The 568,380-nt window shown below is 41.8% G+C and overlaps 4 protein-coding genes, 1 long non-coding RNA gene and 1 pseudogene across 8 annotated transcripts; 2 read left to right on the top strand and 4 right to left on the bottom strand.

Annotated features, from left to right (window-relative positions):
• Positions 1-32,028: 32,028 nt before the first annotated feature.
• TRUB1 (TruB pseudouridine synthase family member 1) lies at positions 32,029-64,338 on the bottom strand. Of its 2 annotated transcripts, none has more exons than XM_069568012.1 (8): positions 63,944-64,338; positions 59,923-60,021; positions 52,906-52,961; positions 47,316-47,397; positions 38,993-39,065; positions 37,453-37,592; positions 35,332-35,388; positions 32,029-34,544 (listed from the first exon to the last, which is right to left on the bottom strand). In XM_069568012.1, the coding sequence occupies exons 1-8, from the start codon at positions 64,227-64,229 to the stop codon at positions 34,285-34,287; spliced, it is 1,053 nt and encodes a 350-aa protein (XP_069424113.1). In that variant the 5' UTR covers positions 64,230-64,338; the 3' UTR covers positions 32,029-34,284. The 2 variants fall into 2 exon arrangements, with proteins under 2 accessions (XP_069424113.1, XP_069424112.1); XM_069568011.1 differs by having other exon boundaries at positions 37,453-37,673; positions 63,944-64,281.
• A 58,657-nt stretch (positions 64,339-122,995) lies between these two features.
• On the bottom strand, positions 122,996-127,247 carry LOC138427632 (uncharacterized). Its single transcript, XR_011252092.1, has 2 exons — positions 126,936-127,247; positions 122,996-126,253 (listed from the first exon to the last, which is right to left on the bottom strand). It is a non-coding gene; the product is annotated as an uncharacterized lncRNA (long non-coding RNA).
• An 8,700-nt stretch (positions 127,248-135,947) lies between these two features.
• On the bottom strand, positions 135,948-171,757 carry FHIP2A (FHF complex subunit HOOK interacting protein 2A). The gene is given in 18 exon segments (XM_069567612.1): positions 135,948-136,073; positions 136,075-136,159; positions 136,260-136,363; positions 136,947-137,087; positions 144,035-144,178; positions 146,487-146,577; positions 147,766-147,909; positions 148,305-148,474; positions 148,648-148,840; positions 149,149-149,225; positions 149,768-149,882; positions 151,083-151,279; positions 151,455-151,748; positions 155,850-155,972; positions 156,410-156,514; positions 158,174-158,343; positions 164,853-164,931; positions 171,165-171,757. Coding segments are annotated over 18 exon segments (2,379 nt in total). The 5' UTR covers positions 171,210-171,757; the 3' UTR covers positions 135,948-135,971.
• On the top strand, positions 170,749-176,767 carry LOC138427737 (uncharacterized). The gene is made up of 2 exons (XM_069567613.1): positions 170,749-171,372; positions 176,573-176,767. The coding sequence occupies exons 1-2, from the start codon at positions 170,860-170,862 to the stop codon at positions 176,669-176,671; spliced, it is 612 nt and encodes a 203-aa protein (XP_069423714.1). The 5' UTR covers positions 170,749-170,859; the 3' UTR covers positions 176,672-176,767.
• Positions 176,768-220,598: 43,831 nt separating this feature from the next.
• On the top strand, positions 220,599-552,418 carry ABLIM1 (actin binding LIM protein 1). Of its 3 annotated transcripts, XM_070289452.1 has the most exons (24): positions 314,349-314,522; positions 396,286-396,420; positions 423,549-423,732; positions 428,465-428,574; positions 451,245-451,371; positions 453,041-453,134; positions 502,294-502,381; positions 505,762-505,820; positions 509,303-509,386; positions 518,634-518,711; positions 519,729-519,884; positions 522,440-522,475; positions 524,823-524,952; positions 536,469-536,573; positions 538,244-538,291; positions 541,294-541,440; positions 543,615-543,706; positions 544,946-545,057; positions 547,064-547,128; positions 548,029-548,089; positions 548,653-548,660; positions 549,495-549,569; positions 550,497-550,577; positions 552,117-552,418. In XM_070289452.1, exons 1-24 carry the CDS (start codon positions 314,489-314,491, stop codon positions 552,228-552,230), a joined length of 2,223 nt encoding a protein of 740 aa, XP_070145553.1. In that variant the 5' UTR covers positions 314,349-314,488; the 3' UTR covers positions 552,231-552,418. The 3 variants fall into 3 exon arrangements, 1 of the variants encoding a protein (XP_070145553.1); XR_011252152.1 differs by lacking the exons at positions 314,349-314,522; positions 509,303-509,386; positions 536,469-536,573; positions 548,653-548,660 and adding an exon at positions 220,599-220,889 and having other exon boundaries at positions 541,300-541,440; XR_011252151.1 differs by lacking the exons at positions 509,303-509,386; positions 536,469-536,573; positions 548,653-548,660 and having other exon boundaries at positions 541,300-541,440.
• Positions 310,286-311,430, bottom strand: LOC138427735 (protein LSM14 homolog B pseudogene; annotated as a pseudogene).
• Positions 552,419-568,380: the final 15,962 nt, after the last annotated feature.

Genomic DNA, 568,380 nt, shown 5'->3' with positions numbered 1-568,380 from the left:
ACTGGGGTAAAATTTACTTAGTTTTCTCCCAAGAGAAATTCTCTGTACAGGTAGTAACAGAAAGTCCCGGTGCAGAGGACCTTGCTTGTCTTATGTGGAGTTTCTTGGGTGGTTCTGTGGTTTATAAAAGTGCAGCCAAGCAGCGACCTATTATCTTAGGTAAGGATTATATAACATGGTGTTTTTGCCTCTTAGTCATGTGAAGAATTGACTCACTGGAAAAGACTCTGATGCTGGGAGGGATTGGGGGCAGGAGGAGAAGGGGATGACAGAGGATGAGATGGCTGGATGACATCACTGACTCGATGGACGTGAGTTTGAGTGAACTCCTGGAGTTGGTGATGGACAGGGAGGCCTGGCGTGCTGCAATTCATGGGGTTGCAAAGAGTCGGACACGACTGAGCGACTGAACTGAACTGAACTGAACTGATAGAAGTTGCTTCCAGTTATGAAGAACTTTGGGAAGGGGAGGTGTATGTATTTGCAAACTAGTACAGGAGCTCCTATGGGTTGGGTTGTGTCTCTCCAGAAGATACGTTGAAGTTGTAACTTCAGTAAGAATGTGACCATATTTAGAAATAGTATCATCACAGATGGGATTATTAAAATGAAGTCATACAGGAGTAGGGTGGATCCTTAATCCAACAGAGCAATTGTTCTTATAAGAAGTTTAGGAGAGACACAGAGACACTGGAGAGGAGAACACTTTGATGATAGAGACAAAGATTAAAGGGCTGCAGGCAAGACATTCCAAGGATTGCCAGCAAACCACCAGATGCCAGGAAGGATTCTCCTCTACAGGTTTCAGAGGGAATGTGGCCCTGCCGACACTTTGACTTTGGACTTCGAACCTCCAGAACTGTGGAAGAATAAATGTCGGTTGTTTTAAGCCATCCAGTGGTGCTTTGCCGTGGCAGCCTGGCAGCACTAGTACAGGGGCATTCTGGAGGTAAAGGAACTTGATTTCTTCTCCCCAAGATTCTAAATAATCCCATGGCTGATAAAAGTAAAAATATTGGTGAAATAAAAGACCTTGCAGAAAGAGGATATTGGGAGCAGTGACCCAGCTTTTCCACAGCTCTGGAGGTAGGCAGGTTCTGGTACAGCATGTGGTCCAGGCTGGAGGCTCTTCCAGACTCAGCCACTTCAGTGTGGTGGGGGTTCTCGGGGATAAAAGGGCTGACCATGTGCACAGGGACTGGAAAGGGCTGTTACTCAGGACTCATAACAAGCTGCTAGTCTCCACCAAGGGCTTCCTTAGTGGCTCAGCGGTAAAGAATCCACCTGCCAATGCAAGAGACGTGTGTTCAATTTCTGGGTTGGGAAGATCTCTTGGAGAAGAAAATGGCAACCCATTACAGTAGTGTTGCCTGGAAAGTCCCATGAACAGAGGAGCTTGGTGAGCTATAGTTCATGGAGCCTTGAAAGAGTTGGACACAACTTAGCAACTAAACAGGAATTCCCTGGTGGCTCAGACAGTAAAGACTCCGCTTGCAATGTGGGAGACCTGGGCTCGGTCCCTGGATTGAGAAGATCCCTTGGAGGAGGGCATGGCAGCCCACTCTAGTATTCTTGCCTGGAGAATCCCATGGACAGAGGAACCTGGTAAGCTACAGTCCATGGGGTTGCAAAGAGATGGACATGACTGAGTGACTAACACACACACTGCTCTACCAGTGGCTGACGGTTGATTATTCAGTGCCTGCTGCAACCTGTAAGTTCAACAGGAGCACAGTTGCAGCTCGAACAGGAACCTTGCCCGGTCAGCATGCCATCATCAAGAGGACATGGGTCCACAGATCGACATAGGAGCAGTTTTCCAAAGTGAGCCTTTGTGGATGACAATGGCTACAGTTCTTTCCCCTTGGATATTTAGAAATAAGACTGACACTTTACAGAACAAGTATGTTCCTGGATTGAGAAAAGGACATTCACAAGAAGATACTGAACTTCCTGCTGAGAAGGGAAAGTGGGAAATCAAGTAATTACTTAGAAAAATAAAAAGAAATTGTATTCTTTTGTATCTCATGTTGAAAATGTAGGTCATAATGGCAAACACAGAACACAGTGAACAACAAAGCTAGCCACATGCTTGGCTGTGAAGGATAAAGTGTTCCAGGAATAATAGATGAAAAAGTCTATTATTGGAAGGTTCAAAAGACATTTTGTGAGAACTGTAGTCCAGCTTGTTGAACCAAATCTCTGAATGGACTTCAGATAAAATCTCCTTTCTGCAGAAGTGAAGCTATTACTCACAATCAACCAAGAGCAAAAGAGCCACATTACAACAATGAAAATTGGTCAACTGTTTCCACGCAGAACTGAATTCAGAAAAATTTTCATTTTCTCCACACCAGCTTGTCATTGGCTATGAGTTCTGCTTGGAAAAAGCCAAGTAATGCTCACAGTCTGACATTACATGGATATAACATAGATGCAAGAGCCCCTCCTCCACGGGCAAAATAAATAAGTTGGCAAAAAATGATGAAAGAAAGCATGTGCACCCTCTGAGTGCTCAAGATCAGCATGATGGTGCTTAGCTATTCCTGCCACCTGCTTCAGTGGGGTCTTGGTGGGACCTGCTGAGAGTACAGTGCTGTGTTAAAGCGGGAACTGTGTGCGCACATAATGATGAACAGTTAGGACGTGCTCAAAGAACATGACTGCTGATGTTACTGAATGTATAAAGGGGACTTTACAGGGCTGTTATAATCCTAAGGAGCACGGGAAACAAACATGATTTTCTGCTGCACAAGAGAAGATCATAACTTTGGAGAGACAGACAAAAGGTGACGGGTCACAAGCTGGGAATCTGAGTCCTATCACCAGCACCTGGAGGTTTATACTTCATTTCTATGTTACAAGTCCCTATTTAAGTCAGTGATGCTGAGCCATCCCATCTATATAATGGACAGAGAAGACTTTCTCATCTACAGGGATACTAGAAAGTTTGATGAGCCAATGGCTCCTATGTTAATTCACCAAAACTAAGGTGCACAAAAAGTGAACTAAATACAAAGTGAAGAAAGATTATTATGTACTCAGGTAATGGCACCCTACTCCAGTGCTCTTGCCTGGAAAATCCCATGGACGGAGGAGCCTGGTGGGTCCTCCTTCGCGACCCGCGAAGAATCGGACATGACTAAGCAACTTTACTTTCACTTTTCACTTTCATGCATTGGTGAAGGAAATGGCAACCCACTCCAGTGTTCCTGCCTGGAGAATCCCAGGGACGGGGGAGCATGGTGGGCTGAGGTCTATGGGGTCACACAGAGTCGGACACGACTGAAGTGACTTAGCAGCAGTAGCAGCATACTACTGAATAAGGAAGGATGATTTTCCTGCATATTATTCTTACTTGACCCCCATTTTCATGGTTCCTCTTTTTCTTTTCTCTTGGTCTCCTTTACATGAAAACACATATAAGACAGACTACAATTTTTTTCTTTTTGACAGGATCCTTCATGGCAAGACCATAGGGAAATAGATTTGTTCATTCTATAAACATCTATCCCTTGCTTTTGATAGATAAAGTATAATATGTCAGCTACTAGGGAAGCTAGAACATAGCTTTTGCCTTCAAGGGGTCGAAAACTCTTTGAGGAGTCTAAAATCATTAGGGCAAGTAAGGCGTGAATTTACAAAGAACAAAATCAAGCAAGCATTTTGCCAAAAAGATTTGTAAAACCAGGTTTATGGATTTTCAGAAAAAAGAAAACTCTTCTTGGAATTTGAGCTAGCATTTAAAAGTCAGGTATGGAATTCAGCATGGGAAGATGAGCACAGGACGTTCCGGGAAAAGGCAATGGTGGAATGAAGGCTTTGGAGGGTTGGTGGATGACTTGATTCCACAGGTGACAACTCAGTAGTCTAGTTTGGTTAAAAAGTGGGTTGTCCATGGGTGGCTAGTCCTATATTAAGCTGGAAGGTCATTTAGAGTTTGATTGAAGGGGGAACTAAGTGTCAGGCTGAGTCTAAAACAGTGTTGAGAACATTTTTTTGAGCTTTTAAAGATTATTATTATTAATAGTATTGGGATTATTATTTCATTATTTATCATTATTATAAAGTATTATTAATTGGGGCAGATGGAGCTGCTATGGCTGAAGTGCTTCTTCTCATCACACTCACATACTTTGGTGCCTTTAAGGAGCCCCACGGAACTCAGAGTACCTTTGTACTTTGCAGTAGGCAAAGGGCAGTCATTAAATGTTTTTCGTTTTTAAAATTTTTATTGGAGTGAGGTTCCTTTACAATGTTGTGTTAGTTTCTGCTGTACAGCAAAGTGAATCAGCTATATGTATACATGTATCTCCTCTTTTTCGTGTGACCCTCCCATTTAGATCATCACAGAGCACTGAGTAGAGTTCCCTGTGCTACGCAGTAGGCGCTCACTAGTTACTACTTTCTACATAGCAGTGTATATATGTCAACACCAGTCTCCCAATTCATCCCTCCCCCACTTTCCCTCCTTAGTATCCATATGTTTATCCTCTCTGTCTGCTTCTCTATTTCTGCTTTGTAAATAGGTTCATCTGTTCTAAGCATGGAGATGGCATAATCAGAACAGAATATTCTGAATATACAGCTGGTAGGACTTTTGAATTAATTGACAGGGGATGGACTAAGCCAGGAAAAACAAAACAAAATGTGCTGGCAGAATGTTTGGTATATAGTAGGTGTTGCAGAAGACTCTTGAGAGTCCCTTGGACTGCAAGGAGATCCAACTAGTCCATCCTAAAGGAGATCAGTCCTGGGTGTTCTTTGGAAGGACTGATGCTAAAGCTGAAACTCCAATACTTTGCCACCTCATGCGAAGAGTCGACTCATTGGAAAAGACTCTGATGCTGGGAGGGATTGGGGGCAGGAGGAGAAGGGGATGACAGAGGATGAGATGGCTGGATGGCATCACCGACTCGATGGACATGAGTCTGGGTGAACTCCAAGAGCTGGTGATGGACAGGGAGGCCTGGTGTGCTGTAGTCCATGGGGTCGCAATAGTTGGACACGACTGAGCGAATGAACTGAACTGAATTGAACTGAAGCACTAATAAATGTTTGCTGAATGAGTGTATTATAATAGGAAAGGAAATTTTTCAAGGAAATTGACAGTGTTTGCAGGTTGATTATGGGAGACAAGAGGGAAGTTGTGAAAACATTCACAGTTTCAGGTCTGGGTTCCTAGAAGTGTGGTATCATGAATAGGACAGGGAAAGCTTAAGCCGAACTGATTTGATGGGAAAGATTATCTGTTAGGTATTCAACAGGCTAAACGCAGAATATATTAGAGAGATATTCAATTGGAAACACCTAAGGACTTCTGTAATGGAAGATAATGGGAGACTGGGGCTTTAGAGAAAAACCAGGGTAATTGACATAGATAGAATAATGTGATAAAGACACGTGTGGACAGGATGGGCTTGAAGAAGTCAAAGAAGTGAGGCTGATCCTGGGACAAAATGACACTGAGGACAAGAGGAGGGGGAGGGAAGCTGAAAAGATAATGGCATGGCTGGAGAGGGAATTAAAAAAATTTCATCACTTCATATCCTGAAAACCAAGTGAGAGACGCTTTAAAGGAGAAAATAAACAACACAGTTAGATGCTCCAAGAGCGTAAGAAGGAAAAGAAGGAGAAAAGGTCACTAGATGTGGAGCTTATTAGTCACCCTCAGAGAGAAGTTTCAAGCAGTGGGAAAGGAGGCCTGATTATCCTAGATTAAGGAATAAAAAATGATGGAACAAAATTAAAACAATGATATAGGCCAGACTTTCAAGAATTCCAGCAATGAATGGAACAAGGGAATCAGACAGTAACTGGATAGTAAGAGAATTTTTTCTTTGTTTTTTAAAGCTTGGAGAATCCTGAGTGTGTTTCTAAGCACATTGGCAAAAGGGAAAGAGTTGATGGAGGGGAAGCTGATAGAAAAAAAAAGAAAATTACAATCACGTTAAATTTTCTGAGTGATTAAAACCATACTTTCCAAATCTGGAGATACAATCAGTGAGAAGAGAATGGATGAAATGCGGACATAAGTCTTGTAATTGGATACTTATTGCATATTACGGCTGCATCTTAAGAAATCCCAGGAAATATACCTTACCTGGAAAAATGCTCTAGCATACCCAATTAGTCATCTGGCAAGAGAATAAACAGCAGTGTTTTCAGTTGGCCCAGAAAACAGAGATGTTTAGTACCTTTAAACACTGCCATCATAACATGAGGCTGTTCGTTCACTGCATGAAAATATGGAGCTGTGATGCTTCAAAGACACTAAGCTAACGTCCTCATACTTTGCCTAAGGCAGATTAAAACTCAGTCCAAGCCAAGAGGAGCCTAGGGAGCCATGAAAATCAAATGTCATGTGGCATCCTGTAGGTTCTTGGAAGAGAAGCAGACATCAGGTAAAAAATAAGGAAATGTGAATGAAGGATGTGTGTGTTAGTCACTCAGTCGTGTCTGATTCTTTGCAACCCAATGGACTGTAGCCCGCCAGGCTCCTCTGTCCATGGGATTTCCCAGGCAAGAATACTGAAGTAGGTTGCCATTTCCTTCTCCAGGGGATCGTTCCAACCCAGGATCGAAACCAGGTCTCCTGCATTGCAGGCAGATTCCTTACCGTCTGAGCCACCAGAGAAGGCTGAATGAAGGATGGTCTTGGGCTAATAATAATGTATCAGTATCGGTTCATTAATCGTAATAAATGTAGCACACTAAGGTAAAATGTCAATAATCGTGGACCCTGATGGCATGTGTGGGAACTCTGTTGTCTCAATTTTCCTGTATTCTAAAACTGTTCTAAGAAATAAAGTCTAAAGCAAAAAACACAAAACAAAACAAAACTCATTCAACCTCAGGGCCTGGAAACCGCACCTTAACTCTGGCCGTTTTTAATGTGTAAGACGTTAGAGCATAAATGCATGGGCCAGCTGGAAAATATCAGTGAGGTTAGTATGTACAAACACACACTAGCAGGGAGAGTTCATCAAGAACACTAGCTCTCTGCCTTGAGATTCTTTTTTTTAATTAAAGTGAGATATGATCACACTTTCTGTTTCGGCTACTGGAAAACACAGAGGCAGATTTGGGCCACTTCTGCCAAGCTTGATACTAACTTTAGTGCAATGATTGAAAACATGGAACCGAGTCAACCCTCAGGTTCAAATCCTGCCTCCACCACACATCAGCTATGAAAATTGGGTCAGTTGCTCAGCTGCTTTGGGTCTGTCCTCATCTATTAAATGGGGATGATAATGCCTCCCCCAGAGGGGCAATGAAATGAGTTAATGAATACCAAGAGATCAGAATGGTTACATTGTAAGACCTTAGCTATATTTGTGGTACTTTTGTGTGTTAGTCGTATCCTTTTCTTTCATTCAAAAGCAAATTTATTTCCCAGCCCTCATGGTGGCTGTGCCCCCATGTCCTCATTTATTACTTTTTTTTCTTTTACTGCTGTAGGCAGCATGCTGGATCTTAATTGACCAGGGATTGAACCCGTGCCCCTGTGCTGGGAGCATGGTGTCTTAACCACTGGACTGCCAGGGAAATCCTTCATTTACTATTATTACTTTATTCCATCCTTTTGACTATATTTCCTCATGTCATTTTGAGTCTTTAACCATTTAATTTTCCTTTAGGTAACTTAGGGTTGATTGTGGAGCTACTGATATTTTTCTTACTAGCATTTCTTTTTACAATTTTCAAAATTGTAAAATACACATAGAGTTCATCTTGAAGAAGTGAAGTGAAGTGAAGTGAAGTCGCTTAGTCGTGTCCGACTCTTTGCGACCCTGTGGACTGTAGCCTGCCAGGCTCCTCTGTCCGTGGGATTTTCCAGGCAAGAATACTGGAGTGCGTTGCCATTTCCTTCTCCAGGGGATCTTCCCAACCCAGGGATCAAACCCAGGTCTCCCGCATTGTAAGCAGATGCTTTTACCATCTGAGCCACCAGGGAAGTCTAATTTATCTTAGTGGGTTTTAAGTATACAGTTCAGTGATGTTAAGCACATTGTGCAATCCTTACCACCATCCATCTTCAGAACTTTTTTCATCTTGTAAAACTGAAACTCTGTACCCACTAAACAGTAATTTCCGCTTTTCCCCTCCCCACAGCCTCAAGTGACTACCATTACACTTTCCGTCTCTGTTACGATTTTGACTACGCCAAGTCCCTCAACTAAGGGGAGTCATATGGCACTTGTGTTTTGTGACTAGCTTGTTTCACTTAGAATAATATCCTTCACGTTTCATGCAGTTGCATATATTAGGGAGCCTTCCCCAGTGGCTCAGACGTAAAGAATTCACCTGAAATGCGGAAGCTACAGGTTTGATCCCTGGATTGGGAAGATCCCCTGGAGAAGGGAATGGCAACCCACTCCAGTATTCTTGCCTGGAGAATTCCATGGACAGAGGAGCCTGGTGACTATAGTCCATGGGTCGAAAAGAGTTGAACATGACTGAGTGACTAACACTTTCCCTTCACTTCCTTATCTATTCATCTGTCAACAGACACTTGGATTGCTTCCACATTTTAGCTATGTACTGTGAATAATGCTGCTATGAACACAAGTACATGGATATCTCTTCAAGATTCTGTTTTCAATTCTTTTGTGTATATACCTAGATGTGGAATTCCTGGATCAGATGGGAGCTCTATTTTCAGTTTTTTGAGCTACCCCCATACTGTCTTCCACGGCAACTATACTATTTTACATTCCCATCCAACAGTGCACAAGGGAGCTAGTTTCTCCATATACTAGCCAACGCTTGCTAGTTTCTGGTTTTGCCTTTGTCTGTCCTAGAGGATATGAGATGTCTAACGGATATAAGATGGATCCTTAATGGATATAAGGCTATTTTTATGGATATAAGGATATAGGATGTCTATATATCTGAGAGGATATATTATGCCTATCCAAATGGATATAAGATGGCATTTCATTGTAGTTTTGATTTACATTTCCCTTGCTATTAGTGATGTTGAACATCTTTTCATGTGTTTATTGATCATTTGACTGTCTTCTTTGGAGAAATGTCTCTTCAAGTCCTTTGTCCATTTTTGAATTGGGTTATTTGTTTCTTTGTCACTGAGTTTTAGGAATTCTCTGTATATTTTGGATATTAATTTCTTATCAAGTGTATGATTTTCAAACATTCTTTCCCATTTTGTGGGATGACTTTTTATTTTGTCGAAAGTGTTGTGCTGCAAAAAATTTTAAAAAACTTTAATGAAGTCCTACTTGTCTTGTTATTTCTTCTGTTGCCTGTGCCTTTGGTTTCATGTCCAGGAAATCCTTATCACATTATGAGTAATTTTCGAAACACAAAAGTACAAATTTTATATGCATGTCAGTTGTTAGGATTTAGGTTGTTTGACATTTAGGACTGAATTTTAATATAATTTATAAATGTCTGTGTTTCTGTGTATATATTTTATCTGAGCAACTAAAATCAGTCTGTTGAGGAAAATAGTTAACATAAATGAAATGTATTATTTTGTGAAGCTAAGCCAAGATCATTTTGATATGCTAAAAATTCCCAATATAAACTGCATCTGTTGGTTCCGTAAATAAATTTAATCATCAAAGCGTCTAAGCAGTATACTCGACTAATTTTGCTTGGTGTTAATAGATGTCAGAATTAGCTCAACTTTAACTCTGACCGCCCCCACTCCCCCCCCCCCCCGCCCACCCATATACAAAGAACTGTCAGTCTCCTGGTCCTTCAGGTATAATGTTTGTTTTTAACAGGGTTGAAAAAAGAGAAACTGGTCCATCACTTGTTTTTTAAAATATAAGAGGTTCCTATATTGAATGGGATGATTGAACTCATCATATGATAAGCCAACTTCCATATTAATGCTCAATCAGGGAGTCAGTGCAGAATGTTAAAAATAAAATTCTTTTTAGGAAGAGGGAGGGGTGGAGAGGTAAGATAGGGGTAGAGGATTAAGAGATACAATCTACTATGTATAAAATAAATAAGCCATATAGATATATTGTGCAACACAGAAAGTACAGCTAATATTTATATAACTATAAATGGAGTATGGGGCGTCTCTGGTTGATTTGACAGTAAGGAATCTGCCTGAAATGCAGATGTGGCTTCGATCCCTAGGCCAGGAAGATCCTTTAGAGAAGGGAATGGCTAACCACTCCAGTATTCTCACCTGGAGAACTCCATGAACAGAGAAGCCTGGTGGGCTACAGTCCACGGGGTCACAAAGAGTCAGACACAACTAAGCGACTAAGGCTTTCACTTTCTCACTTTCATAAATGGAGCACAAACTTGAAAAACTGTGAATTACTATGTTGTACACCTGAAACCTACATAATGTTATAAATCAACTATACCTCAATAATTTTCAAAGTAAAAAAAATTTACTTAAAAAAATGTTTAAAGACAAACATGTGTAAACTATCAATAAATGACACCCAGACCGTCTAAAAAAATTTCATAGCAATGCTTTGATAAACTGGATCTGTTTTACGGTTCTGCAACTGTAGTTCATCAGTGGCATGGTTGGTCCAGAAGATATTAAAAAATATATATTTTCAATGTACTTAGCTTGTATAGGTGTCCTTTGCGTACATGCTTAGTTGCTCAGTTGTGTTCAACTCTCTGCAAACCCACAAACTGTAGTCTGCCAGGGTCCTCTGTCCATGGGATTCTCCAGGCAGGAATACTGGAGTGGGTAGCCATGCCCTCCTTATAGATGTCTTTTCTCCATCTCCAATTCATTTAGTATAAGGGATGAGGTAGAGAATAAGTTTACTTCTCTCCTAGTGACAAGGCAATTATCTCAATGTCAATTATTCCGTGGTCAATTTTCTTCCACTGGTTCACCATATTAGCTCTATTTTATATTAAATTACTTTATGCATTTGAGTCTATTCCTGGACTTGATGTCTGCTTCATTGATCTGTTTTTTTTTTTTTCCCCCTGCACCAGTTCAGATTTAATAACTATTGCTTGTGGCTTCATAGCCCATTTTGATATCCTCTATTTTATGTTACAGATATGCAATTTAACACTTCCTGGGAGCAGGATCCTTTGCTGTGCAACACTGGGAAGGTTTTCAGTGGTGGAGATGGGTCAGCAGCACATATAAACCTCTTAGAACACTACACTTCTCTGTCACAGAGCTGCTTTTTTCTTTTTCATCTGACACTTGTGATTTCAGAGTGTGAGTAGTAAGAAATCCCGGGTGTTCTGCCAGGGAACTGCCTGCTCCCTCTTGCTCTCATTCTTGGTTTATAGTCTTTTCCTCCAGTTTTATTGAGATTTAATCGACATGTAACATCATATTCATTGAAGGTATGTAGTATAATGATTTGTTATCTGCTTTGCAAAATGATGACAACAGTAAATTAACACCTAGCACGTCACACAGTTACAGATGTTTCTTCTTATGATGAGAACTTTAAACCTTTACTCGGTGGCATTCAAATATACAGTGCAGTGTTGTTAACTGTAGTCACCATGATGCTTCACCTTACACCTGCAGAGCTTTATTGTATAACTAAAACTTTATACCTTTTGTTACCTTTATCCATGTCTTCTGCCTCCCACGCCTGCCTCTGGGAACCACTAATCCGTTCTCTGTTTCTATGAGTCCAGTCTTTCAATGTTCCATGTGATAGTGAGATGAGTATTCTGCCACTATTTGTCTTTCTGTCTGACTCCTTTCACTTAGCATAATGCTCTCGAAGTCCATTCATGTTGTTGCAAATGGCAGGATTTCCTCCTTTTTATGGTCGAATCATATTTCATTGTGTATGTACATTTTCTTTGTCCGTTCATCCACCGATGGACACTTAGGTTGTCTCCATGTCTTGAATATTGTAAATAATGCTGCAGTGAACGTGGAGGTGTAGGTATTTCTCTGAGACAGTGATTTAATTTCCTTTGGATACACACACAGAAGTGAGATTGATGGATCATATGGTTAGTTCTCTTTTTAATTTTTTGAGGAAACGCCATACTATTTTCCCCAGTGGCTGCACCAGTTTACATTTTGAAATTTACATAGTATATAAACTTGCATGTAAATACAGCTTATGTATATTAATTACATTAAAGCTGAGTCCTAAATACTGCATAGTTTAGAAGAGATGAAGAACCATTCTAGGTAGATAGAGCATCTGCTACAGTTTTATGTTTCTTTGAATCTCTTCTTGATTCTACTTGTGGGTCTCTTTACTCAGAAAGGATTAGATATGATCTCCATAAATTTTACTCTATAGAAATATACATGAGTATAAACTATGTCAACCTTCTTTGATGCTATTTTCCTAACAAATAAGTCATTTAGGTTATTATTTTGATTCTCTTCCCTCTTCTCTTTTCTTTTCCCCTCCCTGTCAGTTTCTAATTGAGTCAAGTATCTTCTTACTATTAGTATGCTGTCTAATGTATGCTTTCATTTTTACTACCAGTTATTATACTTTCATTCCTTGTTAAGCAAAAGGTAAGCAGCTTCCTTGTCTTTCCATCTCTAACAGAGAAGAGGGAGATGGAGACATCACAGCATAGTCAGAGTCGACTCTGAAGACATGGAACTCAGGTAAAGGAAAGAAGGGGAAGACAAAGAGGAAGGAAGAAAGCCAGTTTATGTTTTCCTCGTTGGGCTGGCTGCCAGACGGGGTGTCAACTTTTTCCAGGCTGCCAGAGAGCCTATCCACATGAAGAAGAATCTTCCATCCACGCTTCTTCCTGCTGGGAAAGGCCCTTAAGCCTTGCCCTGCCAAGGATGGGATGACTTTCTGGCCTGTCATGTGCTCCAAACTCTGATTCGAAGGAAGAGAAGGAGAAAAGCGGACCTGGCGATGGGAATGCCCATGGGCCTCTGGCCTCAGAGTCTTCTCGCAAGAATGATCAGGATGGACTGAGTGGCTCACAGGTCCTACCAGTGAACGAGTTTCTGAGTAGGATGTGGTGACAGCCCTTTCCTGGGGCCTGGTTCCGTGTTAGTGTGACTGCTCTAGAGAAGAGGACCCAGCAGACTTGTGGGTCCCTGAAGGTGGTCACACCCCAGTGTCAGCGAGTGGATGCGCGAAGCAGCCCTAGGAAGCCAGAACAGCTGACCGAGTCTCCCCAGCAGCTGGCAACTCACAGGACGCTCTCTATAGGAGCCCTCCCTGAGCTCTGGGCTACACAGGGCAGCTCTGAACTCCTTCCCAATATGGATCAAGCTTCATCAGGCGTGTCTCTTGGATGCCTGTGCTTCATGGGCACAGACTATGTCGGTTTCACCTCAGGGCCTTTCAGAGCCTAGATCCATGACCCTATCGTCCATGGCTCAAGCCCACAGGGGCCTCTTTCCTTCCAATTTTTCCCATGTCCATGCTAATATGCATTATCTTATCGCATCATACTTTGGCATTACTTTCAGAAGAGGGAAGTAGTCAGTGTGCTCTGTGAAATATTATAAAGAATCATAACAGTGGAGTTTGTTACTAGCATTCAGTTGAAAGATAAGACATACAGGAGAAAAGAATCTGTTAGAAGCTCTTTATTCTATTAGCCAATTTGATCTACAAGGTAATAAGACACCTAAAGTTTGACGACCAGAAGTGAAAATTAGTCAGCACCAAGTTAGAGGCATGCTTTAAATCCTTAGTTAAAGAAACAAACAATTTGAAAGAAATACAGTATCAGTATTATTTTTTGCAGAAATACTAAAGGAACCAGAGAATTTTCTAAAGTTCCATCTTTGGAAGTTTTACTTAAATGCATTACTTCTACCATGAACAATAAGGTAGAAATGAAGGCTTGAGAAGCAAAATATAAGATCGAGAAAACATAATTAAATACTTCTCTGAAGAATTTCAACACTGAAGTCAGCTCTCTTTTATCACACATGGTTAAAGATCTCCCTATATTGGGGTTCTGGAGCATTTTCATGGAGTTTGATTTGGGAGTTACACTGGATATACTGCAATTGTTTGTTCTACCAGATTCATGTGGGAATCGAGACGTAAAAGACAAGCCTTTGACCATATCCATGCAAGAGTTTATATCCCACATAAAGAGGCTATTAATTTTTACACACTTAGGATCTGAAGTCACAGCTTCTGCCTCTTGTATGAGACTGTTAGACAACACGCAGTGACACACGTCACCTCTCTCCATCCCACTCTAGAAAAGGAGGCAACTGAGATCACAAACAATAGTCTGTTTACCCAACTGGTTACACCACTGAAGATGCATATCCTGTTCTGAAGCTCAAAATCTCTGTAATTTCCTATTGGAACACTAGGCTTGAGCCTGGGCTGAGCACACTATGTTTAAGGGGCATGAAAGCCACCCTTAGCTTCCATAAAATTATTCTTCCCAGAGAATTTACAAGGATTTCAATGCTTGTTATAGCTCCTTTGAACCTCAGTTTCCTCATCTGTAAAGTGGGGACAACAGTATCCTCCAGATTAGGTTGCTGGGGACACACAGGAAGGCTGTGTGAGGTGAGCTGTGACATAGGGCTGGGCACTCAAGGGCCCTGCCCCATGGAGGCTGACCATTCATGTCCTGGCTGCCTGGCAGGCCCAGCCCTGCCCCCACACCTCCCCTCCCCTTGGGTCAGCCCAGGGTCTGTAGGATCCCCACAGGTTTCCCAAGAGTGTCCTGTCTGAGAACTCAGCTAGGGGTCAGTACATCACCTGTCAGGGAGGTGGATGGTGGACTGACCCATGGAGGTGACCACCATATCTGTCACGTGGTCCAGAGTCATGGCCCCACACCCACCAGCTAGAGAACCACAAAGGCATGCATCTCTCTAAAGGTCCCCTCTTAACTCAGGAAATTGAAGTAACTTTCAAGGGAAAACCTTCAAATAAATAAAAGGAAGACAAGAAAACTTACCTGTAGTTTTCTCTCCCAGAGATGGCTGTTGGCATTTCCAGTCTCTTCTGCTATGCCTGTGTGTATCTATATTTAGATAAAAGGGACCAAGCTGTTTTTCTTTTTAATGGAATATAGTGTATGTCCTGGGTATTAGGTGGTTCCCAAGAATTATTTGCCGAAATCATGAGTTGAAATCAGCAATATTTTGAGGCCAATAGAAGCGATGAAGCAAGTTGAGGCTGCTAGAGTTTGCAGCCCCTGAGTTATGTTGAGCAAATGCTACCAGCTCCAGGCACACTGGCCTCACTCTGCTGAATCCCCTGTCGTGATTCTGATTTGTTCCACTCAGTTTGAGGATCTGGCCAAAATTACAGTACCCTGCTCCTGGGCTGTTGGTAAGATCAAATGAGATCATCATCTAAAACACTTAATATAGAACCTAGTATATAGGTATATAGGTTCTATATTAAGAACCAAATGGAGAGATAAGAACTGTGGAATATTCTGCAGCAATTAGAATCAATACATGTGATATGCACACAGCAACAAGGATAAATCTTAGAAACCTAGTGAAGTAAAAAAAGAAAAAGATACACAACACAGTAAGTATCATTATGTAGATTGATAGTACAGGTTTGCACCATTTGTAAGAATGCACACAAATAAATAAATACACAGTAAACACATTAGAGCAATTACCTATGGGGGCAAGCAGGGAATGGTTAGTGCAGAACAGGAATGTGCAAAAAATACATGAAGGAAGAGCAGGCACTGGGAAATTGGCACTGAACGTGCCATGGGACTTCTCTGGTGGTCCAGTGGCTAAGAATCTGCTTGCCAATTCAGGGGGCATGGGTTCGATCTCTGGTCTGGGAAGATTCCACATGTCGCAGGGCAACTAAGCCTGTGAGCAGCAACTACTGAGCCTGTGAGCAGCAACTACTGAGCCTGTGTGCCCTAGAGCCCGTGTTCCACAACGAGAAGCCCCCGCACAACTAGAGAGTAGTTCCCACTCATTGCAACTAGAGAAAAGCCTGAAAAGTAACAAAGACCCAGCACAGCCAAAAATAAATTAGAAAAAAAAAAAAGTGTGCTGTGAACTGAGCAGTATAATTAACCCCATTCCCTGCATCTGAGGTTAAAAATAAAAACGATAATAATAGTTATTATTAATACTCTCAGACCTCCCACATCCTTTCAACTGTAAAACATCGGAATATCCTTCAGACGGCATCCTTTTCGCCCCTGCTCAGGAAGGAAAGTGTTTTCCTCCAGCTTTCTGGGTGATTTAACACATCGGGGAATAAGCATCTGAAAAGACATGGAGCTCCCGTGTAGCCATTTCTGGACCTCAGAGCTAAATTGCAAAGTCGGTTCTACACATGTGGTTTCATCTACGAAATTAGGGCAAGGTAGGACTGACACGGAAAAAAAAGAAAAAAAGATTTCTTATAGTGTTTCTATCCCTTTCAGTGGAAGGTCAGCTGTCTCTTTTTTTTCCATTAGTTCAAGGCAAGATTGACTGAATGTGGCTGCTATAGCATCCCTTCAAAAGCACAGCCTGTGAATAACGCTTCAGCAAACATGGGAGTGCATATTCACATTGGCCCAAAATGGAAACAGCTCATCAACAGATGCATGGATAAAACACATGTGGTACACATACATAACAGTTTAGTCATGAGAAAGGAGGATATCCTGCCAGTTGTGACAACGTGGATGGACCTTGAGTATATTATGGTAAGTAAGATAAATCAAAAGACAAGTGCTATATGATATCAATTATACATGGAATCTAAAAAAGTCAAACCTGTAAAAAAATAAATAGAGTAAAATGCTGGTTACTAGGGAGATGGGGAGTGCCAAGTAGCAAATAAACCATAGAGATCTAATGCACGGTATAATGGATGCAGACAATAATGTGCTGTAATTATGCAATGTAATAAATATCACTCAGCATATCACAATACATAAATGTATCAAATTAGCACGTGGCATATCTTCAGCATACACAATATTAGGCATCCCTGGTGGCTCAGACGATTAGAGTCTGCCTGCAACGCAGGAGACCCAGGTTTGATCCCTGGGTCAGGAAGATCCCCTGGAGAAGGGAACGACAACCCACTCCAGTATTCTTGCCTAGAGAATTCCATAGACAGAGGAGGGAGTCTGGGGGGCTACAGCCCTTGGGTCACAAAGACTCGGACTCGACTGAGCGACTAACACTATACAACGTTACATGGTAAATTAATTCAATAAAAACTTTTTTGAAGTAAGAAAAGAAAACCTACGGACTGAAAAAAAAACCATTGCAAACCATGTATTTGACAAGGGGCTAGCATCCCAAATATATAGAGAACTTCTACAAAAAAGAGAAAGAAGCCAAAAACCCACAGCCTGACCCAGGAGCTGTGCTGCCCCCATCTGCATGGCCAGGTGCAGTGAGTAATCGTGGCATCTTGACGGTGCAGACTCGCACTTAGCTTGACCAGTGCTGGCGCAGCAGAAAAGGAGGGATAGGGCAATGTTTGGATTTTAGAGGTAACAGAGAGAAGTTGGAAAACAATTATTGGCCAAGCCTGAGAGCGCTGGTGGAGGCTGGTGTGGGACTGTATTTTTCTGCTGACAGCTGAAAGTGAGCCCAGCTTTAATGGAGCTGTTTTTCTTCCTTTTTCCAGGTTCCCCCAATTCTAATGATCAGTTCTCTCAAGAAAGCAAGAAAATGGATTGGGGAAGGGGGAGTTCGGTTCGTTGTTTTATTATCCATAGTAGGACTGAAAACGTTTTCCCACCAAGTGTCTGCTCGTAAACACACGGCTGCAGGCACACTAGTGCTTTTACGAAGGTGAACAGGTCTCAGCAGTCCCAGAAGGAACCCCATTTCTGCAGCTCCGCCAGGACTGCCACCCTCTTCTTATATTACATGTCTCACCCCCTCCCCCAGCTTCACTACGAAGTCCGGTCCAATTCTCCTCCCTTGGCCTCTGACTGATCCTCTCTCGGGTGGCTCATTCTGTTCCACTTCCTCTTCCCATCTGCCAACTCAGGGATGCACAAGTGTGTGTGCGTGTTGTCAGCCTGTGTATAGACACGTTTCAGAGTCTGGGAGTAAGGGCTGAGTTCAAAAACAAAGTGGCATTTTGTCCTGTTGCTTTGATTTCATTCCCCACATCTAATGGGATTTGCTGGCTCAGAAGGTAAAGAATCTGCCTAAAATGCAGGAGACCTGGGTTCAATCCCTGGGTTGGGAAGATCCCCTGGAGAAGGAAATGGCAATGCACTCCAGTATTCTTGCCTAGAGAATTCCATAGACAGAGGAGCCTGGTAGGCTACAGTCCATGGGGTCACAAAGAGTCAGACATGACTGGAGCAACTAACACAGGGCATTATAAATAACATCACGGGTGGATATGAAGTTCTTGTGCTCATCACAGGGGGATGTGAGTTTTTGAGGGTCTAAGAAACATGACTCCATCAGTAGATATTCTCAAGGGTCTAAGCACCAGCCGGTGATCAGCTCACCATCCCTGCCCCTGTTACTGGTGTGTCTCTCTCTCTTCCATACACTTAATTTCACTCTCCTCACTGACCTCATTTACTGTTACAGCTTTAATTTTTATTTCTCTGTAAACAACTCCTGATTCTCTAGTCCAGAGGTGCTCCCTCTCTCCCTCCCCCTCCCCTGCCTCCTTCCCTTCCCTTCCTTTCTCTTTTCTCTTTCTCTCCCTCTCTCTCTCACACAATCTTCTATGAGTATCAGCCTAGTAACTAAGAGCAGGGGCTCTGGGGTCACAGTGCCTGAACTGAAATCTTTGCTCTGCACTAATCATCTGGTATACCAGGCAAGCTACTTAATTTCTCTATGACTCAAAGTTGTCATCTGTAAGATGGGCACATGGTACTTACCTTAGAGGGCTGCTGGGAGCATGGCCTGCAGTAACTACTGGTTGTTTTTCTGGTCCCTTGGTCTGGAGTAATGCACACACCCAATAAGTCTTACAAATAATTTTGAATGGCCTCTGAACCTACTCTTTTCAAGATCACCAACAAACCTGGGGGCTCCAGGTTTAGTGATCATTGGTCCTGATCTGACTGGTTCCCTCAGCAGCACCGACCAGTCCCCTCTTCAGTACCCCGGGCTTCCTCCTACCACACTGGCCTGACTTGGGATGCCTAAGGACCCAGGAGTCATTTAGCTTCCCAATCTGCACTCTCCTTAGAAGGATGACTGGTCCTGCCCCGTGGTTTAGAGCATCTGTCGTACGCTGAAGAAACTCAGCTCCTCAGCCTTCGTCTCCCCTTTGAGACCAAGCCACCTGCCAACTCCTGAATATCAGACGCTTCTCAAAGCAGCACAGTGGGGTCTCACTGTCCTCCAGACTTCCACACTTGCTTATCCCTCACTCTCACCTCTCCCAGGTGCTCAGAGAGGAGACCTGCGTAGGGAGAGAAAGAAACCCACTGCGGAATCCAGGCAAGAGCGGTGTGTAGCTTGGACTGGAACTGTGCTATGGGAAAGGTGAGTGGTGGGCATATACCAGCTTGCCTTGGCAAAGGATGGGGTGAGGAGAGGAGAAGCCTTGGAGGCAGATGCCAACACGCAGTGTATGTGAGACGGGCAAGGTTGAAAGACAGTGAACTTACATCAAAGATGGTTCGAGGCAAAGGACAAGGCATGTTCTGGGCACCTGAAAGAATGTGTGTTGTGCTGCCTACCATTGGATAGGTGTGGGAGAAAGAAGACTCGTTTCATGAAAGAATTTTTAGGGAAGCTAAGTTACAGCTAAAGGGAATGGAATGTTGCAGAAAAGGATAGATAAAGGCAACACAGATCCTTATAACCAGATATAATTGCCTAGTTCCCTAAATTAATTCTCCCAGTAGTAAATACAATGCTATATATATTAAAAAAAACAACAACTTTTAAATGACATTTCAAACATGCAGGAAACTATAGACTTGTGTTATAAACATCCTTATATCCACCACTCTGTTGTGATGTATATATATATATTTTTCAATTTTTCAATTTAAATATATTAAAATTTTTTTTACAATGTTGTATTGGTTTCTGCCAAACAACAACGCAAATCAGCCTTAATTATGCATTCATCCCCTTCCTTTTCCACATCCCGTCTCTCCAGGTCATCACGGAGTACCAGACTGGGATCCCTGTGCAACACAGCAACTTCTCACCAGCTATCAGCAAATATACACTATCAGGTGTAAGATGTAATCTAGATATCTTTCTGGGCTTCCCAGGGTGGTGCTAGTGGTAAAGAACCCACCTGCCAATGCAGAAGACATAAGAGATGCTAGTTTGATCCCTGGGAAGATCCCCTAGAGAAGGAAATGGCAACCCACTCCAGTATTCTTGCCTGCAGAATCCCATGGACAGAGGAGCCTGAGGGGCTGCAGTCCGTAGGGTCACAGTCAGACACAGCTGAAGGGATAAGTGTCTTTTTAATGGCACTTGCCTCTGTAGTAATATTGTGTTGTTATGCCTTCACTTTATTTTCTTGTATTATAGAAGATGCCTTGAGGGCAGAGGCTCACCCTCCTCTTTGTATCTTAGAGAGACCTTACATGATGCCTCACACACACAGTAGGTTCTCTAATCTTTGCTAAGTTAAACTGAATTCTTGAAAGACCTCAAAGGGATCTTCAGGAAAAAAGAAATTGCGGCCATCAGCGTATACTATTCTTACAGGTTTGAGAATCTGCAGCTATTTTTAAGAGTTATTAATTCAGAAGGAAGGCTGGAAGAGAAAATAGGGCAGTCGCTGCATCTCATGACATAAAACTAAGAAAATGTATTTCATTTGCTGACATCCTTGGCTAACATTTCTGACTCTGGAATCAAAGGCACAGGTAACCCAAATCTCAACTTTCCCCTATAGGCTTTCAATATCTGTGCCCTCCTACAAACGCTAAGTACATTTGATTCATTAAGAGAGATGTTTGCTGCTGCTGCTGCTGCTGCTGCTGCTGCTGCTGCTGCTGCTAAGTCGCTTCAGTTGTGTCCAACTCTGTGCGACCCCATAGACGGCAGCCCACCAGGCTCCCCCGTCCCTGGGATTCTCCAGGCAAGAGTACTGGAGTGGGGTGCCATTGCCTTCTTCCAGAGAGATGTTTAGGCATGTAATATGGTAACAATTGACTATCAGCTATGGCGGGTTTACCATTAGGCAATGTTAAAGGTTTTGTCAAGTCCTAGTTGCTGTATCTTCTGCCCTGATAAGTCTTTTACCTCCTACACATTCGGGAAAAGTGTTGTACTGACTGATACATTAGAACCTTCCATTGCGCTCCTTGACACAGAGCTACATCAGTGACTTATCAGAATTCCCAGAAGAACTTGCTATATACCATGGTAAATGAGACTTTTAATAGCCGTGGCAAGTACTTAGGGTGACAATGGCATCTGGTTCTCCTGGATAATCTCAGTTTAGACCTGTTGTAGATCAATAATGTCTCAATTATTATTAGGAATCCCATGTCACTCTCAGAAGCATCTGGGTTGAGATAATAAATTATCTTTACCTAAACTTTTTATACCACATGACTGCCATATGTGAATGAGGCTTCTATTTTTTTTTATTTATGTATTGTCCTGACAGATGGATTAAATAAGACTTTTTGCTTTGTTTTAGAAAGCCACGCTAGACATCAGAAACAAGACTATTTGGGGCAAGCTTTCTGAACAGAACACAAACTGAAATAAATCCATTCACCCAGATGTTTCTGTCACAAATTGTGCCGACACGGCACAACTGCCTTTCCACAGGGAAAGAGCAAAGCGTCAAAAAACAGTAGGAACTAAAACTTAAATTACACAGTAAAAATGTTCAACATTTAAAGTCTAGGGCTGTGGTTACAGAATTTAAGTCAAAACCAGCGTAAATTTCAAACACAACAACAAAGATCCAGGATGGCTTTTTTTAGAGAAATGATCTCTTTTATCTCATCTGCATCAACTTAAAAAAAGGAAAAATCATATAACATTAGAGTAAAATGTATTTGTAACTATATTTTAAGCCTAGCAATTTCAGCTCAATTTTCAGCAGCAATGTTTCACTAGAATCAAAGATTTCCTAGGTGGTTTAAAAACACAGTGAAAATTTGGCACTTTGAAACCTTACGTGAATACAGCTTTAACTTCCTATTTTCAGAGAAAAATGAGATTTAACATAAAAAAACTAAGGCAATGCCCCTTAAGGTCCTTAAAAAAAGAGAAAGAAAAGAAATTCAACCTGCTGTACACATTAAATAATTCAAATCAATGATCCTTTTAAGCCCTTAGCAATGCATGAACCAATGGGGAAAAGCAATCTAATACTTCATGCATTTAGGGGATTGCATTAGAAAGACTCTTAGCCTGCTTCTGCTTTTATAAATGCAAATATATGCAGAGCAGACAGATTGGGATCTGTACAATTTAGCAATGATCGAAACTTGTAATTTTTGAAAATGGGACAGATGTCCAGACTAGTTATATTAAGATGTTGCTTATTGAAGAAGAAACCAAACAAACAATCCAATTCCACCTCCTCCTTAAAAAGGAAACAAATAAACAATGCTACCACAAATTCAAATAAGCTGTATGTCATCTTGTTTCTTTTATAGAATCTGAAAGCTGAGAGACAGCTTAGGGTAGAGGAATAAATATTTCCTGACTGTATCATTCACTGCATTACTCATCTTCCTGTCCCTAAAACACAGAGATGGGGGGAAATGCTCCCCCATTCAAGGGCCACTGAGGTCAGAGATCAGCTAGATCTCTGGTCAACAAATAAGTGCTGAATGAATGCCATCTTACTTTATTCACTCAAAGTTGCTGAGTGCTTACTGTCTCTCTATACTTGGAATATAATGGCTCCCAGGGCTTATTTGATGATATTGAGTGCCTAGAACATGCCAGGCACTGAGGAAATATGATGAGAACATAGTAATTGCCTTAAGTCTCATGGGGAAGACAAGTAAATAAATACATGATTTAAATGGGGTGCTAAGTATGGTAATGAATGTATATGAGGTACCATGGCAAATGAGATGAGGATGGATTGATTCTGACTGGGTCATGAAAAAAGACTTTATTCCTATACACTTGGGCTTTCCTGGGTGGTGCAGTGGTAAAAAATCCCCCTGCCAATGCAGGGGATGCAAGAGACGTGGGTTTGATCCCTGGATCAGAAGATCCCCTTGAAGTAAGAAATGGCAACCCCCTCCAGTACTCTTGGGTAGAGGAGCCTGGTGGGCTACAGTTGTGGGGACACAAAGAGTCAGACGTGACTGAGCAACTGAGCATTTATGGACTATACGGTTCGAGACTTGAAAAATTGCTGAGTATATTTCCTAAGAGTTTAAACAGAGAAATGACATGATCGGTTGTGTCACAAAACAGCCACTCTGGAGGCGAAGTGGAGTATAGTAGCATAGGGAAGAGGCTAGTGGTGAAGAAGTCTGATTGTGGCAGCTGCAGAGCCCAGGTGAGATGACAAGGGTGTGAGCTAATAGAATGATGCTGGGCTGGAGAAAGGATGTCTAGACACGAGATTCAGCCAAACATGTCCACCACTGAGCCTCAGCTACATTTCCAGAGAGCTCCAATGGCTACAGGATCCACTGTTACGCTGAACTGGAATCAACGTCACTCCAACTACCATTTGCCGGCCTAGTTGTGCACTCTGGAGAAATTCAGACAGGACAGATCCTCAAATGCTGGCTCTGTGTTCATGCCTGATTGCTATCAGCGAAATTCAAATAAAATATTTATATTCTTCTAACTAAAAAAACAGCAGAGTCAGGACATACATTTCAAATGTGCCCTAAATATTCACCTTCAAGGTAAGCTGAGATCTGCTCTGAGAGGTAAAGTGGAGCAGTTGGTTTTTTAAAATCTTTAAAAAAAAACCCAAAAAACAAACTTTAGCTTCATAGATGTTTGCTGGGTTTTGAAATCATTCATCTTATGAGTTACTCCTCTCCTTGCTTTACAGACTCTACAAATGAGGTTCTTCATTCAAGAGAATAGGATACGGCCATTCTGAAGGCACCTGCTTCTCTGATCAATGGCCACTACTTTACATGAATAAGGGACAGGAACGCAGGAGAGGTCATTCATGGTTCTACAACCCTGCTCTCTGCACTTTCACTGTAGCAATTCAACCGGCTGAATCTACCACTAGAAGCCTACAATTCCAAGAACTGTCCTGGATTTCCCTCGCAGTTTTAGAAAGAGAGTCCTTCAGCCCAGCCCAATCTGCCTCCCAGAGCAAGATGGTGAGCAGAAGCCCTGGTCAAGCAGGTCTCTGTGTGTGTCGTCGGCAAGGTTTTCTATTCAGGGAGGCCAGGGATTAATATACTATTGAGTTTTGTTCAGGGAAAGAGAGATTTTTTTATTATGAAAGTTTTCAAATATATATAAAACAAACTCACATACGACCTTCCTTCAGATTCAACATGACCAACATCTGCCGCTCTTGCTTCATTTATCCTTTTCATCCTTTTCCTTTCCCCCTTTCTTGACTTCCTTTTTCTTTCCCTCCCTCCCTTTCTTCCTCCATCCTTTCTTTTGTGTAGTATTGTTAAGCAAATCTCTTATATTGTGTTGTTCTATCCCTATGCTGCTGCTGCTAAGTCGCTTCAGTCGTGTCCGACTCTGTGCAACCCCATAGACGGCAGCCCACCAGGCTCCGCCGTCCCTGGGATTCTCCAGGCAAGAACACTAGAGTGGGTTGCCATTTCCTTCTCCAATGCATGAGAGTGAAAAGTGAAAGTGAAGTTGCTCAGTCGTATCCAACTCTTAGCGACCCCATGGACTGCAGCCAGTGGCTCCTCCGCCCATGGGATCTGCCAGGCAAGAGCACTGGAGCCGGGTGCCATTGCCTTCTCCGTTCTATCCCTATATGTCAGAGTAACTCTAAAACATACTTTCTAGGGACTTTCCTGACTGTCCAGTGGTTAAGCCTCCGAGCTTCCACTGCAGTGGGCACAGGTTTGATCCCTCATCAGAGAATTAAGATCCCACGTCCCACAGCCAAAAAAAAAAAAAAAAAAAGGACATTTTCTTATATAAACACACTGACCAAATTCACTATTACACCTGACCAAATTAATGATCAGTCTTTAAAACCATCTAGGATCTAGTTCACAGGAAAGTTTTAGAAGTAAGAAGCCTTGTAATCTCTGTTGCTTCTCTAAGGAAACACTATGCCACAGAGCTTCCTTAGATTATATTTCCCTTTATACTCAGCTTAAATGTGCATCCTGTCACTATATATCCTCATGTATCATGTTAAATAATTAATCTACCTTTTTAGTGTCTACACATTTTAAGTATTTGTATATAGTTAGCTGGGTTTTCCCTAGTCTTTACTTAACTGAGCTATACATATTTAATTCTAATCTTCTCTTATTCACTGATGCCCTCAGCCCCTTAAGCATTTCGGTGCTTTGCTTTGAACCTTGTCCAGCTGGTTTCCATAAGCCCGGTGATGAGTAGCCCAGAACCAGATGCAGTGTTCCAAGAGTGTTTGCACCCAAATGAAACTGCTCCCCATTTTCCCCCCCTGAATGTTCAATGCCAAACCACAAGAGCTGTGCTCTCTGTCATATTATAACAGAAACAAATGTCTTATTTTCTGCTTTTATTCCCAGTTATTTTTTGGCATTACAGCATGTGTTTCATTCCTCCCACTAAACATCTGTGCTTCAGATCACTTTCCTCCAGATGTAATACAAACAGCATCTGGGAATCAAAAGAGTACAGAGACCCAGCTCTGCCTCTCTAGCGATGTGCCTCTGGCAAGTCACTTAGTGCCACTTCAGGTCCTTCACCTAAATAACAGATAAAGACATTCTTTCTAATTCACAGGATTGCTGGAGGGTCAAATGAGATGATGTAAATGAAAAATGTTTACTAACCATTTTTTTAAAAAGATTTTTTTTTTAAATTAACGAATTTATCTATAGCTGTGTTGGGTCTTCATTGCTGCATGTAGGCTTTCTTTAGTTGTGGAGGGCAAAGGCTGCTCTCCACCTGCAGTGCACGGCTTTCTCGCTGCGGTGCCTTCTATTGTGGAGCACAGGTTCTAGGTGCATGGGCTTCAACAGTGCCCAGGATCAGCAGTTGTGGCTTGCTGGCTGCAAAGCATGGGCTTCGTTAGTTGCAGCACAGGGGCTCATCAGTTGCGGCTCATGGGCCCCAGAGCATGCAGGCTTCAGCAGTTACAGTGTGCAGGCTCAGCTGCTCTGCAGCACGTGGAATCTTCCAGGGATTGAACCCATGCTCCCTGCATTGGCAGGCAGATTTCTAAACCTTGAGAAGTCCACAGTTTACTATTAATAACTTTAATGGCATATGTGTTTATGTGTGTGTGTATCTATCTATATTAGTACATGAAATATAGAAAAGGTGAACACTGACATTCGCTAAAGACTTTTTCTACTTGTACCAATAACCTATTGTACCATTTAATAATCTCCGCTATCAGGAATTTTTTTCTTCCAGCCCTGTTCTTCTCATCAAAACAGAATCGTATAAAGCATCTTATATACCTGGACTACATAAGCCATAAGAATTTCAGGTTTATCCTTCACTTACATGTAAATCAGGTACAGGACATTTGCTTCCGTTTACTACTTACTGAGTTCTAGGGAAGTATGCTAAACACTTTACCTGAAAAATGACCTCATTTAAGACTTCATAATTTCATGAGATAGTCACCATTGATATACCCAATTTACATATGAGGAAACTGGGGCTCAGGAAAGTTAATTAACTTTCTTAAGGTGAACAGCTGAAGATAAGCAGTAGAGCTTAGTAAACCTAACAACTTCAGAGCCCTTGCTTCAACAAAGGGCATGAGTTAATATTTCAAATAATAACTAGGAACCCCTAACTACAGATGAAATTCAACAAACACTTAGAGCAGTGAAAAGGAATAATTCTTTTCAGGAGGCTTATTGTTTGATCACAGAACTTATAGCTGTTATAAAGGAACACGTGACCATGGCTGTTATGATGATAACTCATGGCCATCGTTATCAGAGGCAACTGTACCAACTATCCAATGCCTAAGAAAACGCTTAAAAGTGTTAGTCCCTCAGTCATGTCCAACTCTTTGCCATTCCATGGACTGTAACCTGCAAGCTCCTCTGTTCATGGGATTCTCCAGGCAAGAATACTGAAGTGGGTAGCCATTCCCTTCTCCAGGGGATCTTTCTGACCCAGGATTGAACATGTGTCTCCTGCTCTGCAGGCAGATTCATTACCATCTGAGCCACACTCTTCTGCAAAAAATCAGGTTAGCTTCTTTTAAGAAAATCTATTTGATGATTATTGCTAATCATTTTTCCTCCAATTCTCTGGCTGTCAATTATCTAATAAATCACTGAATAAAATCTCTTTCTTTAAACTGTCCATTCAAAGATGTATTATCTGAGAAGGCTCTAGTTCAGACTTTTTATTACCTCAGTCCTGGATTACAGCATTAGACTCAGTTCCAACTGACTTTCTGCCTATTTCCACCTCCTTTGAGCTTCCCTGGTGGCTCAGTGGTAGAGAATTCCCTTGCCAATGCAGGAGATACAGGTTCAATCCCTGGGTTGAAAAGATCTGCTGGAGAAGGAAACGCCAACACACTCCAGTATTCTTGCCTAGGAAATTCCATGGACAGATGTGCCTGGAGGGCTACAGTCCATGGGTTTCAAAACAGTTGGACACGACTTAGCAATTAAACATTTCTACCTCTTTAGTTCCTGCCAGACACCACTGCCAGGTAAACCTCCTTAAAATAAAGCTTCCATATGAACCAGTCCCTCCTCTGAAGCTTTACTCAGTTCTGCCTTTCAAGGCTCCAAAAGATATCATGGCAATTTGCTTTTCTAACCATAACATAAATTCTCCTCTCCACCCAGACCATCCTCTTCTTTGCTGATTGAATGTGCCTTGTATACCACCATCTTTGCCAGAACTCTTCTCCCCTCCATCTGACTTGTTTCCTCTTTGAATAGTATCTATTGTTCAAGGCCCAACTCAGGTCTTCCTTCTTGAGGTAGCTGTCCTGGTCACTGAATGTCCATGTTCTCCTTCCTCTGTTCTCAGTAGGAGCTCAGCAAGTGTTTGCAGAAATTAATTATAGCTCCACTGAACATCAATAGCATTTTGGGGGCAATATCACTCACTGATACACAATTAAGTATTGTCATGTGGCACCACATATGTGTGCTCAGGCGCCCAGTCACCTCTGCCTGTTTGTAACCCAATGGATTGTAGCATGCCAGTCCCTTCTATCCATGGAATTTTCCAGTCAAGGATACTAGAGTGGGTTGCCATTTTCTTCTCCAGAGGATCTTCCCAACCCAGGGATCGTAGCCGGGTCTCCTGCATTGGTAGGCGGATTCTTTCCCACTGAGCCACCTGGGAAGCTCAGTGGTGTTACATAACTTTCTATATGTACATTTCTTGAGATCCTATTTGAAGTAAAGTGAAAGCTTCTTAAAGGCCTGAACCATGTCTTCAAAACTTCTTTTGTATATCCTATATTGTTCTCCAGGCAAAGGCACTGTATACTTAAACTGACATACAACTGACCCTGATGCTGGGAAAGATTAAAGGCAGGAGAAGGGGGCAACAGAAGATGAGCTGGTTGGACGGTATCACCGACTCAATGAACTTGAGTTTGAGCAAACTCCAGGAGATGGTAAAGGACAGGGAAGTATGGCGTGCAGTAGTCCATGGGGTTGCAGAGTCAGACACAACTTAGTGACTAAACAACAACAAATACTTAAATAATAGGGAATAAAATCACCTAGTCAACACCTTTAGATAATATAGCCAGTTTGGCAGGCCAAAAGAACAGTCACGACTTAAGAAATCTGGCCTCTAAGTCTTAGCCTTACTAATGCATTAATTTGGAGCTAACGAAAATAAACTGAAAATGCAAGAAATTCAGATGACCTCAAAAGGATAAATGCAAAGGAAACCACGTAGACACATCAGAGACAAACTGCTGCAAGTCAAAGATAAAACCTTGAAGGCAGCTACAGAAAACTATGCAAGCCAGAAGATAACTGAATGATGCCAAAGTGCTTAATGGAAAGAAAAAAAAGTTAGCGAATCAAGATTTATATATCCAGGAAAACTGTAATTCAGAACAAAAGGTAAAATAAACACTGTTCAGACAAACAAAAGTAAAGGAAATTCAGTGCTCTCAGACTTGTGTTATAAGAAATGTTAAAGGAAATTATTCAGAAAGGAGTATGATACCAGATAGAAACTTAGATCTACATTAAAAAATGAAAAACACCAGGATGTAGATAAATATAAAAGTTTTAAAAACCTTTTTAGATTTAGAGGTATTCAGAAGATAACTAACAGTCAGGGGTCGGCAAGCTACAATATGAAGGTAAATATAGTTTTATTGAAACATAACCACATCCATTCATTTATGTGTAGTGTCAAGAGCTGTAACCTCTGGTCTAAAGCACCAAAGTAAAGAACAATTTAAAAAAAACCCAATATATTATAAAGTTTATAATGTAAAGTATATAATGTAAAAGCTTATAATGTAAAAGTATGAAAATAGCCCAAAATATAGAAGATATTTGAAGGTAATCTGTGATAAGGACATGTATCATAAACATAAAAAAATTTTACAGAGGTAATATTAACAAGTCAATAGGGAGATATAATGGAATACTGCTGCTGCTGCTGCTGCTGCTGCTAAGTCGCTTCAGACGTGTCCAACTCTGTGCAACTCCATAGATGGCAGCCCACCAGGCTCCTCTGTCCCTGGGATTCTCCAGGTAAGAACACTGGAGTGGGTTGCCATTTCCTTCTCCAATATTCAAAACTGAAAGCTAATCAAGTGCCCATCATTCAGAAAAATGGATAAATGTAGGTATATTCACACAATGGAATGCTAAACAATAATGAGAATGATTTATGACTGTATACAAGACAATGGAAGAACCTCACAAATGTAATCGTGAGCAAAAGAAGCCAGACATAAGAGTATATATACTGTTCACTTTATTTATAGAAAGCATGAAGGCAGACAAAATAACAATCTGTAATGTTAGATGTGGTTACCCTTGGTGGTGGGGTGGGGTTAGAGGGCTAGTGACTGGAAAGAACTTTCTGGAGGACCTCCAGTGAATTAGTAACCTTCTGTTTTTTTAATTTAGTTGTTGGTTACACATGCTTGCTTTATGAAAATTTACTGGGTGATATATTTATGATATATGCAATTTTCTATATGGATATTAAATATCTGTAAAAATTACAAATATACATATATTAACTTTTCTGATACTTATATAAATATTTATGATATGCTGCTGCTGCTAAGTCACTTTAGTCACGTCCGACTCTGTGTGACCCCACAGACGGCAGCCCACCAGGCTCTCCATCCCTGGGATTGATATATACTTAAACTAAAACCCTGATGAAAGAATATGACAACACACACCAAAAGAGGGATTTTGGGAAAAAGTTGATGTTCTGTAAACTTTAAAAAGTCACAGTAATTTTGAAATAAATATATAGGTAAATAGTAAATTAAAATAGCAGAAGAATGAATTCATTAGCTGGGGAAAAGGTTAAAGGAAATTCTCTAAGAAGCACTGAGATAAAGAGCTGGAAAATATGAAAGAGTAATTAGACAGAATAAAGTGAAAAGACATAAATCTAACAGGACTGCTAGATGGAACAGATGTGATATTCAAAGAGATAAAGGATGAGGACTTTCCAAAATTGATGAACAACATGAAAGTTCAAGCCCAAAAAGAACGGGCTCTGAATAGAATAAACACAAATCATCTATACTCCAAAGCCTATGTTAGTGCTGCAAAAATTCTTAACGATAGACTAGCTGTCTCCTTTGTTTTAAAGATAAGAATACTGAGGCCTAAAAAGATTAAGTGATTTGCCTCAATCAAAAAGCTAATAGTAGAGATGGAAATAATCTTAATATGTTATAGTTTAAGGCTTACTTACAGATAAGAGGAGCAAAATCGTAATTTCTGACTTCAACTTTCCTACTGGAATCATCACTTGTAATAGCAATATGAGATATTACTGTTCACAGAGAGAACTTAACTCAAGTTGAAACTATGAAGAGATTACGGATTCAAGTGCATGCAGTTAAGTGTTTAACAAGTGATACTCAATAAATGATTAGGCCAGGCTACTGCTGCCCACATATACCTTAAAGAAGTAGTTTCAAGATAAATTTCCTATTTCAATTAACTACAAGACCATTATAATCATTTCAACCCCAAAAAACTTATATTTTTCATATTCCTCTATTTAAATGTTTCAATGTTTTAGAGTGCTTCTGAATTACAATTTTTCTGTTATATGCACCAACATATAAGGTAAATTACTTTCTTCCTTTGAAACAGAACTAATTAAACCTCTAAATGCCCACGGTAAGTCTGATACAAATTTCAAACTGGTCAGAGAGACAGAAAATGTACTAAAGACCTGATATAAAGCATTCTTTTCTTATGTAGTACAGTGAACAATTTCTGACGGTGGATCTCGAATAGGTATTAATTCAAGTATTAAAGAAGAAAAGATCTAGTTAGTGTTTAGTTCTTATTCAAATTTTATAATTTTGAATTATCAGAGAAAAAATAATATTATATGATCCTGGATCTTAAAGCTATAATAAAAAAATTCTATGGCCAAGTCTGTTGACTTTTCAGACAATATTTTTCAGAAATATAAAAGAATTAAATGTCAAAATAAAATGATCTGTATATTCCAGGTGGAAGCATTTTCAGAAATTTCTAACACATGTTTTCTTACAAATAAGACAACTTTATTATGACATGAAATACATAGGCACAGATATTTCTTTAATATTTTGACTGAAGTGAAAAAAACAAAGCAATTGGTACATAAATACCAGACTCAGGAGAAAACTAATTCATTTTATGGATGAGTCAAACTTTTTAGAGCATCTTGATCAGTTACAGCTGCTTATGAAAGTTAATGTTTTTAATTTTCAATAAATTTTAACTTCATACTCATAAATCTGGCAACTATAAAAGAATTCTTAAAATTAGTTAGCAAATTTAGTCAGTAAAAATGAAAAATGAAACTAAAATAAGACAACAGACCATGAAAATACTTCTACCAAGTATTTACTGCACAAATAACTCACACAAATGTATAAAGAAACCATTAAGACATTTATTTATACAAGTGACAAAGTATATGAAAAAGTCACACAGAGGTAAATCAGCAATTTTGAACTCTTTTAACTTAATAAATTAGCAACAATAACATATAAAACCCCCACCCAAAGCTGTAAACTTCTGGTGAACTGATATATTCAAATGGTAACACTATAAAATGTTACAACTCTCTGGGAAAGCAATAAGACAAACTTATTAAGAACCATAATACTGTTTATATTACTTCATTTAATAATTCCACTTCCAGGAACTTCTCTTAATAAAACTGAAAATAACCTAAGAATTTAGCAATAGGGAAATGGTTTAAATAAAGTAAAAAGATTAAATAATCATTATCAAAACTAAATACAAATAGTCAAATAATATGAAATAAAACATAGTTTAACAAAGAGTAATACAAAATGAAAGTTCTGAAGTCACTGTATCAGGGTGGGGAGGATTATGGCTAATTTTTCCATTTGGCAAAATTTTCTTCAGTGTTTTCAATAAAATAAAAAGATCGGTTACCGTTTCAGAAAGTCACTTGTCTTTTCGAAACATTTACACGCTTTACCATTAGCAAACTATACATGCCAAAATTTAAGTTGCGAAACACAGCCAAGGTGCCCCAGGTGCTTTCTATTCCTTACCAGGCAACGTGTGAAGGTGGACTGTCACCCGTCCCATTCCAACAGGAAGAGGCAACCACGGCCACCTTTGGTTACACAAACCGCAGGGCACTAGACACGGACAAGCAAAGCTGGAAAAGTTTCCATTTACAACTCTGTATGTCTGAAGTTTTATTTAAGGCATTATGATAACTAGCTCTTTTCCTTATCATTTTCTGTGTCACTTAAGAAAGCTCTAACATTTTCGTTTTAAAAATGTTGACAATACGCTGAAAGTGCTCTACTGAAGCATATAACTTTTTAGACTGAGTTTATATGAGGTTCACCATAAATACGACCATTTTTCTTTACATATTTAAAATTTCGAGGTTAGAGGTTACAAAACAACCACCTTTGCAAGAAAGACAATCCATAAAAATCTAAAAATTCTTATTTGATGAAAATTTAACAACTCTTCCCTTTGAAACCATATTTATTTGAATAAATGCAGTGGGATTTGAACAGACTGGCTGCATTATATATTGCTTTCCCATAACAAAAGTATGAAGCACTCATTACACATGAAATTTATTCTTTTGGAATGTGACTGTTTTCAAAACTATGGTAAAGAGGGACAGGGACCTGTCAGTAGGCCACTTGAATGAAAATGTTTGAGAACAACTGTTTTTCAACATTTAAAGAGAAGGGATAAATTGCAAATATAGGGCAAACCTCAGCATTTGTAAATATCACTTGAAAAAGCAAACTGAAAACAAAATACCAGGGGCTTGATACCCTAGAAAAAGGTATAAATAAATACTAAAAAATAAAGAAGTTTTTAATTGAAGACACATTTTTTAGCTTAATTTAAAAAAATTAGGTTATTTAGTATATTGGCACAGGGTGATCAACTGTATTGATTACCAGGAGAACATCTCATAGCTGCCGAAATATAAGCCATAGGAGCAGTCCTATGCTAATGGTAGAGTAGAGGTGAATTTAATTAAACATTTAGTTTTCTCTTTACATTCCATTAGTGGTAGCAGCAATAATTTGGTTCATTTACAAATATTTATTATAAAAGCTTATTGGTTTCCAAGATCTAAACAATCACAGCTATTACCAAGATAAGTGTAACATTATTAAAGAAAGGTTCTTAATAATCATAAACTCTCTGAAACGTAAGAGTTAAATAATGGCTTTTTCAAACATAGATAAGGAGTTTCAATAACCAGAGCCACCAGGAAGCCAAAATAAAGTCCAAGAAACAAATATACATTCACTTCATGACACCAAAGAAACACGTAGTTCATTGTTTTTCCCCTCTGATTACAAAATATGGTCAACTTTTTCATACGAGAAGACTTTTAAGAGAGATCAAAATCAGAAAGTTGCTTTTCCTGAATCTGATCTAACAGCATGACAATATTCTATAGTACAGCAAGAAATGAACAAGTGCAGGGCTATTTATAATGTACAGCAAATAAACTGTGCACCATAGAAACCAGAAATGATGGACATTTTTCTTCATGCAAAAAAAGAAAAAAACCCATAGGTATCATTTGTCTTTTGGACGAAGCCTGTCATTCTGCACACAGGATTCAAATGTCAACCAGGAAATGATAGTAATCCCAAGCTAGTCTTAAAGTGTCTTAATTACATCGTCTTCTCCCTTTGTCTCATTCAGAGTTATATACTCACAGCTCAAAACTTGCTCATTAGACTCCTCAGGCTTTGATTTTTTAAGTGCCAGCTCTGCTGGGAAAAGAGATGAGCACCGCTCAAGAGACTGTGCAATGTCATCAATCGTCCACTTGTCCTCGGGCAGGGCATGCTCCTCCAGGGTGAATGGTCCCTGCTTGGTTCGCGTCAGCTCTAGCACATTGGCACAGGAAGAGAGTTCTGTGACAACAAAAAAGAAAAAGAAAATGCACGATAAATGATTTAGTATTTCATAGTTTATCATTTTTCAAATGACTGAGGGACTCAATTCAAACCTTTCAAAATTACCCTAAATGTAATGTCGCAATCATCCAAAATAATAACCAGAAGCCTTGAGATTAAGAAATGATTAAGTAGCCAAATAATATTCAATAGCTCACCTAATAAACTGGTTTAAAGTTAGAAGGAACTGGCACTCACTTTTCTTATTTAACCCATGAAGCAACCTCCTGAGGTAATATTACTCTCACTTTGCAGATGAGGTAATGAGGCCTGTCCGACGACACCACAGCCAGCCAATGGCAGGGCCAGATTGCCAACTCCCCGGTTGTTAGTAAGACGATGGCTTCTGGGTTGTTTGAAAAAATTTGACGTGTAGCAATGAAAACAATTTTTTTTTTTAAAGGAGTAATCTTTTCTTTTTGTCCCTACTTTTGAGTTAAAACATTTTATGCTTGAAAAAAAAAATGTTGGTCCTTAGATCCACTATTCACATCTTCATTTTCTGTTCCTCTTTTTCTCCTCCCTTCCATTACAAGCATTTCACTGCAGCTGTGGATGCTGCTAATTGTCTGCCATAAACCTAGAATGCTTTTAAGGCTGAAAGCACAGCCTTCAGTACTGGCACAGTACTGGCACAGCTCCTAAGGCCAGTACTCAGAGACGTGAAAAATGGAAAATTCCTTTTTCCCATCAAAAAGGAATACTACTCTCTAAATGGTAATTCATAATTCATCTTTATGCTTACCTTTGCCAATGTCACTGACCAAGCTTCTGATATAAAAACCTCCTCCACATTCGACATCTGGAATGTTAATAGTGACATGGTGAATTGCTAAGCTCCTATGAAATCCACTTTACATAGAAATGATGCCCCTAAACAAATGTAAAAATGCACTATGCAAACAATCATGTGATAAAATATTTATGTGCTAAAACATAAATTATTCATCCAGCAGCATATGTGTGAGACTGAAAAGTCAGAGTGTGGAGAAAGCAAATAGCAGAAACTCATGAGCATGTTTTAAATTACATGGCAAGTCATACCACTTTAATACTTCAGCCTTGTTCATTTAATAGGTTTTAAATAGTCAGAAATCTCAGCTTTGCTATCATGAGCTGCAGACTTAAAAAAACATTTTTCAGATTTGCACATCTTATTCATTTAATAGGTTTCAAATGGTTAAACATCTCAGCCTTGCTATCATAAGATGTAGATTTTAAAAATATTTCCAGATTTACATACTCAAAAAATACAACAAACAAACAAAAATTCCCTTTTCAGTGGCAGGAATTATGTTTGGGGTAATATATTAGAGAGAACTCAGCATATTTAAATGTTCTTTTGGAAATATTCCTGAAAAAAAATCATGAAATAACTTAAAATTACACAATGTACCAGAACTGACTGCATGTCTTAACAGCTTCTTAGCTTAGCCAGTATAATACACGTTTATTGGTTAAGAGCAAGGCTCTGGATTATTTTTATTCATCCACAAGACATCCTGAAAAGAACTGTATTTCCACACAAAAAGACCACATTCCACCTGTTTCTAGCTTAGCATACAAATAAAGTTATTTGAGGGAATTAATCAAAATTTCCCACCTAGGTATTTTAATTTTTTTTTTTCCCCATCAGCTCAAGGTGGGAGCCACTGCTGAGATTTAAAAAAAAAAAAAAATGAGCACTAGGACCAATTGGAGCTGTGCTACATTCTTGCACTATATTTGACTTTGATGAAAAGAGTCAAATGTGGCCTACTATAAACTCCAATGAACAAACGCAACTGGAAAAATTTGAGGGTTTTTTTTTTTTTTTACTTTCATAGATAATATCTGCTTTGCCAACACAGCTGCTGCTTTTTCATGGAACATAGTAAAACACTTTTTAGCATATTTGTTTCATTGTTTGTCTAATATTTTAGAATCAGGGAACTTAAGGAGTGACTTCCTAAAAAAATTGTACAAAACTCACAATCTACAGGAACTTACATTAAATAATAATGTCAAAAAGAGAAAAAAGAGCAACAAAGTTTAGAAAAAAAAGATTTGGGACATTACTTCTAAAAGTCAACCTATTCAGAATGCACCATGAAATTAAGAACAGGGTCAATTTCAGGGAGCAGGATCAATTTCAGGGAGACTGAAGATTAAGAAGAACTACAGCTTTTGATTTTTCACAACTCTTACACATTCAGGGCTTTAGCCAGGAGATCATAAAATTTTCAAACAATAGAAAAAGCCTTTTTGGGTTTTAAATTTGTTTCAAATATTGATTATAGATAAATTCAATTTGTTAATTTGAATTAAACTTGACCACATGTCCAGGAATACATTTCTGCATTACCCATTACTCCTACATTTTCATGATCTTTAGCAGTAATTTGCTGGTGACAAAGAGAAAGAATAATCAGTCAACTTTTAGAATTTCTTGTTCAAAAACTGAAAAAGCATTGTTTTAAAAGGACAAATAAATGTTAATTAAAAATACTGAGTATAAACTATCAGGTACTAGCCAAAATGGGAAACAAGTGTTCATAAGACAATAAAATAGAAAATACAAAATTTTGAAAATATGTATTCCTTACCTACTCTTCTCTATAGAGATCCAAAGCATGTTACTTACAACTTTATAGTAAGGTAATATAAGAAACTCAGATGATTTAGCACAACTCTGAACCCCTATAGAGCCATAGGTATTCTCATCATATGTGTTGTCAAAAAGTTATTAACAAATTCTAACCTTCTTTAAATTCAAACTTTAAAAAATTTCCAATATCCTCGGGATCCATTAAAATTACAGAAAAGTAGCCAACTATAAAATAAAGGCACATGTAAATACAAACGATTTCCGATTTCTCCATCTTACCTAGTGTGAAAAATGGTGGCTGGAATTTCTGAAGGGAGAGACTGTATACAGTAACTGGCCTGGCGGGCTTTGCTTCCACTTCTTCACCTCTCTTCATCAAAGCTGAAAGCCTCTGGCCATCTTTCTTCAATGCAGAATAGCTTGCAAAGTAGAGGAGGGAGACAGAGAGAGAAGAAGGGAGCAGGAATAGAGAGAGATTGAGAAAGCGAGAGAGAATAATTCTAGATTACAGCGTGGAAAGAGAAGATGATTAGCAGCCTTTTCAACTGAAAATCCTTCTAAGAATGAACTCTTTTTTCTTCTAATCTACTCCACACTGGTGTCGGGGATAGAGATCCTAAATATCTTTGAGGCTAATACAGTTCATTCTGGCACTCAGTGAGCAATGTTGCCAATATTCCTCTTTAACCATCTTCCTGGAGAAGGTCTATTCATGTCTTCACTGGTCCTCATTCTGGGTAAAGGGTACAAGGCATCCAGTAACAATGATCTCAGCTATATTTCCTTGAAACAATGTTATTTCCATTGTAACTATATTCATTTTCATATGAAAGTTACCAAAATGTTTCCAAAGAAAAAATAAGCAAATAATCTACTTAACAGCACTCAACTTTGTGTGATTAAGTGTGATTAGTCCACAAAAATCCTTGGAACAATCACAGGGAAGAAAATCCTAAGACGATTCTTAAATATATAAATGTTTACTATATCTTAACAACAGTGATCCAAAATAATGTTTGTTCAGATCCTGCTACAATTTCTAAGTCTTCCCATTTGAGGCAAAATTATAAAGAAACATTTCCCCATAGATATTTCAGTGTTCTTAAAAAACACTAAGATTTTAAAAAAACAAAATTCTAAAAGAATTTTTAGTAACATATCCTGACACATTCTATATGCCATTTGAAAAAAAAGGAAGCAATTTGCTTGAAATTATAATGTGCACAAAAATATGGCTTAGGTGGTAAATCAATATATTTTTAATAAGTTATAATTCTCATCTGCTTCATTTGTTGCAGAGAATTGTGAAATATAAGACTCTGGGCCCAAAAAGAATGGTCCCAACACCGGACAGGAAGTGTCAACTGGACTCTAAAGCATAACTCTGACGCCTGTACCAGACGGGACTGGTCTCTTTTCCTGCTGTTCTGGGAAAAGCAACACGTCTTCTGCTCTCCGTAACTGCCCTGATGACTACAGGTAGAATCAGAAAGACCAACAAACCCTGGAAGAGCACAGATGTTAGGCTGGGGCAATATCAAGGGACAAAGGAGACTGCACCCCGTGTGTGTATGTGCTGTGCTCAGTCGTGTCTGACTCTTTGTGACCCCACGACTGGAGCCCACCAGGCTCCTCTTAAAGACATCAGAGGCTCTGTATCCTGTCTGAATCAGGGTCACCTCACTTGATCAGTTGCTAGGTCTAAAAAGTGCCATGCCGTAAAGTAAAAGGAAGCCCCTCTCCTTTCTCTTCATTAACGCGATGTCAGCCACTGGAAAATAAAGTTAAACATTTATTCAAATTCAACAATTGAACTTACAGGGGAGGTACTTGCATTATATTCCCAGTGAATTTCTGTAGAATGCTTTCAATATCTTCTTGTGTTATTTTATCTGCCAAAAACGAACCCAAAAAAGTGACACTAAAACAATCACAGAAGTACATATGCTATTTTCACAGTACTCACAACTCTGAAAATTGAAAAGAAAAAAAAAATTTCAACAAAGCACTTATTACAGTATACATTTTGTAGGTCAAATTCTACCTTGTTGAGATGGATAAAATACACAATAATGAGACAAAAGGGGGAAAGTCTTATACTGTCCAGTATTAAGACTAAATTCAACTTCCTATGCTTCATTTTTTTTCTCCATTAAAAAGAATCCAATTATTTTATGTGCATTGACTACATACTCACTAGGGCCTTCAGAAGACCTAAGAAAAATGCTACATTAGCTACGGAAATGGTCCTGCAGTGATCAAAAATAATGTGGCACAAATGAAGTAGAAAAATACCCACAAAGTTATATCTAAGGTTCTCCAGGGTTCAGATATTATAAATAACTAAGTAAGTTATTGAAAGCTATCAAATATCAATCACATTTAAAATTTTACCTGATAGACTTCAAAACTGTTGTCTGTATGGCATGGTATGAATTTCCTACACTCACATGTTAACTCTGTCCCCAAATAAAGCTGTATTTATCTGTCTCCTTCCCCCTCTTCACTGCTCTTAGAATTTCAGTCAGGAGCCTGGTCTCAAAAATAAGCCAGTGTAAGAAAGGAAATATATTGGGTTGGTTCCGGTTTTGATGGTATGGAAAACGTGAATGAACTTTTTGGCCATCCCAATACATAACAAAGACTCTGTCTGTCTTAAGTCATGTTTTCAGCTTTTGTTTGATACTCTTTCAAACAAAATGATGCAATATTAAAATACTGTTCTATAATTTTAACAACTGGAAACTAACACACTGAAATTCAATATTGGGGATTTTCACATATAGATAATTATACAAATTTCATATTCAGTAAAAAACTAGGTTACAGAAATATTCTATAACTTCTATAAATTATAGTCAATGGAAAGAAATTAGTCTTCTATTTTCACTCTGTAGGAAATTTACTTGAACTTTTTATCCTGGTATATACATGTTGCATTTGATCTTATTTGAACAATATTAAACAAAAACTAATTGTTGTGTTTTGAACTACTGTACTAACACCAGAATAAAAATTAAAAGACAGCAAGGAACACTGTCCAGATTTTAATATCAGTGCAGCAAGAGAGCTTTAATCTCTGTGTGACCTTGATCCTTATGAGCTAAATAGGAACAAAAGACCAGAATCTACAAGATTCAAGTAGAGAACACCTACGAAACTCAAAAGAATAGCACCTAGCAGCTCCAAAAAGGTAGAGCTGAAATGCCCATCTTGTTCAAATTGTTTTACAAACAGATGTATCTCATGATATGAATGAGGATTTTTTTCCATGAAAAATGTTTACTCTCTTGAAACATTAAGACATAATTACTGTTGATATTTTAGTTATGCAAGACTTCCAAATCTAGAGAGCCAATGCTTCCACCATGCTGGTAATTGCTGAAAGAAATGCCACTGCTGATAAAATTGCTACAGTTCATAATTTAGTCATCCATACATTTTAAAAATAAGCGCAAACAGCTTTCTAGTTCCACCAAGCTGGTCTCTTTACTGACATTTCTGACAAGGCCAATTCCCCTGTCCTGCCTGGGTGACTCATTTACTGATATTGTCCCACACAAGGTGACGAGATGTATTCTTTCTCATTCTACTTCTGCCATGGTGTTGCCTTCTGACTTAACATCCTAGGCAGGTATGGTTTTGCTGTTCATTCTGCAATTAATCATTCACAATTTTTAATAGCTATTTTATATATATATATATATATATATATATATATATATATATATATATGTAGGTATTATCTCACCAATGGAATTCTAATGTCCTAAGCTTTTCTTCTTATATAATGCACACAATTAAGATAGTGCTCAAGACATTCTTGTTGAATTTAATTTGCTGAGGAATAATAGAATCTCAAGGTCAAAAGAGCATTCCTGGTCACCTAGGAATCATTTATTTGATGCTTGAATCACCAGACAGAAAGCCTATGCAACAAAAAAAATTTTTTTTATGAAATTCAATAGTTGTTCATGATTAAAAAAACAAACAAATGGCAAATTAGGAACCGAAAGCAATTTCCTTACTTTGATAAAACAACTAAAAAGCCTATAGAAAAAAATCTATAAAAATAAGGCACAAAATTTGCTCTTTCAGATAACAAGATTTATTCTAAAACTACAGCAATTAACATAGTTTGGTGTTAACACAAGGATAAACAGACCAAATGCAAGAAAATAGATTCCAAACAAACCCACGCTTATAAGATGCTTGATTTGTGATCCAAGAAACAAGGTAGTGGGGAAAAGTGCTGAGTGAACTGGATATCCACACAGAAAAAAACGGTAGACTGTAGATGTAATATGAAAGGCAAAGCAATAAAGCTGCCAGAATGTAGAAAAATATCTTAATGCTTTTGGCATGGGAAAAGTTTTCTTAAACAGGATGCTAAAAAATTAACCACAGACTAAAGTAAAATCAGCAACTTCTGTTTTCCAAAAGACACAGCTAAGAGAGTTTTGTAAAAGACAAGCTACAGAGAAGACAATATCTGTAACACACGTGATCAAACAGAAGAGCACATATCCAGAGTTTTTTTTTTTCCATAAAACTCATACAAATCAATCTTTAAAAAAAAAAAAAAAGTGACTCAATAGCGAGGGAAAGAAGAAACAAAACAAAGAAGTGGACAAGAGACCTGGACAATAAACAAAGATGGCTTAGTACCCAAAAAACACATGATAATACTGCTGAATCTCATGGTGTGTGTTAGTTGCTCAGTCGTGTCTGACTCTTTGCAACCCCACGGACTGTAGCCTGCCAGGCGTCTCTGTCCATGGGATTCTCCAGGCAAGAATACTGGAGTAGGCTGCCATTCCTTCTGCAGAGAATCTTTCTGACCCACGGATCAAACCCTGGTCTCCTGCATTGCAGGCAGATTCTTTACGGTTTGAGCTGAATCTCATTAGTAATGAAATTAAGGCCACAATGAAACACTATGACCTACTGATCAGAATGGCCAAAACGAAAAACGTTACTCATTACCATGTGCTGCCAAGGGTGTGGTACAAGTAGAATGCTTATACACTGCTGGTAGAAATGCAAGGTTGTACAACCATTTTAAGAATTACTTGTCAATTTCTGGTACAGTAAAATATGCACTTACCCTATGACCCAGCAATCCCACTTGGGTATATATCAAGGAGAAATTATTGCACGTCTATCAAAAGACAGGCATAAAATAGCAGCTTTATTCATAAAGACATAGCAGCCTTATTCATAAAGTCTCAACCTGGAGTCAACACAAATATCTCATGACAGAAGAATATGTATGTATACACACACACATCTCTCTACATATTTTATACAGATGCACATAAATGTATGAGTGTGTGGGTGCTAAGTCACTTTAGTCAGGTCCGACTCTCTGCAACCCTATGGACTGTAGCTTGCCAGCATCCTCTGTCCACGGGGATTCTCTGGGCAAGACTATTAGAGTGGGTTGCCAAGCCCTCCTCCCGGGGATCTTCCCAACCAAGGGATCAAACCTGCATCTCTTAGGTCTCCTGAATTAACAGGTGGCTTCTTTACCACTGATGCTACCTGGAAGCCCACATAAATGTCTATGTATATGTACATATATGGGCTTCCCACGTGGCGCTAGTCGTGTAAGAACTCACCTGCCAATGCAGGAGATGTAAGAGAGGCAGGTTCGATGCCAGGGCTGGAAAGATCCCCTGGAGGAGGGCATGGCAACCCACTCCAGTATTCTTGCCTGGAGAATCCCATGGACAGAGGCTTTGGTGGACTACTGTCCAAAGGGTCACAGAGTCAGACACGACTGAAGCAACTTAGCACATGTACCTATACATACCTTTTTCACACAGTAGCATAGGCAAAGCTATACTATAGTTTTAGGATTATCAGCAAAGTGTTGGATGTTAGAATAGTAGTCATATTTAGAAAAGAGAGATGTTATAGTCACTGGGATGGGGCAGGAAGGGGGCTTCTAAGGATTTTTCTTTTTTTTAAGGATTTAAAATATTTATTTATATTTTTGCTGTGCTGGGTCTTCACTGCTACACACGGGCTTTCTTTAGTTGTGGCAAATGGAGGCTACTCTCTAGCTGCTGTGTGGATTTCTTACTGTGGTGGCTTCTCTTGTTCCACAGGCTCTAGAGCGAGTGGGCTTCAGTAGCTGAGGCATGTAGGTTCAGCAGTTGTGGCTCCTGGGCTCTGGAGTGTGGGCTCAGTAGTTGGGTCTCAAGGGCCTAGTTGCCCCATGCCATGTGGAATCTTCCCAGACCAGGGATCGAACGGGTCATCCCTCACCACAAGGCGGGTTCTTAACAACTGGACCACCAAGGCAGCCCCCTCTATTTCTTGACTAGACTGGGAGCTGCATGGATGTTTGTTTTCTGATAGTTCATTAAGTTGTAAACTTATACTTTCTTCACTTTCCTTTATTTGCATAATACTTTATAAGAAAAAAGTTTCAATATAAATAAAAGGTACCATGGGATGACTGATGCCCAGCTACACCTTAGCCCCAATACAGTGTGTGCCTTATTTGTTTAAATGACAACTGGAGACCCAATTCAACTTTTCAGCTTCCTCTAGGAAATGTGGGCAAGCCAGACCACAATCCAGGAGGAACCACTTGCATCAGATACAACATTAGCGGCATCCATTCGAGAAGAATTGGCAACATTCTATTACGGGACCAAGAGGTGGTGGTGTTTAGAACAGAGGATTAGCAAGAGATGGCCCTTACAGTTTACATTTCTTGCCTCCCAGTAACAAAGCCACAGGAGGCATAGAAAAAAGCTATTCGCATCACCAGAGCAGTAAGGCCTTCCCAGAAGCTTGGCTCACCTCCAAGACAGCTTGGGAAGCCACAGCCTCAATGTCCTGAGCTCCCTGAAGAACAGATGAGCACACTGGAGCCATGTATCCTCAGAGACACACCGTACCTGAAATGTAATACCTCACTGTGGCTGAGAAAAGAGCAGCAGAAGGTAGGAAGATGCTTTGTCTTTCCTGGGACTTCCCTGCTGTCTTTTCAAGGCCTCTATCACCAGCCTGGTTTATTCATACCCACTAAATACTTTATTCTACATGCCACGCATTGCTCTAAGCATCAAAAACCAAGAGAGACATGGTCTCAGCCCAGCTTAGGAATTAATATATAAAAATATATTAAATAAATGGCAAAAAATACTATTTAGAAATAACAGAAGGTGTCAGGATAGATAATAAAAGGGCCCTATTAATAGGGTTTGAAGGTTGAGTCTGAGCTAGAGACTCATTTTGTATGGCTAAAAATAGTAATTTGTCTAGATAGGATAAAGTGACCCAAGGTCATTCAGGTGCCATTTACTGCATAACCCCTTGTTTTACCCAGATGGCGGCTGTTTTCAACGGGTCAATTAAAAGCTGTATTTTTTATTGCTGTGATGACTGGTGGGCAGCGACAGCAGCAGCACTTAATAGGAGGCCCAGAGACGCCAGAGCGCCTGTGACGTGCATGGGCAGCACAGCGAGGAGCTGTCCACACTCTGCACGAGTGCCGGGCAGCTGCCAGATGCTCCAGCGGGCAACCTTCTGTTTAGAGTTACTTTAGGCTAGCGCTGGGCTTCCCTTGTGGCTCAGGTGGTAAAGAGAATCCGCCTGCAATGCAGGAGACCGGGGTTCGATCCCTGGGTTGGGAAGATCCCCCGGAGAAGGGAAAGGCTGCCCACTCCAGTATTCTGGCCTGGAGAATTCCATGGCTTGTATAGTCCACAGGGTCGCAAAGAGTCAGACGAAACTGAGCGACTTTCACTTCATTTAGGCTAGAATCGGAGTCCATTTTCCACTTAAATACAGAATTTTTTGTACAGTCTTGTTGCTTAGTTGCCAAGTTGCACATGACTCTTTTGCGACCCCATGGACTGTAGCCCATCTGCCGCCTCTGTCCATGGGATTTCCCAGGCAAGGATGCTGGAGAGCTGCCTTTCCTTCTCCAGGGGATCTTCCAGACCCAGGGATTGAACCTGCGTCTCCTGCACTGCAGGCGGATTCTTTACCACGGAGCCACTGCAGAAGCCCCCAAATCATTCTCTCCTTCAGGCGCTCCCACAAGGAGATACTGAACTTTCCAGTACTGAGTCATGAACACAACACACCTGTCTGTCTGCACTTGACTTGTGGCATTCACAGCGATTGATCTGTAAGTATCTGTCATATATATGTATCTGATTACTTCATGAAGACTTTCAGTGTAGTAATATCTGTGCATTTACATACTGATATGACTATTTTACTATAAATTCCCTTTATTTCTTCTTTATAGTCCATTTACTATAGTACATTGATTTTTTTTTTTTTTAATGTGTAGGTAGGGGAGAAAACCTCTGAGTTTTATTTCAGCATAATAAAGAAGGCATTACAAAATACCGGTTACAGGTCTTAGGATTAAGTCTCAGAGGGTTGAGAACACAGGTCCTAGTTCTCCATATGACACAAGTTTCTTAAGGATACAAGGTAGATTTTATATTTATTTCCCCCTTGGTACCCGCTATGCAGCTTAAACAGATGACAAACTATGCTGACTTACCAAGAGCATACCGAAAAATCATGTCAATCAGCAAAACTCTCTGAGCTCTCATTTTCTGGGACTACAAACAGTGTTCAGTCAACTATAGGGAGCTCTCCTTTTGAGGGCCTAAAGAAACTTGTTTCGTTTCTTAGATTCTCAGATTTCAAGATTATAAAGAGATGATTTTAACACACTAACTTACTTTCCTTAAGGTAAGTAAGGTCATAAATGATACAATACAAAGTATAGTTTTTAAAAATTCCAAAATGCTTCAGGGTAGTCCTTCCTACCAGTGTATATTTAAGTGGTTCATTACCCTGGTCCTCTTGTAATATTCCCTACTCAAAGAACTGCACCATCATGTAACAGTTTTAAAACCCAGAAACCTAGATCTTTTTTAACAAACTTCCTCTCTGTCCCCATCCAACCAATGACTCTCACCAACTTTACCGCCTCACCATTCTTCTAACTATATATAAACTGACATATGATGTAGGATACTCTGGAAATCTCTGACATCCTCCTAGCCCTCTTTAATCTTACAAGCATTCTGGCTGAAGATTACGGCTGGGTTTCCATTAAGTGGGCATACGCTGTTATTTCATAATAATAATAATAATGATCTCAAGGTTAATTCAACATTTATTTTTTAAAAGACTCAAAATAAATTGGTGATTTTTCTCTTCATTGTGGTGCTTGATTAATCATGCAAGATACTAAGCCACATATAAATGTTAACAGGACAAGAGAAGCCATTATGAACAAGGAGACGGCTGGTCTCTCTACTGGGGGAATATGTAATATACATTAAGACCACTCAACACAAAAACATAGGGAAGCCGATGTTAAACTGCCTAAAGCTACATTTAAAAAGGTAACATTAAGCACAGGCAGAAAACAAAACAAAACAGAAAGCTTACAAATAATTCAGTTGATGACATAATAATTTAGGTGAACTGACGGTACAAAACCCACAACTGCTGCATTATAAATAGCAGAAGCACTATGAGAGTTGCTAGGAAACCATTTCATTTATCTAGCCTTTCTTAAAGAAGTGAAAGAAGGGATGGTAGAAAAATTAAAGTGTGCCTCAGTGAATTCTGTTTATTTCCAGAGAAATAGCTTTCCTTTTGTTATGTCTTTTTGTATACTCCAAAAGCACAGGAATATGATCAATTTTAAAGTATTAAACCTAGTACATTTATTTTAACAGCTATGAGATAATTATATACACCAAAACCAAAACAATAACAATGACAAGATGCAGGTAAAATCGAGCAAGAGAGCAAGAGGATTTCTCTGCTTTGTTTCACCTAAGACTAGGAAGAATGTCCTAGATCCTATCTATTGTATAAGTGGTTTTTGCCAAGGGAGTTATTCGGAAGAATTCTGCATGTTAAAAAAATATTGATTATAGGAAAAGGCAATTACTGCAATTCTTTACTAATAGGCATACCATATAAGCAACAATGTGATAAACAATTTCCAACCTTTTTAACCTACAGAAATGTACTGACAATTAAAATCACCGGAAACATAAGAGGCTTATTTTTAAATTCCAAATTCAGAGAAACTTCCTTTAAATATTAGAAACAAGGACTACATATGATGAGCTTCATACCATAAGGTTTTTCTTCTGTTACTTTCCCTGTAGAATCTAGCGTGTCAGTAGCCTTCCCCAGTTCCCCAATGGCAATATATCTCTAGAGGAAGAGACACAAGAGAGGGAAACAGGCCATAAGGTAAAGAACTGTTATGCATATCTTAAAGCTTATACAGAACCTTACTAATAAACCTAACTGATACAAAATAAAGGCAAAATCAATAGACTGTAACTTCTTGGTTAGTTGTTGATATGTGGGAAGCATTGTATAAAGTGAGGAACAGGCAAAAATTTGCCAAACCAGCCAACATGACAAGGAAAAATCTGATTTTATTGATAATCATCGCTTATAAATATACAGTTCTTGTTGTTCAGTCACTAAGTTGTGTCCACCTCTTTGCTACCCCATGGACTGCAGCATGCCAGGCTTCCCTGTCCTTCACTATCTCCTGGAGTTTGCTCAAACTCATGTCCATTGAGCTGGTGATGCCATCCAATACTGTACAAAAAGTTTTAAAAATCAGTTTTCTACTGGGCAGTGTAGACTGTGAAGGAAAAAATTTAAATATACCGAGGAGTAGAGATAATGGTACAGTAATCCCCTACTTAGTCATCACAAGATTCAATAATCTGTTGCTGTTGCTCAGTTGCTAAGTCGTGTCCGACTCTGTGACCCCATGGATTGCAATAATTTTACTCCACATGCAATTAAAATTAATTTTAAATTATTATTTCTCATATGAAATACCAAGCTCAGTCTTAGGAACTTGACTATGCATTTAAACAAAAGCTAAACACGTAAAAAAAAAAAACTAGTATAGCAGAGATAATGTACATATGTGTTTCTTGTAAGAAGAAATGGCTACGTCTTAAGCTCTCTGAAAGGATAAGTGTCACTTCTCAGAACTGCTCATTACTCACAAGTGAAGAATTAGATCACTCCTAGTTAACTGAGGATTGTTCTGCTTTCTGTCTTGGGTTTCACTGGTACTACCTATTCTTTATTCTCCTCTCGTTTGGTCAAATTCAAATTTCATTTCGAGGATCACAGGAATTAGCAAAAAAAATGCAAGGAACAGAATTCTCACTGAAAAGAATAGGCAGTTATGTGAGCAATTTAAGCTGGAGTACTCTGCAGAAAAATGAGTTTATTAATGATAAGCTTATTATGCTACCACACTGAAACATAGTTTTGAATATCTTCATTAACAAGGAACAGCTCTATACAGTGCATAAAATGTAAGTCCTTCAAATTTTTCAATATAGTACTTATGAAATATAATGAATATTAATAGAGTGCAAAGAAAAGGTGCAAATTGGACGAACCTCTGGAGAAAGTGGATTAGAGATGCTCCAACTTTAGAGAATTGCTAAGTTTCACAGGAGGAGCTTTACTCAAGTCACACTTCGCAGTTGACACTGATTAGTTAACCTAAAAATGCTTGTGTACACCTGGGGGAAATTACTGTCCTCTGAACACATCTGGGGGGGAACATCTGTAGACCCCAGTGACGATACCCTTCAATGGTTGGAGGGGATACGAAGGCTGCTTTCTGCTGAAATGCTGGCTTTGCCTACAGGCACTATGGTTTTTCTCCACATAGACACGAGAGTAGGCCTATACCTGGGAAATGCTAGTTAAGAGCATTTTCACAGCACCAGCAATCTCGTAACAGAACATCAACCCTTCCATGGCTCATCTGGTTTCAAAAGCACATATAAATAACCAACTTTTAATCAGCAATATAGGAAGCTAATAAAGATAACACTCCAAAACCTCATCAAAGGCTGTTACTTCAAGGTACATCTGCCATCCAGATTCTCCTGAATGACTACTGGCTCAAGGAAAGTGTAATTTAGGGAAGACAGTAAAGGGACTGTGAATCTATTGCTTTCTTCTGGGTAAGCTATATTCCATACTTAGATCAAGTTAAGACAAAGGGATATGTTCACCCAACCCCCTTAGAATCATTTTACCTGTTGTATTTCATGCAGAGCCACTTCTACACGTTGTAGAACTATTTTTGAGAACATCTATCATTCAATCTCCCTTACTGTAAAAAATTTCTTTTTGACTTTAATGCCCAGAGTAAAGTTTCTTCCTTAAATAACTGGCATGCTTCCTCTTTCTCATCAATGTCATATTTTTGCCTAGGCCATCAAAAAGTCAGAGATAGAAATAAAATGAACGAAATTAACTGCATTCAAGATTTCCAACAGAAATTGCTTGAATAAAATTATGGCATCTGTAGTTAGAGTGATCCAACAGGCCTGTAACTCAGGAGGGAGAGATTTGGGGATAGATGAAACACATGGAAACAGTAATAACAGTATTTACTGAGCAACTTTTGTATAACAGGCACTGTTCAGAAAACCTATGTGCTTTTTTTACATAATACACTCAGAACCCCAAAACAGAATACAGCGAGAAAAAAATTACTCAAGAGGAAGTTGATCATTGGCAGAGCAAAGCCTGGAAGGAGAGAAAGCTAATGATAATGACAGGAAAGGCTCTTTTCTTAAACCTTGCTCTGATCTGACTGGGTAGGAAAGCATATAAGGAGTGGTGGTGGCGTAGTTGCTAAGTCACATCTGACTCTTGCCACCCCATGGACTGTAGCCCACCAGCCTCCTCTGTCTAAGGGATTTCCCAAGCAAGAATACTGGAGTGGGTTGCCATTTCCTTCTCCAGGGGATCTTCCAGACCCAGGAATCAAACCTGAGTCTCCTGCATTGCAGGCGGATTCTTTACCTCCGAGCCACCAGGGAGTGGGATGCTCTAAATAACTTGTGGTCTTTACAAAATGAAGGCGAATTAATCCAATGGCCTAAAGAGTTTAATGAAGAGGTTAGTTCTCTACTCATTAATTGATAGTGTTGCATGGACTGGTATTTAGCACACTGAACAGGATTCTAAGGATGTCTCTTGGTTCAGCAGGAAAGAGTGTTAGGCCCTGTTTCATTAGCAACCTCTTTCATTAGGACTGGATGGTAAGGCCTCGGGGTATATGATATGGTTGTTACCTAAACATTGAGTATCTGCCGTCCTGGAACTAGATATCTCTACTCTTGTGGTAACTCCCCTCTATATATACCAAGATATATTATGGGTCCTGGTCAAAAAATTTTTTAAAGTCACTGCTTAAGAAAAAAGATCTCCAAGATTCTAGCCAATGTGAAAACAAAGGCTATTTTAAAAAATTCATTAACAGCTTCTAACTACTTTGATAAAAGTGTCATCTTCAACATGAAAGTGAAAGTGAGTCACTCAGTCATGTCCAACTCTCTGCGACCACATGGACTGTAGTCTACCAGGCTCCTCTGTCCATGGGATTTTCCAGGCAAGAGTACTGGAGTGGGTTGCCATTTCCTTCTCCAGGGGATCTTCCCAAGCCAGGGATCGAACCCGAGTCTCCTGCATTGCAGGCAGATGCTTTACCCTCTGAGCCATCAGGAGCGCTGATAATTTAAAAGTAAAATGTAAAAGATTTAATTTTTTCAACAAGTGAGTGAAAGTCGCTTAGTCATGTCCGACTCTTTGCGACCCCATGGATTATACAGTCCATGGACTTCTCTAGGCCAGAATACTGGAGTGGGTAGCTTTTCCTTTCTCCAGGGGATCTTCCCAAACCAGGGATCAAACCCAGGTCTCCTGCATTGCAAGTGGATTCTTTACCAGCTGAGACACATGTACATAATCTAAAATTAAAAGTATAAGAAATACAAATAGCTACCAAGATAATAACTCTTATTTTGCAAAGGTGAAGTATCCAAGAACTAGGTCTCTATAATAAGATACACCTGGAGTTTTCTTACACTAGAGTCATCCGAAGATCAGTGATTTCACTGTATGACATTCAGCTTTCCTAGCTGAATACTAAAATGATTTGTGATAAATAAAATTTAAACAAGAGCCAATGATGTATGTATTTTTCCAGTCATCATACTTCTGGAAATGTGTCTAGAATTTACATGTAAAACCTTTCAAAAACATATAATGTGTTACATGTACTAATGGGGTTTTTTTGGGGGGTGGATAATGAATATTTCAGTGAACTTAACATGTTTTATCTTGGTGGGGAAAACAAACAAATGCCTTAATGTAAAATATATCTTCTGTTTTTATTAAAAAGTGACTTTTCATTGTAAAGATTTTGAAGAATACCGAATAGTATGAAAAAAAGAAAATAAAATCATCCATAATCTTGTATCAAAATAACCACGGTTTATATTTTAGAATTAAACATATATTAAGCAATTGGAAAATTCTGTACCAGAAACAGATTCTAACCTCCACATGTCAGTATTTAAATACACTGTTCAAATTACTGTACAACTGTCAAATTCCTCCATTTTAACACAACTGTTATATACTATGATTTTGAAGATTCTTCTATTTATCTAAGGCATGAAGATCCTTCCCAACTGAAAGACAGGCTTTTATGCCAGTTAGTAACTAAAATGGGGGTGTTAAAGGCAATAAGCTTTCCAGGGCTTTTCATTTTAAGAAACACTTACTTAGACCCCTGGCCCTCAGAGTCTGGCCCAAGGGCCATTACCTACCATGAAATAAGTTCAGAAAATGAAGGTGCTTAGAAACTTATTTAGCAATTTGATATTAATTATATTTTTATAAGTCTGCAGTGAAATAGTAAGTATTTTAAATGGTCTTTGACCACATTTTCTTTTCTAAGAAAAAATTTAGACGGAAAGCACCTTACCAACTATTTATAACCTGCTTGCAACAAGGGTTTTAAAACAAATAAAAAGTTTAGTCCAGGAACTTGCTGAAATTCTCCCCTTCCTAATGGCATATTAATCTTCCTTCCACATTTTCCGCATTTCCTATCCTCCCCATTTTCACTGGTCCCAAGTCCAAGCTATTATAATCAGCATCTAGCTGCTAATTAGAATACAGATCTCTTTTAAAGCTGGAAGAGGCCCAGAGAGGTGAAACACTGACATCTAGACTTGTCTCAGGACTCCTTCCACCTTGCCAGTTCAGTGAGGGTTCTCACTCAAGGCCTAAAGCCCAGGTTTAGAACCTCTCCTGTCCCCACTTAATCCCTCCTCCCTCTCCTATTCAAAGCCTTAAAGATGCTTTTGGATGCAGTCAAGGAATGATGTAACATCATCTTTAAGAAGCCCCATTCTTCTAGTTAGTAAACATTTTGTAAACACTGAACAAAACATGTCTTTTGTTGGAAACTGCATGGTTTACCAAATGATATTGTTTCTACAAAAATTCTAAGGTTTAAAAAAATTCTAATAGAATTTATGATCTGTAAGTTTTCTTTAAGAACTATAACTATACAAACAAACAAAAAGAAACATACAAAAAACACCCTCACAAAAACTAAACACATATATTTTAAAATTATAGGTACAAAAAATTTTTGCTTCTATAAGTCAAATTTATTTTTCAATTACGAATTTACAGTCTCAATATTTTGAATCTCAGATTTCATGATTATAGACACTGAGATTAATACCCAGGGCTGACACTCATTTAAGCAAGTTATACAGTTTATTTTTTAACTGATAAAATCCAACACATAGGTCATTAAGAAAACATTCAAGAAAAACAGAACCATTCCAGTATTCTTACCTTGGACCCTGATAACATACTGGTCAACATTTTTGTTCCCCTTCCAATTCCAACCACTACAAATCAAAGAAAGAGATATTATGACATCCTATTGTGAAAACTAGGTTTTAAAAATATGCTTTATGACACACACTGGGCACAGTTTCCTGGCAGATGTAAAGTTAGAAAAAGCACTTATTTAGCATAATGTCAGGGCTCCCGTCACTCCAGTCAGTTGAGCTCGTCATGCAAGTAAGAAATTCTGAAGTGGGGGTGGGGGAGAGACCTTCTTTCTTTCTCTAAGTGTGAAACATAATGTTAGAAACCTCAATCCAGACAATCAGATAACAAAAAGTTTTGAAAAAAATCTCCAAGGACTCACTGGAATTTTATATGGGCATCAGTGAAAAAAAATGCTACAGTTAATCTTGGTATCATAAAGTCTCTGACAGAGTTCACTATTAAACAAAGCAAAAGTTATCATCGTAACTAAATGAACCATTTAAAGATGATTAGTGCCCAGAAGTATATGATCAAGAAAATAGAAACATAACAAATCAACTCAACACAAAGAATAATACAGGGTAAAATATGAGTCTGGAGAGTATATGTTTGCATAGACCAAATAAAAAGTACAATGGCCCTCTTATCTCCTCAGTTTCAAACATTATCCTTGTAACAACACATTTCACCAGCCAAAGATGAGAGGATGTAATCATTTCTTCACTTACCAGCAAGCAAAGTTTCACAAGAATTGAAGTATTTCTCATTAGTGGATACAACTTTGTAAAAGAACACACACAATACAACCGTCACAATTCAGAATTATAAGAAAGAGAAATGACCGGCAAGTTGAACGAATTATCATGAATATTTACGGCAGATATCATCCACTGAGTTTACCATGTATCAAATTCTACTCTACATGCTTTCCATTCATTAGCTCATTTAATCCTTAAAACAAGAGGATACGATTATCCCTATATGATAGCTGAGGAAACTGAGGCATAGGAGTCTAAGAACTTTGCCCAGGATCTCGCAACCAGTAAATGCTGGAATTAAAATTCCAACCAAACTAACAGCAGACCTTCCTTTCATCCCCCTGCCAACTCACTCATCCAGGCTTTCCTCTCACCGCCACCAGCCTAAATCAACCTCTCTGTTCTACAGCCTATCTCTTCTCCCAATTCATACCATTTCATAACCAATTCTGAAAACTCCACTGCACAAAGCTCCTGAACAATCCTCAATAGGGTCCCAATGCCTACAGTACCAACTTCTTAGTAAAATATTCAAAGTCTGCCTTTGAAACCCAGCTCACATCCCCATTCCTTCATAAAGTCTATCCCAAAGCCCCTCTCAGCTTCTTTGATAGTCATAGTGGTTCAAGGACTAACATAAAAACGGTCTGCCTTAGGGATCCTCTGTTGAGCAGAGCACTCTTCAAATAAGAGCACCTGCTGCTAAGGCAAAAACTTTGTATAATGATAACAAAGATCCAATTCAGTTTTATTCCATTCAGGAAACCCCAATCAATATTTTGCAAGCAGCTACCAGGCACTCCATCCCAAGAACACTTTTAATGGAATAGCACATACCCTGACTTTGAAAGGGCTTATAATCTCATGGGCAAAATACAATACAGACGAGGGAAACTGCAAATGCGCAAAAAAAAAAAAAAAGGTTGCCTGAATTAATGAAAGAATAACATTAACTAACAATACAACAGTACATGATTGTGTCAAAATGAACACAGGGCTGATAACTACTGTAGGAGGTCACTCTAAATGGCAACAGAGTCCAGAGAATGCTTCACTGAGGCATTCAGAGTTAGGCCTTAAAGGAGGTACAGGATTTGAACATGCAGACAAGAGAAGTGTGTTCTAAAGAAGAAACAAATTGACTAATTCTCAGACACAAGGATGAGCACAGTGGGTTTATCATCCAGAACGCAGGGTGTCTTAAGAGCAGGCTGATGTGTCTGACTCTATCATAGTTAAAAGGCTAGACTGATGACGATTTCTCTGCTAGTTCAGTGATCCACAGTGAAACAAGAAGGCTTCTGAGAGTAACCCAGCTCGTACATGTATACAGTGTCCAGTGTCAAGGGCTCAGATGCTTCTGACTCTTTGCGACCCCGCCAGGCTCCTCTGTCTGTGGGGATTCTCCAGGCAAGAATGCTGGAGTGGCTTGCCATTTCCTCCTCCAGTCCCAGCCCAGGGACTGAAGCCACATCTCCTGTGTCTCCTGAAATGTAGGTGGATTCTTTACCCGCTGAGCTAGAGGGAAAGCCCAGAGTATGTATAAAAGAGCTCAATTTAAAAAAAAAATCTGCATAGACAAAAAGCTAGGGAGAAATATAATCACAATGTTGACAATAATTATTGCTGGAAGGTGGCTAATTTTTACTTTCAATTTGATGTTTTCTTGTATTTTCTAACCTTTTTCACCATAATTTTCTAAGTTTTAAAGTTAAACTTCAAAATAGTATATCAAAACTTAGTTCCGTTTTAAGTAATTTATACTGAATATCACCTTCCTACTGTTTGTGCAACAAATTACCAACACAGTGGTTTAAAACAATGCAAACTTATTATCCTACAGTTTTGGAGGTCAGAAATCTGGGGAGGCTTTTACTATGGTAAAAATCAAGGGGTCAACACACTGCCTTCTTTTCTGGAGGCCTGAGGGGAGAATCTTTATCTAGAGGCTTCCCAGGGGAAGTTCCTTGCCTTTTCCAGTTTCTGGAGGCTCTTTATCTTCATTGGCTCAGGACCCCCTTCCTCACCAAGGCCAGCAAACACATCACTGCAATCTCTGCTTCCATTGCCACATCTTCTCTGACACTCTTCTGCCTTCTCTTCCAATTTAAAGACCCTTGTGATTACGCTGGATCCACCAGGATATTCCAGGATATCTCTTGAAGTCAACTGATCAACAACATTAATTCCATGTGCAACTTTAACGCATCCTTGTTATGCAACCTAACATACTTATAGGTTCTGGAGACTGGGACACGGACATCTTTAGCAAAGTCATTATTCTGCTTACCACAGCGTTTTTCAGAATTTTGTAAGCCCTCTTTATAGAATTATATATGCTTCATATAATATATGTTATATGTAATAATTATTTAATGTTTGAAAACATTTTATAAATATTTCTAGTACTTATAAAATATAGATTAATAGAATTATAAAGCTGAATTTCAGATTATATTTTAAATTGTCAGCTAAATTCTTAAATCTTTACCATCAATATTTCCCCCTCAAAACAGCAAAAACAGCCAAAAATGTTGAAAGTAAAAGTATATTTTCCCACTAGGTCCAGTTTTGTTAACAACAACAATATAAAAAAGCCCTTTTACAAAGTTCTTCACAGGGTAGAGTATATATCAATACACTATAGACACTTCTCCAGTACTTTGGCCACCTCATGCGAAGAGCTGACTCATTGGAAAAGACTTTGATACTGGGAGGGATTGGGGGCAGGAGGAGAAGGGGACGACAGAGGATGAGATGGCTGGATGGCATCACTGACTCGATGGACGTGAATCTGAGTGAACTCCAAGAGTTGGTGATGGACAGGGAGGCCTGGCGTGCTGCGATTCATGGGGTCGCAAAGAGTCGGACACGACTGGGCGACTGAACTGAACTGAAGATAATTTCAATAAACCTTCTGAGAATTGGGCTTCCCTGGTGACTCAGACGGTAAAGCGTCTGCCTGCAATGCGGGAGACTCGATTCCTGGGTTGGGAAGATCCCCTGGAAGGAAATGGCAATCCACTCCAGCACTCTGGCCTGGAAAATCCCATGGACAGAGGAGCCTGATAGGCTACAGTCCATGGGGTCGCAAAGAGTCAGACACGACTGAGTGACTTTACTTCACTCACTCTGAGAATTACAGTAGATGTTATCACTTTTTAAGAGAGAAACTGAAATTTTGGGAGGTTACAGGATTTGCTCAGGGTGTATGTACTTAGTAAATAAAATAGCCAGTATACAACTCATGATGATTACAGCCCAGTGTTCATTTCACCATACACCAAAAATCAACTTTGCTTAACAGTCTGTAGAATTTAGACAACAAACTTCCCTTATTCTGTGACTAAATGTCTACTTTTTAAAAAACTATTCTTAATAGAAATCACAGGTATTAGGAAAAAAGTTAATAATTTTGACATATGAACACATTATATCATCATTGAAGGACATGTGTGATCAAATATAAATTAAGCCTCCAAATAGAAAATTATTTCCAATGCAATTTCTTCCACTCACACAAATCTCTGCCAAATGCCACCCCTTCACAATATTAAAATGGAAGCTTTCAACACGATCCCTTAGATTTAGGGTAAAAAATAAACTTCTTTACTCAGTGCCCTGAATATCACTATTTTCTGCAAGCCAATGAATAACAATCTTAAATTAATACAATTGATCTATTCATAAATAAGTGCACATTTTATCCCCTTTCTTCTTGGACTTCTGTTCTTGTGCTTTAGAAAGGGACTTCCCAGGTGGCTGGGTGGTAACAAATCCACCTGCCAGTGCAGGAGACACAGGAGACACGGGTTCAATCCCTGGGTTGGGAAGATCCCCTGGAGGAGAAAATGACAACCCACTCCAGTATTCTTGCCTGGAGAATCCCATGGACAGAGGAGCCTGGTGACTATAGTCCATGGGGTCACAGACACCACTGAGCAACTAAGCATGCATGGACACCTTAGAAAATGGAAGACTGTAATAGGCTTCAACTCAAGAAGAGCTGAACTGATAAGAATCATGAACCCACTTCTGGAAGCAATGGTAAAGAATGCTGTGATTGATTAGTAATTTCTGCTGTGGACATGGGGAACAAGGGCAGGAGTACCAGCTATCTGCCATCCCAGATTAGGGCAGAGACTTTAACACTCAGCACGTCCAGGTTCAACTCTTGATCTCACCATTCACTAACTAGGGGACCTCACATACAATAAGTGCTCAATAAATGATTATCAATTATTATGGTAAGAAACAGTAGTTAAGGTGTCAGAATTTGCCTATTCAAGTTCTCTGCTGCTGCTGCTAAGTCGCTTCAGTCATGTCTGACTCTGTGCGACCCCATAGACGGCAGCCCTCCAGTCTCTCCCATCCCTGGGATTCTCCAGGCAAGAACACTGGAGTGGGTTGCCATTTCCTTCTCCAGTGCGTGAAAGTGAAAAGTGAAAGTGAAGACGCTCAGTCGTGTCCGACTCCTAGCGACCCCATGGACTGTATCCCACCAGGCTCCTCCGTCCATGAGATTTTCCAGGCAAGAGTACTGGAGTGGGATTCAAGCTCTCTAACTCAGGAAAATGAATTTTCATGTGTTGTTTCCTGTCTTAACCTCAAGTAAAGATGTTTCTGCCAACATGCATCACATAAAATCTGTAAATTAAAAAAAATGCAAATCATATACTGTTTCCAATTTTCTTGAAAAATATAATTTTATTCACCAATTTTATCCTTTTCTTCTAAATAAGCATTCATTTCCTCTGGCTGGCTTAGATCAAGTTTGTTTTTATTCGCATCTAATTTTAGCTCTAATAAAATGGACTGGATGCTGTAGCACAGTATTTTTCAAAGCACGAGTCACATTCCATTAGGGCAGCATGAAATCAATTTAGGGGATTCTGATCAACATTGTAAAAAAAAATGGAATAGAGTAAAATGAAAAGACACCAGGGCATGTAAAAAGGTATGCTTGTCCCATAAAAGTTTGTTTCTACTATGTGGGGCAGGGGGAAATGGGGAGAATTCCAATTGTGTATTTCTGTGACTACGGATACAGTTATAAAAAGGTGTCTAAAAACATACCCCATCCTGCGGATACACACTTTGGCAGTCTAAAAAGATAGACTTCAGGATCTCTGCATGTGTGCTAAGTCATTTCAGTCGTGTCTGACTCTGCGACCCTATGGACTGTTGCCTGCCAGGCTCCTCTGTCCATGGGATTCTCCAGTCCAGAATACCAGAGTGGGCTGCCATTCCCTCCAGAGGGTCTTCCCCACCCAGAGACTGAACCTGCATCTCCTGCAGATCCTGCATTGCAGGCGGATTCTCTACCATAGAGCCGCTGGGGTGTTCCCTCAGAACCTCCACTTGATGCGAAAAAAAACAAATTAAAAAGGTGGAAGAAAAAGGGGCAAATGACTCTTCTTCCCTCAATCAATTCTATCAATCTTCTTCCACATGCAGCAAGACACTCAACTAATGCCCCCAAGAGAAAGTGACTTCCTCTGAGGAACTATAAGGTTCATTTTCTGAAGATACAGGCAAAAAAACAAAAAAAGTCATATACTGTGTCAGGAGTCCCCAAGACTCTCCCACGCTGAAAGATTCATCCATGGCTAAGATTTATCTACAGTGACATCCTAAGGTTACACAGCTGGATCCTTTTTCCTTCCATAATTGAAAAAGGAGTAACATGTGTACAATGTCCCTGCTTGAGGGAGCCCACTGGAAACCCAGCATCCAAAGTTTTATTGGAGGGGATGAGAGGAATGGTTATCATGCACCCTCTCACTGCATGGTGGGAAAAAATCTCACTGCATGGTGGGAAAAAATCTCACTGCATGGTGGGAAAAAATCTCAGACTCCAAGGTGGACAGCAGGTGTCCAGCATAAACCACACTGTTCACACAAACCAATGAGGCACACCAAACTGTGCTTATTGGATGGGGAAGGGTGGGTTCAACCCCAAATCCAGGTCCCCAGATGCAGGCAGGCCTTCAGAAAGATAGTGAACTCAGGCCTGCTGTGTTAATTCTTTTCTGCACAGATACAAACCCTTTCTCAAGGTCCAACCACACTCCACACATGAAAGTGGCTATTTCTAATAGCCTTCTGTACCTTGTAGAAGGGCTTCTTGAGACGATGGCACTGTAAATCTAGTAGATTTGAAATACTGCAAGTAGACTGAAAATGACATGGCTTTAGTCAATTCTGCCTGTTCTTAATCAATATTTCTTTCTAATATAAGTGGCAGTTACATCAAATTTCCATTCATATCTCTTACCCAGGACTCCTCGAGCTGCACTGTCCAGGGTCCCTCCATGCCCAATTTTCAAAGTCTGCTTTTTCCTCTTGGTCCATTCTGGAGAAGGCATTCCAGCTTCTTTAAGAGTAATTGAGATTTAAAAAAAGAGAAAAAGGCAATTACTTTGAGAAATGAAGTAGAATCTCCATTACTATGGGATGAGGCAGTGTGGATGGAGTACTCAAAACAAATAAAAAGTATTGTACAAACTTAATATATTAAGGTTATAAGAACTGTTTCATTTGAAAAGACCCTGATGCTGGGAAAGACTGAAGGTGGGAGAAGAAAGGGACAACAGAGGATGAGATGGTTGGATGGTATCACCGACTCGATGGACGTGAGTTTGAGTAAGCTCCAGGAGTTGGTGATGGACAGGGAGGCCTGGTGGGCTGCAGTCCATGGGGTCGCAAAGAGTGACACAACCGAGTGACTGAACTGATAACAACAATACTGACAAAGAACAGACTTTAAACTATACAGACACTATCTAAATTACAAAGAAACAGTATTCCCAAATTAGTTGTCGAAAACCTAGAACTCATTTTGTAAGGGGGAAAAAAAAAATTTTTTTTTAACTGGGTAAATATCCACACTAATCCACAAAGATGCAGTAAATTCCTGGCAGTAGTGGGCTGGTAGATGGAGGATGATGAGCAGAAGTTTTTACATAAGCAGCTAGTTTTAAAAGTCCTCAATTCCACCTCTAAAATCTCTTTTGTTCCCTGGTGTTCTCTGCTGGTCACTCCAGCTACCTAAACATCTGGAGTATATCTCATACAGGGTTACTTCTGAGAACACTAAGTCCCCAAACTATCTGTATATCTGCCCTCCTCTCCAGATCAAAAGTCACCAATTCCTTAAAGAAGCTAATCTCAACAAAAGGTTACATGGGAAGAAGGTAACAGTTTAAGATGCCACTTATACGCCAAAGCATTCAGATTTTAAAAAGAGAAAAGGAAAAAAACAAAAGATGCCAGCCTGGCCTATCTCATATTCCTACTGTAAAGAATAAAATGAAATAATGCTATCTGAACATGCTTTGGAAACTCAAAGCTCTATACCAATATGCTGTTATCATCATCATCGTGGTATATAACAATATATTGAGAGAATACCAGCTACCGGACTTCAAATGAGAATGGAGAGAGAAGCAGGAAGAGCTGTATTGATCTGTATCCTTCCAAACCCATAAAACTTTCCCTACTTCCCAGGTGACGCTAGTGGTAAAGAACTTGCCTGCCAACACAGGAGATGTAAAAGACCAGGGTCTGATCCCTGGGTTGGGAAGATCCACTAGAGAAGGAAATGGCTACCCACTCCAGCATTCTTGCCTGGAGAACTTATGGACAGAGGAGCCTGGTAGGCTATGGTCCATAGGGTTGCAAAGAGCCCGACACAACTGAAGCGACTGAGCATGCGTGCATTACCACTGACACAGAGAAGATGGGAAACAGAGTACAAGAAACTGAGAAGCAAGGACAGAGCAAGGCGAGGAGAGAAGGCAGAGCAACAATGGAGAAGCCCGGTGAAATGGCCAAAAGGATGTGCTGGGTTGTAATCACCACTTAATTACCACCTTAGTGAGTTGGAGGAGAAGGCAATGGCACCCCACTCCAGTACTCTCGCCTGGAAAATCCCTGGACAGAGGAGCCTGGTAGGCTGCAGTCCGTGGGGTCGCGAAGAGTCGGACACGACTGAGCAACTTCCCTTTCACTTTTCACTTTCCTGCATTGGAGAAGGAAATGGCAACCCACTCCAGTGCTCTTGCCTGGAGAACCCCAGCAATGGGAGAGCCTGGTGGGCTGCCATCTATGGGGTCACACAGAGTCGGACACGACTAAAGCGACTTAGCAACAGCAGCAGCAGTGAGTTAGAACTCCGCGGTGTCTGGAACACAATCCTAATGTTACTCTCTGATTACGGTATCACCATGCTTGGAAAGAGATGAGGATATGCTTTAACATGAACCTGTAAGGCTAGGCCTAGACTTCAAACCCTTCACCTTGACCTGTAACCCATTATGACTCTCTCAAACTGTATTTATAGAAACATTTTGGGATCTCTTTTGTATTTTTAACTTAACAGTGCTTGGAGAATGGAGGCCCTACAGTTTACTGTCTTCCCTTTTTCCAAGTCTGAAGACACAGGACCTCTACTATGTTGGAATCTGGTTCACCCCATTGGCATCATGGATGAATATTTACTAAGATCTTTTCTAGCTATAAAATTCTGCCATGTTTTAGGCCTTGAAGGATTCAAAAAGACAGAAGAGCAGAGATTTTAGTGCCAGATGAATCAATGTAAGGAAAGGCAAAGAACATTAATAAGGGCCATGACAACTGACTGTGGCCTAAATCGGCAATTGTCAAACCTGGCTGGCATTAGAATGTTGTATTCTGAAATCTGTATCTTTAAGAGAACCTTCCAGGTAAATCCTGACAACCAGTCAGAATAGCATTTAGAAAGCCCTGGTCTAGCTAACAGAAATATAGAATCGGCCAATCACAAGCAACATAGAAATGGAGAGTAATGAGAATGTCTACTTTTCAGTGAGTGGCTTCCAGAAGACAGTTCAGCAACAGCATGGAAACAATCAATTTTAACTAAGTTTCAACAAGAAATTTCAGTTCCTGGAGACCAATTAACCAGAAAGCCAGGCTATCGCTTTAATCCTATGAGAAATCCTATGAGAAACCCCTCTGAAAGAGAACAGAAATTATTACTTTGAGGAACAAAAAAGCCATAGCTTAGCTAACAAATAAGGCCAAAGGAAAGCAATTCTATGAATGAATCAACTCCATGATGACACCACAAAGCTTGTCCCTGATGTAATTCCTTCCTTCAACATCCTTACAGGTAACAAAGTATAATGAAAGTATAACAAAAGAATGAGCAGATATAACACAGGTATTAAATATCTTCAGGAATTTACCAACAAACATCTGAACCTGTAATGGGTCAGTTTAAATTAACAAATTCCTACCAGAATACTTTGTTTTTGCAATAAAAAGGGAAGCAGTAACATTTGCCAGGGGACACTATTCAAAGAAATCTCCTGTACTGATTTGATGGAAAAATAAGCCAGGGCCAGACTCTGGAGGGCCTTGAAAAGCTAGTTAAATAGTTTTATCACCAAAGGCTACAGAAATTACTGCTATGAGCTCAGTTAAGGAGGAGTCGGTGTCTTTCAGATCTGGCTTACTGCAGGTGTCAAAAAAAAAAAACCTAAAAGTTCCTTGATTTCACTCTATGAAACGAACTACTGGATTGACAAACTGAGAAATCCTTTAGAATTTTCAAATATTCTCCCAGTGTATATAAAGACACAAACAAACAAAAAGAATGCTCTTAGAAGTGACCAAGTTATAGTGTTCAACAAAATGTGGTCCAGACTGCTTATACCAAAATCACCCGGAGCAACAGTTTAAAGACGGACTTGCCTAAAAACACTCCATACCCTCAGAATCACTATCTCTGGAAGGGTAAGGATTAGAATCTGCATCTGTGCAAGGGACCTTAAATAATTCTTATGTCCACTCTGTGAAAAACACTGTGTTAAGACTTGGTTAAGTAATCTACATTTCCAACGTATTTTTAGGAAAGCAGCTTTGGAGTGTAGAGAGCCAGTGATTCCTTTGGGTACAGTTCACTTAAATGAGCCAAACAAAAGGTTTCTGAGGGATTAGATTACAGAAAATTGGTCTGCATGCCCAAGAGCAGAGGTTTATTTGTGGGTGTGTAGGTTTTGTTTTTTGTTTTTGCTTGTTTTTTTCCCTTGAGAACGACAACTGCCAACTAGGCTACAGGAGTTCACGTTAGGACAAGTCCTAGCCGGAGATGCTCCAGATTTCTGTCCAGAATTTATACAGTGGTCGTTCTCCCTTTCCCTTCCTTTTATCACTTGAGCCTTGAAAGGGCAAAAAGCCTAGCGTGCTCCGTGCGGCTTCCGCTCTCACGGCGACCGCATGGCCTCCGCCTGGTCCCCACCCGGCTGCAGTACCTGCCAGCAGCTTCTCCTTCAGCCGATTCAGCAACTCGGCTGAAGTGGGCCCTTTGGGCTTGTGCACAGCGAACACGCCGCTCAGGGACAGCAGCTTAGTAGCCAACGCGGGCTTCGAGACCCTGGCTTCGGATCCGGTCCTGGCCGCGGCCGCAACCGCCGCGGCTGCAGCCATCGCTGAGGATGTGGCGGCCGTTGCTGCAGCTGTCCCTGCACTTTCGGGGACTGGAGCTGGGTCTGGTTTCAAACAGGACAACACCACCGCCGCCGCCTCAGCAGCTGCCATGCTTTTGTAGTCCAAACCGGTTTTGCATCTTGGAGTCGCACGCTAATGACGCAACAAGGAGTGCGCCCGACATCCCTCCTGCCTTTCCCTTGCTTCGAAGTTACCTGGGTGGGTGGAATCGCAAGGTCTTGTGGGAATTGTAGTCTTTGGTCTTTCTCGTGCTGGCTGAGAGTCGCTGACCCTTCTGAGGGCTCTGATGGAGTAATTTTTTTTTTCTATCATCCTGTTTGCTTGTTAAGTAGGGTCAATTCGGTGCCGCATGTGTAATTCACAGTTTCCGAACCCGAGCACCAAGACTGTATAGATTTTCCGCGAGAAATATCTTCACATCTCTCCCGCATCCCTTTTAAGAATTAAGAAGACCTAGACCCCACTCCAGTACTCTTGCCTAGAAAATCCCATGGACGGAGGAGCCTGGTGGGCTGCAGTCCATGGGGTCGCTAGGAGTCGGACACGACTGAGCGTCTTCACTTTTACTTTTCACTTTCATGCATTGGAGGAGGACATGGCAACCCACTCCAGTATTCTTGCCTGGAGAATCCCAGGGACGGGGGAGCCTGGTGGGCTGCCGTCTCTGAGGTCGCACAGAGTCGGACACGACTGAGGTGACTTAGCAGCAGCAGCAGCAGCATCCAAGAACAGAAAATTTACTAACAAAATGCTGACTTCTGCTGCAGCTTGTGAAGAACTACGGTTCCCGTGGTTGACTGCGTTATTCAATGCATTGTGCGCTTGGATTCATGATTCAGAATTAAAATACACCTAAATGTAAGCTCTTTCAGAGCAAAGAATCTGTTTTACCTAGTTCACTGTTGTATTTCGGTGCCTCACACAGAGTAGGCACTTAGATATTTGGGAACACATAAATGGATATGAATCCTTCAAATTCCTGAAAGAAACCTCTAGGCCAAGCCGGGCTTATTTTGATACCCTTCATGCAGGACTTTCCTCCCCTTGAATCCTGCAACTCACGTGCAATTCTTAAGAATTCTAAGACATTTAATAGTAATTCTTCTATGGATTGCATTCTTTAGTAACACTAAAGAATTGCTTAGGCATTATTGCAGTTCATAAAATTAAACTTTACTTTTGATCTGAGACCTCTCGAAGTTATTCACTCCCAAACAAGATTCAGGAACACTGTTCTGATCCTGGTAGAAGGCAAAATGAAGAAAAATTCTTCATTTTACTTCCCCAGATACATTAAATGGTATTATGAGTATTGTGAGACAGATCAAGTTTGTGTTCACTGTTCTTAGAAATTTCCTGACAATCACCCTTTCTCCGCATCATCTTTTTTCCCATTAGTGTCGAGAATCCTAATGATGCCTCTTAGCTACTCAGAATTACCCACTATGGGATCCCATTTGAATTTGCCCCATTCCTTCAAGAACAGGGGGAAAAAAAAGTTTTAAATACAATAGTTATTTCTTCCTATATTTCCAACCCTCCCCTGCTTCAGTTAGATCACCAGACCCTCATTAAATCTTTGGGGTGCCCAACAATGTAAGTGTACCTAGCCACACAACTGTATACTTTTAAATGGTTAAATGGGAGATTTTTATGATATATATTTAAAAAGAAAGGAGGAAAAACACCCAGTATCTGAGGAGGAGTGGAGAAAGAGGGAGAGTTTTTGTAGGGTGGAAAGCTGAAATACCTAGAAGGAATTTACTTACTCTTGTGGTCTATTATAAAAACCTAAACTAAATGAAAACATTGTATGCAGTCTACCTTGGATGCCAGAAGAGAAGAGAATTGTTTTGAAAATCAGAAGAGAGAAACTGAGATTGACAGGTCCCATAATTAGTGAACATCTGAGCCTCCTTCAGGATGTTCCCTTTTTCAGAAAGGTGGCTTGACTTCAGGTGGGATGGCTGCACCCTAGGGAGCCAAGTATCCTTCGACCTTTGGAAGGTTTCTGTGCTCTCTTCTTGGCGTAGAATCAGAGAGCCAGGGACTTTAGGAGAAGATATAGAGCAGGCTTGTACAACGATGACGTGATTAGAGAGCCCATAACGATTGTCTAGACATCAGTAAGCTTCTCTAATTCTGTTGTGACTCTAGGGTTGGGGGAGTGGAGGGAGGTCATAACTGGGGGTGAAAAATAACACTTTCATTTGAATTTTCCACAGGCCCACTGCAGGATCAGAGGTAATTTGATTCAAAGAAAACAAAGAAATAAGTATTTCTTGTACATTTTATTCCTGGATGCTAGGGAATAGGAGAGGGCTTCCCAGGTGGCACTAGTGGTAAAGAACCTGCCTATTAGTGCCCAGAGTCCTAAGAGACGCAGGTTTGATCCCTGGGTCAGGAAGATCCCCCAGAGAAGGGCATGGCAACCCACTCCACTATTCTTGCCTGGAGAATCCCATGACAGAGGAGCCTGGTGGGCTACAGTCCATGAGGTTGCACAGAGTTACATATGACTGAAGTGACTTTGCATGTGCAGGGAACAGGAGAATTAATTCAACTCTGTATCACACACATCTTCATTCTTGTCATCAGAAGCACCAACTTCTAATTTTCTGAAGTAACCAGCATCTCCCACTTTGAGTGAGCATTGCATTTATGCTGCTGCTGCTGCTAAGTCGCTTCAGTCGTGTCTGACTCTGTGCGACCCCATAGACGGCCACCCACCAGCCACCTCCTTCCTTGGGATTCTCCAGGCAAGAACACTGGAGTGGGTTGCCATTTCCTTCTCCAATGCAGGAAAGTGAAAAGTGAAAGTGAAGTTTTTCAGTCATGTCCGACTCCTAGCGACCCCATGGACTGTAGCCTACCAGGCTCCTCCATCCATGGGGTTTTCCAGGCGAGACTACTGGAGTGGGGTGCCATTGCCTTTTCCATTTGCATTTATAAGTTATCCTAATACATGTGTGAGTTAGGATTCTTTGATTAAGAGTGACCAAAACAGATTCATTTCAGCTTGGAATTTATCAGAAGGGTTTATTTTGGAAAAGTTTATCAGAAGACTACAGAATATTATGCAGAACCTTGGAGATTCTTTTTGTCCCTCTCTCCCCTCATTCTCCTTTCATGATACTGCCTTGTATCTTTTCTCTTTTGCCAACCTACACAGCATATTAAAAAGCTGAGACATTACTTTGCCAACAAAGGTCCATCTAGTCTAGGCTATGGTTTTTCCAGTGGTCATGTATGGATGTGAGAGTTGGACTATAAAGAAAGCTGAGTGCCGAAGAATTGATGCTTTTGAACTGTGGTGTTGGAGAAGACTCTTGAGAGTCCCTTGGACTGCAAGGAGATCCAACCAGTCCATCCTAAAGGAGATCAGTCCTAGGTGTTCATTGGAAGGACTGATGTTGAAGCTGTAAGTCCAATACTTTGGCCACCTGATGCAAAGAGCTGATTCATTGGAAAAGACCCTGATGCTGGGAAAGATTGAGGGCAGGAGGAGAAGGGGACGACAGAGGATGAGATGATTGGATGGCATCACTGACTCAAGGACATGGGTCTGCGTGGACTCCAGGAGTTGATGATGGACAGGGGGGCCTGGTGTGCTACAGTTCATGGGGTCACAAAGAGTCGGACACGACTGAGCAACTGAACTGAACTGAACTTTTGCTTCAACAGACTTTTCCCCCCTACTCTTTACTCTGCATTCTTGGTTCAGACCCTCCTGTTTTGATCCAATTCCAAAAATACCCTGGATGAAGCCACTTCTGGCCACCTACCAAACATAGCACTTCACTGATTTCTTTCCTCAACTACAGCACTTTTCTTGCTTCTTTTCCGGCTTGCTTTTTCTCCATAGCATGTTTTATCTGACATACCAGGTATTTACTTACTGTCCTGTTTCCTCCATCAGAACGTAAGCTCTGTGAGAAATGCCTGTATGTTTTATTCATTGCTCTATCTCCAGGACCTGAGCTAGTGTCTGACGTAGCACTCAATAAATAGCAGTTGAAGAAAGGACTGAATCAACATGACAGCTTCAGCAGAAACCATGTAGATAGAGGAGAATTAGCAGCTGTTCCCAGAAAAGTAGAGTGCTGGACACAAAAAATATGTATATTCCCACTGCAGCTTATCTCATGTGGCTTCAATTTTTCAGTCTCCATTTTATATGTGTGGAACTGAAGCAAAGAAAAAATAAGATTACCCAATGCTATATAAAACTTCAGCTTTCTAGACAAGCTTCCATGCTGCCCTCACCTACCCATGTGTCTTGAAGGACTGCTAATTAACAGCAATTAAAAACTGACAAGACTTTCAGGTTTTATTCCAAATCTGTCCCTGGCTCTGCTGTGGTTGCATCGCTGGGGCATTTCTCTGGTTCTTGCTATAGGCACAGATGCCTGAGAAAGCTATTCTTTACGAAAGTTTCTCCAGTTGTTGGTTATCTGTGCCACTTTCTATAGAGATAGAATCTTAGAAAATAGTACTTGATGAGGACTTACAGAGGATATAACCTGAGTCTTTGATTTTAAAATGTGCTCCTGATACTCAAAAGAGAAAGCTCAAATCTATACCATAGACTTGACAAAAGCGTAGATTTTTAAAGTTTAGAGAAAAGATGGATATGTTTCATTGCCTGAAATTTGAGAGAGCCAGAAACTCTCCAGAAAGAAACCCTTCTGTTTATTACATCGAGAATTGTCTTAATAGGGAAGACTATGGTAAGATAATTAAAGAAACCAGTAACACAAGGATCTCAACTGTGAGCTGAAGTAGATAAAAGAAATACATTGTGATTTCTTTAGAGCAGAACTTCTAAGAAAATTTAAACAAGTATTTTAATTGTTTTAATTTTGACTATACATTTCTTTGTAATTGGGAAAAACATGTAGCAATAAAATATTTTTTTAATTAGGCAAAGAATTTTTTTAAAGGGTAGATAATAAAAGATGAATATGAGAAAGTGCCACAAATATGTAGGAGTAAGGCCAGAAAAGTTTTATTGGGAACAGGAAGAAAATATCCGAGACAGGAAAATAAAATGGAACTTTTAAAGCAGATCAAGAAAGAGATATATTTACTGCTTGAGGCCAATAACTAATAAAGGTCAAGCAAAGCTTCTACTTCGCCTGTCTTCTCTATCGAGGAGAATGATTTTTGGATGAAAATAAAGAGTAATCAGTTTATAGGAGAAGGAGGATGTCCATGGGGGACAGAAAGGTTGGAAGAGGACATCACTGTACTCACTGAAGTTAAATCTCCTAGTCCAGACAGTTGCATCCAGAGGTGGGGAGAGAGCGGAGATATAAGACCTCACAAACAAGATTGCTTAAGAAAACTAACTTTTGTTGAATACCTATGCTTTGTGCTGGTACTTTATATTTTCCTGGAGTTTCTATAGTAACTCTTCAAGTTATGCTTGCAAAGAAAATACAGTGTAGGCTGGCTGCCATAATTTCACTGCAAAGCAGGTATTATTATTATTATTTTACAAATGAAGAAAGTACAACTAAATGAGATTAGATAATTTCATTGAGGGTATACAGCTTGCATAAAGTGAATGTGCCAGGGGTCCCTAAGACCAATCTTAGACTGAATTTGCTTGAAGGACCAGCAGAATTCAGAAGAGCTCTAATGCTCATGATTATGGTTTATTATAGCAAAAGGATACAGATTAAAATAAGTGAAAAGAAAAGGCACATGGGATGAAGGCACCAGGAGAAAGCAGGTGTGAGCTTCCAGATGTCCTCACTTGGTGTAGTCCCAAGGACCGCTCTTGACTCTCCCATCAGGGAAACATGACAATATGTGTCAAGTGTTGCCTATCAGGGAAGCTCATCTGAGACTTGGTGCCAGTTTAACTGGGGATCAATTATGTAGGGATACAGTGCCTGTGGGCTTCCCTGGTTAAGAGCTCAGTTAAGAGCCCTTAAGAGTTCAGTTAAGAGCCCTTAAGAGTTCAGATGATTGAGAGCCTGTCTGCAAGGCAGTAGACAGGGATTCAGTCCCTGGGTCAAGAAGATCCCCTGGAGAAGGGAATGGAAACCCACTCCGGTATTCTTGCCTGGAGAATCCCATGGACAGAGGAGCCTGGTGGTTGCTTCACAGTCCTTGGTGTTGCAAAGAGTCGGACACAACTGAGCAACTAACACACACATGCCGTGCCTGTATGACTAAACTCAGGGGCTCAGTCTCGCCTTCCAGAGGTCAGACTGATGCAGTGTAGCCTAAGGTCTCAGGCACACAGAAGCATCCTTGTCAGGCAAGACACACCAAGGGCTCAGAGGTTATCTCCCAGTAGCTTGACAAGGGCTAGTCTTTCCTTTGAATGTGCAGAATTAGCACAATAACTCATCTGACCCACATGTAACTCATTAAACAACCCTGAGCAGTATTATTGCAAGGTAAAGATGAGGAACTGAGGCTCAAAAAGATTAAGCAACTTGTTGAAGTTCCAACAGCTAATAAAAGGCAGTTAGATTCAGTAGAATTCAGGTTTGCCTGACTCCAAAATCCATAAACTTAACCAGTTCTCAGTGACTTGTAAATTAGAATGGATAGCTGAATTCAAATGAATTTTTACAGAGATGAACTTAAGTCCTAGAATAGAGATGCCAAAAATCAATTTTCAAGGGCAAGTCATAGAAAACATGATATGGAATCAACCTAAATGAAAAAGTTGGAGGGATTTCTGTCTACAGTGAGGCTTACACAAGTGCATTATAAACTTTATATGAATATTATATGGCCACCGGAACAACTAATGTTATCTTGGGAGCAATAACAGAATTAATATGTCTGGAATGAGGGAGGTGTTATCAGGCCCTGATAATATGGCTGACTCTAGGTTGTGTTTCATACTCCAAGCCTTTCCCTTTACCAAAGATCTCTGCCCTCTCCTTCCTTAGTTTTAGTTCAATAACAAGGCTATCTGATAAACTATTCCTATGAAGGTATGATGTTGAATCAGATACGAGCACTACCTATGTAGGTCAAAATGTTTAAATATCAGCAATTTCAGTCTAATATAAACACCTAATAATAATTTAATATGTCATTTCTCTGGGGTATTTGCATTTTAGTGTAGAAATCCATGAGACAACATTTCAAATTAAGAAAGACAGATACTTGTGAACTTGGAAATATTCTGATGCTTGCCAAAGTACACCATACCCAACCTATGTTTTCTTGACAGTTTGTTCCATTAAGCCATACCAATATCTCTTTATGGCCCTGTCAACTCATGTCAAGTCAAATAAGTTAATGTTCCTATCTCAGCTGATTCATTTGGCAGTAAAAGCTAGTTCACATGCCAATGCATTAGCTGGCTCATATGACCTTTCTATCAAAAAACGAATGTTTTCACAGCAATAAGCAAGAAGGAGCAATATACCCTTTCTTGCCCAATGTAGTAGTTCAATTTAAACAAATGTGAAAAATGTAAAGGGCAAAGGAATGGAAAAGATGAGACAATGCAGAAAGACCTGGGATGATACAGATATCTTACAGTGTATAAGAGTTCTTAATGTGTTATGTTTTTAGGTCTATAAAAAGATGATTGTAACTACTTCTGAGCTCTCAGAATTTTCATTCAAAGGGCACAACTGATTCCCTACAATGTATACAATATTATCAAGGTACATTAAGGACATTTAATAAACTCTCAAATTAAATCAATATACACAATTGTAAATATTAAAATTTATTAAATGGTATGAATAATATAAAATTGATAGTTTAATGTAAGCTAAATATATGTGATTTTATATATATATTAAAGTGAAAGTGAAAGTCGCTCAGTCGTGTCCGACTCTTTGCGACTCCATGGACTGTGCAGTTTGTGGAATTCTCCAGGCCAGAATACTGGAGTGGGTAGCCTTTTCCTTCTCCAGGGGATCTTTCCAACTCAGGATCGAATCCAGGTTTCCCGGATTGCATGTGGATTCTTTACTAGCTGAGCCACAAGGGAAGGCCTTTCACTTTCACTTTTATATTAAGCAAATTACAAATACAAAAGAACGGATTACTCTGGGGTTGGTTAAATGTTGTCTTTAGTGCTGCAGAAGTGACACAGCAGATCTGATTGTTTGTGTGTTATTTAACACTTATTTGTACAACAAATGTTTATTATGCACTTGCTCTGTGATAGGCATGTGAAATAACTTTTATATTGACCACTTCTGCAAATAAAGTCATTTATAAACAGCTTGGAGAAAGTGTTATCAGTATCTGTTTTTAAGTAGGCTCTGAGGATTTGAAATATTTAAACCGGTTCTACATCCACATTCCAAAGATAACGTACAAATTGTCTTCATTGATTAACGATGCTATCATAAGCTGGGAAATGTCCTTCTATGACTTCAGTTTTCTTTAAATGTTTAATAATGTTCTCCACTAGAGGAAAGGTTTAAGGCTGGACTCAGAGACAAAGGTGATGGATGATTCCCATTACCAGGTTGAATGAAAAGCCTCTTATTTAGCATGGACTATGTCTAGAGGCTAGCTGAACAGGAAAGCTTCAACTGGTCATTTGTTATCTCAAAACTCCTGAAAGATTCAACCTTTTCTTTTACTACTTAATTGAATTTAGAAAATTATGATTTCTTCCTTTTAAATATTTTACATATTTTTACATGTAAAATCAGATTTTTTTTTTTTGGCCTGGAGAAGGTTTGGATATGTTCCTTCTAATCTGTGATTTGCTATCTATTCCACAGTTTTAAAACATTATAATGTTTTGGTTAAGTTAGAAAATAAAAGTATGTTCCCATATTTTGGAGCCAAAGCACAACTACTTAAGTTTCTTGTTTATGTAGATATACCTTGGCTCCAAAAAGTTCTTGATTTTTGTGGTTAGTCTGAAGTATGGAAAACTATTTCAAAAAAAGCAAATCTTGAGTATGAAATCCCCAAATTACTTCTTACTATTAAACATTGGATAACATATAGTATGTTATACATTTATCACTATGAAATAAAATTAATATTTTATGTCAATGAGAAATTTTTTTAAGGACTGCTGCTACTGCTGCTAAGTCACTTCAGTCATATCCGACTCTGTGCGACCCCATAGATGGCAGCCCACCAGGCTCCGCCATACCTGGGATTCTCCAGGGAAGAACACTGGAGTGGGTTGCCATTTCCTTCTCCAATACATGAAAGTGAAAAGTGAAAGTGAAGTCGCTCAATCATGTCCGACTCTTAGCGACCCCATGGACTGCAGCCCACCAGGCTCCTCCGTTCATGGGATTTTCCTTAAAAAAACAAAAAAAAAACAAAAAAAACGTGTTTTGCTGTGCCAGCTCTTTAGCTGCAGCATGTGAGCTGTTAGTGGCAGCATGCGGGATCTCGTTCCCTAACCAGGGATTGAACCTGGGCCCCCTGCATTGGGAGCATAAAGTCTTAGCCACTGAGCCACCGGGGAAGCCCCTAAAAACTTAAATGTGAAAAAATTTTCTCTTTGACCTCCTCTCTCCATGCTGCTGTGCACTGTGTATCTATATTAGGTATTGACCAAACCTCCTCATCAGCAGAAATACCTGCTCAACATAAAAAGCAACATTCTCCTAGTATCAGCAAGTATGTGTGTGCGTGCTCAGCTGCTCAGTCATATCCAATTCTTTGTGACCCCATGGACCATAGCCTGCCAAACTCCTCTGTCCATAGGATTTTCCAGGCCAGTTATTAATAAGTCATGTGTGGTTTTTTGCGACCCCATGCACTGCACAGTCCATGGAATTCTCCAAACCAGAATACTAAAGTGGGTAGCCGTTCCCTTCTTCATTATTAGTAAGACAACTCCTTAAAAGATAATATTTCTTCTTGATCTTGTAAGGGGTCCCAATGACCCACTACTCACTAGACTGTATACACTATCAATAATACATCACTTAATGTACAGCCCTCTGTCTCAAAAGCTTATGCAACTGTTCTTTGGCCCAAAACTTGTTCTTAGGTTCTGAGAAACAGTTCTTAGACCTTTCTGAGTGGCTGTTCCCAGGTTATAATCCTCAATTTGGCTCAAATAATACTTTCCATTTCATGAACTTATTTGCAAAATAGAGACTCACAGACATAGAAACAAATTTAAGGTTATCAAAGAGGGAAAGTGAGGGGAAGGATAGATTAGGAATTTTGGAGTAACATATATACAGTGTTATATACAGTACACACATATGCAGTATGATACATAAAATAGATAACCAACAAGGACCTACTGTATTTCACAGGGGAATATACTCAATATTTTATAATAACTTTTATGGAAAAAGAATCTGAAATATATATATATATTTACATATATAGTACACTTTGCTGTACTCCTGAAACTGAGACAACATTGTAAAATCAATATACTTCAATAAAATAAGTAAATAAACAAGAGAGTAAATCCTAAGAGTTCTTATCACAGGAGAAAATTTTTTCCTTTATTCTTTTCTTCTTCTTCTTTTTTTTTTTTAATGTATTTGGCTGTGCCCAGTCTTGGTTGAGACATGTTGGATCTAGTTCCCTGACTAGAAATCAAACCCAGGCCCCCAGCATTGGGAGCTCAGAAACTTAGTCACTGGACCACCAGGAAAGTCCTTTTTCTTCTCTTCTTTTTAAATTATAATCTATATGAGAAGATAGATGTTAGCTGAACCTATTGTGATAATCATTTCACAATAGATGTAAATCAAACCATTGTGCTGTATACCTTAAAGTTACACAGTGATGTAAGTTGATTATTTCTTAGTAAAGCTGGAAAAACTTACACTCCTAAAAAGTTTTTTTCTGTTTGTTTCTTGGATCGGTTGATTTTTTTGTTGACATTACCCTATAGACTTCATATTAGGAATCTCAAGAATAAGACCTTAGTCCATAATGATTTTTCTTCTTTTTTTTTTTCTTTTTTCTATTTCACTCTCCCACTTTGAATAACCACTAGCTCTCTATGAACACACTGGTCATTTTCCCCAGAAATAAAATTTGGGTCTACTTCACAGGGTTTCTGGAATTGTCACTGGCAAAGCCCACTGGCGTAGGCATGGGGGGGAAAGTTAAGGGCTAACCTCTTCTTTTGTGCTTAAGTCTAGCTTCACTAACCTACAGGCGGCACCTGCAGTAACCTTGCGCCTAACACGTGGGATCAGCATTCTCACACGTGGGATCAGCATTCTCAGTGCAGAATTGATGCACCTGGCACGTGACTGCAGAAGTGATGCACCTGACACTTCAGTCACCATGGCAACAGGGAGCTGTGTACAGAGATGCTGCACCTGGTGGGGCAATCTGGAGCCCTGAGCAACACAGCTGCGCCTGCCCTGCCCACAAGACCTTCATCCCTCCCCTCACAGATGAGATCCCCATAAAGCAGCCTCATCCATGGCCCGTCTGGAGAGTGTGTGCCCTGGAACTATGGCTGGCGCCTCTCCGTTTTGTTTTGTTAAATCAAAAACACTAAAGCTTTTCTTTGCTCCTGAACACTATTTGATATTTTTCTACTGAATTGAACGACAGCGGGCAGCAGGACCGCAGCTGGGGGCTGACTCTGGAGGGTCAATAACAGAGGGAAAGAAAACAATTTTCTCTCGGTTTAGTGAAGATCACTCTCAAACTCATTGTTACCGGGCATTGATCTGTTTCTTAAGCTATAAGATGGGAACTTCAAGTTTATGTTTGGTTTGTGAATGAATCATGCCAGCTCAGCTAATGGTGGAACTATCCTGCTAAAGGTTATGTCCTACCTGTATGGGAGGAAAAAGTTTTCCTTCACTCCCTTAGGTTCCCTCATAGGGTCAGAAAATTAAGATGGCAGATTAATGGGAGAAAAGCATATACATTTTACTGAATTTTTATATATATATGTGGGAGACTTCATAAAAGAATGAAGACCCAAAAAAGTGACCAGGAGAGGAGACTTTCACACCTTTCAGACAAGCGTTGTCCAACCTTTTTGGCACCAGGGACCAGTTTCACGGGAAACAATTTTTCAATGGACTGGGAGTGGGGGCGATGGTCTGGGGATGATTCAAGCACATTACATTTATTGCGCACTTTATTTCTATTATTATTACATCAGCTCCACCTCAGATCATCAGGCATTAGATCCTGGAAGCTGGGGACTCCTGTTAAACAAAGATGAAATGAATAATTGACAAGGCAGAGGGATTTGGGATTGGGGTGGTAAATAGTGAAGAAATAACTAATAAGGGTTAGTTTAACAAGGTTTGTTTTGTACGGATTTCTAGGCCCCAAATTCTTGGCTCTAGTGTGATAAGAAAGCCTTCTTTCCTCGTGGCACAGAGAGGGTACCTTTCACGTGGGAGATTTATCTCCTGCTTTCAGGGAAGAAAAACAAGGGGGTAAGGTCAGAGTGACCTTCTCGCTTCTGCCCTCTTCTCACATTCCTTCAGCTTAAGATATTCAACATAGTAAGGTGAGAAATTTTGGAGTAGCATGTCCTGAGCCCAATTATAACCAACAAATAAACGTATCTTTGTTCATAAATACCTCTTCCAGGGGAACATCTCTCTCTCAGTCTCTTTCTCTCTAATACATATAGTTTTTAAAATAATATCGAGATCCTGCCATCTAACAAAATAAATATCCCATATTTTATCAGAAAGCTGGGGTACTTATGATATTCATAAAGCTGCCAGTCTGTGTAATCCATCAACTAGATGAGCAAACCCACATATGAAATTTTAACCTTGATTCCTTTCAGAGTTTAGAACAAGCCAGCCTATTTTATTAAACATGTGTGTCTAATATTTAAGTATTTCACATGCATAAATTCTATTTTCTGATTACCATGAAGAGACATTTAGTTCACACTCCAACATGAAACAGATAGGGTTGCCAGGCAAGGATTTTTAGACATGGTGTCATTTTACTGAGAGATACATTCTTTGCTGATAAATGGCTTTGAAAGCAGCTGTGTGGCCCTCCCCTTCCTCATCCCCCCCACCTCACAGAGGGTGTCAGGGCACCTTTATAACCTGCCTGAAGAGAATTATAATCTGCAGTGTGACTTTGCCAGCCATTAATCTTCCTCCCGTTTTAGTGTCTGAAAGGAGAAATCCCTAGAGCATGTTTTCCCCCGGCCTCGGAATCATCCTGTTAGCTTCTTCGGTCATAGATAAAAGAGCAGTCCTGTGCTCACGCATCGGGTCTCTGGGGGCAGAGCCAGCCACACAGCTCGATTCCTGCGATTTTTCCACGAAGGATTCATGCTTGTCACCAACTAGCAGAAAATCAACCCTATCAACGTCAGTTACGGTGTCACTACAAGCAGAAGATGTTTTCATGGCCTGGACACAGCTCTGAAAATAAGGAAATGACACACGCCATTGAAATCTTAAATACATTATCCTTCAGGGTGTGGGGAAAAGATTTCTTTTAAAAGCTTTCATAAAAATAACATTTTTCTGCCAGCAGCAGCATTTTATCACCAGTTGCAATAACGTACTCCTTAAATGCATGTCTTCCCTTGGAAGTCATGAATAAGCCAATTCTGATTCCTGGGTACATAAATTGTCCAGGATGTCTCTTCCAAGTGCCAGATTATATGTCTATCTTCTGCCCACAGAACAGCGCTGAGCTTATCTTACAGCCTTGCATTATTCACTGGAATGCTCCAGCGAGGCAGGGTAAAGAGCACCACTCTCAATCAACACAGTGTGTAAATCGCACCACTTAAAAGCATCTTCAACGTCTGTCACTAAGGCCCATGATCAAAATGACGGGAAGGTTCACTGATATGTCCACACTTAATTCTTTTTTCACCAAGCACCGTGAATTAAAACTCAGAAGCAACGTTACCTCATGGGTCACTGGTCACTAATTGTTCCATTTAACATTCATCAAGCACTTCCTGCAACTCCCTTTGTTCCAGGCACCAGGCCAGAGGAGCTTGGGGGCATACACGTGCTCCCTGGAGTGGCCCAGTGCTCCCAAATCCCTCAGAAACAGACCCAGGAATTGGTTAGCAGTCTATCAGTACAGGAAGGAGAAAAGATCTATTTCTGGGTATCCTAGTGGTGCTTATAGAAAAATCATACTGGGGGCTTCCCTGGTGGCTCAGGTGGTCAACAACCTGCCTGCAACACAGGAGACATGGGTTCTATCCTGAAATAGGAAGATTCCCTGGAGAAGGAGATGGTTACCCACTCCAGTGGAGGATACCATGGACAGAGGAGCCTGGTGGGGGCTATGGTCCATGGGGTTGCAAACAGATGGATATGATGGAGGGACTAAGCACATACACACAATTCATGTGGACTGATACTTTGGTAAAATATTTTTAAAAATGAACTACAAGAAAAATTAAATTTAGAAAATCCACCAAATATGCCATGTGATTATTTTGTATTATTCATTATTATGTTATTTTGTATTATTATAAAATTATTATTACTCTGTCAAACTGCTATAAAAGTTCCTAAATGCTTACTTTCAGTTTCTGTGTTTAGCTCATCAGAGACTGATAGGACATAGGTCACCTAGCACAGGTGTGTTTTTGTTGTTGTTCAGTTACTAAGTCGTGTCCAACTCTCTGTGACCCCATGGACTGCAGCCTGTCAGGTCCTTGGTCTTCCACTGTCTCCTGAAGTTTGCTCGAATTCATATCCATTAAGTCGGTGATGCTATCTAACTATCTCATCCTCGGTTGCCCCCTTCTCCTTCTGCTTTCAACCTTCTCCCAGCATCACTGCTGGTCTGTAAATTAGGCTTAAAGTGGCACTGACCTAAGTCATAGCCTTTGTGCTTGAGATACCTTATGTGTTTTAAATGTGTGCCTTTATGAATCATAATCAAATGGAGATGTAAACATTTTCAGAGAAAACTCAGGAGAGGAGAAATCCCTCTTCAATGTGGTGGTAAATATCCTCCAATGGGGAGCTTATCGTTCCCTTTCAAGGAACGGAATATTATCATGGAATAAACATTGACTTTCAGTTCAGTTCAGTTCAGTCGCTCAGTCATGTCCAACTCTTTGCGACTCCATGAATCGCAGCACGCCAGGCCTCCCTGTCCATCACCAACTCCCGGAGTTCACTCAGACTCATGCCCATCAAGTCAGTGATGCCATCCAACCATCTCATCCTCGGTCGTCCCCTTCTCCTCCTGCCCTCAATGCCTCCCAGCATCAGAGTCTTTTCCAATGAGTCAGCTCTTCACATGAGGTGGCCAAAGCACTGAAGTTTCAGCTTTAGCATCATTCCTTCCAAAGAAATCCCAGAGCTGATCTCCTTCAGAATGGACTGGTTGGATCTCCTTACAGTCCAAGGGACTCTCAAGAGTCTTCTCCAACACCACAGTTCAAAAGCGTCAATTCTTCGGCACTCAGCCTTCTTCACAGTCCAACTCTCACATCCATACATGACTACTGGAAAAACCATAGCCTTGACTAGACAGACCTTAGTCGGCAAAGTATTATCTGTGCTTTTGAATATGCTATCTAGGTTGGTCATAACTTTTCTTCCAAGGAGTAAGCGTCTTTTAATTTCATGGGTCCACATAAATCAGAATTTGAATCCCAAATCTGTCTTTTACTAGCTGTGTGACCTTTGGCAAGTTAATTAACCACTCTAAGCTTCTTCCCTATCTGTAAAATGCAGTGGGCAAATGACTTTCTCTCAAGATTGTTACAAAGGTTAAATATAACAATTGCCAGTCCAGGTTCGATTCATGAGACAGGGTGCTCAGGGCTGGTGCACTGGGATGACCGAGGGCTGGGATGGGGAGAGGGGTGGGAGGGAGCGTCAGGATGGGGAACACATACACACCCATGGCTGATTCATGTGAATGTGTGACAAAAACCACCACAATTGTAAAGTAATTAGCCTCTAATTAAAGTAAATTACAAAAAAGAAAAAGAAAAAAAAAACAATGGATAAAATGCATCTGAAATGAAGCAGATGTACAATAATGCAGCCCACTAAACTGGGAGCTCCTCTGAAGCAGGTTGGAGGAAAAAGCACATCTCTTGGAATGTCTCCCAGCTCCTAGCTCAGTAGGGAGCAAAAATGCTTCTGGGTGTAAATAGAAAGGGAAGGGAAGGGAGTGCAAAAGAAGAAGGGAAGAAAAAAGAAAGCAAAGGAGGAAGAGATTGCTAGCCATGGTAAATCAAAGATTTCTTCCCTTTAATGAGTTTCAGAAAGTGCTTCATTATAACTTCCAGAAATCGGAATGGATGGAACGGAAATTCCTTGGTGAGCTGCCAGTGAGGGTTCAGAGTAGGGTCACTATCTTTCATCTGGCATTAGACGTCCGCTCGGGTTAATCCACATGCAGTCATGGAACAATCCATCAGTCAGTGGTATTTATTGAACAAGGTACCCAGCCCTCTGCTAGGCATATAGAGCATGAGGTTGGGTGACCTTGGGACACACCTATTTAACTGGGGAAGAGGGGACACAATTCCATAATTCAATATCACCTTGAAAATTAGAAATTGTCCATAGCTCCTGAAAGAAACATACTTAGCAGTTTTTGATGAACAATTAAAGTATGTCAGTGGTTTCTAACATGTAAGTGAAGTTGGGTATCATTATTCAAAAGATCGATCTAGAGGAGCCGAGTTTGCTTCACAGACAAAAGTGGCAGTGTAGGCTGAGTGGGATTATTTATAACCTGCCGCAGCTTCGGCAATGCTGATGGAAGCTTCGGAGTGTGAGTCCTTTTCGCAGATGACGTCAATTATTTTGGTGTGTGTTCTTTTCTAAAAGGTTGTTAACTGGCTTCAGCTGTGATAGGAAATGATCTTGGTCTTTGGCCTTTTGCGATTACAGTAATAAAACCTGTAATTGGGTATTAGTGTTCAATGATTCATTTTAAGACTACAGCCTTTGCCTCGCCCCTCTTTCGTAGGGAAGAGCTGTCACTGGAGAAACTACATTTTGTTCTTCCTGAGAAAGAATCACAATTTTCAGGATTGCCTAGAAATCTATAACACAATGTTCTTTTTCTTGCACTTATAAGAGAAGCTTTTCTGTGATTGTTTTTAAGTACTTGGCCTGGTACTTCTGGTAAGAGGAAGATTTTAGTTTTTACTGAGGCTACAATAAAATATTCACCCATCAGCAATACTGTGATGCTCTATGCTGTGAGAATACTCACTGTGGCAATTACTTCTCTGGATAGAATGGATAATGACTGCTCTTTTTCTGAAATGATTCTCTTTTATTTCTAGGGATGTGTAAAGGAAAATGTGTAGGCTTACCAGGGCACTAAGAAATCAGTCTCCATTCCTACAAGGAATTCTCATTTTCATTATGTGGAATTTGCCAAGTTCTTTAGTTTCCTTTATTTGAAAAAGAAAACAATTTTTAATTGTATAAGTCCTTCCAAACTAAACCCCAAAAGATAAGTTCTGAAAGTGGATGAACAACAAGGTCTTTAATAAAGTCTCTTCCCTTTCAATGCATTAAACATTTGTGATCATCCGGAATCTATGTGTATAATTAGTAATGTACAGTGTAATATCTTATCTCAAATATCAGCACAGTTCTTCATATTATGACAAGATAGCAGGCAGATCCTGACATTGGAAGAATCAGGCCACCCAAGGGAAAATGAATGAAATATATTTTACAGTCCTTTGATTTCCTCCTAACTCAATGGGGCTTTTATTCCTGGTTTAAATTTATAAGATTTATGATCATTCTACTTGCAATAAAAATATTCTCATTTTTCAAGCAGGAATACTCTAATTAATAGTTGAGGAAGAAATGACTATAACACAGTGGAATGTAAAACTTTAAGAGCTTTCAGAAAATTATCAGTATAAACAACTGGTTATTTAGGGTCTATGATGGATTGTCTTTTGTTCTGGCAAGACATGAGAGAAAAATTATTTCTATAGTTTTCATCCTCTGTCAGTGATAAAGACAAAGATTAGGACCCATCCTGGCATGTGAACACACCAGTCATGGCAACAATCATTTATGAAAAGCTTGGAGCAGAATTTGGCTCCACACTGAAACTGTAATGAACCCCAGCTGAGTCCCCTAAATTGCCTAGGAAGCAGTGTCCTATGTTTAACATCATCTCCCAATTCTTTAGTGATACCTAGAGACACCCAGATCACACCTTCTGGATGTGTCTCCAGTGACCCTCTCCTGGCCTTTGGTCATGATTTAAGTTTCCAAAATTGAGACAAAGTTGAGATAATGTCACATTTTTCATCAGAAGATCCAAACTATTTCTCTCTTTCTCTTTATTGTACTCTACCTCTCTGAGCCTCGCTGTTTCATTGTTCCAATAAGCTGAAATACCATAAGGGTATATTTGCATACATGTTGTTCCTTTATAATCTCTGCGTACAGGGTCCTGGGACAATGGTTGCAGGCTTTTGTGCTTCTCACCAAAGCTGACTGCCTCACATCTGCTACTATCCTCTTACGCCCCCTCACCCCCTCTCAAACTTTTCCTTGGATTCTCACTTTTACTAAGGTTCAAATAACTGATCATGACCTAAAGTAGTAGATCTCATACCAGAGAGCACATCAGAATCACATGGGGAGTAACTTTTTACATGGTTTGGTTCTATTCCAGTCTTAGTGAATCAGAATCGTTAGGAATGCACACCAGGAGTTTTTATTTTGTAAAAGCCCATAAACATTCTTGATTAAGAAATATTGGCCTTCCATTGTATCTGCCCTTTAATTGGTTCAAACTGGCAACTAAAGTCACTATGATCAACTGAAGAATTTTAAGCAGCTGTGGAAGTGAACTGCAAAAAGCCAAGAATTCCCAGGACAAAATGGGTGGAGGACTTTGGCTCTAAATTCTTTGCCTGTAACAACTACATGTTTTCTTTTTACAATAAAAATTTTAATAAACTTTTTTATGACTAAAAACTGCATATTCTTTATAGAAAACATGAAGAATATATAAAGGGGAAAAACCTACGTTCATAAGACATAAACTCAACATTTTGTCTTAGATCTTTCTATTCTTTAGGCAACTATTTGTATTAAAAAAAATTTTGCTTTTTATAAAATTGGCCTTATCTTTTTCATATTGTTTCCTGTCAGAAAACAGTCTGTTTGATGAATGTAGGATCTATACATAATATTCTCTTTCTCCCTCTCTCTCTCACACAGACACAAACACACATACACACAGTGCCTAACATATAGCACCTCTAATATTTTATTTACTCAATAAATATGTGCAGACTAAATGAATTCAGAGGCCCAGTTTTGGATTCCTTTCTAGGCTTTCACAGAAAGATAGTGACAAATTATAATAATTTCTATTTCTTGCCTTCTCAATCAACTTCAAAAGACAACCATTTTTTTAGGATGATTGTGCGAAAAATACAAAATAGAATTATTAAATAAAAATTGAATAGCTCTTTGCTCTTTCAAAATAACTCAACAGCAACATTTAAATTTGAAAAGAATCTGTCTCCTAAGAAAGCTGAATGCAGAAGAATTGATGCTTTTGAACTGTGGTGTTGGAGAAGACTCTTGAGAGTCCCTTGGACTGCGAGGAGATCCAACCAGTCCATCCTAAAGGAGATCTGTCCTGGGTGTTCTTTGGAAGAACTGATGTTGAAGCTGAAAGTCCAATACTTTAGCCACCTGATGCGAAGAACTAACTCATTTGAGAAGACCCTGATGCTGGGAAAAATTGAGGGCAGGAGGAGAAGCGGATGACAGAGGGTGAGATGGTTGGATGGCATCACCGGACTCAGTGGACATGAGTTTGGGTAAACTCTGGGAGTTGGTGATGGACAGGGAGGCCTGGTGTGCTGCAGTTCATGAGGTTGCAAAGAGTTGGACACGACTGAGCAACTGAACTGAACTGAACTGTCTCCTAAGAAACAAGGTTTCTTCTGCTAATTTAGTTTCTTCCAAAAACTTTCACTTGCAATGCCTTTCAGCAGCTGTAACAGTCACAGTTGGGTCTGGTTGCATACATCAGTAATGACAAATAATCTGGCGGGCTTCCGTCTATGGGGTCGCATGGAGTTGGACACGACTGAATCGACTTAGCAGCAGCAGCAGTTGAACAAGAAAAAGTAAAGGGACAGACAGTTCCGTGCTGGCCTGGTGGTTCCATGGTCAGTCAGAGACTAAGCTCCTTCTTTCCGTCTGCTCTATCACCTTTGTGAGTCACTTCCATCTTTAAAGTCTCCTCACAGTCAAAAATGGCTGTTGGAGTACAATTTACATGTATATTCCAGGCAAGTAGAGGGAGCATCTTGCCCAAGTTAATGCTCTTTAGGGAGCAATCTCAGAAGACAAACCCATCAATTTCTGTTGACTTCTCAGTTAAGCCCTAGCCTCAAGAGAAGCTGGGAAATGTGTGAAATGGTTACTGAGAATATAATCAGGGTTCTATTCATATGAAACAAAAATGGACAGGAGATAACCATACAGGCAGCTAGCAGTCTCCCTTCCACAGCATAGCCTTTTATGCCATTTATCGGTTATGTTTGTGGCTACCAATAACAAAATATCTAACAGTAAGTGGCTTAACAGCCTGGTGTGCTCCAATCCATGGGGTTGCAAAGAGTTGGACACCACTGAATGACTGAATTGAAATGGCTTAAACAGTAAATTTTATCTTAAAAACTAAGTCAAGCTGGTTGAGAAGCTCATGGATGTTGTCAAAGCCCAAACACCTTCCATTATTCTGCTATGCCATTCATAATATATCAATGGTATCTTTCTTTAGGGGTTTCCCAGGTGGCAAAGTGGTAAAAGAATTTGCCTGCCAATGCAGGGGACGCAAGAAACATGGTTAGATCCCTGGGTAGGGAAGATCTCTTGGAGTAGGAAATGGCAACCCACTACAGTATTCTTGCTGGAAAATTCTATGGACAGAAGAGCCTGGCGGGCTACAGTCCTGCTGCTGCTGCTAAGTCGCTTCAGTCGTGTCTGACTCTATGTGACCCCATAGATCCAGCCCACCAGGCTCCGCCATCCCTGGGATTCTCCAGGCAAGAACACTGGAGTGGGTTGCCATTTCCTTCTCCAATGCATGAAAGTGAAGTCGCTCAGTCATGTCCGACTCTTCGTAACTCTATGGACTGCAGCCTACCAGGCTCCTCCATCCATGGGATTTTCTAGGCAAGAGTACTGGAGGCTACAGTCCATGGGGTCACAAAAGAGTCGAAACTGAGTGGGCATCTTTCTTTATCTTCAAAAGATGGCTGCACCATGACTTCACATTATAACATCCAAACATTGGAAGGGTAAATTCTCATTTGTGTCTGTTCAGGGTAGAAAACACCTGGATGACTCATGGGGTGTCACATATCCATGCTTAAACCAATCATTAGCAAGAGTGATGGAATTACATCAAGTGGTTTAAAGTGATTCCCTTCTGGGGCTGAGTGTGTGGGAAGATAATTCTACAAGATCGGGGTTCTGCTACTAAGGAAGAAAGGAGGCAGTCAGGCAGTGGGAAATGGCTATTGGATAGATAAAAGTTTGAGTCTGCCATCCTTTTTCTGTTTTACGAAACAGTGATTTACAACTGCTTTCCTGAGTAGTGAAAACTTAGGAAATTCCATGATATCCGACTCATTACTTAAATAGCATTTTCTTTCTAAAGGGCAAAAGACAAGCCTGAGATTGGACAATGAATCATTAAGCATTAACACAGAGACTCATTTCTGTTTCTATTTGTTGTTGTTCATTTGTTAAGTCATATCTGACTCTTTGTGATCCCATGGACTGAGGCATGCCAGGCTCTTCTGTCCTCCACTATCTTCAGCTGTTTGTGCAAATTCATGTCTTCAAGTCGGTGACGCTATATAACCATCTCATCTCATTCTATATCTATAGTTGTAGAAAATAAAATGATTGTATCAGTATTCTTTAAGTGTTAGACATTTAGCATTATAATGGTGTTGAGGGAAAGGACCAAAAATCCCAATTATTTGAAAAGTCAAATAATCATTAAATAATGTGCATTTCTCCCACATAGATGAAGATATATTTTCACTGGATGTTCCATTTAAACTGCTAAGGACATGAATAGGTCAATGTAAAATTACCCTTTATTTTTCCCCCAGTCATAACATTTGCGTTCTCTGTTGTAAACATCACTCCTCTCGCCTCAAATTAAGCAATTCAGCCTCCTGTATTGAAGGTTTTAATTTCCTTAGCTTCAAGAAGAACTATTTGACCTGAATTCTCAAAATCTTAAGCTGGTAAGGGTTTCAGACTTAGATTATCCTGGTTTGGGGAAAGAGAGGTTTCTGGAGGTTCAGGGAGAGACAAGTGAACCTCTTGGGAGAGTTAAATTCCATCAGACTGAGTAGGGTGGTGGGATGGGAATGCAACTTCTACAAGGTGTGGGATCCACTCCCACCCAGAGCTCTGGGGGTGACTTAGCACCTGATGGATGCCCCTATGGAGACTGGATCTCTAGCACTGTAGTCTGGAGAACTGCCTCTGGCCAATGGATTTCTGTGGCAGCAGTCTTGGATCCCACTCAGAACACTGTTGCTTGGTAGCAGAGCACGTAGTTAAAGAAGCCTCAGGAAAGATGGCAATTATCATAAAATCAGGGCCTTTCTTGTTTTCCCAGAGTCAAATACATTCTTGGATTCTTATGATCAAATGAAGAGAGGGAGGGAGTATGATTGTGTCTATCTAATATTCATTCTTTCTCGCTTGCAAAACTATGCTGTTGAAGACAATTGTACTTCAGTTCAGTTCAGTCGCTCAGTCGTGTCTAACTCTGCATCACCATCCCTGTTCATCACCATCTCCCGGAGTTCACTCAGACTTAGGTCCATCGAGTCCGTGATGCCATCCAGCCATCTCATCTTCGGTCGTTCCCTTCTCCTCCTGTCCCCAGTCCCTCCCAGCATCAGAGTTTTTTCCAATGAGTCAACTCTTCTCATGAGGTGGCCAAAGTCCTGGAGTTTCAGCTTTGGCATCATTCCTTCTAAAGAGATCCCAGGGCTGATCTCCTTCAGAATGGACGGGTTGGATCTCCTTGCAGTCCAAGGAACTCTCAAGAGTCTTCTCCAACATCACACTTCAAAAGCATCAATTCTTCGGCACTCAGCCTTCTTCACAGTCCAACTCTCACATCCATACATGACTACTGGAAAAACCATAGCCTTGACTAGACGGACCTTAGTCAGCAAAGTAATGTCTCTGCTTTTGAATATGCTATCTAGGTTGGTCATAACTTTTCTTCCAAACTTGGCCTGAAAAAAATACATTATCTGATCTTTCTCACATGTGTATGGCTGATGAGAATAAAGAGAAGATGAGAAACACTTTTGAAAAATTTCCTTTGTTCTAGGACTTTCCCTTCTTCCTTCCAGGAATGACATCTGGAAATCCAACAAGTATCTTTTAACCCAGAAGGGTACTAAAGATTGCTGTGCAGAAATTCAGGAAGCTGGGCTTTTCTGGGGGCACAGCGGATGGAAGTCTGCCTGCCGATGCAGGGGACATGTGTTCGATCCTTGGTCCAGGAGGATTCCACATGCCAAGGAACAACTATGCCCATGAGTCTGTGCTCTAGAGCCCTCGAGCCACAACTATGGGACCCATGTGCTGCGATTACTGAAGCTTATGTGTTGCAACTACTGAAGCCTGCATGGTTAGAGCCTGTGCTCCGCAAGAGAAACCATCACGATGAGAAGCCCTTGCACAGCCACAAAGAGTAGCCCCCACTCACCACAACTAGAGAAAGCCTGCATCCAGCAATGGAGACCCAGTGCAACCAAAAATAAATAAAGAAAAGAAAAACATTTTTTTTCCAAAACAAGGGAAGAAATACAGAAAGAGACTTGGTTCCTAGTGACTTCCTGGAGCATCCATACCAGTTCAGGCTGCCTCCATGGGAATTCTACATGACAAGTTAAGTGATTCAGGTGTCTTTATCGGCAGAAGTATTAATCTCCTAATCAATGTATGTCACTGTCACAACAACCTTGGAAGGATTACTATGACCCCATTTTTTTTAAAGATTTTTTAATGTGAGCCATTTTTAAACTCATTATTGAATTTGTTACAATATCGCTTCTGCTTTATGTTTTGATTTTTTTTTTTTTTTGGCCTCAAGGCACATGGGGTCCTAGCTCCCTGATCAAGGATAGAATCTACACCTGCCTTGGAAGGTGAAGTTCCAACCACTGGACCTCCAAGGAGGTCCCCAGTCCCATTTTTTTACATGATGAGGGACTGATAAATCATGGAACCAGAATTCAAACCCAGTTTTGTCTGTCCGTAAATCACATACTTTTAAGTATCATGCTATCTGGTAAATCAAGCTAGGATAGTTAAGGTTAGGAAGTAGTTGGGTTGGGGAGAGACTGTGCAAATACCAGAGCAAGAACCAGGTAGCCAGAAGCTAGAGGGAAGAACCCTTGGAGAGGTATCTGTGTATATGTATGCAGATACAAGGCCCAGGAAATATCATCAAACTGATGAGTACTGTTCCATTTGCTTTTTAGCCCTGATTGTTACACTCAAAGTATTTCTGAGCTTGAAATCTGAAGCTCAAATAAAAAATATGCCTAACCATTGGTCCACTAATTAAATTAATGTAAGTGCCAATCCTGATAAGTCAGAATCTAAAGAAGAAATTTTGATCTGAATTAACTAGTTTAATTGTCTGCGAAATTCAAATTGACCAAATAATTGCAAGTTAATCCTTTCATTTAATGCTGTGTAGATCCTCCCACTCTGATTGGAAACATGCTGTTTGTATTCTCAGAGCTTTCAGCCTCTATCTGACAGGCTTGACTCCCTTTACCAAGCATGAAGTACAAATGTCTTCAGGGGACCTTTAGCAATGTCTGGAGACATTTTTGGTTATCACAACTGGGTGTTGTTATTGGTATCTAGTGGATAAACGCCGATCTGCTGCTAAACATCCTGCAATGCACAGGACAGCTCTCCCCAACAAAGAATTATCCAAGCCAAAATTTCAATTGTGTTGCTATTGAGATACCGTGCTCTAGTCCAACGGTACTTAGTGAAGGGAAAATCGGGCTCTTTAAATGGTTAATGATAGTCCAATTGGTTACTTCAGGCTCCAGAGTAATATTTAAACCTGGCCTCTTGATTCATCAAGTTAAGCAGGTAATTGATCATGCTCTATTTCCCTTTTTCCATTGTGGATGCCGCCAAAAAGTGAAGCTGATAGGTTGCTAAAATCCTTCACCCTTTCTGTTTCAAGTCTGTGTTTACTGGAAGGTCATTAAGTTGCTTTGCTTTTGAAGTCCATTTATTACTTCTAAATCTAGTGCAGTCTATTTAGTCTTTCTTAATGCTGTCTAGTGAAACATTAATGAGAAGCTCACGCATAGTCATAGAATTTGTCTGATTACATCATTAATTTTTAATGAGTTTGCTGCTTACACTTCAGGATAATAGAACAGAAATTGGATAATGTAATTCTTTCCGGGTGGAGTGCCCTAAATTTGACTCTCAATTATTAATCATGTAGGCCGGGGACATTAAAGAGTCTTTTGCCCATTAATTTACCCAAATCTTTGGCTACATAATTTCTATAATATATTCTTTTCCCAGAAATTTCTTTTGATCAATTATTGTGGCTGAAAACATCCAATTTTCTCCAGAATGAAATCCACAGAAATAAAAATCTGAGAAATTGAACTTCACTGTAAGATTCAAACTTGAGCCTACTACCATTTAGAAACATTATGATCACATCCATTTCTTAAAAATGAAAGTGAATTGTTATTTTAAATATTAATTTATGGTTTCTCTAGAATCCAGGTAGTATCTTCAATCTATTTCTGTACCCAGAGCATTTAAGTGTTACACATTATTTTAAAATTCCTTTGAATTTGGGGCACAAGTTTTATTAATATTCTACTAATTTTGCATCTATGAGTAATTTAAGTCCCATGGTAGCCATGATTATAAGATTACTTGGCCAATAAAAATTCGTTTTACAATTGCAAACATCTCAGTGCAAAAAAGGTTGAGTTAGTTATTTTAGTCAATAAACCTAGAACTTCTGTATCCTAGCCCTTTTCTAAGAATGGTAGCAACCATTTCTTTCTAATAGAGCAAGAATAACGAAAGGATTTCTTTCTATAAAATAACATAAAGGTTATGAAGGCTCCTATATATTCCTGACTATATCAGTCCTATCTACTCCATGCCAAACCCCGCCCCCCCCCAAACAAACCAAAAACAGCAGACTAATTCTGTCAGTTCATGGGAGCTATAAATCAATTCAGGCTGTGTTCATGTGTTCAGTCTAGAAACATTACAAAAACTACAAAGGAAGCATTCCACTGAGTTAATCAACCTCAGATCAGCAACACAGGAGTACAATGCGGATGACCAATTCTTCCCAGTCTCTAGTAATCCACCATCATTTCTCTCAGCCAAAACCAATTGGCTTGACTGCAAACTGGAGTAATAAAGCTACAGCAAGTGCTTTGTAGTGCTACTTCACAGCATGGCTTTTATGGAAAAGCAAAAAATCAGAGTCAAACGGGTCATTTCAGTAATGTAGATGAAACTGCTAGGATGGGGCTTATTAGTCACATCTTTTGCTGAATTAGTTCAGAAGCAGACTCAGAAGTCAAATGATGATCAAAATACGAATTTATTGCTAATAAAGCTAGACTTGGGTTTCCCAGATGACGCAAGTGGTAAAAGAACCCACCTGCCAATGCAGTAGAGATAAGAGACACAAGTTCGACCCCAAGCTCAGAAAAATCCCCTGGAGGAGGGCATGGCAACTCATTCCAGTATCCTTGTCTAGAGAATCCCACGGACAGAGAAGCCTGGCAGGCTATAGTCCATAGGGTCGCAAAGATTCGGACATGATTGAAGTAACTTAGCACATCACGCATGCAAAGGAAGCTTGGAGATAATTTTGAACAGTGGTTCTCAGCTCTGGCTGCACATTAGAGTCCCCTGATGAGTTTTTAAATACTGCATATGTGACAGTCCTCATTTCCAGAAGTTGTCATCTAATTGGTCCAAAGTGTGGCTCAGACATTAGTATTTGACGAGATCTCCAACCATGTAAAGGGTCTTCGCTAGGTGGATGCAGCCCCCAGCCAGGGGCAGGGTTTGGGTCCAGTTGTGCTCTGCCTTCTACCTCTCAGCAGGGCCTTTTTGGATCAGTACAGAACTATATGAGTATTCATAGTCGCTCTGCTTCTCAAGTCCTACTCCACAGATGTGGAAAGAAACTAAACCCAAAGGTAATTGTGGAAATAGAAGGAGAACTAGATTGAGAAGAGCCACAAAAATCGAGTTACAAGCAGCAACCGCAGGAGTTAGTCTGAGGTCTCTCTCTTACAAGCTGTGTGATCTCAGAGACTCACGCTCTCTGGGTCACTGTGCCCTCCTCTGTTACAAGGCACAGGGGGAGTGAGTTGGATTTCTGTTTCAGCTCTGGGGAACTGTAGAGTTGCTTTTGTTCAATTTAATCCAAATATAGGTGTGGGGTGTGTGTTAGATTAAGGATGTGTTTTCCAGTTCCAGAGGAGGTGTTAAAAGCAGATTTCTCCCCTAAATAAGTGGCTTTTTACTCCAAGACAGAATTTTCCTTGTGGCTCAGACGGTGAAGAATCTGCCCACAATGCAGGAAACCTGGGTTTGATCCCTGTGTTGGGAAGATCTCCAGAAGGGAATGGCAACCCGTTCCTGTATTCTTGCCTGGAGAATTCCATGGGTAGAGGAGCCTGGCAGGCTACAGTCCATGGGGTCACAAAGAGTCAGACACAACTGAGCCACACACACACACACACACACAGATTCACAGCTGGTTGTATTGCTTCCAATTGTCCTTCTAAGACCTGGTGGGGAAGAAAGGAGAGGATCCCTGACTAAAAGAGGAGGTTTAAAGGGCAGAGAATCTCCCCACTCTTGGTGAATTCGGGGTCTGCTCAAGGTGAAGACAGGCATGTGGAGTTGCCCTACTCAATCAGGATGCACGGGGAAACTGGCCTGTTCTTTGCTCAAGATCAGAATTTCACTGCTTTGTCAGATCTCAGTAAACAGAAAACTGGTCATTGGACTGATGCTTTACTGCAGGTGCACAAACTTTAGCATGCAGCAGAATGACTCAGAGGAAATGTTAAAACCCAAACCCAGGTTATTGACCTCCCCCACTTAGAGTTTTTGTGTGAAAGGGGGCCTAACAACTTACTGTTTTGCTGGTAAGAATCTCTGCTTAAAATTGTCTTAGAAAGAGCCACGAGGCTCTCCCTTTTATATTAATAAATCAGTTGCAGTGTTTTGGGGCCACTATAACATCCTTTGAAAACTTCTGAGTCCACCTGTATTCTTTGTAAAAGACAAGTCCATTCTTTAGGTTTCATCAGGATAAATGTATGATATTTTTGTTAACCAAAGTCAAATGTTATTCTATTAAGCTATAAAAAGAAACCCCACAAAACTTGACCTTTTATTTGACAAATTAGTATCATAAATAAAGATCACACTGAGATATGCTTCTATATATCTCCTCTGACAGTTTTCAAAGTCCTATATGGTGGCTATTAGTAAATATGCCCTTTTCTACACTGTAGCCAGGAGACTATTTAACATTTTGCTATTATGAGTAATGCCTCAATGAATATATTTGGGTATAATATTTTTCACAGAATTTTGGATTACAAATATAGCTATTGTCATATTGAGCAAAATTACACTTCATGTACTTTATTAGCCTGGGTTCTCCAGAGGAACAAAACCAATAGGATGTAAAGGAAATTTATTAAGAGTAATTGGTTCATGCAATTACAGAGACTGAAAAGTCCCAGGATCTGCCAACTGCAAGCTGGGTCCAGGAAAGCCAGTGGTGTAATTCAATCTGAGTCTGAAGTCTTGAGAAACAGGGGAGCTGATGGGTAGAATAAAATGAGAAATTCTAGCTCACGCAATGAGGCCGACAAAAGAGACAAATTCCTCCTTCCTCCAACCTTTGTTCTATTCAGGTCTTCAACCGATTGGACGGACAATGCCCAGCCGCATTGGGGAGGGTCATCTACTTGAATCAGTCTACTGATTCAAATGCCAATCCCATCCAGAAACACTCTCACAGATTCACCCAGAAATAATGTTCAAACAGGTATCTGCACATTCTCTGATCCAGTGAAGTTGACACATAAAATGAGTTACCACATGCACATTATAAAATATCCTCTTCCCAGAGAATGCTTCTGACCATTCTCCACCTCCTTCACCTACCATAGTTATTGAGTACCTACTATAGTTCTGAGCTCGATGACAGAAATACAGTGATGGACAAAACAATCATAATCCCTAATTTTATGGAGCTTACATTTTTTTTAGAGAGAGACAAAGAAGAGAGAGAGAGGAAGTAATTGCAAGTTACAATACCTACTATAAAGAAAGAAATAGGGTGCTGAGATAAAGACTGACAGACATGAATGATCACCGAGGAAGGCCTCTCTAAGGAGTCATTTACGCTAAAACTGAGGATAGATAGTAGCTAGCCATGCTACTGCAGGTAGAACATTCTGCACATTGCATGTGCAAAGGCCTTGAGGTGGAAAAGACTTTCAGGTGGAGAAACTGAAGAAAGAACAGGACATCTAGAACCAAGGAGACAGTGGTGAGAGATGCATGCTTCAATAGTAAAAGGCTTTGTAAACCTTTGTGAAAAATTGGGATTTTTATTCTTACTGACATGGATGGTTTTAAGCAGGGGAATTATATAATCAGATTTTTGTTTTAAGCAGATCACTTTTGCTGTCGTGTGCAGAGATAGAGGAGGAAGGGTAGAAATGGGGACAAGGTCATTGTGGTGTTCAGGCAAATACTGTTGCAAATCAGACAAAAGTGGTGTTGTGGAGATGTTGATTAAAGGACAGATGATAAGCGAAGGAAACGTACTTGGAGGTAAACTCTGAGATTTCATGAAAAATGGTGATGAGAGAGTGAAGGACAGGAAGGAATCAAGGATGACTGCTGAATTTCTCAGAGATGGAGGGAGTAGTCATGCAACTTAGAGGCCTATGTAAGATCTGTGAAGTTAGGGAAAGATTGCCTATGAGGCGCATGAAGTGGGGATTGTTGAGTGGGTTTCCATGATGCCCTGCTAAGGAAGTCAGTTGAAGGGGAGGCTGTGAGATGGGTACCTAATTTTCCCTCCCTATCCCAAATGATCCCTTATGTTTGGAATTCTTCCTCTCAAATAAGGCTACAGGCTGCAATAGTCTTTCTAGTTACCTCTCAAGACCAAAGCCCCTCCTGCTTTTCTTGCTACTTCTGTAGCTCTGAAGGATTTTACTGCTAATTACAAAGGGAAAATAGATAGATATTAAGAACTTTGTAAATATGCTACCATGTGTAGTGTGTTAAATAGCTAATATCTATTAGGGAAGCTGAAGGGAAGCTGCTGCATAGCACATGGAGTTCAGCTCATTGCTCTGCGATGACCTAGATGAGCGGGATGGGGATGGTGGGAGGGAGGTCCCGGAGGGAAGGGATATATATATATACTTACTGCTGATTCACTTCATTGTGCAGCAGAAACTAACACAACATTGTAAATCAATTATACTCCGATTTTTTAAAAATTCCCATTCCTGGTTCTTTTCCTGTCAGTCATGGTAAATGTAAGCCCAGTTGAGTTCCATGCTTTGAGATTTAACTTACTTCACCCACTTCTCCATCTCAAGCCCTCTTGTTCTCAAACTTCCTCTCGAACCCAGCTCCAGACCTGCTGGGCTATTTCCTCCAGGAACAAAATCACGGCATGCACTTTGGGTTTGTGAAGCCATCGTGTTCCCTCCCTCCTTAAATAGGTGTACTTTTCTTAGGGCTTCCTTAACAAGTGACCACAACCTGGGGTGGGGAGGGGCTTCACACAATCTCATTCTCTCACAGCTCTAAAGGCTGAACATCTGAAATCAAGGGCCATGTTCCTCCCAGGGCGGAGAATCCTTCCTCGCTGCTTCAGCTTCTGATAGCCCCAGCTGGTCCATGGCTTGTGACAGCATCACTCCAATCTTGCCTCCAGGCATGCTGAATTGAAGCCCAGCCCTATTTCTTTATGTCCTCATTTTAACTGAACTAATTCCATCTACAGTGATCTTCTTTCCAAATAAGATCACATTTTGAGGTACTGGGGAGTAGGGGGTGGGGGGACTAGGGCTTCAACATATCTCTCTCAGGAACTCAGTCCAAATCATAACAGCATGCAATCTGAATTTCGTTTAATTCCAGACCATGTGACCCCTGTGGACTGGTCCCCCTGGGGTATCCCTTCCATACCAGCCTGTACTCTCAGAAGCTTCCTGGGGCCCCAGAGGTGATGCACCTCTATAGCTTACCCTGGACTGTCATATAAGAAGGGCGTGCTGTGCTATGCTCAGGCATTCGGTCGTGTCCGGCTCTTTGCAACCCTAAGGACTGTAGCCTACCAGGCTCCTCTGTCCATGGAATTCTCCAGGAAAGAATACTGGAGTGCGTTGCCATTTCCTTCTCCAGGGGATCTTCCTGACCCAGAGATCAAACCTGAGTCTTCTGCATTTGAGGCCGATTCTTTACCACTGAGCCACCAGGGAAGCTCTATAATTAGGGTACCTGCTTTTAATTTTTAATGTGAAATACAAGCATGAGACAGGCTGAATGTAGGGCTTCCCTGATAGCTCAGTTGGTAAAGAATCCACCTATAGTTCAAGAGACCCCAGTTCGATTCCTGGGTTGGGAAGATATGCTGGAGAAGGGAAAGGCTACCCACTCCAGTATTCTTGGGCTTCCCTTGTGGCTCAGCTGGTAAAGAATCTGCCTGCAATGTGGGAGACCTGGGTTTGATCCCTGGGTTGGGAAGATCCCCTGGAGAAGGGAAAGGCAACCCACTTTAGTATTCTGGCCTGGAGAATTCCATGGAGTGTGTAATCCATGGGGTCGCAAAGAGTTGGACACGACTGAGCGACTCTCACTTTCATTTTCAACCTGAATGTTTGTGTCTGACTGATCAATAAATTTTTTTCCATGTAGACAAGCCCTGTAAACAGTTATCAGACACTTGTTTGCAAAGGATGGAATAAGCTGGAGGTGTATGAGTGAGGAACATGCCTGTCAGTGCAAGAGATGTAAGAGACAGTTTTGATCCCTAAGTTGGGAAGATCTCCTGGAGGAGGGCATGACAACCCATTCCAGTATTCTTGACTGGAGAATCGCATCGACAGAGGCTCTGGCAGGCTACAGTTCATAGGGTCACAAATAGACATGACTGAAGTGACTTAGCATGCATACATGTGGGAGGCAGGAGTTTTACAATTTGGATATTTGGTGGCATCCATGCAGGATCACAGTAAGAAGAAGGGTCCCCGTACGTGACTAGTACTTAGATGGGCACTGTTAGTCTTGTCTCTGACAAGTGGTTTCTAACTCCTTGGCTGACCAAACCTTCCCTTGTCCTCACTTAGATACATTTTCCTGGTTTCCATCTGATTAATGTCCATTCTTACTGTCTTGGGAACCATTTAGTCCTGTTAAGGTACTTAGTAATCTCTGCTCTGATCCATTAGGAATTCATGCATAGCTTAACTTTGAGAAAGCAACTTCATTTCTAAGGTTTTGAGGGACACAGTGACTGCCACACTAAAAAGATTTTGTTTTTCCTCAGTTTCTTGGCTTCAAAAAGAACAGACATTGACATTTTCGGACCAGCTAACTCTTTGTTGTGTAAATTTATTACATGCCTTATGGGATATTTAGCAGTATCCCTGGCCAGGGGGAGAGTGGGGGCAGAATCACCCCCAGTTAGGAATCACTGGTACTTTGTGTCTGTCTGTCTATCTATCTATTATGTAGCCATACCATATTTACACCCATGTCACATTTACATCATGTATCATTAGAAGTAGATACCAACAAATGCACATACACACATACATGTATAAGATTATATATATATATATATACATATATATCTAAGACTTTCAGTTCAGTTCAGTCGCTCAGTAATGTCTGACTCTTTGCGACCCCATGAATTGCAGCATGCCAGGCCTCCCTGTTCATCACCAACTCCCGGAGTTCACCCAAACTCATGTGCATCGAGTCGGTGATGCCATCCAGCCATCTCATCCTCTGTCATCCCGTTCTCCTCCTGCCCTCAATCCCTCCCAGCATCACGGTCTTTTCCAATGAGTCAGCTCTTCGGATGAGGTGGCCAGAGTATTGGAGTTTCAGCTTCAGCATCATTCCTTCCAAAGAACACCCAGGACTGATCTCCTTTAGAATGGACTGGCTGGATCTCCTTGCAGTCCAAGGGACTCTCAAGAGTCTTCTCCAACACCACAGTTCAAAAGCATCAATTCTTCGGCACTCAGCTTTCTTCTAAGACTTTATATATTCACAAATTATAATAATACATATATAGATGTAGATAGAACTATAGATAAATAGATGATAGCTATAGATAATAGCTAGCTAGCTAGGAGCTCCTGACATCCAAGTGGCCTTGAGCTAAGAGGTGGCCTGGTACTCATTGCTAGGTCTTGATTTCTTTTGTTAAGTGAAAGTGAAGTTGCTCAGTCGTGTCCGACTCTTTGCGACCCCATGGACACCAGGCTCCTCCATCCATGGGATTTTCTAGGCAAGAGTACTGGAGTGGGTTGCAATTTCCTTCTCCAGGGAATCTTCCCAAGCCAAGGATTGAACCCAGGTCTCCTGCATTGTAGACAGATGCTTTACCATCTGAGTCACCAGGGAAGTCTATCTCCTTCTTTTGTTAAGCATTATTTAAAAAACAAAATAAAAAATATCAGAGAGAGCATATTCTGATGGAAGGAGGGAGACAAGGAAGATGGAGGTCCAGGTAAGGGCTCCCTTGTTAGGACAGTGGACTGTTAACTCTCAGGAATGGTGGGGCTGGGCAGCACCAGGGAGAGGGCTGGTGATAAAAGGAAGACCCTGAGGAAACAAGAGTGAAACCTAACCTTGACTTGCAATTTTGCCTCAGTCAGTTCAGACAGTATCCTACTTCTCCACAGAGAGCAGCCAGTGAAAACTGAGATGACAACAATGTTGTTGGTTTTTTTTTTTTCCTTGTAAAGCTGGGCTCAATTTGAAACAGAATATTAACGGCAAAAGGCTCAGTATCTCATTACCAATCCCCACAGGCATAGAGTCCCCAGAAAAGATAAATATTTGAATAGATGATGATAATATGTATGATAATTTGTAGTCAGCATTCCACATGCATTTTCATCGACTCTTTTATTTTGAACTAATGCTTCAGAGTGAGATTTGCAGTAATTACATACATATAAATTTTGAATTTTGAACTCAGGATTTGAGGATCATTAAGTCCACACAAGCCTTTGAAATAGAGCAGCCTCCTTATTGATTTACCCAGAATGGGCAAGACAATGTCTAGAGTCTTTCCTTTATTCCTTCACCTCATTGAGTAAAAATAGATTGAGGCTTATACCAGTTTCCTCAAAATTTTGCTTGAAGGGGAACTTGAGGTCACCTTAACAGCTATCAAAACTCTTCTTATTGTCAAGCTTGGAAAACTTTCCCCAATTTTCTGTTTGAAAGTCTGTCTTTGGGGCAACTTTAACCTCCTGTGACTTCTAATCAGCTTTTTTTCCAATAACAAGAGTTCAGTATGAAGTGAAAAGTCACAGAGGTGGCCCTGGGCACACAGGTTGCAGAAGTAATGGAACTCTTTCGTCTCTTCCTCTGAAGCAGTTTCAGGAATTAATATTGTTGTCTTTAAAGCTTGCTTTGGAGCTAAACTTCCCAAAGAAGGTAATGAAATATACAAGCAGATACAAATTCCCATATCGGCCATTGGTTGATTTATGCTGATCCATGCATCTACACTTTCAAGAGTTTGTCTTCAATGACAGCTCTTACAAGATGAGTCATTCTTACATGGACTCTTCATAGACAACATTTCAGATCCTTCATTCCTTGTAGTCAATACATTCTGGAGTCAAGCACTTTCCTACTAGTGGAGAACTCTTCCTCAAGTGGAAAGGGAGCCTTCCATTCATCTGGATGTGGGGTAAGGCTAACTGGCAGAAGAGTCATTGTCTCAAATATCTTCTTTCCAAAAGAAGTTCTTTGCTCTATTTTCACATTGCTAAAAGACCCAGTCAGGTGATTTTTTTTTTTTTAATTAAAAAGCTGCTAAGTCGCTTCAGTTGTGTCCGACTCTGGGCGACCCCATAGATGGCAGCCCACCAGGCTCCCCCGTCCCTGGGATTCTCCAGGCAAGAACACTGGAGTGGGTTCCCATTTCCTTCTCCAATGCATGAAAGTGAAAAGTGAAAGTGAAGTCGCTCAGTCATGTCCGACTCCTAGCAACCCCATGGACTGCAGCCCACCAGGCTCCTCCATCCATGGGATTTTCCAGGCAAGAGTATTGGAGTGGGTTGCCGTTGCCTTCTCCTTCCATTAGTCTACCTAACCATAAATTTAAAAATTACCTCTATATCCCTTTCTTCCTGAGACACAAGAGAGCCAGAATCAGATATCATATTGCAGATGGTGTAAGAGAGGAAGTTTCCAATAATGTAGTCCCAGCCATGTGTGACCCAAATACACGTGAAATGCTCATCACTTCTTTGTATTTTTCTGGGCTTTAGTAATTTACATTCTAGTTTCAGGAACTATTCTGACTGAGCAACCTAGGTAGATTACAAAATTATTTCTTAATGCAACAAATTTGCTCTTCCGTTGCTGCAAACCAGCATACCTCCGGAATTCAAAGATCAGGAAAGGTTTTGGGGACACGATTTCCTTCTTGTAAATCTCTTTTTTAAAAGGTCTGTCTTAAAAGATAAATTTATTTATTTTATTTAATTTGATAAATCCTCTGTTTTATTCAAAAAATATTTACTTTGCACCTACTGTGTGTCAGGAAATTATGCTTGGTTTAAAGTAGAATTTCAGTTTTCATAGAGTTTACATTCTGGAGAGGAAGACAGAGGAAGGAGCAAGCAAAGACAAGAGAAGGAGAGACGTGAGAAGTGAAAGAAGAGTTTTTCAGGCAGAAGGACTATGGAGAGCAAAGATCATGAAGTCAGAAATAAGAGAAGCAGAATTTTAGAACAGAAGCAGTCAGCATGCCTGATGGAAGTTAGGTGAGAACCAAGAAGTAAGCAGGAGCTTTGCTGAGAGAGACCTGTTACATTAAAGTCAAGAGTCTGGAGTTTTCTAAGGCAATGAGGAGCCACTGGGATTTCAATCATGTGAGTCACACAGTCCAGCTGAAAGATGACCCGTTCAATAAATTTATCCATTGACAGAAACCTTGTTTTTATAGTCATGTATAATCATCATGATTATTTAGAGCATAGTGGATTTTACCAGCTCAGTTTTGAAGCATCTCAAGCTGAATGTAACTGTTTTAACAGCATCTGAAGATTCCTGTGAAGTTTTAGGTGCCTGGTTTTCTGTTTTGTCTCCATAGCAGCACATTTAGGAACGATCAGATAGCCAACCACTCTGGATTATAGAGTGGTTTAGTCTTCTACGAATATATTTTATATCAAATATCAACTGTAACTGACACCTTAACATTTTACTTAGGAATTTTTATGTTTGCACTGATTTCTAACTCTTTCAAATGTCATTTTAAGAGTAGACTTTTCTGTTTTCTTAATATTTTATTTTTATTTTTTGGCCATGCCTTTATTTTTTTTGCCTTAGTTCCCTGACCTCAGACCTCAACAGTGAAAGGACAGAGTCCTAACCACCGGATCACCAGGGAATTACCTGTGCTTTTCTAATGTTTTAGCACTTTTAAGACACTTTATCTTTCCAAGTAACAAATCAATGTTTGTTATTTTCAGCTATTTGTAGCTTGAATTTCTTATGTGATGTGATTGCCTTTGTCACTTTCTCATTCATCTCTTGACTTAGACTTTTAAGGATTTTTAAACCTTTTTTTTTTTTTTAAAATCTCCCTTTACAATTCCATGTTTATGGTTAAGGTAACCCAAGTTTGAAGTACTAATCCTATAGTATGTTTTGCTAGCCCCTTCCAGACATTCTTTCCACTCAGCTAAATAATTTCCCTCTTTTTACATTGAGTCTTTCTGCAAACTGCTACAAAATCAGTGTATAGTATATCTTCTGGTTTGTTGTAGGTATTGTTCAGGCACTCAGTTGTATCTGACCCTTTGTGACCCCTGGACTGCAGCACGCCAGTCTTCCCTGTCCTTCACCATCTCCCAGAGTTTGCTCAGACTCACGTCCATTGAATCAGTGATGCCATCCAACCATCCCATCCTCTGTTGTCCCCTTCTCACCTTCTATCTTTCCCAGAGTCAGAGTCTTTTCCAATGATTTGGCTCTTCACATTAGGTGGCCAAAGTATTAGAGCTTCAGCTTCATCATCAGTCCTTCTAATGAATGCTTAGGACTGATTTTCTTTCTGATTGACTGGTTTGGTCTCCTTGCAGTCCAAGGGACTCTCAAGAGTCTTCTCCAACAGCACAGTTCAAAAGCATCAATTCTTCAGCACTCAGCCTTCTTTATGGTCCAACTCTCACATCCATACATAACTACTGGAAAAATCTCTTGGTGAGAAATAAAATTTTTAGCATTTAATACATGGCAGGTTTGTGTAATCTACTTTTCTTCTGTTTGGGAGACTCCTTAATGTTTGAAAAGTCAAAAATAATATTGTAATAATTTTTAGAAACTGTTTTTAAATAAATCAATAAATTCAATAAATTTGGAGATTTGTTCATTTGGTAAATTGTCATTGGATGAATTGAATTTCTGTAAACTGACATTAGGCAAATTGATTTTCAGATAATTCACTCAGAAGTGATTCAATTTCCATTAGAGTATAAAGAACACCGACATAATGTGGAAAATGTATATTGAACCCAAGCCTTTACCTTTTGAGAGAAACACAGCCTGCCTAGAGAAATAAATGGGTACTTTTTAAAGATCATAATCATCAAAGTTGCAAAAAACCTTTTAGCCCACTCCTAGGCAGGCATCTCTTTATATCTGACTTTTATGAAACATGAAATGTCATATTTTTTGCTAGACTTTCAGGATAGACTGTTCAAAGGCTCACCTTTCATAAATAATTCTTTCCTAGGATGAAAACTCAATTAGTAAGGAGAATAGACAGCTTCAATACAACAGAGACATATATTTGTTAGTGCTTCTCATTAAGTGTTTTCCTGGATTTTTTTCTCCAACAAAGTTCCTGGTATACTGCCGGATGACTACCCAAAATGCTTTACAATTGTGGGATGTTATGATTTAAAAATAATGTTAAAATCAATCCCTCCGCCATTTACTCCAAGAGACAGTCCTTTGCTTTGGTTTGCATTGTTTTGAAATATGGTCAAATGAAAGACGCCTTCCCTGGCCTTCAGTGTCCTCTGAGTCAGAGTTTTTACCTTCCTCTCAGTTGAGTTCCATTTTATGAGAATGGCAAATATTTTTTCTATGCTTGGCCTTTTTCTTTCTTTTGTTTTTCTCCCTGTCTGAAGTTATGTTAAGAAGCTGCTTCTGAATTTTTGCCTACTTTCTACTCTGCATCTTGCTTAAACTTTTCTATCTTTTCTTTTTCTTATCTTTTACTTTTCCGCATGTGGGCAGTGTAAAAATTAAAATGAGTATGTTTTAAGAAAAAGATGAACAATTTCATTTCTGCAGAGGAAGCAAGTGTTCTTGAAATCCCAGTGTTCTTCACCCAAGATAAAGAATGAGAAACACCTGAATTCGAGATACTTTTGGTCAGAAGACGATCATTTCCTTTAAATGGGTGACTTCAAAATTCCCATTATTATTACAACATTATTTGGGCAGGCACCACAGGTTTGTTTGTTTTGATGAATGTATACATTCGTTCAACAGTATGCTAAGTAATGGCTTCCCTAAAGCTGTCCATGTCCTAAACCTTGGAATCTGAATTTGCTACCTTACATGGCCAAGGGATTTTATAGATGTGATTAAGCTAAGGAGTTTGAGATGAGGAGATTATCTTGGATAATCTGGGTGAGACCAATGTAATTACAAAAGTCCTTGTATAAGGAAAAGTGAAGTTGCTCAGTCTTGTCCAACTCTTTGCGACCCCATGGACTGTAGCCTATCAGGCTCCTCCGTCCATGGGATTTTCCAGGCAAGAGTGCTGGAGTGGATTGCCATTTCCTTCTCCAGGGGATCTTCCTGACCCAGGAATCGAACCCGGGTCTCCCACATTGCAGACAGACGCTTTACCGTCTGAGCCAACAAGGAAGCCTGTAAAAGGAAAGCCAGAGTCTAAAAAGATAATAGATGGTAAAAACAGAGGTTAGAGTGATGACATTTCTAGAAGAGGGCCATGAGTCAATGAGTGTGTGTGTGTGTGTGTGTAAGTTGTTTTAGCCCGATTCTTTGAGACACTATGGACTGTAGCTCACCAGGCTCCTCTGTCCATGGGATTTCCAGGAAAGAATACTGGAGTGGGTTGCCAGGCCCTTGTCCAGGGGATCTGTCCAACCCAGGGATCAAACCCACATCTCATTTCTCCTGCACTGGCAAGTGGGTTCTTTACCACTAGTACCACCTGGGACTCCTGAGTCAACAAATACTCAGTTTTTAGTAATTGGAAAAGGCCAGGAAGCAGATTCTCCCCTAGAGCTTCCAGAAGGCATGCCACCCTGCTGACCACTGGTGAAATGACCTAAATTTTCATTCCCCAAGAGTCTGAGTCCTCCAACATCCTGCTTTATTTTTTTGCTTCTCTAATTTTCTTATTAGCCTTTACTATTGGCATGAAAGTACTAAGAGGAGCTCTAGAGAGGCCTCTGTGTTCCAGACATAGTCTTTTTTGCTTCTATTGTGTAGCAGCAACTTAATTTCCCCTGGGTGATTGGGATCAGTTATTCTAGTCATTAGAGTCACATCATTATCTGCCTATTGACTCAGTGGCATAAGAATCCCAAAATGGCCAGATGGCAGTCTCATCTTCCAGTACACTGCAGTATCACAATGCATGGCAGAGAAGGGTGGATTTGAAGCTGAGAGATAATAATAAATTGATCACTGGCATGATTATCTGTTTTTCCAGTGAGAAAACTATGGTTCAGGGAGGTTGATTGGTGTGTCTCATGGCACCTATTAACAAGAAGCAATGTTCTTGATCCTCAAACTTCAGATTCGAATATTCTTTTCTGCTCTTTTAAATGTGGTGGTTCAGTAGACTGGATCAACCCCCAGACCTGGGTCTGAACTCTAGCATTTACTCACTGTGAGACCTGGGGCAACTCACTTAACTTGTCTAAGCCTCAGTTTCCTCAGCTGTAAAGCTGGGGTGATAGTTCCCAACTCAGAGGATTAGAATGAGAATTGAATGTGTCAGCTAACAGCCTATGAAAGCACTGTGTAAACTCGGCAGACTTCATAAAGGTACCATTATTAAGGATCGTACAACTCTCCATTTACTGCTTACCCACTGAAAATTTTGATTAATTCCTTAGCACCTCATAGTTTATGAATAATGGTCTCTGTTAAGGGGAGTTGCTGCTACCTTGGGCAGCAAATGGGGTAAATTCTAAAACCAGCAGAGAACACAGAGCAAGTGAGCAGAGTCTGGCGGAAGAAACTGACAGAGTTCTTTGTACCAGTAATCTCTGAATCTCAATTATTTTTGTCAAATATTTCTTTCAAGTCATTTTGGGAAATGGCTCACTGCCTTTTTCTGTTTTATTAAATCTAAGAACCTCATTAAGTCAAACTATCAGTGATGCATTGTCAGCAGGCAGAAAATGGGGAAAATCCTCAGTCAGTGTTTGATCATGAAACCTTTCTAAGGAACCCAAGACAAACACATTCCCCTCCCACTGCCTATTCATACGAGATTAACTATTGTGTTGGCTCACAATATTCAATCATCATTTCTTATCCATTTAAGAGCTGCTGCACAGAATTAGGAAGTGGAGACCCAGCAGGCTCCAGGGCATCTTTCCACATCCTCAGCACTAGAAATATGGCTTAATTAAATGCAATTAAAACAGTGACACAACTTAAAGCTTCTCTCTCCCCCCAATAAGGGAAAAGATAGTAGGAGATTTAAAATTTATTTTCTGCTCTCTAACATCCAGTCCTGGCTGCTCCTATTTTTCAGTTGTCCCACATTTCATAGATCATTATTTATAGTCCTGCCACAAACACCTGTACTTTGCTTTAAAAAAAAATTTATTTATTTGGCTGTGCTGGGTCTTAGTTGCTGCATGTGTTACCCCAGCTTCTTTCTCTTGCATGTTCTCGGCACTCCTGCATATTTTTAGATACCAAGGAGTGATTTCTTTAAAAAAATTATTTATTTATATTTACTTTTACTTATTTATTTGGCTGTTCCAGGTCTTAACTGTGGCATGCAGAATCTTTAGTTGCCGCATATGAACTCTTAGTTTCGGCCTGAGGAATCTAGTTTCCTGACCAGGGATTGAACCTGGGCCCCCTGCTTTGGGAGCATGAAGTCTTAGCCACTGGACCACAAGGAATTCCCTATAATTTGCTACTTGCCTTTACCTCTTACACTGATGGTGCTCACTGATAATAAGCACTTGAACATGTCTGAAGGGAAAAGCATAATCTCAGAAGCTCAGTGCAACTGATGAAAGTGTCCTTTCCACCTGTTTTTCAGGGAATTGTTACATCACTAAAGTGGGACCACTCTCTTATACCATCTGAGAGCCTAACCTGGTGTCCAGTTCACAATAAACATGTATTGAATGTCAGTCTTTGGAGTCATATCATGGCTTACTTCATCAATGAAAGACTATTATAAGACTCACAGGGGATCTCAGATGTCACTTAAAATAACTGGTTAATGCTGAAGCATGATTTTTTTTAGAAACCATCTTCTCCCCTCATTATCAAAGTGATAAATGGTTATTACAGGATTTTTCTTTTGAAAATAAATTAATTAATTAATTAAAAGATAAAAATCATCCATAGTCTCAAAATCCAGATGGAACTATTTTTAACATTTTTGTGCATTTTCTTCCTAGTTTCTCTCTCTCTTGCCCACCCCCCAACCCCTCATCTCTCTGTCTCTCTGATTTGTTCTCGTTCAGTTACTCAGTTGCCTCTGACTCTTTGTGACCCCACGGATTGCAGCGTACCAGGTTTCTCTGTCTGTCACTAACATGCAGAGCTTGCTCAAACTCATGTCCATTGAGTCGGTGATGCCATCCAACCATCTCATCCTCTGTCATCCCCTTCTCCCCCTGCCTTCATTCTTTCCCAGCACCAAGGTCTTTTCCAACAAGTCCACTCTTCACATCACATGGTCAAAGTATTGGAGCTTCAGCTTCAGTCCTTGCAATGAACGTTTCAGGTATCTCTGATTAGGATCATACAATACTGAATAGCTCAGTATTCAGTCGTCTCATATTACGTATTTTAAACATCTTGCTTTATCAGTTCAGTTCAGTTGCTCAGTCATGTCCGACTCTTTGCAACCCCATGAACCCCAGCACTCCAGGCCTCCCTGCCCATCACCAACTCTCAGAGTCTACCCAAACCCATATCCATCAAGTCAGTGATGCCATCCAGCCATCTCATCCTCTGTCGTCCCCTTCTCCTCCTGCCGCCAATCCTTCCCAGCATTAGGGTCTTTTCCAATGAGTCAACTCTTCGCATGAGGTGGCCAAAGTATTGGAGTTTCAGCTTCAACATCAGTCCTTCGAAAGAACACCCAGGACTGATCTCCTTCAGAATGGACTGGTTGGATCTCCTTGCAGTCCAAGGGACTCTCAAGAGTCTTCTCTAACACTACAGTTCAAAAGCATCAATTCTGGGGCACTCAGCTTTCTTCACCATCCAACTCTCACATCCATACATGACCACTGGTAAAACCATAGCTGGGACTGGATGGACCTTTGTTGGCAAAGTAATGTCTCTGCTTTTAAAAATGCTATCTAGGTTGGTCATAACTTTCCTTCCAAGGAGTAAGCATCTTTTAATTTCATGGCTGAAATCACCATCTACAGTGATTTCGGAGCCCCCAAAAATAAAGTCTGACACTGTTTCCACTGTTTCCCCATCTATTTCCCAGGAAGTGATGGGACCAGATGCCATGATCTTCGTTTTCTGAATGTTGAGCTTTAAGCCAACTTTTTCACTCTCCTCTTTCACTTTCCTCAAGAGGCTTTTTAGTTCCTCTTCACTTTCTGCCATAAGGGTGGTGTCATCTGCATATCTGAGGTTATTGATATTTCTCCCAGCAATCTTGATTTCAGCTTGTACTTCTTCCAGCCCAGCGTTTCTCATGATGTACTCTGCATAGAAGTTAAATAAGCAGGGTGACAATATACAGCCTTGACATACTCCTTTTCCTATTTGGAACCAGTCTGTTGTTCCATGTCCAGTTCTAACTGTTGCTTCCTGACCTGCATACAGATTTCTCAAGAGGCAGGTCAGGTGGTCTGGTATTCCCATCTCTTTCAGAATTTTCCACAGCTTATTGTGATCCACACAGTCAAAGGCTTTGACATAGTCAATAAAGCAGAAGTAGATGTTTTTCTGGAACTCTCTTGCTTTTTCCATGATCCAGCGGATGTTGGCAATTTGATCTCTGGTTCCTCTGCCTTTTCTAAAACCAGCTTGAACATCTGGAAGTTCACGGTTCATGTATTGCTTAAGCCTGGCTTGGAGAATTTTGAGCATTACTTTACTAGCATGTGAGATGAGTGCAATTGTGCAGTTGTTCGAGCATCCTTTGGCATTGCCTTTCTTTGGGATTGGGATGAAAACTGACCATTTCCAGCCCTGTGGCCACTGCTGAGTTTTCCAAATGTGCTGGCATATTGAGTGCAGCACTTTCACAGCATCATCCTTCAGGATTTGAAATAGCTCAACTGGAATTCCATCACCTCCACCAGCTTTGTTCGTAGCGATTCTTTCTAAAGCCCACTTTGACTTCACATTCCAGGATGTCTGGCTCTAGGTGAGTGATCACACCATCGTGATTAACTTGGTCGTGAAGCTCTTTTTTGTACAGTTCTGTGTATTCTTGCCACCTCTTCTTAATACCTTCTGTTTCTGTTAGTTCCATACCATTTCTGTCCTTTATCGAGCCCATCTTTGCATGAAATGTTCCCTAGGTATCTCTTATTTTCTTGAAGAGATCTCTAGTCTTTCCCATTCTGTTGTTTTCCTCTATTTCTTTGCACTGATAGCTGAGGAAGGCTTTTTTATAGTATTTGAAAATAAACATTTTAATAAATGCATGATATCTCAAAATAGATTTGTATTTATGTATGTTCGATAGGTACACACACACACACACACACACTATTGTTTACCCCAAAAGCCGAATGTATTGCTGACTGTGGTAAGGGAGCAATATGCTGGTCAACCAGTCTCACCAAGCAGAACACTGATCATCACACACAGGGTTTAGGGGAGTATGGAGTTCAACTGATTTGCAGTTTTTCAAGGATAAAACTGGATCGACCTCTGCTCAAGAAATGTGGTTAGTCTAGTGAGACTTCTGTTGATTGGCTGGCATTGAAAAGCATATTGGACCAACTTCATTCTTGATTGGCTGACTTTTGGAATGTAAGAGACTGTCTCTTATTGGTTGGTTTGCCAATGCATGTTCACCGAAGCAAGCTAGTGGATAGAAAAGGTCTAAATCCCAGTTGTGGTGGTACTTGTTACTAGGGTTACAGAGCAATCTGTAGTTTCCTAAGACTATGAAAATTTTTTTTCAATTTACCATAATTTATTTACTCATTCTCTAAAGTGGAAGTTAAGGTTGCTCAGTCATGTCCGACTCTGTGACCCCATGGACTGTACAGTCCATGGAATTCTCCAGGCCAGAATACTGGAGTAAGTAGCCTTTCCCTTTTCCAGGGGCTCTTCCCAACCCAGGGATTGAACCCAGGTCTCCCTCACTGCATGTGGTTTCTTTACCAGCTAAGCCACAGGGAAGCCTAAGAATACTGGAGTGGGTAGCCTGTCCCTTCACCACCAGCAGATCTTCCCCACCCAGGAATCAAACCAAATCCTCCATTGCAGGTGGATTCTTTATCAACTGAGCTATCAGGGAAGCCCTGTGGGGTAATTGGATTATTTACAGTTTTCCGACTATTATAATTAATGCTACAGTGACCATCCTCAGCACTCTTTGAGCCTATCTCTGGGTATTTTCTTAGGAAAGATTCCTAGAATGATTGTTGATACAATAGAAGAGTTAAAAGAAAAATTTTATAACAGTAATATAGGTTCATTACAGAACATTTAGGAAATATAGATGAATTAAAAAAAGAAAATTAAAACCATCTATAAGCCACCCTCCTACCCACCATATAATCATTGTTTAGTGTTTAGTGCTTATCTTTCTAGTCCATTTTTTGTGTCTTTAGATCTACACACAAAAATACAAATAAATGCTGATAACACTTTTCAGTTTGCTTTCTTCACCTAGTTAGTTATATCTTTCGTTGTAATCATACAGCCCCTTTTTATGGGTGAATAATAATGTGTGTATCTATTTCTGTACATAATACAGTTTATTTAACTTTTTTCTGTTGTTGAATCTTCAAATCTCCTTTCCTCTTTCTTTCTGTCCAGGCCTGCCTGTGCACCTGCTTTCTTTTTTCTCTCCTTATTTTGTTATAATTATTATTATATTATTTTAAATGCTATTATAAGCAATGACATTGCATATACCTGTACCTAAATATTTGCACATATCTATGTTTATTGTTTTAGGACATAGTCATAAAAATTGAATTTCTGGGTCAATTAGCAGGTTAGAGTTTTAAGACTTTTGATAAACAAGGTGCAAAATTAATTTCTGGAAAGATTAAAAATTTTAGATACCACCAACAGTATAGTATGTATACATGTCTATTTTTCTGTACTGTTGGAAGTACTTTCTTTTTTTGGCTGCCCCTCCCGGCTTGTGGGTTCTTAGATCCCTGACCAGGCATCCACCTCGGGCACTGAAAGCCCAGAGTCCTAACCACTGGACCACCAGGGAATTCCCAAAAGTACTCTGTTTTGATATTTTTTCCTGCTTTTTGCCAATTAATTGAAATAATTAATATTATATTAATTTGTATTTCAGTGAGAAGGGGTTGAAAGCTATTTACATTTTTATTAACATTTTGGTTTTTTCTTCTATCAACTCTTTTGTTCATAAATTGTGTTCTTTTCCCTGCAAGCAGGCTTGCATTTTCATATACGGTTGTTAGAAATCTCTACATGAAACATATCCACCCTTGTTGCATTTCAGGTATCTTATGGTTTCCTTTAAATTTTGTTTTTAGTGTTTAAAAGAATCTCTTTTATGGAAAATTTCATGTTTTTCATATTCTGTATTCGATACTAAACAGAATAGTGTAAAGAACTTCTGTGAACTCTCTACTCCATTTGAATGATTATCATGACCTGTTTTATGTTTTCTATACTTTTGTACTCTCTTATACTCCCGATTATTTTTAAATGAATCTGAGGCATAAAATAGTTTTGTCTGTAAATATTGCTGTATATGTATATATTTCAAAGCATAACAGTACCACATCAAAAAATACTACAATACCACATCAAAAAGTGCTACAATAATTCCTTAATGTTTTAAAATATCCAGTCAGTATTCATAGTTTACATGACTATGTATCATGTAAGCACTGGATTGTGAAGTTAAACTCACACAATCAAAGGTCTGACTCAAGATCCAGCTGCACAAGTAATTGCAATAATACAGGCAATCAAGAGAATCAGAAAAATATGGAGAGGTCTGGAACATCAGGGGAAAGTTTCTTAGGTCCTTCATTCCTAGAATAGACAAATGTCTGGCCTAAAGAGAACTAAGTCTCAAAGTTAAGTTTGAAGATTTTCACCCCAGAAAGTGTTTAGGATGTAAAGCAACCATTTTTCAGTTTACGTGACATTGTCCAGAAAGTCAATACCATAAACCTATAAACTGGAAGCTCTCTGAACCCAGTGCTTTTAAGTTGAAAAGCATTGGAAGAAGAACTCAGTGGAGTTCCCAACTCCCGGGAGCCTGGCAAAAGCAATGGCCAACTCTCAGGAAAGTGGAAATGCTTGGGATGCCCTGACAGATGCCGGAGAAAGACTGCTAGCTAAGAAGAGTAAGCATATTGAAATGGATATTTAATATGAGGCTGGAAGACCCATCAAAACATTCTGATCCTTGGAGAGCCCAATGACATGCCATTTACTACAGGTTTTTAGGAATGTGCTGGTGAGAGGAGCCAGAATTCCAGCAAGTTCAGTGATGACACTTCTCTGATGGTTGAAAAGATGGCCTCCAAGTTGGGCTTGTTAATATCCATAGGAATGATGGGCCTCAAGATAATTTAGACTAGTTAGTAGTGTTTACCCACCAGAAGCCAGGCCATGATTACTGTAAAGACTAACTCTATAGAAGGGGCAGACAAGGGGGCTTGACCCACAAGGAGTTATGGATATAACCAGTAAAGAATGACACTCTTTGGTACAAAATGGACAAGCCAGCAATGGTGGTGCTTAACATCTATAACCACCAAAGAATAGGAACAGAGGCACAGTATAAGAAAGTGCCTGTCTCACAGCTCCTCATCAGTACTGAATGTTACTTTTTTTTTAAGTGTTTGCCACTAATTGCAGTGCATTTTGCTAAGAAGGTGGGCTACAGTCCACGGGGTTGCAAAGAGCCAGACATGACTGAACAACTGAGCACGCACACACGCACGCACAGGTGTAGAGCCAGTGTTCCTCGGTAGCATTCGAGAACTAGCTGCTTTGGTTTTCTCTGAGCATTCCCTTGCCCATTCTCCTTTCCCCTTCTGGATAATTCCTGCTCCTCCTTTGGAAGTCATCTTCGATTTCACTTCCTTTCAGCAGCCTCCCCTCCGCCCATGTCTAGGTGAGACATCCTTCCTGACCCTCCCCCGCAACCTCCTCTGCTTACACTTAAATCAGTCAGGATCCCTGCAGGAAACAGACATACACTCAAGAGTCAAGAGAACCCACAAGGAGTGATGAAGCATCTGGGAGCCACTCCCACCCCAGAACCTAAAAAGGCAAAGAGAGGGAATGGGATATCCTTGCGAGAGCTGGGGCTGCAGAGGAGAAGTCACTAACAGAAATTAAAGCCCTGGAAGAATCAAAATCTCTGCTAGAACTGAGGCTCAGCAAGGCCGAGGTGCTGGTGAATAATATCCTAACTTCTCTCTGTCTCCTCCCTCATTCCAGTATCTGCTCAGAGGTATTATACCTAAGCAGAAATCAGAGGGCAAGAAAGCCCAGGTCAGTCTCCTGGGCATCAGGTTTGACTTAGGGTCGGGTGGCAGAGATGGAAAGTGGCAACAGCTGCCATAGCTCTATTGCAGACCTTTCTCACTTGGTGTATTGATATATTTGCTGATTTATTTCAGCTCTTCAGAGTCAGGTGCTACATCCTCTGTGCTATGTCACATATATATAAATGCTTGATAAATATATATTCAGCAAATTCAATACACATGTTAGGTCATGTAACACACACGATTAATTCTCCTATTAACCCCATTGCTTCAAGTATGAGGAGAAGAATGGAACTATTGATACCATTTCTGCAATAATTAGTGAGAGGCAACTCAGGGCACTGGCGTAGCTGAGAGCCCAGACTTTGGAGCCCCACTACCTAGGTTTGGGTCTGGTTCCATCACTTCCTAACAGGATGACTCTGGGCCGGGTGCTTAACTTTCTGTGCCTCAGTTTCCCATTATGAAACAGAAATAATAACAGACCTACTTCGTAGGTTTTGAGTGAGGAGTCAATGATTTAATACATGTGAAATGCTTGGAACAATATCAGGCACATAGTAAGCATCATAAAATTGTAAGGTGCCTATTATTAAAGAAATTATAATGTAAAAATGAAAAATATTGCAGTTATTGGTCTTGTTATCTATGGTTGCAGCTGTGCTCCATCTTGGAAAGGAGCTGCTTTTTGAGTATCGTGGTGCCTGTGGATGTTTTGGTCAATATTCGTACAATATGACAATCATGGCAAGTGTGCACACATATAAAAGTATCTACTTCATCTGGTAAATACACCTCAAAAGAACAGAAAACGACTCTGTGGTTTCCATCTGTGGTAGAAAGCTGGCAGCTATAGGAAATGCATGGAATTATGGCCTTCAGGTCAAACAGATTTATGAAGATTCAAATCCCCTCTTTCCACTTACTAACCGTACAGTCTTAAGACAATTCTTTACTTCTCTCATCCTTGGAGTCCCCATGTGTAAAAACAGAGAAAACAGCATCTGCTTCATAGGGTTATTTGAAAAGTAAATGAGGTAATGCATATGCTAACACCTAATGCTTTGTTTGTACTACTGTAGACAATTCAGTAAATATTGCTTTTCTTTCTTTTTTTTTATAAAGAGAACACTTAAAAGGACACTTTAGAAATAAAAACAAAATTAAAAAGCAGCTAGTATGTGTTTGCTGAGCATTTACTATCACCAACTCTGAAGCATCTGGCTGATCTTGGCAAATCAGGACCACCCCAGTAATAGCTGGCTGACCGTCAGCAAGTTACTTAAACTCTTGGTGTTCAGTTTCCTTGTCTGTAAAATGAGACCAATAATGGTAACCATCCCTTGGAGTAGTTTTGAAAATTAAATAACTGAGAACAAAATTAATTAATTAATTAATAATTAATTAAAATTAAATAATTGAGACATTATTCTACACATCTGCTTAGAATAATGTCTTGTACCTGCAAGCACTTACTAAGTGTTGGCTGTTCCTCCTATTATGGTTGTTATTAATATTTGATCACTGGAAGAGACGCTAAGATGCTTTATACAATGCCACTGCCATCAAGACGACTGTCATCTTCAATTCAAGAAGCCTCTTTTATGGAACCACATCCATGCCGTCCTTTTATGTTGCTGGGAAGGTTTTCTTCAAAACCCATAAGGATAGATGAAGCCCCAGGATGCTTAATGCAGCATGATAGTAAAAGCTGGTGCTTCCGCTATATCTTTGCTGTAGGTTGTATTCGGGTCCCAGCTGAGGGAGAGACTGGTCTTGCTGGGGCTTCCCAGGTGGCGTGAGTGGTAAAGAACCCACCTGCCAATGCAGGAGACATAAGAGATGGTGGTTCGATCTCTGGGTCAGGACGATCCCCTGAAGGAGGGCATGGCAACCCACTCCAGTATTCTTGCCTTTAGAATGCTATGGACAGAGGTAGGCTACAGTCCCAGGAACTGTGAAGAGTCAGACATGACTGAAGCAACTTAGTATGCACACAAGCTGGTCTTGTTACTACAAGACACAGATACAGAAGAAAAAAAAGACAGGGGAAGGTTTATCTCTGAAGGGACTTGAGGCTACATCAATGTAATCAGTAAAGGCAATGAAACTGGCCTAACTGAGTGGCATAAACAGTGTGGGGAATATGAACAAAGCAAATGGTGATTACATCTGAGACAAGCTTACAGCACAGCTGCTTAATTCTACCTTGCTTTGTTGGCACAAAAATTCTTCGTGTCAAAGAGCTGGCACACCAAACACCAACATCATGAATTTATATTGACTAAGTGTCCAAAGTCTGTTGGGTACGGCAGAGCAAGAACAATTCCCAGCATTAAGATAAAAAAGAACATAGAGAAACAAGTCACCATCTTTTCATGCTTGTTTCCCCAGGAAAGTAGGCAGGATGGGAAACCATTCATTTAAGGATATTCTTACAGTGAAATGGAAACTATCATCCAAATGATGATAATTGCAGCTACATTTACTGAGTTCTTGCTATGCATCAGGTACTGTCCTTGTACTTTACAGATGTGGAGTCATTTAATGCAGGTGTTTAATCCTTTTTCCCTAATGAATGAAGAGAGAATAGGCTAACATCTAAGGGCTTAATAAGTGTTTGGCACTGTACTGTTCTTTTATACACATTCCCATTAAATGCTTAAATGGTCATTTTTTCAGCTGAAGAAAAACAGGTTCAGAGTTATGCTGTTTGCTAAGGTCTCAGCACTAATCAGTTGCAGATTAGTGGTTTAAATTAGTTTTTCCTGACCCTCAAAAGCCATAGTCTTCTTCTTCTTTTTTTTTTATCATAATAACTGTGTTCTTATGACATTATTTGAACAAGTTTCAGAGTTTAAACAGTAGGTGTCTACCATCAACATTTTGTCCAGGGGATATCTTCTTTCTCTTGGGACGGGACCATACTAACCGAGCGGAAGGCACCATCTTTACTCAAGTTCTACTCCCTGGCCCCCCTCATCGTTTCATGAACCTTCCCATCAATCAGTCATTTTCTTAAGCTAATTCAAGTTGAGTTTCTGACACTTGCAACCTCATGTATCCAATTCAATCCCCACTGCAACCTCAAGGATGTGGCAGGACATTAATTCATTTTTGGAAGATCACATTGTGAGATAGATGTATTACGCTGTACATAATGGAACCAAAATCAAATGGATCTTTGTGTGTGAAGGATGGAGAACTGGACTCTTGCTGTCTAATCATACCTTTTCTGAGGGAAGTATGATTTAATCTGTGATATAAGAAAATCTATTGCGTATCATTTTAAACTGGAATGGAATATTGCATTTATATTCCTTCAGTATAAACCCATCGGATGCCCTATCTTTTTTACTCTCAAATAAAGGCATAAGCAAAAGTTGTTTCTTCTAATAGTAAATAATTAGGGCCATAAAGGCATATGTTGAGGGAGAGTGTTCTAAAATGCATGATATCTTTGAAATCAGGAATTTATGATGTAGATGAGAAGATACAAAGCTATGAAAAAATGAGGATTAAAACAATGGGTCAGTCAGTCAGTCAGTTCAGTCGCTCAGTCATGTCCAACTCTGCGACCCCATGAATCGCAGTATGCCAGGCCTCCCTGTCCATCACCAACTCCCGAAATTCACTCAAACTCACATCCATTGAGTCGGTGATGCCATACAACCATCTCATCCTCTGTCGTCCCCTTCTTCTCCTGCCCCCAATCCCTCCCAGCATCAGGGTCTTTTCCAATGAGTCAACTCTTCACATGAGGTGGCCAAAGTATTGGAGTTTCAGCTTTAGCATCATTCCTTCCAAAGAACACCCAGGACTGATCTCCTTCAGAATGGATCGGTTGGATCTCCTTACAGTCCATGGGACTCTTAAGAGTCTTCTCCAACAATTGGTAAAGCCCCACATATCTTATCAGTTAGTTGGTTGTATTCCAGAAGTCCCTTAGAAAATTGATTTGTGCAACTTGGGATATTTCCCATAGGAAGAATGTGATAGAATGTCCTGCAGTTCTAGGTGTCATCTATAGAAATGATCGAACCCTGTCATACCACAAAATGACCCAAAATCCTGAGCCTCTAAGCCCTTCCCCAGTCTGGCTCCTGCTTTCCCTCCCAGTCTCTCAACTCTCCTCCTTACTTTGTCCCCAGTCATGTGTCCCTGACCTTTTTAAGTGACTCCAATTCTCCGCTCTGTTGAAATACTTTCACACTTCCTGGTCCTTCTCCTGAACAGCACTTTTCTCCCCATCCCTGACTTGCACCTTCACTATCCCTGTGTCTCTGTATCTTTCTGGCTCTGGCTTCAACATGACTTACTCAGGAAGTGTCTCCTGACCTGCAGACAAAATCTTCCTTCTAAACACTAACACCACCACAGCTCCTCCTGGCATGTCTTCTGTGATCCTCACTTGCTCCTTAGAAGAAGCTATGACACACCTAGACAGCATATTAAAAAGCAGACACATCCCTTTGCCAACAAGTCCCATCTAGTCAAAACTATGGTTTTTCTGGCAGTCATGTTCAGATGTGAGAGTTGGACCATTAGTTCTGAGTGCCGAAAAATTGTTGCTTTCGAACTGTGGTGCTGGGGAAGACTCTTAAGAGTCCCTCGGACTGCAAGGAGATCAAACCAGTCAATCCTAAAGAAAATCAACCCTGAATATTCGTTACAAGGACTGGATGGAAGATGAAGCTTCAATACTTTGGCTACTGGATGCAAAGAGCTGACTCACTGGAAAACATCCAGATGCTGGGAAAGAGTGAGGGCAAGAGGAGAAGGAGGTGACAGAGGATGAGATGGTTGGATGGCATCACTGACTCAATGGACATGAATTATTTGAGCAAGTTCCAGGAGACGGTGAAAGACAGGGAAGCTTGGTGTGCTGCAGTTCATGGGTCAGAGAGTCAGATACAGACTTGTGACTGAACAACCACAACTGTTTTGTAAGAGTTCATTTAGTATCTGTCTCCTCTGAGCCTGTGTCCCCATCTGCATGATGGAGTGTGCACCATGTGGGGTTGTAGGAGGATGGAGATAATGCCAGCAAAGCCTGTGGCGCAGACTAGAGTCTTCAACCAGGAGACCTCCTCTTGTCCTGTGAAAGGACCTGAAATGCCTCCTCCTTCACTTAGAGGTGCCTCCCTGAGGTTCCTGCTGGAAGTTTTCAGGCTCCTGGGAGGTGGTGAGTAGAGACCGCCCGGCCAAGGCGGCTCAGAGAAAGCCTATGAGCATCTGTTCAGCTCCCTGGTGAGCTGATGTGTGCACATGGCCACACACGGTGCTGATTCGGGTCAGCAAGCCTGAGCTCTCTGCTCATGTCAGGCCAAACAGGAAGGACCACATGTGGCCTCATTAAAGCAAAGAGATGACAAGCAAGCAAATTACATGCACACACACACACACACACATGCTCACAAGTATGATTTAATAACTAGGTCTTGACTGTCTTTGAAATAGATTGGCCACCTGGGCTAAGTAAACCTACAAATAAACCAGGTCGTGTTTGGCATCCCCAGGAGGGAGGGAGAGGAAGAGAGAACTCTGTGTGTGTGTGTGTGTGTGTGTGTGTGTGTGTGTGTGTCTAGCAGAGCTCTGAGATACCCTAGAATGGGCATTTAGGGAGAACCACCAGGCTAGCCATCCTTGAAACGTGTAGCTCTTCCTCATTTTTGAGGCTCGGCAGACAATGAGGACCTACCTGTCAGGCTGAATTAGTGGCTCTGTAAACTCAGCCTCTGTGGCTAAACAGTAGGGACAAAAGTTTCTGAATTCTCTTACATCCTGGCAGGCACCTCTAAAATATTTATTGAGGGAGGCAACGTGGTAAGCCCAGGAGCTTGGAGATCTAGGGCAAAGGCCCAGAACAAAGCCTGCAGGGTAATCTTGGGCAAATCTCTCAACTTCTCTGAATCTCCTCTCTTTACCTGCAAAAAGAAACTTTAAAAATCCCTGTGTACCTTACAGGGTGATGGTGAGGAGACGCATACTAAACAGCATCTCAGCTCGTGGGCAAATGATAGACAAGCAACAAAGATTCTTTTTTGCTTTCCAAAATTTTTTTATGTGGACCATTTTTACTCTTTATTGAAGTTGTTATAATATTGCTTCTGTGTTATGTTCTTTTTTTTGGCTTCTTAGTCGGGAAACATGGAATCTTAGTTCCCCGACCAAGGATTGAACTTGCACCCCCTGCATTTGAAGGGGAGATCTTAACCACTAGACCACCGAGGAAGTCCCAACAGAAATTTCTTTCCTAAGTGTTGTTCCAGTTTCTCTGCCTTACCTTGGAAGGCTTTTGGAAAGCTCTCCAGAGGCTGTGACCTTGTAATCAACCTGTATTTATTTGCAGGCAGGCTTCTGTAAATCAAGGTTTTAAAAAGGGACTGGGCTACGGAAGTATTTCTGCTCACTGAGGAAATGAGCTTCAGGCCCAGGAAGGAGAGCTGGGAGGCTGACGAGAGCTTGCAGGCGTGTTTGCCTCACTAAATACCCACATCGGTTAAGGCACCGTGATTGTCTGAAGTCCCTGAGCCATTCTCCTCCAGATCAGCGATGTCCGGCCTCTCAGCAGTTTGAAATTGTTTCCGGGCATTTCTGTTATTTTTACACTTGAAAGTTTCTCCCTGTCTCTGGAAGAATGGAATTTCCCTATAATAATGGAGCTGGCCTTGTGCAGAAGCCAAGCCCCTGTTGCAGCTTTGGCAAAGAACGGAAGAAGAGGAGGCTTTTATCTTGTCTCTGAAGCAGAGCCTTATTCTAGCGCTTCCTGAATGCTTGTCTCGCTCTTCACTCAGAATCACCAGAGTGCTTTCTTAAATTACAGATACCTGGTGTGCGTGCATGCTAAATCATTTCAGCCATGTCCAACTTTTTGCGACTCTATGGACCGTAGCCTGCCAGGCTCCTCAGTCCATGGGATTCTCCAGGCAAGAAAACTGGAGTGGGTTGCCATGCCCTATTCCAGAGGATCTTCCCAACCCAGGGATCAAACCTGTGTCTCTTATGTCTCCTGCATCGGCAGACGGGTTCTTTACCACTAGTGCCACCTGGATAGCCCCTACAGATACCTGAATCCCAGAGAAAGGACCCGGGATTCTGTGTTTTAAACAAACCCTTCAGGTATTCAGTTTCCCACCTGGGCCCAGGAAAGTGGGCGGGAGCTTTCCCTCCCTGTTCAGTGCATAGAGGGCCCTGGTGACTACTTGTGATCCAGGGCTGCACCTACAGGGGTCCTGGGAAGACTGACATTTGACTTCCTTCAAGCAAGTGTTCCTTAAATACATACTCAACACCTATTGATGCTTTTGAACTATGGTGCTGGAGAAGACTCTTGCGAGTCCCTTGGACTGCAAGGAGATCCAACCAGTCCATCCTGAAGGAGACCAATCCTGGGTGTTCATTGGAAAGTCTGATGTTGAAGCTGAAACTCCAATACTTTGGCCACCTCATGCAAAGAGTTGACTCATTGGAAAAGACCCTGATGCTGGGAGGGATTGGGGGCAGGAGGAGAAGGGGATGACAGAGGATGAGATGGCTGGATGGCATCACCGACTCGATGCACATGAGTTTGGGTGAACTCCGGGAGATGGTGATGGACAGGGAGGCCTGGCGTGCTGCGATTCATGGGGTCGCAAAGGGTCAGACTTGACTGAGCGACTGAACTGAACTGAACTGAACTGAACTGAACTGATGGCTCAGCAGTAAAGAATCCGCCTGCAATGCAGGAGACACGTGTTCAGTCATTGAGCCAGGAAGATCCCTTGGAGTAGGAAATGGCAACCCGCTCCAGTATTCTTGCTTGGATAACCCCATGGACAGAGGAGCCTGGTGGACTACAGTCCAGATGGGTTGCAAAGAGTCAGACATGACTGCGCACAAGCACAGCACCTATTCAGAGGAGAGACACACGTATTAAGTGGGGAAGACTCCTCTGCTGCCTACAGCAAACCTACTCTGGCCCCAAACCTGCCAGTGTTACCCAGTTACCACGTGCTGTGTGATTCCACTTACACCAAACGTCCAGAGAAGACAAATCCATAGAGCCAGAAAGCAGATTTGTGGTTGTCTAAGGCTGGGAGTAGGGGTGGGGCAGTTGGGATGATGGCTATGGGAAGGAGGGTTTCTTTGAGAATTAACAAAAATGTTCTAACATTGATTAGGGAGATGAAAGGACAGCTCAGATGAAAGCCACTGAACTGTACACTTTAAATGGGTAAATTGTATGGTATGTGAATTGCATCTTAAGAAAATTGTTTTCAGTAAACAGACTAAAGTTTACTAGGAAAAACCAAAATCTTGCAGTGAACCATGCCCATTTCTCCTTGTAAGGTAGCTAAGTAGCCATCTGTTGCTACTAGGGGAAGGGGAAAGGTCCATTTTCAGAGATTCAGTAAATCTTGTGCAGGGCTCAAATACTTGTATTTTAAACAAGTACTTCTGGTGATTCTGATATAGTGAGAATACACACAGGTCTTTGGAAACTGCTATAGAATGCTCTGTTCCAGAGATCATTTTTCTTGTATCACTGCCTTTTTTGAGAAAAAGAAGTGCCCCTATGTGTGTCTGTCTGTCTGTCTGTTAGCATTCCATATGGATTTACTCATACATGCTTTAGTCTGGCTGGTATAACCAGACTAACTCTACATTTTATATATGAGATCAGCTCCTTTCTCTATTCCAGGTTTGGGGCTTGCCAAGGAAAGGAGGTAAAATGGGGATTAAGTGGTTTGCTGGAGAGCTTTTTGAGACTTCTTAAGACAATATCCAACTTTATAAGAGTTCTACAGTAGTCTGATCCTACATTAAGGTCAGGTCACTACATAATTATGGGCTGCCCAAGATTGCTTGGCGTTTTAGCAATAGTGAGGGCTTTGGCTGCCTGAGTTCAAATTCTGGTCTGCCTTTAATAACCAGTATCTTATCCTTTCCAGCCTGTTTTTTTTTTTTTTTTTTCCCCACTCAGTCTTGCTATCCCTTGGATTGTAGCCCATCAGTCTCCTCTGTCCATGGGACGGGCAAGAATACTGGACTGGCTCACCCTTTCCTTCTCCAGGGGATCTTCCTGACCCAGGGATCAAACCCTCATCTCTGCATCTCCTATGTTGTGGATTCTTTACCCCTGAGCCACCAGGGATGCCTTATCTCTTTTAGCCTATAGATGTGAATGATTCTGAAGTGTATATGATGTAATAATTGATGTACACAAGATGGCACCAAGTGTCTGCTCAATAAACAGAAGCAGGTATTACTGTTTTTTCACTCCTTGTTTCATGCATACTGTTTCTTCATTTGGATTCTAAGCTCCTTTGAGCACAGTTCTTTGACTCCCACACAGCTCCTCTCATAGAGAAACTTAAGGACAGATTGTGGAAAACACCCATGGGCCGCCAGCCCAGCCTCCGCTCTCCTAGGCTGATCCTGATCCCACCGCCTGCAAGGTTACAGCTGGGCACTCCCAGCCGCGTCTCTCACAGTGTGAACTCATCCTATGCCATAGTTGATTGAATTCGCTGAGGACTCCCAACCCAAGCTTGGTTAATGAGTCCCTTTCCAGGAAATGTTATTGGGCCCAAGATTCCATCTGGTGTCCCCAGGCCTCTTAGAAAGAGACTATGTAAATTACCTCTAACAACACGCAGCTACTTTCTACTAGAAGCGTAATACCAAGGCCTGCAGTGAGGGATAGAGCTTCCCAGGTGGCTCTGCAGTAAAGACTGCCTGTCTAGCAGGAGACATAGATTCAGTGTCTGGGTCAGGAAAATCCTCTGGAGAAGGAAATGGTAACTTGCTCCACTATCCTTGCCTGGAAAATCTCATGGACAGAGGAGTCTGGAGGGCTACTGTCCATAGGGTCACAAAGAGTCAGACCTGACTCAGCGGCTAAACAACAGCAACAACATTGGGGCGTGAACATAAAACACTTGTTCTCATGTTTCCCTGTCACTTTGTAATGTGAAGGGTATTAATACGGTGTGATTTTAGCTATTCATAAGACTTCCAAAGAATTTTTTTAAAGCATGGAAAATGTACATACCGTAATATTAGGGTAAAAAGGATGAAACAAAATTATGTAGCTCTCACAGATTAAAAATATACATACAATCATAAAATACTGGAAATACATTAAAGTGTCAATAGCAAGAAAAATCTATATACAGGGGTAAGAAATTTCTTCTCCCTTTTCTTTTAAAAAATTAAAGCTCCTTTGACCTCAGTTTTGTCAGAATCCTAGATATTTTGATCTTGGAGAAAATAATTTGCACTCTGGAAAGGCATTATTGAAAATGGGCTTCCATAGGTAAGGTGATTTTATGCAGAAATTCTCAACCGTTGATCCCTTCTAGAGGAGCCCTTCTGTGAGAGGTAAGCAATTCTACCTCTAAAATCAAATATCAATAGTGATTTTCCAATTTGCTGGAGAAAACATGATAGAATTTTCCAAAATTAAAATTTTCTCTTGATGCCTGCCACCAAGGTCCCAATTAGAACCGCTCAGAGTGAACATTAGACTCACTGGGGAGCTTTAAAAGTATGCAAATACCACGGCTCCATTTTCCAGAAACCCTGATTTAATCAGTTTCTTCTGGAGCCCAGATGGTTACAGTTTTTAAATCTCTTTAAGTGATTCAGATCTTCAAGCAGGATTGAGGACCACTGACCTAGTATATCTAGTTGTATCAAAATTCCACTTTTATTTACTTTGTTGTCTGAGTTTAATATATACATATTTACTAGGATTCCAGGAGGAGTATCACAACTTTCAAATGCCCTACTAACTGAAGGAATTGGAAACTCCAGCCAGAATTCATTCCCTGGGCACTGCCATTCCTGGTGGCCAGGGAGACTGTTTGGTGACATCGCCCTCCTGTGGCAACACTTGGTAACTGTTTAGCAGGGCCTGGCTTCACTCTTCCTTCCCATTGTTTCTCTCTGTCTCTTTTTTCTTTGTTTCTTTAATAAAGTTCCAAAGTCAGCTCTGAACCTTGCCTGGCAGAGCCTCCGGTGGAGTTGACCTCCCTTTCAGCCACTGACTGGCTGGGTGTCGCGCTGCCCTTTGAAAGCTCCCTTGAATTAGTAACAATGTGTGCCCCTTCCTGACATGTCAGCAGCTGGGCTTGGAACCGTACACCTGGGACAAAGTTTCCAGTCTAATTCTTTGCTGTCAGGAGTGACAACAGTTGCCGATAAAAGCTACAGAGTTGCTTATTGACACTGGGAATGCTGAACCGACTCAGAATGTTCCGTAAATTTACAGGGGTGGAAAATGCCATCAACATAGTCAGGGAAAGAGGGAAAGTGTAAATCCTGAGCAAAACAAACTCTTCAGAATATTCGGTTTAACTCTTTCCCTTGTGTAGGGGCAGAAGTCTGAGAAGGGGCGGGGGAGAGGACAGCTGAGGAGAGGAAGTGTCACCAGGGTGACAATGGGCTGTTCTGCAGACCTGGGTCCTGGAGCTGGCAGGTGGGGAAAGACTAACCTCGGTGAAGAGAACTTCATTGCACATCAAAGCCACCTGGAAACTTGTCCAGAAAGTTCCTATGTAAGCTTCCACCAGTTTGATTCAATCCGTCCAGGAATCTGAGGGGACTGAGAAGCAGAGAAGGACCTACTGCTCACCTGGTGCCCATTTGGTCCCAGGCACAGTGCTATCTCATCATTCCCTCCTCCAGTCCTTACATCAACCCCCTGAGGTGAATGGTGTTCCCATTTTACAGATGAGGAAGCCGAGGCTCAGGGAGGTAGTGTTGGGTGCCCGAAGCCCCACAGCCAGGCAATGATGGCGCATGAATGGCAATGCCAGGTAGGAAGGAGTTGGCAGGGAGCTGCTCACAGGAACAAGCCCTGAGATTAAGTCAAATTCTGCATTACTAGGCGCAAAGCCAAATGTCAGAGCCGGACCCGAGATACGCTGGGGCTTCCGAGGGGGCGCTGGTGGTAAAGAAGCCACCTGCCAATGCCGGTGACATAAGACATGTGGGTTCGACGCCTGGGTTGGGAAGATTCTCTGGGGGAGGGCCTGGCAATCCACCCTAGTATCCTTGCCTGGAGAATGCCAAGAACCGGGAGAGGAGCCTGGTAGGCTACAGTCCATGCGGTCGCACGGAGTCGACAAGGCTGAGCACACAGAAATATGCCAGACTGCAAGCTCCGTGGGGACCTTCTGCTCTCCTTGAGGACAGCTGTGGTCCCAGAGCTTGGATGGTGCCAAATCCATGCCAGGTGGTGAAGGGAAGCTTGGGGAGGTAGGGATGCAGGAAGGGAGGAAGGAAAGGTAGAAAGAGGAAGAGGAGGCAGGACCCAGAGACCAGCCAGACCAGAGGACTGCAGAAGCCACGGGGCGGTGACATGAGGAGCCAAGCACTGCAGCTGTAAGCTGGGGCTGGGGTCGCCCCCGTGCCCTCGCCCTCCTGCAGCCCTTTCTCCCTGAGCTTCTTTCTTCCTTCTGGATCTTCTCATGCTCCTCTCTTCTCCTTTCTTCCTGTTTCTTTTCCACATTAAAGGAAGGTTTTTATCTTCCCTCAGAAATCCTCGGCGTGTCCTCCCAGCGTGTCACACACTCCTCACAGGATATCAAGGGGGAACAATCAATCGCTTGAGTAAAGAAAAACATCAAAATCCAATCCCTCTGTAATTAAAACGCACACCAGCCTTCTTCCCACAGCGTGCACGTCCTCGCCGGCCCTGAGCCCTCCTCCCCGGCGCCTTCCCACTGTGGTGAGATCAGCCCGGGCTGGGAAGAGCTGCCTGCATTTCCTTGTGGCAACAGCACTTATCAAGCAAGCTTCAGAGACAGGAAAGCTTTCAAGATACAGGTTAAGATACACAAATGCTGCCCTTTCCAGAGCACACAGATGTATATGCAACCCATGTGGGTTGGTTAGAATACTTGCGATCTCACCTGTACAGATTTAAGCAAACCAATTCTGTCAGAGGAAAACGTATCTACCCAAGAGCCTCTGTGGCCCAGAGAAGTCTAGGTCCCCTCCACCCTTTGAGTCTTCCAAGTATTTTTAGAATGTTGTTGTTGAGTCTCTAAGTTGTGTCCGACTTTTTGCGACTGCAGCACGCCAGGCTTCCCTGGTCCTTCACCATCTCCTGGAGCTTGCTCAAACTCAAGTCCATCGAGTCAGTGATGCCATCCAACCGTCTCATCCTCTGCTGCCAGCTTCTCCTCCTGCCCTCAGTCTTCCCCAGCATCAGTGTCTTCTCTACTGAGTCGGCTCTTTGCATCAGGTGACCAAAGTATTGGAGCTTCAGCATCAGTCCTTCCAAGGAGTGTTTGATTTCCTTGCAGTCCAAGGGACTCTCAAGAGTCTTCTCCAACATCACAGTTCAAAAGCATCAGTTCTTCAGTGCTCAGCCTTCTTTAGAATGAAGAAATGCCAAAATCAGGCTTTAAAAATTCTAGTGGATTGTCATCGCTTGTCATTAGCAAGTTAATATTTCTAACAGAAAATATATAATGAGTTACCAGCTAATTATCAGATTTGCATAAAGTAATATAATTCATGGACACAGTGTAAAGCTGTGTTTTGAAAAACTTCTTTCAATCCTGTCAGTATATGATTCCTTTGGAAATAACATGAAAGTCTAAAATTGAATACTTCTGTGAGGCCATGTTCGAGCTAACAATGTTGGTGCCTGTGGAGGTTTCCCTTCTGTTAACATGGACCCTCTTGTCTATAAGCAATACTGTTCTTCTCATTCTGTCTTCCATTCTGAATCAGATAGTATATCAGTGTCCTCTGGTCTGTTTCAAGAATGCTGAGGTCGGAAGGGCTTTATAAATAACACACGTTTAGTCCAATAGCCTTTCTTAGGCTATTTGGACTCAAAGCTTCATGTCAAGTCAATGCACCACTGCAGAATTCTCTCTCTCTCTATTTTTAATGGTCCTGGTGCTGCTTGAAGAAACTGCTGATTCTAGGATTAGGGCAGAAAACACAGATGAGCCTGGAGCATCTTGCGATGCCAAAAAGTAAGGAAATGTTAAAAAACCAATCAAAAGAAACTCCTACATTGATGGCGGTGTCAGTGGGGCAACTGGGGCAATTTGAGCAGACAAGTCAAGGAAGCAGCACTGGCTTATAACCCGAAGTAGAAAATAAATATTCATGAGTATATATCAATATAAAGGATTGAATAAATAAATACATGGGGGAGGGGACATAGATTTTCCTTGAATAACTGCAAATAATTTATGTAGACACTCGACCTTCAATAAGATAGCATGTGACTCTCCAGTTCTTAAGTGTAGACTGTGCATTGCAACTCACCTTCAAAGACAGCAGCGTGGAAAGAGGGCGGGAGTAACTTTATTGTGGGAATGGAGTCAAGAGAAGATAAAAATGTATCATTAAATCAGGCCAAATGTATTGGTGTATTTATCGGAGTCTAGATTTAATGTCAGCTCACCCAGCTGGACATGGCTGTAGCAGTGTTCTTGGTTGATTTAATGATGTGTGTACTCATTGGTGGGGCTTCTCTGACAGCTCAGATGGCATAGAATCTGCCTTCAGTGAAGAAGACCCTGGCTCAATCCCTGGGTTAGGAAGACTCCCCTGGAGAAGGGAATGGCAACCCACTCCAGTATCCTTGGACTTACCTGGTGGCTCAATGGTGGCCTAAATCCACTGAGCTGAGATGCCAGAATTTCCTATTGTAATGTAGAAAAGGCACGCAAAAGCTTAGGGAGACAGGAATGTAGATTTATGTGGGCCCTGAGTACCCAAGCATATCTCCAGGTAGGGGCCAGATGGCCATGTTCCCACTAAGGTATGAAGAAATATGAGGAGAGCATCCCCATCATCGGAAATGTCTGCGGGGCTGTCCTCTTGAGGCTGAGGCTCAGACAGGAAGATACTGCCGTCGAGATGGGTCCTATCAGGACAATAGAAACCAAGGAATTCTCCAGGCAGTAATACTGGAATGGGTAGCCATTCATTTCTCCAAGGGATCTTCCCAACTCAGAGGTTGAGCTGGGGTCTGCTGCATTGCAGGTGGATTCTTTACTATCTGAACCACTAGAGAAGCTCTAATAGAAACCATACCATAGAGATGTCAGCAGAGGGAATTTAATATAGGAATTCATTACACTGAAGTTGGAGGGCTGAGTGAGGAAGAAGGGTGATTCTCTGTGATGCTCCAGAAGTAATAATCCAGGTTGGGCCCTGGGAAGCCAGGGCTCAGGCCTCTGAGAGAGGGCATTGCTACGCTGCTGTTGCTGCCTCTGGGAAACCTGAAGAAATTGTTTCTGGGAGAGCTTAGGTAACTCATGCATACTAAGTCGCTTTAGTTTGCCCAACTTCGCGACCCCAGGGACTGTCACCCCCCGGGGCTCCTATGTCCACGGGACTCTCCAGGCAACAATACTGGAGTGGGTTGCCATGCCCTCCTCTAGGGCCGACATAATATAGAGGCCAAAACCAACTGCTGAGAACCCAATTCTGAACAGGTATGTCTGGAACAGCAAGTAAACTCAAAGAAGTTCCTTCTCCCCTCGGGTTTCGCTGTCTCCTTCTTGAACCCTTAATTGACAAAACCTAGTAGAAAGCCAGCTAGTAAAGGAAAAATATAATTTGTGGAATTCCAGCTTAGGACCCTAAAGAATAGAGAAGAGTGGATTTGGAAAATGAAGGAGCAAGTCTTCATCGTCTGCACAGAACTCACCTCATCCCCTCTTCTTTAAAAAGCAAATCTCTCAAAGACACACACTTTCCTGGACTCCCCTCCCTTTGCCAAAACCAGATAAAAGTGAAAGCAAAAGTGAAGTCACTCCATCAGGTCTGACTCTTTGATACCCCTTGGACTGTAGCCTGCCAGGCTCCTCCATCCATGGGATTTTCCAGGCAAGAGTACTGGAGTGGGGTGCCATTTCCTTCTCCAGGGAAAGCTAGACAGGGTATCAGTAAATACTGGCTGAGCATCACCACTGATGTTACTATAATCCTGCAACACAGCACAATCCATTTTAGACCTCAGATCCTCATATTTACAAACACAGAGCTCAGTTATAGTGTTTTATGTATTTAGCTAGAAGATTCTTTCCACTCCAAGCAGGATCATTTTGGAAAGTCACATCAGGAGAGCAGAGCCCTGCCTTTGATATAAGGGGTATAGACTCTTGATGTCAGTGGTCTTGATGAACAGAAATGCTGAAGGCAGCTTAACTACTTCTGTAAAATACCTTTTTCTTTTAAAAAATCTTTGTAAAAGACAGGGATCAGCTCAGCTTCCATGGTGATGTGGGGATTTCTGAAGAGTTCACAGATTTTTTAAAAAATGTAAGGCAGGGTATGAGAAATTTGCAAGAGCTTTCTAAAAATAACCTCAGAAACAGCAGAAAACTCAGCATTTATATCTACTCAATGCCTGGCGTGATGCAGTCCATGGGGTCGCAGAGAGTCGGACATGACTGACTGACTGACTGGACTGAACTGAATGTCTTTCTTATCCAAAAAAGGCTGATAGTGAGGATTTCAGTTTTAAGGCCTTATGGCACAGTTGAGAGACTGGTCACACAGCTCCCTGGAGGAAGGGCCAGAATACAATAGTTTTGTATCAGAAAGTATAGAAATGGCATGCTGTATCATGAGGACGAAGAACTTTTCATAATGGCCTTAAAACGGTGTTGATATGGAAATGCTCAGCCCAGAATTATCTATGTCAAACTAATTACACTTCCCTGGTCTTTTTCTTCCTACTGAAGTAAAAATGATAATAAATGAGCAAAACACTACTTGGCAAGATATATATCAGCTTTTTCTTTGAAATACTCAGAACTCAATGAATATCAATTATATTAGAAGCTGTGCATGAGAAGACTCCAACCGCTAAGAATGGTGCAAATTTTATTTCAATGTCAAATTCCAAAGAAAAGCACCCAGAAATTGCTATGTGCATTCACATTTACAGCTTTTATTATTTTGGGGATGTGGTTTGGAACCCAAACTCCAATGAGTCGGGTGCTCTTGCTGACAGTATTTTAAGAGAAAGTCTTCCTTGAAACTCCATCACATTGGATCTTTTTAAGGAAAATGCAAGTCTTTGTAAAATAGAACCTGTTTATTGTCAAGGAGTCCAAGGTACATGGACTATTGGGGTAATGTTTCTATCCTAAAAGGAGACATTTTCTTCTCAACTTCCATTTCTGTTGGAATCCAACACCAATTCGACTCAAGAAGAAGATGTTCTATTTGCTAATTATCTCTAAAATGGAATTGATATGATGATTGCAGGACACTAATTGAAAGTGAAAGTGAAGTCGCTCAGTCGTGCCCGACTCTTTGCAACACCATGGACAGTAGCCTGCACCAAGCTCCTCCGTCCATGGGATTTTCAAGGCAAGAGTACTGGAGTGGGTTGCCATTTCCTTCTCCAGGGAATCTTCCCAACCCAGGGATCGAACCCAGGTCTCTCTCATTGTAGACAGACACTTTACCGTCTGAGCCACCAGTAGCCAACAAAGATCACAGAACAATGAAATGCTCTGCGACTTGCTACACTGTTATAAGAGCAACAGGATAAAGAGATTTAAGAAGGAAAGTGTGTTTTAAACACAGAAGAATAATGTTTGAGGAATGACTAGTTTGTTTCCCTCTAGAAATCTCCTATACATGGGTCTATTGGGAAGTCAAATCAATTAAAACCCTACATGCTATTCTATTTGTGAGTGGAATGAAGCATACATTTCTCATGTTATTACACAAATGAATCTCATCTTCAGGGCTTTAAAATATAACATTATCCAGACTGTAGCAAATGTGCATGCCACCTCATCTTTCCGCATTATGATGAAATTGATTTTATGATTCTCATAAATTACAGGCCTGAGGCAGTAACAGACGTGAAGATGGTTTTGCTTTGTCTCCTCTAATCTCGCAGGCTGCATGTATCACTTGCTCTTTTTCCTTTTTTATGTTTCCTGAGCTGCAGATAGCTTTTCAAGTTTGCAATTCTTGTTCGAGTTCTCAACCAAAAAATGTGCTTTGAAAAAGATTCATCTGTTAGACCCAGGATGTATTCTTGGCTTATTTAGATCCTCTAACCTGAATATTGGGTTTCCCTGGTGGCTCAATGGTAAAGAATCCACCTGCCAATGCAGGAGATGCAAGAGACACGAGTTTGATCCCTGGTTTGGGAAGATCCCCTGGAGAACGAAATGGCAACCCACTCCCGTATTCTTGCCTGGAAAATCCCTTGGATAGAGGAGCCTAGCAGGCTACAGCCCGTGGGGTCGCCAAGAGTCGGACATGACTGAGTATACACACGCACCTTAAGACTGAGAATGGGAAGGGAGATACAAGTCAGGCCTCCTCATCTTGTCCTGGCAGGGGTGATCCCTTACCTGTCCACCTGCCTGCTAGACTGACCCTGGCCTTCAATGTCAGGAACAGATGGAGTTATGAGAACCTAGTGAAGGTTTACAGATTCCATCTCCACACGTATCCAGCACGAGGTTTCTGAATTCTCCTGTTCTGTTTACATCAGCCCACTTAGTTCTCTCTTAATTGGATATGCTTCGACCTGTGTCCCAGCCCAGCAGAGAATAAAGATATGTGGCCAAGGGAACACTGAATTCAAGCCAGGAGAAATGTTTCTTTCTACAAATTTATTCAACCAAATCTCACCCCTAATCTTCAGAATATCTTTTAGCCTTAAATCTTTTGGTTTTAGTATTTCAGTTGACTTTTGGCCCTCTCTCTATGTAAACAACAGTTCTATAAAGAGATAAGTCAGATCAGAACTGCTAATTACTATTCAACAATTGAGAAAATAGGGGCCCCCGAGTACAACTGGGGCTTTTCTCATAACTCAGTTGGTTAAAAAATCCACCTGCGATGCAGGAGATCCCGGTTCAATCCCTGGGTCCAGAGGATCCCTGGAGAAGGAAATGGCAACCCATTCCAGTATTCTTGCCTGGAAAGTCCCATGGACAGAGGAGCCGGGCGTGCTACAGTCCATGGGGTTGAAAGAGTTGGACACAATTAGTGACTAAAGCACAAGGAGCAATCACTTGGGCTGGTGCCTTATACCAGTCTCAGAATGAAGAAGGTGAAGGAAACAACCATGGTAAGTCTGACAGGATACACAAGAGCTGACTGTTCAATGCTGAGTGGACTTTATCATTATAACTTCTCAGAATGTCTGGCCTATCTGTACTTACAAGTATGAATGTAATTCAGTCAACACTTGAGATTGGGGTTTTCCCCTTTGGCTGATCTGCAACACCATGTGCTCTCACAGTGCTCGGGTGCTGTTTCTCTATCAGTGTTCCAGTGTGTACTTTATTTCTGTAAAAACACTGAACCAGGACTGTGACTTTTTGAGGGCAGAAAAGCTTCTTCCTATTCATTTTCCTACAATCTTAAAACTTGGTTCATAGGAAGCTCCCAGTATTTGTTGAATAAACCAAATTATTGTTTTGGTTTGAAATTACATGTAGGTATCCTATTTCTGATACATTTTTAGAAATGCTATTATAACACAAATAAAAACTCCTAATGCACACAACAGTCAAATTGGAAGAGTATATGAAACTGGCTTAATCTCTCTAAGGTGGGTAGTGGGGTCTATTTCCAGTGAATTTAAAAAGCAGTCTCCTATGAGGTGAGGTGTACAGGGAACAACTTTCCTAATTGGCTTTAGACCAACCAAAACCTATTCTATTTCTTCCATGGAAACTTCAGTACCGAACTGTCAGGCAGTGTTTTTGCTTTTTTTTTTTAGATGAAGAGATAACAGCTTTTACTGGAAAGATTTTACTCTAACAAAAATTTCAACCCTAACACTTTTATTTCTTTAAATTCCCTTGAGATAACTAGTATTCTAGATGGAACACTGCAAAATTCAGAACCAGGATTTTGGACTGGGAATCCGCTGATCCTAAAATGCAGGTGTCTTTTGAAGAAGCTCATAATCAGGAGGTAACTTTGATTCTGCAATGCCTAAACCTTACCCTGCACCCCCCCCCCACCCCAGAATCCTTAAACCTGTTACCTTCTTTATTTCCCTATAAAACTATTTTGAGAAACACTGGCTGAAAAGAACCATGAGTAGGTGGGATTAATAACTAGATTTTTTTCCTCATTGGGCCATGTAGTACGTGTTTCTTTCAGTTTCCAATTAAGGGACTTGGCACATACTTAAGTGAATGGAATAAGCTTAGAGTCAAATTGTTTTAAATGTCAGTTAAAGAGAAGAGTTTTTATATGTTATAAATCTATTAAGAAATAATGCTTACAATGAATTACATTTCTTAAATTGCATAAACAATCTTTTCTTTAGGGAAGTGATTATGAAGGAGGTGGGGTGGAAAATATAAAGCTCACCCAGGGGGATTTTTTTTTAAGCTATACATTCTCCCTCCACAAATATTCTGATATATTCCTTTTTGTTCTCTCTCTGGAATCAATGCTATAGTGAACCATTGACTGTTACGTGTCGTATCCTCTTGTATATTATGAATTATTGTTTTATATTTATCAGTGAATGAAATGTTTCCAATTAGAATTCTACAAAAATATAAGACAATATTTTGTTTAAATTAATGATTTATTTTTAATTATCCCTCTTAGTCCTGCATGCATTGTTAGCACAAAAACTTGATTACAACCTCCACTAAAGAGATAGTAGGTACACAATCACCATCTGAAGAGTTTTTTCAGAGATGACCGACCTAGAATTCCAGGCCATCATAACACTGTCAGTAACCTATACAATGTTCAATAGAAAAATTTACCAAATATCCTTTGTTTAATGTAAACAAGGCAGGAGGCAAAACAGGTATTATAGTAACACTATTTTACAGGGCCCAGAAATATGATTACCTACCATGTTTTAACACATCAAGTGTCACAATGACATGCATATTTTGATTAACTGTACAATCCAGAATATAATTACCATATAAATTGTGGTTTTAGCAATTCACTGTTAACTTCTGTCAATACGTATAAACTTCATAATTAAATGGTAATTGTATATTAATGCAACAATTTATGGAAATGTTACCATGAATTATGAAGTAATTCCACAATTTGTGCCCCGTAAAATTAAGTGTAATAATCTTTACACTAGCAACAGTGTAAGCAAGCTAAGGATTTTGGTCCTCATAGATATATACACAGATATATATACAGATATACACATACAATAATGTACAATTAAACCAAAAAGCTATGAATTCACTCACAGCTTATATATTGCACAGACAGATACATTATGAGAACATTACAGAGTTAGAATGTGAGTACTACAATGATAATTGGCTGGCTAAGGACAAATCTTGAGTTCTATCAAGTAAAGAATGTGGCTCATTACTAAAAAAAAAAAAAAACACACGCACAAAAGCCAAAGACTATACTGTTAAGAGAGAAAGTTTAAAAAAGAATGTTATACCCACACACCAATGTGAAGCAAGACTGAAATTCAGTTTGGAACTTGTTATGGCAAGCGATCCCTAGGGTGGTGCTTGTCCACCCAACACAATGTGCCACAGTCTCTGTTTGGCACATGCTAAGGAACAGAAAGTCAACTTCTGAAAGTATGAATATGGCTAGCCATGTAGGACAATGTTTCACTAACAAATCAAACTCACTCTGCGAACTTGTGCTGGCTCTAGGTCTGAACTAAATAAGAAAAAGAAAAGGAAGACAGAAACCAACTTAAAAGATAAGCAAACTATACCTTAAGCTTTAGCTGATTACAAATCAAAGTCATTATAATAATTTAGGAAAATAATTATCTTTTAAGAAGCAGCATACACACACACACAAATAGGAGTTAAAGCTTTTCTGAGCTTGGTTTCATGGATTAGCCAAAAGGTCCCATTGTGAAATCAAGGATAAAATAGTATTTGGCTTTCGAGGTAACATTGCCATTACACTTACTGAACTCTATGCAAACATTAAGAAATATCTAATACCTCTTAATGTTCTATTTTAAATACACTTACATCAAAGTAGACTACAACTACATCTAAACATAAAGATGTTGCAGTGTTCCTTGCATCAATAAATACAGCAAAAAGAATAATATGCCTTCCCACATTAAAAGTCATTTAAAGAAAAACATGCACAAAGTAACTATCTCCCACTTATTTCTTCATTGTTTCGCTTGATAAATCTCCTAGAGTGAGCTAACAAAGATTTGCATTGAATTTAGAAATTTAGCTTTTTTGTCATTTTTAACAGTGGTAAGCATTCTAGAGCCAAGAATAGTCATAATTTTTTTTGACATTTTGTTCTTAATAAATAGCAAAAACTAACTACAAAATAAATCAGAAAAACAAATACAACAAAATTAGCAGTAGGTGTAAAATATGCTTCTACACACGTGCTGTAGGATGTAGAGATGCAAATAGGCTAAACAAGTTCTCTCAAGGAGCAGTTCGGTCCCTTTCAGGCTGGAAGGCTCGCCGCTAGACTGCTGCTCCTACAAACGTCAGTAAATGGGAAGGCAAGGAGCAAAGTGCTGCTGCTTAACACATCAACCGAAAAAAACAAAACAAAAACCCAAGAAAGCTCAAAAGCATATTTGAGTGATAAGCATCACTTAAAGGAAGCATAGAAAGTGGATCAGCAAACCCCACTGTGTAAACCAAGGACAAGCGTGCTGTGCACAGCGCAGCCAACTCCCCACACCACTCCTTCCTGCACCCATGCCCACACAGATACCACTTTACCCAAGTTCTTTCATATGTAAACAGGAAAGATTGGTTGGTTTGCTTTGAAATCTCTTTAGAATGATTTAAAACAAAAGACTGAGAAAAGAAAATTGTAAACATTCAGGAGGCCATTGGCATTTTGATTGCTGCCACCGACACTACAATGCGTTTCAATACGAAAATCAAATTATAAAGCAAGTTTCAGAGAGGGGTGGAGAGATAGAAAAAAAGAAAAGGGTCTCAACCCAATACATGTTAATCACCTTAAAAAGTACTATTTTAGTAAACAATACCAATGGTGAGCACAAATTCAATGTTGTTGCAAAAATGACAAAGTTTAAATTAACTGGGACCCATACATGAAAATCAATCACTAACCTGGCTATGTGCACAAAAGAGTAAAAGAACATTTCTTTAAAAAATATATATATATATTAATCAAGAATTTATCATATTAAACTGTTATTCTTAGAAAAGCTGAAGAAAGTTAATGGTGTTCTACACATTTTTATCTTCTATTATTAATTCATTTGATAGTTGCTAAATTGTATTTTTTCTCATTTACAGTTTTTTAAATATTTTGTTTGATAAGAATTCTGACCTTAAAAAGTTATAAAATTAGGGTTTTGGCTTTTTTTTGCTACTTGTTAATCCAAAAGAATGTAAGCACTTGAGTCCCAAAGAATGCCAAAAGGCCTTGCTACCTAAAAGGATATTAGATTAACAGAAATATCATCAAAGTCATGACATCAGAAATTTTGCAGCTTTCACACAGGCATTCTGAAATGCTTATTTCCTGAAGTTCCTTTGATTGTATCCTGGATTCAAGGACGTGCAACTTTATATACAGAACCATTATGATAAAGCCAGTGAAAACAACATCACACAACACTGTACTGAGAGCGTCCACTTAGTGGGTTCTGAATGGTTCTGTCCAGTTTACAGCAATGCTTCATTTAAAAAGGCTTTTTATTGTCACGTGGCTGGGTGGAACTGAGGCTTTTTTGATGAAATGTACATGGTCATTCTGTTCCCCTGGTTACTTGAAAGATTCTGTTTAGGGTGTGGAGGCTGCATGGTATTTCACAAAGGCGATAGCCGCCAGCTCCTTACAGAACTCTTCCAGCACAATCACACCCTCCAACAAGGTGATGTGGTCAATCCTAGGAAGGGAAAGCAGGCAATTAATCAATTCAGGATATTAGCAGATCATCAAAAGAAGGCAAAAGCTTTAGACAAACAGCGTGAGAAACACTGACTTACACAGGTCCTTCAGGTTCCAGACCAAGTAATCGCTTTCGGACTAGTAGAAGCTTGGGAGTAAAGTCTTGAATACGCTGGATTCGAACCATGAGGTCTCCAACAACCTGCATCACAGGGACGAATGGGGCTCAGCTGCTGAACAACTCCATGGGGGATTTTCAGGATAAAGAAAAAAGTTCCATTTCCTATTACTAAATGAAGACTGTCACTTTTCACTATTCATGTAACAATCTTGGACAAAGGACCCAAAGCTATCCCTTAAAATACAAGAGCTACACGTATCATTTAAGAGAATGAATCTTCCTTTTTTCTCCACATTCTGCAGTGAAATAATTCCAAACAGAAAATACATTATATTTTTCATTGTTGTTGTTGTTTAGTGGCTCAGCTGTGTCCGACTCTTTGCGCCGCCATAGACTGTGGCACACCAGGCTTCCCTGTCCTTCACCATCTCCCGGAACTTGCTCAAACTCATGTACATTGAGTCGGTGATGCCATCCACCCATCTTGTCCTCTGTCGTCCCTTTTTCCTCCTGCCTTCAATCTTTCCCAGCATCAGAGTCTTTTCTAATGAGTCGGCTCTTTAGATATTTTTCATTATATGACACTAATTACACACAATGTTATTAAGATGTTAATTGGTCAGGCTGATCAATCCTGGAGAATATAACAAAACTGAGAACTCACCCTGACGATTACAGAGAATAGAGACCTACAGCCAGAAGCAAGGTTCACGTAAGGGTCCAAGAGGTACTCATGTATGTGCGGATGAGGGAAGAGAGAAAGTCTGGATAACACCGACGTTACTTGTAAGTTGACATCATATGGCTACAGAAAGGGAGAAAGGAAAAAGATATTTGACATTATCTCTATGTATATACCTGAGCACTGAATTTACCATTTCAATTTGTCTTTTTAAGAAATGACGATCCATCATCTTAATCCTTCTCTATATGCTCTTCTACAATGACAGTACCTGTAACTAAATTAGCTCTAGCTCTTAGCGTCTCAAAGTACATACATCATAGTCCTGGAACTTTAAAACCAGAAAAGCATGCACATGAACATATAGGAAAAATAAACATGTCACACTGACAGAATGTCTCTGCTTTTTGCAGGCTTTTTAAGTTGGTAAGATAGTTCAAGAGGTCATCAAAACCCAAAAAGACTTACATACTACAAACAATAGAAGACACATTAAATATTAGACAAAAGACAAAAGATTAAAATCTTTCAAGTAATCTAATTTTAGAAATGATAATCCTTGTTTTAAATTATTCAACTGCTGCCAATTATCAAAAGCATATATACAATAAAGTCATATATATCACAGAACCTTGTCAACAGAGTAAAAGTACTTGAGGGGTAGAAATAACTACCACAAGCCTTAATAGTGAACTAGAAGATAAAAAAAATCACTATTACAGAAAAGATCACCACCTTTACTGGGCAAGAGCATTAACTCTTCCAAAACAATGACTATATATCTGTGTAAAGTTCCTCATACACGTCTTGTATTACAGTATTACAATTTTACTAGTTTTTTATACTTAATCTGTTTATTCCTCATAGAAAGCAGCTTGGAGGTGCTTTACAGAGTATGTGTCAAAATCAAAGCAAGATGCATGATGTGCAGAGTTGCTATTATGGTGCCTAGAATTTTCAACAGAAACCTCTCGTCCCTTTCAGTTTTCTTCTTCTAAGCAGTCAGAGGCAACTGAGTGGCTGAGACAAAAATGACTTCAGTGAGAAGGCTGGAAAGAACCACAGTGACTGGATGAATGAGAAACAGATGCTGCAGCAGGAGGAAGGGAAAAGTGATTCAGGACCAAGATAATATTAACCAGAAATGGTTAATCAGAATGGTTTACCCTCACTCACTGAGTAGCTTTGAGGCCCTTGATCATAATGAGCACCAATTAAGAAGTGAGTATTCGGCATGCAAAGGATGACCAATGCTTGACCATGTGCCAGAAGGTATCAAAGATGCTGTTATACGAATAGAAATTCAAGTCCTGGGGTAAAGTCTAACTTCAGTCTTTTTTGCTTACTACTAGGTTCATGAACACAGATTTTCTGAAAGAAGTAAAACTCCCCCTAAGTCACTCTTATTTAAAATCTAGCCTTACGCAAGATAAATGAAAGCAGATACAACACCCACTAAGGGATAGATTGAAGGGCATCTTTTCCTACTCGATAATATTGGCGACAGAATAGCCTTCTCCAAGATTCAATTCAAAACAATGAATTCACATTAAATTGCATTTTAGGCACAAAGGAAACACTTTAAAAAATCTTTAAGAAGAATACATTTGGTAAAAAATGTGGACAAAATCATTTAAAATACAACTTTAGTACAGTATTGTATATGACTTCATTTCAGGTAGTTCAGATTTTTAGGTCACTAAATTCCGCCATTTATAGGTGCTTTAAGTAAATAGACTGACAAAATTTGGCTTTTAACAATGATATATTACTACTTAATTTTCTCTATATGGTGTTACTTTGGTTTTAAGCTTTTTGAAACAAGAAGCTGTATCTTTGGTTGTTTAAGAAACTTAAGGCTGACTCAGATTATATTTTAACGTTGTGAAAATGAAAATAAAATTCAGCTAGACAGAAACTGTTCCATCATACTCTGAAATGGTTTCTACTTCATATTGGTAATAACTTTAAAACAAGCTGGCTTTTTAGGGGATTCTTAATAGTAACTGCTTGCATCTATTATTTTGATTCTGTTGTACTTCATAGAGTATTCACCTGAAATAAAAGTTAACTAGATTTTTCTGACATGTTAAATGGACTTGGCCCATTTTTTAATAAGCTCACCCTAAATACAAGGTGTGAATTTTAGGACAATGAACTTTGACTTAGATGTCACCTGCTAACTCAATCTCAACTCTTTTAGTAAAGGCCAAATATGTGGATGGCCAAAATTATAAGAATTTATAAATCTCAACAACTTGGTAGTCTCTGTAATTTCTTATAACACCTGCATTTAACAAGATTTTATATTTTTTAAAGCAATTTAAATTACTTTTATCCCCCCATAGTCCTCTTAAGCAAATCAAGTAATGTCAACTTCACTTGAACAATAAGAAAATGTGAGAAACAGCTAACTTGAGTTGCCCAGATTAAAATTTTTCCCTTTGAACTTGGGTTTCCCCACATTTTTCCTGGTATTCTTTATATTCTGTTGTGGACCTTAGCGTTTTACTATCTTTTTAAAATCACTATAGTTAAAAACAATACTAAACACACTATATTTTTCAAAAATTAAGGCTGTGACAACACAACAGTTTCAGGAATACCTGATATTATAACTTCTCAATTATACACACAGAAATTAGCTACTTTATTACTAATTATCCATAATGTTTAATCCCAGCCTGGTTAGCCTGATACTATTGGGGTATCTATGTACTATGAACATACAAGCAAACATCATCTTTAGCAAAAGCAGTTAGAAAAGAGAGAAAATGAAATTAAACCAAGCACATTAGACCCACCAAAACTTATGATTATCTTTGTGATCTGATTATAAAGTCCTTATTCAAAAAGGCTTGGGAAGTCAAGGTTTTTAAAGACAGAAGGATTGAGGCTAGGCTCCACAGTTCACTCACTGAGTCACATTAACTAAAACTACGGACAGTCCCTCCTGTCGCTCAGGGTTCCAGGAAGACTGAGTGGGACATTGTCTGAATTGTCTCTGCATTGTGAAGAGCTATCTGGTGAAAGAAAAGAACTGCACACATTTCAGGATATGGTCTCCTGCGTATCCTTTGTGTCAGTGCTCTACAAATGGAAGGGAAAAATGCTCAGTGCAATGGGGATTCCAGGGGGATCTTTCCACTCAATTCAGATACTACTTTTTAATATTTAGATTCCTTTTGAGTGCTTTTGGTCAAAATTTCTAAAGATTACTGACTTGATACTGATTGTTGATGTCTCCTGGGTGTTTCATTTCAGTTCAGTTCAGTTGCTCAGTCGTGTCCGACTCTTTGCAACCCCATGAATCGCAGCATGCCAGGCCTCCCTGTCCATCACCAACTCCCAGAGTTCACTCAGACTCACGTCCATCGAGTCCATGATGCCATCGGGCCATCTCATCCTCGGTCGTCTCCTTCTCCTCCTGCCCACAATCCCTCCCAGAATCAGAGTCTTTTCCAAGGAGTCAACTCTTTACAAGAGGTGGCCAAAGTACTGGAGCTTCAGCTTTAGCATCAGTCCTTCCAAAGAAATCCCAGGGTTGATCTCCTTCAGAATGGACTGGTTGGATCTCCTTGTAGTCCAAGGCACTCTCAAGAGTCTTCTCCAACACCACAGTTCAAAAGCATCAATTCTTCGGCGCTCAGCCTTCTTCACAGTCCAGCTCTCACATCCATACGTGACCACAGGAAAAACCATAGCCTTGACTAGACAGACCCTTAGTCAGCAAAGTAATATCTCTGCTTTTGAATATACTATCTAGGGGGTTGGTCATAACTTTTCTTCCAAGGAGTAAGCGTCTTTTAATTTCAGTCACCATCTGCAGTGATTTTGGAGCCCCCAAAAATAAAGTCTAACACTGTTTCTACTGTTTCCCCATCTATTTCCCATGGAGTGATCGGACCGGATGCCATGATCTTCATTTTCTGAATGTTGAGCTTTAAGCCAACTTTTTCACTTTCCTCTTTCACTTTCATCAAGAGGCTTTTTAGTTCCTCTTCACTTTCTGCCATAAAGGTAGTGTCATCTGCATATCTGAGGTTATGGATATTTCTCCTGGCAATCTTGATTCCAGCTTGTGTTTCTTCCAGCCCAGCGTTTCTCATGATGTACTCTGCATAGAAGTTAAATAAGTAGGGTGACAATATACAGCCTTGATGTACTCCTTTTCCTATTTGGAACCAGTCTGTTGTTCCATGTCCAGTTATAACTATTGCTTCCTGACCTGCATACAGATTTCTCAAGAGGCAGGTTAGGTGGTCTGGTATTCCCATCTCTTTCAGAACTTTCCACAGTTTCTTGTGATCCACACAGTCAAAGGCTTTGGTATAGTCAATAAAACAGAAATAGATGTTTTTCTGGAACTCTATTGCTTTTTCCATGATCCAGCAGATGTTGGCAATTTGATCTCTGGTTCCTCTGCCTTTTCTAAAACCAGCTTGAACATCAGGAAGTTCACGGTTCACGTATTGCTGAAGCCTGGCTTGGAGAATTTTGAGCATTACTTTACTAGCATGTGAGATGAGTGCAGTTGTGTGGTAGTTTGAGCATTCTTTTGCATTGCCTTTGTTTGGAATTGGAATGAAAACTGACCTTTTCCAGCCCTGTGGCCACTGCTGAGTTTTCCACATTTGCTGGCATATTGAGTGCAGCACTTTCACAGCAGCATCTTTCAGGATTTGAAACAGCTCAACTGGAATTCCATCACCTCCACTAGCTTTGTTCATAGTGATGCTTTCTAAGGCTCACTTGACTTCACATTCCAAGATGTCTGGCTCTAGATTAGTGATCACATCATCATGATTATCTGGGTCGTGAAGATCTTTTTTGTTCAGTTCTTCCGTGTATTCTTACCACCTCTTCTTAATATCTTCTGCTTCTGTTAGGTCCAGACCATTTCTGTCCTTTATCGAGCCCATCTTTGCATGAAATGTTCCCTTGGTATCTCTAATTTTCTTGAAGAGATCTCTAGTCTTTCCCATTCTGTTCTTTTCCTCTATTTCTTTGCACTGATCGCTGAAGAAGGCTTTCTTATCTCTTCTTGTTACTCTTTGGAACTCTGCATTTGGATGTTTATATCTTTCCTTTTGTCCTTTGCTTTTCGCCTCTCTTCTTTTCACGGCTATTTGTAAGGCCTACCCAGACAGCCATTTTGCTTTTTTGCATTTCTTTTCCATGGGGATGGTCTTGATCCCTGTCTCCTGTATAATGTCATGAACCTCAGTCCATAGTTCATCAGGCACTCTATCTATCAGAGCTAGTCCCTTAAGTCTATTTCTCACTTCCACTGTATAATGGTGTTTCATTTAATCAGATTCAAACTAAGCCTAGAGAACCAGCACAAAGACACAATACACTGGGAGGTTTATTGTAAACCTCCCCACTAGCTGGCGGGGTGGGGATGGGGGAGGGGGAGGGGTGGGGAGGAGGGGCCGGGGAGCGGTTTACATAGCCATGATGTACACAGCATAATACCTACAGTGAAAGTCAAAGTCCCTTCAGTCCTATCTGACTCTGTGACCCCATGGGCTGTAGCCTACCAGGCTCCTCTGTCCATGGGATTTTCCAGGCAAGAACATTGGAATGGGTTGTCATTCCCTTCTCTAGGGGATCTTCCCAAATCAGGGATTGGACCCGAATACTTCGGTTCTTAAGTATTAAATATCAATCAACAAAAAATGAAACAGCAGAAATGCAGTACATGTTGTTAGGATGTTAAATCCTTAGTTTTAGGTGATGTGACTTAGTGAGTGAACTGTGGAGCCTAGCCTCAAGCCTTCTGTCTTTAAACACCTTGACTTCTCAAGCCTTTTCAGATAAGAACGTTATAATCAGATTGCAAAGATAATCATAAGTTCTGGGGGGTCTAACGTGCTTGGTTTAATTTCATTTTCTCTCTTTTCTAACTGCTTTTGCTAAAGATGATGTTTGCTTGTATGTTCACAGTACATAGATACCCCTAATAGTATCAGGCTAACCAGGCTGGGATTAAACATTATTATGGATAATTAGTAATAAAGTAGCTAATTTCTGCGTGTATAATTGAGAAGTTATGACATCAGGTATTCACGACACTGTTGTGTTGTCTGTCTTAATTTTTGAAAAATATAGTGTGTTTAGTATTGTTTTTAAAAGAAAAAAAGGCCTTGACTCTATGTCTTTATTGATTATCAGCAGAAGTCAACCCAGTGATATACTTCTTAATTATCGTTTCTTTATTTGGCTTTCTGGTTATTGAAGACAGCCTGATGGTACAATAAATTTCTTTTGTAACTCCCTAGGCTCGTATAAATATTCAACTAAAATGCTAAAAAAAAAAAAGCACTTTAATATGGATTTCAAATTAATTCTAATTGGCTAACTCAGTTTTCATGCTGAGGCAAGTTTAATGCCACATAGTTTCATTTCAAGTGTCCATATCAACATATAAAACATTTCAAAGCTCTATCGTTACTCTATGTCAGGGAGAGAGGGTAGGAGGGATTCTCTAAGCTCAAGTTCAGTTATCCTGACAGTCGGTGAGAGAGACACAGCAGCATACCAGCTACCGGGGATTTTTACTTCCCTTGAAATAAGTAAATTGACTTTTTATATTTCATTTCCCCTTATGAAAATGAATATCATTCACAAATTCTTTGTCTGAAGAAACAGGTTCATCTAATACTGTTCTGTAATTTTAGCGAGACCAGAGCACTCAAGATTTGGTTTGAAATGACATTTAAGGTTTTCTGTATTCAGCCTAACAAGTTTCACTCTATCTGTACCTGTACTAACCACAAGGCTTTCTAGGAAAGCACTCTAGTCACTGCCAAAAGGTGTTAAGACTACTGTTAATAAGACAATGGCCTACAATGAGAAGTAAACACAGAAATCCGTAACACCTGTCAGGCCAGATCAAAGTTTTAACATAATGAATGCATCAGAAACCCACCAATTGTTGGCAATCAAGCTTTATGAAAAAGTCATCTGGTGGAAAAAAGAAAACAATAAAACTACTGAAGATGTAAACAGAACCCATGGTGAATGGTAACAAAATAGTAAGAAATTAATACTTTAAAACTTATTACCTGATCAAGAATTCTTCCCATCCTGTCAAATAAGACTTTCAAAAAATGACCTTCAAAGAAAGCTGCTTCTAAATTGCACCTTTCCAATGCTTTTGGAGAGCCAGGCCACTCCCATCTTAAGCAGATAGCACAGTAGTCCCGGAACTGCGGAGAAAGCATTTGACTCATTAAAGAAGAACTGAGCAAAAACAGATTGAGATTAAATAGAAACAATTTCCCCCCATAAGCATAACAATCCACTCGAATGCTGAGTGTCTGCTAAGTGTCAGGTACCGCGGGAGACGGGAGAAGACGGCACAGATGACACCCTGACTGCAGAGAGGCACAGGTAAGGTTAACAGCCACCGGTACCAACACGCTGGTGAGAAAGCAGGTAGCTTCTAACTTCACCATAGTGCCCCTCACACTGCTGGGGCGAGCATAAGCATATGCTGCTCCCTTTGGAGGACTTCAACCCTTTCCTTATTCTCATCACAGATTTAGAGTACTTAGAAAGCAAAGTAAGTCTTAGCCACATTTCCCAATCTATTCTTAAATGTCACATGTAATGTACAAAGTAGATGAAATATAATAGGTGAACAGATGCATGTCATCTGAGAAGGCAAACTTGACCTTGTTGCCATTTGTTTACCCAGGCATGTTGCTGTGACTGAGGGGAATAAATGGGGCTGCTGCAAGAACAGTCTGAAAACTGTTCACTACCATCGCAATGGGATGAGTACAAACACAGAGAGCCAGTTTAGAAACTTCTCTTTCAATTTCACTGAGTAAATTTTATGTCTGTTCAATCTAATAAAATAACTGGGGCCTGTATTTAGTGTTTTTTCATTTTTGTGGTATTTCATTTTTATATTTTACAAAAGCATTGGTCCGTGACAGGTTAAAAGTAAGTGGAAACTGGCCCTTACTGTACATTTTATCAGTAAGGAACACCACAATATGGATTTTTGTAAGCACAAGAATATCTGTCATAATAAAAAGAAAATTTAAAAGTCTTCTCTGACATGTAATCTACTGGAATTTAAAAAAAGAAATTTGGAGCATAGTTTTCTTCCATATTCTTTTCCTTTTCACATTCTCCTTATTAAATAAAGCAAAATTACTTTGATATCTGTAGTTTACAAATTAGCTGAGATTAAAACATATTCTTACTACAAAGCACTAGCTTCAACTTTTAAAAGAAAAACATATTTAAAATGATTAAAAACCCAACTTCTTCAATATCTTGCGAGTTTTAAACTATTTCTTTCAATAGACAATTTTCTTTATAAAACCACATCCCAATATTTAATAAAGCATTTTTATATTAAAATTTTTGAATTTCTGAGCTAGAAAATAAGTCTAAATTTTTTCTATTCTTTTTGTCTCATTTAAAATATTCCTAAAACAATTCTAACTGTTATCAGATTATGGAAATAAAACTTTTCAGAGAGAATCACAGTAGTTTAAAAATCCAATCGGTACTACTGAGGTTGGGGCTGCTTTCATTGTCTCTATATTATTGTTACATGAATGTATTTGGTACCCTGATACTCTAGTTATTCACACAGTGATGGGGACTTGAATTTAGGCTTAAAGCATCATGAATTAACTGTAAGGGCATGCAAGTTAATTATCGATAAAAGCACACTTCCACCCAAAAGATTTAAATGAAAATTAAATGCATATTTTTCTGATGTGAGGCATTTCAAAACTTTGGAATTTGTTAAAATGTAAAATGCTACAGGGGGCTTCCCTGGTGACTCAGCAGTAAAGAATCTGCCTGCAGTGCAGGAGATCTGGGTTCAATCCGTGGATTGGGAAGATCCCCTGGAGAAGGAAATGGCTACCCACTCCAGGATTCTTGCCTGGGAAACCCCATGGACAGAGGAGCCTGATGGACGATAGTCCATGGGGCTAGAGAGACTGAGTGTGCGCACACACACATACACACACACACACACACACACGCACGCACGCATGAACAATGCTGCAGAGGGAAAAGATGATTGACAGAAGTCCATTTAATAACTAAGAGATGTTTGAGAAAGTGGTTTCAGGGAAGTGGAAAGCTGGGAAGCAGAGGATGAAGGCAGTCCTTCGGAATTACAGATGAGTGCGAACAGTGGGGAAGAGGGAAGGAAGCAGCCTGCAGGTTGGGAGTAATGCTAGAATCACTTAAAAGTCATGGTTTAGATCAGCAGGGAGAAGGATCTAGGGGAGAAATAACTTCAAGGACAGAAAGAAAAGGAAGAAAGGGGCGGGGGGTGGGGAGGAAGCACAGAGAAATCTTGCGACAGAGACACACACTCAGTGAAAGGCAGTCAGGTCACTGACAGAAAGCTCAAGTGGCTGAGAGTGGAATTCAGGTCTCGCAGAGAAGGGGGAACCTCTGGAGAAATAACTGCGGCCCGTGTGACGAGGGCCGTGTGTGTGCATCTTATTAGGTCTCGCGTCAGATCACTTCACCTACCTGCCTGTGAGCGTCTCGGAGGTAGGTGTCATATCCAGTGCCCTCCACGTGGTAGGACGATTTTGCTTCGTCTGGGACCAGACAGAGAAAACTTAAACGAAAAACAGGCATAATCAGTAACACAAATACTCTCACAATTCAATCTCTCTATGTGTATTAAAATATCTAGCAGGATCTTCAGTTTAGCCGAGTATTAAGGCAGATGGAAACTTGAAAAGCATTTATCGTGAATCAGTCCTACAATTTACTGATTAAATACTGTCATTATTTTAAAAGTTTTCTTTAAAAATTACTCATTCCACTTAAAGTAGAAATCAAGCAGAAGATGACCTGACTTTTTCTACATTACAGGGCAATGACAGAGAGCCCTGATGTTTGTTAGTCTCAGGGAACTGGCTTTTAAGTAACAGAACCTTAGATCCTCACGCACCCTAACTAAGCATCTTGCACTACTGCAGTTTTCTCTAAAGCCACCTCGCAGCACCTGGCACGTCACTGATAGGATTGCAAAGGAAGAGAAAGAAGAAAATTACTGGGGAAAAGGCACTTAAAAAAAACCCCTTATAAAGGACTTCTCTGGTGGTGCAGTGGATAAGAATCCACCTGCCAACGCAGGGGGCAGGGGTTTGATCCCTCGTCCTGAAGATTCCACAAGCCGCGGAGTAAATAAATAAGTCCCTGCACCACAACTAGTGAGCCCATGAGCTGCAACTGCTGAAGTTCGCACACCTAGAGCCCGTGCTCCGCAACACGAGAAACCCACACACCGCAGAGAACAGACCCTCTCTCCGAAGCTAGAGAAAGCCTGAGCCTGAGCAAGGCAACAATGACCCAGCACAGCCAAAAATAAATAAATATAAATCAATTAATTTAGTTTAAGAATATATATAAACACACAAACTAATGAGAAGAAATAGCCCTCCGCTTAGCACATGTGAGTACATGGCTAGTAAATTCAATCCGTTAAACTGGAAATTCTCAATGTTGTTCCAACTGGGAACTACTTAAAATTGTTTACATTTAAAAAAACAAAAGGAGAGTACCCTGAAGATTAGTTTCCTCACTATCACTCTAGAGGTTTCTTTTTTTCCTTTTTTGTATCGATTGTTGCCTCTAGGCTGTTATACTAGCTACATCAGCATTTCAAAAAGATGACATAATCTTTAAAAAAGGGAAGACTGAGTTCATGGCATATCTCTATAATGATCAAAGAGCAGAGCTGTTATACGTTGTAAAAACAAGTGAAAGAGATGTAAGTCAAATACATACAGCAACTCACCTATTTACAATTTTGTGGACTTCAGTTTTCCCATCGGTTTTGGGGTGGTCTGGAGTAGCAGGAGGTGAGGAACTAAGCCACTCTTGATTTGACAAAGTGTTATCTGGTGAAATGTCAGTAAATAAGGGATCTTCTTCCAGATCTCTAAGTTTAATTTAATGATGCATAAAAAAAATTTATTATATTTTCTAAACCAAAAGATTCTCTGCTATGTTCTCAGAAACCTTTACATAATTTTGCTAATAAAGGAATTAAGGAATAATGAATGTATTTATATTGTACAGAGAAATTAACATTTTTTACTAACATCAAACTCAAGGTTATATTGACTTTGTTAGGTTCAGTGACTAGATACTGCCGCTTGTGATTTGAAGGGACAATAATATCAGGACATCTAAGTTTTATTTTTAAAATCTTTTAAACTGTTTAAGTATTTTTTAAAATACTTTAAAGAGAAGAAGGAAGAGAAGAGAAATTAAGAGGGGAGAAAATCATGACTTAATATGAAATGCTAAATTCAGAGCTGGATAGAAACTTACACTGCTCCTGCTATTAATCCATTCTCCACTACATCTTTATCTTCTGGGCACACAGGTTTATATTCTGTATAGTTCCTTTCTTCGAGATTTCTTAGGACCAAATTGTAAAGAATGTGCTCATTGGGTTTTTGTAAAAGATGTTCAAACATTCTTAACGTCATTATGCTGATCTGAAACCCAAAATGATAAAAGGTAACTGGAAAATGCTTAAACTACTTTTCATGATCTCAATTTTCAAAATAAAAAGCCACATAAAATAAGGCTGTATTCAAAACATGACAAGTACATCAAAGTCAGTATATCAAAGAACCTAAGTCCAATTCTAAATCCTTGTATAGCTCACCTCATCAGATATGTGATCACAGTGTTCAATTAACCTATGTCTTAAAGGATGTCTGCTAATTTCTGCCAGAGTTTCTGGTTCCCTCTGTTCTCCAAGGATGAAAAACACCATTTCTTGAAGCAAAATGTCGGAGGTTACTTGCCGAACAATGCGATGGAGCAGAGCAGTTGATGTCAGAATACCCATCTCAGAACTGCATAACAAACAGGTAATTAGGGGTCGAGAATAACAAGAACGCAGTTATTTTTTTTTTTTTTAAAGTAAAGAGGCCACTCATGGGCATCCCTGGTAGCTCAGAGGTAAAGGATCTGCCTGCAATGCAGGAGACACGGGTTTGATCCCTGGGTTGGGAAGATCCCCTGGAGAAGGAAATAGCAACCCACTGTAGTATTCTTGCCTGGGAAATTCCATGGACAGAGGAGCCTGGCAGGCTACAGCCCATCGAGTCACAAAGAGTCAGACATGACCTAGCTACTAAACAACAACAAAGAGGCCACTCACGTTTGCATTAGCTGAGGTTCCATAACACCAATAAAAAATCTTTCATGAACAGCTTTGGCAAGAGCAACAGCAGCAGTCTAGAACATAGTATTAAGTATCATATTTAATGAGAAAGATTAATTTATAACACCAACAAATCAATTTGTACTCTCCATCTAATTTACTGTAGAAAAACAAACTTGCCTAATGCTTATCTTGTTGATGGCATATAAACCTAGATGAGATGTTAGCTACTGGTTTCTTTACATGTCATTTAAATTTCTAAGAATAAAGACAAACAGGATAAAAATATTATCCCAACCACTTATTGTATTAACATCTCCCCAAAGAGGAGAAATGCAGGGAAGCCGATGTTATCTTGTAAAGGGTTGTGCTATAATACTTAAAGAAACATCAGGGCAGAAGTTAACTGTGATTTATTCCAGAGACACGCACACACGCACAAACACATATATATATACTTTTGGAGGGTTAGTTATTTCATTTTATTCATTTCACTAACTGTGCTATCTATCCTAAGACAATTAAGACATATTTATGAATATAGATTGAGTATTCAAATTCACTCAGGAGTTGTTTACATTTTTAAGTTATCAATAAACAACAAAAGTATTCAAACCTTTTGTGCTTCCTTTATGAGTTGATCACAATAATCAAACCAGGAGAGAAATGAAATTAAGGCTCTTTTTCCGGGAAATGCTGAAGCATCTTCTTTATGACTATATGAGTCCAAGCTATAGGACACAGAAGAACACAGAGTTATTCAAAAGCATTAATCCAGTTCTGTGCATACAGGGAGATGAAGGTCTGTGAATGAACACACGGGATGATATATTCAGGTGGGTGAGACTGGAGGACAATCAGAAGAGGGTTTTATACATGAAAGCCAAAGATAAAAGTTTTTAGATAAAAGTTGTGAATAATTTTCACTCATTAAGTGGGGAATGGAGCTACAGCAGAAAAGACACTGAGACAGCTCCTCATATTTCCACCATAAATTTGACCAAGTAACAGGAATGGAAAAGTTAGAAGTTCTCAGCCTCTAGGATGAAAGGAAAGGCGTGTAAAGGAGGGACGGCAAAAGGAAACGACTGGCCTGCTTCTCTTCCTGCCTTAAAATACTACTCAGTAGTGAAGTTAAGAAGTGGGTCTGGCCTACAGATGTTGACAGAATACAGGGTGTAAAAAAAACAAGTATAAACCAAAGAAGGGTTAAAAATGCACAGAGAAACAGTAACAGGTTCTGATGTCCAAAATGTTAGGCTGCCTACAAGTGGTGGGATTACGAGTAATTTTATTTTTGCTGCTTTACACTTTTAATGAGCTTCCCTTGTGGCTCGGCTGGTAAAGAATTGTCTGCAATGCAGGAGACCCGGGTTCAATTCCTGGGTTGGGAAGATCCACTGGGGGACGGATAGGCTATGCACTCCAGTATTCTGGCCTGGAGAATTCCATGGACTGTATAGTCGATGGGGTTGCAAAGACTCAGGACACGACTGAGCTACTTTCACTTTCACACTTTTAATAATTTATAAATGTTCTGCAGTAATCCTAATTTCATATGAGAATCAAGTGGGTAGCCCTAACACTGGGGGAAACAGGTGAGAGAGGTGGGAGGTGAGGTTCCACACAAGTTTTTTGGTTTTTTAAAAAATACAGTCAGATAAAGTTATCGATCCTAAGGCATTAACGGATCACTGCAAGAGACAAGGGGAAATAGCTTAACTGTGTAACACCTAGACGGTCACCACGCCAATTCGCTCCTGATAACAAAGTTTAAAGCAAGCCTCAAAACAACAATCTGGTTCAATGATGACTAGCAATGTTATATATTTCAAACCTAAAGAGGTCTATCACTGCAAAACGCAAATGGATTTAAAAGTGTATGTTTAAGAGGTCACTTTTCATAGGAAAACACAAACAGCGGCTCTTACCCCCAGTTAATTGCTTCCACTGTTTCAATATCTAAGGGGTCCACTGACTGAGGTAGGGCCTTGTACAGGGAGGCGAGCCTGTCGGTGAGCAGTTCGCACAAGCACGTGCTCTGCGTGAGGCACTTGGCGGCGGCTGGCTCCGGCAAGCTCACTAAGAGCATCAAGCCCTCGCAGGCTTTCACGGCTATTCGGCCATCCTGAGGGGAAAAACACACACCTTTACAGTGCTTGAATCAGACACACCTCAGGTTGTTTGGAAAAATTCCCCTTAAACAGATTAACGTTTTATGCCAAAATAAACATAGAATTTTTTTTTTCTATGCATTTAATGGTGATTATGTTGGTGGGGAGAAAGAAAAGAAGATGACTCACAGGACTTCTAGTAAGATTTAACAAAGAATTCACTAGGTTGTAATCCTGGTTTGGACGAACAACTGAGGCCTCTGGCAATTCAGTGACACTGAGATTTTCCAAGCTCGCGGACAGGTCACCCATCTGACGAGAAGGCTCATCTTCTAAGTCTGTGTGCTCCGTTCCAGAAGCACCCGACGGTTCCTCTGGCTGACAGGACTGGCCTGTATCTGTTGACAAGGAATCTTGACCTTTTAATACATCTTCTGAAATTGCATTTGGGCCTCCTTGGGAAGCCAGTGATTTAAACTTGTTCTGAAAAGGAATACATGTTTTATAAGATTCACATCAAAAACCTTATAGAACAGAAATCATATTTTACTGAGTTTTCCTGTAATTAACACTCAATATCTGGCCACTGTCATAATGGATAAAACTGTTATGACAAATGAAAATACCCAGACTTAAACAAACTGTGCTTTAGATGTCTTAAAATTACACAGGCGTTTATAATAGTCTTCAGAACAGGCTCTACAAAATGTTTTACACTGACTGTAAACAATGAACAATATTAGTAATAATTATTTGACTGCTACTGCAAATAACTGATGTTAGTGAGGAAAAAATAAGATTCAGGAAGTTTCAGTTGCCGTTAATTGTTTTCTCATCACTGGCCTACTAAAATTAAATAGTCCTAATGCTGATTCTTCTAAGATTAGTTTCTAAGATGATTTTTCTAAGGCTTTTCCTAATACCTCTGCTCTGTAAATACAACTCAATACCCTGAGGACATTCTTGTTAGTATTTTTGAGGGTAAAAACAAAGATCTGCTTGAATTGTACATAGCCAAACACAAAAAGAACCTAAATTGAAGCAAATCATTAGTTTCCAGGCAAAGGTTTTTTGCTTTCCATTTAAACCTAAGAGCAAAAAAATCAAATCACACATTTCATATCATAGTTTTTATGAATGTAAAATTTAGACATTCACACAATTTAGAATTCATCATAAATCAGCTTCTCTGCAGGACCTATCAGAGTGCTTCATCAGAGAAGTGCATTAAATGCTGAATAAAGTCAAAGTTCCACTTCCAAAATTATATGATAGATATTATAAATCACTTTTCAGTCGCTCAGTTGTGTCCGACTCTTTGCGACCCCATGAATTGCAGCACGACCAATCTTGTTGAGAAATTGGGCTCATAGCACATACATTAAAAGAAAACAATCCTACGGAACTAAATGAATATTCCAACCGACTTCCCAATTTCCTAAGAAGTCAACCGTATATCATAGTTTTTATGAACGTCAAATATTTTATTCCATCTGAAATGTTAATACTGTTGTTGGGAGCAGCATCTCGGATAAGAATGGCAAGAGGAAGGACAATCCTGGGGTCACAAAGAGTCGGATGTGACTAAGCAGCTAACACTTTCGCTTTCAGCACTCACTCCCTGGACTACTGTTTCTCAACTCAGGACTGCTGGTTTTCTGTGGGGCTTGATAAAAACACAGAATGAAAATATCTGGAGGTGGAACCAAGGGATCTGCATTTTAAAAAAAGCTCTGCAAGCAAGTACGAATTCAAAGCCTTTGACAGTTCCAATCTGTCTGGGCCCCTTTCTTACCACACAGCCTGATTAAACTGTGTGAGCCACACCACGGACTTCCCTATCTTCACTCCTTTCCTTGTGCTCGCCCATTCTTATTTAAACATCTGTCAAGGCTCATTTCAAGGACAGCCTCTTCCATGCTCCCTCCTAATAACCAAGGCAGATGTAATCTCTTCATCCTGTGAAGTTTTAGGGGCATTTACTCTGTATCTTTCTTATGATACTCGCCTTACTCTACCTTAGATTACAGTATTTGAACGTTAGTCTTCGCTCATCACCAGACTACCAAACTCCTTTACAGCAAAGAGTGTTTCTAACTTATCTACCATCTGCATTTAACTCACAGCAAACGCGTCTACTGGCTGATGTAAATGAAGCGAGAGATCAGATTTCAAGGGATATATACTTGAGAAATGCAAAGTACTTCCATTACTAGTGAAAGTGAAAGCCACTCAGTTGTGCCTGACTCTTTGCAACCCCGTGACTGCACAGTCCATGGAATTCTCTAGGCCAGAATACTGGAGTGTGTAGCCTTTCTCTTCTCCAGGAGATCGTCCCAATTCAGGAATCGAACCCAGGTCTCCAGCAATGCAGGCGGATTCTCTGCCAGCTGAGCCACAAGGGAAGCTCTATTACTATCATGCTAGTAATAAAGCTGCATGTCTCAAAAGATTCATTCATTCAATGTGTTAATTAAACAGTTATTGTGCACTGTGCTAGATACCAGAGAAGCTATCGGGACTCAAAGATTAATAAAATAGAATCCTTGTCCTCAAGGAGCTTCCTGACCAGGAAGAGAAAATAAAATGCGCATGAATGACTCTAATGCCAGGGAGACTGTAATAACTGCCATTAAAAGCATTAAAATTAATATTGAAAGCATAGGAATAGTCCGGTCAGTTTAGAAAATGGGGTCACCTACCGCCTCAGGCTTTGGAGAAGTAGGTGTTATAAAAATGCAGGATCACAGCAGGCAAGACACTAATTCAGAAGGGTGGTTTTTATACTGAGGTCTACACGTAAATGTTTCTCTGAAGACAGGCAGCCATACATATGCCTGCAAATTTTCAATTTCTGATCTATGGCTGTGTACTTCTGAAACAAGTATTGGAGATTCTGAGAAAATCTCCTTTAAGCTTAAGCTTGGGAAAAAAAATCTATGCATCTAAAGTAATTTGGTTACCTAAGAAAACTTAAGTAAAAATGAACTTTGAGAAGAAAAATCTCACAGTTAGCCAAATGAAGATATTTGGTATGTTTATATCACAAGGCTATTACAGTCATTTTGAAGCAAATTTTCAAAATACATGTCATGAAAAACAGGTATTCATAGTCCTTAACACTAACTTAGAAATTTAAATCCATGCAATTTTACAGCTTGGTAAAGTAGGTGCTTACCTACCTGCAGTAACAGTTCAGAATAATATCCTGAATTACTTACTCAATAAAATGAAATAAAAAATGAACCCATCTATTACAATGGCTAAAAGTTTTAAAAACAAAACAACAACAACAAAAAACTTGACAACACCCACTCTGACAAGGACACGGAACAACAGCTCTCATACGTTGCCCCTGGGCTGCAAAATGATAAACCCACTTGGAAAGAGTTTTGCAAATATACACTTACTACTACATGACCCAGAAACCCTACTCTTAGGTACTTCCCAAAGTGAAATGAAAATCTAAGTCCACACAAAAATCTGTGAATGTTTATGATGGCCTCATTCGTAATTATCTCAAACTGGTCCATAAATCCCTCGACTGGTGAATGGATAAACAATTGTGATACATCCATACAACAGAATACTACTCAGTAGTATAAAGTAGTATCTGTTTGTGACCAAATTCACAGAAGACTCTCAAATGCATGGAAGGGAAATAAAGAGAAACCAGATTCAAAAGGCTGACTATATTTTTATGACTTTCTGAAAAAGAGAAAACTTGGACTGAAAACAGATCAATGATTGCTGAGGGCAGAGGCAGAGACAGGATGACCAGGAAGGAACATGGGGTAAGGTGATGGGGCTGCTGTGTACCTGGATTGCAGTGGTGGTTATGAAACTGTATGTGTCTGTCAAGCTCACAGAATCAGAGAGACTGAGTTGTACTGTGTATAACACACCTCAATTAAAAAAAAGATTAAAAAAACCTTTTTTAAAAACTAAAAAACACCACATTTTCCTTAATATATTTCTAAATGACTACTGCTAGAAAAAAGTAAATGAAAGCAGGAAAAACAGAAGAGTTATTTTCTAATTTAAAACTGGAAATACAATCCAAATATTAACTGATGTAAGTAAACCACAATTTGGTGACTATGGCTAGGAAAAGATAGTACCAATCAGCAGAGCAATCCCAATGCTATACCAGGGTGGGGAGGTGACTCGTGATGTTTCACATCTTGTCCAAATCTGCTCACACCATTCTTACCCTAGGTCAGGTTACCCACACACCACGCTTGAGCAAGCCTGGCTGAAAATATGATAGCTTAAAAATTCCCATGACTTCCCTCTTCCACATTTGCCCTTCGAGCTGTGCTCCTAAGCTGTAGCTTTGTATTTGTCCAGCCCCTGTTCTGCTCCCTATATGTGGTTCAGTCACATTCTTTGAGAGTAGTTTTTCTCAGGAGATTTCAGGTTAAAATAAAACAGTGCTCGTAAATGAAAATAATGCTGGGGAAGTAAAACAGGCTATCTGTTATTCACAAAATGTAATTCCTTCTAATATTATTTAGAGAATTCAATTCTCATGATAATTTTAATACACACATACTTTGAAGGTTGACAAGAAGTAAACTATACCTCCAGAAAAAAATTAACCAAATAGGGATCTTGTTTCAGCTTTGCACACACAATGCAGAGAAACTGAATTTCTTCATTTTCTGTTGGTGTTGCAAGGACTTCACCACACAGTCGAATTAACTTCTGTCAAAAAAATTTAAAACAAAATTTTAAACTTAGGCTATTTTTTTAAATAAACATCTAAACAGCCATTCATTCACCATCAGGACATTTGAAATTTTCAAATAATGCAAATACATTGCATTTTTCAGAAAGAACATTATTTGCAATCACCTATATCAAATAGGTGCTAGAATTAAGTTTTTCAAATATGTTATTCTAAAAAATTAGTGAGGTATTTAATAAACTTCTTGACATGTCAGGGAAGTAAGTAAATGACAAAATTAATGTATAAAATTTTAAGAGAGAAATATAGAGACATGAAGTACATTTAATATAATGTCACGCATCATGAAAGCTCAAGTATCAACATTTGCTACTTTGCATGTTATTTTTACTTTTAGAAAAATCTATGCAAAAAGCAGCAAACCAAATAGTTTTATGTAAAGGGAACAAACTACCTGCACTGGCCTGTGCACATTAATGTGTGGAAGTAGCGGCTGCCGGATTTTCCCCAAAAGTTTGGTATAGAACACCAGGACTTGTTGTTTCATTCCTGGAGGACACTGGGAAAAACAAATACAAACAAGAAAAAAAATAGACAGTGCAAACTTATTACTCAAAAGCTTGAAAAAAATCAGAGGCAATGTATGTGAATATATTCCACCTTCAAAAACCAATGCAATTAGACAGTTAATGACTTTGTCTAAATAAAATCCTCAATCAAATTATTACTGACTGGTATTCTATAAATAAAATTTATAAGAGTGTGTGAGACCATAGACTGATGTAATCACAAACAGCAATGTGATAATATGCCATGGAGATTGGAGTTTGGTTCAGGTGATGCCAAGCTGTTAATATTCTAAATGCTAGGGTAAAAGGAAACTCCTTGGCCCAGGCAAAGGCAGCATCTTATCACTTACATTTATGACAGGTAATCAATAACCTTTCATCATATATATGGAGGAGTAAATAGTCTAACACATATATGTAAATAAAGGAATCCGATGTATAAATTGCTGTGATTGATTCTAACAATGCTATTTTAAATTAGTTGCAAAATTATTTACATTATGATTATTACAGGCAATGAATATTTAATAAATAAGTTTTGATAACATGCCAATTGTTTTAAATATTTGCTGAAAGGCAGATAAACCTGACGATTACGCATGCTGTAAATTAAGAGAGTATGAGTTAGCAAGGTTATACGTTCTAAAATTAACCTGCTTATGTTGACTCAGATTTAAAATAGTCACAAAATATTTCCAAAACATCACCATAGACACAGTATATGGAAATAGCATAAGCTATAATCTTAAGCACAATAGTATGTGAAGATAGTAATTACCTTAAGTTATGCAGATAAACACAATATTTATAATCACAATATAAAAATAAATTTTCTAGTAGTATAATTACTAACATTTGCTCACAAATTTATTAATATTTGTTCAATATAATGTTGCATAATCTCTCTCTCTACAAAGGACAGGAAAAAGGAGGGAGGAAGGGAACAAATTGGAAGATACTAGGGAGTAGATATTTAGCTAGAAAATGTAAACTGAACGAATCTAACCTAAAAATGAATTAGAGAATTAGACTTAATTAAAAGGAAATCATCTTCAATACGACTTCATATTTCTATTTGGTGTTTAAACATCTGTTTGAGGTTTCTTTAGTTTGATTTTCACATATATTACAGAAATTCACAGAACAGAAGCACCAATTTTTAGAGCTGGAGGAGGCCCCTTGCTCATCACCTCTTTGTTTTTAAAGAGGAGGAAGATTCATCAAAGAGACTTACTTGCACTGGTTCTACTCATCAGAAGTGTTCATGTCAGAATGATCAATGACATTTTCTTTCAGGATTATGAAAAATAATTTTTGTAACCCAATATTCAATGGGATCCTTCTCATTTCCTCTGATTCTGAGCATTTGCACTTGAGTAGATTTTTATAAACGTTTACACTGTAATTCTAAGTAGCCTAAGTACCAGTTGTCTAGAGGATTTGGGAACTCTGCTGTTTCTATGGAAAGTCATACTCATACAGGCCATACAACTTTCTTTTTTTTTTTTCATGTACTGACTTGAATCCTTCCATGCTTAATATATACCTCTACAGTTAAATTTAGTGCTTGGCAGCTTCTTTATCTCTAAGACATGAAAACATATATCACACGTACTTGCCTAAGAACATCATGTGGATTAGGAACTTACATCAGCTTTCCCTAAGGTATATAATGTTTCCAAGATCTTGTGATGAAGTAAATATTCCATACATGGCCCCGTCTCTCCAAATTCCCGTTCATTTTCTTCTTGTACTAAGATAACTAACATCTGTTCCAGATGAGATGGAATATTTGTATCTGTCACCGGAGCTTTATCATCTAAACAATAAAGACATCCATCAAATATTCAAACATTTTTAAACTGCACATTTGCACCTAAAATACTCTTTGTATTTCCCTGTTTCTATTCAGAGAAAAATCTGAATTGTTCACACGGGTGAGGTTTATATCGTATTCAAACACAATCTATATTCTGAAAGATATTCTAAAGTTAATACTCATGATAATAATTCAGAAAAGGAACCATTTATGGGGTATGGAAATGAAAACATGATCAGAAAAAAATACAAAGAACATCAGAACTTTGTATGCATTTATAATATTAAAAATGTTATTTCAATTAGCCAGTTCAGATCTAAACTTTCAGTTCATTTCAGTCACTCAGTTGTGTCCAACTCTGCGACCCCATGGGCTGCAGCACACCAGGCCTCCCTTTCCATCACCAACTCCTGGACTTTACTCAAACTCATGTCCATTGAGTCAGTGATGCCATCCAACCATCTCATCCTGGGTCGTCCCCTTCTCCTCCCGCCTTCAATCTTTCCCAGCATCAGGGTCTTTTCCAATCAGTCAGTTCTTTGCATCAGGTGGCCAAAGTATTGGACTTTGAGCTTCAACATCAGTCCTTCCAATGAACACTCAGGACTGATCTCCTTTAGGATGGACTGGTTGGATCTCTTTGCAGTCCGAGGGATTCTCAAAAGTCTTCTCTAACACCACAGTTCAAAAGCATCAATTCTTCAGCGCTCAGCTTTCTTTATAGTCCAACTCTCACATCCATATGTGACTACAGGAAAAACTATAGCCTTGACTAGACGGACCTGTGTTAGCAAAGTAATGTCTCTACTTTTTAATATGCTGTCTAGCTTAGTCATAACTTTTCTTCCAAGGAGTAAGCGTCTTTTAATTTCACGGCTGCAGTCACCATCTGCAGGGATTTCTTGGAGCCAAGAAAAATAAAGTCTGCCACTGTTTCCTCATCTATTTGCCATGAAGTGATGGGACCGGATGCCATGATCTTAGTTTTCTGAATGTTGAGCTTTAAACAAACTTTTTCACTTTTCTTCTTTCACTTTCATCAAGAAGCTCTTTAGTTCTTCTTCACTTTCTGCCATAAGGGTGGTGTCATCCGCATATCTGAGGTTATTGATATTTCTCCCAGCTATCTTGATTCCAGCTTGTGCTTCATCCAGCCCAGCATTTCTCGTGATGTACTCTGAATATAAGTTAAATAAGCAGGGTGACAATATAGAGTCTTGACGTACTCCTTTTCCTATTTGGAACCAGTCTGTTGTTCCTTGTTCAGTTCTAACTGTTGCTTCCTGACCTGCATACAGGTTTCTCAAGAGGCAGGTCAGGTGCTCTGGTATTCCTGTCTCTTTAAGAATTTTCCAGTTTGTTGTGATCCACAAAGTCAAAGGCTTTGACATAGTCAATAAAGTAGAAATAGATGTTTTTCTGAAACTCTCTTGCTTTTTGATGATCCAGAGGATGTTGGCAATTTGATCTCTGGTTCCTCTGCCTTTTCTAAAACCAGCTTGAACATCTGGAAGTTCATGGTTCACATATTGCTGAAGCCTGGCTTGGAGAATTTTGAGCATTACTTTACTAGCGTGTGAGATGAGTGCAATTGTGCAGTAGTTTGAGCATTCTGTGGCATTGCCTTTCTTTGGGATTGGAATGAAGACTGACCTTTTCCAGTCCTGTGGCCACTGCTGAGTTTTCCATATTTCCTGGCATATTGAGTGCAGCACTTCCAAGGGATCATCTTTTAGGATTTGAAATAGCTCAACTGGAATTCCATCACCTCCACTAGCTTTGTTTGTAGTGATGCTTCCTAGGGCCCATTTGACTTCGCATTCCAGGATGTCTGGCTCAAGGTGAGTGATCACACCATCATGATCATCTGGGTGGTGAAGATCTTTTTTGTACAGTTCTGTGTATTCTTGCCTTCTCTAAATTTTAGGTCTCTTTATATAAAAATAGGTTGGCCTTGAATGTTAAGCTGAATAAGGTAGGATATGCAGAGAGGACAGGCTTGGTTTTGATCACTACTGCATTGCTTTGTGGGGTTCCCAGGTGGCACTAGTGGTAAAGAACCTGCCTGCCAATGCAGGAGACTTAAGAGACATGAGGGTTTGATCTTTGGGTCAGGAAGAGCCCCTGGAGAAGGGCATGGCAACCCACTCCAATAGTCTTGCCTGGAGAATCCCATGGACAGAGGAGCCTGGTGGGCTACAGTCCACAGAGTTGCAAAGAGTCAGACACGACTGAAGTGACTTAGCACGAACATTGCTTTGTAACACTGGGAAGTCAAGACTCGAACGGCCCCCAATTCATCTCCAGATTTGCAAACATAAAGAGCCCAAAGGAAAACCCTCTATGGAAAATTTCTGACATCTCCTCTCACCAGCAGATATCTATTCCCAAAGTAAAAGCTGCTTCTCAGGAAAATTCTTACAAAATACTGATTTTTTTTAAGTAAAAATTCATGAATACTTTTAACATAGTAAAAACACATGATTTTACCAACCTAAATTTATTATATAAGGGTTAAATTATTCTTATAAAATGTTTAAATATAAAGTGTATTAGGGAATGACAGGTTTTTTATGTCTCTGTTGTTCTTTACTTAGTCCTGCTATAGTTTGTGCAATACAGTCCTGGTGTGCTATGTATCCGATGATATACAGCTTTGTCTGTCCACTTACACATGTATGTGTATATATACACACACAGACTAAACCATAATACTAACGCCTTCTGGAGCAAACAAGGGAAAGAGAAGAGTCACTTGTGTTCCCAGGAGGACATATCAAATATGATTGAGTATGGGATAGTTATTAAGAGCATGAGTCCTGGACTTGGACAAGCTGGATTCAAGTCTTGGCTCTGTCGCTTTTAGCTGGGTGACCTGGGCAAACTACTTAAGCCTCAGTACCAACATCTGTAAAATGGAGCTGATCAACGCCAGTAACTGCTACTGTATGATTTCAGCAAAATAATGTGAAGCCCAGTGCCTTAGCACACAGTAAGAATTCAATAACGTTAACTTATGATGTCTGACTTCATTTTCTTCTAAAATGAGTAGCCTAGGGCTAATAAAAAAGATGGTTTGTAATTTTATTTGAAATTTACTTTTTAAAAGTATTTTTCACCTGTTTTATATAAACATTCCAGGAAGGAATGAATATTTAAGCATGGTTTGATTACACATATTTATGGAGAAAAATAGTAAAAAAAAAAAAAAAAAAAAAGGCCCTTTTTTTGAGAAATAAATGAACTATAAGCTCAACTTGACAGGATTAAAGTCCGAGCTCCCTAGAAGACCTAGTTTCTGCCGATCACTCTCACCACCCCAAACCATGTTTAGACCCCAGTGCCTTTGCATAAGCTATTCCTTTTACTGAAATGCCTTTGCCCTCCTTCTCGACCTCAAAACTTACTGCTCACCCTCAAGCCCAGGGTCAGACACCGCCTCCTAGTTTTCCCCCTGCTTCCTTCTCTCTCTGTGCCTGGCCCACTTTTTTGTCCCATACTTTGTTGTAACATATACACTTGCTTTTGCTAGGAGATTGCAAAAAAAAAAAAAAATCATTTAAAGCAAGAACTTACAGGCCTTCCTTTAAAGTATTTCCTTAAGACTATGGAGGGGTGAAAAACTCACAAGGGTTAAGAATAGTCATTTTTTGAAAAGACTGCTCCTGTCAAAAAACTTTTCTATAGATCTGCCGTCTAAACATCCAAATTAAGGTCAAAATTACATTTTATATTTAAAGGTATATATATAGATAGTTTGACTATCACTTATTACATAAAAATGAGGAATTTCTTACTTTTAAAGAACTATCTATGACTCCACCAGCTTGCCAAATCAACTTTTTTTTTTTTCTTCATGTATTCTTTCAGTTAAAAAAATATGTGTTCAATCTGCACACCCACTAGCATTTACCTCTATATTCCTAAAGGGAGCCCACAGGGCTATGGAGCAAGGTTACTACTCTATTTCTTATTTCAGAGGTTGCCAAACTTCAGCTCATGGAACAAACCCAGCCTTGCCATCTGCTTTAATAAAGCTGTACTGAGCAAAGAATGCTCTGCTTTTAATGTATTGTGGAAGGTTGCTTTTGCACTGTAACAACAGAATTGAATAGTTGAAATAGAGAGTGTATGGCCTACAAAGCCTAAGATATTTACTATCTGACCCTTTACAGAAAAATTTTGCCAAACTTTGACCTAATTTATTCACATTTCCCATATTCACTCTTCAGCCTATTCACTAAGATTGAAGCACAAAGAAGATAACTTCCAAAGACGTCCACACTATGTCCACTCTGTTCCTGCATTGACACCCGTATGTTTTCCTTTCTGCCTTAAATTTATGGATGAGCTGTCCACAAGCCTATGAAGCCTTCACTAATGCACTGGGAGCCCATAACCCACTTGCCAACTTAAGGATGTGGCTCAGAAATTATCTCCTATGACTCTTGTGCCCACCTTTCCTTCTCTACTAGCTCTTTCTCACCAAAGTACAAATGGCAGTACCTTCCATCTTAAAAAAAAAAAATTACCCCCTGCCCCTACCCCGTCCCCCCCTCCCCCGCCCCTGCCCCCCGCCACCAAGGCCACTTCTCCCTGTGGCTGTTGATCTGTCTCTCAGCTCTCCTTGCCACTAACACTCCTCAAGAGAGCAGTCTTCGCACACTATCCAAATATGTTCTCTGTCCACTGTCTCTTACACTTTGTCCAATCAGGTCTCCTCTCTCTTTCTTGCTATTAAAAGGGCTCTTATCAAGAGCTCCTAATGGCTGAATCCAATGATCCATTCCTAGCCTTCATCAACTTGACATCATTAGAAACTTTGATCCTTCTCTCCGCTTCCAGCTTCAAGGACACCATTCTCTCTTGGCAGTCTGGTGCATCACTGGCAAAAGCAAAATCTCCTTTGCTTGCTATCATTCTCATTTTCCTAATCGCTGAACACTGAGTATGAGGGCTCAGTTCCTGAATACTCTTTTTCTTCCATCTGTCTGTAGCTACCCTGGGTAATCTCAGCCAGGCTCATGGCTTTAAATCCCACTTACATGCTGATGACTCTCAATTTCATGTCTAGTTTATGGCTCTACCCTAAATCCCAGATCCCTCTTTCTTACTGTCTGCTTGACAATATCCAGCTGCACATATAATGGGTGTCTCAAACCAAAAAAGTCCAAAATGCTCTCACAAACCTGCTCCTCCTGGAGTCTCCTCATCCCATTCTCAATGAGTGCTCCTTCTGTTATTCCAACTGCCTAAGCCCCAACATTCGGAGTTATCCTTGATTCTTATTCTTTCATACCCAATATTCAATCCATCAACAACTTTCTTCAAAATATACCCAGAGTACAATCATTCTCAACACATCCACCCTGGTCTGAGCCACCGACATTGCTCAGACCGTTGCAACAGTCCCCTAACTGTTCTACCAACTTCACCTCTACACACTTGCAATCTAAGTTTCTTGCAGAAGCCAAAGTGATCTCTTTAAAGCCAATAATGTTACACCTCTGCTCAAAACCCTTTAAAGGCTCCCCATCTGAGAGTAAAAGCCAAAGCCCTCGCAATGGCTTACAAGGCCTTGGGTGAACCTGCGCCCCTGCCCTGTTGATGTTATCTCCTCCCATTTCTCTTTGTTCGAGTTGCTCCAGCCACACTTCCTGTGGTCCCAAGCACACTCCAAGCACTGTGCCCTGCAGCCTCAGGGCTTGTGCACTAAGTGCTCTCCTGGATCATTTCCCTAGACACCTCCAGGCTTGCTTCCTCCTTCCTGTAGATTCGGCTCAGAAGTCACCTGGGGTAATGAGGATGGCTCTGTCCCCACTCCCCAAACACTCCCATCCCTTTCAGCCTGCTTCATTTTCTCCTTAGCACTTATCATCTGACACACTATGTGAACTTGTCTATTGTTTGCTTCCTCCTAATCAGTATATCTCGGAGAAGGGAACAGCAACCCACCCCAGTATTCTTGTCTGGAGAATCCCGTGGACAGAGGAGTCTGGCAAGCTCCAGTCCATGGTGTTGCAAGAGTCGGACATGACAGAGTGATTAACACAATCAATATATCTGGGCTTCCCAAGTGGCTCACTGGTAAAGAGTCAGCCTGTCAATGCAGGAGACACAGGGTTCTATCCACGGGTCGGGAAGATCCCCGGGAGAAGGAAATGGCAACCCACTTCAGCATCCTTGCTGGAAAATTCCATGGACACTGGAGCCTGGCAGGCTATAGTCCATGGAGTTGCAAAGAGTCAAACATAATTTAGTAACTAAACAACAACCATCAATATACAAGCTCTGTTAGGACAGATATTTTTGTCTATTTGAGTGGCATACCGTCCAGTGGCCAGAACAACACTTACACATAGTAGGTGTTCAACAGCTGTATTTTTGAATGAGAGGAATTAAAATAAATTGCTTATAAGTTTCATGCAAAATAACTTTGAAAAGTAGTTTGTATGTATTTTAATATTTCATAAATTTTCTGTTTAATTAATATCAGCATGATTTCTTACCTGAAGTCTCTATATAGTAATGGGTAATTGCTTTCCAGTGGTAAACAAAATCTTCTTGTAAAGGAAGAGAAGGTGCAAGCTACACAAACACAAACAAAAAGACCACAACAATTAAGAAAATGGCGTTAAAATGTTCATATTAAATGTAACTGTATTTTTCTACTAATGATGCAAAAGCAGCATATTAATAAGGAATGAGCTTTAATTTGATTCTGTATGTCAAATATCAAGGAGAAATAAAAACAATGTCAAATCCAAGAAAGTAAAATAATTTATTAAGAAAGAGGAAAAACACATTTATCAGTGTTATTAGTAATTATAGTATTGGGTTTTTTTCTCCTTCCCTGCAAGTAGTTACTATACATGACTTCAAAAGTAACAGAGTTAAAGGAAAACACATAATATTCTATTACTAAAGTATCAGGAAAATGAAATTATTGATAACCAGGGATCTTTGTACCTAGGACTTTGAAATGCAAAACAGTAAAAAGCTGCTATGTAACTAGTTACACATCACCACTACGAAAATATATACCAAAGTCAACCCTGTAATCAGATTAAAACTGTTCTCTATTTTCAGTGACATACAGAAGTAAATCTTTTCTTTTTAAGCCTAGAATAGGCAGTGCATATTTTTAGCAAAATGACCACATGAGCAAGACACTACCAATTTAAATTCCACAAAGTCAAAAATGTCTCACATTTTGATTCTGAAATTTACTTCAGAAGTTTTAGGGCCAAAATTATATCCTTTCAACCATCTCTTTGCAAACTTACAAGTATTTTAAATGGGTATTAAACGGATAGAAAAAGATCTGGATGCACCTTTACAGTATTTTCTTTTCTTTAAAATGAGTGACAGAGAGAGAAAGCCCTCCCAGTCCTAGCACTGTCAATAAATTCTCATCAGAAAGTACAGCTGGCCCAGTTTTCCTAACAGCAAATAGGTTTCCATTTTGGGAACCTCAACTATGGCAGCGTAATCTTCCATTTTCACAGATTCATCTAAACAGATGATCTCAGAGGTCATGTTACTTCTGACCTTCTACTTGTTCCATTTTGATTGGTTCTCCCATAAAGACCTCAAAGTTCAAAACCTTTCAAAACAATTTCCAAACTACTGAGTATATTATAAACATTGGTCATGATACCCTAAGTGTTTCAATCCAGAAGATGAAACGCAATCAGGAAACAAATGGACCTGAAAATTTTTCTGCAATCATCAACATCTTTCTGCCAGTTTTTTCATACGAGCCTGTTCACACCACTCTGAATAGTACTGCATTAAGAGAATGTAAATATTCATCTCATTTCCAAATAGAAGGCTATGAAAAAACTTTAAAGACTGTAAGACCCTTAACAATGGAGTTAAAAATCTTTGGGGTTACTATACGTCAGGAACATGGAGAGAGAAAACTCGTGGGAGACTGAGAAAAAAATCAGAGAAATAAGAAAGAATTAACTTGGGAAAATAACCTTCCTGAAACTTTTAGATTAAAAAGTCAGTTTTAATCAGCTACTTATTTTTAGAATCTTCCTTAAAATATATAGAATTTCTCTTGTGTTAGAGACCTTTTAACACATTAGCTTTATGCAGTATTATTATTAATCAATTAATTCTGTATTAGAAATTGGGACAAACCCAAATGAAATTTGGTGTTTCAAAAACTGTACTGAGTTTCTTAAGTATAAATATTATGCTTTGTTTAATTTTTCCAAAGGAATTTCCAGAGTATATCACTTTCCCGGAGAAATCTGGCCAGACTTCCTGCCAAGGGCACAGTCCTTTCCACACATGCTTGTGGCATCCTCTCCCTGACTGATGGCTCCCTCTCTCCCAGCCCTGAGCCCATGCTGGTGACTGTTGAGTTATCCATCTCCTCCACCAGATTGTGAACTCAATGAGTTTCCAAAGATTATATCATCTTGTTCATCCGAACCCCCGGTTTCCAAGTCAATGATGGCACGTAGTAAGCGCTGAGTAATGTTTATTGAGTGGATACAGGGCAGCTGCTGCCATTTAGTGAGTAGTTATATGCTAGGGCTTCCCAGGTGGCTCAGATGGTAAAGCATCTGCCTGCAATGCGGGAGACCCGGGTTCGATCCCTGGGTTGGGAAGATCCTCTGGAGAAGGATATGGCAACCCACTCCAGTACTCTTGCCAGGAAAATTCCATGGACGGAGGAGCCTGGTAGGCTACAGTCCATGGGGTCGCAAAGAGTCGGACACGACTAAGCGACTTCACTTTTCTTTCACTTTTATGTGCCAGGCACAGTACCAAAGTTTACACTTACGTGTGGTCTTAAATTCTCACAATAACTTCGACTTTTCCCAAACAAACTCTTGTCATTCACTGACCTGCGGAAGGCAACACTATTCAAGGCAACACTATTCGTAATTAAAAACCTGGAGGTCTTTCCCCAAAATACCTACCACACAAAAGGACCTACCTAGGTGATAACTCCAGAGAAGGCATTGGCACCCCACTCCAGCACTCTTGCCTGGAAAATCCCATGGATGGAGGAGCCTGATAGGCTGCAGTCCATGGGGTCGCTAAGAGTCAGACACGACTGAAGGGACTTAGCAGCAGCAGCTGATAACTCAGATGAGAAGTCGTGTTCTCAGAGCCACGCCTGCAGCCTCACAGGCATCATCAACATTCCATGCCCAACTCTTTTAAATTGCTTCTTCCTCCAGGCAATTTTCTGACACCCACCCCCTCCTATCTCCTCTGCCTCTGTAAGTCCAGCTCAAGTCTCACTTCCTCCAGGGAGCCTTCCAGTCCTAGGTGCTTGCTCCTCTCCTCCTACAGAATGCACTAACAGAACAATTATCCAAATAATAACAATAATGATTAACATTTATTAAGCTTTTACTATGTGCCAGGCACTGCATTAAGTACTTGCCATTCTAACTTTCACAATTCTATCAGATAGGCCTAATTGCTTCCATTTCACTCTGAGGGAAGCCCCTGTGCCGCAGCCCATGGGATCCCAAAGAGTAGGACACACTGACTGAACAGCAAAAATGAGGAACTGAAACATACAAAGACTAAGTAAGCTGTCCAGTGAAGAAGTAGGGGGCAGAGGCAAGCCTAGAACCCTGCTCTGTCTGGCTCTAGGGGCCAGGCCACAAGCTTGTGCATGGCTTATACTTCAACCTGTGCATCTGTTTTGCCTACCAATGCAGTCTCCCCGTGAACTCGCACCGTGCTTCTTGATGGGCTCCTAAAACGTATGCTGCATGACTAAAGGATGACAGTTAAAGAGCACTTGCTGGAAAAGAATACTTAAGAAAACACTACCTACGTTTCATTTGACATTTTAATTCCTACTGCAGAGTAGATTTTTAAGGAATCGCTAGTCTCAACAATCATCATTAAATCTTAATTATAATTTTACAAGAAAATAATAATGCATCCAAATTCTGAAAGATGACTTACCTTGAATTAACCAGTTAAGACAGATAAAACATTTTTCCCTGACATTGCCCTTTTATCCTCCTGGAGTAAATCTGCCTTCAAGGATGGAACTGACTGGAATTACAAGCTATTAGTCCCTGGCAGACTACCTCACACAGACCAAGGCCCTCAACAAATACGGAGTTGTACTAATGGAAGGCGTTTTATTTATCCTTTGGAGAAGCTGGGCTGAAATGATCCACCTCAGAACTAACTACATGAGAGGCCTGATTTCAGATTTGTGGCAACTAGCTAATTTCCCGACTCTTAACTAGCCAATCATTTCTGTACTGAAGGAAAACTATCATTTCTGATAAAGGAGGCAAGAGTTACATTACAGTTTCTGTTTTTGCTCAAGGTGTGAATTTCTCTCCTAAACTTAAAATGTAGCCTATCAGATTAATAACACATCTTCAAGTACTGATCTTTGAAAATATCTTAGTTGTATTTCATCCTTTTAAGTAGTTAACAGGAAGTGAGAAGAAACCATTAATTAAACAATAAGGAAAACGCTACACCTAAACCCTATTTAAATGAATGTGTATCTGGTTGACCCTAAAAAACACATTTGAAGGTGGATCCAATTGAATAAAAAAACCTAGGAAATAATAGTACCAAAATGGTTGAGAAAACATTATAGAGATTCATACAATGATACAACTGAAAAAAGGTCATGTCAGCATCTGTCTACAGGATTATCTCCCTTCTCTGTAGAACCCTGATAATCATAATTGCAATACTATATCAGAAAATACTAATTGGGCAAACAAATTAAAAGGCAGATAGAGAAAGGCTAATGAATTGAGGAATGGTAAGATTAGGCCATAGAAAAAAAGTCAAGCAAATAAAGAAACAGAACTCAATAAATGGAAACCAATCTTGGGCTAGGGGAAAAAAATATATTCTTCAAATAACACAAAGATGGCTTATTCAGCATTACATATGGGTTCATTTCCAAGAGAATGGTAAAAGGGAAAAGAAAAAAAAAAAAGCACGCCAAAAATTTTTCATTACATTTAACTGCCTATCAAGGTAAACTAGTAAGTATCACAATTGAAAACATTAATACTAAGTAAATAAAAATGTTACTTTTCTAAATGCAGTGCATTGACTCCCAGGGGCAGGTGAATATAATCCACTCTTTTTCTCACTAACCCCAGCAAAGCAGACAACCTGGATATTACAGAGGCAGCGTCAGACAATTTACATGGATAATTTGGGAGATGCCAACATACACAATTATAAGAAGATAATGCAGACAGAAAACACAGGCCTCGGGACAAAAATGAGTCTTTACTGTGAGAGCACTGAAAGCCATCTTTCTTTTCCTAAGTACTTATTTCTGTAAATATCAGCCTGAATTAGTATAGAATATAAATGATATAATAAATTCATATTCCCAATTATCTCAGTATGAAGCTGTATTCAGTGTCAAAAAAGTAAATGATTCTTGATATTTTCAGTTAAGGAATAATATAAAATGTAAATATCACTGTTTTTTATAAATTTAAATTGAATTCTAAAAGTAAAGTGCTGTAGCTGGTGTATAAGCAAGAAAGAAAAATTAAAAATTGCCTTAAGAGTAATACTGCTCTTCATTCATGAAAAACTGTCTTGCCTGATTTGATACATTCCTTTTCTCAAGAACCTGTGGCAGATCTAAAATGACTCTTAAACATTCCCCACACAGCACTTAAGAACCGTACAAAAGTTTTCCATTACTGAGTTTTAAAGATCCATTTTATTTTTATCTGGCCATAAAAACTGTTCTATTGCAAATTGTGTGTTTTCCCCCCTTAAAATTATGTAGATCTGAATGTGCTATGTCACCCAAAAACTGAACACAGAAAGAGAATGACATTTTTAAAACTAGCCAAGTAGCACGTCTAGCAAAACTGCACGAGTTATGAACTTCACAGGGTGCATTTTTCGATTTGGGCATTTCTGCCAGCCTAAAGTAGAACAACCGAAGTAAAGCAACGCGACCCCTTATCACTGAATCAGCAGGAAGACACGTTCTTGTGAGTTACTTCTCTTTTAGTGGTGTTAGATTTGAGTGTTGTTTCCCTATGCTGGTGTCTGAAATCCTCAAAGAGGGGTACAACTGCAGGAAAGACGAAAAGCGTCCAGGAAAGGAAGAGAAGAAAGGAAACAGATGGTCCTGGGGGTGGGTGAGGGCTTGGAAAATGTCTAAAGCACACTCGACCAGACCTTCCAAATGCATTTCACACCGATCAAGGAGATCCAGCTGAGTTCGGCCGCCCGGCCTGCGAGAGCAAAACCTGGCTAGATTACGAAACCGGGGCGGGTGGGCTGCCTCCCTGCCAGAGCCGCGCCCCCGGGCAAGAGCACCCCGTCCTGGGTCCCCCACCCCAAACAAAACAAAACAAATCCAAACAGTGTTAGGCCGTTTCTTTTGTCTCGGTCAACGCTGACCACTTTTTGAGGGAGGAGGTTAACGGTCAGGGAGTCCGGGGGAGGGCCCCAAGACCTTGCCAGGTGCTCCCCGACTCCCCTGGTCCCATCGGAGTAATCGGACGACCCCCGATGCGGGCCGGGAGCGGTCGGTCCTCCCGGGGACTCCCGCCTGCCCTCTTAGAGCGAGAAAAAGGGCTCCACGCTGGCCTGGAGCAGGAAGGAGAGAAGGGGGTCAGCTCAGAGCCAGGCCCGAGGTCCCCGGCGCCCCGACGACCCCGCAGCGCCCGCCCCGGGCCTCGCTCCTTCGCGGGGCCGGGGCCGCCGAGGGCCGCCGGGCCGAGGCCGCCAGGCTCTCTCTGCCCGGGGCCGGCGGCGGGGAACGTAGGCCGCCGCCATCCCCGGCCTGTCGTGCGCCCGCAGCCCCGCGGCCTTACCGCCTCCACGGCGTGCTGCAGGATGGAGGTGAACTTGGAGAACATCTTGTCCCGGGACTGCAGCAGCTTCTCCCGGGACGACCTGGAGAGCTCCTCGATCCGCCGCCGCCGCCCCTGCTGCGGCTGCCGGGGCCGCTCCAGAGTGAAGGCCGGTGCGGGGCGGGGAGGACGAGCAGAGGGCCGAGGCGGGCCGGCCCGGCCGCTTCAGGTGTGTTAGGGCGGCGCGGCGGCTCCGGCGGGCGCGGCGACGTGGCGGGCGGCGAGGAGGGCGTTCCGCGCGGACTCTGGGCCCCGCGACGCTCCGGCGGCGGTGGCTCCGGCTCCGGCTCCGGCTTCGGCTCTGGCTCGGACACGGTGGCAGCTCGGCTCGGGTTCCTTCCGCCCGCTCTGCCCGCCGCGGCCTGCAGGGGGCGCCGCCGCGGCCTGGGGAGGCCCCCGCCAGGCCAGGCCGACCCTGTGGCTGGGCGGCCGGACGCCGCGGGGGCGGGAGAGGCACCCAGAGGTCGCGGCCCGCCTGGGGCCCGGAGTCGGGCCTGGCCGCTGCCGCCTCAGTCTCCTGCCCACACACTGTCATGCTTACGTTTAAAAAACATAGCCGTTCTCACTGCGACTTGTCTCTCCAGTGGAAGTAAATGCTGATTTTGTAGGAAAACGAAGCCATATATGTATGTGGAATTCAGAGGTTCGTCTTTTAAGGGCAGATTTGCAAGACCGGCAAGAAAAAGCACAGTATTCCCAAGGCAAACAGGAACGGTGGGTTTAGATGCGAAGAATGAGAACAAATCAACGAAAGCAGATGAAATGGCTTTGCTAACCGTAAAGCTTTATTATTATTCTTATTGTTATTATTTATTTATTCAACATTAAAACAGGAAGCCCCAGATTGACGAATGGTTAAGATGATTCAATTGTTAGTTTGGAACATTTGATGGAAAATGAATTCAGTATAGCATTTTTCTATTCAGTTCATCAGTTGATTCTGGGAAACATCAGTGAGGGAAAAGAATTGAAAGGGTTTCTAGGAAGTGCAAAGAACAGATAAGTGGAGCTACAATGTAAGCACTTGAATGGAGGTTTCTTTAAAATAGTATGCAACAGTATATTCAGCAAACCTTGAAGAAATACGACTTGGACTAGTAAAGTTTAGGTTGGGTTGATACAGATTATGAAAATGTTCTTATCCTGGAGAACTTTGTTTTTGCTAGGATTGGCATTTTATCAAAAGCACCGTTAAATTCTTGATGAGGGTGGAGTCAGTGCTGGACAGCCCATGCTGAAAATATATATTTGTAATTGAATTAGTTGAGCAGGGGAAAGGCAGAAAAGATAGCAGCGGTGCAGAATGGTATTTAGGGCCAGTCTCTGGAACTGGGTAGCCTAGATTTATAATCTCAGTTTTGCCACTCACTGCAGCAACAGGGGAGCCTGGTGAGCTGCCGTCTATAGGGTCGCACAGAGTCAGACATGACTGAAGTGACTTAGCAGCAGCAAGTTGTTTAACCTCTTTGTGCTTTGGTTTACTCATCTGTAAAATTCCCGCTGGGGGGCTGGGGGTTGGGGTGTAGGGGCTGGGGGGTGGTGGTAATACCTACCTTCATGCAGTCGAATGAAAAATTTTCAATATATGTAAAGTAGTTTAACTTGCCCAGTCTGCAGTAAGCAATGCACCAACATTTGTTGTTATTGTGGTTATTATTAGTAACAGTTTAGTCCAGTCGCTCAGTCATGTCCGACTCTTTGCAACCCCGTGAACCAGAGCACAGCAGGCCTCCCTGTCCATCACCAACTCCTGGAGTTTACTCAAACTTATGTCCATTCAGTCTGTGAGGCCATCCAACCATCTCATCCTCTGTTGTCCCCTTCTCCCGCCTTCAATCTTTCCAACATCAGGGTCTTTTCAAATGAGTCAGTTCTTCACATCAGGTGGCCAAAGTATTGGAGATTCAGCTTCAACATCAGTCCTTCCAATGAATATTCAGGACTGATCTCCTTTAGGATGGACTGGTTGGATCTCCTTGCAGTCTAAGGGACTCTCAAGAGTCTTCTCCAACACCACAGTTCAAAAGCATCAATTCTTCAGTGCTCAGCTTTCTTTATAGTCCAACTCTCACATCTATACACGACTACTGGGAAAAAAAAAAAAAACCATAGCCTTGACTAGATGGACTTTGTTGGCAAAGTAATGTCTCTGCTTTTTAATATGCTGTCTAGGTTGGTCATAACTTTTCTTCCAAGAAGTAAGCGTCTTTTAATTTCATGGTTGCAGTCACCATCTGCAGTGATTTTGGAACCTCCCAAAAATAAAGTCTGTCACTGTTTCCACTGTTTCTCCATCTATTTGCCATGAAGTGATGGGACCAGATGCCATGATCTTAGTTTTCTGAATGCTGAGTTTTAAGCCAACTTTTTCACTCTTTTTCGCTACTAGTAATAGTAGTATTTAACAAAATAATAGGGCCAGAAATCAACATTTAAGGAGACTTTTACTAGTCCTGTCTTCTTTTCTCCCGTTTTGTTACCTCTGTCCTTGGATATCAGGTGAATTTGACCTTAATTCCCTGTACAGTAAGTAGCCTTCAGAATGCTGGAGGCAAATTCTGTCATTCACTGAAAATCAAAACATGCTCCTTATCAAATTCTAGCTAATCATGTCTTCTTCAACCAAGAGTACATGCTGTTTATTATTACTATTATTACTCAACAGTTTGAGATGGTTAGTTATATTATTAACTATAATTATTTTCCTGACCTAATTGTCAAACATTTATATGGTATTTTATATTTTCATAATACCTCACAACCACTAATTGTATGAAGAGGTCTATTTAAAGCACGCCTACTTAGAGTTGTTTGTATTTGAAGATGTCTGTCTCTGAATACTTATTGTAAGTACAATAAAATGTATATTTTGCTCTAGATTAATATCAGTATTTACGATGATGATTCCTCTATTTGATATGTAGGTTCCACAACATGCAAGTGGGATAGAACTATAACTGAGCAGATACTCTTACTTATTCTTATCCTAGAATGACACTATCACAAGCCTTTATTCATGGGCAGAATTGGACCTACCTCAACAGAGTAGCTTATAATTTAAGAAAGCATAACAAAGGCTTCTCTGGGTCTCCAAAACACTTAGATATGGATGCCTGAAATTATTCAATTAGAACTTTAGGGAGTTCTCTCGTGATCCAGTAGTTAAGAATCCTGCCTTCCAATGCAGGGGACAGGGGTCCCATCTCTGGTCAGGGAGCTAAGATCCCACATGCTGCAGGGCAACTAAGCTGGCATGCCAACTGGAGAAGCCTGCACACTGCAATGAAGACCCAGAACAGCCAAAAAAAAAAAAAGTTAGAACTCTTATTTCTTTATTCCTGTGACTTAAGGCAAATAAGAAATTTAGCCCTTGCTCAAATTAAGACACTTTGGAAATAGATAATACATTAAACTCTAATTCATTACACTTCCTCAGGGTGAATAAATTTGTTAAGTTCTTTTATGAATGAAGTTTAATCAGCAAGGATGCACCAAAAAAATCTATAAAACTGAAACTCAATTGGAATGGAGTTGAAGAAGAAATAGAGTTGGAGGACATCTTCCAAAATCTGGCAAACTTCTGGACATTCCATCCCCAAATTTCACTAAAATTACAGTAGAGGGATTTTTTTTTTTTAGTACAAATCCAAATGGTACAAATACATTAAGAGACAGCAGTAAAAATTTGAGAACTGGAAAGTTGCTGTAAAGGCCATAACTGATATGACTGACATAAGAAAGCTGAATCCCAAGGTAAAAAAAAACAAGAACCAAAGTGATGTGTTAATACATTCACAGAACCTCTCAGTGGCTCAGGAAATGGTAACATTAAGTACCTCTGGAGGTAGAGGTAAAAGTGGGACTGAAAATAACAGGATGGCTTGAAAGTTTATTTAGAATTGGATAGATGCACCTCCATTCCACAAGACTGCTTGGCTGCCTCCTTCCCACCCTGAAATAACATGAGAGACTTCTTCCTAGAAAGGGAGGGGCTCCATATCGAGAAAAGAAAAAAAGAAAAAGGAGGACAAAGTGAAAATAAACCTTGTGAATGTTGAGACACATGTCCCCAACCCTCATCCTCCTCTTGGCTCAAAATAAAGGCATCAGGCTGTTCCCTCCAGGTGGAAGATAGAAAGGTCCTTTCTGGAGAATCTGTTTCATCCAAGAGAACAGATCCAAAGATCCTGCGGAGGGAACCCAGACAACTTTACATTGCAGCCCCCAGTTGACAAGCTCTGACCACATACTCAGAGCTTCAGTCAGATTCTTTGTGCACGTCTCTTAAATAGGAACACACAGTCTAGGATCATCAACAATTCTAAGAAAGCCTGCAATATTCAAGTTAGAGCCCAAAGGGAAACCAGGATCAAAAAGAAAACTTGGAAGAAACAGAGTTGCTTGCATTGAACAGACAGGGAAAGATGGGAAGAAAACTTCCATAAAACAACTATTTTAATATCCTCATTAATATTGCATATATAAAATAAGAATGTTATGCTATTTTTAAAAAGCAGCATTTAGGGAACAAAAGAGAGACACTTAGAAATCAAGTATAAGATAGCAATTTTTTAAAAACAACATAAAAAGGGTAGAAAATAACCTTGAAAAAAGTTTAGCAAGCATAAACTAGAGCAAAAAAAGAATGGAAAGTAGCACGCAAATTTGTTTTTTAAATTAAAAGGCTAGTCCATTCTATCCAACATCTGAATAATTGGAGAGCATAGAAGTGAAATCGTGAAATCGCTCAGTCGTGTCCGACTCTTTGCAACCCCATGGACTGTAGCCTACCAGGCTCCTCTGTCCATGGGATTTTCCAGGCAATAGTACTGGAATGTATTGCCATTTCCTTCTCCAGGGGATCTTCCCGACCCAGGGATTGAACCCAGGTCTCCCACATTTTAGACAGTCGCTTTACCATCTGAGCCACCAGGAAAGAGAGCATAGAGGGAGGAAATAATTGACTATATTAACAATTTGATATAATTTTATAGATTTGAAAGACATTTGTCTCTGGATTGAGAGGGTCCCTTAAATGCCAGAACATGAATGGAAATAGACTCACTGTAGAGGACATTATTGTGAAATTTCAAAACAGTGGGTTCAAAGAAAGCTCCTATGAAACTTCCAATGAGAGAAAAAAGAAAACAAGTGTGTGCAAATAAATAAAAAATCTCAATGGCATGATACTTTTCAACAACAACATGGGATGTCAGAAGGCTTTGGGACAATGCCTTCAAAATTCCCAGGTAAAACAACTTCAATCTAGAATTCCATACCAAGAAACTGTTAATCAAGAGTGAGGGTAAAATAAATCATTTCAGGTGTGCAAGGTGTTGAAAAATTTCCTACCTTGCTGTCTTTCTCAGGAAGCTTCAGAAGATGTACTCCATCAGAACTCAGGGAGTAAACCAAAGGAACAAAAGATAAACAATCAGCTAACAAAAATCCACCATGTGAAGTCGTGACAGAAATGGCCAGGATGATGGTAAAGCGGAGTCTCAGGATGACAACCACGCATCAAGATGGGCTTACAACCAGCTTCTCCAAACTGGAGCAAGTCAGAAGCCATTTTCTGCAGAAACAGACCTGATGAAGACAAACCAAAGGGGGGAGATGGAACGGGGAAAGGGGAAATTAGAAGTGTGGGATTAAGAGGTACAAGCCACTATGTCTAAAATAAATAAGCAACAAAGATATATTGTATAGCATTGGGAATTATAGCTATTATCTTATAATAACTTTTAATAAAGTATAATCTGTAAAACTACTGAATTGCTATGCTATATATGAGAAACTAATAAAATGTTATAAATCAGCTATATTTCAATTAAAAAAAAAACAAGAGATGTCCTCAAGAAGATGAAATAGGTGGATGGACTACTTATGTGTTTGAGCAGATTTATCAGTTAGGAGGAGAGTGAGAATGAATTAGTAATAAATACATTGGAGAAGGAAATGGCAACCCACTCCAGTATTCCCGCCTGGAGGATCCCAGGGACGGGGAGCCTGGTGGGCTGCCGTCTATGGGGTCGCACAGCGTCGGACACGACTGAAGCGACTTAGCAGCAGCAGCACAAAGAAAACTAAGCAAGGGGGTGGGGGAGAAGCTAGATCATTATTAACAGCAGGAAAAATGTTGTGTAGAAATGTGTAATCATAGTACACACACGGCTCAACTGTAAATAGTGCTTATATAACCATAATCGTGTAAACACTGATCCAATTAAAAATTACAGCATTGCTGCTGTATTTAGGAAAGATGAAAAGATGTATGATGGGGGTGGTGTGTGTGTGTGAGAGAGAAAGCAAGGTTAATCTCTATCAACGGTAGTCAGGAAACACTGGATATTGTTTAAAACAGAAATATCAAGAAGTAACACTATAAGCATGTCATTTAAAGAAAGGAAGTAAATAACAAAAGAGTCCGTCCAAAGTGTTGAAAGAGGTTGCCTCTGCGAAGCAGGAAATTGGGAGTTTGGGAGGAAAGACTGGGACTTTCATAACAAACCTTGTAAAACGTCTTGACTAAACTGTGTGCTGGTGTAACTGATATGACCAAAGTTTGTTTGGCAAAGGAAGAAACTAAAGGCAAGAACACATTTTTTGGTGTGTGTGTGTGTGTGTGTGTGTGTGTTTTAAAGTTCAAACAAGAGATTGCAAAAGTTAATAACTGTGGGAAATAGGAAGGAGATGGTAGACTTGAAAGATGAAGCAAGATCCACCACATTTTGCAAGTGATTAACTACAAAGAGTGAGGAAGAAAAAGTAGTCAGAGATGTTGACATTTCTAACTTGGATGAAGTTAGGTGAAGATGCCATTCCTTGAGATACAGACTATGGAAATGTAGAAAGATAATGAGATTTTTTTTGGAACATGTTAGATTTGATCACATCTGTGTGAGGATGCTGAGTGTAGGATGATAAATTTGGAGTAGGAGGTCAAGAGAGAAATTTGGGCTGGAAACAAAGATCTAAGCGTCATTTCTTAGAGATAGATGGTAATTGAGATACTAGAATAAGTTAGTTAGAATAAGGTAGTTTAGTGAGATAGCATATATATTTTTAAAATTTTATTTTTATGTATATTTTTAACACCAAAAACATTTTGTACTGGGGTATAGCCGATTAACAATGCTTTGGTAGTTTCAGATGAACCATAAAGGGACTCAGCGATACATATACATGCATCCATTCGCCCCCAAACCCTGCTCCTATCCAGGCGGGCACATAACGTTGAGCAGAGTTTCATGTGCTATACAGTAGGTTTTTTTGGTCATCCACTTTAAATATAGCAGTGTGAAACTGACCTTCCCAAAGTCCCTAACTATCCCTTCACCCCATGAGATAGTGCATTAAGCATGCTAAGTAACTTCAGTTGTGTCCAACTCTGTGCAACCCTATGGACTGTAGCCCACCAGGCCCCTCTGTCCATCGGATTCTCCAGGCAAGAGTACTGGAGTGAGTTGCCATGCCCTCCTCCAAGGGATCTTCCCGACCCAGGGATCGAACCCCTGTCTCTTATATCTACCTGCGTTGGCAGGCAGGTTCTTTACCACTAGCACCACCTGGGACTATGTTAAACAAACAAACAAAGCCAGAATGGATGTAAACTTGAGAACTCCCTGGATTTAAGGATTAGGAGATAGAAGAGGAACTCACTGAAAAGAGCAGGAAAATACATTGTGAAGAAGTTCAGGATGAAATGAGTTTCAAAATTAGGTGGCTGGTTCAAGATAAACGTAGCATAGGCTATACTGACTTCATCTCCTGAACTCAGCCCTCCAGCTGCCACAGAAACAAGAGAGAAGCTGATAGATTCTAGACCCCTTAGACCCTTACATAAAAGCTGTGAAAACTCCATGGCAAGTATAGCAGATGCTGCTGGTGTCCAGGGTCACGACCCTTTGGTCCTCCTCTAACTGCAGCTGCAGCTGATTGCAAATCTGTGCATGCTCAGACTCACCTCGTGGGGACAGCATCTCACCCCAGTGCCATGCAGCCCTCTTCAGAACTGCTGCCGAAGAAATCTCTGTGTGGGAGAGCCTGTGGTAGAGTTAGAACCCACTGGGATGACTGTCAGCCAGTGGGGAAGGGAGTCTGGTGGATAAACACTCCAGTGTCCTATCTCTCGGGTAGGAAGCGATTCTCAGGAGGTCCTGGTGGGGTCAAGTACCTGCTGACCACAGTGGCGACTTCAATAGCTCCCATACTTTTCCTTCTTCTTTCTTCTTTTTCCCCACCTTCTCACTTCCTGGGATCTGAACTATTGATAAATTACTTACAGTCAAGTCTTTGTCTTGGGGTCTACTTTTGAGGTAAATCTCAAAAACTGTGCCTGGGAGTTAGAGTAGAGGAAGTCTGGAAGGGGAGGCCAAGTGCCACAAATTGGGTCTAGACTGTAGGCTAGAGAATTATAATAAAGGAAGCCAGTTTTGGAAATGAGCAGTGCCCATTAGGCCCAGCTGCATGTGACCAAAAAAAAAAAAGAAATTAAAAAAAATTTTTTTTAATAATAGTGACTTTTAAAGAACTTTTTTTCTTTTTCAAGTAAAAAAAGTTTGTCTGGTAGGCTGTCAGGATTCTTAACTTTCTGTACTCCATCCAGCTCTGCCATACTCAAGATCACTTCATGGTCTCATAGTTACTCATTTTAGGGCAGTTACGGGAAGAAACAAAGAGAAAAAGGATTACCTCCTTCTTTAGGACAATTTTTTTCCTAAAAATTCCACACTTCTTACGTTCTATTGGCTTACATAATCACACCCAGTTGTTGGGAACGAAAGTTGGGAAATAAAAATCAGAGTATAACTTTCAAATTCAGCACAAAAGTTTTCTGAATCCAGTGAAATGCAGGAAAGAACAAAAATATGTAAAAAAGAAGTATGAAAAATAGAAAACATAAAGCAGGTCTATTAACTATAATTAATGTCAGTGGGCTAAACCCACCAACTGAAAGCTAGAAAATCATACGTGGGATTTTTAAACATATCTACAATTTGACTCTTGCTTAGGTTTAAATTTCAATATGGCTTTGAATTTCAAGGATCCAATTATATGTGGATTTTTAAAGATATATATGCATTACAGTACTACATGGGGCTTCCTAGGTGACTCAGAGGTAAAGAATCTGCCTGCAATGCAGAAGCAGATGTGAGTTCAATCCCTGGAGGAGGAAGTGGCAACCCAAACCCACTCCAATATTCCTGCCTGGGACATCTCATGGAAAGAGGAGGCTGGCGGCGTACAGTCCATGGGGTTGCAAAGAGTCTGACATGACTGAGCAACTAACACTATTTTAAATAAAATGGCCCAGGAAGTCTTCCCGGAGGAGGCGCCATAAGGTCGAAGCTAGGGAGTTAGCTATGGAAATAGAGTGGTTCTGGCAGAGATAACGTCAAGTGCAAATATCTTCTTATATGAGAAAGAGTTCGGCATATCTGAGGAAGGCTGGGGTAGCTGGATTAGGTAAGTGTTTGAGGAGGAAAAAAAAAAAAGCTGAATATGTAATTAGGGAAGTAGCCAGAGGTTAGATAACCTAGAGCAGTAATTCTCAATGCTGTCAAGTTCTAAGGGCCCCTTTCCTTAATGTGAAAATGGTAATGCAATTATTATAAACACAGAGAAGTCATATGTGCATATCTTAATGAATTTTCACTTAGTGAACCACCTGGGCAGTCAGTACTCAGATCAAGAAAGAGGGCCGAGGGCTTCCCTGGTGGTCCAGGGGTAAAGAATCTGCCTTGTCATGCAGGAGACACCGGTTTGATCCCCGGTCTGGTAGGATCCCACTTGGGACAGGGCACCTAAGCCCATGCACCACAGGTATTGAGCCTGTGCCCTAGAGCCCAGGAGCGCAACTACTGAGCCTGTGCTCAGCAACAAGAGGAACCACCACAATGAGACGCCTGCACACCACAACTAGAGAGCAGCCTCCACTCACTGCAGCTAGAAAAAGCCTGCACGCAGCAACGAAGACCCTGTGCAACCAAAAAGTAAATAAGTAAATAAATGAAAAAAATTTTTTAATCTTTTTTTTTAAAAAAACCACTTCTTCAGAAGCTTCTCAATGCCCATCTGGTCACTAATCCTTGCATGAGCCATCACTAGTCTGACTTTTAACACCATGGACCGGTTCTACCTCATTCTGAACTTCCATAGGTTTGGCTGAGAAGGAAGTGAGTCCAGTTGGATTCAGAAAGCTTATTCCTCACTTCCCATGAGAAACATAAAATTCATGCTTTACAAGAGCTCTCCTTGCCTCCTGAGTCCTCAGAGAGGCGATGTAGAGCAGGCCCAGGGAGACACCACACACGCAAGTTCATGTCACAGCTGAGAAACGCTAAGTGTAGGAATCCGTCAGTCTTATAAGGGGACTGCTAACCAACCTGCCCATCCTCTTTTCTGGAGAGATTCTATCTTTATTATCCTGGAATATAAGCAAATCTTTCCTAGGAGAGGGAACTTCTCTATCTTGGAATGCCTCTGGGGTTTTTCTATCTAGGTCTCCTGGTCAATAAACAAATCTGCCCTCTGACTTAGAGAAACACCATGTAATGCACAAACATCCTTGAAAAGATAGTGCTGGGAATGTTGAAACTCCATGGAGAACCGCCTACCATAAGAAATACCCAGTGAAGACTACCTTGGGGAAGAGACCAGTCTCCCCAAGACCGGATTTCTAGTCTTATACCATCTGCCTCAAGAGTTGTTTTTTTAAGAGGGCTTGAATGAAATTTTGCTTCATCCAGAATTAGAGACACACACTGGAAGGCAGACGCCAACATTTGACTTATGCCTCTTTATTATTCATGCTCTGCAATTCCTGTATCTTTCAGAATCTGTGTCACCTCCAGGGCACCTTGAGATTTTCTCGGGAGTTGCCAGCCTGCTAGCCTCTGTGATCTGTCCAGTGCTCTAGAAGTTTCTTTTTTAATTTTAACAATGAAAAAATTCTGAAACAATCTCAAAAGTACAATAAAGGTTCAAGTACAGTTCCAGAAAAAGATGAGGGTTTTTAAGTATGAGGTTAGGTTGCTGATATGATGCCTATCACTGTCAAATACTTCAGTGTATATTTCCTACACACAGAACATTCTTCAACAGAACCACAATACAATGTATCCATTTCCTAGGGCTGTCATAACAGAGTACCACAAACTGGAAGGCTTAAAGCAACAGAAATTTATTTTCTCACGGTCTGGAGGCTGGAAGTCTGAAATCAAGGTGTCAGCAGAGCTATGCTTCCTCTGGAGGCTCCAAGGAATCATCTCTTTGGCTTTTTATAGTTCCTCGTGGCTCCAGGAGTTCCTTGGCTTTGTGGCTCAGCTCTGTGGCTCAGTTATGTCCGACTCTTTGTGACCCCATGGACTGCAGCACGCCAGGCCTCCCTGTCCATCACCAGCTCCCTGAGTTAAGGCTACATCACTCCAATTCCTGCATCCATCTTCACATGGAGTTCTTCTCTGTGTGTCTTATCCAAGGACACATGATTTAGGACCCATCCAGGGAATCTGGATGATCTTATCTCGAGATCCTTAACTTAATTATATTTGCTTTAAATAAGTCACATTCACAGGATTCAGGAATTAGGACCTGGGTATACCTTTTGGGGAACCACCTTTCAACCCTCTACAATAACCAGAAATCTAGATATTGAAATTAACACATTACTGTCATCTAATCCACAGACCCCACTCCAAAGTTGACCAGCTGTCTCAATCATGTCCTTCTTTAAAACAAAAAAATTAAAAATTTTTTAAATTTTATATTGGAGTATAGTTATTCAACATTTTTTTTTAATTTTTAGTTTCAGATGTATGGCAAAGTGATTCAGTTATGCATATACATGGATCTATTCTTTTTCAAATTCTTTTCCCATTTAGGTTATTACAGAATATTGGGCAGTGTTCTCTGTGCTATACAATAGGTTGTGTGTGTATGTGCCCAGTCACTTGGTCATGTCCGACTCTTTGCAATCCCATGACTATATAACCCACTAGGCTCCTCTGTCTGCAGAATTTTCCAGGCAAGAATACTGGAGAGGGTTACCATTTCCTACTCCAGGAGTATCTTCCTAACCCAGGGATCGAACTCACGTCTCTTGCGTCTTCTGCACTGACAGGCAGATTCTTTACCACTGCGCCACCTGGGAACCAACTAACCAACAAATCAGCCTTGTTGGTTATCTAGCAGTGTGTACATATCAGTTCCACAGTCTATCCCTTCCCCCCTCCATGAGTTTGTTTTCTAAGTCTGTGAGACTATTTCTGTTTTGTAAATTAAGTTCATTTGTATCTTTTTTTTTTTTTAATTCCACATATCAGTTCAGTTCAGTTCAGTCGCTCAGTCTTGTCTGACTCCTTGTGATCCCACGGACTGCAGCACGCCAGGCTTCTCTGTCCATCACCAACTTCTGGAGCTTGCTCAGATTCATGCCAATTGAGTCAGTGATGCCATCCAACCATCTTATTCTCTCTTGTCCCCTTCTCCTCCCACCTTCAATCTTTCCCAGCATCAGGGTCTTTTCAAATGAGTCAGTTCTTCACATCAGGTGGCCAAAGTATTGGAGTTTCAGCTTCAGCATCAGTCCTTCCAATGAATATTCAGGACTTATTTCCTTTATTTTAGGATTGACTGGTTTGCTCTACTCGCAATTCAAGGGACTCTCAAGAGTCTTCTCCAATACCACAGTTGAAAAGCATCAATTCTTTGGCACTCAGCTTTCTTTATAGTCCAACTCTCACATCCACACATGACCACAGGAAAAACCATAGCTTTGACCAGACAGACCTTTGTTGGTACAGTAATGTCTCTGTTTTTTAGTATGCTATCTACGTCGGTCATAGTTTTACTTCCAAGGAGCAAGCATCTTTTAATTTCATGGTTGCAATCACCATCTGCAGCGATTTTGGAGCCCAAGAAAATAGTCTCTCACTGTTTCCATTGTTTCTCCATCTATTTGCCATGGAGTGATGGGATTGAATGTCATGATCTTAGTTTTTTGAATGTTGAATTTTAAGCCAGCTTTTTTCACTTTCGTCTTTTACTTTCATCAAGAGGCTCTTTAGTTCTTCTTCACTTTCTGCCATAAGGGTGGTGTCATCTGCGAATCTGAGGTTATTGATATTTCTCCTGGCAATCTTGATTCCAGCCTGTGCTTCATCCAGCCCAGCATTTTGCGTAATGTACTCTGCATATGAGTTAAATAAGCAGGGTGACAATATACAGCCTTGACATATCTTTTCCCAATTTGGAACCAAATTAATTCCACATATAAGGGACATCATATGATATTTGTCTTCCTCTGTCTGACTGTCCTTCATAGTAAAAGAATCCTATTCAGAATCATGTGGTATATTGAGTTGCCTCTTTATCCCCTTTCAGTCTGGAAGAGTTCCTTCATCTTTCACTGTCTTTCTGACCTGACAGTTTTGAAGATTCAGGCCCTTAACTTGAGTTTCTGATGTTTCTTCATGATTATGTTCAGGTATGCTTTTCTGGAAGGAATGTCACAGAGAGACATTTTCTTCCCATACTTCCCATTAGGTGACACATATTTTCAATTCGTTCCATTACCGAACAGTGTCACTTTGATCTTTTGGTTAAGGTGGTGATGCCAAACTTTACTGTTAAATTAGTCTTCTCATCTTTGTAAAGATCTTGTTCTTCATCAAACTTTTTTATTTAATTGTATCATTATGAACTCACCTCCTTTGCATGAAATTTTCCCTTGGTATCTCTAATTTTCTTGAAGAGATCTATAGTCTTTCCCATTCTGTTGTTTTCCTCTATTTCTTTGCACTGATCACTGAGAGGGCTTTCTTATCTCTTCTTGCTATTCTTTGGAACTCTACATTCAAATGGGTGTATCTTTCCTTTTCTCCTTTGCTCACTGCGTCTCTTCTTTTCACAGCTATTTGAAAGGCCTCCCCAGACAGCCACTTTGCTTTTTTGCATTTCTTTTCCATGAGGATGGTCTTGATCCCTGTCTCCTGTACAATGTCACGAACCTCCATCCATAGTTCATCAGGCACTCTATCTATCAGATCTAGTCCCTTAAATCTATTTCTCACTTCCACTGTATAATCATAAGGGATTTGATTTAGGTCATACCTGAATGGTCTAGAGGTTTTCCCTACTTTCTTCAATTTAAGTCTGAATTTGGCAAGAAGGAGTTCATGATCTGAGCCACAGTCAGCTCCCAGTCTTGTTTTTGCTGACTGTATAGAGCTTCTCCATCTTTGGCTGCAAAGAATATAATCAATTTGATTTCAGTGTTGGCCATCTGGTGATGTCCATGTGTAGAGTCTTCTCTTGTGTTGTTGGAAGAAGGTGTTTGCTATGACCAGTGTGTTCTCTTGGCAAAACTCTATTAGCCTTTGCCCTGCTTCATTCTGTCCTCCAAGGCCGAATTTGCCTGTTACTCCAGGTATTTCTTGACTTCCTACTTCTGCATTCCAGTCCCCTATAATGAAACGGACATCTTTTTTGGGTGTTAGTTCTAGAAGGTCTTGTAGGTCTTCATAGAACTGTTCAACTTCAGCTTCTTCAGCATTACTGGTTGGGGCATAGACTTGGATTGCTGTGTTATAGAATGGTTTGCCTTGGAAATGAACAGAGATCATTCTGTCGTTTTTGAGATTGCATCTAAGTACTGCATTTCAGATTCTTTTGTTGACTATGATGGCTACTCCATTTCTTCTAAGGGATTCCTGCCCACAGTAGTAGATATAATGGTCATCTGAGTTAAATTCACCCATTGCAGTCCATTTTAGTTCGCTGAGTCCTAGAATGTTGACATTCACTCTTGCCATCTCCTGTTTGACCACTTTCAGTTTGCCTTGATTCATGGACCTGACATTTCAGGTTCCTATGCAATGTTGCTCTTTACAGCATCAGACCTTGCTTCTATCACCAGTCACTTCCACAACTGGGTATTGTTTTTGCTTTGGTTCCATCCCTTCATTCTTTCTGGAGTTATTTCTCCACTGATCTCCAGTAGCATATTGGGCACCTACCGACCTGGGGAATTCATCTTTCAGTATCTTACCTTTTCGCCTTTTCATACTGTTTATGGGGTTCTCAAGGCAAGAATACTGAAGTGGTTTGCCATTCCCTTCTCCAGTGGACCACATTCTGTCAGACCTCTCCACCATGACCTGCCTGTCTTGGGTGGCCCCACATGGCATGGCCTAGTTTCATTGAGTTAGATCAGGCTGTGGTCCCTGTGATCAGATTGGCTAGTTTTCTGTGACTGTAGTTTCAGTGTGTCTGCCCTCTGATGCCCTCTCTCAGTGCTTACCGTCTTACTTGGGTTTCTCTTACCTTGGACGTCAGGTATCCTTTCACGGCTGCTCCAGCAAAGCGCAGCCACTGCTCCTTACCTTGGACGTGGGGTATTTCCTCAGGGCCACTGCTCCTGACCTTGGACATGGGGTATCTCCTCACCATTCAACAGCCTCTAGCGGTTCCTTGGACATGGAGTATCTCTTCACAACTGCTCCAGCAGCTCCTGCCGGCTGCTGCTCCTGAACTTGGATGTAGGGTATCTCCTCTCTACCGCCCGCTACTCCTGACCCCCCTGTGCCCATTTAAATGCAGAGTTCCAAAGAATAGCAAAGAGAGATAAGAAAGCCTTTCTCAGCGATCAATGCAAAGAAATAGAGGAAAACAACAGAATGGGAAAAACTAGAGATCTCTTCAAGAAAATTAGAGATACCAAGGGAACATTTCATGCCAAGATGGGCTCGATAAAGGACAGAAATGGTATGGACCTAACAGAAGCAGAAGATATTAAGAAGAGGTGGCAAGTATACACAGAAGAACTGTACAAAAAAAGATCTTCATGACCCAGATAATCACGATGGTGTGATCACTCACCTAGAGCCAGACATCCTGGAATATGAAGTCAAGTGGGCTTTAGAAAGCATCACTATGAACAAAGCTAGTGGAGGTGATGGAATTCCAGTTGAGCTATTTCAAATCCTGAAAGATGCTGCTGTGAAAGTGCTGCCCTCAATATGCCAGCAAATGTGGAAAACTCAGCAGTGGTCACAGAACTGGAAAAGGTCAGTTTTCATTCCAATCCCAAAGAATGCTCAAACTACCACACAATTGCAGTCATCTCACATGCTAGTAAAGTAATGCTCAAAATTCTCCAAGCCAGGCTTCAGCAATATGGGAACCATGAACTTCCAGATGTTCAAGCTGGTTTTAGAAAAGGCAGAGGAACCAGAGATCAAATTGCCAACATCTGCTGGATTATCAAAAAAGCAAGAGAGTTCCAGAAAAACATCTATTTCTGCTCTATTGGCTATGACAAAGCCTTTGACTGTGTGAAAGTAAAAGTGAAAATGAAGTAGCTCAGTCGTGTCCAACTCTTTGCAACACCGTGGATTGTAGCCTACTGGGCTCCTCCTTCCATGGGATTCTCCAGGCAAGAATACTGGAGTGGGTTGCTGCTCTGTGGATCACAATAAACTGTGGAAAACTCTGAAAGAGATGGGAATACCAGACCACCTGACCTGCCTCCTGAGAAACCTGTATGCAGGTCAGGAAGCAACAGTTAGAACTGGACATGGAACAACAGACTGGTTCCAAATAGGAAAAGGAGTATGTCAAGGCTGTATACTATCACCCTGCTTATTTAACTTATATTCAGAGTACATCATGAGAAATGCTGGGCTGGATGAAGCACAAGCTGGAATCAAGATTGCCAGGGGAAATATCAATAATGTCAGATATGCAGATGACACCACCCTTATAGCAGAAAGTGAAGAAGAACTAAAGAGCCTCTTGATGAAAGTGAAAGAGGAGAGTGAAAAAACTGGCTTAAAGCTTAACATTCAGACAACTAAGATCATGGCGTCTAGTCCCATCACTTCATGGGAAATAGATGGGGAAACAATGGAAACAGTGGCTGACTATTTTTTTGGGCTCCAAAATCACTGCAGATGGTGACTGCAGCCATGAAATCAAAAGACACTTACTCATTGTAAGGAAAGTTATGACCAATCTAAACAGCATATTCAAAAGCAGAGACATCACTTTGTCAAGGCTATGGTTTTTCCAGTAGTCATGTATGGATGTGAGAGCTGGACTATAAAGAAAGCTGAGTGCCAAAGAATTGATGCTTTTGAACTGTGGTGTTGGAGAAGACTCTTGAGAGTCCCTTGGACTGCAAGGAGATCCAGCCAGTACATCCTAAAGGAGATCAGTCCTGAGTGTTCATTGGAAGGACTGATGTTGAAGTTCAAAGTCCAATACTTTGGCCACCTGATGCGAAGAGCTGACTCATTTGAAAAGACCCTGATGCTGGGAAAGATTGAGTGCAGGAGAAGAAGTGGACGACAGAGGATGAGATAGTTGGATGACATCACCGGCTCAATGGACATGAGTTTGGATAAGCTCTGGGAGTTGGTGATGGACAGGGAGGCCTGACGTACTGCGGTTCATGGGGTCGCAAAGAGTGAGGACACGACTGAGTGACTGAATTGAAGTGAACTGATGAACTCACAGTTGCCTAAATTTCAATCAATGGGTTATAATCCGTTGCCTTTTTTTTTCTTTTCTTAAAAAAAAAATTGCTATTTGATGCTCAGTTTTTGGCCAAAAGGAACCTCTCCAATCTGGTTTCTGTGTCTTTTTAGCTTGTTACCATCATTCTTAGAGCCTTTTCTTGCTTTCTGCTAAAAGATGTTCCTGCCTCATCTTGTACTCTCCCTATCTTAGCTGTCGAATCAAATATTTCACCCTGGTTTCTCTTATTGCAGAACGGTTGTTAGAAGCTAAGATAATAGAAGGGAAAATGGTTTTTACTCTGAGATAAACAAAGAATGTCCCCATGTAATTCTGGTTCCCACAAATAAATGAAATCTTAAGCATTTTTTTCCCCAGGAAATTTCTCACTCCCTAACAAAAACAACCAACGTTGTCCTTGACTTTCGTAGTACTAACGCCTGAGAAAATATGTCACGGCCTTTGTGAATATGATAATATTAGAAAATTGCTATTTCTCCATCATGGACAAGTGAACTATAAACTTAGGTAACATTGGTAACTTTGTGGGATTTTGAAAAATCTATTGTTTTTTTTTTTGTTAATATTGTTTCTAAAAATCTCCTTTGCAAGCTATTTTTCTTTTCTGAGTGCTTTTGTGTCTGGGTTTTCTTTGGACGGAATGTCATATTCACACCATTTTTCTAACTCTCCTCAGGAAGCCATTCACTGCTGTATCAGGCAGACACTGAGATCCGAGTCTACACTGACTCAGGGGTGGTCAGGGTGGGTCTTGAGAAGGATATGACCCTCTTCACGAGGAACTTCCCTAGGTGAGCTTACGCAGGATCTTTAAGCAAATCTAGTCTCCTCAGACACAGGAGGATAGGCTGTTAGTGCTGGCAAGAAAGGCTCAGAGAGAGCAGAGCATTCTGAATTACCTTTGTTCGGTTCCGCTGGAGGTCCCCACTCCAAGTGTCGTCCACTTCCTCTCAGTGCTGTAACTTTACCATGAGACACGGCCAGTCTATGAATTCAACATTAAGGTTCGTTTTTTGTTTTTGTCCCCCACCCCAAACAACTACATTTGGGGTATGATTTTCAGTGAGTTTGGCCCTGTAGCTGTAAGAAATTGCAAATTAGTTTAGGGTTAATCCAGATGCTTTCTAGTTCTTTGTGACTTGAGATGAAAGTTTAAAACCTTGAGGGTTTTTTTTTTTTTTTTTTTGCCACACTGTGAGAATTGTGGGATCTTAGTTCCCCAACCAAACATTGAAACTGGGCACCAGCTGTGAAAACACCAGAGTCCTAACCACTGGACTGCTAGGGAAATGCCTAAAACCTCGATCTTGCTGTTTTCTTTCTGTAAGCGCTCCAGTGCCGTCAGAAACAGCCAATGACCACACAGATCTCAAATACTTCATTATTATCATAGCAGCCTAGGGCACAGGCCACTTGGTCCCCTAGGCTACTTGGTTCAGTAGACACTTTATGATCAACTACAGGAGATATTTTTAGTTATTTATGAATATCTAAAATTTAGATATTTTAGTTAATCACGAAGACCTGCATAACCAGACTGCTTGATTCCCATTTTCTATTAGCAAAGATCTCAGCACTGCTTTCAAAGTTAAGGACATAACCAAACAATCCCAAATCCCACCTTTGAGGCTTTTTTTCCTGGAACCACTCTGCCACCAGGCACTGCACTTGTTAGAGTGCAGTCAGGAAGACAGAGGCCACACCAGTCACTTCAGCAGAGAGAATTTCATGTAAAAAAATGTGTTGCCCAGAAATAATGACCTGCCCGTGGAACAAAGGGAGAAGGTCGGTGCTTTCAAAAATCCGAGGCTTGGAAGAGGGGCCCCACAGAGCTAGGACTTGGGCCCCTGAGATGAAGATGCTGCCTTGCTCATATCAGTACCTCAGAGGGGGTTACTATAAAGCCAATTCTGGAAGTCTTAAAAAGACTAGAACTAACTGCTGCCGCCAGAGGGAAGTGCTGCCCAGTTGCCAAGGTATAATAACGATAAGAACACAAGGGCAAGAGGCCGCTCTGCTGCTTTCTTTCACTTCACCTCTCCCTTTAGCACCTCCTGCTGGCAAAACTGAATCAGTTCAGTTCATTTCAGTCCCTCAGTCGTGTCCAACTATTTGCGACCCCATGGACTGTAGTATGCCAGGCTTCCCGGTCCATCACAAACTCCCAGAGCTCACTCAAACTCATGTCTATTGAGTCAATGATGCCATCCTACCATCTCATCCTCTGTCGTCCCCTTCTCCTCCTGCCTTCAATCTTTCCTGGCATTAAGATCTTTTCCAATGAGTCAGTTCTTCACATCAGGTGGCCAAAATATTGGACTTTCAGCTTTAGCACTGGTCCTTCCAATGAATATTCGGGACTGATTTCCTCTAGGATGGACTGATTGGATTGCCTTGCTGTTCAAGGGACTCTCAAGAGTCTTCTCCAACACGATTCAAAACCATCAATTCTTCAGCGCTCAGCTTTCTTTATAGTCCAACTCTCATATCCATATATGACTACTGGAAAAACCAAAGCTTTGACTAGATGGACCTTTGTTGGCAAAGTAATGTCTCTGCTTTTTAATATGCTGTCTAGGTTGGTCATAACTTTTCTTCCAAGGAGTAAGCATCTTTTAATTTCATGGCCGCAGTCACCATCTGCAGTGATCTTGGAGACCCTCAAAATAAAGTCAGCCACTGTTTCCATTGTTTCCCTATCTATCTGTTACCCTCAAAAGAAAAATTAGTTTACAGACCTAGACACAGACTGAAAAGTGGAGTTTAAGAGGGTGACTTTGGGCCTGTGTGTTTTAACACTAAATACAGAGACTCAGTTACAGAGAGGACATGATAAAATAGATGCTTATATGCATATGTGGAACCAGCATAAAGATAACATCTATACATCTATTCATGCATGTTATACTAGTGAAGCAAATGACAAATAGTGATGCCAAGAATAATGTGATCCTTCAGTGTGGTGAGGCGCTATTGGTAATGCTCCCAAAATGTTCCAGTTTCCCTTAATTTACAAATTAGTGCATGCCTGGAAATATTATTACATTCTAAATGTTCAACTAGTGGTAAACAAATTTTTCATCTGCATGAATATCCATCCAGAAATTCAAAAGTTTTATGGGACAGAAGACAATTCTTTCTTTTATGGGAATAGCTTGGATGTTGCAGGATATCTAGCGTTGGGAAGTAAAAAAGCAAACGGGAATGACAGAAGAGATAGAGGGTGGCGGTGGTGGTGAACTTGAAGTTTTGAGAAAAGTGGAGAATATTTGAAACAGTCTCCATGGGGACTCGCTTGGGAAACACTTGTTATGGAACTAATGGGTGATGTTGGAAACCAGTGTGAACATGACCATGTATCTGGTCTATACTGTTATTTTATTTTTTCCAGCAGCCTTCGTTAACCTGGTCATAGGTAGTAGCAAAGGTATAAGATTGGCAGTTGAAATCACTCAAAACTAAGGCATTTCCAGGCAGATGGGAAGGAAAGCCTCAGACAAAGGAGGTGAGGAACCTATGCAGAGAGGGGTTCAAGGGATGAACTTTAAAATCTAATTCAAAGTGGAAATGAAGACAAGAGAGATTTGGTACAGGAAAAGCAGACGTGAGAGTTTCCTGGAAGTTCCACCCAGGTCAGGGAGCTCATCTCAGGACTTGCTGATTAGAGAGTGGAAAAAACAGAAAGTTACAGTGAGAGAGTGAGAGGACTGGATTTATTTACCAAGTTCCCTGGTGGCTCAGGGGTAAGGTATGTGCCTGCAATGTGGGTGACCCGAGTTTGATCCCTGGGTCCAAAAGATCCCCTGGAGAAGGGAATGGTTACTCACTCCAGTATTCTTGGCTGGAGAATTCAATGGACAGAGAAGCCATGGGGTCAAAAAGAGTCAGACACAACCAAAAGACTAACACTTTCACCAAGTGGAACAGTTTTGGTGATGACAAGTCCAAGGTGTTGGTATGGAATGGTGTCTGAATGGGGCTGGATGGTAAGGACACTGGAGATGAGGAGGTTAAGGAACTGAAGGCCGTGGTGAAGGATGGGTCACCCATGGGGATGTGGAAGTCTTGGGATGATGGCAGGACTTAAGAGCGAGAAGGACAACTGTAAGCCAGGTGCTAAGTCACTGTGACCAGGAAGTCTAAAAATGACAGCAACATGGAGGGAGGAAGCTTGGTATAACCATATGGCTTAAAAAAGTGAAGTTGCTCAGTCGTGTCCGACTCTTTGCGACCCCATGGACTGTAGCCCACCGGGCTCCTCCATCCATGGAATTTTCTAGGCAAGAGTACTGGAGTGGGTTGCCATGTCCTTCTCCAGGGTATCTTCCTGACCCAGGGATTGAACCTGGGTCTCCCACATTGTGGGCAGATGCTTTACCCTCTGAGCCACCAGGGAATACTAAAAGGAATAGGAATTTCTACTTGAGAGTGAAAGGCAAGGTCTGAAGGTTGCGTTTGGGAGGCATTGAGTAAAGAGGAGGTCATGGACATTAAAGTTTGTATAGTTAAAAGATCTCACTTCATAGATAAAGAAACTGAGGTCAGAGTGCATGGTGGCCAGCCTCCGAGATGTTCCCCGGGGAGCCCTATCTTGTGTAGACCTCTCCCACAGTGCACCAGGGTAGTGCACATGAACAGTACAATATAACAAAGAAGACATGGGTTTTCACTTCTGAGGTTAGGTTCGCAAGAATATGCTAGCCTGCCTAGCTACTCTTCTGTTTTCTTAAGAATATATATATGTATATTTAATGTGGACCATTGTTAGAGCCTTTATTGAATTTGTTACAGTATTGCTTCTCTTATGTTCTGGTTTTTTGGTCACAGGGCATGTGGGATCTCAGCTCCCCAGTCAGGGATGGAACCCAACCCCCCGCACTGGAAGGCAAAGCCTTAACCACTAGACCACCAGGGGAATCCTTGGCCCGTCTCTTAACTCTTGGATCACTCACTTTGGGGGAGCCAATTGCTTTATCATGAGCAGCGCCGTGGAAACACCCACATGGTAAGGATCAGAGCCTCTTGCCAACACCCGTGTAAGCAAGCTCAGAAGCAGATCCTTTAGCCCCTATCATACCTTAGATGACTGCAGCTGCAGCTGACATCTTGATTTCGGCATCATGAAAAATCCCTGAGCCAGAACCGATTAAGTCACTCCTGAATCCCTAGTCTACAAAAACGGGGAGATAATATGAATACATGTTTGCTGTTTTAAGCCATTAGGTTTGGTGTAGTTTGTCAAGTAGCAAGAGATAAATAACACTGAAAATTTGGATAATTTACCCAAAGGCACGGGACTTCCCAGGTGACACCAGTGGTAAAGAACCCCATGTCAATGCTGGAGATGCAAGAGACATGAGTTCAGTCCCTGGGTGGGGAAGATCCCCTGAAGGAGGAATGGCAACCCACTCCAGTATTCTTGCCTGGAGAATCCCACGGACAGAGGAGCCTGGTGGGCTACAGTCTGTGAGGTCAAAAAGAGTCTGATATGACTGAAATGACTTAGCACACACCCAAAGGCACAAAGCTAGGTAGTGGCCAATTTAAAATGAGAACACAGGGTGCCTCACTCTGAATTCAGTGTTCTTGTAGGTCATGCTGTATTCTGGTATATCTTGGACTATCTTTTGTACTGAAACACACGTACTCAGGAGCGGTAAATAAATAACTAAAAATGTTTCATGGATCATAGTTCTGCTCATTTTTAGGCAAAATAAAATAAAAATGAGCCGTGCTTCCTTATGGAATGCAGAATAAGATTCATTAAGATAAAGTTTTCTTTGTCCTCAATGCAGAGTATAACACAAAAGCATTTCCAAAGCGTGCCATAATGTTTTGCCATAATTTATGAAAAGATTAAAAGGACTCATCAAAGTTTGTGCAATGGCTTAGTGGTAAAACCACTAAAAGGTAGTTTCTACTTGGCTTCTTTTAATCACTTGACATGAATAAATAAAGAAACCAGTGTTCGTTATTTTATTTAAATAATTCAATAATTCTGCCCTTCCTGTGCAGGACTCGGGGTCTAGTGTCTACATTTTTCTTTTCTGCCTCTAAATGTCATAGTCATAGATGGGCAGCTTGCCAAAGAGGTACTTTGTGGCTTCTATTTCCATGCCACAGAGCCTGCCATTTGCATGCACAGGACTGTCATGTCAGAGGAATTTTGTGTGACCATTTGACTTCGAGTTTGAAATTCAATTTTTAAAAATAGGCTTATATCATTACTTTATGTTTTTCTCCCCTAAGAATATAGCTAAGAAAGATGGGAGCAGAGTAGAAAATTAGATTTAGGTTTCACTAGAACGTGGGTTTAAAAAATCTCGTGTGTTCAAGGCTTCAGTTTCATTAAATCTCATAAAAATTCAGATGTATTTCCAATTACTCCCCATTACAGTCAGCAAGTTAATTTGCTGTCATATATTCTCAGAAGTCTGGAGATTCTTGAATGCCTTCCTGTATTTTTTTCTCACCATGCTTGAAAAAAATAGATTTGCCAGCTATATCTCAGTATCACTTATTATCTGGAGAGTCGTAGAAAGACAATTTTCACTCCCTTGACATTTTAGCACCTTTCTGGTTACAAGTTAGGTAGTTAAGTGAGCTTGCTTACTTAACTTGCTTTCTTGCTCAGGTAGTGGCCTGAGCTTGCTTGAGCAAAAGCACTATTTCATATTTTGTAATAGGTTAATGATTAAGATGAATTTTGAATTTTGTAAAAATTCATCATTTTTTATAATCAGTGAAAAAAATAAGGATGCAAAAATATGTGTTTCTAATCACCGATGGTACTAATTTTTCTAGTTGTGCTCTTGTTCTTCAGAAAACTCATACGTTCTTAATCAAACTTATGTTTGTAAATTCCTTTAATTTTTATGATCTCAAACATGGATTTTAGTAAGACTTCATTCATTCAACAAAATCTATTGAGTACTTATTATGTGCCAGGTACTTTTATTTGTGTCGGGAGTATTTGAGTGACTAAAGCATACAATGTGTCTGTTTTTATAATGAAGGAAGAACTAATAAGCAAATAAAATAAATACATAATGTGTGAAATGGTGATTAAATGCTATGAAGAAAAATTAAAGCAGAATAAGAGGATAGAAAGTGACAGATCTGAATGAGAACAATGATCAAAATATGTAGTCTGGAGCAAAAGCATTCCAGATGGGAAGACAAGTGTAAAGGCAAGCGAACCCAACCAGTGGAACAAGAAATGACCAGAAGACTTGTGTGGCCGCAGCAGAGTCAGCAAAGAGGAAATGAGATCCACGAGGAAGCAAGGGCCAGACCTTGTGAAGTCCACAGACCAAGGTGAAGGGTTTGATTATAATGCAATCACGTCTGGCTACTGTGTCAAGAGACTATAGAATGAATTGCACCCTGAGAAGCCAAGATGGGATTAGATATGTAGGAGATTTTTTAAGGAAACACCTGTGAAAGGAAAAGGAAAGGGGTGTCAGAACAAGCAGAACATTCAGGATGCAAGGCAGATCTGATCCAGGTCAAGGATAGAAGGAGGGCAGGAAGGTTAGATGAAGAGTGTGAAACTGCAGTGCGCGTCTATGAATGTTTGGCAAGGCCGACAGGGAACCCATGAGTCAAAGTCACCCATTGTAGAAGTCCTCCGTCTCCCAGGAGTGGGCATTCCCCTATGTTTTCTGCCTTGGGAAACATGGCCTCAGGGTGAACACTGATGGATTTCAGAGTGCATTAGCTGGGGCCATCAGTCATTGACTGGGAAATCTGAGATGGCCATCACAGAGACTTTTGCTGTGATCTAGGTATGAAGGATCATGGTGGCTTGGGTTCAGAAAGTAGATGGATTTTGGCTGTATATTAATCTGGACATAGTTGAAGTTTAAGCTGACCCCTTTGGCCATAGATTTGATATGGAGTGTGAGGGAGGGAGAAGAGACAAATAAAGGTGCCTCCAAGGTTTCTTGTTCTGGGTATCAGGAGAGACGGCTGGCCATTTACGGGGACAGGGAAGACCATGGAAATCTGGAACGAGGGGGATCAGAAGTTCATTTTGGCCATGTTTACTTTGAGATGTTGAGTTGACCCTCAAATGGGGATATTGAGAAAGCAGCTGAATAGATTAACCTAGATTTTGGAGGAGTGTTCCAAACCAGAAATGTAACTTTGAAAATTATCAACATATGGATAGCAGTTAAAAGCATGGGACTATTTTTGCTTTTGGTAAAACCAAAAGCATTGGTTTACCTAAGGAGTGTATATAGATGGAGAAAAGAAGAGGTGGAGGCCTGATGGAGTAGAGGATCATCCCACGAGAGGCTGAAGAAGGAGCTGCCGTAGCGGGCAGGAGGAGACCCTCAGAGGGGTGGTGTCCAGGAAGCCCAGTGAGAAAATGTTCTGGAAGGATACACTTTCAGTTTTCCACTTCTATAATCTTGATATCTGTTAAGTGAGAGTTCTATGAAGTATTAATAGCTTTCTAAGCACATCTACTAAATAACAAAGAGGAAAGTAAAGCTTGTAAGAGTATGGGCTTTGTGGCCAATTCAAAACCTGTCTCCTTCATTCAGTGTGCATACTCGGGCAAGCTTCTCAATTTCTTCTTGCTTCTGATTTCTCATTTCTATACTGGGGATTATCGAGTTGTGAAGAGGATTGAATGGTATAATACTTGTAAATGATTATTGAGACGGTGCCTGACACACGTTTAAGTGTTCAATAAATGTTATATATCATTACATAAGAAATGTTACAATTAATGATGGATTTTCTCTCTCAAGTTTTCTGATGGTTGCAGCTAGAATCAGTTCCCTGGTGACTCAGTGGGAAAGAATTCTCCTTCAATGCAGGAGACGTGAGAGATGTGGGTTCGATCCTTGGGCTGGGAAGATCCCCAGGAGGAGGAAATGGCAACCCACTCTACTATTCTGGCCTGGAAAATCCCATGGACAGAGTTGCCTGGAGGGCTGCAGTCCATAGCGTCACAAAGTGTCGGACACGACTAAGCGCGCATAGTATTAGCAGCAGCTAGGATGTAAGATCCTTTCAGATTTCATTTCTCTGACTGGGATCCTCATGTACTTGTTTGTTCCTCATATTTGTTTTCGCCTTAATATTTTGAAATAGAAGTAGTTTTAAAAATCCGAACAACTTCTTGGATTTAATATTTTTTAAAATGAGTTGCCTGCGGAGGCTTCCTTAAGCAGAGCACAGCTGGGCAGAGAAACAAAGACAAAAAAAGAAGAAGAATTTTATACAACAGCAGTTTTAAGCGTTTGGGAGCTGTTGATCTCTTTGAGAATAAGGTAAAAGCTCTTCTCTGAAAAATGCATATGCAAACACACACACACACACGCGCACACACACACGCACACAAGTTTGATTGTAATTAGAGAGTTTGTGAATTCCTAAAGCCAATCCATGTGCCCTTTATGCAGCCATGAAGCCAGGCCTTGAGTTGCCTGCAAAATCCATATTATTAGCTTTATTTTCTTCTTGATTGTTCAGTAGGTCCACCAAGTAAGATGTCAAAATATCATGAATTTTAAGTCACTCATATACTTCTATTTTTAACAAACGGAACTTCTCTCAGAGAGACTTAAAGTCTAAATCAATTTGGTTGGTGAAAAAAAAAATGTCTTTACAGAGCATGGAAACTGTGGAGTCAGGATCCTATTCTTAGGAGGTTCCCAGCTTAATGCTGTGCTGTACCATCTTGAAATTCTTAATAATTTTTTGAACAAGAAGTTCCACATTTTCATATTGCATGCTGCCTTGCAAACTGTATAATCATACACACACACATACAAGTTCACTAGGATTTTTCTTTCATCATTTCAATAAGAACACAAAATGCTCTGGAAATGAAATATCTTCCAGTGTGTCTTTCCAAAGTAATGTTTTTATGTGAGTTGTGAGTTCTTTTTTCTCTTTTCTCTTTGAAATGATAATTTAATTATAATCTGCTATTGTAATTTTTACACTCACTTAAGTCCAGCAGTAAGATGTAACCATGTAATAAAATTATCAGAGTGAAGTGAAAGTGTTAGTCACTCGGGCATGTCAAACTCCTTGTGAACCTTTGGTCTGTAGCCCTCCAGGCTCCTCTGTCCATGGGGATTCTCCAGGCAGGAATACTGGAGTGGGTTGCTGTGTCCTCCTCCAGGGGATCTTCCCGCCCCAGGAATCAAACCCAGGTTAATTGCAGGCAGATTCTTCACCTGCTGAGCCATCAAGGAAAACCCAAATTATCATAAACAATATTAAAAGGTACACAAACCAGTAACCTCTGTACCTAGGCCAAAAGAAATGTCTAAGCAAAGGGAATATTCTGATGTTGACTGGATGTTGGTGGTAAGGCAGAGAGGAGCAAGATGGGAGCAGAGACATGAATATTCTTACGATGCTGTGTTAAGATGCTCCTCCATTCTCCTGAGGCCAATGGGGGATGATTGAAACCTTTTAAGCAGGAGGATATGGTCAACATTATTATCTCCATTTTTAAGGGTTGCCAGATATAGCAAATATCACTATAGGATGACCAGTTAAATGTGTATTTCAGATAAAAAATGAATAATTTTTTGTATAGGTATGTCATATACAATATTTTGGACATATATATGCTACAAAAAGTACTGGCTTTAATTGAAATAAAATCTGAGTGAGAATTCTGTATTTTATTTAGCAACCCTAGCATTTTAATTTTTATTTTATTTTATTATTGGAATATAATTGCTTTAATGTTGTGTTAGTTTCTGATGTACAACAAAGTGAATCAGCTATATGTATGCATATATCCCCTCCCTTTTGAGTCTCCCCCCCGTCCATCCCACCCCTCTAGGTTATCCCAGAGCACGGAACTGAGTTCCCTGTGCTTTATAGCAGCCACAAAGCCTGAGCCATGGTAAGTGATAACTACGTTTTAGTGCCGCTCTGCTTTTTCACCACCTGTAGGTGGCAGGGTGATCAAATGATTTTACGGGAGCTGCTGAGCAAATCCAAATTTAATACTCGATTTTATTCATATATTTAAAAGGTTATTCAAAAATATGGAGAGAATGAAATTTTCTCAAAAGAGAGTTTTCAAGGTACTTAAAACTAAGTATAATTGAGTCTTCATCTTTCCCACACCCATCATCAAATGGATTGAAACCCTATGTGGTTCAGTTCTAGTGGGCTACAGTGCCTTTATACTTCCAAAGGTATTTTGAGAATTTGTAGCTTTTGATGATACTGTAAATGTAATTTTTTTCCTTGTATTTTCTAACAGACTACTTCTTACTACTTGTAAGGTTAATTGTATGTTTCTTTTTGTTTTAGACCATACTCTATATTTCAAGTAGTATTAATATAAATACTCTGAATTTTCTAATATACAATTAAACTATCTGCCTATAACGTATGTTTCTCTCTTTCAAAATAACAGTGAATCTCCCTTTTTATAATGTAGGAGAACTAAATATAATTCTATTAAATGTAGGCATAAAGAAGGAAAATATATTAATTGTACTTATGCTCTTAAGAAAACTATTTCCATTAGCATGAACTGTTATATTCATTCAAAGCTATTATCATTATAATAGTTTAATACTATAATCCAAAGATACAGTCATAACCTTAAAATTGTATTTACACATAAATGATTTAATATAAAAGTGTGTAAAAATGGAACCTCAATTATCTCCATCCATTCTACTAAGAAGGCTTATTCTCTTCACAAAGATCTGTTTTCTTATAAACGGAAGGAAAGCATCCCCACAAAATTCAATAAGGTCCTCAATTTCTTTTAAATTTCAATATAAGAGCTTTTGACTTTTTACAGAAAAGTTATACCACTATCTGATTCCTACCACCATTTACTGTCTTTTGAGCCATGACTGTATACTTTTGAGCCACCGCAGAAAGCAGGACTTGGACCTTTCCTGTATGTAATATTGTGAAACCATCTAAGAAGTTCAGTTCAGTTCAGTTCAGTCGCTCAGTCATGTCCGACTCTGCGAGCCCATGAATCTCAGCATGTCAGGCCTCCCTGTCCATCACCAACTCCCAGAGTTCACTCAAACTCACGTCCATCAAGTCGGTGATGCCATCCAGCCATCTCATCCTCTGTCGTCCCCTTCTCCTCCTGCCCACAATCCCTCCCAGCTTCAGAGTCTTTTCCAGTGAGTCAACTCTTCACATGAGGTGGCCAAAGTACTGGAGTATCAGCTTTAGCATCATTCCTTCCAAAGAACACCCAGGACTGATGTCCTTTAGAATGGACTAGTTGGATCTTCTTGCAGTCCAAGGGACTCTCAAGAGTCTTCTCCAACACCACAGTTCAAAAGCATCAGTTCTTCAGTGCTCAGCTTTCTTCACAGTCAAACTCTCACATCCATACATGACCACAGGAAAAACCATAGCCTTCACTAGATGGACTTTGTTGGCAAAGTAACGTCTCTGCTTTTCAATATGCTAAGTTGGTCATAACTTTCCTTCCAAGGAGTAAAGTGTCTTTTGATTTCATGGCTGCAGTCACCATCTGCAGTGATTTTGGAGCCCCCCAAAATAAAGTCTGACATGGTTTCCACTGTTTCTCCATCTATTTCCCATGAAGTGATGGGACCAGATGCCATGATCTTAGTTTTCTGAATGTTGAGCTTTAAGCCAACTTTTTCACTCTCCTCTTTCACTTTCATCAAGAAGCTTTTTAGTTCCTCTTCACTTTCTGCCGTAAGGGTAGTGTCATCTGCATATCTGAGGTTATTGATATTTCTCCGGCGATCTTGATTCCAGCTTGTGCTTCTTCCAGCCCAGCATTTCTCATTATGTACTCTGCATATAAGTTAAATAAGCAGGGTGACAATATAGAGTCTTGACGTACTCCTTTTCCTATTTGGAACCAGTCTGTTGTTCCACGTCCAGTTCTAACTGCTGCTTCCTGACCTGCATATAGGTTTCTCAAGAGGCAGGTCAGGTGGTCTGGTATTCTCATCTCTTTCAGAATTTTCCACAGTTTATTGTGATCCACACAGTCAAAGGCTTTGGCATAGTCAATAAAACAGAAATAGATGGTTTTCTGGAACTCTCTTGCTTTATTGATGATCCAGCAGATGTTGGCAATTTGATCTCTGGTTCCTCTGCCTTTTCTAAAACCAGCTTGAACATCTGGAAGTTCACAGTTCACGAATTGCTGGAAGCTGGCTTGGAGAATTTTGAGCATTACTTTACTAGCATGTGAGATGAGTGCAATTGTGCGGTAGTTTGAGCATTCTTTTGCATTGCCTTTCTTTGGGATTGGAATGAAAACTGACCTTTTCCAGTTCTGTGGCCACTGCTGAGTTTTCCATATTTGCTGGCATATTGAGTGCAGCACTTTCACAGTAGCATCTTTCAGGATTTGAAATAGCTCAACTGGAATTCCATCATCTCCACTAGCTTTGTTCATAGTGATGCTTTCTAAGGTCCACTTGACTTCACATTCCAGGATGTCTGGCTCTAGGTGAGTGATCATACTATCGTGATTATCTTGATCGTGAAGCTCTTTTTTTGTACAGTTCTCCTGTGTATTCTTGCCACCTCTTCTTAATATCTTCTGCTTCTGTTAGGTCCATACCATTTCTGTCCTTTATCGAGCCCATCTTTGCATGAAATGTTCCCTTGGTATCTCTAATTTTCTTGAAGAGAGCTCTAGTTTTTCCCATTCTGTTGTTTTCCTCTATTTCTTTGCATTGATTGCTGAGGAAGGCTTTCTTATCTCTTCTTGTTACTCTTTGGAACTCTGCATTCGGATGCTTATATCTTTCCTTTTCTCCTTTGCTTTTTGCTTCTCTTCTTTTCACAGCTATTTGTAAGCCCTCCCCAGACAGCCATTTTGCTTTTTTGCATTTCTTTTCCATGAGGATGGTCTTGATCCCTGTCTCCTGTACAATGTCACGAACCTCATTCCATAGTTCATCAGGCACTCTATCTATCAGAGCTAGTCCCTTAAATCTATTTCTCACTTCCACTGTATAATCATAAGAGATTTGATTTAGGTCATACCTGAATGGTCTAGGGGTTTTCCCTACTTTCTTAAATTTAAGTCTGAATTTGGCGAGAAGGAGTTCATGATCTGAGCCGTAGTCAGCTCCCGGTCTTGTTTTTGCTGACTGTATAGAGCTTCTCCATCTTTGGCTGAAAAGAATATAATCAATCTGATTTTGGGTTGACCATCTGGTGATGTCCATGTGTAGAGTCTTCTCTTGTGTTGTTGGAAGAAGGTGTTTGTTATGACCAGTGCATTTTCTTGGCAAAACTCTATTAGCCTTTGCCCTGCTTCATTCTGTCCTCCAAGGCCAAATTTGCCTGTTACTCCAGGTGTTTCTTGACTTCCTACTTCTGCATTCCAGTCCCCTATAATGAAAAGGACATCTCTTTCGGATGTTAGTTCTAGAAGGTCTTGTAGGTCTTCATAGAACTGTTCAACTTCAGCTTCTTCAGTGCTACTGGTTGGGATACTGGATGCCCTCCTGGATACAACCAGGCCTGAGTGCTGCCTGCACTGAGCAAGTGACTCCTTGCACAGAGTACAGACACCACACTGCAAAATGCTCCCTCCGAAGGCCAGTGGCACAGCCCCCCACAGCATGCGCTGACCTCTGCTGTGTGAGATGCGTATGCTACCAGAAGGAACTACATAAAAATAGTAACACTGGGCCGAGAGGAGGTACTCCACGTTCAAGGTCAGGAGGGGCGGCGGAGAGGAGATACTCTTCATCCAAGGTAAGGAGCAGCGGGTAAAAAGATACCCCACGTCCAAAGTAAGAGAAAGCCAAGTAAGATGGTAGGTGTTGCAAGAGGGCATCAGAGGGCAGACACACTGAAACCATAATCACAGAAAACTAGTCAATCTAATCACACGGACCACAGCCTTGTCTAACTCAATGAAACTAGGCCATGCCATGTGGGGCCACCCAAGAAGGGCGGGTCATGGTGGAGAGGTCTGACAGGATGTGGTCCACTGGAGAAGAGAATGGCAAACCACTTCAGTATTCTTGCCTTGAGAGCCCCATGAACTGTATGAAAAGGCAAAATGATTGGATACTGAAAGAGGAACTCCTCAGATCGGTAGGTGCCCAATATGCTATTGGAGATCAGTGGAGAAATAACTCCAGAAAGAATGAAGGGATGGAGCCAAAGCAAAAACAATACCCAGTTGTGGAAGTGACTGGTGATAGAAGCAAGGTCCGATGCTGTAAAGAGCAATATTGCATAGGAACCTGAAATGTTAGGTCCATGAATCAAAGCAAATTGGAAGTGGTCAAACAGGAGATGGCAAGAGTGAATGTCGACATTCTAGGACTCAGCGAACTAAAATGGACTGGAATGGGTGAATTTAACTCAGATGACCATTATATCTACTACTGCGGGCAGGAATCCCTTAGAAGAAATGGAGTAGCCATCATGGTCAACAAAAGAGTCTGAAATGCAGTACTTGGATGCAATCTCAAAAACGACAGAATGATCTCTGTTCGTTTCCAAGGCAAACTATTCAATATCACGGTCATCCAAATCTATGCCCCAACCAGTAATGCTGAAGAAGCTGAAGCTGAACGGTTCTATGAAGACCTACAAGACCTTTTAGAACTAACACCCAAAAAAGATCCAAGAGTTAGAATCTATTAAATTGTGAGTTCTGAAGGTAGCATCTTAAGGTAGTTTAGTTCACAGAAATGTAAATGTGTGTTGATTTATAAGCTGTAAAATGGAAAGGAAGTTCAAATATTTATCTGAGAAGTAAACTTTGCACTAGGTGGCACTGTTTGGTAATAAGCTATTTATGTTGAACTTGACTAGCTAATGATTTTCATATACTTTACTGTATGCCAGTGTTACATAACAAACATAAAATCTATTATATTTATATAAATATTTTTATGATTATGAAAGTAATTTATTCTCTCTTAAAAGTCTTCTAACAAAAAGTTGAAAAATCCAGAAAAGTATTAAAAGAAAAATCATCTATAATTCTATGTTTAGATGGATTATGAAATTTTTTTCTGTATGATTCAGGAAACTCTGAATAAGGCATAAGCTTTAGGGTCAGACAAAACTGGGTTCAAATCCTATCCCTGCCGTTTGTACTATTTTAATGTATTTTAGCGCAAAAATCCTAGTAACATTGAGTTTGAAATTTTTTTTTTTTTAAATCTTGACTCTTCTCTCTAGCTGCAATCTGCTTCTTCAGGGAAGTAGTATATTGTCTTTCCTTTTTTGCTTGTATTACACTACTCAACCCACTTCAATCTGGCTTCTGTCCCCATAGTCCAGAAATGACCCTTATTAAGGTCACTAATGACCTGCACATTGTCAAATTCAATGTACATTTTCCAGTCTTTATCTCATACTCCCTCTCAGCACCGGTGTTGTCCTGGAGCCTGATGGTAATGGTACTTGGCAGCTAATTATGTGAATTCTTTTTCCAACTCCAAGTTCAGTGAAGACATGTTGGTAGATTGAAATTAGGCATGGTGAGAATATTTGCATCATAGAAACCAGAAAATGCCAGAAACCAGAGCCCTCCCACCACCCCAATAGCCATTTGTCAAACATTTACCAACACACTGCTGGATAGAGGTGACCATTTTTCCCTTTACAGAACTACCCCTCTCCCCGCCTTTTTTTTTAAAGGCAATCCCATACTCTCTTGGTTTTTTCCCATTGTAGCTCCTCCATCTACTCCTTTGTGGGCTCTTCCTCAGTTCTGGGCCTTCTCTTCTTCCTTTTATATACTGGCTTCAAAAATAATCTCACTAATTTTCAGATATTTAAATACTACCATTATGCTGATTTCAGATTCATGTCTGTAGCCCACTCTGCCCCAAGAACCAAAATCAAACATCAAAATACTTATTTAAACTTGTTTAAAAGTTATTTAAACTCACAGACATCTCAGACTCGCAGCCAAAACAAAGTTCCAGTTTTAAGTCCACAACCCTTTCCCCTACTTATCTCCTCCATCCCAACATTCTGCATTTCTGTAAATGGAACCATTGTCTACTTGATTACCAAAGTCAAACACATGAGCATTATCCACGGTTCTTCCTGGTCCTTCATCCTTGTATCTAACTCGGTAGCAAATCCTGTTAATTATGCTTCTGAAATACCTTCTGACTGTTATTTTTATCCTCTATTTCTGTTGCCATCACATTTTGTGCTGCCACCATTTCTCAACTCAATTACTATGACAGCCCCAAACTGCTCTCTGAACATCAATTCTTCCTTCTCGCCAATCCATCTCCACGTAGCTGCAAAAAGGGATGCAATGTAAATCAGGTCACAGCATTTCCCTGTTTAAAACCCTTAAACAGTCTTTCACTAGATTCAGCTTATAAATCAGATTTCAGGGTTTTGATCTGGTTTCTGCTAATCTGTCCAATTTGAAGTGTAATCATTCAAGCTTGTTTATGTTCTGCTCAAACCCACAGTGGCTGGCTTTTTTGGTCCTTGAGTATGACAAGATTTCTCCCCCATATAAAGCTTTTGTATAGGCACACCTTCTCTGAAATGACCTTTTCCTTTTCGTTTTGTGGTTAGGTATTTCTGTTCCTTTAATTATCAAATCAACTTAAGTCTACATTTTCATTGTTCTTTGTCTCAGTTCCCTGTTTATTTCCTGGTTGAATGAAGAATGAATCTATAAATAAAAATGTATTGTATAGGAATAAATAGCAAAAAAAAAAAAAGTACTTAAAATTTCTCAGCCTAAGTTGTAGTACAGAGAATGTGTTAAATAAATGGCCACTCTTTGGGGGGAAGGGGACAACTATTTTAAAATTTAACTTTTAGCATTCCAGAGTTCCAGAATTAAGACTTGTGCCCTGAAGGTGGCAGTATTAAAACCCAGTATCTTTTCACTTTCTAGTTTCACAGATGGGTAGTTTTACTTAAGCAGAACATCTCTAGCACTTATGCTTTGAATTACTAAGTGTGTACTAGTAAAACAAAGAGCTAGAATAGGAATTGAAATATTTCCGCTAATCCAAATAAAATAAGAAAGAAAAGCACCACTAAAACTATTAAGCAATATATTCCATTTATTTTTTCCTGATCAAACACATATGGAAAGAGTGCATTTGGACTTCAACAATTTAACAGGTTAGACTGTGATGCTAATAATATTCTGGTTGTATGATTTTAAATTTATCACTGAATTTGATATCAGAGAGTTCTGAAACTTTAATCTGATATTAAAAATGCAGCTTATTTATCATTAGAACTTCCAGTGAAAGAGAAAGGGTAGAGCTGCATTTTATCATTAAAAAATAAATAGAGGTGGGTGGCTTAGAGAGCAACATCAACCTGCTAGTCTAAAGAATACATTCAAGTAAGATAATATTTAAAATAACATTATAAATAACAAATAAATAACATCTTAAGTGATACCAATAACTGATATGAAGTAACGCTAGGACCTGCATCAAACTTTAAAATCATTTAAGGAGGGAAATTTATTCAAATGCTGAAACATGGTCTGATGTACTAAGGATCACTAGCCACTACCACATGACTTTTCTGAAATCAGGAGGGATGTATGTCCAAGAGACACCCAGGCAATTACACAGGCTTTCTAGATATATCTTTAGTCCTCATCCTCTCTGTTCACTGGTCCTCCCCGGTAGCTCAACTGGTAAAGAATCTGTCTGCAATGCAAGAGACACCGGTTTGATTCCTTGGTTGGGAAGATCCTCTGCAGAAGGGATAGGCTACCCACTCCGGTAATCTTGGGCTTCCCTGGTGGCCCAGACGGTAAATAATCCGTCCGCAATATGGGAGACCTGGGTTCAATCCCTAGGTTGGGAAGAATCCCCTGGAGAAGGGAAAGGCTACCCACTTCAGTACTCTGGCCTGGAGAATCCCACCCATGTGGTCACCATGGGGTCACAAAGAGCAGGACATGGCTGAATGGCTTTTGCTTTCCTTAAGGTATTAAAGCAGATTTCTCCTGAACTCTTCACTCCATGGTGTCTTGACCCTGAATCTTACACTATCCAGTGCTCCTTTCAGGTATAAAGGGACATTCCGAGGGACCCCGTCCCCCATCTTAGGTCGCAGCATACAGAAAAGAGAGACTCGAGGGAAGGAAAGCTTTGACCCACTTCATTATTTTCCTACAGAAAGTTTCACTTCCTTCTGGCCTGCCACCTTTTTTGTTGGGAATCCCATTGCGTGTTCTCTATTCTGCAAATTACATCAAAACGTCTCCTTTCTGAAGATAAAGTGGTGAAGAGAGAGGATCTTGGTTTTCCTTCGTGTGTTCGAGTGCTTAAATACAAAATTGATTTCCTGGAAACAGAACAGCCTCAACCTTTTAAATCTGTGAATGACAAAGAAAAGAACTCACAGCCTCAGCTTGTGAGTCACCGTTAAAAAAATTGACACAACTTTCATCCCCAGAAATTTTATTTCTAAGTGTCTTTCCTAGATGTATATTTACAAATAATCATAGAGACATGTTCAATGATACTCAGTGTAGCATCATTTGTAACGGTGAAATAAAAGACAACATAAATGACCAATAAAGGAAACATGGTTAACTGAAGTATAATGCTATATACCCATACTATGCAGCATGCAAAGAACAAAGTAGATCTCTCTCTCTCTCTCTCTCTCTATATATATATATATATATGCAAAAAACAAAGTAGATCTCTCTCTCTCTCTATATATATATATGCAAAAAACAAAGTAGATCTCTCTCTCTATATATATATATATGCAAAAAACAAAGTAGATCTCTCTCTCTATATATATATGCAAAGAACAAAGTAGATCTCTCTCTCTATATATATATATATGCAAAAAACAAAGTAGATCTCTCTCTCTATACATATATATATATATATGCAAAGAACAAAGTAGATCTCTCTCTCTATATATATATGCAAAGAACAAAGCAGATCTCTCTCTCTCTCTATATATATATATATATATATATGCAAAGAACAAAGTAGATCTCTATATATATATGCAAAAAACAAAGTAGATCTCTCTCTCTATATATATATATATATGCAAAGAACAAAGTAGATCTCTCTCTCTCTATATATATATATGCAAAGAACAGAGTAGATCTCTCTCTCTATATATATATGCAAAAAACAAAGTAGATCTCTCTCTCTATATATATATATATGCAAAGAACAAAGTAGATCTCTCTCTATATATATATATATATATATGCAAAGAACAAAGTAGATCTCTCTCTCTATATATATATATATATACATGCAAAAAACAAAGTAGATCTCTCTTTCTCTCTCTCTCTATATATATATGCAAAGAACAAAGTAGATCTCTCTCTCTCTATATATATATATATATATGCAAAAAACAAAGTAGATCTCTCTTTCTCTCTCTCTCTATATATATATGCAAAGAACAAAGTAGATCTCTCTCTCTATATATATATATATATGCAAAGAACAAAGTAGATCTCTCTCTCTCTCTCTCTCTCTCTCTCTCTATATATATATATATATATATATACATATTGATGGAAGGATCCTTAAGACAAATTGATATCTTTTTTAGAAAAAAACCCTTTTTATTTTATATTAGAGGATAGCCGATTAATGGGCTTCCCAGGTGGCACTGCCCATTGCTTCCCTGGTGTCTCAGATGGTAAGGAATCTTCCTGCAATGTGGGAGACCTGGATTGGGAAGATCCCCTGGAGAAGGGAGAGGCTACTCACTCCAGTATTCTCGCCTGGAGAATCCCCATGGACAGAGGGACCTGGTGGGCTACAGTCTACAGGGTCACAGAGTTGGACACTTCTAAGCAACTAAGCACAGCACTCCCATTTCTGGGCTTCCCAGGTGGCCACCTGATGTGAAGAGCTGACTCATTGGAAAAAGACTCTGATGCTGGGAAAGACTAAAGGCGGGAGGAGAAGGGGATGACAGAGGACGAGATGGTTGGATGGCATCACCGACTCAATGGATGTGAGTTTGAGCAAGTTCTGGGAGATGGGGAAGGACAGGGAAGACTGGTGTGCTGTAGACCTTGGGGTTGCAAAGAGTTGGACATGACTGAGCCACTGAACAACAACAGGTGGCTTGAGTGGTAAAGAACCCGCCTGCCAATGTAGGAGACTTAGATCTGAGTTCAAACCCTGGGTCAGGAAGATCCCCTAGGGGAGGACATGACCATCTACTCCAGTATTGTTGCTGGGAAAATCCCATGGACAGAGCAGTCTGGCAGGCTACAGTCCACAGGGTTGCAAAGAGTTGGACACGACTGAAGTGACTTAGCATGCACAGTCAATTAAAAATATTGTGATAGCTTCAGGTGGACAGCAGAGGGACTTGACCATACATATACATGTATCCATTCTCCCCAAACTCCCCTTTCTTTAAGACAAACTGTTAAATGAAAACAGTTATCTTTAGAAAAATGTTTCTCTGTATATATGTACACACACATATATGATGTATACATGTATGGAAACAAAGGAAAAAGGTTTGGAAACCTACCCATCAAACAAATAGAAATGATTACCCCTGGGGAAGAAAGCTGGATATGGGTGGAAGTTAGTTAGATTAAGTTGGGCTTTTGCTGTGTTTCTGAATTTTTTACCATGTGCTTGGAGAAGGCAATGGCACCCTACTCCAGTCCTCTTGCCTGGAAAATCCCATGGATGGAGGAGCCTGGTAGGCTCAGTCCATGGGGTCACTGAGGGTCGGACACGACTGAGCGACTTCACTTTCATGCATTGGAGAAGGAAATGGCAACCCACTCCAGTATTCTTGCCTGGAGAATCTCAGGGACGGGGGAGCCTGGCGGGCTGCCGTCTATGGGGTCACACAGAGTCGGACACGACTGAAGTGACTTAGCAGCAGCAGCAATGTACTGCTTATACAGTTAGACATTTAAGACAAATGAACGAAGGAAGCAAGATGAGCAGTATAGTAGAGTGGTTAATTTCATGGTCCCTGGAACCAGACAACCTATATCCAGGTTGTAGCTTGCTACTTATTTAACCTTTCTGTGCTTCAGTTTTCTCCCCTGTGACATGGGAATAACAATAGTACCCATCTCAGAAAATGGCTGTAAAGATGAAAGAAGATGATATGTGTAAAGGGCTTGGCACATAGAATAAGTTATATAAGTGTTAGCTAGTGTTCCTGCCTGGAGAATTCCAGGGACAGGGGAGCCTGGTGGGCTGCCGTCTATGGGGTTGCACAGAGTCGGACACAACTGAAGTGACATAGCAGCAGCAGTGTTATTGATTAAGAGAAGAAGGAATCATGGGTTATTCCACTTTAGTCCGAATAATTATTGCTTTTATTCATATTTTGGCACTAGTGGGACCTCAGGAAATGTACTTAAAAAAATCAATATCAAAAAGCCCTGGGGATGAAGCTTCTAATGGTCTTGCTATTATCTAGTCATCCTGGAACAAAAAGCAGGATGGCAAATTGGAATGTACAGTCCAACCAACATTAATATCAAACACTGGAATGCTAGAGGCAAAAAGACTAATGGGGTAAATTTTCTGCTTTTAAGGAATTGTGTGATGGAAGTTGTGGTGGAGAGAAGAATCAAATCAATGTACAGATCATTTTAGCACAATGTGGGGCTCCGATAGAAATGATAAATATAGTCAGAGAGCAAAGGTGTAGATCGGGATGAGGAAAGCTCCTCAAAAGGTGAAGACACTGGAAAGATGGAGAAGAGTTAGCTATGACAGCAAGGAAGGAATGGGCATTCCAGGCAAAGGAAATATCATGATTTATGTGAGGGGGCTACTAGGAGGTCAGCATTGCTGAAATATAGTGTGTGTGTGTGTGTGTGTGTGTGTGTGTGTGTGTGTGTTTGGTAGCAAATAGGGGGAAAGGAGAAAAAACGGTTGGAGGAAGTAAAGGGTAACAAATCTGGAAAGAGTGACACCAAAGATGATATTTGTCATATAGTATCGATGATGCAATACGAGCAGAAAGCAAGGCTATAGGGGAAAGCTTACTAAAGATAACCTGCCTTGATAGATCAGGGGATTCTATGTAACAGGTCAGGTAAAAAAATAGTATAGGACCATTTCTGACTTCTGCTTCTGTATGGAATGTAATAGGTCATGGCATAGCGGTGCTCAGCTGCAACATTTAGGGGGGAAAAGGATAATTTACAAAAGTCACAGTTTAAAAGGTTATCAGAGAGTTGTGGAAACAAGACTCTATGAGCTGAAATTCCAGACAGGGAAGAGCCCTTCCTAGATGAACTGACAGTCTCTGGCTATTTTCTGCCCTGGAGATATTTGCCAATTCTGAATGAGGACTAAGAAGGGAGAGGGACCCCTCTAGGGAAAAGAGATACAAGCAAAATTTTTGGTGGTTGTGTGGGGCTGGCTTGATAGATTGTCAACTCATATAGGACCAAACACAAATGACTATTTGTTAATTCTTGGGTGTTGCAAGATACTAGGAGACTTAGATAAAAGCTTCAAAAAGGCAGAGTGAAATATCTGTTTCACAATACTTAGGAGACAAAGTCCCACTCTAAGGAGAGGTCCTGGCACAAATATATCTCCAGTTACTTCTTCAAGACATTTGCTAAATATTGAAACTGCATGGGGTAAGAGGCAAAGAACTGAACTCAAAATGTCTAACAGGTAAATGACTCTGAAGAACTGAAGACATAGAGACCCAGCAGGCTCTCAATCAAGAGCCAGGAGGGCCACACGTGGGAAATAGGGACGAAGAGAGATCCCTGTTTGTGCTAAGGTGATCTGCCTACTTGATGGAAGATGGACACATTTGCAGCCTCTGAATTCCTATATATGATGTCTGGCATACAATAGAAATGACAAAATGACAATGTAGCCAGTAATGAAGAGAAAAAACACATAGTGCAAGCAAAACCACAGACGATTATATATTACAGGTAACTGACAAAAATTGTAAATATAACACATGATTAATACTAAAGAAAATATGGGGAAATGGATGAAAGGATAAAGTCCAACACAGAATCAGAATCTGTAAAAAAGAATCAAGTGTATATTCTCGAAATAAAAAGTATACCTTCTGAAGTTAGAAACACTTTGGATGAGTTTGACAGAACACAGCATAGTCAGAGCTAGTGCACTTCAGATGGTCAACAGAAAGTATCCAAATTGAAATATACAGAGAAATATTATGGAAGAAAAAGAACAGCACATAAAAGACATGCTGAACACAAATGGTCTAAAAACAGTCTTATTTACTACTTGAAAGAGAAACAGAGAGAGAATAGAGTATGGGGCAGAAGAAATTTATGGAAACATTAACCCAAATATTTTTTTTAAAGATGACTACTGAACTCCCACCAGGCTTAAGTAAATGAAAATCACACACAGAGCCATATCACAGACAAACTGATGAAAACCAAAGGTAAGAGTAAATCTTAAAAACAGACAAGTGAAAAGTTATTTTACTTTCAAGGAACAGGTAGAGTAGTTGTAATCTTTAACAGGAACTATGAAAAAAGATGATGAAATGGCATCTTTAAACTGCTGGGGAAAAAACAAACTATGCACCTTGATCACAATCTTTAAAAAATGTAGGTATCTTTGTTTACTTATTTATTTGTTTATTTTGGTTCTGCTACATAGTAGTATATGGGATGTTAGTTCCCCAACCAGGCATTAAACCTGCTCCCCCCTGCAGTGGTAGTGGGGAGTCTCAACCACTGGACTGTCAGGCAAGTCCTTGATCACAAACGTTTTACCTATACCAATTATGGATGTGTTTTTCACCATCTCATCAGTTCAGTTCAGTCGCTCAGTCATGTCCAGCTGTTTGTGATCCCATGGACTGCAGCATGCCAGGCTTCCCTGTCATCACCAGCTCCTGGAGCTTGCTCAAACTCATGTCCATCAAGTTGGTGATGCCATCCAACCATCTCATCCTCTGTCGTTCCCTTCTCCTCCTGCCTTCAATCTTTCCCAGCATGAGGGCCTTTTCCAAGGAGTCAGTTCTTTGCATCAGGTGGCCAAAGTATTGGAGTTTCAGCTTTAGTATCAGTCCTTCCAATGAATATTGGGACTGCTTTCCTTTAAGATTGACTGGTTTGATCTCCTTGCAGTCCAAGGGACTGTCAAGAGTCTTCTCCAGCACCACAGTTCAAAAGCATCAATTCTTCAGCGCTCAGCTCTCTTTAGAGTCCAACACTTTATGGCCAGTGTTACATCCTTTCAACATTCTTTAGCACTCTGAGTTGTGCGGCCTCACATTCCATTAATATTATTTATATAATTTGGGGCTTTGTCATTGTGTGGCATAAAGATCACCTACTCCAGGTTGTGTATACTGGAGCTTTATACTTCTTTAAGGTGATATTTACTTTTGTACTCCATTGACTTGACTCTGCAATCAAATCATAGCATCCATATAATCTCACCCAGAGTTTAAATTGCTTTAACTTTATTAGTGAGAGCTTTCTGCTGTAAATTAGGAATCTTGCTTGTATTGGTAGCTTTTATTCTAAGTTTTCTAGTATATAACATTGGATCTCAGTGACTGGGGACATTTTTAAGGCCATTATAAACACCAGGTTTAGAGTTTAATCACAAACCATAGGCCAGGTCATTTTTATTCATGTCACTTAAGAGTTCCCTATATTCACAGCATGGAGACAGATGGAACAGTTGAATAATATAAGCAACAGTGCTATTATTGAGCTAGAGGTTCCTTCTGGTGTGATTTAACACATCTAAATAATGACTGAGAGGGTTTGTAAAATGTGTATCTTCAGACGTAGTGAATGGACATGCAGACACAGCAGAAGGGGAGGGTGGGATGAATAGGGAGATTAGTACTGACATATATATACTACCCTGTGTAAAATAGGTAGCTAGTGGAGACCTGCTGTATAGCACCGGGAGCTCAGCTCAGTGCCCTGTGGTGACCTAGATGGGTTGGATGGGGATGGAGTGGAAGGGAGGTCCAAGGGAGAGGGGACATATGTATACATATAGCTGATTGACACTGTTATACAGTAAAAACCAACACAACATTGTAAAGCAATTATACTCCAATAAAAAGTGCTCTGATACATTCATCATAAGTGGAGCAGGACAGGGAGAATGTCCTCTAGCTAATGTATCCTCTCTGGCCTGTCTTTGCAGGCCTGTTTGGCTGCCTGACCTCTTTCCTGGACCAACCAGCAGCTGATGAGTAATCCTTGAGGACTGGAATTAACCAGTTGCCACTCTCCATCTCTCAAACACTCCATTGACCATCCAGCTACGTTCTTTTCAGGCCCCTTGAATACTTTCTGTTTCTCCTTTCCTCCCTCCTTCCCTTCCTTCCTCCTCCCCCCTCATCCTCCATTTCCTTCCGTCTTTCTTTCTTTTTCTTTCCAAGGCACTTGTTCCTTGGATGGGCACCATTGGGCACCATTTTTGCCTAATTCCTGTAGGAGCTAGAATCTGATCTTAACTCTATCTTGATTTCATCTAATAAAGAAGCCTGCATCTAAAGTATTTAAGATCTCTACTCTGTTCTATCAAACCCTGCTACTGGCCCTGTATTAGAGAACCTTAAAAGTTCCCTTTCTGGCCTGGATCTGGTCTCAATTACTCAGGCTCTGCTTTTCAGTTTTTCTCTCCTCTTTCAGTCCAGGTTTTCTCTGTTTCCCCAAGTTACTGCCAAATGCTGTGTACCTTTCCCAGTATGCTACATGACCAGCCTCTAAGCCTCTATTAAGTTTCATTATGTAAGGGCTTCTACATAATGATAAGTAAAGCATTTACTATTTACTAAAGGACAGAATAGAAACCATTCAGTAGATCATTCCCAAGAAGTTAACTAACATTAAAGCTCCCAAGCGATATCAATCCTCCACTTCCAAATGGCCATTTTAAATGTGAAATCACTTAAATTTTTTACACTTGGGAACAGTTAGGAGGCTAAGAGGAACTAAATGCAGGTTTCAGAATGGAAGTAGTGGATAATTAGGTTGGTGGCTCCACACATTAGCTCAGAAGCTCCTGAGATGAAAAGTAGGACTCTAGTGGTGATACAGAGGCATCAGTTCAGTTCAGTCACTCGGTCATGTTCAACCAAAGTCTCAACTATTTGTGACCCCATGTATTGCAGCACGCGAGGCTTCCCTGTCCATCAGGAACTCTCGGAGCTTGCTCAAACTCATGTCCACCAGGTTGGTAATGCCATCCAATCATCTCATCCTCTGTCGTCCCCTTCTCCTCCTGCCTTTAATCTTTCACAGGATCAGGGTCTTTTCCAGTGAGTCAGTTGTTTGCATCAGGTGGCCAAAGTATTGGAGTTTCAGCTTTGGCATCAGCCCTTCCAATGAATATTCAGGACTGATCTCCTTTAAGATTGATTGGTTTGATCTCCCTGCAGTCCAAGGGACTTTCAAGAGTCTTCTCCAACACCAGAGTTCTAAAGCCTCAATTCTTCCATGTTCAGTTATTAGCCAAGTAAATACTTACCATTCATCCAAAGGTCTAATTAAAAATTTCCTTTATATAACTCAGCCTCTTTTTCTACAAAAATATTTCCATCTCCTACTATTTCACAGCTGCATTCATTGTTGTTTAGTCCCTAAGTCATGTCCAACTCTTTTGTGACCCCATGAACTGTAGCCCACCAGGTTCCTCTGTCCATGGGATTTCCCAGGCAAGAGTACTGGTATGGGTTGCCATTTCCTTTTTCAGAGGATCTTCGTGACCTAGGAATTGAACCCGCATCTCTTGAATTGACAGGCGGGTTCTTGACCGCTGAGCCACCGGGGAAGCCCAATGTGACTTATGTTCTAGAGCCCTTCATGGTTCAGGCTATAGAAAGCTACGGTTTACCTGAGACCATATTCATGTGTGTTCAGGCGTGTCAACTGCTGTGTTCTTTGCGATTTTTACAATGTCTACCTTCCATTTCTTCTCTGGTTCCAAGAGAAGAATTTCTGTTTTACCTATTCATTGAATTAAAACAATTTTTTAACAGTTGATGTTTAAACTTTTGATTTTCAAGAAATTTACTTGGTCATTTTTGGTAATACCTTGTTGGGTTTTTTTGTGTGTGTGTGATGTGTATATTTTATTACTTTATTATCATATTTTATATATTTCATCTCATTTTATATTTGTTATCCAGAAGTTACAATATCTGAAGTACTTTATATTTGCTATTTGTTATTTTTGATAACTCTCATTCAGTGTGGCATGTTTTCTTGTATATTTAGTAATCTTTGGTTGTGACCTCATTTTTGGTTGATCATCTGTCAAATTTTATCAGAATAGAATTTTTGTTTGTTTCTCTAGGGAGCCAGGAATACTGGTGACCCCTTTAGTGACTTGGCTTCATGATGAGTCTCAAGTTTAGCTTCTCCAGCTTGTACATGGTTTAATTTTCTCCTACTAGAACATAAATACCATGAAGGCAAGGAACTAATCTAACTGGTTTGCCATGTCTTCTTCATTGTCTCTTACATAGTAGGTATTACAAAAGTATTTGCTGAAAAATTACTGAGTATCTCAGCTAGGGTTTTAAAACTTGAAGGTATACAGAAAGCAGAATTGAAGTGATGATAAATCCACAGTTGAAAGTTGTGTGAGTATGAATGTATATTCAATGACTTTAAAAGTCAATAAAGAATAGAAAACACTAATAATGCATGTTAACTTTCCTTTTATTAGAAGCTGAAAGGGTATTTTTGGCAAGAGTCATATAGTAACATCTTTTTTTCAAACACAGACCGGAATGTGTTTCTTCCCATTGGTCTATATAAAATTGCTATTTATAGTTTCAACCAATAGATTATGCTTTAGTTTCTGACTTTAAAAAGTGGCATTTAACATTTCTCTCAGAATTCTTGCATCTCACAGTTTGCTTTTACAATGATCTCAAAAATATTCTGAGTTATCTTAGATGAAGAATTTGTTAGGATGCTCAGGTTACAAATAGGAAACTGGTTCCTGTGTGGTTGGAAGAATTAGTTTTAGATTTGTAAGATTATTGGGATAGATTATAGAATGGCGTGTTTGACCCTAATTGGCATTTTAATCATAAGTCCAAAATATAAGCAAATCATATATATTTTAAAATCTAATCTGGTACTTAAGTTGAAGAAGACTAAAGAAGACTAAACTTATTTTGTATTGGGGTATAGCCGATTAACAACATTGTGGTAGTTTCAGGTGAAGAGCAAAGGGACTCAGCCATACATACACATTCTCCCCCAAACCCCCCTCCCATCCAGGCTGCCACATAACACTGGGCAGAGTTCCATGTGCTACACAATAGATCCTTATTGGGAGAAAACTTTCTTTAGCCAAAAATAATCTTTGACAATAAACTTACCATTTTCTAAACTGCCAATCAATCAGTTACTAAGTACTAGTGTGTGCTTAACAGTTTTGTGTAAGTTACCTTATTCCAGACTTGGAATTAAATATAGGACTGTATTTTATAAGCATCTGTGTAGTCTATTATAAGTATCTTAGGGACCAGAGTAAGCTCTGTTCATTATTAGGCTTTTGCATTGTACCTATAATTCTGGAGTGAGGTTATAAAGGATGAGAACTTATTGGCAGTTAGAGAAAAAGGCTGGCCATCAATTACAAGAATAAAAGTAGAAACCCACATAATTCTGGGGCCTCCCTATTTTATCACACTGTATGGAGTCTGATACAGTATGTGCTCTGCAATATACTTCCAGAAAAAATTCAACAAGACAATCCAAGTCCCTCATTTTAAGGATCTGAAAATCAGCCAGAAAGGCAGGAAACACATACAACAAAACCATTAAATGGCAACACAAAGCTGTGTCTTCAGTAAAAATAGGTGGTTCTGAAAACAAGTTGAGAGAATGCAGAGATCCATGTGAGTTGAGGTAGCTAGAGAGCTTTGCATGAGGAGGCAGTGTATAAATTAATTGTGGTGAGGAGGAGGGCATTTGGGAAGAGCAATGGGAATGAGCCACGAGGAAGAGGGAGAGTGGATATTAGAGTATGGAGAAAACAGAGGGGAAGCTATTCTGTCTATAACAAAGCATTTGCTTAGAGGAGTAGCTAGAGATGATGCTTGAGAGGTAAGACAGCACAGACTGTGGAAGGCCTCACAATCTTCATAGACCTTAAGCTCCATATAGACATGGAAAAAGTCTGTCTTGTTCATCATTATGTCTGGCGCTTACCTAGGCAAAAGGAGAAGAGGGTGGCAGAGGATGACACGGTTAGATAGCATTACCGATTCAATGGACATGAACTTGAGCAAACTCCGGGTGATAGCGAGGACAGGCAAGGCTGGCAAGCTGCAGTCCACAGGGTCACAAAGAACTGGACATGACTTGGCAACTGAACAACAACAACATGACCCATGCAATATTGGGGACAGGCTGGTACCAACAACAAGAGCCTACCATAGACTGGTATATAGTTTATGTTCAATAAGATTCTGTTGAATGGATTAACTGCATGGATGAAGACATTTTGAAATGTTGAGGCTTTGTCTGAAGATTGGTGGGGATTCACTGGAAATTTTGAAGTATGAATGTGTCATATTATAAATAGTGTTTTAGGAAATCTGTTCTCAAGGCAATAGGCAAAACAAACTGAAGTGGGTGGAGGCTGGATGTTGGGACAGCAGTGGCTTTCATGGAATCTCCTTTGGGTGAGAAGGGTTCACAGTAGACCGAGGATGCTGGGAAAGGAATTGTTTTGAAACTGAAGCAACTGAATTGTGGTTTATTGGCAAATTTGCCTCCTAGAAGATGGTGAAAGGAATGTCATCAAGATGGATAAGTAATAGATTAATTTTTGCAGTTGGTAGCTGAACTTTGGAATTTCTACTCTCATTACTTATCTTTTTCCTACTATTTCCCTCCCAACATGGTTATTTGCTTGATTATTTTTGGTTATTTTTTTCAATGATGCTTAATTATCCATCAATCATTTTTTTTCTATAGAGATATTTAGTTCAACTATTCTTGGAACATTTCTGAATTATCAGACCCATTACACAATTCCCGTTATGGGATAGGTTTGGGAAGTGCCTCCATAGAAAATACCTAGACTATCTTTTGTGAGAGCTTACCCAGGAAGAGAGAGATAAGGGAGTGAGTGTGAATTCCTGAAACTTGGAATTCTTCCATCAGTGTTAGAGGTCTAATAAGCTGCTGTGCCCATTCTCCTCGAGGCTTAGAAAGCCACTTCTTCAGTTCAGAACTTCTGGATCTGGTGGCTGTTGTAAGGTTGCTTACAAGCATGAAGCTCTAGTCCATAAACCTCCAGGTAGTAGGATATTGTTCTCTTATTATGCATTTTTTCAATTGTACTCTGATAAATAGAAAAAGTGCATTTGTTTCAGCCCTCAGCGACTAAACAGCCCAGCCCTGACACTTCAGAGTTGACACAATAAAGCAGATGTGTTTAGTAAAGCAGATGTGTTGAGTACAGATCTTCCTTGGGTGTGTTGACTCAAGCCCTTGCGCTAAGTCAGCCCTGCTCTCAAGGGTCCTAGGAAGAAAAGTCCGCCCATCCCACCCAGCCGACTTCGAAGGGGCTCACTACTGGCTTATTTTGCTTTGAGGGCGACCGCCCGAGGCCTTTCTCCTACCGAGGGCCCAGCCCCGCTGGCACCGTGGTCTTCCCCTCCGGTCCGGGGCATCACTTAGGGGAGGGAGCAGAGCAGCTCTTTCCTGCTTGCTTTCTCAAAGACCGAGCGGGAGGCTGGACGGGCACTGGAACAGCAACACCGTTATTATTACTACTATTATTTTCCTAAGGGCTCGGGGCGGGGAGGGGAGCCGCAGCCCTCTCTGCACGCCGCCGCACCTCGCTCGCTCGGGGACAAAAGCTCGGGCCGGCGGCGCCGCGGAGCGGGCGGCGCGTCCCCGCGGCCGCTGGACCGGGCGGGCCGGGCGGGCCGGGGAGGCGGGGAGGCGGGCCCCGCCCAGCTCGGGCAGCCGGCTGTCAGCGCTGCCGCGCCCCGCGGGTCCCCGCGTCCGCCGCGCCCCCGCCCGCCGGCCGCGCGGCGCCCAGGTGTCCTGCGGGAGGCGTCCCCGCGCGGCCAGCCGCCTCCCCTCGAGAGCGGCCGCGGGTGCGCCTCGTGCGTCTCGGAGAAATTTTCCTCCGCACGCCCTGCCGGGTGTCTCCGCCGCCCTCCCGGCTCCGGCTCCTGCTGCTTGAACCATGTCCGCCAGGGGTGAGTGGCGACCAGGTGGGCGCCGTCCACGGAGCCCCCTAGCCGGGCCCGGCAGGTGCAGGAGGGCTGGGGGCTGCGAGAGCCGCGCCGGCCCCAACCCGGCCTGAAACTTTGGCGTCGGATCCCTGGGTTCTCGGCTGCGGGGGATTGGCGGGGGGTGTTGGGGAGGGGGAGAGTAAAGCGGGGGGTGGAAGGAAGCCCTCGTCCTTGACCTTGATCCCCGGATGTGGGCGAAGTCTGAGGGCCAAGGTCGGTGTCCGGCTCACCTGTACTAGCTGCACGTCTGGGCTGGCAGGGCTTGGGGGATGGGCTCGCCGCTGCCCGCAGCGGCTTGGAGGGCTAGCCGGGAGGGAGGAAGAGGTTTTTTTTTTTTTTCCTCCTTTCTTGTTACCATTTTGCAGCTTGATTATGGAAGGTATCCAGGGCTTGATGCAGTAAGATTTAAAGCTGCAGTGCTTACACCCTATTAAAAAAAAGTAAATTCCCTACCTGTGCTCCTCTGTGCATGCATCTCCCCTCACCCCCAGAGAGTTTCTTCCTGGAGTGAAACGATTACGGCAGGTGAAACTGGGCGAAAGAAAAAAAAAAAAAAATCAGGATTGCTTTTCAGGCGAGAGTGAAGGGAATGTATTCCTTCCTTACCATCTGGAGCCAGTGGTGATGCTGAGAGAGTGGGTTAGTCATAGCTCAGTGGCTGCTACTATGAGTGAAATATTAAAGAGATCAAGTCATTGTGCAGCTTGCCAGCAATGAAAACGAAGTGACTCGGTCGCTTTGCCATAAGCCTTTAAGGAAAATGTTGATTATTTTTAAAAAGTATATTTGCAAAGCAAGAATTATCACCCCTTTTGATACCCTGAAGCTTTAAGAGGAGTTGCAGAGTAATTTTTTTTTTTTAACACTGATGGGTTAACGCTGCTTTTTGAGGGGAGTTTAGGTATTTAATAACATGTGTTGCTTAACTCAGTGCTGCTTTTCAAGGTTCATTCTGGGGCATATAATACATAAAATAAATTATATCCAGGATGTTTAAACTCCTTTTTGAACACACTGGTCTTTGCTGAATATGGTTGGTTAGTTCCGTACCTGGAAATGAGGTGGTACCAGCTGGGTGGAGTGATAGAATTTATATTTGCAGATCTCAGGCTACAGAGGTGATATGGGATCCTGAGAAATTACCTGCCTAGTGATGTCTAAAAATTTGTGTGTGTTAGAGAAAGAAAAAAGAGGGTGGAGCAAATATGATTATAGGGGACTGGGTGTATGCGGGATCTTCAAACTGATTCCAGCTGTATAATCATTGAATTGTGTTCTAAGATGGGAGCTTTTGGTCCTGAGTTCTGTCCTAAGTACAAGGAAGATGTGATTAGTTCTCATAGATTGTAAAACTCTCTGTGATCAGAGTCCATCTCTGATGGTTTGCACCACTCAGAGCCCTTAGTACACAAGACATTGCTCACTGTAAGAGCCAAGTCACCATCACAAACCTTGGTACATCCTAGGAAAGAGCATCAGGTTCATTAGGTAACACTCCAGTTTCACCTGGTCTCTGGTTCCATCTATTACAAGCTTTCTGTGGTTTATCTGAAAATATGAAATGAAGATGGCCTCGGTGATTTCAGAGGCTGGAGCTCTGGCTTGAGTCCTGGTTCATGATTTTGTTTTTGAACCTGGTTTCAAACATGATGATCTGGAGTTGGACACAAATCTTCACTCAACAGTCTTGCTTCCGCTTCAAACTCCATGTTGATAATCTTGTACTTAACAGTTTAAAGTATGACTCATATTGCACGGGGAGAAAAAAACATGATAAGTATTAGTAACTGCACCCTTAGTATGTGTCAAGTGCTTTACATGCATTATATCAGTTAGTCCTCTCAAACAGTGAATCAAGAGATACTGTTATTACCTCTCCATTTCAAGGTGAAATGAACTGAGGTTTGGAGAGATTGTGTAACTTGCCTGAGCTCAAACGGTTGGTTGATGGAGGATCCTGATTTCTACCCAGAGCTGTCTGACTTCTGATTAGTAGAAAGTCTAGTACAGTATCTACTGAATTAAGCTTATGTGGAAAAATGTCTGTTTGCCATTTATTTTTTATGAAAAATATTTTCAGAACCAAATTCCACTATGCTTTTGTAATTCAGTATCTGCTCTCATTTCTAATCCTGAAAGTAGAGATAAGCTTTTATGGTTTTGTTATGTCCACTTAAATACCTAACTTATCATTAGGAAGGTCTTTAGATAATGGGGAAGATAAATCTTATTAATTTAAAAAATATATTAACTTATTTCTAATATCTAGACTTGTAGGTTATGGTAAGGGTAGATTTTTTTTTTAATTGAAAACACTGAAACTAATTGAACCTAATAAATAAGTAATTTTATTAAAATATTTTAGAGTAAAAAATATTTTTAATTCACTTTCTCTTTAAGATATAAGGTGAGTACTAAAATTTGATTCATTAAATTAAACTAGCAAAAGATATTCCTAAATTCCATGGAAGGCCAGCTAAGACACTCCACATCTTGTGGTCTTTTAGAATATTATCATCAAAGACTTTTAACTTGATATCATATTTTTGCTACTAGAGACCAAAATGGAGCTATCACGTCTTCATTTTTGAATTGACAAACTGGAGAAAATTGTAGCACTAAGAATAGTGTTTCTAAACTTGGGAAGAATCATCTAGGTAACCTTTTCAGAAGTGTAGATTCTTGGGCCTTATTCCAGGTCTAATGGCTTATAAAGTCTAGAGGTAGAGGCCAAACACCCATAAACTATGTGAAAAGCTCTCAAGGTAATTCTAAAAATCATTAGATTAGAACAGGGTCAAAGAATCATCTGGAGTATAGTATTGTTAAACATGCTCTTACCAGGGTTCTGCTTCAGATCTATGGAATCAGAATATTCAGAGACAGGCCTGGAAATCTGAATTTTTAAACAAACTTCAGTTGATTCTTATGTACTAGCCAACTTGGGGGCTATTGAATTGAAGCTTGTTCCTTTTAACTCAGGGTTTTTTATCATCCGGCAAGTTTTGAAAAAAGCTGTTTTTGAGTTATAAAAGTAATACAATAAAATTATCAATATATTAGTGTAATCAAAATATGTCAATGTATTAATTGATGTATTAAATATTTTAATTATAAAGTATTTTAGTAAAATTTCATCCAGAAATATGTTAAAAATGAAAATTCACTATTTTTACTCCCTACAAAATCCTCAGAATTAAGCATGGCTAACAGTGCCTCTTATGTATCCTTTCTGGCATTTTCTATCTGATTAGATTTTGGTTCAGTTCAATAAATATGAAATACTTATTTAATATATAAGACACATGGCAAAAACAGGCACTATACACAGAAAAATTGCTCATGAGCCTATTAGTTTTGCAGAAGCTTGAGTCTTGAGAAAATAGATCCAAGTGTGTGAGGGTAGAGTCCATAGCACTGGCAGAGAAGTAACTCACAGTATGTATGCTCTAACAATGTTAGATCAGTTTTGCTATCTGTTTTTAGAACTTAAATAAAACTAGGAGCAACCTGGATGCTCACTCATCAGAGAATTCGTGACTAAATCATGGCTCATCCATATTGCAGACTGTTAAGCAACTATTAGAAAGAGTAAGTTAGGTCCATTTGAGTTAGGTCCATCTGAAGTGATGGCTATAATACATTATAAGTGAAAAGAGCAGTTTTAAGATTATATATATATTTATATATATATATATACACACATATATATATAATATATGATCTCAGTTCTATATATTGTGAAAAATCTCTAACTGTGCGCATGAGTGTGTGCCAGGAGCATAGAGGAAATCATAGGGCAGTACACACCAAGCATTTAACAGTGGTTAAAAAAAGTCAAGGATAAAAAATGTTAGACAAGGAGAGGGAGGGAAGAGAGTTGGCTTTCCTTTGAACGTGTCTTTGTGTTGTTTGATAACAAGTAGCTGCTAAGTCACTTCAGTCGTGTCCAACTCTGTGCAACCCCATAGACGGCAGCCCACCAGGCTCCCCCATCCCTGGGATTCTCCAGGCAAGAACACTGGAGTGGGTTGCCATTTCCTTCTCCAATGCATGAAAGTGAAAAGTGAAAGTGAAGTCGCTCAGTCGTGTCTGACTCTTAGCGACCCCATGGACTGCAGCCTACCAGGCTCCTCCATCCATGGGATTTTCCAGGCAAGAGTACTGGAGTGGGGTGCCATTGCCTTCTCCGATAACAAGTAGATATAACTTTAAAAGATTGACTTGTTGTTCAGTTGCCAAGTCATGTCCTACTCTTTGCAACCCCATGGACCTCAGCATGCCAGGCTTCCCTGTCCTTCAACAGCTCCCAGAGTTTGCTCAAACTCATGTTTATTGATTGAGTCAGTGACGCTATCCGATTATCTCATCCTCTGTCGCCCCCTTCTCCTCTTGCCCTCAGTCTTTCCCAGCACTGAGAGGAAAGTCAAATAAATAAAAAATGTTCATTTCATGTATTCATTCATTTATTCAAGTCAATGATGTAGATCTGCTTTCATTTATTCAACAAACAGATGTTATGTGCCTGCAATCAGTGACTAGGACACAGCCTCCTCCCTCAAGGCGCTCACAGTTCTGTGGGGGAGACAAATACATACATGCTATTTATAAAAGGATGTGCTGAGCGTGCGAGAGAAAGAGAGAAAGTGGGCCGGAGAGAGTTCTGATGATAACGAAGGAATGACATCAAATGTAGCCATGGAGGGTGAGGACCATGAGATCAGGTGAGGCTTCCTGAAGAAAGCAGGGACTTTTGGGAGAATGGCTATAGCCAGATGAAAAAGGATGCGGTGGGGGGAAAGGCTTTCAAGGGAGGCTCAAGCATGAAAGAAACAATTCTATGTGTGTCAACCTGGAAAGCAAATAGGTGCAGGATGGCATGTTTGCTAGGGAGAGGGGAGCCAGGTCTCAGTGGAGTGAGGCGGTGCGTTGGGCACTTTGTGGAAAGGTTGAGGGGGTAGACATTTTCATTTATGGAAGTGTGGTTCCAGGGAGCATGGTGGAGGGATGTCAGCAGTGGACGAGGCGTGTGGAAGAGGAGGGAAGAAGCTCGGGGCAGGGAGAGTGAGGGGAAGAGGAAATAAGGGAGGCTGAGTCTTCTCTGTCTGTGCACAACTGTGACTGCGGGAATGAGAGAGATGGTTGGGCACGGTTGGCCTCAAATGTCTTAATTTATGAGCAGCTCTGGCTGCAGAGTGAGCTGAGTCCCAGACAGCCCCGGCTGAAAGGCAGAGAGGTGGTGAGGGCTGCCCACTCCAGTATTCTCGCCTGGGAAATCCCATGGACAGAGGAGCCTGGTGGGCTACAGTCTGTGGGGTCTCAAAGAGTTGGGCATGACTGAGTATGCATGCTAGCCAAGCCCTCTGCTGGACCGTGGCTCTTCCCTAGGCCTGGGGCACAGAGGGACTCCAGGAGTCAGAGCTGTGCTCACCTTTGCTGATGTCACCTTCCATGCTACAGTAGGCTCAACAAACATGAATCTGCTAATCCGTCAAAATGGAGACTTCCATTGCATTTCTTCTTTCCATAACTCTTTCTCTCTGTTATACCTCTAGTTGCATCCCTCTACCTTTATCACTTTCTTTCATGGTGGTGTTGCAGTGATTAATGCACTAAGATGATTAATGCACTGGCTTGTTTGGTGTTACAGGGGGACCAATTTTTTGGCCTGAATTAGCTAGAGCTTTGCTTCTCTTTGAGTTCCAGAACTCTCAGCAATTTATCGAACTGAAATAAAAGGACAATATACTTCAAAGCAAAGTTTAGCCATTATAAATTTTGGTATTAAAAAAAATAAAACAACAGCACACTGCACTTCTGGAAGTCATTTTCCACACGTAAATGAGTTCCAACTAAATAAATAGATTTTTTTTTTACATGAGAGAATTACTTTTGTTTTTGTTTTTTATAATTATTTTTTTGGCTGCCCTGGATCTTCGTTGCTGCGCATGGGCTTTCTCTAGTTGAAGTGAGCAGGGACTACTCTCTACTTGCCGTGTGTGGGCTTCTCATTGTGGTAGCTTCTCTCATGGTAGGGCATGGGTTTTAGGGCGTGTGGGGTCCAGTTGTGGCTGTGGGCTCAGTCGTTGCAGCTCAAGGGCTCTGGAGCACAGGCTCAGTAGTTGTGGCACATGGGTGGGCTTAGTGGCTCCACAGCATGTGGCATCTTCCAGCACCAGGAGGTGTGCATTCTTGCTGCTGCTGCTGCTAAGTCGCTTCAGTCGTGTCCGACTCTGTGCGACCCAATAGACGGCCTCCCACTAGGCTCCGCTGTCCCTGGGATTCTCCAGGCAAGAACACTGGAGTGGGTTGCCATTTCCTTCTCCAATGCACGAAAGTGAAAAGTCAAAGTGAAGTCGCTCAGTCGTGTCCGACTCTTAGCAACCTCATGGACTGCAGCCTACCAGGCTCCTCCGTCCATGGGATTTTCTAGGCAAGAGTACTGGAGTGGGGTGCCATTGAGGGAATAAAACAGCACTAATTCAGAGTGCCCTTTAAAATGGGAGATGAAATTTTGTAAAATTTATGAAATAATCTCTTTGAGATGGTAAATTAGTCTTCATCATCTTTTATGGGAGAAATGTTTCTTTTTTTATGAGCCTGTAGACTCAGGTTCTTCTCTAACTCAGTTCACCTTAGTGTCTATTAGCACAGGTAGTAGTGATCATTTGATACAACTTAGACATTTTGTTGCTCCATTCACAAGGGAAAGCTACTTTTTAAGTCCTGAACTGTGTGGTGCCATTATCTGCTTAATCTCTGGTTTCTGATTGTTCAGTAGCCAAATGAAAAAGAATGTGAGTGATCAGTATTTCACCCTGGTAAAGCAGCAGTCTCTTGGAATATCATCCATCCATCCATCCTATAAACATCTATTCAACCTCCTTAGAGTTCATAATAAACATCATCAAATGAACAGCTGTATGTCTATATTAAATTTTATGATGTCACTTGGAGTTGACGTGTTGCCTACATTATCCTAGTGTGGTGGGGTTGTTCTCTCTCTAAATGTGTAACACTAACTGGTTATAAAAGCTCATGCCAAAAGCAGCTATTTTCTTCATTTTCCCTACAGACTTCTTGATGTTTTTTGAAGCTGTGTGGTGCTCTCCTGCAGCCCATCTTGGTGACAGTGTGGCAAGGTTAAGAAGGTTCCTATGCCTCTACCCCATGGATAGAACAATCCCTGTGTCTCCCTTAGCTTCTCCTGGGGCACTTCCATGTTTGGCTCATGTTTCCTCCTGTACAAGTTAGGGAATGCTCTTTGCTGCCTTAGTAAATACCTCATGATTTAGAGCACAAACATCATCATTCTGTCACAGGCAGCAGGCTGAGGAGAAAACCAATTCGCTTATAAACTGGAGAGGAATTTGCTGTGAGAGTGAAGAGTAGGGGAGTAGGAGGGGAAGATGGAGAAGGAGGGAAGGAGAAGGGGAGAGAGAACATGAGAGCAATAGGGGATGGATGTAGATTAAACGACTATTAAACATTGAAAATAGAGATATCAGGTTTGAGTGAAACAGATATTTGCTAGTGTAAGTTGAATTATCACATTTTTCTTTGTTGAAAATGAAATAGAAACTAGTGGAGTTGAAATTTATGTTAGATATACACAGGATTCCACAATTAAGAAAATACATCCTTTTTTTCCCTCTCCCTTCCCCCAAGAACAGAAATGCCAACTATTTATCTGAAAATTTATTGGCAGCAAGCAAGAAGGCACTGTGATGGGTTAATTCATGCCTATTCAACCTTCTCCACTGATATTTAATCAGTTAATGTTCATTGAACCTCTTTCCTAGAGCAGCCAGATTTATTCTAAATCTATTCCTGAACTAATGATGCTAATAAATTAATGAAGTCATTTAAAAAATATTTATTGAGCACTCTGGAGTGAGGATTGTCATGATTTTGAGGGAGAAAAATATTACAAAGTGTTAGAATTTGTGATTGAATGAGGCTGGAGCAAATAAGGCCGATAGATGTTTGTTGCTGACGTTTGATCTAACATATGTGTATCACATAAGTTATCATCCAAATTGGGATACTCCTGTCTAAGGCAAATTCTAAACCAGATGGAATACTGGGATGACAGGTATAGAGTGGGGCTATCTCCTGCAAATTGGGGCGGCGCCCTTTCTAACTAGTCAAGCTTCCAGCCAGTATGTGTTTTGGTGTCAGCGTGTTGCTCAGTCTCAAAGGATAGAATTTTTGTCAACATCTGATTATCTGTGTATAGTGTTAGCTATGTTGTATATTCAGAGAAGGTGATGGCACCCCACTGGAAAATCCCATGGATGGAGGAGCCTGGTGGGCTGTAGTCCATGGGGTCACTAAGAGTCGGACATGACTGAGTGACTTCACTTTCACTTTTCACTCTCATGCATTGAAGAAGGAAATGGCAACCCACTCCAGTGTTCTTGCCTGGAGAATCCCAGAGACAGAGGAGCCTGGTGGGCTGCCATCTATGGGGTCACACAGAGTCGGACACGACTGAAGCGACTTAGCAGCAGTAGCAGCATGTTGTATATTACCTACATGAAAATTTAACTTGACTCCTAGACTGGTCATCTCTTCCCCATCATTCCAGCACATTTCTGAGCAGTTTTCTCTCATGGGAAGTTGATATGCTCAGGTATAATTACCATTGTGCTTAGTCACTCAGTGGTGTCCAACTCTCTGTGACCCCATGGACTGTAGCCCACCAGACTCCTCTGTCCATGGGGATTCTTCAGACAAGAATACTGGAGTGGGTTACCATGCCCTTCTCCAGGGGATCTTCCCAACCCAGGTCTCCCTCATTGCAGGTGGATTCTTTACCATCTGAACCACCAGGGAAGCCCAAGAATACTGGAGTGGGTAGCCTATCCCTTCTCCAGGGGAACTTTCTGACCTAAGAATCAAATCAGGGTCTCCTGCATTGCAGGTGGATTCTTTACCAGCTGAGCTACCAGGGAAGTCCATAATTACCATTATAGACTACCAATAACATTTGATATGAAGTTAAACCCAAATGAATTTTTAGAAAGTTTTAGAGTAATTCACATGATAGTTTTCTTCCTCTGAGATAAATTATCTAGAGAAGGAAATGTTGAGTGCCTTTCATCCTCTATAGTCATTTAAAATGAGTGGCTCTGGGGATTTCCCTGGTGGTCCAGTGGTTGAGACTTCACCTTCCAATGCGGGGGGTGCAGGTTCGATCCCTGATTGGGAAGCTAAGATCCCACATGCCTCATGGCCAAAAACCAAAGCATAAAACAGAAGAAATATTGTAACAGTTTCATTTAAAGAAACTTTTTAAATGGTTCACATAAAAAATAATCTTTAAAAAATAGTAAAATTAGTGGCTCTGTTTCTTTGTAAAGTAAGTAAAGTTGCTCAGTCGTGTCTGACTCTTTGTGATCCCATGGACTGTAGCCTACCAGGCTCCTCTCTCCATGGGATTCTCCAGGCAAGAGTACTGGAGTGGGTTGCCATTTCCTTCTCCAGGGGATCTTCCCAACCCAGGGATCAAACCTGGGTCTCCCGCATTCCAGGCAGACGCTTTAAACTCTGAGCCACCAGGGAAGCCCTGTTTCTTTGAGTTAGTGCAGTTTCAAAGCATCTTTAGCATGTGTAGCCAGCTCTACCTGTGGTTGTTCTTGGACTCACTACCTGTTTGATGGCTCTCAGTCAATGTATTTAAGATCTGTTTCCCCAGTACATTCTATTATCTTATTGGAAAACTTATCTAATATGTATTTTCCAATATAAAGAAATTGTCCGTATTTTGTTTTATAATTACTGGGTGGGCAAGTTCTTATTTAGTAGATGTACCCACGAAATCTTTTGTATTATTCAGTTCTACATTAGGATAAACATGGAAGCAGAAACTGTGGGTCAAGCACCTCCAAATTACTTGCTGATTGATTAGAGGTCGTATGATTTTGGTCCTTTGTTAGAAAATTCCTTCTTTAGGCTTGCATGAGGAAGAACTCTACATGCATAATTACTGTTATTCACATCTTAATACATCAAAGTGCTTTATTCTGTGCTGTGTGTTCTTTTCACCAGCTCTTTAACTTTATTGCATATGAGAATAATATTTGATGGTATATATGTAATCATGCTGGAGTCAATTTATAAATAGTTTTCCCTAAAGAAAATACCCTCTAATACATTTTGCTTAAAACCATGTCTAAGGTCTTTACCCGTGCTTTTCTTTCTCAACTTATTGAGAATTCTTAAAAAAAAAAAAAAAAAAAACTCATCCACAACAGGGTAGCCATCAGAGAACTGAATGCTAACAATGAAGGGAAATGAGGACAATGAAGTAAACAGCTATTTCTGGCTTTTAGCTCCAAATAGGAATGAACAGAAGGAGAGGAGTTCCAGAGTCTGGGGAAAGGAGGGTGGGGGGAAAGCCATCATTTTTCAAAGTTAAAAAATGTAGGTTGGCAGTCTCTAATGGCTTCTAGGGAGATTTTTTTTTGTTCTTCTTGTTCTGTGTAGAACAAGGGAATCTTTATTTTGATTCATTTAAGCATTCAGGTGAGCAATGAGCATGAACACCAGTGATGGTTTGGTTTTTTCACCAGTTCCTTAGCTGCTGTTTATTTTAGGAGAATCTATTCAGTGATTAGACACTTTACATAAACTATAGAGTTGCAGTTGTAAATAATGTATTCATTTTTTTTTTCTGGTCTTTCTGTAAGTATTAGCTGAACACCTGCTAAGTCTTCAAGTTATTCCAGGTGTTGGAGTGGGATAGTCCCTTACCAAATAAACCTGTAACGGGACAAGCGGTAACAAAGTGCCATGAAGAAATAAAAAGAAGAGTAAGGAGGAGAGAGGAAGTTGGGGAGATGAGAGACAAGGCAGGTGTTATTTTATTTGGGATGATAATGGAAGGCATCTTTGATAAAGTGATGGGGGAGCAGACCTGAAGGAAGTGAGAGGTCATGCAGATTCTGGTGGAAGGGTTTTCTAGCCAGTGAGATAAGCAGTGCAGAGGTGTTGAGGTCTATACAGTGTGTGTGTCCTTGGACCAAGGGAGGCCAGTGTGGCTGGATCAGGGACTGAAGGGGAGAGATGAAGTCATAGGGTGGGGCAGGGGGTGGTATGTCAGACTGGTCCTTGCAGGCCACGTGAGGGCTTGAATTTCCCTCAGTGAGACTGAGTGAGTTAGGAGGTCTTTGGATAGTTCTGAGCAAAATTGTGACATGATTTGATACAATTTAAATGGATCACTCGGTCAACAATATAGAGAATAGATTACAGTGAATAAGCATAGATGCAGGAAGACCGGTTAGGAGCTTATTGTAATGGTCAGAACAGGAGAAGATATGACTTAGACCAGGTGGTAGGAAAATGACTGGTGAGAAGTCAGTGGATTCTGGAAATCTTTCTAAGGAAGTGCTTTTTGGACTTGTGGATGGGAGGGAGCTTGGAGTAAAAGAAGGGGGAGAATTGTGAGTACTTCTCTCTTCTCAGCCCCTGGAAGGACAGAATGGGGAAGAGTGTTGCACAAACAGGTTTGTGGGGTGGGAGAACCAAGTATTTTGGACGTTTAAATTTGAGATGTTTCTTTTAGGTATTCTGAGGATATTTATTGTGTCCATTTTACAAAGAGAAAAAATGAGGCCTATAGGAGCAAAGAACTTGCCTGATACCATCTAACGGATAAGTGGTTGATCCAGGATTTAAATTCAGGTCTTGTTCATGCCAGAGTGTGTATTATCCACCACAGTGCTACCTCTTTACATTAGGCTGAAATACATGCCAGAAAAACAATGCATCTAGTTTTTACTTCCTAATTATGATTTCTCCTTCTATAATTTTCTGCATTTTTAAACATGGCTTATGTTTAAGAGAGGGAGAAAACCATCAGTCACATTATCCCAAATTCTATTTATTAGTGTTATCATTGTTAGCATTGCAAAAGTGCTACTGAAATATGAAGAAGCATATTATGGCATTCATTCATTCATTCATTGATCTGGTCATTGAGTGCTTGTGATAAGCCAGACTTCAGGGTAATAATTGGCTCCTCCACTAACAGAGCTCCCAGGCTAATGAGATTAAAGGCATGTGTCACTGACTCTGTTGCTGGGAGAGATTGAAGGCAGGAGGAGAAGGGGGCGACAGAGGATGAGATGGTTAGATGGCATCACCGAGTCAATGGACATGAGTTTGAGCAAGCTCTGGGAGTTGGTGATGGACAGGGAAGCCTGGAGTGCTGCAGTCCCTGGGGTTGCAAAAAGTCGGACATGACTCAGCGACTGAACTGAGCTGAACTGAACTGAACAGAGTGTTCAACATTGTGTGACCAGTGGTGATGGTGGGACATACAAGGTGCTGCAGGAGCAGAGGAGGGAACTGGCTCCATCCTGACTGGAGGTGGGGCCAAAGCAGACTACAAAGCAAGTGATGCAGAAATAGGGCCTTAACCAATGGCTGCCAAATGGGAGAGGTGCTGGAAAAGCATTTCAAACATAGGAAACAGCGTGCTTTTATAATTTTAAAAACAGTAGTTAAGGATATGAAACATTAAGAATAAGACATTTGAAGTGAAATGTTGACATAAAGGAACAATATCAGGAAACTGAAAAACTACCCTGAGAAGAGATGTAAAGATTTAAGTCATTGAAGAGACCTACTATGCTCTTGGATAACAAGACGCCATATTGTAAGCATGTTCATTTTCCCTAAATCTCTCTATAAAAGAATGAAATCCTGATTAAAATGCCTACAGAATCTTTTTTTAGAGACATGGCAAAGTGATACTATTATTAATTTGCAAGATGCCTGTGTGGGCTCAGTTGTGTCCGACTCTTTGTGACCCCATGGACTATAGCTCGCCAGGCTCCTCTGTCTATAAGATTTTCCCAAAAAGAATTCCGGAGTGTGTTGCCACTTCTTCCTCCAGGGGATATTCCTGACCCAGGGATCGAACTCGTGTCTCTTGCATTGGCAGGTGGGTTCTTTACCACTGTACCACTTAGGAAATTCTGAAAGAGAGGTGTAACTAAGGGAGTCTACCCTACCAGCTATTCAGATGTAATATGAAACTATAATAATTAAAACAGTTAAATATTGGAGAGAAATTAGAATAATGGAAAAAGATTATAGAGTACAGTGAGTGTACATATGCAATTTAGTTATAGTAAAGTGGCAATTTAAGATCACTGTGAGAAGAAAGATTCAATAAATGCTATGGGTACAACTGGCTATTTAGAAAAAAGAAATCTGGGCCCTTTAATTCTTCCATCCAGGCATATACAATTCCTAATGTATTAAGTCATTAAGTGGAAAGTAAATGAAACAATAAGTGGTCCTAGAAGAAAACATAGGTGAATTTATAGCCCGAGGATGTTAGAAGATTCTTGACCTTTTCTACAGGATACAAGGCTTAAAAGTCATTAAAGAAAAGATAGATACATTTAACTACATACAAATATGAAAGAGCCCAGCCTTCTGTCTTGTATCACAGGGCCCCTGCAGGGCTGCATTGACCTGGCCATCTCCACTGAGGAAGTCCAGACAGCAGAAGGGGCCAGAGAAGAGGCCGAGATGGCCAAGGTGGGGGTGGGGGGGAATGCTGGGGCCTTTAGAGAGCGTGGCAAGTGCTTTGACAGTGTCAGCGTCGGGGCTCAGCTGAGGACCTCTCTGAAGTTTTACTTTCTGCACTAAGCAGGCTAGACAGATTCTGAGAATGGCCATCACCCCTCGCTCCACAAACACAGAGGGAGGGTTTTCAGTACCAGATTAGGGGTGCAGCGCCGCGGGCGGCAGAGCCCCCGCCGTGCAGAGGCCATGTTGCACATCGGTTGGATAACCGGAATCGGAAGGCTTTTCCCCCTCTTCCTGCTTTTCAGAACATTGGCATTCCTTAGGATAGTGACGGCTTAGGAATGGCACTATGTGGCCGTCAACTTTAAGGTCAGTTCTAGGCTGCCTGGTGACAATGGCTCACCCTTACCACAGAAAAGAGGGGACACGGTGAGTCGGTTGTGCTCCTGCAGACAAAGGGGCAGAGGAGCACTCGGAGCCAGGCTGGAACCGGCCGCCTAATGAACTCATTTATCTCAGCCTTTTCTCTTCCCAGAGCCAAGCTGCCTAAGGTGATAAAAAATATTTACTTGCTGGTGTTCTGAACATTTGACTTAAGTGAGCCTCCTGTTAGTGGTTCTTGGAGATTAGCCAGCCTGTTTCTCTGAATCCCTTTGATTAAATCAGCGCTTGCTTGGGAGGCATACTTTTGCCCTGGTTTCTCTGCTAATAAACACATTTTGAACTTGGTGGTAAACTCTACTCTTCCTCTAACAGTTACACTTCCTCCCCCCAGACTGTTTCATTTTAGTGTCTAATCCAGTGACAGTAAACTGTGCAGAGCTGTCTGAGTGCCTCTATCCTCTCGGGTTGTTGTTCACTCACCAAGTCGTGTCCGACTCTTTGCAACCCCATGGACTGCAGCATGCTAGGCCTTCCTGTCCTTCACTATCTCCTGGAGTTTGCCCAAGTTCATGTCCACTGAATTAGTGACGCCATCTAACCATCTCATCCTCTGTTGCCCCTGTCTCTTTCTGCCCCCTGTCTTTCCCAGTGTCAGGGTCCCAGCATCGTCTCCTAGGCTGTGAATTCTAGGAAGCCAGAGAACGAGTGTTGTAAGTGCATTCCCAGATCCTAGCCCCACCCCAGAGCTGGAAGCTGAGTAGATATTTAATGAACAGTTACTGAGAGATTGGGAGAAGAAAGGTTGCAGTCCATGAGATCCGCAGTCTGGTGGGATGCTCAGACATATGAAGAGGGGTAGGGGAATTTCTCAGTCCTTTTGGTTGAATGCTTACGTTGGGCATGACTTGAAAGTTCGTTTCCTCACATGCCTCTGCTGTTAAGCCTGATCAAGGACACAGTTTTTCCTACTTGAAAAGGAGTGTTTGGCATGTGCATTCTAACTCCGTCCTTTGTGTTCTTCAGTGGGCTGAGTTCTGGGAGGAGAGAAGCTAGACTCTGATGTGGTTGCTCTGATGGGCAGTTTCACCCCTCTTGTTTCGTATTCCTACATGGTAATGTATAGCCCAGGGACCCATCTGTCATGAGGCTCTGGGATGTGCAAGGATACTGGGGTATAGATTGGGTATATTATTGTGTTGCCCACTGTACCTTTCACTACAAATTAGTCCCCTTCAAAGTCTCCTTCAGCTATTTCCAAGAGTTTCCTAAGGTATTGTCCCACGTGTCTTATGTTTGGACAGCAAGCTGCAACCCTGCTACCGTGGTGTAGACAACGTCCTTGAGCGCTGCTGTTTTGCTGGGGCTTCTGGTCACCTCTTCCTCCCCCATCCAGTCTTGGCCATGGTCTCCTTGAACTGGTTTGAGCTAAGCACTGCCAGAGGTGCTTTGCCAGAGTGTAACTGAGACCAAGGTGTAACTTAGAAAACTAAAAAGGCAAAAGCTTCTTTCATAATCCTAAGAGCTATAGCATCACTGTCCAGGGAAACTCTTTTGACTGAAAGGAGATCAAACCAGTCAATCCTAAAGGAAATCAACCCTGAATATTCCTTGGAAGGACTGATGCTGAAGCTGAAGCTGAAGCTCTAATACTTTGGCCACCTGATGGGAAGAGTAGACTCACTAGAGAAGACTCTAATGCTGGGAAAGACTGAAGGCAACAAGAGAAGAGGGCAGCAGAGGATGAGATGGTTAAATAGTATCACTAACTCAATGGACATGAATTTGAGCAAACTCTGGGAGATAGTGAAGGACAGACAGCGAAGCCTGGTGTGCTGTGTAGTCCATGGGGTTCAAAGACTTCGATACAACTTAGTGAATGAACAGCATCAACAACACACACATATGCTTAGATTTAAAATAACAAATAGCATAAATGAGAATGGAAAGTCCTCATCCTTTGAAGTAACCATCATTACCAGTTCCTTGCAATTCTCTTAAGAAAAGTTTTGTGTGTACTAGGACATTAAAATCAACCTATTACCTATAAAACAATGATCTACTTACTTATTTACTTAAAAACAAACAAACCCAGTTTGCCTTTTTTCACATAATGTATTGAAGTTGCTTTACCTTGGTTTCTACAAATATAGCTAACTTTTTATTTTTTTAATGACTGCACAGTGTTCATGCAGAAGGTTGTACCACACCTGATTTGATAGATATTTTGGTTGTTGGCTTTTATACATGCTGCTGCATTGAGCATCTTTGTGCATATATCTTATTGAGATTTTTAGAGCATGTTTACAGTTTAGTCTCTAAGTTGTGTCTGATCCTTGCGACCCTGTGGACTGTAGCCTGCCAGTCTCCTCTATCCATGGGATTTTTCCAGGCAAGAATACTGGAGTGGGTTGCCATTTCCTTCTCCAGGAGATCTTCCTGATCCGGGGATCAAACCCAGGTGTCCTGCATTGCAGAGAGATGCTTTTAGAGATAGCCACAGGTGTTAGCTATAATTTTTAATGAGGCTTTACTGATGGTTCAGAGAAAATGGCGAGGGAGCATGGTCCCCGGTGCGGCTGACTTCCTCTGGGCTCTCTCCTGTGTGTATCTCTTGCCTTGTGCTTGTTCAGTCTCCGCCCAGTAGGAACAGCTTGTTTCTCCAGCACTAGAAAATGTTACAGACATCTCCTTTATATATATAAAGGGACAGACCACTTCGAGCCTGGAGGAAAAAAAAAGAATACATATTTTTCCTTACTTCATCTAAAGCCAACCTTGTTGCCTGTTGCAGGATTCATTTTCTCTAGAATGACCCATGGATTTTAGGATAAGATATTCACAAAACAGTATGGTGCTGATACATTTCACAGAGGCTGGATTATTTATCTTTATTCATGATCACTCATTACCCTCAGTTAAAAAAATGAAACCTGAAAATTAATTCTCTTTAATAAAGACTGAGTCCAAATCTCCCCACTTACAGATAATCAAATTGGCAGGCTCTCCACAGGAGACAGCATATTCTAGTGGGAAGAGCTGGCGGAGGAGCTGGGAGATTGGAGTCGTACTGCAGCTCTGCTTCTCCAGCTGTCTGGTCGTGGGCACACCGTACAACAGACCCTGACCTTGGAGCCCCATTTCCTATTCCCACCAATTCCCTCCATGACCTCAGAAGACTCTTCTGCTACCAAGTCTTGAAATCAGAAATGAATTTCCAGATCAGATGATTCAGTTTTGCTTTGATTAAATTCCTGTGAGGCTTCACTCTTGGCTGGAGTTTCAGCAGGCAGGAGCAGAGATTAGCAGCATCTTATGTAAGGCTACTTGGGCAAATGGGTTGGGAAGGGGCTGGCTGCCATCTCAAGTCATGGCATTAAAATTTTAGGCTGCTCTTGCCATTGCAAGCTGTGACTGCTGATTTCCTAGGAGAGCTGATAGAATTTCCAGGAAGCCTGTGGTGGGTTTGGTGTTCTGAAGCCAACAAATTAAAAAAAAAAGAGAGAAAATTTTGCTAGTAAAAGGAGAGCATTGTTTTTTTAGTTTGGTTGTTGTAAAATGTTTTTAATGATGCTGATAGCAAATTCTGATCAAGGAGCCAAAGCCTAAAACTAACAGAAAGCCTATTTTACTCTTTGAAATGGTCATATGTGATTCATTAGGTTGGTTGGATGAATTTATATGGGAATTGACAGATAAGGCTTAATATAAGAATATCATATCTAACTTACAAGAGAATTTAAATACCAACTTTTGTATGGGATAGAGAGAACTAGAAAAATATCAGTATCTTCTTTTTTTTCCATGCCTCTTTTTGTTATTTCTGGTACCAGTCAATCAAACAAAAAATACCAAATATTTATTGGTAAAGAGGAAATGCAGCTGACTCATTGGAAAAGACCCTGATGCTGGAAAAGATTAAAGGCAAACGGAGAAGGGGATGGCAGAGGAGGAGATGGTTAGATAGCATCACTCACTCAATGGATGTGAATTTTGAGCAAACTCTGGGAGTTAGTGAAAGACGGGGGAGCCTGGCATGCTACAGTCCACGGGGTCACCAAGAGTCAGACACAATTTAGCGGCTGAACAACAGCAACAATATCAACAAAAGAGGAAATGCAAATTTGAGAAGTGGGGGTTACCTACTAGAGTGTGTGTTCAGAGCTGCTCCTGCTTCCCGGCATGGCTCTTTGACTTTGCAGTGACGCATCAGTGAGTGTTTTCATTTTCTCTTTTTGAACGAGTTTGGTCATTAAGGTAGCTTCTCCATCAACCTCTTCTGTCTTTAGACTTATGATGGTCAAAGTATGCAACATCTTTCTCAATTAAGAAAAGAAAGTCAGGGGGGAAGGCTCTTATACACTAATTGACTGTTTTTAGTATACACAATGATTTCTACTTCCGAATTATTCATTACAGAAGAAAATATTCCCCAGGAAACTGAAGTTGGGATGCTAAATGTAATGGATAAAGTATGACTTTAATGTCAGCACAAGTTTTATTTTGAAAAAAATTTTTTTACTGTTTTATTGTCTAGGCAGTAAAAGAGGAATGACATTCAGTGGAAATATATTTCATTAATAGAATGCTAGAGGAAAAATGTTTTCTAGGAAATTGTTGTATATAATATATGTTTAAAATATAGTAGAGTGCTTTTCAGATGTTATGAATATTGATGCTATAAAGCTTTGGCAGAAGAGGGATGTGTTCTATCTGGCTTCGGTTTTGTTGAGAAGAATATCAACAACATTTTTTACTTTCCTAACCTTTTTTTTTCAAATTTATTTCCTAGTCATCATTTGAGTTTTTTATGCTGCCTAAATTAGACTATAGATGTAAGTGCACTTCCTAAGGAGAGTGTTTAAATTTGCTTCTCTAAAGGAGTTTTGGTCTAATGTTGGAGAGGATGTGGAGAAAAGGGAACCCTGGTACACTGTTGGTGGGAATGTAAATTGATTTAGTTGTTATGGAAAACAGTACAGAGATTCCTCGGAAAACTAAAAATAGAACTACCATATGATCCAGCAATTCCACTATATCCATTTCTAATATATACAAAAAATGAAAACACTGATTTGAAAAAATACATGCATCCCAATATTCATAGCAGCATTATTTACAGTAGCCAACATATGGAGCAACTTGAGTGTTCATCAACAGATGAATGGATAAAGAAGGGATAAATAATATACAATGGAATATCACTCAGCCATAAAAAGAATGAGATTCTGCCATATCCAGTAACATGAATGGAGCTAGAAAATATTACGATATGGAAATAAGTCAGACAGAAAAGGACAAAAACTTCATGATAACACTTACATGTGGAATCTAAAAAAAAATACAGATGAATGTATAAAGCAAAGCAGAAACAGACTCACAGATATAGAAGGCAAACTAATGGTTACCAGAAGGGCAGGGGAAGTGGGAAAGGGCATAAGAGGGGTATGGGTTTAAAAAATACAAATAGCTAGGTATCACATGGGCTTCCCTGGTGACACAGATGGTAAAGAACCTGCCCACAATGCAGACGGCCTGGGTTCGATCCCTGGGTTGAGAAGATCACCTAGAGAAGGGAATGGCTACCCATTTCAGCATTCTTGCTTGGAGAATTCCATGGACAGAGGAGCCTGGTGGGCTACAGTGCATGGGGTTACAAAGAGTTGGAACCAACTGAGCAACTGACGCTTTCATGTATCAGATAGATAAGTAACAAGTATATGTTTTATAGCACAGGGAATTATAGTCACTATCTTGTAATAACATTTAATGGAGAATAATCTATAGTGATTATGGATTATAGTCTATCGTGAATAGATAGTGAATCACTATGCCATATACCTGAAAGTAATATCATGTTCTAAATCAATTATATGTCAATTAAAAAAAAGTTTTGGAGATGATTTAAAAAGGTTGAGTACATCACCACACTGATGAGGACCCTCATGTAGATAATATGATGGGGTTGACTTTACTTGAGAAGCAAAATTCATGGATACTGTTATCATCTGAATAGGAGGAGCATTTAGTTAACATTCTGTCTAGCATCTAGTACTTTCATTCTAAAAATATTTAACCTGCTGTCTTAGGAGCAGTAGATACAGTAGTATACAGAACAGACTAAAAAAAATCTTTTCTAGTAGGTGCTTTCTAGAAAGCATACACTTTTTTATTTTATTTATGTAAAAATTATATTTGTGAAATATAAGTAAAACATTTAGCCTATCAGGTGGTGATGAATGCTCTAGAGAAAATGAAGGAGGGGCAGGATATGGAGAGTGCAGGTTGAGCTTGATCAAGGAAGGCTTCTTTGAGATGACATTTAAACAGAAGCAGGAGAAGATAATACCTGGAGTAAGAGAATTCTAGGTGGAGGGACCAATGACTGGAGCCCTGAGTCAGGAACATGCTTGGAGTTTTTCAGACACAGTGAGGTTAGTAGAAGAGGGAGGTCAGAGAGCAGTTTGGGGGACCAGTCATGTGCTGTCTTGCGAACCAACAGAAGGACTTTGACTTTGAGTGAAAAGGGCACCTCTGAGTTATTTGAGCAGACAAACACACTTAGCTAAATGTTGATCTGAACCAAACATGCCTTTAAAGAAAACGTAAAACCCTGACCAGTGGCTATAGCTTGCTTATTTGTGCAGTATTCGGTCATCTTTGGGCTTTGTGGTGTGTGTGTGTATAGGGCCAGGACCAGGGTGAAGGGAGTAAGACTTGACCCTTAGCGTGATGCCTCCCAATTTTTGCACCCAATCACCTTACTCCCCTCCCCGTAGCCCTGCCCTGTGTGTGTTTATTGTTTTCGTTTGTGAATAACTATATGAATCAAACTCACCTCTGGCTACTGTTACCATTGTAGTGAGCAAACAAAGCCTATATCCTGCACCACAGATCACTGACATTGTTAGAACAAGAAAGAAGCAAATGGAGCCAATGGGTAATGGTCATTGCCTTACATTTGGCTTAGAGCACTTCATACAGCCCAGAAGAATAGCCAGGGGAGGAAGGCAAACCCTTCCTTCTGTGGTTTCAGAAAGGAAAAGCTGTAAAGCCAGATAACCACCTCATAAAGGGTGTGACCAAGCTTAGAAATCAAGATGTCTGATGATAAATCATTATATTCTCAAGTATACCCATGAATTTTGGGATGGTACGTCTGTTAAGTTACTAGGCAGTTGTAAGGATAGAGTGCAATTCGAGCTAGAAGCAGGTCCCCCTGGGACAGAGATTATGTGCAGATGTGACTGCTGTCCAAAATCTCAGCTGCCATCCTTGCCTGATCTTTTATGATATGCATGCACCAGGATATTTTATTTAATTCTTTTGGAAAGCAGACGAAATGGAGGGAAGAGATGAATCTATTGGACACACACCCTGAACAGAATAAGAGACAGGTACACTCAGCAGATATGATTTCTGAAGGCCCGGAGCTGTATTAAAACACACACAGATACCGTTTTCATTGTTGTTTTGTGTCTGTCTCTGCATATCTGACGGTAGAAATATAATTTTAGAATTGAACTTCACTTTTCCTTCTGGATATGTTTTGGATAGATTGCATTTTGTAAGCTGGGCAGCCAGAGACAGTATCTAATATCGTTTTTGTTTACTACTATGCTTCTTAAGAACCGAAAACTAGTAAAGATTAATGATAGCTAAAAATAGGGTCAGCCCAATTTTCCAGACTTTGTTCATGATTTCCATTGAAATGAGAATTTCTTAAGCACAGGACTTCACACGTTTTGTAATTTTTTCTCATCATTTTGGCAATTCAGCCACTCAAGTGAAATCATGTCCTGGTTAAAACATTTTAAGCAACTGTGGGTAATGCTCTTCTTAAATTTCAAGAATATATTAAAGCAATGGGGGTGGGGGGAAGGATTGGGAGTTTGGCATTAGCAGATGAAAACTATTATATATAGGGTAGATAAACAATACGGTCCTACTGTACAGCATAAGAACTATATTCAATATCCTGTCATTAACCATAATGGAAAAGAATATATGTATAACTGAATTACTTTGCTATATAGCAGAAATTAAACATAACATTGTAAATCAATTATACTTCAATACAAGTTTCTAAAACAGAAAGCAATTAAAACTGTGAACTAGGTCAGTTGTACTTATGGACAGTTGTTATCAAGCCCACTCACATCCCCTTTCTACTTCTTTCTATGTATCACTGCTAAATTAATTTTCTATGGCTTGGTCTTGTTTGCCTGGCTACCTTCTCAAAAAGCTTCCATGATCCCCCACTGTCTCTTGAATTACCTTCAGATTCTTCTGGCACTTCATTCAAGGCTCCTTTGTGACAAGTAGCAAGATGCTTTAATTTTTTTGGAGAGAAGAGATGAATTCATTGGACATGCACACACATTGAGTGGACTGAAGAGACAGGCACACAAAGCAGAAATGACTTCCAAATTAATTAATTTTCTACAGCTTGACTGCATGATTGCAAAAGCTTTCATAATTTCCCTGCCTCCCACCCCACCTGCTACTGTTGACTCTTGAATTGCCTTCAGATTACTTTAATTTGGTATTCAAGGCTCCTCATGAACTGGTTATCCTCAGATGGCTCAGATGGTAAAGAATCTCCCTGAAATGCAGGAGATCCAAGTTCGATCCCTAGGTCAAGAAGATCCCCTGAAGAAGGGAGTGGCAACCAACTCCCGTATTCTTGCCTGGAGATTTCCATGGACAGAGCAGCCTGGCGGGCTACAGTCCATGGGGTCCCAAAGAGTCTGACACGACTGAGCGACTAACACTTTCACTTTCATGAACTGGATGGTCCACTTCACTTTTCTGGTCTTTGAAACCTTTGCTTAGATCAAGCTGGACTATTCATCTTTTCCAAACACAACTATACTTTTGACTCTATTTCCACCTGGAATACCCTTCTCTTCAGCAATTTCTGATAAAATTGTGTCTATTTTATAAGCCCCATCTGATATGCTATGAAGATTTTTCTTTTGTGTGTGTAAGAGAGCTCTTCTGCTTATTTGGAGTCTCTCATCTTGTGTAACAGTCTCCCTGCATTATGGAGATTGAAGTGCTTGTTTTAATTGCATTTCTTGTACTTGGAAACGAAACATTTTTAAAGCTGCTATTTATTGAATCCTTTCTTTGTGCCAGGCAGTGAGAGGCATATAGAATTGTAATTGAGACGAGTGTAGAAGCAGATTGCCTGTGTTCGAAGCCCAGCACTGCCACTTACAGTCATGTAACCCTGGAAAAGGGCCCTCACCTGTCTGTACCTGTTTCCTCATCAGCGGCAAGTTTCTTACAGGGTTGTTAAGAGAATTTCCTGTGTTCATAGGACAGAGCTTGGCACACAGCAAACTCTCAATAGTAGCAATGACGATTTGCAAACAGTGTAGTATTTCATCCTAAGAAAAACTCTTTGAGATTTATTAATTGCCCTCTTTTAAAAATGAGGAGAGTGAAACTCAGGGAAATTAAGCAACTTGCCCAAGGTTATGCAACTAATAATGGCAGAGCTGAGGTTTGAACCCTGGTTGCTTGACTGGTGGCTCAGATGGTAAAGAATCTGCCTGCAATGCAGGAGACCTGTATTCGAGCGCTGGGTCAGGAAGATCCCCTAGAGAGGGGAATGGCAACCCACTCCAGTATTCTTGCTTGGAGAATTCCATGCACAGAAGAGCCTGGTGGGCTACAGTCCATGGGGTTGCAAAGAGTTGGACATGACTGAGAGACTAACGCTGCTTGACTGCCCTATGTATTGCTCATTTAAAAAATTTTAGCATGGTGCCATGTACCCAGTAGGAGCTTAATACATATTTCTTGTGAAATGATGAGTATAAAAACGTAGGCATTTATGTGTTCTGATTTTGCCCCTGCTTTTTACTGGTGAATTTCAGGACATCCTTAAATCTTCCAGACTTCAGGTTTTCCTTCTTTAAGAGGATGATAGTAATAACCCTGCCAGAGAGTTAGGGAAGTAAATATACAGATGGAGTGAGCTAACCCATGTCAACTGCCTAACGTATGGAAAGTGCTGGGTAAGTATGAGTTCCTTCTCTCACTTCTCTTATTATTTTAAAATTATTATCATTGTATTAGTCCAAGTTAAAATACTGTGAGAGACGTGATTCTGATTACAATAGCCAATATCAACCTTTTCCCCCAAAATGCTAATCACTGTTATTCTAGTAATGCCGTGAGGGGAGCAGCTTTATGTTAGTGGGCTTGATTTAGAAGTTTGAAGATATCTCTTTTTACTTTCACTGTGCTGTGTTGCCTGAAGCTATACTGATCCCAGATTGGGTTGTGTTAACCAATTTGAAAATGCAGTGTTATGGAAAGGTCTTATAAATGAGTTAGGTTAATCTTACTGTTTTTCCCTTGACTTGATTTAAATCAGCCAACATTGGGCAGAAAAGGAGCGTTGGTTTAGAGGAGGAAGCATGAGCAAAAAGTATGTTTTTAAACTATAAAAATAGGTTTAAGCAGGAACTAAGTAGCATATAGGAACATGGAACTGGGGGCCTGTAAGAGAGATGAGAAAGAATTTACAGTTTGAACAATCCCCAGATTGGATAATTAACCCTTAAATAACATTTGACTGCAGCACCAACTTTCTTCTTGGACCTAATCTCAAGGGACAAATCCATTTAACAGAAAATTTTCCTTCCTATAGTAGGATCATAAAGTATTTGTGATTAAACTATGCATCTTTCTAAAAATTCATACCATGAAGTCAATGATAAATTGATGCCCTAGTCTAGACTTCAGTTTTCTTCTCAGGAAACTAATAGAGAGCAGTGGAAGAGTTTAGGCAATTTCTTGTACCTTCTCATTGGAATACACCCGTTTGGTAAACAATTCTATTGTATTATACCCATCTTCAAATTTCATAAAATATCTTCTGATTTAAAATGTCAAGCGCTAACCTTTCATGACCCACTGAAGTCAGTGTTTCCCTCTTTCTGATGTGCTTGTAGATTAAACAAAAAGAAGGTCAGTGCCTGGCTTTTTGAGTATTCCATCTAATTGAACTGAACTGTTTAACTGCCAGGATTGGGAGGCCAAAATGCCATTTGTTGAAAAAATAAGCTCTGCAATGACAATTCTTACAAATGCTCACAGTTTAACATTCTCTTTTCTTTGATTTACTGCTAGTTCTAGTGCTCATTTGTATCCAACACTTTGTGGTCCCATGAATTGTAGGCTCCTCTGCCCATGGAATTTTCCAGGCAAAAATACTAGAATGGGATGCCATTTCCTATTCCAAGGGATCTTCCTGATCCTAGGATTGAAGCAGCATCTCCTGCCTCTCCTGCATTGGCAGGAGGATTCTTTACCACTAGTGCCATTTGGGAAGCCCCTCTTTTCTTTCAGTTCAGTTGAGTCGCACAGTCGAGTCTGACTCTTTGTGACCCCATGAACTGTAGCACACCAGGCTTCCCTGTCCATCACCAACTCTTGGAGCTTGCTCAAACTCACGTCCATTGAGTTGGTGATGCCATTCAACCATCTCATCCTCTGTTGTCCCCTTTTCTTCCTGCCTTCAATCTTTCCCAGCATCAGGGTCTTTTCCAATAAGTCAGTTCTTCACATCAGGTGGCCAAAGTATTGGAGTTTCAGCATCAGTCCTTCCAATGAATATTCAGGACTTATTTCCTTTACTTTAGGATTGACTGGTTTGCTCTCCTTGCAGTCCAAGGGACTCTCAAGAGTCTTCTCCAACACCACAGTTGCAAAGCATCAATTCTTTGGCACTCAGCTTTCTTTATAGTTCAACTCTCACATCCATACATGACCACTGGAAAAACCATAGCTTTGACTGGACAGACCTCTGTTGGCAAAGTAATGTCTCTGCTTTTTAATATGTTGTCTAGGTTGGTCATAACTTTTCTTCCAAGGAGCAAGTGTCTTTTAGTTTCATGGCTGCAATCACCATCTGCAGTGATTTTGGAGCCCCCCAGAAAAAGTCTGTTACTGTTTCCATTGTTTCCCCATCTATTTACCATGAGGTGATGGGACTGGATGCCATGATCTTAGTTTTCTGAGTATTGAGTTTTAAGCCAAATTTTTTACTCTCCTCTTTCACGTTCGTCAAGAGGCTCTTTAGTTCTTCACTTTCTACCATAAGTGTGGTGTCATCTGTGTATCTGAGGTTATTGACATTTCTCCCAGAAATCTTGATTCCAGCTCATGGTTCATGCAACTCAGCATTTCACGTGATGTACTCTGCATATAAGCTAAATAAGCAGGGTGACAATATACAGCCTTGACGTACACCTTTCCAGATTTGGAACCAGTCTGTTGTTCCCTGTTCAGTTCTAACTGTTGCTTCTCGACTGGCATACATATTTCTCAGGAGGCAGGTAAGGTGGTCTGGTATTCCCATCTTTTTAGGAATTTTCCACAGTTTGTTGTGATCCACACAGTAGCTCGCCCAGGTGCATGCCCATTTCCTTGAGTGTTCTGGTGCTATTGTAACTCCCTAGTTACCAAATGATGGGGTAAATAGGAGAAGCTTCAGCCCTTCAGGGAATTTTTGGTTTATAATTATCATCCCTTGTCTAATACCCTTGATGTGTTTTTAGGAACCACATTAGCTAGGGACTTCTAATCTGGTCTAACACCCTATTCAGTCAACAAAAATTGGTGATTAAACACAGATTTACAAGACGGAAATAAAAATACATCAAAGTACAAAGGAAAAACAGATCTTTTTAAGGCTGGAGTGTCACTGAATCAAATAGGCTGGCCTGTGGTCAGATTTACTTTTAGAGGCATGCTGGATCAGGTGGGTTGAGGAGGAAAATGTTAATAATAACACTGGAGAGTGAATTTGTCGCTCTTGGTTTAGACGTAGTGATGGGATGCTGAGCGTAGAGTACACATGTCCTTCTCCATAATTTAGTATAATTTGGATGTTACACAAAAGAGCACGATTGTGTATCACCCGCTTCCTTTGAAAATGATTCTAAAACTGGAGTCATAGTTTTGTACAGGCTAATTTGAGACAAATGCTGGGTTGACAGGCAAAGGTTCCTTCTAAATATAAAAGTAAATGAAATTTCCAGATTCTGTTCTGAAATCTGCAAGCCTCAGTTGGTATTTTAGTGTAGAAGTGTATAAATGCAAATGTACACCAAGTTCCCTAGGGCCGACCAGCCAGCGAGTACAAATGAGGGCATATCCTTGTGAGTATCCACGTTTTGCTGGCTCAGTGGCCTTCAACTGAAAAACTGGAAGACCTCAGCATTTTCCTCCCCAAAAGTCTCTTCCCCACCTTTTCTGGCAGAGCCCAGGAGGGATGTCATATGTGCTGCGAATGAGCTTACCATGTTCCAGTGTAAGCTCCTTATTACTGGCCACTGCACACATTTACTTTTTAACCACTATTCACAGATTGCTGCTGCCAGGCCTGGTGTCCAGTGTTCAAAATACATATCTTCATTTATGAATGAATGAATTCTCCCAGCCACCCGGCAGGACAGGCATTAACACCAGTTTTACAAAGAAACAGAGGCACTGAGATGAAAAGACAGGGATCTTAAATGGCATTTTTCAGACTCACTCATTAATGAAATCAATAAATTGCTGCTCAAAGGTAATTCACCTTTGAGGGTGGTGCCTGCTCATGCTCTGTTCCTGGTCCCAGTGAGATAAAAACCGAATTGAGAGTACATTTTAGAAACTTTTACAGCCAAGACAGCAAACTCCTGCTCACTAGTTTGTATTCTGTACGCTTTTGCTTTCATTGTTTCGGTAATGCGTTTGTATTGCCTTTTACAATATTTTTTTGCAAAGCAACCAAGGTGCTGTTCAAGTGCTAGGCTGCAGCCGTGAACAGTGCACTCAGGGCTCCCCGTTCTCAGGCTTGTAATCCGTTGGGGGAGGTGGAGATAGACAATAAACAAAACAAGAAACAAAAAAGATTATTTCAAATAGGCTCTGATGGTAGTAAACCAGGGTGTGTGAAATCAGAATGACTGGAGTGTGGGTGGGCATCTTGGGGAGTGCCCAGGAAGCTGTTTACAGAAGTAATATTTGAGCTGAGATCAGAGTGGAAGGGAGCCAGCCACCTGCAGATCTGGAGAACAAGTGTTATTGGCATAAGGAACAGCAAATGTAAAAATCCTGAAGCCAAAAGGAGCTTGGTATGTTTCAGGAACAGAAAGAAAGTCTGTGTGGCTCACATATAGTAACCAGTGGGAATGAAATCAGAGAGAAAGCTGGAGGGGAGACCAAGCTCTGGCCAGGTAGTCTCGTGTGCTGTAGTTAACAGTTTAATTTTGTTTTTGTTTTTAATTACTTAATTTATTTTAATTGGAGGCTGATTACAATATTGTGGTGGTTTTTGCCATACATCGACATGAATCAACCACAGGTGTACATATGTCTCCCATCCTGAACCCGCCTCCCAACTCCCTCCCTACCCCATCCCTCTGGGTTGTCCCAGGGCACCGGCTTTAGTGCCCTGCTTCATGCATTGAACTTGCACTGGTCATCTATTTTACATATGGTAATATTCATGTTTCAGCGCTGTTCTCTCAAGTCATGCTAGTTTTATTCTGACAGTTACTAACACCCACTGGAGGATTTTAAGCTGGGGCATGATGGGATCAGATTCACATTTTAAAACTTCCCTTCCGCTGCTTTGTAGACCATCAGTTACAAGCCGGCAGGAGAGACATCAGAAAGAGAAACTGGAATGCCTCTTCACAGACGTAGGGGGAAAGGATGGTGACTTGGAGGAGGGTGGAGCAGTGAAGGGATTACGAGTGGGCAGACTCACAGACTATTTAGAGGAGGGATTGACAGGAATTACTGATGGAGTGGGGTCAGACAGTGAGGGAGGGTGAGTACCTTGGAGGGGAGTGAGGGCTGTGGTTCTGTTTAGGGAGATGATGAGGGGGATGGAGGGAACAGGTGTTGGAGTGGGAATAACATCATGGGTTCTGTTAGCACATGTTAACTTGAGATGCCTCTGAAATGTTCAAGAGGGGCAGACAAGCAGGTAGCTGGACATCTGAGTCTATTCCAGGGGACAGTCAAGGAAAGCGCTTTCCATTGGGGCTTTGTCAGTGTAAAGCTTAGGAGAAGGCAATGGCACCCCAATCTAGTACTCTTGCCTGGAAAGTTCCATGGACGGAGGAGCCTGGTGGGCTGCAGTCCATGGGGTCGCTATGAGTTGGACGTGATTGAAGCGACTTAGCAGCAGCAGCAGCAGCAGTGTAAAGCGTAGGGACATCACCTAGGAAGAGATGTAGGCGATGAAGCAATGCTGCTCAAAGGTGCTCCACCTCCGAGTGTGGTGCCTGTCCACGCCCTGTTACTGGTCCCAGTGGGATAAAAACAGAATAGTAAGTTTCAGGAACTTTTAGTTACAGCAAATGCCTGGTTAGTAGCTTGTACTCTGTATGCCTTTGATTCCGTTGTTTTGGTAATATGTTGTTATTGCATTTTACAATATTATTCTGCAGGGGATTGGAAATTAACACAAAAACACCTGACCCTTTTCCCCAGACAATTGAGGAACACTGATCTGAGGTTTAGAGGTTAAACAGGGGAGGAAGAGATGGAAACAGAACCTGAGAATTAATGGCCAGTGAGGTAGAAGGGAAACTTTGATTTTCCTTTGGTTGGAACCTCATCTGACTCCAAGGCACAGGGCCTTCACTGTGATGATTACTGCCTTCTTCCCTCGGCAGTGACCATCACAAGGCCCCTGATATAACATCAACAGAGCTGTGATCCTAGACAAAGCTTCAGTCTCCCAAGAGATCAATCTAGGTTGCCAGGAGGGGCATGAGAAGGGTCTTTTCCTCAAGTGCTCATCTCACTATGTCACTTGGGTCCCCAGAGAAACCCTATTTATACGTTGTTGCTGCTGCTGCTGCTAAGTCGCTTCAGTTGTGTCCAACTCTGTGCGACCCCATAGACGGCAGCCCACCAGGCTCCCCCGTCCATGGGATTCTCGAGGCAAGAACACTGGAGTGGGTTGCCATTTCCTTCTCCAATGCATGAAAGGGTTCTAAAAAATAGTTTATAAGGTCCCTACAGAAAGCAGTCTCTTCTTCTTGGGCATTAGCTGCTCTTTTTGTAGACGTCAGACCCTGCCTATATGGCAGAGCTAAGGAACTGGGCCATTCTGTATCCCATCTCGCAGGATCCATCCTCTTTCCTCCATATCAGCCCCCACAGATAAGGGTCCATGAAGGGGAACAGAAGGCAGAGACAGCTGCAGTCGTGCTCAGCCAGCCCTGATCTTTTGCTTTTTTTTTCCATTTATTTTTTTATTGTTGGCGGTGCTGGGTCTTTTCGCTGCGTGCGCTTTCTCTAGTTGCGGCAAGTGGGGGTTGCTCACTGGCGGCGGTGCTCAGCCTTCTCATGGCAGTGGCTTCTCCTGTTGCAGAGCGCAAGCTCAGTCACTGTGACACAGGGGCTTAGCTGCCCCACAGCATGTGGGATTGTCCCAGATCAGGGAGCGAACCCACCTCTCGCCCCCAGGGAAGCCCCCAGTCCTGATCTTTAACACAACCTTCAGCGTTTCTGTTTTTCAAGGGTATTACTGTGCCGTGCCCAGTCGCTCAGTCGTGTCCGACTCTTTGTGGCCCTCTGGACTGTGGCCCGCCGGGCTCTTCTCTCCATGGAGTTTTCCAGGCAAGAATACTGGAGTGGGTTACCATTTCCTTCTCCAGGGGATCTTCCTGACCCTGGGATCGAACTCGAGTCTCTTGTCTCTCCTGCCAACGATTGGCAGCCAGATTATTTACCACTAGCACCACCTGGGAAGCCCAAGTGTATTATTGCTGAACAGTTACTGCCAGAGAATATCTTTGAAAAGTACTCATTCGATTTTTAGAGATTTAAAATTTTCTCATGCTTTGGAAAAAAAAGTGTCAAGAGAAAGAACTAAAGAACTAAAAATTTATTATCTTACCATTTGTACTGATTTAAAATTGAGTTTAAAAATTATTATTTCACAGAAAGATCTGAGATGGCTATATCTAATTTATGCAAGAAATCTGGCAGTGTATCTGAATTTGGCAATTTGAACTTCAAAAAGTACAAGTGGTTCTACTACTGACCTTTAGTTTTTCTGAGTTCTAAAATATATGACACCTTTAATAACTAATTGAGTCACTTGCTCTGAGGGTGTTTCTACACAATCAGGACACTTGGTATAACCCTAATGCTACCTAGGTTTCATTGCACCCTAGTCAACATCAATAGAAAAGAAATTTTAAATTCTAGAAGCCATTCTAAATCTTCATTTTTTGGCAAAATTACCTTGAAGTTGCTTTTCCTAGTTGCTTTAATTCTGATTTATCCACATCAGTGCTTCTGCTTATATCCTCACATATAATAATAGCAATAATAATAATTTAAGTACATTACTTCTTAGTAGTAGTAGTTGTAATGCTAATAATTATAAAAACTCGATCCAACCAGTCTGTCTTAAAGGAAATCAGTCCTGGGTGTTCATTGAAAGGACCGATGTTGAAGCTGAAACTCCAATACTTTGGCCACCTGATGCGAAGAGCTGACTCATTTGAAAAGACCCTGATGCTGGGAAGGATTGAGGGCAGGAGGAGAAGGGGACAACAGAGGATGAGATGGTTGGATGGCATCATCGACTCAATGGACATGGGTTTGGGTGGACTCCGGGAGTTGGTGATGGACAGGGAGGCCTGGCGTGCTGCAGTTCATGGGGTCACAAAGAGTTGGACACGACTGAGTGACTGAACTGAACTGAAGGTTTGTTGTGGTACTGTGTGAAAGCAATATTCTAAGATGTTTATACAAATTAGTGCATTCATAATCTTTGAGGTATATCTTAATCTGTTTAATCTGCTATAACAACACAGTACAGTCTGAGTAAGGCTGAGTAAGCCACCCTGGTGGCTCGGTGGTAAAGAATCCGATTGCCAATGCAGGAGACACGGGTTCGATCCCTTGCTTGGTAGTATCCCCTGGAGAAGGAAATGGCAACCCGCTCCAGTATTCTTGCCTGGGAAATCCCATGGACAGAGGAGCCTGGCTTGCTACAGTCTATAGGGTTTCAAAGAGTCAGATGCAACTGAGCGACCAAACAACAATTAACTGATTTTATAATATTTAAAATAGAATAAACACAGCCATAACATTTTTCAAGGGCTTTCAAAGAACTGTTAGTAAAGCCTTTTTAAAAATAATGCCAAATATAAAAATTAAGTACTGTTTTATTTTATCTTAGACCATTTCTATTTCCTAAGGTGAGAATCAGTTTGAGATAGGCTAGCTTACTACCAAAGTTAGCAAAATCTGTGAGATCTGTGAGACTTAAGGGTGGAAGCAGACTTCCCTGGTGGCTCAGTGGTAAAAAAAAAAAAAATTCACCTGCCAGTGCAGGAGACACGGATTTGATCCCTGATCTGGGAAGATCCCTCATGCCTTGGAGCACAACTAAACCTACGTGTCACAACTAATAAGCCTATGCTCTAGAGCCCAGGAGTCACAACTACAGATCCCATGTGCACAGCTACTGAGGCCCTCGCACGCCAGGGCCCATGCTCCTCAACCAGAGAAGCTGCCTTAAGGAGAAGCCCTGTCACCGCAATCAGAGAAAAAGGCCACACAGCCATAAAGACCCAGCACAGCCTAAAATAAAGAAGTAGAATTACTAAAAAAAAAAGAAACAAAAAAGGGTAGGAGCAATGCACTTTGTCCTACCAGTAACCCTAAACATTCTTGTTAAATATAGAAAGTCCACCAGTTGTGAAATTCCACAAGATTTTGTTTCACATGTTTGACAAAAAGGTAAGTTTTCTTGTGTTAGAATTTTGCATAAACAACTTTCTGTGGCTATAAAAATTCTCCAGGATTCTCTTCATGACCTCATAATATTCCAGCGAATGAATCTGAAGACATGTGGGCATATGGTTTCCTGAAAGGCTGTATCAGTTTAATCTACTAACAGTTCGTAATATTGTCCCCACAGTTTCTGGATTTTAACTTCAAATAATCTCTGTCAGTTATTTGTGGGGAAGGAAAAGAATCTAATTCAAACCTGCATGCTTTTGATTAGGAATGATTCTGACCTTTTCCCATATACTGCTTTTTGAGAATTGCCTGATTTTTTATGGAGGGAGGTTGAGGGGTGTGGATAGGAGAATGTCCCTCCACTTTTTTCCCTAAAGAACCATTTAGCCATTTAACCATTTTCCTGATATATGTGATACATATACCTTCCCAGTTATTGGCAGGTGTTTTCATTTTAAATCTAGTACACTTTCATTATTTTAATGGATTGTTGCTAAGAATAAGGCTATCAAAGCTGTTGTCTAATAGAATTCTTTACGATGACTTGCAAGCTGTGAATCACTGTTAACAAGTGGTTTCCAGAGTGCTAAGACCATATTGCCATTGATTTTCAGTCTATACTTCACCTCAGAAAAGCAGAACTTTTTATTTCAAAGATTTGTTTTCATATCAGCTCTAAGTGACTACTTCCAATTGGTACAGTATTTATTTGCCTATACATTTAAATTTGAGGCTTCAGCTAGTCCTTTGAAGTGAAGTGAAAGTTGCTCAGTTGTGTCTGACTCTTTGCAACCCCATGGACTATACAGTCCATGGAATTCTCCAGTCCAGAATACTAGAGTGGGTAGCCTTTCCCTTCTCCAGAGAATCTCCCCAACCCAGGGATTGAACTGGGGTCTCCCACATTGCAGGCGGATTCTTTACCAACTGAGCCACAAGGGAAGCCCCCAACTATTCCTTTCCACACTCTCAAATTCCCATTTTTAACATTCACCCCTCAGAGGATATGTAGTAGTTGGGATTTAATGATGCCCAAATTTCCTCCTCAGTAGAATAAAACAGACTTCCAAGGGACATAGTGGAAATCCCCTAGGACTACTTCTTTTCACACAGTCCCAAGCAAAGAGGCAACAAATTTCCCTAAGAGAACATAGGTAAGGGATAAAACTTCTGCTAAAGATCTACGACTGTCTGTGTTAGTATTCCTATCTTTCTGATATGCAGTACATATATGTACTACATGTATGAAAAACAGCACATCTATTCTTAAAAGGAGTTCTTACTAATAACTAATGAAACAGGTATTAATAAAATTTTGAGGTACCCATACTAATATGTGCCAGACTTAGTGAAGAACCATGGAAATGTGTATTCAGCCATCTACTACATTGTGGGAGAGTCTCCACTGATTGCCTAGAAACCCAAATTGTTTTGGTAACCATTCTTTCTCTGAGTCCTATAATTGGATATTGTATATTCAGTTTAAGACTTAAAAAAAAATTGGTCCTGATAGGTTTGTTGTTATTTCAGAAATGACTCTCCATATCCTAGCTGAAAATAGGGAGTTCATCCAGTGGATTGAAGATCAGTGCATTTATGCCCTCTTTTTACTTGATAATTTGCTAGTAGAAACGTGCACTAACCAGACAAGATCTTGGTTGAGCTTCCTTTAACTCCATTAGCTGTATTCAGTTGTTTTGCTAGGGTTGATTCAAGGACCTGACATTGCCCGAATGCCAGCTGACCTGGCATCTGACCATCTGAAGTGGGAACTTGCCAATCCAGTGCATTCACGTCAGCCAGAATGTCTTTACTCTGCCTATTCGTTAAGCAGATTATTTTCCCCTCGACCTTGATTTAAAGAATCAAGAAAGCAATGCATGTGTAATGTAAAAAGAAAAAAAAAATCAGCCAGTCCTGAATGGAATTATATTATATGCATGTATATAATACTGGAAAAGACTCTGATGCTGGGAGGGATTGGGGGCAGGAGGAGAAGGGGACGACCGAGGATGAGATGGCATCACCGAATCGATGGACGTGAGTCTGAGTGAACTCCAGGAGTTGGTGATGGACAGGGAGGCGTGGCGTGCTGTGATTCATGGGGCTGCAAAGAGTTGGACACGACTGAGCGACTGAACTGAACTGGTGTAATGTATGTAAAAACTACATTGCTCTTTCTCCATCCATTACTGTTAGACTGCTCACTACGAAAGACAAAAGACTTAGTATCCTTACTGTATCTCTGCCTAGTTGTTTGTCCTACCCAATATTTTATTATTTTTATTATAACATAAGTCTTTTAATTTTAAAAATTATGCTTTTACCCCAGCTTCTTGTTCTATCAACTCTGGACTCTATGGACTCACTAAGATGTAAGCTGAGAAACTAAGGTCCCTAATTACTCTCAACCTCACCTTCACTCCAGTCCCTGAGTTCCATCAGTTCCACACTGTTTCTTTATTATCACATTATTATTATTATCATCGCATTATGATGTTATTATAAACTTGCCCTGCTTTGTCTGTTGACTTATTCTAAATATTAGAAACTAGAGAAAGAAATGCAGTGCCATAGAACCACACCTGTACTTCTTTAAGGAGAATGTTCAAAGAATTAAGGTCAAATGGATTCTCTTTTCTTACATTCCACAATTACTAACAGTCACATCACCTTAAAATTATTTTTCCAGATAATGGCTTTATTGTAGCTTCTCTGCCCATTCTGAAGAACAGGCACCTATAGGAGCCTTTCTCTTTTGTGATTAGAGAAGAGACATTAATATTTTCCCCATGTTACAAAGATCTTTTAGCTCCTTAATCATACTATCATTTGAAGAGGAATATTCCTCTTGTTTGTCTTAAACAGAGTATGTTCTTGCTCATCCTGACCACTCCATAAAAAATGGCAAACCTACTGTCCTTTCCTTTGTCATCCAGAAATCCTCATTTTCCTAGCTGTGCTTCAGTTTCTATCCCTTATAGATCCAACTTGGAGTTTATGCTTGAAATTGTCATTTTTTTTCCCTTTTCAGTTTTGAGGTAAAACACAGCTAGTAAGGGGTAATTGGACTAAAAAAGACCCATATCTATTCATGTAAAGTCATCAAAAACTGTTGGCTATTACCTCTGCCATTTCCCTTCTTAAGCCAAGAGAATAAAAGGATTTTGTAATTATTCTGTCTTTAATTTAATGACTGGAGGGGATAAACTGCTGCATAAGCTTTTGCCCACATTTGTGCATTTTCCCAAGGACATCTTATTTGGCTTTGAACAACTGCTTCCCTAGCTGTTTCAAATTTCTTCCATCTCCAATTTGGAAAGCATAATGTTTGCATTTTTATCTTATTGGGATATAATTCACATACCATAAAATTTGCCTTTTTAAAGTGAACAATTTAGTTGTTTTTAGTAAAATCAAAAGATTGGGCAACTTAATTTTTTTAGTAAACTATTTTAATATCTACAAAAGTGGATAAAATGGTAGTATGAAAACCCATATATCTGTTACCCAGAATGAATGGCTATAATGGCACCTTTAACAAATTTATTTTTTATTTTAAAATTGAAGTATAGTTGATTTACAATGTTGTATAAATATACATACATATACTTTCCTTTTCAGAGTCTCTTCCATTACAGATTATTACAAGTTACTGAATATAGTTCCCTATACTATACAGTAGGTCCTTGTTGGCTATCGATTTTATATATGTATAATAGTCTGTATTTATTAATCCCAAACTCCTACCTTATCCGTCTTCTCCCTTTATACTTTAGTAACCATAAGTTTGTTCTACAGGTTTGTGAGTTTGTTTCTATTTTATAAATAAGTTCATTTATGTCATTTTTTGTTTTTTAGATTTCATATATAAGTGATATGATATTTGTTCCTTGGTCTGACTTACTTCACTTAGATAATCTCTGGTTCCATCCATGTTGCTAACAAATGGTATTTATTATTTCATTCTTTTTTTATGACTGAATAATATTCCATTGTATATATCCACCACATCTTCTTTATATAATGGCACTCTTTTTGCTAGAATGGTCCTGAGGCTGAACTAATGTTGAAGAAATATTAGATATGAGAAGTATACTAACTTTATGAATGCAGAGTATTTTATTGCATGCATATGCAAGTACAAAATCATTCAATTTTTAGCCACTGTCTCTGAAGACCATAATCATTCAGACCTATCTGAATGTTCTCTGTGCTGTGTTGCAACAGATTTAGAGGTTTCTTTATTGGGTGGCTTTGAACTTTATTTTAGCGTTTTGAAGTATGTGATAAAAATTCTTTAAAAAAAACCTTTTTAGTGATATTTATACCTGTTGATAAAACAAGGTTAGAATCTTCCTTCAATTTGGATAAGCATGAAGCAAGATATGAACAGGCTTAGGATTCCTGTTAGGGGGATTTAGAATTATAACTGCATTGTGTTGAAACCAGGAAGTCAGGAAGCACTAAGAATGATGCAAGTTTCAAAGATCAAAGCAGAACAGTGTCTGGAATTCAACAGATCAGAAGATTTGAAAAAGAGGTTTTTCCAAATTGAGCAGGGACTATCTATTTTGTGCCTGTTTTATCTCTTGCTGATGCCAGCTGCCACAGTCCCACAGATGTGGAACATGCCACGTGCCACATTGGAACATGCCAATACACTTTCATTTTTCAGTGTTACTAGAATTTCCACCAATATTATAGTTTGGAACTATTCCAGATAAATATATTTGAATCATCACATTAAAATCATTGTGTTACACTGGCTTTCTAAACACCCAAAGTGGTAACGTAATATTTCTAGCTGAATGTCTGTCACTAGGTTTCAGAGCATTGTATGTTTTTTTACTGCTAATCTCAATGTGCTTCGTGGACTCATGTTTAGGTAGCTGTCACTGGATACACTATTTATATTTTTCCCAGCACAAATGTCTCCTTTGTTATTTAAAAATGCTTAAGGAGTATATATAATTGCCAATTTTTTATGGAAGCATAATTGACCTATAATATTAAATTGGTTACCGATGTATAGCAGAGTGGTTTGATATTTTTATACATTACTAAATGATGACCACAAGTCTAGTTACCATCTGTCACCATACAAAGTTATTACAATAAACAATTGTCAGTTTTTTTAAGCAGGGACTGAAATGTACCTTAGGGTTTCTGTTTTTTAATACACAAATCAGTCAGCCAACATGCTCATCTAATTGTCTGTTTTGTTTGGCCTGATAATCAAACCCCAAATGGCAATGAGAATTAAGTCACTATGGCCCACTTATTACATTCTTATTGATGAGGTTGTTGCTTAATATCAACAATATCTGTACTTTACCTCCTATCTCAGCATCAGGCTCCTCCTCACAGATGACAGATGGCATAGTAGTGGATTTCAAAACCAGTGCCTCCTGGTTCCTGGGGGGGCAGTTGAGGATTATGGAAATAGCTCTAGAAAAACACTACCACCTGTCACAATCTCTTTTGCAGAAACTCTAGCTCTCTGTAGGTACATAATCTAAAACAATTCCTTTGCCAGCAAGCCTCAGTGCCTCACTGTTCCACACATGGCATGGCAGGGAGCTCTACTGGCTTTCCATTGGTAAAGGATATGCTGTTAGATATTTTGAGAGTATTATAGAGATTTGTGATTACTCATTCACATTCCTACACCTAGTCCCCATATGGACAGAGACACTCACACTATGTTGTAATATTTGTCTGTTGGATTCTACCTCCCACTTTGCAAATACAACTTGGACTTGCCCACAACAGCAGTTTTATGAAAACATTTTTCCATCCTATGACCAATCATTTATATTTCCGAATATAATAAAAATACAAATAAAAAAATAAATGGGATTCCAACTGGATCCCAATCCCTAGAACACATTGAAAGTGGAAATTTGTTTTGTTTTGTTTATCTGCGTCCAGAAGAAATTACGGACAGTGCTTCACTGGCTCTACAGAAAACAAAATAAATCATCTTAGCTCCATGGGGAAATCACTGGTATTTACAGAGACCCTTCAGCATTATTCCAAGTTGGAGCCTGCTTTCCTTTCTTCATACCATTCCCTTTCCCGGAAACATAATAGGAAGTAACTGGAGGAGTTGAGTGAGCTTCCTAAATTTTGAACCTCTCAAAGGCAGAGACTCAAGGATTCATCTTATTTTTGAAAACCTCTGCAGTACCTACAACTGTATACAGTTGTACACTGCACTGTATACACGGTGTAGTAGTTGTTGTTTAGTCGCCAAGTCATGTCCCACTCTTTGCGACGCTATGGACTGTAGCTTTCCCAGGCAAGAATTCTGCAGTGGGTTCCCATTTCCTCCCCTAGGGGATCTTCTTGACCCAGGGATCAAATCCACGTTTCCTGAATTGGCAGGCAGATTCTTTACTGCTGAGCCCTCAGGAAAGTTGTGTGCATGGTAGGGGAAAAAAGATCTCAAAGTTGTACTTGCTAACTTGCTTCCTTTCAGGCAGTCTTGTGAACTGCTTGAAATCCTTTCTCCAACTAGTGTAGACGGTTCATCTTCACTTAAAAACTATCCCAGGCAAGACCTTTCTTAGCCTTTTAAACTATTTCATAATCATTACGTATTTACTGTTTTTACTTGATGAAAGATATACTGAAGAGAGCTTACCTTCAGGAAACTTACCCATCAGTAGTAAAGAGAAGTCTTCACCTTTGGAAAACTCAACAATCCACGTAAAGTAATCTATTGAGAATTTGATGCCACGATAAGTCAAGTCATGGACAGAAAACGATGTTACCCATTATGTGCCCAGGGGTCGGGGAAGACTTCCTCCCATGGGAAGCTCAGCTGAATCTTAGTGGATTGGATGGATTTTGGAAAACAGAGGTGTGAGCAGGGTCTTTCAGGAAGGATGAGGGGAGCAGAGTGTGAGAGTTGGGGAGACTACAGGGACTTTTGGGGAGAAACCGAAGAAGACCAGTTTGACTAGAATGGTGATTTGAGAGAGTGAATCATTATAGATAAGGCTGGAAAGTAGGTTAGGAGCATATTGTGGACAACGATGAATGTAAGGTTATGCAGTTTGGACTTTGCTGTGTGAACAGAAAACCATTTGGAAGCTTTTTGAGCAAGAGAATAACACGATCTCAGTGGTAGTTTTGGAAGAGTTGATGGGGAGCCAGGGACAGGAAGAATTAAATTAGTTGGGAGGGAGTTGGGCAAAGATCAGAGGCAAGAAAAAATGGTTAGGGTGACTGAGTCCACCTATTAAAGTCCCAAGGTCCTGAAATAGGGAGTTAGTGATGGAAATACAAAGGAAGAATGAGATGCCAAACATGTTTTACTTGAATATGACAGCAGCAGGGAGTCTGTTTCAGACACAGGTAGTATTGGGCAGAAATAACCGGTCTGTTTCCTACTGGGGACAAATGAGTCTTCTACCTAATTATAAGGAGACTGAATTTGGGTGTCGTAAATCAGTTCTCCCACGCATCACTTTTGTTCTTTGGGTACCAAAGAAAATTGGCTGTAACATCTCTAAGTTTTTCCTCAGCAGGGTTCAGTTCGCCACATAAATAAATAACTTTAGCCCAGCATGCTACAAGAAGGCTGACTTTTAAATTGTTTAGTTTGGCTGATTAAATTAATTCCAGAGACTAAACACTGGATCTTCAAAGGGCGTGTTTTCACTTGGGGTACTTTGTTACAGTGGCTGAATTACATATGTTCAAGCTAGATGAGCTGGGGATTACAGTATTTTTTTCCTAAAGGGCAGCTCTTTGGACCAGGTTGGTGTTGCTAGACCATTCAGTCAAAGAATTCAGAATAGTTGACTATGTTCCCTGTTGTCCTTTAGGGCTCTCTTTTGTCTATTCCCCACCCTCATCCCATCACTTGTCTAATTCACACACTTACCTGGCACCCTACCAAATCTTCCTCGAGTACCGCTGAGATTGTGTCACTCACTTTTCAACTCAACTTGTTCAATGGTTTTGTTTATGTAGCAAAGTCCAAACTCTATCACCTTACACTTGTGGTCCTGCAGGCTATGATCCTAATTTTGTTGTTCAGGCGCTAAGTTGTGTCAGACTTTTTTGTGACTCTGTGGATTGCAGCACGCCAGGCTTCCCTGTTCTTCACTATCTCCTGGAGTATGCGCAAAGTCATGTCCATTGAGTTGATGATGCCATCCAACCGTCTCATCCTCTGTTGCCCTCTTCTCATCTTGCCCTCAGTCTTTCCCAGAATCAGGGTCCTTTTCAATGAGTCAGCTCTTTGCATCAGGGGGCCGAAGTATTGGGGCTTCAGCTTCAGCATCAGTCCTTACAATGAATATTCAGGATTGATTTCCTTTAGGATTGACTAGCTTAATCTTCTTGCTGTCCAAGGGACTCTCAAAAATACTCTCCAGCACCACAGTTTGAAAGCATCTGTTCTTCAGTATTCAGCCTTCTTTATGGTTCTATCTAGTTTTAGGATTCATAATATGCAATAAATGATTCTAGTATTTTCTTAATTATTGTATTTATACTAAATGAACACAATAATATAGACTAGGGAATCTGAACATTAAACTAGGTTATATAATCTGAATTTCAATTTCAGGTCAATGTAAAATTCACTTTCATATTTTGAGTTTCAAATTTTTAGGTTTTTCTGTATGTGTTTGCTATAGGATTTCTGAGTATGAAAGGAATCAGCTTAGCTATTCTTTTTAATGACTATAAATTTTAAAGAAATTAATTTATTAATACCTAGCTTTCTTTCTAGAACTAATTTGTGGCAGTTTATAGTGCTATATAAAATATGCCAAGGCAGCATAATTTAAAGTAGATGAGCTAGAAGAAATCAAATGTGTACATCTTCATGACCTTGAATTAGGAAGTGATTTCCTAGATATTCCCATAAGCATAAGCAACCCAAGAAAAATAAATAACATAGACTTCATCAACGGAGAAGGCAATGGCACCCCACTCCAGTACTCTTGCCTGGAAAATCCCATGGACGGAGGAGCCTGGAAGGCTGCAGTCCATGGGGTTGCTGAGGGTCGGACACGACTGAGTGACTTCACTTTCACTTTTCACTTTCATGCATTGGAGAAGGAAATGGCAACCCACTCCAGTGTTCTTGCCTGGAGAATCCCAGGGACGGGGGAACCTGGTGGGCTGCCATCTATGGGGTCGCACAGAGTCGGACACGACTGAAGCGACTTAGCAGCAGCAGCAGCAGCAGACTTCATCAACATTAAAATTTTCTGTGTTTCAAAGGACTTTATCGAAAAGTGACAATACCACTAATAAAACGGGAGAAGATATATGCAAATCATATATCTGATAAGGATTTATTAGTCAAAATAAAGGACTCTTACAACTAAACAAAAATATACAACCTAATTTAAAAATGTACAAAGGGTTTGAATATCTTTCTCCAAAGAAGATATATAAATGGACAATAAATACATGAAAATGTGTCAAAATCATTAGTCATTAGGGAAATAAAAATCAAAATTACCAGATACCACTTCACATCCCCTAGGATGGTTATAATCATGATGATGTGATCACTAATCTAGAGCCAGACATCTTGGAATGTGAAGTCAAGTGGGCCTTAGAAAGCAGCACTATGAACAAAGCTAGTGGAGGTGATGGAATTCCAGTTGAGCTGTTTCAAATCCTGAAAGATGATGCTGTGAAAGTGCTGCACTCAATATGCCAGCAAGTTTGGAAAACTCAGCAGTGGCCACAGGGCTGGAAAAGGTCAGTTTTCATTCCAATTCCAAAGAAAGGCAATGCCAAAGAATGCTCAAACTACTGCACAGTTGCACTCATCTCACATGCTAATAAAGTAATGCTCAAAATTCTCCAAGCCAGACTTCAGCAATACGTGAACCGTGAACTCCCTAATGTTCAAGCTGGTTTTAGAAAAGGCAGAGGAACCAGAGATCAAATTGCCAACATCCACTGGATCATGGAAAAAGCAAGAGAGTTCCAGAAAAATATTTATTTCTGCTTTATTGACTATGCCAAAGCCTTTGACTGTGTGGGTCACAATACACTGTGGAAAATTCTGAGAGAGATGAGAATACCAGACCACCTAACCTGCCTCTTGAGAAATCTGTATGCAGGTCAGGAAGCAACAGTTAGAACTGGACATGGAACAACAGACTGGTTCCAAATAGGAAAAGGAGTACGTCAAGACTGTATATTGTCACCCTGCTTATTTAACTTCTATGCAGAGTACATCATGAGAAACACTGGGCTGGAAGAAACACAAGCTGGAATCAAGATTGCTGGGAGAAATATCAATAACCTCAGATATGCAGATGACACCACCCTTATGGCAGAAAGTGAAGAGGAACTAAAGAGCCTCTTGATGAAAGTGAAAGAGGAGAGTGAAAAAGTTGGCTTAAAGCTCAACATTCAGAAAACGAAGATCATGCATCTGGTCCCATCACTTCATGGGAAATAGATGGGGAAACAGTGGAAACAGTGTCAGACTTTATTTTTTTGGGCTCCAAAATCACTGCAGATGGTGACTGTAGCCATGAAATTAAAAGATGCTTACTCCTTGGAAGAAAAGTTATGATAGATAGTATCATAAACCTAGATAATATATTTAAAAGCAGAGATATTACTTTGCCAACAAAGGTCCATCTAGTCAAGGCTATGGTTTTCCTGTGGTAATGTATGGATGTGAGAGTTGGCCTGTGAAGAAGGCTGAGCGCCAAAGAATTGATGCGTTTGAACTGTGGTGTTGAAGAAGACTCTTGAGAGTCCTTGGACTGCAAGGAGATCCAACCAGTCCATTCTGAAGGAGATCAGCCCTGGGTGTTCTTTGGAAGGAATGATGCTAAAGCTGAAGCTCCAGTACTTTGGCCACCTCATGCGAAGAGTTGACTCATTGGAAAAGACTGTGATGCTGGGAGAGATTAGGGGCAGGAGAAGGGGACGACCCAGGATGAGATGGCTAGATGGCATCACGGACTCGATGGACGTGAGTCTGAGTGAACTCCGGGAGATGGTGATGGACAGGGAGGCCTGGCGTGCTGCGATTCATGGGTCACAAAGAGTCGGACATGACTGAGCGACTGAATTGAACTGAACTGAACTGAGGATGGTTATGATAAAAAAAGCTAAGAAGTGGTGGTGAAGATGTATAAAAATTAGAACTCTAATACATTGCTAGTAAGAATGTAGAATGGTACAGTCATTTTGGAGAACAGTTTGGCAGTTTATCAAAAAGTTCAATATAGAATTACCATATGACCTAGAAATTTCACTCTGAGCTATAGGACCAAGAGGATTGAAAACAGATGTCAATGCAAAATCCTGTACATGAATGCTTATGGCAGCATTATTCATAGTCAAAAATACAACCAACTCAAATGTGCTTCAGCTGGTGTACTGATAAATAAAATGTAGTATATCCATACAATGGGATATTTTTCAGCATTAAAAATAATGAAGCACTGATATATACTCCATGGATGAATCTTGAAAACATGCTAAGTCAAAGAACCCAAACATAGAAAGTCACATTTTGTATAATTCCATACGTATGAAGTAACCTGGATAGGTAAATTCACAGAAACAGGAGTAGATTAATGGTCCAGGGACTGGAGGTGGTGGGCAAGAGAAAATGGGGGAGTGACTGCTGGTGTATACAGAATTTCTTTTTGGGTAATGAACATATTCTGGAATTAGATAGTGGTGATGGCTGTACAAATTTTTGAATATACTAAAAACCAATGAAGTGTATACTTTAAAAATTAATTAATTAAATTTTGGCTGCACTGGGTCTTCATTATCGTGGATGGGTTTTCTCTAGTTGGGACAAATGGTGGCTACTCTCTTGTTGTGGGCAGGCTTAGTTGTCCCATAGCATGTGGAATCTTCCCAGACAAGAGATTGAACCTGTGTCCCTTACATTGGCAGGCAGATTCTTTACCACTGGACCACCAGGAAAGTCCAAGTGTATACTTTACAAGAGTGAATTATGGTATTTTTATTTCAAAAGCAAAGTGGATGAGAAAATTGAAACAAGCATATAGATATAAAGTGGACCTAGGAATAAAACTCGTGTTATCCTATAAAATCCATATACTTGCTATTGATGGACTATGAACCTAACTCCAATTAACTTACAGTTCAGTTTACGTAATTCATAATGTTATTAGTCCAATGGCTCAGGATTTTATCATGGAAACTGACTTTAGCCTACTCAGCCGTTTCACTCTAGGTGGAATTTTGTACTTCAGTAAAGGAAACGGCACTCCAGCTATTTATATTTCACGTTTTCCTACATTCTTTGTATACACATTATTTGGGAAAAGAAACATAACCCAGCCGTGTGAACAGTAAAACAGTTTCTGAATGAAGAATGAAAGGCCATTGAACGAGGCTGATATATGAATGTTTACTGATATAATAATACCTCTGTTCTCAAAGTGTTTATATTCTAGTGAAGCAGCTAGAAGAATGAGGAAACTGTTATTTTTAATTTGGTTTACAGTTTTACCCAATAATTGTACTGACCATGCCAAATAACATGGCTTTTTACTGGTAGAAAGTAGACCATAAGACAAAAGGATGAGAGAAGAGTTTGGAATAGAAACATCTGTTCCACCAAAATGTTGACTTTTCTCTATTTCTCATAACACTGTAGTGCAGTATCATTTTCTCAGGCCTAGGTTTAAGAAACGCCCTGGATTTAGGACCAGACTCCATTCCTTAGCTGTGCCACAGAGTTTCCTGTGCTCTATGTCCTGAGAGCAGCTATGGACATTCAGAGGCAGACGACTTAAAAGCAGTCACAGTTTTTGCTACAATTTGGGAATCAGACTGTGAAAACTACTTCAAGATTGTTTCTTTTTTTTTTTTTCAGGCGTTTTCATACCATAGATAATTCAGCTCAGTTCAGTCGCTCAGTCGTGTCCAACTCTTTGCAACCCCATGAACTGCAGCACACCAGGCTTCCCTGTCCATCACCAACTCCCAGAGTTCACCCATGCCCATGTCCCTTGAGTCGGTGATGCCACCCAACCATCTCATCCTCTGTCGTCCCCTTCTCCTCCTGCCCTCAATCTTTCCCAGCATCAGGGTCTTTTCCAATGAGTCAGCTCTTCACATGAAGTGGCCAAAGTATTGGAGTTTCTTTCAGCTTTAACATCAGTCCTTCCAATGAACACCCAGGACTGATCTCCTTTAGGATGGACTGATTGGATCTCCTTGCAGTCCAGGGGACTCTCAAGAGTCTTCTCCAACACTACAGTTCAAAAGCATCAATTCTTCAGTGCTCAGCTTTCTTTATAGTCCAACTCTCACATCCATACATGCCCACTGGAAAAACCACAGCCTTGACTAGATGGACCTTTGTTGACAAAGTAATGTCTCTACTTTTCAATATGCTATCTAGTTTGGTCATAACTTTCCTTCCAAGGAGTAAGCGTCTTTTAATTTCATGGTTGCAGTCACAATCTACAGTGATTTTGGAGCCCAAAAAAATAAAGTCAGCCACTGTTTCCACTGTTTCCCCATCTATTTGCCACGAAGTGATGGGACTGGATGCCATGATCTTAGTTTTCTGAATGTTGAGCTTTAAGCCAACTTTTTCACTCTCCTCTTTCACTTTCATCAAGAGGCTCTTCAGTTCTTCACTTTCTGCCATAATAATTAGCTCTGGACATAGTAGACCAGAAACCCTTCTTATTTTTAAAAAGGTCCTCATTTACCTGGGGCCTTGATACTCTCCCAGAGTTTGATGGTATGATCAGCTTTGAGACCAGGGTGGTGGCGCCATGTTGAATGGAATGCCCCAGCATGTTGGAGCTCAGGGTATACCTATAATTGAAACCTCTGGAGGCAGACAGTGAGTACCCTGGGAAGAACACTGACTTTGGAGTCATCCTGGTTTCATACTCTGCCACTTTTTAGCTGCAAGAACTTGGTCGAATACTTTTCCTAAACCTCATTTTACTTATTGGCAAAATACATAGGAGTAAGGGAATGGAGTGATGATGACCCTAAGCACTGTAGCCCACCAGGCTCCTCTGTCCATGGGATTCTCCAGGCAAGAATACTGGAGTGGGTTACCATGCCCTTCTCCAGGGGATCTTCCTGACCCAGGGATTGAACCTGTGTCTCTTACATCTCCCGCATTGGCATTGGTAGGCAGGTTCTTTACCACTAGCACCACTTGGGAAGCCTGGAATGATGATTAAAGGAGCTAAAAAATTAAAGGTGCTGACCACAGTGCCTACACAGAGTAAATGACAGTGTTGCAGTACCTAGAACCAGTGCTTGCATAGGCTCAGTAATTGTTGAATGAATGAATGATCAGACTCCTAACTGCAGGTTGCAAACATTACTTTAGGAACACTTTAAAAAGTGAGAAGAATAGAGGAAAACATAATAGGGACATAGATATACTTCTATAATTTTGCTATACTTGCTTCAGCTTTTTTAAGAAATAAAATGTCATAAATAGAGTGCGATGGCGCTATGCAACCCTCTCGAATCTCTTTCCTCTCCTCTCCCCAGAGATAATTGTTATCATGAATTATTATCACTGCTTTTAGAGTATTCCCACGTATATATGTAAATGGAAAACATACAGCACCACTTTGCTTCTTTCCATCTTTATATAAAAGCATTATGTACTGCTTTTTTTTTTTTTTGCTCACCATTATAGCTTTGAGATTAATTCATGTTGATACAAGTTCCTGTAGTTCATTCATTTTTCTTCCCCCTGCCTTATAAGGCATTTTATGACGTATGCACGCCAAGTCGCTTCGTGTGCCACTCGTTGTGACCCTATGGACTGTAGCCCACCAGGCTCCTCTGTCCATGGGATTCTCCAGGCAAGAATAGTGGAGTGGGTTGCCATTACCTTCTCCAGGGGATCTAAGGCAAGTATTTTATGACTGTATCGATTTATCCTTTCCCGGTATTGATGAATATTTAGGTGCCCCCTAGTTTCTTGCTATTATTACAGTTATGCAATAAACATTCTTATGTGTCCTCCTGATGTAGGGTGCATAAAAAGAAGAGGAGCTGTTGGGGCTTTGGGCTTGTGCATCTTCCATTTCATTAAAAATTTGCTCTCCAAGGTATATTACCAGCAGTGTAAAAGCATTTCCATTTCTCCACTAATTGGTCAGTGCTTGCCATTGTCAGGTTTGAGTATGAAAATGATAACCCACTTTAGTTTTAATTTGTATTTTTCTGATTACTGATGAGTATAAACAGCACCTTTTTATACATTTGTATAAAATCATTTGTTTTTCCTCAATCGTAAGTTGCCTATCAATATCCTTGTGTGTGCGTGCTAAGTTAGTTCAGCCGTGTCTGACTCTTTGCCACCCAGTGGACTGTAGCCCACCAGGCTCCTCTGTCCATGGGATTCTCCAGGCAAGAATACTGGTGTGGGTTACCATGCCCTCCTTCAGGGGATCTTCCCGACCCAGGGATCAAACCTGCATCTTCTGTGGTTCCTGCATTGGCAGATGGATTTTTTATCGCTGAGCCATTGAGGAAGCCCAGTTTCCAGTGGATTATTATGCCTTTTTAAAATTAGTGTTATTGATTTATAGGTGTTTATAAATTCTGGATAACTGATTCTCTATCACAGTTTTACAAATCTCTCTGTTTCCCACAGTTAGTTCATGCTCTGTCCTATCACATTTCCTATAACTTTCCAGTCTTCATTAAACTTCGCGAGAACACCAAACTCCGGTTCAGAGAACAGACAGGTGGTCACCAGAGGCGGGGACTGGGGGGTAGTGGGTAGGTAAAATGGATGAAGGGGTCAGAAAATACAAACTTCCAGTTGTAAAACAGGTCCTGAGGGTGTAATATACAACATGGTGACTCTAGCTAATAATACTTATTGTATATTTGAAAGCTGCTGAGAGTAGTTTTTAAATGTTCTTATCACAAGAAAAAAATTGTGACTGTGGTGAAGGATGTTAACTAGACTTATTGCAGTGATCGTTTCATAGCATATATGAATGTTGATTCATTGTGTGGTACACAGGAAACTAATACATCAATTATATCTCAACTGAAAACCAAACTAGCATAAAAAACCCTCAGATTTAAACAAGGGTAGCACACGGAACCGTATTCTAGATTCTATGATAAACCATAATGGAAAAGAATATGAATGTATAGGGAATTCCTGGCGATCCAGTGGTTAGGACTCCATGCTTCGACTACAGGGGACATGAATTCCATCCCTGGTCAGGGAACTAAGATCCCGCATGCCAAAAAAAAAAGACTCTGTATGTGTGTGTGTGTGTGCATGTGTGTATAACTGAATTGTTTTGCTGTATAGGAGAAATTAACACAACATTTTAAATCAACTGTACTTCAATAAATTAAAACAAAACCACGCTGAGGTTTGGCCATTTCTCTAGGTCTTCATTTTCTTATGGTGGCTCCTGTGCCACATACATTGACGCTAACTAAGTAAATCTGCATGGTTTTCCTTTGTTAATCTGTCTTTGGTTACAGAGACCTAACCAAGAGCCTGAGATGGGTAGAGGAAAGATATTTTTCTTTTGCTGTGTATCCTACAATTCTGTATTCTACTTTCTAGATCTGGTATCAAAACACAAATAGAAACTTCTGAATTGTCACCTGAAATTTTATCTTGTCCCTAAGGTAAAACTATTCTTTCTTAGTGAAAACTTTTAAAATATTTGTTAGCTTTCTGTGGTGGGTGATACCACATATTTATCTCTTTTATTTATTTATGCTGGCAGATTCTCTTCAGAGAAGATGGCAAGGAGATGAAATGGGCTGATCGATTTGTTTATGTCCTGAGGCATGTCAGCCTCCCAAGGGGAGGTAAATGTCTTTGATGATGACATTTTTGAGATTCTGGAGAATTTGGAGGGGTTTTTTTATTGCTATTATTTATATGAATTCATGTTTAACATTGTTTCTGCAAGGTAGACAGTGTTGCTGTAAGTCACAAAACCTTTTTGCCCACTGGCAAAATGAAGCAGTTTTATGAAAACTGCAGAAAATAGCTTTCCCACATACTTACAACAGCTGTTTCATTTCATTTTGTAACAGCAACAAATCTCTATGCCTATCCCTAAAACTTTTTATAGATCACACACTCGTATTCCTTGGAGCTGGGAAAAAAAAGCATGAAAAGAAAATGAAGTCGATTCTTACAATCCAGATAGTGCCTGTGGACATTTATAGGCAAGAAAAGTGATAACATGTAGGGCTTCCATCTGCCCAGTACATGCCGAGAGCTGAGACTTCTCCCTTTTCTGACACCCAACACGTCTCCCCCAAGAGAGTGTCTGTATTCTTCCAGAAGAAATGCACTCTATTTCTCCTAAAGGGTCATTCTCTACACACCATCTTGCCCTTTAGATTTTTACACTTGACAATCTACATGGAGGTTTTGTCACACCTGAGCGTGTAGATATACAGAGTCCTTATTAATGGCAGTATCCCATTTATCATATGGGTGGTCTGCATTTTAGAAAGCACTTTATTTTTTATTTACTTGGCTGTGAGGGTGTTTGTTATGGCATGCGGGATCTAGTTCCCTGACCAAGGATCAAGCCTGGGCCCCCTGCACTGGGAGCATGGAATCTTAGCCACTGGACCACCGGGGAAGTCCTTGGTCTGCATGTTTTATTTTTATTTTTAAATCTAGTGCCATAGTCTCTATTAATGGGTATTTAGATGTTTCTAGGCTTTTTTTTAAAATTTCTGTTTTGGTTTGGCTTTTTCCATGTTATGCTATAAGAAACATCTTCATACATGTATCTTTGACCCATTTGTTCTGGTGTATTTATAGGGTGTAAGTCACTCTGTCATGTCCCACTCTTTGTGACTCCACGGGCTGTAGCCCACCAGGCCCTTCTGTCCATGGCATTCTCCAGGCAAGAATACTGGAGTGGGTTGCCATGTCCTCCTCCAGGGGATCTTCCTGACCCAGGGATTGAACCTGGGTTTCCTCTGGATTGAGCAAATCCCCTGGAGAAAGGAATGGAAACCCACTAGAGTATTCTTGCCTGGAGAATTCCATGGACAGAGGAGCCTGGCGGGCTACATTCCATAGGGTGGCAAAGAGTGGAACATGACTGAGTGACTAACACTAACTAACCATCTGTAGGGTAAATTGCTAGTGGGGCAATTTGTGAGTTCACCAGTTATGTGCTTTTCAAGTTCTTCAGTTTTAATACTGGAGATTTTAAAAATATATTCCCAAATGCTAATTTTGGAGTAAAGGCCTGATGCTAGTTGAGGAAGATTTCATCTTTTTTCAAAAAAATAGTTTGAGTTATTTTGTGTGGCTGGGAGTGGAGAGAAAAAAGAGAAGCCTAATTTTACTCATGGTGCATCTAAATATGTGAAAATGTGGGGCATGTTTTTAACAGAATATGCTTCTCTTTCCTCTAAGAGAACACACAGGCTCATTAACTTGCAGACATTGGAGATCTGGTGGCTGATACCTGATGGGCTGGGTCAGGTGACCACCCTCACTGGCACCTTGAATCTCTGCTTAGGGTTAGACCCTAAGGCCCTCCAGGTGAGGGCCTAGCTCGAGGACATCTTCATGAAATGTGTCTGCTGTGCTCAGGGGAGGAAGGCAGGACTTCTTAGAGCTCCTCAAGCCCTGTTCTGTTATTAGGGTGGGAATGCTCTTTACCTTGGAAGGCCTTGAAAAGGCTAGTACAGAATAAATGCCTTTCAGTGTAGCTTCTAGAAAAGGATGGGTAAGAGAAGGGATATGGGAGAGAAAAGGTTAGGCCCGGTGCTAGGGAGTGTCTACTGCCAAGGCAGCTTTGCTTGTTTTATCTTTAGGTGAAAGCAGAAGGGGAACTGAATTTCTCCAGGTTTAAGAATTCCTGGCTTAAAGACTTCAATGTAAGACAAGACACCATAAAACTCCTAGAAGAGAACATAGACAAAACATTCTCTGACATAAATCGTAGCAGTATTTTCCTAGGTCAGTCTCCCAAGCCAAAAGAAATAAAAGCAAAAATAAATAAATAGGACCTAATCAAACTTACAAGCTTTTGCCCAGCAAAGGAAACTGTCAACAAAATGAAAAGACAACTCATAGAATGGGAGAAAATATTTGCAAATGATACAGCTGGCAAGGGCTTTGTATATTTTGTATTCCAAAATATACAAAGAGCTTATATAGCTCCATGTCAAAACAACAACAACAACAAAAGCACAACAACAAACAACTGAATCAAAAAATGGACCAAATACTTAAATAGACATTTCTCCAAAGAAAACAAACAGATGGCCAAGAGGCGCATGAAAAGGTGCTCAACATTGCTGATTATTAGAGAAATATAAATAAAAACTACAGTGAAGTATCACTTCATACCAGTCAGAATGGCCAGCATCAAAAAGTCTACAATTAATAAATGCTGCGGAGGGTGTGGGTAAAAGGAAACCTTGCTACACTGTTGATGACAATGTGAAATGGAGCAGCCACTGTGAAAAACAGTATGGAGATTCCTTAAAACACTAAAAATACAGTTATCATATGATCCAGCAATTCCACTATGGGGATAAAAACTCTAATTAAAAAAGATACATGCACCCAGTGTTCATAGCAGCCCTATTTACAACAACATAGACACAGAAGCAACCTAGGTGTCCATCAAGAGATGAACAGATAAAGAAGATGTGGTATATATATTTATTGTGCATGTATATATACACATATATACATACATGCTTACATACACACAATGGAATAGTACTCAGCCATAAAGAATAAAATTTTGCTGTTTCCGACAACATGGACCTAGAGATTATCATACTGAGTAAGTCAGACTGAGAACAACAGATATCATATGATATCAGTTATAAGTAGAATCTAAAAAAATGATATGAATAAATTTATTTACAAAACAGAAATAGACTCACAGACATGGAAAACAAGTTTGTGGTTACCAAAGGGGAAGGGGGGCGGATAGATTAGGAACTTGGGATTAACAGACACAGACACACAAAGTACTTCCTTGCTTCCATATAGATGATAATGACAGAGATGATAGTTCCTATTTGAGGTGCTTTACATGTAGGCTTGTACTGTTGTATACATTTTCCCTGGATGCTCACGGTGACTCTGTTTTACAGATGAGGAAACTGAGTCCCAAGAAGTCAAGTAATGTACTCAAGTCACACAGCTAATAAGAACTGGGAGCCAGGAGGAGTCTCTTGTTAAGGGCTCTCTCTGCAGCACGCTAATAAAGAACGTGCAACTTAAATACCATCAGTAGCTTTCCAGTTGTAAAATGAGGGGTCTTCCTTTTAAAAAGTGATTGAAAGTTTGAGCAAGAGATAATCGGAATTGTTAAAAGGTAATCTTTTCAGAAAAAGATAAAACCTTGGCTCTCCTACAGATATCAAAATGAGCGCATGTTGACAGTTTTGTTTTACTCATTAATCAGCAAAGGAACCATGCAGATGTTATAACCAGTTCAAAAGAGAATTGAAACCACATACATTTCTAGATCTGGAGTTTTGAAACAAATATGTAAATAGAAGCAGACTGATTTTTACACGCAGCGGGAAGGAAGACAATTGAACCTCTACCAGACTCTACAGTGGTGACATCTCTCAGCTTAATCTATAAACAAAGAGGTGCAAAGAATTCAAAGACAATGCGGGCTAAAATCAGATAACCCTTAAGTGTGTGTTGTATATAGACAATGCGTAGTTTTCTACTGAAACACAAATTCGTCTCTATGCAATTTATGTAGGCTTGTCAGACCGGCTGAAAGGGCAGAGAGGCTGTCTCCATGGTAGGTGGGTGGTAAGGAGGAAGATGGGTAAGAGTCAGCCAATGATAGACTGATGGTTTTTCTCAAAGTTTTGAAAAGGTCAAGATGCACACTGAGCTTTCTCTGCAGTCCTTTCGTGCTGGCCTGGCTCGACCCGCTAGAATAAGTCCATCCAGCTTGCCCTCCCAGGTCACAACCTGCGCTCTCTTTTTTTCTGTTTCAGTCATTAAAGTTTACCTGCCCCTTATTCTATTTCCCGAGATGCCCACATCCGGCCAAGCTATACTTTGTTCTCTTAGACAGTCTGAATATTTTTACAGGGGCCTGTCTTTATCGTTGTGTGTCCCTCCTGGCATAGCTGTCCCCTGTCCGATGGGGCTCTGGTCCTCTTCTGAGCCGGCCTCCCCTGGGTATCCCTGCCCTTTGGATCTGTCACTTTGTCTTCCTCGCCCAAATCCGGTCAGACGCTTAGAAAGGACTGAATAAGAAAATCTCATTAGGGTGCATTTTCATAATTACCGCAGCCCTGGGGCTACGCACTGTGATAGGTGCTCAATAGCTTAGGTAGGCTCAATAGCTTAGGTAGGAGTTCATGGTCTGCTGGCAAGACAGCCGTGTAAATAATCATCACAGTACAGTGTGCTCAGTGCGATGGCGAGGTATGTGCATCGCAAGCTATGATTACAGAAGGAGAGGTTAGCTCAGCTTGAGCTGGGTCTGAAGCACCAGCGGGATTTTGCTGGGGGAAAAGGACTAACCCGGGAGCTGCCCCCCGCCTCCCCCCGCCTCTCCTGGCCAGCCATGTGGAAGGCCACTCTTCCTCTCTGCTCTTTTGGCTCTGCATCTGCCCAGGCAAGGACAAAGTGTCTTTGGCACCAGTGGGATTCCAGTAAGCAGAATCATCTGGGGTAAAAGAAATGCCAGGAACGCAAAATTTCCTCTTCCGCTTGTGCCTTAGAGTGTGAGCGCGTTCAGTCACTGTGTCCGACTCTTTGAGACTCCATTGACTGTAGCCCGCCAGGCTTCTCTGTCCATGGGATTTCCCAGGGAAGAATACTGGAGTGGGTTACCATTTCCTCCTCCAGGGGATCTTCCCAACCCAGGGATCAAACTCACATCTGCTGCATGTCCTGCATTGGCAGGTGGGTTCTTTACCACTGTGCCACTTGGGAGGCCCTAACGTATGTGTGCCTGTGTGTAAATATGAGTTGGAAACTGGGAGTAAATGACAACTATTTTAAAAATTTCTTAATTAGGCTATTGGATAGATTTAGAAGTTTAGATCTCTGGAATTTTATAACACACACACAAATGTGACTAAACCTTGAGATCTGATTTTAAGGTTTAAAATGATCCTCTAAGAGCACATAGTTACCCTCCAGGCCCACCTGCTTATTCCTCAAGGACGCCCTTCAGACTGATCTATCTGCATAAAGCCGGGGGCCATCTCTGGGCATCTGCTTAGAAGTAAGTGCTCAGTGGGGCCCCACTGGCTGGAAGGAGTCCACAAGCCATCCTCCCAAGAATGTAGAAGAGCTTATTTCTGAGGTCCAGGAGATTTTCCTGTGCTGCCTTCAGTCCTTAGAAGTGAAGGTCACCTGTGAGGGAGTCCCTGCTAACTAAGGAAGCTATCCCAGAAGGGGACAAGAGCACAGTTAATCCCCATTACCACCAAATCAGACCTGGAACAGCTACTTGATCTATTAATAAACAGTGTGGCCACCCTCCTTATCTTAGCCGAGCACAATTTCCCATCACTTTGCAGAGCAACCTCTTTTAGAGTAACTGACATTCAGTGGGAGCCAGATTTATCGGGCCGGCTGACCCTGGCTCAGAGTAGGGACTGGGGTCTCAGACATTCTGTGTTTGGGTTTTAGCCACTGCTGGGAAGGGTTTTCATTGAGGCACGCTATTAATTGTCCTTGTTGGTTTGCTTATATGGCTGGAGTTGTGAAGATTGAAGGTAAACAGTAGGCAAATGCCCGAGAAGGGGTGGGAGGGATGATGTTTCATGGTTCATGTTGTATGGAAAGTAGATTTGGTTTCTTGTGTTAAGATTGAAGTTTTCATGCTTGCTGTTTTTCATTTGAGTTTTCCCTGGTCTTGCTATATCCATAAGGACCCTGGGAGAAAGGAGATAAATGGAGAACTTTCAGGTAGATAAGTACTGTGATTCAAAGGCTGCTGGAAGCTGTTCTTTCCTAAAGATGTCTCTGCATTCTTGCTCACTGAACAGAGAGCCCTTTGAGGTTCCAAGAAGCCCTGTGAAAACATGTTACTAAAGAAAGGTCTTTCTTCATGGTGCAGTTTATAGGATTAATTATTGAGAATTATTCTAAAGGAATGGAAGAAAAAGCAGGTATGTTTGATTACAGAATGGAGATTCTGAAAACGTCTAACCGTCGGAAAGTGATTTGTTCAGAGAGGCCACCAGAAGGCCCAGAGTTCAGCCGGAGCAGCCAGCCCAATGGGTTTTCAGAAGATAAGAGTCTAACAGACACAGATATCTCTTTTCTGCTTCTTGTGGCTTTCCATACCACACACACTCTGATACAAGGATGGACATCTTTATTGCTGCCGTACCTAGAATTATCCTGTGAGCCTGACACCAGTGATGAGAAGACCACTAATCTCTCACAATCCTCCAAGCAGGGGTGAGGTCAGTGGCCTTGACAGATCACTTCACCCAGGGCTCTGAAGATGGGAGTGAAGGGAAAGGACAGCACTGGGCTTCAAGCTCGAGCCTCGTATGGCCCTTTCACTATCTCAGTGACCTTGGGCAATGTCCTGCAGCTCATATGAAAGCAGAGATTTTTCTTCTCAGGGTTATTAAGGTTCAGCTGAGATCACTGATATAAACTGCCCTGTACAGTATCTTGGGCATTGTAGGTAATCAAAAAATGTTCACTGGACTTTTTAATGGAGGGAGCCTATGTATGTAGTTAATTTTCAGCCCCTGTGAAACTATAGTAAACATAAATCCTGCCATTTAAAGCAAGGAAATCAATGTTCTTTGAGAGGGAGGGGTAGAATCTATTGGCTTCTCATTATGTTTCCTACTTTTCATTATATTCCAGACTTTTCTTACCGAGTTTGCTACCTGCTGGCTGGTCATTATTATATAGCATACACATGTGAACAAAAAATTCCAGCAGCATGCGAGGATATTCAATGAAATGAGCTTCCTGTGACCCCGCTTACACTCTGCAGAGGTAGCCAGTGTTGTTTCTTTAATCTCCTTCCACAAATCTTTCTTGCACGTACATGCCTATGCATCTTGTTTACTCATATGAGAGCAACCCAAACACACTCTTCTACACCTTGTTTTTTCCATAACTTAACATCACATAATATTGGTTAACACAGAGCTAGATTATTTGGAAGATAATGGGCAAAATGGGAGGAGAGCTGGTGATTCCAGACCAAGAGTGTGTTTGGTTTAAGAATCTAGGACTTGAGCACCTTTAAAGCTGCAAGGGATTTAATTATATTCCTTTGGCTTCTTGTCTGTTCCCCCTGGAGGACCTTCTGGGTTAATTATGGGTCCCAGGGACACTTGGCAGACAGGCTGCTACATCGCTCTTCCACAGAGGTAATTAATCATCCAGCCCGAACCAGGAGAGAATGCTTCATCTCGTGTCCTCATTACCAAGAGCTTCAGGAGAAGGAAAATTTTCTTACAAAATGGAGCCACATGTGATTTCTTTTAGAATCATATAGCAGGTGATAATAAAGGTGTTTCCATATTGCGTTTCCTATTGTAAAATAGGAGAAAGGAGTATGTGTGATGTATGTGTGTGTGTATTGAGGGTGGGGCGTACGTCACTTGACTCTTTGGGGTCATCTGTTGATAATTTCGGAGAAGGCAATGGCACCCCACTCCAGTCCTCTTGCCTGGAAAATCCCATGGATGGAGGAGCCTGGAAGGATGCAGTCCATGGAGTCGCTGAGGGTCAGACATGACTGAGTGACTTCACTTTCACTTTTCACTTTCATGCATTGGAGAAGGAAACGGCAACCCACTCCAGTGTTCTTGCCTGGAGAATCCCAGGGACGGGGGAGCCTGGTGGGCTCCTGTCTATGGGGTTGCACAGAGTCAGACACAACTGAAGTGACTTAGCAGCAGCAGTTGATAATTTGGAAGTTTTATTCAAAGGGATACTATATGTCTACTTATTTCCCTTCTTTCCATTGTCCTGCCTTCTTTAAATATTGTAAAATTCTAGTTAGAAGTCAGTTCATTACACCTTAAACTTATACAGTGCTGTGTGTCAATTATATCTCAATAAAACTGGAAGGAAAAAAATCCTAGTTTGAAGATTTATTCATGGTATCTGTTTCAGTGGTACTCAACTGGAGGCAGTTTTGTCCTCCAGGGAACATTTGGCAATGTCTGAAGATATTTTTAAACAATTTACTTTTATTTTTGGTTGCACTGGGTCTTTGTTGCTGTGTGTGGACTTTCCTAATTGCGATGAGTCGGGGGATACTCTCTGGTTGCTATGCTTGGGCTTCTCATTGCAGTGGCCTCTCTTTTTGCAGAGCATGGGCTACAGTTGCCCGAGGCACATGGAATCTTCCCAGACCAGGGATCAACCCTGTGTCCCTTGCCTTGGCAGGCAGATTCTTACCCACTGTACCACTTGGGAGTCCTGAAGATGTTTTTGGTTGTCACAGCTCAGGGGCAGATGCTGCTGGCATTCAGGAAGCAGAGTCCAGGGATGTTTGTTGCTTTACGTCCTACAAGGCATAGACATCCCTACGACAAAAGAATTATTGTACTCCAAATGTCAGTGATGTTGAGGTTGAGGAATTCTAGCTGATTCATCTAGAGTCCAGCACACTCTCTGCAGGATATCAATTTTCTTGTTTTTGTATATTTCTTAGGACCTCAAACATCCTTCCAGCTGTTAGATTCTCAGACTTTCTTCAGATCAGTAGATAAAGTATCCACGCGGAACAGTGCACTTGTTCCTAACAAACACTAATGGCAAGAATTAACCCACTGGTCAAGGTATTCATAGATGAGGCCTCTCACTTGCCATAGTGTCCCCAACCCCAGCGTCCTACTCCGCAGTAGTAGCAGTTCAGCAGACAGCAGTTGAATGGATGAGATTCTGTGATGCTTTGGCATTAGCTGGTGAGCTTGCAGCAGTGATGTGAGCAAAATCTGGTACCAGCATATACTTTGCTTCATGGTAACTGTGACTACCCTGTCTGGGGTAGTCGCCTGTATTTTCCTGCTGCATCTGTGACGAGCAGTTCCAAGCAGTGCAAGCAATTACAGGAGAAATTTATACGTATCTGGCATCTACAGAAGCAGCTAGTGTGTAATGAACTCAGCCTTGGAGATCTGCATAAAAACCACTCAGGCAGAGGATCATTTGTTCTTGGAGCTTTAAGGGACTTAATTTTACCTTGGATTCCCAAATCATTGACATCATTGAAATAGGAGGATTTCTGGTGTGGCAAGTTTACATGACCTTAATAGCATGTGTGTTCAAGATGAAGTCTGTCAATAGGAAGACAAGTGATTATACTTAAGAAAACATCCCGTACCCCAATGTTCATCGCAGCACTGTTTATAATAGCCAGGACATGGAAACAACCTAGATGTCCATCAGCAGATGAATGGATAAGAAAGCTGTGGTACATATACACAATGGAGTATTACTCAGCCGTGAAAAAGAATTCATTTGAATCAGTTCTGATGAGATGGATGAAACTGGAGCCGATTATACAGAGTGAAGTAAGCCAGAAAGAAAAACACCAATACAGTATACTAACACATATATATGGAATTTAGGAAGATGGCAATGACGACCCTGTATGCAAGACAGGGAAAGAGACATAGATGTGTATAACGGACTTTTGGACTCAGAGGGAGAGGGAGAGGGTGGGATGATTTGGGAGAATGACATTCTAACATGTATACTATCATGTAAGAATTGAATCGCCAGTCTATGTCTGACGCAGGATGCAGCATGCTTGGGGCTGGTGCATGGGGATGACCCAGAGAGATGTTATGGGGAGGGAGGTGGGAGGGGGGTTCATGTTTGGGAACGCATGTAAGAATTAAAGATATTAAAATTTTAAAAAAAAAGTAAAAAAAAAAAAAAGAAAACATCCCTTATAAGTTCAGGAGGTGGTGGTCCCTACATAAGAAACTCAGAAAAATATATTTACATTGACTTTGTTTCTTTTTTCTTTGGGGTGCTGTGGGGAAGTGTTTTCTTCTTTCTTTCTCTCTACTAATTTTGGACCCCTATCTATGGCAAACCATCAGAACTTGCATATATATATACATATACCTACTTTACTTAGTTACTCTAACTAAAGAGTATCAGCTGGAGCTGGAGAAATAATTTTAATTCTGGGTGTAAATGATGGAAGGATCACTTTCTTTATGTGGAGGGACATGGCAGATGATGACGAAAGAGTCTATGTTTTCTCCACTTGCTGTGTGCTAAGTTGCTTCAATCCTGTCCGACCCTTTGCGACCGCCAGGCTCCTCTGTCCAAGGGATTCTCCAGGCAAGAATACTGGAGTGGGTTGCCATGCCCTCCTCCAGAGGATCTTCCCGACCCAAGGATCTACCCTGCATCTCTTATGTCTCCTCCATTGGCAGGTGGGCTCTTTACCACTAGCACCACCTGGGAAGCCCTTTCTCTGTTTATTGGAGAGCTGTTCTCCTGGTCTGGAGGACTTCAGCAGACAACCTAAGGCAGGAAAGGGTGACTCCAGGGGTGGATGGAACATGCACTTCCAATAGGACCAGAGAGCTTTTCTGCGTTATCCTTACACCACCCTTTTGTAGAAATCCTTGATTGTTCTGATTGGTAAGTAGAGGGAGAAATAGGAACTTTTGTGACCTGGCTCCATGATGGCGGCTCCATATCACGATGGGAGTCGAATGTGACTGCTCTGTCCTGTGTACCTAACTCTTAAGACGAATGTCAAGGGCAATCTATAACATGCTCATTGTATTTATGCTTTTTTCCACATTGTATTGAGTTGTTCAAAAAGTTGGTTTGGGTTTTTCCATGACATCTTATGGGGAAATCTGAACTAATTTTTTGATCAATGCAATATCTCTGTTCACATTTTCCTATTTTTTAGTATGCAAATGAAAGAATTCAGAAGGCTATTTGGTTGAAAATTGAAATTTATTGTTCAGAAGAAATGTTTTCTTTTGGATGGGTGAACTTCAATTTTAACCTTAAGTAGCCCTCAAACTCCAGGATTTAAATCTGTTATTCATAGGGAACTCTGCTCAATGTTATGTGGCAGCCTGGATGGGAGGGGCATTTGGGGAGAATGGATGCATGTGTATGTATGGGTGAGGCCCTTTGCTGACCACCTGAAACTATCACAACATTGTTAATTGGCTATACTCCAATACAAAATAAAGCGTTTAATAAAAATAAACAGTACTGTAGGTTTCTTCTAGAAAGGAAAGACCACGATGAGAGCTGAGGTCAGGAAGGACCCCTCTGCAGTTTGTCCTCCTTGGAGGACTGACTTGTGTGTGAGCACTGGGCGGTTTTACCCATTGTGCTAAGTGAAAGAAGAGCAAGTCAGCCTCAAGGTTAGCCTGGGTCGCTTATCAGGGAGGAGGTGTTATGAGGAAATACGTGTCTTTTCAGGAATGTAACTTGGTTTTTATTTTGTTTTACTAAATGTGTTCTTACTAGGAAAAAAGCAGAAGATTCCTGAATTCCCAGGCTTCTCCCTTTTTTGCAGCTGATTTTTGCTGGGAAAGAATTGAAGGAAGAGGGTTGAATACTAATCCTAGGTGTGTTTGTGAAAACTAATGGTGTTTGGCTAGCTAATTAGGAGGAAAGGGCAATGCTCCCTAAGTAGAGCAACTAAGATGCCTGGAATTTTCTTTCTTGGCTCTCTCTTCCAAATCCCTTGGCCCTCAGCCTGTCTGGGAAATCTTTTTGCCTTTTTCCCCCTGCATCAAATAAGAAAGTCCATGCTTCCATTAAAGCTAGTAAGTTTATTAAGAACAATATTATATTAAACACAAGTAACTTTTCTAAGTGTTGAAAGTTTAGATGTGGTATCAGCTTTGGGCTTTGTGATTTTCTTTTCTTTTCCTTCTTTATTTAAGAATATGCAAAAGTCGATGTTGAAATAACTTCTGTCCTCATGGCATTAAAAGGGAATAGAAAAGGAGCTGGGGGAAGGAAGAAGAGAAAGAGAATACGAAGTGTTTTTTTTTTGAAAAATATGAAGTTTTTTTTTTTTTAATCAGAAGGATGACAATACTTCTATATATATTATAAAGACATAATGTGGGGTCAGTTTATTTACTTATTGCAGTGAATGGATAATTATCTTAAGGCTTTTCCTTAGTTTTCTTATTTTTTGAAAATGAGAAACTTTTATTTTAAAATGATTCACAAACTATGTTGGTATTGAGTTTAGCAGTTCCTTAACAGTTTACACATTCTCTCACCCTAAGACCCAGAATCCTATTCCGAGAGAAATAAGAATATACGTCCAAGTTTACAATACCATATGTAAAATAGATAGCCAATGGGAATTTGCTGTATGACCCAGGGAACTCAAACGGGCTCTGTGACAGGCTGAAGGATGGGGTGGGGAGGAAGATGGGAGGGAGGGAACGTGGGTGTATCTAATGACTATTGATATATGACAGAAAAACACAAAATTCTGTAAAGCAGTTATCCTTCAATTAAAAAATTAAAAAAAAGAATATATGTCCGACAGAAGATTTGCATGTAAATATCTGTAGCTGCTTTATTCAAAATAACCCCACAATGTAAACAATCTAACCGTCAACATGTGAGTGGACACATTGTTGTATTTCTAAAACATAGAATTCTACTGAGTGTCATAACAAAATATACTGGTACACTCAGGAAGGGAAATGAATCTCCTGCTGTGCAACAGAGTTCTTTAGTTTTCTGAATCTGTAAATTGTTTACATGAAATAATCTGTTCTGGACTTGTGTGCAAGCTTCTGAAAAAAAAAACCAAACCAACCCATTCTGAGCATGTGTGATCCCAAGATACAAGAGGGATCGTTTACAGCCTTCTGTGGCTCTGCCTTCTTGGTTATAGTCGAAGGACAGCTCAGCATGAGCCATGCCTGGATTCGTTCAGGTCTGATTTAGGGATCTTTCAGTAATATTAGTCACAAGGACGTCAACCCTCCAGAGTTTCCAAAGCTTTTTCAAGTGCAGCTTTCCACTTGAGGTGTCAGGAGCACTGGTTTCTTCCAATGCTGGTGGTTGACAGTCCATTTTTGAAAGGCTTCATGTGACTGGAGACCCAGAAGTGTTATAGCACAAAGAGCCCCAGGCTCCATGCCCACAGACCTGCATTCTAGGCTCAGGTTGATTAGTTGTCTCGTCTGCAGTAAGTCATTTTTGCTGTTATTGTTGTTCAGTCACTAAGTTGTGTTTGACCCTTTGCCACCCCAAGGACTGCAGCACGCCAGGCTTCCCTGTCCTCCACTATCTCCTAGAGTTTGTTCAGACTCATGTCCATTGAGTCCATGACGCTATCTAACCATCTCGTCCTCTGCTCTCCCCCTCTCCTTTTGCCTTCAATCTTTCCCAGCATCAGGGTCTTTTCCAATGAGTCAGCCCTTCACATCAGGTGGCCAAGGTGTTGGAGCCTCAGCATTAACCCTTCCAATGAATATTCAGGATTGATTTCCTTTAGGACTGACTGGTCACCAATTAACTTACTTCCGTGAACTTTAGTTTTTCCTTATCTGTAAAGTGAGATGTGAAGTCGGAGGTTCCAAATGGCTGATTTCACCATCTAGATGAAGCTAATTAAAAAACCAGCTCCAGCCCTGTGATGAATAAACAGGAAGAGAAGGCACTCAATCCCAGGTAAATAGCATCAGAGGGGGCCACTTCAGAGGATGCTGTTTGGGGAAGAATGTTCCAGAAAGTAAAATGTTGGTGAGGTCTGATATATTTATTGAGATTCCTCTCTAGGTGTTTTTGGGAGAGGATTTTCGAGTTCAAGTCTGTGTGTAGGCCCCGTGCACACAGCGCCTTCAGAATGCAGTTAACACAGAGTAGGTCCAAGTCAGTATCTCATTTTGGTCTCGATTGAGCCGCTTTTAAGCTGTCACTCTGTCCACTGTGTGTGTTTTTTAAGTACAAAGACACATGTTTTCTGTAACAGTGATGTTTATTACTTACTCTCTTTGCACTGAGAGAAAGATGAGTGTGAATTCCTCACTTCTTTTTATTTTTCTTTTATCGAAAGGAGGAAGTTTTCTTAAAAGCTGCCCCTTAAAGGGAAGCAATCTTGTTGAATGAAGTTGGCTGAAAGTTGTTTAGTGTTACCAAAAAAAGACTAACACAAATGAAAAGGCTGCAGTTTAAGTAAATGCCAGTGGTAGGAAATGTGGGGTTAGGAGCTTTGTAATCCCCTTCATTGGGTAAGAAAAACATTGAGGTTTGGCTTCTTGACAAGGCCTGTTTTCTATTTTCCCTGTCCCTTCATCTTGTGCTTAGTGTTTATTTCTTTGGATGTGTGGTTTACTGCCAGATCATTATTGTGTACTTAAAAATTACTGTCCCTTGGGGACCTAGCTCCCTTGTCGCTTCCTAACAGAATAACAGTTTTGTAACATCTCCCAAAATACAGGGATTTTAGTGGGGTCTTGGGCTTTCCATACGAAGGGGATTAGCCTGTATTACTGGGCTGTCCAAAAGATTCACTCAGGTTTTTCTGTACCATCTTATGCAAAAATCTAAATGAATTTTTTGGCCAACGCAATAGTTCCGGAATGGAAACCTGCCCTTCTGCTGTTCTTGGCAAGTAACACGTGTGCCCCAGAAAGAGGCCAGCATGATAGGAATTGGCTTCCTGCTTCTCAGGCATTTTCTTATACCAGTGTCCCCTCTTCCTTAGTAAATCTTGAGTCTTTCCAGGTGGCTCAGTGGTAATGACTCCTCCTGCCAATGCAGGAGATTTGGGTTCAATCCCTGGGTTGAGAAGATCCCCTGGAGAAGGAAAAGGCAACCCACTCGACTATTCTTGTCTGGGAAATCCCATGGACAGAGGAGTCTGGCAGGCTATAGTCTATGGGGTCGCAAAAGGGTCAGACACAACCTAGAGAAAAACGAACAAAACCCCATATAATGTCAATGACAATTTTGTTGAGCAGATTCAACTTAGCCCTGAGAAGCCCCAAATATTCCTGTATCATTGACCAGCCCCTACCAGCTTGTTCCAGGTATTGCTAAGACTTCGCACTAGTGGCATCTGAGTGCGAGCTGTCATCTACTTAACTTTTATCCACTTAGCATGTGTGTCTCAGCCATGTGTTGATAGTAAACTGGAAAACCCAACCAAGAGAGCCAGCATGGCACTGGGGAGCCTGGCAAATGGAAGGTAGCTTTGGCTAAATGTAGCCAGTCTGAGTGTAGCCCATAATACACTGCAGTCTTTCTGTTTCTTAATTTCCTATCTTATGCATTTATTATGTTAGTTTTGGGCTTCCCAAGTGGCACTAGCAGTAAAGAACACGCCTGCGAATGAAAGAGACAGAAGAGACATGAGTTCAATCCCTGGATTGGGAAGATGCCCTGGAGAAGGGTATGGCAACACATGCCAGTATTCTTGCCCGGAGAATCCCATGGACAGATGAGCCTGTGAGGCTACAGGGGGTCTCAAAGAGTCAGACACGACTGAAGCGACTTAGCATGTGTGCATGGTGGGTTTGAAAACCACTGTATACCTCTATGCTGTAATTTTTAGGTCTTATGAAGGAACCACTGTAACTTTTAACTATAGTATTAGTATGCTTTGAAATGAGATTTTTCTTTTCATTCTCAAGGACACACTGAAAATCTTCCTGATGTTCCTTGGACTCCAGTCTCTCTACCCTTTGCTCTTGTTCTGTGCTCTAGGCTCACCTCTAGCTGCATCAGTGACTCATTTGACTTCTGCTTGGAGTTGGGTCCAGCCTGTGAGGGGCTCTGGCAGGGCATCTGAGAGTGGGAGGAGAGTGTGGTTGGGGTTTGTTCCCTGACTCCTTCCCTGCCAGGTCACCATTGGCTGGCTGTCCCTCTATTAATGGCCAGAGCACCTGCCAGGTAGCCCTCCCCATTCAGCTAACCACTTCAGATTCTAGTATCTTCTCTACTCCTTACCTCTGTTGGCCGAAGATAAGTAATAATAGCTCTACAACTAGCTAGCCTCATGTGGTGCGTGTTCTTTGCAGATTGACCTAAACCCTTCCCACACCTTTGTAAATACCCACTTTGTTCAATTCTTTTCGAATGATCCAGTCTGAATATTCCACCTGTTTCCTGCCAAGACCCTGCCTTTCCTGATCCTAAGAGTGGTATGTGTAACTGTGAAACTCGAGTCTACCCTAAGCTTTCCTTGTGGCTTCTTCAGTGGTTCCAACATTCAGTTCAGTTCAGTCGCTCAGTTACGTCCGACTCTTTGCAAGCCCGTGAATTGCAGCACACCAGGCCTCCCTGTTACAACATCATCACCATGTAAATTGAACATTAAAAGATAGGGAATATACCCAGTTCCTATAAAAATCCATTATATATCAACAGAAGAGCTCATGGTAAGTTGAAATAGGGTGACTGCAAGCAAGACAATCAGCAAAAGAAAATTTTGCAGAACTCTCAGTGAAACCAATTTCTAAGGAGAGGCTGGACAGCAGTATTCATTGCCTTGCTTGTGACAGCTGGAAGTAAGATGACTTCTGTTACAAGTTGTACTCGTGGCAAGTGAATACATGGTGCCTTGTGGCAGAAAGAGATACCTTCTAGAGACTACAGACACCAAATGAAATAGGAATAGCTTGATATTATCATAATCATTGGCTGGCCTTTTTCAGACCTACTTTCCTGCAAGTATGAGCTTATAGATCAACCTTAAGTGGGACATGTCAGAATGTCTTTAGAATTTTAAGGAATGAGTGAAAGGTGAGCAAATATTTCAGAGGCTCACTTATTCTAGTGAAATAGTGGAATTCAGATACTTGGTATGCAAATGGGGACCCACATATTTCTTTCTGGAAAGCCAAAGTGTGTATTCTGTCAAGATCGCACGTTAATACAATTCTGATAGTTGACAAAGCTCTGTAAGTGACTCCACTTCTGGATGGATATGTTGGCAGTTGAACCAGTGAGAGGAATGGACAGGAAGTCCAGTGGGTATCCTTGACCTGGGTCAACAGGCAGTTCTTGCTCAAGTAAATGTGTGTGTGCCTGTGTGTGTGTATGTGTGTGTGTGTGTGTGTGCGTGTGTCCCCGTGTATATGTGAGTGCACATGGTAAGGATGGTAGTATGTCTAGTTACTTTTTGCTAAGGTTTTATGGAACCTGAAGATTGCATTATTTTAGGAGTCCTCCTTAGGTAAAATAATGAAAAATTTGACTACAAACTTAGGTATAAAGATGAATGTTTAGGAAGAGAAAACAAATCACAAGAAATGTCAAATTTCTTTCTTAAAAGTGACAGATATCAAATATCATGCAATACAGAGCAACAGGCAGTTAAGTAGGAAGCATATTATGATATAACTTTGTAATACTTCTCTCCCTACATTTTAGATGGCATACTCTTCGATTGCTTCTTCACTTAACAACAATTTTATAATATTTTCTGTATAGGGAAAAGAAAAATGCTTTTTCTTTTTAGCATAGCTTATTAAAATTTAATTTTTGTATTGCTAGCAGGAATACATGAAACAAGCAATTTTGCACAGTTATACTTGCTGCTATAGTTTTGGGCCTATAAATACCAGAATTTTGATAATTTTGATTTCACATAGTGTCTACTTGAAAATGTATGGTGCATTTGTAATTATATCTGTTTCATTATCAAGTATATTTATGGTAGGAGAGAACTTCGGTGTTGATGAGAACTGAATCTCTGCTTCTGATTTTACATGTCTGGTGGTTGGAAGGTTTTTACCATAGACCTTTGTGCATTTAAAACCTTGTTTCTCCTCTAGTGGCCGCATAATTCTTGTGTTGGATGCTGTGAGACACATTCTTATCACATGACCTCTGGTCTCATGTCTTTATGTCATGACACTGAGTCAGTGTTGTACGTGATAGGAGTGTCCATGGTAGTCAATTTTACACTGCCGTGACAGCTAGCAATAATGTAACAATACACAGAGGTGACTGTGAACCCCATCAATATATTCCACAAAGCCCCAAACTAAATGTTGGCTAACTCAACTTCTCCTTAGCCAGATTCTTAAAATATACTCTGTACCACTTCAACACTGACCTGCAAGAAGGGAAGTCAAAATGAAAAGAAGAGAGTCTTCAAAGATTCTGATTGAAATATCTTCATGTGTGTGTGTATGTGCGTGCACACACATGTGCAGAAATTTAACAGACTAAGGGCCAAAAATATGAGGGTTCTTCCCAGGACTTTGAAAGGTCCCTGCAAGTGAGAGTCTTTGAAGCTTAAGTGTCATTCGCTTCATGGTAAATCCACTTCTGTTAATTATATTGGAAAACTTGTCTGCTGCCTCACTCAAGCATTAAAACATCGATGCTGGATTTTATCGCTAACTAGAGGAGACTTTTAGGATAGGTAGATTTTATTCCTTTATTTTGTTCCTTCCTCCTTCCCTCTTTCCATTCCTCCCCACCTTTCTTCAAATGTTGAGGGAGACTAAGTACTTCTTTTTAAAATTAACTCATTCACTTTTGTTTCATACTTTCCACTTTTTCCTCTACCCTTTCTTGACCTTCTCCATCTCCAGAAATACAGTATTTATTTTCATGTGCATTGCTGCTGCCTCTAATTACCAGTTGCATGTGGTTTTGGGGTCCCATGAAAGGAGGGTCTCTCCATATTGCCTTGACAAGGAGCCATTTGTGGCAGCAGAAGGTACCTGCAGAGAGGACATGACAGGTAGGAGAAAGCACTTTCAGGGTAATACTCCCTGTTAGACCAAGAAGTTTTGTGATGGCTTCAGAGAGTATAGCTACTTGACTGTCATGTGACAGTCCTGAGTCAGTGCCTGTTGGGGTGGTTTTGTTTTAGAATTGTGCCAGTAGCTGGCCCACTTTATCTAGAGATAGCTCAGCCTGCATTTTACCCTTGCATCCTTCTTGCGGTGGTTGCTCTATTAAAATGCTGTTTTCCATATGGTTAAGAAGCTTTTAATAAGATTTCCCATCACCAAGACTTTTGAGTTGTCCATATTTTGCCTTCACCACTATCTGATAAAAGACCTGCCACCAAAATGGGCTTTGAAAAGTAACAATTAGCAAAATAGTTTAGTGAAACAGTGAAAACTCTGTGGGATATTATGGCCTCTGACTGCACTGTCCAGATGGTAGCCACTAACTGCACATGGCTCTTGAGCTCTGTTGAAGGGGCAGTATGTTGGGCTAAATATATTTTGATATATTGGTTTCAATAAAATAATTATCACAGTTAATTTCACTTGTTTCCTTTTACATTTAAAAATAATTTTACTTATTTATTTATTTTTGGCTCTGCTGGGTCTTTGTTGCTGCATGCGTTTTTCTTTAGTTGCAGAGAGTGAGGGCTGTTCTCCAGCAGTGGTGTGCAGACTTCTCCCTGCCATGGCTTCTCATGTAGCAGAGTATGGACTCCAGGGCACGCAGGCTTCAGTCGTTGCGGTTCCTGGGTTCTCGAGAGCAGGCTCAGTAGATGTGGTGCCCAGGCTTAATTGCTCTGTGGCATGCAGGATCTTCCTGCACCAGGGATTGAACCCATGTCTCCTGAATCGACAGGCGGATTCTTTACCACTGAGCCACCAGGGAAGCCCCTTTTACTTTTGTAACATGGTTACTAAACAAATTTAAATGACTCATGTGCTTCGCACTGTATTTCTGCGGACAGTGCTGCTCTCTAATAGGCCATTCTGTGTGACTGAGAATTTATTACTGGTCCCTTACCGACTTATTGGAAGTCTGGAGAGAGGTTGTTTTGGCTTCCCACAGGATTGGGCAGGGTTTTTAATTTTTTTTTTAAGTTGAACTAAACTCTGAAACATAATGAATCAGAGGAGTAGGCCATTCTCTTTTTAGTAAATGAGTTAATAGGATAATGAAAACCCCTTGGGGAAAGTAGCAAGTTAAACAACAAAGCAAGTTCTTTGCTTTTCACAAAATATTTCCCCCAAAGGTTATCTCTTATAACCTTACCTTTCCCTATCGTAACTGAGCAACTGTGCTGGGTGTCTCTAGCCTCAAGCTTCATCACATTGGCGTCTAGAAAGAGAATAGTTTTTCCCTCCTTTAGACGACAAGCCACACTTCATGTACTCTTCCTGTGAAAAGGATCCCTTGGGATCTGTCACTGCCTGTTGTTTGCGGCTCCAGCATATTGGAACATGCATTGACTTGTCAACTTTTCACCAGTAAACATTTGTGGTGATAAAACTCATAGTTAGGATTATCCACTGATAAGGGTGTACCAGAAAACTCTGACAATCATTTGGGACTGATGCTACTAATACAATGCAGTTTATGTAACTTGGATGACAGAATGAATCTTGGAAAGAAAAAAGATCAGGTCTTTCCTAGAAGAGTCTTATGCCTAAATCAGTTCAGTTCCCGAAGTGTTCCTAACCCTTTGAATTTGCTGAACTTACTTTTATGTCGTTTTCCATCCCCTTATCTAATTATAGATTGTTATTTTGTACATAGTAGATACTCAACAGATTTTGGTTGATCGATTTTCAGATTCCGAGGGTGACATCAAGAAGGAGTGTAGTCTTGTACTTGAGATTCGGGTTTGAAGGTTTGAATTTGACTTGGTGATTTTTAAATGGATCCAATTCTTCATGGTAAGAATGATGACTGCCTTGTATTAGAGGTTTCAGGGTAATACCCAATGAAATGTATTAACAAATAATTTGATCCGCATCCCCATCCCTCTACCCACAACCTTGCCCTTGCACTGAAGATTTCTGCACATAAAACATCTCATAAAATTTCAAACTTCGTGTTATACTTGCTGGTGTTAAGGTTCCCTGCATAAATTACAACGATGTCTTAAACAATTGTCTTTGGAAGATACAGTGGCTTTACTTCTGCTTTATCTTGGCACTAAGTCTTAAAGGGGTTGCTTTTGTTTCTGTGCCCATCTTGTACCTAGACTTTCTCATCCAGAGTCTGAGTAAATTTTTGTTGAAAGACTTCTTCCATTTTCTTTCTGTCTGTCTTCTATATTTGCTTTCCCCAAACCATCTCTAGTTCTCCCCCTTTTCCATCATCCTTATTCAACAGGTTCAACCTCTGCAAAAAAAGAAAAGTGTTTTTTTTTTTTTAAAGAATATTTCCTCCCATTTCAGCTATTCAAAGTCTGTCTTACCCTCTTAATATATACCCTTCCTGATGGTGACCCATCCCCTCAGGGACCCTGGGCATTAACATCTGACTTTGGAATATAAGATGATGTCCAGCATCATCTTATATTCCACTTGTTGGCTTTGCATCCTAATTTGCATGCTCAGTTGCTCAGTCATGTCAGACTCTTTGTGACCCCATGGACGGTAGCCCACCAGGCTCCTCTGTCCATAGAAATCTCCAAGCAAGAATACTGGAGGGGGTTGCCATTTCCTTCTCCAGGGGATCTTCCTGACCCAGGGATAGAACCTGCATCTCCTGTGGTTCCCCTGCAGGTGGATTCTTTACCACTGAGCCACCAGGGAAGTCCCTAATTTAAAGTCAATTTATTTACCAACAAATTGCATTCATTTTATTTTATAGTTTATGTGGTAACTGCTTTAAACACAGCTCAGACTGGTTGGCTCCAGTCAAGTCAGAATTCTGCCTGTCTTGTTTTAGCATTTAAAAAAATTCCCCATGTTTTTACCTAGAAGTCTTAAGCATGCGCACACCTACCCCTTTATCTGCAGTGGTGTAAGTACATCTCTCCCTGGAGGTCATGGCATGAACCAGATACTTCTCAGCTGATTCTGAGCTGCTTCTGCACGTGTTTAGTTTAAGAACTAGACCTGACACTAATTAAAAAGACAGGCAATATCAAACTTTTGTTTCTTATTGTGTCGCTTGTTTAAGTATTTCATTTTGTTTAAAGTATTTTGGTGAGGGTACAAATTTTTGGCACAATTACCCAGTTTTTTTAAAAAGTCTTAAGACTGGTATACATGAAAGGAATTACAAAGCAGCTTTTCCACTTCAGCAGATGAACTATTCATGAGTGTGTCTTTGAGAACCAGAATTCACTGAAATTGGACTTGACTCCTTATTAGGGTCAATGATCCGCTAAATCGTTATCCTTGGAAACAATCTGTGGATTCTCTGTGTGGAAATAGCCTTTAACAAAGTGTACTTTCACATTCCCAGGCATGCCAGAAAAAAAAGACACTGGCCCCCACTCAGGAAGGGAGAGACTGATTTGCCCTGCTTGTTAAGTTACTTTTTTTTCTTTTCAGAATGACCAAAGGGAGGCTTTGCCTATGAATCACTTTATTGAAAATGGTATGAAAAATAAATGAGCTAGAAGCAATTTAAAGGAAAGCCTGAAACTGGGCATTAGGACAGCTCTGCCAATTTCATGCATTGGAGGAGGAAATGGCAACCCACTCCAGTGTTCTTGCCTAGAGAATCCCAGGGACGGGGGAGCCTGGTGGGCTGCCATCTATGGGGTCACACAGAGTTGGACACAACTGAAGAGACTTAGCAGCAGCAGAGGCAGCCTATAGGTAATGCATAATCTAAATTCTAGTTTAGTAGCTGGCCAAAGCAGATTCACAGATAATCCCCACTCATGAAAATATTCTACTGAGAAGAACTCTAAGGTACTTTTTTACAGTTTATGTTGCCATGATTTAAGCTCTTGTTACTCCAAGGTACTCCAGAGATGCAATGTTATAAGCGATAGAGTATGTGTGGCAGGGAGAAGCAGGGAAGGAGAGAGAAACTGTTTAAACCACTGAGTAACTACAAAAGCCAAACCACAGAAATGCCAAGTACAGGTGGCATTTGGCAGCCTGAATGTAGGCTCACAGATAGAATTCATGTCATTCAAAAGTTGGTCCTAGATCCCCTGGGGAGGGGAATGGCAACCCATTCCAGTGTTTTTGCTTGGAGAATCCCATGGACAGAGGAGCCTGGTGGGCTACAATTCATGGAGTTGCACAGAGTTGGACATGACTGTGCATACACATATACATACATTGCTAATTTTAGAAAAATACAAAACAACAGTGAAGTACCACTCTCACAGATCCAAAAAAAAAAAAAAAAGTTGGTCCTTGCTGACGCTAACCACACCAAGAAGACATTTGTGTTTCATGGGAGCAAAAGTCAAATATATTTTAATGGCATTCCTGGGCAAGTAAGTGTACACTGTGCTTACTATTTCTACAAAGAAAATCCACAGATTTCTCTAGGGGTAAAGATTTAGCAGGTACACTGTGAAAAGGTGTGCAACTCTTGTGCAAGAACTGGCTCTCCAGCAGAGGGCAGCAGTGGACACGCCCCTCTGCTTGGAACCTCTACGCTCTGTTCTAAAGAGTGAACTGATAAAACCCCTTTAATTCAATACTTTATTCTCACAGTTCAGTTCAGTTCAGTCACTCAGTCGTGTCCGACTCTTTGCAGCCCCGTGGACTCTAGCACCTCAGGCCTCCCTGTCTATCACCAACTCCGAGAGCTTGCTCAAACTCATGTCCATCGAGTTGGTGATGTCATCCAACCATCTCATCCTCTGTTGTTCCCTTCTCCTCCTGCCTTCAATCTTTTCCAGCATCAGGGTCTTTTCCAATGAATCAGTTCTTCACATCAGGTGGCCAAAGTATTAGCCCAAGTATGAGGTTTCAGCTTCAGCATCAGTCCTTCCAATGAGTGTTCAGGACTGATCTCCTCTAGGATGGACTGGTTGGATCTCCTTGCAGTCCAAGGGACTCTCAAGAGTCTTCTCCAACACTACAGTTCAAAAGCATCAATTCTTTGGTGCTCAGCTTTCTTTATAGTCCGACTCTCACATCCATACATGACTACTGGAAAAACCATAGCTTTGACTAGACAGACCTTTGTTGGGAAAGTAATGTCTCTGCTTTTTAATATGCTTTCTAGGTTGGTTTAGAGTGCTTCCCTGGTGTCTCAGATGGTAAAGCGTCTGCCTGCAATGCTGGAGACCCAGGGTCGATTCCTGGGTCGGGAGGATCCCCTGGACAGGGAAATGGCAATCCACTCCAGCACTCTTGCCTGGAAAATCCCATGGACGGAGGAGCTTGATAGGCTATAGTTCATGGGGTCACAAAGAGTCGGACACGACTGAGCGACTTCACTTTCACTTTTCACTTTCACTAGGTTGGTCATAGCTTTTCTTCCAAGGAGCAAGCGTCTTTCAATTTCATGGCTGCAGTCACCATCTGCAGTGATTTTGGAGCCCCCAAAATAAAGTCTACTCTCACAGTACATAATGTAAATTAAGATCAAACACAACCAGCACTTATAGCATGTGTAATGTGTAAAGCACAGACCAGGTACTTTGGAGGCAAAAAAGATGATTAAACCCTAAATGGCATAGGAGTTTCAAAGGACAGTTTCTTGCAGTCTTTAAGCTTGAGAGACAGACAGCGTATACTGGGATCCGGAGGCTGCCATTGTAGGTGATGGAACCTTAGGGAAAGTTTTTTCATCTTGATCAGTCCTTGGTTTCTCATCCGTAAAATGGGTACAATAATACCTGCCACTTCATCCACTACTAGTTAAAACACAGACCTACTGGAAGACACACATATAGACAAGCAATTCTGGAAGGCAAAGCAGTTAGACAACTTGCTGTAGCAGCAGAAGGTCGTGTGATAAATGTAGTCAGGGATTGGACTGAAGGGATAGCTTCAAGGGAGAAGTGGTCTTTAAGCTGAGCATTGAAGGCAAGTAAAATTCTTGTGATCATTGGGTGGAATGTGTGTCTGTGAGGGAGGGAGTATGAAGGATGAACAGAAGGAGCATAGGTAATTTTATTTTATTTCTAAGTTTGTAAACTCATAATACTGTATTTCACAAAGGCTATTCTGTGGATAACTGTTGTTTCATTCAGTATAAATTATATATAATGTAGTTTCTCTGTTAATGTTTACAAATATCTAAATTAGTTTATTTAGCTACTCCTGAAATCCATATATTTAAAAGCAATGGTATCTATATAATTTCTATTAAAAAAATCAAGAGATAATTAAATATTATTTTTAAGAACAAATGGCTTGAGAGTTGCTAAATGCCTGGTAAGTGAAAGTGAATTTTAATTGGTAGAGTTGACTTCTTATTTATATGAAAACTTCTAGGGATATTAAATGTTGTATTATTATGAAGTGTTTTTATTCTTACTCATATGTTGTTTAATGTATAGTCATGATAGACTTTTGGGTAAAGATAAGAAACGTAGAAAACATTGATGATAAAATACAAGTGAATCACTTTAGTAACTAACACCTTTTTAAATTCTGCAAACTCTGTGATCTTTACCATGTTCATGCATTTCACTCATCTAAGTAAAATTCTGCTGTAAATCACTGGACTACCTATGTTTCAAAAGTCAGTAATGATTATCTGCAATTTATTTTTTTGCTTACTAGCAGTAAAGATTTTCCTCACTTATAACGTGGTATTTAGAGAGAAAAGCTTGGAAATAACAGGCTGAAATCTTTTTAGCTTACCATTAAAGAATAAATTAATAATAAAATAATAAAAGTAGTAAAAGTTGAATGTTTAAGCTTAAATATTAGACTTCTAAGCATCTACCTGATCATGTTGCCATATACAAAGTTAAAATTCATTGTACCTTTGTTCCTCAGCATGTTTTTGAAGATTTCCATAATAAAAAAATTTAACAAAATAGTATAATGAACCTCACATGTCCATCACCCAGTTTCAGTTAGCAACACTCTGCCATTCTTGTTTGATCTAAATTTCCACCCCCTGTATTATTTTTTTAGTTACTTTTTAAAGGTGTAATTGGCATACATTGAAATATGGAGATCTTACCTCTAAGATTTTTTTAAATGGATATATCCATATAATTCCTATCACAATATTGAACATTTCCACATCCCCAGGTATTCTTGTGTCTTCTGTCAGTGATTTTCTTACCCCTAAACAACCATAGTTCTAAATAGGTTTGCCCCTTCTGGAACTTCATGTAAAGGATTTGTACTCTTTTTGTATAAAGCATTTTTTGCTCAGTATAAGGTTTGTATGATTCACGCATGTCCTTGTATGTAGAAGCAGTCATTCCATTTTACTGCTAAATATAGTATTCCACTATACAGCTATACCACAATTTGTTTATTCATGCTATCAATGGAGATTTGACTTTTTTATATGACTTTTCACTAATATGATTAAATCTTCTATGAAAATACTCCAAAAAGTCTTTTGTGGATTTTTTTTTTTTTTCATTTCCTTTGAATAAGGATCTACATGTGGAATTGCTGGGCCAAGGGGAGGTGTATGTTTAACTATCAGAAAATGACAACCCTTTTCCTGCAGTTGTTGTACCACGTTATATTCTCACTAGCAACCTATTAGAGTTTCGGATGTTTTATGTCATCAACATTTAGTATTTTAAATGTATTTGGTAAAGAGGCATCTTATTGTGATTTTAGTTTTTGGTAAAGAGGCATCTTATTGTGATTTTAGTTTGCATTTCCCTGATAACTAATTATTTGAGAACTTTTTTCATGTGCTTAATGGGTATTTGCATATCTTTCTTTGTGAAGTGCCAGTCAGGTTTTCTCCCCCCCACTATTAAATTGTGTTGTCTCCTTACTGAGTTGCAGTACTTTCTAAAAATATCTTCTGAATACAAGTTCTTTGTCTACTTTATGTTTCACAAGTGTTTTTTCCCCTAGCCTGAGATTTGCCTGTTTAACAGTCCCTTCTAATGAGCAGAATTTTTAATTTCAATGAAGTTTAATTTATCAATTGTTATGGTTTGTGGTTTTTTTTTTTTTTTTTGTATCCTATCTACTCAAGAAATCTTCGCCTAATGCAAGGGAAGAAAAGTACTCTATGTTTTCTTTTAAAAGCTTTATAGGTTTGGATTTAGGTTTACATCTGCCATTCAACTCAAAATAAACTTGTGTGAACTGTGAGGGAGCGACTGAGGTTTAATTTTTTCCCACATGGATAGCCAATTGTTCCAGTTGTTGAGAAGTCTCCTTTCCTGGTTGCATTGCCTTGGGACCTTTGTAGAAAATCTATTGATCATTTAAGTTTTACATTTACAATTTTATTTGTCAGTTATACCTCAGTAAAGCTGGAAAAAGAAAAAAAATGCATTAACTTGGTAGGATTCTTTGGTAGAATTAAGAATATAATCACTAAAATAAAATTTTGCTTCAGTACACTACCACAAGCAGTATTTTTGACATTGATTCAACCAAGATATAAAGCAGTTTCATTACTATTAGGATTTCTTGTATTGCCCTTTTATAACAGATATAACTGTTTTTAAAGTTTATTTTTTACTTCTAATGAGTACTACTATAATTCTAAATAATGTGCTGTGCTTAGTCGCTCAGTCATGTCTGACTCTTTGTGACCCCATGGACTGTAGCCCACCAGGCTCTTCTGTCCGTGGGGATTCTCCAGGCAAGAATACTAGAGTGGGTTGCCATGCCCTCCTCCAGGGGATCTTCCCAACCCGGGGATCACACCCAGGTCTCCTGCATTGTAGGTCGACTCCTGTCTGAGCCATAATTCTGAGTAATATGTTAGCATTTGCATTTCTTTCAACAATGTCTCTTAAACTAGGAACCTTATTACTCACATCTAGAGTTTTATCAGTTTTAATTCTACTGTTGATTGTCATTATAACTCTAAATTATATACTGCTATATTTTATCTGAGTTTAGATACTATCTCCTGACTCGTTATGATGTGAAAGAAGGAAATTCCCAGTCCTTCACCTCACTTTTCTTCTCTTACCCACTTTTTCTGCCTTCTCACTACTCTCCTCTATACCTTACTTTTACATTGTCAAGGTTTATAATATTGTAAACCTTCTAACTTTCAGGCATTCCTGTTTATTATAGGTTGATTTTGAATTCTGAAAAACCAATAGAAAGCATTTATAACATTGAAATTATATAAATATTCTTCACTGCAAAGCAAGTATGTGATTGGACCTGTAGAAAAGGAATTCTTTGGGGGCATTAATTCTGTTTTGCTCTAAGAGGATGTTCAAGGATCATCAAAGGCTCCTTTTCCATAATCCTTTTTTTGCTCAAACTTATGATACTTTAGTTGCACCATGATTTTCTGTTTTATTCTTGCTAAGTGAAATGAATATCATCACTAAAATTCTCCATTTTCTTGATTGCACTAACTTGTTGAATGAGATTTACTTTCTTGGAGGTGTTTTCCTGGACTCCTGACCATGTTCTAACCATGTTTCTAGATCTATTGCAAAGCTGTCATTGTAGGATTCCATTGCCCTCCCCTGGCCTACCAACACCACCATCATTTTATTCTTAAACAAATTCTACATTTTCTTGAAACCTATAGTTTTATGTTTGAGGATAAATTTTTCCTTTGGAGTCAAACTTTTTTTCAGTTAGGATGCGTGGGAGGTAAATGGGACCCTTGCATATCTGAAAAGGCCTTATTTTGCCCACATGCTTGATTGACCTGGTATATATATATGCAGATTCAAAGCCACGGTTTCCCCAAAACTTTAAAGATTTTGTTCCACTGTCTTCTGAAATTCAGAATGTCTGCCAAGTCTGATGGCAGCTTGAGTCCTTATCCTTTCTTGGTAAACTGATTTGGACTCTGATAGCTCTAAAAGGATCTTCTTTATATCTTCAGAGGTTTGAAATTCTACCGAGATATGTCTCGTTATTTATCTTCCTCATCCTATTCAGAACCTGGTTTGCCCATGCAATATGAAGACCTTGTGTCTTTCTTTGGGTCTGGGGAATTTTTTTGTATTATTTTTTCCCCTCTTGTCTGTATTATCTTTCTGAGATTTCTATTAAATGAATACTGGGCATCCTTCATCCCTCTTAATTCTTCTTTCATATTTTCAGTCTCTCTTATATTTTGTTCTATGTTCTTGGAAATCTTCTGAAAGTTTTCTCCTCGCCTGCCTATTCAAACTCTCTCTCTCTTTTTTTTTTTTTCCAATTGCTCCTTTAATCTTTTCCCATTTTTATTTTATGGATACAGTGTGTTCTCAAATACCTCAGAGGATATGAATTGGATTTGAATTTTTATTTAGGTCCTCGTCTGTTGTATGAATTATTTATATTCTCTAGAATCATGTGGTTATATTTTCATCTTGGTGCTATTTTGTGCTGTGCATTTTCCTCAAATGTCTAGTGAATCTTAGTTGTTTCTTCATAGGTATTAATAAATTAATAGAGGGTTAATAAGGAAATTTCTATTTGGGAATTAATTTTTCCCTATTTTTTCTTGCGGGTGTCATTTTCTTCTCTAGTTTCATATTCTGCATTGCCTCTGTGCAAGAGAGCTCTACAATATAGTCTTCAATACATTTAGTAATATACTGATCTAACATAACATTTACTTTCAAGTCCGTATCATATACCAAATGAAATGGCATATCAACCTTTTAAAACCCCTAGAAAGAGTATGGAATTTTATATCAACATGGAAAGGTTTTCAGATCTAAGTTTAAAAATTAATAATGTCAGGAATAGCTGAATTACTAAAATTGAAAATTAGGGCCGTCTACATGAATGAGGTTTATTAGACTGACGATGTGTGGGTTTTCATTTTCATAGCAAATGGCACTCTCACTTTCAGCCTTGTTCTGCTCCTAGGGTATCATGGTTTAGACGCCCAGGAACTTGATGTCTGATTCGCTGTTTGGAGGGTTCGCACACGCCCTGCGTGAAGCCTGCGCCTCCTGATGTGTTCGCTCTGTGCTTCCCACCCTCCCTCCCACTCTCTGACATTTCCTGGTGCTGCCTCGGGGGGCTGAGTGGGCTGGCCGGGGCTGGCTCTCGCCTCCGGGCGGTCCTGCTGCACAGGACAGCTGTCTGGGAAGTCCAGTGCCAGCTCCCAGGACTCAGCACCTCACTGCTCAGGAGCATGTGCCTCTGGGCACAAGAGGCCTCGCTGGTGGCCAGATTCCAGTTCTTTCCAGTTCGAACTTTTTAGCACTGTAGTCATTGTTCATGTCCCTGACTCAGGCCAGTTTTAGAAGTACCATTTAAATTTTGTTAAAAAGCCACCTCAGAGTGACCTCACCTGAACTCGTGCTTGGGGGGCGGCAGGGAAGAACCTAGGCTGTGTAGACTGAAAAGAAACGGTCTCATCTGCAAATCCCTCCTCTTCAGTCTCCCTCCAGAGTGGTCTGGGTCACGGGTGTGAAAGATTCAGATTATTGCAGATTCTTGCTTCTTATTGAACCCAAACTGGATGAGAAAGCCTCAGCCCGGCTCTAGGGCTTAGTAACAGTGGAGGAAAAGATCTATTCATGATCAGCTGTGAACTGAATTGTGTTCTCCCCATATTTATACTGTGACGCCCTTCCCTCACCCCCTACATGACCTCAGAATGTAAGTGAATTTGGAGATATTGCCTTTGAAGATGTCATTAGGGACTTCTCTGGTGGTTAGGAATCCCCCTGCCAATATAGGGGACACAGGTGCAATTCGTGGTCCTGGAAGGTCTCACATGCGGTAGGGCAGCTAAGCCCGTGCACCACTACTGAAGTCTGCGCTCTAGAGCCTGGGAGCTGTAGTAAGAGAAGGCACCACAATGAGAATCCCATGTGCTACAGCTAGGGAGTCATCCCTGCTCGCTCGCTGCAACTAGAGAGAGCCCTCAGTTCAGTTCAGTTCAATTCAGTGGCTAAGTCGTGTCCAACTCTTTGCAACCCCATGGACTGCAGCACACCAGGCTTCCCTGTCCTTCAGTATCTCCTGGAGCTCACTCAAACTCACGTCCATTGAACTGGTGATGCCATCCAACCATCTCATCCTCTGTCATCCCCTTCTCCTGCCTTCAATCTTTCCCACCATTAGGGTCTTTTCCAATGAGTCAGTTCAATGAGAGAGCCTTCACAAAGCAACAAAGACCAGTGCAGGAAAAAAAAAAAAAAAGATGTCATTAAATTAAAATGAGGTTGTTAAGGTGGGCCCTCATCTAATATGACTGGTGTCCTTATAAGAGGACATTGGGACACAGAGAAAGAGAGAAAGACACACACAAGACATATGCACACACAGCTAACCCTGTGGGGGCACAGCAAGAAGGCGGCTGGCTGCAGGCCAAGGAGAGAGGCCTCAAAAGCCAAACCTTGAGCTTGAACTTCCAGCCTCCAGAACCATGGGAAAATAAATCTCTGTTGAAGTCACCCTAGCCTGATATTTTTTTTTGTGACAGCTCTCAGAAACTAATACAGAATGTTTAGTCAATAAAACCTGATTCTTTCCCTGCTGCCCTCAGGGCCAGAGGAAGCAGGAATTTACTGAGGCCTGGGTAAGTGGTCCTGATTACTCGATTCTGAACCTGTGTATTTAACTTTATGACATGACTGCTGTCTAAGAACGGTTTTGACTAGTCTTGCTGAATTCTGAACTCTTTGGTATATCAAACTTGGACGGAGACCTGGTGAAAGACATCAGAGAGACTGTAATTAGGAGAGTTTCACAGGTGTGCAAGAGTAACACTGTGTAGGATGTTAGCTGAGATGTGCTGATAAGGGCTTAGTTGACACAAGCTGCAGCAATACAAATCTGGATGTGCTGGTTTGCCAAAGAGGCTGACACCTCAGTAAGACCTTGACTTCAGATATTAAAATTGGAAGTTCCTTGGTTTGACTGTACAGAGCTTCACGTATGGAAACCTTTCTTTAAATTTTATTTATTTCCCCCTCTCTCTTCAATGCCATTATATTATTGTTGGCATTTCTAGCAGCAGAATTCTTTAATCTGAAAAACTAGAATCCTGATGGACCTTGTTCTGACCTAAGTTTCAGGTTGTGGATTTTACATCATGCATTCACCCTCTCTGTGTCTCAGTTTTCTTTACCTAAAAAGAGAGATAATTACAGCTCCCCACTTCACTTGATTATGATATTCTAGGCATCAGTTTTGAGAAAGAGAGTAAATTTCAGAAAGACCTTTTCCCCCATTCAACTTGGACAAGAGAAAGTGATGTAGCCTCTTTGAACCTCAGTTTCCTCATCTATAAAATGGGCACAGTAATACTTAAAAGAGTGAGTGTTCACTGAGAACATTCAGAAACCACCTTGTGTTAATCCTTGCATATTTTAAGAGCTCAATAAGTGTTAGCCATTGATGATGACATTACTAACAAGAGGTGATTTCACTGCTCTGATGTGCTCCTGACATATTCTGGCTCGTGAAAGGAGCATCTACCTTAAGACTTAGGTTGGTTGAAACCATCTAACATGGGAGGTATAGGATTTAAGAGAAGGTATGGGCTTCCCTGGTGGCTCATTCATAAAAGAAGCTGCCTGCAATGTGGGAGACCTGGGTTCGATCCCTGGGTTGGGAAGATCTCCTGGAAAGGGAATAGCTACCCACTCCGGTATTCTTGCCTGGAGAATTCCATGGACAGAGGAGCCTGGCAGGCTATAGTCAGTGGGGTCAAAAAAGAGTTGGACATAACTGAGCAACTAACACTTTCACTTTTCACATGGAGATATAACTGTAGAATGAGGTCTTATTCCTTTAACCTACAAGTGCTAAAACCTCAGTATGTGCCATAAAGTAGCCTTTCTCTAACTTTAACATGCACATAAATTCCCTAGAGATCTCGTTAGAAGGCAGATTCTAATCCAGTAAGTGGGAGCGGAGTTGGATGTTGAGATAGATTCTGCATTTCTAACCAGTTCCCAGGTGATGGCGAGGCTGCCGCTCCAGGTCAGGTTTGAGCAGAAAAGCAGTGAAATCACCCTAATCTGTCAATTCCAATTCCAATTATTTCATCAACCAATTATTATTTTCTATTGCTTTACATTAAACTTCAGAACAATTTCATTTTTAATCTTAAATTGGCAGGGCTCACAAGGGCCTCTGTACCAAGACCTGTTTCAGGGAATGCTTTGTCTAGTGATTTAATTCGCCATTTGATATAAAATGAATATAGGGCAAGTTGACCTGCTGAAGCTTATCTATCAGAGGGAATACATGTGGCTACGACATCTGTGATAAAGCTGACACAATTCCTCTATGAGGTTGCTTCCCATTGCTAACGTTAGCACTTTCGGTGTGGGAAGAAATGCTCAAGGAGTGTGCATGACATCTGTATTTTGTATAATTTATCAGATGGCCACATTTTAAGAACTATGTGATGCTTGTCCGAAAAGGGAAGAAACAGGATGATTTTCTGTAGCCACAATTGTGAGGTACAGTGACTTGTATTAATATTATTAAATTACTGATTTTTCTTTCCTGAAAACACATTTGACCGTCACTTCTGGGGAAGCTGTAATGGTGGTCAAATCTCACGTCTTTTTCAAGATGGAAGAAGAAACTGAGTTACCCTAACTTTACCAAGTGGTCATTATTGGGTTTATTTTATGCTTTTTGTAAAGGAAATAATCCGTTTTCACTCATTGTGACTTTTGTCCTTTGGGAAGCGGGGATGACTCCGAAGTTCTGATGACTTCACTGTGCTTCCCTAATTTAAAGCCATGTTGGAGGGGCTCCATCCCCAACTCCTCGGTCAAGTTGAATTAACCCCAAGCTGGAGCACTGGAAACTGCTCTTTGCAAATATTACTGTTACCATTTAGAAATATATACACTACCTAACTTTTCTTTTGAGAAAAAACTATCCACCTATAAAAAAGAAAAATTGCCTTGACAAAAACAGTTCTGGTTTGACTAATCATTTTGTTTCTTTAAGTGATGAGTGTATGCAAGGTGGACCCTTGATGAGCCAACATTGTACTGTGGATACATATCTATGTTTATGCGCTGTTAGAACAGAAGGCGCTGTATATAGAAATGTTGCTTTGAAGCAATATTTGCAAAACATGCAAACTTCTGTATCTGTATTTGGAAAAATAAAACAGGTTTTTGTTGCTAAAAAAAAAAAAAGAAAAAATTGGCAGGGCTCCTCTTTCCCATCCCTGGCCTTGCTAACACTTACTTTAAAAAAACAAAAAACAAACAAACAAAAAACAAAATAAGAGTAACAACAATGACAATGACTAATGTTTATATAGAGGTTACTATATACACCAGGAACTGCTTACTGAAATTCTTACGACACCTCATAGGGTAGGTGCTTTAATTATGTCCATTTTATAGGTGAGAAAGCTGGGGTACATATAGGTAAGATAATTTGTTTCAATGCTTACCTAGTGCATGACAACTAGGATTATTTTAGGAGTCTATTTAAATATTGGAGAAGGGAATGGCAACCCACTCCAGTATCCTTGCCTGGAGAATTCCACGGACTGAGAAGCCCATGGCAGGCTATAGTCCATGGGCTCAAAACAGAGTCAGACACGACTGAGTAACGAAAGATGTAATGTAATGTTATTTGAAGGATTCCTTTGTAAATCAGAGGCTCTAGAGATAGCTGGAATAGTTCAGTCTAATTCTTCAGTTTTTGTTGTTCACACTATGGTTTCATCACATTTTACAAAAAGTGGAGCCCACCTTCCTGGAGCCAGTGACGGTGATATTTATCCAGGATGCACTCCCAGGCTGACTGCAGAGGCTGTTATCCCGATGAGTACTAGAGCGGCCCTGGGGCTGGACCCCACGCAGTGAGCTCAGCTGTGGCTGGCTAAGGAACAAGATTTTAAGAATGAAGATCACAGCAAGCCGGATGGATCCTGCTTCCATCCTAATCTGAGGGTAAATTCAAATTTTATCAAGCAAACATTGTTTTCTATGGATTTACACTCAACTTCAGAAAGGTTTTATTTTTCATCTTAAATTAACAGGGCTCTGGCTGCTTTCCTGTCCCTGGCCTCTCAGTTTAGTATTTTAAAAATGTTGAGAACAAGAGTAAGATCACTACTTCATCTGTGAGCCTGCCCCCAGAACTGCGGGCAGTTCCCAGAAGAGTGGTAGCAGACAGCTCTGGGCACGTTCCTGAATGAGGACAGGGATGTGTCTGTTAGGAGCTGTGCCCTCTGCAGTCTGGAGACAGTGCTTACTCTGGAGAACGTGACTCAGAGCCCATGGTTGCCCGTAATCCTGGCTGGGCCCGTCACTGATTCTGCAACCTGGGATCAGTCCTAGATTTTCATGGTCTTTATTTACCTCCTTCCTAACATGAAAGAAATGGACAGAATGGGAATTTTTCAAAGCATATGTTTTTAGCTATGAAATCCTTTTTCAAACAAAAGTTCGTCTGGAAGCCCAGGAAATAAATTAGATGAGCTGAAATTTCTCTGGTGGAAGTTGGGGCAGAGCCAGAGTCAGCCCTATGTTTTCTAATCCCTCACCAGTCCCCAAGAAGCCTCATTATTAAAACTACTGGACTAATGATGATCTGCAGGCTCCCTCTAGCTTCCGTACTGTCTGTCCCTGTGTTCTCAGGGGAACAGGGCTTGGAGTATCAGAAGGCTACCACTGGGGAGAGGCATTTGACGGCTAAAGGCAATTTTGTCATTGACCCCAATGGTTGATTACTGTGTTATTGTGCAGTCTCCTAGTTGTGTCCAACTCTTTGTGACCCCATGGACTACAACACGCCAGGCCTCTGTCCCTCACCATCTGCCAAAGTTTGCCCAAGTTCATGTCCATTACATTGGTGATGCCATCAGCCATCTCATTCTTAAAGTGGAAGTGGCTGGTTATTAGGAAACCTAGAAAGGTTAAAGTAGACATCCTCAGTGTTATTTTGAAAGATTTAAATGTGTGTTTTTTTGTTTGTTTGTTTTGTTTTTGCTCTGTCATTAAACATACCTTAAACTAGACTTATCCTCTTTCATTTGGAACAGAGGATAAAGATTTTTGTTTTCTTTTGGTTTTTGATTTTTTGACTAGGTTTATAGAGGTGTGAGGTGTGATGTATGTAGTTACAGACTAGTCCAACTCCCTTTGCCAAAGTAAACAAATGATTTTAGAAGAGATGAAAATTGAAAGTGGGCAGAAACAAACCATTAAGATTTTCGAATGTCAATGGGAGGACTTCTCTGGTGGCCCAATGGTTAAGACTTTGCCTTTCAATCAGGGAGTGTGGATTCAATCCCTGGCTAGGGAGCTATGATCCCACATGACTCTTGGCCAAAACACGAAAACAGAGAACAGAAGCATAAAACAGTAAAAAAAATACAATAAAGACTTTAAAAATAGTCTCCATCAAAGAAAATCTTAAAAAAAAAAAAGTCAATAGAAAAGCCTTTGAAATTATTGGCTTCCATGAGACCATAAATAAATGATCGCTTTCCTTAAAGATTAGATATGAATGTTTTACTGTCAGTGAATTGTTAACTAGACAGGGAAGTACAGAATGTTAAGTTGAATTTAGAGTTTCCCAAATTATACTGGAGATTTGAATCAGAGACAGTGGTTTGAAGTAGCATTCTCATTCTCTTTAAAATGTGGCATATTCTTTTCTCACTAACTTTGAATAAAGCTTCCAAAGAGAATACAGCTTTCAAACTGGTTGCTAGTGGTACACCCTGAAAGATGCAGGTGGGACAGATGATGTGGTAACATCTCCAGGGCAAGTATTCTAGGTGTTTATCCATTTTCCTACCCTCTAACAACAAAAAATCCCGTATAAAATGTAGCCGGCTGTGTATAGCACAGTTAGTAAATAGCCTTCTTTCTCTAGAGGTGAAGCTACAAGTGGAACGTTTTGCCATCACAATGGTCATATGTCACTTGTGAGACAAATGATAATTAACGTGAAAATTCTAAAAATCCAGACCATGGTCAATCATGATTTAACTTAATGTTTGGTGCTTCTATAATGAGACAAAAGTAGAATCTCCTCATTTTGCAGTAATTTTTTTTTTTTTCATTTTAGACTGTATCATTGCAACTTTTTCAAAGGCACAGAAAGACTGGAATCCCCCAGTTCCTGCAGTTTATTTGTATCAAACGAGACAGAAAAGAGAAATGCCTAGTATTTTGGCAGAGAGTAAGGAATATTTTTTAATCCCCTCTAGGCAAGGCAATAGCACCCCACTCCAGTACTCTCGCCTGGAAAATCCCATGGGTGGAGGAGCCTGGTAGGCTACAGTCTGTGGGGTTGCGGAGAGTCGGACACGACTGAGTGACTTCATTTTCACTTTTCACTTTCATGCATTGGAGAAAGAAATGGCGACCCACTCCAGTATTCTTGCCTGGAGAATCCCAGGGACCGAGGAGCCTGGTGGGCTGCCATCTATGGGGTCGCACAGAGTCGGACACGACTGACGCGACTTAGCAGCAGCAGCAGCAGCAGGCTAGCCCCATAGGCTGGGTGAGACTGAGAGTGAGGGCAGATGAATAGACAGAAGCAGGAGAGGAGGGAAATAGTAAATCCATGGCTGTGCGCTTCTTGGCTGTGGAAAAGGTGATGTAGAAGGTGTCTGATAACAACCACTAAGCACATTCTGCTTTGAATTAGTTCCTCTTTATTTGAAAAGGTTCACACAAACAACAACATTGATACTGCTTAATTGCACACAGAGTGATGTGGATAAGGCTCAAAGATATTGCAGTTTAGCTTCTTGATCGCACCTCACTCTAACACAGTAATGAACAGGTGGACCTGAGTTCAAGTCCCTGTCCCCCTGACCACAAGCTGCAACTTTGAGAAAAATTGCTTTCTCTCTAGGCATAGTCTTTGCATATGTTAAAGGCTGATAATACCCTTCTTCCCAGCACTTACCTACTAAGGCTGTTATGAGGAAACACAACACTTAAGAATGCTTATCTTAGTCCCTGGTACAGAGTAACTGCTTGAAAAACATTAGTCCAGTATTAGTCCCGTTTGGGAGCGCTGGTAGCAAATATTAAGGGTCAGCATCCAGCAGTGATGAGGATAACCTTGAATTCAGGTGATGGGTTCCCATGTACCAGCTACTCTATTTCCATCCAGCTTATTGTTTGATGTGGGGAGTCCAGTTTTTTGAAATTTCATTTAAAGTCCTTTTTGGCAAGTATTGGCCAAAAAAGAGGAAAGGAAAAGAAAGAAAAAAATGAAGGAAGACGGAAGAAAGAAAAAGAAAAGAAAAAGAGTTGATAGAAATGTTGGGTAGCCCAGTTATCTCTTAACTCTTCTGATATAGATAGAGCAGGTATTATTCGCCCATTGAACAGAGTTAGAAGTTAGTTTGGTGATTGGCCTAAGATCACTGGTGAGTTACAGTAGGGCCAGAACAAGAAAGGAGTTGGGTCTATCACAGACTTATATGAACTTAGGGTTGCTGGACGGAAGGATGGGGAAAAGGGACAGTTAAGGAGTTTGGGACGGACCTGTAAAAATGGATAACCAACAAGGATCCACTTACAGCATGTGAAACTCTGCTCAGTGCTATGTGGCAGCCTAGATGAGAGGGGAGGTTGGGCGAGAATGGATTTATGTATATGTATGGCTGAATGCCTGCACTGTTCACCTAATGTTATTAATTGGCTATAACCTAATACAAAATTAAAAGTTAAGAAGTGGGGTCTAAAGTAAGTGTCAGATGGCAACTCCAATATGAGCGTGGAACACGGTTGTACACAGTGGGCATGAGGTTGGGGAAGCAGTTTGCCATGATGGTGGTCCCTTCACTGCAGCCTTTGCAGAGACAGGTACTAGCCACTGACTAGGTCTCTTTGTGAAGGAGACGAATAGTGAAGAACCTCATGAAAACATCATGTGATTCAGAAAAACGACTCTTCTGAAATCAATCTCCGTATAGTCTTCAGTATTTAGGCTTTTTGCAAAAAGCAGTAGCAGACTTCGATGTATTCTTACTTTTTATATTGCTAAATTTATGTTTTGGGTTATCCCTACCATTGTCTCAGGCATGGAGATGGCCTGACACCTTTGATTAAATAATTTGCCTGAACTGTTTAATATTCTTGAGGGAGTTTTAGCATCCTGGCCATGGTCTCTGACTCAGACTGCTTGTGTCCAGGTCCAAGCTGCATCGCTTATTAGTGGAATGACCTTGGGCAATTTCTTTAACTTCTCTCTGTTGCAGCTGCCTCATCTTTCTGAGGGAGATGGTAATGGTACCTGCCCCAGAGGGTTATTAGAACTCAATGAGAGATTCTTTGCTCAATACATGCAGAGAGTGAGCCCCATATAAATGTCAGCTGTGAATTATAATAAGGCTGTTCTATTTGCAGTTTATGAAGCTGAGATACATCACATCCATATGTTATGGGCATTGTTATTATCTTAGTAAAGTCTATAAAACTTCATTTCCAGTCACAAAAATAATGACATGGGATCCACTTGGAAATCATTGGCAGAAACTGGCTCGAGTAGCACAGAGATCATTGTATGCCATAAAGACCATACAAATCCAGATGAAGCCACCATCAGATTGCTTTCTGTTTAAGTGGTGGTGAACTACAAGTTCTTTTAGTTCTTTGGGTTTTTTTTTTTTTTTTTGCATTTGCCAAATGAAATTTGGTTCCGCCTTTAAAGTCAAAGCTGTCCAAGAAAGGTCACAAAGTGAGGATCACACTTTCACTCTGGAACCCTTCTGCAGAAACTTAGAATCAGGCTGTGCACAACTGAAAAGGAAAAATAGGTTAGAATACCTCAAAGCGGCTTCCCATGTACACTTCCCCAAACAAGAGGTTCTATCTCAGACCACGTCCAAGTTCAGTTCAAAATGTAAATGGTAGCATGGACTTTCCAAACTCAGTAAACGAAGTGACCGTGTCTCCCCCAGTAAGTGCAGCGTTCTCCATCGTCCTCGTAGACACAGCCTGGCACCGGTGCCGCTTCAGCAAGAAACTTCGGCCAACTCCTTACATCCTGCCGGTCCCAGCTCTGTGGGAAGTTGGGTTACGGTGGGTTGCACCATTGCCCCTGCCCCCTCGAAATCCACCCCAGAAACTACGGCTTCGGAGGAACCTCCCTGACACCCTGAAGGTCTCCGTGTTGAGCTTCCTCTCCTCAGCGCACATCATCCACCTGGAACTGGTCTTGGGTTCAGAGGAGATGTTGTCAAATAAGGACTTGGACGTGTTGTAGTAGCAGCGGGGCCCCAAGTGGTTCTCCTCAGCAGTGGCCTCTTCACTCTGGGTCACCACGTCCAGGTCCTTCCCTTCCCCTTTCTCAGCTTTGTCATCTTGAAAAGTCAGTTTCTTTTTAAATTCCTTGTCCAGCTCTTCTCGGCTGAACTGGGCATTTGCCCTCTCAAAATCAAAGTCACCTTCAAACTTGATTGTGTTTTCCTTGATGTTAGTTGGACAGCTTTGCCCTCTGGAGCGGTTCCTTTTCATCTGCTCCCTGAGCGCCTCCTCTGGGGTCTTCTGTTCTCCGTCGTTCACCGGCTGTTGAGTTTGCACAGCTGCCTCTGAGCTATATCGGTGGCGGCCTTGCTGCGGGTGGGGCTGGGCGCCAGTTGAGCTGCATGCCCACGGTGCCCTCGCCAGGTAACAGCTTCCTAGAGTTCAACTTATCAAGAGATCCAGTCTGGACGGCCTGCTCCACCATGGGGCTCTTGCTAACTGAGACAGACGGAAATCTGGCTCCTAAACCCAAGGAGGCCAGCATACTGCTGGCTAAGCAGGGAGCTGCCCACCAGCTGGCTGTAGGGTGGCTTCCCTCGGAAGGGGCTGTAAGGCACCTGGAAGGAGGAGCCCAACCCAAGCCCAGGGACTATCGAAGGACAGTAGGATCCTGAGGGAGCGTGTGCTGAGCTTTCGGAGGTTCACACACAGTAATATCTTTGACATCACTTCCCCAGAAGATGATGTACTCATAAATCTCCTCTCTAGGGGGGTGGCAGGCCTATCTGTGGGACAGTACCAAAGTTCCTCACTTTGGCAAGCGCCACAGTAGCATTGTCCCAGTCGATGGTGTAGAGGACGCCCTTGTAGTGGATCTGTGCCTTGGAGATGACGTTGATCTTGCTGCCCAGGTTCGGGGTGCCCGAGGAGCCGCTCATGGCGGTGGTCACCTGGCCGGGCCCGGCCCACTTGCCTTTGCGTGGTGGCCTCGTCACCCTCTCCTCGCGGCCTCGATGCCGCCTTACTGGCACTCGAGGGCCTGCCTGGGGACCAGAGGGCCTCTTTTAGTTCTTGACATTGTTCTTTCTCATGGAGTCACGTAGCTGAGCTTGGGTTGGGGCAATTATCTGCGCATATAACCAAATAACACTGGAACACAAGTTCAAGGGAAATGACAAATCAGTCTTAACTTTTTTCTTCCTGTGCTTTTCTCATTAGGGTCTAGAGGGGTCTTCTTCCTTATTGAGTATGACCTTTTGAGAAGTTTAGTTTCCATCTTTCCCAATAGAATCATTCTTCTTAGGGAATTAAATTTGCTTCAAGTTTCTGCCTCTTCTGCTCAGTTTAAAAGATGAGGCCAGGGCCCTGTGGGTGTTTTGTTATTGATGTCTGCTATTTTTTACTCTCAGCTTTGTCGTTAAATTGTATTATGGTAGGCGGCATCTCCTAGGCCCGGTCTTTTAACATCATTTGCCTTAAGATGTGTTATTTGCTTAGGAACACGCAGTATCTATGTTCCAAGCTTAGCATCACTGGGGACCAGACTTGCAAACAGAACCAGGCACTGAGGCCTATGGTAGCCACCCAGATAACAGGACTGCACGTTGCTGGTCAGAATTCTCCTCCTTGTACATTCTGTGTGGCCTTGGCAAGTTTCTGAATTCCTCTGGCTCTAAGATTGCTCTCTGATCTCTACATTCCTTGCTAGCCTTCTGCTTCATTAGTACAGTTTCCAAACTCAGTTTTGTGGTCAGTTAATCTTTGTGTTGGGGTTGGACATTCTCTCATCAAATAAATTTAGAAAATGCATCTTACTTTATTTTTCTCTCAAAGAGTTACAAGGCACACATGCTTATCAAGGTCTCTGAGAAGCTCCCTGTTGAACAATGCTTAATGAAGCGTTTCTCAAATATAGGTGAATATGTAATTTTTTTCTTGATTAATTTTGGTTTCCTGGGAAGACTTCTGAAGAGCATCATTTGGGAAAGATTTCTGCTGCAGCTTTCTCAGGTGATTAGTTATGTAAGGTAAAGAACACAGAGCAGTGTCTCTGATTTTAGAATGACAATGTAAGTGTAACATTGCCTTTTAATTGGAAGATAGTTGTGTAAACAGTTTTTAAGCAATAGGTGTCTGCATTCTGATAAACTGCCAGAGTATCTCTGGTTCAGCTAACAGAAGTCAAATTTGGAGGCCCACAACCAGGAAGGAACTACTTTATTGGTTCACTCTTCAAAAAGTCAAAGTCTCCAGGTCGAATCATGTCCCATCCCCTCTTGGGGCTGTCCTGCCTTATAAAAGGCAGGGAACCCAGGCAAGTAGCTACAATCCTGTTTTAGCCTCAGAAAAGTGCTACAGCCCTACACGTGGCTTCTTTTCCTCCCTTTCATTTAAAATCAGTTAGGGATTATAATATGAGATTTCAAAGAAATAGGAAAAACTAGCTTTCGTTAGAATTGAAATGGAAACTAATGAGAAAAAAAATGCAGCTGGAAAAGACTTCTGTTCTATCCTTATGGTAACAATCCTGAAACACTAACACAAAAAGCATTAGGGCTAAACTCTGAAATCAGTCGTGAGCATGCTGGGCATTAGGCATAGTCAGAAGATTTCAATAAATGCAACTGGCCTTTTGGCAGCAGCTAACATATGACAGCTCTGCAAATGCCAAGCATTTTATCAACGAGTGGTCCAGTTGTGATCTTTTGCCTGGCGCCTGGTGCTTTGGCCAAGTCAGGAGGATGTTATCAGGGGTACAGAGTTCCAGGCAGTGGCCTGGACTCGAGGAAGGGAGGGTGGGGTGACCCCAGAGTATGGCCCAAAGCCATTTCAAAACAAATCAAAAAACCCACCTAGACGGAGAAGAAAGTAAGCTGAGAATGTTCAATTAATCAAGCTTTATATTTAAACAATGTGATCATGTAGTCTTTCCTTTTCATTGGGTAGATTATGTGCCTTATGTTAAATTACTATTTCAGAATGGGTGCTGGAGTTTGTGTCTCTTGCAGGAATTAAATGATCTGTTCTCACATTTAAAACAATTATGCCAGTTTCCTTCTACATCTTAGCCTATAAATGCATCTGATGCTGGGGATATTTGTCCTAAGTATCTTTTCCCATTTAAGCTGTCTTCATAACATTTCTAATTTGCAAAAGCCTTGGTGTTCAAAAATAATTGGGAGAAAAATTGGACTGTGGGTGGTGGGTAATCCAGCCCTGCATCAGGGCATTACTGACTACTAAAGGAAAAAAATGCCTCTTTCCTGAACCTTACCGGATGGGGCCATTGTCTTCAGACAGCCTTTACCTAATACAAAAGGACTCAAAGTCCATGACTGGCCTCAGACCAGCATTTTGTCTGGGAACAACATTCAAAGCCATGATGAACAACCAGGCTGATAGTAAAAGGAGCCTCCCCAAGTTGGAGTATTTTTGTTAAATCCTAGTACAAAAAAAAAAGTACTAAAAGCCCATCTGGTGAGATGATAATTCATTAAGTGAAAAGAGGAGCAGAAGGCTTGGGAAAATCGATCTTTTTCTTTCTTTGTCTCCTGTGTTTGAGTTATTGTGCAATCACAGTGATATAAATCTGGATTCAGAGTGGCGGAAAACCCGTGGAACGTTCCGGGCATGTTTTAATAGTGTCTTTGCAGCAAGGATGGTGTTCTGCATCTGTGATGTCAGTGAACTGATGTGCTGTTTGGAGTGGTCTTTAGAATTAGCACAGGAGACAGAGTGGGGAGGGTCAGGAGATGAGGACTCTGTGCTGGAGGAAGGAGCTAGACTCCAGGAAACTCCTCATTCTTCCTGAGCTTCTGTGACACACCCTCGGGGTGGCACACCCTCCCTGGAGTCCAGCTCAGCCCACAGATTCGTGGAAGGAGAACCAGGGCCCAGGCGTCCCCTTTGAGGAGTGGATGCAGCGCTTCCGCGTGTCAGCCACCTTGGGAAGAAAAGCTGAAGCCTTAGAGCTTTGTGCATGTGACCTGGGAACCCATGGACCCACATCACATCCTCAAAGACCACCGAGGTTTGGCTGTCTTTTTCATAAACTTGGCATGTGTGCTGTCTGGGGTAGGCTGTGCATTTAAAGATGAGGAGAGCTGCGGGGATTTTTCCATTGGTTAAAATAGTTTGTGCACTTGTTATATTAACCCTTGAGGTTAATACAAACACATGCTTGTATAATATGCATATGTTATAGACTAACATACTTATGTGCTGTGCCAAGCTGGTTCAGTCATGTCCGACTCTTTGCAACCCTATGGACTATAGCCCTCCAGGCTCCTCTGTCCATGAGATTCTCCAGATAAGATTGGTGGAGCGGGTTGCCATTTCCTTGATCTTCCCAACCCAGAGATCGAACCTGAGTCTTTCATGTCTCCTGTATTGGCAGGAAGGTTTCTTACCACTGCAGGTGGGTTCTTCACCACTATTTAAGCATATTTATAAATAGTATTCTTTACTACTCCTTAAACATTTACAAATATCATTAGAATGGGATTTTAAAAAATGGATATGACTTATGTAGCAGGAGTCCAGCTCCATTAAGTTAAATTTGGGTAGGTTGGTCCGTTGGAGCACATTGGGGGTCCCGAGTGACTGTAAGAATCTGTGACCTGCATTTCTGCTTCTGTATTCTTTTCCTCATATCCCCCATCTCCATGAGTATATCTGTGTGAACATAGCTTTGAGGTGAATTCTCCCATCTCCTTATATTGTTTTTGTCTGCATAGATTGGGTACATCAGACACTTTGTTTGAGCTAGGTGTTGGCTTAAAAATATTCACAACCTAAAAAAAAATATATATATTCACAACCTAAAAGCTGAGAGTTTTGTTTTATTCAGTGGAAATTTTTAAGACTTCAATACCAGGAGACAGCATCTCAAGTAACCCTGAGAGAACTTCTCTGAGGAGGCAAGAGGAAGAACCAAGTTACATAGAAGTTTTGCAACAAAAAAGCAGGTAGTCTGAACGTGAACAATTATTGCTAATTAAAGAAAACTAGATATCCCAGCTTAAGGAATTTAGCACATTTATTTGTATGGGAAGGTACAAGAGTCTGAAATCATTCCTTTCATGTGCACCTCAGCTACCTGGGACCAGTAGCCTATGTTTTTCACATCCTGAGCTCCCTTGGGGCTCACCATAGGGAGTGGCTGCAGTCTGATGGCTGCTAGATGGCAGGTATTCTCCTTCCTGAGTGCCCTTAGGGCTCACCAACTCACATTGGAGGGCTATAATCACTGATGACTGTGACATCCTTATTTACTGATATGGCAGGAAATATTCCATTTTCACAGGGATGCTGTCTCTAGGATCCTTCCCCTACAGTTGTGCTTTATGAGACAGTTGGTACCCTGGGGAGAATGGCTTCAGGAGGGACCCAGCTCCCCTGCTCAGCATCCCCAGGGACCCACAGCCAATGCCACAGCTTCAGAGGCATCCCAAGACGATCTTTCTGGCTGCTGTATTGAAACCAGCGGACCATATCAATTCATGCTGATTCTTTTGATACTAGACCTTAGAGCAAGTGATCGTAACTTCTTTTGGTTTCTGGAGAGTAGACTATTAGGTAATCAATCCCATGTAAGGCAGAAATGCTGTGTACCTCCCACCTCTACTTTTGAAGACTCTGCTCTTCTCTGTTTACCAGGACCTCCGGTGAGCTCGAGTTTGCCTTCCCCGTAGGACTAGGGAGCCGAGGCATGCGCCACTTCACATGTGCACACTCGCCGAGAGGTACAAAGGAATTGAATGTTGGCATGCTCTGTAACTGATGAATAATTCATGAGGGCTTTCTGTGCCATAAGATTTCCTCCTGTAAATGAACATTATTTTGAAAGACAATGCTGACTGAAAAATCTGGAAATGTGGCATCATGTTCTTTAATGATCTGCCTTCAACATTTACTGGGAAGGCAGAAGTTGACAAACATCCGAATAATTAAACTGAAAGCTGACAGTGGCCCTGGGTGGGCAGGAAGCCAACAACTTAGTCACAGCTTCTTCCCCAGTTCATTCTAAAGTGTGACATCACCTGATGTTTACAGAAGGTCTCTGGATTCTTTGGTACTCTCTGGGCTTTCTTTGAAGATAGAATCTGAATGTTAATGATAACACTGTACATACTAATTAGTATTAACAGAGTACTGATATTTAGAGTTGGAAACTATGATTCGATGGCTTTTCTTAATTGAAACGGGTTTTAGAGATAAAACTAGACTGTCTCAAGATATCTATATTTCTCTATTTGAATAAATTTGAAACCCTCTGTTTTCCTTGCACTGTAAAAAGGGTAGGTTTTAATTTTGATTTCCAGGAAAGATAAGGAAGGTTTTGGAAAATCTTACGTGACAGAGAGATTATAAACAGAGTAAGTTGATAGCAGAGTAAGTCATGTCAGATTATATTTTTAGTGGTCACCAGAAAGAAAAAGAAATTTTTCTTTTCAAAGAATTTCATTTTTTCTTTTTTTCAATTTTTCCTGCTCCCCTCCTTTCCATGGTATATTTTTAATGCATTTGGAATCTTTCCACTTGCTACTGGCTAGAATCTATGGAGAGTGTATCCCCAGAACCCTCAACAGTTGACTTGAATCTCAGTTATAATTAAATTGGAAGTTGACAAATTATTCTGAGGCTTAAAAAGAGGCACACATTATGTTCCTAACAAGGAGTTTCACTACTTTGCTTTGTTTTAAAAGTACTCTCCATAGAGAATATTGACAATATTTTTAGTGACTCTTTTTAAAAATAGAAGGGTGTTTTGAAAGGATATCTAATAAATGTGTTTGACTATGCTTAAATTTGGTATTTTACCTGGTAGCTGGGTTCTGATGCTTTAAAACAACCAGGTTTTCAGCTCCTCATCCATCCCTCTGTAATGAATGCATCATCCTGGTCTCTCCTGGAACATCTTGAAAGCATTAGCTACTTAGAGGACTGTTGATATAAGACTTTGATACAGCGATTTACTATCTTCTGCACTAAAGGATATGCTGAGAGCTAGTGTTTGCATACAATTAACAGTCATTTAGGCGTCTGAGCCACCCAGCCTCTCTTTTATATTAAAATCTGACTGCTGACACATACTTCTCCATCACTAACATACTTCAAAGGTTGGGGTCAGCGTAAGGATATTAATTCAGAATACTGAGATTTAACAAGACAGCTCTAAATGCAATGCATTTCCTAAAAGGGGGAGGGAAACGCAGTGTGTTGACTGGAGCTCCTTTTAGATTCCCTGTGAGACAGTGGAATGCTGGGCAGGTTTTACTGCATCAAGTGAAAAAGTGAAAGTGTTAGTCGCTCAGTTGTATTCCACTCTTTGCGACCCCCATGGACTGTAGCCCACCAGGCTCCTCTGTCCATTAAATTCTCTAGGCAAGAATACTGGAGTGGGTAGCCATTCCCTTCTCCAGGGTATCTTCCCAACCCAAGGATTGAACCCGGCCTCCTGCATTGCAGGCAGACTCTTTACCATTTGAGCCAACAGGGAAGCCCATTTTCTGCTTTAAGAGGTAATCAATAGCTGCCATAATGAATGAGCTCTGGTCGCTAGCCAGTGGGTCTATTAGAGCATGACATTGCCAGAGATGTGCCCGAGCAGTAGGAGCAGGCCCAGGAGCTCTGAGTGTTGAGTTTGTATAAAGCTCTCAGTGACAAACAGGGCCCTGAGGATTCCTGTCTGAGTCCCACCTCCCCCGCAGTCACTGTTGACAGGCTCCCTGGGCTTGTGATCACACCTCATACTTCAAAGATCTGAGTGGAATAGAAACTCCCTGAGCCTGGTATTACTTTTCTTTATAATACTTTGCAGGGGACCCATACCCCACGTGAGGCATGAATGGAAGTGGCAGAAATACAAGGTGAAGTGGGGCACACAGTGCTCCTGGGAAAATCTCAAGGTGTTAGCAGAGTGGTATTATTTAGTGGAAACACATCGCTATGGATTATTTTTATATTGTTTTTTAATTGTAAAGTATTTATTCATTTGTATTTTTATTTTTTGGCCATGCCCTGTTGGGATGGGGGACCTTAGTTCCCCACCCAGGGATTGAACCCGTGCCCTCTACATTGGGAGCTTGGAGTCTTGCCACTGGACCACCAGGAAAGTCCCTCCATGGACTATTTTTAAATGGTCCCTTTTGTCTCTTTTTCATATATACTGTGTAGTTCAAATGCACATACAGATTGATGGATTTCTTTAGTCGCTTCACTTTGGAGGCTCCTGGCCTCACCCATGTCTTCACTTTCTTTTTTTGGCTTTAAAGGCACTCTCACCATAACAGTCTGCCTCTAACTGGCAGTGTCATCAGGTAGGATCTGCAGATATGTCATAGAGCCCTCTCCTGGCTTGGCATCAGAGTGGCCCGTTAACCTTCTGTTTGTCATCATTAATTTACTAGGCATCTTTCAGCAGGTGGCAGGCACTGTGCTAGGTATTGTTCAGAACAAATCTCTGTCATTTAGAATTTGTAGTCTTGGAAGTACCCCTGGCAGGTGTGTGCCAAAGATGTGCTGGGCAGCTAACCAGCATGAAAAGTTAGGAAGGACCAGGGCCAGGTGAAGAATATCAGTATTGGAATATAAAATGTAAGAAGATGTAGTTACCTAAGAGATATAAATTAGGGTAGCCAGTATGAAAAACAGTATGGAGGGTCCTTAGAAAACTAAAAATACCACTACCATATGATCCAGCAATCCCACTTCTGGGCATATATCTGGAAATGATGAAAAACTCTAATTTGAAAAGATACTGGCACCCCAGTGTTCATAGCACCACTATTTACAGTTGCCAAAACCTGGAAGCAACCTAAGTGTCCATCAATAGATAAAAGGATAAAAAAGACAGAGAATGAGATGGTTGGATGGCATCACTGACTCGATGGACGTGAGTTTGATCAAGCTCTGGGAGTTGGTGATGGACAGGGAAGCCTGGCGTACTGCAGTCCATGGAGTCACAAAGAGTCAGACACGACTGAGTGACTGAACTGATACACACACACACACACACACACACACACACACACATACACACACACAATGAAGTATTACTCGGTCATTAAAAAGAATGAATTTTTGCCATTTGCAGCGATATGAGTGCACCTAGAGATTATCATGGGCTTCCTAATTGGTGCAGCGGTGAAAAATCTCCCTGCCATTATAGGAGATGCAAGAGACACAGGTTCAATCCCTGAGTCTGGAAGATCTGCTGGAGTAGGAAATGGCAACCCACTCTAGTATTCTTGCCTGGAAAATTCTATAGACAGAGGAGCCTGATGGGCTACAGTCCATGGGGTCACAAAGACTAGGACGTGACTAAGCATAAATGCAGATATCATCATACTAAGCGAATAAGTCAGAAAGAGAAAGACAAATACCATAGGATGTCACTGATATGTGGAATCTAAAAAATGATGCAGAATGAATTTGTTTACAGAACAAAAACCTACTCACAGACATAGAAAACAAATTTATGGTTACCAAAGAGGGAAGCGTAGGCGGGGACAAATTAGGAATATGAGATTAACACATACACACTACTATATATAAAGTAGATAAACAACAAGGATTTACTGTATAGCACAGGGAACTATTTTCATTATCTTAACCTGTAATTGAAAAAATCTGAAGAAATATATATTTGTAACTGAATCACTTTGCTGTACACCTGGAAGTAACATATCTTTATAAATCAAGTATGTTTCAGTTTTTTAAAAAAGAAGATGTAGTCCCCTAAAGTGGTTAGGATGGTAGACAGGAAAGCCCCCAAGGGCTCCTTGGGATATAAATGACCCCACTGATTTCATCAGGGCGCAATCTGACCACAGGTCACCTCTCACCTCGGCTCCAGCATTGGATCAGTATGGGTCTGGTCCTCAGGAATCATCTTTATCCCCCACCCCTCACTGCCAGGGCCCCAAGGATTAGGGATTTATTTTCCTCTTGCTAAAATGGCTATTCTTTGGTGAATTTCAGAGTTATTTTTTCCTAATGTAAATATATGATTTGGGACCTGTAAAAGGAAACTGTGTTCCTTCTGGACACAACGTTAAGTTCTTGAGCTCTAGAAACAGCGAGATTTTGTTCACATCATGGCTTTGATACCTACTAGCCAAGTAACCATGGGAAAGTGTCTGCATTTCTCCAAACCTCAGTTTCCGCATCTATAAAATGGAGCTAATAGGGCAACCAGCTTTATGAGATTGTGAGATTAAATGAGGATGTTTATAAAACCCAAGGCATGGTGTCTAATTTGTAATAATGAATGGGTTCTAGCATTAGCAATTATGGTACCAACTGAGTAATTCAGCTGCTTCCAAATTATTTTTATTGTTAAATAGTGCTTTGAAATCCATAGGCCTCGATTCTAGTTTGCTTATTTTATTTTTATGTATGTGTTTTATTTATTTTAAATTATACAAACATACAAGCATAAGCTTTCACTGTCAAAATTTCAAATACTTTATGAAAAACAAACCTAGGCGGTAACTACTATTATCAGTTTTATTTATTCATTTTATTTTCACCAAGGTAGTGCATATCCCTAGTTTGGAAAGTCAAATAGTATCTTCTGTCAAGAATGGGAGACAAAGGAGTAAGAGGCAAAGATTCTGGAGTTTTTCTGGCCTGATTTCCTAATGTGATCAAAACTGACATTTCTATTAACAGAATGTGGCCCTTTGAGGTGGGATTTTTGACTGTCTTATTTTTCATCTTTATTGGTGAGGGCCAGTCTCCTGCAGAGAGAAGAAATGGAGGGGGTGTAGATGATGACTCTTTGCCATAAAGACATCATCCCATCTTCCTGTTCACATCATCTTGTTCATCTCATCCTCTTCCTTCATCCCGGCCTTCAGTGGCACTTGGTACCTCCAGCACCAGCCTTTCCTGGATTGCCCCCAGAGTTGTCCCCCCTGCAGGCTAAGTTTCAGCTTCTCCTCCTTCTTTTCTTATGTCATCCATTCACTTTCCAGCTTCCCAACTGGAAGCTTCCAAACATCTGTCTGCTGATGTCGCTCCTCTCTTGTCCTTTCTGGGGTTTTGTGAAGGCACGGAGATAAACACATGTTCCCAGAACCATGTTGAACCAGAAGCTCAAAGTTTCTGTAGATTTTCCCACTCAGTTAATATCTTGTACTCTAATTATCTCACATTTCATTTAATCTTCTTCAAGAGAATTATGAGTTCATTGGTATTAGAACTGTGATTTTTATATCTTTCAGAAATCTCAGTGATGAATACATGGTGTGTGCTCACTAAATTCTTTTACTTGAGATAACATTGATACATAACACTGTACAAGTTTCACATGTGCAATATTACAATTTGACTTCCAAATACACTATAGTATGGTGTATATGTGTGTGTGCTTAGTCACATCCAGCTCTTTGCAGCCCCATGGACTGTAGCCTGCCAGGCTCCTCTGTCCATGGAATTTTACAGACCATAGTACTGGAGTGAGTTGCCATTCCCTTCTCCAGGGGATCTTCCCAACCCAGGGATCAAACTCGCGTCTCTTCCATTTCTAGCATTGACAGACATATTCTCTGCCACCAGCACTGCCATATCTCATCTTTTTATTCATTCATCTGTTGATGGGCACTTAGGTTGTTTCATATCTTGACTATTAAAATAATCCTGCAATAAACATAGGGATGCATATATCATTTTGAATTAGTATTTTTATATTTCTGGAAAATGCCCAGAAGTGGAATAGTTTTGATTGTATGATAATTCTATTTTTAATTTTTTGAGAAATCTCCATTCTGTTTTCCATAGTGGCTGTACCAATTCACATTCCTATCAACAGTGTATGAAGATTTCCTTTTCTCAACAGTCTCTCCAACACTTATTATTTCTTGTCTTTTGATAGTAGCCCTTCTAGTGAGTGTAAATTGATGTCTCCTTCTGGTTTTGATTTGTATTTCCCTGATGTTAGCGATTCATTTTCCTGTTGGCCATTTATATGTCTTCTTTGGAAAAATATCTATCCAGATCCTCTTTATTTTTTAATCCATTTGTTTGTTTTTGTTGTTGAGTTGCATGAGTTCTTTATAGTCACTAAATTCTGGTTGAGTAGTTGATTGCTTTTCATATTTGGCTAAAAAGTGACATCATATGTATTACCATTATTAGTGTGGTCCCATGAAAACCATGCCACTAAAAATATTGCAACTTTTTCTTTTTTGATTCCAAGGAACAATAAGTAGCTGTAAGTGTGATCAGACAGAATACTGTTGTATCAATTATCTATTGTTGCTTCATAAGCCATTCCAAAATTTGGAAACTTAAAGCGGTAACCATCCATCATTTTCCATGAGTCTGCAGGGTTGGCAGGGGGTCAGCTGCTTTCTGCTGAATCAGGGGGCAATTTGGCAGGCCAACATGTTTGGAGGTAGCTCTGCTCTGTGCATTGCTCATCCTCCTCTTGGGACCAGCAGACTATCCCAGTCATGCCCTCATCACACTGAAGCAGAAGGACAAAGAGCAAATAGAGACATGCTTGACCTCTTTGAACCTAAGCTCAGAACCAGCACGTGGTCGCTTTTGTCCTCTTTATTCTGTAGGCCAGAGCAAGCTACATGGTCAAAGTGGGGGGGCACTGCAAAATAACATGGTAAAAGGCAATACAAGGGAGGAAGATAAATTAGGGCCCCTGAGGCAACCTATCTGGACTTCTAGGCAGTAGCAGCAGCTCTGGCATGAATGGACACTTATTGAGACGCACAGAAATAAAAGTCTTATGTCCAGCTAACCTTGCCAGGCTTTCATTTGGATTTAAGAAAAGAGAATTCTAACCCTCAAGGACTTTACTAGCCATACTTGAGAAAATGATCTACAGATGAAATTAATGAATGAAGTGGGTATAGAGCAAAAAGCTAAGCAATGGAAGATTTTAACACTTTGTATGTGACTAGCCTAAAGCAAACTTTTGCTGTGGAGGATAAGATAGTAAATATTTTAGCTTTTGTCAGCTGAGTGATCTCTGTTGCAGCTATTCAACTATAGTTACAGCACAGAAATAGCTATAGACAATACGCAAATGGATAGACATGACTGTGTCCCAGCAAATCTGTATTTATAATACAAAACCAGACTTCAGGCATTAGTTTAAAGACCACTGGACTGGAATATTGAAAGAAATAAGAAAGGATCAGTTGTGGAAGACTTGTTGAAAAAGGAGTAATAGTTTCCAAGGCAGTGAAGATTAGTTTAGCTCAATAAAATTTGTTTTAAATATGAAATAAGAAAAAACTTGTAGTCATTCAACAGGTAGATTTTCAGTTCAGTTTAGTCACTCAGTAGTGTCTCACTCTTTGCGACCCCATGGACTGCAACACGTGAGGTTTCCCTGTCCATCACCAACTCCTAGAGCTTGCTCAAACTCAGGTCCATTGGGTCGGTGATGCCATCCAACCGTCTCATCCTCTGTCGTCCCCTTCTCCTCCCACCTTCAATCTTTCCCAGCCTCAGGGTCTTTTCCAATGAGTCACTTCTTCGCATCAGGTGGCCAAAGTATTGAAGTTTTAGCTTCAGCATCAGTCTTTCCAATGAATAATCAGGACCGATTTCCTTTAGGATTGATTGGTTTGATCTCCTTGTAGTCCAAGGGACTCTCAAGAGTCTTCTCCAACACCGCAGTTCAAAAGCATCAATTCTTCAGCGCTCAGCTTTCTTTATAGTCCAAATCTCACATCCATACATGACTACTGGAAAAACCATAGCTTTGATTAGATGGACCTTTGTTTGCAGAGTAATGTCTCTGCTTTTTAATATGCTGTCTAGGTTTGTCATAGCTTTTCTTCCAAGGAGCAAGTGTCTTTTTTCTTCCAAGGAGCAAGTAAGGTAGATTTTACCACAGGTTAATGTGGTCCAGTCAGAATGAGAACTCATCACTCTTTAATAGTATTACTTGCTACAGATGATTTCTGCTTCTGAATGCCTATTTGAAAACATGTTTATTAAGAATGTTAATATTTTTGTTTAGTTGGTGGATGAGGAAGAAAGCATTTGAAAATAAAATGAAATAACTAATTAAAGTGATTTGATTTTATGCCACTAAAAAAGTTGCATTTGACTAATGTGACCTAGATTTGTATAAAGGAACCAGAGGGATTAATATGAATGATTTATTTTTAACTTTTAAGAAACAGTTTGCAGGAACTTTCCAGGTAGTCCAGTGGCTAAGACACAGAACTCCCAAAGCAGGGGGCCTGGGTTTGATCCCTGGTCAAGGAACTAGATCCCACATGTCACGACTAAGTGTTTGCAAGCCACAACTAAGACCCAGCACAACCAAATAAATAAATAATTAAAATAAAAATAAAGGTTTTTTGTTTTTTTAAAGGAAACAATATGTAGGATTCAAGTGGATATTTTTCCACCTCAATTGTATTTCACTTAGATTTTCCTTAGCAATCATTATGCTCCCCTCATATTTGAAGATAGAAAAAAGCCCGGAATACTATTAGAAAATAAAGATTTTTTTTGCTTAAAATCTTTAATGCCCATTTACCATCAGCATTTATGACTATTGTACCTGAAGGTAGCAATAAAATTTAAACCAATTCCTGGTAGGTTTTAAGAACATCATTTGAAGTCCCCTGAGTTCCTTGGAAAAATGCAATTTTTCCCAGGTAGCATAATCATATAAATCCACTCTCACTGTTATTTATTATTATCTCACATTGTCTTGTTTTAATTGGAGTATGATTTCTTTATAATATTGTGTTTGTTTCTGCTGTGCGATGGTGTGAATCAGTTATATGTATACATATATCTGCTCCCTCCGGAAACTCCCACCCTCCCATCCCACCCCTCTAGGTCATCACAGAGCGCTTAGCTTAGCTCCCTGTGTTATACAGCAGCTTCCCACTAGCTATCTGTTTTACACATGATAGTATATATATGGCAATGCTACTCTCAATTTGTCTCATCCTTACCTTCCCACAGTGTGTCTGTGAGTCCATACTCTACCTCCGCATTTATATTTCTGCCCTACAAATTGGTCCAACAGTACCATTTTCCTAGATCCCATATATATGCATTAATATGCAATATTTGTTTTTCTCTTTCTGACTTCACTCTCTGTGATAGACTCCAGGTTCATCCACATCACTACAACTGACTTAATTCCCTTCCTTTTTATGGCCGAGTAATATTTCAGTATATATATATATATATATGTATACCACATTTTCTTTGGCCACTCCTTGTCAGTGGACATCTAGTTTGCTTCCATACCCTGCCTGTTATAAATAGTGCTTCAGTGAAAACTGGAGTACATGTGTCTTTTTGAATTATAGTTTTCTCAGGGTATAGCCCAGCCGTGGGATTTCTGGGTCTTACATTGTCTTTTAATTTGTTATATACTTTACATTTTCTTGAGATGTTCTCTTTTCTCTGGTTAATTTCCTTTCTTACTGTTGTTTTCACACACAGAGAGAGAGGCACAGATCTAGACCTTGATCTTGGAGGTGGTTACATGGACACACGAAAAAATTCACTAACTGAGCCGAATGCTTGAAATTTGTGAATGTTACTGCCTGTAAGACAAATTTCAATTAAAATGTTAACATTAAAAATCATAGTAATAGATTTGAATAACATGGGGGAAAGTTTTGATAAGCCAAAGTTATAAATTGTATATGAAATATGATCTGGCATAAATTCATAGGAAGAAAATTGAAAGAAGGTATGCTGAAGAATAAGTGATTTCCAAATGGTAAAACTTTGTTAGTAATAGTTTTCAGTGTCTGTCTTCCAAAGTTTCTCTAATGAAGTATATTCCTTCTATAACAGAAAAGTTGAAGTGGTAAAAAGTATAACTAAGGAGATATTTGAGATAACTTGAACTTCGATCATGAATCTGTTTTGATATTTTGGGAAGGAAAATAGCCATTTAGAGACAGGCAAATTCAGGAGTTGTAGACTTAGAGAAAGCTGCATGGAGAAGACCTCAGAGCGGTTGAGACAGCATTTGGGGAAGGTCACAGTGGGAAGAAGGAGTGGGGTGGACAGCTGACCTTGCGTGATGTTGCCTTTGGCCTGTGTTCCTCGGTCTGTGTTGGCTGACTGTGTTTCTGTCCTCTTCAGGGATTCTGTGGTGGCTCAGCTGGTAAAGAATCCACCTTCTATGTGGGAGACCTGGGCTTGATCCCTGGGTTGGGAAGATCCCCTGGAGAAAGGAAAGGCTACCCACTCCCGTATTCTGGCCTGGGGACACAACTGAGCAACTTTCACTTTCATGCTTTCAAGTGTATAATTGCTTTATTTTTAATACTTAACATGTTGATCTTTTAAGCCATCATTTGTAATTCTTATTCCTAAAAAGCTCATTTCCTATCCTTTATAGTCTTCCGGCATTACCGTTTGCTCTGTTTTCTATCTTGAGACTTCCTGCCCTTCCCCACCCTCCCCTCCCCCCTGCTTCTCCATATGCCAATGTGAGTTTAAAAATTGTGCCAAGGCATTCTCTCCTCTGGAAAAAATAAATAAATAAAAGAACCCAGAAACACACGCACACATGCACGCGCACGCGCACACACACACACACACATACAGCTCCAAATGATCCATCTGCTAAAGATATCCACCACTCACTTCATCCTGGTGTAGGCTATTTTTGTTTGCTATGTCTTGCAAGTTCCTATATTGAAATCTTTTAAAGAGTACTTTGGTTTCCATCAAAAAATGAAAAACAAACAAACCAAAAAACCTATTGCCAGGCTGGGTGCAAAGAAATGCTCGATAAGTGCTGATTTAATTGCCTTTTTACAGATCATGGTTTATGCCACGTGTAGGTTTTTCCATGCACGTTTTTATTGATGGGTACACATTTATAATCATGAAGTCGATTGTAGAAGGAGTCATATTCTTTAGAATCCAATGTTTTTCTGAATCTGTTCTCTGCAAACCTGTATCTTCTTACGTGAGTTTAATTACTACATTTTCAAATTCTCCCTGATGAATTGAATGATGGAGTGAAGTCTTTTGTAAGCACTTTTTAAAAAACTGCTTCTCTTCTTTTCTTGGCAGGGCAAGCAATAGCATTATGCTCTTACTGGAAATTTTAGTCAATAAAATGTATGTGACTTTAATTAGAATGCTGGGAAGTACTGCTGAGTTGAATCATTTAGTTAATGCAATGAGCTGAGAGGTTTTGAGCATTTATGTGCAGAAGGTCAGTCTCAGTAAGCTGAATATATATGGGTAATTTTAATATTTTTCCCAGGTAACTTCCATACAGTATTCATTTTAAGGTCCAATGTTCATAAATATCTGTGAAGCATCTCCCCTGAAACAGACACAGAAATGAGAGAGACCACTTTTGCTCTCAAGGAGTTCACGGTCCAATGAGTTCTTTCATCTTTCATTCGTTCCCATGGCCTCAACCCTCACTTTGGTGGATGCTGCCAAAGCCACATCTCTAGCTTTGACTTCTCCCCTGGGAGCCACAGCAGCATGCCCAGTTTCCTACTGGTCACCACTCCATGGATGCTCTGATGACATCTTAAACTCATTACCTCTGAAATTAGTTCATTATCACCTTTTCTACCCAAATTCATTCTCTTCCCCATGTCTCTTTTCTCAATGGCTCGACTTTTCCAGTCACTCAAGTTCTAATCTTTGGGGGTTCTAACCAAACCTCTGGCATGACAGAGTTACTTCCCCGTTACTAAGCATCCACCTCCTTTTATTCTGGTCACTTGTCCATTGGAGTCACTGCCTGTGAACAACGCCCGTGCTCAGAGTGACTGGGTGTATGAATCCATGCAAGAGAGCAGTGGCTCTGGGGGACACCCTATATTTGTGGGAAGATCGCAGGACGATCTTGTTTTCCTTATCTCAGCCTGGACTGGGTCCTTTCCCTTCCCTTTGTTCTCCTAAATGCTCATGCATAATTGACTACTTCCCCATTTTCACTTTTCTTTCTGATTCAGTATTTACAGAGACAGGTAGCTCTTCCAATAGATTCTCTCCCTCAAGCACTGCCCTTTCCAATTTGGCATAGCCTGTAGTTCTCCCATCCTCTAATATCATCCACTTAGGTGGCCCCTGGATCATGGCCTGCCTCAGTCAGTGACATGATATCAACACGAGTATGTTTTAAGACTCCAAAAGTAAGTTTTGCATTGCTTTCCATTTCCAGCAGTTCATGAACTGGTGTTTACTGTGGGATAATAGGGGCTTCCCAGGTGGCACTGCTGCTGCTGCTGCTGCTGCTGCTAAGTCACTTCAGTCGTGTCCAACTCTGTGCGACCCCATTGACGGCAGCCCACCAGCCTCCCCCATCCATGGGATTCTCCAGGCAAGAACACTGGAGTGGGTTGCCATTTCCTTCGCCTGCCAATGCAAGAGACATAAGAGATGTGGATTCGATCCCTGGATGGGGAAGATGCCCTGGAGGAAGGCATGCAACTCACTCCAGTATTCTTGCCTGGAGAATCCCATGGACAGAGGAGCCTGGTGGGCTACAGTCCATAGGGTCGCAGAGTTGGACACGACTGAAGCAACTCAGCAGACATAGCATCCTGGGATAATAATGTCAGATGATGATTTATAGCATACTGGAGAGAAGCTGTGATTTTTGCACTGGGGGAAATGTGAGAGGCAAAATGTAATGGGGAAACATGGATGAATCTCAAAAACATGCTGATGCAAAAGAAGCTGGGGGAAAAAGGGTACATACTGGATAGTTGTATTTATATGAAGCTCTAGAATGAGAAAAGTGGTGACAGAAAGCAGAACAGTGGTTGTTCTGATGCGGGGGCGGAGAGTGACTGGGGCAGAGCACAGGGGATTTTCTGAAGAGATGGATGAGTTCTCTATCTTGACAGAGATATGAGTTACAAGGGCAAAAGCATTTGTCAGAACTCATTGATCTATACTTTTTACTGTAGATAAATCTTAATTTCATGAAAGAAACAAAAAATTAAGGGGAAAAATATAGAGTAAAATGCATAGTAGCATGCTGCTGCTGCTGCTGCTGCTAAGTCGCTTCAGTTGTGTCCGACTCTGTGCGACCCCATAGACGGCAGCCCACTAGGCTCCTCTGTCTCTGGGATTCTCCAGGCAAGAACACTGGAGTATGCTACTAGTGATTAAAGATAAATAAATATGTAATGTAGGTATAAAGAAAGCAATGTAAGAGAAAAGGCACGCTCTTGCATTTGTGGCAACAAAAAAGTGTGGTCAGATTTGCTCTGAAAGTACTGCTGTTGGCATCATACACTGAGTACTCTGAAGATAATGGCTGTTTTGTGGTTGTTCATAACAGAAATTCCATAATTAAAATCTAGTTCTGCAAACAAGAAAGTATGAATTTGGTATGTGAAAACTTCCAATGCTTCTAAAAGTCTTCTGCCCCATTGCCTTCCTCTAGTACCTGAAATCAATCACAACTGTTACTGTTCGGTTTAAGTTTGGTGAGTAGGAGGGTTTACATCATAGGCTTGTAATAACTAATACATAGATCCCAGACTGGTAACCATAGGCCACCACAGGCCTGTGAACATGTGCTATTTTTTTTTTTTCTCTTTTTTGTTGTGGCAGAGATATACAGATAGTTTTTTTTTTGTTTTTTTTTGTTTTTTTTTTTGTAATTACTTGCAAATGTTTGAAATTGGGAGAGTTCACATAAAAACCTGAACACCTGGCAATCCTTGGCTGGCATTCTAAAACAGCAGAAATTGCCTGGATCTGAGTGGTGGATCCTTCTTTAGGTAGATAACATACTTTACACACAAGTATTGTTACAAGTATCACAAGTATAATATCTCAGGACCAACCTACTGCCTCAATTGTTGTTTTAATGTCTATTTTCAGTCCTGTAAGTGTTTGAATATGTAGCCTTTGAATTAACATGCATAGATCCCCTCCTAAGTATAAGAGACTACTACAGGCTTTAGCAGATACACAAGGGAGATACTATTATTATATCCATTTTACACACAAGGCAACCAAGTTTTACATAAGTGAAGAACTTACCTGAGGTTGCCCAGCAGAAGCAGCAGAGCCAGGATCTGAGTGAGGTTTTCTTAATCCAGAGCCCATGCATTTACCCATCACGTTGTTCTCCTTTGTTTATTTTTAGCTTTGGTTTCATCCATTATTTAGTACCTACCTCTGGTTGAGTTCTTGTACATTTCCTTATGATTTGTTTTCAGAGTAACCCCCGGTCTCCAAACTCTTGATTCTGCATCCTTAGCAATGAAAAAAACTTACCAGTTTATGTCTATTATTTACTAATAAATAATACTCTTTTGATCTATGTTAATAGCATATATAGTCTAAAGCATATATATTTTTAAAATGTTTAAAAGTAAGATGTTATGTATATATTTACATAGAGAGAATTTTCTTTTTACACCACAATAAATTATCTCTTAGGCATTGCCTACCCTGTTTTGACCAGTACCTGAAACAATGCCTGGACCATGATTCTGCCTGAAGACATCTCTCATGTCAGAGACTCCCAATTTTGTATCCAATAAATTGTCCCTTCTAGATAAAGGCTGCAGTAGATAGCCACCACATGAGTCCAGATTATGGAGAGAACAAAATTCTCCTTTATTAGAAAAACAGTTGTCCATCTGTAGCCACTGTGCTCTAAAACCTTTTATAGCCCTGAACTTCAAAATAGCCAATGCCATCTTTCATTGCTATTACCGTCTAAGACTGGCCTTTGAGCAGCATGGGTTCTTTTCAGACCTCTAATAGTGACTGTGAGTTTAATCTCAAGAAGTGGAATTCCCCTCCCGGGTCTCAGTTTGTCCGTCTGAGCTGTGGGGGCTCCTTGGCGAGCTTGCCATCTTCGGGCCTCATGGGACTGCTGCCGTGATTAACAAAACTGTGGTTCAAAAGGACTTGGAGAAAAGCAAGTGCTGAGAGAGGCAGTGCAAGAATGAGTCAGGGAGAAGTACATTTGTGGGTGTGTCCTAGGAGCTTTCTTAGATTCTGCCATTAAAGAATGGCAGTGAGCAGGGCTTGGCAGATAGGTCTGTGCTAGCCGTGTTACTTCTCTGAATAAAGCTGTTTATATGTGGATGGGTAGGTTCTACCTTCGAAGACCCTACCTGTGTTCCCTGAACTTCTTTCCATCAACTTGTGTGACTTGAATAAAGCTTTTCTCTGGAGCATTCTATTTGGATTGTTCTTTTCTGTCTTATTCTAATCCCCTTCTTTTTTTTTTTTTTAATTTTGATCTTTGTATTTTGTATTGGGATATATGTGATTAACAATGTAGTGATAGTTTTAGGTTAATAGCGAAGGGACTCAGCCATACATATAAATGTATTCATTGTCCTCTGAACCCTCCTTCCATCCAGGCTGCCACATAACATCGAGCAGAGTTCCATATGCTATACAGTAGGTCCTTGTTGGTGATCCATTTTAAATATAGCAGTGTATGCATATCCACCCCCAGCTCCCTAACTGTCCCTTCCCCCCAGAAGCCATAAGTTGGTTTCAGATCGAACATCGCATTCTCCAGAATCCCAAAGCACCAGGCTGACTCAATCTTTCTTTCCCAAGCACTTTCATAACCTCAGAGCATGGCGTTGAGTGCATGACGAGCGAACAGGCTTGACACACACGCCCTGTGGACTCCCTAGAGGGACTCCCTTTTTGTGTGTATTATTGTTGGGAATGTAACAGAAATGCATAAAGTTGTCCATGTAAACTCTGAACCATAAATCACTTCTCTTTCTGAAACACATTCTTTTAAGACAGAAAATTAAAAGGTACTGCTAACCACATTTCAAATCTCTAAACCAAATCCCTCCTCCATCTTCTATTTCGCTAACTATATTGGCTCAGGAAGATTTCCTGGGGAATGGAATGACAACCCACTCCAGTATTTTTGCCTGGAGAATCCCATGGACAGAGGAGCCTGGTGGCCTCCACAGTCCATGGGGTTGCAAAGAATCGGACACGAATGAGCGACTAAAACAACTTTCATTTTTTCACATACACTGGGGTGGATTTACCGAGTAGCAGGAGAGTTTGGCATATACATACCCATGTCGCCTGCTAATTTACATGCTCTCTGAAGGCCCCTGTGGTATTCATCATTAAGACAACTAACACCTGGCGTGTCCTATTGGTGGCACTCAGTACATGTTTGTGGAATGAAAATAGCTGCCTTAAACAAAGGATGCAGGAAAGCCTGACGCTGCTTTGCACCAGCAGGCCTCCTGTTATAGTCCTTATGTGTCTCATGTCTGTCTTGTGACCATGAACTCCAGGGAGTTCCTCTTGGAAGTCAAAGTTGAAGTCCAGAGGTGAATGATCTTTAGAAAAAATCTGGTGAGCAAGAGGCACTGATTACAACATAGTCAGGAAATAGACTGTTCGGGAGAAATAGATTGACAGTTTCTAGTAACTTAACAGTGAACATGAGGTTTGCCAGAGTGAGCCGGAGCTACTCTGTGTCGAGATGGATGAATTATGAATACTTCAAACCATGCCGCTGGATCACTCCCCTCTGCAGCTTTCCTCCTGGGAGGGCCCTGGCAGGGAAGCAGAAACAGGCAGGCACAGCACACCTGCTCCAGGGCCAGTACCTCCGTCAGTGGGGCTGCGGGGAAGTGCTGACAGTGAGGTTTCTCGTTCCTATGCTCAGCTATTTATCCCACCGGCAAGGACAGCCTGTCTCCTAATGACCAACCACTGGGACAGCTGCCTCTCAGGCACATGCCTGTCACCTAGTGCGTCCCAGTCCAGTGGCACTTAGGTAAGCCCTGACCAGCAGGAAAATAACCACATCCTGCAGCCGTACATGTGGAAACAGGAGTTCTCAGACCACTAAAGCACTTACTAATGACCATGGTGTGTTTCATCCTAGATATCTGCCTTCTATCCAAGTATGGTATACTTGTATGTCACAGGGATTTCTTATCAAGAATTGTTCAGTTCTATTTATAGGATCCCTAGCAGCTAGTGGGACTAATGGTAAGAACCTGCCTGCCAATGCAAGAGATGTAAGAGACGCAGGTTCAGTCCCTGGATTTGATCCCCTGGAGAAGGAAATGGCGACCCACTCCAGTATTCTTGCCTGGAAAATCCCATGGACAGAGGAGCCTGGCAGGCTACAGTCCACGAAGTGGCAAAGAGTCAGACACGACTAAGCGACTAAGCATGCATGGAGCAGCTAGTATGTGTAGAGTCCTATGTGAAGGAAACAGGACGACCGAGGCAAAACTCCTGCCATCCAGAAGCTTAGCAGCTAACAGGAATAAGACAGTCTACAGGTAATTGTGTTATAGAGCAGGGTATAAAAAAATGCCACAGTAGAGCTGCTTTTGAAGCAAAGACAGGAAGAAATTGATTCTAGCTGGTGGGATTTGGGAAACCTTGATGGAGAAGGTAGCAGTTGAGCTGCATTTTTAAGCACAGGTGGATCTTCAGGAAGATCAGGTGGGAGAAGGTTGAGATATGCCGGGAAAAGAGAAGAAGCACAGAAATAGTTAAAGGTTGGGGAGGATGAGGTGTATTTACAGCAGAAGTTTTGGCAATTGGAGGAGACCCCAGCCTGGTGGGCTGGGATCTGTGGTCACTAATGTAGTGCTCTGGTGCTATGAAACAGATGCGTGTGGCAGCCATATGGGCTTTGAGCTCCGGGGATGCGTGTGACCCTTCCCAAGCCGATCCCCATCTGTGGCTGCTTCCGTGAAGGCATTCCAAGCCTGCCTCTCATGGCTGTTTGGAAATCTTGTCTATGAAGTGTATTGTCAGAGGGTAATCTGAGACACTTGCTGTCTGTTAAACTAATTATGCTTCGGTCCGCAGAGTGCCCTGGTGCTCTCAATCCTGAATGCTCAGCAGATTTGATGTAGTATCTGAATTATTAATGGACACAATATGGGAGAGGGGGCTTGGCTGCATGTTCCGTTTTGAGCAGGTCTCGGCCGGGTGGCGTTACAGGAAGAGAGGCAGCTGCTTGCAGAGTGATGGACCAAGCAGGTCTTCCAGAGGAGCCCTACCCAGACAGGAGCCTGTGCCAGTATGCTCAGAAAATCACGGCCTGCTTTGCAGGGATGGGTAAGACCCCTTAGGCATGGGGCTTTGTGGAGGCGATGCACAGGGTTGATGTTGCCCGCCAGCAGGAGAACTGAACTTAAGACTTGATGGTAGCAGGGAACAGGTGTAGCTGCTGGGGCGAGAGACCCTCCGGTGGGTCGAGACATCACCGTCTAGAAGTTCGATGGTGCCCCTTCTTCTGAGTACTCCTTCTTAAAACACTGCTGTTTGTCTACTTACTCTGTTCTGCTCAGCAGCAAAGACCATCCTGAAGACTGTGAGCTTCTGCAGGTGTTTTAAGTGGATTTGCTGAGCTCTTGAGTTTGCTCACTTCTGATTAAAACAAAATCCCAAACTGAAAAGCAAGCGATCTCCTTGACACTGATGAAACTGCAGACTGTAAATTCATTGTAAAACTAAATCCCATAAAAATTAGCATTTAAAAAAATTGGCATTTAAAAAATTTTATTGGAGTAGAGTTGCTTTACAATATTGTGTTAATTTATGCTATACAGCAAAGTGAATCAGCTACATGTTTACATATATCCTCTCTGCTTTGGATTTCCTTCCCGATGTAATTTTCTCTCTTAAAATTTTTTTCCTTTCTTATCAAAAAGCAGATAAATTTTACCAGATGATTTAAAGGTGGAGGAGGGACATTTGTCTGGAAAAATATAAAGACTTAAATCATTACATGGAATAAAGTCAGAATTCATTTGCACAGAATTGCTGCAGGGATTGACCTGTGACTGGTGAATTAAGAGTAGTGAAGGCATCTGTCCTCTAAGCACTGTGTAACCCCCAAAGTGCTTGGCTCTGAGGTTGGGGTTCATCTCACTATTGAGGTTCTACAGTGTGTAAAGGCAGAATGCCCAGGGTCTCTCAGGGCTGGGTTGAAGCTCTTGGTTAATTTTGCCACTGACAGTTTCTTTTCATTGCTTATCGTAGAAGAGCTTGTTTAGATGCAATGAAACTGTTGCTAGCAGTGTTAGGAATGCCTATCTGATAGGATATGCAGGGCACCCAAATTATGCATTTGTAGTTAGCATTAGCTTCGAAGTGTAGTGCCTTGTGATGCCTTCTTTTGTAACCACATGAACTACCCCAGAAACCACTCCACTCTTTTGTAGATGCTGTGACTGTAATTTGACATGAGCTGTGGCAAGAGGCTGATGTTGGTACAGCAGTGGAAGACACAGGTCCACTGGTGCTTCTTTAAGGATCTTCTCTATACTGTGTTTTCAAGGCTGTCAGGTGGTTCCACTGAAAAAAATATTTTTAATACTGGAGTTGTGGCCTCTGCTGGGTGTTTACAATGAGCTACATGGAAGAGGTTAAGCTAAGAACTCTAGGCACTGCACAAAGCAGAATGTAGCTCCTGGGTGCCCTCTGTCATAGCTGGCCCCAACCCCCAAGCAGCCAGTATCTGAATTCTTCTCTCTCCACCACCTGAAAAATAAGTCAGCATCTCACATTTACATGTAATCAGACTGTCTTTATGAGCAAACCAACCTCTGGTATTCTCATCAGCCTTCTTTATGATTCATCCTGATCTAAAATTCATTAAGTAGATAAAACTTCTTATATATAATCCTTTTATTGAAGAAGAATTTAATGTTTTCCCTTGTATAGTCTATCAGAACATAGCCACTTTTTAACTACATATATACATCCATAAACTTGTCTGAAAATTTAGGAGTGGCCTGACTAGATTCTGCTGGTATAACAGCTAAGCATTGAGATGGAATCAGTGCTACAGGATTCGTCTTAGTGGGCAATGGTTGACAAATTTAGGGAACAAGAAGGCAGGACAGCTTTGTTATAGAATAGTTATACTTTTGGCATAGAAAGATGCTGGATTTAAAAAATAATAATAATCTGTCTAAAGCCTATGTTTGTGAATCATTAGTGTGTCCTAGAGCCTATGCTTTGAGTGACTATGTCTGGCTTCTCTATATAAGCATGTATATATGTTTCACAAATGGACCATGTGAACAAACATGTAAGCAGATAGATCTTCTCAGGTTCTCAGTTTGCAAAGAGCAGTCCTATAGGAAACTAACCACAGGAAGAAGGAATTAATGGTTTAGGGCAGAGGTTCTGACACTAGTATGTTTATTAGAAAAATATAAAAGAACCTAGTAAGTCTACAGGGCCTCGGGCATCTGTGTTTTAAACAGATTGGTTTAGGAGCCACACTTTGGAAACATTTGATAAAATAGCTTAATTGTACAGCCTAAGGCTCTTTGAAATAAACAAGAAATAGAACACATACAGCGTGTTTGTTGTTGTCATTTAGTCACTCAGTCGTGTCTGACTCTTTGTGACCCCATGCACTGTAACCCTTCAGGCTCCCCTGTCCATGGGATTCTCCAGGCAAGAATACTGGAGTGGGTTGCCATTTCCTCCTCCAGGGGATCTTCCCACCTCAGGGATCAAACCCAGGTCTTGTGTATTGCAGGTGGATTCTTTACTGTCTGAGCCTCCAGGGAAGCCCAAGAATACTGGAATGGGTAGCCAGCCACTTCCTTCTCGAGGGGATCTTCCCAACCCAGGGATTGAATCCACGTCTCCTGCATTACAGGTGGATTCTTTACCGCTGAGCCAGCAGGGAAGCACACCCTGTTTTACCTACTTTGAATGCTGTTTTTAGAGGAAGAACCTAGAAGGATTTTTTTCTGGGGGCAATGTTAATATAGGACTTAATTCTCAAATTTAAGAAGAGAAATTTCACCATGTGACTACAGTACCAGAAGCTTCCACACTTCCACCCTCTGTATCTCCGGCCCAATCTGGATGCCTCTGGGGCAGTCTATCTCTATTTTCACTGTGCTTCCCATTGGCTTAGAATCATTCTAGCAAATTTGAATTCTCTGGTTCTTGAACTCTGTTGCCAAATTCTGCATTAAAGATTGTTATTCAGTTGCTAAGTTGTGTCCAGCTTTTTGAGATCCCATGGACTGCAGCACGCCAGGCTCCTCTATCCTCCACTGTCTCCTGGAGTTTGCTCTAATTCATATCCATTGAGTTGATGATGTTATCTAACCATCTCACCCTCTGCCGCCCCCTTCTCCATTTCAGTCTTTCCCAGCATCAGGAGCTTTTCCAATGAGTCAGTTCTCTGCATCAGGTAGCCAAAGTATTGGAATTTCAGCTTCAGCATCAGTCTTTCCAATGAATATTCAGGGTTGATTTCCTTTAGGATTGACTGGTTTGATCTCCTTGCTGTCCAAAGGACTTACAGAGCCTTCTCCAGTATCACAATTTTAAAACATCAGTTCTTTAGCACTCAGCCTTCTTTATGGTCCTATTCTCACATCCGTACATAACTACTGGAAAAACCGTAGCTTTGAGTATATGGACCTTTGTCAGCAAAGTAATGTCTCTGCTATTTATTATACTGTCTAGGTTTGTCATAGGTTTCCTTCCAAGGAGCAAGCGTCTTTTAATTTTGTGGCTGCAGTCACCATCTGCTGTGTGATTTTGGAGCCCCAGAAAATAAAATCTGTCAATGCTTCCACTTTTTCCTTATATCTTTGCCATGAAGTGATGGGTCCAGATGCCATGATCTTTTTTCTTTAATGCTGAGTTTTAAGTCAGCTTTTTCACTCTCCTCAATAAAAGAAGCAAATAATTCTTTTCTCTCCTTCATCCCTCTGTAGCTTTATGGAAAGACCTGATGCCTGTGATAGAAACAGTTATAGCTTAGGATTCAGACCTGACTCCATCCTGGATGAGCTGTGTTGTCCTGGGAAAGCCAGTTAGCATCCCCAAGGCTTACCTTCTGCACCTTAAAATTAAAGGGCTGGAGAAGTTCCCTGTTTCCTGAATGTTGGTCCTGATCTGGGGAACTTTGAGTAATACTGGGCCTTACCCCCAAAGAATCTCATTTAGAGGTCTGAGCTTGTGCCCCAGTCTCTGTATTTTTCAAAAGTTCTAGAGAAAATTCTTGCGTGCAGTGATATTTGTGAACCATTGGAGTAGCTTATCTTTGAAGACCTTTCCAGCTCTATAATTCTATCCTATTTAAAGTGTGTAAGGGTTTTATTGAAAAGAAAGTGCTTTTAGAATATAACATCCCAATGACAGGAGGAGTGTGGTTTTATTTAGGCTGACTTGTGACTCTTGTGTGGTATTTCGGTCACATGTGCTTATTAACCCGACTGAGTGGATGTCAAGGGTAAATACCCATTACCAGTCTTTGTACATTTGCTGCTTTGCACATCAGCAGGCTAATTGTGTGATGCTGCTGCGGGCTTATAACTTTATTAATTCATGCAGCCACCTTCATGGTAATTCTCTCTCATCATGTGATTCTCCTAGAGATTCTGCAGTAGCAGAAAACATGTGAAACAATGTTAAGAATATTACTACCATTGGATTAATGGAAGGAGCCTGAAGGATTTTCATGACACCAGCGGGAGGGGAGGAGTTTCCCTGTAGAAAATGAGGAGGATTATTTACTGTGGCCTGGAGCTAGCTTGGTTGTTAGTTGCAGCTGAAGAACTTTTCTTGAGCTCTCTCCTCCATGAGAGCTGAAACACGAGAGAACTTGGAATTATTATCCTGAATTTTTTCTGATATGCCTTTTTTTATTCATATCAATAGATATGCCTATTCACAGCACTCTTACCAGATGATATTGAATATCCTAGGAATGTCTGTGGGTGAATCCTTTTTGCTACTGAAGCTATGTCCTTTCTCTTGCTCTGGATATTAATCTGATTTTTAGCTATTCATTCATGTCTCAGACTAAAATAGTCTTGAGTTCCTGGTAGTCTTTTTTTTTTTTTTAACCTGATCATCTGTATATACAGAGCAGTACCTAAGCCCTTGAAGGTAATCACTTAAATACATCTTCCTTAATCTTCTTTGCTGGGCAGTGAGAGGAAAAAAATACAATAAGGAGTCAGAAGAGTTGTGGAGAAGCACAGCTTCTTGGGAGCCTGGTATCTATTTCTCATTTCTTTGCAATTTGTGCCGAGATGCCTTGCTTCCTTGGTTTAAAGGCCCTGGGGAAATTGTGCAACTCGGGGAAAGGCAAAGCCACCTCATCTGAGAAAACCAGCACCAGGGGCTGCAAAAGGAGACCGGTTGTCGAGGATGTGAGTTTCCCTGGGAGCCCCTCCCCCGCTCACAGGCGGGCCACTCTCACTCACTTGTTGTATCTACATCCTGACGTCTACTGCACGTTTGAGCACTTGTTGAGCAACCTTGATCCTCTTGGTAAGTAAAAGAGCCCACTCTGGACATGGCTTTGTGTTTTGTGATTGGCATAAGTAGTAAAGTACTGTCTAGAACCATTCTTCCATTATGTATTCTTCAAAAGAAACACTATCCTGGATATATAATTAATGGGGTGAGGGTGGGAGGAATGGAGGATGTAACAGAAGTACAGTCATGGAACTAAATTCTGAGAGTATTTTTGTCCATGATTTTACAATCTTGGTAACAAATACATCTCTTTCCAAATTTGGTAGTTTGTTGTAGTTCAGTCACTCAATCCTGTCCGGCTCTTTGTGACCCCATGAACTGCAGCACGCCAGGCTTCCCTGTCCTTCACTAGCTCCCGGAATTTGCTCAAACTCATGTCCATTGAGTCAGCGATGCCCTCCAACCATCTCATCCTCTGTCGTCCCCTTCTCCTCCTGCCCTCAATCTTTCCCAGCATCAGGGTCTTTTCCAATGAGGCAGCTCTTTGTACCCTTTGTACTAATAACCATCTCTAACAGGAAGTGTGATGGAAAAGAGGGCTTCCCAGGTGGCACAGTGGTAAAAAATACACCTGCCAAGGTAGGAGATGTGAGAGATGTGGGTTCGATCCCTTGGGTTGGGAAGATCCCCTGGAGTAGGAAATGGTAACCTCCTCCAGTATTCTTACTGGAAAATTCCATGGGCAGAGGAGACTGGCAGGCTACAGTCCATGGGGTTGCAAAGAGTTGGAAAAGAAGGATCTCTATTGATAGATTATTTTCTTTCATATAATATAGGATGAATGGAAAAGAAATAGTCAAGGCAACAGATTACTACTGGTGAAAAAGGACCTAAGTGAAGTTGAAATCTAAATTGTGTTAACTGCCTTAGATATACTTATGAAATATTTAAAAAGAAAAGAAAGGATGTAAAATGTTGAGACAACTTGTTGAGACTTCTTTTCAGTGAAGCTTATTAGAAAGTGGTCACTTACCTATCGGCCTGGGAAAGAAGTTGAGAAAACCCAGTCTGAGGATAAGAGTTATTACACTTAAGAGTTCTCAGACTTGGAAATTATGATTTCTTTATTGAGAAGATGACACTGACCCAACTGCTCACTCCTTGTCAAAATCAGTACTAGAATTCATACAGGAAGTAGAAGGCTATTAGACATGGTCCCTATAAACATGTGAAGATGACCCCAAAGAGCAAGAAAACAGAATATATACCGGATAATTCTTTGCTATAGAGGATGGCACAATTGGATTAAGGCTAGGTCAGGGAAGGGCATTAACTTAAAGTAGGGTGTTCTGTTTTCAATTAATTTTTGAACAGCTTTATTGAGATATTGAGATGCTTTATTGAGATTCTTGTTCCTTGGAAGGAAAGCTATGACAAACGTAGACAGTGTATTAAAAAGCAGAGGCATCACTTTGCTGACAAAGGTCTATCTAGTCAAAGCTATGGTTTTTCCAGTAGTCACGTATGGATGTGAGGGTTGAACTATAAAGAAGACTGAGCACTGAGGAATTAATGCTTTTGAACTGCAGTGCTGGATAAGACTATTGAGAGTCCCTTGGACTGCAAGGAAATCAAACCAGTCAATCCTAAAGGAAATCAGTCCTGAATATTCACTGGAAGGACTGATGCTGAAGCTGAAGCTCCAGTACTTGGGCCACCTGATGCGAAGAACTGACTCATTGGAAAAGACCCTGATGCTGGGAAAGATTGCGGGCAAGAGGAGAAAGGGACAACAGAGGATGAGATGGTTGGATGGCATCATTGACTCAATGGACATGAGTTTGAGTAAACTCCTGGAGATAGTGAGGGACAGGGAAGCCTGGTGTGCTGCAGTCCATGGGGTTGCAAAGAGTCAGACACGATTGAGTGACTGAACAATAACAAATTGAGATACAATTCATACATCATGCAATTCACTGAGAGGCTGGCTAGGAGATCTGTGCTAAGGCAGGACAGGATACTGGTCTGACAGATGCTGACAGCTCTTTGACGCTCTCACTCTTTAACAGTCTTCATTTCACTACTCCAGGCTCATCATTTTCAGGGGAGCAAGGAGTAGGGACAGGGAAACCATGACTTCTGCCCTCAGGCCTCTTACAAGCCACTCTAAGAGAAATTGGTTCAGAGTCTGCTGACCACCCATATTGCAGTAGTTTAGGGCCCCTCTCTTAAATATTGGATTCCCGTGCTGGTGGATACCTACAGTCCCTTTATTGAGTTAAAAAAGTTAATTCATCAATTAGGGGTAAAAAGAAAACATGTAGCTTTCCTCTGGAACTAACAGTTATGAATGAATTTGGTGCTTCTGTTCAGTGACTCTACTAAAAGAGCTTCAAATTAAATGTTTCTGGAATGAGCTGTTGATGCTCATGAAAGAGATAAGGTCTGCCAGTAGAGAAGGCGGGAAGTCAGGAGGAGACCAGGTAACCTGTGGCCAAAGGAGAGTGTGCTGGACAATGGCTTGTCAGTAGTTTCAATCACAGGGGAACAAGAGAATAGACAGTATCAAAGAGAGCCTGGGTAAAGGAAAATGTAACCTTCTCTAGGGTACTGGTATCTTATTGGGGGCAGATATAAGGATATCTGGGGAATTAGTTCAGTGTGTGGCTTTAGGATTGGACATTTCAGAATTTGACTTCCAACTCTTCAACTTATTCAATGTGTTGTTTTTGGGAAATTAATGTCTCCAAGTGACAATTTCCCCATCTGTAAGGTATGCAGAAGAATGCACACTTCACATGATTGCTATAAGCAGGTCCATCCCCAGGGCATATGGGTTCCTGGGCAAATAGTTTTTGTGGAGATCCTGTTTATATAAAGAGTTTTAGTCACTCCGAGTCAATGTGTCAGCAAGTCCAACCCTGCTCAATCACGGTTAAAAAACACCATGCCAGCCTCAGAGAGTGATTGTTCACCAAATTCCCCTCCTGGAATTGAGCTGACTCCAGGGCCCTGGCTGGCTAGAGTGCCTCTAGGCATCTGGTCAACCCCCTGCACAGCATGGGAGGGACACAGAGGATCATCAGAGAGAGCTCCAAAGAGGAGGCTGGACTGCCCTGCCTAGATAGCACTGCTGGCTCCAGCCAAGGCACCAGAAGAGATTTAGATATATTTTTCCTCCTATGTCTTTATTTTAAAAAAAAAAAACCTTTTTATTTTGTATTGGGATATGTGTGTGCACGTGCATTGAGTCATGTCCAGCTATTTGTGACCCCATGGACTGTAGTCCACCAGGCTCCTCTGTCTGTGGAACTTGCCAGGCAAGAATATTGGAGGGAGTTGCCATTTCCTTCTCCAGGGGATCTTCCCAATGCAGGGGTCACACCCCTGTCTTTTGCTTCTCCTGAATTGGCAGGCAGGTTCTTTACCAGCTGAGCTACCAGGGAAGCGCCTGTACTGGGATATAGCCAATTAACAATGCAGTGATAGTTTCAGGTGAACAGCGAAGGGACTAAACCATACGTATACATTTATATATTCTCTCCCAAACTGCTCTCCCTTCCAGGTTGCCACATAACATTGAGCAGAGTTCCATGTGCTCTACAGTAGGTTCTTTCTGGTTATCCATTTTTAATGTAGCAGTGTGTACTTGTCTGTCCCAAGCTCCCTAACTATGCCTTTCCTCCATCTTTCCCCCCAACCCACCGACCATAAGTTCATTCTCTAGGGACTTAGTTTTTTTTAAAACATAAGGATGTTTAGTGTTACTATAACAATAATTCCAGTTCCAGTGTTGGTTCTGCAGCTTCATGATGGGGACTTAGACATTTTTGAGGAAGGTATGGTTTAGGACCAGGACCTGTGCTTGCTTGAGTCTAAGGGTAGCACTGATTATAAGGATTAAATGAGAACATGCACATCAGAGGTGTTTGCTATAGTGACGCACACAAGCACCCATTAAATTTTAACTATAATAACAGTACAACGAAATCATTCATTATTTTGAAAGCAATGATTTTTATTGTTTGTCTTCCATGGCTGTAAACCGATACAAGTCCAGTTTCCAGGGCCGCTGGGGCCCAGGAGTATACACACGGCACAGGAAGTGGGGTTCCCAGGAAGCCACTATGTGAATTTGAAGTATCCTGTTTAGGACAGGTGCTTGAAGGAAGCCCCTCCTCCTGTAGGCATCTGTGTTCCTGTGTAAGCAAAGCCCCACAGTGCTCAGGGGCAGCTCCTGGCAGGATACTCAGGGATATTTGGCAGAGGCCTCCTGCAGCTGCCAGAAGGACCTCAAGATGCCGCAACTTCCTGTTTTTGTCTGGTACTCACTCCTGTTTTGAGCTGTGCAGGGCTCCACCTATATGTCTCTCTCCTTTGTTATGCTCAAAACAACCCCTGGAAGTCACTAGAGAAGGAACTGTTTTCCCCATTTCAGAACAGGAAAGGAATTGGCAAGAAACTGAAATTGTAGACAAAGCAAATAGATATGTGAACATAAAAAATAGCTTCTGCATGTGGATCTGATTGTTATCTCTGATCATGGATGCCATACCATTAGAACCAGGGTCATTCATTGAGGGCCTGCTGTGTGTCCAACATCGTGCCAAGTGCTTTATAACCTTCCCCATTTAACATTCTTAAAAACTCAACAAAGCAAGTACTACTTTCCTTTTCATTTTACAGATACGGAGAGTGAGGCATATATAGTTAAGAAACGTGCTAAAAGTCACATAGGTACTAAGTGAAAGCTAGATTTGGACTCAGGTTGGTCTGACACCCAAGTTCATGGTCTTAAACCATGATACTGTAAGGCCTCAATCCGGGAGTTTAAGGTCAGGTCATCCATAGAAATTGCTCATCTTTGGCACACTTTAATTTTGTAAATAATAGTGCTGATGAAGTACTTTAATAACTCAGATCTGAAGATTCTCTTATCAAATAAATTATTTTTTCAAGGAAAATTAGCAAACATTTCTTTTTCCTAGTTCATGATTACAAGCTCTCTGTATGGGGTTTTCTCATCACCTTCCAGTAGAGACTTAGAGTAAGTTTCTGAACGTGTGTTTCTCTGACCTCCTGAGCTTTTGGGTCCAGTACAAATGAAAGAGGCATATTTGGCGCAATTACCTTCTCAGCAAACAAACAAGAAAAGACTGGCACTGTTATCAAAAGCCCTAAGGTTATAATGAAAGGATTCAATGATTATGTTGTCAGCTGAGTCTACATCCCAAAGCAGAAAGTTCTGGACTGAATACCAGTGACCAAAACAGAATTGACAGTCCCCTCCCTGGTAAAGCAGTTCATATCCCCTAAAGTAGAAGGTGATTTTGCTCTGGTTCAGGGACCTGCTGTGTCCCCCCTATTATCTTCTGTACCCCTCCTAGGTCTGTCTTCATTTGTAATGGTCTGTCTCCCTAAGGGGCTTCCCTTGTAGCTCAGCTGGCAAAGAATCTGCCTGCAATGCAGGAGACCTGGGTTCAATCCCTGGGTTGGGAAGATCCCCTGGAGAAGGGAAAAGCTACCCACTCCAGTATTCTGAGATTTACTGTGTCACTGAGAGAACATCATAGGTGATTAATACATTGTTGTTTCCTGTTTTGTTATAGGTTCATGGCATGTAACTCATGTGGTTCTCTAACTTTCAAGTCCCTTCTCATCCCATTTGCTGTCATCAGTCCCATCCCCATGGGTCAGACATTGATGTCAAAGGGCCAGGGAAAGGTCTTGGGCACTGCCAAAGGCTAAAAAGGGACTTTGTTTGTTACTGTTTGAGGAGCGTTATCTCCCAAAGCTCCATGGGGCTTTCCTATTGCATCTTCCTGGTGTTACTGAGATACTGTGTTGGAAAAATGTTTTAAATACTTGGCAGACTCAGACTCAATGGTGAAGACCCCTACCCCACCTTAAATCGGAGAGTGGTATTTGACTTCTGGCCATAAAAAATGTTTCCCAGAAGCTGTGACAAGGAGCAATATCTGGTTCCTCCCGTCAGCCCTGCTGTCCTCGCTGCCAGCTGCATGAGTGGCTGTCTGGACGCAAAGCAGTGACAGGCATCTGGCATTGGCAAGGCGATGCCCTCAGCCATGGTCTTCATTCCTCCACCACACCCGGCCATTAGGGCCTCATCGTTTGTTGACGGGAAGTGGTTCCCTAGTCTCTTGAGGTGGGAAATGATAATGAGTGGTTTCTTCTAAATCTTGGGAGGGCATGGAAGGAGAGATTCGGTTTTCATCTGTTTAATATGTGGTAAATCATTAAACAGGTCGTCCCAGTGGCTCAGCGGTGAAGAGTCTGTCTGTAATGCCAGGGCTGCAGGAGTTCTGTCTGTGATGCAGGTTCGATCCCTGGGTTGGGAAGATCCCCTGGAGGAGGAAATGACAATCCACTCCAGTATTCTTGCCTGGAGGATCCCTTGGGCAGAGGAGCCTGGCAGGCGACACAGTCCATGGGGTCACAAAGAGTCGGACTTGACTGAAGCGACTTAGCATGCATGCAAAGCATTAGACAGCCAGCATTTTCCCATTGATTTATAGTTATCTATAACCCCTGTTAACTTCCCAAGCTCCTGTTCCATTAGTTTAATCATATTTCCCAGAATCAGAATTTCAAGCCCTTGACGGTCAGACCCTGCCTTTCTACCATGTTCAACCATTACCCCACCCCAAGAACACTCACAGCAGATTCTGTCACAGATGTCTCAAGCGCCTTTTCACCTTGGGTCTCACTGTGTTATGTTCGGCTGCCTGGTGTAGCCTTCCTTGTTCCTCTGACTCTCAGGTGGAGTTTGTGTTAAGCTTTTCCTCCTCTGGGCAGGCTTGTCTTACCTCTTGCCTCATCCTCTCTGTGATGTACAGTATCCCATGCATGAACTCTGTGAGAACTCTGTTAGAGCTGCCTGTTTATAGGCCTGTCTTATTTAGTACACCGTGAGGTCCTCTCTGAGAGTGTGGAGGGAGCCACGTTTCAATTTTTACTCTACGATAGTACCTGGCATGGAAAAAGACTGTAAGTGTATGAGTAAAGGAATAAATTGATGCTTGTAGAAATCAAATCACTACGTTAGAATACAGTGGGCTTAAAATTATCCCCTCCCTTCAAGTAGCCGAGGTTGGAAGAAGCAGTTTGGTGCAGTGACCGCAAGTTCCGCGGCTGCGGGGTCAGGCTAACCATTCATTTTAGATGTTGTGACTTAGACGCAATACTTCATGTTTCTGAGCCTTAGTTTTATCACTTGTCAAATGTGGATAATACTACCATATGGCTATAATGGTGTGAGGACTGAAATAAAATAGAAATATGAAAGAAGAGGATAAACTAGCAATAGTAGCTTCTCAAGAACTTTTCCCCTCTTTCCTCTTCTCTCCTGCTCAAATGTGGGAGAAGCAAAAGAAATTCTTAGGTAATAAATGCAATTAGTTTTCCAAGCAAGGCAAGATAACCTGGACCTGGGAGTGGCCAGGGAAATAGAAAGTAGGATTTGAGCTGCAAAATAGAAAAGACATACCCAGAGTATGAGCAGAAAGAAAATATTCCAGTGAAATGAGATTGAAAAGAAAAAAGACATTTTTCACTTCATTCATGGCCTCTCTCTGCTTGTTCTAGCCTTAATGTTTTGATGTGTTTCTTTGTTTTTATTTATTTAGTTTTTGGGTCTAGGAAAATGGATGAGTAATTTATTTTCACAGGAAGATGTTCCCATCTAATTTGCTTCCTTGAGTAACTGAATATGCTGAAATGCCCCCATTAGTTTTAATTATATGTACTTAAAAACTGATTTTATTTGAAGTCACAAAATAAGGGAATCTGTTTTATTGTTTAGCATTCAGATATTTTTTCCTGGCTTAAATTTTTTTTTTGATTCTTCCTAAGAGTGGCCTACCTTCATAGAAATCCTTGATTAAGCATCATTTGATCCCAGTGAATCTGGGGTGTGACCCAGTGCTTATCATTATAGATGCCTGTTACCTTGGTAAATCAGCCATGAATCTGGAATGGCCCTTGGATGCGTGATGAAGGGAGTCAATAGGAAGGCAGCTGCATAGTCTGCTTACTATTCTTGATGTAGCAGGAGAGTGGTGATTTCTTTCTGTACTTCCAGAAGGTTCCACACTCAATATGTTGGAGAAATCCTCTGTAGAAGCAGAACTCATGGGCCCTTCAAACTAATATGTGAGAACTCTAGAAGGACTATGGTTAGCCTTAGAATTCTAGATGTTTCCTAAATCAACATCAACATCTTCCTACCGGGAGTGGGAAACTGAGGTCCAGAGAAGTAAAATGACTTTCGCCAGTTCTGTTAGATAAATTAGTGGTAGAATTACGTAAAGAACTATCCTTCTTTCTCTCTGCTTAACACTACAAAAGAGAAGACCAATGGGTTATCAAAACTTGTTCTGGTTTAGTTTGAGATTCACCTCATGTGAAACTTTCCTTTGAATCTTCTCAAGATGTCCCTTCTTTGGGGAATATCACACAAATGCCCATTTATGGAAAAGTATTTACACCTTTATGCACTCCTGTGCTTGGCAATCCACTCCAGTATCCTTGTCTGGGAAATCCCATGGGCAGAGGAGCTTGGCGTGCTACAACCCATGGGGTCACAAAGAATTGTATACAACTTAGCACTGAATGACAACAACATAATGCTTGGTTATATCTATCTGTCTGCGTCTCTCTCTTTATCTGCCAAGTAGTAAGGTTCTTATTTGCAAGAAAATTGTTTTAACAGGCTTTGTTTCTCTAGTATATATTATATGCTGTGCTTGGTGAATAAACGTATTTCATACATTGAAGAAATTGATATAATTCACATGCCATAAAAATATACCATTATATCATGTACAATTCTGTGGGTTTTAGTGTATTCACAAAGTTGTGCAAACATCAGTTCAGTTCAGTTCAGTCGCTCAGTCGTGTCCGACTCTTTGTGACCCCATGAATCGCAGCATGCCAGGCCTCCCTGTCCATCACCAACTCCCGGAGTTCACTCAGACTCACGTCCATCGAGTCAGTGATGCCATCCAGCCATCTCATCCTCTGTCGTCCCCTTCTCCTCCTGCCCCCAATCCCTCCCAGCATCAGAGACTTTTCCAATGAGTCAACTCTTCGCATGAGGTGGCCAAAGTACTGGAATTTCAGCTTTAGCATCATTCCTTCCAAAGAAATCCCAGGGCTGATCTCCTTCAGAATGGACTGGTTGGATCTCCTTGCAGTCCAAGGGACTCTCAAGAGTCTTCTCCAACACCACAGTTCAAAAGCATCAATTCTTCGGTGTTCAGCTTTCTTCACAGTCCAACTCTTACATCCATACATGACCACTGGAAAAGCCATAGCCTTGACTAGACAGACCTTTGTTGGCAAAGTAATGCCTCTGCTTTTCAATATGCTATCTAGGTTGGTCATAACTTTTCTTCCAAGGAGTAAGCGTCTTTTAATTTCATGGCTGCAGTCACCATCTGCAGTGATTTTGGAGCCCCAAAAATAAAGTCTGACACTGTTTCCACTGTTTCCCCATCTATTTGCCATGAAGTGATGGGACCAGATGCCATGATCTTCGTTTTCTGAATGTTGAGCTTTAAGCCAACTTTTTCACTCTCCACTTTCACTTTCATCAAGAGGCTTTTTAGCTCCTCTTCACTTTCTGCCATAAGGGTAGTGTCATCTGCATATCTGAGGTTATTGATATTTCTCCTGGCAATCTTGATTCCAGCTTGTGCTTCTTCCAGCCCAGCATTTCTCATGATGTACTCTGCATATAATTTAAATAAGCAGGGTGACAATATACAGCCTTGAAGTACTCCTTTTCTTATTTGGTACCAGTCTGTTGTTCCATGTCCAGTTCTAACTGTTGCTTCCTGATCTGCATGCAGGTTTCTCAGGAGGCAGGTCAGGTGGTCTGGTATTCCCATCTCTTTCAGAATTTTCCACAGTTTATTGTGATCCACACAAAGGCTTTGGCATAGTCAATAAAGCAGAAATAGATGTTTTTCTGGAACTCTCTTGCTTTTTCGATGATCCGGTCGATGTTGGCAATTTGATCTCTGGTTCCTCTGCCTTTTCTAAAAACATCACCACCATCTAATTCCAGAGCATGTTCATCACCCCCCAAAATGACCCTGTAACCATTAGCAGTCACCCCTGTTACCAACACTCCCCAGCCCTTGGGAACACCTGGTCTATGTTCTGTCTCTGTGGATTTGCCTATTCTGGACATTTCCTATAATTGGAATTACACAGCAAGTGACCTTTTGTATGTGGCTGCTTTCACTTAGCATAATGTTTTCACAGTTCACTGGTGTTATAGCATGTATCACTACTTCATTCCTTTTTTATGGATGAGTAGTATCCCATTGTATGCATATACCACAGTGTATTTATTCATCAGCTGATGGACATTTGGGTTGCTTCTGCTCTAGGCTATTAAGAATAATGCTGGTATGAACACATGTATACAACTTTTTGTGTGGACAAAAGATGTATGTTTTCCATTTTCTTGGAATACCTAAGAGTGGGGTTGCTGGGTCATATGTTATCACTATTTTTGTTGTTGTTGTTGTTGTTGTTGTTTGTTTGTTTTGGCCATGTCATGCGGCATGCAGGATCTTAATTTCCTGACCAGGGATCAAACCCGGGCAGCCTGCATTGGGAGCAGAGAGTCTTAACTGGACCGCCAGGGAAGTCCCTGTTAACTCTGTGTTTAACTTTTTGAGGAACTGTCAGACTGTTTTCCCCAGTGGGAAAACACTATTTTGCATTAAAATTGCCCTTGATATAATTTAAAATTAAGTCAGAATTTTTCCCCAAATATGAAATAACCAATTTTCTCTAAAGTGAAAAATCTCATTTTTACATTCATACCTGTTTGTACCCTGTACCTTAATCTTCAAAACCTTTTATATCCCTACAATTTTTTAAATGTTTACTTATGTATTTGGCTGCACTGGGTCTTAATTGTGGCATGCAGGATCTTTAGTTATGTCATAGGAACTATCAGTTGCTGCATGAGGGATCTAGCTTCTTGATCAGGGATAGAACCCCGGTCCCCCTGCATTGGGAGCACAGAGTCTTAGCCACTGGGCCACCAGGTAAGTTCCTATCCCTATAATGCAAAGGTCTTCAAACACATTACGTAAAGGAAGGTAGGCTCTTTACTCGATGACATTAGTTAGCTGGTTTTGTTATTCCTCTGCAGGTACCTTAGGATAGCCTCCAAATTTTGTTTGGTTGCTGTTAAAAGATCTTTCCTCATCCAAGTTTTGTAGCCATAGATAGCAACCGAAATGAATCAGAGGATGTCAGAGATGTTCTGACTCACAATGTCCAGAAAAATCCCGTTCACAGAGGTTTGCATGTGGTGCAGTGGAAAGGGAGAATTCTCATGACACAAAAGAGGCCCCAGGGATAAAGACGGGAAGAAAATGAAAATGAAATAGTTATTAACTTAAAATAGTTAGAGCCACTGCCAGCAACCAGCTTTCTCCCTTTCTGCCTGGCCCGCCCCAGATCATGCTCTCAGGTCATTGTGACATCACTAGAATGTTCTAGGCTAGTTAGCATTTGCTCTTTGTGCAGGACAATTCCCAGTTCTGCTTCCTATCACTCTGTTCCCTAAAGTGCTATCATGTGACCCTAGTATGCAGCTACAAAGGTTCATCTGTTACCTTTTCCTTGGGCCAGACCTGTCCTCGAAGCAACACTCCAAATCTGTAACCACTTGGTAGGTAGCCCTGTTGCAGGGGTACTGGCTACTTAATAAATAACTGTCCTGTTGTTGAGGTCACCTATTGCTGCAATATTATCATTGGTGGAAATACTATGTGATGTTACTTTTTTTTAGTAATACTTCACTTGAACTTGAACTTGCATAGATCATGGTTCAGTTGGTCTATTTTAAGAGTTTAAAGAGGACGCAGGTAGGTACTTTCAACAAATTTCTTGGCTTCCTCTTTTATCTGGATACCAGGAGTAGTCCGGTTCATTTTCTATCCATAGCAACTGGTGAGAAGATGCAGAGCTCAACCAGCTTTCTGTAACTCCTCCTGTATTTTGGGAGGACCACGTTCTATGAATACTTGAAACTTTCTCTATCTTTTTTGCTAAATGGCAAGCATTTTTCAAAACTTTATAGCATTTTCTCAGTATTTCTGATTCCCATCCCTTTCTACCTCCTTTTAAAGTTATTTCAGTACCTGTACTACTTGTCTTATTAGAATGTAAGCTCAATGAGGGCTTAATCTAGGCATCTTTGGTTTATATATCACTGTCAACTTTATGAAGCTTTATGAAGTTTTGTGTATTGTAGATGTTCAGTAAATATTTTTAGCATAATTAGTGAATCAGTGGTAATTTCTTTTCATTCTCCACTGAATGTTGCCCACTTTGCCTTCAATTGTATGATGATATGACTGTTTTTATAGCTTCCTTACTTTTTTCCACGTGTAAATTTAATAGTCAATGAAAGTGAAAGTCAGTCGTATCCGACTCTTTGCGACCCCGTGGACTATACAGTCCATAGAATTCTCCAGGCCAGATTACTGGAGAGGGTAGCCTTTCCTTTCTCTAGGGGATCTTCCCAACCTGGGGATTGAACCCTGGTCTCCAGCACTTCAGGCAGATTCTTTACCAGCTGAGCCACAAGGGAAGCCCAATAGTCAATGAAGCATGTTGGCAAATGCTCACCACTCTTAGTATGTTTTATTCAGGAAGGGGAAAATATGTTGCGGGATCCAGATCCAATACCAAGGGAAATTTAAATTCTAAATATTTCCCTTCCTGTCCTCCCTCCAATCTCCCCAAACCCCAACAAATCCTATGCATATGCAGAGTGTTTCTATTTTGCTGGGGGATGGTGAGAGGGGAGGAAAGGAATAAAACTACCTTCTATACTGCTTTCAGAAATACAGCCAGTGTGGCATATGGCGCATAGTACTAGCACAGTCTTTGGTGGAATGGTAGTGGTAGCAATGTGAAACTATTTAAATTTTTAAAATGAAAGCCCAAGTATATATGGAAATACAGTAGAATAATATTAGAAAATGACTCATTCCTACAGAACTTGATAAATTTCATAAATCACATCCTTCCCCCTAAAATATAACTGCAGGCTTAAAAGGCACTTAGGGGCCTATTGATTTATGAGGCAGTTCTTAGTTCTGATCCCTGTAACCAGAATTAATCCAAGTAGCCTTGTTTACATATTTAAAGGAAGACACACTTGAGCACAGTGTGTGTGCATATAAATTCATCGTGTTTGTACAAAAAATGATCGAATTAGTCACTGGTTCTCTTGAGAAAAAAAATCATGCATTCTGTCTGATGAGCAAATTTGGTCTCTTCAGGGTATTGTTCTAGAATCTGTCTCTACCATCTAAAGCAAAGGACTAGAAAGTAATCAGTGGATCAAGACTAATTTTTCTTTCTTTTTTACGCATAAAAGTATAGATAACCTAGATTCTCTTTTGTGCTGAAACTCTCCCCACTCCAATCAGACCTGGAGACAAGGATTCAAGGACAAATCATATATTTGAAAGATGATCCCAGGAAGCAATAACAGGGGAGTGAAGCCACAGAAAGGTGAATTATCAAGCTAGTTACCAGCGTGGGCAGCCAAGACTTAATTGATTGGGAACTCTGGTAGACAGTGCAGATAAACCCCAGGGATATCCCAGCCAAGGGACAAGGAAGCTAGGGTATTTGTCTACCATCTTCCCATCAGGAAAGCTGCTTCCAGGGGCGTTAACTCACTGTGATGTTTCCAGGAACCAGGTTTGACTTTTAGAAGTGAATGCCAAGGAGATACCGACATTCAAAAGAAGGAGGAATCAGGGACTTCCCTGGTGGTCCAGTGGTTAAGACTTTGCCTTCCAATGCAAGGGGTGCAAGTTTGATCCCCGATCAGGGAGCTAAGATCCTATATGCCTTGTGGCCCAAACACCAAAACATAAAACAGTTTTGTAACAAATTCAATAGACTTTAAAAATGGTCCCAATAAAAAATAAAAGGAGGAGGAATGCATATGTGTAAGAACACAGGGAGGACTCATAGGAACCCAGAAAGTGCTGAGCAGGCAGGCCTCGGGAAGCATAGGATTCTAGGCTGCCCCAGGACTGTCGTTTCAGTCCCAGTCTCTTCCCTAGCCATTGGCTTCCTCTTTAACTCCTCAGGATTTTGGTATCTGCGTGTCTCTGGGAAGCTTATTGCTGCTTGGTCTTACTTGATCTTTTAATACAATACTGGCTCCTGCCTGGGACTTACTCTGAGTTTAGATCCTCAGAAGTGAAAACCTAATTGACCCAGATCCTCTTTCTCAAGATAAGATATACCTTGCAAGTGCTTGGCCAGCTGAGGTGTGGGTCCCCCTGGTTCATCCAGTGTCCACTTGTGATCCAGTGAGCCATGGCCAAGGCATGAAGTCATATTGCCCAGTGCCCACTCAAAAGAGGGGACAGATGAGGAATGGTGAGGGCAGGTAGCCCCAAGGCACCTCTATCTGTGGGATTTTCCGAGCAGGAATGCTGGATTGGGTTGCCATTTCCTCCTCCAGGGGAATCTTCCCAACTCAGGGATTGAACCCACATCTCTTGCATCTCCTGTATTGGTAGGTGGATTCTTTACCATTGTGCCATCTGGGAAGCCCTTCCATTAAAAGTTCTACAACATAAAGTTTTTTTCCATTATTCCACAGACTCTTTCTCACCTTGTCAAAGTGTTTTATATTCTACCTATCATCTCATGTGCTAGTAAAGTAATGCTCAAAATTCTCCAAGCCAGGCTTCAGCAATATGTGAACCATGAACTTCCTGATGTTCAAGCTGGTTTTAGAAAAGGCAGAGGCACCAGAGATCGAATTGCCAACATCCGCCGGATCATGGAAAAAGCAAGAGAGTTCCAGAAAAACATCTCTTTCTGCTTTATTGACTATGCCAAAGCCTTTGACTATGTGGATCACAATAAACTGTGGAAAATTTTGAAAGAGATGGGAATACCAGACCACCTGACCTGCCTCTTGAGAAATCTGTATGCAGGTCAGGAAGCAACAGTTAGAACTGGACATGGAACAACAAACTGGTTCCAAATAGGAAAAGGAGTCCATCAAGGCTGTATATTGTCACCCTGCTTATTTCACTTCTATGCAGAGTACATCATGAGAAACACTGGACTGGAAGAAGCACAAGCTGGAATCAAGATTGCCGGGAGAAATATCAATCACCTCAGATATGCAGATGACACCACCCTTATGGTAGAAAGTGAAGAGGAACTAAAAAGCCTCTTGATGAAAGTGAAAGAGCAGAGCGAAAAAGTTGGCTTAAAGCTCAACATTCAGAAAACGAAGAACATGGCATCTGGTCCCATCACTTCATGGCAAATAGATGGGGAAACAGTGGAAACAGTGTCAGACTTCATTTTCTTGGGCTCCAAAATCACTGCAGATGGTGACTGCAGCCATGAAATTAAAAGATGCTTACTCCTTGGAAGGAAAGTTATGACCAACCTAGATAGTATATTTAAAAGCAGAGGCATTACTTTGCCGACTAAGGTCCGTCTAGTCAAGGCTATGGTTTTTCCTGTGGTCATGTATGGATGTGAGAATTGGATTGTGAAGAAGGCTGAGGGCTGAATAATTGATGCATTTGAACTGTGGTGTTGGAGAAGACTCTTGAGAGTCCCTTGGACTGCAAGGAGATCCACCAGTCCATTCTGAAGGAGATCAACCCTGGGATTTCTTTGGAAGGAATGATGCTAAAGCTGAAACTCCAGTACTTTGGGCACCTCATGCGAAGAGTTGACTCATTGGAAAAGACTGTGATGCTGGGAGGGATTGGGGGCAGGAGGAGAAGGGGACGACAGAGGATGAGATGGCTGGATGGCATCACGGACTCGATGGATGTGAGTCTGAGTGAACTCCAGGAGTTGGTGATGAACAGGGAGGCCTGGCGTGCTGCGATTCTTGGGGTTGCAAAGAGTCGGACACGACAGAGCGACTGAACTGAACTAAACTGAACTGAATGTTGTCCTAAATAAAATGAAATTTTACATTGTTGACATGAATTTTGACCTTTGGTGTTTAAGCTATGCCCTGCTCATTTTGAATGCAAATATAAGAGGACTGAACTCATTTGTGGAATCACTGAAATTGCACAATGTATATTTCATAGATTGTAGAGGCATATGCATTTCAATCTTTCCAGAAGTGTGGGAACTTTGCACTCGACTAGCTCAACTGTGTTTATTTTACTTTTTGGATGCATGCACATTCTAGGGCATGCTAGGTGGCAACCCACCCTAGTATTCTCACTTGGAAAATCCCATGGACAGAGAAGCCTGGCAGGCTATAGTCCATGGGCTCACATAGAATAGGACATGACTGAGCAACTGAGCATGCACGCAGGAATGCTATTCCTTAAGGATGATCAGAGAGGGTGGATGATGGAACTGCATCCTAAAAGACCTGAGAATGTGGATCTGAGTACGACATCTTTCCCTGTCCAGCCAAAGATGAGCCCAACAGGCCAAGATGATGCCATTCACATGCAGACCCTCTCATGAGAAGTCCAAAAGCCAATGAAGGATAAAATATCAGGAGAGATCATTTTATAGAGGCATAATGCAACATCATTTTCTTCTAGAAATGCCAAAGAAGTTGATAGACATTGAGTGCATCTTGACTAAAAAAATGTGTGTGTGTGTTTGTGTGTGTGTGTGTTTGTGTGTGTGTTTGTGTGTGTGTGTGTGTGTAGCTGGGCATAGGGAAAGGGTGACTCTTTCGTGACCTGTGGAAACGAAGACCCAACAAAACAAAGGGAGAGCCCATGGCTTTGGAGTCTGACAAACCTGTTTCCTCAAGTGTAAAGAAAATATTATTTTATCCAGTTGTTAGGAGGATTAAATGAGGTGATAAATGACTGTAAAGAGACCAGAATGGTGGCTGACACATAATAAGCTCCCTGTAAATGACAACAAAAGTGGTAATTAACTTACAGCTGACTCACATTGTTGTACAGCAGAAACTAACACAACATTGTAAAGCAATTATACACCAATAAAAAAATGAAGTTGTAAAAAAAGGAAGAAAAGAAAATTAGTACAAAGTAAGCTTGGCATAGGTAACAGTTTCTTGGGGGTTGAGTTTGGGAATTACTATAATTTAACCCCAATAATAAATATGTTAAAAGAGGGGGAAAGGTGGTATTTAGGAGTAGTTATGAAGGAGATTTCATAAAATGCTACCTGGTTAAGTTCCTTTCAACTTGTTTCTCCTAAAGTGAATTACTGGTTTGCATCTTGGCAATTACTTTCAAGCAGCCACTAAATTGATTTATGTATGAGACTGAATTTACTTTTAATTTACTTGAATGAGATTTCAAAATCAGTCTTTTTGATATGAAAATGAACACTTAGCCAGCATTTTTACCTGCCGTGGTAAGTCAGTGACATTTGTGCCTTAGAATTTATCAAATGTTGTATGCCTACCTTGTGACTATCACTATATGAATTCAGATATTCACATGCGATCTCGTCCCTCAGAGAGCCCACCTTTTGCAAAAATAGACACATAAATGCTTCACTGCAGTGTCATCATATTTGGAGCACTAATGACACACGTGTGCAAATGCTCACACAAATGTCATACGTGTGCAATGCTCAGTCTCTCAGTCATGTCCCAGTATTTGTAACCCCAGGGACTATAGTCTGCCAGACTCCTCTATCCATGGAATTTTCCAGGCAAGAATACTAGAGTGGGTTGCCATTTCCTACTCCAGTGGATCTTTGAGACCCAGGGATGAAAGCTACATCCCCTGTGTTGGCAGGTGGACTCTTTACCATTGTGCCACCTGGGAAGCCGCACTGGTGACATGAAGTACCAGAAAGAAGAGGGTGTTGCTAGGAAGTGCATCCCAGCTTCAGATGATAGTAAATAACCATTTTTCTTTCCCAGTACTGTATTTCTACCTGGAACATATTAGGGAAAAAGAAAAAGCTAATAATATTGGATGGGCCAAGAAGTTTATTTTGGTTTTTCTAGAAGTAGGTATGGAAAGCCCAAACAAACTTTTTGGCCAACTCACTAGTAAATTGTTTGGGGAAAAAAGAGGCTTTTCCCCAAGTACTTCAGGGCTATTTCTGTACTTCTTGTGAGCTTCTCATGTGCCTGAAATTAGGCTAAAATCCATGAAACTCTCTGTGCTCTCAAAAGATCTTTTGAATTCCAGTAATCATTTCTGGTACACTTGTAGGAAAGTGACTGATTTTTACATTCCCGCTGCAGTTAATATCTATAGTGCATTATTTATGGAAAGTTTTAAATACCCTTCCCTGGTGGATCAGATGCTAAAAAATCTGCCTGCAATGCAGGAGACCCGAGTTCGATCCCTAGATTGGGAAGATCTCCTGGAGAAGGAAATGGCAATCCACTCCAGTATTCTTGCTTGGAGAATCCCGTGGACAGAGAAGCCTGGTAGGCTACAGTCCATGGGGTTACAAAGAGTCGGACACAACTGAGTGACTAACATGCATTAGTGATTTTTCTTAAGCTGCAATCTGTTGCTTAGATTCAAACTTAGAATTGACTTCTGAGAAAGACCACAGAGAAGTTTAGGATACAAATGTAAATTATTCTACTTGAAGAACTCATGGAAAAGAACTTTGCTGGGCACCGATTCTGTGAGATTCACCTGGAAAAAATCCTAAGAATTCTCCATTGAAGACCTTAGAGCAAGATCAAGAGGGACCAGACATTTAGGAATTTGTGTCAGACTGTAGGAAACTTTGGAATCGTCACTACCAATAAATTTTCATGAAGATTACAGCGAATGTTGTGACAGTTATTATTTCAGCCCACTGAGAAGATGGGCATTGTTTTTAAGATGGGGCAGCGTGGGCTATAGCTATGTTTGTGAATTACATGTTCAGTCACTTTCAGTGATACAGGCCAGTGTGCTAAGCCAGTCAGTGGTCCTTCATTACTTAAGGAGCTGGTGGTGCAGCTCAAGTCTTTACCAGAAAATCTGAATCTTCAGACCTTGGATGGGAGCAGGTGTATGCATTTAAAGCACCCCTAGTATTTTTCTCCCTGGAGGTCTGCAGACTGTGCTCTCAGGAGTCTGGAAAAGTTTGAAACAAACACTCACAGCCTCATTGTAGACATCAAGCCATTATTACGGGAGGATAAGTCAATCCCAAATTGTTTGTGCCACTCAAAAAGCTATTTGTGTGACTGTCATTTTATTCTATTTTGGGGGGAAATATTTGTTGTTGTTGGGTAGTTAAATTGTGTCCAACTCTTTGTGACCCCTTGATTGCAGCATGCTAGGCTTCCCTGTTCTTCATATCCCCTGGAGTTTGCTCAAACTCATGTCCATGGAATTGGTGATGCCACCCAACCATCTCATCCTCTGTTGCCCCCTTCTCTTCCTGCCCTGAATCTTTCTCAACATCAAAGTCTTTTCCAATTAGTCAACTCTTTCTTAAAACAGTGAATAAACATAGGCACAAATGGGCACAATCTGGTAAACACTGGACATGCCACACCAACACAATCCAATTTGTAGGAAGGAGGCAGTATGATTGGACACACATCATGGCAGACTTTGAAATGTGCCCATGGTCTTTTGAACCTAATCTATAAAGAAATAGGTAGCTCAGGTCTGAGGCTCTCATCACATCCCTTCAAAGGCTCAAATTCCTTACCGTGGCCTTCTGAACCTTCCATGACCTGCCACTGAGGCCTTAGCTTGAGGCTCTTCCTAATCCTTGTGAAACCTGATCTTGACACCTTCTTGCCCTGTGACTCCACTTGGAATGATCTTCCCTGCTTTGTTCATTTGGCAGCCCTGTCTTGCCCCTTCATTCCCCCTAGAAGCCTCTGCTGACTCCCCCCAGATTGGGCTCAGCACTGCCCTGCGTCCTGTGTACCGGCTTCTGTCTTAGCACCTTCCTAATCATGTTGAGTCCTTGTGCGTGAGCATCTGCTTCACCTGATGGTAAGCAACTCCTGAGGAGTGATTTTCCTGCTATGGTACAGCCAGCCCTGGACCTGGTGTACCATCGATGCCCCATAAATGTCTGCAGTGAGATTGGTAGATGTAAACATTAAGTAGAAAGCAAATAACAAACTCATTCTCAAGTTTTCTTTCAGCCAGACGCTGCTAAAAAGAATTTTGAGCACTCTTTTGCCAATGAGTCCAAAGCTTTTGAGGGGGTATCTGGAAGCCTGGGCTCCTGGGGACCACGATGGAGGGGTCTGGAAATTCCTGCCTTGTGGACGCATAAGCCACAGGAAACCCATGACTCTGTAGAGAAGAGAGCAGTGAGGGCATGGACTCCATCCAGTTGCTTCTTTTCTCGTCTTCACATTTCCCTCTTAATTGGCATGGGCTTCCCAGGTGGTGCCAGTGGTTAAGAAACCTCCTATCCATACAGGAGACGTAAGAGATGTGGGTTCGATCCCTGGGTTGGAAAGATCCCCTGGAGAAGGAAATGGCAACCTGCTCCAGCATTCTTGCCTGGAGAGTCCCTACAACAGAAGAGCCTGGTGGGCTACAGTCCATAGCGTTGCAAAGAGGCAGATGCAACGGAATGGACAGCATACAGGCAGGCACTGTGGAAGTGATGTACTCTTGAATTTTTGCCAAGAGTACCTGTGTGCTCACAAAGCTTTTCTCTCCAACAAAATGGTTTCTGTCCTTTGGCCACTTGTGAACAACCCTGCCTTCATTTTGTGAGTGAATGACAAGGCAGCAGTAAGTCAGTTTGAGAGAATAAAACAACAGATGAACCCACGGGTTGGTGTCTATATTATGAAGTCTTATCTCATCTGAGTGGAATGAGATTGAGATAAGTTCTTTGGAAATCTTCTCTAGAAATGATAATAAAAAGTCCTGTCATCTTATGAGCTGTACAGTTTTTAACTTTTTTCATTTATTTTGCTGCACTTCTTGTAGCTTGAACTAACTATAAAGCACAAAATATCTGTGCTTTGCTTCTGTTCTCAAAGCTCCTAACTATTTGGCCCTGAGGCAAGGAGACAAAAACAATTTAGTTTTACTCTGCCACATTCCAAAATAACTGTAGTAATATCCTCTTTGGTTATCTTAAAAGTATAGCGTGGAGGCTTTTATCCCAAAGTAGCAGTGTCTGACTGTTGAAGGGGGGGTGGTGGGGGGGACCTTAGCTATATGACTGTTATTTAGCAACTAAATGCTGGTGACTCATTCACTTTGACTGTGGTACAGGAAAATTCTTTCCATGGAAAACACAAGAAGGGAGGGGGGCAGAAATCTCTCTGAACCACTGTGTAGTATTTTCCTTTGGAAAAGGCTTCTCTGAAAATGAATAGGCACCAGCTGTTACTCTGCTGGCTTGGTCCCCAAAGCTCCTGGAGAGTCTTCCTCAACTGGGCTTTCTGAGCAGTTCATCCACAAAGGTATACAGGTAGGCTCAGAGCCACAATAAGGGATCAGTTTGGTTAATAAACTAAAATCTTGGGATTAAAAACGGTCACCTGAATAAAAGAGAAATTGAACTCACTGCATTCATAGTACCTGGAATATTTATATGATGATTTGGTTTGGACCAGAAACCTAATGGTGTTTTTACTGTCGCATTCCATTAGGAAGAGAGGGAGATAAATAGAGAGTTCTGTTCCCTTAGCTTTGCACCGAAAACATGAAAGCCTTGGGGAGAAGCACCTCAGTGAGGTGCTAATCTATTTATGCAGCCAAAATATAATAAAATAAGTTCACCTGCGAGGCTCACAGTGCCAAACTAATTCTAGCTCGCTGAGTTTCATTTTGCTTGTCAGCATCTCCTTGAGGGCTCTGGCGGGGGGGTGGGGGGAGGGCTTAGGGGTTGGGGAAGGAGACTGTGTGATGCTGGCTGTGAATATTTGGGGGGTTGAAAGAGCTTCTCTTCCTGCTCCTGAGCCCTGCCCAGCCCTGAGTCGCGCTGCTCTCATGCTAGACTCTTTATGAATGGAGGTTAGAGAAGCCGCTTAAAGGCTCTTCAGCGCTTACTCTCCAGCTGGCCGCTGACTTAGGAAAAACATGACCCTGTGGGGCTGCGATGGGGGCAGGGAGGGCTGTGGGAGAAGTTTGTGTCATAGGAAAGACGACCCAGGGGTTGGAGGGGCCTTTGCCCTTTCTTATAGGCGGAGATGCCCAGGCTTTAAATAGTAAAGCCCTGAATCACAGATGTGGGAATGTCAGCCGCTTGAGCTCTGCCACTGTGAGCCCGCAGAAAACCAGCCCCGCCCGGTGTCATCTCAGCTCTAAACAAGCTCCGAGGCAACGATGAGGCAGGTTGCCTGACTTCATTCTTTTCTGTTACCGCGGCTCTCTTAGACCCAACACGGTACAATATTTGCAGTAAAACAGTCTAATCCTGGCCTGTTCTGGTTCTGAAAGATGCGTGGTCCATCTGCTGTTCTCCCAGAGCAGCAGCATCTGCCTTTGTGTCGCTTGCTCATCACCTCTCTCCCACACCGTGGGGAGCCTGTGAACGATCTGGGTTTGGGAGACAGGTGCTGGAAAGGGGTGGGTAGGCGGCTTGGTGACTCCACCCACTGGAAGTCACCTGCTCCCTGCAGACAGACCTGTGCTTCTGCGTGCGGGTCAGAAATTGAAAGCCAGGATCAGGGTTAGCCTGGTGAGGGATGTGGATGTGACTGTTTTCCCTTTGCTTTGTGGCCTGGGAGGGCTCCTCCCTGACACATAGGGAACCAAGGGGGCTTGTCTAGAAAATGCTAAAGAATTGGGGAGAAGGGGAAAGTCAGAACCCTACCTAACAGGATAAGTCAGATTTTTACTTTGATCCTGGATGAGGGACTGAAGCCTGAAAAAAGCCTCTTCCCAGACTCCCTCTCATTGTCCCAGTCTGTTTCCCTCTTCTCTCATCACCCTCCACCCACCACCGCCCTGTTTCAGGTAAAGAGGGACGAGGGAAGTCAAACATCATTATTCATTTTTCATTATCACTGAGCCTCCAGGACCTTAAAAGTTGCAGGAAATGAACTGGAAGTCGTCATTTGCATTATTTTTCTACTGAGGCTAATTTTATTGATTCAGTTGGTCTGAGAGAAGCTGAATCTGAGAGAGCAGCAGTTATAGGAAACTAATAAGCTACCAATCGACTAGTTTGACTTACTGGAACAGTCCCTGGCTGCCCCTCGCCGGCCCACCCATCCCCTCCTGGCAATCATTTATCAGACCCCGGGAGCAGGCCGGTGCTCGGGGATCGTTTTGATGCCGGTTCTGCCGGCGCGAGGAATGCTACGTGGTGTCAGTGACCAGAGCTTAGGACACTGGAATTTTGCATTTGTTACAGCAGCAGCTGTAGCGAGTGGCTGCGCCGGCCGAAGGGCAGCGTCCCCGAGCAGGGCGCGGCCACCACTTGGCGGCGATCGCTGGGGCGGCACCCGAGCTCGGCCCTCGAGATGGGGGCGGGATTTTAGAAAGAAGCCCGGACTCGGCGAGTGGATGGCCGGGCGCTTTCTCGCAGCCTCTGCAGCAGCCGATCTGTCTGCCCAGCGGCGCTCCCACTCCTAGACTTTGTTCCTGTTTCCTCCCGCGCTGCTCGCCAAAGGCATCGGTTACCATGGTGAAGGAGAAAGGTAATTATTAATATCGATCCCTGTGCATGGCTGCAGAAGTTGCACTGGTGCTGCAGGGCTGGGCCACCTGATGGGGGACGATCAATGGAAAGCCAGGCAGACATGTTCTGGGTGTGAGACTCTGTATTGTGAAGTCTGGGTTTGCGTAGAGCAGAGACTTACTTCATTAAGAACCTTTCATTTAGCCACGGCGCGTCCCAAGAGCATTCCTATTTCTGGAGTGTTTGCACAGCCGAGCTCCCAGGGCGTGTGTCTCTCTTGATTGCTATTGCGTTTGGAATGTTTGGTTGTGTTTGAGACTTGCCTTCCTGCCTTCATCCTAGCCTTCACTCTTCCTCGCTCACCCCCACCCTAATCAATAAATTAATGAAGATGTGTAATGAAAGGGCCCTTCTACCAGGTCTAGGCTGTGTTGGGACCTGCCCAAGCTTAGCTCAAAGTTCCAAGCGGTCCGTCTTTAAGGTTCCAGGTGTGCCTCTCTAATAACCTGTCATTTCAGCGGCATCCCTAATCACTCCTCCAAACACCTTAAAAGATGGGTTACATGTCAAGGGCGGCAAATCGTGTCTTAAGAATGTGAAAAGGGAGAGGATGGTCACGCTTTGCACAGGTGTACCATATTTATGCTCTGGGCGTGGTCCGAAATGGAAGTTAAACTTTTCAGAATTGAATTGTTATTTAACTTATTCATTTGTCTGGGAAATGTAAAAGAGCACAACAATGTTTGATTTTAGTTATCCAAGTAATATATAAATATGTCTTATGTTAAGAAAATGCAGTGTCACAGGAGATTAGAGACTGAAAAATGAAATCTCCTTGCCCTTGCCTGGTTCACTTTCATTTCCCCTTTTCTCTTGAGGCAAAATTGTTAATAGTGTATCCTTCAAGAACTTATAGAAGGAATAAGATAGATAGAAGTATTAAAAAAGGATCATTCTCTGATCATTTTTTTCGTGACTCGATTTTTTTCTGTTAATAATATGTCTTTGGGACTTTTTACTACATGATTTGAGAGTGTGAGTAACCACCACTGAATTTTGCATTTGGGTAAGCTTGGATGTATTCTGCCACATTTCCTGACTGTGGACATACTTTTCTCCATAAACACAGATGTCTGCTCTTTGGGCACTGTCTTCAACATTTCCGTGATTTATCTTTGTCTACTTTCTCTTAAAGCCCATACAGGGAATAAATGTGAGGTGAATGCGCTGAACTCAAGCTGATCCCTATTGTTGGAAACTCAATTCAGGTTTATTATACTAGTGGATGAACGGAGGAATAGGATCATGACAGCTAACCATGTTAGGGCCGCACCTCTGCACAAAGAGAAACAGCTTCTGGTCAGTCCATTCTGCTCCTATGTATCTTTCATAAATCGCAGGGTTTAGCTTTGGTTTTACACTGACTCAGGGGTAATCGAATGAAATGATTTAGTGAGAATAAAAGTGCTCCTAATAATACTTCCTCTCTTTTTGGGGTGCTACCAGGAACCCTTAATAAAGACTTTGACATTTAATCAAGGTCAGGTCTCTTCATTTTTACCTCCCCCACAGCTGAAACAAACTGACTCTGATCTCTACATCTAATGGTTTTGAGATTGTTTCCCCAATATGAGTAATTTATGAGCAATGGGAAAGGGGCTTGCAAAGGTCACTTCCCAATTCCATCCCCCAGGGGCCCATGGAAGCCCTGGACTTGCTGTTTGCGGTGAATGTTTTATAGGGCAGTAGTCCCCAAATAGCAACTCTTCTTAAGTCATTAGAGACTTCCCAAAGCTTGGATTGCCTGGGCTCACGTTTGCTTTACAAGTCAGTAACCACTTTCTGACTAGAACATTTTGGACAGGCCACCGAGAGGTCACATACTAGTATTATCTAAGCCCTTAGCCACTGATTAAAGGCTGTTCCTTTTCTATTTTGAGGTCCATGTCAGTCTCCACTTCTGCCTCCCAGCTCCCTGATTGCATTGACCTCAGTCAACAGCAGGGAAAGGCAGGGTTTTTGGTGGGTACACAAGGGCTTCAGTGGAAAGAAAGGAATTTCATTAAAGCTTCTAAAGCCAGAAGGGCACAGGAGCGCTTGCAGTCCAGGCATTCATCCTAGACCTGAGAAAACTGGGCTTCAGAAAGGGTTAGTAAATTGCTCAGAATCACACAGCAGGTAAGTGGACTAAGTTCAGGTTTACTAGACTAGTGGGTGGATGGAGAACATAGAGGAGACTCATCCTCTGTGTCCCATCACAGGAGGACATGGCTCAGTGTCTGCATTTATCACCCCCTGGCTCCATCACTAGACAGTGAACCTCTCAGAAGCAGCCCTGTGTCTCTGCCTTTAATTTTTCAGTTCATAGCTTGACACCTGCACATCATAGATTCTCAGAGTTGAAGCAGGTTGGCCCGTTGTCAGAGCTAGATCTGGAACCTGTGGCCTCCTGATCCGGAGACTTTTCCAGTATGCTCTGCTTCCTCTTGCTTCCAGAGAGTTCCAGCTTCTTCCTTCCTCTTGGGACAGACACGAATCAGCCGGGAGCGAGTTTGCGTCATGGTAGCAACCATCCTGAGGAACACGGGAAGTCTTCTGAAGGAGTGACATAGGTTCCCCGTTGCTCATCACTTGGAGATGGTTTAGGTCATGCTGGTCTGTGCTTCCATTTTCTCTCTTGGATAAAGTTTCCATGACACTGACAGAAAGAAAGCCTGCTGGCAGATCACAGGTCTGCAAGTGTGGAATGACCTTGGCCGACCGACTTTGACCCTCATTTTCTTCTGTTCTCCCAACCAGGCACCCACCCACTTCCAGTCTCAGACCCTTATTGATCTGGGAATCTTCATGAAATAGTTGTTTCTCTGATGCATTCAAGGGCATCTTAACCTTGCTGTGTCCTGTAACAAAGAAGCAGGAGAGATTTTTGTGGGTTTATCAGTCAATATCTGTCTTCCTGAATACACTTTCATCCACCTAAACTCCAGTGGCCTAGTCTACTCATTAAAAACTTTAATTCTAGCTTATGTGTGTCCTAGTGCAGGTTTTAAAAATAAACATGAAGGGGATTTATTATTTCTTAGTGTCAGAGGAAACAAGTATAAGCAAATATTAGAGATTAAGTTATGTAAACACTCATTTGTTTAAATAATAAGGGAGCTTAGGGTTTGGAAAAGGTTTGATCCTTCGTGTAAGAAGGATAGAAATTCAGCAGTGAGGGAAGCACATTACAGAAAACAATTCTACAGTTGAGCACATCCATTTTTGTTTGTTGTGTTTCCCGGAAGTTTTCTGCCACTGTTGGATGACCCAATTTGCTTTCAAGGTAGTGAAAAGTGAAAGTGTTAGTTGCTCAGTTGTGTCCAACTCTTTGTGACCCCAAGGACTGTAGCCCACCAGGCTCCTCCATCCATGGAATTCTCCAGGCAGGAATAGTGGAGTGGGTTGCCATTTCCTTCTCTGGGAGATCTTCCCAACCCAGGGATTGAACCCATATCTCCTGCATTGTAAGCAGATTCTTTACCATCTGAGCCACCAGGGAAGCTCTTTTAAGTAGAGCAGGACCCAGTGAAACTCATTTTAATTCATCCTTGATGGAGAGATGTTCACCATCCTCCTGACATTCCAGTGTATGGGATGCACACACGCACACACACACACAATATGGGACACACACACACTCACAGAGTATGGGACACAGACACACACACATGGGGCAATCTTGTTTCTTAGCAGCTTCTAAGAACAGTGGTATGTGGGTCCAAATGTGTCCTACAGACGGGCACCAAAGTAATCCTCGTAGGATGCTGATGTCATCATATTTCCAGGTGAAAAACTTAAATGAGTGACAAGGTAAATTTCAAGACTTCCTGCTAATCATTGAGGATTGTCTCCAAGTCCTTAAATTATCTCCTCCCTACCCCCATCTAAGCCAAACTTGCTTTATTTTTAACATTATTATTAAACCTGCCAGTTACTGAATGGCAGGCTTTGCATTGACACCTTTGCATACATCACCTCTAATCTTTGAGCCCATCAGGGTCAGTGGCACTCCTCCCCTTTAGTAAATGTGAAAGCGGAGGTTCATGGGAGTTTAGCCACTTGCCAGAAATCACTTAGCCAAAAAGTAGAAGAGCTGATTTTCTACCCAGGCCGTTATGGCTGCAGAATCTGCACTAATTGTACCTATGCTCCAACCACCCCCTCCCACAGTTTTTCCTATTTGAATAATCATGGATATATCTTCCATCTCCATCATGGTGTCATTCTGCCCCTCCTGCCCAGTGAGAAATACATATTGTCTCCTTTTGCACATTTGCCCATGACCTAACTCAAGTTCTGCTTCCTTACAATGGCTTTCAAAGGCCCATCCCTTCTGTAAATTCTTCTCGAATTACTCTGAGCACCTAAGTCAACACCAGAGAAATTAAACAACAATCTATCACTTGTACGACTTAAGAAAGAGTGTCCGTCTCTCCCTCAGGAGTTGCTGACTTCATATAAGAGTGTCCGTCTCTCGCTCAGGAGTTGCTTACTTCATATACCATCTTAAGAAACAAGCTTTAGCGTTGCCAAGTGTTGCTGCCTCTAACGGTGTCTGTCCTTCCACCCCATCCCCCTCCTCCCAAACACCCACACCCACATAAACACTCCCCACTCAAGAGTGTGCACACAGCCTAATGTAATCAAAACCCTTTGCTGTTCCATCCTCGGGGAAGTCTGAGAACAGATTGCTCTCTGCAGTGTGATAATTCATCATCCATTCAAGTCGCCTTCCAGGCCCCCTGTTGGTATAGACTAGCTCCTCCTAGATTCGGTTTCCCAATCCTGCTTCCCAGGTGGATGTTTCGTATCCTACCCTGACCTGCTCTTGAAACTGTCTAGGTTGTTCCTTTTTCCTTAACTTGAAAAGCCCTAAGTTTTTCAAGGGGACACCAATGGCAAGAACATTTCCTAAGTAAAGTCTAAAGGGAAACTATTGATTTAAAGAGACACCACAATGCTACAAGCTTCAGAATACATTGTCTGGATTAGCGACTTACACACACATCTCAGTTGTGAAGTTTGCATCTTCAGAGGGAGCAGAGACCCAGTTTTCTCTCCATATTCCACTGGAGAGGGGAGAAAAACCCAAGTGTGAATTTCTCTTACTGTTTTATGAATGAAATAGTACTACTCTCACCAGGAAGTATGACTCTGCCCCACTGGTCTTCAGGACCAAAGGGCTGTCTAGATGATGGGATTTCTAAGGCTAAGGGAAAGAACTTCACATTTTAAAAAATCACAACAAATCCTTACCCTCTGCCACCTACTCATTAATGGCTAAAGAAATGCTTATCCAGAGAGAGAGAAGAAAAAGACCTCCTTTCCGCAATTAGAGTTAAGGCTGACTGTGGAAAGACATCTGAGAGAAGGAATGAAGTGAAGTGAGTCACTCAGTCATGTCCGACTCTGCAACCCCACGGACCATACAGTCCATGAAGTTCTCCAGGCCAGAATACTGGAGTGGGTAGCCTTTCCCTTATCCAGAGAGAAGGAATACATTGACTTAAATTTACCCAGAGCTCTTGAGAGCAATCTTCAGCTGATTGGGCCACTTAGAAGTGATCCTGCCTCTTGTTTCTCTGATGACCTGGTCAGGTGACCAGGGTGGATGAAACAACCAGTACTGCTTAACAGAAACTTTCTTTAAAAGAACAAGAAATTAACTTTCCAAAGTCCTGCATTAAAGATGTCCTAAGTGAGACCCAGCCCACTAAAAGCAAAATCTTGGCACTGATTCTCTATGAGGAGGGGGCCCCTTGATATCATCATCATATTCACTGCCCCTGGGAGGCAAGCAGGAGGGTCCTCACACTGCTGGCATCTCATATGCCAAAGCCAAAACAATGAGCGTTTTCCTGAGCCAGCATTAGAGCATCAGAAGACTTTTCAGAAGGTTCAGTGATGGGTGAGTGGTGCAGGATTTCTTCCCATTGTGGTTGAGCCTGCTCTGGGCACACCACAGTAGAAACCAGCCCAGCTTCCTATTTCATTGTGTGTTGGTCTGATGGTGACTCATACTGAGAGGTATGTTTATCCCAAACTGGCAGGAGCTGTGTATTCAAGGGCAAATTTTGTTAGCAGTGGGGGAGGGTGAATATTTGTAGGCATGACCTCTTTTCTCTGAAGCACTGAGTTTGTGTTCACACTGACATGATTAACGCTATTATGGTCCAGTGTGCCCTGGGGGCACCAGGGCTGAGTTTCTGTGTTCCACTGCAATCAAACAGGCTGAGTTTTTTGAATACTTATAGACTTAACCATGAAGATGCTGGCTTTCTTAAGCTTTCAGAGAAATTACTGTCTAGGGCAGTGGTTCTCAAGTGTTAGCAGATATCAGGGCCACCTGGAGTTTGGTCAGAGAGGGGATTTCTGGACGCTGGTCCCAGAGTTCTGATTTAGTAAATCTGAGGAAGGGCCTGAGGCTTTGCATTTCTAGCAGTTCCCAAGTGATATTGGTGCTCATGGTTCAGGGACCATACTTGGACACTATCACGGTTTCTTGTCCATAAAATGATCAGCGTTCTAGGCAGAGAAGAGAGAACTTTTATATAAGCAGCCTCTCTGCTCCCTCTTGCCAGTTTCATCTTGCTTATAATGCAGATGGCAAAGTCAAGAGCATTGTTTTCATTTTGACTCTCTTGCAGCATAGGATGAAGCTTCGGTTCGTAAAATGGAAACCTTCTGTGAGACTTGAGTGACCAGGAGACCGCTGTCAGTATATGACACTGGATGTGCAGGGGGTGGGCAGGGTGGGAGTGGGGGGAAGTTACAGGGCACATTTTCCTGGGAGTGAGTTGGGGCTCAGCTTGGCTTGGGGGAGTCAAGGCACAAATGTGCCATTCTGTAACCATCGCTCCCAATTCTGAAGGGTTTGTTGAGCACTTTTACTGGGGTTCATAGACCTCTTTGGAATCCTTTGGTTAGAGACAGTTTCAGGAGCTATCTTGGCTCACAAGAGCTGCAACCGTTTAGTTTCTGAGGAGCTAAAATGTGTTATTAAAATCTCAAGCAGTTTTAAGAGACCATTGCATTGTCTATATTCTGTTGTTGTTGAACCACAGATTATTCAACAATCTGTATTCACAGTGCTATTTGAAACACTATGAGGGGAGAAATTTAAGAAAAAATAAAAGAAGCAGAGAATGGTAGAAAAAGCAAGGTTATTTCACACTGGAGCATCTGGAGGGACACGGGAGAGAGGCTATAACCATCAGAAAAATGGCAGGCGCTGTGGGCTCCCTGGTCTGTGGAGGGTCCTCTAAGTGGCATGTGGGGCTAGATGAGTGTTGCGGGATTGCTGTGCACCACGTCGGGGAGCCCTGTCTGGACAGCTGCTGGGGCACAGTTTTAGGGCTGACTGGTGGGAATGGTATCTGCTGGACTAGGTTCAGTGATGCTGTTCCTGCTCAGCTAGAAGATATTGCCAGTCCTGCCGTGTGTGAAGCGCCCAGCCTGAAGCAGTGAGCCGTAGCAACCAGTGTCTTGAACGCATCACAAATTTATAAAGGTCTACTCTGCAAGGCATTTCGAGGGTAATCTAATACATGGAAAAGGTCCTGCCTTCAGCAGGTTAATGAAATCCCTGTGGTGGGAGGGGTGATGACTGAAAATAAAAGCAACACAGGGCGATCAGAAGGAGTATAAATGGTATTCTGCTGAGGTTCGAAGGAAGAGTTAGTGTTTCAAATGAATCAGAAAAGGCTTTACAGAAAAGGGAGCATTTAAGATTGGCCTTGAAGGGTTCTGTTAATTTCTTCCTGTTAGGGATGGTGTTTAATTCAGTTCAAACCTATTATACACTGTCTGCTCCATGGTAAGTATTCAGTGAATGTTGAATTAACTGAAAAGTGGATGAAGGATGTGTATGGGTAGGGAGATGGGTATTCTTAAGTGTTTATTCAGAGCCTAATAAGAGATGAGCAATCTGGGTACAGAAACAAAATGCAATTCTTGACCTAAAAGCACTCACATTCTAACAAGGAACATAAACACAAAAATACATAATTATGATACAGTGTGAAATGTATGCAACAAAGAACTCTTTAATGTGGGACTGCAGTGCTGCTGCTGCTGCTGCTAAGTCGCTTCAGTCGTGGCCGACTCTGTGTGACCCCATAGACGGCAGCCCACCAGGCTCCCCTGTCCCTGGGATACTCCAGGCAAGAACACTGGAGTGGGTTGCCATTTCCTTCTCCAATGCATGAAAGTGAAAAGTGAAAGTGAAATCACTCAGTCGTGTCCTACTGTTAGTGACCCCATGAACTGCAGCTCACCAGGCTCCTCCATCCATGGGATTTTCCAGGACTGCAGTGCAGGTGGCTGGTTAACTCTCCTGGAAGGTCGTGGCAGACTAGGCTTTGAAGGATGAACAGGAGTGCAACAAATGAATAAAGGGTTTCCAATTGGCAAAACAGAAGCGGTGAAGGAGATGCAGCCAGCCGAGTTTGGCAGGAACTACCATTAGTCACGAGGTGCTGCAGTAACCATGGGGAAGGGTAAATGGAGGGCTCTGCAGGTCAGGTTGAGTTGAGGATGGATAGAACCAGAGGCTGTACATTCAGATGCCTCTAAGAATCGGGCAGATAACCTAGATGAGTGGAGATGGGGACAGACAGGACAGCAGGGCCTTCTCTACAGGAAAAGCCACCCTATTGCTCTATCCTGGTTCACACAAAACTAGGAACAGAGGGATGTGGGCCCCGGGGCCAGACCTTCCAGTTTCCAAGAGTGACTAGAAATAGGGGTTTTTATGTAAGAATCTCCAGATACTTAATTTGGCAAATGATTCAACTTTCTCTTCAAAAAATCTTCATGTAGGCCAAACAAAACATATCTGTGGGCAAGACTCAGCCAAAGGACCTTCTGATTGTGGTCTGATTGTGGTCTGTGCTCACCAAGCCTACCCACAATAAGAAGCACATTTTCACACAAAAAGACTAAAGACTTGTGCCCTTACAATATAGATGGCTAATGAAAGAGTCATGTGAAGCAATACTCAGCCTTTACTCTCTGCTCTTTCCTAGTCTCTTCAATTTTTTTTATTATGTGGCTCAGTGGTAAAGAATCCACCTGCCAGTGCAGGAGACTTAAGAGATCTGGGTTCAGTCATTGGCTTGGGAAGATCCCCTGGAGGAGGAAATGGCAACCCACTCTAGTATTCTTGCCCGGGAAATCTCATGGACAGAGGAGCCTGGCGGGCTACGGTCCACGGGGCTGCAAAGCGTCAGACCCGACTGAGCTACTAAGCACACAAGTTAGTCATGATTCATTTTGTTTCATTGGGTCAAGACCTGAAATTTGAAAACCACTGGTTTAGAACATCTGCATCAAACTACTGTTAGATAAGAACAGAATAAGGTACTTTCAGGGACAAGCATGTTTCCATTCTTGACACTTAAAATAGTGCTTAACAGATTACCTTGAATTTCTTCACTTACAACTAGAAACATTTTGACAGAATGATTGCAGAATCTTTTGGTCATTTTATCCTAAACAGAAGTTGACAAGAATTTGGTGTCATCTTCTGGGGTGCTTGATACGATTAAGAATAGACCTAGCTATTAAATTCAGAGTAAAATGCTACGTGGTTGAAGTCCAGCAGAAAGTCCAAAGGAAGCCTCCATTCAGGCCTCATTAGCATCTAAACCTGATATTTCTGGAGTGAGTTTTTCATTTAGAAGAATTTCCCCCTATGATTCCACATCACCTCTCTTCTGTGACCACGCTCACCTGGTCGCCTTGCTTGTACATCACAGCCAGGGAGAGGAGAACAAGTTCAGGAGGTGGGCAGTCTGTGAGGTATCATGTCACCCATTATCAATGCAGCAGCTATTCCCCTCCATTGGTTGGACATCATGCGTTTATATAGCATATGGCAGAAAGTGAAGAGGAACTAAAAAGCCTCTTGATGAAAGTGAAAGAGGAGAGTGAAAAAGTTGGCTTAAAGCTCAACATTCAGAAAACGAAGATCATGGTATCTGATTCTATCACTTCATGGCAAATAGATGGGGAAACAGTGGAAACAGTGTCAGACTTTATTTCTTTGGGCTCCCAAATCACTGCAGATGGTGATTGCAGCCATTAAATTAAAAGATGCTTACTCCTTGGAAGGAAAGTTATGACCAACCTAGACAGCATATTAAAAAGCAGAGATATTACTTTGCCAACAAAGGTCCATCTAGTCAAGCCTATGGTTTTTCCAGTGGTCATGTATGGATGTGAGAATTGGACTATGAAGAAAGCTGAGCACTGAAGAATTAATGCTTTTGAACTATGGTGTTGGAGAAGACTCTTGAGAATGCCTTGGACTGCAAGGAGGTCTAACTAGTCTATCCTAAAGGAGATCAGTCCTGAGTGTTCATTGAAAGGACTGATGCTAAAGCTGAAGCTCCAGTACTTTGGCCACCTCATGCGAAGAGTTGACTCATTGGAAAAGACTCTGATGCTGGGAGGGATTGGGGGCAGGAGGAGAAGGGGAAGACAGAGGATAAGATGGCTGGATGGCATCACCAACTCGATGGACATGAGTTTGAGTAAACTCCAGGAGTTGGTGATGGACAGGGAGGCCTGGCATGCTGCGATTCATGGGGTCACAAAGAGTTGGACACGACTGAGCGACTGAACTGAATTGAACTGATGGACCTATCAGAACATCTCAAGAAGCATTAAAGTGTAGGGGCTTTGGAGAGAGACCACCTCTCTCTTGGGGCTTCCCATTTAGTGATAGTGGTAAAAAAAAAAAAAAAAAAGGAAAAAACCCACCTGCCAATGCAGGAGACATAAGAGATGTGGGTTTGATCCTTGGGTCAGGAAGATCCCCTGGATGAGGGCATGACAACCCATTCTAGTATTCTTGCCTGGAGAATCCCGTGGACAAAGAAGCCTGGGGGGCTACAGTCCATAGGGTCTCAAAGAGTCAGACATGACTGAATGACTTAGCACACATGCACACCTCTCTTGGAATATCTGAGAGGTGATCTGTCATTGCAAGTCTACTGTGCAGCAGGAAAGGGATGGTCATCCTTTGAATTCCGAGTGTGTCTGCCATCACTCCTATCTTGAGTCAGAGGCATTCCTGCAAGATGCAACAGGACTCAAAAAGAGCTCAGACTATGAAACAAGAGTGCAAGAGAGGCTCCTTGCCATTGAAAGGAGCAGCCATGATGGAGAGACCCCTAGGGAAAGGTCATGGTTACTATAAAAGCCCCGGGACCACAGGGAGGCAGCACGGATATGATAGCTTTGCAAGACAGGTAGAAAAAAAGGCAGCTGACAAACATGAATGAAACAAGCAAGGCCAGACAGAGAGCAACAGTCTGCTAGGCCAGAGAGTATCCGATACAATGTTACCTGTGCAGTGCCAGACCATTAGGAGCAGGTTTGAAGATGAGATGGGAAGTCCCCCTGTTTTTACAGGACCTCTGTGTTGCCTCCCTGCATTCTCATCCTCACATGGGCGAGCGGCCCTCTCTGGAGTCGTGCAGCCCACGGCCTGCACGTCTTCCTTCCCCAGAGGCAGTGATGCTAGGGAGCGAATGCTGGGGTTGATAATCAGTTGAATCACGACTCCCCACTTTCCAGAGGATGTAGAGCCAAGCTCTTCACCTGAGTGAGATTCTGTTTCTTTCTTCAGTGAAAATAGCAGAGAACACCCACTTTTCTCTCCGAGTGTGGAGGTTTGATAAGTTATCTGAGAAGTTTGAGCACTGCAAAGAATTATTGGTTAGATCTGCAAAAGAAAAAAAAATTTCACGATGGATTGTTCATCAGAAACTAGGCTAGTATGAGCTATATGCTCAGTCACTCAGTCATGTCTGATTCTTTGAGACGCTATGAACTGTAGCCCGCCAGGCTCTTCTGTCCGTGGGATTTTTCAGGCAAGAATATTGGAATGGGTTGCCATTTCCTTCTCCAGGGGATATTCCTGACCCAGAGATCAAACCCACATCTTCTGTGTCTCTCGCACTGCAGGCAGATTCTTTACCCATGGAAATGATGAAATCTAGAAGAAAAAAAAAAAAAGGTACAAGAAAGACACTGTATTCACAGATTGCACTGCAAGGTCTAGTACAATGATAATTACATTCTCAACGTGTAAGCACTGATCACAGTTAATTGAAAATGTGGTTCTGCCATATTAGTAAGAACAAGATGTTAATAAGTACTGGCTAAGTTAGTATAAGAACGTAGCAATAAGAATAACAATAAGACTCTCTTAAGACCAAGAAATGTAGTGATGAAGTCCAAGAAAAACACCTAAAGTCGAACACATTCTCTTATGGTGGGCGTGGAGGGGTTGGGAGGAGCGGTGAGGCAGGTGGTTGCCATCATGCAGTCTCTGTGCTTGTTATGCATATAAGCCTTCTTAATGTCTTAAACTTTGGTAAAAGCAAAACAGATGGGAGGAAACTCATACTACCCATCTCATATCTTTACTGTCAAGATTCATTTCAATGAGATAACATGTGGAAAAAACCCAGAAATGTTAATTGAAGATCAGTTGATCAGAGGAGAGTGAAAAAGTTGGCTTAAACCTCAACATGCAGAAAACGAAGATCATGGCAACTGGTCCCATCGCTTCATGGCAAATAGGTGGGGAAACAGTGGCTGACTTTATTTTTCTGGGCTCCAAAATCACCGCAGATGGTGATTGCAGCCATGAAATTAAAAGATGCTTACTCCTTGGAAGGAAAGTTATGACCAACCTAGACAGCATATTAAAAAGCAGAGACATTACTTTGCCAACAAAGGTCCATCTAGTCAAGGCTATGCTTTTTCCAGTGGTCGTGTATGGATGTGAGAGTTGGACTGTGAAGAAAGCTGAGCGCCGAAGAATTGATGGTTTTGAACTGTGGTGTTGGAGAAGACTCTTGAGAGTCCCTTGGACTGCAAGGAGATCCAGCCAGTCCATCCTAAAGGAGATCAGTCCTGAGTGTTCATTGGAAGAACTGATGTTGAAGCTGAAGCTCCAATACTTTGTCCACCTGATGCGAAGAACTGACTCATTGGAAAAGACCCTGATGCTGGGAATGATTGAGGGCAGGAGGAGAAGGGGATGACAGAGGATGAGATGGTTGGATGGCATCACTGACTCAATAGATATGGGTTTGGGTGGACTCTGGGAGTTGGTGATGGACAGGGAGGCCTGGCATGCTGCGGTTCATGGGGTCGCAAAGAGTTGGACACAACTGAATGACTGAACTGAACTGACTGATCTGTAGAGAATAGTAGGGTAGGTGCATACCCCAGAGCCAGAGGGAATGGCCCAATATTCCTTGCAAAGAAAAATAAACCTAAAATGTAGGCAATGAGAACTAAACTTGTAGCTGAGTGGAGAGGCAGTCAAACTGCCTGTAGCTGGGGTTTTTAGGAGACACAGGTTTGGACCTGAACTGGTAAAGCCCTTCCCTGTATATGTTCATTTCTTTCTCATTTGTCCCTTGCAGTACAATTGCTCCATTTACCTTGATAACTTTGTAAGATTATCCTCAAAGCCTTCGAGATATTATAAGCTTGCCTGGAAGCAGCAGACTGCTTCCAGGAGTCTGCAGCCAGACTCCCCAGGGTTCGGATCTCAACTCTACTGTTACTAATTGTGTGACCTGGAGCAAGTCACTGAATCCTTGCCCGCTCCCTCATGCCTCGGTTTCCTCATCAGAAAATAATGATATCAGTAGTACCAACTTCATAGGATTGTTGTGAGGATTGAATCAGTTAATATTTATATTAAATATTAAAAGAATATGTATATAATATATATTAATATATAATTAATATATATTAAATAATAAAGGAATGCCCAGGGGGACTTCCCTGTGGTCCAGTGGTTGGGACTTCACTTTTCAATGCAGGGTGTTTGGGTTTGATCCCTGGTTGGGGAACTAAGATATCACATGCCTCACAGCCAAAAAATAGAAATAGAAAGCAGAAGAAATACTGTAACAAATTCAGTAAAGACTTAAAAACTGGTCCACATCAAAAAGTCTTAAAATAATGCCTGGACCCTAACAAGTGAAAGTGTTAGTCGCTCAGCCATGTCCGACTCTTTGCAACCCCATAGACAGAGGAGCCCCCCAGGCTCCTCTGTCCATGGAATTCTCCAGGCAAGAATACTGGGGTGGGTTGCCACTTCATACTACAGAGGATCTACCTGACCCATGAATCAAACCCAGGTTTCCCGCATTGCAGACAGATTCTTTACCATCTAAGCCACCAGGGAAGCCCACAGCAAGAGCTCAGTAATTGCTTGCTCTTGCTGCCGTGATTATTATTATCCTTGTGGACTGAGTGAAATTGTGTGTGAAGGGGCCAGTGTGTTCCCTGGGATGGAGTTCAGTGATCAGATTAGTTTGAGGGTGCAGGCAAGTGAACAAAGCTGGATAGGTGAGTTGAGGAACCACCCATTCCTGCTGAGCAGTCTCTTCGAAGTTCACCTCTAGCAGAGCAAGAATTTGTAACTCTTTGTCATGAGACCCTGCTCAGGACCACACGAGTGGCTTCCCGTGGCTACTGTCCTGGGATAAAACATCACTAGGGACCTCTCCCAGTTGAGTTCTTGAGCCCCAAACCCTCTGGGCAAGCAAGCTGCCGATCCTAGTTCATCTTCACCCTGTGGAATGAAACAAGATGTCTGATAATAATTTGGTGCAGGAATGTGTGGATTTTGTAAGAACAGTTGTTCTAGAAAGTTTGAGGCTCGAAGCCAGGTGTGCCCAGGATTCTTGCCAAGGAAGCTGTCCACCCACTCTGCAGCAGCTCCTGCTGGCTCCTCCCATCATCATGTTGTGTCATGTCGTGCTCTGGGGACAGTGCCCTTGTTTAGCTTTTCCAAGGCTCTGATGCCACCTCTGCTTCTGCCTCAGGTCAGTTCAGCTGGAAATTGCGCTCCTTTGTGTGGTTCTCATTCAGAGAGAAGGTCGGCCACCGTGGGTTTGAAACTGGCCCACCAGTAAGCTCATTCCTTCAGCTTTTTTTTTTTTTTTTCTGAGTCAGAAATTTAAGCAAGTCTTGTATCGTATGTCATTAGTTGGATTTATTGACATCTTCAAAATTACCTAATTGATAGAGACTGTTGGCAAACCCAAGGCATTTAACCAACTTTCTATGTCACCCAAAGGCTGTTACTATGGAAAAGAGACAGAAAACCAGGCTAGTGTTAAGTGAAAGAACCCACTGAACCCACATTCATAGAGCACAGACCTTGTGTCAGGAACTGTGCCAGACCCTGGGAATGCAGTGACATAACCTCATAATAGAGGACAGAAAAGAAGGAAAGAATGAGAATGGATAGATGGTGCTAAGTATAAAGCAAGTAAACAGAGTTGGGGGGAGTAGACAGACTGATTCGACTTGGGTGGTCCCAGGAGAGTTCTCGGAAGGATGGCATGGGAGCTGCTTTATGATGAGACTGGAAGAGGAGGAGCCAGTCTGCAAATACCTGGGGGATGAGCCCCTTCTGGGAAAGGAGAGGACAGGTGGAGACCTTGAAGGAGTAGGAACTGGAGCTTGGGGAGCAATGTGAAGAGGGCGTGAGAAGAGACCAGACTGGTGGGAGGGCTCTGTGGGCTACCCTAGGGTGTCCTGGATAATGTAGCGGAAGCTGCCTGGAGGCCTTAGTTGGTGGTATGATCTGCTTGAATTATGCCCTTAAAAGATCACTCTCGTTGCTCTGTAGCAAAGGAATTGAATGCATGAGTCAAAAGCCCACACTGTTGGAAGACATAGACTCTGTGTGTTCTTCCCAACTGTCCCCTAAACCCCTGGTAGCGCCCTGCTTGGTGAGGAACTAATTACTCAGACGTACATCCTCCTGTTTCTAGTTTTCTGGCCAATCTCCAGTCTCCAGTGTTTACATACTCCTAGGCAAGTTGTGTTTGTGAAAACTCCCACATGAGATGTGAACTGGGTCTGATGGTATCTCATTCAATTTTTTTTTCCCCCTTCTAATGGGCTCTTTCTCAAGAGGGCAGCAGAAATGAAGTGCTAATGAGGACGCTTGTCAGAGTGGGGATGTGTTGGTGGAAAACAAAGATATACTTTAGCGGGGAGGATTCCATGCATCAGTAAGGGGTGGGTGTGTGGAGGGGTTGGAAAATCCTTGTTTGTGCATGTACAGTTTTTCCTTCTGATTGCTGTGCTAATGTTGAGAAGCTGAGACTAACAGATGCAAGTCAGACCTGCTATTTAAAATAGATAGAGAAAGAAAATAGATTGGTGGTTGTCCAGGTTTGAAAGGGGAGGGGCTTCCCAGGTGGTGATACTGGTAAAGAACCGGCCTGCCAGGGCAGTAGACATAAGAGACACGGGTTCCATCCCGGGGTCAGAAAGATTCCCTGGAGAAGGGCATGGCAACCCACTCCAGTGGTAATTCCTGGAGAATCCCATGGATAGAGGAGCCTGGCAGGCTACAGTCATAGCGTCACAAATGTCAGGCTTAGCACACGTGCACAAGCAGAGTAGGGGTGGGGTGTGACTGCTGATGGGTGTGGGGTCTCTTTTCGGGGTGATAAAAATGTACCAAAAAATACCAAAATTATGCCTTATGGTTATGGTCACATAATACTGTGAATGTTCCTACAGACATTGAGTTGTGCACTTAAATGGGTAGATTTTAGGATATGTGAATTATATGCTGTTAGATTTTAGGATATGTGAATTATATGCTGATAAAACAAAGTCTGCTACTTTGTTTTTATAAGTTAAACTGAAATGATGATCCAGAAGGTTATAAGATTCATTAAGCGCACTGAATATTCACTGGGTGTTACCCAGCAGAAGAGCATGTGTCTGTTGCTAAAAGTCATAAAAGACAGCAGAGCTGGAAATTCAGCGTATTTGTGTTTCAGGTGGAGCACATGGTTATCTATTTATGATCAAGGACCTTAAACTCCAGCTCACCTTATTCCCTTACTGAAACACCATGGGAACCATCATGGCTTCCCTTTGGGGCATGCTCACTGTCTGTTGGGAAAAGTGCCAGGCACTTTACGGACATTAACTCATTTATCCTGACATTAACTCATTTATCCTCGTAAGAGTCTGAATAGAATTTATCCCCACTTTACAGATGAGGAAAGTAAGGCTTGGGGAAGAAAAGTAACTTGTTTCAAGACCACAGAGCTAAGAGGGGTGGAACCTGGATTCACATGAGGTCTGTCCAACCAGAATCCAGGTTGTGATCATCTCACGGCTAGAGGGACCCCTCCCTGAGAGCCATCATGTCATAGTGCATGGCTCCCAACTTGCCTGCACTGCGAGCTGCGAGATAGTCCTAACTCAGCAAGAAATAGGCCAGCTTACTCTGATACTTTCACCCATCTCAAGACCTCCTTCCTGGGGAGATGAGGAAGCCGCAGTCTAGTCCTTAGCTTCCCTAAAAGGATGTCCAGGATGAACCTTGTTCACTGTCTTCTATTCCATGTTGCCCTTTGCTCGCTATGTTTAAGCCAAACCAGGTGTCCTGATGGTCCCCAAACATACCCCAACCCACCCCTCCATTGTCTACGATGCCTAACTCTTCCTTCCTACTCACTTAAATCCTGCCACCTACCCTTTTTAAAGGTCCAGCTGAGAGGATACTTTCTGGTTTCTCTCTCAATTTATACTTTTATTGCAGCACACGATTTACTCTCTACCTTTTATTTCCATTCACATTCTTTCTCTTTCTCCATCTCTCTGTCTCCTTATCTGTCTGTCTTTCCTTTCCTCTACCTCCCTCCACCTATCCTACCCGATTAAACTGTAAACTCTTTGAGACCAGTTTCTGGGATTTACATGAATGTCTTGGAAGAAGGGCTGTCACTTTCACCTTCCAGTGCTTTTGCCCGTGAAGCCTCTGGGTCAGAAGGCTGCCCAACAAGCCATGCCTCTCCCACCTCCAGGCCTGGCTCCCACTCTCCCTCCCCTTAAGACATCCTCCCTTGTCACCTTCTGCCCACACCATGGTCTCAAATTCCCTGAAACTTTCTCCAACTATTTGTCCCAGCCTACTGCATGCTTCTCTCTTCAGAAGTCCTCAGTCGTGTCTGACTCTTTGCGACCCCATAGACTATACAGTCCCTGAAATTCTCCAGGCCAGAATACTGGAGAGGGTTGCCATTCCCTTCTCCAGGGGATCTTCCCAAACCAGGGATCAAAGCCAGGTCTCCTGCACTGCAGGTGGATTCTTTACCAGCTGAGCCACCAGGGAAGCCCTCTGAAGTCCTAGCCTAGGACAGAAGGCTGTCCTAACCTCCCAGAACAGCATTTTCTCTTTGCATTGATCAGCTCCCCAGGGAGAGCTTGCTGTGTGCTCTGCACAGCACTGGGGAGGGCCTGGGTGGTCTGTCTCCACAGTTCCCTAGAAGGCCTGGGACAACACAGCACACACAGCGGCTCTCACGTGGTCATTATTTGTTGACTATAGATAAGAAGTTATTTCCCAAGCATTGGAATTTAGGAGTTTTAATGGAGGTATCCATTTAATATCTCTCTGTCCTCTCCCCTGGTCCCATGTTGAACTTCAAATATATTTCTTTCTTTCCCAGTGATAGATTTTACTAGGTCTGGGCTTTGCTAAACTTCAGGAAATAATCTCTTTTCTCCCACTCCTGTGGATGAACCCCTGAAGTTAAATGAGAGAATGATCAAACCACTCAGGGTCAGGTTCTCTGTCACCTGGGTGACTAGGAAAATACCTGGCAAGGTGGCAAGTATAGATTATGTGTGTTTGCCTTTTCTTGCAAAGGTAACACTGGGCAGAGTTGTGTCATACAGAAAGCCTGAACAAGTCAGAACTTCATTTCTGGAAGGAGCCTAAACACCTAAAGAGCAGTCCCAGCATTCGTAAGGTCATGTCTGACTCTGCACGTTGGATGCTGTGAACTCAGGTCCTTTGCTTTCCTCCTCCCCTTGGGTGTGCAGACCCAGGAGACACCCAGGGAAAGGTGACGGTGTGTGTTTATTCACACAGAGCAGGAGTGGGAAGGCCACTTCATAGAGGATTTGAATCTTGTTTCTGAAATTTACCGCCATGTGCATTGAAAGCATCATGTTGCTGTTTCCTAGCAGGTAAACCTCGGGCACAGTGCTGTGTTAGTAAATGTGTAACAGCAGACTCTGGGAGTAGGCATAGGGCAAAGCCCTGATTTGTTAAGTCTGCTGGTTTCTGGGGTGTAAATACCCTCCCCACGGCTGACTTCAAGCTACTAAGATGAAGTCACTGAGCACACAGTTGCAGAGCCTTATGCAGCCAGCTCTCTGCAGCAGGCAGGAGCCAAACAGCTCACCATCCTTGGTGCTCAAGGGCTCATCAAGGTTAATCTAAGCATACACACATTACCTACATTCATTAGTTTGTCTAAAATACTGTTTTTCAAAAAAAAAAAAAACCTATTTTTCTATTTGTGTTGGTCTCTGCCATCCATCAACATGAATCAGCCACAGGTGTACATATGTGCCGTCCCTCTTGAACCTCCCTCCAACCTCCCACCTCGTCCCACCCCTCTAGGTTGTCATGGAGCACCAGTTAGAGTTCCCTGCGTCACCCAGCAAATTCCTGCTGGTGATCTGATTTACATGTGGTAAGGTATATGTTTCCATGCTACTCTCTCAATCTGCCCCACGTTCCCCTTCCCCACTGTGTCCGTAAGTCTGGTCTCTATGTGTGTGTTTTTACTGCTGCCCTGCAAATAAGTTCATCAGGACCATCTTTCTAGATTCCATACATATGCATTAATATATGAAATTTGTTTTTCTCTTTCTGACTTACTTCACTCTGTATAATAGGCTCTAGGTTCATCCTCATTAGAAATGACTCAGATATGTTCCTTTTTATGGCTGAGTAATATTCTATATGTACAACAGCTTCTTTATCCACTCATCTGTCAGTGGGCATCTAGGTTGCTTCCATGTTCCAGCTATTGTAAATAGTGCTACAGTGAACAATGGGGTACAAGTGCTCTTTCAGTTAGGGTTTTCTCAGGATATATGCCCAGTAGTGGGAATGCTGGGTCACATGGTAGTTTTATTCCAATGAGTCAGTTCTTCACATCAGGTGGACAAAGTATTAGAGCTTCAGCTTCAGCATGAGTCCTTCCAGTGAACATTCAGGACTGATCTCCTTTAGGATGGACTGGCTGGATCTCCTTGCTGTCCAAGGGACTCTCAAGAGTCTTCTCCAACACCACAGTTCAAAACCATCAATTCTTCGGCACTCAGCTTTCTTTATAGTCCAACTCTCATGTCCATACATGACTACTGGAAAAACCATAGCCTTGACTAGATGGACCTTTGTTGGCAAAGTAATGTCTCTGCTTTTTAATATGCTGTCTAGGTTGGTCATAACTTTTCTTCCAAGGAGTAAGCGTCTTTTAATTTCATGGCTGCAGTCACCATCTGCAGTGATTTTGGAGCCCCCAAAAATAAAGTCAGTCACTGTTTCCACTGTTTCCCCACCTATTTGCCATGAAGCGATGGGACCAGATGCCATGATCTTAGTTTTCCAAATGTGAGCTTTAAGCCAACTTTTTCACTCTTCTCTTTCATTTTCATCAAGCGGCTCTTTAGTTCTTCTTCACTTTCTGTCATAAGGGTGGTGTCATCTGCATATCTGAGGTTATTGATATTTTTACCGGCGATCTTGATTCCAGCTTGTGTTTCACCCAGCCCATCGTTTCTCATGATGTGCTCTGCATATAAGTTAAATAAGTGAAAGAAAGTAAAGTCGCTTAGTCGTGTCTGACTCTTTGCGACCCCATGGGCTTAGCCTATCAGGGTCCTCTGTCCATAGGATTCTCCAGGTAAGAATACTGGAATGGGTTGCCATTTCTCCAGGGGATCTTCCCAACCCAGGGATCGAACCTGGGTCTCCTCCATTGCGGGTGTGGATGCTTTACCATCTGAGCCACCAGGGAAGCCCTTTTCCTATTTGGAACCAGTCTGTTGTTCCATGTCCAGTTCTAACTTGCTTTCTGACCTGCATACAAATTTCTCAAGAGGCAGGTCAAGTGGTCTGGTATTCCCATCTCTTTCAAAATTTTCCACAGTTTCTTGTGATCCACACAGTCAAAGGCTTTGGCATAGTCAATAAAGCAGAAATAGATGTTTTACTGGAACTCTCTTGCTTTTTCCATGATCCAGTGGATGTTGGCAATTTGATCTCTGGCTCCTCTGTCTTTTCTAAAACCAGTTTGAACATCTGGAAGTTCATGGTTCACGTATTGCTGAAGCCTGGCTTGGAGAATTTTGAGCATTACTTCACTAGCGTGTGAGATGAGTGCAATAGTGAGGTAGTTTGAGCATTCTTTGGCATTGCCTTTCTTTGAGATTGGAATGAAAACTGACATTTTCCAGGCCTGTGGCCACTGCTGAGTTTTCCAAATTTGCTGGCCTATTGAGTGCAGCACTTTCACAGCATCATCTTTTAGGATTTGAAATAGCTCAACTGAATTCCATCACCTTCACTAGCTTTGTTCATAGTGATACTTCCTAAGGCCCACTTGACTTCACATTCCAGGATGTCTGGCTCTAGGTGAGTGATCACACCATCGTGATTATTTGGGTCATGAAGATCTTTTTCATACAGTTCTTCTGTGTATTCTTGCTACCTCTTCTTAATATCTTCTGTCAGGTCCATACCCTTTCTGTCCTCTATCGAGCCCATCTTTGCATAAAATGTTCCCTTGGTATCTCTAATTTTCTTGAAGAGATCTCTAGTCTTTCCCATTCTGTTGTTTTCCTCTATTTCTTTGCATTGATCACTGAGGAAGACTTTCTTATCTCTCCTTGCTATTCTTTGGAACTCTGCATTCAAATGGGTATATCTTTCCTTTTCTCCTTTGCTTTTTACTTCTCTTCTTTTCACAGCTATTTGTAAGGCCTCCTCAGACAACCATTTTACCTTTTTGGATTTCTTTTTCTTGGGGATGGTCTTGATCCCTGCCTCCTGTACAATGTCACGAACCTCTGTCCATAGTTCATCAGGCACTCTGTCTATCAGATCTAATCCCTTGAATCTATTTCTCACATCCACTGTATAATCATAAGGGATTTTATTTTGGTCATACCTGAAGGGTCTAGTGGTTTTCCCTACTTTCTTCTTCCCTACTTTCTTCTTCAGTGGCTGTTAAAATACTGTTTAACTAATTAGTAATTCTGAGTGCACTAATAAGTAGAAGTAGCCAAAAATCAAAAAGGCAAACACAGCTGGGAAGCATCCTGGTCCTGAATCAACTTCTTGGTTCTTTGTTTTTTTAAACCCCTCTTAAGTGTCTGGATTTGGAATTAGCAGGAGAAGGCCATGGTGGTTTCAGGCCTAAAGTTAAACCCCATCCCAGGGCCCAAGGCCTAAATGCTGATAGCCTATGACCCTCAGTCTTCACCTGAGTACCCTCAATGGCCCCAGGGGGGCCAGCATCCATCCCAATCTCAGAGTCAGCACAGAGGTGTCTCTTCTAGCACTCCAGAAAGATGTGGTGTTCTCGCAGCAGGCTTCAGGCTGAAGTCACAGCCTAATCTTTCGATTTGATCCATTTCTAAATGGAATTGCTGCTACAGGGACAATTTGAGAGCCCTGGGTGACCTTAAAAGGCTGTATCACATTTCAGCAGAGAATTTTATTATACTTCAGAAATTCCTGCTCATAGGGATTGGTGACTGTCTCTCCCGACATTCAGCTGACTCGGGCATCAATGTGTCAGGCCGGTGCTGTGGGGGCTCCCATGAGAAGCTGACCTCATGTCTCCATTTCCACCCTGTGAGGTATTCTTAAGCCCTTTTGTGTGGCCTCAGGGCAGTGGAGGCACATGGCAGGAGATTGGGAGTCTCCTAACTCCTAACCCAAGGTCCTTTCTAATTACTATTCAAGAGGAGAGGTGGGGCTTTATACCCATGACTGTGCTTTGAAGTTAAACCACTCAAGTGCTGTCAGAGATGGACTAGGAGAGGTCAAAGAAGGGTGTTGCCTCGATGAGTCATCTCAACCAAAAGGTGTGTCGAGGGAGTCAGTCTTTTAGAAGCGGGAGGATAAGACACCCAAGCTGATGTTAAACTCCTTCTAAAATTAACCTTTTTATGTAAAAGGCAGGGGTAGTATGGCAGTGTAGAAGCATCCTATGATTTACACAGAGGAAGTTTCCTAGCTGAATTTTTATTATCCTAGCACCTCTTTGCCTTGGGGGAATCAGATTAACTGGATTAGAGCCTGGGCTGTTTCTATAATCAGGATCCCAGCTGCCCCATGGCTGACGGTGTCTTTTATGTTGGGAGGAATAGCAGAGGCCTATGGCATTGGCTCAGAAAAGAAACGTCAGATGCTGGGACCTCTTACAAATGGAAAGCCCAAAGTGGCAGAAAGTTAGAGCCGTCTGACTGCTCGCTGGGAGTGTTTGTGCTAAGGCAGCCCTGTGCTTTGTGCCAAATAATAATCCTGATTACCAGACTAACGTGGTGGGAGAAAATTAGGTCATGGAAGCCAATTCAAGAGAAGGATCATTTGGGGTGACTAACGACACAGTAACAGTGGGTAGCTTCCTGTAACTACCACTTGTCACAGCAGGAAATGGACTTTTAGGTAAACTGTGAATTAAGCACTCTATGCATTTATTTAAACTCTTGAGTTTCTTGATTCCTAGGCTCAATAATAGTGCCACTCTAGCATGAAGAAAGGGAGTAGGAGGCGGAGAGAAGTGGTAGGAGGGGGAGAATACATCTGTGTGACACGTGTTTACAGTTAAGTGGGAACTAGGGTAGAAGGGCTTCCCTGGTGGCTCAGTGGTAAAAAAAATCCACCTGCCAAAGCAGGAGATGCAGGTTCGATCCCTGGGTCAGGAAGATCCCCTGGAGAAGGAAATGGCAACCTACTACGGTATTCTTGCCTGGGAAATCCCATGAGCAGAGGAGCCTGGCGGGCTACAGTCCATGGGGTCGCAAAAGAGTCGGATGCAACTAGTGGCTCAGATGGTAAAGCATCTGCCTGCAACGCGGGAGACCTTGGTTCGATCCCTGGGTCAGGAAGATCCCCTGGAGAAGGAAATGGCAACCCACTCCAGTACTCTTGCCTGGAAAATTTCATGGACCGAGGAGCCTGGTAGGCTACAGTCCATGGGGTCGCAAAGAGTCAGACACAACTGAGCAACTTCATTTCATGGCTTAGTGACTAAACAGCAGCAATGCAGTAGAAGCTTAGAAAGTATTCTTAGTGGTAAAGCCGTCTCTCTGAAATGTAGACTCCCAGGAGAATAGGATTCTTGTCTTTAGGCAGAAACCAAGCTTACCAGCGGAATATCATTGTGTGATTGCAAATCCAGACTAGTCCTAACCAGAGACAATTTTCCAGCCCAGACCTCTGCTCAGAGCGGAAGCTGCAGGCAGTGTCCTCCCGAAGTCGGGTTGCTTTTCCTCCGTCTGTTCCCCTTCCCCTGCAAGTGTTCTTTTCCTGTAAATCACTGCAGCCTGGAATAACTTTTGGTATTTGAAGTGCTGTTTCCCATCTGCTTATTTACTAGCAGGTGTTACCTTTGGGATTCTCATGCAGCTGGGTATTCAGCTTTTCTGAACTGTGTAATCAGAATCTAATACATCACACTAGCGTGGTTTCCGTCTAGGCTGCACAAGACTTTCCTGTGGAAACCCCCTACTCAGTGCTTCAGAGCCTGGGCTTTGGAGTCAGAAAACTTCCTTGTTGTGTGATCTTGAACACGGTTTTGAACTCCTTGCTTTGGTATTCTGCTCTGCAAAACAGGAATAATGAAATAACTCCCCCCAAAAGGCAGTTGTAAGATTATCTGTGATTGCTGGGATAAAACAGTTATGACAGGGCCTTGGACATAGTGAGTGTTCAATCAATTGTTCTTGTTGCAATAATAGAATAATGTTACAGAGTGACCTTGAGATGTCATATGTTCAGGAGTCTCTAGCTTCATGGGGGAGGTACCTCAGTAGTGGTATTGAACGGTAACCCTGTTTTCCCTGATCTAAAAATTGAACTGAGGAGCACAGAGAGAACAACTCAGGTTATTTGATATCAGAAGAATCCCAGAAATCTGGAGAAATTGAACCCTGAGCCTGGGATTTTATACGGTCAGGACCGATGCATTGTGAAACAAAAGCAAATACAAAATAAGAGACAATTAAGTGCTGGACGACCGTGCAGGTATTTAGTGCTTTAGGACTTGGAGGAGGATGAGATATTTTATGAATATGAACTACAGTGATAGCTTCAGATAAGAGCCAGGATGTGGACCAGGCTTTGTGTGTCAGGTTGGATTTGAGCGGATGAGGAGTTGTTCAGTCATTCAGTCATGTCCGATTCTTTGTGACCCCACGGACTGCAGCACACCAGGCTTCCCTGTCCATCACCATCGCCTGAAGCTTGCTCAAACTCATGTCCATTGAGTCGGTGATGCCATCCAGCCATCGCATCCTCTGTTGTCCCCTTCTTCTCCTGCCTTCAGTCTTTCCCAGCATCAGGGTCTTTTCTAATGAGTCAGCTTTTCACATCAGGTGGCCAAAGTATTGGAGCTTCAGCATCAGTTCTTTCAATGAATAGTCATGACTGGTTTGATCTTGCTGTCCAAGGGACTCTCAAGATTCTTCTCCAACACCACAGTTCAAAAGCATTAATTCTTCAGTGAGCAGCTTTCTTTATGGTCCAACTCTCACGTCCATACATGACTACTGGAAAAGCCATAGCTTTGACTAGATGGACCTTTGTTGGTAAAGTAATGTCTCTGCTTTTTAATATGCTATCTAGGTTGGTCATAACTTTTCTTCCAAGGAGCAAGCAAATGAGGAAAGGAGAAGTTATTCTAAGTGAGGCATATGACATGAGTGAAGGCAAGGAAGATGAAGATCAGGAAGTAGTCAGGAGGCCTCATTAAAGGAGACTTTGTATATTCATACAAATGGACATCAGAGGACTTTAGTGTTCATCTTTCAGGTTAGCCTGAGCTCAGAACCAATCAATACAGTGAGAAGTACTTAACAGATGTAGTCCTTTCTTAAATATCTAAATAGCTATCATGGGTCATGTTATTGAAGATCTCTGAAATAGTACCAAGAACTTTACATTTGATAGATTGGGACTAAGAGAAATAATGGAAGTTATTTTGTTTTTATTTTAATAAATCTTATTTTTAGAACAGTCTTAGACTTACAGAAAATTTGAGAAAATAATAGTTTCCATATACTAGTTTTCCATGTGAGTAACATCTTGCATTAACATAATTCTTTTGTAATAGTTAATGAACCAAGAATGACATGTTGTTAATAATTTAAGTCTGTATTTTAGTTGTATTTTCTTGTTTTTTTTCTGATGTCTTTTTCCTGTTCTGGGATTCCATCCAGGACACCATACTGCAGTTAGTCATCGTATCATTTTCAGCTCCTCCTGGCTGTGACAATGTGACTTTCCTTCTTGTTTTTGATGATCTTGATGATTGTGAAGAGTACTAATCAGGTTTTTGTGCAAAGTCCCTCATTTTGGGGATTTTCTCATGATTAGACTAGGGTTATGAAGTTTATGGGAGAGAAGGTCATGGGGGCAAAGTGCCAGTTGTCATCACATCATATCGGAGGTACACACTCTCAACATGATGTTGATTGTTGATGTCGACTTTGATCTCCCAGGTGAGGTAGTGCTTGTCAGATTTGTTCACTGTAAAGGTTCTCTCCCACCCCTCTTGCATACTGTCCCCTCTGGAATGAAGTCACCAAGCACAGCCTGAGCTTAAGGAGTGGGGAGTGATGTCCACCTCTTTGAGTGACCTACATTTCCAAGGCCATGTTGAAGAAGAAAGAGCCAAGCTGCTGGGAACTCTCAGCAATCTTGAGAAAGGGGTTGAAGTTTGGATTTATGTGGTGAGCAAAAGGATGACTAAAGGATGGGAGGGTGGACAGAATTTCATGGGAGATGAGTGAGGGGGTGGGATCAGGATGACTGAGAGGTTCCAAGCATCAGTGATTAGGGGCTTGTTAGGGTGTAAAGAGCACTGCATTGGTTTATTGCCAACTCTCTGTTTCATGGCTGTGTCACCTTGGGTGAGTCATTTTGTCCCTCTGAGTCTCAGTCTGCCTGTTTTAAAAATGGGCTTGACTGTTACTGCTCTTCCTCATAAGGCTCTTGTGAGAGTGACTTGAGATAATGCAGGTGGAAGGGTTTTGAAAACCATCAAGCCTGGTATGGTTTCAAAGGCTGGTGGAGAGACTGATGGTGCTAATGAGAGGGAAGGGCACTTGGGAGGGGGATATATTACCTGGGAGACTCTGAATAGTTCAAATCAGTTCAGTTCAGCTGCTCAGTCGTGTCCAACTCTTTGCAACCCCATGGATTGCAGCATGCCAGACTTCCCTGTCCATCACCAGCTCCTGAAGCTTGCTCAAACTCATGTCAGTTGAGTTGATGATGCCTTCCAACCATCTTATCCTCTGTTACTCCCTTCTCCTTCTGTCTTCAATCTTTCCCAGCATTGGGGTCTTTTCTAATGAGTCAGCATCATGTGGCCAAAGTATTGAAGCTTCAGCTTTAGCATCAATCCTTCCAATGAATATTCATGACTGATTTCCTTTAGGATTGACTGGTTAGATCTCCTTGCAGTCCAAGGGACTCTCAAGAGTCTTCTCCAACACCACAGTTCAAAAGCGTCAATTCTTCAGTGCTCGGCTTTCTTAATGGTCCAACTCTGACATCCATACATGACTACTGGAAAAACCATAGCTTTGACCATACATACCTTTGTGGGCAAAGTAAAAGGGTATCTTTTATTGGTGGGATCCAACATTCTCCTGTCGATCACTTTTCAGCAGTTAGTTGCAATTTTGGAGTTCTCGCAGGAAAAGATGAGCACACATCCTTCTACAGCATCTTGACAGATGTGAATAGTTCATATCAGTTCAGTTCAGTTGCTCAGTCGTGTCCGACTCTTTGCGACCCCATGAATCGCAGCACGCCAGGCCTCCCTGTCCATCACCAACTCCCGGAGTTCACTCAGATTCACGTCCATTGAGTCCATGATGCCATCCAGCCATCTCATCCTCGGTCGTCCCCTTCTCCTCCTGCCCCCAATCTCTCCCAGCATCAAAGCCTGGGGCAATTATAATGCATTAGAATTAGAATGCTGTCATACAGGCTCACGATAGTCACCCACTAAAGAGATTTTTATTTCCAATATGCTTTCTCAGATGTTCTGATTCTAGTGGTCTAGTTTCATGGTCTGTCCCCTAGATAGGAGGAACTTAGATGAGGTGAAGCTGGTTCTGAATATTAGGAAGGACTCCAGCTAATCATTTTAGCTTTCCTCTTATGGCCATAATTTCCTGTTTGACGACACTGAAGGTGACAGTTTTCCTTAGTGATCTCCACTTCCTGTCCCAGTCTCATTGCCTGTAATCTCCAGGAGGCATTTCCAAAGTAACACACCCTAATGGAACTGTGGTTCCTGTTCTGTGCTAGAGTCTCAGGGATAAGGCTAACCGGCTTCGCTTGACTGTGAGAGGCAGTGTGAAACTTACGTTAGGTTTGCAATAGGCTGCCTTAACTGAGTCTCTAGAATCCCTCCAAACCGGAGTGGAGGAATCCCTTTACGTTTTCAGGCAAACAGACTCTTGGTTCTTCATACACATTTCCTCACTGTTAAGGAGATACGCAACCATGCTTCAGGTTTTCCATTGTATTATTCTTATTGTAGCAACAACTGATGAGCCATGGAAAATTTTAACCATGCCTGCCCAAATGAACCACTGAACCACTGATGAACCACTGATGAACCACTGACTACTTGGTACAGTAGAAAGATTTGGGAAGTCCGAGTGCTAAGTGCACCTCTGCCGATAATTCAGGGCTGACTTTGGGCAAGGAATGTAAGCTCTTGGATCCTCATTTTCTCTATCAGTAGAATAAGGAGGGACCACCCAGGCTTTGAAAGTTGAAGCAATCAAGGAAAAAGTAGGAACAGGGCCAGCTGGCAAATAAGAGGAGTACAGAATTAATGTCATTTTTATATTGCAGCTGACTCAGCATATTTCAAAAATGTAGACTTGAGCCAAAGAACATACATTTGGTATTAACCAAACTGCCAAAGAAGTTATGTAAAGCCTCTTTATTGGGCTTGAAAAAGGAGAGACATTCTTCTCTCTATCCTGATTTGGGTTGGCATGAAATCAATACTGAGTCTCCTTTGGTCTTGGATTCTGTCCTCTAACAAGCAAAGCCCATTTCTTCACAAGTAGGTGGTTCCGCGATGTGTCTGCCTAGGCTGATGTGGGATGGAACAGTAAGTAAAATGAGAAAGTCTCCACTCATCTCTGGGTGAAAACAGAGGTCATCTCTGGGCATGGAGGACTTCGCAGTGTGATATATGTTTGCAAAGGGAAATGCTTGCAAATGCAGATGCTGATCCAAGTTCTGACTTCATGACTGGTGCCAGCCTTTGCCCTGGCACCTTTGTTGAGACAAAGGGGAGAGCCAAGAAGTGAAATGATATTTTCCTTCCCTCATCATTACTCAGCAAGCATCGCCAGCTTGCTTAGTTATAAAAGAAATCAGGTGTCAAGAGAAGCTGCAATGCAGTTTCTCATCCAAAAATGCATTCTCCCTCATGGTCAAGAGATCCACTGTGTTCTGATATTGTTTTTGAGATGGATGGTCTTGTGGGTTAATTTTTTCCACTCTAACTCTACTCTGTAACTTGCTTCACAATAGTGTCTGAATTCTATGGGGACAATCGTTCTTAAACTGTAGTATGTAGAAGCACCTGAGGAGCTTACTAAAATGATAGGTCTCCTGACTTTAATCCCTAGTTCAGTGGGGTTGAGGAATCTGCATTTTTATTTTTATCTATTTTTTAAACTTTTTATTTTGTATTGGTAATAGCTGATTAACAATGTTGTGATAGTTTCACATGGGCAGCAAAGGCACTCAGCCACAAATATACATGTATACATTCTTCCCCAAACTCCCCTCCCATCCCAGCTGTCACATAATATTGAGTAGAATTCCCTGTGCCTTTGGTAGGACCTTGTTGTCATAGTCACTAAATGTGTCTGACTCTTTTGAGACCTCATGGACTGTAACCCACCAGGCTTCTCTGTCCATGGGATTTCCCAGGCAAGAATACTGGAGTGCGTTGCCAATTCCTTCTCCAAGGGATCTTGCTAACTCAGGAATGGAACCTGAGTCTCCTGCATTGCAGGTGGATTCTTTACCACTGAGCCACCTGGGAGGCAGGACGTTATACATTATCCATTTAAAATATAGCAGTGTGTACATGTCCGTCCCAAACTATCCCTTTCCCCCATCCTTCCCCGCTGGAAAGCATAAGTTGGTTACTTTAAGGAAAATAAGTCTGTGAGTCATTTGTATCATTTCTTTTTAGATTCCACATGCAAGGGATGTCATACGTTATTTCTCTTTCTCTGTCTGACTTCTTTCACTTAATATGATAATCTCCAGGTCCATTCATGATGCTGCAAATGGCATTATTTCATTCTTTCTAATGGCCGAGTAATATTCCACTGTGTAAATGTACCACGTCTTTAACCATTCATCTGTTGATTGACATGGGTTGTTTCCCTGTCCCACCTATTGTAAATAGCGCTGCAACGAACACTGGGGTGCATGGAGGAATCTGCATTTTTAATACATGACTTGGGGGATTCTGTTAAAGGGGATCAGCAGCACTATCCTGAGGATCACCATCTGGGTACCATGCCCAGCTAGCAATATTTTACCACACACAATGTATAAGCCTTTACAAGCCAAGTCCTAGTTGTGGCTTTGAAATAGCTCTTAAGCCCACCTAAATAAATTATTACCCAACTTGCAGCAGTCATTGCTGGGCTTATAATAATTTCTGATTTAGACAAATGGCCCAGGAAGAACATGAGCTTGGGAGTCAGAAAGGCCTGGGTGTAGATATTTGAGCCTCCACTTACTGTTCTTTGAGCAGGCTGCTCAGCTTTTCTGAGGCTCGGTTTCCTCATCTGTCAAATGGTAACAGTATTACCCACCTTACTGAGAGAGGGGTGGTGAGGATGGAATAAAATGACTTATGTGTAAGCACCTTGCCAACAGGGGAGCCTGGCACTTAGAGACAGATGCTAAATAAATATTATTTTCCTCCATTCGTACTGGAAGCAAGAATTTGAAACAAACACATGGAAAACTTTGCATAAAGCAGACAGTGTTATGAGAAACTTTTTTTTTAATGCCCAGATCAATCGATTTTTGGCCTTATTGCACATCACTTTAGAAGTCAGTGGTTGTTTAGAGATCTTGGAAGCCTGTCCCTTCTTAATTCCTTCAGGCAGTACTGACTTCTGTTGTGAATATAAGTTTCCAAGAGAGATCCCAGCAGGCCGATAGGGAAATGCAGGAGTATCATGATGTTGCCACCTTTGCCAGACACTTCAGGGTCCAGTGCAGAAAATTCAGACCAGGTGTTGAACCTGAAACTACAGCTGCTCCTAGTCTTAGTCGCACAAGAAGAACCTTGTTCCTGCGAAGCTAGCTAGTAATGGACTATTTGGACTGTCTTGCTCAAGCTCTTTCCAGGCGAAATGTGAACGTTACAATGGTCTGAGAAAAACAATGAACTATTATACTTGGCGTGTTACAGAGAGCTCCTTGCTGGGAGGTGATTTCGAAGTTCAATTTCAGCAATACCTGCCCACACCCCCCTCTCTCACCACGTCCAACCCGGTTTTACTGTTTGAAAAAAAAAATGACCTTTGTTCTTTGTGCTGGTTGATTAATTTTAGGCTCACTGTTCTTATCCCCTATCACACTCATGTCGGTACTTATGCAATACGTTTTTATATATCGCATGATTCCTCCTTCTGAGGACCCAAATCAGAAAAGGAATTTAATAGCAAAAAATGCCTCTCTGCATTCTCTGGCTGAACAAACTGCAAGTTCAGTGAAGACCCTTGGGTAGCATCAAGTCACAGGTGGCCTCTTGCTGTCTTCTCTCTTGGTCCTTTGTCAGGGGAGCCTGTAATCCTATCCTGGGGTGGGGCGGTCACAATAACTTCCATTCTCTGAAGGCTACACTCTGCAAACTGAAAGAATAACCCCTGTAAACCCCATCATATGATTGTAGAGCCTGGAAAGAGCCTCAGATCCAATCCCCCTTATTTTACAGGAAAGGAGTCTGAGGTTCAGAAACATCCACATAGTTTTTAATTGATTTTTTCTTTAATGACTACCTGCAGTGCGTGTACCGGGAACCGTGCACATGATGTGTACTAAATCGCTTTAGTCATGTTCAACTCTTTGTGACCCCGTGGACTTTAGGTCACCAGGCTCCTCTGTCCATGAGATTTTTCAGGCAAGAATACTGGAGTGGGTTGCCACTTCCTTCTCCAGCACACACAATGGGAGGCTCATAATAGACCTCCAACAGGTTCAATGAGCTGCCAAATGAAGATGAGGAATGACTGTCTGGTAGACGAGGAACTAGCCAGCGCCTGCTAAGAAGGAAATAAATGTTGGCTGAGCCCCTTTAGTGCACGAGTGCTCTGCTATGTTCTGAGGAGCTGGGGGAAGGGAAGAGGAGTCCCAGTGGGGAGAAACAATATATGAACTTTAACTAGTCCTCGTTCTCAGGGAACTTACAGTCTGCAGTGAACTCCTGGCTGAAAGGCATTTTCTAAATCAAGATAGGCACATATCATACCATATTGAACCAAGCAAGATTATGTACTTAATGACTCAAAAATTTAATACATAGTCCTCGAGATGTTTGGGAACAAGAGAGAAGAGTGCTGGCTCCCAGAGAAATAAGCACAGTATTTTCCCCAACAGTGGACTGTTACACAACTCTCTTTTTGCTTTGTGTATCCCCATGATTATGACATGATGACAGGGGCTCCATTGGTGCTTATTGAATCAATATGTGGCTCATTTGATACTAAAATTATGGGCATATTTATGCCCACCTACAGTGACTCCTTTTATAGGAATGCTTTCTACTCACATGGATCTTTCCCTGTTTTTCTTTCAGTGGCCCACCCTCAAGACCCTCACCACCCATCAGAGAAGCCTGTCATTCACTGCCATAAATGTGGAGAGCCGTGCAAAGGGGAAGTGCTTCGGGTCCAGACCAAGCATTTCCACATCAAATGTTTCACCTGCAAAGGTAAGGCACCTCTGGCTTCCTGGCAATGTGGCATGTCACGGTCAAAGCTTGTCTTGGAGGCAGCCCCATCTCCCTAACTCCATACCAGTTGATAATTGAATGTGCTCCCAAGTCCTGAAGTAGTTCGCCTTCTCTAATTCAGGAATAGATTGAAGTTAAGGGGAATACTGAGCTTCCCCAGCCCCAAGACCAGGGGTACACAGGCCTTTGGGTGTTCACTGAGATTCCTCATCCTGAGAGGGAAGACTAACTGTGAAAGAGCAATGAAGTTTTGTGTTTTGTGCTTTATAGTTCTTTAAAAAAAATTGGGAAAAAAATTAAATGTTATTGAAGTACATTTGATTGCCTGGAAAATTCCATGGACAGGGGAGCCTGGCAGACTACAGTCCAGGGGGTTGCAAAAGAGTTCGACATGGCTTCGTGACTGAGACACACACATGACATGGCATGTTGTTGTTGTTTAGTTGCTAAGTTGTGTATGACTCTTTGTGACTCCATGGACTGCAGCAGGTCAGGTCTCTGTCCTTCACCATATCCCAAAGTCTGCTCACAGTCACGTCCATTGAATTGGTGATGCTATCCAGCCATCTCATCCTCTGTCACCCCCTTCTCCTCCTGCCTTCAATCTTTCCCAGCATCGGTGTCTTTTCCAATGAGTCAGTTCTTTGCATCAGGGGGCCAAAGTATTGGAGTTTCAGCTTCACATCAGTCCTTCCAATGAATATTCAGGACTGATTTCTTCTAGAATTGACTGGTTTGATCTCCTTGCTGTCCGAGGAACTCTCAAGGATCCCTTTCAGACATGACATAGTTGATTACAATGTGATGTTAATATCTGCTGTACAGCTAAATGATTCAGTTATATCTTATTTGTCATATTCTTTTCCATTCCGGTTTATCACAGGATATTGAGTATAGTTCCCTGTGCTATACGGTAGGACCCCTTTATTTATCTGTCTTTTATGTTTCTTTTCGACTGTGATGAGGACTCCGACTTCAAAGTAACCAGGTCCCAAAGCCCTTGAATGGGACCAGAGGTGACTTTCCACAATTAGAAAGAAAGCCCTAAGATACAAATGCCTGTGGAAATAAAAAGAAGAGATGGACTCTTTTGGATTTTGAAAGAGGAGGAAAAGGACACTGAACATCTTACAGGAGAGCTAGATAAGTATGAAGGTGGGAAAGGGTTGCAGTGGAGGAATTAGAGTTCACGGCACAAACCAGTAAACTGTCCAGGACTTCATACGTTTAGCTGTAGCAAGATCAGGATTGGTGAGCAGGAGTTTTGTTGGTGAATGTCTGTTACTTCCTAAGATGTCTGGCATCTTGGAATCTAATGGTCCAAGAGTTATATATCCAATTTGTAAATGTTAATGGAATACATACTCCATGTGTCAAGGAACACGTGGGGTATTTGAAGAGATACATACTGGCTCAGATGGTAAAGAATCTACCTGCAATGCAGGAGACCTGGGTTCAGTCCTTGGGTCAGGAAGATCCTCTGGAGTAAGAAATGGCAACCCACTCAGGTATTCTTGCCTGGAAAATCCCAGGGACAGAGGAGCCTGGTGGGTTACAGTCCATGGGGTCTCAAAGAGTCAAACACGACTGAGCAACTGAGCACATTCACACAGGATACTGAATAATAAATGCTGTGATGGAGAGAAATACAGGGTGTAGACTGGAGGCAGGCAGATAGATCCAGAAAGGGGGTGGATATAATGGTAGTCCAGGTGGAAATAATGTAAGGAACATAGAACCAAGTGTGGTAGGGACTCGGGGACAGATTTAAGAGACATTAAACCAGCTTAACCTTAACGTTACCTTAACCGAAGACATTTAACCTTAACCCAGTTAAAGTTGCTAGGATTTTATGACTGATTGAACGTGAGAAATGAAGAAAGATCCAAAGTTCCAGCTGGACTGCCTGGGTAAACATAAGGTTGCCACCAAATAAGAAAATATAGGAGCACTAGATAGGCTATTGGGTTTCCCTGGTGGCTCAGAGGCTAAAGCGTCTGCCCGGAATGCGGGAGACCCGGGTTCAATCCCTGGGTTGGGAAGATCCCCTGGAGAAGGAAATAGCAACCCACTCCAGTACCCTTGCCTGGAGAATTCCATGGAGGGAAGAGCCTGGTAGGCTACAGTCCATGGGGTCGCAAAGAGTCGGACATGACTGAGCAACTTCACTTCACTTCAGATAGGCTATTATGAGGGGTGGGGAAGGAGTTCAGTTTAGATAATACATTGAGGCTGAGCATACGTGATCCATACAACGTCTCATAGGCTTAGCACTCAAGAGATACTGGTCTGTGCTGGGAAGAAGGATTGAAAGTGTTCGGCGTCCAGATAATGGCTAAAGCTATATGATTGTGTGTGGAATTCCCCTGGGAAAGGACAGGAACTGAGTAATAACAAAGCCAGCATCTGAAGGAAGTAGAAACCGATTTCCATTTGTAACCTTGGAAAATGTACCCATCTGGTAATGAGATGAGAAAAGTGGTTTAATTACTGGGTGGATTCTATAATTAAAAGAAAAGGAGATCCCCAAAGCTTCTGCTATTTAAAGAATTTGTAATAACTCGGTGGAGATAAAAAATGGCTGCAGGCTTCTGATGGAGCTGTTTTTTGTCTCTAGTACTCAGCAGCTTTGTTTTTCACTCTTGCCTATTAGCAGCAACCATTCCACTAACTTAAAGGAGGTTGTTGTTGTTTTTTAATGCTGTATGTTCATTCAGATGTTGTTTCAGTGATATGACCATTTTTTAATGTACCACCTTGTCTATATCATGATTGTAACACATACTCTATAAGAGAATAAGAAATTGTTTAAGTAGTAAAAATTTGATCTTTAATAATTATGTATTTAGTATTCAATAATTGATATATTTAAGTTAATTATGATTATATGGTTTATCTTATTGATACATTATATTGTTCATTATAGTTATTGTTGTCTACCTTGAGCATTTTTTTCAGGATAATGCCTTAGATCCATGTTTCTATCAGAATGTCCTAGAGCATTTAGAAAAGACCAGGGACCAGAGGATTGAGAAGGGCTGCCTAGCCAAATATTCTGTTTTCATTAAGCCTTTCCTGGACTATCCTGTATAAGATGTCAGCTTCTCTAGATATCACATCTCTTTCTACTGGATCTTTTTTCCTTAACATATATTATTATTTAGCATATTTTATTCATGCGTCTCCCTCCTCCACGAGAGAGTAAGCTCCCCTTGAGGGCAGGGATTTTTGTCTGTCTTGTTTATCACTGTGTACCTGGTACCTAAGACAATGCCTGATGCATTAGGTGCTCAATAAGGTGAAAGATGACTGCACAAACGAGTGAACGGTAGCCATGTATTTCTTTTTTTTTTAATTAATTTTTTTTTTTAATTTTAAAATCTTTAATTCTTACATGCGTTCCCAAACATGAACCCCCCTCCCACCTCCCTCCCCATAACATCTCTCTGGGTCATCCCCATGCACCAGCCCCAAGCATGCCATGTATTTCTTTGGAACGTGAATATTTGTAAGTGCTTCTAATGGCATAGCTAGCCACCAAGATTTATCAAGTGCTTACTATGATATATACCCTCACATGCTTACTAGACAGCAACATTATCGCTGAAAAGAGTGTAAATAAAGCTATCTGTCATTGATTACAGAGCGAGGCGTCTCTGCCTGGCAGATGGAACAGATAAGAGAACCTGTGCTAAAGGCTGCTGTCAGGCAGCACTTGGGTGAGATATCACTGCTGTTTAGACCCTTATGCCAGTTTAGATCCTTAGCTTTCACTTAACCCACTAGATATAACCCACTGCATGTGGGTTATTTGGGGTTCAGGTGGACATTGATAAAGCTCTAGTAAAATGGAGACAGTTTCTTATATTCCCTAAGTGCTGAGCTCTGGCTTTTAACATCTATTTAGAGACTCTGACTCATTTGGAAATTGAGTAGAAGGCAGAATAAACAGGATGCAAGAAAATGAGTCTGATACAAACGTACTCCCTTCTCACAGCAAATGAGAAACCACTTTGATGTCATCTTTTGCTGATAAAAGAATAATCCTGTATAATCCTGTATAGCTTATCTTTTGAATTTTGTGCCATGTTAAAGTGTTACCTAGTTAAATAAATATAATTTATATTTTTAAAAAATATTCAAGATTTTGAATTCCAAAGTGAAATAGGATAAGGACTCAGAAATTCTTCAAAATATGCTGCTTCGCAGTTTTGACTTTTGTTGGGAGATGATTATCCATGGGTCTCTCGTTAGTGTGGGTACTTTTTGTTCTGCATTATCTTTCAAGGATGTTTGTATAGTGAATATTCTCAGAAGACAGAGATAGCATTTCCCTCCGGACTAGAGGATGGATTTGTTTGCTGTCTGGTATAATAAAGATAATATCTGCCTCTGGAACAAAGGTTGGATTGATTTGCTCACAGCTCATTATGAAAGACTGGGGTTTTCTAAGCTTTAGGGTCCTTTTGTTGTTGTTTAGTTGCTCAGTCGTGTCTGACTCATTGTGACGCCATGGACTGCAGCACACCAGACTTCCCTGTCCTTCCCTATCTCCCAGAGTTTGCTTAAGCTCATGTCCATCAAGTCAATGATGCCATCCAACCATCTCACCCTCTGTCACCCTCTTTTCCTCATGCCCTCAGTCTTTCCCATCATCAGGATCATTTCCAATGAGTCAACTCTTCGAATCAAGTGGCCAAGTATTGGAGCTTCAGCATTAGACCTTCCAATGAATATTCAGGACTGATTTCCTTTAGGATGGACTGTTTGCATCTCTTTGAAGTCCAAGGGACTCTTCAAGAATCTTCTCCAGCACCACAGTTCAAAAGCATCAGTTCTTCAGCACTCAGCCTTCTTTATAGTCCAACTCTCACATCCATACATGACTACTGGAAAAACCATAGCTTTGACTAGACGGACATTTGTCAGCAAAATAATGTCTCTGCTTTTTAATATGCTGCCTAGGTTTGTCCTAGCTTTTCTTCCAAGTTGCAACTGTCTTTTAATTTCATGGCTGCAATTACCATCCACAGTGATTTTGGAGCCCCCCAAAGTAAAGTCAGCAGTGGCCACAGGACTGGAAAAGGTCAGTTTTCATTCCAATCCCAAATAAAGGCAATGCCAAAGAATGCTCAAACTACTGCACAATTGTACTCATCTCACATGCTAGTAAAGTAATGCTCAAAATTCTTCAAGCCAGACTTCAGCAATACATGAACCGTGAACTTCCTGATGTTCAAGCTGATTTTAGAAAAGGCAGAGGAACAAGAGATCAAATCGCCAACATCCACTAGATCATGGAAAAAGCAAGAGAGTTCCAGAAAAACATCTATTTCTGCTTTATTGACTATGCCAAAGCCTTTGACTGTGTGGATCACAATACACTGTGGAAAATTTTGAAAGAGATGGGAATACCAGACCACCTGACCTGCCTCTTGAGAAATCTGTATGCAGGTCAGGAAGCAACAGTTAGAACTGGACATGGAACAACAGACTGGTTCCAAATAGGAAAAGGAGTACGTCAAGGCTGTGTATTGTCACCCTGCTTATTTCACTTCTATGCAGAGTACATCATGAGAAACACTGGACTGGAAGAAACACAAGCTAGAATCAAGATTGCCAGGAGAAATATCAAATAACCTCACATATGCAGATGACACTACCCTTATGGCAGAAAGTGAAGAGGAACTAAAAAGCCTCTTGATGAAAGTGAAAGAGGAGAGTGAAAAAGTTGGCTTAAAGCTCAACCTTCAGAAAATGAAGATCGTGGCATCTGGTCCCATCCCTTCATGGGAAATAGATGGGGAAACAGTGGAAACAGTGTCAGACTTTATTTTTTTGGGCTCCAAAATCACTGCAGATGGTGACTGCAGCCATGAAATTAAAAGACGCTTACTCCTTGGAAGAAAAGTTATGACCAACCTAGATAGCATATTCAAACGCAGAGATTACTTTGCCGACTAAGGTCCATCTAGTCAAGGCTATGGTTTTTCCAGTAGTCATGTATGGATGTGAGAGTTGGACTGTGAAGAAGGCTGAGGGCTGAAGAATTGATGCATTTGAACTGTGGTGTTGGAGAAGACTCTTGAGAGTCCCTCGGACTGCAAGGAGATCCAACCAATCCATTCTGAAGGAGATCAGCCCTGGGATTTCTTTGGAAGGAATGATGCTAAAGCTGAAACTCCAGTACTTTGGGCACCTCATGCGAAGAGTTGACTCATTGGAAAAGACTCTGATGCTGGGAGGGATTGGGGGCAGGAGGAGAAGGGGACGACAGAGGATGAGATGGCTGGATGGCATCACTGACTCGATGGACGTGAGTCTGAGTGAACTCCGGGAGTTGGTGATGGACAGGGAGGCCTGGCGTGCTGCAATTCATGGGGTCACAGAGAGTCGGACACGACTGAGCAACTGAACTGAACTGAAAGTAAAGTCTGTCACTGTTTCCATTGTTTCCCCATCCATTTGCCATGAAGTGATAGGATGAGATGCCATGATCTTACTTTTCTGAATGTTGAGTTTTAAGCCAACTTTTTCACTCTCCTCTTTCACTTTCATCAAGAGGCTCTTTAGTTCCTCTTTCCTTTCTGTCCCTCTCACCACCACAAGGGTGGTTTCATCTACATATCTGAGGTTGTTATTTCTCTCGGGGCAATCTTGATTCCAGCTTGTGTTTTGTCCAGTCCAGTGTTTCTCATGATGTACTCTGCATATAATTTAAATAAGCAGGGTGACAATATACAGCCTTGATATACTCCTTTCCCTATTTGGAACCAGTTTGTTGTTCCATGTCCAGTTCTAACTGTTGCTTCTTGACCTGCATACAGGTTTCTCAGGAGGCAGATAAGGTGGTCTGGTATTCCCATCTCTTTAAGAATTTTCCACAATTTGTTGTGATCCACACACTGAAAGGCTTTAGTAGTCAGGTTCCTTGGTGGGACACAAACCCACTGCACGTGGAGCATCCTGGTGACCTGCTTCTCTTGCCTCTGAGCAGTGTGGCATGGTCCTGAGGAATGCATAGCAAATATGCAGCTCACGTTGCCTGCCCTGAGTCAAAAAGTCTTTCGCTCTGACCCAGGAGTTTCATGTCTTCTGCCATCATCCATGAAACCAGGGCAGGCTAACTTGCCAGCTTGCAGGTAAAATCTCAGATTCTTTATAGTTCTTGAGAATTCTGAGTTTCATGTCCGTGAAAGCTTTTTTAAAAATATATTTTAAAAAATTTTATTTTTGTCTTCCTTGGGTCTTTGTTGCTGGGTGTGTGCTCTTTCTCTAATTGGGACTAGTGGGAGCTACTCTCTGGTTGTGGCCCTGGGGCTTCTCACTGAGGTGGCTTCTCTTTTTGTGGCTTGAGGGCTCTAGAGCTTGGACTCAGTAGCTCTGGCACACGGGCTTAGTTGCCCCGTGACATGCAGGATCCTTCCAGACCGGGTATTGAACCTGTGTCCCCTGCTCGATGGGCAGATTCTTAACCATTAGACCACCAGGGAAGTCCAATGATAGCTTATATTTCGAGAAAGGGAATGCTGAGTTTCACCTAGCTTAATGAAGGAAGAGCACATCTTCTAAGAAAAATGATTTATTTAGCAAAGCTTATGGGAATGTTTATATCATAGAGGAGGGGAGAAAACCGAAATGTTCCTCAAACATTTTTAAAGCAAGCATTGAACCCATCCTATTGCTGGTTCTTTTCACATCCTGACCCTGAAACCTTGAAGTGCCACATGCTCAGACCTCATCTGTGTGTCTGCTTTCTAGTGATTTCATCCAGTCTCACGGTTTAGAAGTACCATCTGTGCCCTGAAAATGACCAACTCCAAAGTTCTGCCCTGTGGTTCAAACTGGTGTCTTCAAAAGCCTTCTCAGCATCTCCGGTTGGCCTCTCAAACCTAACTAGTAATGGATTATTTGGTTACTAGCACCATCCCCATTCCTTCTCCAGTCTTTTCGTTTCAGCCGTTGTCAAGACCTTCCTCCCAGTTGCGTGCATGCTAAGTTGCTTCAGTCCTGTCCAATTCTTTGTGACTTTATGGACTGTAGCCTGCCAGGCTCCTCTGTCCATGGGAATTCTCCAGGCAAGAATACTGGAGTGGGTTGCCATGCCCTCCTCCAGGGGATCTTCCCAGTTGCTTAGGCTGAGAACTTTAGAGTTATTTTGACTTTTCTTTTTCTTTCACATGGCACAAATATTCCACCAACAAATCCCTTCAGCCCTATCTCATAGTATATAAAAAATCTGGCCATTTACACCATCCCAAAGATAATGCTCCTGCTCCAAGCTGCCACCACATCTTGCCTGGATTAATAATGGAGTCAGGCCTCCTGGCATCTGCCTTTACCCCTACTGCAGGTTGTTCTTAATGCAGTAGCCAAGGTGATCTTTAAAAATAAAGCCAGATCCTGTCACCTTTTCCAAAGAATTCCTTCATCTTTCAGAATGAAGTCCAAAAACCTTAATGTGACCTCCAAAGCCCCTCCCCGTCATTACTCCTTGTCCTCATCTCCCACCACTTTCTCTCTGGCTCACTCTGCTGAGTGACCCTGGCCTGCTTGATCATTCTTAAACCAAGCATTGAACAGCCTCTGGACCTTTCCACTTACTGTTTCTTTTGCTTGAGGAGCTTTTTATCTAGGTATGTGCCTGGTGTCCTCCCCCACTTACCTGGGATCGCTTCTCAAATGTCGCTCATCATTGAGATCATCTTTGGCACTATCTGTCATGTATAGATGTGTGTATGTATATCTGTGTGTTTACATATATATATATTTATATATAGTTTAAGTTATGTAGTGTTTATTTGTGGCCTGTCTCCCTCTGCTAGGCACCAACAGGGTTTGTATAGCAGCCTTTAGAAAAAAACCTAGCTTACATTAAGCACTCAATAATAATTGTTGAAAGAGTGAATGAAATGTTTATCATTGATTGATACTAATTACAGATTATTATTTCCAAATTATTAAATCTGGGTCACCCAGATTTGACTTCAATCAATGTCTTTTTAAGTGTGGGAAGGAGAAAATTATTTTTGGTTCTCAGGCACAGCATTTCTCTCATACAGTGAAGAACTATTCTTTCTTCATTCCTTTTTGCAACCTTCTAATTTCATGAAGCGGAAGATCTTTATAACAAAGAGAGAATAGCTGTCAGCCCCAGGGCCTTGTTCAGGAAATGATATCAAAGCTCAAATTGAATTGCATTATTTAATTATTTACTTCTATAGATACTTTATATAGAGGGGAAGTGGCCCTGGAAGTTTTGATTTATGGTTTTTGCCTTTGAAAATAATTATAGTTGTTAAGAGAGAGCTGATTTTTTTTAAAAGGCATGGGCTTATCTGGTGGCTCAGTGGTAAAGAACCGGATGCCAGTGCAGGAGAAGCAGGTTCTATGCCTGAGTCAGGAAGATCCCCTGGAAAAGGAAATGGCAACCCACTCCAGTATTCTTGCCTGGGGAATCTCATGGACAGAAAGGGCCTGGCAGGCTACAATCTATGGGGTTGAGCAACCAAACAACAATTGCCATCATCACCTAAATCCTTCTGGAAGATTGTTTTATCACAAGAGTTGGACATGACTTAGTGACTAAATAACAACAAAGGAAACAAAATAGATAGTTCAAAAACTACGACCAAAAAAAAAAAAAATAGTGAAGGTGGTAACATGAGTGAAATTGGAAAAGTTTGGGAAACACTGATTCTGGTAGTGGGCTTGGATTGCATCTGAAGTGATAGGGCTGTTTTTAGTGTGGTCTTGGGACTCAAATGTTATACCATATTATAATCATGCCATTTACTGAATAAGAAAAACTTGTTCAGTCACAAAGTCATGTCCAACTCTTTGCGACCTCATAGACTGCAGCACGCCAGGCTTTTCTGTCCTTTGTGATCTCCTGGAGTTTGCTCAAATTCATGTCCATTGAGTTGATAATGCTATCTAACCATCTCATCCTGTCACTCCCTTCTTCTTTTGCCTTCAAGAAGAAAAACTGCACTTAGGTAAATGTAGTTCAACTTTTAAACTTCTATGGTGAGATTTGCCTGCCACTAATTAGATTCAATTAGTAAATTTTGTTTGCAGTTTGAAAAGTATCCTGTAAGAATTGACTCTACCTTGGTCATTTCTTTTTCTTTGATTTAATCTGAGAGGGAATTTGATAGTGTCTAGAAAGGTACTGGGCTTCCTTGGTGGCTCAGACAGTAAAGAATCTGCCTGCAATGCAAGAGACCTGAGTTCAATCTCTGAGTTGAGAAGATCCCCTGGAGGATAGCATGGCAACCCAGTCCAGTATTCTTGCCTGGAGATCCCCATGGACAGAGGAGCCTCTTGGGCTACAGTCCTTGGGGTCTCAAAGAGTCAGACATAACTGAGCGACTAACCACACACACCAAAGTGGTATTATCTACTGAGTGAAAGCTAGAGGGAAAGAGTAGGATTCCTTTTGGAATTCTTCCTTGGTTGATAAGATCAACCAATTCCCAAATGAGATAAGTACCCTGAAACCTTCTAATCCACCTTAAACCCAGGCAGAGAGATTTGAGTCATCTTTCTCCATGATGGAAGTGACATTTGTGAGGTGGCATTCTGGCATTGGCATTCAAATTTGTCCTTAGCCTTTCCCTGTAGGTCCCCACTGGGTTCCCATCATCTGCCTTGAATAGCCCGTGCAGGGCAACTGAGTGGGTCCTACTTTCCCTCCAGGAGAGAGTGTTTACACTGGACCTAAGAGCCAGTAATTGCTTTTCTGCTGTGCCTGGAAGCTTCTAAAACTCGGAGATTCTCTTTATTCATTGAACCTTTAGTGAGAAGTAGGGAGAATCTCCTGTGATGTATTAATTATCAGGAGATATGTGTATAGTACACAGCTACCTGGAGAGGCATTAAATTTATAAAAGCATTTAGGGCAGAGTTGATTAAGTGTGGTCCAAGAAGCACCTACCAGAGTAGCTCTGATGCTGGTGAATGATTCCGTTTCCTGGTCTCATCCCGGTCTCCCTGATCAGCATGTTGGTGGTCAGGGTCTAGCATTTTCAACCAACTCACCAAATTTGATGACCACTGCTCTGTTGCATATGGGCTTGGAATTGGGGGTGTGATGATGGGCGGGGGCAGGAGTATATTAGTAGCCTGTTGGGAACCATCCAGATAAGGATTCTTTGGTCATGGTCCTTCACAGCGGATGAAGTTCCCAGGAATTGGGCTTTTCTTTAGAGCAGCTTCATTAAGTATAGAATTTAGGTAGGAAGTGCTCCACTAAAAAGTAGATATAAAATTTTATGTTCTCAACATACCTGACTAGTAATATGGAGATGGAAAAAGTCATGATATTGAGATATGTCTTAGAAATTCTGAATGGGGCAAAAGAAGCAAGGGTCTAGAATTCCCTGTTGCACAGTTTGTCAGCATCCACAAGTGCAAAGCAGAAGACTGAAGTCAAATGATTATGAATGATGAAAACCCTGGCTAACCTATAGGGTGTACTATAAATTCTGAGGATAAATGGTAACATATGTTTATTCAACAAATATTTGCGGGGGGTGTGCCGCAAAAAGAGAGAGGCCGTGGAACTTCCCTCAGCAAGGCCGAGGGGTCCCCAGGAGAGGTGAGCCTGCTGGACAGCCCCCCGGCAAGTGAGAGACAATCAGACGCGACAGGGGTTCTGTCTGAGCAGTTCCACTTTATTGTCATAAGCTCTTGGTTTATAAAGGTAAGCAGGGGGGTTTTTGCGAGGGACTTTCCATAGTTCTACCAATCAAGTTAAAGGTCAGATTACCATGCGCTTACATCATGACAGGGGTCTATGGTGATCACGCGTTGTCCACGAGCACGGAAATCAAGAGGGCCAATCAAAAATTTTGACAAACACTACAGACCACGCCTCCACTCCTTCCTGCAGGTGCCATCTTAGCGTCTAACCGCAGTGCATGTGTTTTCTTTAAGCCCAAGCTTAGCATGTTACTCTTATGCCCATAGAGGTTTCTCCACTTGGGGCCCCACAAATATTTTTTTTCAAGTGCCATGGTGCTCAAGAATAGGTCATACACAATCAAGCTATATGTATAAGTTAGAGATGATCTCTGCCTTCATAGAGATATATCATAGACTGTTTGCTTGTGTTCCCCCCAAATTCATATTTTGAAACCTAATCCCTAATGGTATTAGGAAGTATGGCCTTTGGGAGGTGATATTAAAGGACTAGATCTGATAGAGTGCCTGATCAACTATGGATGGAGGTTCGTGACATTGTACAGGAGACAGGGATCAAGACCATCCCCATGGAAAAGAAATGCAAAAAAGCAAAATGGCTGTCTGAGGAGGCCTTACAAATAGCTGTGAAAAGAAGAGAAGCAAAAGCAAAGGAGAAAAGGAAAGATATAAGCATATGAATGCAGAGTTCCAAAGAATAGCAAGGAGAGATAAGAAAGCCTTCCTCCGTGATCAATGCAAAGAAATAGAGGAAAACAACAGAATGGGGAAGACTAGAGATCTCTTCAAGAAAATTAGAGATACTGAGGGAACATTTCATGCAAAGATGGGCTCTATAAAGGACAGAAATGGTATGGACCTAACAGAAGCAGAAGATATTAAGAAGAAGTGGCAAGAATAAACAGAACTGTACAAAAAAGATCTTCACGACCCAGATAATCATGATGGTGTGATCACTCACCTAGAGCCAGACATCCTGGAATGTGAGGTCAAGTGGGCCTTAGAAAGCATCACTATGAACGAAGCTAGTGGAGGAGATGACATTCCAGTTGAGCTATTTCAAATGCTGAAAGATGGTGCTGTGAAAGTGCTGCACTCAATATGCCAGCAAATTTGGAAAACTCAGCAGTGGCCACAGGACTGGAAAAGGTCAGTTTTCATTCCAATTCCAAAGAAAGGCAATGCCAAAGAATGCTCAAACTACTGCACAGTTGCTCTTATCTCACATGCTAGTAAAGTAATGCTCAAAATTCTCCAAGCCAGGCTTCAGCAATACATGAACCGTGAACTTCAGATGTTCAAGCTGGTTTTAGAAAAGGCAGACGAACCAGAGATCAAATTGCCAACATCCACTAGATCATGGAAAAAGCAAGGAGAGTTCCAGAAAAATATTTATTTCTGCTTTATTGACTATGCCAAAGCCTTTGGCTGTGTGGATCATATTAAACTGTGGAAAATTCTTCAAGAGATGGGAATACCAGACCACCTGACCTGCCTCTTGAGAAACCTATATGCAGGTCAGGAAGCAACAGTTAGAACTGGACATGGAACAACAGACTGGTTCCAAATAGGAAAAGGAGTACGTCAAGACTGTATATTGTCACCCTGCTTATTTAACTTCTATGCAGAGTACATCATGAGAAACACTGGACTGGAAGAAGCACAAGCTGGAATCGAGATTGCTGAGAGAAATATTAATAACCTCAGATATGCAGATGATACCACCCTTATGGCAGAGGGTGAAGAGGAACTAAAAAGCCTCTTGATGAAAGTGAAAGAGGAGAGTGCAAAAGTTGGCTTAAAGCTCAACATTCAGAAAACGAAGATCATGGCATTTGGTCCCATCACTCCATGGGAAATAGATGGGGAAACAGTAGAAACAATGTCAGACTTTATTTTGGGGGGCTCCAAAATCACTGCAGATGCTGACTGTAGCCATGAAATTAAAAGACGCCAACTCCTTGGAAGGCAAGTTATGACCAACCTAGATAGCATATTGAAAAGCAGAGATATTACTTTGCCAACAATGGTCCATCTAGTCAAGGCTATGGTTTTTCCAGTAGTCATATATGGATGTGAGAGTTAGACTGTGAAGAAAGCTGAGTGCTGAAGAATTGATGCTTTTGAACTGTGGTGTTGGAGAAGACTCTTGAGAGTCCCTTGGACTGCAAGAAGACCCAACCAGTCCATTCTGAAGGAGACCAGTACTGGGTGTTCATTGGAAGGACTGATGCTAAAGTTGAAACTCCAATACTTTGGCCACCTCATGCGAAGAGTTGACTCATTGGAAAAGACTCTGATGCTGGGAGGGATTGGGGGCAGGAGGAGAAGGGGACGACAGAGGATGAAATGGCTGGATGGCATTACTGACTCGATGGACATGAGTTTGAGTGACTCTGGGAGTTGGTGATGGACAGGGAGGCCTGGCGTGCTGTGATTCATGGGGTTGCAAAGAGTCGGACACGACTGAATGACTGAAGCAAACTGATGTCATGAGGGTGGAGGCCTTGTGAATGGGGTTAGTGTCTTTTTAAGAGACCCCAAAAGCTCCCTCATCCCTTGTGGCACAAGAACCCAGTGAGAAGACTGCTGTCTGAACAAAGAAGCAGGCTCTCACCAGACACTGAATCAGCTGGCAACTTCACCTTAGACTTCACAATCTCTAGAACTGTGAAAAATAAATTTCTATTGTTTATAAACCACCCAGTCTGTGGTATTTTGTTACAGCAGCCTGAAGGCATTAAGACAGGATATTAATCAGACACTGAAATAATCATAAAACTATGATTTACCAACTGTCATTGGTGCAATACAGGGAAAGTAAAAAGATCCGCCCCAGTGAAAATAAGCTTGTAACAGAAGGATTTCTCAGTGTGTTTGTGGTGGGGAGATGGACAGGTGGTCAGGAAATGATTCCCTACCCCACCTCTACCTCTCTGGGAAGGGAGGGCAGCTCAAACTTCTCTTCTAGTCTGTAAAGGATGAAAATATAATAACTACTTAATTTCTCCTTGTACGAAAAGTCAACTAAATGGACTTTATTATTCCTAAGAGCAGATTTGAATTCTTTTCTTACTAAAAGTCACTTAATGTTTTTGCATAAATCAACCTGGGAATATGGGCAATTGATGACCTTCAAATATTTACCATGTGAAATGTTGATAGAGCATCTGTCATCTCTCCATTCACCATGGTGGGCTGTGGAGGCTGGAAAGATATGTGTTTATAACGTGGTATCTACCCCTGAAGAGCATGTGGTCTGCTGGCAAGCATGTGCTTATAGGAGGGGCCACGGCTAGTAGCAAGACAGGTGTAGGTGAGTGGTCCAGAGCACAGGTGCAGCGAGTCTGAGGCTGTAGAGAACACGTAGAGCTGAATGGCCTGGGGATGTTACCAAGAAGGGGGCAAGGTATGATAAAGCACAGATGCTCAGTAAAAACATCATAAATCTTCCCAGGACTGAAAAGAGGATGTTAGTTTTGGTCAGGGGTCGGGGCTGCCTTATTCAAAGCGGTGGAGACAGGGATGTAGCTGGAGTTGACACTGGCCTTCATTTGGGCAAGCAAGTTTCCTGCCAGAAATGAGTGGAGCGGTAACATTCCTATTGTCATTTGAAAGATGGCATTTTAAACATTGATTAGAGTAACTTTATTTCATTTCAAAAATGGAACTAGTGTTATATGTTATTTATAGCCACATAGTTTTAGAAAGATTTCTGAACATTGGATAATGTCTGTGGAAGTTTAAAAAAATCAGATCATGTGAGCTCGTCTCTCCAAATAGCATTGGCAGAAATCCTTGTACAGAATTATGTCTTAATAGAGACTGTTGCCACTTTGCAATGTGAGTCTTAACCGTGTGTTAGACTGTAATAGTTAGAGGGTGTCAAAAATGCTATCTTTTGATAGCTTCTAAAAGTGCATTATCCTCCGTAACGTTCAATCCATGAAGGTAGCCCATGAACATCAAAATTATTTTTCATGTTTATCTAAAACTATTAGAAAATTCAGGTTACAGCTTCTGCTTATGCCAATGAATTACAATGTACCTTTCAAGAATTAAAGATTGGGTTCAGTGAAAGGGCTTGGGAAAAAGCATGCCAGTTTTGTCATCCTAGGGTTTATAGAATGTTTACCAGAGCAGGATCATTTTACATAGAATATGTGTATTTATAAAATGCAAAGATTTTGTGGAGTAAAATGAATGAAAATTGAGGGGTGGGTGAGTTGAATATACAGATTAAGAGTTTTCTGTGTTTAGGTAGTTTTTTTTTTAAGTAAAATTGGATTATATAATGTATATGCTATAAGAACTAACTCTTTATGTTTATATCTTATTTCCAAAATGGAACTTTAGGTGTTGGTAAAATAATAAATTTGATGCTTTTTTTCATTGCACTGTAATCCCTGTGATTTGATGTAGGTGTACAGGAAAGTCACATTATCACCTTGTCTATATTCAAAAGGATAAGTCCCCTTCTGTCCTGAATGGGAAAGCCATTTATTCTACCATAAATAGCTTCCCTGGTGGCTCAAACGGTAAAAAACAAAACAACAACAACAACAACAAAAAACAAATAAAACACAAAACTGCCTGCAATGCAGGAGATCCAGTTTCGATGTCTGTGTCGGGAAGATCCCCTGGAGAAGAGCATGGCAACCCACTCCAGTATTCTTGCCTGGGGAACTCTGTGGACAGAGGAGCCTGGCAGGCTACAGTCCATGGGGTCGCAAAGAGTCAGACATGCAAAGAGCAACTAATATCTCACCTCACCTGCCATAAATATTTTTAATCATAGATGTAAGATAGTGTCTTTCAGGAGCTTGTTCTCATTTGTAATCACCTCTATAGTGATAGCTATAAGCTTATCTAACCTACATCTCTTGATACATGTAAAGCAAACGTTCCCCATTTCTCCTTTAGATGGAAAAGAGCTGATTATTGATTTCCTTAAAATAACTGCCATACACTTAAAGGCCATTATTACCCTGCCCTGTTTTTCTTTGATATAATCCCAATTCCATCTACTTTTTTCCCCACTCAAATGTTCTCTCTTAGAGACAGGATTACTCTTGTTGCTACCCTGTAATCTCATTCTAGTTTCCTGTCATGCACCTCAAATCATGGAGCACTTAACCAGTTGCAGTCTTATTCTCTGTGATCAAGAACTTTTTGGTTATTACTGAGCACAAAGCAGAGCATAGTCTGACCCTACACTTGCGAATTAAAATGATCTCTAGAGTTGTTGAGTTGTAGTCAATTTCAATTGTGAAGGAGAGTCTCAGGAGACTGAAGAAGTTGAGAGAGGGTGGAGTTGCTACCTTGGCACCACTATCTTGATGCCAACTAGGTACTTTTAGAAGCAAAGGCAGGATTACTGGCTCTCTTTATTCTGTGCCAGAACAACTTGGCTCCACCCACACAGTCCGGATGCCAGCCTGGTTTAAAGCGGTATGAATAGGTGGAAAGGGACAGTAATAAGTTTCCATCTCTCTAAGTATCGTGATAAGAAGTGGGTTTTGCCTTCAATAAGTTTGCAGTTGAGATAAGGAGAAAATCCTGGTGGCAGTATAAAGTAACACAGATTAAGAATCAAATGTTAATCATTGTTCAGAGCCTTGAGAAAGCAGAGCCAGACAGGACTGGAAGAAGCCAGCAGCTTCATCACAAGGTAGAACCTGAGTGGAGCCAGGGAGGCTGGTTGGGGTTGTCAAGGGCATTGGCAGGAGGTGGGAGGAGGTGTCTATCAGGCATGGGGGATGGGAGGGTCAGTTTGGCTGGAATAAAGCACTGATGGTCAGGAAGAGTCAGATGAATGTTTGGTAGATGCCAGAACCTTCAATGCAAGATCAGAGTGTTTGCAGAGTGAAGGAGGAGGGCGTTTACCATGTTAATTTAGAGGATGTGAGCAGGATAGATTGAGTGGGAGAAGCCAGATGCTAATTACTTATTGTGGTTGCTGGTAAAAATAGCAATGCATCCTTACCTTTTTCTATTTCCTAGAGGGTCAGCTTATAGACACACAGAACTCTCACTGAGGCTGTGTCCTTGGGGTCTGGGAGCTTGTAAAAGGCAAAGATTCATGACCCAGCTTTTTCTGGGGACTGAAACAGGGAAAGGGAAAGGACAGAATGTACCTAAAAATTTACCTGTGGGCCCAGAATTCCAATGGGTGGCTTACTTGAGGTAGTTTTACCTGGGATAAGCAAGGCCCTATTAAATCTGGCCAGCCTTTCATTTCTTCCTTGTGTACATTTTCAGCATTTATACATGGTACTTCCTGCTTATTAAGTAATCTATGCTATCAGAGTAGACTTTGATACTTGTTTTGTGTTACGGACCCAAACAAAAACAAAATAATACATTGAGTGAGAGGTATTATTCTGGATGATATCTTTGTTACTTGAGCTGGTTATAATTAATGTCATTTGCACATGAATTTCTGTGACAAGCATTAGAAATAAACTTACTATGTAGTTGATTTTATTCATAAAAGAGGGTCCTATTGATTCCTTTTCAATCAAATCTCTTTTGTTATTATTGTAAATTCAAGCTCTGAATTAATACCACACCTCAAATGCCTGACCTTGGGGTCTCATTTTGTCATTTAGTTGGACTCCTAACTATCTTTTTTCCCAGGAAAATCATAGATTTTGAGGCACATTTAGAAATGAGTGTGAAAAGCTCTTTAAATATGTTTTGAGGCTTAGTATTTGCTTCCAGGATGATGCATTAGCTAATAGTTATTTTTGGTGGAAGCTGCCCCCTCTTATTATTGTTTATGAGTCTCTGTTCAGCTATTTTGAGCTCTGGGCTACAGCATGTCATACTTTGGAGCTATAGTGCATGGTACTTTCAAACACACTGCTCTGGATTTCAGGGCAAAGTCTGATTCAGTGAGACCCCACACTCTAAGGTAGCATTGGAGGTGGCTTGAGAGGATGCTATGTCAAAGTCTGCCTTTGGATTTTCTATGATGAAAGGGTTTGAGGAGATGAATAGAATAACATCTTAGGTGAAATAATCTTTTTTAAAAATTTAGCTTGAGTAGAAGATGGAGGAAGAGTATGGTGCAAATCCACCCATGAGGAGTTTGAGAATTCTGTACCCTGTGTCTATCCCACCCCCCTGCTCCTGCACAGGGCAGCCTAGGAGGAGGCAGTGCTGGCCCAGGGGAGGCAGAGCAGGGTTTTCACCTGTAAAGTAGAACTTCTAGAGCACAGAGCCCTTTTAGGATGTGGAGAAAGGGAACCTTTGTACACTGTTGATGGGAATGTAAATTGTGTGACTACTATGGAAAATAATACGGAGGTTCCTCGAAAAATTAACAATAGATCTACCATACAATCCAGTAATCCTATTCCTGGGTATTTATCTGAAGAAACCAACACATTAATTGGAAAAGATACATGAACTCATAACTGAATTACTTTGCTGTATAGCAATAATTAACACAATGTTGTAAATCAACTATACTTCAATTAAAAAAAGAAAAGATACATGTACCCCTTTCATTGCAGCAGCACTTACAGTAGCCAAGATATAGAAGTAACCTAAATGCCCATTAATAGATAAATGGATAAGGAAGGTGTGATACATAGATGTACAGTGGAATATTACTTGGCCATAAAAAGACTGAAATCTTGCCATTTGCGACAATGCGGATGGACTTTGAGAGCATTATGCTAAGCAAAATAAGTCAGAGAAAACAAATATTGTATGACTCCACTTTTACATGGAATCTAAAAACAAACCAAATGAACAAATAGCAGATAACAAAACAGAAACAGTTATAAATAGATACAGAGAACAAACAGGTGGTTGCTAGTGGGGAGGGTTAAAGGGGAGAAAATAAATAGGTGAAGGAGACTGAGTTACAAACTTTCAGTTGCAAAATAAATGAGTCACCAGCATGAAATGTACAGTGTGGGGAATATAGTCAAAAATTATGTAATATGTTTGTGTGGTGACAGATTGTAACTAGACTTATTGTGATGATTGTTTTGAAATGTATAGAAATATCGAATCACAGTGTTGTGTACCAGGAACTAAGATAGTGTTGTAAGTCTGTTGTGCTTCAGAAACAAACACATTCATAGAGAAAGAGATGAGGTTTGTGGTTACCAGAGGGGAGGGGAGGGGTGGGGGGGAATTGGACGAAGGCACTCGAAAGGTACAGCCTCTCAGATATAAGACAAATATTAGTGATGCAATGTACGTGCGTGCGTGCATGCTCAGTTACTAAGTCATGTCCAACTCTGTGTGACCCCATGGAATATAGCCCACCAAGCTCCTCTGTCCATGGGATTTCCCAGGCAAGAATGCTGGAGTGGGTTGCCATTTCCTTCTCCAGGGGATCTTCCCGATCCAGGGATCAAACCCACATCTCCTGCATTAGCAGGTGGATCTTTACTGCTGAATAACAAGGGAAGCCCAGTGATATAATATAACATGATAAATATAATCAACACGGCAGTGTGTTGTATATGAAAGTTGTTAAAAGAGTGAAGAGTTCTCATCGCAAGAAAAAAATGTCTTTCTTTAGTTTTATATCTATATAAGATATAGGATGCTCACTAAACTTATTGTGATAGACATTTCATGATGTATGTCAGTCAAATCACTATGCTGTACACCTTAAACTTATACGGGGGAGTGTGTGAATTGTATCAATAAAACTGAAAGAAAAATTGAAAAAAAGATAATGTAAAAAATAAGAAAGAAGAGAGAGAGGGAAGGGGGGAGGAAGGAAGGCAGGGGCAGAAAGCGCATGGTCCTTAATCCCTGAAATGAGTGGGTGAAACCCAGGTCCTGCCCTGCAGGGCTTCCACTTCCCTGGGGCAGATTCAGAAGAGCTGTGATGAGCTGAAGGGCTGGCAAAGTGCCAAACCACAAAGCCAGCGCCTGACCTAGAAAAGACAAGAAAGAACCCACCTTAGGCTCCTGGCCCCCAGCAAGAATTCTTAACGTTGCTCAAAGCTAAATTGAAAGTGTTGATTTGACGTCCCTCCCTCTCTCATTCTGATGAATTCATTAAAACGACAATGAGACCAGCAGAGATGTCCAATCTCCTGATCTAGATGAAGAAGATGTCTCGTGTTTCACCTCCAAGCAACCTTTGGTCGGAGTTGGAAGTATTACCTATGCTCCTAAATTTCTGGCAGTATGAACTAGTTGACAGATGGAATGTCTCTTAAATGAGTTTTGTTGCAACCTAAAATGTAACTTCTGTTTTTAGAAAGTTGAAGAAATAATTGCTACTACAACCCTATTCGTGCCACTAAAATACGACACTGTTTTCCCCCTTAATCTGACACCTCCATGCTTGGTGCGCTTCCTGTTCTGTGGTATTTTTACAACACAGGCAAGCTCCTGTTAAGTTTTTTTTTTTTTTTTAACATATAAGATTTTAAAATGTGCTGTTATTAATTTCACAACTTTTATATTAAATTGCTTTGATGTACATGTTCCTACTTAACTAGTTACTGGTATTCATTGCTATGTAGAGAATGAATTCAAGAGTGTAGCTTTTACAAGACCTATGATGTTTGTGGCTGTGCTTTAGTGATAACAGAGGAGGCAAGATTCAGGCAGGCCTTGAGTGGGACATGTTTTAAATGATTGATCATCAAGAAGAAAGCAATTAATTCTCTTTCACTGGCAGCTCTTTTTTTTTTTTTTTTTTTTAATGAAAGGAATCTATTCTTTTCCCTGGGCATATGGTTAACTTTTAATCAAAGGAGAGACAAATAGAGATCCAAAGGTAAAAACCTAAAGATAGCCTACTGAAGTTCGACCTAATTGGGATTGTGTGGTCATTTGAGTGGGAAGTTTTGCTTTGTGCCACCAGTTAAAAGTATTTGCTAAGTCATTAATATAAACAGATTGAACTTTAAAAACTTTTTTTTACAGTGACTTTTATTTTTAAACTCTAGTTAAAAATTTTTTTTTAAATTTATTTTTGGCCATGCTGGGTCATCACTGCTGCGTGGGCTACTAGTTGAGGTGCTCAGGTTTCTCATTGCAGTGTCTTCTCTTGTTGAGGAGCGCGGGCTCTAGGGCGTGCAGGCTTTAGCAGCTGAGGTTCCCAGTCTCAACAGTTGAGGCACATGGGCTTAGTTGCTCCTCAGCACGTGGAATCCTCCTGGATCAGGGACCCATGTCTCTTGCATTAGCGGGAGAATTCTTTACCACTGAGCCACCAGGGAAGCACCCCTCCCACCTTTAAAAATGTTTATATAATTTACCTTTAGATATTTTTGGTTAATTTTTGGTTTTCATTTTTGGTTAATGACACTTTGTGAAAGTGTAATTTTCAAAAAGTTAAATATATGACTCTCACACCAATATAGAACGAAGATTAACCAGAGGTTTAGTCAACTCCCACCAGGGAAGTCCAATGAGGGAACTAGTAAAATGTAAAGCCAACTCAAAGGAGAACCCAAGGAATGGGTTTAAAGGTGTTCAAGAAAGGATGTCAGGGACTTCTCTAGCGATCCAGTGATTAAAGATCTGTGCTTCCAATGCAGGGTACGTGGGTTCGATCCCTGGGGGAACTAAGATCCCATATGCCGTGCAATGAGGCCAAAAGAGAAAAGAAAAAGAGGATGTGGGATAAGGCGCCCGGGTTAAATATAAAACTGATTAGCTGTCTAACAGGGAACGGGATCGTAAACCTGGACCGAAATCATCTGCACATCTACTGGACGAGAACCTACAAGTTAGAGTTAACTTTCAAAGTCTGGGCTTTTCATTAGCAGTAAAATGAAAGTGAAAGTCACTCAGTCATGTCCGACTCTTTTTGACCCCATGGACTATACAGTCCATGAAATTCTCCAGGCCAGAATGCTGGAGTGGGTAGCCTCTCCCTCCTCCAGGGGATCTTTCCAACCCACGGATTGAACCCAGGTAAAGATCTTGTCAAACACAGATCCAGTGCCTTGGGTCATGAAATAATTCTGTGTGAGCTGTTAAAATTCCAGCATGACACTGGAGAAACTGCTTCTTTCCTTCACCTTTCGGACATGTTTTTGATAATTTTTCTTCAGTTCAGTTCAGTTCAGTTGCTCAGTCGTGTCCAACTCTTTGCGACCCCATGAATTGCAGCACGCCAGGCCTCCCTGTCCATCACCAACTCCCGGAGTTCACTCAGACTCGCGTCCATCGAGTCTGTGATGCCATCCAGCCATCTCATCCTCTGTCGTCCCCTTCTCCTCCTGCCCACAATCCCTCCCAGCATCAGAGTCTTTTCCAGTGAGTCAACTCTTCACATGAGGTGGCCAAAGTACTGGAGTTTCAGCTTTAGCATCATTCCTTCCAAAGAAATCCCAGGGCTGATCTCCTTCAGAATGGGCCGGTTGGATCTCCTTGCAGTCCAAGGGACTCTCAAGAGTCTTCTCCAACACCACAGTTCAAAAGCATCAATTCTTCGGCGATCAGCCTTCTTCACAGTCCAACTCTCCCATCCATACATGACCACAGGAAAAACCATAGCCTTGACTAGACGGACCTTAGTTGGCAAAGTAATGTCTCTGCTTTTTGAATTTTTCTTAGCATATTATAAAGTGAGTTTTTCCTTGTATGGGACACCAAGGGCAGTCAAATTCATAGAGATAGGAGCTAGAGTGGCAGTTTGCAGGGGACTGGGGGAGGGAGGGAGAATAGGGAGCTACTGTTCTATGGGTCTAGAGTTTCAGTTTTGCAGGATGAAAGGTGTCCTGTGGATGCATGGGGATGACGGCTGCACAGCTAGGTGAACGTGCTGAATCTCACTTGAACTGTATACTTCAAAATGGCTAAGATGGTCCATTCTATGTTATGTGTGTTTAGCAAAATTAAATAATTTTTAAAAGTGAGCTGACACATAGGTATGTGAATAAAGAGTGAATAGTTATTCATCCTGCTGAGATAACCCATTAACAATCCTATGTTTGTGTTAACTCACTTTTCCTTGTTTGTAAAAACATAAGTAGACTTTTGAAAAATGGGATTGTGAAGTTCTTTGTGAAATTTTCTCTTTTAACAATATATCATGGACAGACCTCTAGGTTACAGATATTGATCTGACCTATTCCAAAAAAAAAAAAAAAAGTCTCCACAGACTGGATATATCATAATTTATCCAACTCCAGCTCTACTGATGGAAAGTTGAGTTATTACCAGGTTTGTTTGTTTCTTTTTTTGTCTGCCAGTACAAATACTGTTATAATAAAACTGTTTTTGTACAAGAGATACTAAAGGCCAGGATCTGAGTAGAGGTGGTAAGAAGGCAGAGGAAGGGATGGATCAAACAAATGTTTTCTTGGGAAAACACATTGGATTTAGTCACCAGTTGAAAATTTGGGTTTAAGAGTGGGAGAATGCATAGCGCTACCATTTTATTGGAAGAGGGACTAGTGGAACGTTTTAGAAGAGATGGCAGAGAAGCTGAGAGAATAGAGTTCATTTGGATGATGCTGTGTTCAGATAAGTGTGCTGTCTGTGCCCAGGTTGGGGAAGATGTCACACAGACATTGATTTGAGAATCCTTTGCGGTCATAGTTGAAGCTCTAAGAGTGGATGAGATCTGTTTCCAAAGTGCGTGTGCATGCTAAGTCACTTAAGCTGTGTCCGACTCTTTGTGACACCACGAACTGTAGCCCTCCAGGCTCCTCTGTCCTTGGGATTCTCTAGGCAAGAGTACTGGAGTGGGTTGCCGTGCCCTCCTCCAGGGGATCTTCCCGACACAGGGATCGAACTTGCGTCTCTTGTCTCCTGCGTTGGCAGGCGGGTTCCTTACCACTAGCGCCACCTGGGAAGCGGTGTTTCCACGGAGGCCTTATATTTTAGAGGAAGAAGGTGATGTCCATGGGAGTTACCTGCCTGTAAGGGTGTGGCCAAGGAAACTGAGAAGGTGTGAGGAGGAGAAGGAGGAGGAGGGATACACCTCCTCCTGGAGTACACCTGGAGAAGTAAAAGAGGGAAAGGTAGGAGATTACCTCCCAACTAGTTCATTCTTTGGAAATGTAACGTGTTGTTAAGTACTTTTAGGTCTGAGCAGCATAGACCTTCCCTCCCACTACTCGCTGTGTATGCCTTTCGTGACCCTTGCCTCTGTGAGTCTGTTTTCAAACGCTAGTTTCCTTGGGTATAAACCACCAGAAACAATGGTACAGTTTGGTAAGCACATTTGAGCCACTGCCTTGAATTTAAGGACCAAGCCAAATCAAACTGCAAAGCGCGCAGTTTCATTGCAGTTTGGCATCTCTCAACAGTAATTACAAAATCACTTTTAAGGCTATATTATGTTCACACAAACTAAGACTTTATTGTTAAAGGAGAGCATATGTCAATTTCACAAAAGCATGTGAACTAGAGAGACTGGAAAGATACCCTAAGGAAGCGGTGAGTACAGGGATTTCTGAAACATTTAGAATTAGCTTTGAAGCCATCCCTACAAGATGACCCTGTTGCCACCAGAGCTTTTTATAAAGGATCTGTGAACTTTTACATTCTGTCTACCTTAGGGGGTTGGAGGAGAAACTAAAGGAAATTATTAGCAGTCCAAATGCATTATTTTGTCACCTGTCATGGTTTTGACAGAGTTTGAAAGAGCAACTGAGTCATTGGAACTACTTCATGCCACTAAGGAGTGAAATTGGTAGGAATCTGCCAAATTTGAAGAGGATTCAGTTTAACTAAAAAATTGGTTCCCAGCCTTACATTAAATTCCATGGTTAGAGGTTTCTACAAATCAAAAGGAGTAAAGCTGAAGACTCTTACCCATAAAGTGCCTTGTCATCTTGTGTGAAACTTAAAAAATACATAGGAAAATACTGAAGAAAAATCTCTGAGGTGTCCTGTGACCCTCAGGGTTGTGTTCATTGTTGTTGAAGGAATTTGCAGTTAGAGCGAGGTTAGTCCCAACTTCAGTTGCCTTGACCCACAGGACTCATTTTGTAGGAAAAGTCAGGAATGGAAACAGTGGGGGCACTGGCAAGTTAGGGAGGCTGCAGGTGGTAAACAAGCTGGTTTCCAGGTAATGTGATCACAGCAGAGTTTGTATGGTCATTTTCAGCACGATGGACTCAGGCCATCATCTTGGGTTACTTGATGATAAACTGCAAAGAAGAAGGTCATAGCTGTAGAGAGTGGACTTAGACAGATGAACCCACAGTGGAAAGCTTGTTGTAGCTTCTGTGTTGCCTTGAATATCTTCAGTCGTTGCAATTAGTAGAGACTGTGAGCTGGGGTGGGAGTGTAAGCTTCTATCCGAATCCATCAAAATCTTACTGTGCTCAACACTAGTTGCTTTCATGGGTCATGGGAACTTACCAGAGGAACCCTGGATATGTTCTAGCAGGTCCTTAGGAAAACTATTTAGTGACTGAATTCAGTTCATCCTTACCCCAGCTAAAAGCCTATTCCAGCTGCTGGTGGGAATAATCAAGACGAATCCCAGATTCTTTGCCTAAGGATCTGAATTGTATAGGAGTCAACCAACCCTGGGAATACAGAGGTTAAGAACAGAGATTTCCAGCTTTGGTGTTACTTCCCGGTCATTTGTCAATGGAAAGTCTTTACTCCCAGGAGCCGCCTTTGGCTTTATTTTTGGACAAGCTGCTGAGTCCTGCTCTGGTCTTGTCTGAACATGCAGACCTGGCGTTTCAGGACCTACTTTTTCACACCATCTGCATGCTCCACAGCTGCGCAGGTTTGAAAGAGGTGCCAAAATCCAGACACGGCAAAGCAGCCTCTTTTGCATGTGCTGAGGTCCGGAATGACAGTTTTATCTTGGACATGTTCCCTTTTCTTTCCTCTGTGGCTTGTTCATTTTTATCTCTCTCTTTAATATATAAATAATGGACTTATCCTATTTGCTGCACCAAGAGAAAATTAAACGCCTGAATGTTTTACGACTATGGGAAAGTATTTCCAGAGTGTGAAAAAATAGACACTGGACATTTCAGCTCCTGCTTTTGGTAGAGTGGGAATTTATTACTCAGCTCAGTAACAGTTTAGGCCAAACCAAGCAGTTGTGTGGGCAAGCAGTGTCTATCTTTCCTCAATAGCACTGCCAGAGACAGTTTTGTTCCTATTAGAGACAGCGTGACCCAAAGGTATCTTTCCATCAAAGACTGATTATCTCTGAATCTTAGCTGTATCGCAAAGGCTGTTGAGACCTAGCCAATGGATTTTACTTGCATGAGATATTGCATAGCTCCCGAAGGGAAGGGAAACAAAGGGGGAGGGAGGCAAGAGAGAACTTGGAGCCCAACAATAAATAGCTCTTTGTACCAGTCTTCCCCACCCCGAACCCCATACTGCTGAGATCATAGAGTAAGTTAGCAGCATGTGGTAGAAGGCGATGCTGCCCAGTAGCTTGGCAGCTTGTGACCAGATGTGAACTTGTCTGTCCACAGTGTGCGGCTGTGACCTGGCCCAAGGGGGCTTCTTCATAAAGAACGGGGAGTATCTCTGCACCCTGGACTACCAGAGGATGTATGGCACACGATGCCATGGCTGCGGGGAGTTCGTGGAAGGAGAGGTGGTGACCGCCCTGGGCAAGACCTACCATCCCAACTGCTTTGCCTGCACGATCTGCAAGTAGGTGTGGCTTCCACCGACAGGGAAGTGTTGGACTCTGCTATCAGAGCTTGGAATGTGTGCTTTGGTCTTGAGTTGTACTTAGTCTTAAAACATTTTTCCTTTAAAAAATTATATTTACTGATATATAGTTGATTTATAATGTTGTGTTAATTTCAGGTGAACAACAAAATGTTTCAGTTGTATCTCTATATATTATATATATTATTTATCTGGTGGCTCCGGTGGTAAAGAATCTGCCTGCAATGCGGGAGACCCAGGTTCAATCCCTGGGTCAGGAAGATGCCCTGGAGAAGGAAATGGCAACCCACCACAGTATTCTTGCCTGGAGAATTCCATGGACTGAGAAGCCTGGCAGGCTAGACTACATACAGTCCATGGGGTCACAAAGAGTTGGACATGACTGAGTGACTAACATACTTTCTTCATATATTTATATATATATATATATAATATATGTATTATTTATGTTGTACATATATACTATATTTATTAATTATATGCATTATTTTTTATGTTCTCTTCCATTATAGATTATTATAAGATATTGAATATAGTTCCCTGTGCTGTACAGTAAAATCTTTATGTTTATCTATTTTATAATATAGTAGTTTATATCTGCTAATTGCAAACACCTAATTTATCCTTCCCCTCTCCTTTCCCCTTTGATAACCATGTTTGTTCTGTATGTGTCTGAGCCTATTTCTGTTTTTGTAAATAAATTCATTTGTATCATTTTTTTTAGATTCTACATATAAGTGATATCGTATATTTCTCTGTATATATTTTTTCCAATGAACCTTTAGATGTTTTTGTTTTCCTACTGTTTTATCAGGCTTAGTTAAAAAGTCATTTAGTTAGGAAACTTTATATGGAATGTCCACCATTAAATAGTGTGACTGGTCTTAAGTGGCTGGCAGCCGAATCTGAAAGCAGCTCCAGGTCTTGAGACATTTTGAGCAGTGGAAACATGGGAGGAGATGGCATAAATACTTGGAAAGATGAAGCTTCTTTGGAAGTATCAGCTCTTACATGTGTAGGTATGGGTGTGTAAAATTATCTCATTTGCTCTATAGCCAGGGAGAGCTAACAGTGTCAAGGATCAAATTAGACCTGTTTTGTAAATAAAGTTTTATTGGAACACAGCCATGCCCATTTGTTTATATATTGTCTATGACTGCTTCCAAGTGACAGTGGTAGAGTAGTTGAGATAGAAACCTTATGATCTGCGCAGTCTAAAAAAATATTACAGTCTGATCTTTCGGGGGGAAAAGCTGTCAACCCCTCCTCTCTTGGCACCTATCATCAATCAAGGTTAAATCGTTATTGCACAAAGCAGCTTGATTAAAATGGTCAATCAGAGAAAAGAGGGAATTTAACTAGTTGACCCATACTGATCGAGTAATTCCATGCCTTTTGGTATGATGTTGTTCATATGTGTTCAATTTTGCTATGCCTTTGTAAAAACTGTAGTTCAGTTCATTTTATTTTCCATTATTTCCTGTTTTTAGGCTAGAGAAATGTAAACTCTAGAAGGGTAAATTTGATTTTATACAATTAATTAACTGGATAATACTCATTGGATGAATCATAATAAGATTTAGATGAAATATTCATAATCAAATTATTTTAGTAACTTTTTGTAGCTATTAGGTCATTTCTCAATTATATATTTTTAAGTCATAATTTTAAAATTCTGCGTTAATGAGCTGAATTTTTTCTCTATTTAATCAACAGCAAAGTTTCCTTTTGACCTCTCCCTATTCAGGCTGCCGCCCACAGTCTGGCTGAGAACCCTGGGCTGGCATTCAGGAAGCCCTGTTTCTGATCCTCTTTCCTCGGCTGGTTTGAGACCTCTGTGAGCTAACTCTTCCACGGCAGTTGTCCTGTCTGTAAGATGAGAGGCTGTGAACTAGATAATAGTGATTCCCCAAACCTGGGTGGTCACTGGAATCCCCAAGGGAGGGTCTCTTTTGTTCTTTTCTTAATTGGAGGATAATTGCTTTACAGTGTTACATTGGTTTGTGTCATACAGCAACTCAAATCTGGCCCAAGTATACATATGTCCCCTCTTAAACCTCCCTCCTACCCCCCAACTTCAGCTCGCCCCACCCCTCTAGGTTGTCACAGATGACCAGGTTGGAGCTTAGGAAGGGTCTTTTTAAAAATAGCTGTTTCTATGTATTAACACAAGAAGCTCAGTGGGGTGCCCTGTGACAGCCTAGAGGGGTGGGATGAGGCGTGGGTGGGGGAGGTTCAAGAGGGAGGGCACATATGGATGTATGCTTCTGGCTGATTCGTGTGATTGTGTGGCAGAAGCCAGCACAAAATCATGAAGCAATTATCCTACAATTAAAAAATTTTTTTAAAGTTTAGAAGGCCCTGGCCCAGGTAAACTCTAAGAGCCTTCCTAATCTTGGCCCTGAGAGATCATTGCTTCAGGTTGGTAACAATGGACAAACATTCATCAGCCATAGCCCTGTCTCTGGAGGTTTGAGCCAACAGAGAGGTGCCTGCTACTGATGGTCTAAGCTGCTGGTGCTGCCTAATGACACCAGTTCTTCCTGCTTGGGAGGCCACCTTTACAGCTTACAAATTACATTCATGCAGAAATTAATCTAACCCTTTCAACAATTCTGTGAGGTCAATCAGCAATTCCTATTCCTACTGATGAGTGACTTTGAGAACCAGAGTCTAAAGGATTTTCCCAGTCCTTCACATCACAAAGCCAATATTTGAACTCACATGTTCAGACTCTAAATCCAATTCTCTTTCTATCACAAACATTCAAGCAAATAACAGAAGGAAGTGAACCCATGTAGGCGGAGCACTTAGGAAAATAAAAGGGATCATTTATGAAATAACAGAATTCAAAATTCAGAGCACCTTGCCCCTTGTTGAGAACTGACTCTGGTTTGTTCCATGGTGGATCTGTGTGGGGTTCAAGTCTATAAATATAAGCCTAAATCAGAGACAGGGTCTGGACTAGCGTGAGGCCAGGGAGGTGCCTGGGCACGCACTTTAAAGGGGGTGCTCACTCCCAGGTCATACGGTCCTCCTGAGCGTGGGGACCTCAAATGCTGTATCCTGAGTGTCTCGCTGGCCTCCTTCTGGCCCTGGCCCTGATCAGAAGCAAAGAAACTGTGCTTATTATGTCAACAGACCCTTCACTTCCTGATGGCCTTGTTACAGAGGAGGCTGGAGGTTTGTTCGGCTTTAAATGATGAGTGTGAATTGATAGGCTGGCTGGCACCCACCAGAGTGTGACCTTGATTGTTGAAGAGACAGCAAGTTCTAGGTTGGTGGACACCACCCACCCATGCCTGTGGCATGTTTCTCCCTAGTTGGTCAATCCATGCAAGTCACTTACCCTCTCTGGGCTTCATCTGAGCAATGGAAAATAACATGGAACCAGGAGACCGCCTCAACCCAGCACTTCTAAAATTTGGGGGTATGATTTAAAACTCTCCTCGAGGACTGGCACCAGGCACATTTGTGGAGTTGTTTTAAATCCAGATTTACTACCTGTTTGTGCAGGACGGTTAATCACCAACTCTTAGGTGATGAAGGGCAACTTAAAGTACCTGTGAACATAAAATTCATGTCCAGAAGCCTGAATTTCCTTCTGACTCAGATGGGTGAGGATGTTTGGCTTATTAATTTTAAATTTCCTAATTGACAGAATCACACATATGAAAATTCATGTTGAAGATCATTGGCAAATTGGCTAATGGCAAGTGAGCAGGCTTGGAAACTGTCATATGGCTATTAATTAATGACTTACTTTTTTAAGCTATCTGCCTGCTGGGAGGAGAAGAAACATAACACACCTGCAGAAGGCAATGTTTTTGAAAAAGTGTGCTGTTATTTATTGATGACTGTCTAATGTGAAAGGAAATCATCTCTGAAAGGAAGCAAATACTAATTTTTAAACAGATATGATAGCGCAGTTGGTAAAGAATCCACCTGCAATGCAGGAGACCCCAGTTTGAATCCTGGGTTGGGAAGATCCCCTGGAGAAGGGAAAGGCTACCCACTCCAGTATTCTGGCCTGGAGAATTCCATGGACTGTATAGTCTATGGGGTCACAAAGAGTCGGACAAGACTGAGTGACTTTCACTTTCACTAATGTGAAAGGAAATAATCTTTGAAAGGAAGTGAATACTAATTTTTAAACAGATAGTTACAGCATTTTCATATTTAATCCAGGTTTATAAGGGACTGAGTCCCTAGCAATCAATGTGAGGTATTCATTTTGCCCATTGAACTACAATGTCTAATTCAGCATCGTTATCATTTAGGTCTAGGGAATGTGAAGAGTTAATGTTTGCCCTGTATGACCAGTTTTCTTGGAGGCGCCTTAAGCTTGAATAGGAATTCATGACATTTCAACCATTTCTTCATGGTAGTATTTCAATTTGGAAGTGGAAAATTTTACTGTGTGTGCCCTGCTGGATGGCTTGCTGGAACGTCCCTCCACTAAGCAGTGGAGGTAAATGGTTTCATTTACTATCTGGTGGCCTGTAGAAGCTGTGCAATCTTTCCTCTTAAAATGAGGCACTTTTGTTTGTTTGGACTGGATCCAGCTGGCCGGCTTGGTTCAGACTGCATTTCAGTCGTTTTGGCTGGTGCTCCTCCAAGTAATGAATTGGCACTGGAGGGCAGCAAAGCAGAAGGGGTGAGGGAAAGGGATGAAGTTGCCGCAATAACCTTGAGGGCAATGTCTTTCCAGGCGCCCGTTTCCACCCGGAGACCGAGTCACGTTCAATGGGAGAGACTGCCTTTGCCAGCTCTGCGCGCAGCCGATGTCTTCCAGCCCTAAAGAAGCCTTCTCCTCTGGCAGTAAGTGCCCCAGCCACATGTTGACATGAATTCCTTCATTCCTCAAAGGCAGCTTAGGGAGGTACCTTCCTTGCTGAGAAACTCTGGTAGCCAGAGTCAAGAGTAGGCCTATTTAAGGCATTTTCATTGTGAAATGTGATGTGTGGAGAAGCCTTCACTAAAGGCAAGGCAGAGAGAGGTGTCTCCCTTCTTTCAAAAGAAAAGCAAGAGAATTGGACATTCACCTGTGCATTTTGATGGTAAACGAAGGAAAAAGAATTATAACGTGTTACATCAGAAGTGCCCCCCTCTGGGCATGGAGGTTAGACTGTGAGTGCATTTAGTGATGATGTGACTGACATTGCTGTGTGTTAAAAAGTTATCCCCACTGTGCCTTGGATGAATGTGGTGGTTTATGCTTACTCTTAAATTATTCCTTGCTATCCTCAACTATTCCTTATTCCCTTGGAGGATTTTTTTTCTTTTTTTCTTAATTATTTATTTATTTATAGTAAGTCCTTGTTGGTTATGTATTTTTTTATTTTTTGGCCACACCCCTGACCAGGGATCAAACCCACTCCTCCAGGGTTGGAAGGTGGAGTCTTAACCACTGGACTGCTGGGGAAGTCTCCCACCTGGAGGGTTTCTGACATTTATTCATCAAATGGATAATTTTCTGAGCACCTACAATGCATGTTGTTTGCACTGGAGATATAGAGGGAACAAAACATACTCAACATCCTTAGGAAGTTTATTTTTTAGTGGGGTAGGTAGATAATAAATGGAGGTACAAATATATCTAATATGCACAGAAGATTAACACAGGGAGAAAAAGCAGGGCAATGGGTCTATGTTTGTATGGGGCAATCTGAGAAACCTCTCTTGTTACCTAAGGATAGATTTGAAGAAATATGGGGACAAGCTGTCCATACACCATGGGATTTGTGATTTTTTATGACAAGGGCTTGTCTGACCTATAGGAGTCCAAAGAAAACCAACTTCCCTCCAAATAAAAGCAGTGGCCAACTGAAGTATTTCTTCTAGTAAATAACATTGAGTAGGTCACTTCACGATGAACTGAGAGGGATTCTGAACTCAGCACCAAGCTCTCCTTCCCACTCCTTCCTGGGGCATTAGGACATGGACTGGAGGTTTGCCTCCGTTTCTGTGAATTGTGCCCATCCTTGGAGAACACATGCCTTGAAGCCCTGCCAGTGTCAGCACCTAAGAATGAGATAAGCCTCTTCTGCTCTGGAGGAATTGTGTGTCATTAATAACAGTGATTCCAAATCTTCCTGTTAAAATAGAAGATTTATACCTGCTAAAAATAAGAATGCTATGACCCAAAAGCATTTGCATAGAAATTGGATTTTGACCATTGGGAAAAAAGAAAGAAAGAAATGTATTAGTGCATCTTATTCAATACACATGATCAGATCCTTAGCATGTGGATTTATCTGCCCTCTTGTTAAATAACAGCAGCCTGGGTAGGATAAGGGCTACCACACAGAGCACAATCCTAGACCACTAAGAGAGTCCCCGATCCTTCACTCTTCTTACCTACTCTGCCCTATGAAGGTCATCGGGAAGATGACCTGGGGTGAGAACAGGCACCCCGACCCCCTTGATTAAGATGGCTTGCTTTGAAACTATGTTACCGTAAACATTGAAGGAATTCTTCAATATAGTTAAGGAAAAGAGGATTGGGACTTTCCTGGGAGTGCAGTGGTCAACACTTCACCTTCTAATGCAGGGGCTACAGGTTCAATCCTTGGTCAGGGAGCTAAGATTCCACATGCCTCTTGGCCAAGAATCTAAACATCAAAACAAACCATATTGTAACAAATTCAATAAAGGCTTTAAAAATGGTCCACATTGGGAAAAAAAAAAAAAAAAACTTTAAAAAAGAAAAGCAAAGAAAAAGAAAGTTGCATGAGTGCCAGGATCGGATGACAGCTATAACAGAGGGTCATATACCTAGGCTTAGAATAGGAATGACTGTCCTCAGATTCTGTGCAGCCCTTTAGTCCAGCTGTATTTCTTGATAGGTGAGGAAATTCGGGCCCAAAGTCACACAAGTTACCCGATCATAGGTAGCTTGTTAGAGCCAGGTCTCCTGACTCCTGGCTTGGGGCTGTCTTTGTTTCATCCAAGACTCCTCTTTGTTTGGTTTAAGAAATAGAACCAAGATATTTTTGAAGGCTTTTGGTCTTTTTCCTTCATGTAATTTTTGGGAACATATTTCTAATCATAACTCCACCAAAATGGTTATTCTGATTTTTATTAAACATTGTTTTGCTTTACCTATGTTTTCTTTTATATGAATAGTCATTATGCGCATAAAAAAGCAATTAACATGAATCTGCCAGGCATACAAATTATTGGTCCAAATCCTATTTTTTTTTAATTTATTTTTTCTCTTTTGCTCTCAATGGATGAAATCCTTTTCTCTGTGCTGCTCTTTCGGTCAGAACATTTTTATTTTCAACAAGTACTCGTCTATTTAGATAAGTACTCAAATAGCATTTCTGGAACATGTGGGTGTGAGTATCTGTCAAAAAGAGAACTCTTATATATGGATACACACATGCAAAATACCCAAAAGAGACAGGCACACAAATACAAGAGCAAGGGAATTTTCAGCAAGTTTCTAAAATTCATTGGAACATAATTACAAAACACTTGTTTGTTCTTCACAATTCTTTAAGAAATGCCTTATATTTTAAAACTATCCTGATTTTACTTTGATTCTTATTTTTCAAAAAAATTTCTTAACTTGGCAAAGCTAAAGGAAAGCAAAAAAAAAAAAAAAAAGAAAGAAAGAAAAGAAACCCTTCTTTGGTATGTTTACAGTGGTGATGAAATTAGAGAGTCAAGGTCTTCTTTTTCCTTTGAAATGTTTTTTCAAAAATGTTTGCACTTCTGAACTGAAATTTTATTTCACATTCTGTGGCTGGTTTTCCATCGTCACTGAATAGGAGGCAAAGACAGTGAGAGAGGGAGAGAAGTAAAGAGTGATCAACAGAAGACAAGTGAATAATGTGATGAGAATTTACACAAAACAGCCTCCATCTGTGCTTACTCTGTAGACGTGCAGGGGCCGCCATGTCTGTATTGCTCTGATTTAGGGAGAACTCCCAGTGGGATGCCTATGATATCTTGTGCACCCTGCTTGGTGCTTCCTTCCACATTATAATAATTCTTCTCACTTTTATATTTATTTTATTGTCTTCTTCAAACATTCACATAGTAGTCATGTGATCAGGCATTGCGTAGCTGGTCTACAAATTTGAACTTATTTAATTCTCATGACCACCCTAAAGGGTGGCACTAACTATCTCCTTTTCACAGATGAAGAAACAAGGGCGACAGTTCAATTCACTCGCTCAGTCGTGTCTGACTCTTTGCAACCCCATGGACTGCAGCATGCCAGGCCTCCCTGTCCATCACCAACTTCCAGAGTTTACTCAAACTCATGTCCATTGAGTCAGTGATGCCATCCAACCATCTCATCCTCTGTCGTCCCCTTCTCCTCCCACCTTCAATCTTTCCCAGCATCAGGGTCTTTTCAAATGAGTCAGTTCTTCAAATCAGGTGGACAAAGTATTGGAGTTTCAGCTTTAGCATCAGTCCTTCCAGTGAATATTCAGGACTAATTTCCTTTAGGATGGACTGGTTGGATCTTCTTGCAGTCCAAGGGACTTTCAAGAGTCTTCTCCAACACCACAGTTCAAAAGCATCAATTTTTCAGTGTTCAGCCTTCTTTATGGTCCAGCTCTCACATCCATACATGACTACTGGAAAAACCATAGCTTTGACTAGATGGACCTTTATCAGCAAAGTAATGTCTCAGCTTTTTACTATGCTGTCTAGGTTGGTCATAACTTTTCTTCCAAAGAGTAAGTGTCTTTTAATTTCATGGCTTTAGTCACCATCTGCAGTGATTTGAGAGCCCCCCAAAATGAAATCTCTCACTGTTTCCACTGTTTCCCCATCTATTTGCCATGAAGTGATGGGACCAGATGCCATGATCTTAGTTTTATGAATTTTGAGCTTTAAGCCAACTTTTTCACTCTCCTCTTTCACTTTCATCAAGAGGCTTTTTAGCTCCTCTTCACTTTCTGCCATAAGGGTGGTGTCACCTGCATATCTGAGGTTATTGATATTTCTCCCAGCAATCTTGATTCCAGCTTGTGCTTCATCCAGCCCATCGTTTCTCATGATGTACTCTGCATAGAAGTTAAATAAGCAGGGTGACAGTATACAGCCTTGATGTACTCCTTTCCTGATTTGGAACCAGTCTGTTGTTTCATGTCCAGTTCTAACTGTTGCTTCCTGACCTGCATACAGGTTTCTCAAGAGGCAGTTCAGGTGGTCTGGTATTCCCATCTCTTTCAGAATTTTCCACAGTTTATTGTGATCCACATAGTCAAGGGCTTTGGCATAGTCAATAAAGCAGGAGTAGATGTTTTTCTGGAACTCTCTTGCTTTTTCGATGATCCGGCGGATGTTGGCAATTTGATCTCTGGTTCCTCTGCCTTTTCTAAATTCAGCTTGAACATCTGGAAGTTCATGGTTCACACACTGTTGAAGCCTGGCTTGGAGAATGTTGAGCATTAGTTTGGTAGTGTGTAAGGTGGGTGCAATTGTGCAGTAGTTTGAGCTTTCTTTGGCATTGCCTTTCTTTGGGATTGGAATGAAACTGACCTTTTCCAGTCCTGTGGCCACTGCTGAGCTTTCCAATTTTGCTGACATATTGAATGCAGCACTTTCACAGCATCATCTTTTAGGATTTAAAATAGCTCAACTGGAATTCCATCACCTTCCCTAGCTTTGTTCATAGTGATGCTTCCTAACGCCCACTCGACTTCACACTCCAGGATGTCTGGCTCTAGGTGAATGATCACACCATGGTGATTATCTGGGTCATGAAGATCTTTTTTGTATAGTTCTTCTGTGTATTCTTGCCACCTCTTCTTAATATCTTCTGCTTCTGTTAGGTCCATACCATTTCTGTCCTTTATCGAGCCCATCTTTGCATGAAGTGTTCCCTTGGTATCTCTAATTTTCTTGAAGAGATCTCTAGTCTTTCCCATTCAATTGTTTTCTTCTATTTCTTTGCGTTGATCACTGAGGAAGGCTTTCTTATCTCTCCTTACTATTCTTTGGAACTCTGCATTCAAATGGGTATGTCTTTCCTTTTCTCCTTTACCTTTCACTTCTTTTCTTTTCACAGCTATTTGTAAGGCCTCCTCAGACAACCATTTTGCCTTTTTGCATTTGTTTTTCTTGGGGATGGTCTTGATCCCTGCCTCCTGTACAATGTCAGGAACCTCCATCCATAGTTCTTTAGGCACTCTGTCTATCAGATCTAATGCCTTGAATCTATTTCACACATCCACTGTATAATTGTAAGGGATTTGATTTAGGTCATACCTCAATGGTCTAGTGATTTTCCCCACTTTCTTCAATTTAAGTCTGAATTTGGCAATGAGGAGTTCATGATCTGAGCCATAGTCAGCTCCCAGTCTTTTTTTTTTTTTCTTTTTTCTGAATGTTAGAGCTTCTCCATCTTTGGCTGTAAAGAATATAATCAATTTTATTTTGGTATTGACCATCTGGTAATGCCCATGTATAGAGTCTTCTCTTGTGTTGTTGGAAGAGGGTGTTTGCTATGACCAGTACGTTCTCTTTCAAAACTCTATTAGCCTTGGCCCTGCTTCATTCTGTCCTCCAAGGCCAAGTTTGCCTGTTACTCCAGGTATTTCTTGACTTCCTACTTTTGCATTCCAGTCCCCTATAATGAAAAGGACATATTTTGGGGGTGTTAGTTCTAGAAGGTCTTGTAGGTCTTTATAGAATCGTTCAACTTCAGCTTCTTCAGAGGTAAAGAATTTGCCCAAGATCACACAGTGGTGATGCTGGGATATGAACCCAGGCTCCAGATGCCACGTTACCATCCCTGATATTTATCTTCCAGTGTGGTATCTCTCTGACTTCCAAAGATGAGGTGCTGAGCTTTGGAGCGATGATCTGACTTGTCTGCAGATTTACCCGAGTGTCTGCCTCCAAAGGCTATGCACTTTCTGTGTGCCACAGTTGCCCCCCTGGTGTAGCAAGGTTTGGTGAATGAAAACCATCAGGACGTAATTCATAGAAACACACTACCTTCATTGAAAGAAGATTGCCCTTGAATTAGTTAAAACTTTTGCTTCATGCAATCTAATGCAATAAGCAACCAACATTATATATCATGGAGATAACAGTAAACGTTGTCTCATAGGGTTATGATAACCGTTCATTAGACTGCTTTTAGTATTAAGAAAAAAATCAGTTGCCCATGTCTAGCTGATTCATACTTTAGACATGGAAATGTATGTCCAGAGAGCATGACACTCTTCCAGAAGGTTACTGACATTCCTGTAAAGCCTAACTCCACTCCATTTTTCCTGTATCTGCCAGTGACTGAGGGACAGGTTCTCATGGGTTAAGGAGCCATGTGAGGGAGAGTCGACGTGTGACAATCTAGAGGGCAGGGAATTGGGTCTGGATGTTGCTTCTTGCACAGCTCTGGTCTATTTCAGGCATCTGAGCAGAAGTGGGTTGCTGTCTACAATCACCCTTTCCATTTCAGAGGGTGTCTGACTAGTGTCTGATTGTGTGTGGGTTTGGCAGATTGATGCGAAGAACACCCACACACATATATATCCAAAGCCATCTTCCTCCCCTTTACCCACCCTGTACCGCACTGTCATTGTTCCAATTGCAGTTGGAACTCCCACAGGTATTAGAGCAATGGTCTACTCGGACTGAATTGAAATCTTTTCAGATAAACACTCAGGCACATGTTTTCAAAGGGGAGGATGAATTTTTCAATTATTTTACTTTTCTATTTGGTGCAATAGCTTTTAATAGTTGCACTATAATTTTTCTTCTATCTATGTTCTTTCTCAAAAAAGCATCTGTGGGTTGAGCGGGCTTGTCTGCTGAGACTGTAGGTGGAGTGGTGATGATCTGATGCTGGCGCCTGACTGCCCGGGTCACACTCTGGCTCTAGTCATCTCCTTACGTCTCCATCCTTCAGGAGCTCGTTTGTAAAATGGGATGGTGATAGGGACCTGCCTTGTGTGATTAAATAAGTAAACAGATAAAAGTACTGAATACTAATAAAACAAGAACTTACTAGTTAGGCAATGCATGAATTTTTGTGTAGGACAGTCTCAATTTTTTGTGACTGTGCTTTTTTTTCACTCTGGTGTTCACAGTGGCTGGCTTTTCTGTTCATCTGATATTTTCTACCAATATGTAAAGCCAATGAAGGCAGGAACACCCCATGAAGCAACCCATGGATAGTTGGATTTTGACTCATGGTGATATGTCTTACAGCAGAGTCTCCAAAACAGATCAGCCCCCCTTCCTTGAGACACGTTATTGCTGGAGGGTAGGATGGCAGAGGAGGCTTGGCAGGGCACTGCTAAAGGTTCTGGACAGATTGATAATTAGTGTTTGTGTTTATCCCAGTTCTACAATGCTGTGTGACCTTGAGAACTCAATCTCTACCTGCATTTCTTTGTCTATAAAATAGGAAACAATAATGGTCCCTTTCTCATTGGGTGGTTGTGGGGATTTATATAAGTGAAAGTACTTAAAAGATGCATGACACCTAACAAGCTCATCCAGATGTTGGCCATTGTTCCTGAAGGAAGTTATGAGACTAGAACGTGAGCTTAGAGATAATTTAGAATCGGAAAGGAACAGAAAGAGAGTGCATAACCTAACAGTTTAGAATGTGGCCTCTGTATTCCAGAGCCGGGCTTTGACTCCTGGCCCTGTCTTCTCCTAGACATGGAGTCAGGGGCAAGTTTCTGGATGTCTCAGAACCTTCAGGTTTGCATCTGAAAAGTAGATAATAGTTACTCTTAAGGGTTGTTATGAGAATTAAATAAGATGCTACAGGGGAGAACAGTCTTAATGTGGGGAAGGTACTTATTAAAACAGCACCTGGGGGACCCAGACAAAGACTTTGTTCTTCCACCTTCTGAGAAGAGAAGTTGGAGAGTTAGAGTGAGGGGTCTAGGCCTCTGTAGGCCTCGAGGAGCTTGGCAGTGTGGAGCTTGGCTTAGCCTGGAGGGTGACCAGAGGAAAGCAATGGTCCAGAAAGATTAAGGTGGTGATGGCAATTGTTGTTTAGTCACTCAGTTGTTCCCAACTCTTCTGTGACCCCATAGGCTGTAGCCTGCCAGGCTCCTTTGTCCATGGGATTTTCCAGTCAAGATTACCAAAGTGAGTTACTGTTTCCTTCTCCAGGGCATCTTCTTGACCCAAGGATCAAACCCATGTCTCCAAGCCTCCTCCTGCATTACAGATGGATTTTTTACTGCTAAGCCACTAGGGAAGCTCTAGTGATGGCAATGGTGGTGTGCAAAATCAGTGATTTGGCATCAGTGAGCTGAGGACACCATTGACTGTGGTGGTGGCTATGAGAAAAGATGAGAAAGATGAATGAAAAGATGATGTCAAAGAAAGATATGGATGTTACTCATTTATTCAATGAACATTTCTTTGCACACCCATTGTGTTTCAGGCACCAGCCAAATTCTTCATTACACAGCCAGCGTCATGTATTAGTATGATATGTTTGTCACAGTTTAGAAATCAACACTGATGTGTGGTCCATTGCCTTTTAACTATTTAGATGTGTGCCCACCTCCACCACCAAGATAATGAACTCATTAGAGATAAGGACCCTGCTGTGTTTCTCTTTTATACAAGGTCTAGCACATAAAGCCCTAGACAAATATTCTGGAAATTGAATCAAAGCCATCTTAATGTCTCAACCGAGCTAATAACACTCTTCTCTTTTAGAATGGGTTTAAATATTCATTGTAAAACAATACAAATATTACAGAAAAGTACAAAAAAGGAGATTAAAAATCACCTGAAACCCCATCACAGTGAGATCCCCTCTATTAACATTTTGGCGGACATGCTTCTGGATTTAGTTCCAAGCGCTATAGACACATGTATAATTTTTAAATAAATTCTTCCCATAGCATTTTGTTCATGTGTCTTCTTGTCAAAAATCATTTGTTCTTTTGAGTGTCTCACACACAAGGCCGAAAGCTTTGAACTTGCTTAGGCCCCTGGCTACAGGGGCAGCTCACGTGTGTCCTGGCCAAAACAGTGCTGTGCATTTCTACTGAGGCAGTTATTATTATATAGCCCAACTGGTTCTTTGTACGTTTATCTCTCCAGCCAGATTATGAGCTACCTAACAACAAGGACTGTTGGTTTTATTTTGTTTTTTCCTTTTGTCCCTATGAATAGCACTGTGCATGTAGCAAGCACATGAATGTTCATTTAGTGGGTAAATTGATGCCATCCCGGGAGAGCATTTGAGGCAGTAAATCTCAGCTCCCAGGTCCAGAATGCTGAGTTCTGCATGCTACTTGAATGATGATGGTGAGATGGCTCTTGTGGTTTTGTAAAAATGACACTGTACAGCTTGGGTGCATGAGGACAAGGTGTATTGGCAGATTTAAACATTCATCTTCTCATCTTGTTTACAAATTTTTCCTCTTATTTTATAAAAGGGAAAGGAGTTATTGCTTTAGATAATTTGGCTGATGGAGGCATCATGTGTTTGTTTGTTTTTTAAGTAGAAGTGTCAGGGGATATATTTCCCAACTTTGAGTGTGAGGTTGAGACAGGCCTCACCTCTCTGGGAGCTGAGGGTGCCAGCCCATGGCCTCAAGGGACACAGTCTAACCTGGCATGGAAGTTCCAGTGTTGCTCTGTTGGGTGTGGATTGTATTACTGAGTGTTTGCCATTTACATAGTAGCCAGAGATTCATTGCAGGAGAACAAGGTATGTTGCAAAACAGAGCATTAATGTTTAGATTTTTCAGACTGAAATCTCTTAGAATTAGGAGTCAGACATAAAGATCCCAGAGTGACATTATATTTTCACTTAACCAGAACCTGGATTATCTCAGTTGCAAGAAAAGAAGAAAAGTTCCTGACTTATAGGAAACGGGTCCAACTCAGGACAAAAAGTGAACATGGGTACAAAAAATGTTTCAGGGGTTGGAAAGTTACTGGTATTGTGTTATTTGCTATTTTCATTTCATTAGATATGACTTTTATGTAATAAGACCCACATCTTCTGACAGCTCATCAATAAAACTAGAATTTTAATGATTGGAAGAGTGGTTATTCCCCAGTTTAATTTTTCAGCAGCAGTAATGATTGAGCTGTTCAAAGGATTGTTGTGTATAGCTATAGTTGTATATTCCTATAGTCTGTTCTCAGAAGGATACTGATAAATTACTCTTAGTACTTTTCTCCAGAAGAGAGGCAGGAGTCGCAGGGAGATGCAGAAGGGAGGGAATTATTTTTATCATATGAAAAAAAATTAATCATGTGTATATACTACCTGTTTAAAACAAAAGCACCTCAAAAATAGCATAATAATAAATTTAAAAACTAAAACCCTCATTCCAGACTGAAGCCTCCTTGCAGTTTGCCCTTGCTGTGACCCTCAGTTGTGTGTGTATTAAGTGACTAGTCACATGATGAAAGGACTGAAACTGACATTCTACCCCTTCTTTTCTTCTTCCTATCTTTGGAATAGAGTCAATGAGCTGATGTTGGCTAATGAATACTGGATCTGAGAAACTGACGTAAAACTCAAGTATGATTTCCTCTTTGGCAAGAGCCCAGTATGCTGGCTGACCATAGCCAGTTAAAGATTTATCATGAACCTCCTCACCGGGTTAAAGTTCACAGCTTAATTAAGTGCAAAGACAAAACTTGTTGGTACAGATTTTTTTAAATTGAAATTCATAGATTAACCATTTTAAAGCAATGTTAAGTACATTCACAACATCGTCCAACCATCACCTCTATATAGTTCCAAAACATTATCATCACCCCAAAAGAAAACTCCGTACTCATTAAACAGTTACGCCATATTCAGCCCTTCTTCTAGCCCCTGCTGCTGCGGCTGCTAAGTCACTTCAGTCGTGTCCGACTCTGTGCAACCCCATACACGGCAGCCCACCAGGCTCCCCCATCCCTGGGATTCTCCAGGCAAGAACGCTAGAGTGGGTTGCCATTTCCTTCTCCAATGCATGAAAGTGAAAACTGAAAGAGAAGTTGCTCAGTCATGTCCAACTCTTCGTGACCCCGTGGACTGCAGCCCACCAGGCTCCTCTGTCCAAGGGATTTTCTGAGATTGGACAAAGCCCTGATGCTGGGAAAGATTGAAGGCAGGAGAAGGGGACGACAGAAGATGAGATAGTTGGATGGCATCACTGACTCTGTGGACATAAGTTTGAATAAACACTGGGAGTTGGTGATAGACAGGGAGGCCTGGCGAGCTGTAGTCTGTGGGGTTGCAAAGAGCCGGATGCAACTGAGCAGCTGAACTGAACTGAACTGAACTGAACTGATCTGAAGCGCCACCTAGGAAGTCCTGAGATACACTTTAAAAGGAGGAAAGATGGGCTCGATTGCTGAATACTACTAGGTAATAGAGGTCTCAGAAAATAGCTGTTCCTGGGCCTGCCTACAGCTTTCTCAATGAGGCTGATAATGTGCTGCTGCTGTGGCCCATGAAAACTTGCTTGTTGTGCAGTATTGTTTTCCCAAGACAACAAGAACCTTCACCTAAAATAGTAGGTCAGAGGCTGCTCTGGCTTGTGACGTTTCCATCATGGCCATCAAGATAGCAAAGGAAGCAACTGACCTAAGCGAGGTCATGGGTGACTGTGCAAAGTTTGGTTCAAGGTTACATATTCAGGCAATGCATAATGTTTGAAAGTAATTCTGCCTTGTTTTTAGTGAATTTGAGAATGTAAATTATTTAGAGCCATGGCAAATACTCTGTACCAATGTATTTGAATATAAATAAATATGAATGTTCCAATCCACCCCTCAGCCCCAACCGGTATTTTCTTATGACCCCATGAATTACTTTTTGGCCAGTGCAGTATAGAATTTCAGAAGTGAAAAAATACTTTTAAAATGAATTCCTTTTTTTTTTTTTTTTATGTGGGCCCTTTTACAAATCTTTATTGAATGTGTTACAATATTGCTTCTGTTTTTATGTTTTGGTTTAAGGCATGTAGGATCTTAGCTTCCCAACCAGGGATCGACCTGATTCCCTTGCATTGGGAGGTGAAATCTTAACCACTGGACCACCAGGGAAGTCCCAGAAAGTAATCCGTAAAAGTGCTTCATATGAACGTATTTGCATTTTACCCTCTATGTGTCCTCCCTTTTGGTGACCTCATACCCATGGTATTTGCCGTGAGATGCTAGGAAAGAAAACTGCCAATTCGTGTCAGTGACTTGATGTGGACTGTGGCCAGTCAATAGTTGCTAACTCATAGATGTCTGGTTGGAACCTGACAACACTGAGCAGGACAGGTGAAGTTCAGAGGTCAGCATTTAACAGTGTCTGCTTGCTAGATGGATGCTCTTATTGCTGTTAAGTGATGTGGTCTTTTTAATCAAAGGAAGGTTTTCAAATGCCCAAATACCAAATCTCTTATACCTTAAAGATGCTAAAATTGTAAGCCAAGTCTTATCAAGAAAATAGCATTAAAAAGTCTGGATTTTTTTTTTTTTTAATTCATAGGCTACAAAAAAGGGCCAGGCCGGTAACATAGGAACATGTGGTCAGAAGTGTGAGGACAGATGGCAGTTGACATTTCGACCCTAGGAAAGATGGAAACCTTGGCAAAATAAAAATATCTGTCCTGTATAAAACAGGCAGCCACTACGTGCCTCCCACAGTTATTCCCATGGAGGGATCCACATGTCAGAGGCTCATCAGATGTGTTGAAAGCTTGTGTCAAAGGCAGCTTGTTAACCTCACAGCATCTGACCTATGTTTGGGTCACTCTGCTCTTGTCTCCAGTTTCTCTCTTTTTTGGAGAGAATGACTGCTCTCTGGCATTCTGCATATTCACCATTTTATCACACAGGGTCACAGGAAATCCACATCTTGTAGGAGCCATTGAATGACAAGATACGATGTCATTAAATTCAGGAGTCACATTAGCCAGAACTTAAATCAGGGGATTTTGCTTGTTTGTTCTCCTTAAAGCGCCTTATACTGACTCCTGGCCAGGGATAAAGTGCTCCTATTTAACAGTCTATTAAAAAGACACCACTTGAATATTTTATAGGTTTCCAAAGTCTTATCTGCTATCTATTAATAATGACCTAAATCTGAAATAATTTGGTGTCTATTTATTCTTCATCCACGTGTATGGCCATGAACTTATGTGCTCATCTCTGTTGACAACTAGAGTTTTTTTTACTATCATTTTTAAAGACAGATTCCAGGGAAAACTTAAATTTTCTGGAACTTAAATAGGCAACAGTATCAATCCTGAAATGTGATTTTTTTAATTCTAATTTTAAAGACTTTACAATAGAGGAAGGAAATACTCTGAACTGACTTAAAATCTCTATTGACATGACTTCTCAGCATCTCAGCAAACATCAGTTGAATGAGTAAAGTGTCTCTCTAGCCCCTTCGATGATCTACATTTGTTTTTGTTGTTCAGTCACTCAGTCATGTCTGACTCTTTGTGACTCCACGGACTGCAGCACACCAGGCTTCCCTGTCCTTCACTGTCTCCCGGAGTTTGCTCAAACTCATGCCCATTAAGTCAGTGATGCCATCCAACCATCTCGTCCTCTGTCAATCCTCCTCCTCCTGCCCCCTTTTCCTGCCGTCGATTTTTCCCAGCATCACGGTCTTTACAGTTTACATTGTTTGCACAATAATTCTCTATACCCACAAGTGAAACGATGCTTCAGCTCCATGGTGGATGCTTTTGCCAGTTGACAGCAAAAGAGGCAATAACCAGGGGAACAAATGCACGATTAGAGCTTTAAGCCCAGAAAATCCCTGTAAGCTGTGAAGGCCTGGGTTCACGTTCAAGAGCATTTGAGAATAAAGATTTCCACTCTGCAGTTAATGGGGCACTCTTTATCTGTGTGACCTTGTGCAAAGCATTGGCCCACCCTGGGCCTTACTTTCCTGTGTGCAAAATGAAACTTTTGCATCAAATGTCTTCAAAGTCTCTCTGGATCTCAGATGTCCTGTGAACTGTGAAATGTGGATAACCACTGTCCTTCCGGGTTAGTGGAAGGCCTAAGGGAGGACTTAGGCAAAGTATGCAAGATCTTTTAAAAGTTAAGGGCTGAATAATAACTAAATAAATAAAAAGTAAAAGTGTAGGGGTGAACAGTAATAACAACAATAGTAACGTTAATGGAAAGGCGATAACTGTGGAATCAGAGAAACCAAAATGCCTTTTCCAGAGGCTCACAGTGGGTCTTGGTTATTCGGTTTTTGTTTGTTTTTTTACTTCTTGAACCTTTTACTTTGTGTTGGGGTATAGCTGATTAACAATGTTGTGGTAGTTTCAAGTGAACGTTGAGGGGACTCAGCCGTACATATACATGTATCCACTCTCCCCCAAACTCCTGGCACATCCAGCCTGCCACATAACAGTGAGCAGAGTTTCACATGGTATACAGTAGGTCCTTGTTGATTATCCGTTTTAAATATGGCAGATTATACATGTCTATCCCAAACTCCCTAACCATCCCTTCACCCCATCCCTCCCACCAGCAACCATAAGGTCATTCTCTATGTCACTGAGTCTCTCTGTTTTGTAAGTAAGTTCATTTGTATCATTTCCTTCTAGATTCTGCAGTGGAAGGGATGTCATAGGATATTTCTCCTTCTCTATCTAACTTACTTCAGTTATTTGTTAAGGGAAAGATGCAATGTTGGTTTTATGAGGTTACTGCAGGTGTGAGGATAGGCTTGGATTGTTTACCGTATGCCCAACACCATGCTTGCGGATTACACATGTTTTGTCCACCCTCACAACAGCCCCAGAAGGTAAGTTCTGTTCATCTGCCTGTTTTACAAATCAAGAAGCTGAAGCCCAAATTACCTAGCTTGTGCAGGGTCCCTTGGTTCTGTGGCAGAGCTGGAATCTGACCCCAGGTCTCTTTGCCCAGAAGTTCTTCATCCCTGTGTGTTGCACAATCAGCATGTAGAATGGTCAGAACACTCGTGGGACAAAACAATGGTCTTATTTTTTGTTGTTGCTACTTTTATTATCCTCTACCAGAGCTCTCTTTCTCACCCTTAATAATATCCTAGGCAGTTCCATAGCTTTCTGCTCACTTTCAGCTCTTAAAAGTCCAATACAGTCAAAGCATTTATTCTCACATCCATATCAGATCTGTACCCTTTTCCCAATTCAGATCAGATCCAAATAGGAGACCTGCAGTAAGGAGAGGGTACAGCCTCTTCTACCCCTTTTTATTACCTCCTTCCTGTTCTGCTTGTGGTTCCTTGAGGTTCCAGGCAGAGGGGAAGGAAATGACAGGTACAGGGGACAAGATGTTATATTGGCATTGTCATACTGACTTTCAGCTAACACTGGCTGGAGACATTAAAAAAAAAAAAAAAATATATATATATGTATATATATATATATATATATATATATATATATATATATAATTCCTTGACAGAAGTGTGCAATTTCTGGCTAATCTATTTCAACAAACCCCCTCCATCCTTCCCAGCCTCGGGTCCTACTTCTCATGCATGCTAAGTCACTTCAGTCGTGTCTGACTCTTTTCGACCTTATGGACTGCAGCCTGCCAGCCTCCTCCATCCGTGGGATTCTCTAGGCAAGAATGCTGGAGTGGGTTGCCATGCCCTTCTCCAGGGGCTCTTCCCCAGTCGGGGATCAAACCCATGTGCTGGAGTGGGCTGCCACGCCCTTCTCCAGGGGATCTTCCCCAGTCGGGAATCAAACCTACATCTCTTATGTCTCCTGCACCATCAGGCAGGTCCTTTACCACTAGCACCACCTGGGAAGCTCCTGCTCCTCATAGCCTCTTTCTAATGAAATCTCCCATGCTCAGCAGGTAGCTTTCCCAGGTGGGTTCATTCATGATGCTTGGATGTGGGCACCAGCCAGAGGACACACGGGCATCCTCAGTGAGCCAAACAGTGGCCATGCCCACCTCTCTGCCTTCTGTCCTCCTTCACCTGCCTTCAGGAAGGCGTCCAGCCAGCTTCCTAATTTCCAGATCTTCCAGACTCCCACAGGCTGCAGACTGTTCATGAACATCACCAAGCCCCAGGACAGTCCAATAAGTTTGTCCCAAGACTCTAACATCAAGCTTCTCATGGACCCACAGCAGCACCAGGGCCTGAGCACCTCCATTTAGTGAACATCTAGGTGGGGAGCAGGGAGCCAGTCCCGCCTTCTCCCAGGGTCCTTTAATTCCTCTCACAATATAGGGGAGTGAACACCCATGCCTGCTGTGTAGACAGCTCCCAACCCACTCTCCTCTCTGCTTTTTTGAAAATTTTTTTTAAAGGATGCTAGAAATGTTAATAAGATAATTTCAGATGTGGGGAGGCAGTAGGGGTTGAGTCATCAGGTAGATTCTACGATCCTTTGCCAAGTCCAGCCAGGGTACTGCTAGCAACCTGCTCTAGGAGATGGAATATTTATCATCGTCTTCAGCTCTAAAACAATAGCCAAATTTTTCAGGACTCTGGGGAAAGCCCCATTCCGTGTTCTAGAAGCTTTAGTCCCAGACAGGTAGCCACTGTGAGTAGCAGCTTCCACCTCCACTGATGGTTCTGGGCTTGACAGAAGCCTGGGAAGGTGGGAATGATCAGGAATTCAGGTCCCATGATATCCCTTTTCTGTAGTTTCATTCTTCAGCCTTCTGTTCCTAGAGCCATCTTCACAGAGTAAGACATCTTTTTAGCTCTTACCCTTCCGAAACAGGAAACTCTAGGAAGGCTGAAATTATTCTCACAAAGAACATAGGTATCTAGGCTGAGGGGACTTTAAAGGCAGCCCAACTGATGACACCTTTCTTAGCTTGGAAACAGAGGTCACCTTCCAGAGAGCCATTTGTCACCTTTTTCATCTTAAATACTCTTGAAGCCCAGGTGTCCATGGCCCTATGCCAAGCAAAGACAGACAGGATCCCTATTCTCAAGGATATTTATTGACTTTGAACAAAATGGTGTAAATATGAAGCCAGGTGTGTACTTGGATGTTAGTTTAACTTGGACGGAAGTAGCCAAATCCCTATTTTTCTCTTGGCTTCTGGTGCCAAGAATGAAATGCTTCAGGCAGAGTGTTTAAGGTGATTATGTTGTTTAGTCGCTCAGTTTTGTCCGACTCTTTGCAACCCCACGGACTGCAGCATGCCAGGCTTCCCTGTCCATCACCAACTCCCGGAGCTTGCTCAGACTCATGTCCATTGAGTCGATGATGCCATCCAACCGTCTCATCCTCTGTCATCCCCTTCTTATTATAGCTTTCTTCTGTTTTCACACTTGGCCATTGTTTATCCCCAGGGGAGGACCAGCAAGTTGCTGGAGGGTTTGATTTCCTTGACGTTGCCTCATATTCACCTACTTCTGACTTTGGCAATAATTCCAGTGCCAATCAACCGACTTTCTATATTTATCAGCAGCTGCTCCAGTGACGTGCAAACAATTTTCTCAACAGCTGAAAAACATGAAGATAAAGAGGAGGACATTTTGTTCTTTATAAAAGAGCTTGGTTGGAATGAGCATAGGAAGCGTGAACCATCAGCATGAATCTTTTTATCTCTGCATCTTTTCTATTTTCCCCAGCGTGATGTCAGGTTTAAGGAGAGAATACAGTTTTGTCCAAAGAGGAACGAATGTGTAACCTCTGTGGAGTACACTAGAATATTCTGAATCAGCTGGGCCAGTGTTCTGGGCCAGAAGGCCATCTTTGTTGATTTGCTTAATTTATGTCTTGCGGTTTGGGATGAAGGAGGCTCATCCCCAACCTCTCCTTCCAGCCCAGTTTCACCAGATGGCTGGCTCTTAGGTAGTCACATTTGGTAAATGCTTTTCTATGAAACATGATCAAGATCAACTGTAGATGGGATTTGCCCAGGGGTCCAGTGGTTAAGAATCTGCCTTGCAATGCAGGGGACTCAGGTTCGATCCCTGGTCAGGGAAATAAGATCCCACATGCCTTGGAGCAACTAAGCCTGTACACAACAACTACTGAGATCCCACATACTACAGCTAAGACTCAACACAGCCAAATAAATAAATATATTCAAAAAATATCAGCTGTAGAATATGTGCCCTCCCCAGGGCACTGCCGGGCATGGAGGATCTGAGAGAGTCAGGACATCATCTGTGAGGTCAGAGGCTTCCAAACGGCAGGCACTTTGACCCCATTGCTGTTCAGTCTCTGAGTCATGACTGACTCTGCAACCCCATGGAATGCAGCACGCCAGGCTTCCCTATCCTTCACTACCTCCCAGAGTTTGCTCTAACTCATGTCCTCTAGTCGGGATGCCATCCAACCATCTCATCCTCTGTCACTCCCTTCTCCTCCTGCCCTCAGTCTTTCCCAGCATCAGGGTCTTTTCCAAGGAGTCAATGCTTCGCATCAGGTGGCCATAGTATTGGAGCTTCAGTTTCAGCGTCAGTCCTTCTAATGAATATTCAGGGTTGATTTCCTTTAGGATTGACTGGTTTGATCTTCTTGCTGACCACAGGACTCTCAAGAGTCTTCTCCAGCACTAGAGTTCAAAAGCATCAATTCTTCACTGCTCAGCCTTCTTTATGGTTCATATGGGGATCAAACCTGTGACTTTGGCATTATTAGCACCACGCTCTAACTAAGCTGACTGGCCAGAATTTTGTATCCATTACTGTGAAAAATAATAGATTGTGGAGAATAACTCCTGAAGAGTATGTCTATGAAGCCCTCACAATATGCCTGGTTTACCAAAGCCATTGGTGCAGAATAATCAGAGAGGTCATTTCTGTGCTGAGATTGTGTCTCTGCTGCTGTTAGAGGTCTGGGATATCTGGGCATTAATGTGCTTCAGTTCAGTTCAGTTGCTCAGTCATGTCCGACTCTTTGTGACCCCATGAACTGCAGCACGCAAGGCCTCCCTGTCCATCACCAACTCCTGGAGTTCACTCAGACTCATGTCCATCGAGTCAGTGATGCCATCCAGCCATCTCATCCTCTGTCATCCCCTTCTCCTCCTGCCCCCAATCCCTCCCAGCATCAGAGTTTTTCCAGTGAGTCAACTCTTCGCATGAGGTGGCCAAAGTACTGGAGTTTCAGCTTTAGCATCATTCCTTCCAAAGAAATCCCAGGGCGGATCTCTTTCAGAATGGACTGGTTGGATCTCCTTGCAGTCCAAGGGACTCTCAAGAGTCTTCTCCAACACCACAGTTCAAAAGCATCAATTCTTCGGCACTCAGCATTCTTCGCAGTCCAATCTCACATCCATACATGACCACAGGAAAAACCATAGCCTTGACTAGACGGACCTTAGTTGGCAAAGTAATGTCTCTGAAAAAGTGGAAGGCAGTCAAGAAACCTGGTTTCTAGTCCTAGCTCAGACCCTATCAAGGAAAGGAGAACTATGTGGAACAACCAACAGGTACTAAGTGTTCTAAGTCATACGAAGCACTTCACAATACAGAGTGTTTCTTCTTCCTCCCAGCAACCTGAGAAGTGGTTCTGCATTTCAGAGATGAAGAAATGAGGATTCAGAGAGAGTAACTTTTCCTAGTTAGTGCCCAAGTCTTCCTAATTCTAAAGCCTGCCCTGTGGCTGTCTCCCCACCTTTGATCTCCCTGGACCCCAGTGTTACGAAGGGGGAGATATGAACAGCCCGGCCTACCTCCCTGAGCTCCTCTGCTGTGGAAATGAAAAGCCATCTCTAAAGTTTATTTTCTACTTGAAAAAATTCAACCAACCGGCATCTTGCATATTATTTTAAATCTTTACTGCCACCTAGTGGGCATAATCTAATCAGAAGAATGAAAAAAATTTTCAGTTCACTTAATAAAACCTACTAATTCATCTTATATTCATCTTGTGCTGTTATCTTTTAGAAATTGCATTGAGCAAATATCATGATCTTCCATTTTTATCTTTATAGTAAACTGCCAGATGTGTGATTCCCTCTGAAAGGAGTTTGGTGAGATGCTGGACATCATGTAAATCCCAGCTTAAAAACAAAAAATTCATGCTTTGTGACCATATAATATACCCTAGCTTATAATGGGCTATACTTACAGAAATTCTAAACTTCAATATTCATAACTTGTATAGTATACTTTTAACTTTTTAAATATTTATTTGCTCAATTCTTTTTATGTTCTCATGATTTAGAAAAATGAGCTTATGTTGTACATATAGTTTTACAGCTTGTTTTTTTACCCAGTCTATTTTGGATGTCTTTCCATGTCTGCACACAAATCTACCTTATTCTTTTTAACAGTGTGTAGTATCCCATTAATGACTATAATTAATTTAACCACTTTCTCATTAATGTCCACATATGTTGTTTTCAGTTTTATTGTTACAAAAATGCAGTAGGGGGTGAATATATATTTTTCAGGGGATAGAAACACATACATTCACATGCACATCCTTTTCAAAATTTATTTGCAGAGTGAAATTTTAGCCATGAGATTGCTGGATCTAAAGGTTATGTAAATACTGAGTGCCCAAAGGTCACCAGAAACACATCTGTAGTCAAAAAATAAAAGTCAAGTGTACTTAAACCTCAGCATGGAAGAAAACCACAATAATTGTGAGGCACTGCTGGGGGACATTTGGAGGAATCTTTATGGGACTTGAGCTTGTGCCGGGTACTATAGGAAAGTTTTTCTAGAAGAAGAGAGAATTCAAGTTGGGCTAGAAATGTCATCATTAGTACAGGAGCAGCAGCCACAGATGTGGTCAGAAGAGGGGGGTATTGAATCACTTTGTGTACTGAGGGGGCTTGTCTGCACATTTCTTTATTCTCTGAATGATTTTCGTGATCGATTGGGGATATCAGGGGCAACCTGCCAGCAATGCTTTCTTTCTCTTTCTCAGGTACATTGATTTTAAGTGTCTCTATTTGGAGAAGGCAATGGCACCCCACTCCAGTACTCTTGCCTGGAAAATTCCATGGACGGAGGAGCCTGGTAGGCTGCAGTCCATGGGGTCGCTAAGAGTTGGACATGACTGAGCGACTTCACTTTCACTTTTCACTTTCATGCATTGGAGAAGGAGATGGCAACCCACTCCAGTGTTCTTGCCTGGAGAATCCCAGGGACGGTGGAGCCTGGTAGGCTGCTGTCTACGGGGTCGCACAGAGTCAGACACGACTGAAACGACTTAGCAGCAGCAGCAGACATTTAAATTGCTTTCCAGAAAGGTTGCCCAATTTACATGCAAGGCTCAGAGATAATGCATGCTCAGTGGATTGGTTCAAGACCACCACAGTAAGGCAAATACAGCAGTTAAATGAGCCACACAAATTGTTTGCTTTCCCAGTGCATGATGAAAGTTATATTTACTCTATGCTGTAGTCTGCTGAGTGTGCAATAGCATTATGTCTAAAACAGCAATGTACGTACTTAAATTAGAAAATATTGCTGAAAAAATGCTACCATCTGAGCCTTCAGTGAGTCATAGTAGTAACATCAAATATGGCTGATCACAGATCACCATAACAGATATAATAATAATGAAAAAGTTTGAAAAATTGGAAGAATACCAAAATGTGACACAGAGACATGAAGATAGCAAAGGTTTTTGAAAAGATGATGCCAATAGACTTGATCCAGGTAGCATTGCCACAAATCTTGAATTTGTTAAAAAAAAAAAAAAGTATTATCTTCGAAGCACAATCAAATGGTGTATGCCTATACGTTCTTCTGGGTTCTTTTAAATACTCAGCTTCCCTAATAATGATGTATCTAATAATCAGAATAACAGCAACTATAATAGTAGCAAACTTTCATAGAGACCTGAGTCCTTTATTCCATTGAATCCTCATCAGAGAACTTGAGACAGGCACTAATAACATCCTGGCTTTCATATGAGGATCCCAAGGCTTAGAAAAGGGGGGAACTAGGCTGGGTCACGTGGTTAGCCAACAGCGAGCTGGGGTTCAGAACCAGGGTGTCCCATTCCAGGGCCTACATTCTTTACTGTGAAGAAATACCTTCTTCTTTATCTTCTTCATAGGATCCTCCCACGGAGAATTTAAAGCTGAGGAATTAAGAGCCACTGAATTGATGATCACAAATTTTGGAAAGTCTGGTTTAGGGTGATAAGGAAGTAGAGTCCTGTTTACAAAAATGAGACTTATGGGCATTGCTCCAGAAGTCGCATATATAGTATTAAGGGAGGCAGCCAGCATGGGGGGGGGAGGGGGAGCTGGTACTTGGCTACTCACAGGTGCCCTCAATTAAAAGGCTGAGGAGCGCCTTCTTAAAATCACAGCCAAGACGCTATAATTAAATATTCTCTGGGCCAGCTGGAGCTCAGAGGCTGTTTAAATCACCCCAAGGAAATAAACAGATGAAGGACATCCAGGCCCTTGGATCTGCTGAGGCTCATTATGTTCCCACTCTAAGGGAGGATGGGGGGTCTGCGAGCCCTCTGGGCCAGAACGCGGAATGAAATGGCGCTTAAGTAAATAGTTATTGAGTATGTGGTGGGTGCATGCTGGGGATCAAAGGGGGTCCACCTGCTTGGATTAGCAAAACTATGGATTTAACAAACGTGGAGTAAGGGCCGGCGGCTGTTCTTTTCCAGATTGCGCTGGCTGCGGACGAGACATCAAGAATGGACAGGCCCTGCTGGCGCTGGAAACGCAGTGGCACTTGGGTTGCTTTAAGTGCAAGTCCTGCGGCAAAGTCCTCACCGGCGAGTACATCAGCAAGTAAGCCTGGGGCGCAGGCGCGGATGGATCCTTCAGCAGGGTTGGGGCATCATGGGCTGCCCTGCGCTCGCGGAATACACCCTAGCCCAGCCCAGCCCATCAGACATAATGAAAGACCTTCACATTCCACAATCCGTATGAACTTTTTGCTATGAAACTTTGGAAAGGAATTTTATTCTTCTGTTGTTGCCTGCTATAAATTTAATGAAATGTTCATCATTGCCTAATGTAACAATTAACGAAGCTGACATAATGGTAGGCTATATGTTGCAACCAATTAAGCATTTAGTAATTTTACTTTCGCTAATCCCCCCTCACCCCCGTCATTTCCCCATTGAAACTACTGATGGTAAACCTTTATCCTCCTTCCAGGTCTCAGCCATGTCTGCTGGCCCTCCCCTGCCCCCATCCCCCCAAAAAGAAACTCAGCGTCCAGGCACAAAGCCCATTAGGACCACTCTGGAGTAGGTTCCTTAGAGTCAGAGGCCGGTGTAGAGAAGAGCTAGAGCAGGTGACGTTTTGAGGGTTTTGTTTAATGTGACCTTGAATAGCTAGTTACAGTGGTTACCTTTTAAATTGAGGAAAGAATGAGCATGGGGTGGGGGGAGGGCCTAGAGGCAGTAAGGGAAAATTTTCCCCTATCCACTTTTAAAAATGTTCTCCAACCAGCATCTATTAAAAATTTTTTAAATGAATTTAATGTATGAATATACACAGTGAGACTAAAGAAGTAGCTTGGGCCCCACCCCCTGGAAATCTAATTCTCCAGATCTGGGGTAAAGCAAACCCTGGTATTCGGGATGCAGAAACTACACAGGTGATTCTGAGGCACAGCCAAAGAGAACTGCTCCGCCTTTAACACTGACGCCTGTGCAGAGCTAGGTAACTGGGCTGTCTGGAGACGTTTTAACTCTCCCATGCAATGGCACACCTAGAACATGATATTTTAACTGTGTCATGAGGTAAATGAGGGGCTTCCCAGGTAGTGCTGGTGGTAAAGAACCCGCCTGCGAATGCAGGAGACATAAGAGATGCAGGTTCGATCCCTGGGTGGGGATGATCCCCTGGAGAAGGGCATGGCAACCCACTCCAGTATTCTTGCCTGGAGAATCCCATGGACAGAGGAGCCTGGTGGGCCTCAGTCCATAGGGTCGCAAAGAGTTGGACACCACTGAAGCAACTTAACACGCATGCAACAGGTAAATGAAGGCAGTTTCAGGAGGATGGTTGAGAGGCCCTGGGCCCCCAGGCTCCCTCAGGGCCAAGGAGAAGGCGTCTCTGCGCTCTTAGGAGGCTCTGGTGTGTGAATCAAGGAGGTGTGGGGGAGGAGACAAGGAAGAGGAGCATGGGACTACAGCTGAAGCCTGCCAGGCCTGGTGCTGCAAGAGAGGGACGCCTTGGTTTTTGCTAGCGAGGTCTGAGGCAGTCAAGGAATGCGCAGCGACAGCCGTTTGGCTGTTACTCCTGTGTGGCCTGGAGGACCTCAGCACTCTCGCTGGAGAGTTTGCTCTTGTGGGTTTTGACCCTCCCCCACCAGGGCTCCTCCAGGCATGTGAATGGTAGTTGAGCGAGAAATAACTTCTGCTCCGCTTCTGTGCAACTGGGCGGAGAGAGATGGGGTCTGGGCGTCTTTCCTGCCCTCGGAAGCTGAGCTGTCTTTGTCCTGCAGGGATGGTGCTCCATATTGTGAAAAGGACTACCAGGGGCTCTTCGGGGTAAAATGTGAAGCCTGCCACCAGTTCATCACAGGGAAAGTCCTGGAGGTAAGTGACACACGGGCGCCCCTCAGAACCACCGTCATGGTCCTCAAGGCTCTTGGAAACACACAAGGGTCTCTTTTTCCATCTTTTTCTCACGTGCAGAGGAAAGAAAGTAGAGAATGGCTGTGTAACACTGTCTTCTCAGGCAGTGTCTACTTCATGCTGGACACAGGAAGGATAGAGGACATGAGGGAAAAAAAGAATGAAGAAGAGTCTAGAGGAATTATGTAGGAGGAACGGTTATATTAAACTGTTCTTTTATTTAGAAGTTAGAAAAGAGGAAATGAAGACTGTGTTCGAGCCACGTGTGTCTGTGTGTACAAATGTGTGTATAAGTAAGTGAGTAAGTGTTAGTTGCTAGTCGTGCCCGACTCTTTGCAACGCCATGGACTGCAGCCCACCAGGCTCCTCTGTCCATGAGATTTTCCAGGCAAGGATACTGGAGTGGGGTGCCATTTCCTTTTCCAGGGATCTTCCCAACCCAGGGCTCGAACCCGGGTTTCCTGCACTGCAGGAGATTCTTTACCAACTGAGCTACAATATGTGCCCACATATCTGTGTGTGCACATATCTGTGTGCTCACGTGTGTACACATGGGAGCGTACAGACTCAGCGAACAGAGGCTCTGAACGGTAGTTAAGAGAAGAAAGTCGTTAGAGGTGAGGGTGTAGGCTTTCCCTTAGAAAACCACATCCTGTGTGACCCAGAACGTCCTGTGGCCCAGGCTGACAGAAGCCTGTCAAGTTCAGGTGTGACTGCCTCGCACTGGGAAGCTTGGTTCCTGCTTTCTCAGCAGTTGCCCCACCAGCTTCTGCCTCTGGGCGGAACTGAGCTCCTGAGTTGGCGCCATCAGTAGACTTGGGGCCAGAGGTCAGAGAGTCACTCCCGCCTGCCCACAAGCCTGCGAGATATTAACCCACTCTGATGGGAAAAGTAAGGGCTTCCCAGGTAGCTTCCCAGGTGGGTCAGTGGTAAAGAATCCGCCTGCTAGTGCAGGAGATACAAGAGACCTGGGTTCGACCCCTGGGTCAGGAAGATCCCCTGCAGGAGGAAATGGCAACCCACTCCAGTATTCTTACCTAGAGAATTCCATGGACAGAGGAGCCTGGAGGGCTACAGTCCACAGGGTCACAAAGAGCTGGACACCACTGAATGCACACACACACACACAGACAATGTTGCCTCACACCCACCCCAAGTCTCAGGGTGAGGATGTGTGCTGAGCAGAGGTGGGTCAGGACACCCAATAGGGTCCTGGGAACATGACCGGGCAACTTGTCACATTGCTTCTGTAGACACCAGGTCACTCTATCCACATCACCACATTCAAATTTCCCAGCAGGGTGTGGTCCAGGGACCCAGGACATGAATCTGAGTGGCCCCTGAGGTGTCCCTGGGCATCTTCTGTGGGTGTAGTCTTCCTAATCCCACAGCAAGCCCCGTGATGCCTTCCTGCCCATGAAATACAGGACAGGGGGCAGTGCTGGCTCTGTGCTGGACCTAGTCCAGCTAATTAGATTTGAGATGCAGGTCGTCAGTGCACTTCCTGACCCAGAGGAACAGTGTTTCGGGAAGAGCAAACTGCAGTGGCAGAGGCTCAGCAGCAAGGACAAGTACAGCATACCCAAGAAACCAAGTCATTTGGGCAGGACTGTGGGTGAGAGAGAGGATGCTGGAGGAAGGGAGAGGCCCGAGTGTGAGGACCTCAGAAATCAGTCAGGAATTTGGCTTTACCTTGAGGATGGTGGGAAGTATTGAAGTGATTGTAGCTGGAACATCACGTGATAGGATCAGACTGCAGTGTGAAGAATGGGAGGGAGTCCTCAAATAAGTGTGCCCCCCTGTTCACAGCAGCTCTGCTCACACCAGGCAGAAGGGAAAGCAACCCACGAGTACATGGATGGATGGATAAACACAGCGTAGTATTTAGAGACAGTAGCCTGTCCCTCAGCCTTAGGAAGGAATTCTGACATGTGCTACAGCATGCATGTACCTTGAAAACATTATGCCAAGTGGTAGAAGCGGTCACAGAAGACTGCATACTATGTGATTCTATTTACATGAAATATATGGAATAGATGGATCCATAGGGAAAGCAGTTACCTGGACTTGAGGGCAGGGAGAGAGTGGGGAGTAACTGATAATTGGTTCCCACTTAGGGTGATGAATCTGCTTCAGAGGTAGAGGATGTGGTTGCACAACCTTGTGAATATCCTAGATGTCATGGAGTTGTTCCCTTTAAAATGGTGTATCTGATGTTATGTGAATTTCACCTCAAATGAAAAACATTAATGGATGTAAATGGAGTCGGGGGGCAGACAGGGAGGGCAGGTAGAGGAGAGCTTTGGACAGCAAACAGTGTTGCCGCTGGCTGGAGTGACACCTTAGAAGTGGACCCCCACCACCCACACACAGTTGGGGTAAGGGGGATTTCTCATGGCCCTTCCAATAAGGCTTTTATTGCGAGTCCAAGGATACTTCAAGGCTGGGTTTGGGGCCCAAGGTCATGCACATCCTTAGGAAAGCTATTGGAGAAGATGGATGTGACGCGTCCAGAGTGTCGCTTGAAATCCAGCCATCTCATCCCCCGACAAGTGCAGTGGTCCTTGTCTGTCCTCTCAATCTGTCCCTCGTCCCTCCACAGAGCAAGGAGCCCTGCAAGAGACTCAACAGCATTTCCTTTGAGCTTCCCAAGTTTGATCTGCTACATGGGACTGAAATAAACCTGTTGAGGTGGGAGCAGTTAGGAAATTTCATTTTAAAACAGCAGGAGGATGGGGTTTAGACTTACTGGAGTAATCCATGCATGAAAAAACCAAATCACTATGCTGTACTCCTGAAACAAATATAATATTGTATGTGGATCCTAATTCAGTAACAAATAAATAAAACACTAGAACTATTTCCCAGATGTTTGGCTATAGCTAAAGGGACAGGAAGACAGTGAATGCCGCCCCCAGCTTGGAGCCCCCACATTTGTAGACAGCATGGATGGAGGCAGCTCTCTCCTCAGGCCACATGTGGGACTGTGGGCCCCCCCAAAAAAGAGTTGGGGAGACAAAAGGACTGAGGAGGGTGGGGTGTTGATTACCTTCAGATTTAGTTCAACTGCTGTGGGAAGGAATCTCTAAAAGAAAACTGGATCCAAGAATGTGCCGTGTTGAAGACACATCTGCTCGCTCTGCTTTTTCCCTGGAGGCCGAGTACTTTGATGCTGGTAGGGGCTGTAAGGGCCCCTTACCACGTTGGCTTCAGGCCTCCATGAGGGCCAATGGTGGGGGTGAGACCTTGCACCCTTTCCACACAGACCCACAGAGGTGGGGCTTCTGGGAGCAGTTTGCAGCGGGGTTCCGTGCAGAGTCAAGACCCACCCAGTGGGCGTGCTGTCCCTCTCAGATGGGTGTGTGATCTAGAAAATCGTCCTGCGCTGTGAGCACGCTGACATGTGACAGCTCGTGAGTCGGCCTGGCCCAGCTCCCAGCAGAAAACCCTGAGCTCCTCCCTCCACCTTTATTCTCTGATCCACCGTAGGTGCAGCAGGATGGGTCTGATTTGTTGTAAATACTATAATCCTGGTTTTGGTTTGGGTATTCCCCATTTTTAAAATTATAGTGAAATCCACATAATATACCAGGAGCAGGAAATGGCAACCCACTCCAGTATTCTTGCCTGCAGAATCCCATGCAGAGGAGCCTGGTGGACTGAAGTCCATGGAGTCGCAGAGAGTTGGACACACCTGAGCACACACCACGTAACATAAAATGTAACATCTTAACCATGCTTCAGAGTACAGGTCCGTGTATTACACAGACTTATGATGTTGTGAAACCGTCACCAGTATCCAGCTTCGTAGCCCTTCATGTCTTATGAAACTGAAGTCTGTGCTTATTAAACAGTAACTGCCCATCCCCCTCTCCCCACAGCACTTGGCAGTGACCGTTCCACTTTGTCTCTATGAATTCGACTACTCTGAGTATCTCATGTAAATGGAATCATACAGTATTTGTGGGGTCTTGTTTGTTCGTTTCGTTTGATTTTGCGATGGCTGTTTTGCACTTGGGCTTCCCTGGTGGCTCAGCTGGTAAAGAATCCACCTGCAAGTGTGGGAGACCTGGGTTCGATCCCTGGGTTGGGAAGATCTCCTGGAGAAGGGAACAGCTACCCACTCCAGTATTCTGGCCTGGAGAATTCCATGGACTGTATAGTCCATGGGGGTCGCAAAGAGTCAGACACGACTGAGAGACTTTCACTTTTCACTCTCACTTTTTTACTTCGTATGATGTCCGCAAGTTTCATCCATGTGGTGGTGTGTGACAGTTTCTTCTTCCTTTTTTAGGCTGAATAATATTCCATTGTGTGGACATACCACATTTTGCCTTTCCAGTCTGTGATGTTTGGTTTTGTTGTTGCTGTTGTTTCTGATCGATTTTACCCGTAGAGATTGTGAATGTATTGTGAGTTCCCTGTGTCTTCTGTAACGGTGGTGGCTTAGAACCACAGAAACTTTCTCTCTCAGTTCTGGGGCCAGAAGTCCACAACTGAAGTGTTGGCAGGGCTCCCTTCCAAGGCTCTAGGGGAGGATCTTTCTTTGCCTCTTCCAGACTCTGGTGGCTGTGGCTACATAACCCTGACCTCTGCCTTGGTCTGCACAGAGCCTTCCCCCCTGTGCCCTCTCTTCACTCTGTGTCAAACCTCCTCTGCCTTCCTCTTAGAATGTCCCTTGTCATTAGCTTTAAGGTTCATCAGCATCCCAGGTGGCACTGGTGATAAAGAAGCCATCTGCCAATGCAGGAGACGTAGGAGATGCGGGTTTGATCCCTGGGTCGGGAGGATCCCCTGGAGGAGGGCATGGCAACCCACTCCTTATTCTTGCCTGGAGAGTTCCGTGGGCAGAGGAGCCTGGCGGGCTATAGTCCATAGGGTCACAAAGAGTCAGACACGACTAAAGAGACTTCACACACATAGGATCTTCCAAGGTGATTCCTTCATCCCCGGATCCTTAGCTTAATTACATCTGCAAAGCCCCTTTTCTCAGACATGCCAAGGTTCCAGAGATTTTGTGTGGCTATATCTTTGGGGGGAGGGAGGGGGGCACCATTTCAGTCATCATGGAAACTGACACAAGTCTCGTCCCAGTGAGGGCTGAAGCTCTGATGTGGTTTTAATGGAACCCTCACTGAGCATCAGAGATGTCCTGAGATCGCTTCTCTGGACGCGTTTCATCCGAGATGCCACCAGACACCTGAAGGAGCTTTAAGAAGGAGAAAAGGTCCCAGAACAGTGATCAAGGAGCTCCAGGCTCAGCTATGTCAGTAACTCCTGAGGAATCTGGGACAAGTCATTTAGCCTCTTTGAGACCATCTTCATATATAGGTAAAAGGACTTCCGGACATAGAAGTGTGGAAGGTGAAGGAAGAGGACCTGTCCCATGGCTGCCCCTTCCCCCTCCTGTTCTGAAATTCTGTCTCCCTCTGTTACTGGTTTTTCTTTGGAATGTAATTGTTTTACAACGTTATGTCAGTTTCTGCTGTACAACAACGTGCATCAGCTATATGTTTACACGTATCTGCTCCGTCCTGAGCCTCCCTCCCACCTCCTGCTTGTACCCCTCTATGTCATCAGAGCACTGAGCACTATGGCGCCCTGTGCTGCACAGCAGCTTCCCACGGACTGTCTGTCCTGCACGTGGTCGTGTGTATATGACAATGCTACTCTCTCAATTCATCACACCGTCTCTGTCCCCCACCGTATCCACGAGTCCATTATCTATGTCTGTGTCTCTGTTCCTGCCCTGCAGATAGGTTCATCAGTACCGTTTTTCTAGATTCCATATATGTGCATTAATATGATATTTGTTTTTCTCTTTCTGACTTATTTCACGCTGTATGACAGACTCTAGGTCTATCCATGTCTCCACAAATCACCCTATTTGAGTCCTTTGTAATGGCTGAGTAATATTCCATTGTATACATGTAAGACATCTCCTTTGCCCATTCCTCTGTTGATGGATATTTAGGTTACTTCCCTGTCCTGGCTATTGTAAATGGTGCTGCTATGAACACTGGGGTACATGTGTCTTTTTGAATTATGGTTTTCTCATGTGCCCAGTAGTGGGATTGCTGGGATAAACCCTTCCCAGGATGTGGGCTTGAGGGGATGGGGAGGAGAGCCTTCATGTGTTTTAATGAAAAGGGCTTCAGTGACAGGAAATCAGGGATCTACTTTTGGTTCTGGAATTCACAGCTGTGTGACCTTGGGCAAATCAATTTCTTCAAACCTTGATTTTTTCTTTAATATACAAATGTTAAAATATATATGTAAATCCAAGACTTGGGGCACTTGACCTCTAAATTTCCTTTGGTTCTAAGGATCTGAATTCTATAATTCTCCTTGTCTTAGATATAGTCTTGGATCTAAGGGGTCAGAGCCAACAGTTTTTTTTTTTTTCTGGAGAGATTTTCTAGAACACTCAGCACATAGCATACACTCAAACTGTAGTTTTCTCATTAGCTTGCTTTCAGTTCTGTTTTTGAGGGTCATCTTGCTATAAGTGGCACATCTTTTAGAGCTTATGCTAATTAACCTATAAATTCAGGCGCGTTCTGAAAATGCTTACAACCTGCCTCCTAACTAAGAAGTCCAAAAAGCAGATCGAGATACAGCCAACAGCTTGCTATCTCCATCTCCATTTCTAAAGTCTTCTCAGAAGCAACCTTTCTCCTGGTCCTTACTTCCCTTCCCTACACCCACCCTGCTCACTTCTGCTTTAGCAGCCCAGAGGTAACAGGACTCGGCGTGAGCCTTCAGACTTAGGTCACAGATGTCAGTAGACATTAGGGGCATCCCTTTGGTGTGAATTTCCTTCCATCTTTCTGTTGGATGGTCTTAGGAGATCTCTGACCCTGACAAACTTCATTTCCTGGGTTCAGGTTGTTACCTGCCAACTTTTCCAAGAAAGAAAGCAACAACAAAATCATTGCAAAATGAATGCAATTCAGAAAAAAAAAAAAAAAAGCGAATGTCAAACTGGACACAGAAGTCTGGAGGGTAAAGGGAAAGAGCCTGTCCACTCCCTCCCCGTCCAGGGCTATTCCATCTGCAGACCGAGGGTGGTCTTGAGTTCTCTTAGTCTGTCTGTCCTTTTGCACAACTCCCTCCCCCAGGGAGCTCAGTGTTTACCAAGCTCTCTCACATTCCTTCAAGACCAGTGCTCTCTGGATTGGCTGGCTCTGCAGACAGGGCCACCCTGAGCAGGCACCTGGCCATCTGCACCGGAGCCTCCTGTGTGCTCAGACCCCAGAGACAAAAGGAAAGTGGTGTGTCTGCATTCTTCCCAGGAGAGGAGGGCAGGGCTCCGAGTCTCTCCCTGGCCTTCTTCCTCAGGCACCACACCCAGGAAATCAATCCTTCTGCCTTTCCAGAAGGGCTGGTGGCCCACATTGTGCTGGGGTGGGGTGTCTACTATGCCGCGTGTGCTCTCCTGGGAAGAATGTGTGGCAGGGTCTGTTACAATTCGAATGTCTCACAATGTAAGAGACCCTGACACGCGGCCCGTGGCCAATCCTGAGTGCCTTTCCATCCCTACCCATGGGCAGCACTGTCTTTATCTGTTAACTTGGAAGTGACGGATGAAAGGACAGGACTTAGGCTGGCTTTAGACCCTTCCTGCTGGATCCCCTGCAGTGTAGCAAATGTACACACCACGTGATTCAGCAAATCCTTTCCCTTGATTCTCTGAAGGGTTAAAAATGGTGGCTTTGTTTTATCTTGTTTTGTTTTTACTTTGTTTACTTTTCAATTAAAACTCCTTTTTCATAAAGCCCAAGGACAAATGTTTATGATGTTCCTGTAGAACTAATTCACATTACAAACTGGAGGTCCCATCCGCTTCCTTCCTTTTGCTGTATTTTAAGCATGCTCTGAAATGAGCAGGTCTTGGTCTGGGCTTACTTGTTATCTAATGAGAGGAAACATAAGCTCTTCCAGGGCGCTTGCATGGCAGACGGTCTTTTTGTCACCATCGAACATATAATTTGCAAAGACAGACTGAACGGTGAAGTCCCTCCTTTCTCGTTGCATGTCCTTAAATGCAAGCGAGGCTAATAAACCATGTTCAAGCAGAAAACTAATTGCATTCTTCTCATTTCTACTGTGGCCCCAGGAATGTGTACCTCCTTCCCCTTAATTGTGAACCCAAATATTTTTCTGGATCACAGAAGGGAAAAGAATCAAGTAATATTAGAAGTTTTGAGTCAGATGGTCTCTGCCCTGGTGAAGAATGAACCACCACAATAGCGGGCTTTTGCATAATAAAAATACTTAACATCTACAAGTGATCTCATAAATATTTGATCCTCACAATAGGCCTGTAAAGTGATGAAAGCCGTTACTACTGACCTCCATCTACAGATGAGGCTGCTGCGCTAGAGACCTGGAGGCTGACTGGTAGCTGAACCATGATTAGAAGTCTCAGTTCTCAGAAGATAGAAACAGATATGTACATACGTGCACACCCACATATGCACACATACACACACACTGATTCATGATCCACGTGGCAGTAATCATTGCAGAGAACAAGTAACTAAACTGCCTCCTGAAATAACTTACAGAAGGACCAATATTTACCATTCCTGGTGAGATGAGGAAAATCTATCTGATGAGTAGCCTTGTTGTATCTATTTTCAGGGCAGTAAACATTTGCTGCTTCTTTGGTTTCCTTTATTCCTGTGTAAAATGTTGCCGAAGGTCAGGGACCCTGTGCACAGAGTAGGTGACGTTTCTGCATAGTCATGCCTCATTCTGTCTTGCCCTCTTTACTCAGCTGGAGGCTCCACAAGGGCACCTGACTTGGGCCATGGAGACAATTGTAGGTGGATGGTGCTGTCTCAGGCGAGGGAACACACTTTGTTTACAGAGCTCTGGTTGAGGATGCCGCAGAGCTCCATGGAGAGTCAAGAGGAGCTTTGAGGCCATTCCAATACAGGCACACATTGGTCACTTTTCCTAATTTAAAATAGAACTTAACAATAAACTTCAGAAATGGCTTCATCTTAAATATGAGTTAAGCAAGGTATGCTATATTCATACAATGGAATATTATTTAGCAATAAAAAAGAACAAGGTTCTGATTACCTGCTACAGAATGGACGAACCTTGAAAATATCCTAAGTGAAAGAAGCTAGTCACAAAAGATCACCAATTAGATGATTCCTAGAATGGACAGATCTGTAGAGACAGAAAGTCTACTGGTTGTTGCCTGGGTCTGGCGGGAGAAGGAAATGACGGTCAGTGGGTATGGAGTTTTGTTTGGAGGTGATGAAATGTTCTTAAATTAGATAGTAGTGATGGTTGCACAAGTCTGTGAATCAATCAATACTAAAAACTACTGAATTGTACACTTTTTTCTAAAAAGGTGAATTTTATGGATATCTCAGGGTAGGTAGGTAGGTAAGTAGACAGATATACATACACATATGTCTGTCCATCTATGCAGAGATATACAAGGTGATAGAGAGTTGGAATCCAGTATTTCTCAGTTTCCATATCTGTAAGATGAGGCTGCTAATTGCTACCTCATAGAGCTGCAGCATTTGAAAATAAAGGCATGAAAATCTTTAGCATAATTAGTAGCCAGGTTAGTCCCTTCTCCTTTCTCTCTCTCCTTTCTTCCAGTCTTTGATAGTTTCACTTATTAGAAAGTGGGTAAAGCACAAGAGTGGGCTTCCCTGGTGGCTCAGACAGTAAAGAATCTGCCTGCAATGCAAGAGACCCAGGTTCAGTTCCAGGGTCAGGAAGATCCCCTGGAGAAGGGAATAACTACCCGAATGGCTACCCACTCCAGTATTCTTGCCTAGAGAATCGCATGGACAGAGGAGCCTGGCTGGCTACAGTCTATAGGGTCGCAGAGTCAGATACCGCTGAAGCGACTTAGCACATGTGCATAGAAGGGACAAGAACAGAGATTCAAATCAATAAATGTCTTCATGCCAGAGTGTCTGTGAGCTTCTTTCCTTTGTGGGCTTTAAACTTTCATTCCCTCGCATGCTCATAGGTTGTCATTGCACAGAACTGTGCCCTTGATCATAGTGTGTGACCTGATTAACATATAATCTCCCCAGCGTGGGAGAGGAAACTCAAGTTTAAGTTTGAAGTATGGTTTATGACGCATTGGTCACAATATCTTATTTGCAGATAATAACCTGGTGCTAATATTTGATTCCCTGCATCATTAATAGATTAGGAATCAGCCCAGGAGAGCACAAGAAGCACACTGACATGACAAATGGTTGGAGGAAAATTTCTCTGATTCACCCAAAGTTATCCACTTTGTCCTACATTAATGATAAGAGGAAATATGTTGCCAGGGTAACAGAAGACTGTTCACAGGCAGTAAAGGTTCGATATTTATTTTTAAAAGTCACCCCATTTCTGCCAGCACAAATGGAAGGGCTTTCTTCTCCGGAAATGACATTTTGAAAAGAGTTTGTGTTTTGAGTTAAAAAGATGTTTTGTTTTTCAGTGTTATTCCACTTCAGAGAGTTTAGCTTCTTGCTGGTGAAGTGTGGGGGTGGGGTGACAGTCGGGGAACGTGACTCTTCCTGAGAAATCAGCAAGAAGTACTGAGCATGTGCTGGTGGCCCTGCCTTAGGGGTCAGCAAGAAGTACTGAGCATGTGCTGGTGGCCCTGCCTTAGGGGCCGCAGAAGGTGTGAGATTCAGGGCTCATTCTCAGATAGATAAGGCATACATTTCTAAAAGTAATAGGGTGTCTGAGCCCAAAATTAGGAATCAGGGTCCAGGGCACCCCTAGGGCCCATGAATACCCAAAGCTGTTGCAGCATCTTTAGTCTGAGGGCAATTCTTAATGGTGGTATTGAGTTTTAGAAATAGCTAAGACCTGCTGTATAGCACAGGGAACTCAGCTGGGTGCTCTGTGATGACCTAGATGGGTGGGTGTGGGGAGTGGGAGAAGGAGGTCTAGGAAGGAGGGGATAGATGTATACATATAGCTGAGTCACTTCATTGTGCAGCAGAAACTAATAACACTGTAAACCAATTATACTCCAATTAAAAAAAAAAGCTAGAACCCAACAGCAGAGAGGCAGCCTGCCTAGACAGGTGGCCAGCAAGTTCAGTGATGGGATGGGTCTCTGGGCTGGCCGCTGTTCTGAGCACAGATGTGATGACCCCTCAGAGTTGTCCATTCTCCTCACCAGGACCCAGCACATCCTGAGCTGCAGAAGGCTTATATGTCTGTGTTCTCATGGACTCAGAGCACCTGTCCTTCTTCTTCCTGCTGATCCCCACCTGTTCCCATCCCTGGCTCTGTTCATATCTCCTTCACCACTATAAACCTAAAAAGGAAGACTATACCCCTTCTTCTGGAGAAGGCACTGGCACCCCACTCCAGTACTCTTGCCTGGAAAATCCCACGGATGGAGGAGCCTGGTAGGCTGCAGTCCATGGGGTCACTAAGTGTCGGACAACTGAGCGACTTCACTTTCACTTTTCACTTTCATGCATTGGAGAAGGAAATGGAAACCCACTCCAGTGTTCTTGCCTGGAGAATCCCAGGGATGGGGGAGCCTGATGGGCTGCCGTGTATGAGGTCACACAGAGTTGGACACGACTGAAGCGACTTAGCAGCAGCAGCAGCAGCATACCCCTGCTTCTAAGGGATCAATTCCAGGGTGCTTCACCTGCCCTGCACTGGGACCTTCAGTGAATTCCAAGGTAATTGTCATGACTTTTTCTTGGCGGAACAGAAAGAGAGTTCAATCTTTGACAACGTATCTCAGTACACAAGATAACTAGGGGCCCACAGTTGTGTGAGGGCCTAGTAAGAGGCACACATCATAAATGACCGGGAGTTTAAAAGAGATTCTTGTCAATTGTTAGAAGTCAGCTTTGTATCTTGAGGAACGAGAAGGTACAGGCAGGTGAGAGCAAGCAGTTTATCTCCATTTGCTTTTGTGACTGACGTCTTGGGTCACTTTTTTCCTACCTTGTTTGTTTCTTTTATTTTCATGTTACCATTTGGTTTAATTGCATCCTTATTGTGTGCCGTTCTCCACTTCAAATCATTTTTGTAATCAGGGTGTAAGCTTAAAAAATTAAAATACTTTATCTTTTCCATTGGTGACTAGTGTTATTTTAATTTAATTATGAAGTACATTGACTTTTGTGGGTTCATCTGAATCCATTTCTCCATCTGAAAAGTCATCCCTATTAGAAAATGCCTGTAACCCTCTTGGATCTGCCCACCTGGCTGATGGTAGATGGGCTTTCTATGCCCAGATCAAGCCCCTCTCCTGAAACCCAGGTTTTGTCTCTAGGGGGTGTGGAGTGGGGGTGGGGAGGATTGTGACAGCCCTTCAGGTCTCAAGAAATGACCTCTAGCTTGTGGATTCATGAAAACTCAGAGAAAAGGTGGTATACTGAGTTACCTTGGCTCTATTGTGTCCTTATATTTTGTCCACTTAGTCTCTTGAAGCAAATGTACAACTGGAGGTGGGGAATGGTTAGATATTGAGACATGGAACTATTGGAGCTTCCCTGGTGGTCCAGTGCCCAAGACTGTGCTCTCCAGGTGCAGGGGGTCTGGGCTCAATCTCTGGTCAGGGAACTAGATCCCACATGCTGCAACTAAGTATCCTGGGTACTTGTAACTGAGACCCCAAGCAGCTATAGAGAGAGAGAAAGAGGAAGGGAAAGAGGGAGAGAGAGAGAAAGAAGCGTGGCGCCGTCTTCAGGTCACTAGGACAGCTTCCGTTCTCTCTAGGTGAGGATGTGAGACAGTCCACGTACGTGGTCCAGGAGATGGAGAGTGCTCCAGGGGAGATGGGTGCCTTGAGTCCCCTTGGCCCAGGCAGTGATGCTGTCCTTCTGCCTGTCTACTAGGAACAGGCTTCCTCCCCTCTTGTTTTCCACCGGAATATGCTTTCTTCCTGGACCTCATGGCTTCCTGTCTTGTGAGGGATGCTGTGCCAGTTCCAGCAGATGGACCTGCTTGGAGTTTGCCAGGAGTGACAGTGAGGGCTGGTGCCTCTCCAGCCTGGAGGAAGTGAACTGGTTCACTAATCCCTTTCCCAAAAGGACACTTGGGACTGGCCCTGCAAATGAAAACTGCTTATAAACCACCTAAAAATTTTCATGGCCCTGCAGGTAAACGCAAAGCTGCAGGCATCTTGGAAACGTAGGATGAGGAATTCTGGAGCTCAAAGTGGCTTTAGGTAAGGTGAGAGAGGGAAGTGTGGTTAGTAGAAAGAACTGCCACTGCCACACACACCAGGATTTGATTACAGTACCTACATTCAGAGCTGAGCAATGGGTAGCCAGTTGCTTAAACTCTCTGAGCCTCAGCATGCTCATATTGTAAAATATGGATAATCTTTACCTCTTAAAGGCTTAAATCAGATTATAAATGAGTCACCACTGTCTAGCATACAATTTTTTCTTGTTTTCTTCCTTTACAAAGAAACACCTTTTTGTAAAAGCCTAGTACATTAAATTGGGCTTCCCTGTGGCTCAGATGGTAGAGAATCTGCCTGCAGTGCAGGCGACCCGGGTTCAAACCCTGGGTCAGGAAAATCCCCTGGAGAAGGAAATGGCAACCCACTCCAGTATTCTTGCCTGGAGAATCCCATGGTCAGAGGAGCCTGGTACAGTCCATGGGGTCGCAAAGAGCCGGACACCACTGAGCGACTCACACACACAGTACATTAAATTAGCTCATAACTTCCTGTCTGAATGGATTCAGGCTCACCCCTATCATTTACTCTCTGATGGAGTTAAGTCTGTGATCATTTAAGATGCACAAGCTGATACTCATGCTGATGCTTTCTTTTGAAATTTTCTTAGATCACTTAACTATTGACATCTACATGCCCATAAATTCAACCTGCCATTGTTTTAGCAAGTATTTTGTATTCCTTTTTAATACTGGAATGGGTTTCCATTTCCTACTCCATTTAAAGCATCTAGCAGCTATGAAATACAGATTTGTTGATGAATGCTTGTTTTTCCCATTATTAATTTTTGTCATGGCCTTCACATACTCTTTGGGCCTAAATTCCTCACCATCTCACTAATTACCAGTTTCTTTTCCCTCACGTGGGAAAGCAATGCCCACAGCCTTTCTCCTGTCAGTGTTGGTTGTTATGTCCACCTGAGTGTGGTCTGTAGACTCCTGGAGGTCTTGTCTTTTCTGTGTGTAACTGCTCTGTATGATGCCCAGCACATCTGCCTAGATGGGGCCCTACACAGCATCTGGGATGATGAGGAAGAGGCATCTTAGCCTCTGCAGCTGTAAGTGCTCCAATATCAGCTCCTTTCTATAAACTGAGTCCCTTTGGAACATATGTTAACCAACTGCCGCTATGATTAGCAGCACGTTTGTTTACATCCCTTACAGTTCACCCTGGGGAAGTGATTCAACCATCTTTGGTAAATTAGCAGAGTTGTGCAACCATCATCACAGTCCAGTCTTAGGACATTTCCATCCAGCAGACCCCTCTGTTCACCTTTCAGTTCTTTACTCTTCACTTTCTTTCCCACAATCACATCCATGTGAATATAGATTAGTCAGGTTGACAGGAAAGGCACCTCATTATTGCTCATTAACAGCTACCCAGTCAGGCAGGCTTCTTGAAACTTTTGAGTCCATCTGCTGGTGATTTGGGACCCTTTTCAATGGGAAATTTGCTTGGTAAATTTGCAGATGAACCATCCTCTTCCTCTTCATCCTGGAAGATGTAGAGATGGCTAAAGAAATAAAGTCTGAAAGAGGAGCTGATACTTCAAATGTGGGAGAGTAGACAAGGATTAAGTCTTGAGGGCAGTGATCCCAGTTCTTAGGTTTCAGTATTTCTAGCCCTGTGCCTGGGGGGCTGGCTGGGTTTCCCTTTTTCCTTTGTAAGGAAGGACTCCTTGCCTCCTCTGACAGACAGTGACTGCCTACTAATATCCCAAACAAGAGGCGATGTTCTGAAATCACCTGGATATCCTGTTTAAAGTATGGATGACCAGACCTCACCCAGTGATTCTAGGGGTCCAAGCTAGGGCTGGAAATCTGCATGTTACCATACTCTGGTGATTCTGGTAGGGCCAGGGGGCTACAGATCAAACTTACGGAAACTGGCCTGACAAGGGTGTGGAGAAAGCACATTCCTGAAGGCTTCTTGGAAGGAAAATGCACTAGAAATTTAGCTAATCCCCTGTAGTTATTATAATGTGTAACCCAGTAGCTTCCTCTTCATTTTAGAAGCACTGTTTTATTGCTGAAATCTTTACATTTCTTCAGCAATGTTTGGGATTGTTTCCAAACAAATTTAGATTCCACACAAGTCTTTTTATTAGCTGATCTTTACGAGCAAATAATCTCTATGAAAAATTCCCCTAAATCACTTAAGTCTTGTTAAAAATGAGAAGAGTCATAACAGAGTCTTGCCTTACTCCTAAGGAAAGGCTTCAGAAAAGGGACTGGGCTAGCCTGGTAGAAGGCTTCGGGCTCCATCTGTTCCTTTACAAACATGCAGAGCTGGGTTCACCTGGAATTTCTGTAGGTTTAGTGGACAGTGAGGTAAGGTGTGTAAAGTACCTGGAATGTAGGTACTAATAATTCTTGCTGCAATGGGGAACACAAGATGAAATGTACCAACAACATGAATCATGGAAACTTGATACGCGAAGTTTGGGGGCGGGGATCACATTTCTCTGAAAAAATGTGAACAGTCTGAAATACAAAAATTCTGAATAACAAGTGGAAACCAAAATCAAGTTTCACTGTGTTTTATTACACTTGTGTAAAGGGTGCCATACAGTGTGTCTCTGATGCAGTGACTTAGGAGAGGAGGCTCTTTGATGGCTGTGTATCTTTCCATCCTCTCAAATCTAAGAAAGAAACTTAAAAAGCACAACACTCTAGTTTCAGTGCAAGCCTCTGCCTCAGGGACAATCACTGTCAGATCAGTGGTGCAGACAAGTACGGGTGAATGTGTAGAAATGGTACTTTCCCCACCTGCAGTTAAAAGAAAGAAAGAAAGAAAACCTACCCCCCTCCTTTTTCAGACACATGGACTGGTCCGTTAGTGGTGGCTGTGTGTGTTTAACTAGTTAAGTGCAACGGGAGAGGGAGGGTGGGAACGCCTGCCCTAGTCAGTTCTTTTTTCCGGTGTGCGTCTCCGGAGACACACAGGTTTCGTTAGTCTCGCTTCAGAGGGGAGCTCGCTCCTGTCCCCCAGGCGGGCAGGGAGCCCCGGTCTCGCGGGCTGAGATCTGGCGTTTACAAGCCTCTTGACAGTGTTGTGGGTTTGAAGCCCAGAGGAGCTCCCTTCTCCGAACAGCCAGGAACCAAAGTAGAAGAAAAGGAGCCCGGGCTTAAGGTAAAGCGACATTGCTGGAGGTGTCCTTGGCTTTGCCGGGCAGACATGAAATGCCCGGCTTCCTGGGCGACATCGGAAACCCCCAGAGTCCTCCAGATGGGATGGGCAGGATGCTGGCCCTAGAGACCCTTGCACTGGTCCGAAGGACATTTTGCTTAAACTTTTTGCTTATGATGCAAAATAAACTACGGAGCTTAAAAAAAAAAAAAATCTAGTAATAAAGAGCAGGAAAAGGCGGGTTATTTGAATGAGAGGAATAGTTTATTGACCATTTAAACAATGTTTGTGTTTTTTCAGGCTGCTACCCCCAGGGTAAGAAAGGAGAGTGTGGTTTCCAGAGGGTTTTGTTTGATTGTCTGTAGTTGTAGAGCTCCATGAAATTTATATTTGAGATGAAAGAATTTAAGAATCATAGAGGATTCGGTGGTCAAGAAGTGAGAGGACCTGAGTCAATTTATCTGTTACTATAGATATGTATTTTTTTTTTCTTTAAGAAATTTCCCATGAATGAATATGAGGAAGTAAAACATTTGGGTATTATTCACATTTTGTTACAGGTTGAAAGAGCCTGGTTGTGGTCTCTCTACCATCTTTGGGCAGGAAATGTTAGAAATCTAGAGATTCTTGCCTTATTCTAATGCAAACAGTTTTTCTGAAAACCTAGTTATTAATCAAACCATGCTCCAAAGTTTATTTTTGAGAAAAAAAAAAAAGATGTTTTAAAGTACTCAAGAAGAAAGGAGACAAGAAAAATCTTCTTAACCATGAAAGAAATAGATTTATGATTTGGGAAAGGTTAAAGAAAAAAAAGTGAGTCTAGCCAAAAAGTCAGCAGGAGTGGGGTTGCCATGGCAGCCTCGTCTATCCCTTAACTGGGATTGGGGATTTAAGCGAAAATTGAGCCTGTTTTCTCTGAGACAGTCTCAGGAGGTATGTTAAGAGGATGTGAAGTTATTTAGATTATCCAAACAGGTTCTGACAAGTAAGTGAAAATAACTAATTAAAATACTGTTGCCGTTCTACAATGGATCAAAAGGCTTGTTGAGTCATGATGGACTTACAGAAGAGGTGAATTTGCCACGGCTCATTGGTATAAATTATTCTGAGAAGGCTGTTTAAGACTAAGTGTGAGGCCTGGCCCCAGCCTCTCTGAAACAAGATGAGAATGCCCATTTCAACCTAGTGTTTTCAGGTGGGTTCCTACAGCGTTTTCCTGTGCCGCTGAGTTTAACCCTTGTATCAGTGGCTTATCCAACTGGTTCAGGGAATATCATATCATGACAGCAGAGGTCTGCAAGATTTCCCCTCCAAATAAATAGTAGTTAATTTAAAAGGATTGTTGTTGTTGTTCAGTTGCGAAGTCGTGTCCGACTCTGTGACCCCATGGGCTGTAGCCCACCAGGCTCCCCTGTCCATGGGATTCTCCAGGCAAGAATATTAGAGTGAGTTGCCATTTCCTCCTCCAGGGGATGTTCCAGACCCAGGAATCGAACCCATGCATCCTGCATTGGCAGGCGGGTTCTTTACCACTGAGCCACCAGGGAAGCCTAATTTATGGAAAAGTCCAAAATACTCAGGACTCACATGCCAGCTGTCTAGAGGGACGATCATGATTTTGCCCCTTATGTATCAGCTTTCTCAAGTCAGCACCGCTGACATGTTGGATAGGATGATTCTTTGTTGTGGGGAAGAGTCCAGTGTTTAGCAGCATCCCCGGTACCCATGATGGTAGCAATGCCCTCCCCAGCTCAACAACTGAAAATGTCTCCAGACATTGCCAAATGTTCTGTGCAGGGCAAAATCACCCCCTAGTTGAGAACCATTAAGTAACCACTTTTGAGACCCACTGGGAGGACCATGACAGGGAGGCGTGACCCCAGGGGAGGGTGTTTATCAAAAGAACAGGAACAGAACAAATATTTTGTCCTGCATTTTGGTCTTTGTTTTCTTTTTGTTTGAGGTCACATCCTGGGCTGGGTCAGGGAGCTGAGGTAAGCACTTTTCTGGGTATACATCCTTGTGCTCCCAGCCTCTCCCCTCATGGGCCTTTGTGGGCCTTATTTTTTTTTAATTTATTTATTTTTAATTGAAGGATAATTGCTTTACAATATTGTGTTGGTTTCTGCTATACATCAACATGAATCAGCCATAGGGGCCACAGTCCATGGGATTGCAAAGAGTCAGACATGACTGAGCAACTTAACACACGCATGAACTCCAGAACTTTGGCCACCTCATGCAAAGAGCTGACTCACTGGAAAAGACCCTGATGCTGGGAAAGACTGAAGGCAGGAGGAGAAGGGAGTGACAGAGGATGAGATGGTTGGATGGCATCACTGATTCAAAGGACAGGAGTTTGAGCAAGCTCCGGGAGATGGTGAAGGACAGGGAAGCCTGGCATGCTGCAGTTCATGGGGTCGCAGAGTGGGACACAACTTAGCAACTAAACAACAACAAAAATAACGTATGTCTGATACAATTCCTGATCAAACTTCTCTAAAAGTGCATCCCAGGAATGCACTATTAAAAAAAAAAAGAAGAACCTCATAGCACATTTTATAAGGCAAATAATTACCCAGAACTTATCAGGTCTGTAAATACAGGTCTTTTTGATATGTGAGCTTTGTGTAAATCTGGTCACACCTATTTGGTGTTTCTTCTGGAGCCTGTAATGCTTCCTTTTCTTTTGTTCTTCCCACCCTGACCCAGCGAGTCTCAAACTTCATGGTTGTCTGAGACTTGGGTCTCATTTTGTCAATGAAATAAAAGTCACAGCCTTTTTCCAATTCACTGATAACAAAAAAGTCAATGGCTGGAACATTTTCCATTTAAAAGTTTTCTTACACCTTTTGCATCTGCTGTTGTTTATTTGCTCTCAGAAGTTAACAGATTACAAAAGTGAATGAAATTGTAACAAATACTGGGACCAAACAAAATAGCCTGTTTTGCTTAGTTTTACTTTACTTTTTTGGTGGACTTCTATAGCTTTAAATTTTATAAGTATACCTTTATAATCTTATTAAACAGCTTTGATACACAAGTGATAATGTCACATTTTTGTTGGCATTACTCGAAGAACATCATGAGATGCTCTAAACACCGTAGTACATTACAGGGTAGCTGCCACAGGCCGCTCTGGGAGAGAACCTCCCCCGTAGTCCCCCCATTTGGGGTAAGCCTGACATTGGTTGAGCTTATCAGGAAACACCTCTGCTTGCTGGAGTCATTCTTGGTGATGGGGTTGGAATGGCCCATGGTGTTTTCTGTGTTTCATTTATCTCTACCTGGAGGTACCTATGTAACCAACACCTTGTGCTCTCTTGAAAGCATTTCCTTATTTGAAAAATCCACCCCCTCATTCACTAGACCTAAGATCTGTGAATACAGAGAACACTAGTGTTTAGGCCCGTTTTATCACTAGGATGTATTGACAGAACAGTGCCTACCAATGTTGTCTGCTCAGTAGATGATAAATAAACAAGTGAATGCCAGTGATTCTCCTGAAAAGCCCACCTGCGAGCTTGGTCTGCAAAAAACTCGTGTGTCTACAACCTGGGTCCTGTCCGTGTAGTCTGTTCTGTGTATTTTTTTTTCAAGAGGAGAAATCCGGTCCCCATCCAAGCAGCCTTTACTGTTTGAAGGACTACCAGGAAGTCTTTTAAGGATTTAGAAAAAGTGGTTCTGGGGGTTGTAAAGATAAAGGGGAGAACTTTATAAATTTTTCTTCATGAAGCCCAGAGATTAGACTTCTGCTCTTATATTCAAAGCCCTACGTGCTAAAGTTGTCTCGTGGTTTCAGTAAGAGAAAGAGTTTACTATCCCTAGCACTTGATCCAAAGGCAATTCATTGCCATTCTCTTTGTTTTCAAGAAAATTATCCAGTCAAATGAGCATGTAGATCAGAAATGAAAAAAAAAAAAAGAGCCTTATATGCTCTATGTGTTGGAGCATGAAGTCTTAGAGAGTTAGAAATATCTACTGGAAAGTCAGATGCTGCTGCTTAAAAGAGCCAACGTTTCTTGAATTAGCTATCAGGCTGTGGGGTGTCCAGGTGAGGCAAATAACTTGAAATGTGCCTGGAATATGCAGGATGTAAGGATACAATGGTGGTAGGTAAAAGAGCCCAAGATATTCTTTTTTTTATTTTTATTTTTACTTTATTTTACTTTACAATACTGTATTGGTCAAGATATTCTTAATACTGAGATTCAGGGACTGTCCCCAGCTTCATTTTCTTTCCTTTTTTAACTTTTTATTTTATTTAGGAGTATTGCTGATTAACAATGTTGTGATAGTTTCAGATGCACAGCAGAGAGACTCAGCCACGCATACACATGTATCCATTTTTCCTTTCCCTTCCTGGCTACCACATAATATTGCCCAGCTCCCTTTTCTAAAGCAGAACCTCTGGTATGTGTCTATATGGGCAAGAATGAGTCTAACCACTGTCTTAAGCTGCCCAGGCTTAAATTGTGACCTTTCAGGGAGGGGGCCCGAATAAAAGAGAAAACAAACCTCACTGCTTTTCTTGTTCACCAAGTCCAGAATGTCTTTGACAAATACATGTCTGTGTCCTTCTCAGCATTGCTGGTTCACACGGAGGTCATTTTTGGCTCATAAACATTAGATGAAGCAGAAATGCTTGCTTACGCTTCAGACTGCTTTTATCTCTCCCTCCTGCTAGATAATAATTGTGTTGGTTTGTCTTGGGGCTCCGCAGCTGCCTCCTTGCATCCGTGCTTATATCCGTATACCTTGTCCAAATAAACACACTTGAAAAGGTAGAGAAGTGTGTTTTGAACTGTTTAAAACATCCTCTAACAGAGAGTTTTAGCCCAGCGTTCTGCTTTGTTTTGGCAACTTGTTTAGGATGCAAAGTGTATCTGGTTCTGGCAACAGATTAAAGGTGTCAGATTCTTATATAACTAAGTTTAGGGCCAAAGGACTGGGCCGGGTCAGGGGGGTGGTGGTGGTGCCGATTTCCAGTCTGTCTTTGTGTTTTTTAAAGAGTTTTAAAGCGTAAGGAAAAAAATATGTGCCTGAGTGGAGTTTTTGTTTTGACTTTTAACCTCAGAACTGTAAAACCTTATCTTGGCTTAGCCAGCCCTCTGCAATTAAGCTCTTGCTCCCTTGCTCACCTACATCTCTTCCCCCATTCACTCCAGCTCACTAGCTTGCTTTCTGTCCCTTAGGCACTCTCTCCTGCGGTCTCAGAGTCTTTGTACTCCCTGTTCCCTCTGCCTGGAATATTCTTCCCCAGGGTTATCTTGTATCCCCTGGCCCTGCATGGCACTTTCCCCACCGTGATCTGAAATTCTTCTTTGTATACATGTCATTGTCTGTCACCCGTGGCTAGATGGTGTTGCCATGTTTCCAGCGCCTAAAATAGGATCTGCAATTGGATCTACAAACAGAAACAGATGCACAGACATAGGAAACAAACTTAAAGTTACCATAGGGGAAAGGGAAGGGGAGGGATACATTAAGAGCTTGGGATTAACAGATACACCCTACCTTATATAAAACAGATAAACACCGAGGTCCTACTGTATAGCACAGGGTATGCATGCTCAGTCACTCAATCATGTCCTACTTTTTGTGACCCCATAAACTGTAGCCCACGAGGCTCCTCTGTCCATGGGTTCTCCAGGCAAGAATACTGGAATGGGTTGCCATTTCCTCCTCCAGAGCATCTTCCCGACCGAGGGATCGAACCTGTGTCTCCTGTATTGGCAGGTACATTCTTTATCACTGAGCAACCTGGGAAGCCCATAGCACAGGGAAATAGATTCAATATCTTGTAATAACCTATAATCCTATAATGGAAAAGAATCTGAAGAAGAACGGCGCTAGTGGTAAAGAACCTGCGTGCCAGTGCAGGAGACATAAAAGACATGGTTCAGTCTCTGGGTTGAGAAGATCCCCTGGAGGAGGGCATGGCAACCCACTGCAGTATTCTTGCCTGGAGAATCCCACGGACGGAGGAACCTGGTGGGCTACAGTCCACAGGGTCGCAGAGTCAGACACGACTGAAGCGACTTTAGCACAGCAATCACTTTGCTGTATACCAGAGGTTAACACAAGAATGTCAATCAACTATACTTCGGTAAAGTAAAATGAAATGGTATCTCGTGGAAGGTAGGTAGATGCTTGATAAATGGATGGTGGATGGCTGGGTGGATGAATGCATGAGGAGCAAGGAAGGGAGGCATTGGGGGCTATCTGCTTAGTAATCTCTTACTCCCTTTAAATCTAACTGAGTGTTCCCCTTCTGTGGTGCCCCCTGGCTCCCGAGCACCCTCCTGACCTGCCATATTATACCAACAGTGTCACCTTCTTTTGGAATTAGCCACCCTTCATGCACGCACACTTCTGCAGGGTAAGCATTGAGGCAGGAATATCTAATAAAGGGTAGTGTGGGCTGTAGTTATTGAAACTTCTTACTGCCTTTGCACTTTATAAACATTTCTCAGTAAAGTCCTTTCATCAGTGTGCATTGCTGTGTAATAACTCTCACCTTTGTATTTCATAAAAGGAAACTGAGGCTCAGAACAGCCACCCAGTGGCATACAAATGGTTACTGGCAGAGCCCAGGTTTGAATCCAGGATGTCTGTCTCCAAAACGCAGATTCTATGGCCTTTGTCTCCTCCTCAGGTGTCTGGCGCCTAACTCACAGGCCTGCCATCAGCTTTTGCCAAATGAATGAAACCTAAGACCTCACCCCACGTACTCCCTCTGTTTCTTATTCTTTGAGCTCATAAACATTATTTATAGCATACTATAAACATTATTTGGAGAAGGCAATGGCACCCCACTCCAGTATTCTTGCCTGGAAAATCCCATGGACAGAGGAGCCTGGTTTATGATATTACTTGCAATATTATATAAATATTATAAAAATGAGTCTATAAGCTCATCTCTAAGGACAACCAGCTTGTATATCTTAAGTCATTTATTTTTTTTTAACAGACAAGGCTTAATGATTCTTTAAACTCTCATTTTTTTCATGTAAGCAAATCCATTAGTAAAAAGCTCAGCTATTGTTGAGTCACCCGAATGAACTTTAACCAAGGTGGTTCCTGGGCATCCCTAGGAATCAGTTTCCCTGTCTTCAGTTCCTAGTGTTACTTTGATTTTCCTTAAAGCATAAAGCTTCTACTAAAAAAAATATCACCATAGCAGCCATACGTAAATGTTTTAAGTGAGAAAGACTAGGCAAAAGCCTAAAATCGTAAAATGTGTCAGCCTTTCTTCCATATTTTCAGCATAACCAAGTGGTGGTGGTGGTGGTGTAGTTGCCAAGTTGTGTCTAATTTTTGTGACCTCATGGACTGTAGCCTTCCAGGCTTCTCTGTCCATGGCATTCTCCAGGCAAGAATACTGGAGTGGGTTGCAATTGCTTCTCCAAGGGATCTTCCCAACCCAGGGCTCAAACCCAGGTCTCCTGCATTGCAGGCGGTCTCTTGCATTTCAGGTGGATTCTTTACCAACTGAGCCACTAGGAAAGCCTTAAACAAGTGGAGGGGAAGGCAACTGGAAGCATTTGGTTACATTAAAAATATGGAAGAATGGCTGCCACCAGTCTTTTTTGGTTGACTACAGGATGTTTCGTTGCTGAAGTTGAAAGCCAAGATCAGAAGCCTTTGCTGACACATAAATGTAATTCTCGAAGCCCATTCTGAGATGATAAACTGCTGAGTTTTCATAGAGTTGATGTGGAAATAGATTATTGCACTCATGCCCAGAGTATTCACATCTGTGGTGTGCCCGGTAACGTGAGTGTTCAGGTGGGAACTTGGCAGCCTGTATTGGGTGCAGGTCCCTCATCGTGTGGCCTCTTCAACTTTCTAGCATGCGACAAGCCCTGATGACAACTCTAACAGGGCAGAGCCTGCAGTCTTGTCAGGCTGGTCGGTCAAACCTTTCCTTGGCACATAACCAAGTTTCACCCAGACTTGAGGCCAACGCAGCTGGTTCCCATTTTCCTTGATGGGAGGATAATCAGGAAGATGGTGTCCATGTGCTATGTATTGATGTGATATATCAAAAGTCTGGCCAGCACTGGGGATGAGACCACCGAGAGGTGCCCTGTTGTGAACCCCAACATGGGACCCGGCTTCTCCATTCATCACAGCCACTCCTGGCCCTTTAACCATCCCTGAGCAAAACCGGAGTTGTGTTTGACTTTTTAACACAACTCTCAAGCCCTGTAATGGTCTTGGGTGTGCTCATAATAACTGTGTCTCGTGGCTTGAATTTGACTTTGCAATGAGAGTATTGGAAAGGAATTTCTGACTGAGATCACGTACTCTATTCCAGCCCAGAGCCATTTGGTAATTGGGGCCTTGCCTAATCTGAACTCACACTGACATGGGCTGCCTCGTAGTTGGCTTGTTCCTGGACCTGGCCTGGCGCCAGTCAGAAAGATTTCTTTTCTACCTGCTTCTCTGTGTTAAAGGTAATTCCTGCTCAAGACTCCTAGAAATATCATGGCAGAAAAGTGCCATAGATTTGATCTGGTCTGGTCTTCTTAATGTTAAGGACATTGAGACCTAGAAAACACAAGAAGGCTGTGTGGCTCTGACAAAGAACCCATTCCAGGTATGCTGCTGCTAAATTGCTGTAGTCATGGCTGCCTCTTTGCAACCGTATGGACCATAGCCCATGAGGCTCCTCTGTCCATGGGATTCTCCAGGCAAGAAAACTGGAGAGGGTCGCCATGCTCTTCTCCAGGGGATCTTCCCCACTCAGGGATCAAACCCGCATCTCTTGCATCTCCTGCGTTGGCAAGCAGGTTCTTTGCCACTAGTGCCACCTGGGAAGCCTCATCCCAGGTATGGTGGCTGGTGATCCCAGACATTCTTCGCTTGTGGACTCATCACTCCAATCTTTACCAGTCTTCCCATGGCCTTCCTCTTTGTGTCTCTGGATCTGTTTCCCCTTCTCTTTTCTTTTAAGGACTTGTCATTGGGTTTAGGGCCCACCTCAATCCAGAACAACCTCATCCCAAGATCCTTACCTTAATTCTATCTGCAAAAACCGCTATTCCAAGCACAGTTACATTCTGAAGACACACTTTGTCGGGGTCTCAGTCTAGCTCACTCTACGTCCTCTGTCTAAGCATCAGTCTTCTTCCTTCTCAGGTTTTCCCTCCTGCCTCCTCCTTGTCATAATCAGCAGCCCTGCTTTTTGAGGAGAACCTTGGCAGCCCCAGGAATGGCATCTGTTGAGAGTTCTTTGCACATCTAAGATGAGTCGTAGAAATCACAGAACTGCAAGGCTTCTAGGAATTTTCTTGCCGACTTCAGCAAAATAAGAGGCTAATGAGAAAAGTGTTTGCATATCTGATACTTTAATTGAAAAGGAAGCAGAAGGGAAATGCTCTTTTGTAATCCCCAAAGGTTTTCAGTTCTATTGGTGCCAGCTGAATGGCGGCCTTGCCCTGAGATTAACCAGCTCTGAGAGTTAGAGTTTCAAACTTTGCACCTAGCGTGAGATCCAGATTATCAACACCATCTATTTGTATACTTTTTTGGAAGAAAGTTGTATTCATGCAAAACTAAAGGACTGTGGCTGGGTAGGCCATATGTTCTGAATAGTTTGAGGAAACAGCACTTATTTGTGCTGCTCAAGGCATTTGAATACAAAAAGGTCTTAATTTCTAAAACTGAAAAGTAAGGCCAGTCCATTTGACATTTAGAGACAGCACCTTGGGTCACAAGTGACAGAAACTCACCTCAAACCAGTGGTACTGGTGCCCTAAGGCAGTGGTCACCGAGTACTGCAAAGTGGGGGGTTTTAAAACAGCAGAAGTTTAGTCTCTCAGAGTTCTGGAGGCTAGAAGTCTGCAGTCAAGGTGTTGGCAGGGCCAGGCGCTCTCTGAGACCTCTGAGAAGGGTCCTTTTGCCTGGTCCAGATTCTGGGAGCCCCAGGCACTCCTTGGCTTGGCTGTGGTTAGTAGTTTAGTCACTAAGTCATGTCTAGGTCTTTCAGTCCCACCAGGCTCCTCTGTACATGGGATTTTCCAAGCAAGACTGCTGGAGTGAAGCTGCCATTTCCTTCTCCAGGGGATCTTCCCAACCTAGGGATTAAACTTGCATCTCCTGCATTGCAGGCAGATTCTTTACCACTGAGCCATTGGGAACGGACAGCATAATTGCAGTCTCTGCCTCCTTGTGACCTGGCATATTAAATGGGTGTGTTTTCCTTTCCTCATCTCATGAGAACACCAGCCATCCAGGATTAAGAGCCAACCTAGCTCTGGTCTGACCTCATTTTAACTAATTACATCTGCAACAACCTCGTTTCCAAATCGGAACACATTCAGAGATGTTGAGGATCAGAATTGTAACATATCTTCTTAGGGGACACAATTCAACCTCTAACACCAGCTGAAGCAGGACAGGGCTAACAGGATCAGGCTCACCGGGGCTGGAGGGACCGAAGTGGGGCCTTGGGCGCAGTTGGTATGCTCTGGGCTGTCGGCTTGTCTCTGAGGATGTGTTCGTGCTCACCAGCCTCCTCTCCCTGCATTAACAGGGCACAGCTGCAGGGGCATCTCAGCCTCAGTGGAAGAAGATTTTTCTCTCCCCTGCTCACATCAGGAAATCCTGGGGAAGGTGCCAGTGCCATGGCGTGGTCACCTGTCCAGGCTGGATCGTTCGCCGTGGCCAGTGGCTGGTCATGGAAACGATGGCAGTTCCTGTGACTGCACTCGGGGAGGGTGAGGCTCCCCAGAGTGGGGTGGCCTTGACACACTCACTAGGGGACCATGAGTGTGGAGTAGCCTCAGCCACGTGTTACTCTTAAATGACTCTGGTCTGGCCTTGGTATCGATGACACCTCATGCACGAGTTAGCTCTTTTACATCCACTGCGTGGTCGTCTGGACTAACCCACTTTCAGTCCTGGGCAATGTTCTCAGATGTGCTTGAGATTTTTCGTTTCTCTGAAAGGCCAGTGTGTTTGCATTCAGGCAAAAAGCACTTGGAGACTCTTGATTGAATCTTCAGTCCCTAAGAATGTGTTGGCGGGAGCTATCGAGGACAAGTGCTTGGTGCTTCTTATTTTAGCTTTCAAACTAATGCTTTTTAACTTCTAAACAGGATCACACTAGTGTTGTTGCTGCTGTTCAGTCACTAAGTCTTGTCCAACTCTTTGTGACCCCACAAACTGCAGCACGCCAGGCTCCTCCGTCCTCCACTATCTCCCAGAATTTGCTTAAATTCACTAATGTATAAACAATTTTAAACTCCACTAAATGGCCCAAGGGAAGCTGTTTCCTGTACTTTGAATGCCTTTTTCTACGTGTTTTTATGCAGTCTCTGCTGGGAAGGTAGGATTCTAGTTCAACTGTAAAAATAATTCAAGGGAATGACTGCATAAATTATCCAAACAGCTCATAATTCAAAATGTCTGTTTCATGTCTTAATTACGTTTGCTTCTAACTAACATTGGAAAATAACTTTCTATTCTCTGAGTCTACTGTGTAGCATAGAGCAAACCACTTGAGATAATTAATCTGCAGATGCTCCGAGAAGAGATAACCCATACAGCCTAGAGGCCAGGCACAGTATCATCATTTGAGGGCTATTGACTCAGAGGGTAAAGCGTCTGCCTGCAATGCAGGAGACCCAGGTTCGATCCCTGGGTCGGGAAGATCCCCTGGAGAAGGAAATGGCAACCCGCTCCAGTACTCTTGCCTGGAGAATCCCATGAACAGAGGAGCTTGGTCGTCTATAGTCCACGGGGTCACAAAGAGTCGGACACGACTGAGCAACTTCACTTCACGTCACTTCAGTGTTTGAAAGAGGGCTTCCCTGGTGGCTCAGACAGTAAAGAATCTGCCTGCAATCCAGGAGATTTGGTGTTTGAAAACTTTTCAGGCCTTGTGATGACATGTTCAAGAATCTTTCTGTCTTGGAAATTTGAAACATGACCTAAACTTGGCAGATCTCAGTAGCCAACTAGATTCTTTTTTTTTTTTAATTTTTTTTTAAATTTTAAAATCTTTAATTCTTACTTGCGTTCCCAAACATGAACCCCCCTCCCACCCCCCTCCCCATAACATCTGTCTGGGTCATCCCCATGCACCAGCCCCAAGCATGCTGTATCCTGCGTCAGACATAGACTGGCGATTCGATTCTTACATGATAGTATACATGTTAGAATGCCATTCTCCCAAATCGTCCCACCCTCTCCCTCTCCCTCTGAGTCAATAGCCAGGACATGGAAACAGCCAACTAGATTCTGACTAGACTCTGCCGTGGTATGAATCCCCACCATCTCTTTGGTAAAGGATATATTTTTGGTAGCATTGAGTTCTTCACCTTTTGTGAAAAAAATCACTTATGTCTGCATCCTCTGAACTAGACAGGAATGCTAAGAACCATTTAGCTGTTCTTTCATTTCTGGTTAATGAGGGCCACCCTTTGCTCTCACCAGTCACCAGAATTAGTGAGGGACTTTACATTCACATTGACTAAGCCCACGAGTGCTGCAGGCTGAGTTGGAATTTTATTGGTGATCATTACTTTAGGAAGAGGTGAACGAAAGCAAGTTGACCCAGTGAAATTACTGTGATGTAGTATAAGCCAGCTCTGGATAAACTGAGTGTGAAATCATTACTGTCGGATGTTGCCTGCCACTGCCTCTGTGTGTGTGTGTGTGTGAACGTGTGTGTGTGTGTGTGATAATTATTTTTGCTTGATTTAAGAGGTGGTAGACTTCTGGCTGTCACTGAAATAAAGCTAATTTCTTCCTGTTCTGAGCCATTGTGTCACATGGTTGGGATGTTTGAAACACATTTTTCTAAGATCACTGCTTTTCTGCTGTGAAGAACCAATATTCTTGTCTCTTCTCGTTCTATTCCCTCTTTGATTTTTGTTCTCTAAATTTATCCCATCTATCAGTTAAATGTATAAGAGGTAAGAAATGAACTTTCAGCTGATCATTATGTTGGATTGGCCAAAAAGTTCTTTTGGGGTTGTCCGAAAGATGCTGTGGAAAGGCCAAAATGAACTTTTTGGCCAACCCAGTACACGGCCATTACATAGAAAAGTAACTCAAGGTAAAGAAACGTCTAGTTCTCTGGGTTTGCTTTTGTGTGTTGGGGAAATTGGCAGGTGAATGGAGTGGTCCAGGTGGATATGTTCTTGGCTACAATGTGAGTGATGGGAAAAGTCTTGAGTGTTGGTACATGTAAAAATGAAAAGGAGATTTTGCTTATCTTTCTAATCTCCATTTACAGGGCCATTTTCAGTGACATCTTCTCTGACTCCTTGAATCATTGTTAACTACTGTCCCCTGCCTTTGATCCTGGGGCAGAGTCTTTGATTGAGTGAATGTTTCTTGAGCACTTACTATTTGCACAGACTGGGCGTGCAGAAATGACCAAGGCTGCTGCCTAAAAGCTCTTGGCCTCATGCAGGCAGGCCTCTGGCCCTGGAAGACACAGCCTGGCATCACTTCCTACCAGGTGATCTACACGTGTGCATTACATTGGGGCGGAACAGATTTCCTTTCTCCATGAACTAATTTGGGCCTGCTTTAGGCATAGGAGAAAACAGCATTTTGTTCTGGCTCCGGCCTTTAATAGACTCATTATTTTTGGAATAAGTACCCCTGCAAGGTTTACAAACCTAAGTCATCTTGTGCTGATCATGGCTGGCCTGCAGCAAGGAAGTGGGAGCAGCTTTCTTGCCTGAGTTGGACAGAAGGCTGTTGGCTTGTCTTGGATGGGGCATGCCTGGACCAGTCTGTCCAGGAGGATGCTGAGAGCGCATCTGTGCACCTGAGTTAGCTTGTGGATAAGGAAGTGATGCCACCGTATTCCCCTTGGAGAGAGTGGCAGAGGGACAACTGTTTGGTCCCTTAGGAAAGGGAGGCCTTTAAACTTTATGATACTGGAGAATCTAGACAGTTGGTTTTTCTGTTGAAAGTTGGGAGTATTTTTTGCAGGTAACTTATTTGTTTTATACTGAAAGAGGTAGAATTCCTCTTTGCCAGGAAATGTACTAGGAGCAAAATTTCAGAAAACAGGACTCTTCTAGAAGGAGATGAAGGATTAAAAAAGAATTTTGAAAAGGAAAACATAGCTTCAGTTCAGTTCAGTTTCTCAGTCACGTCTGACTCTTTGCGACCCCGTGAATCGCAGGACTCCAGGCTTCCCTGTCCATCACCAACTCCCGGAGTTCACCCAAACTCAGGTGCATCGAGTCAGTGATGCCATCCAGCCATCTCATCCTCTGTCATCCCCTTCTCCTCCTGCCCCTAATCCCTCCCAGCATCAGGGTCTTTTCCAATGAGTCAACTCTTTGCATGAGGTGGCCAAAGTATTGGAGTTTCAGCCTCAGCATCAGTCCTTCCAATGAAAACCCAGGACTGATCTCCTTTAGGATGGACTGGTTGGATCTCCTTGCAGTCCAAGGGACTCTTAAGAATCTTCTCCAACACCACAGTTCAAAAGCATCAATTCTTCAGCGCTCAGCTTTCTTCACAGTCCAACTCTCACATCCATACATGACCACTGGAAAAACCATAGCCTTGACTAGACAGACCTTTGTTGGCAAAGTAATATCTCTGCTTTTGAATATGCTATCTAGGTTGGTCATAACTTTCCTTCCAAGGAGAAAGTGTCTTTTAATTTCATGGCTGCAGTCACCATCTGCAGTGATTTTGGAGCCCTGCAAAATATAAAGTGACACACTGTTTCCACTGTTCCCCCATCTATTTCCCATGAAGTGATGGGACCAGATGCCATGATCTTCGTTTTCTGAATGTTGAGCTTTAAGCCAACTGCTTCACTCTCCTCTTTCACTTTCATCAAGAGGCTGTTTAGTTCCTCTTCACTTTCTGCCATAAGGGTGGTGTCATCTGCATATCTGAGGTTATTGATATTTCTCCTGGCAATCTTGATTCCAGCTGTGCTTCTTCCAGCCCAGTGTTTCTCATGATGTACTCTGGGACATAATAAAATCCTAATGTAAATTTGCTCTCAGAAATGTGTTCTGTCATTGTTCTACAGCATTATCACTTTTCTCAGCACTATACTTACTAAGATATTTTGGGTCTACTAGTTTGATGTATAATTCATTCTTTAAACGAGAATTTAGCATTTAATGCTTATACTTACTAGCTGATTTTATAATTATCATTATAATATGCAATAATAAGAGACACAGTCCCTGCTTTTGCAAAATCTAAAAGTGGAAGTTCAAAAACACATAAATATCTACAAACTTGAGGCACTACATGAATGGGATAAGTAAATGCTATTTATTTAAGAGTACAGATGAGGCCTGGGTCTTACCAAGTCAAAATGATAAGAAAAGATCCCTAGAGAAGGCAGCTTTTGGCTCAGTGCTTGCAGCATTGGTTGTTTTTTTTTTAATATTAAACAGACTATTTTTATGAAAAATACCTATCTGCTCAACACCTGTGAGACTCTGGAATACAAAAATGAGTAAGACAGTGTTCTTTCTTCTGAGAAATGAAAAGTGTAGTGGGAAAACTTGCTGAGTAAACAGCAGTTATTTATTGATTGGATAAATAGTGCTTACTTTATATCAACGTTTAAGGAGTATATGTTTGGAACAAGAAATAAATGCAAGTCAAAGGGAATGAATGCCTGAGTCTGGGGAGTTGGAAAAGACTCAATCTAGTCTATCAGTTCTCAGTCTGGGCTACAGTGGAGAATCACAAGGGGAGCCAGTTAAAACTGCTGGCTCCCCAGCCCTCTCAGACCTACTCCTCCCCTCTCTCCAGGGGCCCCTATAATTTTTTAAAGCTGAAAAGGTAGGTTGAGACCAGATAGTGGAGGCTGTTGAATGCCAGGGGTAGGAATTCAACTTTCATCAATGCAGTTCAGTTCGGTTCAGTCGCTCAGTCGTGTCCGACTCTTTGTGACCCCATGGACTGCAGCACGCCAGGCCTCCTTGTCCATCACCAGCTCCCAGAGTTTACTCAAACTCATCTCCACTGAGTTGGTGATGCCATCCAACCATCTCATCCTCTGTCCCCTTCTCCCGCCTTCAATTTTTCCCAGCATCAGGGTCTTTTCGAGTGAGTCAGCTCTTCGTATCAGGTGGCCAAAGTATTGGGGTTTCAGCTTCAACGTCAGTCCTTCCAATGAACACTCAGGACTGATCTCTTTTAGGATGGACTGGTTGGATCTCCTTTCATCAGTAGGTAATGGGATGACTTTAAAGACTTCTTGTCCAGGGAGGACTGTGATCTACGTGGTGTTCAGTAAAAATGCACCTGGCATTTAAACATCCTTCGCTTGTAAAGGACCTCTGATCCAGCTGCTCAGTGGTGAGGAAGGAAAACTGACCAGCATTTCTCTGTAGTGCGGCCACTTTGCTTAGGCAGCTGGGCTTTTCCTGTCTGTCTGTCCGTCTGTCTGTTGTCAAAGGAATCAGCTGGCTGTGACTGAGTTCAGTGGGCTTTGCTAAGGAGTACTTGGATGACTCGACCTCAGAACTCAAGCTGGTCTGCTGCCCTGGGGAAAAGTACAGGCTTAACATTGGCTCAGGTTGCACAGTCTAATACTTTGAAGGTTAGAGCTGTGTGACCGCACAGAGTCACTTTGATGACTGTGGCTCAGGCTGTCATTTGGGTCCCAGCGTCCAGCCCCGTCAAGGTCGCTGGCTCCCCTCTGACAGGACCCTCTGTGACCTGACGTGGTGGGTAGGAGGGGTGGCAGGTACGACTGGCAGGGGACCTAGCACCACCTGCTTATCCTGCCTCCGGCCTCGAGGCTTGCCCTTCTAGAGGAATCCAAAGGACCAGGGACGAGGCAGGCACCCACCCAGGGTGTAGAATGTGGAATGTGAATTGTATTTCTCTCTGCAAGATACAGGAACATTTTGGTTGTCATCCAAGGGCAAGAGCTTTGCTTGAAATGGATTTTGATTTAGGTCTTGTTAAACCCCGGCTCCTGCGTGCTTTCATACACCTCCCCCTCCATCTTAGAATTTAATTTGCCCTCTGTTTCTTTCTCCTACTGACTGTTAGCCCTGATACTCAGTGACGGCCAGAGCACCCCTCCCCTCCACTCTCAGGGAAATGGTAAGAGGCTGGGCCCTGAAGATTCTGGGCTGAAAGGCTTGGTTGTTTGTTAAAGGAGGTAAAGTCCAGCCACAGTGGGAGAGGAAATCAGACAAGGATGTTTTTAAAAGCAAGCTGTGTTTTTCTGACTGCTCTGGTATTGGTTCCCACCCTGACGACTTCTCTAACCCTGGGGAAGAAAAAATATTTTTAGTCTGATAGTGGGCTGTAGGCAACCCAGAGCTGACCCATCTCTAAAAGAGGTGATAACTCAGAGCCATGGTTTTAGTGGAAGTAACTTATTAGGATCACCCAAGACCCCAAAGCAAGGAAAGGGCTATGTACAAGGCCCTGTGTCTTTTCTGACTCTTGTGAAGTCCTTTATGAGTTACATTCAGCTAGAAATATTAAGGAAGGAAAAAGAATGAGATGGGATGGAGAAATGTTTGTAATTGCTGGTGAAGGGTAAAACTCGCAGAACTGGAATTTTCTTTAGAGATAGCAACTTGATGAAGAAAAGCAGCTGACAAACGAGAATCTTATGGAGTTGGAAGACATTTCCTGTACACTGTATAACAAGCTTAAATATTTTTAATTTAAAAAGCCCTGCTTTCTATATGTTTCCTACAAGTTACAAAGTCATTACTAAGGTGATAAATAAAGGGGAGCTGCACGCTCTTTCCTATTCCCTCTCGCCTGAGCATGCACTTGTGCTATTTGGCCATCAGGACATGTATTGATCGTTGCTTTCCCTGGAGCATCAGGCAGTGACGAGACCCTTGGATCGCTGTTGTTGTGCATTTCTGACTCCAGCATGCTCTTGGGTTGGTAAGGAGGCCAGGAATGAGATCATGAGCAATACGAAACCGTAAGTGTTTGCCCTTGCACAAGAGATAATTATCCAATTGGGAGTAACTTTCAAGAATGTTGAACTTGACGGCAAATATTTATCTCCTGGTGTTAAGAAAGGAAAAGATGTCAAACCTTTGACCTTGACTATAGGATGGTGTCTGTATTCAAAAAACAGGTTGCATTAAAGCAGAAACATGAAGAGTTTCTTATTGTCCTTCCCTGGAGTTATGCTAATAGTTGTTACCACCTGCAAAGCAACAGCTGACCTGGCATTCTACTCAATATTTGCAGGAATATCTCTTTGGATTCCCAGAGTCTGTCTTTCTCGGGTCCATGGCCTAGAATCAGCTGGGGTTTTGCAACCTAGTTCGTTGTCTCCCTGTATCATATTACTCAAGGTGAATATATTGTAATTAACATCTCTTTTACCTACATAACAGTCCTGTACACTAGGCAGAATCAGTGCTTTTCCACCATTTTAACATTCTAGAACGTACAATCCTTTTCAGAAAGTGCATAGGATTGGGGGACATGAACAGTTAGGTCCCAGTGCATCCAATCATTCTGAAAATTCAGTGGAGGGTTCAATTGAACAGATTTCTCAAAGATCCACCTTTCACCAGGCCTGACATTGCACATTCAGGAACTGGGGCAACCCAATGTCTAAAACAAGCCAATGGACCCTACCCAACTGACTTCTGATGAAACCCCAGGAACGGAAGATCCTTTTCTTACCTACAGTTTCTATAATTATTGCCCAAAGTGAGTTATTGTTGTACAAGAGATAGTCTTCAAAGATTCCCTTGGATCTTTCCAGGGTGGTTAGCTGCTGTACTTCCACATGAGAATTTATGGAAGAAGGAAAGACAATGCTTATTATTTTTTAAGCTGTCCAAGTCACCAAAGTAATTTGCACTCTTTCTGACCCTTGACATGTACCTGGATGTGGTGGAAAGGGAGAATGGACTTAATTAAAACTCTAGATTGAACCCGAGTTCTATAACCTTGAAGACTTTTCTTAGCCCATAGATAGGCAGAAGTGTGCCCCCAAATCACTGGGCGGATTAAATGGGAAGGTACTAACATTCAATTACAAAACAATTGCAAAAGATAACAGTAAAAACAGTTGATATGAAATGTTTAAGCTCAATCACAAGAGGAAAAGTGAAATCTTTTAGTGGCCACCAAAGTTTTCAACTTTCCAATCCCAATTCTTTTTTGACGTTTTCCAGTGGACCTTGGTCCTAACTAGAAGTCACTTTTGAAACTTCATGACAAAGACTTATGCAGAGAGATCCAGGCAGAGTCCACCATCGCCTGCTGATTCTGAGTCAATTTCAGAATTAAACATGAGGACTATTTGCATTTCATCCACGTCTCTCCATCAGTTCAAAGGATTCTACCAACAGAAAGATGAGGATAAAAGGAGAATTGGATATTTTTCAGTGGCACTCTGGAGGTCCCAGAATAATGGATACCTGATGAGATTATAGTGCAGAGCTTTTACTGAGAAACCATTTTATTAAAAAAAAAAAAAATCACTTCACAGAGGTTAGAAAAACACTTTGGGAATCTAGTCAGTAAAGCGCTCTTAATTTGATTCTTCTTATTTAATTCCTTCAAATTCCTCTCAGATTAAAATTGTAATAAAAGGCAAAAGCCATTTGGGTTAACTGTTTGGCAGGCCTCAATCTGAACATAAACGTACCCAATGACCTTGTCATATATCTACTTTTATGTATATGTACAACTGAAATGTGTATGTAATTCACTAAAAGACATAGGAATTTTCACAGCAACACAGTTCAGAACAGCCAACATTTAAAAGCTACCAGCATGCTCATCAAGAGTGGAATGGATAGGAAATTCCCTGGTGGTCCAATGGTTAGGACCCTGTGCTTCCACTGCCAAGGGCCTGCATTCGATCCGTGGTTGGGGAACTGAGATCCCACAAGCCACATGGTGTGGCCAAAAAAAAAAGAATGGAATGGATAATAAGATGTAGTATAATTACCCAAAGGAATGCTGTGCAGTCATGAGACGTGGTGAAGTACAAGTACACACAGCATTGTGAATAATTCTCATGGTGTTGATTAAGAGAAAAGTGAAAGCTTCAGTCGCTCAGTCGTGTCCGACTCCTTGCAACCCCCCTGGACTGTAACCTGCCAGGCTCCTCTGTCCATGGAATTCTCCAGGCAAGAATACTGAAATGGGTTGCCATTTCCTTCTCCAGGGGATCTTCCTGACCCAAGGATCGAAACTGGGTCACCCCCATAGCAAGCAGATTCTTTACCATCCAAGCCACCAGGGAAGCCCTTGTCAAGCAAGAGAAGCCAGACATATCTGCTTCCGTTTATGTAAACTTCAAAGAGAGGTAAAAGTTAGAAGCTGGCATAGCAATTAGAATTCAGTGGCTGGAAGAAGGCATCGAGGGGCTTGTGGGTACAGATAACGTTCTCTTACCTGGTTTGGGTGCTAGTTACAGGTTGTGTTGCATTTATGACAATTCATTGAGCTGGAAATGTATGATTTGTGTGCTTTTCTCAGTATATGTTCTACGTCAACAAAGAAGTACACTTAAGGAAAATACAGCATACCTCTTTCCTGCTCCAAAGGAGGAGGGAAGAAAGCGCATTCAGGACTTTCTGCCTACCTTGTAAGGGAGAACGTTGTGATGCAATGTGTAAAATGCTTGGTATTTTTGCTGACAAAAGCCAAACTGTAGGTGAACCTGTAATGAGACAAACAAAACACCTGGTCAGGGAATGCCAAGTTCAGCTAATATCTGAGGAAATTCAACCCCAAACCCTTGGGTCCCTGGCTACCCTCTAAACTGCGTTGTATTCCTTAATAACTTATCAGAGAGACTAGTGAGATGACTTTAATCCATGCTGCTTGGATCAGTCAGTTCCTGGTTTTAAGGAAGTACATTGAGTACTGGGGACACGTGACACGGCTGTTACTGGATTTGAAAATGACGGGCAGGCTGGAACTGCCAGGGCTGCTTTGCAAGGGTTTAGGATCACACTGTCCGTGCCACAAAGATCACCTATGTCAAGAAATAACTTTGGGAGAGTTGTCTTTGAAGGACTTGGTGTTATTTGTGGTTTGGGGTTTTTGTTTTGTTTTATAACATTTGAGCACACAATTTGAATAGTGGTGGGAGGGATCGTGAACGTAAAATTTTTGTTAAGATCTTAAATGGTGTAGTCTTCCTTGAGCCTTAGCAAACTATAAAATATGAAGACTTTGATTTGGTACAATAAGACTTTATTTGTATTCTTAAAAAAAAAGAAAAAGCTGAAAGATGATGCTGTACAGTCATAGGAAATGCGCCTCTTTAGGGCTGATCTCAGTGAGGGTCTCCGCTCATGAATGGAGCTGCTAAGCGGAGGGGAGGCTGGAGGGCCTGGTGGTGGTGAGTGTAGTCTGGGCTTGAACAGACCAGAGTTCAGACTACGATTCCAGCCCTTGCCAACTGAGTAACCTTGGGTGACTGATTGATCTTCCGAAGCTTTAACTTCCTCATCTGTTAAATGGACATAATACCTACCTCGCAGGATTGCAGGGGGAGTCAGGTGGGATGTGGTTTGCTTAGCATAGTGTCTGGAAACGAGTAAATACCGACATGACAGCTGGGGCACAGAAGTTCACCACCTAATTCTCTTTGGGCCATAATCATTCAGGAAACAGTTGTTCATCCGTCTAGAGGTTTGGGGATAAGGGCTTCTGTTGGCCTGTTAATTCACCTGACATTCCTAGAGAACTTGCTCTATGGAAAGCAAGAGAGATCCTAGCGTTCTGATGACATGGGTGTAGACCACATCTGTAAAAGGATGTAGAATCTAACGTGAAAGAGAAGCAGCAAGCTCCCCTGCACGGGGAACCAGATACTTCCTTTGGTATAAACTGAACTTGCCTTTGGGCTTCCCCAGTGGCTCAGTGGTAAAGAATGGGTCTACAACGCCGCAGGAGATGTGGGTTTGATCCCTGGGGTGGAAAGATCCCCTGGAACAGGGCCTGACCACCCACTCCAGTATTCTTGCCTGGAAAATCCCGTGGACACAGGAGCCTGGCGGGCTACAGTCCATGGGGTCACAAAGAATCGGACACAACTGAAGTGACTTAGGACATACACACATTTAATTTTCATAACAATCCTCCACAGCAGGTTTTCTTATACCAGTTTTTACAGATGGAGAAATAAATCCCCAAAAGAGCCCAAGGCCACACCATTTGCAAAGTTGCAATGCAGACCCTGGGTTCTCTGAGCTCCGGAGCCCATCTCCTTCCACTCCATGGTGGGCAGTGGGATGGTACAGCCAGCCCCGCCATAACAACAGGAGGCAACGTTAAACACATGGGGCAGTCCAAGCCCAGGGCTGCAGGAATACCAGGGAGAAGAGGTCAGTTTCAAATGCGGAGATCCTTGCGTTTCCGATTTATGTTTTGCCTTCAGTGTTGTTATTTGCTCTGCCTTGAAATTTGGCAAAATTTCTACAACACGTCTTAACAAAACAGTCTCAATCATCTTGACCAACTTTTTGTGTCATACATGCGTTATTTTTCTAGTTGCCTAGGATTTCTGAAACAAGGGAAGCAGTGTTATCTGTGATGTGGCGATATTGGTACAAGAGAATCGAACCTGTGTCCACGGACCTGGGATGTTTCCTAGTTGTGACGCTTAGCTGTGTGACCTTGGTTTTGGCACAGCAAGTCATTTGGCCTCTGAGCCTAGGTTTCATCACTATAAAATAAGAACGATGTCACCTACTTCAAAAGTTCAGAGAAAACTGCAATTAAATACTGTGCATGAAAGCACATAACCAAAGAACCAAGCCTGAGAGATTCCTAGTAGTGACACTAAGGTTAATGTCATAGCCCAGGTTTTTATTCCGACTTCTCGTGAGTTCCTGGGCAAGTTACTCAGTCTCTCTGCGATTCTGTCTTATACAGAATAATAGTGATCCCTCTGAAGAAAGAGAAATGATTTGATTAGCACATTAGACAATTGTTTCCTTATCCTTTTGAAAATGTTCAATCCTTTGGACAACTGCTATCAGTTCAATACTGCACACATATGCAGGTATATTTTGTTCTGCAAAAAAAAAAAAAATCTTTCATTTTTCAGTAACTTTCCAAAGGAATCTGTGCCCCCACCAAAGGAATGAGTGCACTCACGCCTTGAGGTAAATAGTGGGTCTTCCCATTAGGTCTTTCCCCAACCCATCAATGTTTTCTTGTTTTGTCTTTATTAAAGAATAGTTTACATACCATAAAATTCATCCATTGTGAGGATACAGTTGATTTTTATTACATTTAAGCGCTTGTGCAGCCATGAGCACAATGCAGTTTTACAACTTTGTCATCACCTCAGTTTGACTTTGCAGTCAGCCTTGCTCGGTCTTATTCCATCCCCCTTCCCAGCAAGCACCAGTCTACTTTGTGCCTCTTTCTTTTTGCCTTTTCTGGAAACTTCGTAGAAAATGGAATCATGCAATATGTAGTCTTCCACGTCTGGCTTCTTTCCCTGGACATCGAGTTATTGAGGGTCATCTGTGTTGTATGTATCAGCGATTTGTTTCTTTTCATTAAAAGCAGTAACTTTGCAGTATTCTCTTTTGTGAATGTTCCGCATTTTGTTTATCTGTTTAGCTGAGAGTCATTTGGATTATTTCCAGTTTGGGATTGTTATGAAGAACACTGCTCTGAACTTTTGCACATAAGAATTTGTGTGGACCTAAGTTACCATTTCTTTTAGTTGGGAACCTAGGGGTGGAAGTTCTGGATCACTTGGTAGATTTACATTCAGCTGTTCAAGAAACTGCCAAAGAGGTTTCCAGAGTAGCTGCACCGCTTTTCATTCTCACCTGCCATCGATGAGGATTCCCCTTTCTTCATGTTCTCCTAACATGTGCTATGGAAAAGTCTTTCTCATGATAGCCATTGCTCTGTAGTTGGCTCATTGCATTGTAGTATTTCATTGAAGCTTTAATTTTATTAGCTTGACTGATGTTTAAAATATTTTCATGTGTCATATATCTTCTTTGGTGAAGTGTTGTTTAAATCTTTAGCCCACTTTTTAACTGAGTTGCGCAGCCTCTTATTACTGCACTCTAGTAGTTCTTTATATATTCTGGAGGCTGTTCCTTTTTTAGAAATATGATTTGCAGAAATCTTTTCCAGTCTGTGGCAGGTCTTTCCATTTTCTTGATGTCTTTTGAAGAGAAAAAGGTTTTAATCTTGACAACATCTGATTTATAATTATGCTTTCGTATAACGTCTAAGAAATCCTTGCCTGACCTGCAGTCACAAAGATCTTATGTTTTTTTCTAGTAGTTTTATAGTTTTAGCTTTTATATGTAGGTCTGTAATCTACTAGACATTAATTTTTGTGTATGGTGTAAGGTAGGGATCTGATGGGACATATATATTCAGTTATCTCATCAGTATTTATTAAAAGAAAACATCCCTTCTCTATCTATGATACTTTATTGGAAATCAGTTGACCATAAATGTGTGGGTTTATTTTGGAATTGTCTCTCCCATTACATTGACTTTTATGTCTATCTCAGTGCTGATACCATGCCATTTTGATTACTTATAGCTTTATAAGTTTTGAAAGCAGGTAGTTTAAGTCCTCTACCATTATCCTATTCTTTTTCCAACATTGTTAACTCTCTAAGGTCCTTTGCATTGCCATGTACATTTTAGGATCAGCCTCCCAATGTACAAATAATCTGGCTGGAATTTTGGTAGCGATTACACTGATCCTGTTGATCAGTTTAAAGAGGCTGGTTAAGGTCTTATAGGAATATACACATCTAAAGATAGCATTTATCTTGTACTGTTAAACTGCAAAGACTACTGAGAAAGTTTTGTACTGAGTTCCTTAGAAGGAGATGGTTCAGTTCAGTTCAGTTCAGTTCATTCACTCGGTTGTGTCCAAATCTTTGAGATCCCATGGACCGCAGTATACCAGGCTTCTCTGTCCATCCAGCCCCCAGAGCTTACTCAAACACATATCCATCGAATCAGTGATGCCATCCAACCATGTCATCCTTGGTCGTCCACTTCTCCTCCTGCCTTCAATCTTACCCAGCATCAAGGTCTTTTCCAATGAGTCAGTTCTTGGCATCAGATGGCCAAAATATTGGAGATTTAGCTTCAGTATCAGTCTTTCCAATGAATATTCAGAACTGATTTCCTTTAGGATTGACTGGTTTGATCTCTTTGAAGGAGATAAGATCCTTGAAGGAGATATCTAAAAGGAGATAAAGACTGCAGCAATCACTTGCAAAAGGCCAGTATGCGTTTCCACTAGAATATTGCAGCCCTTTTTATCCTTTTATATTCTGAGCTGGTCAAAGGGAACCAGAGCATTGGAGTGCACTTGTGGATATCTCTTCACACCATTTTGCGATCTTTTCTGGGGAACCCTCCCCCTGATATTTGGAGCAGGGGCCACTGTTGGGGTTGTGGTTGGTGAGGGAATGGGGCAGCAGGATGCTAGTCCCTGTGCAGCCTGGCTTTGCAGACTTATGGAGAGCCCTCTGGGCTTCGTGCAAGCTGCCTGGGCAGACTGATTTATTCAATCTTTGCCCAGGATCCAAACTTTGGGCCAAGGCACACCCTCATTATCCTGCCCAATCAGAATGCTGAATCAGGAAAAACAGCCTTCCGGAACAGGTGAGTGGTAACTTCGAGATCAAGCTAGTCCGGTTGCATTGGAAACCTCTCCCACTTCAAGGGAAAAAGCAGCAAATGCAAAGAAGGCTGAGTCAGCCCCACCTTGCCTTTCTTCAGGAGCAACGCCAGGAACTAGTGTGGTTCTGCCTCTCTCCCCGCCCATACAGCTGCCGGGGAAGCAACGTCCTTGTTGCTACCTTTGGCTTCCTCATCTACCATGAGGTTTCCCCAGTTCATGATGATCTGCATAAACTTATGTCAGCGCTTACAAAATAAAAGAAGCTGATCTCTGTGCCCCACCCTAGGGCCATTGAACCCATTTTTAGAAGTCTCTTGGGTATTGCTTATGTGCAATAAAGTTAGAAAACCCCTGATCTAGGCCAACACACTGACCTCCAAACGTTTGTGTGTCCTTAAATCTGAAAGCATCATCAACCAGAGCCATGTTTGCAACAGTCTCAGGGGCTTCCCAAGTGGCGCTGGGGATAAAGAACCTGCCTGCCACTGCAGGAGCTGTAAGAGACACAGGTTTGATCCCTGGGTCAGGAAGATTCCCTGGAGGAGGAAATGGCAAATCACTCCAGGATTCTTGCCTGGAGAATCCCATGGACAGAGGAGCCCGGTGGGCTACAGTCCATAGGGTCCCAAAGAGTCAGGCAAAACTGAAGTGACTTAGCATGCAGGGACAGAAAAGCAATTTGTTTCTTTTTTGGGGTATTTTGAACACCATCTCTGAATCAAGTTAGATCTTTTTTAAAAAGGTCTACCACCCTAGACCTCGATAGTTTAACTTCCCCTGTGAAAATGACTTCATTCAGTGGCCTTTAGTCTACACCCTCCATTTTTCTCAAGGCTTTTTAGAAGAAAAACTGCTTGGATGTTTCCAGCCATCAGTGAAATCAGTGTGGAAGTTGCTTAGCTGCTCCAGAACTGAGGTTCCCCCTGTGAGTATCCCTTTGGGGCTTTTTGGAGGCAGTTTATGCAAGAGGAGGCCTGGAGTCAGGCAGTCAGGACTCACAGCCCAGCTCTGCTTTGTGGAAGCACTGGGAGCTTTGGAGAAATTGTTTGCTCTGAGTTTTCATTTCTCTGAGCGTTTCATTGTTTGAAGAACATGGTTGTAAAAGAACACGTCCCTCACAGGGCTGTGTGAGACCTGTCACTCAGAGCCCTGGGAACCACGCCTGAAACAGAGCAAGCCCTATGGAACCGCAGCCCATGGTTGAGGTTCACAGCCTGTGGCTAATTTAGAATCAGGAAACCTTGCCTCTCTAGTGACAATTGTATGTGGCCATTTTTTAACCCAGTGAGACCAAAGTGGCCCATTTTCTCTTTTGTCCTCATCTACTGAGAAACTCGCATCACAGCGAACAAGTTGGCCTGAGAGTGAAACCTTTTGATTTTTCTTTTCCTCTGAGGCTTTTGTTTCATTGTTTTCAGATCACAGCCTACTCCGATAAGCATCCGGAAGTCCTTTGGGGAAGGAGGTGTGGTCTGAGCTATAAATGGCTGAAGGCTGACTTCAGGGACCCTGTTCCATATCTCCTGAGCTGTATCAGGAGTAAAGTACTACAAAAGAAATGGAGGGGGGGGGGGGGTAAAGGCGGAGAGAGAAACTGAAAGGGACAGTTAGCCATCCCAGAGCTAAGAGAATTATCTGTCAAGGATGGGGTCTGTAATCGCAGTTGTCTTTTCTGCCCACAGTGGTCTGTTATCCCAGCACAGGGCTTAGGGTACCAGAACTCCTTCTGGCTTTCAGAACTATGGGGTCTTTGGTTCATTTCCAATCTCTGCCATCAAGAAGGTCCTTTCTCTACCCAAATTGCTCTTTTTGTCAACACTGACATAAAGTTTGGAGAGGGGTGGGATTTTACACCGAATCATAGAATCTTACAGCGGGGTGGGACTTGAAATTGTCTAGTCCAGGGTCGCACAGAGTCGGATACGACTGAAGCGACTTAGCAGCAGCAGCAGCCCTTCACTTTCTACAAAGCAAGGGCCAGGGCCTTGGAGACGGTAAATAGTGACATCATGGAGGTCTCATGAATAAGAAATAAAGAAATGATACCCCAGTCTCCTGATTCGGAATCTTGTAGCCCTTTTCCTGCACCCAGTGTCCACAAGGAGCTCAGAGCTCCTTTCTCCTCTTCCGGATAGTAAGTTTCACAAATTTGGTGCCTTGCACCAAATTCTGCCTTGTAGCAGATGGTGTTTCCCCAGATGGAATTCTCGCCTGTATGATAAAGTTTATACTTCAATTTAGAGATCAACTAAACAGAAATAATAACTGCAGAAGCGTGACTTAATCAGCACTGTTAAAGGCAGGCAGTTTCTAGCACTTTGTGTATGCAGGTGCTTTTATAAAACTCAACTAGAGTTAAGTGCCAGTCCGAATGTAGGCTTTTTAATGTATACATTTTGAATGTGTGACAGTAAATAAGGTTGTAGTTTTTTAAGTAGCAAGGTACAAAGATGGATGAAAAGTCACCATTTGCCACAGGACTGTAGGAAGTCCCAAAGACACATCTGGTCTGTCAGGCTGGGGCAGAGCTGGAGTTGCAGGATGTTGAGTCTGGGGTCAGATACTTGGTAAGCATCATTTATGGAGTCACCTGTCACAGCAAAGCCGACACTGCTTGAAAAGTTTGCAATCAACAGCCTCCTCTCCACTTGAATTGTGGGCTCCTCTTCATTCTTCCATGGGCGCTGTTTAGTCTCATTTTGCTCATTATCTGAAATACTTTTCCTTCTTCTAAAAATGACTCTAATTTAAATGCTTTGGACTCAGCTACATCCGTTTTTTGGTTTTTGTTTTTTTTGGTTACTTTGCATATAACCCTGTCTGTGTTCAGCTCTGGTACTTTTCCTGGCCCTGCACACAGGGCTTGTCTGAGAACTGTCATGTAAGAAGAAGTGAAACACATGCGGGGTTGGGGGGCTCCCTTATCTCAAGCCCTCGACCCTGTGCCCTCCCCCCACCACCCCCAGGCCTGCACTGTGGCACAGACAGACTTTTGAACAGCTGTGCAACTGCCCTTCGATTCTGGCTCTCTGTATTTCCTGACATGTTGAGCATCTGGGGATGAAGCAAGTACACAGGTCAAGACCGATGCCCCCGGAGTTACACTGGCAGTGTTTCTCAGCAGTGCTTTTACTAATGATTTGCAGAGCGGAGCCCTGCCACAGGAGCCCTGCCCGAACCTCCCACCCATCTTGTGTGACAGTTCATGTAATAGCTACTCACCTATGCCTGTCCTTGGGCAAGGGTGGCATCCAGAGAGCCTTTTATCAGCATCCCAGACCACACTAGCAAGCCTTCTTTATGTGGATGGTCCTAGAACCACCTCTGTTCAGAAGCTCATTACGTCGTTTTCCTATTATTGGTTTACGCAGTGCATCACAGCATTGTCAATGTCATTCAGTCGTTCACCCTGGCATCCCTGTGAGGTGGATACAGCCGTGAGGTACCATATGGCGATTAGCTATGATCCTGGTTAGGGACTCGCACTCCAGAGTCAGACCACCTGGGTTCGCACCCTGGCCCTACCACTTTCTAGTTGTGTGACCGGGGACAAGTTTACTAAACCTCCCCAAGCCTCAGCTTCCTTATCTGGAGAGTGGGGAGTAATAACCTCAGTAGGTTCTTGTGAAACGAATGCCTGAATGTTTATGAAGTATGGAGGATAGCGACTGACACCGAATCATCACAATAAAAATGTTCCCTTTTACTGTCCCTGTCGCTATCAACTCCATCATCTCTATAGCAGATTTTCCAAGAGTCTGTGGTTTGCCCAAGATCATGTAACGACTCCAAGAAGACAATGGACTTTTTTCTTCTTCGTTTTTATTTCCTTATTACACAGTAACATAAAAACGAATTCTTGTAAAAGATCAAAGCAATACAGAAACACGTAAAGGAAGTTGTTAGGGTCCCACCTCTACTCTTTCCTCTTTCTCCACAAGGAACCACAGAAAACTAATTGGCGTGCATTCGCCCCACCTTCTCTCTGGGCAGGACACACACATAGAAAATCAATATAAATATATATATAAAATGTGTGTGTGTGTCTTCTTAGGCTTAAACAATAGTAACTGTGCCTCACTTATAGGACTGGTGGTCAGTGTTGGCGAGAGTGGGACATGCCAGGAAATATACTAGTCCTCTCTCATCGGCTTCATGAGATAAATGCTATTATTCTACCCATTTTACAGGTGTAGAAGTGAAGGTTAGAGAGATTGCCGCCTTCATAGGACCACATAGTGCTGAAATTGCATTTCAATCCAGTCAGGCTTACTCAGTATCTCCACACTTTTGACCACAGCTGTATGTGGCCATATCATAGGTATTGTGTTTCTGTTTGAGTTTTTTCTCTTCTTAGTTTGAACTCTTTCCATGTAAGTATATGTAGGTTTACTTCATCCTTTTAATGGCTATATATGAGTCAATATTTTGTTTCACCGCTTTCTTATCTAGGCTTCTGTTTCCTTGTTCTTTGCCGTTATAAATAATCCCACACCACATATCCTTAATACTTCTGGACACAGGTGTGAGAATTTCTGTAGAGTGGCTTTTACACGTGGAATTGTTCATCAGGGAGTAGTGTGCACACATTAAATAAGTATTGCTTTCCAAAAGGAATTTTGCTCACTGACAGTATGTGAGAAGGCCTGTTTCACACTAGTCTTTTTTTAATCTAATTATTTATTTGTTTTTGGCTCCATTGGGGTTTTGTTGCTACGTGCAGACTTTCTCTAGTTGGAGCAAGTGTGGGCTGCTCCCTAGTGGGGGTGCACAGGCTTTTCATCGCGGTGGCTTCTCTTGCTGCAGAGCACAGTCTCTAGAGCGCATGGGCTTAGTTGCCTCATAGCACGTGCAGTCTTCTCAGACCAGGGATTGAACCCGTGTCCCCTGCATTGGCAGGTGGATTTGTAACCACTGGACCACCAGTGAAGTCCCTCACCTTAGTCTTCTTTTTATCTTTGCCAATTTGTTGAAGAAAAATACTCTTTTTCTAAATGGTGTTTCCATGATTCCTGATGGGGTTGAGCTAATTCTTTATTTTTAGGGTAATCTATATTTCCTCCAGAAATTGCCTTTTGCCAATATTGCCATTTAGTTTTCATTGTAGATGCTTGTTGTATATTTTGGATGATAATCTTTTACATTTTTCTGCATTTTTGTCTTCTGTGTAAACTTGTAAAATTTGCCTGTCAGTTTACATAAAAGAAACTCCTGTTCGTATTTTGATTGAGAATTTGTTGCATTCGGAGGTTCATTTGACATAATTTGGCAACTTCACGGTATTTATTTTTTCCTGCCATAAATACCATATGTCTCTATTTAAGTCTTTCATGCCCATCAGTTAAATTCAGCTGTTTTCCTTGTGTAGATCTTGCACTGAAATATTTATTTACAAATGGGGACCTGTTTTCTCATCACCTAGACTTAATTTGTATTGTTAATGACTAGAAAAACTATTGGTTTTTACATAGGTGTTAAATTTTTATCTAGCTACTCGACTGAACTCTTTTATTAGTGACCTTTGTACTTATTTCTTGTTCTTGATCTATCACATTGGCTAGGAAAAACAGTAAAGAAAAACACTGGTGAAAGTGTACATCTCTGCCTGCTTTCTATCTTTAATGAGAATGTCTCTAACATTGCAGCACTAAGTATGATGGGTCCATTTTATCAGCGTGCAGAAATTTCTATCGCTAGCTTACTGAAGGGTGTGCCTTTCACTGCAGACTACACCAGACTCCTGTCAAGGGGTCTTAGTTGTCTCCTCTACATTTTCCTTGAGAATTCAGAGATTGTCCTCACTGCCTGGGACCTCCCAGCATTAATCTCCCAGCTGACTCAACAGCGTTTAGCACTGAGTAATATTTGCTCTCTTCCTCCCTTCACTCACATGGGACCCTGGCTGGCCCAAGGCAAAGAGCCACTTTGTGTTAACATATCCTATACCCTTCCCCCCACCACCCCAGATAAATAAATAATGCTGTATGGATAAGAACAAAATTCCACTTCTGGAATTTTCTGGCAGGCACCACTGAAAAGAATTCATTCCTGGCTTCTAGTTTTAAATAACTTCCACTTTTTTTCCCCACTGGGTTATCTTGAGTAGCTGACCACCATTTCACACTCCAGTGGCCAAGCAGTTTCATAGTTCGTACAGGAGGGTGTGAGAAAGGAATCACCACCTGACCTGACTTCCTGTGGCGATTTCACGCAGGCACAGGGTGAAGCCACTTCTAACTCTAGGCTCTCAGCACTGCCTTGCCCACAGTTAATGCAAAAGAAGTGTTTTCACGGTTGACTGATGACAGGATTTAATTGCAGAGTACATTTGATAATTTTTAGGTGGTGAGACTTTCTGCTAAACTATGAGCGAAAGGATTTCATTTTGTCAGGCGTGTATTTGGAGCATGACTCTAATGTGACTTGGCACCTGTCTAGAGAATTGTCGCTGTGTCCAGTGACATTTCGCTTTGGGGAAGTCAACACCTGTCATGATGGCATCTGTCTTATTTAAGAAAGTGACAAGTCCATGAATAATGCAGAGCTGCCTCAATAAAATGCCTTCTTCAGAAAACAATTAAAATGAGACATTGGCAGAAGATTCTTATAAGCGGCAGAGAGGCAAGTTAGGGCTCTTTCCGAAATTAAAAAGCAGTGGGTGATACCTTTTACTATGGTTTTCTCATCTTGATGTAAGCTGGGCAGATTATATTATTTTCACACTGTTTAGCTAGAAAAGGACCTGCTAAATAGGATCCTTTCTTTCTATAGCTTTAATACAAACCAACCTTGGCCTCCAACATCAATTTGGATGTTAATGTTTTTGAGGTGAACTTTTTGGGGAGATGGAGCAGACGCATGTCAGGCACATGGTGTGTAATTGGCAACTATCCAGGACAGCCTAAGCCAAGAAACCGCTGGGTGCCAGAAACCCCAAGAGGCAAGGCAGCCCCACGTGGCAGACACGGGCACTGATCTTTGAGCCCCTCGTGGGGCCGATGCCATCGGCTTCAGCTTCTAGGGCTATTGGTATGAGAAGTGTGGTCAGTCAGGCAATTATCTTTCCCACCTTTAGCTTTTTTCTCTTTTCCTCGAATTGCCATGTGCAGAGAAGAGGCGGGGACAGTACCCAGCAATAGACTGAACATTTCCCACCTCTTCTCTTGCAGGCGGGTGACAAGCATTACCACCCGAGCTGTGCACGATGCAGCAAGTGCACCCAGATGTTCACAGAAGGAGAGGAAATGTATCTTCAAGGTAAGGTGGTCTGGAGAGTGCAATAACCTCTCCCCACCCGGGGAGAGAAAACCGGGCTATGCTTGTTTGTTTTTAAGAGAAGGAGGCATTTCATTAGCTGCAAGGCTACCCAGATCCCAAATGAATGTAGCCAAATGTGACCTCATCAGTTAGTATTAATCAGCCAACCAATTGACATGCTGGCGGTGAGCCCCTGAGGCTGTTAACAAACGAGTGGATTGCTTTTGGATGAATGGATTGAACTTGATGCCATGGAGATAAGGCAAGAGGAAAGATCAGCTAGGCCTCCTCCCACCCAACCCCCAGGAATATGCTTGGGAAACAAAAGATCAAAAGAGGAAATGAATGTCTAGAAATGTTACATACTGGATGGTTATAAAACTTGTTTTTTTCTCACTTTACTATCCTGGGAGAAGGATTTAGGGGGGGTCTCCCAGTATGCTCTTATCCAGGCTTTTAGGAAAAAGAAAATCTCATATTTGGTGAATTACATCACAGATGTACTTCATCCCATGAAGATGAGATCGCTGTCATAGTGAAAGAGAGAAGGCCAGAGAGTGAGAGTAAACACACACAAAGTTCCTGATAGAGAAATTGAGAAGTTTCTGATGCCAAGGAAGTGCTCATTACCAGAGGGCCATTCAATTTTTTTTTAATGAAAATAATTTTGAGAAAATTTCCCTATGTACTTACAGCTATGATTAGCTTTTATCTCCTCTAAAATTCTGAAGCTTTTCAGAGAGTTTTGGGGAAGGATTCTCCTCTAGTCAAACAGTACCATCTGTGCAAGCATTTTACTATTTTTAGCAGGAAAGAGTCATTAAATAGACAAGGGCTGATCAGTAAAATTAGCAAGAATATAAGAGCTATTGCTTGTTCAGTTTGCTAATTACTGGTTCTCATTGGCCTTTGCATGTCATTTCTTCATCTCTGCACGTAACACTATGTGTAGTTTTAATGAATGGTTTGCTTTGCTCTTGATTTTTGTTTTTATGAAACTAAGAAAAATCTCCAGAAACGATTCTTGAGTATTAGATCAAAGCTTTGGCTGCTCTCCCCTTAAAGAACGCTAGCTGTGTGAGAAATTGACAACCCAGACATCCTTTGTAGCTTTAGAATGATTTCTCTGAAAAAATTACAGTGGAAAATCTCACTGAATTTTAAAGGGCCTGATGAAGGCAAGTGACAAGCCCCAAATCTGTGGTCTCATATGGGCTTTGTATGACACGTTTCCCCCCAGGACAAACTGTGAATCCTTGAGAGCAATAGGCAGGTGTCACTTTACATGTTCAGCATGGAGCAGATTTATTCTTTAGTTGGTCTCCAGGCTCTGTTTTAGATCCGAATGTGTCAGTTACAGCACTCACCATCAAAGACCCAGGAGTGGTCATCACCCCAAGAGTGTCTGCTAAGAACTGAGACTCAGGGCTCTGGGCTCACCTCTGTAAGTTCACATAGTTCTGCACGCTGAGTGAAGAGGGTGATTTCAGGCTGTGCCCAAGTACAGCACGTTCATACTATAGATAAACAACCCTGGTAATTTGGGCTATGTGCCGAATTTGCGCATCGTCAATCTCTCCTGGAGTTGGGCTTTGGTGTTCTTGCCTGTGCTCCCGGCACATCCTTGAACAGTGAGCAGTTTCATCTTCCCCAGCATCTCATGTTCTCTCTGGCTTACATTCCCTGTGTGTCTAACCTCTGGAGGACAGTTCAATGCCTTGTGCACCCCTAGGGTTCTGGGCCAGGATGTCCACTCAGTGGAACCTCGACAGTGCACCCTGCTTCTGCTTCCGGCCCTGCCGCCCACCCTACCTCCCCCCGGCTCTCCACGTTAAGAGGATTTTCGTGCTTTGAAGCCAGCCTCAGAGTAAAAGCCAGTGCTGAATGGACTATGTTGTCTGTCTGGCTTTGGTTTGATTTTTTGGCCCTGGGTTAAGCGAGATAGAAATGACTGCTAAATAGGGATTAAAGTATTATTCTGATATAAAATGTATTTACACTGTCATCAATTTAATAGTATTTTTAGCTCAGTGGTGTAAAATAATTCAAGAGTTATTTTAATTTGATAGCTTTTCAGGAGAGAAAGAGTTCAACAGTGAAATGTAAAACATAAAATATTCATACAGAGACTCATATTAAGTTTATATCATTGACATTGTCCTGCTCAGACAACCTCATGACTCTTTTAACAATTTAAATGTAGCCAGAATAAATTTACAAATTTAGGCAAAAAAACCTGCTTTCAACTTAGTAACTATTTGCTTAAGTCTTTTTAAGTCCCTCTTCAAATTCTTCCACCATTCCCACATTTGAACATATTCTTACATGAACATAGGACTTACATATAGACCTTAGCCATGAATTACATACATTGTATACCTAGGCAAAAAAAAAAAAAAAAATTGCATAGGCAGGCATTGAAATCTTATAAGAAAAGAGCTTTCTATTGGATATAAGTGTTTTGCTTAGTTCTGTGATATTGGTACCATCTAAGAAAGCACCTTAAATTCCTATATAGTGAGTCACTGACCCAGGACCAGAAAACAACACTTAAATAATAACTTCACTAGTTTAAAAGTGGAGACCTTTTTAAAGTTAACTAAAAGGTTAAAAGTTAAAGGAAAACTTGTGGATTTGTAATGTAAGTTTCAAACTTTCTGCTAGTTGGATTGATTTCCTGTGTCTATGTAGGTAACTGTATAACTGAAGCAACAAAAAAAAATTTGGTGAGTTTTGCTTCTGGATATAGATGATCTGGTTTGACTTTATTGCCCTCATCTGAATTGCTTGGTTGTTTGGATGTTATGTAAACATGGCTTATGGCTTATATTTCTGAAATTAAAAGTAGATATTGGGAAGTACACAGACATTACTTTTAAAGAAAAATGAGAGTGAAAAGTGAAACTTAGTTGCTCAATACGGACTGTTTGTGACCCCATGGACTGTAGCCTGCCAGGCTCCTCTGCCCATGGAATTCTCCAGGTACTGGAGTGGGTAGCCTGACCTTCTCCAGGGGATCTTCCCAACCCAGGGATTGAACCCTGGTCTCCCACATTGCAGGCAGATTCTTTACCATCTGAGCCACCAGGGAAGTTCCCAAAGGATAATGATAGCATTTGAAAAAAAGAAAAAAAAAAAAACACTGCCCAGTTGAGAACTAAATGTCTCTTTCATCAAAACACTCTTGTGCCAAATGAGTGGTCTCTGTGGTCTAGGATTATAACTGTTACAGAACAAGCTCAGACTAGATGCAGAAAACTGACCTGGAATTTGAGCTATCATGATTCACTTGGGCACAGGGCCTCTCTCAGAAGTTCTGTATAATAGGACTGTGGCTGCTTTCCATTTCCTTCATTCTTAGACGTGCGTTGTCTTTCCAGGTTCTACCGTTTGGCATCCCGACTGTAAGCAATCGACCAAGACTGAGGAAAAGCTGCGGGTAAGGAAGGCTTTGGCACTGTGATGCCAGACATGCTTGCTGTCCATTGTGTCTACGGTCACTGATTCTTGGGACTGCAGTTTGGGTGAAATTGCTTCTTAGGACTTTTTTTCCCCCTTCTATCACAGACCAAGTAGAAAGGCCATTTGGCCAGAAAAAGAGGTTTCCTCCTACCTGCCATTGACGGTGATTCTTGTTTCAAATGCTTGTGTTAGACAAGATAAGCCTTGCTTCATGAATCAGGTTCTTAGGAAAGCATTCAAGGGGAAAGGTCAAGTTCTGGGTCCAACATCTGGTGACCCCCTCACCAGAATTTTTCTGTACTTCATCCATCACATCACTCGATCCAAACTCTGCAGCCATTGCTCAGCTCTTGCTACATTTGATTGGCCTCTCAAATACAAGTTCACCAAGTAGCCTCCATCTCCAAAAGCTGATGATTTGTTAGATAAAAAACCTTTGGGGAAAATCATGATGAGCTCAGACGAGTCAGTGGGAATAAATGTTCTTGATTGTTTTTGTAACTGAAACCTTAGGTAGCATCAAAATATTTTCAAAACTCCCTGGAACATGGATCACATGGAGGATAGACTCTATCTCTCACCTGTTTTTCCTTTCTTTCCTTTGGTTTTCTAGCATTTCTCTCAATTCTAAAGCCTCCTCTTGATCTTACTCTGTTCTCAGATCACCACCAGGAGACAATATTCTACCTGTTTCAGAAGCAAAGAGCTGTACACAGTTGCAAGGCCATGAACATGATCTGTTCCTTACTCAGATGCCCCCCGTTTTTCACTTGGGCTGTGAAGTATTTTTCAGAGCACTAATCAGGCTAGACCCCAGTCCACAGTCCCTCCATTTAACTACCTTAGTGGTCCGCTTTGAAATAGCTGGACTACACCACCTGGTGTTTCAGGGAAAAGAATGGCCCAAATTTATTTTGGAAGCCAAGCTATAGATGAGATGGTTAGGTAGCATGACCAACTCAATGGACATGAGTTTGAGCAAGCTGAGGGAGATAGCGAAAGACAGGGAAGCCTGGTATGCTACAATTCATGGGGTCGGGGTCGCAAAGAGTCGGACATGACTTAGCAACTGAACAACAATATTCTAGAATGTGGAATCATTTCTTCTTGATCTGCTGTTAGCAGGCACAAGAAGCTATATATATGATCCCCAGCAGTCACACAGCTGCTACATCAGTGTGGCCTGATCACTAACATGTCATTTGTGAAGGAGTGACTTGGCTTCAGAGAAATGATTATCAGGACCCCCGCCTTTTTTTTTTGGCCTGCCACCCCTGGGAATGACAGCTCTTATTTTCCTTTTTCAGTATCTTTTCTTTATTCTCAGTGAAGCTCTTGTCTGCTAGAAGCTCTGCTTTTGTTTTTTCAACTGGCATCTGTGAGATCAGATGGAGATATTTTGTCATTTGCATCATTTAGAAACTTGTCCCTTGCCTGTGACCCTGAATAAAAACGGATGTCTTAAAATTCAGTTAATATGAGCAGACTTTAAGTGGAGGGGGAAAAAATCACTTTTTCTCAAAATAATGGAGTAAAGACCAGACAAACTGGAAAGGAACTTGTTCACCAATATTAGGATGATTTGCAGAGAAGGCAATGGCACCCCACTCCAGTCCTCTTGCCTGGAAAATCTCCTGGACAGAGGAGCCTGGTAGGCTGCGGTCCATGGGGTTGCTAAGAGTCGGACACGACTAAGTGACTTCACTTTCACTTTTCACTTTCATGCGTTGGAGAAGGAAATGGCAACCCACTCCAGTGTTGTTGCCTGGAGAATCCCAGGGATGAGGGAGCCTGGTGGGCTGCCATCTATGGGGTTGCAGAGAGTCAGACACGACTGAAGCGACTTAGCAGGAGCAGCAGGATGATTTGATCCCTGTTTCGACATAGAACTTCCGCCTAAGCGTGTGTACCTAACCCTGTCATCTGTCAGTCAGACAGGTGCACACTGGAAGTTGCCAGACTCTGGGATTTTTGATGACTCATGGATGCTTTGAAGTGGGTTATCGTTATAAAATACTAGCACCTTAAAGATAGTATTTATTGTCACTTTAATCATGTCGCTTTACATCCGAGCCACCAAGAGTCATGCACTTTAGTCATAGGAATGCAGAATTCACTGTATAACTTGTAGATGCTATCCCCAAAGCACCCTAGTAGCTAGTGGTCTGCACTACCTTTACAGTGCTGCCCTCAGTTGTTGAATAATCATTTTTATTTCATCCCTGACGAAGTCTTCTGGGAGACAGAGGAATGCTAACGAGGCCAGACTGAATGGAATGTGTCCTTTCTCTGTAAGGATTGCTTGAGTTTGCAGACTGTGCTACTAAAATGGTTTCCAAAAAATCAACCCTCTTGATCGCGTCTTGATGGAACTCTTTGGATAAGATTATGAAAACAACTAGTAAGATACTTCCACTCATTCTGGCCAAGAGGAGCTGTAGTTTTTTCTCCCTTTAGTGAAACTTTTTTCTCTTAAAGCCAGTGTTTACCACTTGGGAGGTTGGGCCAGCCCCCAGCTCACTCACCAAGTAGTAAGGATGATGTACCTCTAAAGAGATGAGGTTCTGACGCACCCCAAGTGGGGTGCATGTTGACGCTGATGGGATTTAAAAGAGGCTAGATTTTGAAGGCACAACTCTTGTACTCTCTTAAGGGTGTGTCTATGGAGGACAGCCTTGAGCCAGGATTTTCAGGCCTTTTTCCCGGTGTCACATCAGTTCAGTTACCATAGCAAAATGAAAATGTTTTAAGGATCTCTCAACAACCCCACTGAGTAATCCGCATTCTCCAGATTTCAAAAACTTGTGGGGTGTTTGTAATAACAGACTCTCAAGAACATCTGTCAGTGGCTTCACTGGCTTCTAACTCTTCATATGTAAGAATATTTCAGCCAAAATAAATGGAAAGGAATGATGGGGAGGGGGGAAGGTTGGAACATAGGTAAATATACTATAAAGACTGGTTAGGGAATTCCTTGGAAGTCCCATTGTTAGGACTTGGCACTTTTACTGCTGAAGGCATGGATTTAATCACAGATTGGAGAACTAAGGTCCCGTAAGCCACGTTGGGTGGTAAAAAAGGAAAGAAAATGAAGACTAGTTACTATGCTTTCAACATGGAACACCCCAACTAAAGTGATTCCACTTCGTTGTTGTTATTTAGCTGCTCAGCCGTGTCCAACTCTTTGTGACCCCATGCACTGTAGCCCACCAGGCTCCTCTGTCCATGGGATTTTCCAGGCAAGAATACTGGAGTGGGGTACCATTTCCTCTTCCCAGGGGACCTTCCCGACCCAGTCTCCTGCATTGGCAGGGGCGTTCTGTACCACTGAGCCACCGGGGAAAGCCCGATGTTGCTATCACTTATCAGATTAGTTTTCCTGAAGGTTTTTTGCTGATAGTGTTTCTGAGTTGAGGCTCTTTCTTTCTTCATTCTTCCCTTTTTCATGTTTCACGACAGCCACCAAACGTCCGTCGATCTCCGTCTGATTTCTTTTATCCCAAAAGTCTGATTCGACGCACAGGACGGTCCCCGTGTCTGCAGGTTGGCACCGTGTCTGAGCTGAGGCTCGGGGCCCGCTGTGCTGGGGGCCCCAGGCTTCTGTCGCTTTCCCTCCCCTTGCTGCTTTCCCCACATAACTTCTGGGCTCCCATAGAGGCAGATGCTTTTTCTCACCCCACAGAGTGCATCTCACATTCTGATTACGGCTGTTTCCTACTGTAGACAATGTTTTCGTTTAGAGTGGTGGCTAAAGCATTGTCTTCAGGACAGCGAGCACATTGGAAACCACTGTTTTGGTCCTGTACTCACACATTTGTTCGCTGAACAAATATTTGCCAAGTACCCAGGTACAGTAAGGAAGAAAAGACAGGTACATGATTATTAACAGATATTGAAACATATCACAGCATATGGATCTTAAAGATCAAGGCAGGTCAGGTGAGGGAAAGGAGCTCAAGGGGTGCTTCCTGGGAGAAGTGGTCTTTGAGTTGAGTTTTGGAGGCTGGATGGGATTTGAACACATAGAGACAATGGGAAAGGGGTGGGCCTGACGAAAAGAGCAACAGAAGCATGGAGCTGGGGAAATGCAGTACTTGGGGAAGGAGAAGTTTGGCTCGAGGAAGGAGTGGCAAAGTGGGAACGGGAACAAATAAAGACTAGCTACAGTTTGCAGAGGCAAGAAACTGACCTACGCTCTCAATGGCTGTCCTTAAGAATCCCTGCCAATCCTTTCCATCCTACAGATGGAAAGACTGAGACCCTCACAGTGAACTAACTTCCCCAGAGTTCTCCCAGTGGTAAGTGGAAGAGCTAAGATTGGAGCTCGGGTCTCTCTGCGCCGGTGATTCCTGTTCTTTCCACTGTCCTACAAGGGGAGAGTGAGAGAGAGACCTGGGAAGACACAAAGAGGAGAGCCTGAAATACTGGCCAAGTCTGATGGTTCCCAAGGAAGAGACAGGGTATAGGAGCGGCACCAGCTTTCCAGAGCATCCTCTGGAACCTGGGAGAGTCTTCAGCCAGCTCTCCAGATAAGCAGCGAGGCAGGAAGGAGACTGTGTTCCCTGCACGCACTTGACCTTCTTTCGGGGTTTCTTAGCATCAGTTGAAACTTTGGCCCGTTAAGTTACAAGTGGCTTTCCACGGCCCCAGCTCTGTCCAGATGAAACCCATTGTGTAGCTCTGTTGACACTCAGGGTTGCGACACAGCTCTTTAGTCTGGGCCCGATGCCTGTGCCTGTTCTCTGCGTCTGCCAGAACTGCACGATGGCCCAGGAGAGTGTGGGCTTGGCTCCTTTAATTAAAGCTGTACCTGCTTTCTTTAAATGGTTTGAAAGATAGTTAGAAGTACAGAGTTTCAGAGGGGAAAGAAACCCTTTAGACATCAACCCCTGAAAGGTGTTGCAGGTCAAAAGGAGCAACACTTAAATGTAGATTTCAGGCCCTGAGTGATTGGCCCATGAAGCTGGGTTACATTCAACTTATATTTGTCATATAATCTTCATCTATCATAAACCTTTGGCTCCAATAGCAGAGTTTCACATACAGTTAACGTATAGGGTCATGAATCCAGAGGAACAGCCAGAAATTATTCCCATTGCAAGTGAGTTCTTAGAATTAGTACCTACTTGGCAAGAAATTGCTTTTTTCAATAGCTTTTGGTTTTTCCCCTGAAAGTATGCTTTATAACTCAAATAGTGTTTTATTTTATTAGCCTAAGGCTATTGCCAAGTGATTCACTTTCATGACTTTAAGAAAAATACCATCAACTGTGAAATTTTTAGGTCTTCTCCAGACCCTTAAATTTAAGAGATGTGTGGTATCTTGAGAACTGGTTGGCTGGAGAAGAGAGAGAAAAAAGAAGAAAAGAGAGAAAGAGGTCTATATTGGAAAACCTTCTCTCTTCCTACCCTGTTGTTAAGCATGGATATCTAATTCCCATTATCGAACCTTAAATATCAGTAAAGTTAACTGTAACCCTGTCACAGAAAGGTATAAATCCCTTGGGACCTGGCTGAGAAAATGGGCCATTTGACAAGCTCTTGCTTCACCCATTGGCCATCATGGCTTATCAAAACCCTTGACAAGCCTGAAAATGCCAAAGCAATTCTCAAGCCACACAGATATTTTGATCTTTTAAATACTATTGACTACACAGCACTTCATTTCACCAGATAATATCAAGTACCTTTAGTGTTAGATAAACTATACCCCTTGCAGGGACTTTTAGCACTTCATGCCCTAGAAATAAGCCTGGTTTTATTGTGGAGGAAGGTCATTTTATTTTTCATTTTTTGAAATCTCCTCTTATTTCCTCTTGCTGAATTACAGGTAAAAGAAAATGGTGAGGAAACAAATTACCAATTTGGCCAAAAAGTTCATCCCAGTTTTTCTGCAAGATGTTATGGAAAAAAACCCAGACAAACTTTTTGGCCAGCCCAATAGAATGACCTAAGAGAAATATATTCTGGTTTCACTTACTTGGAAGAGTTTTATAAGAAAAGCAAATTTTGCTTACAGGGAAAGGTCAGTAATTCATTATAAACAAACCACACAATATTTCCAGGACCAAGTTTGTAGTAATCTGGAGTGGATCACTTGCTTTCGTTCTAAAAAGGGGCTTCTGTGCTGTGCCTTTGGAGGCTAAAGCATGAATGGCTGCCATCCAAAATGGGCATGAGTTTTTTTTCCTCTTCTGAAACTAACACTCACTGTGTTATAACGTATGCACTTGCGGACCCATAATATACCAAACAAATACTGTGTGTCTATTTCTGCAAAGGAGCTAATTAGAGGCTGTAAGTATATCTAGAATAAGGAAATTATGCTATTGGTTACTGTATTATTAATGTTGCCACCAGACATACCACTTTATTCCCAGCTTTCTCTCTGTTCAGATATTTTATTCTTTTTGGTGTGTCTTTACAATTTATCAGAATGTATAGGTGTTAAGATTTATCCTGCACAGTGAGGACTCTTGGCCATAGTAAAGGCTAATGGCAGTTACACACCTGGTTCTGGAGAAGATACTGTGCCTTCACTACTCAGGGCACGGGTTCGATCCCAGCAGGGAACTAAGATCCTGCAAGCTGGTGGTGCAGCCGAAACTAAACCAAAAATAAAAGCAAAAACAAAAAAACTGAAAGGATTTCCTCTTTTGACTTAGCAGTGAATACTTAATATGTGTTAAGCTTTTTTAAAGTATTCCTTCTTCTGCAGCTGTTGTCACCTCCTTGTCTGGTGAACTTCGACAAAAACCCAAGGCAGGTACTGTCAGCCTTAGCAGCACTTCGTATAAGGTGTCAACTACCTTATATGAGTAGCGGTCCCGTAGGCGCTCATACGACCTCTCTGACCTGGGATCCAGTTGCCTGTAGTTCTCTCCCTTCTTAGAGCATGGCTTAGAACGAATGCAGGCTAGATGAACATAGCTGTTACTCCCCAGCTCCTGCAGGGTGAGGGGAGGTCTGGGGGAAGAGGGCTCTCCAGCTCTCTGCTTCTAAGAAGGGACCAGGTGTGTGGGGCAGCCCACAATTGGAAATAAGCGAAAATGTCATTTCTCTGGTTAATTTCCAGGCAAAGCTCCAGTAAGTGTTTTTAATGGTAAACATTTAAAGATGGATGAGGGCTGGGGAATTTCTCCAGTGTAATTTCATCCTGTGATTGTGCCTTCTGAAGTGTAGAGCAGGTGGGCAAAGTCAAGGGGTAAGGGAAATAGCAAGTGAAATGTAGTTAGAGAGTTTTTTTTTAAGTTTTATACAGAAAACAAAAAGATGTGCATTTTTCAAGCATCTACTATTAGCGATCAAATGTCATTTTTTCTCTTTCTTGTTGAAATGAACTACTAGTCTGGTGAGACCTCTCTTTATTGATTTATTTCTTTCCTTCAAGGGAAAATAAAAAGCTTTTTTGAAACTGAAAGTAGGTATGTGAAGGTGTGCTGGAGAAATACATGTAAATTTAGACACTTTCTTTATGAAAGAGTTTTTCTTGCATAAGCCACATACAACTAGAAGGTTCTTACTGAAGGATCCTTTTCACTTGTTGCCAAAATGAGGATTAAAGGTTAATCTTGTTGGCAAAGTCCTTTGAAAGATCACAGACTGTTTATAATCCTTCTTATATCTACCTTGCTTTTCCCATGCTTTCCTCTACCTTCCCCACCCCCCAAAGATGGCATCAAAAGAAAAAACTGAATTTTTCCAACTGTGCTTTCAAGTTGTTTTTTCTGTAAGGCATGAAGGAAAAAGTGAGAATAAGTAGATTGCATCTGCTTTAACAACTTCATCACAGGTCTATAGGGTTGGTTTTTTTCCCCTCTGTAGAACAGAAGTGGGAAGACCTTTGGGGATAAATATTTGGAATTATCTTCATTTATAATATAGGCAACAGGGTAATTGTGTCTATCATAGCTCTCATAGAGAATTCCAGAGACAAAGCCTGTTGACTCATTTGGGCTCTTGATTTAATTCAGTGAATCACTGTTGTGAACTTGGTTATCTGAATGGGATGAAACAGTAATTTAGAGGAAATAATTTCATGTAAAGATCATCTGTAGAAATATGGATTATCTGTAACTTTGTTACCACCCAAAGAGGTGACACTAGAATTAAATTAATGATAAAGAAGAAACTGTCAGTGGGATTTGAAAGAGGGAAAACATGTCAGTAAGCTATTTCTTTTGAGGTTAAGATGAGCCTTAATTTTGAGTGTGTGGATATGAGCTGTCATGTCAGAAGATAGCTCTATGCCTTTTGATGTTGAAGACCATCACACAATTAGCAAGTTGTATATTAATTAGGGGGGAAAGACAGCTAGAAGAAGAAAAGAGGGACAGACTTCAGTGATAAACAAAACACTCATTTAAAATTCAGCATGTTTCTTTTCTTTCTTGTTTTAAATTACTCTCAAATTACATTTGCATTCAGGTCTTAAACCATTTGGGTTTCTTTTGCCATATGATGTAATATTAGGAATTGGCTCTTTTCAAATTAACACTTTAAAACACAGAGAAAATAAAATGCAACCTGTTTAGAAGTCTAGATGTTTAGAATTGAAATGTAAAATTCTAAATATTTAAGATTCAAACTCAAAAATAATAGTCCCACTTTTAGGAGTAACCTTTTTGTTTTATCTTCACAAGAGAGAGACCGCTAACCTCTGCTGGTTAAGCAAATACCCCAGTGTGGGGAGCCATTAGGAACTGTGGCATAAGTGGACCATCCCTGTGTACCATTTAACTTGGAGCATAGTTCACGAGGGAGCAGACCAGGAGTTATCCTGGCAGATCAGACAGGCTTGAGCAAGCTCTCTGCTGTCCATCATGGAAGGGTGATAGTAACTAGAGCCTAGACGCCAGCTGGAGAAGTCATTATCTTGGGAGGGTACAGATTCGTTCCATGGAGTTCTCAAGAAAGGGAAGGACATTTGTCAGCTCTGGGTGGGACCACTGCCCCATCCACTGAGACAGTTAACTTACCTGAGTTCTGATGGGAAGGTCTCCAAGGGTGAGAACTCGAGGGAAGTCTGGTCAGTGGAGCTCACATCCAAAATGACCGTCCAGTCATGAGGCGCAGAACAGAGTGAGTCCTGCCCTTCATTATTTGAGATGCTGGCAAAGAACTCCAGTCTCACGACAGCTGGCCAGAAAATGCTGGGTCTTCGTCATGTGCGGGGCCAGGTGCTTGAAGCTTTGTATGTATTGTTTCATTTATCGCTAGGAAAGAGGTGTTGTATGTACCCTTTCCTCCATTCTATACGTAGATAAATTGAAGCGTAAGGAAGTTAAAGGGAAAACAATGAAAGAGTGAGAAAGGGAAAGAAAGGGAAGAAAAGACACTCGTGTAATGTCACACAACCAATAGAGCCAATATATGTGTCAAGGTATTAGACTCCAAAGCCAGCCTTTTAACCCCCCTAGATTATGCTATACAGAGCTGTATTTTATCCCATTATTTCATTTTAAACAGGAAAACAAATTAGGACCACTATAAGAAAATAGGCAAGCAAGGGCGTAACTCAACCCATAAGCAAGATTCTGTGGAAGTAAAATTGACAGTAAGGTTAGGAAGTCAGAATGAAGCTAAAACAAACAGTGGCAAAGGCAGTGAAAGACAGGAAGTTCTGAACGTCCAGCACGTTGTGCCTGTTTCTGAAATACACTAAGTGGTCTGAAGATAGACTGGGCACAGTGATCTCAAAAGAGAGCCAGAGCAGCGGTGGGTTTGTTGAACATTGGCTCGACTTCAAAAACTGACTGTGAAACTCTCAAGTCTTTATTTTGCAGTCAGAGAAGCCAGGGCAGCTGGATGCAAATCGGAGGTGACTCCAATCTGAAAACAGTGGAACTGGAGAAGAATGTTTGGATGTTAATATCTTTAGCCCAACAATGTTAAAACAGTAAATGAGTAAGAGAAATGCTTCAGAGAAAGCCTGTGTCACTCACAGCATGCTCAGTCCTGTGAAGAACGAAGAGAGAGAGAGAATGAGCTGGGGACAGGCTGGTTCAGCCGAGTATTTCTCCATCTCTGGAAGGGAGCGCTCAGGGCCCTTTCCTGATCCCTATGCGCCTTCTTCCCCAGCTGCAGTCCTATCACAGTACATCAGAGAATGAAACACTTCAGAGCCACCCCCAGGTCCGTTGTTACAGGAGACACACAAAGGGTACCTGACCCACATTTTGGCAGAAATAAGGACGAGGAACGTGGGAGAGACCCCAAAGCTCAGCGAGCACTTTGGCTATTCACACAGCGTCCTCATGGCTTGTTAATGAAAACAAGCCATTGTCATAGCAACACCAGCAATCCCAAACATCTGACTCTCTTGGGGAACACCCTCTCCCGCCCCAGCCCAACAGCAAACTATTACAGGCTTCTTAGAAGCTTCTAAGTGGCAGTCAAAACATTGTCAGTTAGCATGCACTCTCTCCTGCTAGTTCATCTCCATATTTTTCTTTTACTTTCACCTCATTTGTCCCAGAGTCATGGTGATGAAAAGTAAATGGCTACACTTGCCCTCCAATGTGGGCAGAAAATTTAGCGCGGGGATTAAGAGCTCAAGCTCTGCCTTTAAAGCGTCTAGTTTCAAATCCTGACCCTTGCCCACCTATGCGACTTTCCCGTCATTTAGAAAAAGGCATAAATGTTAGCAGAATATTAGCAGATGTTAGCAGAATCTCCTTCCTGGGGTTATCGAGAAGATTAAATGAGAGCATACCTGGGGAGTGCTCAGCACAGGGCCTGCCACAGAGTAAGTGGGGAAGAAATGTTCAGTACTGCTAACCTCATGTTGTTGCCTAAGAGGCTTCATTACTGTATTGAGTTTGGCAAATGTTCGATCCTGGCAACTTGGAGCTGAAGGACTGCCTGTAGTGAATAATTGCCTTCTCTGTCCATGGAATTCTCCAGGCAAGAATACTGGAGTGGGTTGCCATTTTCTTCTCCAGGGGATCTTCCCAACCCAGGGATTGAACCTGAGTCCCTTGCATTGCAGGCAGTTTCTTTACCACTGAGCCTCCGGGAAGCCCAGTTATCCCACAGAGAGGGTTACTGGCTCAGCTCTCTGAAGCGGTTGCATCTCTTTTTATAGGAAGGCTGCACTTTGGTGGTGTCCTTTGTATGTTTTGATTGGCAAATTGATCCAGGAGTTGGATTTTGGGAGTGCTGTTATTACGTGAATCCTTTCTTTTGTAACATATTCAGATGTGGGGATTCTATCATCTTGAGATACTCCTGTGATTGGAAAATTGTCACTCGAGGAGGAAAGTGCTTGTACAAGGAGGGAGGGCGAGAAGGGTCGAGCTTGGCTCACCTCCACTGTGCCCTGCCCACTTTCTCCACCCCCTGCCACCCTTTTGTCTCAGAGATGTCAGGGACCCTGGTGAGAATGACTGATCCTACCCCTCCAGTGGATTCTTACTGTCAAAGCAGGTCCAAGCACTGCCTGCCTCAAGGTGACCAGGCAGGCTTGCTTTCCTTGTTTCAGATGTGAGGTCCATAGTGATAAAATGTCCTCGTTTTTAGAGGGGATTGTAGGGACTCAGTTATATTCACATCAGGATACCGAACTATCAGCAGAAACAGTATTCCTAACAGATCTATAAATCATCCTCTCCAAGAAATAGCTGCATGGAAGGGAGAAGCCTTCCAAGAGCAGGCCTTTGGTGTCTTTGCAGAGCTTTCCAGAACATACCAAGCAGGGGTGGGGGGCCGTTAATCCCAGTTCATGCATTTTCCCCCCTCTTCTGTCACCATCCCTCCCTCTCAGGGTTCTCTAAGTCTGTGTTACAAAGTCCTCTTTATACTTTCCCTGGTGGCTGACCACGGACCTTAACTCAGTGACCTTCCATGTGGTTAAGCTCAAATCATGTAATTAACATGAGTCAAGTATCCACAAACTGAGTAGTTGTTTGCAAATAATAAATTCTGATTCCCCCAACAAATATTTATGCCCACTCTGTACCTGTGCAAAACGGTGGGCACGTACAGTGGTGAGAAAAGAAGCCCTCTGAGGGCAGAGGTCATAACTAAAGGTAATGAGCGAGACTGACATGATGGTGAAACCAACAAGTATGGCATTATTCATTTCATTCGTGAAGGAGAAAACAGGATTAATGCCATGAGAGGAAACAGCAAGATCACCAACTCCAGAGGAAGAGAACAGGCAAGGCTTCTTTGAGGAGGTGATATTTAAGCCAAGACTGAAGGAGGAAGAAAAGCACAAGTGAAACGGGGGATAAGGGCACACTTCTCAGGTCGAGGAAGCAGCAAGGATAAGAGTCCTGGGGCAGTGACATGTTCCTGTCCCGTGAGTGATGGTGGGCAGTGAGAGACACAGGAAAGGCAGGCCGGGCCGAGATCCCGAGGCCCTGGGAGCAGTGACTCCGTTCTTTGCAGATGCTGACACCAGAAGAAGGGTAGTAACCATTCAGATTGTATTCTTCACAGATCTCTGTGGTGCCTAGTGGATTTGGAGGTGAGGCCGTGGCCGGAGTCCAGGCGAGCATGGGTGGTGACTGCATGGTGCTAGGATGGTGGCCGTGGAGATGGAATGTGCTCGATGGTGTTGTTGGGGACAAGGAGAAAAAAGAAGCCCCCAAGTGCACTTTCAAGGCTGACGGCACAGTTCGCTCTCATTGACCTTTCTTCCTTGGTTATGTTTTCCCTTATTCAGAACAGTTACAAGTCTTTCTCTTTTTAGTCAGCTTAAGTCTTTAGGCAGGTGTAGGGACTTCAGCCAGTCGTGATTAGGAAGCCACAGTCTGAACTCTTACATGTCACTCTTTCTTTTACAGCCTACCAGGACTTCCTCCGAAAGCATTTACTCTCGACCAGGCTCCAGCATCCCTGGATCTCCGGGCCATACTATCTATGTAAGTATCCGCTTCTGGAAGAGATACTTGCAGGCCAGGTAAGGTAGCAGATGATAAGTGTGGACTGGATAGTCTGAAAGGGAATAATTCAAAATGCTTTCTATTTCTGTTATGAGATCCAATTTTCATTCTTATAGATCAGCCGTCTCAATCCCATTTTCCTCCAGACGATCGAATGTTTCTGTGGATGTGACCATCAGTATAGAGTGACTGAGTAGATAACCCTATAAAATGCAGTAATGTGATACAGGACTTGAAAAATTATTGCAGCTAACTTGCATATAGATTTTTGGAGATTAATTATATGTTTTATAATTCCAGTACTGAGTGTCCTTAAATTCTTCCACAAAGGTCTTTAAATATTTAGTTTATTAAATATGCAGTTCTTGTTTTTAGCCATCTGGGAGGATTTTTTGACCATCTGTTTGAGCTTTCCCTTCTCTGTCATAAATTTAGGAAATCCTGAAGGTTTGCATTCTTCTCTATTTGATGAACTCTACTTAGACTTTTTCCCAAGCTTTTGGTGACTTTTTTTTGAAAACATGAATATCTGGTATAAATGGGAAACTTTATTTTTTAAATTTATTAACATATAGTTGATGTACAAGATTATATCTATTTCTACTGTATAGTAAAATAATTTAGTTATACATATGTGCACATATTACTTTTCATATTCTCTGCCATTATTTCACAGGATATTGAATATAGTTTCCTATACCGTACAGTAAGACTCTTGTTTATCCATTCTACTTAAGAAATTTTGCATCTGTTAGTCTCAAACTCCTAATTCTTCCCACCCCAATCTCCCTCCCTCTAGGCAATCACAATTCTGTTCTCCATGTCTGTGAGTCTTAAACAGGCAACTTTATAAACAGTGACCATGCTGAGCAAAGTATTTTGGGATTTGTTTATTTTTAAGATTTTAACTCTTTAAATAAGACGTGAGACGCACGAACCACAGTTCCTCAAACATAAGATGGCAGAATGATTTTTCTTTCTGTTTAACTTTGGCAGGCAAAAGTGGACAATGAAATCCTGGATTACAAGGATTTAGCAGCCATTCCCAAGGTCAAGGCAATTTATGACATTGAACGTCCAGATCTCATCACCTATGAGCCTTTCTACTCTTCGGGCTATGATGACAAACAGGAGAAGCAGAGCCTGGGAGAGGTAATAAATTCCCGGAGGCTGTGACTGGCACAACTTCTTTCTCTTTTGCCACCTGTATAAAAACTACTGATTGGGATCAAGATGAGTCAGAGAGTCCTCCTCATTGCTCACTGTTTGCAGGCTTCTGTAGCAGGTGCTTCAGGTAGTCAGAAGCCTACTGCACCATCCCTTCCCTGTGGGAGGGGTGGAGAGGTGGCAAGCAGACCAACCATAGCAAACAACAGAGCAGGAGGAGTGAGTATCAGGACCAAGCCTGAGGGAAGAGGAGCTGACTTGCTGGGAAGGGAGCTGAAACTGGGGAGAGTCTGTGAGCAGAGGCTTTGGGGGGAAGGGTCCTCTGGGGTGAGGGGGGAGCCTTGGGGTGAGCTGAAATATATTCATGGGGCTCGTGAGGAGAGAGAGCACATCCCCTAAATTTTGACAACTGTGTCTTCCAGCTTCGTAAGATAATTGGTATAGGCAAGAAAAGAATGCATAGGGTCGCAGTGCAGCACAGTGGTATTGAGATGGGCTTCTGGAATCAAGTTACCTGGGCTTAACCCAGGGACTCCACTCATTCATTATGTGACTTTGACTGTGAGACACCCTTTATAATCCTAACTTGTCTGTAAAGCAGATAATGACAGAATCTATGTATATACGTACATTTGTGTGTATATATTTACATATATATATATATATCTTTAGTTTTTTTAAATTTTTCTAATCTGGCTTTGTTTTCCAGAGCATAGCTCCTGGGTGAAATGATCCCTAGGGTGGGAAGTGGTGTCTGTTTTCATGTAGTGCCACCTAGTGGTCACATTCCTGTAACTGCATCTGCAGCCTTTAACGTGCAGGTTGATTGATCGATTGGCTTGGGAGGTTCAGTTGCCTTTGCGGGGCAGAGTTTCGCAGAGGGTAAGGGGCAAAGGAAGGTTCCTGAACAGAGTGCATAGAAGCTGGTCCTATAGGAAGTGAATGAGAATTGCCTAATGTTCAAGCCTTACAAGCAAGGGGAGGCGAGTTGCTTTATGGTGTTATGGGCCCAGATGTTTGAGCTTTGAAGTGAATGAACATTTTTGTGTTTGGGACCAGACTCTGATATTTACTCTCCATATGACTTTGGGAAAATTGCATATTTCCATCTTGTTATCTGTAGACTCAAGATAATAGGGACACCTACCGTAGAGGTTTTCTGTAAGGATTAAGTGAAATATTTAGATTCTGGCACATAATAAGTACTCAACAATAACCTAGACTGATGGCCTACTGGTTTCTCTGAGCATAGAGTCTGGACTAGGTGGATGCCTTCCCATCAGAAATCAGATGTGTTCATGAACTCGTCTCCAACCCATGAAGCTTGCAGTTTAGAAGAGTTTGCAAGCTGTTTCGTTATCCTTTCAATCATTAGCACTTCCATAGAATCCATATACTGCCGTTTTAGAAACACTGGAGAAGTAAGCTTGAAGTTCTGTGTAGCCATCTGTGCCTCCAGAAAGCAGATCAGACCAGACCATGGGGCTCGAGGAAGTCTGGAGTACAGATGGCTAGCAACTTCTTGTACACTTGGGAAAGAAGGGCAAATTTTGAAACTGAGAAATCCGCCACTGGCTGTGTTCTTCAGAACACTTCATTTGCATTTCATTTCTGTTTGAAAGCTTTTTTGCATTTTTAATTGTGAACATTTCATTCATTCATTTAGGAAATATTCATTGGGTACCTAATATGTGCCAGGAGCTGCTCCAGTCGCTGGGAACACTTAGTTGTAAATGAATGGATTTCTTGCCCTCATGGAGCTTGCAGTGGAAAGTGGGAGACATATAATAGACAGACAGATACAGAACATAATATTACAGGGTGATATTGCTTTGACGGAAAATGAAGCAGAGTAAGGAGAAAGTACACGGGGGTTGGGGGGTGCTGGGTTGCTGCTTTAAGTGGGAGGATCACAGAAGGTACTGGGTGGTAATGCATTTGAGCAGAGGCCTCACTGAAGACAGGGAGTGAGCCCTGCAGGTGTCCGAGTGGAGAGCACTGCTGGCAGAGGACACAGCAAGTGCAAAGGCCCTGAGGTGAGAGAGTGCTTGGCCTGCTGGCTGCCTCGAGGAATCCTAGAAAGATGGAAGCCAGAAGGTGAATGGTGATGAGGTCGACAAGCCTCCTGGGGAAGATGCCACCGAGGCGGTCACCATAACATATTACGTGATTACTTACTGTGGTTATAACTTAGTCAGCAACTGTGCTTACCAAATTCTGTCTCAGTAGACACTGTAACTCATGGTGGTAAACCATGAATATAGAGAGGAAATAGTTCCAATTTCTCTAACTTAATTACCTAGAAGCATTACAGCATATTTGTCAAAACCTGTGGTTATCAGGCAGACACGTGCGCCCCAGCCCCCCAAGGGCTTTGTCACTGTGTACCTGTCTGAGCCCCACTCTCATCTTCTGAGTCAGAAGATGGAGGACAGGCAAGGGTGCTGGCATGTGTGGTTTGAATAACGTTTCCAGATGATTCTGATAAGCAACTCTAATTAAAGCGAGTTAACATGTGACTTTCTCTTTTATTCTTCCAGTCTCCAAGGACTCTCTCTCCTACTCCATCAACGGAAGTAAGTGCCATTTTTGAAAATTTAAATGGGTGGAATTGCAGAATTACTTGGACCTTTCCTAGACTCACATTTTTGCAAAAGGACATTAAATGAACAGAAAAACTGCGTGAGATTATGGTGAATGTAGGAATCCTTAGTGTAAGATACGACTGTAAGACGCAGAAGCACATTTCTTTTTAAATGGACACAAGGAAATTAAGCCAGTTGTACCTTGCACCTCTGAATAGCAGGAAAGTGTTTGCAGGGAGTAGAGCCATCTGTCCCTATGTTGGGCTCTTTCTCATCAACCATAATTAATTGATCTGATTCCCAACCTACTAGATTATCTGAAATGGCCAACCGTGGCCATGGTGTTTCTATCAGCAGAGCCATCTTCATGGAAGACCAGCCCTCTTAGTCTAAAATCAATAGCCTTACCTCCCTTCTCAGGCTAGACAGACCATATTGTAGCTTTTATCAAGTCCACCAGACTGTCTGTTCCCTTGGGAATAACCTCCTGAGTGTGTGGATCACATAGAGTGGTCAGTGATTGTTCCATAGTAAGCTATGGGTCCCGTGTCAACCCAAACATGCTCTTCCCTTCTGTAGCATCCAACACCAAAGACAAAGCTCCTAAATGATTTTTACTCCCAACCCATTTTATTAAACGTTCTTCAGGAAGCTGGTGATTTTGATTTAGAAAATGAAACACCACCTTCACACTGTAGCCCTGGTCCCAGAAATTCTTGGTTTTGCCCTCATCCACATTGACTTACCTACATGATTACCAGAAGCCTTAGAAGTACTTCCTATTGTTCCTGTGTAATTTTTCTCTTGGAGGGTAGCTTTAAACTAGCAGCCTAAGCTCAGACCAACTCAAATCTGAGCATGGTCCAGCACCCAGGTCCACCCCAGCACTTCTTTCATGTAAGCTGTTAGAGATAATAATAAAGGGATTGTTTGTTCCAGCATGCTTCTTATTATTCTGCATTTCTTTATGCATCTAGTGAGCAAACTCCTCAGGGGTTAGGTCTACCCCCATCTACGAATAATAATCATAATAATAAATAAAATCAGTAGTCTTGTCTTAAAGTTGAGTAACTTTCTGGATAGTCTATATAAAACTGGACTGGGGTAATCACTGTAATTTGAGATGGTACAATCTCTGTAGTATTGTGATGGTTTATACTGAGTGCTACGAATAATTTCTGTGGGCATTTATGACTGAAGTGATGAAGCAGTCATTTCTGTAATTGACCACTTGCAAGATTGAGGCACATTACTGCAGGAATTTTGTTTTGTTGTTGTTTCAATTTATTGTCAGAGCCAACTAGGATCAAACCAAAGCTTTTTTGCCTCTTGCATTTCATATATCCATGGTAATTGAGATTTCAAATCATTTTTGTGCATTTTTTCAAACTTTTATTTTTATTGTGCTAGTAAAAACTTCACAGGACAGCACTCTCCTAAAGTGTAAAACATTCCATGTACTCGTCTAATTCTTATATAGTTTTATGTTATGGTTGTGTGTGTGATTTTTTTTTGAATTTTACACATACAGTATTCTTTAGATTTGGACATGGTGTGATGCTACTGTATTCCATTAAATTGATATGCCATAGCTTAAGTGTACCCCCCATTTGTTGAGCACATAATACAAAACTTTGTCTTTATAAATGGTGACATTATAAATATCTGAGGAAATTTTTCTACTTAAAGATCATTAAAGTATTTTTAGGATTTGCCTCTTGGAGATAGAATTATTGGATTTGAGGCCACCACAAGCTTATTCTCCAGGAAAATCAACTTAGAATGTCCCCAGATCAACATCATAGATGGTATGAGTCGGTGGTTGGATCCAGGGGTGAGATTAGAGTCAGGAGGCTGTTTCTGAAACAGGTTCCGCCTGTACGAGCTACACACCTGCCCACAGGTCTCTTAGCTGCATGGAACCTTCTGGAACAGCCTGCATTTATGGAGAAGGGAGGGAGCACCACGTGCTCTTCCTTCCTTCTGATGCAGGTCTAATGATACAACCTATGTGAATGCACTTTGTAAAACTGAAAAGCATCATATAAACATGGTCGTTGGAATTATTCCCTCTTTTCCCAGACCTCTGTCCACATTGGAGTTTATCACTTTAACATCTTAAAATCTTGGTAAAGGCAAGGACTGCAGGTTTTGAACAAAAGGCATTACCCCTGGCGTGTTCGTTTGCGTACCTACTTAAGGGACGTGCCCCTAACATGTATACAGGAGCGGGCCGACGCAATAGTTCGTGGGGGACTTGGGTGCAGCTCGACTTCACTTGAGCCTGACAACAGCCTGCCTGTGATTTGTGCGCCCACCGTCTCACACTTTCTTCCAGGGGTACCCGGATGGGCGGGACCGGATGATCCACCGGTCCACAAGCCAGGGCTCCATCAACTCCCCGGTGTACAGCCGCCACAGCTACACTCCAACCACATCCCGCTCTCCTCAGCATTTTCACAGACCCGGTAAGGGCACCTATTCCCGGGATTCACTCCGGGTAACCCTCTGTGTTTCTGTGTGATTGTTTTCCCACTGGTAGTATATTTAAAACTTTGACTGCCTGCCGAATCTACCTTCCCTTCTCCCAGAAAAAAAAATCAAAAACTCCTATCCCAGTACAGTTTGTGTTATTTCTTTTCTTAAAAAAAAAGACACATTTTATGATTATATTTATTATGATTTACTGAATCGTTACATTTTGACAGCAGACAGCAAAAAGTAAAGGAATTTATTTTTTTAAGACTTAAAGATAATCTCAGCACATTGAGACTTAAAATGGAGATCTCCGAAAGAAAATATGGTGATGTGCCCTTTAGGCTTACCAGCATTATCTACAATCCAGTGTCAGTCATTTATGGATGGGTTTGTTATGTTTCTCCAGGCACATGGTATTACTGTGGGTGCTTGGCTAAGAACCCACTAGAAGGAAGTCTCATATGTAGGCATGGGCTGTATTTGGTCAATTTTAAGGTGCCTTCCAACCTAAAAATTTGAATCAGACTTGGAAAATATAAAAGCACTAGAGATGAGCTGTGATGGAGACTATTAAAAGTAATGATCTTCATTCGACCTTTATCTCTGCAAAATGTAGCCCTTTTTCATATTAGAGGGTGTCTCCTATGTGGAAGTAGAAAAAGAATAATCTTATCACAGAAGACAGATAAATAAATCCACAGAAGAAATACATTCACCAAGGAAGATCTTGGCTTTTGAAACAAACTTGGTGATGACGCACGTCTACAAAGACTTCATTTTAAGGCTCTTGCTTTTGTGCAGGCTCATAAGCCCATTCATATGGGAACTTATTTTATAAAATAAAACCAAAGGAATGAACCAAATGTAAAAAGGCTGCAATCTTCTCTTTAAAGCCAGAAATTTAGTGCTTGTAGAGGATTAAATTTTTACTCTTGGGTCCTTCAATAATATATAGTTTTCTCTAGGCTCCTAAACATTTACTCAGTATTTGTTGAATTCCATTAAAGGAAAATTTTCAGGAAAGGAATTCCTTTTATTTGTCATATACATTTATATCCATTTTAGGGCTTCCCCGGTGGCTCAGAGGTTAAAGCGTCTGCCTGGAATGTGGGAGACCCCCGGGTTCGATCCCTGGGTTGGGAAGATCCCCTGGAGAAGGAAATGGCAACCCACTCCAGTACTCTTGCCTGGAGAATCCCATGGAGGGAGGAGCCTGGTAGGCTACAGTCCATGGGGTCGCAAAGAGTCAGACACGACTAAGCGACTTCACTTTCACTTTTATATCTATTTTATTCCTGGGTTTGGATTTAAGTCCTTATTTGCCTGGGTAATGAGAAATCCTTTATGCCACCATCCCTACGTGTGGGTATACCCTAAGGTCACTGAGGCTACAGCCGTGACCTTGTCAGAATGACATGGGGTTGCCAGGAAACTGTCCAAGAGACCACTGGATAGCCAGGGAGTGGTCAGTCAGGGACTTGGTTTCCCAAAAAGGCCATGTCCTCACGGGGCAGTAGAAAGTGTTCCTGTGTTCCCGTCGTAGTTCTGAGGCCAAGAACCTTCAGAACATTTTGTGCGTCCTAAGCACCTCTTCTCCCCTTCCATGATGTGTTATGGGCCTGTGTGATGCCAGTTATTAAGATTATTTTTTCAAGGCGGGGGCTCTGCTAGCACAGTCATGGTCAACACAGAGCACCTTGAAGTATCCAGTCCGTAAGTTCTAGATGCCAGAGAGTCATGCACGCCCCTCGGTCTGGTTTAGCTTAAAGGTCTGTAACTGAGTTTCCAGCTCATCAGTGCCTCCACTGCCCAGTTCTCGGCATCATAGGCAGTTCTTTGCCACCCAGGGGACACAGACAAGTACAAAGTAAAATTAAACTTCTAATAGGAGAAGTTTACCACTTCAACAGAAAAAAAAAAAGAATCTGACCCTGACATATTGGTATTGGGTTGGCCAAAAAGTTCATTTGAGTTTGTCATCTTACGGTAAAACCCAAATGAACTTTTTTGGCCAGCCTAATAGTTCTTTGCAAGGTTCTTGGAACTTTCAAACATACATGTCAGAGGATTCTGTTAGGTGCCTTTTTAAAAACAGCCATGGTTGAGTCTAAGTGGCATGCCTGGTCCCGACTCAGCAGTTGCGGGTGTCATCCTGCCAGAATGTCTTGGTGGCCGTTCCCTCCCACTAAAACCATTTATCCTCGGAGAGTGACTCTGGACTGACCTGGACCCGTTGGCAGACTCTCCCCACTGTGCCTAACCCCTCGCAGGCGCCTTCTTAACCCCTTTTCCTTCCTCTGTTTTCAGACTCCTGATTAATGTTCTTTATTTTGTTTTTGTTTCCCTTTTCCCTCCCTTGGAACGATGGCGGCGTCCCTGCTCCTGTGTTAATTTCTGCTCTTCTTTTCTGTCTCCACCCTGCCCTGCCCCTGGTCCTTGCTGCACAGAGCTGCTGTCTCCTGGTGTGCAGAGGTCCTTCCTGCGCACCAGCAGCCTCAGCTCCGCCCACAGCGACTCCCGCCCCAACTCCCCCTTCCGACACCACTTCCTTCCCCATGTGAAAGGTAAGGAGGCAGGCTTCTCCAGGCAGCACCCTGCAAAGCGGAGATTTATTAGCGCCCTGGGAAGGCTAATAAGGTGCATCTCCAAGAGTCAGCCCCCAGCTTTGGACCTCTCAGCATGCCTGCGTGCGTCATGACTTCACACCCGGCCATGTCTTAGAACTGGCATAGCATCTCTCCTTGGGAGAAATATGTCATTTCTAAGGGCTCTAGACGAAGTAACAGGAAGTACGTTGGAGACCTTCTCTCCTGCTTAGGAAAAAAAATATATTATTATTTTGCTTTTCTCTGTGTTAGAAGCAAAATATAATATATATCTGGGGAATTTTCCTGGTTTTGATATGTGATATGGCTCAGCAAAACCCAACGGTATTCAGCAACAAGGATTCCAAAGTTGTCCTCATGATGATAAGCCATGTAACCACTAAGATGTTTGGACAGTACGAAAGACCTGGGGCCACGTAACTGAAATTTCTCTCCTTGAGCCAACTCTTAGGGTGATCTTCCTTTGACTTGTCCTGATGTCTGCATGATGGAGAAGAGGGGCTTTGCCTTCCGTTTTCTGTTCCTGCCCATCTCTGCCCTTGCCTCTGTGTCGTTCCCATTGTTCTCATTGTGCTTCGGTAGCAGTCCTCAATCGGAGTTCTCAGTTCTCCTTACTTGGTGGGGGAGCCAGGAGCCACAGGGGGATCATGAAGGGGCCATAATTTAAAATACGTCGGAGCTCCCAAAGGGAAGCTGACTTCTTCCATAGCCTTGATTTGAACCAAAGTAACTGAAGAGAATATTGAGTTAGCCAAAATGTCCATTTGGATTTTTCATAAACGGTTATAGAAAAACCCAAACAAACTTTTTGGCCAACCCAAGAGCTGAAGGAGAGAGTTGCAGGCAAGCACAGATGTTGTCATGGGTCTTAAGACAGACCTGAAGGATTCTAACCCTGAGCTCCAAGATCTCACATCACTAACACTTTCTCGAACAGCGTAGGTGTTGTGCTCTTTGACTGAATTTTGTTTGCAGTCTACCCAACCTTTTTACTCATCTGGATTTTCAGGACTCAGTTGTTCAGTCAGTTCAGTTCAGTCGCTCAGTCATGTCCAACTCTGCAACTCCATGGACTGCAGCACGCCAGGCTTCCCTGTCATCACCAGCTCCAGGAGCTTGCTTAAACTCATGTCCATCAAGTCAGGTGATGCCATCCAACCATCTCATCCTCTCTCGTCCCCTTCTCCTCCTGCCTTCAATCTTTCCCAGCATCAGAGTCTTTTCAAACGAGTCAGTCCTTTGCATCAGATGGCCAAAGTATTGGAATTTGAGCTTCAGCATCAGTCCTTCCAATGAATACTCAGGACTGATTTCCTTTAGGATTGTCTGGTTTGATCTTGCAGTCTAAGGGACTCTCAAGAGTCTTCTCCATCACCACAGTTCAAAAGCATCAATTGAGTTGAGTCCAACTCAGTTGAGTCCTAAAATAGAAATTTCCTGCCCCTATCAGTAAGCAGTTACTTTGTGAGCATGCTATTTTTTTGCATTTTCTAGGCTGTGAAAATAACATTGCTGATATGCCTATTGAAGACATACACCACTTGCCTTTAGCAAAGACATCTGTCTTTTTCAGCAGGCACAGCACTTTCTAAAATTCTTGACAGATTATTTGTGCCAGTTTTTCCCAGAGCACAGAGGGCCTCATTCCTATTCTCCACCCTGAGCTCCTCTCAGGGGGTGTTGAAGGTCAGCAGCTGCAGCAGCTCATGGTTTAATCCTTGTAGAGGTAGATGGCAAGTGCCAGTTTGTAGTTGGCAAGGTGAAATGCTCTGGTGTATTATAGGCGGGCTTCCTAGGTGGCACGGTGGTAAAACATTTGCCTGCCAATGCAGGAGACATGAGTTCAATCCCTGGGTCAGGAAGATCCCTTGGAGAAGGAAAAGGCAACCCATTCCAGTATTCCCACCTGAAAAATCCCCTGGTGGGCTACAGTCTACGTGGTCACAAAGAGTTGGTCGTGACTGAGCATGCACGCCTCCTCATAATGAGCACCCTGCTCTGTGCATCGGTGATTTCCCTCTCAGCATGATGCTCTTTGAACACTTCCGGTTACATCACTCCTCACAGTATCCTGTGATTAAAGTAGCAGGTGGGAGGCATTGGGGTAGATGAACAGCTGCGGCCCTGGTTAAGTGACCCAGCCAAGGACCCGCAGCTCAGAAGTGACAGCACCTGGACTAGAGAGACCCCAAGCCTTCTCAACCTTCATTCCTGTTAGAGGGATGCGTTTCAATATAAATATACTTGAAGAATAATTTTTAAAGCAACTTTTTACTTTCCATCCCTTTTTAACTAGAAAATTTCATTCTCCAGTTCAGTTCAGTTCAGTCACTCAGTTGTGTCCAACTCTGCGACCCCATGAACCGCAGCATGCCAGGTCCATCGCCAACTCCCGGAGTCCACCCAAACCTGTGTCCAATGAGTCAGTGATGCCATCCGACCATCTCATCCTCTGTCATCCCCTTCTCCTCCTGCCCTCAATCTTTCCCAGCATCAGGGTCTTTTCAAATGAGTCAGCTCTTCGCATCAGGTGGCCAAGGTATTGGAGTTTCAGTTTCAACATCAGTCCTTCCAGTGAACACCCCGGACTAATCTCCTTTAGGATGGACTGGCTGGATCTCCTTGCAGTCCAAGGGACTCTCAAGAGTATTCTCCAACACCACGGTTCAAAAGCATCAATTCTTCTGCGCTCAGCTTTCTTTATAGTCCAACTCTTACATCCATACATGACCACTGGAAAAACCATAGCCTTGATTAGACGGACCTTTGTTGACAAAGTAATGTCTCAGCTTTTTAATATGCTATCTAGGTTGGTCATAACTTTCCTTCCAAGGAGTAAGCATCTTTTAATTTCATGCTGCAATTTCATTCTTATGGAGGCTAAAACAGTTATTTGAGTCATTTAAATTACAAAATTAACAAATGTGTACTTTTCAATAGAAACACCAACTAGTTATTAAAATTACAGTGCTTCAATGTACTTAAATGGTGCTTTATTAAAAATACAGATATGCAGTCTTTTCTGTTTTGTCTGATATCAAAGTATACAGTCAAATAGTATAGGTTTAAATCCTAAAAAACCTTGGCTCGTCTCACACTTATACTTTCAAAATATCTAATACTCTCTTTCCCATTTTCTTTTTACTGGATATATGTCTACAGTTTGTTCAGATGAAATAGTTCATGTATTTCAGATATAAACTATGAAGTACATAGCAGTATATGTTTAGTTATAAAAAGCTTTTTGCTACACTGCAAAACCAATCATGCAGAATTTGTATATCAAAGATATTGCTTTAAAGTTTAGTCTAGTTGAACAGCTAAATGCAGATTCTCTAAGGAATTACGTCTTTCTTATTCTGAAACACATGTATCTATGTGGAAGTCCTCTCCAGCACAGAGGAACTTAGGACCATGGAGAAACACATCTAAGATATCTTTAAAGGAGCAAAATCTCCCAAGGTTTTCCATGGCTCTTCATTTGAGCATTCACTCTGTATCTTGGAGCTTGTTTTGTAATCTCCAGGAAATTATTTTTGAAACAAATACAAACCAAGGAGCTTGAGGACTCTAGGGTAGGTTGTCCGTCTCAGGAAGATGTAGCTGAAAACAGGAGTCCTCTTGCCACTCTGGCAGCCATAAGCCCTTGTTCCACTGCCCTAGTTTAATTCTTAGCCCTTATTTCAGACTTAAGTGGCCCAGGCCCCCAGGGTCCACTGAGCTGAGGACGCCTGCGTGGGTGTAGAGCTTAGATGCGCATCACCAGCTGTCTCTCTGTGTCATTGGCTTCCCCATCTACTTTCTGTAATGCCCTTCTTGTTTCTCATTGTGTTTTTATTTCTGTTCTACGACCTTCCTTGCAGTTTCATTTTATATCAGTATGTCATTGTTGGGCCATCTGGACAAGTGCTTGCCTATTTGGAGAAATTGTTTCACCTTGTTTGGGGCTTTGTGGGCTTCTCTTGTGGCTCAGCTGGTAAACAATCTGCCTGCAATGCTAGAGACCTGCGTTTAATCCCTGGGTTGAGAAGATCCCCTGGAAAAGGGAAAGGCTACCCACTCAAGTATTCTGGCCTGGAGAGTTCCATGGACTCTATAGTTCATGGGGTGGTAAAGAGTCAGACACGACTGAGTGACTTTCACTTTCACTTGGGCTTCACACTGTTTGCAGAGTTTCTCTTTGAAATACTATTAGACATTACTTTCTGTGTCCGTGAATCAGGCTTGCAAACAGGAGAGCTACATATATTAAATCTCATTGAGAGGAATCTTCCCTCTTTTGCCATAGATATGAGTTGCTATGATGCAAATATGTATTTGACACTTGCTGAAGGAAACCCTAACACTTCCTGAAGCTTTAGACAAGAAGCAGTAATCTTGAAACTCTGTCATGAAATTCTAGAAGCTGCCAATGTCTAAGGTCCCCTTGGCATTTATATTTTAGGACATAAGCACTTAGAGCTCAGAAGCTAAGTGGTATGCCAGCAGACTCCTGCAGCAGACACAAGCATTGCCATTTAGATTGACTTGTCTTAGGATTTGTCACTGAGGCTCTCAGTGTTCCAGAAAGAAGAAGGAAAGTAGGACAGAGCATTTGAATTTGTTAAGCACTGTGGGAATCCTGCCAATGAATGATCTCTCAAGGACTGAAAAATTGACACATTAAACTGACATGGAAAGAGCTAAAAGTGAAGACCAGGAAAATATAAATCTATATACATGATAGCTCCTCATCCAAATAGCTAAGATCACTAACAACTTAACCAACACAAGGACTTATTTAAAGAACAAAATGGCTGAGTATGAGATATATATACTATTATTTTTAAACAGCGTTAACTCCAGGCTGATCGATGTTGATGATGATACCTTCCATATGTGATTATTTCATCTGATGCCCCATATATCCCTTATGCCTGAGTAATGAAGTGCACACAAAAATAACCTTTTGGGGCCTTCACCATTTATTTCCATTCAGGATAGAGTGAAATGTTTTATCACTTACAGATTGAGTGTTTGATTTAGAAAAGGCCTCCTCTTGAGAATTTCTTTCTTTTAAAACTGCCAAAATTTTTAATGCCTTTCATCTTTTAAGGACTAGGAATTTGGTACCTAGCAATGTCATATACTCCAAGACCTTATTCCCAACAAGCCATGTGACATGTAGAAATCATACTGTTCAGGAGCACTTAGATGGCTGTGTTGCTGAGTGTCTGTTTACCTAACGTGTTAAGATGTCATTATGGGAGGCTTTTAAATGATTATAAAATTAAATCTACTTATAGAGACTTCAACATAGTAGTGTTTTTTTTTTTTTTTCTATCAACTAGAAAGGGCAATGGTTGCTGAAGATATGCTGCCAGAAAAACCTCTGCCCCACTGGAGACAGCATTCAGGCAAAATTCACCCTTTGGGAATTTAGACAGTCAAACCATCGCTTTTGAGGGCTTCCCAGGTGGCACTGTGGTAAAGAATCCACCTGCCAATGCAGGAGACTCAAGAGACATGAGTTTGATCCCTGGGTTGAGAAGATCCCGTGGAGAAGGAAATAGCAACTCACTCCAGTGTTCCTGCCTGGAAAAGCCCATGGTCAGGGGAGCCTGGTCAGCCACAGTCCAAGGGTTGCAAAAGAGTGACATGACTGAACACACACACCCCCCCCACAGACTTTGAGAGCCGTCAGCCATAGAGGTTACGGGCTTCTACTTGCCGGCAGAGCATCTTAATAATAGAAAGACTTTTAATTCATGGGCAAATGCTAATTCTAATGACTTTAAATCTTGATGTCCCGTAAGTGCATCTGTTTTTATGTATGAATGACTCTGGCTATTAACTATCAGAACAAACTTAATCAAGTTTCATCTGTTTAGATATTATAACCAAAACCTGTGAGAACATATCCCCCAGAAAATTTGATGTTCTCCAGGTACAGGAAGGTTAGAGGTGCAGGATTAAGGGCAGAGAGCAATGTAGATTTAGAGCAGTAGCATCGGTGTTGAGGATATACAGAGTCTTCAAAAAAACACTCAAAGCAAGGAAGTTGAGTCTCTCTACATCTTCCTTTGAGAAGAGCCCACAAGAATTATTCTGTTTTTCAGTTAGGGATTAATTTTGTGAGTAATTTCTAATGTGTGTAAGAGTAAAGGATTCTTCTGAAGTGGCACAATTCAGTTGGGGTTATTGAGGATCAACCCCAGGGAAACCTATTTAAAAAAAAACAAAAAACAAAAAAGATGCTATTGTAATCCCATTGTTGTGCCCTAGTATCTGGCTGCCTTTAATTAAGAAAAAGATGGGGTTGACCCTGGAGTGGTACTTACTAAATTAGGTCATTTGTTGCTGTAGAATTATTTAGTTGGTCTACTTCAGTCATTATTCACAGACATTTATTCAGCACTTAGTCTTGGCCAGGCATTGTGCTGAACACACCAATATGAAAGAGACCTAGTTCTGATTCAGCCTTAGGTTTAAAGCCAGATTTCCTACTAAACATAATATCCTTCCTTCCCTTGGGGCCTCTACCTGTGTTTTCCATACTCATTTTTTTCAGACAGGGTTATTTCTCCTTAGGAGAGTGATAGTAAATGAGATAACATTTTCTTTAAATGAACTTTTTAATATATCAGTAATTTGGGGTGAAGCTTCATAATTTTTAAAAGCTAATATCTGACTTTAGTAAAGACAGCATTATAATATATTGGGAACTAGATGGTAAATGACTCTTGGGGAAAAAAGCAGGGGCAAAAGTTTTAGAACATGATAATCAAAAACCTGGAATCTAAATTAGAGTAACAAATTCAGATCTCACATTTGGACTATCTTACTGCCCATTTAGTACAGATCTGTACTCTGGTTATCTAAAACTACACATTTTGAAAAACTAAAAAGCCTGTTAAACATATTATTCTGAAACTGCAGCAGTTAACATCTCTCATGTGTTGCCGGCCAGATTTAAAACTGTCTAACTTACTTGAAGAAATTGGTTCTTGTACATCTAAAACTAATACACTGTTATATGTCAGTTATATCTCAGTTTTTTAAAATTTAAGATAAAAAGAAGAAATTTATTCCTGCTCTATTTTCTGAAGATCTATGATTTATTTAAAATTGGTTGCCTTAATTGATAGATAAATTGGACGTTATCAAAATTTAAAACTTTTGTGCTTCAAAGGACTCTATCAAGAGACTAAAAGACAGCCACAGAATGAAAGAAATCATTTGCAGATTGTGTATCTGATAAGAGACTTGTATCAGAATATGTGAAGAACCCTTACAACTCAATCATAAAAGTATTGTATTGGCCAAAAAGATCATTTGGGGGTTTTTCCATAAAATCTTATGGGAAAAACTGAAATGATCTTTTTGGCCAACTCAATAATTATGGAGCTTCCCTGATGGCTCAGATGGTAAAGAATCTGCCTGTAACATGGGAGATCTGGGTTCAGTCCCTAAGTTGGGAAGATCCCTTAGAGGAGGAAATGGCAATCTACTCCAGTATCCTTGCCTGGAGAATCCCCATGGACAGAGGATCCTGGTGGGCTACAGTTTATGAGGTCACCGAGTAGGACACGACTGAGCAGCTAACACTTGACAATTATGTTACTAGTTCATTAACTTTTGATAGTTCTACATTTTTTGGTGTTTTCTTGGGATGGATGTTTGCTCAGTCGTGTGGAAGGAAGACAGTAGGGTAAGAGCTGACCTCTTTCTGATTTTGCATAAGTCTCAGTTCACCCCTGCAGCTCTCATCAGAGAGAGTGGTGGTGGCTATGGAAGTGGGTCTCTAGGCTTTTGCAGCCACGCCCAGCAGCCCCCTCCTCACCCTCTCCTCCAAGAACCCTGTGCTGCCCAGCCACAGGCGCCTGTCCTGCCCAGCCACAGGGGCCTGTCCTCTTGCTCCCATGCACCGTGGCCCTTCCTTCCCCATGATGTTCCAGCTCCCTAGATTCTGGACCTTCTCGCCCCTTTAGCCACCCACCCACCTTGTGACACCATCTCAATTCTAGCGTCTTTCCACAGCCTTTCTGAAAAATCAATGGCACCTTCATCTGAGTGCCTTGAATTTTTTGTATACCCCTGAGTCAGCACCTGTATGGCGTTACATATACTCGTTTGTTGTAAGTCTCCTTAGGTAGACCCTGAGCCCTTTGTGGCCAGACATCACATCTCCTTCACCTTCTTAGCTTCAGCTGAAGCTCATTGCCCAGCCACAGTAGGTGCTCAGTAAATGTCTTACCGATTGACCTGTTAGACTGGATGAAGCTTTGTCTTTAAGAGAAGGGTGGAGAAAGTGGTCCCAAAGTACCTGGAAGAAAGGGATCTGACTCTATTATGTACATTTCAAAGTGAGGCAACAGAAATGTAGGCTGCAGTAAAGGCACTTTGTGTTGCTCAGGGAAAGGACCGGGCGACTACACAGGTTCCCAGTCTTAGCCTTCCATTCAAAGAAATAGATTCCGATTGCCAGCCTCTGCCATCATGCCTGGAAGTGATTGTATTTGGGTTTGCATATCCCACCCCTTTACATGCTTGGGATGTAACCATCTGATACTGACCCTAAATCATTAGCAAGTGACTTTCCATCCCCCTCAATGTACTTTCCATCTAATCAGTTCGCTGCCAGCTCACAGCCTTCAACCGCATGCCATTGGAATGATGCATCTAACCGCTAGCTGCTTTTAACCTAGTTCCACTTGAACTCGAGTCTCTCTTTTGGAAAAATTCAACCTTATTCTAGTCACCTTTGTGAGCCAAATTGATGAATTGAGTTTGTTGCTTTGATTTCTCCTTTTTGATGAACCTCCTTCCGGTTTGTTGTTTTGAATTTTTATTATGCTTGCTTTGTTTTCTTTCTTGCTCTCCCTCCTCTCATTTTGTTTTCTCCATTCTTCTCATTGGAGGCAATGAGCCGTCCAGCGGCCGGAACTCCCCTCTCCCTTACCGGCCAGACAGCCGCCCTCTCACTCCAACTTACGCTCAGGCCCCTAAACATTTCCATGTTCCAGGTAGGAGCTGACACGGTCTGTGTCTTGGTGTCCTGTCACGGTGTAGAATGTAGCCTTGTCGCTTCTGTCTCGTCTCCATCTCTCATGCTCTGTTCATTGAGATGCACACAGCCGATAACCCCTAAATTGCAGTGTCTGACCTAGAGGGCCTTTCAGAAGCTGTGTATGGGAAATGCCAGGATTGTATTGAAAGTGTCAGTTTTCTCTAAAATTTTGAAAGTAGGGTGGGAGGCAGAAGGTGAAGGAAGGAGGGTTGAATCGCTTTATTTTGTTTTGACTAAAATTTTAATTTTAGCCTTATATTGGAACCTTCTAAGCTACCACTCTGTGGCTTACTGTCATTGACTATCACGATGGCAATCGAGTTATCTTCTCATTGTAAAGACTGAACCACAGCGTTCTTGAAAGTACGTTTATTTTATCTGTTTGTCCTCAGTGTGGAGATTCTTTCTATGGGCTTTTCAGAGAGCTGTAAAATTGGGTCATTTGGAGGGTCTTTCTGCAATGTATAATTAACTAACCCTCCATAGCCCACAGAGAGATCTTGCAATTTAGGCTTGGCACGCTAAGCTTTAGTGTCATGGTGCAAACAGTAATTTGCCGACAGGAACTGGAAAAGTCAGAACCCACATCAATATCTTCATGTTTCGGGTCAGCTCAATTTGTGAAGGCAAGATTGGCCATCAGAGGTCATGATGTTATTTTTCCATCAGAAGTACATTGCTTTGCTTCTTTTAGCTACTGAAAGTAGTCTAATAAATGACTGCTGTGTTAATGTTAGCATACATATTTGGAATCTGTATTAGTTTTTCTCTTTTGAGAAAAACTTAACAAACTTAAAAACCCAACAAACAAAGTTCAATAGGATTCATCCCACTGAGATACGACTGCCTTTTTAAAAAAGAAAAAGTTTCATCAAACCTTGAAAATTAGTGTTGTACGTTTGTGGCTTTTTCACAAGAATCCAGTACCCAAGGCTCTGGGGAAACCTTTTGAAACCTCCCGAGTATTTGCAAAGTGAAATGGTTGTATAATCAAATGGGGCTCTGTATAAAAATGTGAATAATATTTGGCATCTCTTTTCCTTTCCTTTTTTTTTTTTAATTTGGCCTATGCACATTAGGATTTTGTCCAACATCTTGTCAATACATCAGATTAGCCTTGCACGTAAAAACTGTTTCTGTGTTTTACAAAAAGGCACTCTTAATTTTACTTCATTGCTTTCCACTGTTCCACTCATTAGTTGAAAAGTAAATTGAGCTGCTAGTCTCTACTGGGAGCTCAATTTCTAGACAGTAGCAATTTGGGGATTTTCCTCAAACTGGTTATGTCTTCCTCACCATCACAGTATCTCCGCTGCTTGCATTTCTCCCCATTTTAACGCCACTTTTACTGAAGTGTGTATTTGAAATAAATGGCTCATGAGTGAGTGACACCTTTCTATATCCTAAGATGTATTACAAAGGATTCCATGTCACATGTCTATAGTAATTCACTCATTTCTGTAATTTCTTCTTTAGTAACCTCAATCTTTGTAATACAAAAAAAGTCAACGTTCTGGGTTATTTTTGTTCAAGAGTCTTCAGTTCGGTTTGCCTCTGGGTTGATCTGTTTTTCCCATCACTGAACAGGTTCCCATAATCACTCACCTTTGCTTTTCATTTCCACAGATCAAGGGATCAACATTTACCGAAAACCACCCATCTACAAACAGCATGGTAAAACCCACTTTCCTCCACGTAGCTTTTAAGTAGCAACGTCGGCTCAACTCTTTGCTGTCCTCTGAAACGCTCATCTGCTGTTGCTTTTGAGAATCAAACTGGGGTGTCCAGCATGTTATGCCTTTATGGTGTGCTAAGATGCAAATACTGTAAAGTTGGTTTTCCTAGATAGAAAACACCGTGCCTTTTTCTGAGCCCATCAACATGTATCATTTCACTCATACAGGAGGGGAAGTATGATCACACAGTCATTCACAAAACACCCTCATAAGACTTTTCTTTGTTGGGGGGTGGGCATCAAAGAACTTAACCAACCTCTCTGATAATTTTGATGAGCTTGCAGTTTAACTAATTAAAACGAGTGAACACTAGCTATGTAAAAAATTCATTTGACCAAGGGAACTCCCTGGTGTTCCAGTGGTTAGGATTCCACGCTTCTGCTCCAGGGGGCATGGACTCAGTCCCTGGTCAGGGAACTAAGATCCCACAAGCTTCACAGCCAAAAAAAAAAAAAAAGAGAGAGAGAGAGAAAATGAATTAATTAATTTGACCAAGCCCCCATCAGCCTGGCTGTCCAGTTCCCCAGTTTCTGATGGGGCCTGCAGACATCTGCGCCCTGTGGTAGAGTGGACCAGCCTCACGCACAGGCCCTAGTCTTGGTCTCAGCTCATCATGTAAACCATTCTGAGATATCACAGATGAAATTTCTGTCCCTCAGTCTTCTCATCTGCAAAAGCCTGTGCATGAGGCCAGCTTGTCTCTGAAATTCTTGCAAACTAAGAACCACTGACGTGGATCTAGAACTGTGTTTTCCTTTTCAGGGAATATAGAATTTTAAACCCCAGGAAATTGTATTACTCTTTGCAAGTCACTATTCCCTCCACCATTTTTAGGTCTCTATAGATTCCGCTGCTGTAAATCTTCATGAATAGGTTGAAAGCCACGACTTTGGGTGATTTCAGAAAATTGTACCCAAATTGTGCCTGGAAATTTGAAGGCTGCCTTTAGAATCCAGTTGACATTAATGTATTCTGAAGGCTTAGGATGATATGAAAAGCAAATAAAGTTGAAATGCAACGAGGAAAAAAAAAATTCAGGCCAGCATTATAGGGGAAAAAAGAGAAAGTAGGTATTGTAATGGCTGTAAGACTAGGTTTTTTTTTTTCTTCACTTGTGTTTTTCTTTTTTAGTTTACACCTTGTGCTTGCTTTTTTAAGTTTGTTAACATTGTTTTTGTTTGCTTTTTTATGGTTTAATGTCTTCTCACCCACTCATTAACATGTGAATGTTTACTGACTTCACCAATTCTAATGCGTAAGTACTGTTTGAAGTCTGGCTTTTTTTTTTTTTTTTTAAATTTAAGAATAAGATTCCCAGTTTGACTTAGCAGAAACTATTTATTTAGAGACTTTTTCTTTAAATACTAAAATCTCTAAGACCCTGCCTCTCCAGACAAAAATAATCAAATAAGATTTAAAGAGATTGGATAATGTTAGGTTATTTATTTGGAAGGAATTGACTTCTTTTTGTGACATTGACTTTATGCTTTACTTTCTATCAGTCTATTGGAATTAAGAGTAACACAAGCAGAGGGGTACATCCAAAGGACTTTCTGCAAGAGAGCAGTTCTGTGTGATAGAAAAAGATGTCATACCATACCCAAAGCTGATGTCTGTGCTCTGTGCATTTCGAAAATGCTAGATTTAAATAAAGTCACACTCCTCATTCTTTAACACGCTAGCACCTATTATCCTTCTATAAGAAGAGGATATACAAGGCATTGTTTTCCAAGCTGATTTTATCTTTTTTTCCTCATAAGGTTAGAGATTAAGAAAAACACTGTTCCATCCCTGATTGAGAGTTTACCCCTTTTTTATACATGGCAACCTCGATCAAGTTACTTAACCAAAATGAGACTCAGAGGTTACTTTTAAAAAATGAGCGATCAGAGCTGAAAATTCCAAAGTTACTTCCAGATTTAAAAATCTGTAAGCTCTGGGAGGAGGCCAAGTTGTATCTATGGTATATAAATACATATTATTAATATATTTAGACATGTTTAGTAACATCCCAGATCAGTTTGCAAAATTAGCCAGAGTCAGAGACTGACCATTTAGCCTGGCTTGTTTCTGTGGTTACATTCGGGGCTCTAAGCCAGTGGCCTCTCCTGTAAGCACAGCCATGAAGCACACTGTGAGCTAACGCTGCTCCTAGTCTGACTTTGTTGTTTTAAAGTTGGATGACTCGCTTGTATATGCAGACCCTTGAGCAGAATGACCAAATGCGTATGGCAAGCCTAAGTCTCAAGGCTAATTCCTGCAAACTGATAGTGAACTCTGCTGCTGCCATTTCACCTGGTACTCAAGGACACATATATAATATCCAAGGATTAAAATGAACCGGATCAATATTTTTATGGCTAAGAAGCCACAAAGACCCAAAACCAACTCTCTTACAATTAACACCTACAGTCAATTGACAGTGTCATGCATTTTACTTACCTCTTTGATTTCAAATTACTAATTCAAGTTTCTAATTGCTCTAGAAGAATATTGTCCAATGGAACATTCTGTGATGATGGGAAATGTTCTTTAATTATGCCGTCCAATACAGTGACCCCTAATCACAGGTTGATCACATAAAATGTGGCTAGTGCAGCTGAGGAACTGAATTTTTATTTTATTAATCATTTTGGTTTATTTAATTGCATTAATTTAAATGTAAATGGCCACGCGTAGCTCAAGCTAGTATTGGACGGCGCAGCTCTAGAACAAGGTTTTTTCAGATGTAGAATAGATGTGGAGTAAAGTTTGCTTCTGGCAGAACACAAGGAAGATGAGTCGTCACCCAGGCACTGTTAGTGACTGGGCTATTGATAACGGTGATAAGCAGCTATCTGGAGCTGACACTTTGGCCAGGGCACAAGAAAGCAATGTCAGAGGGTTGTACCACTGTGGCCTTGCAGACTGAGAGCTAAGCTGCCCCTGATTCCCATCTAGATGCAGCTGCCTTGGCAGCCCAGAGCAAATCTTCGGAAGACATCATCAAGTTTTCCAAGTTCCCAGCAGCCCAGGCTCCAGACCCCAGCGAGATTCCAAAGATTGAGACGGACCACTGGCCCGGTCCCCCCTCACTTGCCGCCGTAGGTATGCCACTGTTGCAGCTAAGCCAAATGGACAGATTGCTAGGAGATTTCAAAATGAAATGCTTAAAAAATATGCAAGGAAATGTGTAAAGATTTTAAGAAAAGTATGACCAAGAGGTAGAAGAGTGAAAAGAACTAATGTAGTGTTAAGATGTGTGCAGAATACTTCCAAGTTACAAGAACCCAACCACCAGAGCCTTATGCTAACCAAACCCAACAAGGGGCAGAGCTGGTCTAAAACAGGTATTTTGTGTGGACTCTCAGTGGTTGTTGTAAAATCAGTAACTCTTTTGAATGTAGTTGAATCAAAGCCTCCTGCCTTGAACTTTGTTCTCTATAGTTATAGTGAGTGAATTTACTGAGCGTCCACAGAAGCATGACTTCTTTGAATTAAATTTTAGATGATTTCTGGGTTGTAATTAAAGTTCTTAACAACCAGTCGTAACACTGAAGCACTTTCATTTTTCTTGCCTGATCACGTTCTCCATTACTAAGAAGGGCTGTTACAGAGTAGCAGGTGTTCTGGAATATTGCTCATGCAAAGTTACATGATTTCACATCTGTCATTTCCATGACTTCTGTGCTAATGTCACATTTGAGCTGTTTCATTCTTTGCTTTGAACCGCACATTTATGCTTTAGAGTTGTGTCTCTGTGTTTACCATTTTGTCATTAGTTACATCATTTGACCCTAAAGAATGGTATCGGCAAACTCAGAAGCTACTATTGAAAACTTAGTGAGTTAGCTTTACGAAGATATGACTATATTATCATATTTCTCTTGACAACCTAAAGGCCTTCAATTTTCCAGAACTCCCAAATTTTCCTCATCCTATTTTTTTATCAAGTTATTTTTAGAATAACTTTTACAAGAAATATAAGTGGACTTTAAAGCAATGGATAGTTATAGAAATGGTTGAAGGTAAAATCTACCTCCTTGGTTCATTATTCACGTGTATTTTATACATTATGTTGGCTTAAGATGTATCTATTGCTAGTTCTTGCAGACTTTTGCTAGTGTAGATTAAAAAGAGAAAATTCACATTGCCATTTAAAAACTAAAATAGTCATCAGCTTTTTTGTGCTAGTCCACATCTTCAGGCAGTTCTTGGGGCTACTGAGATTCCTGGTTCAGTCATGTTGCTTAGTGGGGACATTAAACAGCTAAACTTTAGGGAAGAATTAACATTTTATTGTTATCAACTGTCATCAGTAAATAGTTTAAAGCTCTTTGGGTTTCCAAAATGAAGAAAACTTCTGGTCCATTAATCAAAATGATGAAGACTGAAACTATTAAAGTTTATTTTGATTAGATTAGCAAGCTTTCCTGTTTCCTCCCACAGCCAGATTAATCCAGGCAACGTAGGAAAATAGCAATTATCTTGCTTTTCCAACTATTCAGACAGATGCCTCCTTTCTACCCCAGCTCCTTCTTTCCAGGAAACTTAAAATTTGTACATTATCTGCTATATTGTACTGAAATAAGTAACTTCATAGCTGCAGTAACCCTTTTTATGGATCCATTCTTATAAAACTTTTTTGGACCATTTTCCAAGAGACTGAAGGCAAGGAAACATTAGAGACCCATCCCTTAAAAGAAAAATAAAGCATGCTTCTTAATGAATTTATTGAAAGTACAGGGCAGGGTGATAGTGTGGTGACAGACCTAAATATTCAGAAAAAGGGAAAATGTAAGATTTTCAAACTCCTCACAAGAAAGTGACTATCTTACCTATTTGATGGTAGCTAGATGAATTTGGATTCCTCTGTGTTTGAACACTGACCCCAGGGACATCAAAATAATAACTGTCGATGCCCCTCCCGCCTATTATGGACACTCTGGCCGGTGGCCAACGGGATGACTTAGACCCGATCCTAATCGCAAACCGAGTTCTAAGTGAGCAGATCAGATTTGTTGCCAGGCCAAAATTCGTACCTTACTGAATCACACATTGCACTGGCTTGTCAAATAGGGCTCCCTGTCTCAAGAAGCCAGTCGGGGGTGCTGAATTGGTGGCAGGCTCTTTTTTTTTTACCCCTTGTGTTGTTCACGAACGCTGAGGACCACTGCTGACTTTGCTCACCTGACAAGTTGAGCACAGGTGCCCTAATCCCTGGAGACCCAACCCCCCTTCCCTGGGGCTAACGTGAGAAGTTATGTTTGCTGTGGAACTAGGAGCTGATGCCAGACGCAGATCTAGTGGCCGAGAGGAAGAGGATGAAGAGCTTCTGAGACGCCGGCAGCTTCAAGAGGAGCAACTAATGAAGGTCTGTCCCTTAAACGACTTTGCTGAAACCTTCAGTTCAGTTCAGTTCAGTTCAGTTCTGCGGATCCTTGTTATGATGACTGTGGGTGAGCCACCAAGATGAGCAAGAGGTAGTCCCAGACCTCTTGCTGTCCGGTGGGAGAGATGAAATGGGCACGTAGTGACTTTAATAAAGGCAGAACATTTAGTGGGTTCTGGAAGAGAGCATGTAGAGGTTAGAGGTCAAATGAGCACAGAATAAATATTAGGGCGGCTTCAAGGAGAACAAGACTCCGTGTGGGGCATGTGGGTATGGTACCTGTATTGAAAGGATGCTAAAAGGCCAAGCACGGCCCAAGTGTACTTCAAGGCGGTACAATACCTTCCTTCCCTCACAGAGGCTGTTCTGAAGGAACTCCATTGGAACAGAGCATTTCTCCAAGTCTTTCCTGGGACTCATACAACCTTGTGTGTATATCTGAGCCAGGAGAGAGAGAGAAAGTGGACTCTCACCAAAGCACCCTCATGATAGCCTCTGTCTCTAGCATAGGCCTGCAGCATCCCAGAAGACCAGAGGAAGGATAGTCAGTTGTAGCCAGGGGTTGGGGGAGCTGAGAAATTATAAACTCCTAGGATAAAGATTATTTTCCAAAGAGACTTAATCATCTGGGGAATGCACCTATACTAGTTGCATGGGGATACAAAGTTGCGTGTATTATGTGATCCCAGTTTTGTATGTTATGTGCATAGAAAAAGACTGCATGGGGTAGGTCAAAATGGCAATAGTGGTTATCCCTGGTGGATTATGCCCTGTTCTTTTTTCCTTCCAGATTTTCTAGAATCTGTACAATGAGCATGCATTATTTTTTCCCTATTTTTTTTAAAGAAATCAGTAAAATTTCTTTTTAAAGGCTGCTATCCCCAAGCTTCCCTTCCCACGTCAAAAATACATACACCCTCGCACACTGCCTCTTGAGTGTCCCTGCTGGCACTTTGGGGGCGGGGAGAGGGGCAGAGAAAGGAGAACACTCTTCCGATGTGGAGCCTGGCTGAGGGCAACCGAGCCTTGACATTGAAGAGGCCAAGTGGGGTTCAAGGTCCAAAACCTGGCTGACTTTTGAGGGAACCCCCAGGCTTGGGGACACTATGCTTCAGGCCTTTTTAGAGTCAGGAACTTCTTGCAGGATCCACTAAAAAGAAGCTGCATCTCCCTGAAAGTGACTGCAGGCTCCGCTTTCATTTTTCTTTTCTCCACGAATAGCTCAACTCAGGCCTTGGCCAGTTGATCCTGAAAGAAGAGATGGAGAAGGAGAGGGAGAGCCGGGAGAGGGCCTCCCTGGCCGCCAGTCGCTATGATTCCCCCATCAACTCAGGTGAGCAGCGGCCCCACTGCCTTCCCTGAGCCGGGAGCCGGCCACCTGCCTGTAGGGAACCTATCTTGACTGTTCCAGGGCTGCTCCGGCAAAGGAAGCATAACAATCCTTTGTCGTGGAATCTGTGTCAACTCAGCTTAAGAGTCTGCCACGGCTCTTCCATAAGTGTGTCTCCTCCTTGCTAGAAATGGGGCGAACCCTTGGAGGGTGTCACGAACCAGGAGGGGTCAGGTTCCTTGTGCTGAGTCTACCTTCTAGAACATACATCTCTATCCATCTCAGAGGGAAGTGGCCAAAAGGAAGTTCTTACAGAGAACAGAATGCTTTTTCTTTTTTTAATGTTTTTGTCCACACTCTGCAACATGCAGGATCTTAATTCCCTGACCAGGGATCAAACCCGTCTCCTGCCTTGGGAGTGCAGAGTCTCAACCACTGGAGACCCAGAGAAGTCTGAGCACAGAATGCTTTCTAACTGTAGAGAGCATGAACACTATTTTCTATATTTTCTAAAATATTCAGTGTAAGAGCTGAAGGCTAACAGTGATTTTTTGATAATTTTGAAAGAGATTACTCATCTGCTGGGCTGAAATAGTCTATCAGTAATTTTCCCCTGCTTATACTTATCATAAGCCAAATCTCTTTCAAGCTGTAAGATTTCTTCTCTCATGTTCTAAACTAGTGCATAATTTTCTCTCCTGAGGGTTCCTTTAAACATATGTTTAGTATTTTCCTATGCAGATACTTCTGCTAAATATTACTTCATTTAATTGTCACAGCATGCCCAGAAGTACATGATATTATCATCCCCAATTTGTAGATCAGGAAACAAATTCAGGAAGTTTTAGCTACTCACTCAGTGTCGCATTGCTGATAACTACACAACTAAGATTAGGAGCCCAAGTGTTATAACCCCAGAGCCCACACTCTTAGCTGGAATGCCCTCCTCCCTCTCACAGATGCCTGACTGGTATTGAGCTTAGATTAGGTAGTTTTCTAATCTTTAGAGTAAAGTGAAAGTGAAGTCGCTCAGTCGTGTCCAACTCTTTGCAACCCCGTGGACTATAGCCTTCCAGGCTCCTCTGTCCATGGGATTTTCCAGGCAAAAATACTGGAGTGGATTGCCATTTCCTTCTCCAGCAGATCTTCCCGACCCAGGGATCGAACCCAGGTCTCCTGCATTGTAGACAGACGTTTTACCGTCTGAGCCACCAGGGAAGTCCAATCTTTAGCGTAAATCCTTCCAATTCTGCAGATCTGTTCTCTGAGAGTACATAGCACTCCATCTACATGAGTCAAGCAGTGAAGACCTTAAAAGATGGAATACCAGGCCAAAAGATGCAGTGGTGTTAAGTCACAGCCAGAATTCAAGCCCAGGTCTGCTCCTTCCAAAACCCAGCAGTATGAGGCATCCATGCTGCTGATCAGTGAGACACCTTTTTTCACAGGCCTTCCAGGAGTCTATCAGTGGCTGGCCAGTAGATCCTGGTAACTTACATGTTGGCCTCCAGATCAGTTATCACTGTCATACCAGCCAGGGCTTGGGTCTATGCATCCCAGTAGCCCTGGGTTCAAATCATTGCTCAGATCTTTACAAGCGGAGCAACCTCGGGCAAGTACTTAACTTCTCTTGGTCCCTATTTCTTCTCCTGTAAAATGGAAATAATATCAGCATTATTAGGATTGTGTTGAGGAGTCAGAAATGAAGCATGCCAAGCATGTCTTTCTTCCCCACCCCTCCTTGATAATGTCACTGCCCACCCATTCCCTGTATCACCCAAATCTGGTGGTGGTTTGTCAACATTTGAGCCCAATATGGTGCTTCTCAGGTGGGGTTAGTGTTAAAGACCCACCTGCTGATGCAGGAGACAGAAGGGATGAGGGTCTGTTTTTTTCTTCCTTGTCTAAATCCTCTGTTCTGCAGAGTAGAAGATACACTGGCAATTTCATGAAAGAATTACACTTCCAGTTCCTAACAATTGCTTTTATAAAATCTTTCTCTTATTCAGCTTCACATGTTCTATCGTCCAAAACCTCATCTCTCCCAGGCTATGGAAGAAATGGGCTTCACCGGGTAAGATTTCTCAGTGACTAATTTCTGAGTTTCTTCCCTCTTCAGTCCTGGTTGAAGTGTTGACGTATTGTCTGAATATATCTGACAATATGATCTCAGGATTGGAATATAATGAAAATTGTAATCCCTCTGGTCTCCTGGTAAATCACTTCGAGTTACAGGCAAAATAAAATATTTCTTTTGAGAGAAAGGGAAATTGACTTTAGATAAAACAATAGCCTATACAGATTATTCTTTTTGATGGTTTATTAAGTTATTGTCCAATTTTAAGTATGTTTGGAACAACTTATGCATGTGAATCTATGTTTTCAACTTTGTATTTTATGAGATAAGTGTATCCCATGACAATTTAACATCTGAATTAAGATATGCTGTAAGGACAAAACATATCAGAAGTACAAAGACCTTCTCACAAGTAAATCTCACCAATAGTTTTTATATTGATTGCATGTTAGAATGATTATATTTTGGAAGCCTTGGTTTCAGTAAAATATATTAAAAATAAAAAAAAATAGCCTATAGAAGCTTGTGGGAAAACTGGATTGTGTGGCAAATTTCCACAATCAAGTAAAAAGTAATTATATACTGGAGCCACTATCTCTGCTATAAAAAGGATACAGGAAAGTTTGTTGCAACCTCGCTCCCCATAAAGCATAGAACAAGTGTAATTGTGTAGCTCTGATGGGGAGAAATGTGTTTTTATTTATCAGCAAGAGATAACTGCTTACCGAGAGTCTGAGCAGTAGCATTGAATATACAACAAAACCCAAGGATTTCATCCAGCAACTCAACTTGGAAGGAATTTCTTAGGATTTTGTAAATCCTTTCTTTCTTTTCACCTGACCCCAAAATGAGTACTGTGAAGCAGATTTTCTCATGGTGTGTGTCCCCTCCTTTCAGCCTGTTTCTACAGACTTCGCTCAGTACAACAGCTACGGGGACGTCAGCGGGGGAGCACGAGGTGAGGCCCCAGGGCGGGTGCCGCTGACCGCGACCCGGTGGGGTGGGGCCGTGCTGTCGCAGGCACACTGGCTGGACTGTGTTACATCCTACAGTCAGATCACGTCTGTCCTCTGAGCCGACATGTCAGTATCTCTGCTGACATGAGACGGCACGAAGCAAGTTTGTAGGAAGGAATTCATTGGCCCTACTATGTGCTGAGCACTGGAAGTAAAGTGATAAGCAAGCCGTGGGTCTGTCTTCAGAATGCATGTGGCAGAGGCAGAGAGAGAAAGAGAAACTCTGAGATAAATGGTATGATTGGACATGCAAAGAAAAGGGAGCCACATCTTCAGGGTGTCAGCTTCCACGAGAAACGGTATTTAAACTAAACTAAAACTGGGACAGGCATTTCCTGGCTTTAGGGAGCACCCAGGCAGTATGGGCAGAGACCCAGAGCTGGGGGAGAGCATGGCTCATGGGGGCACGTTTGGAGAATTGCAATCGGGTGTAATCTGTGTTTATATTTCTGTATTTTTCTGTGGTTCTGCCCCTTCTGAGAGTTTCTTTGTCTTTCCTTTCCAGACTACCAGGTATGGACCCCTGTCTTTCTCAAGTTGGCTACATGGGCAAAACAGCCTTTTTCCAATCCAGATGTGCTCTTCTGCTACTCCAGAGAAGAGTTTCTGTTGAGAAGACCCTGATTTTTGGTTGATCCATCTCATCATTAGTCCACAGATGTGAGAAGCCATGAGCAGCAGGCATGCCTGGCACCCAGATCAAGCCAGTCCTGCAGGCCTTGCAGACAGGGCATGAACCAGGCCAGATGGCAAGGACTCTCTCGCTCTGCCTTGAAGAGTCTTCTCCAGGGTGGAAGTGGCCCAGCATTAAGGGTCCACACATGTACAGCTGTTTTTTCTTTTAATCATAACCAGTCACTCCTTGAGGCCCTCTCCTCCTCTTTGTGGTCACAAATGAAACCCCTGTCTTGACCAATAGGAAAGAGTTGCTGTGTGTAGCTTTCCTTTTTCCCTTAGAACCTAAACCTAAAATGATGATGGAGAGTGAGAAAAGGGAAAAAGTGCAAAGGAAACTAAAACTTAAATTTAAAAAAAAAGTCATAGACTTGGCAATTCTTTGATGTACCATATACTCTCATGCATGCAGTCTGCATTCAGGGATTAGTGAATAGTTATTAAGCCAGGATCTTTCATCAGCTGGATTATAAGGGGGCAGTATTCCCAGTATCCTTGTTTTTGTTCAGCAAGGAGCTCATTTTGAAAACTCCATGGTCATTAAGATGACACAGCTGTAAAATGGCAGTGAGGATTTGAGACCCAGACAAGGAGGTCTGGGAGCCCGCCGAGCTCTTCCCCAGCTCCCCACACTGCCATGGGCTCCTCCTGAAACCTGCTTCTCTGTTGCAGACCCTCCCAGATGGCCACATGCCTGGAATGAGGATGGACCGGGGGGTCTCCATGCCCAACATGTTGGAACCAAAGGCAAGCGTAGCTCTTCTTCTCTTTCCTCTCACCTGGAGATGAAACTGGGACGTAACCCCCAAAAGACTTGATTTTCTATTTTTTCAGTGCTGAGACCCACCTGGCTCTGCCTAGTCCGTTAGTCAAGCTGTATCATAAAGCATCCTTCTGTTCCTTGGTTTTGTCTCACCAAGCCAGCAGGGTTAGACCCTCACTGGGTCTGGTGCTGTGTTCACAGTGAGGTGCCAGCACTTCCCTCCTGTGACCTTGGTACCCACTCAGCCCCTGCCCTGAGCACAGCAAAGCCTACCCAGCACCCCGTGGAGCAGCTGCAGCCCACCCCAGATAAGATGACCAACATGTCCCAACTTGCCCAGGACTCTGCTGGTTATAGCACTGAAAGTCTTGCATCCTGGGATCCTCTGCAATCCCCAGCAAACTGGCGTCACTGGTCGCCCCAGCTCTAGAACATTCTTCGACTCTAGAGGTGTCCAAGGGGTGTGCCCCCTGGTGACCATAACTGGGAGTTATTTCAGTATGTCACCCACTAAATCACCGCTGCTGGGGCTGCATGGCTCCCTGGTTTCATGAGCTGGTCATGGAACAAGATTGTTGAGACCAGCAAAGGTGTCCTGCCATATACAAACGTATACTTGTCATTTCAATTCTCTTCTCATCTTTACCTTCATACCCAGTATATAGTAAGTGGGGTCCTTTCACTCAACCACGCCCTCCAGAGGCCCAGTGGCACAGAGACACCGGTGGGGATTGGGAATGTGTAAGAACCTGCCCCTGTCCACTGGAAACTCGAGCGAGGAACACCCATCACTCCAATGCTCTAATCATAGTGTCTTAGAAGCTCTGTCTTGGGAGTCCTAGGTTTTAGGTAGCTTCTGCTTGTTAATAAAAGGTACAGCTGTGTTCTAGCAGAGGTGTTTTTCTTTGCAGATATTTCCGTATGAAATGCTGATGGTGACCAACAGGGGGCGCAACAAAATCCTGAGAGATGTGGACAGAACCAGGCTGGAGGTAAAAAACAAAGCTTGTCCCAGCTGTGTATTCCTGTGCATTTCCTGTGACTCTCCCCTAAGAACTGTTCCAGTTAAGGCAAAAATGAGAAAGGATCAACCCAGGTAAAACTAACTTTGGATGAAAACCCAGATTTCTATCTAGGAGATCAGTGTAAAAATGTTTGGTAAAATACAGAACAGCAGCCCAAGAAATGCAGTATCATTTTAGTCATTTTCCTTAGAAATGTGGGCTTCCCTGGTGGCTCAGCTGTAAAGAATCCACCTTCAGTGCAGGAGACCTGGGTTTGATCCTTGGGTTGGGAAGATCCCCTGGAGAAGGGAAAGGCGACCCACTCCAGTATTTGGGCCTGGAGAATTCCATGGACTGTATGTATAGTCCATAGGGTTGCAAAGAGTTGGACACGACTGAGTGACTTTCATGTTCACTTTTCTTAGAAATGTAATGTTGCCAGAATTTAGTGGGCAATGTAGAATGGAGTCTCCACCACATTTCGGATACCCCTAAATCCTTACCTTTCCCTGAGCCTGAGTTGAGTCTGCTGAGATTAGGGAGGGAGCATTTGATACAGAGATGTGTACTAGACAAGTTTCTATCTTGACTGTTTCCACATTCCTGGATGAAGGCTAAGCAGGGTACACATGCCTAAGCCGCCCTCCTCAGACATGGGAGACTCATCTTTGTACTTTTCCATCTGAATGGTTTTAATTAAGAAAAACTCTGGCTGCCAGTCTCATAAAGTATTGTTAATTTTCCCTGACAAAAGGCTGTACCTTTGTATGTGAGCTCAGGCTAGCACAGAGGAGAAAGGCTGGATCCACCACCCTAAGAGAACTTTTCTAGACGGCACCAGAGATTGAAGTCCATAGACCAGGGCCTCCCCGGTGGCTCAGCGGTAAAGAATCTGCCTGCAATGCAGGAGGTGCAGCAGGGGCCATGGGTTTGATCCCTGGGTCGGGAAGATTCCCCTGGAGAAGGAAATGGCTACCCACTCCAGTATTCTTGCCTGGAAAACCCCATGGACAGAAGTGTCTGGAAGGTTACAGTCCCACGGTGGCACAGAGTCAGACACGGCGGAGGACACACGTCTTCATTATCAGTACCCCAAGCAAGCATCCACGTGAACTCCTGTTGCTGAGTCAGGAAAAAGCCCCCGGGCTCCCAAAGGACCACCCTGGCGGTCTCTGACTTCCTTATTGCTCTGGTCCATTTTCTCCACATCTACTCAGTGTTCCAATGACCTGAAACAGTTGCCTCCAGCATAATGAATTAGCTTTCCGTGCCCCATCAGCTTTCAGTGTTACGATAATCATCAATAGCACTCCACTAGCTCTTCTGGTTGGTAGGAGGGGTACCTCGCCTGACCCATCCAGGTAAGGAACTGCTGGGTCCGGTGCCTGCTAGGAAGCCTCAGAGATAAACTCCTCTTCCGTCACTCTGTCTTGCTCTTCAAAACAATTACTTGTTAACTGAAGAACAACTCTGGAGGCCACCCAGGTGGCCAGCAGGACTGACCACTCTTCTTTTTTCCCATCACAGCGCCACTTAGCCCCAGAAGTGTTTCGGGAAATCTTTGGAATGTCCATCCAGGAGTTTGACAAGTTACCTCTTTGGAGACGCAACGACATGAAGAAAAAAGCAAAACTCTTCTGAGTCCCACACGTAGACAGCCATTAGGGGGACTGATCACGGCGGGGACACATAGGATGTTGAGTTAAGGCCCAAACTTGATTGGAGCATTTGTAAACTGCAGTCCCTCAGCAACAGCCAAAAGGGAAAAATCTGATTAAAACACCCATGAGCCAAATATGGGGCCAGCCCATGGCCAATCTCACCCAGCAGCAGTGGGGTAGAAATGTCTGTGTTTCCACGCTCGACATTAGCGTTCACCTGTGACCTTTTCCCATCACCTTGTGTCCGCAACAGGAGCTACTTCTTTCATTTTCTTTCAACTGTTATCCAACAGTAGTGCGTCTGTATGAATAAGAGCCAGCAAGTGCCCTTAAGATGCCGCATGGGCAAGCAATTGTAATAATTCCAAAGTATGAATATATTTATCTTGTAGCGCCTTGGCTGAGAAGCAAGAGCCCGGGGGACAGGTCCATGTGGCAGCAGCCTTTGCCTCTTTCCTCACTGGCCTCCTGCAGTTGCCCGCGCCTCAGCGGGATGGACAGCAGGGTCGGGCTCCCCAGGAGCTCTGTTTCAATAGCCACCAAAGGCATTTTTAACAAGCTCCTTGTTCCCTACTGTTTGCTAGGACCCAACTTGGCAAGTTACTTAGCTGTTGCTAAAAAAAAAAAAAAGAAAAAAAAATTGAGAAAGAGAGGAAAAAGGAATGGATGAAAATTCTCCTTTAACCCTTTTCTGCTTCAGGAAGTGTGTTCCTCCCCACCAAGGACAAGAGCTGTCTCAGCCCCCAGCCCTCCACTCTCACAAAGAAAGGAAAGGGAAAGATTGTCTCCTGATTGGCCCAGTTGGATACTGTTAGATGAGTTTGGTCCAAAGGCCATAGCCCTCTTGACCAAAAAAAAAAAAAAAAATCTGTGTCTTCCCAATGCAAGTTTCCCAACCCAGCTTCCTCTTCTTTCTATCCAGCATCCTATATATCACACCAAGCCCTCGATGATTTTGAGTTCTTTAAGGTCTTTTCAGTAGTAGGCTAAGGAAAGGCATGTTTTTCTCTTTGAAAGCTCTGAAACTCAAGGGCGATGGCCCCCAGCTGATTTAATTTGGTCTTTCCAGCTTTCTCGCCTAGCTCTGCTGACTTCCTGATATGTGTGTGTGTGTGTGTGTGTTTTTGTGTTTTCACTCACCCATGACAGTTTGGGGAGTCTGCTTGTGCTTTTAAATTTCATTCCTGCCTGAAGGTTTGTCCCACTCAGCTGCAGTTTCTGGGGGACATTTGCACAGGTGCATGTGCCTCAATGGTCAAGAGTGAGGCTAACTGCATCCTGGCCAGCAGGTCCCTCATGGAAAGACACTGGTGGTTAGAAGCCAGCATATTGCCTGACACATGTAGCTCAAGTCAGCATCAGACTGAAGACCCAGGCTTTGGATCAGGCTGGAAGGAGACAACGGCAGAGCATCGCACCAGAGTCCTCAAACTCAGCAACACAAGATTCACATTGGAGCCAAGGATTACACCCAAACTTGCATTTAAGACACCCACCATGGTTCCTAAAAGCCTCTGGCTGAGACTTGAAGGTGATGTCAGATACATGTAGGAGGTTGTCGCATTTATTTGTGTGCTTTGGAGGGCTGCTTAACAATTTAAACTCGTATTTAAAGCCAAAGGAGAAAGCATAGGAGGTTGTCACATTAATTCTCATGCTTTGGGGGCTCTGTTTAAGAACTCGTAAACTCTATTTTAAAGCCAAAGGAGAGAACCTGTATATGCCACTAATTGTAAAATCTCAGAAGTTCTTCCTGCTGGCGCCAAATATTAGAATGAGTTAGTAGCTGATACCAGTGGCAAAAAGCAAGAATATTCTTTCTGACCTTGTGCTGGAGACCTAACTTGTGACACACTCTAGAGACTGGGTGTCTGAATGAACATGACAGTTGCTTTATTGTATTCTGTGCTCTTCCCAAAGGAATCTAAACCTGCCTGACCTTTGCTAGACACTGAATGTCTGAGGACTGTGTATGTGTGTGAACGTGGGTTGGACCTACTGATGTATTTAGCAAATGGTTCTGGTGAGGTTGATGTGAGGAAACCAGCTCCTCCTTGGACTGAAGGCAGATCACAGCCCCTTCAATTCTGTCCCTTCATCTGTTTGGTTTGTTGCCTTTTGCTTCATTCAATACATCCACTGGCCCATCTTCTCTCTAACCTCTCCTGCATGGGCAGCCCTCAGCACCTGTGTGTCCTGATCCTCGCTTCACTTTGGCAAAGTATGAACGTGGGGACCACAGTGTAGGCCCAGTGTTTCCCTGCCTTGACCAATGACAAAGATGGCCGAATGGATCCTAGGGCTCAGCTAGAGGAGAGAGATTTTCATGATGGAGATAAGAAGGACCCTCAGTGTTTTTCACTAGTGAATGAGTTAAAACCCACATACTTGCCGATCAAATGTCAGTGGAAGAAAAACCCCAATGATAGTTAAAGAACTGAGCCCTAAATTTGCCCCCACTAATGAAACTTTACTTTTCTTCTTACTTTTGAATTCAGTTCAGCATCCTCCTTGGGTGAGGGGAACCCTTCTTTGCATATCAAATGTATTAGCTAATTTAAACTATACCATGCAAAACTGCCTTTCCAGAAATGCCGATGGCTTCCTGTCTGTAAGCAGAGCAGTGCTGCCCTCTGAAGTGGGGGCTCCCCAGCAGAAAGCTCCAGGTGGAGTGATGGGTCACGGCACAACCTGGTTCTCCCAACTGCCAAATCAAATCAGTGGGCTACAACACCCTATCTGTTTCGTTGAACTGAGCTCAGCATGCTTGTCCCCAGAATGTCCAGGTCACTGTACGGGAAATCAGTGTTCTCTGCCTGAATCCCGCTCTGCATAAAAAATTCCAGTTCTTAACATTGTCAAATTAATGAGAATTGTTTACTCTAGGAAAAGGAAGTATATGCATGGCAAGCTTCCCTAGTACATACAGAAAGGGCTACATTTTTGAGCATTGGACTGACTAGTGATTCTTGAAGCATAGGCTGATTGCATGAAGAGGCCTCTATAGTTACATGAAGGTCAGCGCTTCCTTTAGAGTTTCTTCCAGAAAAGCCAGGATACCATTTAGTCTTTGGGTGTGATTTATGTCAAGACACAAAGAGCATTTGGAAACTTGTCCATCTTGCTGGGCGTTTATCTCTTGGTTTGGGTTCGTTACTAACTGTTCTTAATGTGACTTCTTTAATCACAAAAGAGAAACTGCCTGTTCTCAGAAACCTTGAACAGAAAAGCTAGCGTCAATGGGTAATAAGGTGCAAAGAAGAAAAATAGCTTCTCCCTGTCATGTCCTTAGTCTCCCCTCTTCTCCCAGTTCTGTTGTGTCCAAGCTGAGTTTCCTCTTCCAGGGTGAGGCTGGAACTACGCCTTTTTCAACTTCCATCCCCTCCATCTGTGATGTCAATCAGCTCCACTGGGAAAAGTCTCACTGGAAATGTTTCTTAAACTTTCACCCAATTTCTTTACACTTTAAAGCAAACACCTTTTTCTAAAGAACTGCTTCTCAGATGATTGTATAAAATATATATGCTTTTGCAAGCTTAAAAATTCAAATTCACTTTTGACTAGATAGGTCTTTCTGAAAACTCTTTAAGGCAAACTTGGTATTAGCATTCTCCTGCGTGTTGAGGGGCAGGGGACCTTCATGTCTATAGGCTCCCAGAGCCCTCTCTCTGACTGCCGGGAAAGACGGTGGAAGGAAAATGAACTTTGTGCCATCAACCCTTCTGTGTCCTCTGCAGGAAGCTCAGTTTTTACAAATCATCTTGTCTGTTTTTCCGGTCACTGTTTAATCTGTACTTCCTAGGCCAGACTTGATTTTGTCTGACTTATTAAGATTATTTCCCTTTGATAAAACAAGTGTTTGTCAGGATGCCCTAAAACTCACTCATTAGTACTCACTCCCTTTTGAAGTACATTCTATTAAAAAAAAAAAAAAAAGATTATTTCAGGCTTGAGATTTGTAATGACACCTTATAGTGCATTAAGGGAACTACCCAATTATGCTTTTTTTTTTCTTTTTTGAAGGGTAATTGCTTTACAGAATTTTGTGGTTTTCTGTCATACATCAACAAGAACCAGCCATATGTACAACCATGTCTCCTCCCTCCCAGGTACCCCTCCCAATTATGTTTTAATGAAAGAAAGAGAAACTTTGGTATTGAAAAAAAACACTTTCTGTTTGCTGCCAAGAAGCAGTGGGGAGATGGTGACTGACACACTTTGCATGTGAATCTTTGTGTTTTTCCTTTGGGATAAGTTTCATTTATGACAGACTCAAAAGGGGGAAGTGGTCAGTTTAAGCTGGAAAGCTTTCTAAACAATCTGCTTGTACACAGCAAAATTAAAGCCAGTCTTTTCTGATGCTTAGTGTAATGGAGTGGCAATTGCTCTCATTAAATAAAATTCTTCCCCAAAGAGTCTCTCCCAACCCCTGAGTCGCTTTCTGAGCCCATTTGGCAAAGGTAGAGGAGAAGCCTGCATCCACTAACATTCAGAAAGGCAGGGAGCTACTTAGTGATTGTATATGTGTATGTTTCTTTACTCTTACGGAAGAGAAGTGTCCAAGGGATTGGTGTTCTTTTGGGGTGTTCTGTACAGACCTGTCCAGTAATAAACATGTGTGGTTTCTGTGAGTTGCCGACAATCCTGCATTGAAGCTTTTGCAGTTCTTTCATTTTGAAGTTGAGTTTAATGAAATTTTTTTTTTTGCAAGTGTTGGAAGGCATACTGTTCTTCGTGCCTCCCCTCCCCTTCCAGAAATATGAAAGCAAATATTTGGAAGAACTGCTGTTTAAAAGATGTATCGTGTCCCCCGTGAAAGTGTGTGGGTGTCTGTCGGTGTCCCGAGTGCCGCACGCCAGTGCGCAGAGGCGGGGGTGGCCCTGGGCCCGAGCTGCCGAGCTTGTGATGCTGACCTGCTCCACGTTCCTGTTGGAATCAGCACCTGCCTCCCCCCGCCGCTGTCTGGCCTCACCGTTATCCTCACGTATTCCTCAGTGAATAAAGTGTGTGCTTTATTCGTAACTGCCTCCACGCTGTTTCCTTTCTGGTTTCCTTGCTCCCTTTAAAGGTCTGTCCCATTTGAAAAAGTGCCAGAGGACTTCCCTGGTGACCCAGTGGTTAAGAATCCATCTACCAGTGCAGGGGACATGGGTTCAGTCCCTGGTCCGGGAAGATCTGACATGCCAGGACAACTAAGCCCGTGCTCTGCAGCAAGAGAAGCCACCACGGTGGGAATCCCTCACACCACAGCTGGAAAGCAGCCCCTGTTTTGCTGCAACTAGAGAAAGCTAGTGCAGCGACAAAGACCCAGTGCAGCCATAAATAAACAAAAATTAAATATCCTTTGGCCTAGAAATTTTTTTTTAAGTGCCATTCCAACTTCTTAAGACCCAAACAAAATCAGAATCCAAGTCCTGGGAGTGCAATTTTATCATCTAGGCAGGCAGGTTAGAGGGGAAAATGCATGAAATAGCAGTGGTATATTACAGGAATGTTTGCCCAATAACCCAGACCATATTGACCATGTCAACTAAAGAAAAAAAGGTAATAGAGCTGCTGCTCTGTGCTGGTCTAGCTGTTGTTTAGTTTTGTTTGCAACACAGAGCAGGAGTGGTCTCATCACTGAAGCAAGGCTGGGAATTTGAGGTTGGAGGACAAGCGCTTCCGTTCCGCCACGAGTTGACCAGGTTGCTAAGAAGTTAGAGTGCAGTGGGAAGGAAACAGCCTTCAAAACATCTTTGACCTCCACTGCATTATCAAGGAAAATCTTCAGGATTTCGATTGTTATCTTCACTGCCAAGATTTGGGGCTTGCCGGGAGACATAAGGATATATGTATACTCACAACGGCCTCTCTGACTATAGCCATCCTACTGTGTGTCTAACAAGCCTGGTGTCTTACTCCACGTGGGCTGCTGTAACAGACCACCAGACTCAGGGTGGCTTGAACAGCAGTGATTTCTCACCGTTGTGGAATCTGGAAGTCCAAGATCAAGGTGGTGGCTGATCCAGGGTTGGGCCAGGCCCCTCTTGGTTTTGTAAACAGCCATCCTCGAGTTGCATCTTCACATGGTAAGAGCAGACAGGAAGTAATCTCTCTGACATCTCTTCTTAGAACTGATTCCACCAGGCGGGCTCCACCCTTGCGGTGGAATTACCTCCCAAACGCCCTGCCTCCTAATACCATTCCCTTGGGTGTTAGGACTTCAGTCTAAGGATTTGGGGAGCACACAAACATGAGGCCCCCAGTCTATAACACAGGCCCAGGGATTCGCCTAGCATTCGTGTGGATCCTCCCCTGGAAGCCGGAAGTGGGTTATTCTCAAGGCAGTTGGCGGGTTAGTTGGCTACCGTGGAAAACGGGTCAGGAGGCCTGGGCTCAGGGTCTGCGTTCTGCTCACCATTGCCGCAGCCCACAGCCGCATCACCACTCGGGTTGGGTTGTAGTTCCCACAGCCAGTGTCAATCTTGAGTTGAGATGATCTTGAGTGTCCCGTGGCATGGGCGGCCGTGGATCACCCCTGCATCGGAAGTTGACTCACTGATGGGTCACCCTTGCCTGCACACAGCGGATCTCAAGCTGGTGCTGGGAATCCTAGGCTTTTCCTGACCGGCCCTGGCCCCGCCCACTGCAGGTCACTCCGCCCATGACGCCCCGCCCACTGCTCGGCCACCCCTCCCACTTTGAATCTCGCCCTCCAGCTCTTCCAAAAGCGCTGAGTTCTTTGAACGCACCATGCGCTCTCCGCCTCTGCAGCTTTGCCAAGGGCATGTCTTCTGTACGAGGTCCAGCTCTTCTAGGCGGTGGAGAGACATGAGGACCTGGCCCCACGGACAGAAGGTAATGGCAGTATTGACTATCTGAAATTAGTTGCCCACAGCTCTTTGGAGTTACCGTGTGAGTTTCCCATGGGCTCCATTGGCCCTAAATCAAAGACCAGCCCGAGTTCACACCCTCTCTCGGAGCCTGCCTTGATGGGCCCAGCCCAACCTGCCCCAGTAAATTCTTTGCATGCCTATGGGTGAACATCACGTTTGGTGCTTTTCAACTGTTGCCTAATACTGCTAGTTCTGCCTGTGTTTCTGCTCTTCAGCTGAACTGCAGTGAGATGGTCTCCATATTGAGTGCTTTGTGTTAGCTGTCCCCTTAACTGGATCCCTCAGGACAGCCCCAGGAGCAGATGATTGTAGCTCCTCTGTAACAGGTGAGGAAACCAAAGCTCCGAGGCTAATTAAACATGCCTAATCGCTCAGGGAGCCGCAAAGCTGGGATTCTCCAGGTCTGTCCCACTGCGGATCCTGTGCTGCTTCTGGGTCTCACCACCTGTGACTTTCTGAAAGCAAGGACTACGTCCCCCACGTTCCACATCTCTGGGGGCTGCACTGTGCAGAGGAGCCTCTCAGTGTGAGACTGGCCAGGCCCTTCCAGTACTCCCACCAAGGCGCAGTTATACATGGTGCTTGAGGCTTCCCAGGTGGCCCTAGTGGTAAAGAACCCGCCTGCCAATGCAGGAGACATAAGAGTCGCCGGTTCGATCCCTGGGTCAGGAAGATCCCTGGGTCAGGAAGATCCCCTGGAGAAGAAAACGGCAACCCACTCCAGTATTCTTGCCTGGAAAATCCCATGGACAGAGGAGCCTGGTGGGCTACAGTCCACAGGGTCACACACAGTCAGACATGACTGAAGCGAAGCATCCTTTTTTTCTTTTCTGGGGGGTACTCAGTAGGCGTGTGTCTCAGCGCCAGCCATTGAACCTCTTTAGGCCTCAGTTTGCTCATCTGCAAAGTTGATAAAAATAATAAGACGCATCAGAAGATCTTTGCTAAACATGACAACTTCTAAAAGAAAATGACAATTTTATTCTGTAGTGTCAATTTCAAAGACTTTTTGGAATTGACATTGAAATCAACTGAAAATTCACTTCAACTTTTAAAAAGTATCGTGTACGTGAAATTAGTGTCTAATATTGAGCCTTGTATTCTAATCTTAACCTGAAATTAAAAAGTAAACAATCTGTTTTTGGTTTCTGTGTTTGTAAAAACAATGAGTTGTTGCAGCAGCTACACTAAATAACAAAAATGTGTTCTGTCACAGTGAAGAAGAGCAGTGTTTCATCAGTTGTGTCTGTGGATTTTACTAAAGAAAGTTATAAATTCACAAAAAAGATAGTTGCTAAATCCTAACACCGGTTGAGCACAGCACAGGCGCTAACATGTCGTCACTGGTCAGGAAGCTTGAGTGATCTTCATTAAGGATAATTAGCCACTTAAACCTGAAGAATCCCCAAAGCTCCCTGAGCCTCAGTTTCCTCATGAGTAAAGGAGGGATGAATACCTTCTCTGGCTATCATATGGGGTTTGAAGCCAGATGAAGTAGACTGTTCAGAAACAGGAAAGTACTATGTTTACAGATGATATTGTGTACTGAGGGTTTCTGGCCCTTGGACAGGGTCTGCTATTATTTTGTTTTATTTCTATTGAAGTATGCTTACTTGACAATGTTACTAGTTTCAGGTGTACAGTAAAGCGATTCAGTTATGTGTACATTTATATCTTTTTTTAGATTATTTTCTTTTATAGGTTATTACAAAATATTGAGTAGAGTTCCCTGTGCTGTACAATAGGTCTTTGTTGGTTATCCATTTTAAATATAGTAGTATGTATATGTTAATCCCAAACTCCTAATTTATCCCTCCTCCCCTTTACCCCTTGGTCTGAACTGAACTGAACTGAACCATAAGTTTGTTTTCTGTGTCTGGGGGTCTGTTTCCATTTTGTGTATCAGTTCATTTGCATCATTTTTTTAGATTCCACATTATAAACAATACCATAATATTTGTCTTTGGCTTAGTATGATAATCTCTAGGTCCATCCATATTGCTGCAACTGGCATTATTTCACTCATTTCTGTGGCTAATATTCCATTATACAATAAAGAAATCGTTTAAAAGTTGCAGTGTGTATATACACACACACCGCAATTTCTTATTTTAATATTTATTTACTGGCCGTGCTGGGTCTTTATTGCTGCTCAGGTTTTCTCTGGTGGCGGCGAGCAGGGGCTACTCTTCATTGCAATGTGCGGGCTACTCTTCATTGCAATGTGCAGGCTTCTCCTTGTGGTGGTTTATCGTGTTGTGGAGCACAGGCTCTAGAAATGTGGTGTCTAGCAGTTGCGGCACGCAGGCTCTAGAGCTTGGGCTTGGTTGTGGCATACAGGCTTGGTTGCCCCGCAGTGTGTGGGATCTCCCCAGACCAGGACCAACCTCATGTCTCCTTCATTGGCAGGTGAATTCCTGACCACTGGACCACCAATGAAGTCCTATACTGCAACTTCTTTATCCATTCGTCCATTCATGGACATTTAAGATGCTTTCGTATCCTGGCTGCTGTGAATAGTGCTGCTATGAACATTGCGATGCGTGCATCTCTTTTTAAATTCGGCTGCGCTGGGTTTTAGCTGTGGCACGTGGGATCTTCACTGTGGCATGTTGGTTCTTAGTTGTGGCATTCAGGATCTAATTTCCAATCAGGGATCAACCAGAGCTCCCTACATTGGGAGCTCAGAGTCTTAACTGCGAGAGCTCCAGGGAAGTCCCTATCTTTTTGAATTATAGTTTCCTCCATATATATGCCCAGGAGTGGGACTGTAGAATCATATGGTAGCCCTATGTTTAGTTTCTTAAGGAACCTCCATACTGTTCCCCATGATAGCTGCACCGATTTACATTCCCACCAGCATTCTACTACTACTTTAAATAGTTTGATCGTTCAAGAATTTTAGTTTTTGTTCTGGGCTTTTTTTCATCTCTGGTCTTTATATGAATTCTCCAACATTAAAACAAGCCCACAATGTGTCTTATATGCTTCAATAACAGCACACTCTTTGTCCAGTAATCATTTAAGATTGAGAGCCCCTGAAGATGTGCTCAGTTCAGTTCAGTCGCTCAGTCCTGTCCGACTCTTTGCGACCCCATGAATCGCAGCACACCAGGCCTCCCTGTTCATCACCAACTCCCGGAGTTCACGCAGACTCACGTCCATCGAGTCAGTGATGTCATCCAGCCATCTCATCCTCTGTCGTCCCCTTCTCCTCCTGCCCTCAATCCCTCCCAGCATCACAGCCTTTTCCAATGACTCAACTCTTCGCATGAGGTGGCCAAAGTACTGGAGTTTCAGCTTTAGCATCATTCCTTCCAAGGAAATCCCAGGGTTGATCTCCTTCAGAATAGACTGGTTGGATCTCCTTGCAGTCCAAGGGACTCTCAAGAGTCTTCTCCTACACCACAGTTCAAGTGCATCAGTTCTTCAGCACTCAGCCTTCTTCACAGTCCAGCTCTCACATCCATACATGACCACAGGAAAAACCATAGCCTTGACTAGACGGACCTTAGTTGGCAAAGTAATGTCTCTGCCTTAGAATATGCTATCTAGGTTGGTCATAACTTTTCTTCCAAGGAGTAAGCATCTTTTAATTTCATGGCTGCAGTCACCATCTGCAGTGATTTTGGAGCCCCAAAAAATGAAGTCTGACGCAGTTTCTACTGTTTCCCCATCTTTTCCCATGAAGTGATGGGACCAGATGCCATGATCTTCGTTTTCTGAATGTTGAGCTTTAAGCCAACTTTTTCACTCTCCTCTTTCACTTTCATCAAGAGGCTTTTTAGTTCCTCTTCACTTTCTGCCATAAGGGTGGTGTCATCTGCATATCTGAGGTTATTGATATTTCTCCCGGCAATCTTGATTCCAGCTTGTGCTTCTTCCAGCCCAGTGTTTCTCATGATGTACTCTGCATAGAAGTTAAATAAGCAGGGTGACAATATACAGCCTTGACATACTCCTTTTCCTATTTGGAACCAGTCTGTTGTTCCATGTCCAGTTCTAACTGTTGCTTCCTGACCTGCATACAGATTTCTCAAGAGGCAGGTTAGGTGGTCTGGTATTCCCATCTCTTTCAGAATTTTCCATAGTTTATTGTGATCCACACAGTCAAAGGCTTTGGCATAGTCAGTAGAGCAGAAATAGATGTTTTTCTAGAACTGTCTTGCTTTTTCCATGATTCAGTGAAGATGTGCTAGTTAATAGTAATGATAACATATTACATGGTACCATATTACATGGTAGTTGAGTGTGGGCTATATCATAAAACTCCCTGGGGTTGAGTTCCAGCTTCATTAATAATTAGCTGTGTGCTGCTGCTGCTGCTGCTGCTGTTAAGTCGCTTCAGTCGTGTCCAACTCTGTGCAACCCCATAGACGGCAGCCCACCAGGCTCCCCCGTCCCTGGGATTCTCCAGGCAAGAACACTGGAGTGGGTTGCCATTTCCTTCTCCAATGCATGAAAGTGAAAAGTGAAAGTGAAGTCGCTTAGTCGTGTCTGACCCTCAGCAACCCCATGGACTGCAGCCAACCAGGCTCCTCCATCGATGGGATTTTCCAGGCAAGAGTGCTGGAGTGGGGTGCCATTGCCTTCTCCGAATTAGCTGTGTAACTAGTGAAAATTTGCCTAACTTCTCTAAGCCTCAATTTTAATTTCTATAAAATAGGAATAATCATAGCAATTTGCTGTTCAGTCACTAAGTCGTGTCCAATTCTTTGTGACCCCATGGACTGCAGCACTCCAGGCTTCCCTGTCCTTCACCATCTCCTGGACTTGCTCAAACTTGTGTCCATTGAGGCGGTGATGCCGTCCAACCATCTCAACTTCTGGCATCCCCTCTTGCCTTCAATAATAATAATAGCTACCTCAAAAAGCTATTGTGAGAATCAAGTAGAATAGGACTGGGCATGATATGAAATGCTCACTCAAATATTAGCTTCTTTTTTTAATTAATTTACTTATTTGGCTGTGCTGGGTCTTAGTTGCAGCATGTGGAATCTTTGATCTTGTGTATTCAAGCTCTTAGTTACAGCATGTGAGATCTGGTTCCCTGACCAGGGATCTGGGCCCTCTGCGGTGGAAGCATGGAGTCTTAACCACGGGACCACCAGGGAAGTTACAGATATTAGCTTTTATTTATGAAGCTGCTGCCATGCAGAGAGGACTCACTGTGTGCCCATTCTGAGCTAAGCATCTTACATGCTCTGTTTCATGGAGCCCCTTATATTGCTTCTGCTTTCCATGAAACAGACCCAAGGAAACCAAGTGCCTTATACACGATTGGCCGATGGGATTCAGACCCCATCTCCCCAGTTTCAAGCTCAAAATGTAAGCAAGTGTCATGCAGAGAAGGGCTCAGGTGCCCCCACAGGTACTGCAGGAGCCAGGCCACCCACAATGGAAGCATCCGAAGGTGCCAGCTTGCAGGGGCAGGGTGGGGGTGGGGGCGGTGGTGCGGGGCTCAGCTTTTCCCAAGGGGTTTTAAAGCTGTTGGACTCTGGTGTTTTCTGAGTAGATTTTTCCAGCTTACTCGAGAGATAGAAACACCAGCTGCAGAAGACTTGAGACTCATTCCCGTGAAAGATGACTTTGGTTCCAGAAAGATCTTTCCAATTGTATGACTCACTTCGAAGCAACCAACGGCAACAGAGGCTGAGCTGCCAGTCCTTACAGTATCTGGGGACATTTCCTCGGGGCTTGAGAAAGCCACCAGTCCTACTTAACTCCCGCCCCCACCCCTCACGCCCAACCCCCGTTGCTGGAAGGGGGCCTCGCTCCACCTCCCTTCAGGATCAAACAACGTTGCCTGGGTGTGTCATGAGCCCTGCCCTGCTGGACACGGCCCACTGTTGGCCGGAAAGCACTGGGAAGGGTGGGAACTTGTGCTAACAGCTTTTGAGAGAGCCTAGGATGGTCAGAGGACTAGTGCCCAAAGCTTCTCAGCCCCAAATTTGCAGACCTGCCTACACACGCTAAATTCCCTTCTCCCCTGAAGCAGCCAGGACTCTGACTAAAGGAATGCCCCTTCTATCCTACAGCACACAGCGGAGGGCTGCAGCAAGTCAGGGCTCCGCTCCGGAGGAGGGTGTAATCTGACCACATTTCTTTCAGTTTCCAATCTCAACTGGTTAAAAAACACTCTTCAGGGCCTGTCATTGTGCTAAGCACAATAGCAGCCCCTGGAGAGGTTTTTCTGTATTTATTTGTGCTGTCCCCCGCCACTGCTTTGTGTAAACTCAACCCTTCCCATCAGATAAAAAGAAAAGTTGGCTTGGGAAAACCTCCCTCCAAAGCAGAGACTGTTTCTGCTTTGTCCTGAGCATGTTTTACTTGTGGGCCCTCCCAGAACATCCTGGGATGTTCCAGAAGGCCTTGAGGCAGGGCAGAGCCTCCTAGCTTTCAGAAGCAAAGCTTAAGAACCAGACTGGAGGGTATGTGAGTCCAGATGGTCTAAGAAGATGAATGGTGATGGTCTGATGGCAGCAGCTGATGTTCTTTGAGAGCCTCTGGACTCAGTACTTTGTGTAGATGATTTCATCTGTGAAAGGTAAACCTCTGACTGCAAGAGGCACTAAAAAGTGGGTGGGACTCTAGGCCTTCCCATCAAGTTAAACAGGCATATTCTTCTAAGGCTGTCAGGGCTCTCTGGGGTCTCTTCATTAGCACATGGCTTCTGTGTGTGCCTGTTAAGTCACTTCAGTTGTGTCTGACTCTTTGCTAGCCTGTGGACTGTAGCCTACCGGGCTCCTCTCTCCATAGGATTCTCCAGGCAGGAATACTGGAGTGGACTGCCATTTCCTACTCCAGGGGATCTTTCCAACCCAGGGATCGAACCCCTGTCTCTTAGGTCTCCTGCACTGGCAGGTGAGTTCTTTACCACTAGCGCCACTGGGAAGCCCACATGGCTTCTAAGGTTTGCAAAAGGACCATCTTTGCACAGACCAATCCCAACCTTTCTCTGCAAGGTGGAGCCTGGCCAGGAATAACAACCTTTTGCTCTCAACTGGGCACATGCTGGCACAGAAAATGTAGGTTCTTTAATTCCTGCTATTGTCCCCAAACATATGCTTCATAATGAAAAGTTAGGAAATGTTGTGAGCAGTTACATTCCCATCAGATAGGAGTCAAAGCCGGCTGGATTACCCTGTGTTTCTTTTTCTTTTTTTTAATAAACAGAACAAATACTTCTTCCTCCACATAAAAATAAGGCGTTTCAGACAACTCAGATTAAATTGCTAGTATTTATTTATCATTTAAAAATTTTTGAGTTTTATTTTATTTTTATTTATTTGGCTGCACTGGCTCTTCCTTAGTTGTGGCACGGAGAATCTTTAGTTGCAGCACGTGAACTCTTACTTGCGGCATGTGGGATCTAGTTTTCTGACCAGGGATTGAAACCAGACCCCCTGCATCAGGAGTGTGAAGTCTTAGCCACTGGACAACCAGGCAAGTCCCTTATTAATGATTATTTGAGTCAAATGGCTTCCACTATAAAAGTGGCACTTCTACAGGCATTGCCTCTGATGCCCACAGGCAACCTGGGGAGCCGCCACTGCCCTCGGTACACACATCGGAGCATGGCTGACTTGTCCAGACCCACACGGAGAACCGGGAGAGAGTCAAGATGTGGCCCCAGGGCTAACAGAAAAGCTCATGCTTCAGTCCACAAGGAGATTCTGATTCTGTAGGTCTGGGGAGGGAGCTGGGAGAAAGCTGTCACCTAAAGCAAAATGTCAAAGCTCCCAGGTGTGGGACTTCCCTGGTGGTGCAGTGGTTAAGACTCCGTGCTCCCAAGGCAGGGGGCCTGGGTTCCATCTCTGGTCAGGGAGCTCCATCCCTCCTGCCTCAACTGAGACCCAGTGCAGTCGAATTAAAAAAAAAAAAAAAAAGCTTCCAGGTGATTCTGATGATCAACCAAGCTTGGGAAGCCCTGGCCCACACTGCGTGGCCTCAGGTTTAGAGTGGAACTGGCCTGTGACTCATCAAACATCCATCTGCAAACCTTGTCACTCACTGTCACCCTAGTGTCACCCAGAAGTCAGACCAGGGACTGGGAAGTCTGCCCTCGTGAAGAGGCCTGAGGACTCCTTAGAAATCACTGGCCCCATCCTTCACACAGCAGGGCGTCCAGCTCTCTGAATCAGAATCTGTCCAAATGTCAGCTCCTTTGCGAGGAGGTGAAGGAGATTATCTCTCTTTAAAGAAAGAAGCATGAGATGAGCGAGAACGGGTCAGGTGCCCAGTCTCTTAAAGGAAAAACAATCCACTGGCATCTCTCCTCCTCCTTTTCTCCATTTGAGAAACCCCTGAAGGTTGAAAGCATGCCCTCAAAATCCCACTATTCTACCAAAAACAGTTTATATTTTCCCTAGTGTGCTCACTGTTCTTTCAATCTACTGTTTGCTGGTGGTGGTGGTTTAGTCACAAAGTCATGTCTGACTCTTGAGACCTCATGGACTATAGCCCACCAGGCTCCTCTATCCATGGAATTCTCCAGGCAAGAATACTGGGGTGAGTTGCCATTTCCTTCTCCAGGGGATCGTCCCCACCTAGGGATTGAACCCAGATCTCCTGCATTGTTTGCTGGTTCAGTTCAGTTAAGTCGCTCGGTCCTGTCTGACTCTTTGCAACCCCATGAATCGCAGCACACCAGGCCTCCCTGTCCATCACCAACTCCCAGAGTTCACTCAAACTCATGTCCATCAAGTCAGTGATGCCATCCAGCTATCTCATCCTCTGTTGTCCCCTTCTCCTCCTGCCCACAATCCCTCCCAGCATCAGAGTCTTTTCCAATGACTCAACTCTTTGCATGAGGTGGCCAAAGTACTGGAGTTTCAGCTTTAGCATCATTCCTTCCAAAGAAATCCCAGGACTGATCTCCTTCAGAATGAACTGGTTGGATCTCCTTGCAGTCCAAGGGACTCTCAAGAGTCTTCTCCAACACCACAGTTCAAAAGCATCAATTCTTCGGCACTCAGCCTTCTTCACAGTCCAGCTCTCACATCCATACATGACCACTGGGAAAACCATAGCCTTGACTAGATGGACCTTTGTTGGCAAAGTAATGTCTCTGCCTTTGAATATGCTATCTAGGTTGGTCATAACTTTTCTTCCAAGGAGTAAGCGTCTTTTAATTTCATGGCTGCAGTCACCATCTGCAGTGATTTTGGAGCCCAAAAAGATAAAGTCTGACACTGTTTCCACTGTTTCCCCATCTATTTCCCATGAAGTGATGAGAGCAGATGCCATGAT

The sequence above is a fragment of the Ovis canadensis genome, chromosome 22 (genome assembly GCF_042477335.2).
Source record: "Ovis canadensis isolate MfBH-ARS-UI-01 breed Bighorn chromosome 22, ARS-UI_OviCan_v2, whole genome shotgun sequence".
Classification (NCBI taxonomy): Eukaryota; Metazoa; Chordata; class Mammalia; order Artiodactyla; family Bovidae; genus Ovis; species Ovis canadensis.
This window is presented reverse-complemented; position numbering and strand designations above follow the sequence as displayed.

What these genes read in the sequence shown, in the direction of transcription:
- TRUB1 (XM_069568011.1), bottom strand. Translation starts at nt 64,229, where the DNA reads ATGGCAGCTGCTGAGGCGGCGGCGGTGGTGTTGTCCTGTTTGAAACCA. An exon ending in GAAGGAGAAGCTGCTGGCAG is followed by an intron (nt 60,022 to 63,943) that starts GTACTGCAGCCG and finishes TTACTCTTAAAG; the next exon opens with AAGCTGGAATGCCTTCTCCA. An exon ending in TGCAGCTCGAGGAGTCCTGG is followed by an intron (nt 52,962 to 59,922) that starts GTAAGAGATATG and finishes TTTGATTTGTAG; the next exon opens with TGGTTGGAATTGGAAGGGGA.
- LOC138427737 (XM_069567613.1), top strand. Translation starts at nt 170,860, where the DNA reads ATGCGGGCCGGGAGCGGTCGGTCCTCCCGGGGACTCCCGCCTGCCCTC. An exon ending in GGCCGGCCCGGCCGCTTCAG is followed by an intron (nt 171,373 to 176,572) that starts GTGTGTTAGGGC and finishes TGTCTTTCTCAG; the next exon opens with GAAGCTTCAGAAGATGTACT.
- ABLIM1 (XM_070289452.1), top strand. Translation starts at nt 314,489, where the DNA reads ATGGACCCACATCACATCCTCAAAGACCACCGAG. An exon ending in ACCGGCGAGTACATCAGCAA is followed by an intron (nt 451,372 to 453,040) that starts GTAAGCCTGGGG and finishes TTTGTCCTGCAG; the next exon opens with GGATGGTGCTCCATATTGTG. An exon ending in TGGACAGAACCAGGCTGGAG is followed by an intron (nt 550,578 to 552,116) that starts GTAAAAAACAAA and finishes TTCCCATCACAG; the next exon opens with CGCCACTTAGCCCCAGAAGT.